The 562,019-nt window shown below is 46.1% G+C and overlaps 3 protein-coding genes and 1 pseudogene across 3 annotated transcripts; 2 read left to right on the forward strand and 2 right to left on the reverse strand.

Moving 5' to 3' along the window:
* Positions 1–8,855: 8,855 nt before the first annotated feature.
* On the reverse strand, positions 8,856–12,601 carry LOC119825996 (protein max-like). The gene is made up of 2 exons (XM_042055935.1): positions 12,473–12,601; positions 8,856–10,554 (listed from the first exon to the last, which is right to left on the reverse strand). Exons 1-2 carry the CDS (start codon positions 12,599–12,601, stop codon positions 10,138–10,140), a joined length of 546 nt encoding a protein of 181 aa, XP_041911869.1. The 3' UTR covers positions 8,856–10,137.
* Positions 12,602–36,384: 23,783 nt separating this feature from the next.
* Positions 36,385–451,699, forward strand: Maml3 (mastermind like transcriptional coactivator 3). The gene is made up of 5 exons (XM_038348433.1): positions 36,385–37,288; positions 281,571–283,145; positions 442,893–443,156; positions 448,306–448,381; positions 449,683–451,699. The coding sequence occupies exons 1-5, from the start codon at positions 36,833–36,835 to the stop codon at positions 450,681–450,683; spliced, it is 3,372 nt and encodes a 1,123-aa protein (XP_038204361.1). The 5' UTR covers positions 36,385–36,832; the 3' UTR covers positions 450,684–451,699.
* Positions 57,507–57,683, forward strand: LOC119826964 (annotated as a pseudogene).
* Positions 451,700–458,073: 6,374 nt separating the features above from the next.
* Positions 458,074–480,902, reverse strand: Mgst2 (microsomal glutathione S-transferase 2). The gene is made up of 5 exons (XM_038347926.1): positions 480,681–480,902; positions 477,769–477,868; positions 463,235–463,305; positions 458,731–458,812; positions 458,074–458,298 (listed from the first exon to the last, which is right to left on the reverse strand). Exons 1-5 carry the CDS (start codon positions 480,736–480,738, stop codon positions 458,166–458,168), a joined length of 444 nt encoding a protein of 147 aa, XP_038203854.1. The 5' UTR covers positions 480,739–480,902; the 3' UTR covers positions 458,074–458,165.
* Between the last annotated feature and the right edge of the window lie 81,117 nt (positions 480,903–562,019).

The following is a 562,019-nucleotide window of genomic DNA, read 5'->3' on the forward strand; positions in this document are numbered from 1 at the left end:
AACTTGAAAGGGGGTTCTTAATGGCAGGGGTAAAGGTAAAGCTTAGCCGCTCTGAGCTTCTCCTGTGTATTACCCAGTAGAGAATCACAAGTCTGTAAAACAAGGTCAAGAAACCCACCCAAGCCCAAAGAGGCTCACTATCTGCCCAAGAACACACAACTACCCCAAAGGCAGCTCAAGATTTGAAGCAGGGACATCCTTCCTCTTCCTCTCCCAGGGCATGCCTTGACTATCTGGAAGCCACAGGAGACAGTGCTGGCATCTGCCCTTGGTGATGCTCCAGGGAGACTGGGGACAGTGTTTCCTTTAACCAGCCCTCCAGGAAGGCCATCCCTTTAGTTGAATTATTCCTAAGGCTATCTCAAGGGAGGAAGAAGGGCTTTTGTTTTCATAGCAGAGTTGGGCTGGCTTCTAATTTGAGATCCTTCTGCCTTCAGTACCTGAGTTTTGAGGCTAAAGGATGGCACCACTTTGCTGTGCTAGAGAAGTCATTCCTAGCCCACCCATCTTCCTAGAGAGTCCCCTTTGGAGTACACATCCACATAGTAATCTGTTCCCTCACAGAGCCGAGCATCCTCTCTAGGATTTCGCATCGCCGCTTGTAAACCCTGGGGAGGGGGGGGGGGTAGCTCAGATTCTTCAGGTGTATTTAATGTGAATCTAAGTATGCTGTTGTATACACGCCGCAAACACCACAGGTCAGATGCAGGACCGGGTGGAAGAGGCCCCAATGTATCAAGCACCACCCTGCGGAGATCCAAGTGCTGATTCTCCTGCCAGCTGCAGACATCTTGGCATCACAACCTTTGCCTTTGAAGTTGCCACTGCTTTATCTTACCTCCACAATGGTATCTTCTTGATGGAAGCTACCACTAGGTTCTGGATGTCTCCATTTTCCCCAGGGTGTCTGCCATTTTCCCGCCCAGTTTCCTGGGACATGGTGGCATGCTTAAGGCTGACATCCACTGTGCCCTCCCCCATATCCCCGCCCCAGTCTGCCCGTGGGACCTAGGAGCTCTCCCTATCTAGAACAGTAGAAGGCAAAGTCACACTGTGGGTGAAATTTCCTGTCAGTTCTTCTGCTCCCATCTGGTGACCTTTGACTGATGGTTCTCAGGAATATGTGTGTGAATGCGTCACACTGCCCTCCCTTAGACGGGACGACCTTTCAACTCCATGTCACGTCAGTCCGCTTCAGGGTGAGCACCATCACCCATACTACTGTCTCTACCTTCCGGCACATCCCGCTGGCTTCCTTCCCACTTCCCCGGGCCTTGCTCATAGTGCTGCCCTGGGACCTTGTCTCTAAGGCTGCTGGGATCGGTACCCAAAATAAATTGGGGAGAAGGCAAGTAGCAACTACAGATGGAGATGTCTGGCATTGAGCTAGGAGCCTTGTAGATGGGAGCGTTAATCCTCACCACGGTTATGGTGTGTAGGAAGAGCAGTATGAGCTGCGTGCAGTACGTGTGTTGCTCATGGCCTCCCAGCTGCTCAGCAGGCAAGCTAAGGCTGTCCACAGCCCAGACCCTCCAGCCTTGCAGTCACCCGGTTTCACCCTCCCACCACAGCCTAGACTAGGGTTTCTGCTTGGCTCAAGAGTAGGTGTGTGAAATAAACCTGTAGCCATCTCTCAGACACCCTCGGTGACTTGCTGGCCTGTCCCCTGTTCTGCAGATAGATCATCAAGGATAAAGCGCGTACCAACTTAGGCAAGTGTTTGCAAAACACCCTTTCCTCCTCTGCCCTGTTTCAGTCAGAGCGAGCTAGAGATGTCAAGGCTGAAGAGGGAGTGGACATGACTCATTCACAGCCTGCCAGGCAGGCTGCGCGGTGAGACTTCACATGGCAGCGGCAGCACTGCACAAGAGGGTGAGGAACAAGCCCTGCAGGGGTGACAAACTCAGAGTCCACATGCAGGTGCCTGTCATTACGTTACCCTCCCCAAAATATTTCTGTGCCATTGCGTAGACAACTGTAACCCCACGGAGAAAGACGACTCACAGAAGTCTGTCTCTTCTCATATTTGACAAATAACCAAATGTTATTGTATGTGTTTGTGTGTATGTGTGTCTAGGTGTGTGTGTATGTGTGTGTCTAGGTGTGTGTGTATGTGCATATGTATATATGTATGCGTATGTGTGCATATGTGCATGTATATGTGTGTATGTGTACATATGTACACATATGTATGTATGTGTGTATGTATGTGTATGTCTAGGAGTGTGTGTGTGTGTGTGTGTGTGTGTGTGTGCGCGCATGTGTGGTGTAGAGGCCAGAGATCAGCACTAGCTGTCTTCCTCAACATTTCTTCACCTTTCTGGGACCGAGTGGCTCCCTGAACTGGAGCTCCCTGATTGAACTAGACTGGCTGCCAGCGAGCTCCAGGGATCATCTTGTCTCCGCCTCCCTAGGGTTGGGGTTACAAGCACGTGCTGCTGTGGCCTGCATCTCCCACGGGTGCTGTCAGTCTGAACTGAGGTCCTCATGCTTGTATAATAAGCCTTTCGCCCACTGAGCCCCCACCCTTCCAGATCATTATTGTTTTCATCTCATGGAGAGCTATCCTTGTCTTGTTTGGCAAACGTTGGAGACGGGGGTAGTGAGGCACGGTTGGGCACACCGAGAGTGTAAAGTTAACTTTTTTTTTCCCACTAGGAATAGAACCTGGGGCCTCGCATATGCTAAGCAATCTCTCTGTCACTGTACGACGTCCAGCCCTTTAACACATTCTTATCCTGAAAGCCTTTAGGGTTTGGTCAGAGTCTGGAAACCTAATCTTTCAGCTGTATAGAAACTTCCTCTGCACCTACCTTGATGCCTCCCCATCCCTGTCTGGATCCCATTTCCCTCAGCCTCCTTTGCCTTCTCTCTGGAATGCTTGTCTGTGGGGCTTTTTTTTTTTAACCTGGGTGGGAAAACCAAGGTACAGTGTTCTCAGGACAAAGTGATTGGCATCCCATCTTCTCAGGACAACCTGGTCAGCTCTGTTACGGTCTTCCACAAATGACAAAGGAAGTGTCTAGGCTCTAGAGGCAATGTTGACCCCTCCTCCTCCACAGGAAGGAGTCTGTGATGAGGACTCCTTCCTGGCTATTGAGTAAAGCCCGGGGAACACGCTTAGTTTTTGCCTGCCGCCAGCTGGAGGGACGATGTTTCCACGGCCTCCTACAAATTTGTCTTTGCTGGCTGGGCTCAGATTTGTGTGGTTTAGTATCAAAATAGATGCTTCCTAATTAGACAGATCTCTGTCAGATGGGTCAATCTGAGAACTCCTGCGGCATTTTCAGAGTTGGTGACTCTCCCCACATCGGCCCCGGTGCGCTCCAGCCCTTCTCAATCATAACTCACTGACGAGCTCCCTAAACAGGCAACAACCACGTAGCTGGTAATTAGTGTCCTGTCAGCTGGTCTCACAGGCTTTCTGTTCTTAGCTGCTGACATCAGCAAGTCCGTCATCCGCTTAAAGGGGCAGGTAGCACCATACCGTCATGGGGCGTGCATCTGAAATCCCCAATTAGGAAGAAAGTTCTCCTTAAAATAATAAAATCATGTTTGGGTGAAAGTTCTTAGTACACATTAAAGTGGGAATTTCCAGCCAAATTTCAGGGGGAAAAAAGCATCTATAAGATCCTGCTTGCCTAGGCAGCTTTCAGAGCTCTGGCATGGACATCTGTCGTGAGTCCACAAGCAAGCCTTTACTTTCTGATCAGAGGTTGTCGTCATTTGGTCATAGGGAATATCTGTTTCAACAAAAGAAGTCAGAAAAGGGTGGCAGTTTGAGCCTGGCTTTCTTTATTCACCGATTGCTCATGAGAAAGACAGGCATTATTTTCTTTCCATAATTACTGGTTAAAAAGAAAAGAGAAGGAAAGAGACTAGACATGGTGGTATGAGCTTGTAATCCCATCTCTGGGAAGCGGAGAGACTCAAATTCCTAGCAATGGCTGGCCAGCTATTGTAGCCTAGTTGACAAAGTCAAGGCCATTGAAAGACCCTATCTTAAAATAAAATAAAATAAAATAAAATAGGGGCTGGAGAGATGGCTCAGAGGTTAAGAGCGTTGCCTGCTCTTTCTTCCAAAGGTCCTGAGTTCAATTCCCAGCAACCACATGGTGGTTCACAACCGTCTGTAACGGGGTCTGGTGCCCTCTTCTGGCCTGCAGGCATACACACAGACAGAATATTGTATACATAATAAATAAATAAATAAGTAAATAAATAAAATATAAAATATAAATAAAATGGTGGGTGGTACCCGAGTAACAACATCCGGCGTTGTCCTCTGTCTCCACATGTGGGCACATACATGTGCATGCATGTGTGCATGCATGCACATACACACATGTGGACTTATACACACACACACAGGCATGCACACACATGCACATACACACATGCATAATAAAGCAAGATAGCTAACTGATACTTCTTCTGAAGCAATATACACCCACAAATCTCATGTTTGCTTTCAAAATTCAAACATTGAAAATGAAAGTTGGTATCACACAATTTGAGCCTCAGCTATGTGGTTTTTCAAAGGGGTTATAAACTAATATGACTATAATCCAGAGTAGGTTAAACAGAATCGTTTCCAAGAAGCCAATATGAAGAAAGGATCTACTTCATTTTAAAAGCTGTTCCATCCTGAATAAGCATAGGAACAATAGTTATCATTAAGAAATGGGTTTCACCTTTCATTTAACTTCTGTTCCCTCAAAATGCTACCAGGATTGTGTCTGTTTTTAGGGTTTGTTCTGGGGTTCTGCTCGAATTGAAGATTGTTACACCTAAAGGGTCTCCCACCATGGATTGAATTAGCTCCAACTAGCTCACCCTTGCAAGAAAACTGATCAGCCTCCAATGAGCTCAGTTGCCACCGAACACAACAGCTAAGGCTTAATAAAGGAGGCCCAAGCAAGGGACATTTTTCTTCCTGCACAATTTTGAGACTGTTTGTTCACCAAGCAGAAACAGCAAGTATCATGTTGTTGGAAATTTGGAAAACAAATATGTCAGAAAGCATTTTATGCATCGTTTAAAATTATATTTAAACAGTTCTCTGGTTGTAAATTAAAGAAGGGAAAAATTATGTGGCTGAGCTTTCATAAATGTCAGATACCAAATTCATAGAAATTAATAAATACAAATCAAGGACAATTTATCTTTTTTTCATTAAATAAAACAGTAATTCACAGAGCGCAAATGAGAGTCACAGACGCACATTATTAAAGGAAAGGGTGATACCACGTTCCAGGGATATTTGTAGCACTTTAGATGTGTTTTCTCAAATGGACAGGAATAAATTAGAAATAGCATGTATATTTTATGACATATTGATGATAGTTTTTCTTCCTTTTTTAATCCATCCCTCTTCTCTCCAAGTTTAACCCTTCCCTTGGGGGAGGGAGGATGTTAGCACTTTATGCCACAAACCAGTTCTGAGGGAGTGGTGGCCCAGAAACTGAAGAGCGCGGAGAGTCGGCAAATTTATATACTTGGGCAAGATTGGGGGATAAAGAGCTGATCCTTCCTCGTACCTTTCTTGTTTGTTGACCCGTGCAACCATCTAACCCTGCTTAACATTTTCAGGAGTCTGGACAAAGGAGCAATTTATAGGGGTGGATTGTAATCATCTGGACCAGCCGATAATCCTAGGATCTCTATGTACTGTGCCATCTGGGGCCAAGTGGACTGAAAAAGGAATAAGAAAAAAAAAAAAAAAAAAAAAAACAAAAACCTTTTCAGACCTGTGGTGATTGCCTAAGAATGGCCCCCACAGGCCCCTATATTTAAACCTTAGTCACCAGGGAGTGGAACTTCAGAAAGGATTAGAAGGATTAGGAGGTGTGTCCTTGTTGGAGGAGGTGGGTCACTGGGGATGGACTGTGGAGGTTTGGAAGTCCATGCCAGGCCCGGTGTCTCTTCTTCCTTGTCTATGAATCAGGATGTAGAATTCTCAACTCCTCCAGCACCTTGTCTGCCTGCGTGCCACCGTGCTTCACACCCCATGATAATGGACTGAACCTCTGAACTGTAAGCAAAGCCCAACTAAATGTTTTTCTTATAAGCGTTGCCATGGTCATGGTGTCTCTTCACATCAAAAGAGCAGTGACTGAGGCAAAATCATAAAACTGTATTGGCTGTACAATTTAGAAAATGCAGAAATAGATCAAAAGGTAAAAAATAAGTGTCTTCGTTTCTCCCTGTTGCTGAGATAAAACACCCTGGCAAAGGCGACTTAAGGAAGGGTTTATTTTTGTTCAAGGTACAGTTTCTCCTGACGGGAAGTTGGGTGAGCTGGAGGCACATGCTCACATTGTGTCTGCAGTCCAAAGAGAAGAGCAACGCCATGTGCCTGCTGGTGCTCAGCTTCCTTTCTCCATTATATGCACCTCAGGACCCCAAGTCCGGGGAGTAGTCCCACCCACGAGTGAAAAGAGCTTAAAGTAATCAGGGCACTTTCCCATAGGCATGCTCGCAGATCTGTCTCCCTAGTGATGGAGGTTCTGTAAGTTGATAATAATTTCACATCTGATCATTTAACATCTAACCCCCCTCAGAAGCCAATTTCTGTCGCTTTGTCTCTGTGGGTATGTTATAAAATGTGTACTTTCTAAAAATCCTATAAAAGTATCCTTCAACACACATTTTCATCCTTCGACACACATTTTCTTTTCTTCTCTGTTTTTTCTTTTTTCTTTTTATTGAACTATACATTTTTCTCTGCTCCCCTCCCTACCTCTCCCCTCCCCTTCAACTCTCTCCCATGGTCACCATGCTCCCAATTTACTCAGAAGATCTTGTCTTTGTCTACTTCCCATGTAGATTAGATCCATGTGTGTCCCTCTTGGGGTCCTCATTGTTGTCTAAGTTCCCTGGGATTGAGATTTGTGGGCTGGTTTTCTTTGTTGTTTTTTTCACAGAGTTTCATCAACTTAGCCATCCCATCCTAGTGGACAGCTGGTTGCTTTTTTTTTTTTTTTTTTAATCCTTCCATGCGTCCAACAATGCTGTAACAGCAACAATGTCTGCTCGGCCTCTCAATACTCTTGTCACGGCACACTCTGTGGCAGGCACTTTCTGAAAAGCCAGGTGGCTTAGCACTTGTCACCAAGCTTGTGTTCCATCCCTGGGAGCCACACAGCGGAAGGAGAGAGCAGACTCCACCAGTTGTCCTCGGGCATCACACTCGCCTTGTGGCATATGTGTGCCCACACACAGAGACACACACGCGTAAAATAAATATCAAAAGTAGAGGGCATGAAGCGTGATGACAATGACAGAATTCATTATGCGTATAAGATATTAAAAAAAACAAAAACTGTGCATGTAACGTACACGCATGCACATGCTCGCTTGCAGGTACTGACATGTGATATAAAGAAGCAAGGAGTGACAGGAACTCTTGCATTACGTGGGATGGTCTGAGGAAGGAACCTGTGGAAGAGCTGAGCCAGTGGGGTTGGCTCTGTGCTACAGGCTGGTGATGAAATCCAACCTGCAGGGCGGGCCATAACTTAGGAAGTGTGGTTGGGAATCACTGTTTCAGCCCCTTGAGTGAATTCCGAGGATGCTTTTTTTTTTTCTTCTGTTTGCTCTCAGATCATTTCTCTGTCTTCCTACTGAAACTGGATTTCACAGATCCTCTCCCTCTCCCCAGATAAACCTGCCCTCTATCTAGGGTCAACAATCAGTGACACCAAGTAGAAATGAAAGAGGGAGACGCCAAGCTATGTCCCTTGTCGTCCTCCCCCCCCCCCCCCCCGGCCCCAGCTCTCCTAGTGGCAGTATCTCCTCGGGTTCAGCCTCTACTAAATGGTATTGGGTGTTCCTCAGCTCTTTCACGTCTCCCAATCCATCCCAGACAGGTGATCCTGATTCTTCACTGCAATGCCCACAGCCTCCTAGGCTTCTCCAGCTCCAGGGGTGGCAACCACTTCCTGTCGATTAATTTTAGTATCGCCTCACCTCTCTCGTTTCATTCTGAGGTCTCCCATTGCAATGGCTGCACAGGAAACCCCTCTTGCTCGGCTGCCCGAGGAATGTTAGATGGGCCCTGGCTGATTCGAAGAGTTCATGTTTTCCTACAAATGTACCAGCTTCATTTGCGCTTGCTAGTTAATTGCTTGCGTACAATAAATGTCTGACTGGATACTCAGTTAAGAGGCTTAGGCTCTGCACCATATCCATAGCTACATTCTCCTTTTTCATACCATATATTCAATATTGTTTCTCTGTCTGTCTGTCTGTCTGTCTGTCTGTCTGTCTGTCTGTCTGTCTGTGTCTGTGTCTGTCTGTCTGTCCAATCTTTAAATAATGTGAACTGGGGCTGGAGAGTTAGCTCAGTAGTCAAGAGCACTTGTTGCTTTTGTAAAGATCCCGTTTTAATTCCCAGCACCCACATGATGGCTTCCAAATGTTTGTAACTCCAGTCCCAGAGGATCTGAAGCCCTCTTCTGGTGTTCACATGCTACACATACATGCAGGCAACCAAAACCAAAAAACAACAACAAAAAAAAAAACCCCAAAATACCTACCTATACATTTAGAATAATAAAACAAATTAATCTTATTTCTTTTAAATATGAACTGATTTAGAGTAAAATAAGCATCAAAAAAGACAATACGATTGGCTGCCTATGGGAAGAAAGGTGAGTAGGCCAAACATCTCTTTCCTTCTAACAACACACACACACACACACACACACACACACACACACACAGAAAGAAAGCTCGCAATTGCATACAAAATCATACATTTTGAATTCTGAGCCCTGTGAATGATTCTAAGAAAAAGATTTTAAATAGTTTTTTTTTTTTTTTTTTTTTTTTTTTACAAGGATAAAATAAGTTTTTATTTATATTCTTATAGTAAAGGGGGAAGCCTTAACTTGCAAGACAATTCTTGGGCAGTATGTACAACATACTTTTTATTTCCATGGAATGGAATCAAATACCGACTGAGACTACAGAGTATGCACTAGAAATCAGCAAACGCTGGCAACAGAGTAGGAAAAGACAAAGAATGAAGCCTAAAGACATGAAACCCTTCACTGGGTTCTGTTGACCACAGCCAGAGCCAGGGCTGGATCACACAGTGGCGACAAGTTCCAGGACTGGAGGCAAGGAGGGAGGGAGGCTGTGGTGGGCTGTGGGTTTAGTACCAGGTAAGTCGCTCTTGGTATTTACATACAAAATAGTTGGCTCTATTTCTTAGAAATACACGCAGAAAGAAATGAAGATTTGATCATTACTTTATGAATCTGTCGCTTTACAGTATCGACATCATCAGAAATAGGGGCATTTCATTCAGATTCAAATTTCAGTAGCAGGAAATAAATATCAAAACATCATCACTGGCCCTTAATACAAAACCTCTACCCCTCCTACGACTCCCTCCCTCCCTGTCCCGCCCATACATAACCACCCCTACCACTCCTGGTGGCTGTTTCACAGCTGCCATCTCCTATACATACCAGTGTCACGTGGCCTTCTGAAAGGCTGGCTCTGCCGGCTTAAACAACTGAAGCGTGAAACATGCCAAGGATTCTGCAAATCTGTCCCTGCTTTTCCTTTTCACCACAAACTTCTTCAAGAATCTGGTCTTTCAACAGGAGCGATAGATAGCGTTTCCAAAAATCAATCCTTACAGAGGAGAGGGGTAATTCTGATTACTCCAATCTGGTCATCTTGCCAAAGTAGAGCAGTTCAGAGTCACAAATTCCACCAAACAGAGGTGAGAGGACTGGAAGGGGCCTAGTGGGGCAGATGCAGATGCCCTCCAGGCACACGCTCTGAAGGCAGGAGGAGTTGGGGGTGGGGTGGGGTGGGCAGGACACCATGTACTCAGAGGTCTGGCCGGCTGTCTGTCCTCCACAGAAAGAGCTGCCAAGTTAGGGTGTTTTGGTTTAAAATTTCTGATGGGGACAGGAACCCCTGAAGGGAACACATTTAAAAATAGTGGACACAGGGAGGGGATGAGAGCTGTTGTCCAAGAGCTTCTATGCAAAAATAACAATTAATAAAGAGAGAGGAAACTAAAGAGTCTGTCAATGGTTTGCGAGTTCTAACGATGAACTGAGAGGACGAGGTGGTGGAGACGACAGTTTTTATTGCTGGCCTGCCCCGCATGGCTTAGCTGGCCTCCATCCGGAGTTTCTTCCTGCTCTGGGGCTCTTCAGGCTCGGACTCTGAGCTGGAGTCTGAACCCCCATCGAAGGCAGAGATGGTGCCGCCCTTGGCGTTGGTGTAGAGGCTGTTGTCTGAGGAGGGGTAGTTGGTCTGCAGTTGGGCACTTGACCTTGCCTTCTCCAGTGCACGGACTTGCTGCTCCAGAAGAGCATTCTGCCGCTTGAGGTCATCAATGTCTTGCTGGTGCGTGTGGTTTTTCCTTCGCATATACTGGATATACTCTGTTGCCTTGTCTAAGATTTGGGCCCGGGATGCCTTCTCTCCTTGGAGTGATGGAACCGAGTCCCGCAAACTGTGAAAGCTGTCTTTGATGTGGTCCCTACGTTTTCGTTCCAATAGTTTAAGAGAAAGATGCTGGGTCTGGAGAGAAGTTCAGGGGATAAGCACACACTCGGTTCCTACCACCTACACTAGGCAACTCACAGCTGCCTGTGGCGACATCTCCAGCATTTATTACACCTCTGGCCTCCACGGGCACCTGAATTAGTGTGCACACACCCACACACAGACATGCACCTTCACTCATGTGCACATACCCACAGACATATGCTCCTGCACTCATGAGCACACACAGACATTCACACCTGCACATAACTTAAAATTAAAAAGATTAAAAAACAGATTCTAATATCTTGACTTCCTTTTGTGTCTTTGCTGACTAATTCCTGTTTGTATTACTTCTTCCCTTTTTACCTAAGTCTACTGTGTTCTTCTAGATCACTTATTTCAGTTTTTATTTAATCAATAAATGTAAGGCTATTTATTTTTAAATGTATTAGCATAGCCAAGTATGATGCTGTCTTCCTGTAATCTCAACACACAAAAGAACTAAGGCAAGAGGACCGCATTCACAGCCAGCTTGGGTTACATAGTAAGACATTGTCTCAAAAAAAACTAAAATAAGTGAGTTAGTTATATTTTGATTTTTGAAAAGTGTGAATTTCACGGTGCTTATTTTTAAATACTTTATAATTTTTATTGTTATATCTGATTTACTTGCTGGCTTACTTTAGTGTATCTTTGATTTTCCAAACAGAGTCAGTTTGAATTCTCTTTTGACCTTTGCTTTCTTTTTGGCTTGGGTTTGAACTGGGATATCACTGTATAGCTTGTCTGGTTTGGATCAAGCTTTGTAGACCAGGCTGGCCTTGAAACCCCGAAGATCCGCATACTCCTGCATCCTTACTGCTGGGGTCCATAGACTGCATGGCCATGCCCAACCTCACCATTAGTTTCTCGGTTAAGTTTATCACGGCATGAGCTTGTGGGGGTGTGGTAAGCAGACTTTGAAATGCACATGGTAGTTGAAATGGTTCATTACACATATTAAGTTAGTGTTTAAAATGAAAGAAAATCACACTTTATTTTCCCACCACTTCCGTGTCCTGGTAACTTTTCCCTGGCCGAGTAGTTAGCTCCTGAACTTAAGTGTGCCAAACCTGCTTATTATTGTCAGCTATTGCTTTCCTAGTATCAAGACTATGTTGGTAGTTGCACTGGAGTTTGAGATTTCTATCTAGTCTTCATGGGCTGCTGTATTGTTTGGTGCCCCATTTTCTCTTTACTAGTGTATGTATTCCACTTTGAAACAGGCCTCACTTTGTAGCCCTGACCAAGCCAAGAACTAATAATATTACCCTGAATGGGGTTAATCCTCCTGTCTTAGCCTCTGGAGTTCTGGGATTACAGGTGTGTACCATGCCTGGCCCATATGTTGTACTTGTTCAAATATTGTTCTCTACCATCTTTCTATTTATTCATTGTTTTTTTTTTCCCCAGAGTCTTTCTAAAGCTGTAAATCTTGAAAGGAATGCAGGTCAATGGTAAAGTACATGCTCAGCATACAGGAGGCCCCACGTTTGACTCCCAACAATCTCTCTGTTCTATTTTCATCCATGTTCCTGTGATAAAATGCTGTGACCAAAGGCAACGTAGGGAAGGAAAAGGTTTATGTGGTTATGATTTCAGCTTAAGCCCATCACTGAAGGGAAGTCAAGGCAGGAACTCAAGAGATTTAGTCACAGGGGAGGCAGAGACAAGCAGATCTCTGTGAGTTCAAGAGCCGCCTAGTCTATTGAGAGAGTTTCAGAGCAGACAAGGCTGAGATAGAGAAACTCTATCTCAAAAAAAAAAAAAAAAACAAAAAAAACAAAAAACAAAAACAAAAACAGCAACAACCAAAAAGAAAGAAAAAGAAAAAGATCAGAGGGAAATTGAACGCATGCATGCTGCCTGTTGCCCTCTTGTTATTTAATTCCTACTGGCTTTCTTCACTTACACAGTTCAGTCTCCAGCCCATGTAATGATGCCATCCACATTCAGGGTAGAGCATCCCACCTTCATCAGCAATCAAGACAGTGCCCCACAGACATGCCTGCTGGCCAACCTGGTCTAGATAATGCTCCATTAAGACTCTCTTCCCTAGGCTGTGTCGAGTTGACAGCCCAAACTAAACACCACCCTCCAACACAATGTGATGAGCAGAAAATAAAAGCTATTTTAAAATTTAAGTGACATGATTGTGTACCTAGAAAATCCAAACGCTACACAAGTAAGAATGAAAATAGCAACAAAAAGCCTTGGCATATGTAAGTAAGTTGGGCAAGTCTATAGGACCTAAGACCTACATGCAAAAGTCAATTGCTTTCCTACACACTTACCAGGAACGGAAACCTTCAAATGCAATTCTATTCACTATTGTTCCCTTAAATGTGGATATTTAAGTATAAATCTAACAAAATATGTATATTATCAGTATGCTAGAAATTATAAGGTCTAATGAAGAAACCAGAGATGATCTGAGAAGTAGAGGCATATGGTGTTGATGGACCAGAAGGCTCAACAAAATACAGATTTCCATTCCTACAAACTGGGGTTCAGACTTCCTGCTACTCCCATGAAAATATCATCAAGACCTTTTAGAGATGGACCAAGGTTACCTAAGGTCATTCTGAAACTTATATGAAAAAGCAAAAGAAGGTGAGTAGGTAAGAAGCTGGAAGAACAATGTGGAAGGAGTTAGTCTACTTGGTTATAAGATATATAGCTATAGCAATTAAATATTGGGGTATACATGGAGGAGTAAACAGATGGATTCCATAAATATACTTATGGGGTGTTTATAAAGCAAGCCAGTGAAGAAGGATGTCTTTTCTGCAAATGGATGGATGAAGTGGGTATATAGCCAAAAATGAAAGCAAAATGAAAAGAAAACAAATAAGAAAGGAGGTTGGAAAGAGGGGAGGGAGGAGGGACAGAGAGTAAAATGGAACTTTGACCTCAACTTCACGCTTTGTACAAAAGTTAGTGCAGAATTTATCGTGGGCTTAAATGCAAAGCTGTGTATGAAATCATTCATTGTTAATAGGAAAACATAGAGGGAAAGGCACCAAAAGCTAGAGTTGGGGAGAAAAGTCTCAAGTATGACACCAAAACATAATCCACAAAAAACAAAATCCACAAAAAAAACCAATTAATTGTACCTCCTCCGTATAAAGAACTTTATCCTGTAAAGAACTCTCTTATGAACAAAAAGATAAACCACAAACTGGAAGCAAATGTTTGCAAAATACACATTCTGTAATGATTTGGATCTGGAATATAGAATTCCCAAAGTTTAACGTTAAGTCTGCACAGTTGAGTTATCAAAGGTTCAATAGACACTTCACTGAAGAGAACATACAAATGGGACATACACACATATAGAGAGAGAGAGGGAGAGAGAGAGAGAGAGAGAGAGAGAGAGAGAGAGAGAGAGAGAGAATGTGCAACATCATTAGCCAATGAGGAAAACAAATCAAACCACAGTGACACAGTGAGACAGCACCATATATATATATATATATATATATATATATGTGTGTGTGTGTGTGTGTGTGTGTGTGTGTGTGTGTGTGTGTGTATGTGTGTGTGTATGTATGTATGTGTATACATTTGGGACTCACATTGTACAAGGAGAGAACTGACTCCTGAAAGTTGACTTCTGAACCACCATGAGTATGTGTGCACACATACACACACATACACACACACACAAATAATTAATAAATAAATGTAAAATGAGAGAGAAGGAGAGAGGGAAAAAACGGTGTTACAACTAAAAAGCACACTTTCCACAGAAACTTAAAAAAAGAAAAAATGTGTATCCTCAAATTCAGAACCAGGAACCCATGGTGTTACAGTTTCCTCTGAGTTCTCCATTCTCAACAGCCTCAAGACTGCTGGCTGAGATGATCCAGGCTCACAGAATACTCAGGTCAGGACTTGACCATAATCCTAAATTTTCTTTAGGCTCCCATAGGATTATCAGCAGCCTCAATCAGCAAGAAGTAGCCTAGAAAACTACATCCACATTCCTCCAAAATGGGTTATGGATGTTTGTTTTTGTTTAGAGTGTTGGCTGCAAATTATTATGGATAATGGTCAGGAAAAAAGCTAAGCAAAGGGGATTAGATTCAGGGTGCTTGTTTTGAAAAGAAAAAAAAGGGAAGTGCTGTGGGATAATGCTCTTGTACTCTGTAAAGATTTGTCACTTGTATTGGTTTAATAAAACACTGATTGGCCAGTAGTCAGGCAGGAAGTATAGGAGGAGTGACCAGAGTAGGAGAATTCTGGAGAGAGGCTCAGTCTTCCACACAGACACAGAGGAAACAAGATGAAAACTGAGAAAAGGTACCAAGCCAGATGGCTAAACATACATAAGAATTATGGGTTAATTTAAGTTGTAAGAGCTAGTTAATAATAATCCTGAGCTAAAAGGTCAAAGAGTTTGTAATTAATGTAAGCCTTTGTGTGTTTCTTTGAGACTGAATGGCTGCAGGACCAGGCAGGGCAAAAACTTCAGCCTATACTATGGTATTGATCATTAAAGAGAATTGCAGTTTGGCTATACACACACACACACACACACACACACACACACACACACAAAACACATCAGAATGATAAGAATTTTAGAAACTTATCATACCAAGTAACAGCAAGAATGTAGAGAAACTGAAACATTTGCACTCCCTACCAGGAATGCTAAATGCTACAGTTGTTCTAGAAAACTGTTTGGCAGTTTGTTATAAAATTAAACATATACTTTACATATGAATAGACTGTTGTACCCCTGGTTATTGGTCAGATGAATAAAAGTTATGGCCTTGAAGAAATGGGTATGTGGATGTTCACAGAGGTTTTATTCATGCTGAATTCAGCCCCCATGGAAACTATTCAATTGTCCTTCAGTAAAAAAATAGATTCAAAAAAAAAAAAAACATAAAACATGGTAGACCATACCCAGGAAAAAGACTCAAAACTAAAAAAAATAAAAAAGAAAAGAAAGAAAGAGAGAGAAATGAAAAGGAATGAAATACTAAATGGGACAATGCTGGGGAGGAAATTGATGCATACTGTCTGGATCCATTTATATAACATTCTCTAAATAACAAAATTATAGAGCTAGAGAAAAGATTGGAAATACAGGGACTTGTGGCAGGGCTTCGTCAGAGAGTTTGTCTTAGTGTGTAGATTCCACAGCCTACCCCACTCACCACCTTCCACCCTGCCCTGAGGTGCCGGAAGCTACCTGAATATCTCAATTTGCAGGTGGTTAGTTGAGGAATCTTCTGTGCCTTGCAATCAAGACAGTGATACCCTGAACACCCCTTGAGAATATCATTAGAGAGGGCCAGCAAGATGGCTCGGAGGTTACGGGTTCTTGCCACCAGCTTTGCCAATCTGAGCTAGATTCCAGGGACCCACATCGTGGAAGGAGAGAACTGACTGCCGAACGTTGACTTCTAAACCTCCATGAGTATGCGCACACACAAAAATATAATAAATAGATAAATAAATGTAAAATATGAGAGAGAGGTGTATTAAAACTAAAAAGTGCACTTTGTACAGAGACTAAAAAAATGTGTATCCTCAAATACACAGGAACCCATAGTATTGATCATTAAAGAGAATTAGTTTGGCTCCACATTGAGAGCACAGACAAGAAAAGCCATTTCCCTGGTTAGTATTGTCATCTGTGTACTACATTTTGAAAGTCATCCAGGGCTATGGAGACATCTCAGCTGGTCAGAGCAATTGCGACTGTGAGCCTGACTGTGCAAGTTGGATCACCAGAACCCACACTTGTTAAAGCCTGGCGCAGAGGCCCCTCCTCTAATCCCAGAATTCCTACAAAGAGACGGAGGCAAAGACAGGTGACACAGTGAGACACTGTGTTCAGCGGCAGAAACAGGAAGATCCAACCTCAATGCCAAAGTGGACGAAGAAAAACGAACTCAGGAAAGTTGTTGTCTGACCTCCACCACTCACTCCCCAACACTGACACACACACACACATACATACACACACCAACACACACACAATACATACATACACACACCGACACACACACACACCAGCACACACACACCAACACACACACACCAACACACACACACACACGAATGTATAATCAGTAGGTAATTGTTTTTGTTTTAAATCACCCAACCGTTAAGAATTATGCAGTCCTTTACCCCTTTCTGGGCTAGAGGACTGTTAAAAATGCCGGTTTAAAAAGCACTCTGGGAGCTGGAGAGATAGTTCAGCAGTTAAGAGCACTGGCTCCCCTTCCAAGGTTCTGAGTTCAGTTCACAGCACCCACATGGTGGCTCACAACCATCTATGGTGTGATCTGATGCTCCCTTCTGGCATAAAGGTGTGCATGCAGTTAGAGCACTCATACATAAAATAAATAAACCTTAAAAAAAAAAAGAAAAGCGTTCTGAAAGCAATTCATATTAAATCTTAGAAGGTAGAAATGCTAAGATTGCCAGATACTAAATACTAATACTCTGTGGAATGCAATTAGGGAAAGACTCACTGTTAAATTAATTATTTTCTGAATACATGAATTAGAAGTCTTTCTACTGTAGGTCATTTCTACAATGTTGTTTATTATAAATACCCACCAGGGCTTCAAATTTTCTTAACTTCTTAATTATCTGGACACTACATCTCAATTTTAGTATTTTTGACATTTCCTCTCTCTCTCTCTCTCTCTCTCTCTCTCTCTCTCTCTCTCCTCCTCTCCTCTCTCTCTCCTCTCTGTGTGTGTGTGTGTGTGTGTGTGTGTGTGTCTGTGTACATGCACACCACAGCATATTTAGTGAGGTCCGGAGATTTTTGCATGAATTGGTTCTCTCCCTCCACCATGTGGATCCTGGAGATGAAATTAGGGTCATCAGGTTTTACTATAAGCAGCTTTACCTGCTGAGGCATCTTTCTGGCTCCTCATTTCATATTTTTATTGCAATTACTGATATTTGAAAATACCTTTCTACAGTGTTTGGTTCTCTTTTAACCATTATCCATAATCTTCCTTCTGCTTTTCTAGCTTCCTGTTGAATTGTAAATGTTCTGACCCATGTTTAATTTCTGTCTTCTGATTTGGAAGCTATGCATTGCCTATATATCTTTATTGTGGTATGCTTATATTTGAAACATGTAATTACAACTTTTAAATTTTCACTTAGTTTATCTATCATTTATCTGTTTCTTGTTTATTTAGACAGGGTCGGCTATGTAGTACAGACTAGCTTTGAACCCGGCATCCTCCTACTTCCGCCTGTAAATGCTGGGATTACAGGTAGGCACAAGCATAGTCAGTTATGCATTCCCATAAAGACTTTAAAGTTACCCTTTATTGCCATCTCCCTAAACACACCAAGAGGAATAATCTGGCTACTTACAGAAGGAATCACGATTTTTCTGTTCTGGCATTCCATTTTTGCCATCTATGGTTAACTAAATTTTATCTGTGTATTTTCATCAGCTTCGTGTCCTGCTGTTGTTTCTCTCATCCAGCATTCCCCAGTTTGCCTAACTCAAACCCTGGTCTCACTAGCTCTGAGAACTTCATCTTTCCTTTCCTCCGTTTTTGTACCGCAAAGTAGGCTGAAAGCCGTGTCTACCTGTTGTACTTTTGCCTTAGCTGCTCTGACGTCTTCCCCCTTGGGTTAGTCCTTTGAGGGAAACACTTCCGGCTCGAGAGCTGAAACTCTGCGCGACAAGGCAGCCAGGTTGGAGATGACTCTTCTAGAGCAGTGTGAATAATTATCCCATCTGCTGATGAAGATGCTAAGGGTTGGAGGCTATCTGCCCTTTCAGGAGCTCTGGGGATTCCGTTTGCCGTTGACCCTGTCCAACCTCCCTACAATATGGACCCGTTTTGCTGTTTTGGATTGGCTGTGAACTTTTAGTTTGGGGACCTGTGTCTTCCATTCTTAAAAATTCTTGCTCATTTTCTCCTTAAAGGTTGTTTCTTCATATTTAGTTTCATTAGTTTCTCCCTGGAACCTTCTATAGATTTACTTTGGAGCCTCTTAATTTATTATTCATGACTCAAAACTTCTTTCTCATATCTGCTGTCTGCCTGTGCTATCTTCTTCGTGAATTCTTCAGCACTATTCCTACCTCTCTCTTTGGCTGATATTTTATTCCGAAAATTTTAATCAGTTTTTTTTATACAGACTTTATCTGGAAATACGTGTTTGTTGTTGCTAATTTCTATAAATAATTGCTTAGTCTTGTAAAAAAAAAAAACTTCACATTCATACACTGGAGTAAAGAAAGTTCAAGACTTTACATTTTTGAGACAGTAATACTTGATTTAAGGGTCGAACCTGGCTCATTAGACTTGCCAGCAAGTGTCTTTACCCTCAGGGTCATCTCATTGACCCTACAATCGTTATTTAAGTCATTCAATTTAGCTTAGTTGTGTAAAAATCATTCCACTCGGTGATAAGGATCCTTAGCGGATATGTCTTTGGTAGGGCTTTCTGCTCCATCACCCCGAAGCATCCTCACTGCAGGCACGCCTAGAAAAATCAACGAGGAAAGGGACTGGCAGGCGGGTCAGTAGTCCTGGGTTCATTTGCGCGGGTCCTACCAGGAAGGACTCAGGAGCTCTGTGCGTTCCTCATACGACAGGCTGAGCCGCAGTCTGAGAAACTGTCTTCAGCAGTGACCTTCAGAGAACCCCCTGACAGGGCCAAAAAAGGAATGTGCAGGAAGAATTTCTTCTCCAAGGGAACCCTCTTATCAGATGGCTCCAATCAAGTTGCCAAAAGGAACGCACGCAGCCACTTGGCTTCCGGGGCTCCCAGGGGTGCCTCGGTTTTTAACTAGAACACTTCATTAGTTCTGCTCCACCAGGAGCTCAGGCTCAGTGTATCCTTTATCTCAAAGGATTCTAACGTCCTCAAAAAGTCCTGTGCCACGGGACCATTGAAACCCAGAGCAGCCTCTGAAGCGCCAGAGGACCGAATCTCAAGGTGGATATTCGTTTCAACTCCATGCCCCCTGAGGCAGGCCAGAGGCAGTGAGGGATGGGGGCAGGGGGCAGGACTGACTTCTTATAAAGCTCACTCACTAACATCTCCATTTCTGTCAGGTGTTGTGTTACTCGTATTGGTTACTTTTCTCATCAGTATGACAAAGTGCCTGACACAAACCGTTTTATTCTGGATCCCAGTTTGAGGGGGAACAGCCAGTCATGGCAGGGAAAATACTGCCCAGGAGCCTGAGGCAATGCTAGTCATGACATCTGCAGCCAGGAAGCAGAGCGGGGTGACTGCTGGTGTTCAACCCACTCTCTACTCTTTATCCAATCTGGGACACGGACCCAACCCCCCCTCACGGGATGGAACCACGTACATTAATGTTGGGTCCGCCCTCTACAGTTAAACCTCTCTGAAAGAAAAACACAGATGTGTGACTTGGTGACTGTCAAGTCAGTCTAGTTGACAACGGAGATTAACATCCTGGTTCCCCATACTGTTCAAACATCTTTCCGGAGCTAACTTATGCTGTTGTGTGTTCTGTTTTCTGTCCAATCTGCCTCCATTCATGACTTTAACACAATGCCTTCAACAGAAATTCTCCTGTTTTCCACCCTCCATTATGGGCTTCTATCCCCCCGCCCCCCTCCCCACACACACTTCAGATCTACGTGAAGTAGGGAAACCTTTTTTGTTGTTGACCGGTTTTACTGATGAGAAATAATTTTATTTTGCAGCTGGAAGATGATACAGTCGTCGATAGAGATAGTTACATGGCCAAGTACCAACAAAGTCAAGATCAAATATTTGTCATCAGGCTGGACCAGCACTGCTGCCTCCTAACTCCTGCTGGAATGTTAGCAAAAAGTCCGCAAATAAACGTGACTATTGGGCCCATGAGAAACCTTCTGAGATGGCCCTACATGTGTAATAAGTCTATCAGTAGTACAAAAAGTTTTACTTCTGACATGTTATAAATGAATTCAGCAACCTCGTGGACCCATTATGAGGTACTTAAGAACTTGGTCAGAAGGGCTGGAAAGGCTAAGGGAGACCGCTAAAGGAGCCATCTGCAAGTGGGCAGCTTTCCCGGAGAGCCCCACAAGGAAGAAGAAGCAGCAAATTAGTGAATCAGAGTTCTTTTAATAGTTCTCTTATGATGTCTAACCGTGAGCAGAAGGTCCTATGATCCCATCAGACAGCTAGGCACTCAGGTTGAAACTGCTGACTCAACTCGCCTTCTTTCAAAACACGACAGTATGAACTAGCTCTTGGCGGGTAAGCGAAACTCTACTTGCAAAGTTTACCTTACCTACAAAAGCCATAATCAGGAAAAATCTTGAAGATTTTTATAAGTTCAACTTTATTGCCACAAATAGTTCCTCAGTGAGGCCTTGCTGAACTTAGCCAAGAAGACGCTCTCTAAGACACCAGGGCTCGGACTTGAACTAGGGTCTCTCTGGCTGTAGTGTTTGTCTCCAAATCACTGTGACAGAGGAGCTGCAGCTCCAGACACATAGGAATGGGAGCCAATAAAAGAATATGCTGGAACCATCACTGGCACATCTATACGGATGTTTAAAGAATACTTTTTGGATATAAAAGTAATAAATTCACAAGACTAAAAAGGAATTCCCTTCATCTTCAAATGGGCTTGCTCAACGCCAACCAAATTTACAATGCATGCCTGAGTAAGGGAGCATCCCCAAGTCATTGCTGTTAACTCTTTGGTCTCAACTGAGTTTTATTAGTGGCATCACAATGTGCGCTAGGAAGAGGGCTAGAATTCTGCACACTCCCTTTGCTCTTTGAACCCAGATGTCAGTGAGTGGGTTTCTCCATGGTGGGAGCTGTTTTTAATCCCTAAGAAAATGAATTTAGGGGCCCAGTGGTAGTGGCACATGCCATTAATCCCAGGATTCCAAGTAGGCAGAGGCAGGTGGATCTCTGTGAGTTTGAGGCTAGCCTGGTCTGCAGAGAGAGCTCTGGGAAAGCAAAGGCTGTACAGAGAAACCTTGTCTTGAAAAACCAAAATAAATAAATAAATAAATAAATAAATAAATTTAGGGAATAAATCTTATCCAGTTCTTAAAGTTCTTCAATGTTTCTTCTTTTATTTTTGACATATATGTACAAGTGTGTGTGCGTGTGTGTGTATGTAGGTTCAAGATGGACGTCCAATGTCTTCCTCAATCACTCTCTACCTTAAATATTAAGGCAGGGTGTCTCACTAAAGCTAGAGTTATAATTGTGGCAAGACTAGTAGCATGCTGGAATTATGGGCAACTTATATATTGGTACTGGAGATCTAAACTCTGGTCCTCTTTCCCATTGGACCACCCCATCCCCCCAGCATCACTTTTCTTCCCAACTTTGCGGGAATGTTTTCTAATTGAAGAGCCAACAGTTATGTGCAGTTACGGAGTCCAGCTGGGCTGGCAGTCAGCTTCCTGTCCTTGCCTCAGTTTCTTCATTCAGAGAATGCTATATCCCTTCTAGATAGTTGTGTGAACTGAATGAGTTGATTTATGTAACATATGTAGCATAGTGCCCAGTAAATAGCACATGATCAATAAAAAGTGAGCTGATATTCTACCCAAGTGTCTAATTTCCTTCAGTGTGGTGAAAGAATCCCAATCCAGACACGAGTCAGGAGTTATTCAGTATTCCATCCCAGGTGCCTGCCTCGGCTTCCTGTGCGGGACCCAGAGAAGCTAGGTAACTGCCATCTTCCCTGGCCTCCGTTCCAGCATGGACTTGGGAAGTGTGCTGATTGACTTTCACCAACTTCACACAAACCTAGACCTATTGGGTAGAGGGAACTTTACTGAGAAGCTGTCTTCTTCAGATTGGCCTGTAGGTGAGCCTATGGGGGTGTTGATTAATAATCAATATGGGAGGACTTGGCACACTGTGGGTGGTGTCATCCCTGGGCAGCTGATCCTGGTTTCTAGAACACAGGTATGTGCTTAGGAATTTCAGTTAAGTAGTTAAGTGGCTACTTAGCTGTAAGTCACTCAGAATGGATTGGTAAAATGAAACTTACTTTATTCTATTTTAGATGCCTGTGTGTTTTCTAATGAGAGAAAGAAAGGGTATGGATTTGGGTGGGGCCGGAAGCTGGGAGGATCCAGAAGGAGTTGGGGGAGGGGAAACTGTGATTAGACTATTCTGTATAAAAAGAAATCTATTTCAAATTATTTTTTTAAAGGAACCTAAAAAACAAACAGGAAGCCTCAATCTGAAGGCTGAGCCCCACAAAGTGATGAGATTTCGGTTCAGTTTTGTTACTACTGAATGGTGACTTGACAGGATCCAGAATCACCCAGAAAACAACCTTTTGTGTATATCTGTGGGGGAGTTTCTGGGTTAATTGAGCTGGGAAGAAGCCTTGTAACTGTGGGCAGCACCATTCCATGATTAGGATCCCAGCCTGAAGAAAATGAGTTGAGAACGGGCTTCTCTGTGTCTGTTACAAGCAGGGCTTCCTCCGCAAGGCTGAATAGTAGTCTATGTTATGCACACTTTATACCACAATCTCATCCACCTGTGACATTCGGGTTGTTTCTGCACCTTGGCAATTGTGAATGATGTTGCGGGGCCATCGGGGTGCAAATGTCCCTCCCTTTAGCCAACCTGTTTGAGGTTCTTTTGGACACTTACTAGGAACAGAGTTGCTGCATTGTGGTGTAGTGTTGGTTTCTGTCTTTTTTGTGGGTTAGGTTTTGTTTTAGGTTTTTGTTGGGTTTTGTTTTGTTGGTACAATCATGGTAGTTTATTTTATTTCTTTCTCTTTTCCTCTTTTGCTGTACTGGAAATTGAATCTAGAGTCATTTGCATGCATGCTAGGTAAGTACTCTACCAATGCGCTACCTATCCCCAACCCTCTTTTTTTTTTTTTTTTTTTTTTTTTTTTTTTTTTTTTTTTTTTTTTTTTTTGACAGGGTCTCAATAAGTAGCCCTGACTGGTCTGGAATTTGCTATGTGGACCAGGCTGCCCTTGAACGCATAGAGATCCTACTGCTTCTGCCTCCCTAGAGCTGGTATCAAAGGCATGCACCACCTGCCTTCCTATTTTTATTGTGAGGAAGGGTCTCGCTAAGTTCCCCAGGCTGTCCTTGAACTGACAGCTTGCCGCACGTCGTTGTTCTGTGATTCTCTTGATTTATGTTTCCACCACAGTGCACAAGGTCAACTTGCTCTGTCAAAATTAGCAACATTCGAAGAAAATCTTTCGGTGCCAATGAAAAATGCTGAATATGATCATTATAGCAGCTGCTGTTAAAAGTCTGCTATGACTTATCCAGTCGCCCAACTGTAGCGTTCAGTTGTTTACATTCTTTAGATACAATACGATTTCTTTAACCAGTCCTGAAATGACAGACACGTCAGTCATCCCACACGCATGCGCGCACACTTCAGGGGAAGGAGGAGGGCGGAGGAACCTTGGCTACAGGTTCGGCATCTCTGCCCGCAGGCCCAGCAGATCTAGACTGCAGAGATGTCGCGGGAGCTACCTCCAGTCCTTGGCTCTGTTCGCTCCTGGATTAGCCTGCTGTTCAGGATGGCCTTCTCTACGCTGTGGTAAAGCTGGGCCCAAGCAGCTTTAACCTTTACATGATCCACAGCTCCCGGTGGAGGGCAAAAAATAAAAAATAAATAAATAAATAAAATAAAAAATCACTTTTCTGGCAATACCAGGAAAATTCCTGGAGAAAATTTTAATGGAACCAACCAGAGTCACATTTCTCTTGAAACCAGTCTCTGGGGTTAAGACAGTGTGGCTGGTGACTGGCATGCCCCTAGGGCTAGGGCCTGCCCAGCCTTCCTAGACCTCTGCAGATTTCTGGGGCTGCATAGCTAGGTGGGGGCTGATTATAAAAGATATGTAACACCCTGTTACTGACACATGGGCACAATCATCAGGAAGCCACAAATATGGATATTTAAAGCGGAGTAATGTAACAAGAAACAAAACATTATAACAACACTCCCCCAGTGATGTGTGTGTGTGTGTGTGTGTGTGTGTGTGTGTGTGTGTGGCGTAGTCTCAGATACCCCAGGGGTACCCTGAGCTTACTGAGCAGATGAAGGTGATCTTGAACTTCTGCTCTTTCTTCCTGACTCCTGAGGAATGGCAGCTATGTGCTGCCATGCCTGGCGACTGAACCCAGGGTTTTGTGCATGCTAAGTGAGTACCTACCAACTGAGCTCCATCAGTCCGTAGTCCCAAACTAGTGTTTACTGTGTGGGAGGACGTGCCTCTGGTAGCCTCAACTCTGTGTAACATCTGTCTGCCTCAGGAGCTGCCCACTGTTTGGAACCTTTGGGAACAAAAGGCGCCACATTTTCTATATTAAGGAAGGTGATGTCGGCCCTTGGCCAATCAGCCTGGTCTTTTGATAACACCTGTCAGTCATCCATCAGTGGATGGGGAGTATTTGGTCCAGCGAACCTCCCATTGACAGCCATGACTCTACCCTGTGAGTCTACAAGTGTGTTCTTGCTGGAAGCTGACATATAACAGTATTATTTCCTCCATGTTGAAACATTTTTAATAGCAAATGGCAGAAGGTGATGTAGTTAAAAAAAATAAGGAGAATCAAGCCCAAAGCTCAGACCTTTGTTTTGAATCTACCAGGAGGTAGCCAACATGCGGATCCTCAGATTGCTCCAGTTCACATTAGATTACCCTCTGCCCTCATTAAAAGCCATGTCGTCAGACACGTGACTAGACCAAAGTACCTGTATGTCCTGTGATGGCCTTGATATCACCTTGGCATTTATTCAATATATGGAGACTAGCAGAAGAGTCTGGGACAGGAATAGCCCTCCTTTCTAGTCCCACACTGGCATATACCGGCCAGTAAGACAAAAGCCCGCGACACTGGAATACACCCTTCTGGAGAGGTACTTCCTAAGATTCTATTGTATGGGGTGCAGGAAGTCTCATACCATGCACCAGCCAACCAGTCAGAGCATCCTCACTGTGCTTCCGAGAGTGCACAGGCGCCCAGCCTCCAGCCCCATGCTCTGTTGGCATAGCAACAGCCTTCCTCCATTCCATGAGTACTTGGTTCCAACACCCTAGAACCTGCCCAGCCCAAAAGAATGAAAAAGGACCTGACATTAAACAAAGTATTCAGACTTTTAGAACCAAAGTTAATTGATTTGGGGCTCATGGAGAGTAGGGTTTGGTGGCATCGCGAAGAGAAGGAGGAGGACTGGAGGTTATCTCAGTGAGAGAGCGCTTGTCCAGCTCGCATGGGGCGCTGAGTTCCAGCTGAAGCACTGCCAAAAAGAAAGACGGGAGAAAGTAACCAGAGCATCATGGCTGACAGATGGCTCAGTCTGTAAAGTGTCTGCCTTGCAAGCATGAGGACCTGGTTCACATCCCCAGGACCCATGTTAAAAATGCCAGGGATGGACTACATTCCTGGAATCTCACAACTGGAGAGACAGAGACAGGGAGATCCCTGGGCCTTGCTGGCCAGACACCTAGTTTATTGGTGACTTCCGGGAAGTGAGAGATGCTACCCCAAAACACAAAGTGCATGGCACCTGATGAACAACTCCCAAGGTTGTTCTCTGATTTCCATACATACGTCCACATCTGGATACATGTGTATACACACACACACAAACTGAGAGAGAGAGAGAGAGAGAGAGAGAGAGAGAGAGAGAGAGAGAGAGAGAGAGAGAGAGAATACTACTTTCAAACTCTAAGCTGGAATCAGTTATAAAAAAAAAAACTTACCCAATTTGAAGAAGGCAGTTGAGTTAAAGAAGGGCCCATTCCCCCTTCACCGTAGGTCCCTGGGGCCCAATGAAGGAATTCTTAGGTCTCAACACGGCTTAAAATCCGCTGACCCAGACTGTCTGCCAGAGCCAACATGAAGAGTGCAGCTTGTGCAGAGACAAACCGATGTTGCCCAGGCTTTGTTCCAATGTTAAAACGGGAGAGCAGCAGCAAGCCATTAGACAGACACGCCTGGGCGAGCCTCCATCAGACAGCGAGCCAAGCGCTACCTGCTTCAGCCATGGCATCTGGCTGCTGTTGCCTCTCCTTAATGTGCGGTGTCATTCTAACTAAGCTTAGGCTCCTTTCCCCCCTAATCTCTCTTCACCAGGGCTTTCAGTGGTTTATCGTCCACCATTAGTTCGGGAGGCTTCCTGGATGAGCAAACTTTTATTTCGTGTGTATCCGGGGTCCTAGCGCAGGACTTGCGATCAGTAAATAGTTATAGAATGAGTGGGATTAGCAGAGAGAGAGAGAACTACCCCAGCACTCCGGAATTCGGATGATCTAATGACAGAGTGGGAAGGTGTTAAGACAGAGGCCTTGAATCTGATCTTGTAAATGATGTGTGGTACTGAGACAGGAGGTCTCTCTCATGCACTAAACTCAGAGCCACCCTTTGGGTCCCGATGTCACGTTATCAAATGGAAGTACTTAGCAAAGCAATGGCTAACGTTTTCTCTAGTGTGTAGCTAAGTCTCCATCATGGTGACCTGCCTTAGTGAGGATGCCACGGGGCTGATGAGGTGGCTCTGCAGGGAAGGGAGCTTGCACTAATTGGCTGTCTGAGTTCAGCCCTTGAGCCCCTCAAGAAAGGAAAAACCAATTCTCAAAAGTTAGTCTTGGATCTCTGTGTGGGTGCCATGGTTTGTGTGTGCACCTCCCCCATACTAGATAAACAAATGTCTTTAAACATATGAAAATCAATGTCATGGACTGGGTAGCTTGAATGCAGACGTTTATTTCTCATGCATCTGAGTGCTTGGGAGTCCAAAGCTGGGCTCCAAAAAGGGAGCTGAGAACCTTGCTCCTGAGATTTGAGAGGAAGAGAGAAAGGGACAAGGGATTCCCTCAGGTAACCTCTTTCTTTTTTCTTTTTTTCTTTTAAAGAAATATCAATTTTTATTATTTTAGAGTATTCGTGTGTGTGTGTGTGTGTGTGTGTGTGTGTGTGCATGTATGCGCAGGCACCTGTAGAGTCCTGGAACCAGAATTATAGGCAGCTACGGCTGCCTTATGTGGGTGCTGGGAACTGAAGCTGAGTCTTCTGAAAGAGCGGGATGTGTGAGTAACTGTCAAGCCAGCTCTCTGGCCCTTAGGTCTCTCCTCATAACTAATCCTACTGTGATACAAGGGCTCTATTCTCATGATTTAGTTACCGCCACCAAATCCACATCCTGATACCATCACACTTGCTGTTGACTGGGGCCTCAGCATGTAAGCAGGAGGGCACAGACTGAATCCTTACTAGATTATGTCATCCATCACGTGTCTAAGGTTTGTATAATCCCCAGTGACTTGTTCCAGCTCCCAAAGAGCTCTCTTCCCTCCCTTGTTCCCTGGAGATGAAGAATCCCGTGGACCGTCAAGCCATAACTTCTTATTAGGAAAGGCATAGGTACCTTTTTCGGGTAAAACGGAAAGGCTGGTAGCAGTCCTGTAAGCTAAAAGCACATTTGGGCCAACTCTGTTTTACCTGTTCTTAGGGGTAATGGGATTGATTGGGGGGTTCATTAATAGACGGAAAGTCTCTGGCCAAATCAGTAGTACCTGGCATGGGCTACAACAAGCATGAACCCCTCCACCCTTCAACATATGCCAGGATGTCATGTGGGCATACGAGTCTGCTCTGCTCTACCTCTCTTCCACCCTGGCAACCCTCCAAGGCAATTTATAGGATCCCCGAGGCTGCCGAGAAGCAGCATTTAGATAAATAAATCATAGTCTATTCTGATTTTTCTTAGATTGCATTGAAATAATTTCTAAAGAGTGAGAGCACAGGATTGAACCCCCCAGGGACCCCGCACAGCCCTGGCTGTGATCTCTTTTCTGGTGACTGTGAGGAGTTGTGGCTTCACACATCCCTCCGATATGCCGCCCTCATAGCCGGGCCTAGAATTGGGCTCCACGTTTAATAACCAACAATTGAGGAAATTGATAGAATACATGGAATCCCGGAAATGTGAAGACAGGAATGGCCCAGATTCAAACTGGAGCAGAGGAGACAGCTTTCCGCAGAAAACAGTGTTTCAGCCTCAACCCTGGAGAGCAACAGATTCATCGTCGTGAGACGTGGCCCATGAAAGCAGCAGGAACTGTGTATGAACTTTCAACTTGGGAACCTGTTCCGCATTCTCTCTGCAGTTCTGTGCTCTGGGTTTAGAATGGCAGAGTTCAAGTCCGGTTTCTGGAAGTTCAGTCTGAGTAGTTTAGGTTCATCTCTTAAGTTTTCTGAGCCTCAGTTTCTTCATCAACGCAATGGGGGAATAGGATGCACATTCAGTGACTGTAGAAGGTTAAGTTAGTAATTTTCAAAGGTCGCAGACTGGCTGGCTATAGACTATATATCATAGATGTGTTTTCAACATCCACAATTGAAACCAGACCTCTCACAGGCCAGGCGCCTGGCTATGTCAAGTGATTCAGCACCAAGAAGAAAAAAAATATGTGAAACAGAATGAAAGGCTTTTAAAAACTTTTCCCCATCATGGACTTCAGAAAACCTTTCCCATACTAACTATAAAACCATTATACACATATTAAAATACATGAACAAGAAAACAATCCACCAGTTCATATTCCTCTTGAAATTTATGGCCCAGTCTAGGACTCCGAAACTCTTTCCTCCTAAAGAAGTGAAAATTAATAATGTCAATGGGATCTTGTGAGGAATATTTACCTATTAAGGAAACAAACTTTGAAAGACCTCTGGTCCGTGGGGAATGACACCTTCATAGCAATTGGCTTACCAGGCACAAGGAAATCATAGAAATAGCTCCAGGAGGCCAGTATTTGTTATTCTAGACAGAACACAGGCTTCCAACATAAGGTAACTTTTCATATTAAAAGATAACCCATAATTAAGGGTCCAATTAAATAAGGCTGGCCTTACCCCTCATAAGGAGGTTTTGTTACATGGAGATAAGAATTAATATACCCAAAGGGCCATGTTGGAAAAGGCTAGCCAAATTCTCCCCTCTGGGATTTCTGTTTTACGAAGCTACTTCCTCCCCCACTTTCAGGTCAGAGTTCAACACATCTAGCAGAAGTTACTAAAGGGCCTTAGCCTGCTTGCTAAGGACAACTGGCAGAGTGGATGCTGAGGGGAGTGTGGCCTTTGGCTCAGGCTACCTGCCTGGCAACTGTGAATATGGGTGGATTTGAACGAATTGCCTTCAAGGGATGAGAAGGAGGCTCAGCAGGTAAGAGTATTTCCTGTGAGGATCCGAGTTCAAATCCTAGCGACCTTGCTGGAATGTGGCCCTGCCCGTGTCTGCAATTTCAGTCTTGTAGGGCACGGAGCCAAGAGGTTCTTTGGGGGCTCGCTGGCTTTCAGACAAAGTCCAGGTTGAGTGAAAGAACCTTTCTCAAGAGAGAGCGATAAAGCAGGCCACCTGACATCCTCCTCTGGCTTCTGGACACCAGTCAAACACATCTACACACACACGTGCACATACTGCATATGTGCACACACACGCATGTATACATACACACATACACACTTTAAATTAAACAGAACTGCTTTCAATTTCCTCCTCACACGCTCCTTTCCTTTTTGGGGAACTGGGGACTGAGCCCAGGGTCTCTCTCATGCATGCTAGGCAGTGTCCTACCATTGTGGTACATCCTTGGCAAATTTCACTCCCTAGCACAGAGCTTTCTGCAGTGTTCTGTGGGGTGGGACAGGATTTTGGCTCTGTACGGCTACACAAAGTCAAATGTGGTTTGCTGTGAGATTTCTTGTGCTTGTCAAGGTGGTAATGGATCTTCAAGAGAAATGCCCCGCGATCACATCCTAAACTTACTTGGCTCTCAGAAACTTTCCCAGTGAAGCATCTGATAGAACCAAGATTTCTGGAATACACTTTTGAAAACACAACCACGTCAAGAAGTGTGAATCGCCTGAAGTCCTTCCAATGGCAGTGGTGTCCCACGGACAGACTCTGAACTTGTGGATGGCCTTATCTCTTATCACACTCTCTCCTACTCTCCAGCACGAGAGAGTAGTTTCCGTGAGAGGGAATTACTGGTGGATTTTTCTGGAAAAGCTTCCTTGGACTTCTGAACATGCAGTCTTTTCTTTGTTCCCATATCTCTCCATCTTAGTCCTGGCACAACATCCACTGCCCATATTCATTGAGGTCCGAACAGGTTCTGCATCCTGTTATGCTACGTGCCCAGCACCTACCACAGTGTGTGGCACACAGCTGCCCACCAATATACTTGAGGAATTACTGAAGCAGCTGTATTGCTAGACAGTTGGCTAGGGTTTCAGGAACGCTTCCTTAATAAAGACTAATAAATATTTGTGTGTTTGTATATTGGCAACAATATTCCTATTGTACTTGGTCACCAAAGTCCTGTTTTAGGCTACAAAGATGAAGTCAGTTTTATTGATCCATTGACGACAGAGAGGCAGAGTGGTCTATGAACTGAACACAAAGTTGTCTTTCTTGTCACTGGGTCACTGCGGTCCTATCAGAGGGATGCAGGCAGATGACAGAAACGACTAAAGGGACGAGTGTAGATGGAACGGCGGGCTGTGTCCCGCCACCCGGCTAGCTTTACCCAAAATAATTACACGGAAACTGTATTCTTTTAAACACTGCCTGGCCCATTAGGTTCAGCCTCTTATTGGTTAATTCTCACATCTTCCTTTAACCCATATTTAGTAATCTGTGTAGCACCACGAGGTGCTCGCTTACCAGGAGAGATCTTAACCTGCATCCATCTCGGAGAGGAGAAGCATGGCGACTCACTATGGCGACTGCCTGAAGTGTCTCCTCACTGCCTTCTACCCAGCATTCTGTTCTGTTTACTCCGCCTACCTAATTTTCTGTCCTATTGGGCCAAGCAGTTTCTTTATTAATTAACCAATGAAAATCCTCCATCAGACAAGAATGTGATTCGACTCTCGGAAAGGCCAGCTGGGGCTACAGGACCACCGTGTGCAGGTGTTTGACTGTCACAACCTTTCCTTGTTGGTATCTTTAGAGCTGCCAGCCCAGTCTGAGGATACAACTGTAGTCATCTCACACACGTGTGGAGGCCAGAGGATACCCTGAATGGCAACCTCAGTAATGACCCAAGACAGGATCTCCTGGTGGCCTGGAGCTTACCAATTAAAATCTAGACTGGCTAGCCAGCCAGGATGAAGGATCCTCCCACCTCCCAGCATTTATGTGGGTCCTGGAGATCAAACTCAGGGCCTCAGGCTTGCAAGGTGAGCCCTTTGCTGACTGAGCCAACCTTCTGGGCCCAAACCATCACAGCCTGCCCGACTTCTTTATTCTTCCTCTAGCATCTCAGATTCCTTTCTTTCCCCCTTGTGACATGGTTTTACTGTCTAACCGTGGGTATCCTGGAACTCACTCTGTAGACCAGATTGGCCAAAGATCTGCCTGCCTCTACCTTGTGAATGCTGGCATTAAAGGCCTGCACCACCACGCCTGCTGCATCTCCGATTACTTTCTATTTTTTCCATCTCAGCAAGCATTGCTGGTGAGTCTACATCCCTGAAGATTTGCTCTATAGCATGCACAAATGAAACACAAAGTTGGCCATACTCTCAAAACCCAGTAATGAGAGGAGAGCAGAACCACGGCCTGAAGAACTTGACTTTCTCTAAGACTTCCAAGGAGTCATTTAGGCAGCCTTTGCAGGCATGCATCAGGAAGTCTACAGACAGCCAGGACAAAGCTCTTTGCTTTGGAGGAGGTCGCCACAGTAGGACATCAGTACTTCACGGCGACTGGCCTGTGTTGCTCAGTCTTCCAGCCCTGCTCATTCCCTGATTCTTCTAGTCCGGCTACATAACTATGATGGTGTTTCTGACCTCAAGGACGCACAGAGTCCTGTCCGGGTTGATGTTGTCAGAGACTCTTGCTTTGATTGTCATTCCCACCACTTTGAAGAGGTAGGTAATTGTGTGTGTGTGTGTGTGTGTGTGTGTGTGAGAGAGAGAGAGAGAGAGAGAGAGAGAGAGAGAGAGAGAGAGAAAGAGAGAGAGAGATTTTATGAACTGTTTGTTCTTTTGAATGTGACCCACGTTATTCACTAAAATCTGGCTGAACTTTTGCTGTAACCATGCAAGCATATCTCTACTTACCCTTGAGGAGCTCTTGGGTATAGTCACCAAGTATACTTCTCTATACCCTGGTCCCCAAAGGGAGGGCATGCAAATTTCCATGTGCTTTTAGTTTCATTTTTATGATAAATGAGATAATTAGCTTATGGGAATCCATAATGCTGCAATAATTGTTAGTTTTGTTTCTGCAGAATGAGAAATTCTCCATGAAAAAAAAAATTAAAGTCTGAGTTGCAAGAAAAAGTAGAATGAGTTTCAATGTCTCAGAACCACACACCCCATGCTTCAGACCCTCCAATTTCTTGCCTGAGTAAAGCAAGTTGCAGTCTTGACTTGGGGACACAGGAAAGTGGGTTAGGTATAAGGAGCAGAGAAAGTGCAGAAACACCGCCTCCTCTCTGTAGTGAAGTCATGAGCTTCCTGGGGTATAGGTTACTCTGTGAATATGTGCAGATGGTTACTCAGACATTGCTTTCTCTTGTTATTTCCTTTTCTCCACGTTTTTAGACTACAAATGAATTCTTTTGTATGTAACTCACTTGGTTTAATTTTCTTTAAACCATATTTATTTATCTTTATTTTGCCTGCATGTATGTGCCCTGCGCGTGTGTCTGATGACTCCAGAGGTCAGAGGAGGGTGCCAGAGCCCCTGGAGCTGAGATTCTAGATTCTAGTTGTAAACTGCCCCGAGGGTACTGGGAACGAGACACCTCGGTTCTCTGCAAGAGCAGTAAGTGCTCTTAAGGGCTGAGCCATCTCCTCAGCCCCTTCGATTAGCTTTCTGATTGACATTGAGGGGCATTTCTGACTCAGGAGCTGTGTATGAAGTAGATGAATTCCAGAAACAAAAGTTGAGTTTGACAGGAGATCCTCTGCCCACTAGGATTTTCCTCTTACAGCCTTTCACCAAGATAAATAATAATTTGCTTCCTCCTCTTAAAAGCCAAATAATTTAGTGGCTGTTAAAGATACGGTTCACCGTATAGACCTGATTAACTGCAGAAAACTGAAGCTTCGGATCGCTGATATTATGAGGTTAGAAATAGCATCCTGCTAATCAGCAAAACCAAGAAATGAAGAGAGTTTAAATCAGACCTCATGCCTAATGCATAAGTGTGTAACCGCTTAATCTGAGATGGAAACATTCTGTCCTGCAGGGAAGCTCCTTAAACAGGAAGATAAATACCTCAAAAGAGCTTCAGGAAGTTCCTGAAACTGACCAGATTCACTAGGCCCCTCCCGGACAGAGCAAGCTGTAAAAGCTGAGAGTTCCCCCCTCAGACTCGAGGGAGAGATACTGTAAAAGAGACTCTCAGACAAGTCAGGAAGACTGGATCCAGACCAGCTGCCTGGAAGAAGCAGAAAGCTGCCTATCTACCTGGAAGAGCTTTAGACCAACTGTGGCACCTCCAAAGGACACGCCCCAACCTGTGTTGCTGTCTGCATGCTGTGCAGTGTGCTCCAGGTTCCAAGCTTTGTGAGTTGTCACCTGTGTTGGTGGGTTTGGATGATGCCGCTGTCTTTGAGTCCTTTCTGCTCCCATAAGTAACCCCTCACCCGTACTCCTGTAGGTAGCCCCGATAAAACTCATTGGTTTACCAAGTGGGACTTTGGTGGTATCTGTATGTTGTTGTTGTGGGGGGGGTTCTGTCTGGAATGACCAGACATGGGTGTTGCATCTCCCCAGGAAAGTTTTGTCGCTCAACCATAAGGTCCAACGTTCTTTTATTTCTGGGTACTTTTAGAAAACATGGTTGTGTTTTTACCCATTCCTCCCCTCCAAAATTCACTGGTTTGTGGAGATAACGCAATTCGTGCACACTTCACCAGTGAGGTCTGTGGCCTACAGATCCCAGAAGTACTAGCAATTCTCGCGTTTTCGTGTTTTGCAAAAGTTGGTCTGCAATGATGTACGTCTGAGCCCAGGGTGTTTGAACCTTCCCCTTGTCAGATACTCACTGTCTGGGTAGATTGCCATAATAAAGCGAATCTTGAGATGACTTTTGCGCAGCTGCTACTCCGTTTCAATTGTACTTCCTGAGAATTCGTTGAAAAAGGAAGAAATTACCCAGCAATAAGGTAAGTCCCTTTTTTTTTTTTTGCTTGTTTTTGTTTTGGTCACAACAAACTGTGAAATGCTGCTTTCCCTATAGTTCTAATGCATGAAATCTGCAATCTTTCCACTTGATTTACGAAGGACCCTTAATTACTGCTGCCATTAGCACCTACTGTTCAAAACAGTCTGTTAAAATGTACTGTTAGTCTCACCTCCAAGTCCCTGCTTGCTTGGTTTTAACTTTTTCAAGGGTAAGTAAAGCAATAATCGCTCTAATAACAGCAGTCGGTATGTGCAGAGAAATAAATAATATCCCAAGGTTTTTGGGTTTTTTTTGTTTGTTTGTTTTATTTTGTTTTTCCCACCGCTTGTTTCTGTTCACTGAAAATTCGGTACTTTGGGCTGATGAGATTTCCAGCAGGTAAAGGTGACTGTCCCTGGGGCTTGACAACCTTAGTTCAAACCCTGGTATCCACCTTAAAAGAAAGAAAAAGACTCCACAAAGCTGTTTTTTTTTTTTTTTATTTCTATGCATGCTGAGGCACTAGTCACTTCCCCCTACCCAATAAATAAATAAACGTAGTAAGAAAATTAAGTATTTGGGTTAAGAGGTCCTAGAGTTTGAGCAAGAGTTTTTCACAACTAGCAGGGACTTACTTTCTGGCTCTTAAAAACAAGTCACTCATTTGCCTTTTTCGTTCCACATGGGTGGGAATGACAGCTGCCGGAAAGCTGTAATGTTTCTGCCTGGTCATGTACAGTTCTGCAATATAATGCATAAATGTATAACAACAACTTGGGCTCGCTGGATACCTCACTGGGCAGGAGGAAACGCAGCCAGCCTGGCGCGTCCCCATGCACTCGAGAACGCGCGCGCACACATACGCGCGCACCGCGCGCTTCACTCACTCACACGCGCGCGCGCGCACACACAGACACACACAGACACACACACACAGACACACACACACACGCACGCACACAGACACGCACGTGCGCGCGCGCGGGTCAAAAGGTGATCCAGTCCTGAGATTCCCCCAATCTTTGCTTTCCCTCCTCCTGGCAGGTCGAGCTTCCTAGCCTGGAGAGCAGCTGGGCTGCGGACGGGGAGGGCGGGCGTGTGTGTGGTGAGGGGGGAGTGGCGAGGGAGGCGGGAGCCGGGTAGGTGCGCGCCGCGCCCGCTCCCGCCCGGGGAGAGTCCGGGCCGGGTTTTGCGCCGGGTCCCCGGGCTCGTCTCACGGCCTCCAGCCGCCGCCGCTGCCGTGTTTACTGAGCTCGCGCGTCCTGATATCACTCCGCTGGCATGGAGGAGGAGGAGGAGGTGGAGGAGCGCGAGGAGGAGGAGGAGGCGGCGGCGGCGGCGGCGAGCAGTTCATCATTGTGATGGTGGTGGAGGCGGCGGCGGCAGCGGCAGCCTGGCCGAGCGTTAGGGGCTGCTCTCCGCGCGGCGTTTCGCAAAGGACTTCAGCGATCTACTTTTGCAGTCGCCTCGGACTGTCCATGTGTTTACTTGCCCCAACCCGAGGACTCGATGTCTAGGCTCCTGTGAAATGCAACTGAGCAGCCAAAGTACTTTGAGAACACGGGGCGGCATAAACACCAAAACTTTTTTGTGGAAGGAAAATGCAATAAGCAAGCTCGCCGTTTTCCGATGCGGCGTGGAGTGAGTGTGTGTCGCGCGTGTCCGCACAGGAGGCACACGCTTGTGTGTGTACATGGGGTGTGTTTTTCGGTACGTAGGGAGAAAATGCTTGCCAACCACCGGAAACCTCCTGGAATTTATTAGAAAATAATGGATTATTAAAAGGAGGCAGGCGAGGAGCGGATCTCCCCTTGAGTTGCAAGCCTATCTACTGCCGGCTCAGTTTGTTGGGATTCTATTTGTTGATAGGTGTCTGATGGTATTCCGATAACACCCCCTCTTTCCTCCCCTGGATCTTTACAGTTTTTTTTCTCAAGGAACCAACAACAAAAAAACCACCCAAAATCTCTCCCTCTTTATTTTCGCCCCGTGGGGATCGCTGTTTTCATCCATGTGCTTGCGTCTCCCCCGCGTTCCACTTAAACTATTTTAATCCTTGGACCCAAGGAGGAGGCTGATAGGGGGGTGGATTAAAAAAAAAGTTCTTCCAAAATAGTGTGCCCCGGGAGCAGGATGGGGGATTTCGCAGCCCCCACTGCTGCCGCGAATGGTAGTAGTATCTGCATCAACAGCAGCCTGAGCAGCAACCTCGGCGGGGCCGGGATCGGCGTGAATACTCCCAATAGCACTCCGGCTGCTCCGAGTGGCAATCACCCCGCTGCCGGAGGCTGCGGCGGCTCCGGTGGCGGCTCGGCGGCCGTCCCCAAGCACAGCACGGTGGTCGAGCGGCTCCGGCAACGTATCGAGGGCTGCCGGCGGCACCACGTCAACTGCGAGAACAGGTATCAGCAGGCTCAGGTGGAGCAGCTGGAGCTGGAGCGCCGGGACACCGTGAGCCTCTACCAGCGGACCCTGGAGCAGAGGGCCAAGAAATCGGGCGCCGGCACCGGCAAGCAACAGCACCCGAGCAAAGCCCAGCAAGATGCGGAGGCTGCCTCGGCGGAGCAGAGGAACCACACGCTGATCATGGTGAGAGCTTACTGGGGCGCGCGTTGGGGTCGGGGGCGTGGAGTTTCTGGCGTGGGGGGGGTGTGAGGGTTTATTTGCACCGGGGGCGAGTGAGGTGGGATGGAGCCGAAGGGTTAACGTCAACTTTTCTCAGGGTAAACGTTGTCGTTGACGCCGCTACCTGTTAATCTGTCAGGGTTGTCAGATTTGGGGAGGAGGGGATGAGAGGGAAGCCAGTCACGACTGCAAGGGGGAGGAGGGAGCTTCAAGAGCGTTGGAGTGAGGCGCAGGAAAAGTTTCCCCCTCCTTGTCTTAGAAACCGATCCGAAGGAGAGTGAACCCGGGAGTAGAAACCACGCTGCTCCTCTCCGCGCCCCGCCTTCACCTCTCGCGCTGCCACCGCGCCTCCCCAGATCGGTCCCCTTTCGCCCACCCCTCTCATCACATCCGCCTGCTGCGGGGAGAAATTGATGCTGTCGCACATTCTGAGTGGGCACCAGGCTCTTAACCCTTAGGAGGGGGAAGGAAGAGTCTCTGGCTTCCTCTCCTTTGGGCTTGGGAAAGTCTGAGAGTTTTGTGAATGAACTTTGAAGTGGGTGAGCTGCGAGCGAGGGTGGCTGCGCGCGCGTGCTCGTGGGGACGCGCGCGGATGCGGGGCGCGCGAGCGCTGCGCCCGCCGCTCGAGACCTGCGGCTGAGGCAGGGCAGGTGGGGCAGCCGCGAGGGGTCGAGAGGGCCGCGGCTGGGCGGGAGCGAGGAAGCCAGAGCTGCGTCCTGCTCCTGCCACTGCGCAGGGCTTGGAATTGTCCCTCATCCTCTTCAACTTGCCCCCACCTCACTCTCGCCAACTTTCAGGCACCGGGTAATGAGCCCGGAGGAGTGGAGGGGAGCAGGGAGGAGAAAGGCTTAAATGGCCGGGTGGGTGGGTTCGCAGGAGGATGCGCAGCCAATGGCATAAGTGCTAGGAGGAGGAAGGGGCCGATCCCACCCCTAACCCAGAGGGTGGAATCCTTTCTCTTATCTCCTCTCTGGGGTTCGCTAGCTTTCCTCTTTGGGGGGGGGGGGGGGTGAGGCAGGAAGCTTGGGAAAGGTGTCTGCACTCCCTCCCCCACCGTGTCTCCGGGTTCGAGGCCCCGGTAATGGCCATCTCCTAGGAGCGCGCCCTCTTTCCCCACCGCGCCTCCGTTGGCTGCGTGGAGCCGGGCGCCGGACGCCCTCTCCGTGTGCTTTCTGTGCATCGCGCACGTTCCGGATCTCGGAGCGCCAGGGGTGGTGCCAGTGTCGCCGGGCGCTCGGGCGGGCGGTGACAAAGAGCCGGCGTGGGGGAGGGGAGGCCGCGGAGCTCGCTCCCCCCCCCCCCCCCCCTCCACCCCGCACGTGAAGAGGAACAATTTGTTTATCTTGGGCTTCAAGAATCCTTCCCTCCTCCCTGCTCTCCTTGGCTCCTCCTCCCTGCCCTCCCCTTCTACGCGCTCCAGCCCAGTCCCTCCGGCTGCGCCCTCCTCCTATCCTCCTCTCCCTCCCCGACCTCCCTCTCCATCCCACCCCTCCAGCCCTCCCTCCCCTCCCTTTTGGAACGCGGCCGTGGGGGAGGGAGCGGGAGGCGCTTTGTCCGCTTGGCGGCCCAGCGCAGCCCGGGGGACCGCCCAGCGCCTCCGGCCCTGCCCCCTCCTCCGCCTCAGGCCACCGGTGCGGTGGGAGGGAGAACCCGGGTCCCAGAGTAAGCTTCTCGCTTACAAACAGGAAGCTCCAAACCACGGGCACAGTGGCTTTTTCCTGATTGTAACCCTGAGCTTGGACGAGGCCAGCGTCTTGACTGTAGCTGGGGACCCAGATGGCACCAGTATTCCTAGCAGTCCCCCAGCCCCCTCTCTGCCCTCGCCCTCAGTCATGGGAGATTGACTTAGCGAACCTTAGCCTGGAGTAGAATAAACCAGACAAACCAGAGGATTCCATCCTTGCCCACCCCCACCCTCTTCAGTGTTTGCACATCTTCTGTTCCCTAACTGCATAGAAACGGACTTTTTGCGTGAGGTTCCAAAATTCCCGTCTTCTGACACAGCTCACGACCTTTAGGGATGGTGCCAAACAAAAGCCACTGTCCTTTTTCTTTCTTCTTTTTTTTTTTAGAGACCTGGTACGGAGGCGAGAGGAGTAGAGTTAGGGACCAGAAAGTTTTGTCTCTGGGCTGTGTCCACCCTTCCCATCCTCTGATGGTGGAAGGACAAGGGTGGGGGCCGCCTCTGTGCTGACTCCCGCAGGTAAAAGCCAGCCTGCATTCTGAGGTTACCTAGGAGGCAGCTCGCCCCAGCCAGGGTTTAACTTCAAAATGAAAATGAAGACAACTACTATAAATTTCGCAATGAATCCTACTGTAGTAAGTTAACAGCAAATAGATTTGAAAAACATCGCCTGAAAAATCAAATTTTTCTATCAGTTTTCAATAATTTAGCTTATTGACGTAGAGAAATACCAAAGCCATGTGCAATACAGTATATTCTAGCTTCTTCCAAATATAAGCGTCTCACGGGTGCCAATATGAAGTACGTGTGATGTGGAATGAAAATAAACCGTTTTAATACTAAGAAAAGACTTGTGTGTAGATTTTGTGCGTAGAGAGAAAAATTAACATCGCAATTTTATGAGTTAAATTTTCCTGTAAAATGATTAGTTTCAGAATTCACATCCGCTTCTAAGATGGAAGAATACCTTAAGCTTAGCCTGTCTATGAGATTAAAAAATCTTCAAGATGGGTTACTACAAAAATGTTCCTCTTCGTTTTCTTGAATCGACGGCTGGATTATAGTGAAACTCCGGTGAGGCACAGAGCAATTAAATTTCGTTCTCGAGTTGGACTCACTATTTAGAAAGCTCTAGAGAAAAATGGTGATCAGCTACAGCCAAACAGTGATGCTGAAAAAATAAAATAAAAGTGAATAGGATTCTTTTCTGTTCTATTGCTATTGTTTACCTTCTTAGGACCAGTATTTCCGAAGTACTAAATATCGATTGACTCTTTCTGCCTGGCTTGGGTTAAGAGGACAATCTAATGAGGGCTTTGCTGCTTTTGATTTGTTTTCCTATCTTGCACATTTACAAGCATAGGCATGGAAGACAAACATACAAACTAGCAAGCCAAAAGCAACCAGAGGTGGTGAGCAGTAGTCTCCCCTGGTTCTAGACTATTTAAGATTGCTGTGGGTTCTCTGTAGCCTGGTGTGTAGAGCAGGCAGCACTCCTAGATCTGAGCCTATACTACTTCAAGTGACAGGTCCTCTCTAGACATAGGTAACCTCGGTCCGGACATCAGCCACAACCATTTTATTTTTACAGAGAGCACCCCCTCCCCAAGACTCCTTGCTTCCGCGGTGAGAACTATTGACTTCATACATTTAAGAATCTCAGTGTTCGAGACCAGCCTGGTCTACAAGAGCTAGTTCCAGGATAGGCTTCAAAGCTACAGAGAAACCCTGTCTCGAAAAACCAAAAAAAAAAAGAAAAAAAAAAAAAATCTCAGTGTTTCCCAGTGTCTTTCTTGGTAGCAAAATATGTTCATTGCAGCACTTGGAACAGGATCTGGGTCCGGTGTTAAGATACGTTTTGATTTGCAAGTCCAAAGATTGATCGACTTGACAAAGGTGCCATCCTTTAGAGCATCAGAAAGCACATCAATGTCATTTTGACAGTCTCAAAGTGGTGGTAGTCTTATTCCCCCTGGGCCTTTCCCTGTCACCATCCTAACAATTTATAGACAGTTTGCACAGTGCATAAATCTATGTGACCCATGCTCTGAAGAGTTTATCGCGTAAAATTCATTTGATAATATAGGTATTAATCACTGAGTATTGGATATAACTGTACCCCATCCAAAAATGTTCCCATCCATCCTTGGAATAGATCCAGGAAATGCCAATATACTAGGTCACTACTGAACCTTCTTATCCATGAATCCTTTTGCCTTTTAAATTTTATTTTATTTTTTATGGCAACCTTTCCGGCTTAATATCCGGCTGCTGTCATGGGTGAGGGGGGTGGCTTTTGCCAAACCTTCCCATTGCCTTATCTAGTCTGTCTTAAGTTTGTGAGAAAACCGTGAACTTTTATTTCTCCATCCTTAACAATATGGTGTTCTTTGTGCTAAACCTCAAGAAGCATTGTTTTCAAACAGCAATACATGCAATCCTGTTTTATTCTTTGGTCATGGTGCATTCTAGTTGTACAGAGTGTCAGCCTGCAAAGTAGAAGTCCAGTTAGTTCATCGTTAGTCATAATCTACAAAATGAGATCCTAGCAGATCCCTTCCCAGGTAAAGCTGACTCTCAAGTAGCTAGCATCTGGATACTCCCCATCCTGTCTTTTTAGACTTATGAGAACAAATGAGGTATTTTTTCAGATTTTTCTGCCTCATTAATATGAGAGAAATGAGCTTTTTCTGGCCACTGTTCAGTTTCTGTAGGAGAGATGAGGATGATGGGCGGTTAGGTTTCCTTACACTCAGTTACTTTCCCCCTAAGCCTGTGAGACTCAGAGTTCGCTGCTAGATTTCCCAACAGGGCTTTTCATTTGGTTGAGATAAGGACGCTTGTGAGCAAGCCTTCCCTTGAGCTCCTGCACCCCCTCCCCAGAATCTAGCATAATAAACAATTTTCCATTTTATGTTGTCGTTTGTGGGTGCCTTCAAAGCACTTCCACTTTGTGGACGCTCCTTGCGGAGTTTTCTGTGGGTGATGAGCATTCTGTTTGGTTTCCAGTCATTCTTTGCTGGATTCCATCCTGGAGTTGATGATAGCCAAAGCCTGTCTTTTGACACGCTCTGCACCATAGAGAAGTGTATGGTGTCCATCAGATGTCTAACTAGCAGAAACAGATTGCAAACCCGCCCTCAGGTTCTCACAGTATCTGCCTGAAGCCTCAAGCTGTGGTTCACGTGTACTCTGGTGTTGAGGAGCTCAGAGTGGGGGGTCTGGAGCCTATGGCTACCTGCTTTCATTTCCTGCTTCCTCTGCTGCTCTTCTCTCCCTTTCTCTTGCTCTTTACTACTTTTATCACAAACTGGGAGGAAGCAGCAAGCAGAGGAAAAACTAACTAAGGTGCTTCTGGCTGTCACAGCCAACAAGATGCTTGGATGAGACATCATTTTGGATCAGTGAGGACTTGACTTTGTACACAGTATTTATTCTTCCTTAGCACACATAATATGGCATAAATTGATTTTTAAACTTTACTTATTGCATAGCACTGATACACAGTCTATGCGGTACTTCACAGAGGTTAAATTATTAATTTTATTTTAATTTGCATGACAATGTATATTCTTCATAGGTTTTCATTGTTACTGTAACTTATTTCAAGAGTATAACAGATTGCTATTAAATCAATATAGTCTTGCGTGTCAACCACTTAGAGCTTCAGGCACTGTTTATTCCCTTCCCACAGTATTCTGAGAAAAATGATGTACTTTACTGTTATTTCAAACTCATTTGACATTGCTATTTGAAGGGGGGTAGATGGTTTACAGATGATTGCTAGTAAGTTTTTTGTTGTTACTGCCTTCTGTTGTTTTTCTGGGCATTTCTCTGTGTAGCCCTCCCTGACTATCCCTGAGTTCGCTTTGTAAACCAGGCTGGCCTTGGACTGAGATCCACCTGCCTCTGCCTCCCAGAGGATTAAAGGCGTGTCCCACCACGCCTGGCACTGGTGGAGTTTGAAGTCTTTCCAAATTAACTTTTCATTAAGAAAACAGCATGGATCTCAAATAGACACGTCCAAAGGTTCATTATTCAGGTTTGCAAGTTGGGAATACAACTTCTGGTAACTGGCTATTGCCAGAAGTAATTAATTATCTTTACCTAATTTGTTTTTGTTTAAATCTAAGAAAGTTTAAAGAAAAAAATGAAATAAGAGTGGATGAATTACTCATAAAAACAGAGTTGAGGGTGTACTGTTTAAGAAAAGAAATACTTAGAAATTACAGGGTTCTGTTTAGCAGGGGCAGTGAAGGGAAGCACATTTTATTTTTATTTTTGAAGGCTATCTGGCTGTATAAACTCTAGAGAGGTTCTTGAATCCCTTTCTCTATTTGAAAAAGAAACTGTTCAGTTCCCCTAGGGCCACATGCACACAAGCAGAAGAAAAAGGAAGCAACCGAAGTGGCCTTTTGCTTTTGTCTTAAAGGCTGGCATACTGTTCTTGGGGAACTTAATATAAACCACGAATGTCTTGCTGTACTTCCTCTGACTTAAGGAAAGTGATTGCTTAAGGATCATTTAGGCACCGCCTTTTAGTTCTACCGGTCTTCCCATTGGCTGGGAGGGACCTTATGTTGAAATGGAATCTTTTAAAATACTCTAATAACTGACCTTCATCCCCTTCAGCATTTCCTTAACAACTCGAGAACACTTCAATGAAATATTTAATTTTACACTAACAACTTCCAGGCTCCCCTTTCTAGCCCTTAACTGCCTGTCCAGGTGGTTAGCATCTGGCTGTGTAATGTCACTTGAATGTGAACCCTTCAGTCCCCAGCTATGTCAGCGTTTGCTTCTGCCTGGGAAGAAGGGATTAGGATAAGTGATGTTTGCTTCATCCATCCACTTCCCGGCACCTCTTTCCCATCAGACGGACTGGAGTGCTCTGGAGGCCTGCACTTGTGTGGGCAGCCTAAGCCTGGCCCTCCTTCACACCTGTGACTGGGACAGATGACCCAGCTTTGAAAGACGAAGTCTATGCCCGTTATCCTCACAGGGATCAGTCATTTTTCTGCCTTCGATTGACAGATGCCAGGTGTACTAACCCAGAGGCTGTGAATGAATCTGAAGGGGTTGGTACCCAGTAAGAGCTGTATGCAGGTGGAGGGAGGCCAGCTATGCAGAAGGGCTGAGAAAATTCCAGGGGCAGGGAGCAATAAACATGGAGGTGTAGATGGAGAAGTGATGGTCTTGATCATGTGTAGTTAACAACAGCGTGGCATGGGTAGTTGGAGTTACCAGGTAAGGTATGCTTTAAATTGTTTATCCTCATCCACACCGGACATTTTTGATTATTGTAATTTAGGGGTGTCATAGTTGTCTCCATGACAGAAACCCGGCGTTCTGACAGGTATCCTGCAATGAACACTATCGTGGCTGGTTTTTCCTTGTTGTTGTCATAGTTCCCTCCCTCCCTCCCTCCCTCCCTTCCTCCCTCCCTCCCTCCCTGCCTCCCTGCCTCCCTGCCTCCCTGCCTGCCTTCCTGCCTTCCTGCCTGCCTGCCTGCCTGCCTTCCTGCCTGCCTGCCTGCCTGCCTGCCTGCCTTCCTTCCTCCCTCCCTCCCTCCTTCCCTTCCTCCCTCCTTCCTTCCCTCCCTCCCTCCCTCCCTCCCTCCCTGCCTTCTTGCTTTCCTGCCTTCCTGCCTTCCTTCTTTTCTTTTTCTTTTCTACTAAAATGCCTCCATCAAATGGCCTGTAGGCAAGCCCATTGTTCTGATTGATGATTAATGATTAATATGGAAGGGACCAGTCTTTTGTGGCAGTGTCACCCCTGGGCAGTAATAAAAAGCCAGCCAAGGGAGCAAGTCAGTTAGCAGAGTTTCCCCATGGCCTGTGCTTTAGTTGCTGCCTTGAGCTTCTGCCCTGGCTTCCCTCTATGGTAGCCTAGACCTTGTAAGCTGTAATAACCTTTTCTTCCCCAAGTTACTTTTGGTCATGGTGCTTATCACAGCAATAGAAAGCAAATTAATACATGCTCACAATTAGGAATTCACCTGATCCAGAATGTCAGTACTTCTGGGCTTAGGAAAGCCTACTTTGACCAATATGCTCCACTGGAGGTAAGAAGGAGAGATTACTCGGGGATGGATTTATGCCCTGTGATTTTTACTCATAGTCTCTCTGAGGTGGGATGCCCTTCTGTATGCTGTGAACATGTTTTATTACCATTGGTTAATAAAGAAGCTGCTTTGACCTATGGCAGGGCAGAATATAGCTAGGCAGGAAATCCAAACAGAGGGAGAAAGAAGGTGGAGTTGGGGAGATGCAAGCAGCCATTGAAGAAGCAAGATGTGAAGGGACAGGCCACGAGCCTCGTGGTAAAATATAGACTAATAGAAATGGGTTAATTTAAGTTGTAAGAGCTAGTTAATAATAAGCCTGAGCTAATAGGTCAAATGATTTGTAACTAATATTAGGCCTCAGAATGGTTATTCAGGAACTGGCAGGTGGGAGAGAAACCTCCAGTTACGTTTCTCTGTAACATGTTTGTTGCTGAGCTTGAGAGACATGGCAGGGCCCTGATGAGTTGGAAAGCAGGCGCTGCTTGGGTTTCAGCTCTGTCCAGCTCACTGGGGATTTTGTGGCTTTTCACTTCAGGATTGTTGGCGCTTGTCTCCCTGCCTGTCTCAAAAGTAGTGAGTTGTTTTTCTCACATCTCATGGCACAGTGGTCAGGATCAAATGCATCAGACGGGCAAGAGTCTCCCGCACCCCTTAGCTGCGTTTTCATGATGGACTTTGATTTCTCCCTGTTGCCTCCTGCCCATGTGCTCCCTGGAAATAGAGCACTATGAGGCTAGCCCAGTGCCTGCGCAAGCTGAGGTCTAATGAGTGGGAAGTGAACCACTGCTGCGTGTTGAACACACTTGTAGCCACTGGAAATTGCATGGTGATGGGATATACCCTTGTCCTCAGGGAGGACAGCAGGACACAGTTGCATGTTTCAAGCAGCTTCAAGAAGTAGACTTTGTGATTCTCTCAGGTACCATATTTCTGGGAGCAGTAAACTAACAGCGAGGAAAACTCCCAGGAGAGTAAATACTTTGTATCTTCTAAGTACTGATGTTTATAACAAAGCTCCCCCTTCCCACCTCCTTCTTTCGAGGCAGAGTCTCCAATAGCTTTTGCTGGTCTTAAACGCACTGTGTACCTGAGGAAGTTTTTGAATTCCACCTCCAAAGTGTGGGGGATTCCAGGTGTGTGCTGCCACACCCTATTATAGTTCACATTTTTCCAAATAGTTCTTTCTGGGACATGATGCGTTGGCTTGTTACAGAAAAGAGGAGAGGGTGATTGTTGGAGCTGCTGGGTTTCACTTTCACTTTGTTTTTTTTTTCTCTGACTAGGTGGTGCCTGTGGCGTCCTGCTCATTACCTCCTGGGCATCACTTGAGATCAGGGGTTCAGCTAGAAGGAGGGCACTTAGGTAGAAGCAAGCAGGGTGGTGCAAGGGCTGGAAACCATGGTCGGTGGAGATCAGTGCTTGAAGCTGAGTGTGTGGCGTGATGGCGGGTGTGTGTGTGTGTGTGTGTGTGTGTGTGTGTGTGAGACAGGATGGCTGACTGAAAATACATAAAGGGCTGCCATGCAAAGAAAGGATTAGGAGTGCTCCTTGAGACCTCGGGATAAATTTAGGGTCAGTGGTCGGCGGTTATTAGAATGCCAGGTTTCGGCATAATGTATATTTTAAAAACCAATTTTACGAAAATTCCGAGATGGAAGGGGCTGCCTCCGTGAGCGGCAGTGTCCGGCAAGAGTTTTCGCATTGGCTGGAGCATGGGAGGACCAGGGCAGGGGGTCTGTCTCTTTACTCATGTTTATGTCCTTGCGATTCTGAAAGGACCTACCTGTGATAGGAGGAGCTCAGCATGCTGCTTAAATAAATTACTAAATGAAAGCGAGCAGCAAGAATGGCCTGATTCTGTTCAGTCTCCATGATTTTGTATATTTGTCTTGTCTTCCTATCACCAGTTGTATGTACCTACATATTAGATATTTTGTGTAATTGGAATCATATTGCATTATTATCCTAAAATAAATTTTTCCCCCCATTTAAATAGATATAGGCACTCTGCAGTTCTCCATATATATTCAAGATGGCTCAGTGGGTAAGAAGCTTGCTGCCAAGGCTGACAACCTGAGTTCAGTCCCTGGGACCCACAAGATGAAAGGCGAGAACTGAATCCTTCAAGTTGTTCTGTGACCTCTACATGCACCATGAATGCATGCCCATACAATAAGTAAATCTTACGTACGAATTCTAATAAATATTAATAATAAAAACCTGGAGTCAGATATTAGGAAGTGAAAGCTGAAAGATCAGAGAGCCATTATAGCCAGCCACTAGAGAGACCTTTTACCTCTACTGAATCCTCAGACCAAAAGGGCAATCCTGTCCTCAGACTGCACTGAGCTCCTGTCTCCTCCCACCTTATATTTCTCTCTCCACCTGGCTCTATCACTCCTGTCTCCACCTCCCTAGTGCTGGGAATAAAAACGCAGGATCGTAGCAGGATCGTAAGTGCTGGGGTCACCTTTGTGTGAGCTCTGTTTCTTTTATAGATTGGATCAATTTTGTGTAGCCCAGGGTAGCCTTGGACTAACAGAGATCCGTCTGCCTCTGTCTCTGGAATTCTGGAATTAAAGGTATGTGTCACCACTGCCTGGCCTCTAGTGGCTTAACTCTGCACTCTGGTCTTAAGGCAAGCTTAATTTGTTAAAACACAAACAAAATATCGCTACATAAATTTAATTAAACAACAACAACAAACTTACAAAAAAAACAAAGTCTCCTGTGTCCTAGGCTGGCCTGGAATGTGGTAAATAGCCCAGGATGAGTTTGAATTTTGTATCCTCCTGTCTCCACCTCCAAAGTGCTGAGATTGGGGGCATGGGTATGCCACACATCTGGTTGATAGTGCTGGGAATCACATTCAGGCTTTCCTGCATTCTAGGCAAGCACTTCACCAACCGAGCTGCATCTTCAGCCCCTGTGTTATGCCTTGGCCATTTGCCCCATGAGGTTCTTCTAGAGCCTCATCTCTTTCCTTTTGACCATTATGAATGTTACACAGTAAGATGGAAGAGCTCCTATTGGTAGACACTTTGATCGACTTCTTCATTTTTGTTTGCTTGCTTGCTTGTTTTTGAGGCAAAATCTCAAGTCTCCTCCTCAGATTTTGGCAATTAAATGCTGCAGTCCTCCTATCCACACATCCCTTGTTCACATTTGAGAATTTCCGTAGCAAAGATTGCGTTTCTGTATATAATAAGTAAAAGCAGAGAATAAGCAGTTGACAGAAAGTCTCTCAATACAGCATGGTTTAATATGACTCATTACAGCACATCACAGGACAAACGATGAGTCTGCCTCTTTAAACAACATAGTTTTTCAGGGATGGTGAGGCCACTCAATGGGTACAAGCGCTTCCTGACAAACCTGACTTCTTGAATCTGATTCCTAGGACCCCATGTGATGGAAGAAGAGAACTGGATATGTAAATAGGATATACGGAGGGGCCAGAGAGAAGGCTCAGTGGTTAGGAGCACTGGATGCTCTGCCAGAGGATCTGAATTCAGTTCCCAGATCCAGGGGTTCCAGTGCCCTCACACAGACAAACACACAGGAAAAACACCAATGAACATAAAATACAAATGAATTAAAAAATATGTTTTTCCCCCAAAATGGTAGTCATCTCTAGTGTCGTCTCTGCTCCCAGCTTCAGCAGTTCGTTCGTTCTTTCTCTTTCTTTCTTTCTTTCTTTCTTTCTTCCTTCCTTCCTTCCTTCCTTCCTTCCTTCCTTCCTTCTTTCCTTCCTTCCATTATATTTTTGAGACAGGGTTTCTCTGTGTAACAGCTCTAGCTGTCCTGGAACTAGCTCTTGTAGACCAGGCTGGCCTCGAACTCACAGAAATCTGCCTGCCTCTGCCTCCTGAGTGCTGGGACTAAAGGCTTGCGCCACCACTGCCCGGCTGGCAGTTTTATTTCTGGTTGTGCTAAGGATTGAACTCAGGGCCTTCAGCATGAGAATTAAGTGCTCTACCACTGAGCTGCACTCTTACTCCTTTTGAGGATACTAGTGAGTTCAAAGGTTGTGTCTTACAGAAACGATCCTTTCTTTTCTGTTGTCCTAAGTAGAGACTTTGGCTGAGTCGAAGGCCTTCTTTATGTTTTTTGGTGTTGTGCTTCTCAGGCCGGGTTGTTGTTGTTGTTGTTGTTGGTGGTGGTGGTGGTGGTGGTGGTGTGTGTGTGGCGGGGGGGGGGGGATGAATTGGCCCAGTAGTACCTGGGGTGTTTATGGGTGTGCATTCAAGTGATAGGAATCTTCGTTCTGTGAGATGCCACTTCCTGCAGGTTAAATTGCCCTGACTAATCTAGTCGTCTGTGTAATGTGGTAATAACAGCGTGTTGACCAGCCGACTCTGGAAAGTGCTGGAGAGTAGACTTGCTCCCATAGTCCTCTCACAGTTAGACAGAAGTCCCAACACTTCTATTACCCTCTGATGTGACCCCCTCCTAATTGTGGCTACTTGGATTTGCCTTTGGCAGAGCAGCCTTCTGACAGGAAGGAATTACATTCTGTGTTTTCACCGTGGCCGGAGTGTCCTTTGCTCTGCACTATTGTGCCTTTACTAGGATGCAGGACTCTCTCGGCAAGCTTCCCTGAGCAAGCCCATTTTCTACAGAGCTATGTCCTCCACAGGGGTAGGCCTTGTCTGCCTGACTGCCTGTATGAAGGCAGATCAGTTTGAACAGGAGCCAGACTTGGTACGTGGCCTTGCTAGGCTCCCACTTCCCATGTCTCTTGACCTCACATACCTCTGACCTTGTGTGACTCTTTCTTGTCCACCCGTTTGTTTTGTCTTTGTCATGGGTGACAGTGGGACCTTAAACCCTAATGAGGTGTGGCAGTGATGTGACCAGAGAAATAAACCAGAACTGGTAAGGTAACTGAGGACCTGTGCTTTATCTTTCTCTTCCACGTAATTCCAGGAAACCAAGCCTTGTACTCCGGTTTATAACTATGACGCCCCATAGCTACTTCTGTGTGTGCACATTTATATGTGCCTGGGTCTGTGCAAGCACATTTGTGTACATGCATGGTTTATATGTGCCTGGGTCTGTGCATGCACATATATGTACATGTGTGGCTTATATGTGCCTGGGTGTGTGCACGCACATACGTGTACATTCGTGGTTTATATGTGCCTGGGTCTGTGCATGCACATATATGTACATGTGTGGCTTATATGTGCCTGGGTATGTGCGTTGACATTTGTGTACGTGCCGTGGTTTTTATGTGCCTGGGTCTGTGCATGCACATATGTGTACATGCGTGTGCAGGACAGAAGACAGCCTCAAGTGCCATTCCTTGGGTGTAATCTACATTTTGTTGTTGTTTTGTTTTTTGATACAGAGTGTCTTGCTGGCCTGGCACCCCCCAAGTAGTCTAGGCTGGCTGACTGTCACACCCCAGGAATTCACCCACTTAGCACTAGAGTCACAGTGCACCATCCTGTGGTGACTTTTTTTTTTAAATGGGGGTTCTGGGAGATTGAATTTATGATCCCGTGTTTGCCAGACTAACACACTACCAGCTAAGCTAGCTCCCCAAGTCCCTTTAGCCTCCTCTTGTCCCCCACCCCCGAAGCATCTGGCCAGCTAATGCAGCCGTATATTCAGTACAGATCCAGGGAAAGGCTAACAATAGCTCTATTCCTTCCATTTCAGTAGCTTAAATGGTGAGCGCTGCTGTACACACAGAATAAGAAAGTTCTCCCTTGCCATGAGCCCTGCACATCCATCGTCATCAACGAAGAGTCTTGGAGTTGCTGCTGGACCGTAGCTGTTCCATCTCCTCTGCCTCTTTCTTAACTACCCAGTTAACTACTTGTTCCCCTGGGCATGTGTCTTTTTTCTCTTGTTTGCTTTTGGTGTTTTTCTGGGTCTGAGTCTTTCTTGCATTAGAGTTTTTTTTTTTTTTTTTTCCCTTAAGGATGGCTTTCACTACCTACAAAGTACACAGATGTCTTGCATTGGGCGCACAATAGAACCTTCACTTCTGTATCGATGGTAGCAGTCATGGTGACCCAAGTGTTTCCAATACTAGTTATTTCATAGCCGCCTGATTATAATAAAACACGTTTTTCAAAGGCAAAGGAGAGTGCTCCTTTGTTATGATAAACACCTAACTTCTAACCCTCTCTGAAAACACGGTCTTCCTAAAGAGTCCAGCTGCAAAAATGACCGTATTATAGAATTCCTAAAAAAACAGTAACTTAGAGAAAGTAGGTGCTTCAGAAATGTCCAGTTTGTTATGGTTTTTAAAGAGAACTGTGTTTGGGGTTCAAGGCTCATCTTGAGAGAGTAGCTGTAGAAAAGTTCAGCAGGACCAAGTGGGGATTATTGTTAACTCTCTTGCCACTGTGTCTGATTTATGTCCGCCTAACCCGTAGTTGGCTTTAGTGATACTGACTAAAATAAATGAGATAAATTCATTTTGGTCGTTTATTCTTGAGTGTAGGTTTCAGAAGGTGTAAGTAGTATAGGGTGGGAAGTTCCCCAGAAGGACCTACCCTTCCCCCCCCAACTCTCAAGCTGTCCTCCCTCCTATCCTTGGGACAACAGAGTATGGCCCTGAGAGTGGAGGCCTTGGCTGAACCTCCAGGTGCTGGTTTTCTTCCATCAGCGAGGGTTATTTCCTCACCTCGGGGTGATGTGTGCAGATCTTTCCTTTCTCAGTCATGGCTAACAGTAACCCTTTACCCCACTCAGATTCCTGGATGTTGGGTAAACAGCTGCTTTTACACAAGAGGCAACTTTCTCAGCTGAGAAGTTGTTGTGGCTTAAATGGTTGAAAATGTGTTTTGTAGTTTCACTAGGAATTTCTCAATGGTTTGCAGCTGCTATTGAATTTTTAAAAACCGTGTTCCTCTTCCTTAATGAGGCCTGGAGGAAATTATTTCGGATTTGGGTTTTGCGCTGCCTTCTCAGAACTTGCTGAAGGGATATTTGAGAAAGTTGTTGGTCGTGACGGCAGATTAGCGGAAGTATTTTCACAGGCAAAAATAAATTTGGGGCCAATATTATTTATCAGACTGGACCGTATCTGTCGTCCCCAGAGGAGCAGATGGCGACAAAGCAGGTTCTTTAGGCAGCAGACATATCTGGCTCCCAGGCTGTTGAAATCCAAGAGGTGTGTTGCCTTTTCACCGTTTGATCCCATCCTTAGAGTTAAAGGCCTGATGGGGCTCACTCAGGGGCTTTTAGTAACTTTTAAATTTGTGGCTAAGATTGGAATGGGAACATTCCAGAATGTGTAACAATCGCTTAATGACAGACAGTACGTGCTTTTCAGAAGCCTGCCTTTGTCCCCTCCTCTGGGACTCAGGTCATTTGTGATACCAGCTTTGATAGGCTGCACAGTCGCCTTTCTGCTGGAGTGTCAAAGGCTTGCAAATCTGAGAAGGTTCCTTGCCTCTACTCCTGCAGGAGCTTCTGGGACTGGCTCATGGGTGTGGGAGCCGCCATATAAGGACGAAGAACGGGGATTGGCTGCCCGTGGCGGTTCACAGCTACTTCATTACTCTATTAGCAGAGATAGTGGATACTTGGGGTAATTATTTATGACCATCTTTCCTTCCACGGGGGCCACGCATGCTTCGCTTGTTTTCATCAAGTTTGTGTAATCTATGTGTTTACGATACACCGAAGAGCAATAAATTTGAGGAAAGAGATAATTACCTCTGACAGACTTACAGAAATGAGGGTTTTAGAGGAAGCAGCTAGAGGACGCTTGGGGAGAGCCAGCCACACCAGAGTCTCCCTTGGCAAGAGTCACCGCCTGATAGGCAGCCCAGGTGACAAAGCGAAGCAATAGTGTCTGTGATTTTCTTTTTTCAAGTCAGACACTTTCCAGATAGTTTGGCAATAGCGCCCTTTTAATTTTCGAAATGGGACTCTTCGGCGGAGGAATTCAAAGCACTCGGTACGCGAGGAGAACTAGCAGGGCAGCTGCTGGGGTGAAAATCCCGAGGCTGCGCACTGCGCTCTTTGACTTCTCAAAGTTACTCGTTATATTTTTGAGGAAGCAATCTAACAACCACCTGACTTTAAAGAATGGTTTTCCTTTCGCTTTGGCGGCTCATCTAGTGGGGGAAGTGACCCTCTAGAAAATGATTCAGAGAGCGTTCACTTGACTTCCTCCTGGCCCTCCTAGCCTGGGCTTCCTTACAAGGGTAAAATAGTATCAGCGCCTGTACAAGAGGTTCAGGATGGGGTGGTTTACCCTACTGTTGTCTACTTAACTCCCTAATTCCTGGATTAATAAGAAAACTTGGAAGCAAGTAAGAGACTGGGGTCTGGGCTTATAGCTCAGCTGGCAGAGTGCCTGCTTAGCATGTAGGAAGCTCTGGTTTGATCCTGAGCGCCGTGTAAAACTGCTCGTAGTGGGGCACTATGCCTGTTATTGACATCTGGGAGGTAGAGGCAGGAAAGCCAGAAGTTCTGGATTATCATTGGCTATTGGCTATTTGCTGGGATACATGAGACCCTGTCTCCCAAACAAAATAAGACAAAACATCAAATGGGGGGTGGGTAGGTTGGAGAGATGGCTAAGAGCTTAAGAACACTGGCTGCTTTTTCAGAGTTCGAATCCCAGTACCCACATGGTAGCTCACAATCATCTGTAACTCTGTTTTTAGTGAATCTGATGCTGTGTTCTGGTTTCCAGGGACGCTGCATGCACTTGGTGTCTGTACATACATCCAGGCAAAGCACTCAATATAAAAGAAAGACGGAAAAAGTCTGAGAGAGGTGGGGAAGGGAGGGGAGATCCCTCAAGGCCAAAAGTAAATAGGTTTGGAATTCCACTGTCTCTAATTTTTCCATGGTTCCATCCTTGAAGAGCCAAATCAGCCCTTAATCCACAGTGGTGTTCGTCATGACACATGGGGCAGAGATGGAGGGGGCCTAGCTAGAATATTCTCAGAGAGTATGCCTTATTACTCAGAAGACGGAGAGGAGGGGCTTTTTCGGCAAATCACTGAGGAAGAAAATGCTTGCAGTGTTTATAGTCGAGTCGATCTGTCTTTACCCATGGCAGCTCAGCAGCAGGCTCTCCACACAGTGACTGGAGAATTCTTTGAAGTGGGTACTCCCAGAGAAGAAAGGGAAGAGCCAAAAGGTTTGGATTTCCCTATAAATTAAATCCAGTGTCAACAGAGATCAGAGTGAGAAACTTTAAATGTCCAGTTTTTCCTTCTGTCCCCACAGAAAGCCGCCTCCACTCACCTCCCCCATGCCCCGGGAATGAATGCGAAGTGGTTTGGCGCTCATTGCTCTCTGATATAAGAAAAGGCGATTCATTAGGGCTGAGTCAGGAGGGGCGGGAGATAGCATTTTCCTCCCCGTGCCCTCATCTGGGTTACACCGAAGTGAATTCCAAGAAAAGTCATAAAATAGTGAAAATAATTACAGGACAGCTACCGGCTCAGCAGCTCTGCAGCACACAGGACCCTGAAGATGGGCCTCTGTGTTGTGGCAAGACAGTATTGCTGACCATATGGTGTCATGGCAGGCCAGTTGTGGAAATCAGTGGCTGGCTTTTGTTTGGGGAACTCTCTCAGCCGCGGGTCTGTGGTAGCTCTCAGTGACTTCCTGTTTCCCTGGCAGGCATGCTTTTGGCCCTGGGCCAAGCATGCCGTACTGCAGCCGTCTGGGGCCAGGCTCAGGAGCTCTTGTTTGGTGATCATTCACTGCTCCTGACTTCAGTCACTCATCAAACCATTTGTTCCACAAGTAGACACCGGGACGTAGCTCAGTGGCCACGTCACAGAGAGAACATTTATTATATTTTTTGCACGCATACTGATTAATTAATAATAAACGTATGGTTTCCTAGATACTCCTAGAGAAAGTGAAAGTGGTTTGTGTTTTTAACAATTTTCAGGGCCCTTTTCACATTGCCTCTTCATTCCTAAAGTTCCACTAAGACTGGTAAGGATGCTAAAGGCAGGGCTCCTGCTGCAGAAAAAGGAGAGGGAGCCCCGTCTATCTAATTTTTACACAACCAGGCTAAAACAGGCCCTGTGCTTAGCCTGGGTCTATTTTTTGAATGTGTGAAGCCAGCATGTGTGTGTGTGTGTGCGTGCATAAAAAGGCTAATTAACTCCACTCTCTTCTGGAGAGGTCTCCTCTGCCAACCCGCTGACTTGTTCACAAGGCCAGAGTTTCCGGCATCCTGAGTCCTGGATGGCTTCAGTCTCTCTCAGTTAGGGCCACCCATTCTGGCTCCTTTTCTTTGCCCCGGACGTATGGAAATGGTCGCCAAAAGGGCACGTGGGCCTGGGAGAGGGTCTCTCAAATACAGCAGAAGGCGACATCCAGCAGGGCTCACACTCCATGAGGAGAGGCTGTAGCCCGTGCTGTTGTGCTCCGTGAGAGGGAATATTTTTATTCCAGGAACTGAGAGGAGGAAATGGAAGGCACACAACTCTGGTTGAGGAGCACCAGATGCCACCATAGTCTTGCTCTCTATGGAACTGTTGTCCTTTTCGCGTGTGTGTGCGCTCATGTCCGTGTGTGTGTGTGTGTGTGTGTGGGTGGGTGGGTGGGTGGGTATGTGTGTGTAGACCAGAGGCGGGTGTTGGATGTCTTCTTCTATTGCTCTCTCCTTTCTGTCTTGAGGCAGGATTGCTGATACCATAGTCTAGCCAATCAGCTTGCTTCTGGGATCAGCTGTCTCCACCTCCAGAGTGCTAGGATTACAAGTGGGTTGCCACCCTCACTGGGCGTTTACATGGACACTGGAGATTTGAACCTGGGTCCTCATACTTGGGGCAAGGGCTTTACCCACTAAGCCATCTCCTTAGCTCCTGTGAAACTGTTTGGTGTTAAACACCCACAAAGGTTGATTGGGTTATGATGTTGTTGGGTTAAATGAATTTCTTTTTCTCCTGAACAAATGTCATTACAAGGCCAGTGCTGCTGTTTCCTAATTATAAATACATATACATATGTATATATGCTATCCTACTAATGACTAATCCAAGATTTTTATTTGCACTCCGGCTGTGCTAGGGGAATTGGTATATTTTTTTCCTCTCATCCTTTTCACTTTTGATTATTGGCCTTGAAAAAAAATTGTTTTAAGTTTAAAGAATTGTTGTGCTTGTAAATCTGCTGTACATGGGTGGGTGCTTGCTGTGTCAAGTCAGGATTCAGAAACTGTCATGCCTTGTCCTGGAAGTGATTCGGAATATCCTGGGACAAGACTGGGGGTCCTCTATTCTGCTGACTTGTTAATTGGTTTGGACCAACAACTTGTGTGGGAACCCCACCTTGGTGGTATGTCCATGTAAGTTCCTTCCGTTGGGACTCCTAAGTTAGGAGAATGAGCTGCATAATTTCTTTCTGTACCCTGCCCTCCTGGCTCTATGGCAACTCTTCTGACTTCTACAGGGAGAGGTATAAAGATGACAGAAAGGATGAGCGGGGGGTAAATAAGACAGCCAGAAGGGACAGATGGGAGAAGGTAGAAAGGGAAGGAAGGGTAAGAAACTACAAAATCTCTGGGGACTTAATTAAGGGTAACATTTTCTATAGATGAACTATTCTTCTTTCCTTGGAATTTCTTAGGATCTTTCTAGTGTGTGTGTGTGTGTGTGTGTGTGTGTGTGTATACATGCCATGGGGTGAATAGAGAGGTCAGAGGACAACTTTCAATAGTTGGTTCCTTTGCAGCCACCGTGTGTATTTTGGGAACCAAACTCACGTTGTCACGCTTAGTGGCAAATGCATTTCCCTACCGTCTTGCCCACCCGTAAGTTTGTAAATATCCTTGCAGTCATTTTATATTTTCAGAATGCTAGCAGATATTCTAGCTATGCAGCACATTTGGGAGACAAATATAGCAAGACCCTGCTCACTCTCCAAGTGACCAAATAAGCAAGTGGCCAAACAACACGGGAACTCCATGCTCTGCCTATGTGGTTTAGCTGCTCCAGTCTGGGAGGAAGAAATCCCAATCTGGAAATATAACCATGTGGTTTTTTTGTAAACTATTAAGAAATATATTCTTTGGGGATTCTGAGGACAGTTCAATTATATGTATAAAAAAACCCCTTGTGTCTTAATGAAATTTGTATTATAATTATGTAATAACTAAAGGACTCTTCTAATTTAATTTTAGGGGTCCTTCTTTGCATTGTAGCTGGCAAACATCACAATCCCATTCACTTTGTGGTCCTCTAATTGTTGTCCAAAACATTCACAAAATGCCCCGTGATCCAATTATAAGAATCTTCTGGGGACTGGGTAATTATATAGTATGTCGCGATCATACATTAAGCCAATATGATAGTTTAGTGGTCCATGTTCATTATCCTGTGATTGACAGCACAAGTTCCTTTGGGCAGAGCTATCATTTTAATAAGAAAATGAATTTAAGGGTTGGGAAAAGTTTATCTTACTAATTTTTAAATTATACATATTTCATCGCTTCTCGGCCTTTTGGCTACGATCAAGTGTAGTTTCTGTTCTTATCAGTTAAATTATACAAATTTTATTATTTTCGAGATAGGGTCTTTTTCTGTAGCTCAGCCTGGCCTTCAGTTCCAGATCCCCCTACTCCAGCCCCCTGAGTGATGAATTATAGGCATAAGCTACCATGCCCGACCCGGCAGTATGTTTTTGACAGTCAGTACTCACACTTTGAACGGAGCTCACTGATACAATGTTAAGCAACTGGTGGACAGCTTCAATCTGAATAAATTCAACAAGAAGTTAAAGACACAGACCTCAGATCTCCAAAGTTTACAGTGGAAGACAGGGGGATGTGCAGTTATGTCTGTAAAGCCCACATACTTCCAAAACTGAACGGATGCCAAGAACAACACAGGAAAATATGCTGAACGTGTGCGTACCCAGTCATCTTGGGCTAAGGAGCGGAGAACCGATGTTTCCGGGGATGTTTGTACAATGCTGGAAGGCTCCAGCTGCCTGCTCCCAAGGCCCCGAGGAGGTTTTTCTTGCAGACTCTGCTTTCTCTCAGTGCCCTTTAAAGTGGTCACCAGCTCTCAATAGCAATTGCCTCCAAGTACTGTTCAAACAACCCTGACATGGGCCCCTTGGTATCCCATTACCTGCTCTCACATTTAACCTTTTTCTAATAGCCTCCCAAACTCCAGAGTTCTCAGGCGAGGCCAGAGGAAGTTACGAGAGGTGTTTTTCTCCCTCTTGCCTGCGCAGCTGCAAGAGCTATAGTTGCCTGGACGTTGCTTTCTTGCTTCCTTTCTTAGTCTTTGGGGTGGCCGGGCTTGTGTGAAAGTGAAGTATGGGATCTGGTGTCTTTGCATTCCGAAGGGTGCTCTTCATCAACTCTGCCCACGTCTCTCTCTTGCTCAGCTCTATTTTAACAGGAGAGCCAGTAAAGAAGTGTCTCTACCTTTTTCTGGTCTTCCTTTTTTTTTTTTTTGTTTTATGTGTTGCTGGCATGCATGTCTGTGTACCAAGTGCATGCATGGTACCCGTGGAAGTTGGAAGAAGGCATAGGATCCCTTTGGATTTGAGTTTTGGATGGCTGTGAGCCACCATGTGGGTGCTGGGAATCGAACCTGCTCCTCTGCAAGAACAAGTGCTGATAGCCACAGAGCCCCCTCTCCAGCCCCTTATTTGCCGTTCTTAAGCTTCATACTTCTGAGGCATGCATGTCTATACAGGGCAGTTAGAAGCTATAGAGCAGGGCCAGGCAGTGGTGGCACACACCTTTAATCTCAGCCCTCGGGAGGCAGAGGCAGGCGGATCTCTTGAGTTCGAGGCCAGCCTAGTCTACAGAGTGAGTTCCAGGATAACCCGGGCTACAGAGAGAAACCCTGTCTTGAAAAGTGCATCTAGTCCGCATGAAGGCCATCATGGCTGAATCTTCTCTGCCTGTCAACATCAAGTTATCACTGCTGCTTCTGAACTTGATGGTGAAGATGGCTCAGGGGGATGAGAGGTGACCACAGAGGCGAGAGCTACAAGGGAGAAAGAGAAGGGGGATGGTGAAATAAATCAAAGCAAAGAATGCTTGCAGACATTGGGATATTGACTATTCATTAGCAAGAATTGATTTTTTTGCAATGGGGAGAAGAAGTGGGTCCCCCCCACACACTTTTCTTAAAGACTGTGTGGAAGCCCCACTCGGCATTCCTTTCTGAAGGCATCCTTGTGGTTCTACACCAGTCCCAGGCGCCTTGCCCTTCCGCAGGTGCTTCGGGAAGAAGCAGCTTGTGCAGCTGCGGAGGTGGGACCCCGCTCTAAGCAGAACAGCTGCCCCTGTTTTCTGTTTCCCTCACCCATCCTTCTCCCAAGGACCGTCACCTTGTGCCCTGTAGTGTCACACACAAGGACACCGCAGCCTGTGTGGTCTCTGAGGAGGTCTGCTGGGCTTGCCTCCTTTTCCTCCTGGCCTCTTCTCCGGGCTCCCCACTGCGAATTCCCCGGCCACTGTCTCCTTTTGACAGCTGTGTTAATCTGTGTCACGTCGACAGAATGTCCGATGATCACATATAAACAGCGTTCCCGCTGTCAAAACTGCTGTGGCCCTCACTGCCACCCGGGGAAGGCAGTTTAGCGTAAGGAAAAGTGTGTTATATGGGGAGCCGGGGACTCAGGTTTACTTCAGGACTGTCATTCAAACTGTGTGACTTTGATGGAGTCACTTAATTTCTGAGGACCACAGCACTCATGGCTTGATCTGATTGATCTGTCGGGCTACTTTACAGCAAGTGAGAAACAGGTTCGTGGCTAGGGATGACAATTAGTTGGCAGGGTGCTTACTGACGGGCGTGAATCTCTGAGCAAATGGCTGTGAACCCATCAATCTAGAGCTAGAGAGGGCAGGGTCAGGAGCTCAAAGCCACTGTGGCCACATAGGGAGTTCTAGGCCAGCTTGAATTGCATGAGACCCTGTGTATAGGAAAAAGCAAACATAAACCCAGTGTATGACAGGCAAGTTTTTGGTAATGTGTATCCAGGCTGTGCTACCTTAAATCCTCAGAGTGTCTGTGGTCTTCTCCACCCCCACCACAGGGAAACAAAACCTCCTACTCAAGTGACTGAGGGTTATATCCAGTAGACCATACTTATAAATTCTCTCTCGCTCCTTCTCTCCCTCTCTCTCTGAGACAGGGCTCACATAATTGAGGCTAGTCTATGAATTATTATGTAGTCTATGCTAACCATGAACTCCTGATCCTCTTCCCCAACCTGCAGAATACCATAATTATTGATGAACACAAAGCCCCTGGCAATACTCTTTTGTTTTGTTTTTGGAACAGACAGTGATACTGGGCTTCATCTCATGGACATTGGTTGTACTCTCAAGTCTTCCAGGGCTAGTATCTTCTAGCCCCTTCCCTAGGCCTGCACGCTTTTCTTCCAGGGTTTTAGGGTTTCTGTCCCCATCTGTTTCTAAGAGTGAAGCCAAAGCATGCTTGTAAATGCCAGTTCTCAGTGATTTGTAGGTAAACCCCTCCTTTCCATAAAGGCAAGAAATAGCTCAAGAGTTTTATGCTTTTAAAAAACGTTAGTGTTCAAAGTGCATCATATAGACCCCTGTAGTAGACATGACAGTGACCTTTGGATTTTTCTCTCTCTGTACCTCATTGGTAGCCATTTACAAACAATACTGATCACACCTGTTCCTTTCTTTCTTTAAAAAAATATGTTTTGTTTTGTTGAGAAGAGCGTATTCCAGGCTAGCCTCAAACTTGCTAGATAGCCCAGGATAACCTTGAAATTACTATCCTCCTGCTTCAACCTACTAATGCATGTTTAGAAGGATAAAATTGTGAGTATGGCCCATGAGAAAGCATGGAGGACTCATCACACACGTGTGTGTGCCAGTGCCAGGATTAAAGGCGTGTGCCACCACCGCCAAGCTGAAGTTTAGTTTCTTAACAGGTGGGCCAGCATATGTTCTAAGATAATTAACAATTTGGGGCTGGGGCAATAGCTTAGTGGGTAAAATGCTCGTCACACGGGCCTGAAGACCCGAGTTCAGATCCCCCGAATCTGGGGGAAGCAGCATTTGGTAGTATGTGCCTGTGATCCCAGAGTTCTACACTGAGACAGGAGGCAGACAGAGAAGAATCCCCGCGAGCTTCCAGGCCAGCTAGTCTGGCATATTCAGTGGCAAATAATCAGAGAGGGCAAGACCCAGCACCCAGGGTTGCCCTCAGACTTCCACACACGTGCTGTGGCATGTCAGCATCTGTTCTCACATGAGCATGGACGTGCACACACAAACACAGGTGTTACAAAGTGTCCTACATTAGCATGTGTGTATTATCCCAACGATCGAACAGTTTTCTAAAGTGGTGTGTCTGTCCAGCCTGTTCTGAGGACACGCACCCTTTCCCGTCTTTAGTGGTCTCCCTTGTCAGGAATATCCCTTTTATCCAGGATCTCTTTTAAGGGTAATTTTAGAACAAGTATATTTACAATCTCAAAGTCTATGGTGGCAGGGGGAGGGGGGTTGTCTCTGACTAAATTCAAGGAAGCTGCTGGAGTTTAGTGTCTGTTTCTTTGCTTGGCTGTTACACAGGCGATACCGGGATAAGCTGTGTCCCAGGCTACAGCTGAAAAGCAAGAACATTTGAGGTGTGCCTGCCTCTAGTAGCTGTGTGTCGCTGGTGTCTGGCATCTTCAGTGGATACTTGGTTTTGTGTGTGACCAGTACCTTTCCTGCTTCACAGAGTCCCACACCAGTAGCGAGTCTCACAGGGTTCTTTTTCCATCCTAAGCGACCAGTTGAGTTTTGGCTCCCGTGGTTGCCCTTCTGGTGGTCTATTTCTCCTTCTTTTCTATTTCTGGTTCAGTGGCTCAGCCCACCATCCCAGTGGTCCTGGAAGGAACCACACAGACAGCTCTGCCTACTCTTTGGCCTTTGCCTCCTGGTGATACATACCACAGTCAAAAGTCATCTCTAAATAATTGTTTCAAGCTACTCAGGGTGTGGCTCAGTGCTAGAACACATTCCTAGCGTGCAGGAAGCCTGGGTGTGATGCTCCAAACCGCCTAAAGCAAAAAGGCTCACTTGGAGAAAGAAAGCTCCTGCAAGAATCTCTGCCGTGCTAGGACTGAGCAGGACCCTCCAGGTAGAATGTGGGCTTGACCTTGAAGCTGGAGTGTGGGCGAGCAAAGGCTGTTGGTGTGCCCAGCATCCAGGTGGCTATTAGCATTCACCATGGCCTGGAAGGGGTTCCCATGATCCTAGCCATCCGAAAAGTAACTGGCCACGTCAACAGTTCCCGTTTCCAGAGAACTCACATGCCGGACACTGTTTGCAATGCTTCATAAGGACTGTCCCTTTACTTTTATTATGTCACCCTGTGGCTGTTGTAATTATTATTTCCATTTCAAAAGTGAGGCTAGTGAGTCTCAGAGAATTCCAGTTGCTTGTCCTGGCTATCATAAGTGGTAAAAGCCAGCGGCATTGCTTCTGAGTTGCTGTGACTTATTACCTCTGATCCCAGGAGGCTACTAACAGTTTGGGGACTCAGGATATTTTTCTTCTTGTGTCACTGGAACAAGGTTGGGAGGAACTCATAGAGATCTCCCCCTAACCCCCAGATTCTGGTTGTTGTTATTGTCCTCTGACTAGTGTCTCTGCTCTAAACTTTAAAGTTGTATAGGTGTCTGTTCTGTCGCTGGTCCTACCTGTGGTCCACTTGCTATGGTAGGGCTCATTGTTGTTCCAATCCATCAATTGCCTCCACTCGTAAAGTGCCAATATCAAAATTTTGTTGATGTTTGAGCATATACTCAGAGGACCAGAGCAACTGATCCCAAGTGCCAAATCCTGTTTTCAATGTTGACATGTAGGCTTGGCGTGAGCCCTGAGTGGAGCTGACACTCCTTTAGATGTGACAAGCACCCGGGACATCCACCAGGACACTTGGCACAAAGGTTCCCATCCAAGTTCAGTGCTCTCTGCTATTTCACTCATTCATGCTATCTAGAACCTTCTGGAGTCATTGGGGGATTTCCTTGCTTCTGTACCTTCTGGGGTAATGAACGCTCACTTTGTAAAGAAGTGTTCTTGCCTTTTAAGAGTTCTAGAGAATTCCTCACAGTCAACGGTGGGAGGAGTGATTTCGGGCAAGCCGTTAAGTAAGATGGACAGGTGAGAGCCAGAGAGAGTGAGGGCACAGGCGAAGGGCCCCAGCAGAGAAGGGAGCAGCTGTCTGATGTGCCGCTGATGTTGAGTGAGGAACTAGACAAGGGCAGCGACAGTAATTTAGCGAGGTCGTTTTATGTGGGGGGACAGTAGTTCAAAAGCTTGTCGGCACAGCAGATCGGCATGTCATTCCTGCCTGGCACACGTAAATCGGGGAACCCACTAAAACACATGCGTGTGTATGTGTACACAAGTAGACATGTGCGCCTCTGGCTTGCATTCTCGTGCGTTCCTTCTTTCATGCTAAAGTTGAGTGTTTTAAGTGAAGGTACTTTCCATCTGGGCTCAGTTTCCCCATCGGTAGAGTCGTCTCTATGGGAAGACTGAGATGGAATTTGTGCAGAAATTTCAGCGATAGTCTGGGTGTATAAAGCACTTTTCTGTAAATACAGGCTGTTATTCTTGGCACATCACCAGGATGCCCACTTCTGTGCTTTCTGATGGTAGGCTCAGCAGGTACCAATGAGAGTGGGGTGGGGGGAGGAAGGGGTAAAGGAGGGAATTAAGCTTTTGCTGGCTTTTTTGTTTTTCTATACAAATCAGGGTTTAGCGTGTTTAGGTACCATAGTTCTGGCTTCCCATGTGAGTCCACATTCTATCTCATACTTCTCTCTGTGTCATTCATTTTAGACTTACTACATACTGCTCTCCACCATGTGGCACTCGGTGTAGGCCAGTGTCAAGCACTGCAACACAACCGGGGGCTTTGGGTGTGTGTGTGTGTGTGTGTGTGTGTGTGTGTGTGTGTGTGGACATGGACAACACAGAGGTTGGCAGGGTACCAGGAGTGTCTGGGTGTGCTGAGACAGATAGAGAAGAGAGATATGGTGGGAGAAGAGGCTGGATGATAGACAGGCATTGGGATGCTGGGGGCCTTCTCTGCTGTGTTCAGGACTTGAATTCTGTGATATAGGTGACCAAAAACCAGAAGAGGATTGTAAGCAAGAGAATGGTGCGCTCATTAAACTTAAGATAAGGCACTGGGTGAACATATGAAAGATAGTTTTGAGTCAAAGATTTGGGGCTAGATAAGAAAGCCAGGGTATTCTTGAATATTCCAGCAAGAGGCATTGAAGGCTTGAATCCAAGGAGTGAGTGGTAGGTAGAGATGAAGGTGAACTAGTCAGTAAGAAACTCATTGACTAGACAAAGGAGGATGGAAAGAAATTGGGGTCACCCTCAGGTTTCCATCGTTAGCAACCTAGGAACTGAAAGAGCCATCTTCTATGTGAAGAAGAGACATGTAACCAGGAGCACGCTTTATTTAATGAGCTTCTTCAAGGTGTCTCGTGAAGGAGTATCAGCAGTATTTGGATGCACAGGTCTAGAATTCAGCCCAGAGGGCTGACTGGCAGGAAGAGGCGTTGAAGATGGTTGAGGCTTCAGAGCTGATGGCTACATAGAGCATGAAGGGAGGAGAGTGGGGACAGAACTTTGGGAAGCACATGACTCAGTGTGGTTTGGGAGATTAGGAAGGAAGAGTACAGGTGGTCATGATCACCATGATCATGAAAAGCAAGGAGAAGGTAGCTACTTCTGTCACAGGACGAAACAAGGACCAAGTTCAACTTGGGACTGGCCATCCTTGAGAAGGCTGTGGTGAGATCAGAAGTCATAATCCCACATTCGTTCAGAATTGTGAATAATAAAGGGTTATTTATTTAGGGGAGACTTACAGATCACTGTCCTAGATAATGGTCCTCTGCATGAACTGGGGACAGGAACAGAGTCTCGCAGCCAGAAGCAAGAGCCAGAAGCAAGGAAGCAAGAGAGCAAGCACAGGCTTTACAGCTGCATTTATAGCAGAAGAGACCACGCCCAAGCGGGCTGGCATCTTAAAGGCTATTGGCTGAAGGAGTGGAAGGAGCTCCCTCAGCAGACAAGCAGACCTAGTGGGAAGGAAGAGAAGCCAGGAGGTACTCTCACATTCCAGGAAGGTTCCCTTCAGCGGGTGACCTGGCTTTTGAGGACAGGAATGCTTTCTGTCTCATTGGTCTTACAGTTCTTGTTATTGCACTATGCATCTCAACCCCATGCACTTGTTACTCTACAGAGACGAGATCTTGCCCACCAGGGTACTGCCGGGCTCAAGTGTCATTGCTCATGATAATATTAATCTTTTATCATTATCTTAAAATAAGATCCAATAAATCAAAATCTGGTGTTGCATCATTAAGACATGTATCATTTCCTGTACCTAGGAAGGAGTTGTATGAGCTTGTGTATACACATACGTGAATATGTGTAATGCAATTTGAATCCTTGAAAAGGATGAATATGGATAAAGTCCTATGATCACTACCATAAACTTGGATAAGGAAGAGAAAGAAAGAAAAAGAAGAAAGAAAGAGAGAAAGAGAGGGGACACGCCAACGAGAGCTATAGCGAGCTGGTGATGGAGGGAGTGTATGTAGGAGCTCTAGATAGATCTATAGAATACGCTCGCAGTCTCCTAATTACTTTCTTTCTTTCTTTCTTTCTTTCTTTCTTTCTTTCTCCTTCTTTCCTCCCCTCTCCCTTTCTTTCTTTTCCACTAACTCATGTTCTTCTTTCCTTCACCTTCTAAGGACGGGAATTATAGGTTTGCACCACTATGTCTAATTAACTAACAATCATTTTTTTTGTGGTGAAATTATTTATTTTTTCAAAATACATACTTTAACAGATACTATTTTATTTTTTAAAATGCTTATTTTGTTGAGAGCTGTCCAGTGTATGTATCTTAGTATTAGTTTCTGTTGTAGTATGTGTAAAAATGTGTTTTAGTAAAACACACAGGAATTGAATGTATTGAAGAATAAGTTAAAGTTGAACTTAATTTAAAAAAACAAAACAAAACAAAGCCATTGCTCAGTTTCTTTCATTAAAGACATTAGAGAACAATTGATTTCTGGGAATCATTTCTCTTGAAAGAATTTGTGTCTTCTGCATTGTAGAACCTGTGCTGGATAGGGCGTCTGTGTAGACGGAGGATTGGCCATGGGGCTTTCACTTGCTGGAGTTATTCTGTGATTCTAATGTTGGAAACTCTGCTATCTGTACCTTGGACTTTCTTGAAGTAAGAGCAAAATCTACCCCATGTTTTCTAGGATTTACTAGCTAACTGATTCAAGTTGGAAGGAAGCCTGGGATTCCTGAATCTCAAAATGTTAACATGAAATCCACATTACCAGCCAGGTGGTGGTGGCGCACGTCTTTAATCCCAACACTTGGGAGACAGAGGCAGGTGGATCTCTGTGAGTCGGAGACCAGCCTGGTCTACAGAGTAAGTTCCAGGACAGGCTATAAAGCTACAGAGAGAAACCCTGTCTTGTGTGTGGGGGGAGTCCACATTACCTGTTGTAGTGTGTGTGTGTGTGTGTGTGTGTGTGTGTGTGTGTGTGTGTGTGTGTGTAGGCTGACTGTCTAGTTCAGGTCTCGTGTTCTCCAGGACTGCATCCTCAGCCCCAGCAACCCACCTTTAAAAGATGAGCTTGGGATTCTGTTCTGTGACTCTTGCTCTGTGGCCTAGAACTCACTGCGCTTCTCAGGGGCAATTTCTCCTATTTTATTTTGTTTTTGAGATAGGCTTTCTAACTTAGACTGGCCTTAAACTCCTGTTGTAGTAAAGGATGACACTGAACTGCTGGCCCTCCGGTTTCCATCTCCCATGTGCTGGGGTTACAAGTGTGGGGCCACCTTGCCCTGCTAATGGGGTGCTGAGGTTGGAACCTAGAGACTTGCACATGCTAGGCAAGAATTCTACAATTGAGCACACCCCCAGATTCCTAAGAAAGGCTTGTGTGGGTCTTTGGCCCCTTGAGAGAGCTTTTCTGATAGATGTCACTGATGGATGTAACATCCTTTCAAAGTTAAGAGAGACTTGGAAATGACTGAGTGGTCGCCTAGCCTAGCAATTCTCCCAGGCCAGCTTGGTCAGCGGTACCTATGGTAGTCACACTGCTGCATTAAGAACTGGGAGCTGCCTTCAGAATCTTCTAGAAGTGCACAGAAGTCAGCTTGAGCTCTGTCAGTGATGTATCTGGGAGCCCATCAAGAGGGGGTGTCTCAGAGGTTGTATGAGCATAGTGTCTATTTCAGCCCTACTGGAACTGACTTCTTGGTGCTGACCGGTGCACTACAGAGCACATGGTATGGTGATCAAGACACACTCCAGGCCAGTCGTGGTGGCGCACACCTTTAATCCCAGCACTCAGGAGGCAGAGGCAGGCAGATCTCTGTGAGTTCGAGGCCAGCCTGGTCTACAAAGCGAGTTTCAGGACAGCCAAGGCTCTAAATGCAGAGAAACTCTGAGAAGAAGGAGGATGAGGAAGATGAAGAGGAGGAGGAGGAAGAGGAGGAGGATGAGAAAGAGGAGAAGGAGGAGAAGGAGGAGGAGGAAGAACAATAATAGCAACAACATCAATAAGACACATGCTCCAACAACAATACAACAAGACACATGCTCCAACAACAAAAACAACAACACAACAAGACACATCCTCCAACAGCCATAAGATGCTGTGAAGAGAAAGAGCTGGTGCGACTGTGAGAGTCTGGTGGATGAAGAAAGGACTGTCTCTTAGGAAGGAACTGGGACTTGAAAGTCTGAGAAGAGAGGATGATTGCTGGCATATGCTAAGAGATTTTGAGAGTACTTCAAATTGGGCTTTTCTTAAAAATTGGAGTAAGTTTTTCATTTCCAACCTTTTCATTTCCTGCTCATTACGTCAGGGTTGACCGTGAACCAGAGCGAGAAGAGCGATCCTTGTTTTGGGGCTGCACAAACTGGCCTGGTTTCACCCCAGGAAACGTGGTAAGGTACGGGGTTCATCCCTGTCCTCTGCCCCTTTGTGCCTGGGCACTTCCTCGCCCCCTCATCTTGTATTGTGTTGTTGAGAGGACATAGGCAGTCTCTGTGCGAAAAGGAATCGGAAGTCTTTGGAAGGAGCTGCTTCCTCCAAATTGAATGTAAGATTTTTGGCTGTATGAAAATGACATCTCATTCCCTTCTAAATGATGGGGAAGCAATGTGGGTTGCCAGCATGATGCTCCCTTTCAGGTAGCCAGCACTCTTTTATACAGTAGCCCTGAAGGAGATGCCACAGACTCAATTAGACTCAGGTGCCAGAAAATGGAAGCTATAGAGAAAGTTGAGAGGAGAGAGGGGCTGGAAAAAAAAGGGAGGGAGTTGCATATTCAAACAGGTTGAGTCATTTCTCACCTATTTCCTAATCTCCCTCCCTCTCCCCACAACTGCGCTCTTCAGAGATGAATGTGCTTGCTATGAAATTGAAGCATAATTTTGCAGACTTAAGAAATTGTGTACATTGACATCTGTGAGTTTGTTCTCACAATTGATTCTGTAGTTAATTTTATGGTTTATTTGTTGTGTTTTTGTTTGTTTTTTCCCCCTTAAATAAATAACCCTTTTATTAATCATAATTCCAAACTTGCGTGTGGTTGTTTTGTGACTTACGCCTTCACCAAGACCTCGGTTCTGAACCCCTCTTTATCACACATCATTGTGTCTGGATGAGGACAGCCATTCCTTGGCATTTCTCTCTTCAGTGGATCCAGCAGCCAGCCTTTCGGGACAGCGTCTTGTCTGTAAACTTGGCAATAGGCAGGCACTATGAGAAGCTTAAGGTTAAGCCAGTCCCTCAGCTGGGATTCAGAGTTTTAGCCGAAAAGATTTCCTTTGATACTAGAAGTACCGTTTCCTTAAAACCACTGTGTGTTTTTTTAAAATAATGGCTAAAGACCACTGCCTTGTAACTGGCTCCCAAGGATGCTATAGAGTAATAAACTTAAGTTTTCTGTAATCTTTAGTTCTGGGAATGAGTAGGCTGCAGGTAATTTATAAACAAAAGGGCCGGTTAATAACATAGCCTGAGTTTCTCTATGAGAGGGGAAAGATTTAAGGAAAAACTATTAGATTGTAGCTGTGACCAGTCTTTATATGGGAAAAGATTAATTCTGGTGGACTAACTACATCTAAAATTAGAACTGTGGGAACAGGATTATATGTAACTAAACGCAAGAGATTAATGTGTCTGTGCGTGAGTGGATTGCGAGGGTGGAGAAAGGAAAATATGAAATGAATATCCAAGAAGGTATCAGACGAGTGGAATTCAGTTGATTTCTGTCTTACGTGAGACTTCGGTGGCTGAACCTTCTTCTCTTCCCGCTTATGGGGCCTCTTTTTTTTTTTTTTTTTTTTTTTTGGTTTTTCGAGACAGGGTTTCTCTGTGGCTTTGGAGCCTGTCCTGGAACTAGCTCTTGTAGACCAGGCTGGTCTCGAACTCACAGAGATCCGCCTGCCTCTGCCTCCCGAGTGCTGGGATTAAAGGCGTGCGCCACCACCGCCCGGCTTATGGGGCCTCTTAAAACTGTTCGCAGTAGCGTCTTCTGGTGGCTTCTAGGAAGGATTATGTCATGACAACCACTGTTTTCTCTGACTGGCAAAATCTTGAGGTTGGCCTAATTAGTTGAAATCTGAAAACACCCTAATGCCACACCTAGCTTTGGACTTGAATTCTGTGGGAAATACATTTATAGATTTTTTTTTCCAGTCAGTAGATGTATGAAGGGCTGAGGTGTAGCCAAGGGGCAGAGTGTGTGCTTAGCATGCCCCAAGTCCTAGGTTTAACTCCGCAAAGTTTAGAAAATTAGGATATGTATTAGGTCACCTTTATCTGAAGCTGTGGCTGTCAACCACTTTTCTTCATAACAAACCTACATTATTCCCATATCCCTTGGGGAAAATAATTGGTTTGGTTTAAATGATGGCACCTTGAATGCAGGACCCCACCCTCCACCCTCGTATCCTTTCCTGCATTGTCCTCCTAGGCTTTGTATGTGGGAGAGTGAGAGAGAATAAAATTGGCATGGCACCTGGATTGGAAGTGACTTGTATGGAAGCCACTTTTGCAACTTGAGACTGTTGGATTCTCTTTACCTGGTATAGTAGGCAGTAATGTTAATCTTGCCCGTAGAAATAAGTTGGGGCTATCGGGAACCATTCCAGTGTAACATACTCTTGTCCTGGCAGGAACTCACTCTTTCACACTGGGACAGAGGTCCTTCAGGAAGATGGTCATAGTCATATTCTAATCCCCGATCCTCACCCGTGGTTGGGTTGATACTCACGTGGCATTTATAATACGGTAGACTCAACTACGCCATCACCTACTCAGTGACTCATTCCATCTTCAGAGCTATCCAGGGAGGGAGGGATGTTGTCAGCTGGGGAAACTGAGCAGAAGGGAAGCTGTGTGTCTTGACATTCTATAGTTAGGAAGTGGCAAGTGGCAAGCCTCTCACTATTTATTATTTTTGTTGCTCTTATCGTTTCTAGAAGGACCTCACGAATGCTAGGCAAATGCTCTTTCATCATCCTCTGCCCTAGCCCATGGCTAGTATTTCAGAAGACTGAGGCTATTAGGAAAAATGGTTAAAAAAAAAAAAAAAAAACAAGCCCTTAAATGTTTAGATGCACAGGTTGTGGCTGATGAGAGCCCATCTTTCTTGGTGACTATCTAGCTGTGGAATGAAGAAGGGCTTGCTGTGGGTTTTTAACCTAAGGTTACCTAAGAACTACATTGAATTGTCTTTTTTTTTTGCAGAAAAAATATCTTTTTGAGAGGGAGGGAGGGAGGGAGGGAGGGAGGGAGGGAAGGAGGGAGGGAGAGAGAGAGAGAGAGAGAGAGAGGAGAGAGAGAGAGAGAGAGAGTGAGTCCATGTCCCACTGAGCACATTTGGAGGGCAGAGGGCAACCTGTGGGGGTCAGATCTCTCTATCATGCAGATCTTGGGAGCAAACTCAAGTATCCAACCTTGGTGGCAAGTGCCTTTACCAGTGGAGCTCTTCCCTGGCCCAGTAGCTTTCTTCTTGAGTGTGAACTAGTGACCTCAGCTGTGTGAGGTGTGCTCACAGAACCTGTTCTGCTTCTCTGCTAACCTGAGCCGATCATAACTCCACCAGAGACCTCGTTGGAAGCTTTTAACTTGTACCTTTGTGCCACTTGGAGAGGAAAAATTAGATTAAACCAATTTCTGTCATCTGTCGACTTAGATGTATTTTTGTGTGTGTGTGTGTGAATTTCTAAACGAAGTGGTAGAAAAGACTTCTAATTGGGAATGCCTTGCCTTGTCACCTAGGAAACACCTGATTTGTTTTGTTAGGGAAATATTCTGCAAATCAGACTTTTAAAGGCTTGTATTAAGAATGCGCATAAAAACATAACGCTGCATTTAAACCCAGCTTTAGTTGTAGAAATTAGGTTTTTGTGTGTGGTCAGCAGATACAAGTAAAAGTGAAAATGGAGAAGCAGCTTTAGCAGGAAGACAATAGCCCATGTTTAAGAAAATTCACTGTGTTTGGATCGCTGTCATTAGCCACACAAATGTTTGCTTTCAGGTTGTGGTAAAGGAAATCGAAGATTATGGCCTTCCCCCTAATTCCCATTTTGGCTTGTATTAAGATCTAAGACTCACCTCAGTTCACATGAGACAGATCCCCATTTTGAAAACAAAATGTAGAACTTTTTAATTTGGGGAAGGAAGAAACGGGCCTTTTTATTATTGTCCTTCCACTGAAACCCAAAGGCAGCTTGAGCCTGGACGGCCGGATATCCTGCGCATGCGCCTCACCTGACACAGGTGCCCAGCGTGGCTGAGGGTCCTCGCAGGGGCCCATTGGTGGACTGTGCAGATACATGGGAAGCTCCTATGCTTGCTAAAAAAAAAAAAAAAAAAATCTGCCCTGCGAGTTTGTCATTGGTCACAGTCCCTCGACACTTCTTTACCAGCTAAGTGCTACTGATTCAATTTGGTCGACTGTGCTTAGCTTCCTTAAAACCTGCTGCAGTTTCGGTTGAGTAAAGCGATGATTCATTTCCTGCCCTGTGGGGTGTCAGCCAGCTCTAATGGTTTTGTCTGCAAGAGCCCACAGCAGCCCAGGATGGAGGGAATGACAACTTGGGCAGCCGTGGGGCTGGCGTCTGGGCTTAGTCGGACCACTGTCTTTCAAGGCATCGGGCGGCATTGAAGCCAAGCAGTTGATTCGGCGTGACGATCTGTGTTTAGTGTTATCGTATCCCGCCCTTGCGTTGAAGCAGAACAGACTGCCTCTTGATTTCTCACGTCCCTCAGTCGCACCAAACATGCAGGGAAAATGTTCTCTGCCTGGGTATCTTTCCCAGGAGGAGATGTGGACTAGTTTTGAGTAAGGAACCCCTACATTCCCTGGTGATCCTGGATATAGGATAAAGTTGACTTGAATAGATGACAACAATCAATCCTGGGAGTACAGTATCGCTCGATTAATTTGTCTCAGTGCTCATAAGTTGTAGCTACTGTAATACACCTTTTTCTTTTTTCTTGTTTCTTTTTTTTCTAAGACAGGATCTTATTATAGATTCCTGGCTGACCCAGAACTTTCAGAGATCCACCTGCTTCTGCCTCCCAAATGCCACCATGCCAAGCAGGAACACAGCCTTTTATATCAACAAACAGAAAGAGACTATATTTAACCTATTCACTACCGTATTTTTATTTCGATTTTTAAGTTTTACATGGAGTTTATTCTCTTTCCATTATGTGGGTCCCTGGGGTCAAATGCAGATCCACAGGCTTGGTGGCAAGTACCTTCTACCTGCTTAACCATCTTGCTGGCCCATTCTACACTGGTTAATTAAGAATCATCCTTTGCAAATCTCAAAGAAAAAGAAAATAACAAGAAATAAAGCCACTAAGGCAGTATGTTGCGGATTGGACTTTTAGTAAATATTTGTAATTCGTAGTTGGCTTCTCCACCACCTTTCTTCCAAGCAGGCTAAACTGGTACTTATTTTCTATCTTTAGGTTGACAGGTGCGTAAGTGGCACATTTCAAATGCAAAATTCAAAAGGATGATTGTTGCATTATTAAGAATTTAACTTGGGGCTAGAGAGATGGCTCAGTAGTTAAGAGTACAAACTAGTTCCCAATACCCACTTAGGTGCTCCCAGGGGATCTGGTACTCTCTTCTGGTCTCTGAGGACACCCGCAGTCATGTTCACATATCCTCCCCCATCCTATACACACGCATGTAATATTAAAGGAATATATATGTTAATTTCAACTTCACAAAACATTTATTTTAAAATCCATCTAATGGTGAAATTGCCCCATAAAAATATGTGCACCTTTTTTCCAGAAATATTTCCACTCATAAATTGGATACATTTGCATTTTGCACCTGTTTCCTATTCCAGATCAAGGGGCATTTTATGCATGTCTAGAGTCAGCAAGAAGTGAGCTTGCTTGTGAGTCTGCATATCAATCCCGTCGTCAGCCGAGGTGCCCCCTCCTCCCTAGAGCCATCCTGGTGGGTGCCCCCTCCTCCCTAGAGCCATCTGGGTGCTGGTTTTTTGCCTGCACTGACATGGGCTATTGTTGATGGAAACATTTGCTTGTGTGTATTCATTCATATGCTTAGTTAAATTTACTAAGGCATATATTAGAGTTATGTATTCCTTACTTGTTCGGGAATTGTCAGGGAAATGGTATTTTCCCTTTACCCATAGTTTTATTTTAAAAGCTCAAGTTGAAAGTGAAAACATTTGTGTTCATTGAGAGAACTTGAGTTCCAAGAGGAAGAGAAACAAACAAAAACAAACAAACAAACAAACAAAAGGATTGCTAGGGGCTTTGAAGAACTCAGAAGTAGCGTGAACTCGTGTGTGGAAGTCTTTGTGGGGTAAAATATTGGAATAGAAAAATAATGGATTGGAAACAAAATGATGTTAAAAACCTGTGCAGTACAAACCAATGCTGAACGCAGTTCCGGCGATGTAGTTAGCAGATTGTGTTGAAGTGAGGTATGTAGGAATGGTGTAGATGAGTCAGATCTGAGCTTGGGACTTTTATCTAAACCAGAAAACTAGTTGTGGGTTGTAGGCACCAACAGGGTCTTGTCCTTGCTGAAGACCTAAGGGCGAAGGAAAGGAAAAGATAGGTGTTTCCGCACTCGTGAATATCAGGTGGAGTTAGGGATAATTACTGAATTCTCTTTGGATATGCTCATCACGGCATGGCTGTATTTTGCAGCAAGGAACGCAACTTCTGAAGGTACATTCTACAATATTTACAGTCGGAAAATGATGAGTACAATTTTCTTTAATGTAATATGGGAAAGGAAAATAGGTATTAAACATGGATGAGGATATATAGGCCAGGAATAAAACTGGGTAATGGGGCCTTATTACATTACTCTGCTTACATAGTTGAACCACAAAGATTTCGAAAAGCAAACAGAGGGATGAAGAAATGGCTCAGAGGGTAAAAGGTGCCTGCTGTGTCGGCATGAAGACTGGAGTTCAAATCCCACCTGTAACTCCAGTGTGCCTATGAGCCTGGCATGCTGACCTCTGCTGTGCCTTGAGCCTGCTTCAAGCACGGTGGAAGGGGAAGATTGGAAGATCAATACCCCAGGTTGTCCCCCGTCTTCCATACTGCAGGTGTTTGCCTGTGCTCGCTCGCCTCCCTGCCTCTCCCTGTTTCTCTGTAGCTGTCTCTTTCACACACGCGTGCACTCACACATAGAAATGCACAAGAAAACACAAACACTAAACTCACTGAGTAGAAATTCATCAGTACTTTATCAAAAATAGTTAAGGAAGGTTTTCGGGGAAGGAAACACCTAAAAATACCAGAGGCTTGATTGCACTGTAATTATATGCAGCTATATATGGTTATATGATTTTATAACCTAATAATATTGTAGTTTTATTTTAATTAAGGTAAGCCTCTACCTAGGTGAAAGGAGAAAGAACTCTTGCAGTTTGACACAAGTCTTTAATTCAACAAATAGGTTTTGAAAGCGCCCTGGATATAGTGACAGGTACTATAGTGGCTACAGTAAGTTCACAGAGGAGCAGGATGGGGCCTCCGACTGACGTCACTGGGGCGATTGGTCCAGGTCTGTCCACAGCACGGTGCAATAAGGGCTCTGATTGGCTTAGGAAAAGTCTGTGGGAACACAGAAACCAGAGTGATTTCATTCTGCTTTGGAAGGCAGAAGCAGGCAGGTGAGTGGTGCCGTAGAGGGACTGGAGATTGTCCGTAATTACTGTGCACCGTGAGAAGTGTAGGGTTCCCCCCCCCCCCCGCCCCCAGCAGAGGATGTGACAGAGGTGTGTCAGGTATAGGAAATTGCGGTGGCCACGGCACAGACCGAGGGAAATGAGCAGAGAGAGCGGGGCTTGTGTGCTGTGAGTGTGGGAAGATTGGGAGTAGCTGGGAGAACAGGAAAGTAAAATAGGAAAGTTAGGTCCAATCCCCTGTCAGAGAGCAGCATGCTGGCACCATTAGCCCTACTCAGACTGTACTTCATTGGACTTTAGATAAGAGTTTGTCACCCCGCCCAATTGAACCGGCTCTGGGTGTCCGAGCCTTACCTCTGCTGTACTCAGGTGCAAGGTTGGAATTCACAAACAAGTGAACTTGATTAAACAGCAGCCAGCCAGGCTCTCTTCCCCATACCAGTGTTCCCAGGCTTTGGTGGAAGTCCTGCTTATTTTCCTTCTTGTATTGATGGTGAGGGTTGTACTGGAGGCCACTGAGTAGCAATAGCCTTGATGTTACGTAGTAGAGAAGAACCTGGGAGGTCTGAGCCATCCAGCCCAGCTCAGGGGCCACATGACTGGTCCTACCGAGGAAACAGTCCCTGGCTGTCAAGCCTTGGCATTCGAGGCCAGAAGCTGAAGTGCTGGGCGGAGGTGGGCTTTTTACCTGGGCCAAGGAAAGGGCGAGCTTCTGTCTCGCTCACTCTCAAGCTCTGGGAGGGACCAGAGGGCCTGCCAGGCTTGGCTTTTCATTCGCATTTCATTTGCTCCTGAAGGGTGGAGCACTCACTACAGGAGGAAACCAGACTCTGCTTGCTTCCGAACTCACGTGGGATTTCTTTGATGATATCATTTTCTGCTGTTGTTCTGAAAAGGACATAGAAGTGTTCTCTCCCCAGCAGATAAGTCACACGTGACTATGCATCTCTGTGTAAAATGGGACCACGTGCTGTTTCGGGGAGGAGGCAAGCTGCATATGGGGAATAATTAGGAGAGGACTCGTCCCTTCTGGAGACACCGATCTGAAATGAGCCTTTGCTATGGTTCCCTCCAGGACAGACTTGCCCTCGCCACCTTGTACCCTGGCTCTGGGACTCTGACCTTTTTGTTCTCAGTTAACTCTTCCCTGGTCTGACCTTTAGCTGCCCTGTGACCTTCACAGTTCAACTGTGTGACCAGTAGCGAAGTACTGCCATCGTAGGTCTGGGCACCTCCTTCTGCTCTTTCTGCAGATTGACCCCTCCATTCTAGGTTGAAGACATTGATAGTGAAATTGACATCACACTCTTGAGCATCTTCATATCAGAGTCTTGGAAGGCATCACGTTAGCACTTTAAAAGATGCAGACCGTAACCTGGAGGAATGGCTATACTCCTGGACCCAGGCAAAGAAAAGACAGCATGAACCCGGACTAACTTTATGAGCTACAAAGTGGAGTGAATTGTCAATGGATCAAGGGGTCACGGGCCTGATTGATTGATGACTGATGGGCTCCTACTGGCCAGTTTGGGAGATGTGATCATCATAATAGATATTGTAATGGATTAATAACCAATTTAGTAAAATATAAATCCCTAAGTCCATACTGATACAAAGTTTGTAAGCAGACATTTCTTTTCCACCTGCCAGTTCCCAAATAACCAACACGGAGACTCTCCACATCTGCTCGAGACTCCTGACTCCGCCCTTCTTCTTCCCCGTGTCCTTAGTTTGGCTCTCCCGTTTAATCTTATCCTGTTCAGCTATTGACCTACAGCTTCTTTATTAAACCAACCATAGTGACATATATTCATACATTGTAGAGGAATATTCCACAGAAGCTGATAGAACAAATAAATGGGAGTTGAGTGCAATTATTGAGAGCCGGTAGTAAGTATAAAAAGGACCAATAGAATTATGAAATCATCGGTGTGTGCAGAATTGATAAGTGAATATTTGATGAGGATCAAAGCATTTACAGAGCTTCAAAATATCTACCCACAGATGACTTTTTAATTATAAAGGCAAATTTAATAACTTGATAACAGGGGAATCTGGAAGCTATCACTTTAGTCAAATGATCCAACTTAATTTCACCAATATTGAGTACCTTTTTTATTTGTTTGTTTGTTTTTGAGACAGGGTCTCTCTTTGTAGCCTTGGCTAGCCTGGAACTCACTTTGTAGACCAAGCTAGTCTTGAACTCACAGAGACCTACCAGCTTCTCCCTCCAGAGCTCTGGGATCAAAGGTGTATGTCACCATGCCCAGCCATCAGGTGCTTCTTGATAGGACACACTAGGCAGGTCATAGAAATACTTTTGGGTTATTATAAAAGAAAGAGTAACCTTCATCTACTCATGATGAAAATGACGGACAGACCCAGCTAGAGGGAGTCGTTAAAAAGGTCAGATTGTAAAAACAAAGGACTTCTGAATTTGGCCAGGGCAATGATGGCCAGGTTGCACAAAAGTGCAGGTTGAAGAAGAGATCACATCTTTCCCTTTCTATTGGTTGTGGGGCTACAGATATCCCTAAGTGGGGGTTTTGGAGCCGGTGTCCAAGTTTGGTCTTGGAACAAGGAGACCCTTTCAAGGTCAAGATTTCAGAAGACGTTATTGGAAGATTGACATGCGTTGGGTCTCCTTTCACAGTGGGGATAATGGAAAATGATTTTGCCAGGGGAGCTTGTGCTATCAAGGCTTTTATTTTGATCTAGTGTTCGTTATCTGAGTTTTTGTTGGTGGTGGTGGTGATTTTATTTTTATTTTTATTTTGAGACCGGGTTTCTCTGTGTAACTGCCCTGGCTGACCTGGAACTCTGTAGATCAGGCTGGCCTCTAACTCAGAGATCTGGCAGCCTCTGCCTCCCAAGTGCTGTAAGCAAATGCACTAGCAGTTATCTGAGCTTTGTTTGTGAAATTCCACTATCAGGGAGAAATATAAAACCAGATGAAAGTCACAAATAATTATACTAATATGTTTCATTTAGTGTTAAACTTGGCAGAACTGATTGGAATGTTCTAGACATGTATTAGCTGATCTGAGCAGAGGTGGCTGTAAGCATCTCTATCCACCATGCCCTGTAGAAGATTATATATGCAACCCTGGCTGGAAAGATGGCTCACTGGGAAAAAGGACCCAAGTTCATCCTCAGCACCCACTTTAAAGTGAGCCTGGTGGTGTGGCACACACTTTTAATCCTAGGGCTGGGTAGGCAGAGACGGGCAGATCGCTTGGACATGTTGGCTGGCCAGCATGGCACATTGCTGTGGTCCAGGTAATAGTGAGAGACAGTGCCTCAAAAACCAAGGTGAATGCCAACCTGAGGAAATATACCTGAGGTTGGTTGACCTCTGGCTTGTACACATATGCACGTACACATGCATGTGCACACATGATCTCGCTCTCGCTCTCTCATACACACACACACACACACACACACACACACACACACATCCCTATTACATTTTCCCGTTAGGTGGCTCAACCTCAGGTTCAACTCAACATTTTTTCTTCTTCTGCCCCAAAGTCTGATAACAGAGAGAGGTAAGAAGGCTAACAATGATGACAAGGAAGACACAGCGGCCACCCCCACTCCCTCCCACTCTCCTCCCCCACCCTGCCACCAAAGACAGGTGTTGGGGGAAGAGGCTTTCAAAGGAGGCGCTCCAGAGGTTTGCTGTATGTTTGTATCACCATGTTTAATACATTTAGCTTCCCTAATGTCAGTTCATAGCTGGAATGTTTTGACAGCTGGTTATAAGTTTTATGGTTATGGTTTGTCAGGTTTAGCCATAAATATAACATGTCAACTGCATTCTGACAGGCACGTAAACACTAATTTAAGAATTTGTTGTTTATGCTTAGATTTTTATCTTGCTTTTTGTCATTTTAGAGATTGGGGTTTCTTTTACTATTTAAATTTGCTTATCTTTTCTTAATGGAAGTATTTTCTTGTTAACCACCAACTAGAGAGTACTCCATGTAGCTTTCTTGGGTAGTTAATGGCCCTGGCTGGTCAAGCCACCTGCACTACTGGGCGGGAGTTACAGAAAGGGTCATCTCACCCTGTGCCCTTTTGTCCAGGTGTTTTTTTTTTTTTTTTTTTTTTTTCCTTTGGAACTTGCTTTGCAAGTTCATGTGACTTTTAATGTTGCTTTAAATTGAATTCCTATTTCCTGTAAGCACGTCTTTCCTAAAGATTTTCCCACAGAAGTGTTTGCAGGTCAAAGGTCACTTTCAAATACCGTTTTTTTTAAAAGACTCTTCAGGAAGACAGGGTTGTACCCACCAACAAGAATAAGCCGTACTGGGTGTGAAGAGTTGGACAGCCATGCAGGGGGAGAGGCACTCTCATGGACAGCCTCAGCCACTTCCAGGTCGCTGAGTGTCACCATGCCCGCTGCCTGAGGTCCTGAGGGCTCACGATCCCTGTGTAGGGCTGCGTTGGGAAAGGTTACTTGTCTTATTTCCTGACCCAGATTTTTCCAAACCTTCAGATGAGAGTCAGTGAGCCAAGGCCATTCTTGGAGCTCTCTCCCTGGCCGGGGTGTCCCCAAGGCTACGCAGGGACACTTCATGCAGCCAGCTACGTTTATGGCAGTGGCAGCCTTCTCTTTCCCCCATCCTCCCCCCTTTCCACTCAAGGTTTTTTCTTTTCTTTTCTTTCTGTTCTTTTTTTCTTTTTGCAAAGCAGCCATGTGAGAGGGATAAAATAATTTTGAAGAGCATTATATGGTGGGAATTTTGACAATGAGTAGAAGATGGTAATTACTCTTCCATTAGACTCAGTGGCTTTGGACAGATAAGCTGCATTGAAACGGGTGACCAGGGTATGGGATCATGGATTGTCTTTCACTGTTGTCATGGCGACAGTGATGCAGGTGGCCTGTAACTGCTGGGCTGTCAGATCTTATACATCAAACTGATGCTAAGTGAAAATATGTTAGAGGCATTGAGGAAAATTTGCTAACGGTGTTTACAGGATCAGCCGGAGAAAAGCTAGCCTGGTCAAGGAAACGGTTTTCCTTAAAGCGCTGCTTGATGATGCTAAGGAAGCCAGGGCTTTTTACTTTTTTATTAATAAGACGAAAGTGGAGTATTTAAAAAAAATGATTTCCGGGTGTTGACTGGCTGCATACGTGTTTAAGATTATGTCTTTCTGTTTCCTTCTTGATCTCATGTGATCATGCAGTGGCTCAGAAGAGGCAAGGCTGCCAGGCCCTCCAGAGTCGTTGCTCAGGCTTCGTTGGCCTGTGGTGGACATCGACAGACCCTGAGTCTGTGTTTTGTCCGCGACTGTCACTGAATGGTGGTGGGCCTAGTAAGGGATCTTTACAGGGAAATTCCAGTAGGGCTCTCGTGGCTTCATCCACCTAGATCCGCAGTCTACTGCGCACACTGCGTGGAATGTGGAACACGCTGAACCCGGGAAGGATTTCCCTTTTGTCCAGCACAGTTGCGATACCTCCCCCCCACTATCCCACAACTTCTTCATTTCTTCCTGCCTCTTCCCCATTTCCTTCAGGTCTCTTCTCTCCTGCCTTAAAAATCAGTGAATGTCTAGAATTGAAACCCTCCAACATTAACGGATTAGGGGCTGGCCTCTGAGAGTGTGAGAGGCTGCGCCTCGACAAGTCAAGACTAGCTTTATACTTCTCAAATAGCCATGCAAAGATTGGAAGAAGAAAAACGTAGAACTTTCCATTTCCATGTTACGGTTGAGGAAGAAGAGACAGTAAAGTCACAAAGGAGGTTTTGATGGCAAGGGCGGTCTGTCGAGAGTCGGGCAGAAGGGGTGAGGCAGTGGGCACCTCCGGAAGACCATTTACGTTAGATGGTGTGGCTCCGTTTTCGGTTGTGTTTGTCAGTAGTCAGTTTAAGTTAGAAAGAGGTGAATTCTCTACATTGCACTGGAGAGTAACAGATCAGAATATTAGCGATTAATTACAATCCACCCCATGTGCCCTGGGCAGGTGCCAGTTGGTGAATCCATTGGGTCCTGTCAATCAGAAGGCAGTTGATTCTGATAGTGGTTGAGTACCTACTGTGTGTCAGGCTGTCTGTCTGTTAAGTCTTCCAAAAAAATCTTGAAAAGGAGGTTACCAAACAGGGCCAAGATGCAATATAGTGTTCCTGAGTCCAGACTCCATACCGCCTTTTGTACACAGGTTTTTAGAGTCATACAGGCTGCACCCTTGCCTTTAAGGAACTAGCAGTTTTTTGGGAAGGCAACAACGTGTTTCACAGCTCATTAAGTACTGTGGTAGACCCAGGAATACCAATCAGGGGACATGGAGCGTCCGAGAAGATCTCAGGATAAAGTTGGTTATTTAAAAAAAAAAAAATCAGTGGCTAATTGGAATGTCAGGTAACCATGAAAGGGAATTCCAGAATGAGCAGATAGTTTGAATGAAGACCCACCAAAGGAGGAGATGGTAGTACATCCTGGAACAATGTGTGTGTGGTGTGTTTATGCTCCCGTGTATAACATATACCCACATACACGTGGGCTAAGTCCTGTATGTCTTTGACCACATTGGTGACTGGGGATTCGAGCCCATGCTTATGGTTTTACTTCTGAGGTCTTACAAGCTCAGGTTGCTGACTTGCATGTGCGCTTCCTCTATGGTTTCCCTTTCTGGTTTTCTTTCCATTTGTGAATGTTCTTAGTGCCTTCTCATTCCCCCACCATCATCTGTTTTTTTTTTTCTTTCTTTCTTTTTCCTTTCTTCATTCTGTCAGAGGCTTTTTCCTATTTTAGGAGACCTGTTTTGTTCCTTAGCCTGTCAAATGTGAAATAGAAGGAATTGCTAGGCAGAACAAGTAGAGAGCTAATGGCCCATTCAACACAAATGCTGGGAGCTGAACACTGGTCCTCTTAAAGAGAAATGCAAACTTTTAACCATGGAGCCATTTCTGCACTCATAGAAAAAGTGTTACCACATGGCTTATACCACCATGGAGACTGCTCCGTCCATCAATACTGTTCATACATTTCTGCTGTGTTTCCATGAAGACGCTAGTCTTCAGATCTATTTAAGAATTTAACCCCCGCTGTTTGCTCAACCTTGTCTTCTTTCAACCCAAGGAGCCAGTTTGCTCTCAAGCTGTGAGGTTGCTGGCACTTCCCAAATAGTCACAAAGCCCATGGGTAAGGTGTGAAGCCAAGCACAGTAGCCAACACCTGGAATCCCACCTTCCCCACCCTCAGGATGTTGGGACAGGAGGATTACTGTGAATTCGAAGCCAACTGAGAGTACTTAGTAAGATCCTGTCTTAAAAAACTGTAATCAAACTAACAACAACAACAACAACAAACAACAACAACAAAATGAAGCAATGAAGCCGCTTAAAGTGTCAAACTAAAGTCGGGTGGTGGTGGTGGCGCACGCCTTTAATCCCTGCACTTGGGAAGCAAAGGCAGGCGGATCTCTGTGCCTTCAAGGCCAGCATGGTCTACAGGAGCTAGTTCCAGGAAGTGTCAAGCTAAAAAGTTGGTGCCTTCTATGTGTTTCCAGTGGTCACATCACTAAACAGTCAAGACCCAGTGCTTCAGCAGTGCTTGGAGTTCGTTTTGTCCCCCTTTTCCTAGTTTTATATAAAGAAACCAGAGTTAAGGTCACAGCGGTATAAGTATGTTTTTCTTGGCTTTTATACTTCCCTTGTCAGTGTGTATGTACACACACACACACACACACACACACACACACACCACTCTTCTGCTGAATTAGGACAAGGGAGTCCTGATCTACCATACAAATCATGGAGATTTATTTATTCCGGATCTTCCAGAGTCAGTTGCTCAGATATGGGACTGCAGGAGCTTGAGTGCCATGAGAAGGAACAGGCTCTGTGACCATCGGGACTGGGCTGCAGGATCAGTCAATCTAGCTGTGCTCCAAGCAAGGGATGCCTAATCAAGGAGAAGGAATTTCAGAGCAAAACAGGAAATGGAAAGTTAATCTGAGCTTTCTCCCTCCCCCAGTGTGTTTACATGTTTCAGGAAGGGCCCCTTTTAAAAAAAGAAAAGAAAGTTTGCTTTAAGAAAAAATATTCCGGAAAAAGAAAAAAAAAGACAAGAGATTCCTTCATTTAAGAATGACTGTCCTGATCATGTGTTGTGATTATTTGTTGATTAGCAGCTAATAAGGGCCATCAGAAGCACGGAAGCAGAAAAACAGCAACAGTAGATCATTTAAAGTCTGGTTGGAGTTTGGAAAGTCATAGCCACTTCATATTCTGGTGTAAGTTTGTTTTCTTTTTATTTATTTATTTATTTGGAGATAGGGTCTCCTGTATCCCAAGCAGACCCCAGACTTGCTGTGGTTCTGAGGATGTTGAATGCCCATGAATGCCAGGCAAGCACTGTGCCAACCGAATTACATTTCAGCCTGTTACAAGTTTTAGGGGGTTTTTTTTTTTTTTTTGAAGTTATTTATCTATTTATTTATTTTTATTTTTTCGAAACAGGGTTTCTCTGTGCAGCTTTGGAGCCTGTCTTGGAACTCACTCTGTAGACCAGGCTGGCCTCGAACTCACAGAGGTCCACCTGCCTCTGCCTTCGTAGTGCTGAGATTAGAGATATGCGCCACCACCGCCCAACTATTGAAAAGATTTTAATTGTATGTGTCTGTGTGAGCCAGAAGGGGCATCCGATTCCCTTGAACTGGAGTTAGGCTGTTGTGAAAGTTGTGTGGGTGCTGGGAACCAAACACGGGTCCTCTGGGAGAGCAACCAGGGTGCTTAACCACCGAACCTTTTCTCTAGCCCCTTGTTATATTTTCTTATTTGGCAAATGTCCTGCAAGAATCTCAAAATCTTGACATCAGTGGGCCAGCATATCCATTATGTCTCATAGACCAGACCACATGGGACAAGGTTTTGGATGTTGCCTCCTTGGTTTCCTCAAACAGTTCCCCCAGAGTTACATGCTCAATTATTAATTTGTCAATGAAAGTGTTTAAGTAGGCCAGTGTTCATTATTCTCTATCAATAACAAGCTTTGTAAACAAGAAAAATAAATGTGATCTAACTCAAAAATGCCCTGCTGGGAATAACTGTTTGCCAGGCGGAGGGGTTGACCAGTTGTATCTTTCATGTTTATTCTTAGTATTTGTTCTGCACATATACTGAGAGTCCTGAGAGTTCCTGCAAGCTGTCTTCACACCTACTTTGCTCTTAGTTTCTTGTCTGAAAAGGTGGATGGGGCAGGGGAGATGGCTTGATGACAGTTGGAAATGGAGTCTTGGACTGAACGCATGCGTGCTAAGCTTCTTAAACTGCAGTTCCACCCTGGTTAAATCTATTGCCATGATGTTTTGGTCAGTATTTTATTTTATCTCGGTATATGAATGTTTTGTCTGCACGTGTTTCCAAAGATTCATACTACCAGGAAAGAACGTTGTTTTATGTAATATCTTTTTCATGTTAGGACACAGGATTTCCTTGGGTGTATGTTTGTTACATGGTATAGTTGGTGGCTTGGATCAGAATGGAGGGTGTTTATGTGATCAGTTAAAGGGCTTCAGGACAGGGGCACTGGGGTGATTCCAGCTAAGCAAGGGATTCTAGTGTAACTATTTGTATCTTTTCCTCCTTACTCTAGATCTTCTACTTAGGAACTAGAGGGAGAAAAGCGAAAAAGGCTTTGAGTGAACATCATAAAGGAAGGGTAGTGTCACAAACAGACAACTAAAAGATGCACATTAAAATATATGTATGTGGTTTTAAGTCTCTGTGGTTGGCTAAATACATGGGGAGTCTTATTATGGTTCTTTACTCTTCACAGAGGTGTTGTTTTAAAAATTATTGCCATTTGTGCTAAGGGTCAAAAGAGAACCACCATGGGCCAGAGAGGTGACTCACTGCAGGGTATGCTTTTGTAAGTCTTTGATCCCAGCACCCTGGAGGCAGAGGCACATGTATGTAGTTGAAGCTCTATGAGTTCCAGGCCAACCTGGTCTTGATAGCAAGTTCCAGATCAGTCAGGGGTACATAATACAAGCCTTTTTAAAAAATAAGAAGAAAGGAAGAAAGAAAGAAGAAAAAGAATAAGAGATGAAAGAAAAAAAGCAATCAACAACAACAACAAAAGAAAAGGTAAAAAAGTGCACCGTCTTGGATCAGAGATGACTCATGTGGAAAGTGCTGGCCACACAAGACTGCTGACCTGATTTTGATCCCTGGAGCCCATGTAAAGATGAAAGCAGAGAACTGGCTCCACACAGTTGTCCTCTGACCTCCATATGTAACATGGTATGCATGCCCGCATACATATCATGCACATGCAAATACACATACAAACTCACACACCTAACAGATAACATTTTCAAATAAAGTGCACCACCATTTTAAAAGGTTACTGGTCCGGTGTGTTAGACTTTGCTATATTCATGCCGGGAGATTGATAATAGAAAAATATTCTCCCTTGAACCATTTCCAGCCCGATACTTTGTCTTATCCTGTAAATCAAATGTGGTTTCGGCTCTGGTGAGGCTGAGAATGTGGTTTTTGGGGCTCTGCTAGCTGGAAAGCCTTGGTCATCTCACACAGCCCAGCAAGGTGACCTAGCAATGGACAGGCAAAGGGCAATAGAGGCTCTGCCTCTGCCCGAGGTACTTCCATCCTGCTCTGTCTGGCTGTTGTATTAAAGTTGGTTTTTTTTTTTTTATATTTTCCAAAACAATACCCAAGGAGCTGGGGAGATAAAAAACAGTCAGTTAAGAGCTCACTCTGCAAGCATGAGAACCCTGGATGGAAAAGGACAAAACGTGATGGCATGCATTTGTAATCCCATTGCTGGGGAAGCAGACAGACGCAGATTCCCTAGTTTTGGTACTAGCTTAACTGCACTGGCAAACCCGGGACCCAGTGCAGGACCCGTGCCCAAAAGCAACATAGATGCTACCTGAGGAGGATCAGCACCCTAGATTGTTCTTTAACCTTCACACGTGTGCACGCGTGTGCGCACGCGCACACACACACACCTGCACGTACACACCCCACACATCCCCAAACCAAAAATAGTTGACTATTTCTTAATGCATTATATAAAGCCACATCTCCAACATACTAGATTAATTTTGTATGAGAGACTTCTTTATGTACAAAAGAATCTCAGCTCTTCATTCAGTACCCAAACAAACACATATATAAACAGCAACAAAGCAAGAGTTCCAATTATGATCTTCAAAACACAAATACCCATTTTTTTTTAAAAAAAATGCACCTAACAATTCTCTGCTAGCAGCCGCTGTAAATTGTTGTTCTTAAAAAAAGAAAAAGAAAAGAAAATCCAATATAGCTGAAAGCTTTTCCTTTATAAATACAAGCTACTTAGCTGCATTATCTCCAAGAAAGAGAGACTCATGTCTTGTTCTTTGGATTTGGCATAGTCCGACTAATCTGAAAATCTTTATTAATTGTGTTTGCAACCTCTAGAACACTATTCAGAGGGTTTTAAAAATTTTGGGTTGCAACATATAATGATGAGGAAAAAAGATTAATTTATATATCTATCTTATAATTCTACAAAATGCTTGTGACTGAGTTATGCCCTGCCAGTGAGTTCTAATAGAAGGGGGAGGGTTGGTTCTTCCTCTTTTGGGGAGAATGGAGGAGTTTCCTCCTGTGACAAGGAAACCAGCACCATGGGGGTGGGGCAGGGCATTGGGTCTGGAAGCATGGGTTTGGGTAAGAGCTGCATTTCCTGTCTTGCTGGTCAGTTTAGTCGGGCTTTCTGAGCTTTACCCTGGCTTTAAACAGCTCTGACTCCCCTCCTTGCTGTTGCTTCCATGCCCGCTCACTACCTTTGTCGTGCGTGATTACACAAGGCTTGTTTTCTAGTGACACAGTCACACCGTGAAACACCACAGACAGCAGTAGGTGATCTTTGAAGAAATGGTGCACACGCCATGCCTATCACTCAATAAATGGCTGACCTCGAGAGTTGGCCTGAATCTTGTACTTCAGGAGTTATATGTTGAGGCTCTAGATGGTGACTGTATTTGGAAAGAGGCCCTTGAACGAGGTGATTAGAGCTAAATGGCGTTATAGGTAGGAACCTAGGCAGTATGACTGGTTTCTTTATAAACGAAGGAGGAGGAACAAAAGACACACAACCATCGGCAAGCCATGAGGACTTTGGCAAAACCAACCCTGCTGGCACTTTTGTCTTGGGTTTCCAGCTGCTAGATCTGGAAGGAAATTAATTTCTGTTGTTTGCACTGCCTGTTCTATGCTATTTCGCTAGGGTAGTAGAAGAGAAAAAAAATCAATGCAATAGTATTAATGAGCTCTCTCCAGATCGCCAGCTTCCCAACTTGAAAATGGGGGTAGAATCAGGATTGGATGGTGGATATTTGTAACCCTAGAATGTGTGAGGTTACGGCAGGAGAATCTAGTTTGTGGCCTGCCTGGGTAATACAGCAAGATGGTGTCTTAAGGAAAACATGTTAGAAACTGGTAAATATCATAGGATTGTTGTATTAAATAGTGATGGCTAATCTTGGTTGTCAACAGTTAAGGAGGTGTCAACCTCAGCTGAAGAATTACCTCTATCAGATTAACCTATAGGCATGACTGTGGGGTGTTTTCTTGACTGCTGTTTGGTATAGGAGAGGCTAGATTACTATGGGCAGCACCATCTCTAGGCAGTAGGCTTCATAAGAAAGGGAACTGAGCAAGGCAGGAAAAGGAGGACAATAAGCAACATTCCTCATGGGCTCTGCTTCCGTTCCTGCCTCCAGGCTCCTGCCCTGACTTACCCCAGAGATGGGCTGTAAACCGTAAAGTTTTCTGTGCTCAGTATTTTCTCACAGCCATCAGAAAGCAGACTAAGACAGAAGTTGGTACAAGAGAGGATGTTGTTGAGGTGGGCCTGACCATATTATTTTAGGGAGGGTCGTGGAAATGTTTTGAACTCTAGGCCAGAAAAGCCATTGAGTGTTTGTAGCTTAGTGGGCTCTTCTGTGAGAGCTTGGAAGATGGGAGTGATTTGAGAAATGCAGATGATGGAGGTGTGGAGAGGGAAGCAAACACTACCTCTGGACTGGTCCATTGTGTGAAATTTTCAATTAAGAGTCAGTGGGAGTGAAACCTTTGCTTTACTAGAACAGTGGGTGCTAGTTTGCTGAGGCTCAAAAATCATCTGTGATTGATTAGCAAGAGACCAGAATTTATTGAGCTGAAATCTTCTGAAATATTTCCTCAAGATCAGCACACAAAAACTGATCCAGGGGGTCAAGGCTGCATCTCAAGCTGGCAGCAGAACTTGATCCTATGTAGGTATCCCACAGGATGCTGGTTTGGGCTACATAAAAGCTGCAGGACTGAAAAGGTCCTGGAGAGAAACTGAGACCTGACACTGTGTGAGACCAGGGGAGGCCGTTGGTGAAGCTGCAGACTCAGTTGCAATGAAGTTGCAGTGTAGTGGAGATGCCAGGACTGTGGGAGGACCACCAAGGACAGCAGCAGGTGTGGAGTAGGAGCCAAACTGAACCTATGAGACAAGTTGCATGTGTTGTGGCTGCCAGAGCTGGAGAGGTAGGATACCCAAGGGCTTTGGAACCCAGCAGATCATGAGTGAGCCCCAGATGCTGGAAAATGAACTATTTGCATTGCTAGATTTGGGTTTGCTTTGATTCGATTCTGTCTGTGCTCTGGTGTTTTTCTCTTGTAATAAAAATGAATGTGAGTTAGTTTTGATTTTACAGGAGCCCACCGTTAAGAGACTTGGGACACGCAACTCAGTAGTAAAACAGAGAAAGTCATTGCCAGTGCACAAGCATAACCCCCCTTAGTCAGCCCAGGAAGTCAGGAGACTTTCATAGAGAACGTGGAACTTGAGCTAACCTTGAAAGGGCCAAGGATCTCTGCAGATGGGAGGGGTGGTGTGATGGTGTGGATGGTGGCACCCATTGGGGTAAAGTAAGAGTCAGTGCAGCAGAGCAGATGGTGTGTACCAGGGACAGTGCTTTGGGGCGCTGGGGACCATGGTCACATAGGGGCAGGGATGGATGAACTTGGACAGATGGATTAGGGGCATGTGGACTTTGCTCTGAATACAGATTTGTTTTGATTATGATTACCACAGCCAGAGTTGAAGCCAGAGAGTACCATTATCAAATTTTTAAGTTTTGAGAGCTTTCTAATTTCTAATATCAGGCCCTCAAGAGTTTAGAAGGTTGCCAACAAGAGCTGAAAACCAGTTGGAGAACTATGGGTAAGGACGGGCACAGTAAAGATGGAAGGGGCTGGAAAGTTTTGAGGATGTACATTGGGGGAGGGGAGTTTGGGAGACAGCTGTTTCTGGAGCCTCTCCTTGTGTCCTTCTTATTTATTTGCCAGTTCTTATTTAGTTTTTTGCAAAAACCTGGTTTTCAGGTGAGGCTGATGAGGTCTGGTGACATTTAAAACCCTTCTCGATGGTAGATAGTGAGAAGTGAGAAGGGTTGAGATCCAAGGCCAAGTATACTGGATGCACAGTGCCTCTGGCTTCCCATAATCCCTTACTGCCTTGCCCAGTGACAAATAGTTTCTTACTTGTGAGATGAGGTGGTTGGTTATGTCAGCAACAAGAATAAAGAACTCAGAGTTGTGTTTCAGCTCTGCAGAAATGTTTTGATTTTTGAGTTGTGTGTGTATGCGTGTGGATCAAGCACATGTTTCTAACTTGGACATAGTTAGTTTCCTAAACATGTATGTTTGTGTTGCTATTGCAAGTTTGCCAGTTCTATTACATGTAATATTGTAAATAAGAAAGTATAGGAAATACACGATTCCTATCAACTTTTCTGTTACTTTGTTTTGCACATTTATTCTAGCCCTGATATCTGGTTTTATTGCACAGTAGAGTCTTGTAAACAAAGACTCTTTTGTGTTCCACATGAACACACAAGACACCAAAGGGAGGGTTGGGAAGGAGTGGGGAGGAAAAGTGAAAATGACTCAGAGAGTTCCAGAAACAATGGAGCGGTTCTTTTGGGAGCTTCCTCTGAGTAGAGCCACGATTACCCCCTCCCCTGGTCTCCCCCCATCAATCGCCTTTCTCTTTTTAAGAGCTAAAAGGGACAGCAATGTCTATCTCTTGAGTTCCGTTGCTGTCTAAACCTGGACCTGGCTCTCTCCAGATCTCTCCTTTCCATCTGAGGTGAATAGCCTGGTAAGGACCAGTAGCCAGCCATAGGGTATTTGTGCTCAGACCTCTGGTGACAGGTTTGCAGAGCCCTTGGTAGCCCCTGGGGATGGCATATGAAGGGGGCAGAGAAGGGAGGGACCTTGGTTCTCTTTTCTGTTGTTGAAACTCCTGGAGGTCCATGCCTCGGATGAAGTCTGGCACATGGTGGATGCTCAGGATATGGACTGACGGAATGATGGTTTAGTGGCCATGTGCCAAATTCTACTGACCGCTTGGCATCTGATCTCTCATTAAATCCTCCTGGCAAGGAAACTCAGTTCTCCATTCAACAGATCAAGAGATTAGTGTCCCGAGAAGTTGCATGACCAACGCAAGGTTGACAGCTTATATATAAAACACGAGATTCAAACTCAGATTTCTGTAGCTCTAAATCTTGGACATATCTGCAGATATTTTGAGTACAGCATAAATATTCTTTATCAAAATATTATCTCGGTGTAAACTGGCCCACTTTATATGTGTAAAATCGAGTTGACCTCAATTTGAAAATGAGAGTTTCAAGAGCTCTCATGATCAAGCTCATAGTAAGTGTTGAACAGATACGGAACTTAATTTTATTTCTTTTTACTCTTATACTTTGTTGAGGGGGGAAAAGTGTGGAAGATTTGAAAGTTTGTTGCTTTAAATAAGCTATTTTCTAGATCATTTTCCTAACACAGGCAGGGTGACAAAAAGCTAACACACCAGTTAACGACAGCCAGTTCAGAAGCACCGCTACACACACAGTGTTGAAAACATTACGGTCATAGGCATCCCCCACCCTGTGAAAAGTGTTTACTTCCATCTTGTCTCCAGGAAGAGAGGTGGTTGCGGAGACACAGCCGTGAAGCGTCCAGGTCTGTGGGAAGGGTCCGTTCCCATCAACCTTGAGTGTCTTCCCACCGCTTCCCTCACTTCGCTTCAGTCTCACTTAAAGGACGAGCTTTCGTTTTTTTTTTTTTTTTTTCTTTGTCTGACAACCCTTCGGTCTTTCTTCCCCTGTACTTTATTCCTTCTTGAAATATCCTCTTGGAGGGCTTTCCCTGTCATGAACTCAAGGGTCTTTTTCTGTCTTTCATTCCAAAGTCCCATCCTTGCCAAACAGTAACCAGGTGTCCCGGGTGGTCCCTTCCTTGTCCTTTCTTTGGTTGCACCAGGGAAATGACGGTTTTGTGACTGTCACGAAGTAAAGAGAATCTGGTGGTCATCATGTCCCTCTTCCGAGCTGCTTCTCTACACACGAAGGACCAGAGATAAGGGGTGGAAGGTGGAGGAGGGAATGAGGAAAGCCGAGTAACTGGGACTGGGGTGTCCAGGCCAAAGAAGGACTGGGGATGTAGCGCAGTAGACAGGGGGTGTGCTGACTAGCATTTGCAAGGTCCTGGGTCCAGTCTTCAGCACCTCATAAAAACAGGCACAGTAACGCTTACCTGCATTTTCCAGGACTTGTGAGAAGGAGGCTGAAGTTCAAGGTTATCTTTGCCTTGAAGCAAGTTTCAGGCTAGCCTGGGCTACATGAGACTCTTCTACCAACAGAAAATTGTTTTCCAACTTGAACTACTTTAAAATACTTTCATCTCTTGCTCTTCCATCAACTTAAATATCGCCATAATCCATTTGCATTTTTCGTGGATGAGGAGCCCATGTTATATTTGGTAGGTTTTTGTTTTCCCACACATTAAGATAAAATGCCTATCCAAATGTATTCCTGTGAGCACCGAGTTCCTTCAGACTGCACACTCTTGATGGGCAAGGCCTGCCGAATGGTGACTGTCCAATTCCACCTCAGATGAAGCAAAGTGATAACTCACTTCTCCCGTGTCTCTGTGGCTTCTGCCATCTCTGATCAACACAGGCTGCTTTGTTAATGCTCAAACGATTTCAGAAAGCCTCCTTGATATGAACGGTTCTCAAACGACTCCAGACATCCTTTGTAAGCAGGGGACTCTCGTTATCTCAGTCATCCTGGTGGGGAGAGCATTCTGGTGTCGGTCGGTTTGGGATGCTGTGTAAAGCTTGTTGTTCTAAATGTGAAAAGCCTCAGCATGCAGCCTTTGTATTCCCTTATAGTCTGCCTCTGGCCTCTTTTACCTGTGGTTAATACTTCTTCCAAGTTCGTGTTGGTTACCCGGAAGCCCATTTGTAATACACTCTTTGGCTATTTTGGTTCCTGGGGGGAGATGAGATCACACCGATAAAGGGGAGATGGGTTTTGTTTTCAGTGTCTGTATGTGTGCATGGCTTTGTCTTTGCATGTTTATACGTATGCAGGTATGTGTGTGTGCAGGTCTGTGTCCACATGTAGATGTGCACCCCTTAGATTAATGTTGACCTACTTAATATATTTTTTCAGATTTATTTATTTATTACATATACAACATTCTGTCTTGATGTATGCCCACATGCCAGAGGAGGGCATCAGAATCTCAGTACAGATGGTTGTGAGCCACCATGTGGTTGCTGGGAATTGAACTCAGGACCTCTGGAAGAGCAGCCAGTGCTCTTAACCTCTGAGCCATCTCTCCAGCCCCGACTACTTAATATATTGTGGCAGGGTCTCCCACTCGAAGCCAGAGCTCATCAGTCTGACTAGTCTCACTAGCCAGCTTGTTCCAGGGATCCTGTCATTGCCTCCTGCCCAGCATTTGCCCAGGTGCTGGGGAGGCTGATCCCTAGTCCTCAGGTGCACATCAAAAGTTCTTTATCTACCAAGCCAACTCCTAAGTCCCTCAAGGGAGACATAAAACAAGAAAAAGTACTCTGAAGGCAGACCGTACAACTCCTCCACAAATTCTCAACCGGGGGCTCCGGCGCGTGCCCTCTCTGGTACGTGTCTTGTCTTCTCAGAATCATGGCTGCCTGAGGATTCTGACTGGATTCTGGTTAGTGAAGATTTCAAGATAAGTGAGCCGTCTTGCTGTGACTCATTCTGGGCTGTTTTAAGCAGTTCCACAGCCTCAGAGAATAAAAGGATGTTTAATCATCTCCCACTTCCTCTCTCATGGTTGACGTCATTGTCGTCTTCATCACGTTAAGTACCCCAAAGCGAAGAAGTTGCTAGACAAAATATGTAACGTAGGCTCGGCCTTTGGTGTATGGAAGTCTGCTGCCTTTAAATAGATAGCTCCCAAATGGATCTAATTCAGACTCAGGTATTGATTGATTGCCCTGTGGTAAGAAACAGATGGCATTAACCAGTAATCTGAAAGTCCAAATCCAATATCCCAAATGCTGAGAGTCTATTGTTTGTAACAGGTGTCCATGGTGGCTCATTGGGTTCTGACCACTAGGCAGAGATACTGGGCCCAAGCCCTACGAACTCAGGGCAGTGACTGAGATGTGTTTCAGAGTTCCGGAAACCAGGAAGAGCAGCGTGTAGCCTACCTAGTCCAGTTGGGGAGCCCCTGAGCTCCTGGGTTTATTGGTAGAAGGGCCTGAACTGTGGGGGCTGATGGAGACTGAGCAGAGGCTGGGAGATTTCCCAGTGGGCGGGGAATAGACGCAGGCCTGAGCATGGTGACAGGGGAAGGGGACAGCTTTCCGATGCCACATGGAGCGACAGAGTGAATCTTGAGTGTTAGCTCTCCGCTGGTGTTGAGTAGGAGACACGGAGGAAGAGGCCTTGGGCTAAGGGCCTGTGATCTCATCTCCGGATTCTGGGAGCTGGATTTGAGAGATGTGAGTGAAATGTAAGGCAGAAAGCTTACCGATGGAGGTGGAAGCTGAGGCGGGGCAAGAGCCCAGCCTGGGGGACAGCGTGGACCATCAGTCAGAGGGTGTCTTAAAAAGAAGCCACCGTTTCCAGTTTTGGATATGCAGTTATCTGTGGGGGGCCCAGGGAGCCACTGAGGTCCAAGACAGGCTCTCTCCAACACCCTGAATAACCCACAAGTGACATAGCCATTTTTTTTTTCTCTGTTAAGACTAGGGGAGCAGAAAATGCTGGAATTGGTAAAGTGGGAAGGAGTAAGGTTCTTCCCCTGGTGTCAAATTAAATCTGAAGGAGCCAGGGGGAGAAGGATGAACACAACGGCAGGTACTCCCAGAAGTCCTTTAAGAGGCAGGAACACAGGCTAAAGAGGCTACTCGGAGGACCTTGGGTGGCTGCAGCCAAGCTGAAGAAAGGCTGCTCCCTTGTCTCAGTGGGCTGGGATCCGTGCTGCTGATTGGACAGCTCGGTGTTCTTGGCCATCTGTGGCAGGCTGCCAAAGCTCCACTGGGCTGTCACTCAAGGCGGGGAGGGCGGGAGGAGAGGAACTTGCCTCTCCAGAAAGTCTTTTGGCCTTGAGACAAAAGAAAAAGAGCAGCTTTATTGCACACTTCACGACCCAGAGAGCTATTAACGATCTGAGAAACAGACCGGGGAAGTGGGAGAAAGCAAGGCAGGAGAGGTTCAAATGATTGTTCAGCTGGAATAATAATAACAATAATAATACCGCCTTGCAAACTCAGAATGGAAAGGAGAAAGTTAGACTCGTGGGGTCCTTATGAACTTCACCCTAGGGCCACTATTTATATGAGGACCCAGTCTCCGTGCTCAGTTGTCACCAATGTGATGACAGAAACGAGCAAGAAATCTAGCAGCTCCAGATTTATAGATTTTTCTTAATAATAAGGCCGGCAGCAGATGAGCAAGGGCAAATGGGAGGCTGCGGCCGGGTGTGGGCAGGCTGCTGCCTTGCTTTAATTCACTGGTGATTTTCCTTTGCTTTGCAAAGCTCAGATTTCCCGCTCGGGTATTCAATGAGGAGCACATAGCCCGAGGATAGCAATTAGCTCTCTCTGGGCCCACTCTCCACGGCGCGGCCCTCGCTGACGTCTGCAATTACTGGCAGCCCAGCAGCTCTTTTTCAAACCTCGGCTGCGCACGGTGGGAAGCCAGGCCCACCTTCCCCGAGTCCTCATCCCAGACTCCTCCTTACCTGGGGCACAGGGACCTTGCCTGCAAATAGAACTGACGCGCCGGGACGTCATCGGCCCTGGCGGAGTTCATTGGCAGAGAAGTTCCCGAGTTTTATTTTCAACCTAGAGACAGGCGGAGATAGATCCAGCTAGAACAGGTCTCTTCCGGCTTAGGCCCTCCTCCGGTGGTTGCGGGAGTTGTGGAGGACGGACTGTCTGAGGGAGGTTGCTGCTTATGGCTTCCCTGCCACTCAGTTGGAGATACAAACTGGAGTTGGCTCCCCACCCTGCTGAGTGGTCCTCTGTCTCCCTGTAGACACAGCACTCCTACTGTGTCGCGTGGGTGGGAGCTGTGTTCCCTAAGACCCTGTCTGTGCCTCAGCTTCTTTTACTTCTCTATCTCCGGCGGTCAGGGCGTGTGTCTCTCTTAGGTAGATCCAGTGTGTTCCAAATAAAGACTTGGGCTGAGTTATTCATTTCAGCTAGGAAGCTGCCTGGGCAGACAAGAATGGTTTGAACCTTTTGGAATAAAAGCTATAATACAGTGCAGGTATTTTTTTGAGACAGTCTCGATAGGAATCCCTGGCTGGCCTGTAACTCTTGATCCTCCAGCCCATGCCTAGCTATCTTTTTTTTTTTTTTAAATGCCAAAGGCTAACTAAGTGCGTGACTTGTCACCCACCTAAAATACAAGAGGTCACAGAAATGGGTTCAAGATGTGTTCACTTAGGGTTAGCTGAGGAGGCGCCCAGTTCCCTGAGACTTTAAGGTGGAGCCAGAAAGGGATAAGGACCTGCCTTTACCCACCCAGCCCCCCTCCCCAGTTTCTTGAAAGAGCAGTGTGGCCCCTGACTCCCCTGCCTTGCCATCTGTGGCTCTTGCTTGTCTTGACTTTCACTCACCGTCTTCTCCCCTCCCGTCTGCATTCACACTTCAGCTAAACTTCGGTTGCTTTTTAAATGTTGTCACCATTATTTGTGGCATTTTAAGGAAGATTTTCTTCTTTGGGGTTGTTCCCCCCCCCCCCCCCCCCCCGTCCCCAAGAGGTAGAAAAGGAACACAACCAGGGCAGAGAAGGCCTCTCCTTTCTTCCAGGAGGTCTCCCACACTGGTGGGTTGGTTGGGTCTCACCCTGTCAGCCTGTGGGTCTTGGTAGGTTCCTGTCCCCCAAGGGGGTTTCTCTTGGGCCCTGTACCCAGGCCTGGCCTCTGATTCCGCACACTGAAACACAAATGACAGCAGTAATTGGCTGAGAGAGAGACCACAGGAGTGAGTGAGCAGGGCTGCTGGGAGTTAAGTGGCTAAGTGACAATTACTCTGCCGCAGCCAGCCTCCGGGATCAGGAGCAGCCAGGCCGTTTCAGACCGGGTTTTAAAGGAGCAATAACACATTAATTGGAGGCGGGCTTCTGGGTTAACAGGCCTTGCCTGGCTTCTCAGCTCATTTGACTCTAGTTTAGGGATGAGAGGGAGCCAGTGGAGAAAGGCAAGTTGTCCTACTCTCTCTTTCCCAGTCCTAGCCCCTTCCAGGTGAGAATTTGGGAGATTCATGTTCTGGGTTCTGGTAGACAGAGAGTTGGTTTAATTTGGAGATTCTGTAAAAAAGTTCCTTTGCAGTAGGAGGTGATGTGGGAACTGTCAGTCATGAGGGTGTGGTGGCCATGAAGGACCTGAACTCAGCCACACCTACCATCTTTCCCACCAGGCAGGCAATTAACTCTCTGATTTTTTTTTTTTCCTGTTAAGTTTCTATCCCCAAACTGATCTCCCAGTCAGGTATAGCAAGAAACTGCAGAGGTGACACCTCCCTCCTGTTTGTGGCCCTTCCAGTCTGCTTTGGAGAAATTATTAAAACTATGGATTCTCTTTTGCCTACTCAGTAGAAACCCTTAGGAAAGAGGAGCCTTGGAGGGAGAATAATTTAGCCTAGTATGAGTTGGGCTAGGCCTCTCTGCCCCTCTGAAAGGCTACTAAACCCTATTCTGGCCACAAACAACCATCAAGATCAGTTTAGACTTGAGATAAGCAGACTAAACAAGGCGTGGAAGCTCGGGAGCCCTTCTCTCCCTTCTCTCCCGCCATCTCCCTTCTACTGCAGCGGGACTTTAGGGACCCAGCGCTTCACAAGTGCTGTCTGATGGCCTTGCTGGTTTTTGTTTGTGTTTCCTTCAGCCTGCAGAGCACAGCATGGCCTCTTTCCCCCTTTTACCAAGCATTCCTTCTGGGTTATAGGAATTTATCAGCTTGTTTTTACCTTAGGAGAGGGTTGGCCCTTTCCAGAATAGGAACTGGTCTGCTTCAGGACGTACCCAGAGGCCCAAACTTGCATGCAACACCAGAGTTACTAGAGAAGAAACTGCTCTCTGCCTGATGTTCAAGGGCATTTAGAAAACTCTCTTCAGCAGTCTGGGAATAGGGAGGATGCCAGGGTATGAGGCTGTGCCTGGCAGGGAGAACCTTCTTGGAAGGCCTCTTAGAGGGTCTCCACTGCAGACCAGGATATCACCAGGTTGTGGCAGAGGCGGGTTTGTCACTGCTGGAGAGAGAAGGGTTTCAGTCTGTGCTCTGAAGCAAGGGTAGATGAGAATTCACGGCTTACGTAGCAGACGCCATAGTCTTTCCCAGAAGAAGAACGCATTATTTAGATAAAGCTTGTCGGGGGCTGTGGAGATGGCTTGGGCAGTGGCACTGACTGTGCAAGCCGGAGGACCTGAGTTCAGTTCCTTGTTAAGCTTTGTGAAAGCCAGGCCTGGTGGCAAGTGTTGGTAATCAACCCTGAGCTGGGGAAGCAGATCCCTACTGTGCGAGATGTCCTGAAAAAACGAGAGACCCAGTCTTCAAAGAATGGTGGATGATGTCTGAGGGACAATACCAGAGGTGGTTCTTTGCCACAGACATATAACACACGCACACACACACACACACACACACACACGCACACACACACTCGCACACACGTGCACAACTTCTTTTCAATATAGTGTCTTTGTAGTAAAGGCTGCCTAGGTTTTCAGTTCTCACTCTGCCACCTGCTAGTCATCTGATTGTCTCAACTGCCAAGTGAGATAATAGTATTACCCACTGCGGGGCTTATTCTGAGGACAAAATGAGCTGCTTTTCCTAGCGCTTAGTAGGACTATACAGATACACTTGGAACAGTCCCAGCATTAAGTGCTGCTATGACCACTGTGCCATTGCTCTTGGTCCCATCCATCACCTCACCTTTTTACGGTGAGCCGCGGAAGCAGTCACAGCATTCGAACATTGCAGGAAGGCTACATAGGTCTGGACAACCCAAGCGTGCCCCACTTGGGTCTCTTCCAGTGTTCATCATTAGATGTAACATCCTGAGAAAGAGCTACACAGAAAGCTTCAAAACGATAGCCACAAAAGCAAACAGCCAACTAATTGGGTCCATCGATTGGTCCATCATTCTTGTCACAAAATGGTTACAGCAAATACGGGAGACCCGCGCAACTCTCTTGGGGCCCTGTACTCACGTTGAGATTTAAAAAAAAAATTGTACGAAATTGTAAAAAGTACGTTTTTCAGTGGCTTAAATAATTTAATTTGTAAGAAATATGTTACTCTTTTTTGGTGTGCTGCTCTGGGAACTTTGACAAATCTAGCTGCCTCCTAGTATGGACAATATAGAACTGCTCCATCATCGCATCCCCAAAGGACATTTTTTGTGCCACCTTACTGCAGAAACACAGCCCCCATACATCAAACCCTTAGAAACACCTGGCCTGCCCTCTACCTAGCCCCCATCGTTTGCCTTGTGAATATAATCACGCACCACGTATCTGGCTTATTCACTTAGTGCAATGCATTTGAGTTTCCTTCAAGTCTGTTCTCTGTGTTAGAAAAGCACTTCTTTCTAATGCTCATATGTCAAATTTTCAAACTGGCCAAAAAAAAATTTTTTTTAGAAAAAGTCAAAGATTCTTGTTACCCAGGTGAAGAAGCGGAGACAGCCGAAAGTGGGGTGGCTTGCCCAAGGTTGTGAAGCTAATTAAAGAACACGGGCTTTGCTGGGAATCCCCTCTGCTCAGTCAGGCCACAGCTGCCAGATCACGCTGGGATTAAGGACGTGTGGCTACTTGTCAGGCAGGCTTCCATTCACTTTATAATTGTTATTAGGCAAACTGAGGCTCACCTGTAATAGCAGTTTGAGTTAAGTTTCTTTTAGAAAGCATGTGGGTTGGTCTCATCGGCTAACACATTTCTTCTTGGAGTACATCGGTGTCATTACCGATATTTCTAGGTGGATTATTCTAGAAGACAAGCTGGTGGTGGGCCTGACCATCATGGAGCTGTTGGTTCCTTCGTTTGTTGTTTAATGACTCAGGCAGGTTCTCCTGTGAAGGAACTGAGCTCTGAAAGATAGAATGAAGACACAACTTTAGTAAATTTACATATACTGGCTAGACACCTTGAAATGGACCCAGCAAAACCTCTAACTTAAACTCCCAATGTAAAGTTCTTAGGAGGCTACTTAGAATCTTTTTAAGCACTGTGTAACCATAAAGTCCCGGAAACCATAAATTAACAAACACCTGGAGAAGTCTGGATCACGTGACGCTGGAAATGGGCTCTGTTGGAGACAACCAGAGGATACTTGGATTGTAGGTTGCACACAGTGCTCGGGAGTTTGTATATGGGAGGGACAAGGTCAGGGCTGTGCTCCAGGAGGCAGATCTAGGAACATGGGATACAGAGAGAACCTGGCAGCTGGGGCACATGTGAGTTAGGAAGATATGTTTTGGTCAGAGAAATACCCACTGTATATAAGAAAAGGGGTCAAAGAAGACTAGGGCAGTACCCCTATGATGCTTGGGTAGAGTCAGCATGCTGAAGAAGATGGGTTTCCCCCTGAAGAAGGATGCTGGGTGTGAGGCCTAGGAAGGAGAAGAAGGTGCTCTTTCTTTGACCGGGTCAATTCTGTTTTCATGTGCTTATGTGTGAGCCTATTAACAAGTATTTATGCCTGATTGTTACTCATTTTCAGAAGGCTAATTATAATTGCATTTTCCTTCAGTAGGGAATAATGGTGGGTTTTTTTGATCCTGATTACAATGTTAGTTATGATTAAACAAATATTTTTGGGTCCCTTTTCCCAAGATGGCATGATTTTATGCTTTAGGAAGACTCAACTGAGTAGTGAAGGAAGCAGTTGACACGGTGACTGTAAGTGTTTTATGTGGGTGTGTGTATAATATGTGTATGTATATATGAATAGATACATATATAAATATATGTATCTATAAATATATATTTATCACTTTAGAATGTAGTTGTCTGCCTAAATAATTAAAAAAGAAATAAACTGTAAACCCAATCTGATCAAAACACGGGCAAACACCTTCACTTATACTGTGCTAAAGTTTCTAAGTCTGTTCCAACATACTCAGAGAAGAATCTGGCAAAAATTTGTGTGTTTGTTTGTTTGTTTTTTTAAGTCAGCATTTCTCTGTGTCACCCTAGCTGTCCTGGAACTACATCTGTAGACCAGGCTGGCCTCGGACTCAGAGATCCCCCTACCTCTGCCTCCCGGGTGCTGGGATAAAAGGCGTGCGCCTCCACTGCCAGGTTGAAACTTGAAATGATTGTACGGAATTAAGTATCTAGCATCAGAATGAGGATATTTATTAGAAATAGATCTTAAACAACCAGTCACTTAATAAGGTATTTTCTTGGGCTCCATTTGGGCTGCTGTGCCTGCGGTGAGTATGAGCAGTGAGTGATATAGAATGGGAGCATGCTCAAGAAGTGTGGACCCCTGATTAGAATTACAGGACAAGAGACGGCCTTTCTCTGACTTAGATCTTGTATGGTAGTTTAGGCTGGCTAGCAAGCCCTAGGGGACCCCTGCCCCGTCTTTCCCTCACCAGCACTGGGACATGTCATGCCACGCCGGGCTTTTCATGTGGGCTCTGAACGTGCAACCCTAACTTTGTGACCAAGTATATTGTCTCATTTCTTTCTGTGCGGGATTCAAGACCACACATTTGAGCTCCCCCGTGGAATGGGTGGTATCTCTTTACCATCACATTCCAGTCCTTCTGAACTTTCCACTCTCATCTTTAGATTGAAGCAAGCTTGGTTGGCCAGCGGATCAGGCGAGTTCCTTCAGCTTCAATAGGAAAGAAAGTCAGTCATGATAGTTCGAAGGGGCGGGTGCTGTGTCCCACGGAACAGCAGTGCACATCGGTGCCTACGACACGGAGCCACCAGCTTGTGATCGCACAGGCCCCGTGTTTTATAAGAGAAGTATTTTTAAACACTAGCCATTTATGCAGTGGTCATTGAAAGATTTGATGGCCCGCATCGGTCACTTTGGGACACCGGAATCTCTTCTGTGCAATGCGTGCCTTTGTCACTGTAACAAAGCATTTTAGTCGAAAGTCGTTTGTAGCCATATGGGGGGATTTTTTTTTTTAACTGTAGGATTGGATTTCTCTTGGGTTTTCTGCGTATAACTTCATTTTTCCCCTTCATTTTACTGTTGAAACTTTCTTTCGCTTGAAGGGCATAAAGAAAAAAATAAGAAAGAAAACAGCCATCACCTCACTATCTTGGAATATCCTTAAGTTATAATTTATTGTCACCTTATTGTATAGCAGAATACCAGGATCAATTCCTCAAGTTTAACCGTGGCTTCCTATCAACATGGAACTTCTAAAAGTGTGTGTGTCGTCTGTCTATCCCATGCATGTACACCAGCAGCGAGTCTTCTGAAAGAACAGAAAGGGACCATTTTTGTTCTTATGTTTTTTTAGACACAGTTTCTCTGTGTACCTTCAGTGACTGTCCTGGAACTCGCTCTGTAGATCAGGCTGGCCTCGAACTCACAAAGGACTTCGGGCCAGCCCTGACATGAACATTGTTCATGCAGATACAGGGCGCAGATTGGCTGAAGGATCTGCTTCGTGTTTGTGCTTCTTTTCCTCAGTGAGTCAATGGGAGCAAGAGTCAAAAGGGATACAATTTCTTGGGAAATCCTTTCTTACACGTTAGTCCCCTCTTCCCCCTTTTTAGTTCTGTCTCTTGTTGGCAGAATTGTCTCTACACAGAGAGTGAAGTGGAGGGGCTGCATCATGTCTGCCAGAGCCTGAAAACTCTGGTGCTTTAGGCCTCATTCCCCAACACACCTTGTGTTTGTTACTAAGTAGTCACAAAGTCGTTGCTTTTTTTAAAAAAAAATTTTTTTTTTCTCCCATAAAAATGTGGCTGAAATTTCCTGATCCTCTGTTCTCAGTGGAGGGTAAGATCAGTGGCCCGGAGCACGTAAAAGCACAGAAGGATTTTGACCCTTAGACCAGTGCATTCTTTAGCTCTGCTCTGAGACAAAAGGAGATGAAGGGGACAGACACTGGAGACGGACTGCTGAGAGTTAAGAGTCCAGGCATGCGAGGTTATCAAAGTGAAGCTCGGGGAGGCTCCAAAGGTCCCTTTACACAGCACATTCATGGGCTGGGGGGACTGTGGAGAGTGAGAATCTGCTGAGGGAGTTCAGTTGCTCCCAGACTCTAGCAGCATTGAATGTGGAGCTGGCGCTCCGAATGCTTCCTGGGTGGACAGACCAGAGAGATACAGTGGAAAAACAAAGCCTTGTGGAGGACTGTCTGGGGCAAATTCACGGATGGGAGCAGCCTCCTGCTGAAGCGGAGAGAAGGTAGTATCCCAGTGGGATGGAAAGTGGACTATAGACATGGGTGGGCCCAGGCTTCCTTCAGGAGAGTCACTGTCGCTCAGTAGTTAAGTGGAGTTTTCAATTGGGAAGCAACCTGATCCATGGGATACAGAGCCACAGCTTCAGACCATTTTTAAAAATGTCCCTTTTCAGCTCAACTGGGATTCCAGTGTTCGGGCTCCAGCCATACCGTACCCTTGGGCATTTCTAGGTCACATGGTTGCCATCTTGTTTATATGTGAAACCATGTTGTAAATTAAAGTGAAGAGGTACTTCATGCATGCTTTCATGGCAGATGCCAGGGAAGGAATGAACAGGGTGCCCCTAGTTCTGTGTTTTCCTGCATTGGTGGAGGAGCCTGGGGACCATGACCTTTCCTAGAAGGTGGCATAAGGACACAGAATGGAGGTAGTCAGAAATGGGAGGGACCTATCTCCTGGATCATAAGTCCAGTGAGCCAAAGAAGACAGTTCTTTAGGGGTGTGTGTGTGTGTGTGTGTGTGTGTGTATGTGTGTGTGTGTGTGTGTATGTGTGTGTGTGTGTGTATGTGTGTGTGTGTGTGTGTTATGGCTCAGGTGACCAGGGGCCAGAGATGAAGTCATTGCCTTTTCCAGTTTTATAATGTGCCCTGGGGCCTGGGCTCTGTCCCCTGGGAAAGACATGGAAGTCAGTGTATCCTTTGAAGTTACTGGCTGCTGCTCTGGGGCCAGCCCAGTGACTGCACAACAAGTATTTAACTCCCCATTACCTGTTTGTGAAGAGCTTGGGAAGAGGGAAGCAAAGACAACAGAAAACAGGTTAGACCACAGCCACTTAGGCCTTCCTGTTTCCCCATGCAGCGCTGGCAAGGGAGCAGTTCCTGAACCGGCTGAATTCTGTTCCCAGCTAGCTGTTACTGTGGTCATGGACCAGATACACAACAACACAATCCTACACCGTTTAGAGGGGGCATTACAGGGAACATTTTTAAACAATCTCTAGGCAACAACAGCAACAGAAGCTGCAACCCTTTGTTAAACTGCATAGCTGTTCCTGTTTGCATTTCTTTAAGGTTGCCGTTCGCCTAAGGTGGTTAATTATGGAGGAAAATGGGAACACATTTGAAATATTGGAACTATGCGTCCTCCCCCATCTTTGCTACAGAATAAACAAAATTTTGAACACCATACAACCAACTCTTTTTTTTTTCTTTGTTTTTTAAACATCTTCAAACTAGGTTGAAGGATTCTTTCCCTGGAAAAAAATAAGTTTTGCTTATGTGATCCAAAAATAGTCACTGACATGTCTTCCGCTGCCTTTCTGTGAGTCCTTCTCATTTAGGAGGTCCGGAAGTAGATGCCGGCTTTAGGGCAGGCTTTGTAGTATCCTGAAGTAAAAAGCGGAATATTAGAAATGAAGTAGAGAGGAGGAAGGGTATGGGCGATTTGAGACCACAGCGCGGACATGGGAGGTTGAGACTTTTGAGGGAGGAATAAGCTTGCAAATGCTGCTGCTGTAATGAAGCTGTGTGAGGAAATGAGCAACACCGTTATGAGCAAAGCCCAGTGTTGCGCATGCTCACGGCTGTGTCCGCACGCTTCCGGTGCTGCCCACACGACAGCGCATTATGGGAAGCAGCTGAACGTTTTTTACCAGCGAAGCATTCCAAGGGCTAACAGGTGACCGTAAGGCATTAGCTTTAAAGTGGTGCACATCACTTTGGGATAAATCTCAGAGGGGTCTTCCACCTTGGCTTGTCTAAAACGTTCTGTGGGGTTTGATAAAGTTTCCTCAAGTTGGGTCTTGCAGGATCCTGTCGTCGCGAACTCAGTAGAGTTGGGGCACATCATAGACGTTCAGATGAGTTGAGATAAGCTGGAGCAGGCGGAACAGGCCTGAAATAATAGCTCTTCGGAAGGCTGAGGTGGAAGGATAGTAAGGTCAGGGCCTGCCTCAGCTGAAGACTGAGTCTAAAGATGAGCCCAGACGATTTAGTGAGACCTTGTCTCAAGAATGTATAAGGAAAGTCTGGCATTGTGTCCCATGTCTTTAGTCCTAGCACTCAGGAGACAGAGGCAGATGGATCTCTGGGAGTTCAAGGCCATCCTGGTCTACTAGTGAGTTCCAAGGCAGCCAGGACTATATAGAGAGACTCTGTCTTCAACAAAACAAACCGAAACAGGTAAAAAGAGAAATAGGGCTATAGCTTGGAGGCAGAGCACTTGTCCAGCATTTGTAAGGCCCCTGGGTTCAGTTCTCAAAGCAAAGCAAGAACAACAGACAACTCACCCAAACCAACCTAGCACAGCATCTCCCAGAAATGACCAAAACTAGGGAGGTTTGGCCCTTCTTTGGGAGGGCGGGCCTTAGCACTGGCTTGCACCTGGTTCCCACCAAGAGGGAGTTCCACTTCAGCAGGTTTTGTCTTTTAATCTGGGTGCTTCTTTTGCCAGGGCTCTTCTTTGAAGCCAGCAGGAGTTGGTGTGTGGGAGAGAGCTCAGGCCTGGAGGAGGTGTGGCTTGGGCCAAATGCCTGTTAACAACCTGGGAGAAGCAGAGAACAAGTTGATTCTAAACCAACAAAATCCCCAGACCCTGTCATTGGCAAAGCATCATTTGGCCTAGAGAAAAGCAGCGGAGACTAGATAGAATCTTCTGGTAAAACTGAGAGAAATGGAAGTAGAGAGCGAGAGTTTTCTGTGCAACAGGGTGCACGGCGGGGGTTCTGACTGGCCTTCTAGTGAGAAACAGCCCAAGTTCGGGAGCTGTGTGGGCTAAGGCAGATGACATCTGCATGCACCCTGGAGCTAGCCATCCCCACACCGGTCTGCTTTTCTGGCTTCTTAAGATTCCACACAAGACTACCTCAGGCCTTCCTTGCTCTGACCCAGCGCAGTTAAAGTAAAGGTTCACTGATGGCGGTGTCAGGGTGTGCTTGTTCATTTATCCAGAAGCCGTTTGCTGGGCGTTAGCCACGCCACAGTTACAGGCAAGAACAGAGTAAATTTTCTTTTGCAGACGAGCTGAGATGTGAAGGGTGAGCCAAGACCTCATTTGTGTTTTCAGCTCCCTGCAGATCACCTAGCAAGTCTGAGCCATAGTTGCTCCAAACAGTGGGAGTGATCATCCCTCCCTCTGTCCCTCTGTCCCTCTGTCCCTCCTTCTCTCCCTCCCTTCCTCCCTCCTTGCCTCCTATCTCCCTCCTTCTGCCTCTCTTTTTCCTCCCTCCCTTATTCCCTCCCTTCTTATTTGTTTGTCAGACAGAATTTTCTACACCCCAGGCTAGCCTCAAACTCACTCTATAGCTGAAGCTGATCTTGCCCTGGTCTTTCTGCCTCCACCTCCAGAGTGCTGGGACTATAGGTGTGGCCACCATATCCTGTCAGTGCTGGGGATCGACCCCGTGGCTTGTTGAGAAAGCACACTAGTAACTGAGCTATGTCCTCAGCCTAGGAGGGATACTCTGCCCCTCTCAGTCTTGGGTTTGTTGTGGTTGTGAAACTGATCAGGGAGAGAAGACATAGAGGAAATAGTGCATTACTAACTAGTGTATTAACAGAGTGGACTGAGCTACCGAGAGCAGGGTGGCCTCGCCGGGTCACTTACTACCAGTTAGATGGAGCCATTCCAGTCTACAGCGTCAGGGTACATTTGTGACAATTGTGACAAGAGCAAATCCAGTTCCCTCCCTCCCTTCCCTTCCTCCTTCCTTCCTTCCTTCCTTTCTTTTTTTTCAATCTACTTTTCTTAAATCTTTGAATTTTTTCATCTTGTTTCTAGGGAACATCTGTTGGGTGCTTTGGCGGCTTTGGGGGTAAAATGAACTTTACGGCTGCTTCACTTGAAGGCTGCTCCTGAGGTCCAGGCCCTTGAAGTGGGGGCCCGGAAAAATCTTATACTGTGTAGGGTTGTCCCCTTGGTCACCTCACTTGGGTGGAGTGGACTCACAGTCCACCAAGAAGCTACCAGGAGAGGAGGAAGGTGCATGCCTGCTGGTCTGTCTGTGTGGTTTGATTTAAAGGAAGATCTGAACAGAAGGTCGAGCTTCTCTTTGCAAACTTGAAGACGAGCAAACTCATCCCACACAGGGCCCCAGGCAGAATAAACTTGCTGCGCTGGTCCCTAACAGCAGAGGAGCTGTAAAACATTCTTTCCTGGAGCCCTTTTGACTGGGACAGAGGCCCGGGGAGATCGCAGCAGGAATTCTTTCAGCCGCTCCGTCCTCATTCCTCATCGCCTGCATTCCCACCACAGGCCTCTCTGGGTTGCTACTGTGTGGAGACCTGGCGGAGCGCGGTTTTATGGGAATGACTGATTAGCTTCGCCCCTGCTTTTGTCGTCATCGGTGGCGCTACGGATACTATTTCATGTTTACTGCCCCTTGACATTTCTTAAAAGGGGTCTTCAAAGCGAGGGTCCTTTTCTAAGACGAGTTTCTGAGCAGTAAACTTGACAGGGTTTAACGTGGGGGAAAATAAACCTAATGTAAAAGACAGCAGCATAACAAACGGCCGGGCCGTCTACCGGAGCCTTTGATGGGAATCAGGCCTCGCCTGCCAGGACTGAGGAGGGTGGTGGAGCGTGGGGCTGCTGCTGACTCTCCTAGGTGACCTCAGCATCTGTAGCAGCAGCTAACCAGTAAGAGGTCACATGATAAAAGCATGCCAGTAAGGCTTCTCTGTTGACTCCTGGGCCTCTCAAATCCAGCCATTACCGACCAGTCTCTTCTTGTGCAGCTGCCTGGTGCCGGAGACTCTCACCCTTCAGCATATCACTGTCACACATCTAGGGGAATTTACACTAACCAATTGAACTTGAAATCCACTTGCCAGGGTGTAGTTTAAAAGCCTTATTTCAGTAAACATGTAGTATTGGTAAATAATGAGTCTCTTATCTGATGATGTTTGGGTCTGTTTTCCCTCCTCCCCACCGCACTGTGTGTGTGTGTGTGTGTGTGTGTGTGTGTGTGTGATGCACATGCCTGTGGGAGTGTATTAAGTCTTGAAGGTGTGTATGGAGGCCAGAGATAACATCAGGAAGCCGTCCTCAATCACCTCTCCACTTCATTAGTTTTAGTTTCGAGACAGGGTCTCTCCCGGAGCCTGGAGCTCACTATTTCAGCTACGTGCTGCACTCTGGGGTTCTGTTTGTGTCTGCCTCCCGACCTTAGGATTGCGGAGCTTCTTAAGTGGGTGATGGGGATTCAAACTTGGGTCCTCAGGCTGTCACCCCAAGGAACCACCTTTCCAGTCGTCATATTTTTCTGTTTAGTGAGAAGACAGCTAGTCAGTGGGGATTTGATTGATGGTGTTCAGGAGTGGGTCATGCACATGTGTTTACATTCGTGTTCAAGTCCTTGTGTATATATTGCTTTGTTTTCTTGATGTGTTTAATCTCATAAGAAAGATGCTTTTTTCTTCTGTTTTATGCCTACGCTTCCTCAGAAACAATTCTCAGTGTGTGTATGGTGGGGTCTAAGTAAATGAAGTCTAAAATATGTTTAGAAGATACAGAATGGCATTGATATAGTCATAGATATTCAAATAAAAGTGTCGCAATATATTACTATAAGGAATTATGTTATAATGTATGAGTGAAAGGAATATATTATATAGTCACTTTGCATCCATGTATTGGAACATAGCCCTTATAGTAAGACACAAGGGAAAAAAATGCTCATCCAACTGCTCATATATTTGGGATTTAAGGATGTACAAATATTTGGCTATGCTTAATAATTAAAATGATTAATTTCCTCTTTCTCCTAGAAGAGTGCTCAGTGCAGAATTTCCTTTTGTAAACAAATAAAAAGATCATGTGGGGGTTTGCCTTATATGGGAGAGCTAAAACACATAAAGATATGTGTTAGTTTTAGCAAAATCAGTGTTTCATGCTAAAATAGTCATTGCTGGTAGCCTCTGCTAACCAAGCCGACTTCTTTGTAGGGCGAACACAAAATCAAAGATTAAAAACAAAACAAAACAGAAACTGGAAAAAATTTGTGTAACTCCACAGTGGGTGCTTACTAACCTAATGGCAATCTATGTCTAGATAGATAGATAGATAAATAGATAGATAGATAGATAGATAGGTAGGTAGGTAGATAGAGATAATGTCTCATTATGTAATCCAGACTGGGCCCCACAGCCTCTGGGAAATGCTGCCAGTGGTCCAGGGATCTGAGTCCAGTGACCATAGTTTGAGTAGCATTCTGTAGGTGCACATGCTAACTGTTAGAGGCACATCTGCCCATCATGGCTAAATGGAGGAAAGAGCCTGAATGAGCTGTATTTCAGTTTCTCTATGTCTCTGACTCCTGTTTTAATCCTTCAGTAGTGTTGGCCTCCGGTTCTTTGTATTGTATACCGTCAGGTTCATTACACACGTCCTAACTTCTCATTTTCCGCAAATTAACCTTTACTTCAGAATGTAAGTGACTAAACACTCTTTTTCCACCTCACAATTAGCTACCATTTACACTGCGGAATTCTTTGTTCAAGAGAGTATTGTGTTGTTATTTTCTTTACTGCATTGGAAACAAATCCAAACATCTGTCTTGCATTCTATAAAAAACTTATTTTGGAGTGATTTACACCTTTGTAATTCTGAATGGTTTCCAGGTTAGCCTGGGACATTTTCATAACAATTAGGAAAATCAATATATTGCTTCCTCCTGTCTCTGGCCTTGCGTGCCTGTGTGCCGGCCAGGTGGGCTAACGTAGAATTCACACCAGTATTGAGTCCTTGGGAAGCATCAGCTGCTTCCTCATTGACAGGTGAAACTTGACTTTTTTTTTTTTTTTGAGAATCCAGAGAAACTTTGTTGAGAAGAGGAAGATTGTTAAGTGTCCAGTTTCCCAAGGAAAGGAGACGAGGCCTAAATATTGCGTAATCACGTTTACGTCTTCCGTGTCCTCGTTCCAGAAGGGCCCTTCTTCATCCATGATCAAGTCTGCCGCCGTTTACGCTTTAAAAGTTCCATCATAGTTGAGGTCGGAACCTGAGGCAGCTGTGTCTTAAGCTCTCCGTTCCTGGCTCATCTACCTTCTCAGTGATCCAGGTAGGACCTCAGAAGGCCCAGCTGCTGTTTCTGGCTAACTGGGGCCTCTCAGTCATTTGGATGCTTCCGTGGACATGGTTTACAGCTTAGCAACCATCTAGACCTCTCTCTCCTGTCTTCTGTCTGTGGCTGTGGTCTCTAGGCCACCCATCAGTCTCCTCTCTCGTCCTCAGGATGGGCCTTGGTGTGTCTGCCACCCTGGGAAAATCCCTTCTCTCCAGCCCAGCAAGGAGTTCCTTTCGTCTTGGTGGTAGGAACCAGAGGGAGTGCTGGAATAATCTGAGTAGGTGGTGTGTGTTGTTTTATGTTGTTTTATCTGCTCCTGCCTGACTCCCTCTTTCCCTCCCCTCCATCACTTACATTTTCTTCAGAAGACACAGGTTGCTGGGGCGAGAAGAGGCAGGCTGGGCGGCGTGCAGGGTCTTCTGCTCGCTTGTCCTCGGGGAAGTGGGGTCCTGATAGAGTCCAGAGTGGTCTCTGGTTACCAGGATGTAGCTGATGTAAACAATCCTGAGCCCTGTCACTATCCTCACAGGCCTGTTTAGGGGCCATAAAGGTGGGTGAGTGAAAGAGTCCTCTTTGTCTCTGTGTCCAAACTAATGTAGGGGTCCGAATGCTTGTACCTGGTAGTCTGATCAAGTTGGGGATGATTGGTATGAATGTGGGCGATAGTATCCTTATCTCCTCACATCTGGTCCCCACCCCTTAGTCCCGGGGTTGCTTGGACTGTGCTTTCTTACCCTCGGCATTCCCATTTCTTTTTCTTTTTCTTTTTTTTTTTTTTTTTTTATCAGTCCCTCTCTGGAGGTGCAGGAAAGAGAACGGAAGGGAGAGATCCGATGTCTAAGAACGGCTCTCACAATTGATTCACTTCCAGAAGCTATGGAAACCAAAAAACTCCACCTTGTTTTTAGCTCTTCTTTGCTCTGAAGGGCTGGGGGCACTTTGATGAAAGATATTATCAGCTTGCTTCTTCGTTGCCCCCTAGAAAGTTCTCTTCTTTCATCATTTATCCCTGTATTCAATCCCAGCAGCTGTTATGGGTCTTATGGCTGTTTTTATGGCTTAGGTGGTACAGGGATTTATGGGGGGAGGGGGCTACTGAACTCGGTTCTGTTGGATTCCAGAACACAGTCATATCTTCAGAATGGACAAAGTGGATTAAAGCAGTCGTCATCATCGTCATCATCATCATCATCATCATCATCATCATCATCATCACCATCACCATCATCACCATCATTTTTAGGCTCTTACTTTTAGCCCTAGCTGCCCTGGGACTCACTGTTTAGACCAGGCTGGCTTATAACTCAAGAGATCTGCCTGCCTCTGCCTTCTGAGTGCTGGGATTAAACGTACATGCCACCATACCACAGGATTCCAGGACAGAGGTAGCATCCTCCGTCACCACAGGATCCCACTTCCCGCATTTCTGCATGCATGTCTCACCCTGAGATTGCAAACAGACAAGGAAGTTTGGTTTCTACTGTTAATTTATAACCGCCATATATTTTCACTTTGAAAACATAAAATATTGAGTATGTTGTTATTATTTTCATTTTGCAGAACATGTTGAAGGCAGAGCTCTCGGCCACTGATGTCTTATTTGACCTTCACAACCTTAGGCTGAGAGAAAAAATGGGGGGAGCAGTTCTAGAAAGAATTGTAGGCCACTTTAAATGAAATATACATGTTCATCATAACACTTGAGAAAAGTGACCCAAGGGAAGGAAGATTTATTATGGCTCGTGGTTTCAGGAGGTTCAGCACGTGGCCAGTCATTTGACCCCAGGTGCTTCAGCAGGACATCGTGGTGGAAAAGAGATGTAGGAAGTGGGGAGCGAAAGGAAGTGGCCAGGGGGAATATACCCACAAAGGTAGCAGGCTGAGAGAAGGGAGACAGCAGTGGGGACCAGAGCGGGATGAGTGGGCCCTCCATCACCGTTCCTGTCCCTCTTTTCGCTGATTCCCTGTTCCAGTCTCCCTAGCTACCTCTCAGTCAGTTCAGCCTTCTCATTCATCCTTAAAGCGTCTCTCATTTCTCCTGCAGAACTCTCATGGGTTCTGAGTACTAATAGTGAAATCTAATGCATGGGTTCTGAGTACTAATAGTGAAATCTAATGCATGGGTTCTGAGTACTAATAGTGCACTGATGCATGGGTTCTGGGTACTAATAGTGCAGTCTGAGTACTAAAGACTGATTTATACAGAAACTATGACTGTGGATTGATCTTCACTCACAAACCCCTCTCTAAAATCCTGAGCTGAATGATTTTGCCCCCTTCTCCTGGTATCCTGTGGGTGTCTGACATAACACTGACATTACACATGTACCCAGTAGGTGCTCTGTGCAGGGTGTTGGGGGCGGGGCAGGAAAGATGAATGGGCAGAAGGCAGAGGAACTCATCATCTGTCATCGTCCCTCTTGTGGGCATGAATGAAGGGCTGGGAAGCTGGGTGTGATCTGGTACTGAGAGCAGGACAGTTGGGTGGCGTTGGGTCCTCTCATGGATTCCCTTGGTACTGGCCGCCCTTCCATAGGCTGTCTGTTGGTCAGATGGGGTGTGAATTAAATTTACAGAAAGCTCACACTGGGATCACAGTTATTGGGATGGGACCCATCAGATTCTCTGTTTCTCTTCTCTTGCTCTTGTATGAGCTGAGAAGAGAAGCCAAAAAGATGGCGGTTCCTCTTCGATCTATGATAGGAATTGTGTCTAGAATGGAGGGACCATAAAAGTTCCTGGGTCCTCCCCTTGGCTTCCCTCTTGTGCGAGTGGGTGGGATGGGAGCCGGAAGTGTCTGGTTGAGGAACTCGTGGCTGCCGTTTGATCACAACAGGCTGTCTGTTCTTCCTCCCCGACACCCACCACACGGACGCATGTCTTAGACACGAACACATTCTTCAAATAACACATTCTGGGACATTCTTGCCCCCCACTCCAGCCTGCTCAGGGACTCTCTGACGATGAATGGGAGCTTTCTTAACTAATGATATTCTTGACCATCTGTCCAGCTGGTCACTGAGAACATAAGGCTGATCATTGCTCGCTTCTTTCTCGTCTTGCTCCCATAGACTTCTGACTGTAAAGTTTATCGTTTTCCTGGGTCTGGAAAGAGAAAGTCTCTCTATACACTTTGTGATAGACTTAGATTTAGGTTGTTTTTAAAAGTATAAGCCCCGTTAGGCTGGAGGGTTTTGTTTTGTCCTAGGCTAGTATGTATGTTTGTGTTTATTCTCATATGTTACTTGGATCTCTTAACATTAAAAAGAAGTAGCTGTCTTCTCCCTCTACTTTTTTATTCATTAATTGAAATAAATGTTTTTCCATACAATATATTCTGTTCACTGTTTCCCTTCCCACATCTTCAACCAGATTCTCCCCACTTCTCCACACTTCCAATTCCACAGCTTCTTTCCCTCTCACTTTAAGAAAACAAAACAGATAAATTTAAGAAAAAGAAGAAAATAAAAGCAAAGTAAAGAAACAGCATGAGAAATGTGTTCATGTGCATACACACACACACACACACACACACACACACACACACACACACACACGTAAAAACTCGAGATTGGAAATCATAATGTACAAGTGAAGGATAAGTAAGGTTAAAAAAAAAGCCCAAGCAAAGCAATATGAGACAAAAATCTCCAAAAATACCTACCATTGAGTTCATTTTGTGTTAGCATCTAATACTAGACATGGGGCCTCCCTTAAGTGTGGTGTGTATACCCAGGGAGAGTACTTTTGAAAAAATGAATTTTTCCCTAGCACGATCCTCAATTGGACATAGTCTTGGTTAGGGATGGGAACTTATACCGCTTCCCCTTCTCAGCACTGGGACCCCTTCTGGCTTGGCTTCCTCCTCCGAAGAGATCCCTGAGAGCTGTTGGCCTTCTGCATTTAACACATGAGTTGACTTGGGTGATGGGGCGGACAGGATGTGAGGTCCCACCTCAAGGTCAACTTGTAAAGTTTAAGAAGCTGGGCAAGTGTCCCTGCAGGGCTTCTGAGGGCTGCAGAAATGTTTCCAGGAGGAGGCCAGTGGTGTCAGCTGGATGGAACAAGTTCAGGCAGCCTTGCCATTTGCCCTGGTGGGGTGAGAGGTGTGAGGGAGGGTCCTAGGCATGCGTGTGCCTTCCCCACCAGCCCTCTCAAGATAGCTGTTGAGAAACCATCAGTTTTTGTCGTCCTGACAATGACAAGGACCAGTATGTATCTGACAGACCAAGATGCCTTCAGCAGAGGCATCTGTAGGCCAGTGGTCCACAAAGCTGGTGTTCAGCTGGAGGCTGCAGCTTCCATTCTTGAGTGGCATGTGCTTGTCTGATGTGGGAAGCTTAGTAGTTGTCCTAAGTACCCAAGACTAGGTTGAGACAACACCAGCTAGCAAGGCCGGATGTCCCGAGTGGTTATTAGCAGGGAGGAGAGCCACGCGTCTCTTTCTGATGGCTGGCGTGGATGCATCCTTTGTGGGAGTGTGGGTCTCAAGCGCGTTTGAGTAAGATATCGTAAGCTAAAGCAAGAAGCTCTCCCCGGTGGGTGTCGGTCCCTGTAGTGGCTCATCTGAGAGCATTTGCTCTGGAGGTATCCTTCCTCACGGAGGAGGTACTATTGTGTATTAACACTGTATTGTGTGTGTGGTTCTAACTCAGGCATCATCCCTGAGCAAAGACCAGTTTGAATTAAGTTGTGGGTGTCAGTTGTGAGAAGACAGTACATGTTTCCTTTACTTTTCATTTTGTATGTAAGTACATCATATGCATGTACATGCCAGAGGACAAGCTTGGGTGTTGTTCCTTGAACACGGCTTACCTTTCTTTGATATAGGGTCTCTAGCTGCTGTAGAATAACCCAGCAGTCTAGGCTTGCTGGCCAGAGAGACCCAGTCACCTGCCTGTCTCGTTCACCCTAGTTCTAACTTCACAAGGATCGAACCCAGGTCCTTTTGCTTACAAATCAAGCATTTTTCTGACAGCCTCTCTCCTCATCCCCGATATGTGTGTGGGCCCTGCTTTCATGTATAAAGCCCTTCCTTCCCCCATTTCTCCCCTCTCCCGTGTTTTCTACTTATTCTGATTATCGTCATCGGTGAACTTTCAGAAGGGGGAAACATTTTCATAATGGAAAATCAAGATTATTATATATTAAAGTACGATTATCTCTAGCTTCACAGTTGAAGTACTTACTTAGGCTAAAATATTAAGAGAGATCCTTTCCCAGCCATTGATTTCGTGTGAATGTAGGCAACTCATTCAACAAATTATTCTGAAGCACTCGCTGAGTGCTGAAGCCACAATCAGAAATGTGGCAGCAAGCACGGCAGGCGATGTCCCTGTTTTTACCAACTCAAATGGCAGCCTGGCTCAGTGTCAGTTTAGGGTTTTTTTCCTTTCTTAAAAGAAAACCAAACACCAACAACAAAATCCAGAGTGGTTTTCCCCTACAGTATGACCTCTCTCTCTCTCTCTCTCTTTCTCTCTCTCTCTCTCTCTCTCTCTCTCTCTCCCTCCCTTTCCCCCCCCCATCCCTCTCCCACGCTCTTTCTCTCCCTCATATTTGTATGTATACATTCATATACATGTATGCTCATGAGTGTATTTCTGTTTGCTTATTGCTCTTCACCTTGCTGTTTGTAGATTTGGTGTGTGTGTGTGTGTGTGCCACTGCACATGTGTGGAGGTCAGAGGCCAGCTTATAGGAGTCAGTTGGTTCTCCAGTGCCTTTACCAGTGAGCCATCTTGCCGTCCCATCCACTTTATTGCTCAAATCTGAAGCCGATTTGTCACGGCCCGTTGACCAGAGAGCTTCAGCATCTTCCTTGAACACCCTCATGAACACTGAGATTACAGGCCTGCCCCACTCGCAGAGTTTTCCCTTGGGTGCTGGAGCTCTGAACTTGTATAGCAAGCATCTTACCAATGGAGCCGCCTCCCCAGCCCCTGAGTTTACTATACCATTCATGATGCAGTGTAGCCCGTGCTGAGTGAGCGCCCCTGTGTGTGCCCTGCTCCAGTCTTGCCTTTTAGAGGGATTTATACATTGACTCGGTCCAGGTGTTTGAGCCAGGTGGTGTTGTTTGTTCCTGTTTTAAAAATGAGGATCCGGAGCCGGGCAGGAGTCGTGCATGCCTTTATCAATGCCAGCCCTGGGGAGGCAGAGGCAGGTGGGTCTCTGAGTTCCAGGACAGCTTGGTCTACAGAGTGAGTTCCCTGGCTGCAAGGACTAAACAGAGAAACCCTGTCTTGAAAAAAAAAAAGAAAGAAAGAAAAAGGAAAAAGAGGAGCTGGCTCTTAAGTGTTTTAGGATGCAGAGCGTAAGTAGCAGGGTCAGAGTTTAAATCTATTTTTTTTTCTCTCAGGTTCATAGAGTTCTCATTACTGACCAGTGCTTGCTTTCATATCTTTGCAGATTAAGAACTGGTCCAATTAGTCTGAAAGGCACCGAGGCAGAGACCCGTGTGAGCACTTCCTCACCACAAGTCCTTGAACATTTTGTGTATAAATTTCAAGTTAGTGGTCACATCGTTCCTTCCCTCTGACAGAAGCATTCACGATACCTTTTCCAAACTGTTTATTGAACACCCACTGTGTGTGAGCCTTTGTGTTCAGGGTTACAAGAGAGTCAGCTATCTTCAAGGAAATACAAAGGGCCAAGCTTGAGGAAGCCACAGTGACTGCTCTAAACCCAGTACTGGGACTTGACTACATTCCTGCCATCGAGATTACAAAGTCCATTTCTTTTTGCACGGGGAAGCTCGTGACTGCTCGGACCAGTAGGGCACACGAAGGCATGCAATGTGCCTTCTATGACTTCTAAGACTGAGTCAGGAAAGGCTTTTCTGTTCATGAGAGTCAGATTTTAGAAGGTTAACATTGTATGTGGGTATTACCTGAACTATACACTTTAAGTGTTGGAAAGGTTCCCATGTAGAAAAGGTTCCATATTATATTATCACAGGTTGAATTAGCTGCCCACTGCTGGCAGATGCGTCTGCTCTGTCACCGTAGAGGCGATCCAGAAACACTGTCGTTTTAGGAACTCAGTATAAACTCACACTCCTCCCTCGTTACCACGGTTGCTGTTATTCTCTGGAACATGGTGACTTAAGTAAAACACAGGCGTTGTTAGGAAGGTGTACTGTAATACCACGTGTGCAGCCTCCCTGCCTGACACCGTGGCTGTCTTCAGCACTTATGGAGTTAGCGAGACACGTGCAGACTCTTGGCGCTTTTGATAACTGAGCTCCTCACATCCCCAGCAGCAGAGGAAATGAAACCCTCTGAGAGCTTTGCATTCCTTTGCTTCCTCCTTCCTCCCTTTTCTCCGCCCCCTTTTCCTCCTCTTCCCCCTCCTCCCCCACCTTCCCTATTGCTCTTCTTCCTCTTCCTCTGCCCGCCCCTAGTACTTTTCATTCTGTCTCTCCTGTGGTTTCCTCCTGAAGGTCCTCCCACCCCCGAGGTCAGAACATTTATCAGTTACCTTGATTACTATCTGGAGTTCCCGAAAATCAGTGCGGACGTCCCAGAAAGCTTTGCTACTGAAGCAAAGGCACACCACTGCAGATCATTCAGGGGCTGGTGTGTGAACATTATCTTTGAGGTTGCTCACATAAGTAGTCTTAGCCCTAACCCATTTACATAAAAGATTGGAAATCTCGGAGATTAAAAATAGCCCTCGTATTATCAAATTCCCTTCGTTCAGAGTCTGGGTAATTGGCACTTAAAGATTTGTGGTTCTCCTCTCAATGCTGGCCTCCAGATATTAGGTTCAAAGTGAGGTTTCACAGGGCTGCATTTGGACAGCATCTCCTGGAAAGGAAGCGGCAGCTGGTGGTAGGAGTGGGTGGGTCCAGACCTTGGCTCTGCCTGCTCAGTGTAGCCTTCAGACCAGGTCAGACTGTCACCCGTGGGAGCAGCTCCACACGGGCCCCTGCTGCCATGCATACCCTCTGGTGACCTTGGAGGGAAGGAGAGCTGGAATTCAATTACTGATTATTATTTTCGTAATTATTCCACTCTGCATCCCCAAACTCCACTGGAGACAGTTCAGCCATACGATTCCCCTCTGTTCATTCCCCCCCTTTCTTTCCCATGTGAACAGACTCGTGTTCTCGCCTGAAGTGAAGTTCTTTTCTCCCGGACTCCTTCCCAGGCCGCATGTTTTCCCGTCAGCACCAAATGGGCCAAGCTGACCTGTGTAAGAAGTCTCAGTCTCTGTCTCAGTCTCTGTCTCTCTCTGTCTCTCTGTCTCTGTCTCTCTGTCTCTGTCTCTCTGTCTCTCTCTCTCTCTCTCTCTCTCTCTCTCTCTCTCATATCGTTTTGATTTTAAGACAGGGTCTCATTAGCCCAGGCTGGTGTCCGACTTGCTGTGTAGCTCAGGTTGACCCTGAACTTCTGATTCTCCGGCATCCATCTCCCAGTGCTGAGATTTCATGGGATGCTGGGATTACAGGTGTGTGCCACTGCACCCAGGCTCACGTGGTACTGGGGACTGGATTCAAGGCTTTTTATATGCTAGCCAAGCACTCTGCTGAGCTACATCCCCTGGCCCCAGACTCTTTGTCTTTTTGTGATTAAGACTGTAAAAATCAAGTCAGTCTTAAAAAACACAGGTCAAATTCTGTGATGTTTTATTTATCTGATTTATTCATTTTTGGCTGTCTTTTTTGGTCAGACTTACTCATGAGACACATATAAACGCCCCCTGAAAACTATGTGTCCATCAGTTGCTGGTAATCATGTGCCTCCAGAGGCCTGACTAGTTCGGTGGTGGTAGTACAAGAGAGAAGACCTTAAGGGAATCTTGTCACAAAGCTGAGCTGTCACATTCTCACTGAGCAGGTGTTTATTGAGCAGCCTTTTCATGCTAGGAACCACTCTGTAGTCTCTTTCCTCGTGGGCCTCTCTGTTCAGTGGAAGTGCTAGGACGATGGTGTTGAGGGGAGGTCAGATGGGGACCCCTCTTCTACCCAGGAGAATGACCGCAGACCAATTAAGTTACATTACAGTGTCTGATTTTCACAGTGTGTGTGTGTGTGTGTGTGTGTGTGTGTAGGGGAGAGAGGTGCGTGTGTACGTGTTGGAGGGTATATATACACACAGGGGAGTGACCACAAGTCTTCAGGCTCATCCAGAACGTTCCTAACCCAGCCATATCCATGGCTTCAGATGACACTCTTCTTGAGAGAGGGATAGATTTTACAACTCCAATATGGAGAGATGTTGAAAGCCGAGCTCTGCTAAAGGGCTCAAAAATCTTAATACAGAGGCGTCAGGGTCCAAATTCTTACAGTGAACTCTGCTCTGTTTGCAACTCAGGTGGATTGTAAAGGTGAGCAGAGACTATCTAGGTCAGGTTTAATCTCGGAGACCTTGAAGTTGGCAGAGCCCCGAGACTTGTGGACTGGAAAGTTCCCATCTGAGGGTAAGAGCCCGCTGTAGCTTGCCAGTGCAGAAAGAATTGGCTGTTTATACAGGAGAAGGAGCTTGCGCAGGCTGCTATGTACAGTAACTGCACTCTTTCCCATCTCCTGCAGTAAGATACAGATTAGCAAGATGTATAGAAATGTATTTATTTTTGAGACGGGATATTATGTGTCCCAGACTGCCCTCAAACTTACTACCTTGCTGAGGATGGTGGATGATCTTGGACTCTTGATCCTCCTGCTCCCCAAACCTAAGTGCTGGGATTACAGGTGCAGATCGCTGTGGCTGGTTTCTGTGTTTGCTACAGATAGAAACCAGGGCTTGGGAAAAAGAGGTAAGAACTCTTAGCAACCGAGCTGGTTTTCCAGTCCTACTTTGTGTTTGTTTACCATGTCACATCCACATGCCACATGCTAGTCCAGTGCTCTTGCTACCTTCCCAGTCCTGCATGGGGAAGAGAAAAAAAAAAACTATAAAAAGAGACCCATTCTACTTTGATGACTTTTATACAAGAAAGAAAAGCAAATTGTGTGCTCAGATCTACCCAACTACATAACATCTTCAGAATTTATAATTCCATGTCTTATATGCATTTTCCAAAGTGGTTTTGGGACCATGTTGGCACAACCTTTACAGGAAATAACTCTGTCTCGTTTGTGGATCTTGGTAGTTAGTGGTGGAGACATCTTAATGGACAAGAGTCTTGCGCCCCATGCTAGGCAAAGTCAACTTGGTTGCGACAGCCATGCACCAACCTGAGCGATGGCTACGAAAATGTCATCCGAGTGATTTATAGGTCTCTATTTGATAATTTTCAAGAGATGGGAAGTTCAGCGCTTCCCATTGTCTTCCAGCAGTTTGCAAAAGGCCTTTGGCAAACCTAGTTAGACAAGAGGCCAAAGAAAGAAAGCTGAGGGGCCCATTTAAACTTTAGAGGCAGCTGTTGGATTAGGTGAGGGGAGGAGAGAGGGGCATCAGGGAGGTGGCATTTTCCATCAGGGGAGGGGAAGGGCTATGGCACAGTCTTCAGGACTGGGACTTCAGAGAACACGCCACAGCAGGTTCTGCCCTGTTAGTTTGCATAACAATAGGGGTTCCAAACCTCCCGGTTAGTGTTTGCTCCTCACTGGTGTGGGAAGTCAAGTGGCCACCTCTCCCTGGGCTACCTAAGCAACAAGGATACTTGCAAATTAGTAAAGCCCTTGACTATGCCGCCAGCGTGGAAAACTGTGAATTACAGCGGGAAACCCTGGCTGACTGTGGGCCCGATGTGCTCATAGGTGCTTCTTATATTTTCCTGTCGTGAGTGACTTTTCAGAATGCCATTTTACTTATGAAGTAAATGGTCGTTTGCCTCTTGATCCAGTTTTTTCTGGAGGCATTTTATAGAATCAACTCCCCTACCCCAAAATGCCTCTGCAAGGATTACAGGCCCGTTTGTGAGATTAAATATGGATTATGATCAAGATATTCAAATTTAAAGTTTGCTGATGAGTTTCCTCAGTAAGAAATAAGGACCATGGCGTTTCCCTAGAAACTTCAAGATACACAGAAGTTCCTGAAGCTTGAAACGTGCATTCCCCTCTCCCTGTGTTTTCCTTGTGACTTAAAGAATGTATTTGTATATTAACTGATCATCATATGTATATATATATATATACACACACACACACACATATAAATGGCATATATATAATGTGGCATATTATAGATATCATAGTTTAGCTGTACAGTTAGCTAAACCAAGCTTGAAATCACTCCCACCCCCCACCCCCTTCAAGCAAACAAAAAGAGAGGATATTACCATTCATGATATTCCAGATGGTCAGTTATTATCAGTTGTTTCTTCTGCGGGGGTGGGGATTGGAGTTTGTCTCTGTGTAATAGCCCTAGCTGTCCTGGAGCTCACTTTGTAGACCAGGCTAGCCTAGAACTCACAGAGATCCCACCTCTCTGCCTCTGGAGTGCTGGGATTAAAGGCGTGTGCCACTATGCCTGGCGGTTATTGTCAGTTTTACTGTGGCAGGCATGTGCTGGAAGATTCTCATCCGTGCCAGGCTAACATGGAACTACACTCCCGGTCCATATTCTCTGTTTAAGAAGGCAAACATAGCATATGCTCCATTGTGGACAGATTTCTATTTGATTCATATTACCCTGGGTATCTGAAAAGGGAGAGTAGAGAGTATCCAGAAAACTCTCCCAAGATGTGCCACCACTGTCAAGTCGGCCACATCTGCCAGGTGAGTACGGGGTTGGTGTCTGATCCCGCCTGTATGGCACTGCCCACATGGGGTTGTTTGGGTGGTATTCATGTTGGTGTGAGTGCCATGCTTCCTCTCCTTCCTTAGCGACTTTCCAAACAAAAAGACTTCAGAAACAGATGTTTTTTCCTGCCACACCAACTGTTTGATTCAACTTAGCTTTCATAAATAGCGGAGTTTGTTTCAGTAACAATGTCAAAACACTGGGCTCTGGTGGTGGCATATACAGGCACCATATTGTCACGTTCTTCTGTTCCTCTAGCAGCAAGTAGGGATGTTTGCCAACCCCAAATGAAGTCTGAGTAACAAGCTGTGGACCAAGGTGACCCTGTGGGAGAGAGGCAACAGCCTTCCTCATGAAACCCATTTCCATTCCTACTGTTATATTCACTTATTGCTCATTAAACAGGTGAAAGGTGTAGCTAGGTTGATACACATTCTTGCTGGCCATGGTGTATTTTGGTAACTGTCTATAAAAACTGGTGTTGTTACCTGCCTTGAGTTGGCCTACTGGAAGTGTGCATTGTGGTTAGAAGTCTTCATTGCTTTCATTATAGAAACCACTTGGGATTCTCCATCAGGAAACTCCAAGCGGAGTATTTGTTTCTTGCTCATCTTCCTCCTATACTGGAGGCAGCGTGTCTCCGAACAGGAGAGAGAATGCAGCCTTTCCATGTCGTGGCTAAAGGATTATTTTCATAGCGCCGACCTCTCTCTGTGATCAGTCGCCTTGATGCGCTGACCTGTTTCATGGACTCAGAACCATGTTTTCTTTTGAATTTGATTCTAGTAAAAAGCGAGGCCTGTTCACTGAAAAATCCTGACTCTTGGGGTTGGTGTTGAGGATTGAGGGGGTAAGAAAAAGATACAGCGAGTGAGCAGGGCTTTGAAAACTAACCCCGGCTTGTAGGTGCCGCACAGGATCCACTTTGAAAGAGCGTGGCTTTTGATAGCTGTAGACAATGCAAAATCTGTCATCATGTTACTTTCTGGTGACTTGAAATGAAAACACAGCTTTCTCTGAGCGCTTCCTGCTTCTCCCACCTATTTTGATGAGCAGATTATTTTGTTTTTCTGGCTTGGGGTTTTAGCTAGAATCTGAATCCCCTGCCTCAAATCCAGTGGCTTGTGCGGTTCCATTTCCACTTACATGTCATATAAACTTTGTAATTAAGCATTGGGACTATTTTTATACAAACGATACAGAACATCTGCTCTTAAATGGATTGCAGACTGTGTGGGGACATTAGAATATCGGTATGATACTTCAGGTAGGCAATGGCTTGTTTCTGTTAGCTTGCCATCAGTACAACAAAATACCCCAATAATAAATTGCAGGGCTGGAAAGATGGCTCAGAGGTTAAGAGCATTGCCTGCTCTTCCAAAGGTCCTGAGTTCAATTCCCAGCAACCACATGATGGCTCACAACCATCTGTGATGGGGTCTGGTGCCCTTTTCTGGCCTGCAGGCATATACACAGACAGAATATTGTATACATAATAAATAAATAAAATAATAATAAATTGCAGAGGGGGATTGGTCAGTGACCAGTTGGCCATATTGCTTTTGGACCTGTGGTGAAGCAGTACATCCTTGCAAGAGTATGTGTTTGGCTGCTCGCTTCACAGTGACAGGGAAGCCCAAGAGAAGAGGAGGAGGTGGCTGCTCCTTCCTTACACCTTAACAGTGCCCTGCCCCCAGTGAGCTAACCTCTCCCCCATGAATCTGCGTCTAAAAGGTTCTACCATATCTCAGCAATGCTGTGGCCCAGGAACCTAGACTTTAGCATTCAGCCTTGGGAGAGACTTGCCCATACCACAGCACCATCCAAACCCTGCTTTACAACATTGATTACAGGGGCATGCATACTTTCTAGGAGGAGTTCATGAAATAAACCGGACTCATAACTTTCCTTTTGGTGTCTGGTTCTTTTGAAGTGACTTTCTGTACACGAACAGTGACTGTCCAGTGAGTCCTTGCCCTAATGCCCCATTCAAAGGAATCTTTGGTTTATTTTGTTTTGTTGTTGGTAGGGGTCAAACAACCCGCGACCTTCTGCATGTTGAGTGATGTGTCCCAAAGCTTCTAAGATCTGGGTTACTGAACTGTAGCAGGAGATGGGGACTGTGGTTAAATTAGGAGAGGCAAGCTCAACTTGAGTTCAGGTTTGTCGTGTGTGTGTGTGTGTGTGTGTGTGTGTGTGTGTGTGTGTTTCAAGCTAGGGTTTCAGTGTGTAACAGTCGTAGTTGTCCTGGAACTCCCTTTGTACACCAGCTGATTTTGAACTCACAGAGATCCATCTGTCTCTGCCTCTGGGGTGCTGGGATTAAAGGCATGGGCCACCATGTCCAATAGACTTGTCATTTTTCATGGTTATCTTGCCATTTGTTTGTTTGTTTGTATGTATGTTTATCACCTGCCAATCCCAGCTATTGGCTGCCAGACCTTTAATAGTGTAAATAAAAATTGGTGTTACACAAGACCAAAAGTTCAGGGATCTTTGAAGTTCCAAAGAAGTCTGAGAATTGCTCTGTTGAAGTGAAACATTTTCACCTCTATTTGGGCTGTCTTTCACATTTCTATCTGAAAAATAAAAGAAGCATATTTGACTTTGCCATTACAGTATCAAATAGAAACCCTGCTAGTTTCTACAAAACTAAACATCTTTGAATATTTTCCCATCTCTTTTATGGCTACTAGCTTTTATCAATAAGCTTAAAATTATCAAGGCCAGCCTTCCAACTAGCCTCTGGAAGAATTGATTCCTTCCCTTATATTTATACAAATTAATTGATTGGCCCCCAGACTGTATTCTAGTTCACATATGGTAATCCTCTTCTGAACCTAGAGCCATTTATTTTATATCTTTGAAAAGTAATGATTTTAAATAGTGGCTTTTAAAAACGCTTCTTTATTTATGTTGGGGGAGCACATGCCAAGATTCACATGTGGAGGTAAGAGGACAGTTTGCTGGGGTCAGTTCCCTCCTTTTGTCTCCACTGGGAATCAAATTGAGATTATTAGGCATGGTGACAAGCACTTTAACTCATGGATCCATCTCATCAGCCCCTAATTTTTTTGTTTTTGTTTTTCGAGACAGGGTTTCTCTATGCAACAGCCCTAGCTGTCCTGGAACTCCCTCTGTAGACCAGGCTGGCCTCAGACTCACAGAGATCCACCTGCCTCTGCCTCCCGAGTGTGGGAATTAAAGGCATGTGCCACTTGTCATTATCTACACACCGCAGGGGATACGACTTTTCCTCCAGGAAATGTTTTGTTTTGAATCCTCCAATGTTCCTGTGAGGCACTTACTTAGTTCTTAATTGACACAGAAGTGTTGTGCACACTCATGGGCTACAGTGTGACGTTTCTACAAACGGATACAGCGTGATCAAATCATGGTATTTGTCTTATCCATCAACTTAAGCCCTGAGCATTCCTTTTTGGGGAAGGGGGTAGTCAAGATCCTTTCTTTTGGCCACTTTAAAATATACAATCATTGTTGACTGTGGCCACTTCATGATGTCCTCACGCCAGAACTGTGTCACATTATCAGACTGCTTTGGGCCCATTAGCCAACCCTTCTCTCTCTAGTCCCCCGCCCTTACCAGACCCTGGCTGTCTTTGTACAGCTCCTGCTCTGTCCCGGTGACAGTGCCATGGGTATTATAGCTGGTCAGACTGCCCCAAAGCTTCTGAGGACTGGTTACCTGCTCACCTATTTCTTCCAAACAAAGTATGTCAGATGAAAAAAAAAAAAATTTCAAAAATGAAAATAAAGTTGAAGTAGAGACCGCAGGAGTTGTTCTCCAGAGCACTGTTGTCTGATTCTGCTCAGCACATGGACAGTCTTAGCAACGAGAGGAAACACCTGGAAGACAGTCTTCTCTACCCAAACCGTGGTTGCTGAGCCTTTGAAGAAGAAAAGATGTCATTACCAGAGTTTTCACTCAGGATGCGGTCTTCTGTGGGAGACAGGGCATCCCCAGACTCCCCTTCTCCTTGTCTCATGCATATTCCCCTTTTCATGTATTTCCTTTAGTGTCTGCTCAACGCTGAGATTTCAGATTCAGTTAGTAACAGGATGATTCATGTTTACACCCAAGGAATTTACTCAGAAAGACTGGGAATTTACATGGAAAAAAAAATTCTATTGTGCCGTTTGGAACAGTAACAAGAACACCAAAAACAGTTTGTAAGACAAACTGAATGGCAAAACAAACACAAGGTAAGAGGTTAAGAGATTAGAGTGCTGTGTCATAGTGAGCTGGTGCTGGGTTGAGGGATGGACACCCGAAGTCATAGAACCCAGACAGACAGGTACAGAGATCAACGGCATCTACTTGTCCACGCACGGACCGGACCGCAATCAGCAGGCAGAGTGAGAGGGACTCATGGGATAGCAGGTTCTTCTTAACAAAGTAGCCAGAATGAATGTTTTTCTAACATTCCAGACTTGAAGGTCTTCCACCAAATACAAAGTATTGAAGAGAAAACACAAGGCTACTTTTACTTCTCAAAGACTCATAATTTCCTGTTGCTCCATCGTGGGTTAATATTTAACTTGTGAAAGTACGGAACCTAATTTGGCAGACCAATAAATTAAAACTTCTCTAGACTGTGTTCTGGCTTTCCAGAAAGGGAGTTTTGAGAGGGGGAAAAAAAAAAAAAAAAAAACAAGCGTAACTCTGCATTTAATAAGGTTACACCTCCATCAACCTCCACCATCTGGAAGCTGGGAGTATGTTCAAAAATGAAGAACCAAAACAACAACTCGGAAAGAGGTGTGTATTTGGGGTGGGGATAGCTTCAGATTTAACCCTGACAAAGCCTGTGGCCATTTTGCCATCCTAGGACAGCAGCCACGAGAAGCAGAGTCAGGAGAGACCTGGGAGAAAAGCTGAGTTGCCAACCAGGGAGACAAAGTTGTTTGGAGTCCTTTGCACCAAGAGTGAGGTCAAACAGCTCTGTTGGTTTTAGACCCTGCCCCTTCATGGATGGCTATTACTGACGCTTGTGCAAATGACGATCATCCACGAGATGCCGTGTCCTACTTCAGAAAACAAGAATATAAAGCTGCCATGTTTCTGAGAGATGTCCTTAGCGATTCTGACCAGGCCGGACTTTAGCTCTGTGGAGGACCGTTTTCCCTGAATCCCTAACGAAGTGCCGTTTTCGCTGCTGACTTTGAACAGTCTTGCTGGCCAAGGGCTGTTTCTAACCTTTCTTCTGTTTTAATGCCATGGTACAATCCATTTAACATCCTTACTTTGGTGGCTGGACACAGTAATCGCTTAACGATTGTAAGCCATGGTTATTCGTGCTGGCCTGTGTTTAGGATCAGAAGATACAGAGTGTGACTGGACCTTTTCTGAATCACTCAAGGAGACTATGAAAAGAAAATTCAGGTTCGCAGGGGGTAGGTATACCGTGTGCCTTCAGTGGAGAGATGTCACAGCACCCTCCAGAAGTAGTTGGGACCAGAAACTTAGGGGACTCATTCCTTGTTTCAAGCAATGGTTAGTTTGCTGAAGTGAATGCAGACGTCATGTCACGTGGCAGGACCCATAGCACACTGGAAACTACACATGCATAGAACTGAGACCCCGTCAGTGTGACTACCCCCACCCATTTTGTTTGTAACAAGGAAGTGGCCCTTTGTTCGATGGTCAGTGGGCCTCCTTGATGGAAGAAGCTGGGTCTTCTGCTCGCTGTCCCTGGTGCTTTGAGGCCCGCCTGGCCCGCCGTAGTTGCTCAGCAGGAACTCAAAGGAAGAAATACGTGTCATCTTGAACCTCTGGGGTTTTATAGTTACATGGAACCGTGTGTCCAAGGAACTGTATTTCTGCCTCCATAAGGGAGGCAGGAATGTTTTCAATTTAGAGCTTTCCTGGAATTATAAAGAATGTAGAAAGTGAAAGTGGAGCAAAGAAGAATACAGATGCAGTTGTAATGTGCAGGTCATCTCCTAGACAGCTGAGGAGTGGCCCCACTTCCACAGCCTTTATACGGCAAATAAAATAAAGACAAGGCGCAAACCCTCTTCAGGGGGGCTGTCAAATAGGAACAACAAAAAAAAAGCTTCCTGCTCTAGGATCTTTTCCTCAGATTTCTGTTGGAAATTTAGCGAGTATCCTGAATCTTGAAAGAAACAAATGAATAGCATCTTATTATTTACCCATATATTTTATCAAAAAAATGGCAAATAAATAAGAATTTGATCATCTGTGGTATAAACTCATGGTCCATCTTTCTTTGAATCACTTTATTTAACAAATAAATGAGCTGCCCGGGAGAGGCAAGGAGAGTAGTCAGTCAAAATAACGAATTCCTTGAGCAAGAGTGGATTTCAGAGGCCACGTGGTCTGACCTAACTAATACTGGAATTCCATCCACAGAATCCCTGACAGATGGCTATACACTTGTGTTTTAAATACTTTTTGGTGTCAGGAAATGTGTCATTTCAAGAGGCAGCATATTTTATTGTTGGACAGTTCTAAAAGTTAAAAAAATATTTTCACACATAGAGACAATTTCTGTCTTTCTGGCTTCCATCTGATGATCTAAAATGTTTATTAAATACTCTACAGTTGAAAGACATTCCATAGCTGTACTTTGGCATGGAATGACCAAAGAGGTGGCTATCCAGTACTTTTACAGAGCCTTCAGTGGAAATTCCTCAGGGCCGTGGAGATCACAGATGGTTTCCAAGGGCCCCTGCCTGCTGGTGGCTCATGGACTGATCAGGATACAGGGTTAAGTACATATTGCACTAGCTAGGAAACAATGCCACATGACCGAAGCTTTCTTCATACTGTCATAGATGAGAAAATCTTGAAGAGAGTTAGGACATAAGAAAAATATTTAAGTGAAAGCAAATTATTCTTATTAACTCACAGATCAGAACAGCAGCAGCTAGTTTAAGGAAGCCGCTCAAGCAATGGCCTAGTCGAAAACTCTGTATCTCGCTGAACTTCTGGACAGGCACAATGGGGCCCTAGGTGCTTACACTTTTTTTTACCCCCGAAACAGAGTTTCTCTGTGTAGCCCTGGCTTCCTAGAACTCACCATGTAGACCAGGCTGGCCTCGAACTCAGAGATTCACCTACTTTGCCTTCTGAGTGCTGGGAATAAAGGTGTTCCCAGCATTGCCTGGCTTAGATCCTTTTAAATTCACTTCTCCACCCAAACAAACAGAACAACTATGGTGAAGTTGGAACTGAAACAAATTCTTCATTGGCTGTCTTCTTTCATGACTCGTGCTTTTTCCTGCCTTTCCACCCTTCTCCATCACTAACATTATCTTCTCTTGGTCTCCTTCCTAAATGTCATATTAGGCCCATGCCTCCATCCGTTTACCTATGTATTATTATTGTATATATTATTGGCTCGGACCCATACATGAGGGAAAATATACAATTTTCTTTCTGAGTTTGGGCAGCTACCTTAACATTATACTTTTCAAGTCTATCCATTTTCCTGTAAATGTCATTATCTTATTTTTCTTTCCAGTTGAGTAATATTCTATTATATATATATATATATATATATATATACTACATTTTCATTATCTAGTCATTTGTTGATGAACATCTAGATTTGTTTCATTTCTTTGCTATCATAAAAAGGAAACTGATCAATTTATCCGGTGAACATAGCTGAAAAAATTTTCAATTAAATACTTGCAACTGAATTCATAAAAACACTAAGAAGGTCTTGACCACATGGGGCTTCATCCTGGAGAGTCAAAATTAGCTAGTTCAGTATATGTAAACCAATAAATGTAACACGCCATGTAAGCAAACTTGAGGACAGAAACCACATAGTCCTTTCTGTTGATGCCCCAGTGTGTGTGAAGCAACGAATTGTAACACACTGTGTAAGTAAACTTAAGGACAGAAACGACATAATTATTTTACAAAGGCATTTTACAAAGTTCAACATGCTGTATGACATTAGGAATAGCTGGAGCATAGCTCAAAATCATAAAAGCTGTATGTAACAAACCTAAAGCTAACTTTGTACTAACAGGAGGCAAACTGAATTTTCTCTAAAATCAGGAATGAGGTAAGGGTGCTGTCACTTCCATGTCGTATTCAACATAGGGTTCAAACTCTTAGTTGTAGTGGTTAGAAAAGAGAAAGCCATAAAAAGGATGGAAACAGGAAAGGAAGAAACCAAACTATCCTTGTCTGTAGATGGCATGAGTCTGCTCTAGAGAATCTACTTGAAAACTGAGATCTAGCAAACACAGTAAAGTTACAGGATTCAAAAATAAATATATACAAATATTCATATATATATGTAGCTTTCAATGAACTAGAAAAATAAATTAGGGAAATTTCATAATCAATATTTCTAAATTAATAAACTATCCAGGAATAAACCTAGTCAAAGAAGCAAAAGATTTCAACAATGAAAACTTCAAAACCTTGAAAAAGAAAATTGAAGAAGAAACTAGATAATGGAAAGATTTCCAAGCTCCCGGATTAGTGGGACTAAAGTTGTGGAGATTTTAGGTTATACCAGATAAATTGATTTACAGCTTTAATGCAATACCCATTGACATTCCGACAATCATATTTCACATATGAGGAAATAGACAATCCAGGAATTTATGTAGACTACAAGAGACCATGGGTAGCCAAAGGAAACCCAAGGAGTAAGCACACAGCTGGGAGTATTATTCAAGTTGCACTACAGAGCTGTGTGATACAAACAGCCTGGTTCTGCCATAGAAATCTTGATTAGGAAGTGAAGAAAAATATCGTGCTTTTCCCTTCCCCACCCCCCAGATTTAACGAGCTTTAGCCACTTGAGAGTCACCAAATTATGACCCATGACCAAATCCCTGGCCCGCCTCTTATTTTTGTCATCCCCATATGTTTAAGATGACTTTTAAACTATATTTAGATGTCTTGAGAAATTCCCAAAGAGAATATGGCACAAGAAATTTAGATTTTTCTTAGAGTTCATAAATAGCAATTTGAATTTTGTCTACCAAATTTTTGTGAAAATTAATCTTTTCTCTTGCTTTGTAAATATTTACATAAAAGCCTTGATTGCCTAAAATATTTTATAAATGACATCTTCCAGAAAGGGGTTTCTTGTCCCGGATACATTTATTCAGAAATCCCTCATATGTATGTGTACGCATATATGGTTCTGGTAGTTTTGTTTACTTATAAAAGTGGGATTGGGGCCGGGAAGATGGCTCAGTTGATAAAGCGCTTGCCCTGCAGGTGTGTGATCTGAGTTCAGATCCGCAGACTTCATATAAAAGGTTGAGCGTGGCTACATCTGCCTGTAATCCCTGCACTGGGGAGGTGGAGCCAAGTGGATCTCTGGAAGCTCATGGTCCAGCCAGCCTAGCTGAATCTGTGAGCTTTGTAATAAGTCCTTGAGAGAGACTCTCAAAAACTGCAGTGGTTGGGGCTGGAGAGATGGGCCATTCATTGGTTAAAGAGCCCTGGCTGCTCTTCTGAAGGCCAGGATTCAGTTGCCAGCATACAAGCTGTCTGTATGTCTGCATCTTCCAGGGGAGTTGACAAACTAACTCTTCTGATCTCCTCAGGGGCCAGACATGGACAAATACATGCAAGCAAAACATGAATACACTTTAAGGGGGGAAAAAAAGAGCACGCACAGGCAAAACACCCATCCACATAAAATATTTTTTATAATAAAAAGGTGGAGAGTGGGGAAAGAGATCCTTATGTTAACTTGTGCCCTACACGAACATAGATGCAGGCACACCCACATATGTACATGTGTCTGAATACATACACGCACCCCCCCCCCCCCCACACACACACGGAGTGGTGGACTGTATGAACTATGTTGTGACAAAGGTTGGTGGGCTTGAAATGCTTAAATTAAATAGGAGCCCAGTTGGCTGTAAGGTCCAACAGTGTCTGGAAACCAGAGGGCCCAGTGGGGAGAAGCACGGGACTGGGTTTGTGGCGCCCATAAGCCTACAGGTGTACACTACTGTGTAATTAGACAGCTTGACTTGGGAAGCACAAAACAGAGCCAGGTGTGATGCATTCGAAACACTCCGAGGGATAACACCCAGCCATGGAAGGAGGCAAAGCGGGGCTCATCCAAGGTGCCTCCCGCCCTTCCCAGTAACGTGCCAATCTTAAAATGAATCGTATCTTTCCTGCGCTGCGACAGGGCCACCAGCTCTTGACAGCTGGACTCTGTAGCCCCCTCACCACGTGCCTTTCTCTCTTAGTGTTGACTTCGTAAGATATGACTCTGACATTTTGAATGAGGGGACTTCCGTGCTGCATATTGAAACCTCTTGCTTAGAACCTTCTGGAAAAGAAAAGGGAATGGGAGATATACACTGGTCACTGCTTATTTCCCTTCCCTGTTAAGAGAAATTAACGAGAGATTTAAGTATACGTCGAGTGAAAGAGCTGTAGTAGAGGGGCTTTTGGAGGCTGCTGTTTCTAACACTGTCACCCCGCTGGACGGTCCATCACACATGTCGGGTGACCCACTCACATAGGCTTGTGTCCATGTCCTGCCGGTGTGAGTCTGGGAGGGAGAATGAACACGTCACGCTTGTGCTTAATTAGCCCGCGGAGCCGGCCACCCATGGCAGCACCACCTTGTGGATCTGTGTCTCAGCGGAGAGTGGAGTGGTTCCTTTCTGGGTAGCTTTTCACTCCGTGCGCACTTTCGTGTTCAGACATCAGAGAGTTCGGTAAATGCCGGCGGGCAGGTTTCCATTTACCGTGCGTTTAAACCATACCCCGCGTTCACTAAAGCCTTCCGCAACCCTGGTATTTGTCCATAACCTAGTTCATGAAAGCAAGACAAGCTTCACGAGGAAAGCGAATTGGACACAGTGCCACAAATGAACACCCAGAGATGAGAGTGGCTGCTCATCAGTCACCTGGCACTGGTGGCTCGGCGCCATGGGTTAGTTGGAGTCAGGAAGCCTGAGGTTCTACTGGCTTGCTCTGAAATCTCGAGCGAACCACAGCACTCCTGTTTCCTGGTTGAGAAACCAGAGTATCAAGGCTCAATATCCAGTCATCCTGGGTGAAAATGTTTGGGGACAAAAGGCCAAATATGGGAGTCATGCTTGAGCTTCCTGCAAGGTTATGCGTTCTGTTCATCATGCAGCCACTTTGGGTGAAGGCTGTTTTTAGTCTTTACTCAAGATGAAAGGAGCCAGAGCTCCCGAGCCACCCAAGCCAGCTGTTATTGCCACTTTTAAAATGACTTTAAGTTTAGTACCTTTTTGACTGTGTGTGTGTGTGTGTCTGTATGTGTGGTGTCTATGATGTGTGTGTGTGTGTGTGTGTATGTGTGTGCCATATGTAATGAGTGTGTGGTATGTGATGTGTATGTATGGTTTGCGATGTGCCTGCGTGCATGTGTATGTATGCACGTGTGTGTGTGTTTGTGTATGCGCGTGCACGGTATGTGATATGTGTAGCCAATACTTACTGTTCATAAATTTCTGAGTTTTCCTGGAGACAGGACTTCTGTGCTTGTGGATATCGTTGCTATCAGTACAAACGTTTTGCTAGGCTTCAGGAAACTGTAACTTGCTTTTCTAATCAAACAGATTCTCCCTTCAAATGGGAGGGAATCCCTGGCACCTGATGAACTACACAGGGCAAGAGAAATACAGATTAGCGGGAAGTCTCCCCTACAACCTGCTGGAGGCAGTTTCTAGGAACCCTGTCATTAGCATTAGACCTTTACTCTACGTAGTTCTCTGTGAAATTCAGGGGATACTCAGTTCCTCCCAGAAGAAATCAGCCTGGTTCCTGGAGCCTTTGGAGTCTAGGTTTCACCTGAGCCATGATTCTGCAGACGGTGTGGACGTTCATCAACCCGTTCTCCATCCTTCTGGTGGAGGGTCCCCGCTAATAGTAGGCCATATCCCTGCAGAGGAGGCCCGAGTGCCAGGTGCTGCGGCCAGCCTGTGTGAGGGGGCTGCGTGTGTCCAGGGTGGAAGAGGAGCTTGCACAGCAGTGCCCCAGGAGTGGAGCAATGGCTGCCCGTGAGAACCTGCGTGGAGAGGATGTACAACTGTTCCTGAGCAGCAGGTGTCACTGTAGTCAGTGGCTTCTCTAGCTCGGCACAGGAGGGGTTAACTGGGTCTGGTTTAGGCTGCGCTGGGGGTGTAGCCCATTTGTGCCCTCCACAGTGTTGGCCTTTGTCCTGGGGAACCAGTTGACACCCATGAAAAGACCCCTGTTGACTCCATTTTGACCTAAGAATTATAGAGAAATACTTTATCCTCTGCAGCTTGGAGTCGAAGACTCCTGGCCTGGGATGGGGTGGGGTGGGGTGTAGTGGGTACGCAAGTGAAAGGATCCTTCTAAAGTATGGCTGGGGCATTAACGTTCTTTGAGAGGACACGAACTAGCTGGATGTATTTCCATATTGTCACTGGCATGGAGCCCCAACACACTTAGACAGGGAGAGCTTCAGAGCTCACCTCGGCCTTCTTAGAGTGCCTCTTGAAACACAAAAGCAGCAAAAGGAAAAACAAAAATCTTTCCTATAGACAGATACACACACACACAAACACACATCATACACACAGCACACATCATATCACATACACATTGACAACTCTCAAACACACACACCCCCACCACACCACACCTTACTGGGTTTCTCTTTTGCCATTTTCGACTCCCCAAAAAGCTAATTGTCAACCACTAAGATGGAATTTAGCACTCGGAGACAGCTACTGCGTTGACTAATTAAAAAAAAAAAGAAAAAGGAAGAAAGCCATGATTATTACCTAGGCAATTGCCTTTTCAAGCACACCCAATTTTACTTTGTCTTTTCTAGTAATACCCTGGTGTGAAAACATTAAGACTGACTGAACTCACAGAGAGAGTTGTGGATGCACCCCCACCTCCCAGAGAACCATCACACCACCCGCCTCCCATGCAGCACGGTAGATTGTTCTTTAAAACAAAAACTATGTGTTGAACCACCTAGGGTGGATCAGAGATGCCCACGAGACAAAGCTCCTGTCCACTTTTTGCCTGGCTGGCTGTCGTTATCAGCCTGATGAAGCCTCGCTCTTGAGAGTACAATATGTTAAGCTAGATTGCTCTTTCTCTCTCCTCTTATGTCTCCCTTTTAAAGCATCGCACACTCGCAGGGCCAGGTGGCGTTGCTTCCTGCCTCCGCTGCTCGCTGTTGCTAAGCGAGAGGCACCAGCTCGCACATGAAGCTGAACCAATAGCGTCCTGACCCCCATCGGCTGGTAAAAGCCGAAGAAAGAGAATCCCACCGCGCCGCCTGTGACCGGTGGGTCCTCCTCCCCCTCCCACCTTTTCTCTTCCGACAGGAAGGGGCGGCGGCGAGGGCGATGGGAGGAGGAAGAGGGAAGAAAGGATGGGGGAGGCGAATCCTACCACGCTGTGCTGTACTTGGGATAAATGCCATTTTTTTTTTTCCTTTGTGAAGCAAAGGAACAGTGGCTTCCTTAGGCAGATGCGCTTCCTCCTGTCCCCAAACTACCGGTGCTGCCAAAGCCCAAACTCTGAAAGAGCGGGCTGTTGACCTGCAGACCCGTGGTCTTTCTCACTTGGAACAGAGCCCAGCAATTAAACCCCTCAGTTTTGGGGACCTTGGGACCGCTCTGTCCGTTTACTTTTCTTCACTTCTCTCCTTTCCTTTAGTCTCATAATATCTTCTTCCCAGAGTGCAATTTCTTTGGATGTTAAAAATTAGCAGAGAGGGTGTTTTTACATACCATCTTGTAAGGACATCTCCAGATTATGGGGCCTGGAGGGTGAAGGCAGAGGCATACGCACAAAAGTAATTTTTAAAACTTCCACATTAGGATTCTTAGTCTTTGGCAAATTCTATTCAAGAACAAAATGAAATGACAGGCAGATCTCAACTGGAAAACTGCCAGTGTAGACAGCTAGTGCTAGGGTTGAGATTATATAGAGGAAATGACCTTTCTCCTATAATTACCTGGGTATTTTGAGAAACATCAGACCCGAGTTACCTGGATAATTATAGCTTTGCAGATCTGACCTTAGAACAGCACAGATTTCATGGAGAACGTTTGCTCTCTTTGGCGATAAAAGGGGAGAAAGACCCACTGCTTTTTGTAGCCCAGGCACAAGAAGCCGTCTTGTGTGGGGTTGAGTGTCTCTGGCCTTTTGCTGGCTGCTGTACCTCTTGCTCACTGGGTGTATTTCCCCCCCCCCCCCCCCCCCCGATCCTCTTCCCGTTTGGGTGCACTGTCAAAAGGATGGAATCTGCTCTACCCCTCCCTGGGGATCCTACAGAAAGAGCTCCTCTCCCTTCCCCTCCGCCTTTCCCAGCCTTTACACCAATTTTTGTCTTTTTGTTTGAAGCCAAGCTAAATGGCTTGGATAGAAGGAAGCGCAGCTGAGGCGAGATTAAGCCCGAAGGGTTCACACCGGGAAATGTTTACAAAGGTTGAGGAACTGGAATGTTTCCCTTTTAGTCTGGAGAGCAAAGGTAGCCAGTGCTGCCTGCTGTTTTTACACCATTGGAAGACAAAATCTCACTCTACCTGCTTTTGGGTTCTTCTGGGCTAAACCAGAGGCATGCAGGCTTCGCATTGTGGAATGTCAGGTCCATGCAATACCTTTGTCTTCTACTGTGTCTGTCTTATTAATGACAAAGTAAGTCCCCCAAAAAATGGGCTAAGAGGTTTAAAAAAAAAAAGGAAAAGGACCGACCAGCGAATTCTGTACACACTATCCTTAAGCAAGCTCGGTTCTGGTATATTTATCCCCCGCCCCGCCCCGCCCGCCCCGCCCCGGCCCCCATGTCCAGACTGAGTTGGGAACCAGGCCCTGACTTCATTACTCAGACACAGGCGCCATGCTCCTGCCAAGAGAACCTTGCCAGGACCTGCTCTCAGGACCTGCTCTGTTTCTTCTCTTCTTCCTGGTTGCGAATTCTCTCCTTCAAATCCTGGCTTCACACCCACCAACCTCCTAACTCAGCCGGCCAGACACAAATCCCTCTAAGTCCCTGGGTGTTCTTCCCTAAGATTCATGCTCGTCTCACATCCTTTGTGTGATGTTTCTGCAGGATTGTGCTGCACACCTGATACACGCCCTGCTTTGTCTCATGTGTGCACACACTTCGGCTGTGCCCTCCTTCCACGCCGTCTCTTTCCCTGTGGAAATCTTGGGCACACAAGCACACCTCATTCTTCCGTGAGTCGTCTCCCAGGCTTTTCCCCTAGGACCTCATCTTCAAGTCTTCTGAGGTATTAAGGCCACGTTTTTCCTTCTCCCTTGGTCCTTTGCGTCTTCTCCTCTGAGTTGAATCTCTTACATTCTTGGTTATACTGACAGCAGCCTGGTGTTGGCTTCTGTAGAGAAACAGAGCCTGTCTCTAGCCTCTATCCCGTCATCCCTAGAGCACCCCTGAAATGCCACTTCAGCTAAGTATGTAATGACATGCAATGAACTTGCTGTTCAAACAGTTTCAGATTGACCCCTGCCCAGGTACCCTTGCCCTGGTACCCCTGGTAGTCAGTCCAGTAGCTCATCCTACCCCTGGCCCAGGTACCCCCTGTAGTCCAGTTGCTAACTCTCAATTCCTCCTTTGTGGAGAATTGGAAAATGTATCTCCTCTGTTTTAAGTTATTTAGGGCCAGTTTTGTCCTTCCTGTCTTCACATTTCCTTATTAGTCCTCTTCTTCATTGCCATAGCAAAACATGTAAGGCTAGATAATTCATTAAAAATAATGTCTACAGCGGCTGGAGTGGTGGCTCAGTGGTTTAGGGTACTTCTTGCAGAGGACCTGAATTTGGTCCCCAGCACCCACATGGTAGCTCATAACCATCCATACCTCCAGGTTCAGGAGATCCATTACCTTCTTCTGATCTCCAAAGGTACCAGGCACATTTATAACACACATACATATACATGGGTGACAATGGAACTGCTCCATCCCCAACTGCCAACGAAGAAATACCTGTTGATCCATTCATGGTGAACCCAGGAAACTTGAAAAATTGTGTCATCTGCAGCATTTTCAAAATATACAAATTGAGAAGATTGGAATTTTCTGTGACCAGAAATTTCAGATTAGATTAGGAGATCACAGAGGAGTTAAATGTTGCTGAACTGTCCAGGCAGGAGAAGTGAGGATACATACAAAGTAGGGCTTTAAGCAACAGTTGTCCTCTTGTTCATACTGGTTGTGAGCTCCTAGGGAAGTAGGGGCCCTGCTTGTCATGGTCACTGGGGGGCTCATTCTCACCAGTCTGACCACTATCTTACACTAGTGGTTGTAAGACAAGAGAGAGCCTTTGGAGGGTCTAGCCCGAGTCATCGAGTGTTCCAGAAAGGACACCTGTCATTCTACTCACAGTTCACTTGTCCAAAGGAGGCCCATGATTCCGGCTAACCGCACAAGGCCCAGGGGCACATTTCTACTGTGGACCTACAGCATCCCTAAAAGGTGGCTGGAAATACACAGTAAAGCCAGCGACTCCCAACATTCTCAACTGTGTCATAGGACGTCTGTATTTAATATTGAGTTTGGAAGCATGAAGGAGGGCCCCAGAATTCCTCGGTCTTTGCATTTATGATTTCTTCATTCCTTTACCGAGACACACTGTTCTGTTGGACTGGAGAAGACTAGGTCGAGTGGGTAGGTGGTTTTGTGTGAATGAGAGAGAGAGAGAGAGAGAGAGAGAGAGAGAGAGAGAGAGAGCGCCCACTGTTGGCACCCCCTCACTCAGATTCTCTCTGATGGGTCATTTCTCCTCCAGGCATCTGCCCCAGAGCTGTGACGACCACCCGGTCAGAATCACAGGCAATCTGTACAGGTTTTATGAATGTGTTCTATGACGCAATAGTCACGTGACTTTTCTTTGTGAAAAACTGGATGGAGCCTAAACATCCAAAAATAGAGAATTGTGTACATGGTGCTATGTGGAGGGGTGAGGATATCTGTGGCCATTGAAATCCTATTTTAAAATGCGTAAGGAGATGGAAACATATTTACAATATTCCTTTTGCTAAGTTTAAGAAGAGCAAGCACGAGAGCAGAGCATGTAGCCTTCTGTCTTTCCAAGACGTGTGGGACTTGGGAGTGATTCTACTATCATAGTAATGGCCATGAGAGTGGGGGACAGTGGGGAGAAAGAGACACGGGGAAGGTGTGATCAGCGGACCACCAAGCTGCAAGAGGCAAGAAGTTTTAGGTGTTGTACACCGTAGGGCGCTTCCATGTTGTCTACTGCAAAAAAAATACAAATGGCTTTTCCTGCTTTTCTGAACACACTTACTTGTAAGTCTTTGAGGAGGCAGGTAATTTAACTTGATTTTTGTCGGGTGTACACATCTCAAAACATCGTCATAATGTGTTTAAGGTTGTATTTAACGTATCAGAGATACACTGTAAAATATGTTTAGCATTTGAAGCTAGAAATAAAAATACTAATATCTGAGTGTGAAAAGGATGTACCTTTTCTCTCATGTTATGTGTGAATTTTGTCTTTTTTGCCTTAGTTTTCTGTGTATATTTGTGTGTGCTTGTTCATATGTATGTAAGTACATGTATATGTGGAGGTCAAGAAGACATCCTTAATATCATTTTGTGAGGTGCCATCCATCTCTTTTTTTTTTTTTTTTTTGGAGACAAAAGTCTCTTATTCACTGATTAAGCCAGGCTGACTAGCCAGTCCCAAAGATCTGCCTTGTCTCTGCTTCCCCAGCTCTGGGATTATGAGAGTGTGCCCCACCCTGGCTTGTTTTTATGTGTGTTCTAGGGATTGTACCCATGTCCTTGTGCTTGTAGGGTAAGCAAACACTTGACCAACTGAGCCATCTCTCCAGTCCACCTGGCTCCGTCCCCCCCCCCCCATCGTGTGTGTGTGTGTGTGTGTGTGTGTGTGTTAGGTAAGCAGGACTGGCTTCTGTTATAGTCCTTAGCTACAGGTGTAACTCTACCTTTGGCCCCTGAGTGTGTTAATTTAAGTTGCATGCATAGCTGGATACCAGAGACTACTCCAGTGGACCTGGGGATAGTTTGATGTCAGTTTACACACATCTGGGCATGGGCATTTTCCTACCTCCTGCCCTTTCCGCTGCTGAAGAGCTGCATGGATCTTGCATGGCATTTTGACCTGGCATTTCCCCGCTGCTGCAAATCCGCCAAGCGGGGACTTGACATTGGCACTTTGAGGCCATTGGAAGCAGGTTGCTTTGTACAGAGATGCTAAATTTGCTGAGACCGTGAAAAGCTGGTGTGTATTTATTTGGGGAAGAGTTGGACTCTTGTGAAATAGGGGCCCATTCTGGAAGAACTTGTAACACTCATTCATCTCGCCTTGTGCATGGCGCTGTAATGCTACAGCTGTCATCCATTTTCAATGAGCGATTGTCATATTGTCAATCCATGATAATACAGAACAATTTTCATTCTCCATGTTGAAGCATCGCCTTTGTAGTGCAATTCAGTTCATATTAACAGTGCTTTGATGACAATTTCTTCCCGCTCCACCCTTCCAGCCCTCCCTCTCGCCATTTCTGAACCAGAGGGAAGCGTATTTTGACAATATCTGCAGTGTTACCAGTTTTCTGCTTCGAAAACATTTTGGGCCCAGGGCCGTCACTGGAAATGTAGAAAACACACCGCTCTATTTCCCTTTTTCTTTTCTTAAAAAAAAAGCAAACATAACTCTCTTGGGATTGGGTAGTGACTTGCCCAGCAGAACTGAAAGTATTTTTAGCCATTACTTATTTCTTCTTAAAACATCTCTATGAAAAAGGAATGGCATATGTGTTATTTTCCCCTTTTTACAAGGACAATATTAGCAATCAACTCCCTTTGCTTTAGTGTTTTCAAAATATCCATCAACGAGCTTGCGTGTTTTTCTTAACACCGAGAGTAATGTCAGCACTGTTTCCATACAGGAATTTACTGCCCTAATGAATCTGTATTTGCTGATTCCCCCTAGAGGTGAAGTTGGACTCACACACGAGTCCTCCACGTGTTTCTCAACTGTCACAATAATTCACTACATACATAGCATGCATAATAGTATATATACCTATATTATATGTATATAGTTTGTTTGTTTTGTTTTGTTTTTTGAGACAGGGTTTTTCTGTGTAGCCCTGGTTGTCCTGGAGCTCGCTCTGTAGACTAGCTCACTGGTCTAGAACTCAGAGAAATCCACCTGCCTCTGCCTCCCAAGTGCTGGAACTAAAGGCATGCGCCACCGCGGTCCAGCACAATTCACTATTTTAAGTTGATTGAATGTTGTCCTTTTCTGAATTCTCTCAAGAACTAGAGCTAGGTAGGCACAAGCAATGCGATTCAGATACGCCCTGCATACTCGTATCAGCTGTGCCAGGCCCAACACTGTGATGTTAAGATACAAACAGCCTGGTGGCTCTTCAATCTTTCCATTGTTCTCTTTTTAAATTTCTTCCCTCGCTCAGGTACTTGCCTGACAAAATGTGGTAAGGGGGAGAGACTCTGAGGCAGGGAGGAAGTTGGATGTCAGAAACTACCAAAAATTCTGTATGGTCACAAATCCCCCAGACGATTGGTTTCCAAAAGGAATAGTATATTGTCTTCCCTGGGTTTTTTTCCTCCACCATACTAAAATAACAGTAATAATAACAACAATACATCAATGTTTTTGAATAGTAAAGTCTTCAAATACCCTGCACAGTGAGTGAGGGAAGGGTCAGACGAGGGCCTTAGGTAAACGAATGTGGATTTATAGATCGCAGTGTGCACTTAGGAGACAAAGAGAGGAGAGGTCTCAGGTCCAACCAGCAGAGGTGTTGAGTCTGTACAGCGTGCCTTGTCCATAGTGTTGTGGCACGTCTGGGAACCGTCCTGAATTTGAACAACTTCTTGTCTTGTCCCTATAGGTGGACCTGCCCCATCCCCACAGCCTGGTGGGCACTGAGCTATTCAAGGCATCCTACTAACCCAGTCTTTGAGGTCTCAAGAAAGTGAAGCCCAAGTCTTGCCCAATAGCTTGGGACGGAAGTGGAGACGGACCACTAACTGAAACTTGAGATTGTATGTAAAGTTTGTGCCAGGGCAGCGGGACAGATGTTTCTTCTCCAACAGGAAACACCCGGGGCCCACAGGAAGCTCCACAGCCCCTCACACATCTTCCTTCTGTCCTTACGTCCCCACAACACTGTGTTGTCGCGTGGCCTCTGTGTGACTGGAAACAAAAGAGACATCAACACTCCCTTTGACATCACTCCTTTGACATGGGGTGCGGTAAACGAAAACTGGGGAGCTACAGGGAAGGAATATGTATGGTTACTTACCCAGCTCTTTTTTAAAAGTATAAAACAATTTGCCAGCAACCCTTCAAGCCGTAAGGTAGCCACAGCCACCACAGCTACGCCATTCAGCCGTCCACATGCGTCCTGGTAAAACCGTTAGTGATGCGTGTCTAGAGTCACAGACTCCCCGGATGAAATCCCAGCTCCACCATGCCAGCATGGAGGATGTAGTTACTCACACGCTGTTGGTGAAACACACTTGCTTCCCAGCGTCACAGGACTTGGGGGAGAATCGGGCGAGTGAAGAGGTGTTGGGAGACCTTACACTCGGGCTCCCCTGAAGATGAACTGTTTTACTGATTGGTCTCTTGACTAAGAGATGACTATGCATGTAGTTTCACAAAAAGTCCATCTTTCTCGATGACAGAATCACAAGCTTCCCAGATGTATGGTTTTTCTTTGTGTTTATCATTGTCTAGACATTTTTTAAGGAGTAGATTTAAAAAAAAAACAAAGCTGGATGTGGAACCTTTTAAGACTGTTGGAAATAAGGGGTCAGAATTCAGTTCTGCTTGTTTGATTTTGAATAGTTCATAATCCAGTCTTCCCCTCTATACCGTTGTCCTCTACCTCAATATTCCTTTTCTCTGGGCTCTCTTTATTTTCTGACCTTTGGCCTCTTTCCCATGGAGCTGAGCTACTGATGTGTGTTTGTGTAGCCACGTTCTCTCATGCTGTTCTAAGTCACACACTAGTATAATTTACCTCTTGAAAACTGGGTTTTATATAGAATTTGTTTTTATAGAATTTTGCGTTTATATAGAATTGGTAATTTAAAAGCTGTCACTATAAGACAAAGTAAAGAATTGTTTTGAGTGTCAGGAGCATAGAAGTTTAAAAACTAGCAACTCTGTGTCACACAACACGATGACGGGATGGTGTCACCCATGGCGGTTCTCGAGATTGCGTGTCAGAGGCAAGTTCAATGGCTCGGTCCCTTGATAAATACCAATTATCTGTGCTTTCGGGGACTTGAGTTGAATTAACTGTGTTAGCTCGATTGTCACAATGTCTAAAGAATAGAAGGGAGTGTGATCGTTTATGTTTATTTGACAGTGGAAGAATACTATTATTATCCACAACGTGTGTATTTGAACCGCAGCTAAAACATGGAAGAGCTGGCTCCTGGCGCCTGCGCTGGTTTCCCTCTTTCATTAGATGAGGTCAGTGTGGAAGGCATAAATCTGGCGGTTGCTCTCCGTGTTCTTCACGTTTTCAGTTTTCATAAAGTGATGATGTCCTTTGGACTAGCATTTTGGACTGTGTGTTGTTGATCTTCGAGGGCATGCTTTGAAGGTTTTTTATTGAACACAGGATTAGATGGGCTATAGTACAGCCTGTGACTTGTTGGTGTGGGACCGTGGTCTATAGCCTCTCAATTATATTTTAAATAAACACTGATTGGCGAGTAGCCAGGCAGGAAGTATAGGTGGGACAACCCAGATAGGAAGTATAGGCGGGTCAATGAGAATGGGAGAATTCTGGAAAGAGGAAAGTTTTGTCTGCAGTCCTTACCTGGCCACAGAGCAAGCAAGATGTGACTGCCTCACTGAAAAAGGTACCAAGCCACGTGGCTAACATAGACAAGAACAATGGGCTAATATAAGTTATAAGAGTTAATAAGAAGCCTGAGCTAATGGGCCAATCAGTTTATAGTTAATGTAGACCTCTGTGTGATTTCTTTGGGACTTAATGACTGCGGGAACCGGGCAGGACAGAAAACTCAGTCAGTAACTCAGGGCTTCGACCACACTAACCTTGAATAGGAGGTGGAGGGGGTACAGATGTCTGTTCCAGAGGAAGGGTCCCTCCTCTACCCTAAGATGGGTCCTCATTGGGAACTCTACATGGTGGCTCATTGAGAACCTTTCTCTAGAGAGGTTAGGCAGATTTTGAGGTGAACTTCCTAGATTCAAGATCTATTTTTTCCCTTTCTCTCTCCCCTCCCCGCTTCCCCATAGCCAGTCACTGACACAGAGAGTCCTCGGCAGCGAGGCGAGGGATGCAGTCTTACCTTGGAGAATCTTGTAAGACTGTGTCCTGTGCCTTCTCCCTTTGCTCCCCCTTTGTAGAAGACAGAGGTGCACAGCCCATCAAAGGCAGAGGCAGGTATGCCCCTTCCTTTTCTCTGAGCCTGTGAGTGGGGAGGTTAGTGGTGGGTCACGTGTGCCTATGATCTCCATGCTGAGCTCGAGGACAGTGGCTCGGGGCCAGCCAGGGAAGTATAGCAAATTCTCTTTTAGAGGAAGAAAGAAAGGGAAGAGGGAGGGAGGGAATAAAGGAAATGCCCAGAGAGACATTTTAGACTTGTACCCCGTCAAAAGTGGCTCCTGTGTTTGGTGTGTGCTACACTGGGACAACCCTGAGGTGGCCCTTTTGCCGAAATCTGCCCGACCCTGCATTTAGGAGACGCTAGGAGCTAGTAGGAAGTGCACAGATAGGGCACAGCAAGCTGTGACAATGCACTGCCCCAACATAGTGCTACACTGGGTCTACAGAGCTGTGAGGCTCAGTGGGGGGAGTGAATGCCGAAGCCTCTGGGAAAGGTGAAGTCACTGCCCAGGGCAGGGTGTGGTGATGAGGCTCCTGTGGACATGGAGTAAAGTTCTATTACTGTTACCTTGGCTGGTAGGTAGGGTGCAGGAGTGGGGGGCACTCACTGTGCCCAGGTGGTTCTGCTCTGAAGCATCTCAGCAGGCAGGTCAGGACACAATGGCACCGTAGCCTGAAGCGCCAGTAGTCCATCCACAGGTCACCCTCGTCAGCCTCACCTTGGCCGTCTCTCTCGGAGGTTACGCTTCTGCCACCATCCTGCCAAGAGAAGCTGTGGCATTGTTAAGTTTACTTGCTTTGGGCTTGCTCCTGCACACAAAGACAGTGCCCTCTCGTTGACTTGTCTCCCCAAGGCACATCCCTGTACAGCGGTACCCGAGCTGGCAAATGAAGGGTCTGTTCCTTGTGCTTTGTGGAGATGGACTGAATCCTCAGGACAACATTGGAAGGTGGAGTCTATTGTTAGCCATAGTTTACATGTGGGGCAACTGAGGTCATTGTCTGAAGTTCACATATCACATATTAGTGGCGCTGACATGGTGCGCCCATCACGGGTCTAGAAGTAATTGATCTTAATATATGTGGAACTTCCTCAGGACACAAAACCATCATGCTGGGCTCCAGCAGTCACAGAATAACTCACATAATCCTTGTCTTCACTGTGAGAGACCAACACATGCACGCGCGCGTGCACACACACATACACACACACACACACACACACACACACACGATATGGAAGTATCAGAAGTATTGGAGAATTCACTTTATCAGTGACAGTTATCTTTACTGCTTTCAGCAGGCTCCCCTTTTTTATGTTTTGGGGATCAAGCATAGGACCTTGTACATAGTCATCAAGCACTCTTGCACCGAGCTACCTCTATAGCCCTTGGTGAGCATGTGTGTGCGTGCAGGAGTACCTATACATGCGCATGTGCGTGTGGACATCAGAGGTCAGTGAGACATCAGGCGTCTTCCTCCTTTGCTTCCCATCTTAGTTTCTGAGAGAGGGTCTCTAGCTGGACGTGGCGCTCATCAATGCATCTAAGCTGGCCGGCCAGTGAGCTCCAGTGATCTGCCTGCTTCCACTTCTTTCCCCCAAATGGGGTAACAGATATACACCACTATGCCTAGCTTCTTTGTGTGCTGGCAATTGAGCTCAGCTCCTTATGCTTGAGCGGCAGGCATTGTGTTGGCAGGGCTACTCTCTCCGCCCTTGCTCTCAGCTTGTTGATACAGGGCCTTGCTATGTGACCTTGAACTCTCTGTGACTGACCTCCAGTTCTCTGTCTTCTCTGCCTTATCCTCCCCAGCTCTGATTATAGATAGTTATCACCACACCTGGCCAACGAGGTGTACTATTGTGGGCCAGCTGGTTGACCTTGGCCAAGTCACTGTGTTCCTGTCTATCTGTAACTGGGAGGGTGGCGTCCTTAGCTCCTCCAGTCCCCCCCTCCACTCCCACCCTGAGTTCTTCACTTGTGTTTGCCTGGAGGACTCAACAACAATAACATAGCTCTTCCAAGTGTTTCTGGTTTCCTTCTTCACCCATGTAAAATTTCTGAAGTGTCCCGTGATCTTTATTAATCACGCAGGGACCACTGTCCCTGCAGACTCTCGTGGAATGGCTAAGGTGCCCTCTGCAGAAGACATCTCAGCTAATGTTCTCATTACTGACTAATTGGCTAAAGAGACTTCCCTCGCGTTGCATTTATGCTGATTGATGGCTTTCTATCACCTGGTGGGTGGAATGGACAGCCAAACCAATTACCGCCGCAGATACAGCCCCATACAGCTGAGCTGTGCAGCCCGAGACGAGAGGCCCCTGTAGATTGTGGTTAGTTGGGAGTTCTGCTGAGAGTTTGTTAAACAAAATGATTTTCTGGAAAGGACAGCTTGCCATGCTTTGAAATTCAGGTGTCGGTTCTCCCTTAAGCTCGCTCGGACTCGTCTTGCGGAAGGAGGGTGTTCTCTGGAGTGTGTTTTACACACAGGCGGCTCTGGTACCCCGTTAGCTGTGCAACTCACTCGGGCTGCTGTGTGCTGGGTGACAGTCGACAGCCCTGTGTTCTAAACTGTAGTTGCTGGTGTCCCATGAGTCTCACATCACACAGAGACACAATCTTCTTGAATGGAGACAATCAGTAGACATGGGACATTACTCAGGTTCCTCCTTCTCGTGTTGTGCAGGCTCTTTAGAGGAAATAATACGTAGGTCACTTGCTCTGTCACTTAAATAGAGTCCGTGTTATTTGTAGCAGATGCATTCATTTATTGAATTCTCCGTTTAAATTGCTAACAGTCGCAGAGTGGAAAGACGATAATGTGTGAAGAATTTATGTTGAAGCCTAATCTGAGTTACTTCTTAATGACATTTTTAAGTTTTTTAAACCAGGGGGTCAGCAATCACTCAATCTTCCCTACAAATGCCCCTGAGTTTGAGGTTTGTCTAGGAAGGAAAACTAAGGGTTCTTGTTTTCCTGGGTATCTACTAGGTTATGTCCCACAACAGCCGTGAACAAAATAGTAATTGATATGCTGTTTTCTATGCTGCGGATGCAGCTTAGTTGGTGGAGTGCTTACCTAGCATGGAAGAAGACCTGTATTCTATCCCCAACATTGCATACACTAGGTGGTGGCTCATTCTGGGAGGTAGAGGCAGTTTAGATCAGAGGTTCAAGGCCATCCTCAGCATATCAAATCTGAGGCCAAACTTGGCTGCACAAGACCATCTAAATTAAAAGAAAATTAATAATGGTATCTTCTCCTTCAATTGCTTCAATTGTGGTGTCCCCTGCAACTTTGGAACCTGTAGCAGTTATCGGTGTGGTCTGGACTTTTGTGCTGGAGCAAGTCTGGTTTGCCATGGAAAGTGGGGTTGAAAAGTACGAGGGGCTGTCATCGCAGCGTATGCTGTGGAGTCTCTTGAGCCCCTGACACCTCAAAGGTGTAACTAAAATATACCACATGAGTTTTCTGCCAGGTAATCAAGTAAGGGAGACCAACTACAGGGAAAAGTAATGAGAGAAAGCAGGATTTTCTTCATGATCCAAATGTCTGTGCGACTGTTAAATAGGCAGAGGAGGTGCTGGGCACGGTGATGGTGTGTATGCCTGCAATCCACACTTAGGAGGTAAAGGCAGAGGGATCAGGAAGTCAAGGCTGCCCTAGGCTGAGCTATGTAGTGAGTTTGACATCAGCTTGGGCTACAGGAGACCCTATTAAACACAAACACAAACACACACACACACACACACACACACACACACACGAGAAGATAGGACACGTTGCATGTTGTTACCTCCAATGGAAACAGCCAGGCTAGAGCACATTGGTTCAACTGAAATGGAGGAGGACGCTGTTCCCTCTTGTTTTCCCTGTTCCTTCTGCCCTAGGACAGTCCCTGGAGTTATATGGGAAGTTGCAGGTGCACAGCCGGTCTATAGTCCTTCATCAGAGGAACTTGGAGAGAGCTGTGAGTCCAGCTCAGTGCATGACTGCCAAAAGACACTATATGGCCCAGCAGTGTCTTGGCTTGTCTTCAGGAAGGACAGGTTTCTAAGGCCCTGTAATCTTTTATTCTCCGTGTAGAACATCCCACGTTGAAGGCAGAGTCTAGGGACACCGTGGACGTGGATGGTGGGTAACCAGGGTCTCTCACTTCATCTCTCACATCAACTGCTGTATCTGCCTGAGACAAACGGTCCTGGAAGAGCAACGATACAGACTGTGATAGGAGGAACCGGAAGCCTTCCCTGCTCTCTATCAGTGCAAACTCTGCCAGGATGCCTCAGATGCGCTGAGTAAATACATGGGCTTGCCTCTTAGTTCCTTGACTGACAGATATCTGAGCCCCATTCACCAGAGAAGTACTGGCAACCGCATTTCTAAACAGGCTGTGGTAGAATAAGGCAAGGCTATAGCGACGAGCCATTGAGCAAATGCGTTGGTCTCGATCCTTGCTTTCTTGTATAGTCTTTTTCTTTTACAGATGTGTTTTGTTTTTGGTAAGACTTCATCTCATTAAAGTCTTCTCTGTGAGTTTGTCAGCAAGAACGGCCCACGGAAAAATAGTCGGAGGGTTACAAAAGACCCAAAGTACTGCTTTACCCCTCGGCCTCAGAGGGAGCAATTTGGAGTTAAAAAGTTTAGTGTTTTATAACATTTTAGTGGCATTACTTCACGTCCATTACCTGGAGGCAAAAACATGCTTTATCCTCACATATATGTAGTATTAAGTGATGATTTCAGAGGGAAACATGAGGAAGACATGGGTCCTGATTTCAAATATCAGATCTGCAAAGGACTATGTTGATTTTACGCGTTTGGGCCATGAACAAATCTTGAGGGTTAAACTTGAGGGTTTAATCTGAGAAATTCTTTGGCTCGTGTTGTTGGGTAACTAAGCACATTTTTGAGCTGGATGTGGTAACTTGTTTTCCGTGCTTCTCTGTCCGCCTCTACCCATGTGTTGGTCCCACCAATATTTACATTATGGTTACTTATCGTGAGCTGGAATTGACTTGGAAGAAAGTTTACTGGGAATGGAAATACAATTAAAGAATAGCAATGCCTTTTAAATTATCTCCTCTTCAAATCCAAAGCCAGAGAAGCATGTGTTCAGTTATTGAATAGCTGAGTTTATACACAAGCGAACAAGGGATCATAAAACTTCAGTAACTGCTAAGGGTTTAAAGTTCCTAATCTACTCCATTTCTGTCAAAGTCAAATCACAGCCAGACTATGTCACATCAGATGTCCATTTGTAAGGAACTGGCTTCCTAGTGGAGTCTAGGGCACAGTTATTATTCAGTCCATATCTTCAGTAGACACGGTTGATGAGCTGTTGTACCCTGGACAGAACTCTGGGTCCTCCTAGGTGTGCCTCCATCCTGGTATTTGGTTGGCTTACATCACAGAATTCTTGTGGATTCTGTAGGAGCAGTTTTGTTGGTTGGTTGGTTGGTTGGTTGGTTGGCTTTTCGAGATAGGGTCTCTCTACATAGCTGTTCTGGAACTTACTATATAGACCATGCTGAAAATCCACCTGCCTCTGCCTCTTCCTCCTAAGTGCTGGGATTAAAGGCATGTACCTCCGCCCAGTTTGTAGGAGCCTTTTGAAAACACAGGTGCTATACAAAGGTGTTAACTGAGGTTGTGGTAGCGGGAGTTGTCCTGGTTATTGTCATTGTTGCTGCTATTCTATTTCTCTTCCCTCTGTGTGTGTGTGTGTGTGTATGTGTGTGTGTGTGTGTGTGTGTGTAGTGTGTGTGTGCAGGCATCCACATACAGCAGCACATGTGGTTGTCTGTGACAGTATCTCTTGGGATTGGCCATGGAAAGTGCCAGCTGGCTTATTCCAGGGATTCTCCTGTCTTCACCGCCCATCTTGTAAAAGGAGAACTGGAGTCACAGATGTGCCATCATGTCTGACTTTTCATGGGTGCTGGGGATCCAAACCAAGGTCCTCATGCTTTTATGGCAGGCGCTTGACCCACTGTGGTGGTTTGAATGGGAATGCCCCCCCCCCCAGACTCGTGTATTTGAATGCTTGGTCAGAGAAAGGGGCACTATTAGGAGGTGTGGCCTTGTTGGAGGAAGTGTGTCACTGTGGAAGCAGGCTTTGAGGTCTCCTATGCTCAAGCCATGCCCAGTTTGGGACACAGACTCCTTCCGCTGCCTGGGGATCAAGACGTAGAACTCTCAGCTCCTTCCCCAGCATCTTGTCTGCCTGCATGCTGCCATGCTTCCTACCATGAGGATGACGGACTAAACCTCTGGAGCTGTAAGCCAGCCCCAATGAAAATGTTTTCCTTCATAAGAGTTTCCATGGTCATGGTGTCTCTTCATAGCAATAGAAACCCTAACTAAGACACCTCTCCAGCCTTGTTCTTGTTATTACTAATATTAATATTATCGGTCCATCTTGTAAGACTTGTGTATAGTGATGATATGTCACAGGATGGTTTATTTTCAGACTGGTGTGTTTCCCAAGGTGGTTAAGTTAATATATTTCATAAAACTTTTCCAATAACATATAAAATACTTTGAAGAGTCTTAGGTCATTGCTTAATAAATACAGACACCATTCCATGTTAAGACTGGTACCTGGTTAGCATTCGAACATATACCCGCTCTATACTCATAAATGACTCAGTTCTCCTGACATCCCTGCCTGGTGCGTCCTGCTGTTGTTCTCATTTTACGTTTGCAAACGCTGACACCAGGGTTCACTTACCTTGATCAAAAAGCTAGTAAGCATTAGAATTGGTGAGCATCTTGGCATCCTGATTCAGGGCTCAGGTACATTTTCTCTTTAGTTTCCTTTTCTGGGAGTTGGTCTCAGGGCACAGTGCGTGTTGTGGTGGTCAGAGTTCAACTTGTAAGAGTCAGTTATGTCCCTTCTGCTGCGTGGGTCCCAGGGATTGGACTTGGGTCATCAAGCTTGGCAGCAGGTGCCTTGTGACCTGCTGAGCCCTCTCGCTGGTCCTAACTCTCAGCACACTTAATCACTGCGTGGTGTGCTTCACATAGCATTGAACACCAGAGGGACATCGACGGCACTGTTGTCGGGGAGCTAATGCGCTTCAGTGTGACCAGTGGAGTCTTTCCCTCTCTGATCCTTGTCTTTCCCGAGTTCGGCTCCTTAGCCTAACCTTTTCAAGGACTGCGCCTCTTCATCCTGTGGTCTCTCTGAGGCTTGAATACGTCCTTCTCTGAAATCTCTCTTCGAGGTCAGCTCACGTGTGTAAGTTCTTCCCTCTTCAGGTTCCTTATTTTGTCCATGGGAATGAATTACAGCCTCCTGCCCACAGTCAGCTTCCACATGGTTCTGTCACTTCAACAGGACACTGTCAGACAGAGCATGCGCAATTCCTTGCCGCCATTCCCATCTCTTGGTATAGTGAAGGTCATAGAACTTATTCAACTGGGATCTCTAGGTTCCCTGCTCATTGAAAACCTGTTGGAGCCTTATTCCTCCAAAGTTCTCTGCAAATCCAGACACCTGCCCAAGCTCTGAGCTAGCTTTTTCCTGAATGAAAAAATAAGTTGTTTCTTTCTTTCTGTAACTGTTACCCAGAAAAAAGAGAGAGAGAGAAAAAAATCACCTGGCGCATAAGATCCAAAAGGGACCCTGGGGTGTGTAAACAGCCATTTCATGTTTTCATTCTTTCCAGACACTAAGAATGTTATTTTTCAAAAGCAGAGTGTCAAGTTGACACACCTGGGAGGAGGGAACCTCAATTGAGGACTTGCCTCTCTCTGTCAGACTGGCCTGTGGGCATGTCTGTGGGGCATTTTCTTGAAGTCTGATTGATGTGGGAAGGCCCAGCCTACTGTGAGCTGTGCTGCTCCTGGGTCCTGAGATATATAAGAAAGGCAATTGAGCAAGCCAGAGGGAGCAAGCCAGTAAGCAGTGTTCCTACAGGGTCTCTGATTCACGCCCCTGTCTTGAGTTTCTGCCTTAGCTTCCCTCAGTGACAGACTCTAACCTGCAAGACAAACACTTTCTCCACATGTCGCTTTTGGTAGGTTGCATTTTATTTTTTGTTTGCTTTGTTTTGTTTAGTTGTTGGCAGACTAGAACACAGAAATGACATAAATTCTTTGAATAGAATTTTATCAACAATTAGAAAGGCAGAAGAATCGAAACTGACTATCTGTGGATCCCTACCGCTGCCTGTTCCAGAGAATAATGTTTAGAAGCGGTGTCAATGGTGTTTAAAAGTTCCCCAGGTTAATTTATACTGCTGAAAGACTTTCAGGAGAATCTTAACAGCTTACCTGTCCCTCCCAGCAATGGCTGTGTCACACTTCAGTGTTTACATCCTAAAATGATTTTCAGGTAACAACATTATTGATAGTTAAAGAGCAGAATGTTGAGTCTGCTTAGGTTTTTCAAGGAACAGTAGAAATGAGACTGTTTTAAATGTCCCCTTTACTATAACTACTTACAAATTTAGGTTTCCTTAAGAACATTTTTTTTTTGAGACAGGAGAAAGCGTCTCTATATAGTCCTCAGTGGCCTGGTCTCAAATTCGCAGAGACTCACTTGCCTCTCCCTCCCCAGTGCTGGGATTAAAGGTGCAGGTGTGATGTAGGTGGAGATTGTGCTTTTGTTTCCTGGCTGCCCAGACTCAAATAATCACACAGAAATTATATTAATGACAACACTGTTTGACCTGTTAGCTCAGGCTTATTATTAACTAGCTCTTATAACTTAAATCAACCCATAATTTTTTCTGTGTTTAGCCATGTGACTCGATACCTTTTCTCAGTGAGGCATTCTCATCTTGCTTCCTATGTGTCTGGCTGGTGACTGCATCTTTATCTTTCCTCTTCTCAGAATTCTTTTATTTGGTGGCCCGCCAATACTTCCTGCCTGGCTACTGGGCCAATCAGTATTTTATTAAAGCAATACAAGTGACGAATCTTTAGTGTATACAAAAGTGATGTGAGCCACTACTTCTGGATAGAATTTTTCAAATCTGATGTTTTCTTTCACTCTGTATTTGATCCACATTGAGGTTCAGTAGATTCCTGGACAAGTCAGTGCTTCAGGAAGGGGGGGGGGATGACGACACAGTCTATTGTTGTTGTGAGAGGGCACTTACCACCTTTGAGCTCCACTGTCTTTGAAAACAAGAGGAACAGCTAAGCTCTGTCTGAAACCATTTCCAAGTCTGTGGTCTAGAACCAGCAATAATTCAGCAAGTATACCTGGAGGATACACTCAGAGGATATACCAGGAGAATACACCTGGAGGATATACCTGGAGAATACATCTGGAAGATACACCAGGAGGATACACTCAGACAATACACTTGGAGGAAACACCCGGAGAATACACCCGGAGGAGTACTTTTGGTTCAGGGAGAGTGGAAGGCATGTAGCTGCAGATTGGGCCCAACATTTCATTATTTGCTTCTGATGCTTTTTACTTATTTGGTGCTTGCTGTTTAAGACGTGTGTCCAGCCAGCCAAGCTAGGCAGAGATTATACACTCACTGACTGACTGTGTTGCCTCACTCAAGACTGAAGGCATGGATAAGGCAAAACCGAAAGCAGAATCAAAAGCAAATTTGAGCACCTTCATAAAATGGAGAGATCACCCTCAGTTGAGAGAGAAGGGAAAAAAAATCTTCATTAAACAAACAAACAAACAAAAGCCAAAACCCAAGTTTTCAGCAGCCCCTTGGTGGGCAGAACCATCAGAAGGTCGCATGTAGCTGCAGTACTGTAATCCTTTCCAGAGTATTATGACGACCCTGGAGAAGATGGGAGCTTCCACGTGACCGCAGGGCTGCGATCAAATTTAAATTAAATCCCACTTCAACAAATGTCACTCACTGAAGATCTTTGTATAAGCAACATGGCAAAGCCTTTGTTGATGAATTGCTGATTTGAGTCAGAATTTAACACAACAGAATTTCAGGGGGAAACTCTTGTCAGGCTCCCAGGTCTCTCTGTCCTGTAAGAACACGGCATGGTCTTCCCCAGTGCGTGTGGAGAACTTATGGTAGTCCATAAGGAAAAATTACTGGTTCCTTTTTTAAATATTTATCCTTTCTCTAATAATATTATACACACAAAATCTCAGCTTTTACCCTCGGAGGAGAGCCCCAGGTCCAGTGTTCAGCTGCCTTCGTGTGGACACACTGGCTGTGTTTGAAGAATAAATATTTAAATCATGAGATGAGCAAGCATTAGAAAAATCATGGAGAAGCTTTCTTTGTTGTTAATCTACTTAAGCTCGAATTTCTGCCCCTTAGTGTTTTCCCGGCCTCATCATCCTAGCCAGTGGCCATCTTGAAGACAAGGGTTTTTTTTTTTTTTTTACCCACTAACCTGCAGCGAGGACCCAGGATGAGAACACCCTGCTGTCACTCCCTTGTTGCTTTCTCTGGTGCTGCCAATAGATCATGGATGCTCGGATGATCTTATATGCCAAAGTGGCATTACCAACCTGTGTAATTTTAGAGTTTCTCCATCTCTTCTGACAGCGCGGTGCCTAGGGAGGTAATAATGATGATGATTTTTACCATCCCTGGGGTTTAAGATGTCTCGTCTGAGATGAGGCTGGCCCAGTGGCAGGGGGTAAGCCCACAGCCCTCCTCCCCCAAGCACTTAGCTGGCAGCCGCCAGAAGCCTGCATTTGGATCTCAGGGAGCTAGGAGATGAGGGAGGTGAGCTAAGAGGGAGGGGTGGTAAGATGCCCATGGAGATGGAGAAAAGCACAGGCTGAGAGGAGCTGAAGGAGACGCAGACAAAATGGGGAGAAATGCAAGGGGGAGCAGGAAGATTGGGAGGAGGTAAATGGGCTAAGAAGGACATGTTTTGGAGTAGCTATTCTGAGCCTGGCCCCATTTTCTTCTGTCCTGCTAATGAAAGCTGATTTGGGGCTTCCCATGGTGTGAGTCTCCACCCAGAGGAGACAGGCTCCCCCTGGTCAGTTGGACAGGTTAGGGCAAGCCCCTTTCCAGAGCTGGTGAAAAGGACCTGGAAGTTGGCACAAGACACTCTACGACCAAGTTCTCAGCACAAAGGAGATTTATTTGCCCCAGAGAGGCAAAAGGCAGGGAGTAAGAGACAGAGACAGGAGACATAGGACAAGGGAGAAGGGGAAGGGAGCAAGGGAGAGGATGAGAAGATATTTGCCCAGGAGGCACAAAGGACTGTCTCTGGGTAGAGAGGAGACACAAGTGCCCATAGGCAAATGGCAGTTTATAAAGGAAAAAGGGGAAACTCCATGTTAGGATGAGGTGTTTAATTTTGATTGGACATGTTAATTAGGGTCAAAGGGAGCTTTTGATTGCTGGACTTCAATACTTTGAAAGCTGGATCTTGGTAGTCAGCCTCAAGTGGAGGAAGTAGCCAATAAGGGAATAGATCTTGCTGGCTACCTTTAGGAATGTTCTTTAAGAGTCTTTAACAAAGAGGAGAGAATGGGAGAGAAGGGTCAGGACCAAGCCTGCCAGAGCCATTTTTGCCAGGCCTGAGCCTGCTAGAGACCCTTCAGCTGGCGTTTTTTTATCAATCAGCTGTTGAGATTTTAAAATCGTTTAATTCCCTATCTTCTAGAAGATTCCTTAAGTTACTGCCACAAGGCCAGTCTGGTATTCAAAGACGAGAATTGTCCTGGAAGTGAGGGTGGAGGGAGGGACGGTCAGGATCTTCATTAGAACTAAAGAAAATAGTTGTAGGGAAAATGAGAACTGGGGATATCGGGATGGCTAAGAGAAAGACGGGGCAAGCCGTGGCTTTCCTTTTGGCCTTCCTGATGTGAAAATAAGGGAGAATGTGTGAGAAGTTCATGCTCAGGCAGTGGAGGGGAAAAATCAACTTAGTTTGTGTCCATCATCTTAGACTGTCAAACCAACAGAGGGACTTTTCGGAGCTGGCCAAAATATCTTTCGCTAAAACTGCACGTGTGGGGCCAAAAGATGAAGGGAGCTTTATCTGGAACAAATTTTCAAGAACGCAGTAAATTGGCACCTTTACGCATTGGCAGTTTGAGAAGAAAAAAAAATGCTTATTTGGTCCACTGACATAAAAATAGCATTTACATAATAATCAGGAATATCTTACCCTTGCCTTTAAGAAGCAACTTTAAACTGGAGAGATGGGTGTGACATCCACAAAATATATTATTATATTATTATATCATCCTTACTAGGCTGTTTAAAATGAATCTTTTTTTCCAAAATACTGTCTTACTTAAAAATGTAGCCGGGTGGTGATGGCACGCGTCCTTAATCCCACCACTCGGGAGGCTGAGGCAGGCTGTGAGTTCAAGGCTAGCCTGGTCTACAGAGCGAGTTCCAGAATCATGAGGCCTGTTGCACAAAGAAATCCTTGGGGTGGGGAGGAGAGTATTTGTGTGCTTCAGACAGGGATTCATCCAGTACCCAAACAGTGGGGCAAATGCAGCAACCGCAGGAGCAGGGTCTGAGGAGAAGTGGCCACCGCTTCTTGGTACAGACTTTAGTGTGTCTGAGAAGAGAGGCTCTTTACCACTTCCCTCAGCTTTGAGGCATAGTCAGTGAGCGGGAGGGCGGGCTGTGGTCAACAACTTGTGGGAGGAAGGAGCCGTCCTGGAAGAGGCCACGGGTACTATTCCGTGGTAGGAAAATCATAGGTCGGCGTCATTTCTCTCCAGTGGAGTTTGTTACTGGTGTGAGGGTGGGTGTCTGTCCCTGGGGCGAAGCGCGGGCTCTGTGTCCAGGGCCTCTGTAGCTCCTCCCACCTTGTAACTTGGGGCAGGTACTTTACTCAGGACCAGAGGTCTAACCACAAAGGCCAGAGCCCTGGACAATATAGATAATGTCCAAGGGATGATGACAGCAATTCAAGAAGACAGAGATGGGGGTGGGGGAGACAGGGGAGAAGGGAAGGGGTGGGAGGAAGAGAGGGGGGAGAAGAAGACAGAGATGGGCTTAGGGGAGAGGGGGAGAAGGAAAGGGCAGGAGGAAGGGAGGGAGGGAGGGAGAGAGAGAGAGAGAGAGAGAGAGAGAGAGAGAGAGAGAGAGAGAGAGAGAGAGAGAATATGAAGTCTGTCTGTAAAACTCTCCTAGGAACACATGAATCACCCAAAAGGTTCCAGAGTTCCAGCCGAGAAGAATTTCTGATGATCAGCTGTGTGGAGGGTAATAATCCAAACATCATAAAGAAGAGAAAGGAGGGGACAGCAGAAATAAAGGCACCCCAGCAGTAACAAATGAGGAGATAAGCTTAATGATTCTGTGCAAATGACTGAGCTATTGATGGCAAAATAGCTGAGCTTCTGAACTACTTTTTAAAACTGGCCTTTTAAGAAGACAAATAAGGATAATTAGGCAGCAATGGAGACCTGTTCCATTTAAGAGAGGAAGGGGCAGGGGAGGGAAGAAGGGAGAGAGGGAAGAAGAAGAAAAACTATGATAATGGCAAAGAAAAGAAATAAATGGGCCAGGTCTGGGGCTGACGAGTTAGCCGGTGTCAAGGCAAGTGGTAATGAACGCATCCAAAGAGGGAGGATGCCCCGTGGAAACCGGGAACAGTGAGAGGTGAGGGGAGAGAGAGGAGGCATGCTCAACCCTAACATGTCCAGAATATCCCTGTCACAGATATCACAAGCAATCAAAGCACAGATTTTCTTTGTCAGCGTACATTAGCTATCTTGTCCAGATTTCTTACCCAGGGAACCTGTTGAGCATGGCTACCAGTAAGATGCCACACAGGTTTCTTCCTCTTCCAGCCTTCTTTGTCCCGGTATCGATGATGTGTAGCACAGATATCGGTGTGGAAAGACCCTGCTCTGTAATCTTTCACAGAAAAAGCCCCTGAATAATTAATTTCTAAATCAAACCCATCCCAGGTCTATTCCAAACATAGGACCTTCCCTCAGTAAATAGTGCAAGAATGTTTGCCGAGTGCATAAAGGAATTAGGATGCAACATTGCCCACAAATACAGAACAACTGGAAGAAACATACGAAGGTGTGTGTGGGATATTGAAGCCACGAGCCCGAACAACACGATTTTTATAGCTTCTTTGGTTGCTCTAAATTAATTGATTTTGTGCTTTAAAAAAAAATCACAAAACAATAGACAAAAGGAGGACAGTGGTTATATTATCATTTCTAAATACACCTAGCCATCAGTGGAAGGATTGATAGCAGGGTCTCATGGAATGTAGCCCAGAAATGAATTCAGATTGAGTCGAATGTGTCAGATTGATTGAAAACTGCCCGAAGGAAGGAAAGTGCCGTGATAAATAGCAGCAGACGAGGCTTCAAGGAGGTGGGATCTGTGTTCAGCAGGTCTTGCTTTTCTTCCCTTTTCTTTTCTTTTTCTTCTTTTTTTCTTTTTACAGTCTTCATTAATTATCTGGGACAGGATGTAAACAGCATACTCATTAAACTTGTAGAAGCTAAGTGGAGAGGTGTTTTTCAGAGCCAGTTAGGGCACACCGTGATATGGGAACTACCTGGTGGGGAACTGAGTGGTGCTCCTTATCTGATTAAACCAGCATGGCAGTGTTGACTTCGGGCAGAGGGCAGTCTCAGGCCCTATAAGTGGTGAGATTCAAGAGTCAGCAGAGCTGGCAGGCGGTAGCTCAGCGATCTAATGCATGCTTAGAGGATCTCTCTGGGTTTGATCCCCAACACTGGTTAATTGATTCACGAAATTTCAAATAGCACAATTGGGATGGCAGGGTCCTGTTGTTATGCTGTAAGGGAAAACATTTGGAGCACAAACCACAAAGGGGATTGGACAAGGGTCCTGTCAGGACTGGCTGCGAGTGAGTGCTTCCACAAAGCCATGAGACAGGGACAAAGTGTGAGTCGGGGAGAAAATTTTAATCACTGAGAGCAGAGTTAGTGGACCACCCATTGCACACCCGCTTCTCAATGGCATCGGTGTTATTCATTATCAATACTGTTATTCTCATCATCATCATCATCATCATCATCACCGTCACCATTAGTGTGTGTGTGTGTGTGTGTGTGTGTGTGTGTACATTTTTGGCAAAGGCTAAAAGAGGGTATCAGGTGTGATCTTCTCTCTCTCTTGTATGTATGTATGTATGTATGTATGTATGTATGTATGTATGTATTCCCAAGACAAGTTTTCTCTGTATAGCCCTGACTGTCCTGGAACTCTCTGTGTAGACCATGCTGGCCTGGGAATCAGGAATCTGCCTGCCTCTTCCTCGCAAGTGCTGGAAGTAAAGGCGTGTGCTGCCGTCACCACCCAGATCTCCTTCTTTACCACACTCCTTTGAGACTGGGTCTCTCTCTGGACCTGAAGCTTTCTTGTGTTAAGGTGACATTAGATACCATCTTCTGCTCATTTTTTAAATAATGATCTGAAGACCAGTACCCTAGAATTGTTCATAATTGCCTATACAAGCATGTATCAGTCATTTATTTCATAATATTAAGCAAATGGTAACAACCTGATGTTTAGGAATAGGAACGAGAAAAGTTTGCTATTTCCGTCGGACTGGATAGTCTCCCACCATTAATAGATATAAGGAAAATATCATGTTTATTTATTTATTTATTTATTCATTCATTCATTCGTTATTTATTTATTTATTTTTATTTTGTGTGGATAGATGCTTGGCCTGCATGTGTGATCATGTAAGTGCTTGCTGCCCAAAGTGGTCCAAAGATCCCTGACGACAGTGTTGGATCCCCTAGGACTGGGTTTACAGAGAGTTGCGAGCTGCCACGTGGGTGCTGGGAATTGAGCTTGGGCTCTTGGGAAGAGCACTCAGTTCTTTTAACCGCCGAACCATCTCTCCAGCTGCAAATAATCGCATTTTAATCCAGGTAGCCAAACCAGAATTTGCTCTCAGCCGTAGTTCTAAGCAATGAACTAGCTCGTCTTTAGAAGCAAAGTGGTTGTTCACATGGGAAGGCGGGGAAGGTACTAGGGAATGATTTGTAGAGCCTGGTTTATGAATTTGTGTATTTATTCATGCCTCTGAATGCTTTTATTTGCACTTTGACATAGGCTTTCTAGAACCTCCCATAAACGTACTTGGGGAGAGTGTAATGATTAGCTACAAGTGAAAAATTTAATTTCTAATTATCATCGATGACCATCTCACCTCGAACATGCCTGATCTTGTCTGATTCCTGGTTGTTCGAGGATATTAGCTGTCCTGAAGATACCTGTCCAGGAAGCACAAATCGAGTCCCAAGAACTGTGGCTGCTGGCTTTTATAGGGCTCTAACTTCATGAGTGAAAGTCAACCAACATCATACAGAAGAGCTGACCCCAGAGACAGAAACACACATGCACACTGAGCAACCTCAGCAATGCATCTGATGACGTCTAAGGACCGGGAGCCAACTACCTGAGGTGGTCATACGAGCCTCAGTGCGACTCGTATCCTCCGAAGATACGCTGAAAATAGTGCCAAAGGTGGACACCTATGTGGGAAGTGGAGAGCAGAGATAGCTCATCTAGAATGGACAGTAAGTCCTGTCAGAATCTCCCCGAAGCGAGATCAGCACCTTGCTGTGGCCCATCACCCCTTGCTCTCATGGCAGCTGTCCCTTCCTCTTTCTAGTCTCTGCCTTTGTAGAAGAGATCAGTGACCTATGTAGCTGACTCCTTCTCAAGTGTTTTATTATTCAAACCACTTTAGCTCTCATGTAGGGTTTTTTCTATCATGATGAAATCCTTGTATTTATTATCAAAATATTTTATCGTGAAAACGTCAATCAGACATCCCCTGTGTGCTGTCACTCAGATTCAGTAGTTATTAAGATTTCTCCAGCTTGTTCCATCTGTCTGGTTTTCATTAGAATGAAGAAGACACCACACCATGCGCTTTGTTTACTTCAGATTGCTTTTCGAAAAGGTGATGCCTTGGTCATTAAGAGAGCATGCTGGGGGGCCTGGAGAGATGGCTCAGTGGTTAAGAGTACTGGCTGTTCTTCCAGAGGACCTGGGATCAATTCTCAGCACCCACATGGCGGCTCACAACTGTCTGTAGCTTCAGTTCCACTGCATCCGACTCTGTTAAACACCAATGCATATTGAGAGAGAGAGAGAGAGAGAGAGAGAGAGAGAGAGAGAGAGAGAGAGAGAGAGAGAGAGAGCGCATGCTGCTATTGCGGAGGAACCTGGTTCAGTTCCCAGTATCTATCCATGTGGCAGTCATAATTACTTGCATTTCCAGTTCCAGGTTATCCTGCAACCTTTTCTGACATCATGCAGGCATATGGGCATTTATTTACACCCAGACACACACCCAGTCATAGACATAAAATACATTTTTTTTTGAAGTGGGGATTTGTCATATAACCACATTCCCATTAGCAATAGCATCTTGGCATCATCTAATACATAATACATAATCAAATTTCTTTCATAAGACCCCCCAAACACTCTTTGCCAAGTTGTATTTTCTCAGTGAGATTCCAGCAAGTCCATTGTTGTCGTCAGATTCTGGAAGCTTTTTTAATCCCTCTGCTGTTCCCTTGGCCCTTCTCCCATGGGCTTCGAAAAATAGTGGGAGGCACTGGCATGCGAGGTTGAAGACAGCCAGTTGAGCTTGTGTTGGCTTCCATGCCAACTTCTTTAGGATTCCAGATGCCTCTCTCACATCTCTCTTGCGAGCCCTTGGTGCAGAGGTTCACAGCCCTAGGTGAGCCTGGCGGGTAGGTGGCTCAGGGATCCGACTGTTCCTCTTACAGGTCAGGCCTTCTCCTCTGCTCTCGCTTAGCTGGAGCCAGGAGGTCAAAACTCTTAGCTTGTATTGCAGAGTCCATGTCTCTCCAAAGCCCCCTGTGTTTGGGTGGCTTTCATTGTTTCATAAAGTGAACAAGATGCCCTTTGCCGCAGACTCAGGACAGGGTGTCTGGGTTCACATCTTAGCTTCTCCACTTACGAGTGGTGTGAGGCCTCTTTAGGTCATTTTGTTTTTTTCTCTCCCTACTGCGGGCGTCACATTTCTAAAATTGGGATACACAGGTACCGTACTAGGATAGGCTCTGCCACATGCTAGGACATTTTCAAATGACATTTATTTATTTGCATATGTGTGCACGTGTACATGCTACAGAACAGCTCCTGGGGGTAGCCTCTCTTCTTCTAGCAAGCTGGTTCTGGGATTCCGGCTTAGGTCGTCAGGGCTCAGCTACGAGCTCTTACTCACTGAGCCGTCTGCTAGGGTCTTTATTGAGCATTTTCTAACTCCATTATGTCAGGAATATGTTTTCTGTAAAAACAAGAATAGGAAAAAAAAACTCTGTCTTCAACGTGGGCAGATTACCTTTAGTTTTATCCCTGTTGGAAAACAAAATAACATACAAGTAAATGTAATAAGTTAAAATTTTATAAATTTGAATAAAGGACTTATTTTTTAATATTAGGAAGAATCCTCTAGATTGTAGTCATTTTTTTTTTAAGTTGAAATGTCAGAATTGACAACATTTGAAGGAAAAGCATCTGAGAATGCGGCCAAAGAATCAGTCTCAAGACTTTGTTTCATTTCTCTGTTCCGGGTGAATAATGTTTATTAAGCTTGCATATTTAAATGGAAATATACAATAAAAAAAAATCCATGTCTGAATGCCAACATGTTTCAGAGAACAAATGCGAGCTTGTATTAACAATTCCTTGCATAGTCCCTGCCTCTGCTTGGGCTCCTTTGGTGCATTCATGCTCAGCTGAGACACGAAGGCCTGGATGTGAGCATGTTAAGAGCCATTGTCTCGGTGTCTCCGGAAGACACAGCCATAGAGTGATTCTGCTGAGCCCCGTTTCCATGCTGTGGTCCCAGCTACAGGTGGGGAAGAGCCATGTGACTAACCTAGCCTGTAACCACCATGGGGCGAGAGCCTTCAGGAAACTCAAGTCCAGAAAGGTTTGGTCACTTCTTCAAGTCACCCAGGAAAGGAAAATAGGAGTTTGGTGAGCTCTCCACTTGTTCCTGTATATTAATAGACAGAGAAGATCAAAGTGCCCTGGGGACAATGGCTTATGTGTTGAGGGGACGTCTTCCCTGACAGAGACTTCACTATCTCAAGAGGGGGATGCAGGAAGCATCTCTCGGATTCATTTGGCCACAGGACACCCTGTTTTATTAACCACATCTTGCTCTTACTCATAGAGAGCAAATAACCCAAGAACTAAGGGAGAAAGAAATAGTTACCTCAGCCGTTCCTTCTTCTACTGAGTTATGAGTAACACATGAAGATCAGGAGGGTGAGGTGAAAGCTGATCAAACTCTTTCAGTGATGGGCTGAGGCAAAAAGACATGGGTCCTCACACACCAACAATGAGTTCCTGTTCTGGCTGCCACAGATTTCCCTATTTCTAGAACCAAGCGAATCCATTGTTCCTCATGAGGTCTCTTGTTGATTTTCTGTGTTATTAATATTCACCTTTGGCTGCTAGATGAACTCTCATGAAGCACACTCACATTTATTTGGGGGCTTCCTTAGAAAGCTGGGGTGGATAATCCGTGTTTCGTTCTTCCCCACAGGAATGGGCATCATCCTTCCCCACAAGTTTTCTGTCCCCCTTTCTTTTTACTTACTGCAAGGGGAATTAAAGGAAGTCCCCAGTTTATGACCAGCTTGTTCCAGTGTATTAGCCAGGGCACTGGGAATCTGTGCTCTCCAAACAGCACCCTCGTATTGTCCCGTCAGAACCGATGTCCCCCCGGTTCACATACAAACTAAAGTACATTAACAAATTCAGAGGAAGAAGTTTCCAATATCATGGAACGTTGTGCATGTGCAAGCAGGTTCCGAGGTCAAAGGGGGACAACGGGGAGTCCTGCCCTGTCATTCTCTGCCATGTTCTCTTAAGACGTGTAGCTCAGTGACCTGGAGCCAGATGGGTGGCCAGGAAACCCCACCATGTCCACCAGGCACAACGGTGGGGCTCCAGACCTGCTTAGCCACACCCAACTTTTTATATAGGTGTTGGTGATTCGAACTCAGGATCCCCCCCCCCTTTTTTCACAGCAAGTGCCCTTAGACTCTGGGTCATTGCCCCTACCTTGGATTGTCACTATATGTTTAAATAAGGGAGACAGTGAAGTAGACAATGTACGTAGATGGTCTCGCCAGCCGGCCGTTTGAGACCTAGATGTGACTCCTTAGCTGCTTAGGCGTTTTGTCATGTTGTATCCTGGGACAGCAGTAGTGACCTTGCAGGACAGATAAGGATTACGGCGGTGCTTCAGAGGCACCTGACCCACGCCGCCGTCCTAACAAAGGATGGTGTTTGTTCTTCAGTGAGGTTCCGTCTCCAGAGAAGCATTCTTTCCTCTCCCATCTTCAGTTCAGTTCTACCGTTTCAGTCGTCTGAGCTTATTTCTGAAATGCACACAATTTAGAGCGTCAGAATAGCTCGTCTGAGCTCACACAGCTCCGGAATGGTTAAATGGGGACTCAAGGCTAAGTAAAACTCCCAGGCCCCGCCCCCTAAACGGCACGGAGTCGTCAATCAGAACGCAAGTGGGCTGCGGCTTTTGCATCTCAGGCTGTACAGGAGACTGGGCGCCTTCTGTTCTCTGTGGTGTGCGCTTGCGTCTTTGAGTCATTGCTTGGGTGCTTTAAGAACAAAAAAGGTGACCTACGCAGTCTCCCCTCAGATCTGGAGGCAGCAGCGCTTTCCTGCCTCCTCTTGTTCCGCAGGCAGCTCATCCAAGCATCAATTTAAGAAATTGATGAGAGAGGGCCAGTTTTCACAGAAAATCTGACTCTGGTTGGGGAGTCTCCCAAGTCAACTTTGTCTGTCTGTCTGTCTGTCTGTCTGTCTGTCTGTCTATCTATCTATCTATCTATCTATCTATAATTAGGCCTCATGGCAAGCAATATCTGAGAGGAGCTTTAATGAAACCCTTGGCCCCTCTTTGTGCTAAGATTAATTTATCAGCGTTCCGTCTCCTCAGAACAGAAAATCCCACCCACTCGGCAAACATGCAAAAAACCCAAACAGGCCAGCCCTGAACAGAGAGTTCCTTGACAAGATTCCCCCATCTATCCTGTGAAAGATTCGTGCCCCATTTCCTAACTCTCAGACTATTTGAAGTAGCAATGAACAAATCCAGGCCTATGCACCAACACCGACACCGACCAAGTGCATGAAGTCATCCCCAGTCAAGTTCCATGGTGCAATACAGGGTGCAAACAGCCCCAGCGTGCTGCCCTCCTAGTTGTTCGCTGATCTTCCCATCCCCCTCGGAAAGCTGGGGTGTTTGCATTAGGATATTTACATAGGCCCTTCTTTCCTGGAGAAAGATGGCTGCAGGTTAGAGGGCGCAGCCTTGTTAATGCTTAACTCTGAATAAACAGGGCAGGTCGCTCCTGTTGTTAATACTTCCCAGTGCGCGCACCAAACAAGCCCACAAAGGTCAGAAGGCAAGCGCAGGGCTGCTGTGTTCTGTGGGATGATCTTTTTGAAATGAGACAAGAGGCAGGCCCACATCCCATGTCTTAAGGTCTTTGTCACCAAAACACTGCTTCTTTGCTTAGAATTGGTGACTGATTGACGGTGTTTTCCATTAAAGACGGAAACCTAGAGGTAGATGTAGGTACTAAGAAAGCCCCAGAAGTCGCTAGGGCTTTCATCCTTCCTCAGGGAAACCAGGCAGGCAGATCAAGCAATTTAAGTAGTGTGTGCTAGGCGCCCTTACAAGGCGGTGGTTACCGCACACTGAAGGTACCAGATGTGTCTGTTAAGGGCTGCGTAGCATCTGCCAAAATGGATTTGGATACTCACAGAGCATTTCTCAGGAGCCACGTCTGAGGCTGCATGTTTCTGGAAAGGTCCTTAAGCTCCTAGATTGTACCCCAATGAGAAGATGAAACTGAAAATCTCAAATGTATTTAGGGTCTCTGCTGGGAGCTCTCCCATGTTACTGCCCAGTCTAGACACAGGAACACTCACCTGAATGAAGAAGGAGCAGACATGTAGGAGTCTACCTGTATATTCATTCATTCTTTTTTCTGTCTCTCTTTGGATGTTGACTGAGCCCACGCTAAGGGTCAGGCCCCTTCCTCAGTAAAGAACTGTCAAAGAGCATTGATCCAAGCAGGGAGGACAGGGAAGGAAAGACGGCTTTGCTATTTGGTAAAATATTTATGGGTCTTTAAAGTATGCTTTTTACAGTTTTCTGAGGGACCTGGGGCGGGTTTCATATACACCACACACACACACACACACACACACACACACCAAAGTGTGATTGAAGATCTCTTAGGATATAGTTGGTCATAATATTATTGAGCGTGAGAAATTTTCAAGACCAAGAAAACATAGTTGATGCCTAAGAAGGACACTGGCTGCTGAGGGGGCTGAGGTCAGCGCTGTGGACCTAAGGCTGAAATGAGATTGCTCAACAGAAAGCAACAGAGACCCAGGTTGGTTAGGAGGCTGAGTTTTAAACAAAGAGAAAAGAAACAAACCAACCAGCCCCTCCAGTTACTAGCTTAACATACATTAGCAGTTTAAGCAGAGGGTTCCTATGAGTTCATCGATTTTTTAAATGATGCCCTTCTGCTCTTTCGTGTTTTTTCATTTCCAACTCATTGTTAGTTCTTACTGGGTTTCTGATAATCACAGAAAGCTGAAAAAAAAAAAAAAAACCCCGAATGTGTGAATGTGTGGTTGTACATGCAGCCTGAAGGGATATGTTTTGTAGTTTGTAGTGACGTGTAAACGCTACTCTCCACTTGCAGGAAGTCACAGAGAATTCATGGTGGAGTCATTCTGTTTTTAGCCATTTTGTTTATAAATAAAATCAGAGCTGAGGAGGTGGATCAGTGGTTAAGAGTACTTATGGACCGCTCTTCTGGAGGACCTGGGTTCAATTCCCAGCACCCACATGGCAGCTCACAACCTGTCTGTAATTCCAGTTCCAGGAGATCTGACACCTCTGGTAAACATCAATGCACATAATATACATATGTATGTACATACATGCATACAGGCGCACACACAGACACACACACACAGAAAGAGACAGAGACAGAGAGACAGAGACAGACAGAGAGAGACACACAGAGAGAGAATATCATGGGGCTAGAAGAAATACTTGCTGCTCTTCCAGGGAACTGTAGTTCTGTCCCCAGTCCCCAGCACAGATATAAGGTGATTCACAGTGGCTTCTTGCTCAGCTCCAGGGAGCCAGATGCCCTCTTTTGGCCACTTCTTGAACTGGTACACACAGTGCACATGTGTGCACGTGCATGCACACACACACACACACACACATACACACACACAAATAAATAAATAACATCATTACAATATAAGCAGCAAGAAACCATTTCTCAATCCCAAGCAGTACTATTAACAATTCTCATGGCTATCCTGTTGAGACAAATTCTTGGATATTCCTTTTTACAGAGAGTTATCTGCAAGAAAGGAGTTGGGGGGAAGTTGACACGGTATTTTGATTGGTGCCTTGTTTGGAACAAGCAATTCAGGCGTAAGTCTCTGTCCTGTGCTCTCTTCTCCGTGTTCTTTCCATGTGGGGACACTGGTATGTTAAGAGAAGCAGTTTTTTCTTAACTAAGGCATGAATTTGCCACACTATTGCCACACACTCTATTTTGTTTAGCTTATTCGTTGCACTCTTGAGTTCATGGACGTGCCCTTTTCTATAGTCACACATTCGTTTTCGACTTTAATGTTGTTGTGCACAGGGTTTTAATGTTTTCATTGTGTGCTATTTCTGTGTCTAGGTTTTGTGCAGATTTTGTGTGGTACATATCCCTGCAGACGCTACCCAGCTGGGGGAGGAGCCATCCGTAGGCTTCAGTTAGAATCAGGTCCCCCTCAAATTAAAATTTTAAGTTTAATTGAACTTGGGATATCTATACCCTCAATTGACTATACAACCCCCCTTCGAGTTAATGGGAAAATCACCTGACTTAAAGAAGTAGTGCTACTAATATTATTCACTTACATTGTAATCCTTAAACTGTTATATTTGAATGTAAATCAGCAGATCTCAGTTTGTGGGTCATGACCTGTATGGGGGGGGGAGTCACATAGCAGATATCTTGCATGTCAGATACTTAACATTCTTATTCACAACAGTAGCAAAACTACAGTTAAGAAGTAACAGTGAAATCATTGTATGGTGTGGGGGTGGGTCACCACAACAAGAGGAACCGTATTAAAGGGTCATAGCGTCAGGAAGGTTGGGAACCACCGATCTCGCTGGAGACAGAGACGATAGGAAGTATGTAGACTGACTGTTTTCCTCACTTCTAACATGGTGACAACCTTCACTGGAGTCTGAGAACCAGCATTTGAACTGGGTCTAGTCAACACAGACCATTTCCACGACCACTGATACTCCTCATGTCACTCAAGCACTTGCCCCGTTTCTATGATTTTTCCATTTTAAAAAGTGAAATGAGTTGCATTGCCCGTGTGGGTTTGGCATTTTCTTCCCAGCACTGTCTTCTGGAGCACACGTGTCAGTAGGTGACGCCTCATAGATCTTCCTTTTCCCACTCGGCTTTTGAGAATTTTATACATCTTTATATGTAATTGATCAACTCCATCTCCATGCCACTCCCTCAACTCATCCCATAAGGTGCACTGCTTTATAAAAGACCCACCAAGCCTATCAGTGTTACCAGATTTGTGCGTGGGTCATGCCCTGGAACGTGGGCTAAGACGAGAGGCCATCGTACTGAAGAAAACTGGCCTTCTCTCCAGCATTTGCTGACTTCCAATGGCTCTTTAGGCATCCGTGGTGGGGTTCTGGCTCACCAGGTGCAAGCCTTGTGCATGCAGTGACCACTCTGAGTTCAAACGTGTGAGCTCACCTGTGCAGTGGCCCTGCCGTGTCCAGAGAACACACTTTTGCAGCGGTCCTGCTTCAGGCTCCTTACAGTTTTCTGTCCCCTCATACGTATTCCTCGAGCAAACAGTTCCTGGTGACTGCGAAGCTCCACGTTGTTTGGACACGCGGCTGTGCATGACATCCCTCTGTGTTGAACAGTCGGCTGGCCCTGTAGTTTTAGACTGTGACTCATGGACCTAGTCTTGGCTGACATTCCTGCTTCGATGCACCGTCTTCTTGTAGACTGTGTTTGCATTAGGCTTCTGGGCAGCCCTGGTTTTTAGTTCCTCCATAGCACCTAGTCTTTTCCACTCTGCTCTCTAGTTTTGGTTGGATGTTTATTATTGAGCCACTTAACCAATGTGTCCATGGCATAGCCCTGTTGTTCAAGATGGTGCTGAGAAGTTGAAACACTGTTAGATGGTAAGCCCTTTAGAAAACCAAGTGGGAAAAACTGCAGAGTTGTCTTCCAAAGTTGGAAAGCCAGTTTAGTGGAACATTTGGGAAGGCAGTTCCAAATTATAAAACTTCTGGAATTTTGCTGGTGAGAATGACTTTGTCCACACATGTGTAGAAGCCACATAGAAACCGGAAGTGCTCCCTGGAAAGCTGGAGGTTGAATGGCAAGGAAAGGTGCCTGAGGACTGTCATTAACAGTGTTAGCCTAGGTATTAATGTCAAACAAGGGTCTCTGGATTGAGAAGAGAGGATGGGAAGAGCCCAGATACTCAAAGAGTGCTCTTGCCTTCAAGAACCTCACTAAAGGATGGGTAAGTAAGACTGAAGTCCTATGGCATTACACTAAGAGCTCAGAATCTCAAACAAGGCAAGCCTGGATTTGAACCAGCACAGACACCCATGTGTCTGCCTGCCTTTGCTCCTGGTGTCTCGGCTACCTCCAGCCCCTGTACACCCCTTGCCATTCTCATCGTAGACGATTGTGGAGACCGTCGTGTCTCCCCTACATAAGCACACAGTCCTTTAGGAAGCCCTGATGGTGCATGGTTTTCAGCAAGTTATCTGATTTCATTTAACCCCAGTTTATTACCTGCAAAACTGAAATAATACCTATAGTTGCTTGGAAGAATGCATAAATCCCATAGAATATGATTTGCAATGAGGTAGATGGACAGTTGTTCCTTATGAAAGAAGAAATGGTCTTGTATAGGAGATGGGAGGAATCCACAGAACAGGGGGACAGCTTAGGGTCAGTGGGGATAAGGAAGACGGTATAGAAGAAAGTAGAGAGCCACTCAAGCCTTAACCCTTAAAGGATAGTCAGAATTACAAACGGCAGTGGAAGGTTGTAGGGAAGACACTGCCAAGGAAGAAATGGCATGTGAACAGGGAAGCAAGAGAGCCCATGTGTGTGCATGGGCTGCAGACAGATAGTATGGCAAGGGGGATGGTAACCGGGACGCATGGGTGCCCCCGGCATGCTGATGCTGAGCCTTTCGCTTTTAAAATATTTGATTGCTATTTCCTAGAAGGAAAGTAAAGGAGAAAAATGATTTTCTGCCAGGAAAATGGCTATACCTTTCCATATGTTCAAATCAAATGTCCATTAAGTGCTCTTAACACTGCCTGGCATTTTAGCAGTTTTGACTTGCCTTTTATTATATAGATGTATTTTGTCACTCTTAACTGGGTATGGTTAACTACATTAATCATCGGTAGCAGTGATGTTTTTGTGGATAGTGACGCAGGTCCCTTCATCCATGACATCTTTTCAGTGACGGAGTGGATTTGGTTTACCTTTGACCAACGTAGGGAAGGTATAAACCTAAGTTAATTGACACCTTGTTTCTGATTGTCAGAGGTGTTTCGGTGTCCTCGATGGGATGGTGCCAGGGCGTTCATTATCACTGGGTATGAGGAGGAAGGAAGGGTTATACCCGGAAGCTAGGAAAGTTAGGTTAGGCCCAGGTCCTGGGAACCTCACCGCCTGATGAATTCACGTTGGACATTCTTCCTTAAGAAACGTACTTCTCTGGGGCTGGAGAGATGGCTCAGAGGTTAAGAGCATTGCCTGCTCTTCTAAAGGTCCTGAGTTCAATTCCCAGCAACCACATGGTGGCTCACAACCATCTGTAATGAGGTATGGTGCCCTCTTCTGGCCTGCAGTCATGCACACAGACAGAATATTGTATACATAATAAATAAATAAATATTAAAAAAAAAAAAGAAACGTGCCTCTCCAAAGGCAGTTGCAGAATGCCGCAGATAAACTTGAGGAACATCTGTCTGGAGGTGACGTTCAGGAAAGAGCAGAAGGCTGGGTTGGTGGGAACTTTGGAAGTGTAGCTGTGATATTCTAAGGGACTGGACAGAAGTGGAGAAAGTCAAAGTAAGAAGGGGAGGCAGGAAGGCAGAACTCAGTCCGGAGAAGGGCTCGCTTCTCACCGCCTCTCAGGCTGGATGGCTGTTGCCACACAGCCTGCAATGCGCACAGTGTGACTGACTGGCTGCTTTTCTACACCCTGGGAAGTGAGACTTGGATTTCACAAGCAAAAACTGCCTTTGAATCAAAAGGGCACTAATTCTTTTATCTTCCTTTCTTCTCTGAACTATTTCCAAAGTGATTTTTTTTGGGGGGGGGGGAGGGGGAGTTTTGCAAAACTCACAAGAATTGTTTTTCAAAACTTGCTATTCTAAGATCCCTTGCTGGCAAGAAAATTCATCTGATTGCAGAGCTATTAAATAATAGGTAATGGCTTGAAGCGTCTCTAGGCTTCTTTCCCCTTTGAGATTTACACAACTTACTCCTCTAATAGAGAGTAGAAATTAGCATGCCTGCTAATTCAGAACTTTTGATACTTTAAGTTGGAAGAGATTTCCATCATAATTCTCATGGAAAAACTTCTCCCTTTTCTTCAGAGGTGGGTTGTTCAGGATAGACTGAACAGTAGAGTAAACTGTTAGGTACGCCATCTTTCACCTTAACGTAACTTGCCCATCCATAAACTAGTAGAGGTTACGCATAAATACCCAAATCTTAAGCACTAATAAACTAAATTAATAGCTCTGCTGAATGTAGTGGAGGTGTGTATGTACACGTATGTGCGTGTGTGTATGAGAAGAAACTTGCAGTATTTAATATCCCCTTTCTTCCTTTGCCATGTAAAGTCATCAACGTTAAGCTTCCAGGTCTTCTGTATACTGTCAGATGGGATCGTTATTTTACGTGTTTTCCTTCATGCAAATTAGAAATACCTTGACTTATTTTTTTTTTTTAAAATCAGGTGTGTCACCTTTCAGAGTGTTTGACACTTGTTTTGTTGTCATTGATCTTCGGGTTTTTTTTTTTCCTAGCGCTATGGGATCTTGTGAAATGGCTCCGGATGTGTGAACTACCGAACGAGGCACCTCCAGGGGCGGCTGGGAAACTGTTCTGTTTATTGACTTTGTTCTGGTTGGCCATGTGCTTGAAAATGAGCGCCTCTTTACTTTTTTTTTTTTTAAAGTCCTTAGTTCTAATTGTCTAGAGGTTTCAACAGGTCTGCTCCCTAGAAAGAGGATGAGTTCAGAAGCAGACCTCACCCTCCTAGGAAATAAGCACACAGAGAGCTGCGGATTTCCTTGGGATGGATGCTAATATTTTGTAAACACTCTGGAACTTCGGGGATGGCTCAGCTGGTCACACACTTGTTATGCAAGCTTGAGGATCCTGGTTCAGATCCACAAAGCCAAGCCTGGGTGTGGCGGGGAGCGGGGCGGGTGTACCTGTAATCCCAGCGCTGGGGAGATAGAACCAGGCTGGACTTTGGGACTTTCTGGCCAGCCAGCATAGCTAAGTCCATGAGTCCTTGCCTCAAAAAATAAGGCAGGAAAACAGAGTGATTCAGTGGACGCTGATCTCTGTCCACAGGTGTGCACAGACATAGACACAGACACAGACACACACACACACACACACACACACGCACACATGCAAGCAATTATAACTAATGAAAAATCTTTAAAATTCTCTTATTTTAAGTGATTGTTGAAGTTAAATAGGAAAGTGGTTGATGTAATGCTTCTTAAACGTGCATGAGTGTGGTTAATTGAGGACAAGAAAAATTAGCTCTTGCTAGTGAGAATAGGAGGCTCAGGACAAAGGCTGGGAGAACACCTTGTGCGCTGAACTGTGTGCAGACGAGAGAAAGTGGGTCAGGTGCTCCGGAGCGGGGTGCACGGGGAGGGCCGGGGAGCGGGATGCACGGGGAGGGCCGGGGAGCGGGATGCCCAGGGAGGCTGAGAGAAGGTTCCTCCTGAAGAGACAGCAGACACTTGCCGCAACAGAAGACCCGTGGGATCCTGGGGCTCGCTGCTTCCAAATGTGACACGTCTGTGGCTCTCTGGTCATTTTCATTTAACAACCCAAACTTCTAGTGACCGACATTGGTACTACAGGCACCAGCCGTTCCATCTTAGCTTCGGCTATTGCCGGACCTCAGGACACGACGCCAATGTTTGCTGTATTTTTTGACTCTAACGTGGTACGGTATGCAGAGCTCCCGCTTGAGGCTGATGTTAAATCACCGCCTGAAAGGTGTCAGCACTGAAGAAATAATGAGTCTTGTATAATTTTAAACAATCGGGGGATGGGGAGATGGCTTGGTCAGTAAAGTGCCATGCTGTCATGAGGATCCAGGTGTGCACAGAAAAAGTCAGGCATGGTGGCCTGTGTCTGTAATCCCAGCACTGGGAGATAAAGACAGGACTATCTTCGTGTAGCTGAATCAGTGACCCCCAAGTTCAACGAGAGACCCTGTCTCAAAAAATAAGATGGCGAGTGATTGAAAATCCCACCTGATTTCGACCCCTGGTCTCTACGTGCACATATGTGTGCACATACACACACAAGCTGGAACACATGCACACACATACAAAGCAGAAATGGAAAGAACTCAATATTAAGCCAGATATGCATACTATAATTTATGGACAATTTCACGGTCCCTTTCCTGTCAAATTAATTTGTAAAGAGATTTTGCTGTGGGCAAATATACCAGGAGATTTACATCTTGTGGAGGCTGACGGAGCGGGGCCTGACAGGAAGGAATGCCTGCTTTATCACAGGACTGCCATGGGGCGCTAGGTTAATGATTGCGGCTGGGGTGGGGGGGAAGGACAGTTGTTTATCGATATAGATTCATCTCTTTCTTTCCATCTCATAAATTGTATTTGTTTATGGGAGTAAGGCACATGGGGATTACCCAGAAGATGAACTGTATACTCACATCTGGAAATCAATACGAAGGCAGGCTTTGAACTTTGGAGAAACAAAAGACTAAGATCTGTCGTCTGCATTTTCTTCTCTCCTAAGCTCTTTGCTCGACTTTGCTCCCTCTGCAGGGACCACTGCGAGAGGATGGTCTGGGGTGAAATGTGTTTCCAATAAACCTACTTTATTTGAAAAAAAAAAAAAAGAAAGAAAGAAAGTTTGGTCAGAAAATGTTTGGTCCTCACGTGACAACCCTCTGAAAGGTCATCAACCTGTAAACACCCTACAAAAACATTTTTAAAATATTCTGACTCCGAGAGTGCCCTGGGTAAATATCACAAATATTAGCCCCAGACATTTGGAATCTCTTTTCTCAGCAGTATAAATTGACTTAACACCGCCTAACAATGCCATTTCTTACTGATGAAAAATTCTCCCTGACAGTAAGGCTAAATAAATGACTGACTGACTGGATTAAGGTGACCTCAGGAGTCTGCTTTTAAAAAGGCAGGCGGCTTGAGCGTGAGGACAGGGCAGTGGTTTCAGGGGATGAAAGATCCTGGCTTCTCCTGGATAGTGAGCGGGAGGAGTGAGGTCAGGCCTGGGACTCTGTGGGACTAGTAGCTGGCTTTCCTGACCCTCAGTTAGCTGCCGATGGAAGTCTGTAGCCAGCTGATTGTTCCCAGCCTGCCAGGTTTGATAGCTTTAAAATAGCACTGGATCATATACCCTGTTCAGTTCCAAACAGCTCAGTTTAAAATGGACAAGAAGGGGCCAAGGTGATGGCTCTCTCGGTTTTGCGCTTGCTGTACAAGAATGAGGATCTCACTACCCATGTAAAAAGCCAGGCATGGTGGCACAGGCTTGTAAACCCAATGCCAGGGAGGCAGAAATAGAGGATGGCTGGGTCTCAATTGACAGCCAAACCAGCCTACTAGGCAAACCCCAGGTCCCCGTGAGAGACTCTGTCTCACAAAACAAAACAAGGTGGATTCCTCCCGAGAAACAATAGGCAGGGTGTTCCCTGGCTTCTTTGTGCACACCTGCTCATACACATGTGTACACACCCATGCAAACACGTATGTGCACATGCAAAATGGGTGAGATCCCAGATCCAGAAGCTCATTTTCCAGTGGCCATTTCTTCCTTCTAGATCTCTGCTGTGATCTTCCCTGAAATACTGAAATAAACTAACACTTTCTCTTCTCCCTTTGCTGTGTGTTTCAAGCCCTTATTATTTCCGCTACCAGGAACTGGCATTAGATGAGTATCAGGAAGCGAAAGCTGGAACGATCAGGATTTCTAAGAAGGACCAGCCTATTTTTTTTTTCCACTTAGATTTTCTCTTCTTTAATGAGTACAGATTATTCTCCTCAAGTTGATGGTAGAATTTTAGCTGCAGCCCGGTCTCCTCACACTTAATCATCTGTCCTCTTTTTACCCCTGGTCTCTTTGGGGTCTTGTTTGTCTCTGTAGGCAGATCAGCATCCGTGGCACCTAAAGAATAAAGCGGAGATAAGGGTCCCTTTGTGTTTTTCTCATATAGCATTTGCCCCACTCCATACAGGACAACACTTTGTGTTATGGGACCTGTGACCTCAGAGATACCTTCTCAAAACGTCCACTTAGACCCACCCCAGCTGTGTCAGCTTCCCCTCAAGGCGACAAAACACTGGACTTAACCATCCGTAAAAGACTAAAGGTTCGGCTCCACCGTTTTCAAAGGATCCCGTTCGTGATCAGGCCCCATTGGCTTTGGGCCTGTATGTGACAGGGCAGCACAACATGGTGGAGAAACTATGTTAAATGAGAAGGTTCTCACCTCATGGTGACTGGAAAATGAGAGAGAGAGAGAGAAAGAGAGAGAGAGAGAGAGAGAGAGAGAGAGAGAGAGGGACTCAAGGAAGGGTCAGGGTCCCAGGGTCCCCTTCAAGGACACACCTCCAATGACTTCTCTCAACGAAGCGGCACCCCTTAAAATTTTCTACCACTTCCTGAACCTTAACACATGGGCGTCTGGGGGTCATCTGTTTTCCCGCCAGCTTCATCAAGGATTTACTTTCTCAGGTGTAACTAAGTTGATAGTCACTTGTGTATGGGGTTCTTGGGAAGATTAAATATGTTAATGTATGCAGGTCTGTCAGCTTCGTGCCCGGCAAAGGGCAAGCTCCATGAAAGGAGCTGGTCCTACTATCATGTACTGCTATCATTATCTGTTTTAGCATCTTAATTTGGCATAATATCGAATTCTGATTTGCATTGTTAGCTAAGTTAGCGATTGTTTGACCTTTTGAGGGTAGCGGAAGTACTTTCAGTTGAACGAGAAACCAAGTTCTTTTTCCCTGCTTAGCCTTGAAGGTCTTGAAATGTCCCCAACTGACTTCGGGTTCACTTATGCAGCCAGGAAGAGAGTCCTGTTGCAAACCCTTCACCCCTGTCCCCTCCGATCACCTGAGAAGGAGCGCCAAGATAGAAGAATATTTTTCAGCATCTCATCTGTTCTAATAAAAAGAGTCAACTTATTCCAGCAAGTCCACCTTCCATCTAGAAAACCTTTGCACAGATATTCCGAGGTGACCTGTGAGCAGAGATGAGAGTCCACAGCCTAAAACTCCAGCTCTGGGGACCTGTGATGTGCTCACCCACCCGAAGCATCGCTTCCTACAAGCTGTCTTGAGGTTGAGTTCCATCGCAGGATGATTGATGTCTTTGGCGGATGATGGAGGTGACAGGCCTTGTGTCCCTTTCCATTTGCAGAGTATAAAACCAATTAAACTTCAAATGCATTGGACTTCAACCTGACGCCAGTGCAGATTCCACTGTGAAACAGGAGCCCATCTCTCTATAAATGTTCCTGACGCTCCTCCTCTAAGTTCACCTCCAGGACGTACACCCTTTTTCTCTTCCCGGTCTCTTTTGGGGAGACAAAGGATGGGTGGGAATCAGTTTTCCCAGCTCACTTTCTCTGCATTTCTCCAGGTAGAGAAGATGTTTCATTTAATTTGTTGTCAGACCACATTGAGGTATTTTTCTGACCTGTCGTTATTTGAAAGAGCAACCCCTTCTCCTGACCTCACTCACTCTGTATTTTTCTGCAAACGGTGTGGTTCCACGAGCTGGCCCGGTGCCACCCTTAGCTCCTGAAGTCTGGCGTATCTGCTGAGCATGATCTGATTTTCCCTTTCTTTTGGTTTGCTTTTAAAACCTCCTCTGACTTGATTTTTTTCCCCTCCCCTGAGTGTTTTCTAGGTTAAGGAAGATTTTATACACACTATTTGCCAAATCCTCAGTTCCTTTTCTGTCAAGGATGATTGGAAATCCTGAGTGTGTTAACCTGTTTTTCTGGTGTGTGTGCATGTGTGTGTGTGTGCGTGTGTGTGTGTGCGCGTGTGCGCGTGTGCGTGTGCATTTGTGTGTGTGTGTGTGTGTGTGTGTGTGTGTATGCGCACGCGCTCACGTGCCTGTAACTTTAACAGGCCTTCCACCCCCACTGCCCTCGAGAAATTAAGCAGGACAAACAGCACCAGTCCCTCCATTGTGAGGAGCCCCTGGCTTCTGCAGGGCAGCACCTTTGCTCAACATTTTCCCTGTTGTCCTTCCAGAGGCTCTTTCTTCCCCTTAGTGATTTGTTTTACTTTACAAGAGATTCAAAACTCTTAAAGAACCTAAAACCATTCCATTCTGTTTGCTGATTCTCTGTGGGCGGGAATACAGCCTGAGCTGAGAAGTACAGCCAGGGAGAAGTTTGGTTTTGTTTCTTTGTTGTTGTTGTTGTTTTTATTAAACACATGCACCCCCCCACACACACACACACGCACGCACGCACGCACGCACGTGTGCTCAAAAAGCGGGGGCGGGGGAGGTGGAGTGGGCAGGGCCTATTCTTTAAATCAGTGGAAATCCTGTCACTGGAAGATACAGGGCAGTTGCTGGGAGCCTCTCTGTCGTGCAGGAAGTGCAGCATCGGATTTAGGGCGCAGCTGTTGAGGGGTCCCTGCTAGCCCCTCTCGCTCTGTATTCTGATCTGCTTTTCTCTGCTCCTCTGCAGTACCCATTGTCTCTCTCCCTGGCTCACAGTGTTCTTTGTCTGCGGTGGGTGACTGGTGTCACACACCCTCCTGGAGACAGCCTCACTCAGCCCCTATGAATCCCATTTTCTTTCTTTCTCTTCTTGCAGCTCCTCCTCCCCACCTCCCACCCTTTTCCTTTCTGAGTGGTTTGTGATTCAAGGAACCTTGTGAGATCATTTTGGCTAACGGAAGACTAGAAAGGTAGGGTTTTAATGAGCTCCCAGGAAGTAAAATAAGCCTGACAGGGATGCCATTAACACTGACTGTGCCCTTTGTGGATTCAGCGGGCAGGCTCATGAGGTAGCTTTTCCTAGTGATAAACACTGGATATTGAGGAGGTGTGTGTGGGAGGGGGCACCTCTGGCCCTTCCGAGGCACAGTCATAATAGGTAAAGAAACTGCTGTTGACGACCACCGGACCCCATATTCTGCTGTGCTGAGAAAGCCGCCAGTGTCCCCTGCTTCCATGCCTTTATTCACAAGGGTAGGAATGTCGCAAGAAATGTCTCGTGAATGTAAACGGCCAGGTGTGGGACATTGCTGGAGGCTACTGAAAGACACACAGATCCACGTGCTGTTTGGTGCAAAGCAAAGTGCTAATGGCTTGGTGTCGCCTTCTTCTGTGGACCCCATTTCCAGTCTCACTGGCTTGCATGCGCTCATGGCGTTTCTTAAGTGGTTCCCTTGCACCGTCTGGGGAGGAGAACAGAGAGGGCTGGAAGGCTGGCTTGATAAGGCTCTTAAAGCCATTTGTGTTTTAATCAGAAACCATCTTTGGGGGAACTTAAAGAGCTTCACAAATCTACATGGTCTCCCTGGGCAGGCTGCCACCAAGATGCCCAGACCCATGCTCTTCTGAGTTTGGAAACTGAGTCTGAGGCACGTTCAGTATGCCGCCTAGGACAACATTGTTGGTGGTCGGCCAATCAGGACTTGAATTTGAACACACATTGGCACTTCAGTCTCCTTCAGTGGATGTCACTGCCAGGATGGTATTAACCTAGTTTAAAATGGGCAGTGCCAAGGCACGGGAAAAGAGAATTGCCGCCTCAACCTTTTGTGGCAAAGCCACTGAGGTTGGTGGTGGTCGTTCCCAAAGCTCTTCTAAGATAGTCAAGCTTTCCCTGATGGCATCAGCTCTTCGGCTGAATCCAGGGTACCCTTGTTTCTGCTTCCCATTAGAACTGTTTGCTTATCTTTTTTTTTTTAAAAAAAAATATTTACTTATTTAATATTTACGAGCGTTCGCCTGCATGTCTATATAGGTACCACTTGCATGCCTGGTACCTGAGGAAGCCAGAAGAGGGTGTCAGATACCCTGAACTTAGGATTAGGGATGGTTGTAAGCTACCGTGTAGGTGCTAGGAATTGGATATAGGCTCTCTGCAGGAACCACAAGTACTCTGAACCACCGAGCCATCTCTCCAGCCCCTTGGTTCTTCCTCTTTATTTTAAGACATGTCCTGTAGTTCTTTCTTTAGATACTTCTCCTTGCTATGTCTGGCGCTCTGTCCACAGTTCCTTCCAGGATCTTCCCTAAGTTAGCTCCCCAGTGTCACTTCTAAATGTCCTCAGCCTAAGGTGACACAGCAAAGGCAGAGCGGGCCTGGGGGCAGCAGGTCAAGCCTAGGTACTGTTGCCAGCTCATGGGTCTCACTAAACTCCCATGCGACGCTCCTTCCAGCTCTGGTGTCCTTCGTGTTCTTGTCAGTTTGCCTAGAGGAATTTGGAGGAGGCATTGGTAAATTGAAGTATAGACCCAATCAGAGTTTGCCTCTGCTTTTTATTCTTGTAACCCTAGCAGGAGCCCTTCCCATGGGCTTATCCAGTGCTGGCTCAGGGGACAAGAGTAGCTGAGAAAAGACCTCTGGGATCCCTTGGTAAAAAGGATGTTCTGTCATTGGGAAATGAATTTTAATACACACAGATTCCTCTTCGGCCAAGTTAGCTTAAGTGCATTGAATGAACAAGTCAGATGATGCTTGTGGCCATGCGGTGTGGCTTTTCTGTGGTATGAGTATATCGTGATGTGTCTTCCCAGAGTGTAGGCTCCTTAAGGGCACTACGTCAATGACACAGTGTCATGCAGCTAGCCACCACTTCATAATTAATGACAGCCAGTCCTGACTCTCCCGTCTCAAGTCTAGCTTTCAGAGCCTGTATTCTGGTGGACTTTAAAGTCATTATTTTTCTGAATATTTACGAGCGCTTCGTGAAAATAAATTTGATAAGAAGTTGGCCGATCTAACTCTTTCCCACTGTGACTTATTAAAAATCATGATTCATGTTTTCTGCCGCTGCGCCTATGCAAGTTTCTCACCTTAGACCTCAGCCGACATACATTTTCGCCTTTATATCTATTCCAGATGTAATTGTAATAAGCAGAATAGACTCCAGGTAGAGGGGAAGATGAGAATAAGCCACACACAGGAAGCCAGATATGTCGTGGTCTCACTTGTGTAATCTGAAAACAAACTCATAGAATCAGGGCGTAGAGTGAGGGTTGCTGAGGACTGGGACTGCAGAGGTCAAAGCATGCAGAAGAATACACTTGGGAGATATCACAGCAACCAGATAGTAGATTTTAAATTAGCATTTATTATTGTTTGATGTAGGTGTGTCTTCTATCTATCTGATGATTTTATTGGTTAATTAATAAAGAAACTGCTTGGCCTGATAGGTCAGAACATAGGTGGGTGGAGTGGACAGAACAGGATGCTGGGAGTGAGGCAGACGCCTTGGGCAGTCGCCATGATTCTCCTCTCTGAGATGGACGCAGGTTAAGATCTCTCCTGGTAAGCCACCCCTCGTGGTGCTACACAGATTACTAAATATGGGTTAATCAAAATGTGGGAGTTAGCCAGTAAGAGGCTAGAGCTAATGGGCCAAGCAGTGTTTAAATGAATACAGTTTGTGTGTTGTTATTTCGGGTGTAAAGCTAGCCATGCAGGAGCTGGGCGGGACGAAAAGCAGGCCTTCCCCGCAGCTCACACTTCAATTGTTGTTATTATTAGTGTGTGTGTGTGTGTGCGTGTGTGTGTGTGTGTGTGTGTGTGTGTGAATGAAAGCACATGTGTACCACAGCATGTGGAGGTCAGAGGACACTTTGAGGAATCTGTTCTCTTTTTCCACTGTAGGATCAGGGGATAACTTAGTACATCATGCTTGCATGGTGAGCCTTTTACCCACTAAGCCATTTCACTGGCTCTTTTGGTGTGTGTGTGTGCATGTGCGCGCATGTGCGCATGCGCTCTTTACACACACACACACACACACACACGCACACGCACACGCACACGCACACACACGATGACTATGGCCTGGGGAAGAATCATTAGGTAAAGTTCTTGTCTTCTAAGCAGAGGACCTGAGCTTGGTTCCCAGCAGCCTCGTAGAACGCATGTGTGCTGACGCATGCTTTCGATCCCAGTGCCCAGGACGCAGAGACAGACTCCTGGCCTATCTGGACAGGCGACCTAACCTAATCTGTAAGCTCTAAGCCAATGGGAGACTTCGTCTCAAGTGGGGTAGACAGTGTTTCTGAGGATGACAGCCATAGTTATCCCCCAACCTCCCATACTCCCATGCACACACACTTGCTCTGTAGATCAGGCTGGCCTCAAACTTAGAGATCCACCTGCCTCTGCCTCCTGAGTTCTGGGATTAAAAGTGTATGCCACCACACCTGCCTTGCCTCTGATTTTTATTACCAGTTTTTTAACGTGTGTGTGTGGGAGGGTGTGTGTGTGTATAGGTCTGGTTGCCTGTAGAAGTCAGAAAAGGGCATCTAATACCCTGGAGCTACAGTTACAGGTGATTGTGAACTGTCGAATGCTGGGCTGCAAACTCCAGTCCTCTGCAAGAGTAGCAAATGCTCTTAAACACCGAGCCCTCGCTTGGGTCCCATGTCACCTATTACTTTTGACCCATTTCTTCAGTGAAGGGATAATCCAGAGACCATGAGGACTGTTCCTCATATGCCACTCTGTGCTGACTTAAGCCACGCTGACTTGTGCTATGCTCCTTCCTGACTCGAAGAGTTCTTGAAGATTGTCTCTTAAGTGGTTCCTCTGACTGGAGTCACAAAGCCTGCTGTCCCCAGCCTTCAGCAAGCCCCACCACAGTTATCAGGATATATGGGCCAATATCCCCCATAAGAAAACAATTTGGAACTTTCAAACTGGTCTCATTATCGGGAAGAGGCTCTGAGAATGTGTTTTAGCATGGCCAGAACTGATGGTAGCTAAACCACAACTGCTCATGGAGAAAATTGGAGTAGTGTGTCGCAGATTTAACGTGCATCTATTCCATTCTGGGCCAAACAGCAAAATCGATCTAGGTTTTGTCGGTTTCTTTGCAATCCGGCCCTTTGATCATACTTGCACTGAACTTAACGCGAAAGAAGGCTAAATCTTTCCTTAACCCTTCCTTTCTCCATGGAGAATGCTATCAACACAGCTGGAGTATTGAGCCAGTCTCTGCCCTCTCCTACATGCCATTCTGCTCTAGCAAGAAATTCTCAAGCGTGAGTGGGATCAGGGGATAAAGGTTTGGGTAACTGCTCCTGTGGCTCGGTTTTGACATCAGTAGAGGGATCATGGGATGTAGTGATTAAAGGGCCAGCAGTCAGGGCCATTTTGCTCGTTGTTGTACCAATTTGTTACATGATCTCAGGCAAATAGGTTTATGTTCCTTTAAGGGGCTGGTATTGATTTTTGTTTCACCAGCCAGGGTAGGTTTTAGTTGATGTAGGCAAGGCTCTTTCCATCCCTGGGTTGACTGTTGCCATAGTGCTGCATTGTTTTTAGCCAGGAGTAGGGGAATGAGGACTATGGATCTCTTGGCTTTGCTGGATCTTTCTAGGATGTTGTCTCAAGCCTATAGCTGTGCAGGGCCATGGGACGTAATGACCAGACTCAACTGAAGTAAATGAAGACGACTGACCGGTGGAATACTGTATGATTAGATGGCATTGCTCTTTAACGTTAGCAGTGTCTCTGTCAGATGCTTGTCTGAGATTACCTGGAAACCCTATTGTGACATTCAACAGGAAGATCATGCCAGAAGGTAACATGTGGTTGGCTGTTTTTAGAGACATTTTGGTGTTGTGAGCTATGGGCCCTCACCCGGAGTTGTTTAAAAAAGGGGAGAGGCTTCTTAAAGTAGCTGGAGAAATGGCTTAGTTGACACAAGCACGAAGAACTGATCTTTGGCACCCACATAAAAGCTGGGCACAGTGCCTCGTGCCTGCCATCTTGCACTGGAATGACAGGGTAGGCTGATACCAGCCAGGCTAGCTTACGTAATGAGCTCCAGGACCAGTGGAAGACCATAATCAAAACAATAAGATGAAGAGCAATTGAAGGAGACAGTTGACCTTGACCACTGGCCTTCCCAACGCACGTGCAAGGGTGAGTGCAGCAGCACACACATGTGCACACATCCCCCCCCCCCCCCACACACACACACACACACACACACACACACACACACACACACACAGTGTTCCTTACATGTTCATATGAGATCCGGTATAAATGCTTGATGAAACAGAGAACTATCCTAAGTTTATCAGGAAGCTAAGTCATATCTCCTAAAATGTATAGGATAGTCCATGCCTATGTAACATGAATCATTTGTTGCAAATCTGGAAATGAGCTGCTGGGTGTCTTGACTTAAATCTTTGTCTCATACAAGAAAACAATGCAGGTTAGGAATGTAGCTCCCTCTTAGAGTGTTTGCCTGGTGTAGACGAAGCTCCACGTTTGACCCCCATCACTGCAAACAGGAGAAATACCCGCAGCGTCAGGAGTGGCCTTAGCCACACAAAAGATGAAATTTTGACTTATAGGATGTGCATAACACTGGGTGTGATAAGATCCTACTCAGTAGCCTGAAGGTGATCCAGAGTGCTGTGTTTCATTGTAGCATCCCCAGCTTTTAAAATAAGACGTGAGATGAGTCTAGCCCAGTTAGAGAAGTCAACAGCAGCCCTTCCTTTAATGGAGCCTATCTGAGGCAGGCAGCAAACATGTCAGTGCATCCAGCCATCCGAGGAGTGTTTGTACTGCAGAATTGATTGTACTGCCAAAGGAATAGGAACCCGAGGAAGTCTCACCTGAGCCTGCATCTTGTCCAACTCGGTTGTCATGACGATTCTTGGGATAAAGAAGGCATAAACCGGGACGTGTCGCAGGTTACTACTGTTGTCACAGGGGTCTCACTGAGTTTGCGATGTCAGACTGTGCCTGTGATTCGTGAGCATAGGATCCTGGTGAAAATACGTGGGCACAGCCAGTAGCTCTAGCATCCTGGCATTGTAGTGATGGGTTGCGTATGTTTATTCCTAGATATACTGCCCACATGTGCAGCAGATGCCAAAGAGAGGCCAAGCAGTCATGTACTGCCCAGTACTCCCTCTAAGTACAGCTACAGAAGGGATGCGGGAAACAAAATCTGAGGCATAGGCGAAAATGGCCTGGGCTTCCCCATCCACACACAGGTCCATCGGTAGTGGATGGAAGTCTCATCAGCTTGAGGTGTTTGGCCACAGCCCCTCTCCAACCACTGGCCAGCAGTAAACTGTGCAGACACAAAGGGAGGAAAGGATCAATGACAAAAATATGTCAGCGATATATGCATATCCACCCAGTGGTTTTGCATGTCAGTTGAGGTGGCTTATTAGCGCATTTTTCTTTTAACTTTTTTTGACCTAAACCTCATACACAATCAGTGCCCCATTCTTGCACGTCTATGAGCGCGATTCCAATTGTGCTGGTTAGTTTTTGTCCGCTTGACGCAGACCAGAGTCACCTGGGACCTGGAAACCTCAGGTGAGGAATACCCCCACCAAATTGTCCTGTGACCACATCCAAGGAGGGGGGCATTTTCTTGATTAATGATCAGTGGGTAAGGGGCCAGCCTGCTGTGGGTGGTACCATCCCAGGCCAGGTGTGCCCTTGGGTGTATAAGAAAGCAAGACGAGCTAACCATGGAAATCAATGCAGTAGATATCTCCCGTCTCTCTTTTGCCATTCCCTATTCCTATATTGTTCAAGTTTGAGGCAGGTCACCTAAGGAAGTGAGGTAACTTGCTAATGGCAGCTCAGTGAAACTTATATAGAGTTAGATGTTTCTGGAATCCTCGGCTGAAGGAAAGTGGGACCTTCTGGTTTTTTTTTTTTTTTTTTTTCTGGAACAGTTGGTAAAATGTAGCAGAAGCAAACGTCAGGAATGTAGCGTGGAACACCTCTCCTGAGTTTTTGATGTGTTCCCCTCATTGCTGGTTCCCATGACCACCCACTGAAATGACACTCACTGGACAAGCCACCACTTCCATGGAAAAAGGCTCCAGCTGAACAAAGTGGCCTCGGAGGCCTTGTAATTACTCCATGCAGTATGCCAGCCCAGTGAGTAACCTGCAGGTCGCTTCCCAACCGGTGGTCCTCAGTCAGGCCTGTTGTCATGGAAATGAAGACCACCTGGAAGGAAGAGAGAAAAGATGCCAGATGCCCTCCCTCCCCTCTCTCTCCCTCTCTCTCTGGGACACTCCAAAGACCAGATTCTAGACTGGGGGATTCTGGACTCAGGGATGGCCAGGCATAGCAAGCACTCCACAGTGACTGGTAGTGTTCGGAACAATAGGGTAGCTGATTCCCAGCTGCACTCTGGCTTCTGTTCCTTTTCTTCGAGGCTGTTTGCAGGCAAAAATCTTCTGGCCGCTCCTATGTTGCCAAAATATTTATAAACAGGCCCCTCCTGCCCTCTGGGAGAGAGAGAGGATATTGCCTGCCTTAAAAGAAACCTTCATGTAAGGCAGGTAAATGGCTAATTTAGCCCATTTATCTTTTGAACATGAACGGAGCCGCCTGCCTTCCCCCACCTACAAGCTGTTCCATGGTTGGCCCACATATCATTTCTTGAGCAGCCCCGAGCCCCTTTGAGCTGGCAGGCCAGCAGCCCTAGGGTTGACGGTGCAGAAGTGCTAAGTGCGTTTGATTGGTATCATTACTGCTCTCTGGTAATTGATTACTGTCCGTGGTGAAATATTCAGGGCGAGCACACAGCCAATAGCAATCACTTAATCCATCATGCCTGTTTGTTCCCCATCTCCTGAGACCTATCAGCCACATGCTATCCAACCCCACCAGGCAAATTGCCGATGGCTGCTTTGTGTGTACAATTTAGTGTGTCTTTACTGTGTTTCCTGTGTTAACCAGGGCCACTAGCCTTGGCTACTGTGCTGGTCCAGGGGAGCACTGGCTTTTGCAATGTCAAGTTCACCCTCCAGTTAACTTCTCTGGCTTCTCTTCTCACGGAGATTTGTGATTTGGTACCATCATTGGTTTTGTTGCTTACAAAGGAGGAGTTGAAAGGCATGGTGGTTATATTAGGAATATTAATTGTAAGACCTGAGGTAAGTTGATTGGAAGAAGAACCTGGAGGAGGGTTGTTTGTAATGCAGATTTTTTAGAAACAAGAAGTGGGAGAATAATGAACAACAATCACAACTAATCAGTTTTGTGCAGTGTGCACACTGTCTGTGCTTAATCTACTGATAATGACTAAAAGTAGTTAGAAAGAGAGGCGGAGACTCGAGCTATCCAAGATGCTTTATCCATGGACCTGGGGCAAAACGGCCTTTCTCTGGCGTGTGCTCAGAAAACTTTAGTATTCAGCCCCATGAAGAACACACTAGAAAGAAGAGGCGCTGCAGTGGGAGGAAGAAAACAAAGAGACGGTGACTGTTAGGTGCGCCAGCATTCTGATGTCTGGTGATAATGCTATGGATGGCCCAGATTCAGGGAAAGAAGCCAAAGACCACTTTGTCCTGATTGATCTCTAGGAGCAAAGAGGGCTGCGGCAGGGAGAAGGCTCAGGCGTGTTTTCCTGTTTGTCTAGGTGTTGCTTTCTTCAAGCCTTGAAGGAACACGATAAGGGATCTGTGTTCCTGCGAGAGGATTTGGCCAGGTCTGCCTGTGAACTTGGGAAGGCCGGGGCTGCAGCAGCCGCCGCAACAGTGAGGTTGAGAACAGGGTGAAAGAGAATTGTCTCAGATAGCACAGATCCAGGCTAGTTCCACAGCTGCTTTCGAAGTCTTGGCGTTCTCCGACTTACTTAAAGAAATTGCTCCGAGGGTCTCAGTGGAGAGCTCTGTTGCTTCTTTTGGTGTGTTTTGCTTGTTTGTTTAAATGCTCTCAGAGCGCAGGGTAGAATCCTAGCTGATTCTCCGCAGGATAAAGCAAGCATAGCCAGGTGCGTTGTGCTGTGAATGGGGCTTTCTTAGGGCCCCTCCCTGTAGATAGTTAACCCTCGACACAGACACATTCCTCACTTGGAACCTTTTCTCAGAATGACACAGACAGCTGATGCGAATGATCCCAAGTCATCCTGACTGGTGTTGCAGGTGATCCGAATCCATTTGACTTCAGTTAATCAGATCAAGCATTTTTCAAGACTCCCACTTTTTTTTTTTAAATTTAGTTATGTATTTATTTACTCTTTGCGGATTTCAACCATGCACACAATATATTTTAACCATGTCTATTCCCTCGCTCCCCCTACTCCTCCGAGACCCCTTCCTCCCTGTAGGCCTCCCCCAACTTCAGGTTCTACTGCTGTAGCTCCTCCTTTATAAACTACTGAGTCCAAATAGAGATGCCAGGATGCGCATGGGCGTAGGACCACCCACTGGAGTGATGAGAGGTCACACCCCCTCCACCAGCAACTGCAGTAGCTCCTCAGCTAGAAGCGGGTCTTCATGAGCCCTGCCCTATGCATGCTGGGATTCTACGCTCACTTGATCTTACACGTGCAGTTACGGAAACTATAAGTCCGTGTGTCTTCCTCGTCATATCCCCAAAACACTCCCCCGCCGCAGCCTCCCACTGCTCTGCCTCTTACAGTCTTTCCTCCTCGTTTTCCCTAATGTTCTCCGAGCCTTGACGGGACAAGAAAGACGCTGGTTTTTCATTTGGTACAGTAAGAGCCACCCTTCTCCACTCCCCCAGTGATGACCCGACAGGTGTGCACCACGGCCCTTGTTCCGTTGCTGTTAACGTGGGCGCTAAGTGTTAACCTCACACTCTCGTGTTCGTGCAGCAAGCACTTTGCCACGGCTCTCCGCAGCCCCGCGATAAGGCATTTTGAGAGAGATGCAGCATGCAGCTAGCTTTTGAGGCAGCCCATTCTTGCATTTGTTTTGGTTTATTACTGGTTCATTGATAGTTTCTCACTCTGTCTACTTTATACATTTAAACATTTATTTATTTATCTTTATTTTTATTGTTTTGGAGCCGGGGTTTCTCTGTGTAGTCCTGGCTGTCCTGGAATTCACTTTGTAGACCAGAGTGGTCTTGAACTCACAAAGATCTGCCTGCCTCTGCTGAGATGAAAGATTTATGCCACCACTCCAGGCTCCTGTATTAAACTTTATCAGCAAGCTTATACATGTCAGCATAAGAAATAACATAGTATATAGAAAGTGTGGTACTATCCTTTGGCCATTTTCCCGTGAGACTCCTGACGGCAGATTCCCCAGCGTTGCTCATGGCCCAGCACGCGATGCATCCGCAGATTCCCCAGTGATGCTCATGGCCCAGCACACCACTGCTTCCTTATCTACTCTGTGTGCCTTTTCCATTTCCAAACTGTATTTCACACGTTCTCCCTCTCCCTCCCTTACTGCCTCCCAGGTTACCGGATCTAATGGTCACTTTTCTGAGCTTATTTACCCCCCCTCCCCCCAGCAGCTTTGAGCAGACTGGCCATGACCTCCACATCACAACATTGAAGCTGCTCCAAAAAGCCTCTGTACTTGAAGATTCTATTTTTGTGGCATTCTATAAAAGGAAAGCTGTGGGGATACAAACATCAGCGGTTGGCAGGGGTGTAGGGGAAGAGGAGGGCTGAATAGATGAGGTGCAGAAGGTGTCGGTGGTGCATCTATTCTGAATAATACTGCGGTGGTGAGCGCGTGGCAGCGTATTGGCACAAACACAGTACAGCAAATGCGTGCTTTCCTGTATGCAAATTTAAGAAAATATTTAGCAGGTCAGGTGAGTCTAAGAAGACACATAGATTGTGACCAAAGAAAATCTCTCTGTGGTGGCACATGCCTTTAATCCCAGCACTGGGGAGGCAGAGACAGGTGGATCCCTGTGGGTTTGAGGCTGGCCTGGTCTACACACACACACACACACACACACACACACACACACACACAGAGAGAGAGCCGAGAGAGAGACTGTGAGAGATTGAGAGAGAGAGAGAGAGAGAGAGAGAGAGTAGAGATGGCCTTATGTCCAAAGGGAGCCAACTAAAAGAACTCCCGGTGGCCACAAGCTGAACAACTGAGCAAAAAATAATATTACTAGTAGCCTTGGATAATTAACTCAAAGTCTCAGACAAACATTCACAAGTCCCTACTTGATGTAAATAAATGATTGAGCACTAATAATAAGTGGAGAGAAGAACCTTACCTCCCACCACAAAGCGGATTCTAAATCATTTTTGTGGATAGTTCCACTGTCAGTTGAGGTGAACCAGATTCCCCACTTGGGGGACAGGGGAGTGATTTCCTTCTGAAGTGTACAGGAGAATAGAAGGGGAAAATAATCACTTTACAGCAAGGAAACTCAGTCAGATGGTGAAGGTTATCTTCAACAGTGGTAAGTGTTGTTTCCTAAGAACAGACGGGAAGGCATAGGGAGGTGCAATTGCAGGAGTGTTTGATCCTCAGAACCCACATTAAAAAAAAAAACCATGATGTTTCCAGGCAATGGTGGCGCACGCCTTTAATCCCAGCACTTGGGGGGCAGAGGCAGGCGGATCTCTGTGAGTTCCAGGCCAGCCTGGTCTACAAACCGAGTTCCAGGACCTCCAGGGCTTGTTTACACAGAGAAACCCTGTCCTGAAAACAAAACAAAACGAAATGAAAACAACAACAAAACCCAACAGCAACAATAAGAACCCAGAATGCGGCAATGCACACCCGTAAGCCCAGCACTGAAGAATACAATCACTAGGGCTTGTTGGTCACCAAACTAGCTGAAAATTAGCAAGCTCTGGGCTCACTGAGAGAGAACCCTGATTTAAGGTGGAGAACCAAAGATGAGACTCTGGCATCTCAGGTCTCCCCTCTGTGCACACTTGCAATGGAACACCACACACACACACACGCACACTTTGCCTCTGTGGCTCTCCGTAATGCCAGTTGAGCCATAACAAAGACTACAAGCTGGTCAGTCTTCTCCAAGTAGCTGCCCCACCCCTCTCTTAAACTGGTTATCTAAAGCAGCTGTGCGGAGAAGCAACCCAAGCCAAGAGGAGCCTAACAAGACGGAATGATGCAGTGCGGCGTGGCATCTTGGATGGGATCCTGGGCAAATGACATTTAGGTGGAAATGAAGGCAATCTGAATACAGTGTGACGTTTAGTTAATAGTCATGTGTCGGTGTTGGCCCATTAGCTGGGGCAGAGTAGCATGCTAATGGGAGATGTAACGGGAGAAGGCCTCCTGCCGAAGCTTATGGAACAGTCTATGTTATCTTTATAACGTTTACCCTGGAAACTACTCGTCATGGTGCCTTGGTTCATTTCCGTCAACTGCTGATAAAATCATCTTGACCGAAGCAAATTACAGGAGGAAAGGCTTACTTTCCAGGTTCCAGTCCATCATTTCTGGAGGTCAAGGCTGGAACCAGTCACGGCACATCTGCAGCTAAGGACGGAGCAGGAAATGCACCCCTGCAGCCCACCATCTTGTCCCTCTCCTATGTTCAGGACCTCCTGCCCAGGGGACCGGGTCTTGAGACAACCTCTCCTCGCTGCCGTCACACACACACACCAGATACACACACACAGTCGACTGGATAAAGACAGCTACTCAATTAAAACTCTCTTCCCTTGGAGCTGGAGTAATGGCTCCGCAGTGAAAGAGCCTTCCTGCACTTCTAGAGGACCTGGGTTTGCTGTTTCTAGAACCCACCTGTAACTCCAAAGCAAGAGGGGACCCAACAGCTTCTTTGACCTCCACAGGCACCAGGCATACTGTGGTTCACATACATACATACAGGCAGGGAAAACGCACACACAAACATACACACACACACACACACACACACACACACACACACACAATCTCTCACCCAGGTGATCATAGTTGTGGCAACTTGACATTCACCTCGATCATACACGGGCTGAGCTGTGTTCTTCCCAGCCAGGTGGTCATATGTTGGGAATTACTACTCCCTGTACTTCATCATTTCTATCCTGATTCACAACATGTTGAAAAAAATAATTAAGGCAAGAATGCCTCTAAAAATTTTATTTACAGCCTAATGATGATAAATCAATCCACTCCATTGAAGAGCTGTGGGAAGCTTTATGGGTAATGCAGAGATAGCACCCTCATGCCAAGCTAATCACATGCGAGATGCCTCGTACACAGTGGCCAGTAATGTTCACCTAATGTCACAAGGAAAGGAAGGCATGTCTCTTTTCTTGCTGCCAGGGTTTTTGTTTTGTTTTGTTTTTGTTTTGTTTATAAGTAGCTAGTCATGGGACCTGTTAGAAGTGGAAGGGGGTTGTGTACCTGTTCTGTGACATCTAGAAATGACGAGTGACATACCTGCCTCCAATTCTTTCATGGAGTCCTGGAGGTGGCACCTGGAAAGAGGAGGGCCAATGAGCCAGGTTTCTGGAGGGCCTCCAACCACAGGAGCCCAAAGGGAATGGCTGGTGTCGGTTGGGAATGCAGGTCCATTCACCCACGTGCCCTGGAGGGGAGAGATGACACTCAGGCTGAAGGTGGTTGCCACCATCTCTGTTTCTGTACTTCTCCTGGGGCTCAGGCTCATGGGAAGCGTGTGATGGTGTGAATAGGTGCCACTGCCCTGTGTCTAGGAGAAAGAGCAGAGTGGCCATCCTGTGCCACTCAGCGAGTTTTAAAGGATTTTATCTCGAGATCATCTCTCTTCTGGGGCTTTCCTTTCAAAGAGAAATGGTACTTGAGACCACTTGCCACCCTGGAGGACATTCTCACTCCCTCTAATGGCCTCCTTGAGAGGCCATCACTAGCGGTAGCTGGGCCTATGACAGGCAGGCAAAGCCAGTACTGACTCTTCTCCTGAGCCACACGGGCCACACACCAGCCCCTGCGTAGTGTGTCCCCTGCCACTGACATCGGAGGGGAACATTGGCTTGGGAACTTCCTTGTGACCTCACTGGTGCCAGCCTTCACACTGCTGAGTATTCAAGCAGAAGAAACACAGACCAAGGGTTGCAGGTGAATTTGGGTCCAAGCTCTGCAACTGGGTGGCGTGCGAGCCTGTGAGGTCATCTCCTCCTCAGCCAGCATGAGGTTGGATAGCTTCTGGTGATAACCTCTACCCCTTCTCCACTTTTCTATTTCCTGATCCCGTGGTTAAGTCTCTCCAGAATTTTCTGTGTAGGAACAGAAAAAGAGCACAGAGCGTCCTCACAGGCACATCTGAGGATCTAATCTAAATGTTCCTAATTAGCGTTAGTCTCTTGTGAAGGACACTTAAACTAAAGAGGTTATTGCTTTATCATAATCTGGGGCTCACTATGGGCGATTTAGGGCAGATTCTCTCCCTCCCAGCATTACTGACATGTTACATTAGAGACCTCTATGTAGCAGGAGCTGATCTTGGTACCACTGGATGCTCAGTTACACCTAGTGTTCTCTGGGGAGGTTATAATAAAATACCATAGACTGGGTAGCTTTTAAATACCAGAAATCTTTTTCTATCAATTCTGGGGGTCAGAGTTGAAAATCAGGGTCAGAATCCGGTGTCTGGTGAGAGGCTGATTCCAGCCCATCATAGCCTTGTCTGTCCTTCGGCAATAACGTCACATGGAGGTGGAGCAAGGTGGCTCTCTGGACCTTTTAGGAGGGCACTAACCCCATTCGTGAGACTCTGCCCTCCTCAGCTAATCAACTCCCAATGTTAGATTTTGCCAATGGCAGAGCAGGGGAATACAAGCATTCAGACCACAGCATGTGGCCTCTGCCCTTTAAACACCAGTAGGACACTCCCCCCCCCCCCGCCCCCCGCCCCTCCGCCTTGTGTGCTCCATAGTTTTTCCTTCAGACATTGTCAAATGGGCCCTGTGGACCAAAGGTCTACTCTGGGCACAAGTTTAAATGGCAGGAAAAAGAAAAGGATAGAAACAAACTTAAAAGAAAATGGTTCTTACCCTGTAGTGGTGGCGCACGCCTTTAATCCCAGCACTCGGGAGGCAGGGGCAGGGGGATCTGTGTGAGTTTGAGGCCAGCCTGGTCTACAAGAGCAAGTTCCAGGACAGGCTCCAAAGCTACAGAGAAACCCTGTCTTGGGGGGAAAAAGTGGCGCAAAGAGACTCTTTGAAACCAGGGGAAGTGGAAGACTGACATGCAACAGTGTCCTCTGGCCACACATCGGACATGATAATTGGATACCTGTGAAAACACACACACACACACACCACAGTTTTAAAAATCTGTGCAGACTTTTGGAGGATTGAGGAATCATCTATTTTACCTCCCTCCTTCATTTTACAAGTGGGAAGACCGAGTCAAGTCCGGGACATTGCTCATGCTTGCTCAGCTTGTTCAATGTGTTTGTAGTCTTTCTCAATGAAGAGCAGGAACTGTGTCTCATAGTCTTCAGAATCCCTGTGATTATAGCTAAAATGGCATCTAAGTAACAGATACTTATTAAGTTCAGTTAAATGTAAAAGTAAATTGAATTTTTGGTTAGTTTGTTTTCAAAGGAACATGATAGGCCTTTAATCCGTTAACAACATCTTGAACTCACTAATATTCTGGATGCAGAAAGCCATGCAAAATTCTGAGGCATGGACTGGCTTGGGTTTTTGAGGAATTTGCTTGCAATTATGGTTTAGGTGAGACAGTGAAAACTCTTGCTCTTCTGGTCCCCACGCCCCAATGCCACCATAGCAAGGCAATTCTGTGTCTCTGCACGATGCGCCCCTTTTTGTTGTCGCTGCTCCTGGTAGGCCAGCGCGGATTCATCCAAGCAGTTTGGATTGAAAACAAATGATCTTTTTCTCCCCCCTTCCATTCTTTGCCCACAAGCAAGCGGCTCTCAGGGCAGAATTACCTCCTTGGAGCTGTTTCTTTGGAAAATTAGTAGTTTTGACTCCAGACATGAACTTGGGTTGTTCACGGAGGTTGCTGGCCGTGCCCCACCCTTTCTGGAGATCTAATTAATGTCCTGATAAGCTCTGGCCAGACAGTACAGCTCTAAGTGAGAGCGGTGCCTTGCTACACCAAACAGAGATTTCCAAAAGTTTCTGGTCCAAGGCGTGGACTTATTACCCTGAACCTTTACAGTTTAGCCCCAAGCCAGACAAATCAGTGATGCTAGTTCCATTGTTTTCATCTTTGCAGCAAGCTAAGCACTGTTTCGAGCTCGACTCCTATAATGACCAGAGCTCCAGACAAGAATATAGAAAGTGAATGCTGTTTGCCCTGACCGTGCGTGTTCTGCAGCCAGGCAAAGCTCTGAGGTTTGAAATGTCTTGTTGGAGAAATCCTGCTTGTCTGGGAACACATACACCCCTCAAGGTCCAGTGTTAGTGACCCCAGTGTCTGGCCCGATGACTAAGCCAGCTCACTTAGCTGACCATGGTGTGATTACAGCTAGCGAAATACCCAAATGAGCCAAGGAGCCTGACTTCTGGCTACACGCTAGCTTCTTCCTCTAATTAGTCAATGTAGCAGATGAACACTAGCGGTCACAAATCCAGACTGAGACAGAAAAGCCTCCGTGAACTCATCAGACACAGCCTGGCTGCAAGACAATCCAGATAGCGTGTTTATCTGAGAGCTAGATGGAATATCTTATATTTGGGTTATAAGTCTCTCACATGTTGTGGTATATGTATGTCCAAGCCCCTCAGGTCCCCATGAGGAATGTCAAAAACTGGACAGTGTATTTTCTTACTTAAGATACAATGTGGCCTTGGCAATTTTCTTCATACGTCATATTTTAATTCTCCACTCAGATATTATTCACCAGTTTTCAATGCAAAAATGCTATAGAGTTCAGATAGATGCATGCACTTGCGTAACAGCACCACAATTATGATATAGAAGATTCCATCTTCCCAGAGTTCCCTCATCTTAGCACATGTTCCCTGTTAATTTGGAAGCCTCTTTCAGTGACTTCTCTAGGCAAGGATAGAAGCAGAAGGGCTGAATGCAATGGCTGTGGGGTTTGGCGGACAGAGCAAGCGGCAGAAGAAACAGAGTGCAGCTGTGAACGGTCTTAGAGACGGCTTTCTCGGGAGGTCTGGACACTGGTCTCACGGCCATTTCTGTGGTTTGCTCCAAAAGTCTTTTGAGCAATGGGTGTGCATCATTCTGTCATAAACCTTAGTATGTTCTCAGTGTGGCTGTCAAGGGAAGGGCTTTATTATATTTATTATATTCTGGATGGATCTCTGGTCTTTTCAGATGTAGCCACTTTATGTATTTGAAGCCACCCAAAACCAGGCTGCGGGGGGTAGCTCAGTGGGTAAGGCTCCTTCCACCGAGCCTGATGGCTTGAGTCTGATCCTTGGGACCCACATGGTTCAAAGAGAGAAGTGGCTCCTGCAAGTTGCCCTTTGACCTCCGGTGTGTAGACTATGACCTTCAACACCAAACCACCAACCCAACACACAATAAATGAATAAATAAATAAAATATATATAAAAAATTAAGAACACCCCCGCCAAAACCAGGCATGGTGATCCATCCTTGTCATCCTAGGACTGGGGAAGGAGAGACAGGAGACCCTGGAGCTCACTGGCCAGCCGTCCTAACTGCTTGTTGCGTTCCAAGCCAGTGAGAAAATCTGCCTCAGAATTCAATGCAGGCAGCTTCTTACTCCTTAGAAGCAACACTTGAGGCTGACTGCTGGCCTTTGCACACGTGTTCATACATGTGCACCAACACACGCTAACACACACAAACCATGAAAACAACTGCCCCCCCCCCCCCCCCCAAAAAAAACCCAAAATATCTGGCGGTGGGGAAAGAAATTCGCAGCTTTTCCAGTGGAGAAATTTGGATTTTAAATTTACAAGCTGGGCCTGGGTGGCTGAGTGAGTGAGCCAAGCCCGCTGCCAATTACCCCACCACCAAAGAGTCATTGTGTTACCAGTTCCAGAGTGAGGTCATTTCATGGGGTGTGATAAAGGAACATGCTATCTTCATGAGAAATGGGCCCTCAACAAAGAAGCCACTTCTAGTTCTGGAGCAGAAGGAAGGGCAAGCAGTAAGCAAGTAAGTTAAAGGCAGAGACGAGAGTTTAGGCTCGTGAATGAAGTGGCCGCCGAGTAGAAATGAGGCAAAAAACTTGCCCAACGGTTTTCCGGAGGGAAGGCTCTCTCTAACAGGGAAGTTGTTTTCCAGGCGCCGACCCGAAGAGGTTCGTCACACTGTCATTCCTATTTATGCTGTTGTGGAAGATGAGGCAGATTACAGGTGACTGTATGTTTTGTGGGGGTTTGGTTTCGCGCTAATCTAGTGTGTCCTTGTGAACTTACAGTGGTCCTCCAGCTCAGCCTTTCGGGAAGTACTGGGGTTCCCAGGCAGGCGTTAGCACTCTTGCCTTGGGCCACTGTTACTTTTTTTGAATTCGGGAGATCTGTGAATCCTGGAGGTTTGCTGGGTATCTTCTGTTCTCAGATAAAAGGCTCGCCCAGCTTCTGAGAACAGGAGAGCTGTGACGCTGGAAGTTGAATCTGCGGAGTTAGGATGGGCAGCATCTAGGGCACTTGGAGTGAGTTTACAGTCACCGGGGCAGTGGCTGATGGAGAGAAGCCCCGTGGACTGGTGTGGAGTGTGGATTCGTAGCCACGGCTCTGTGGGAAGTGCCAATGATGAGAGGAGAAAGCTCAGAAGGTCCCCAGGTGGAAGTGGCTGCCTCTTGAGAACTTAAGGGAACCCTGGGGCATGAAGACACTGGGAGACCAACTCCAAGGTCTCTAAAATGTGGAGATCATGTTCTTCCAATGTTTGCAGAGCCTGAGTCGGGCGTATCTAATTAACATAATAAGCCTACAGGTTGGACCTTTTGTTTGCTTGTCTGTGATCTGGAGAGATCTCACGTCCACGTTGGAACGTTAAAGGAGCAGAGATGGTTGAGCAATAGCTGAGCCTCTGGAGATGTAGTTCTGAAGGCCCAGACCCAGGGCAGAAGTGCTTGTAACAGAAAGGAGACCAGGCAGTTCCGCAGTATTTTCTATAAGGAAGATCCATGTCAGAGGCACTTAGGAGCCAGAGAACAGCCCCAACTCTGCCTCCAGGTAGCCAGGCTCAGAGGTCCCCGATGACCTTAGTCTCTAGTTTGGAGAAGAGAAAATCATGTAAAGTTCCTGAATTTAAGCATCCTCCCGACTTCCCTGCTCCCAACTGCCCTGCTGCTCTGGTCCACGTCGTTCAGAAGCCCCAAGTGCCTCCTCACTGACTGCACAGTGAACCCAGAGTGCATACCACAATTCTCCCATCAACCACGCAACATCCTTCCGCAGCTGCTCTCCACATCCCACCACCCGCCGGCCTTCAAGTATTTCTTTCCTTCTTTCTTTCTTTCTTTCCTTCCTTCCTTCCTTCCTTCCCTCTCTCTCTTCTCTCTCTCTCTCTCTCTCTCTCTCTCTCTCTCTCTCGCTCTCTCTCTTTCTTTCTTTCTTCTTTCTTTCTCCAATCCTACTACAATTTTAACTCACTTAATTCAAAGTCTATCTTAAATGTCATTTCCTCTATGAATTCTCCCAAGTTCAATTTAATGATGGAGTCGTACACTTCACACTGTCCACCATGCAGCTTCTCGTGATACTCGATGCCTTCCGCTGCCGTTACGGTTTGTAAATGCCCCGTATGTATTTGCAGGGAGCTCTTGTCTCCGTTCACCGTCCTCCTCTCAGGGAACCAATACAACAAAGAGATGGCATCAGGGTTAAATGCGTTTCTAATCTGGGGCCCTCAGTTCAGTCCCTGGGTCCTACACATGGGAGTGGAAAACTGACTCCTCCAAGTTGTCCTCTCCCCGCCACGTGGGCACTGTGGCATGCTCCCCACATGCACACACAGAATAAATAAATAGAAGTGTAATAATATTCGCTTGTAAAAACCCTGCCACCGAATACCTGTTGCAATGTCATCCTCGTTCTGATGGTGATATCCAAGTTGACAGACTTGATTTCCTCTTGCTCCACTAAGATCAGAGATTTTAGTTCATTCCCCGCATGCATCCTTCCCAATGTTTGCTTGCCTCGGAAGTGCGTCTTTGTGAGCCAGTGGGTGCAGAATGGCTAGTGTTGTCCTGACTCCCAACTCTTCTGGAGGCTGAAGGCTAAGGAGGGGGTCGGGACGGATGTTACACAGAGAGCGTTCTCTGTAGGATTGACAATAGACCATGTGCATATTTGAGGAGGATTCTGGAAGCCAGTTCCTTTGAGGGAGGTTAAGTTGAATGTAAGAAGTAAAGATTAAAGAGTATTAACATGGAATCGTATTGCGAGTTCCTCTACATAAATATGTTAGCGCGCCAGGGAAACTTTCTAGAGGCCTTCGCTTTAATGCCCAGATTGAAACGTTTGCTATAAATTATGGATGTGGAAATCCTCGTGCTTATAAGACCCTTGACGAAAGAATGCTGAAAGCAAAAATGTGTGTGTGTGTGGTGTGTGTGTGTGTGGTGTGTTTCCAAGTATAGCATCCAGATGCAAAATGTGGGGGGACAAAAGGGGAGTCCGGAGTAAAAAGAGGAATGACTGGTTCAGGCGTCAGTACTTTAACACACACATTCTCTCTCTCTCTCTCTCTCTCTCTCTCCTTCTCTCTCTCTCTGCTACCTGTGGGAGGTGCTTGCAAGTACCTGCTGGTTCTAGCATTTTCTGGCAGGCTCTGGAAGGTCTGGAAGCAGTAGGAAAGTGAGTCTTCCCTCTACACTCACATAGCTTCTTCCTGTGTATTCAGGGGCCCTTGTATCATGGTCTGAGCTGCCAGCCCCTGGGACATCACAAGAAACATCCATGGCTTGCTCAACTAGCCCTACTGTATAACTTGGGCCCCCTTATCCTCTCTGTGAGAATCCAGGTATGCTATTCTTCCTCTCTCCTCCCCCACTACCTCTTTTTTTCTCTTTACAACGTTCCTCTCTGTGTGTTCATGATTGAAACTAGGGCTTCCTGCATGCCGGACAAACACCCTGTGACTGAACTCTCCACCCTCAGCCCTTTCTCTCAGCTGTTTCTCATCTGACCTTGAACTCAACACAGGCCACAGTTTAAGCAGACCTTGAATTTCACCACCCTCTTCCCTGTCTCCCAAGCACCAGGGGTCACAGGCATATGCCGCCATGCCTTTATTTTCTGTCTAATCCAGTTTATGGTCACTTGGATATGTCCCACAGGCTTAGACTCTGTGCTGGTCTTGCGGTCTGCTGCTCAAAAGCCCAGTTCATGGTACTCTAAATAATCTCTCCAAGGAGATTCAGAGCCTTCTTGCCTCAAGGACACACTGGGGTGCTGAGATAAAGTGGCTGAAATCAGGTTTCAGTCACAGTGACATTGACCTGAGCCAGGATTGGGCATCTGTGTGTGTGTGTGTGGGGGGGGGATCAGAAATGTGAGTGTATATGATGTGTGTGCATTTGTGGAGGACAGAACGTTGGGTGTAGATCTTCACCTTCCGACTTGTTTGAGACAGGCTCTCTTCTTCATTGTGTGCCAGGCTACTGGCCAGTGAGCGTCTCTGGGTTCTCCTATTTCCATCTCCCACCTCACTATAAGCACACTGGGATTACAGATGTGTGCTAACATCCCCAGCTCTATATGGGCTCTGGAGATTCAAACTCGGGTCCTCAGGCCTATGCAGCAAGCATTTGCTTACCCAACCATCTCCCGGACCTCAGCTCCATGGGTTCTTAAGGATGGATACCCAAAGGCAACTCAAAACTCACATGGTGCTGTTAGTCCATTGGGAATGGGGCAGATTTAGATCCAAGAATGGCAAAAGAGCAGGAGTGAGGTCTAAACGTAGCCCAGGAATGATGAAAGGCAAATCCCGTTTCCCCTCCCCTCAGGTGGATGGCATAATCAGCTTCAAGCCAGTGCCAGCCAGAAGCCAATCTTGAAGACACTGTGATTTTGTAATTGGCTTGCATCTGTGTTTTGCTAAATGATTTCACTGTTAAAGGTCTTCAGGAACCCTTTGGGTCTGGTAGTAGGAGGTGCCATGTCTTTCATTGTCTGATACAGCTCATAGTCCGCATGATGGCAGAATTCCTCTGAGAAAAAATGCCTGCGTGAAAAACCGCATGTGCCTTTCTTAAAAAGAAAGCCAACTTGACCTTCTCCATTATCTTCTCCAAGACACATCCTCTGGGGCTGATGAGAGAGGGCTCGGCGGATAACACGCTTCATTATTATGAGGACCTGGGTTTAGAGACCCAGAAGCCACAAAACGCCGTTGTCAGTAGCACAAGGCTGCGATCCCAGCATTCCTTGGGAGAGATGGGGAGCAAAGGGTGAATCGTGGTGGTTCTAACCAGCTAGCATGACGTCCGAAGCAGCAAACAGTAAGAGACCCAGTCACAAACAAGTGAATGCCAGGACTAATTCCACTGTTGTCCTTAGACACTAACGTGTGCAACTTGGCGTGTACACGCTCACACTCACAGCCACACAGACTTACACAGAGGGCTTGCTTTTTGGTTTTTTGGTTTTTTGTTTGTTTGTTTGGCCTATCTTCTAGATTTCAGGGAAGTGGAGTCAGGGTCTATTTTTATTTTCTTAGTAGGATTTTCAGTCCTGGGGACCACAGCTAGGGCCCGTACACGGTACCAGTGAGCAACTTGTTACTTTTCACTTTTTCTTTGAAGCCGGGTTCCTCACCGGGGTTGCTCAGGCTGGCCTTCGGCTCGCTCTGAAACGCAGGCAGGACTTGACCTTGGTCCCTTGCTTCAGCCTCCTGTGGAGTCTAGGATTACAGGCCCAGACCAAGACCTGCTAAGGTTGGATTTTGGTGTTATCACGATTTTCAATCCTTTCCCTTCTCCTGTTTTTTAAATGCCACCCATAGGACAGGCTCCTGGGAAGAGGCAGAAGGTGACAGACTGTAGCCAGTGCTGGAATCTTTCTCTGGGGACACCCAACACTGCTACTGTCACTCTCTCCCCCCTTTACCTCACCACTCTGGGGCGAGCCATCCTCCCCTGCGATGGCTATACAGTTTTTATCGTTTGTTCCGGCTGATGATGTTGGGGTTTTTGCTGTTGCTGTGAGTTTAAGTTTATTAAATTTACCTGTGATCATTTAAAATGCTTTGAATTTTCATCAGTTTATTGGAATCTATCCATGTTTGTCCACCCCTGGTTATAGTGTCTCTACAGCTATTGTCTCAAATAGATCATTATTATCCATGACTCCTTAAATCTCTGAATGTGACTTCAATTTATGTCCACGAGCTGTGAGAAGTCTTATTGTGACCATTCCCGAAGACCCAGTATTATGAATATTTATCTCTCCTATGTGTATTTCTGGTTTGTTGTTGTTAAGACTTATTTATTTATGTGAGGCTCTATCTGCATGTTTGCCTGCAGGCCAGAAGAGGGCATCAGATCTCATTACAGATGTTTGTGAGCTACCATGGGGGTGCTGGGAATTGAACTCAGGACCTATGGAAGAGCAACCAGTGTTCTTAACCGCTGAGCTATCTCCCTAGTACCTGTGTATTTTTGTTTTTAAAGCCTGGAAAACAAAAGACTTTGACTTGCAGAAAAACTCTTGCAGGAAAAATAAACAAAAACCAGAACTACCTGTATTTTAATTTAGTGAAAATAAAAGTTCTATTTATACTTTATTGCAAAGTAAAACCAAATAGCTGGGGAAATGGCTCAGTGGGCAAAGTACTTACTTGCTGAGCCAGTCTGAATGTGAACACACACGCACACACACACACACTAATAATAAAGTTAAATTGAAAACAGCAACAAAGCCAGGCGGTGGTGGCACACACCTTTAGTCCCAGCACTCAGGAGGCAGAGGCAGGCGGATCCCTATGAGTTTGAGGTCAGCCTGGTCTATAAGAGCTAGTTCCATGACAGGCTTCAAAGCTACAGAGAAACCCTGTCTCAAAAATACAAAGCAAAAGCAAAACAGGCCAGCAAGGTAGCTCAGTCGGTAAAGGCTGCCAGGCCCGAGGACCTGAGTTCCATGAGTTTCCACTTGAGACCAACTTGAGAGTGCTGTCCTCTGACTTTCCTGGGTGTGTCACCTCCCTCTACCTCCCTGTACCCCAACCACACTGGATAGATAGATAGATAGATAGACAGACAGACAGACAGACAGACAGACAGATTAAAAAACGAAGTAAAGCAGCTGCGATGTGTGGTTCAGCTGCATATTAAGCAGTAGTGTCGGGCATTGGTATGAAACACTGGAGCTGGAGGGCATCACGCCTGTGGTCTAGAAGATTCAAACCACCCAAGGCCATCAACCATCTGTTAATAACCCTGACACCTGATGATGAAGTTGGGGAATTCAAATCCATCCTGGGAAAGGCAAGAGTGGGGGCACAATCGGCCTTTTCTGCCTCTGCGGGCTGACTTCCACCATCATCCTAACAGGAACAATCCTCAAGTGTTTCTGGTATCTAACACCGGGTCAAAGGCATTAGATCCATGTCTTATACCCCCAGACATTCATCAAAAAGGCCATCGTCCTCAGTGAAAATGACAAGTTCGAATCTTAAGAAGGCCTTAAAAGATAGACTTACCTGTGGGGAATTTACAGATACACAGGATCCCAGATTATGACCGTACAAAGGCTGATCTGACAAGCGCAGGCAATTAGGGCCTGATTCGAAATGGTAGTTTAGGGGTGGTGTGTTTGTTGTTTGTTTCAAGTGGTATGTTTTCCATGTTCACCAAGTCATTTGTGTTGGAGGTGCTGGCTGAGAGCAGGAGCTTCTGGTTGTGTGTTGGCTTTGCCGCGGGAGAGAAACATGAGTACAGTCACGATGAACATGGTTTTTCGTCCAGTTAAGTACGTCACTTGGTTCTTTTCTTCCCCAGCCTGTGTGAGCTCTAGTTCCTTAATGTCTGGACTCTTGAAAGCTGCTCACTCTTAGTAAGCAGGTAGGAAAAAATAGGAGAAACATAGGCAGAGCCAAAGTTCACTGAAGGGGCGAGGGGTTAGAATTATATTCAATAGCTGTAGAAAATGTACCAATCTTAGAACCTTACATAAATTTCCCTTCTAGTGTCCTTTTATATGAAATCATTGTGGTGTGTGTGTGTGTGTGTAGTCTGGTGTATGTGTGGTGTGTGTGGTGTGTGTGTGGTGTTTATGTGTCTGGTGTATGTGTGGTATGTATGTGTCTGGTGTGTATGTGTCTGGTGTGTGTATGGTGTGTATGTGTGTGGTGTGTGTGTAGTCTGGTGTACGTGTGGTGTGTGTGTGTGTTTATGTGTCTGCTGTGTGCGTGTGTGTGTGTGTGTGTGTGTGTGTGTGTGTGTATGTATGTGGTGTGTGTGTGATGTTTATGTGTCTGCTGTGTGTGTTTGTGTGTGGTATGTATGTGTGGTGTGTATGTGTGGTGTGTATGTATGTGGTGTGTGTGTGTGGTGTGTGTATATGTCTGGTATGTGTGTGTGGTGTGTGTGTGTCAGTGGGTCTCCATCAGCAGGAGCTGTCCCCTTTCTTTTGAAGTGGGATCCCATACCATCTGGCCAGCAAGTCCCTGGACTCCTCTTCTCTAGCAATGGCATTATAAGTGTGAGCCACTATGACTGGCTGTTTTTATGGAAGTGCTGGGGTCAAACCCTGCTCTCCCAGGCTCCCGTGGCAAACACTTTCCTGATTGAGCTATCTTCCCTGCCCTAAAATCTCGTGTTTTTTTTTTTTTTCTAAGCAAATCAGCTGAGATCTAGGCAAGGCGTCGGTGGTAAGCGGCCATCAGAGGCAATTGCAGGGAACAGTAAGCGATGTGACGATGCCTTGGCCTTCTCTGCAGATTCAGGAGGCCCCTGGGGCTGACTGTCTGCCTCACAGTTCACACAAGGACGTGCTGTGATGATCGAAACACCTAGGTAGAGAGTGCAAGGCTCAGGCTCCTGTCGGAAAATTCTTGCAGTGTGCTTATCCCGTCGTGATCCGAGTGGCTTTACTTTATAAGATTCTGTGCTAGTTATACAAGTGAGCTTGTCACTTAAGATGAGTTTACGAAAACAGAAGGGTTTACGGGCTTATGGGCTTCGACTTTTCCTCAACAAAATGGAAACATTTAAAAAAAGGTATGCTTTCCTGAACTCAAAATGCTTTTACCCCTCCTAAATTGTTATGAATTTATTCTCAGAACAGCAGTGTTGCTGCTCTGGACAGGGCTCACTTGAGAAAGTGCTTGTCACACAAGTGCGGGGACAAGGGGTTAAGACCCAGGAATTAGAGGTTGGGAAACTTGGGCCGGGCGGTGGCAGCACTTGGGAGGCAGAGACAAGGGGATCTCTGTGAGTTCGAGGCCAATCTAGTCTACAAGAGCTAGTTCCAGAACAGCTAGAGCTATTACAAAGCAAAATCTTGTCTTGAAAAACCGAAAAAGAAGGAAAAAAAAAAAAAGGAAGAGACCAGGTGCATCCCTGAGGCGAGGCTCGCTGACTCAGCAGCTTAACCTCATTGGCCAGCCCTAAGCCCTAGTGAGAGACCCTATCTCAGAGAAACAACGATGTTTCCAAGGAACAACACCCACGTTGTGAGGTTGACCTCTGATGGTCCCCCCGCCACACACAAACAAAATCCAATGATTCTTCCTTCCTTGTGGGCGCTTGCTATTACTTGGTAACAATAAAGTCTGGCTCAGTTTACCACTATGTACCTTTCTTTCCCATTCTGTGTTCAGCAGGGCCAGGTTTGTACTTGAAATAAACAGTGCTGGAGGAATTCCTAACCTCAGGCTACAACAGCTACACGCTAGGGCTCGCTATGTTTTTAAAAGCCTAAGTGTGTTAAGATGTCCAAGAATCTAAGTAGGAAGGCCGTTGCTTGTCATTTATATCCGGGTTCCAAGGCTTAAAAACCAGGACAAGGAGAACAAGCCATGTGGTGTTTGAGGCAGGGAGTGCAGTCATGTCGATGACGTGTAAGGATTGTGTTTTCCTGACATTCAGAGTCACGGGTGACCTGAACTTGCCGTGTAGGATGGAGTGTCAGCTGAGAATCGTATGACAGGATGACCCCCATCTCCTTACACTCCCTTTTCTGGAACCTATCTACAGCCACCTCCGAAAATGACCCAGTTCTTCTGGGCGGGGAGGAAGAGTCATCCTTAGTCTCCCAATATTGCTAGTTCTTGTCCGTCCATCCGCCGTGTCCAGGCTGTGGCATAGTGGTGCATGGGAATACCCCAGCTGATAGAGGAAATACCAGGTTCATAGGTCAAGCTCAAAGTTACTGTCTTGTTTCTAGCCATAGTGATGAGTCATGGTCACGTGGCGAGTTTGAAATCGTCGATGACCACAGAGTTAGGAAGACTGTCAGTCTTGGAGGAAGGCCAAGCAAGGGTGACACACCCCATACCTCATGTGCAGGTCCGAGATGTGGAAGATGGCAGATTAACGTATTCCCATCCTTCCCGTGTTAACAGTTTGATCTTAGAAACAGCCCCAGCTGGTACCGTGGTTTACCCTGCCAGACTAAAACATACTGGCGGGAAAACCCTGGGATTCTTTTTCTAGGAATGTTCAACAAAAACAAAACCCTGGTTCTAATAGATAACGCTCCACAAGTACCAAACTGTCTGAGGCGTGAGGAGACAAATAGACAAAATAATAAACGAGGTCACACTGTGGCTTCTCCAGTTGTCCCTGGCCGCTCCCTTCTGCAGCTGGGGCACTTTGGGCGAGAATGGAGTTTCTGCTGTCCCTGGGATGTTCCGAGCTCACAGTAACATACTGCTTTTTTACTACCGTGTTTTGAAAATTTGACACCAGCAATTATGAGCTGCAGAAAAATCCAAGGGCGTATCTATTACTCGGCAAACCTGACCAGATTTCTCACTGCCAACCTTGTAGACAAAGATCTACTTCTGACTGTTTGTACTTCCATAGTGTCTGCTCCTAGCATCACTGGTACTCATAGAATGGTCCAGCTTTGGTGTCGACGAGGCCTTTGCCACAGACAAAACCTGGAGGCCACTCCAGATGTACCAAATAGAGCGTATCCTTTCACGAGAGCCTCGGGTGATCTGCGCATCCGGTAAGAGCATAAAAGCGCCAACCCCTCCTCTCCACTCACCTGCTCATCAGCATCAGTCTCTAGTGGACAAACTCTTCCTTCTAAGATAGTTAAATAAATGGAATGTTTAACTTCCACGGAGAAATAAGCTAGAAGTTGGGAAACATGTCAGAGAATCAGTTTTGTTTGGGGGCACTGTCCTTCTTTCCAGCCGTTTACAAACTTATCCGCGCTGAGGACTAAGAAGCACCTAGCATCCCCAGCGTGGCAAGAGAGTGAACCTCAGCGGTGACCATATTTTCTGAATGATTTCTAAAGCTACCTTTGACATGTTTAAGCCAGAGTTACACTAAGTAGGGTTTCTTTCTCCTTCCTTTCTTCTTGCCCCCTTTATGCTTTTAATTAAATAATTTAAAACTTAAAAATGCATTTATTTATTTTTGCTGATGTGGTAGCACGCTCATGTTATCCTGATACTTGAGAGGCAGAGACTGGGAGATTAAGAGTTCAGCCTCAAGTACATAGTGAGTTCCAGGCCAGCCTAGGCTTCACGAGACCCTGCTACACACACACACACACACACACACACACACACACGTTTTGCAGTAGAACCTGGGGCGTTACATATGCTAAGCCACATGTTCTACCATTGAGCTACACCACCAACCCTGGGGCATTTTTTAAAATTAGATTTTTTTTTATTGTACAACAGCCTTAGATTTACAGGAACATCAAAAAGATAGAACAAAACGTTCGCAGACACCCCAAGCCTATCTTTCTTGCTTTCTGACCAGGGTCATATTTCTCCTTTTCTTAGATTGGCAGTGTTTCCTGGCTAAGGAAGCAACGTTACCGCACCGAGCACAAATAGTATTTGATTAAGGCTAATTACAGTTCTGTCACATAAGAGGAAAGGGCGGGGGGGAGAAGAACGCTGGCTTTTTCAACCAGCAATGAAATACCCGCTGTCTGTCTACTGACTTAATAGCTTTAATTGCCAGAACATAATCAAGATCTGGCGAATTTGTTTGAACATATCAGCAGGCACTAAATATTTCAATGGGATCAAGTTGCGGAATGCGTTGTGCTCCAAGCAGTGCTGAAATCGCTCTGACAAACTGGCTTGTAGATCCAAAAGGCGGCACCTGTTGATGAGGTGCTCTGAGGTGACTTTGCCGATTAACATGTTGGACTGCAATGTGGGCAGCTTAGCTGACCAGCTCACACGAGTCAATTCCTCCGGTGACACTCTTGACTTCTTGACTTACGAGATGAACGAGGTTAGGAGTGTCCTTACCTTTTATTTGGAGACTTGGTCTTCTTCCTGTTCACGGAAAGCTTTCATGGACTGACGGACAGAAGCTGTGGGTACGCCTGCAACCAGCCTGGCACCTGGGTGGGCTTCGCGCTGTCACTAGGGAAGTCACACATGAAAGCAACCATCGCCTGTGTTTTATTATTTTTTCCTAGCTCTTAGGAATGAGCATCTGGAAACTAGCAGTCTTCTGAGGCAGTTCCCCTCAGGGAGTGATTTTGGAACTGATTTTGGAAGACCGGGACCTGCGTGAGGCTTTTCACAGAGTGCTGCATGTGACTGGCTTCTTCCCATTCAGACTGTGGTAGTCCCTTCAGGATAATCTAACCGGATATCGGCTGATAGGGGTTTGCATCTGCATTCCCTCGAGTTTCCTGAAAACATGGTGTCAGGTGGCAAACCTCTTTTTGTCCAATAATAGAAATAATCAATTCAGCTTTGGGATCATTGATTTCCTCGAAGTTACAACTCTTAGTGGGAGAAGGGTGAAGAGCCTTTATTTTAAAACATCTTTTTTAGTATGCAAAATAATGGGTTTCATTATGACCCTTTACAAAGACGGCGGCCACGTTCAAGTGCTCTCCGGAGAAGGGACCTGGAGGTGATTCTTCCCCAGCTTTGAGGACTGGGTGGGGCTGAAGAAGCAAAGAGAAGATGCAGTTTATTTTCCCAGATCATTCATGTCACTACTAAGAGGCCATCTATGTAGGGAGGGAGGACGGTGGTTGTTCATGAGCCGCTGTGGTCTAGTTAGCGACCCTCATACCCCAGACTTGCTTGGGGGATGGGACCTGTGACTTCAGCCCTCCTGCAGGAAGCTCCCTGTGCCTGGCAAGGCTGTTGTCTGCCTCAGCCTTCAGACTGACTGATGACTGTGGCTCCACATGGAACCAAGCCACCAGCATCATCCTGGGCTGAGTGTTGGGACTGAAAGGAAGGACTTGTGCTAGGTTAAGTCTACCTCCCTGCCATTCCCATTCCTTCCTTCCTTCCCAGCCAGGGTTTTCCCACTCTCTGTACCTCCAGCTTCTCCTCACTGGTGGTGCCTTGAGCAGTGTCCCCTGGGAAGCAGCAGGGGAACTGAACAAGTCCTTTCCGCTGCTTCCTAGTCTCCAGAAGCTTGGGGATGCCGGAGACTGTGGAAAAGACCAGAAGTTGGGGACTTTTGCTTTTCAAGTTCTTACTGATAGATTTTTTTTCCTTCCATTTTTCTTTGCCTTGTCTACTAACTCTTTGAGGCTTAAGAAGCCCAAAGTGAAGTTTGTCCTAATTTTAAACTTGCCTCTGTGTCTGCCCTGTAATTTTCATTCCACAGCCTAAATTGGAACTTGTCTCCATAGGTTGGCTTCAGAACATCTCTTTGTGTGCAGCCTTACCAGGCAGCCCTTAGTACAACAGAGGAACTCAGGCATAAAAATTCAGGGCCTCGTTTTTTTTTTTTTGTTTGTTTGTTTGTTTGTCAGAGGCCACTGTGGGAAGAACTTTGTCCGTTTTAATGGTAGTAGTTGGGAGAGGAGCTGAAACTAATATTCTCTCTCTCCTCTCTCTCTCTCTCCCTCTCTCTCCCTCCCGCACTCTCCCCCTCCCTCCCTCTCTCTCTCTCTCTCTCTCTCTCTCTCTCTCTCTCTCTCTCTCTCTCTCTCTCTCAGATAGGGTCTACTGTAGCTCAGGCCAGTCTCAAACTTGCCACGTGGATAGGGATGACCTTGAACTCCTGACTCTCCCACTTCTATCCCAAGCACTGAGATTATAGGCACGAACCATCATTTTTTTTAATGTGGATTATGTGGTGCTAAGGGTTAAACCCAGGGCTTCCTGCTGCTACCCAAACACTCTGCAAAGCAAGCTCCATCCCCAGCCCACCCAATTACCTCTTAAAACTAATCCATGTCAGCAGAGTACAGGACAAGATGTGCCTATTCTTTCTATGAATAATTGAATTTAAGAAATTTTTATTCAGATGACCTAATTCAGATTTCTTTTCTCCGTTGCATTTTCTAAGATTCGTACTCCTTCGCTATCGTGAAGGTCATGCAATACCTCTTAATCTGTAAGACCCAAGTCTGTAACTCCCTCCTTCAAATTATTTGTTTTCCTCTGAATTCTAGGACTCCCGTGAGTCTCTCTAACTGAGCAGCATCCTCTACCGTCTACTCTCTTAGTGTCTGCAGGCACAGGATCGAGTACAGCGCACCATCTTAATGAAGAGCTTCCCAGTTAACTCATTGTTATTCCCCACAGTGGTCCATCAGAAGCCACCTCACTCCTTCACTCATGAGTATTCACGGGCAGAGATACTTCTCGTGCCACTAAAACGGAACGTTTGTATTGCCATACATGAGCTGACCCCGCAAGGTAGGAGGTCGATAGTTATTTAGCTGAGAGCCTAGAAGAAATCAACAGCCCCTGATTCTAGAATGGTTCCTTCCTCAGTAATAGCCAGTGTTTCTCCTAGGTGATGCCATTTGTTGGCAAGCTGTTTGTTTCCATCAAGACCACAGAAGCTTTAATACCTGCCAGTTTCCCAAGTGGAGAAGACTGCAGACCCCTGCCTAGTTATTCTGGGGTGCACTTACTAACCACCTGACATTGCTAGCAGCTGTGATCTCCATCAGAGCAGTTTCCAGGAGGAGGGCGATGAGTCTTCAATCCTATCCAAGGCATCTCAGCAGCTACGGGCCTCTGGAAGCCTAGGAGTTTCTGCTCCCAAATGTTTTATATCCTGATTCGCTATAGACTGACAAGGAGCTGCCTGTTGCTCCCAACTCTTTGGGAGCCCAGATCTATGAGCGGTGTTTTTTTTTTTTTTTTAAATTGTAGATATCAGAACTGAAGAAGTTCTGAGACATAATCTACCTACTTCTGAGAGGATACCAGGTTAAAATGCTTTGTTGCGACTGGAGAACGAGATGCTTAGCAACCCAGGTGGTGGGCTTCAGTCCCCACACAGGGTAGTAGACTCCCCATTGGTAGAATGGACTCAGCTGCTAAGTCCTGTCCTCATTCAGGACAGCCACGCCCCAAAGTGTGCCACTGGTCACAAGAACACTCAGTGTTCAGCAATGAGCCTGCTAGCATGAACCCAAGACCACCCCAAGAAAACAAGGCGCCCACCTAAACTGTAGAGCAGAGGTACTGTCCTTGTCACGTGTTTGAAGGATGACAGCACGCTGTTATCATTATCCCGGGGCTGGCAGTTGCCAAACCCTGAAGGGATAAGGGCGTCAGCCGCGTTGGGTCTCTATTAGCTTCAGAAATCACACAGCTGGAGACTGGATGTAACATGTTCTCAGCTTCCCTGCCAGATAGACTACCACATTCTCAAAGGCTTACTATATGTATGTATATTCACATACACTATACTAGATGTATGTATATTCTATATATACATATACTACATGTATGTATGGTCACACATACTATACTAGATGTATGTATATTCTATATGTACATATACTACATGTATGCATGTTCACACACACACACACACACATATATATTCATCCTCTGTTCACAGCTCACACACCATAAACGTTTAGATGAGCAAGCAAACAATCACGGAGTGCAGACATAGGCAGAGCATCTACAGAATATTTGCAACAGCTTTATACCTGAGTGCTGGCCACAGTTAAAGGATCACTTGTGTCTCCTGCCAGGGAGAGTAATTGCAAGTATACAGACTAGGAAGCAGATCCAGGAAAAGTCCCCATCGATGAAGAACAGTGACGTCATTTGGTTCCCTCCTGGTCCAGTTCTGTTCATAGAGGCTCTTCTCAGCATTTTGTTCTTGATATCAGGGGTGGGTATTGTTTGTGGAATTCACTCAGAAAAACTTAGTAATTTTCCAACATAGTTAATATTCAGATATGAAAAATCACTTACGGTTTAAATGGTGAATAGATGCTAATTTATACATATATACTTATGCTTGGAATGCCTAATTAATGATCCTCTGTGTCAGTCACGGATATGTTAATGAGATTGTCTGGCTCCTGTGTCATAATTGCATGGCTCCTCTCTAGCTTCGGGTTAGGGGAACGTTCTAGCTGCGGGTTAGCAAATGTTGCCACAACAACAGAGAAACCACTGGTGCTTATTCGGTGGTCCTTAAGTTTGAGAAATGTGGAAGTCGTGTGATCATGTGATGCAGAGTGAGAGGAGAGGAAGACAAGACGAGAACGCCCAGCTGATTAAGTTCGTCAGCTTTTTGTAAGAGTGTACAGTACTTTCCCGATGGGCAAGCATCTCTTTCTCCCTTTTTTCTGAATGTATTTTGTTTTCTTCCCCAGAGGCTTGCCTGTTTTTTTTTTTTTTTTTTAACCTATAAACCTCCCCACTGTAGCCCAGCAGTCAGGTTAGATCTGACTGCCAACTTGTGTGGGGGCACGCATGTCTGTGTAGGTATGTATGTGTACACATGCGTAGAAGCCAGGTATCCACCTCCGCTGTCGTTCGTCCTGCACCATCTGTGTGGGTGTTTTGTTTTGTTTTGTCTTGTTTGAGACCGAGTCAAAAGAAGTCATTGCTATGGGACTTGACAAGTAGGCTAGATTATATAGGAACATGTCCTAGGGACACATCTGCCAGTCTGCCTCTTCAGCAGGGTTTCAAGCCGGTACCGCCATTACTGTCATTTGCGGGTCCTCATCCCTGCGTGGCAAGAGTGTGACTTCTAGATCATGTTGTTTCTCTTTGGCTTTGTGAGTTTGGGCACACTGATGAGCCTCTCTGAGTCTGGTTCTCTACCCATGCAACAGGGTGAGGATCCTAATCATTTTAGAAACTAAGAACACAGTAAGTTGGTGTATCAAGACCCAACTTCAAAGCATAGGGTGGCTCCCCACTTTCTCTTTTCTGTCCCTCCTTTATAAACAGTGATAAAGGGGGCTGGAGAGATGGCTCAGCTGTTAAGAGCACTGGCTGCTCTTCCAGAGATCCTGAGTTCAATTCCCAGCCATCACATGGTGACTCACAACCATCTGTCAGCAGATCTGGTGCCTTCTTCTGGTATGCAGACATACATGCAGGCAGAATTCTGTATACAGAATAAATAAATAAATCTTTTTTAAAAAAAAATAAACAATGGTAAAGAGCTCGGGACTAGACTGTCTGGTCTCCCTCTTCGTTCCAGCTATGTGACCTCAGGCGATGGCACAGCCTTGCTGTGTTTCGGCTCCTTGATACATAAAATGTCAAGTACTTGACATTTAGTCGGTACCTGGAAAGGGGTCAGCTGTAATGTCTGCTTATCTAAACAGGTGGGTGAAATGGCCCAGGGACAAATCCATCTGTGTTGTGCTGTGAGCTGCTGAACGGGTCAGGGAGCCCCTCTTCTGGATAGGTTTGCTGCACCTTCCTGAGTGTGCTGCTCTGACCTGCACAGGGGTAGAGGCTGGAACACCCCAGCCCCTCTATTCTTCCCTCTTCTCGCTGACAAACCTCGGGAAGAGGAAAGCACTTAATGCCAAGTCATCTGTTCTGGCCCTCGATTTCCCCGTACTTTTTATGCGAAAGGCAAATGGTGGGGATTTGCCCGGGGGTGAGGCTCCAAAACCCTTCTGCTAGCCCTGACATTTTAAAGAAACACGATTTTCCAAGTGGTGACAGAATCTGACTTTGCACGATCCTGGTCCGTCACCTGAACGTGTTACACGGCCTTTGTAGAACCATGAGACAATGAGTTCTAATGACCGAGTGAGCGAGGAGTCAGTAACCTTCCATCCAGCAACAGAGTGAGGGATTTGAGTCTCCATTTACCACAACAGGAGTATTTTACGTCTGCAGCTGTGATTTGGGGTCACAGCCACTCCCAGGAGATCTCATTGCACCCTTACATGTCCTGAGAGGGTAGACATGTCAGACATCATTACCCCATTTGACAGTGGACAAAACAGAGCTCAGATGGATAAGGTAGACATCTCTAAAGTTATTCAGGTGGAAGGTTCAGTGTTCCTACTGAAACTCAGATAATGAACCGATTGTGCTGTATTCATCAGGAAACAGGAACTATCTGCCTTTAGACAACAGCATCCACATTTCCAAAGCAGGTCTGTGGGAGGAGGGTCATTGGCTTGCTCTGCCTGGTGGATCCAGGACAGCAGAGGCTCCATCTGCCATGTCCTGTGTGAGTTCCAGCTTTGCAGAGATGGGAATGCTGAGAACTCACATATCTGCTCTTCCTGTGTTTCCCATTAGATAAAACCAACGTTGTAGCCCCCAGTTACCTACCTTCACGGGAGCCTGAGAAGCCTCCCCATAGGGAGGGCAACACGGGGAAGTCATCTGGAATCAGGCGGCTTCATGATGAGAACAGCAAACCGCATGGATGGCGTGTTTGGGAAGGAGAGCTGCGGCGTGAATTTACACGTTCATTGGAGATGGTCATCAAAAGGGAGGGAATGAGGAGAAATGCAGTGGATCACGTTGACCTTACTTCTCTGTGGCCTGGGCGCCTAGAGATAATTGTCTTCTCCAAAGGATAGACAGAGAATGTATGGCTTAAGTTTAATGGTTTCACGTATAAGCATTTGGATTTGAGATACTAACAGTTGCGTGGCGTGGTGCGTCATGGTGGCGCTTGCTTTCGATCTCAGCACTTGGGAGGCAGAGGCGGGTGGATCTCTTTATGTTTGAGGCCAGCCTGGTCTACATAGGGAGTCCCAGGATAGCCAGAGCTACGTAATAGAGAGACCCTGTCCCAAACCAACCAAACAAACAAATGAGAACCTAACAATAAGCCTCAAGTTTTCATTAGGAAATAATCAGGGTTCACTTCTAAGATATTTGACAAACTTGCCCAGCATTTCTCGTGAGCCTGCCACACAATGCTCTTACCCAGTCTCTCCACAAGGTCCCTGCCGCGTCACCGGAAGGACTGCTCTGATGGGTAAGTCCGTCCTCCCCCGTCCCTCCCCCACGGTTCTCTCACTTAGGCCTCACAGCTCCCCATCCCCTCGCTCACTCTATCCTGATACCACTGTGTGCTTGGTATACAGAGCCTTCCCCAGGCCATCTCTGGTATCTCCCTGGCTCCACCCTAGCTCTTCAGTGTCTGCTTCCCAAGCCCTCAGCCTCAGAAAACCCTCCGGTGTGCATGGCGACACCCAGCCTCACATTAGTGCTATTCCCAAGTCCTTAGCCTCAGAAAGCCCTCAGGGTCTGTGAGGCGAGCAGCTAACAGCCAGCCACGTGTTAGTGCTACCTCATTTCTTCACGTTGCCTCAGCCAGAAAGTCCTTCTTTTGCCTGGGCTCTGACTTGCTCCTCAGCCATACCTCCCCTTTGAGCTTCCTTCCACAGGTGATGGCACTACTCTGCAGGCCTGGAGGCCTCCTTTCCACCATTCTGTCACATTCTGCATCCTTATATTCGATCAGTCACCAAACCTCTTCAGCGCTAACTTCATACGTAGCAAAAGTGTCCATTTCACGTCACACACTTAACCCAGGGCTTGCCTCCACATGGTTGGAACCTCCCCACGGTCTCCCTGCCGCTGTCCTTCTTCTCTGTCCCCACTGAAACACCCTTCATCTGCTTCTCATTTCAGAAGATAACTAAGCGCTCCTCATAACTTGAAGACCTTATACAGTGTTGTGCCCTCACACAAAACCCTGGGTCCTCCCCACCTTCGTCTCTACTGCTCCTCCGTCTCCGACTCACTCACGTGCCCGTCCGTGCTGGCCATCCCTGAATTATTATTTCGGTGTGCTTAGAGTTCTAAAATATTTTAGTTTGCTTCTTTCCACTGGAGTGTAAGCTCTACTCAGGCAGAGAATTTTTTTTGTGGATACCATTTTTGTGTGTTCATTTCTGTATCCCACAGAGCGTGGTTGCAGGAAATAGAAATCTTAAGCTACATGTGATGCTAACTTCCTCCTCAGCCTTCCCCTGCCCTGTGTCAGTCACCTTCCCATCACTGTGACAGGCTACTGGAGACGAGTAACTAGTTGTTCTGGCTTATGGCTTCAGATCATTTAGTCCATGAACACTGTCATGTTGTTTTGGGCAGATAATAGCACAATGCTGTGTGGCAGAAATGCTTGGTAGACTAGTTGTCCTACAAAGGATGATGGGTCTGAGTATTCTCCTCAAGAACTCGCCCTGGAGGCTCTACCTCTTAAAGGCTCCCCCACTTCTACACAGTGCCCTGGGGGCTGGAGGGCAACTTGGCAAGTCATCCTAAGTCTTAAGTAGCTATCGAACCGCTATAGTCCCTCTCTGTGTGTTTGGAGAATTGATTTAGAGAAAGTTATACGAAGCAGTTGTTTCATTTACAAAGAGGGGCAGGATTTGAATAGCATTTGGGCCAAATGGCGTCAGTCTTTTCAGAGATATAGGTATTACCCACTGGCCGACCTAGACTTCTCAAGCCTCCTCTGTTGTGAAGTGCATCTCTGCAGTGATACCCCATTTGCAAAGTGACCAGCCATGGCTGCCTGCTGCTCCTGTCTGTCCCTATGCTAAGACGCCCTTGTTCCAGCCACTGGGCCCACCTGTGGTGCTTGTGTAGTAGCTGTACCTTGGGGTGATTCTGGGAAGAGCTGCAGTGAATGTAGGCTCACACCTGTGTGAATTCGCTGCCAAATACCTAGCAATGCAGTGGGAATCCTTCCAGAAGCTTTCCAGGGAAATACCGGTATGTTTTCAACCCCCGTCTTTCTTTTTAAAATTTAGTCTTTTTGTTAAAATGGATTTCAACACATAAAGTCCCAACCCAAAATACACCAGCTTAGAATAGTAAATGTCATCGTGTTGCTGCTTATACCTGATGTCGTTGTGCTGGGGGATCCAGCCATCTTCCCAAGGACCACCAGAGCCTCCCCAAACACACTGGGGTTTCTGAGGTCAGTCTTCCATCTCTATCCAGTGCTCAACATGTTAGGAAAAAGCAGTGGTCCTGGGAGTCAGTGGTACTCAGTTCCGACAAGAAGAGGGCTCTTCCCAGACATGGATAAGGGGATGTTTTTCTGGGCTTTGCCTTCCAGTCAGAACTCTTAGGAAAGAGGTCCCAGGACCCTCCTTTACTTAAAAAAAAAAAAACTTTAATAACATTTATTCATTCATTGTGTGTTTGTGTGTGCACACATGCACACATGCATGCCATAGTTCAAATGTAGGCATGTGCGGACAACTGTGGCAGTCGGTTTCCCCACCATGTGGGTCTAAGTGATGGAACTAGGTTATTAGACTTGGTGAGACGTACCTTAGCTTGCTGGGCCATCTCTCCAGTCCGGAGCTCCCCTTCTCTGAAAGGTCTGCTTGTGAGCACATGACTCGCATTTAGGAGTCAGGTGTTGGGGCATCCCATCAGCACTAGGAAAAGTCCCTGAGAGGATGAGAACGTTCACCCCACAGCTGCGCTGCTCTCCTGCCTATCCCTTGAGTTTTCCAGAGAAGTACAGTTTTTATGTATTTTTAAAAGTCAACACTCTGTACCACTGGTTTTCCAAAGAGGCCCCAGGGACCAACAATGTCTGCAAGAATTCCCTCAATGCAAACTGGGTCCTCTCAAAATTTGTGTTTGCTGCATGTAATTTATGAGTGAGTAATACATGCTCACAGGACAAATTCACAAGGTTGAAAACAATATCGGGTGTGGGGGGGAGGAGATAGCCCAATCCATAAAGTACTTGCTGTACAAGCACCAGGACTTGAGTTTAATTCCCAGAACCCACGTTAAAGAAGCTTGGCGGGTGGTATGTGGCTGTATTCCCAGCTCTGGGGAGAAGAGACCCAGTCCACAGGGCTCCATGGCCAGGCATTCTAGCCCACTTAATGAGTCCCAGGCCGGTGAGAGACATTGGCCCCTCTCCAAGAAAAAGAAGGGGACCATCACTTGAGAAATGATGTGGATAGGTGTCTGTTGAGCTGCACGTGTGTGTCTGTACATGTACCCGTGTTCCTGAATGTGCTTAGATACACGAACACACAGACACACTCCTATGCAAACAGTATCTTGTCCCTTACCAATTTTTTTTTCAGCTTCTTTCCCTCTAGGCAACCATGGGTCCTATTATCCTGTGCTTCTGCCAGTAACATCCCAGGAATATAAATGCATTCGTAGGCATATGCCTTAAAAAAAAATACAGCAGTACACATCATGCTTAAGGTCTGTGTCACTGGGTCTAATTGATCATTCTCTTCTGAAACTACGTATTGATCTTGCACAGTTAAAATAACTTCTGTTATAGAGAAACACTAAAATCCCCGTGTTTTATTGTGTCGGTTTCTTTTTCTCTCATGCAACCATGAAGTGTGGACATTTCACAGAAACACAGACAGCTCCCTTGCTAACAGCTCCTGAGGGCTGGGGGAGGGAATCTTGGGATATGGGGCTTCCAGATGATGTTTGGGAAGAAAGAGGGTCCAGAGGAACTGGGGGGAGCCTTGTCGGAGGTCTTTGTGAGCCAATCCTGGCGGTGGCACACATCCTTTCTGCTCACATTCTTGCAGTGAAAAATAAAATGCTTTTAGATACAGAGCTGTCAGCGTGCAGCCTTGACGGGTTCAGATGTTCCAGGGTAGGAGTGTGTGGATTAGAAGTGTTAGCCAGAATAAGCAGAGAGAACTACAAAAGAACTACAGAGATGTAGGATAGAGTTGGGAGGGCAACCCAAGAGAATCATGAACGCACCCGTGTTTATTTCTTGTGATCTTTAAATGCCCCAATCCACAAAAGGGGAAGAAAACAAAAGTTTTTTTTTTTTTTTTTTTTTTTTACCATGATACAAGGAACAAACATAATACCCCAAACACCGAATAACCACACACTAGGTCAAGACATCCAGTTAGTAGCCACACCTTAAGTCAAATCTCAGGTCAATAACCTTGAAGGAGCAAGACCAGGCCTGAACTCTCTGACCTTTAGTCAAGGAGGAGTTTATCCACTTCTGTGAGCTCCGACACAGGGGGCTTTGCGAGAGGCAATCTCTTCGATGGACCACTGTTCACCAGTCTCCATTCTGCACGGTCACTGGTAAGGTCTTTGGTGAGGAAGCTGACCACCTCTGGTGCTCACCATTCTTAGAGGGACCTGCTTTCCTTTTCATTGCAACAGGAGGGGTTTCCTTTCTTCTTGGAACATGAGAGGACAGTGGGAAGTCAGTGTGTTCCTGGGTCCCAGTGCTATCTATGATTGTGTGTGTAGGCAGAATACTGGCTACCTGCCTGATGGCTTCCCTGGAGGAGGGGCACGTGCATGAATGTGTTCCTGTGGCAGGGTGCACATTGTATGCACATGGAACAACCATGGCTTTCAGTGATGAGATATCACCCACCTTCTTTACAGAAAGGCCTGTAGAGACCCGAAATCTACTGATGCTCTAGGCTGGTTGGCCAAGCTTAGCCTTGGTTACTCACCTGTCTGAGGTTAGAAAGACACAGCACCATGACTGGGGGCTTTGTTTTTGTTTTTTGTTTGGTTTTTTGGGGGGGTGTCTAAGGATAGCACTCAGGTACTAGCCCACTAAGTGGTCTCTGCACTCTGTACCCCACTCAACCTGATCATTTCTTGAACCACCTCGAACTAAGTGATGTCTCCTCAGTCACACCCAGAGGTACACAGAGCAGAGGGACGCGGACATCCCCTCGTCCCAGCCTGCCTGTCAATCTCTATAGTCACATTACATATACATATAATCCTTTTCGAGCTTGAGCTAAATGCCCCCTCCATCCTCCCCCCTTTTAACGGAAGACTCTGCAACCCAGAAATCCCTGGCAACCTTTTCACTTACAAAACTTTCCTCTCGACTGGACCAAAGGCAGAGGGTGGGGGAGTTTGATGGGGGGAGGGGGGAGAGGATGAACAACCACAAATCAGCAATAAAAGAACTCTTGTTAAGGTAAACACTGACCAGGGAGGCATTCATCAAGCTACAAGAATCGTGGCAGCCCTAGCCTTTCCTCCCCCACAAATGCAGGAGCAGCTGGGAGGGAAACCTAAAGTCTAGGAGGGAATGGCTCCCTCCTCCACAACTCTGCCTATGTCAGCACCTGAAACAGAAACGAGGGGCTGGAGTGGCTCCATAGCAGGGAAGGAGCGGGGAGGGGGAGCGGGATGGGGGGAGCAGTGACTTCCTTGTTCTGTGGCCCCAGCTGACCAACCTGCTGCCTTCCTGGGGACATCAGGGCAGAGGAAAGGATGGAGGCACGCGTGCTCATTCGCGCGGGAGCGCGCGCGCGCGCACACACACACACTCCGGCATTTCTGCATCTGTTTTCTAGTCCTCGCTGCTCCTATGCTTGCTGTGGCTGCTCTTCTCTGTGTTGGCACATTCAGAACTGTGGATGGTAAACACTGAAGGCCGCCAGCCGGCTCCTGAGGAAGCTACAAGGAAAGGAACTCTGGGCCGCGGTGGATTCTTCTGCTGTGACCTATCCCTGGCCTCCAGCCTCCCAGCCCTACCCTTTCCAAAGCACTAGACTTGCAAGTAAGGTTAGCATAGCAGGGAGGGAAAGAAGGAGGTCTGGTCCAGACCTTTTCTTAAGGAAACAAGTGCTCCCCTACTGGGGCTTATCCCTGGGAACTGTGACCCTCTCCGGCAAGGAAAATGAGACTAACAACCAAACTTGTATGCAGACAGAAGACAGGAGCCATCAAGGAAGCAATGTAGTTCTCTTTTAACTGAAAGGGAAAGGTTATCAAAATGCCACCTGTCAGCTGAACTGCCCCTTCGTGTTCTTCTGGCTGTCCCAGAAAACACAGAAGATCACGATGTGAGCAGAACAGGACTGGACTAAACACTTGCTCAGGGCAGCTGTGGGTCCCACGGGCCCTGTTGGGGTCCATCCACAGACCAGGATGTGTGTCTTTGTCGCCGTCAAACCACAGTCATTCCCAGAGGGCATGTGGATCCAGATCTATTTACCATGCCCCCTAGGAGTGGATAGAGAGTATCAGATAGTTGTAGTGAGCACAAAGGTTTACTGTCCCCGGAAGTGGCCTCTCCGTCTTCCCCCACAGGTGATGCAGATGGGATCTGTACACCTCCCTGCTTCCGTCACCAGCATGAGACAGTGACAGAAAGATGCTGGGGTCCTGATCATCCTCCAGAGAACAGAACCCATAGTTCTCTCTCTCTCTCTAGAAAGAAAGAATACAGCTGATTTGTCTCAGTACTGCTTACTAGAAGGTGATAGGCCCCAGAGCCGCTCTTTTCAAACACCTGTAAGCCCCTGCAGAAAGCAGAGCAGGGAGCTGGAGACACCACTCAGCAGCGAAGGACACTGGCTGATCCTACAGAGGACCCAGCATTAAGTCCCAGCCCCCACAGTTTCCGCTCACAACTGTCTATAACTCCCATTCCAAGGAGTCTGACTCCCTCTTCTGGCCTCCTTGGAACTACACTCAGGTGATATAACTATGTGGCAGGTGAATCACCCAGGCACGTGAAATAAAAACAAATTTAAAAAGTTTCAAGTAGGGCTCTGTAGTGGCATTTCAATTGTATTTTAATAAATGAAGGCTGCCTGAAGATCTGAGAGTAAAACAGTCCCACTGGTCAGCCTTGCAGACCAGGTTATGGTAACAGTTTTAAAGAGCATTAGAAGGTCATTCTATTTCTCCTCTTTGGAATCTACCTACTTAGTATGTGTTGGGGAAAGATGGAGGGTAGGACCAGATGAGACATATTTTTAAAAGGAATTGGTTCATTAATGGGAGTGTGGGGATGGACTAAGTTCAAAGCCTGTAGAGCAGACTGGTGGGCAGTTCTGATAAGCATGGCTGTTATAGTCTTGACTCCGAAGTCTTCGGGCTGGAAGCATATGAGGTTTTTTCTGTGATACCGGCTTAAGGCAAAAATATTACTTCTTTTGCAAATATCAATCTTTGCTCCAAACGCCTTCCGTTCCTTGGGTGAGACCCACTCACATTATGGAAAATCATTGCCTTTCTGGTCCAACTCTCACCTCAGGCTGTACAGGGCCAAAAATGGCTGCGGATGCCACCTAACACAGAGTCGTATACTTATTAAAAGCAAAGCCTGCAAGTCGGGACTTTGCAGATGAAATGGTTGTAACACAATGCCGAAAGAGTGGGCACGCCAGATGCTGATGTCGGTGCTGATCTTGTCTAAAAAAACTAACTTTCCTAACACCTGAAGTAGGGGATTTTTTTTTTCCTGCTTTGGTTGAGAGTTAGGATTTTAATTTTTGGGTTTTGTTTTTCTCTTCATTTGTTTGGTTTTTGCTTTTAGAAATAGGTTTTCAGACTTAACTCAGGCTGGCCTCATACTTACTATACTCCCTCAGTTAGTCTCCCAGCTGCTAAGAGTATAGCCAAGTGCACCATGACAAGATTAAAATAGCATTTGCCCCAACCACTGGACTCTAAAGACTGGTAGGCTGATATAGAAGATGAGCCCTCCGTGGAGAATTCAGGAGAGTATCTCCCTCAGTCAGTACTCAGGGCGACTTTGAACTGATAATTTTAGACTCTATAGTTTGATAATTTTTATTTATATTTGTAAATTGAAAGTGGAACATTTTAGTCAAATTCCTGTAGGTCACATGTTGGAAATGTCTTCGGTATAAAAGCTGTGTTATGGACCAGTCTGTCTCAGTGACAGGCTGGAGGGTTTTTTTGTGGTACATTGAATGTGGCATCATCTCTGACATAATGGGCATTCATTGAAAATGTTTGGGGTTTTTTGTTTGTTTTTTTAAACCTTGCTGTCAGAAGACAAGTACATGGGCCAGTACTGAGCCCTGAAACAGTAGGAGCTCAGTCTGATAATGGCACGCTCTGATAAACTTCAGGGTTTGCAGAGTGGCAAAGAGGGAGCCCTAACTTCAAGTTCCAGCTCTGACTGCTGTCATGTTGTTTATCTACCCAGTGCCTCGGTTTCCTCACGGTGAGGATGACAGGCATGGCTCTCCCTTGCAGGACCTTGTGAGGATCCCTTGCACCGATACGTCTACACAGCCCCGTGTAAGCATTTTCTATGATAATGGAATAAAATCTGAGTAGAGAGTTGTGATGGTAGAGAAGAAGTTTCTGGAAATGCTTTGATACCTCAGAGCTTTGCTATAATTCCGTACATGTTTAAGATCACTTTGTAATATTGTCTTTGGGGAGGCTCCATTCATAATCCTCTTAGATGAATGGGAGCCAGGATGGAGCCTTCTTATATACCAAATCCCGCACCGTAGTTAACCGTGCCATGGGGAGTTTCTAGGGTATTAATAATGAGCTAATATACCTATGAATGTTAAATGTCTTGGAAGCAGCTTCCTGATGAGCAAATAGCAGATGTGGCAATGGTCATGGTCTAATTGCCTGAGAGCATTAAATACAGTTTTTAGTGCTTTTCCAAGCAGTTAATTGAAAGCCGAAACATTTTCTCCTCAGGCCCATCAGTTGTTCTCACTGGTCAAGGGGAGGACATGGGCTGGAGGAGAAAGGCTGCCAGGAGTGTGTTTGCCTTCTGCACATCTAATGGTCTTCTAAATTATTGCGGAATTTTCTAGTAGACTTTATTGTTATAAAAGTCCTATCCCTAAAATATTACTAGTTATCTTTGAGTTTTTCTACATGCTAGGCACTATAAGATGTGTGTATATGTATGTATATATGTATATATATATGCATAATCACCTGTAATCTTCAGAATAATTCAATGAAATGTAGCATAGTTATAATTCTGTATTTGAGGGAACTAAAGCCTAGATTAATTTTTTTCCCAGTACATAGAGCTAGGGGGTCTCAAAGGCAGGAATATGAAATGCCAAATATTTTAAGCTACTTTCTAAGGACTGCCTTTTAGCCTTCTATATTAAAATTAGCCCTCCTTCCTTCTAGAGACTTCTAGGTGGTTGGCAAGATGAGAGTTCAGCTACTTCTCTATTAAATGACACTGAGTCTGAGCCACCATGTTGGGAATTTGTCATTTTCATTACGATACCGCCGTACTGCACAGAGCAGGACATCTTTGTGTGTCTAGCTTGTCCTCCACAGACAGGCATTGTCACTGGAGAGAGGGGGGCACCCTTATAGAATGTGGAAGTCTCGGAATGTGGGCTGTGTAGCAAACTGCACTGCATGACCTAGGAAGTAATAAGACACAGGCCATTTAAACAAAGCCAGTTTAGAGATCCGGACCCCAAGGCAGTCATCAAATGGACCCAAGATTTGAAGAAAATCTTTATTCCAAGGTGTGTGTGTGTGTGTGTGTGTGTTTGTCCATCCCATTTCCATGCCTACTACGTATGTGTTTTTTATGTAAAAGAGCCACTGCCATAGTCATGACTAACGTTAGAAACAAAACACTACAAGAGGTTGTACATGACAGAGGCCTTTATTTATTTATTTAGAATAAAACTTTGAGCTTTACCTGTAGGAAATGAGCTGAATTATAGCATGTTGAAAATTTTCTTTTGTAAAGTGTGTGTGTGTGTGAGAGAGAGAGACAGAGACAGAGACAGAGAGAGACAGAGACAGAGACAAGAGACAGAATTTGTGGGAATGTGTAAGTATTTGACCCTAAATGAGCTGATCCCCTTCCTGAGCCCAGGAGGAGGAGTTTATTTACTATTTTAATTCTTCTGACCACTTCATAATATGTATTTACTTATAAAAATGGAAATGCTATCTAGGGTGCCTAGGGGTTTCATTTTGATTTTGCTTAAATAATGCAATAGTTCTTCTTTTAGAAATATTTTGTGTCCAGAATGAAAACCTGTATTTTTCAAACATCAGTAGTTAGGGACTGGGGAGATGGCTCAGCGGGTAAGAGCTCTGGCTGAGCAAGCATGAGGACCCAAGATCAAATCCTTAGAACCCGTGGAAAGAGCTGGGCATGGCATGAGTTTGGTGGTGGGGGCGAGGGATGAAAGGATGGCTGGGATTGCTAGCCACCAGCTTCGCCCCAAGTTCAGTGAGAGACCATGGCTCAAGGGAATTTGATGGAGAATGTAGGAGCAGGATGTTTTCTTCTGACCTCCCCACATATACTTGAGCACACATGCCTGCACACACATGTGCGTACACTGTACACACACCAAATAGAGAGGAAAAGTAATTATTCATCGTGATAGCCCCAGAGCCAGCAGCTATGTGTGTGGGGGATCGTTATGGCTTGAGTCTTCAAGAGCTGCTTTTGTGTACTGACACACGCCTGTGTGCTTAGCTTCTGAAAAATTGCCGCGTTGAGATGGCTCGTACTGTCGGGGTCATTACATAGACTGGAAAGTATTTGGTTCTGGCCTTGAGTTCTTCATATCAACCATGAAAATTTGCTAAAGCCCGCATTCCCCGAGTCTGAAAGAATCAGCCTGGGTGATGTGTTGAGATAATTAATAAACCCTTTGCTTTCAAAAACAATTTTTATTATGAAGCTATGACATATACATACACATATACATATATACATATATACATACACATATACGTATACATATGTTATCTTTAGCTTCTGCGTGTAAGACGTTTACCACACTTCACCTGAAGCACATTTTCAGTAGTGTGACCTTGAGTGGGTAACGCCAAAGGCGTCAAGACGACACAAGGAAAGATGAAACTGTTTCCGAGCTCACGTTTTGTGGGGAAGAGTGTTTGTAAGGTGTGTTAGTGTTTTCCATTCTGACTCTCCCTCCCATCGTGCCATGTGGAGAAACTCAACATCTTCATAAGATACCTAGTATTAAAACGGGATATAGCTAATCAGGGCCGCAAGCTGCGTGAGGAACCATGCACTGGCGCCTTTCGAAGGCTGTTTGCTACCCTGCAGCACCTTTCGCCCTTTCCCATTTGGTTCATTTAGTGACTAAACACTCCTGGTTGGATGCGTGGTTTCCTGTGACATCTTAGGAAGAGGAACCTGTGCTGGGGAAGTCAGAATGTGGGAGAGTTGAAGTCTCAGTCACTTCTTTTATCAGTTGTGGGAAAGTATGCGTCAGGCAAATGTTTATCAAATATCTGTCCTGTGAGGGGCTGTTTAAAATCTGTGACATTTACGACCTTAGCTGAAAATTACTGTGGGGGTTTGTTGGCATTTAAGTATCTTTGTGCAATTACAAAGTTTGACTAAGTTATGTGTAAAAGAGGGCAGGATGCTGTGGGGTGTGCTGCCTTGGCTGCCCTTTGGTTCCAGTGTTAATGATGAATGCACCTCTATTTAAAGCGATGAGTTAGCACCCAGCGGTCAGCAGCCCCTAGCATCTTAACCTTACAGGTTAAGAGTGAGTCTTAGGGCTAGAGAGAGAGACCAGTTGGCACAAACATTTGCAAGCAGAACTAAATTCAGCTCCTGGAACCCGCAGTTCAAAAGCAAACAGATTGGCCTCCCTTAGTCCCAGGATGTAGAGACAGGGACCTCTGGGGTTTACCTGACCAAAAACCAAGTAACTGAGTTCCAGGTCAATGAAAGACCCTGCCTTAAAAGAACAAAACAAAGAGAAACCACCTGAATCTGGGTTCATTGGCATGCACACACCGGGTGGCTGGGAGAAGAGGGGGACCCCAAGGCACAGGCTCCTAGACACTGTTTCCATCCTGTGCATGTGCCGGGGGCTGAATGCTAGGGAAAGTGGAAACGTCCTTTGAAAAATGACTCTCTACCTACAACCACACCTTCTATTACCAAGTCTTTTTTTTTCTTTTCTTTTTCTTTTTTTGGTTTTTCGAGACAGGGTTTCTCTGCAGCTTTTTTAGAGCCTGTCCTGGAACTAGCTCTTGTAGACCAGGCTGGCCTCGAACTCACAGAGATCCGCCTGCCTCTGCCTCCCGAGTGCTGGGATTAAAGGCGTGCGCCACTACCGCCCGGCCTATTACCAAGTCTTATCCCATGTTTTCTGCAATGGGTGATCAAAAGATTGAGACTGTCCCAATCTGTCACCTGCACAGACAAGAGTGTCTTCATTGTGCACAGCTATTGAATCCAACCAAGTTGAGAGATCCAAGTAAGGAATTAAACTCTTGGGCTGGAGAGATGGCTCTGCAGTTAAGAACACTGACTGCCCTTCCTGAGGACCCAAGTTCGATTCCCAGCACCCATGTGACAGCTCACAATCTTCCTAACTCTAGTTCCAGAGGACCTGACGCCCTCTCTGGCCTCCTTGGGTATCTGGCAGGCACATAGCAGACAGATACACAAGCAGACAAAATACCCATGCCCACAAAATAAAAAAAAAATCTTTTCAAAGCAAAATCCACCCCTGTTCTTTCCATTTCGGTTTTCGCCAGAATGATCCCACACAGGCAGTCCCTCTCAACCAGAGCTGGTCTCCACCCAGAATTCCAGGAATGCTACCGCAGGCTTATCGCCTTAATCCTCCAGCAGCCTCACTGGGCCTGCCTCCCCTGGCTGCCTGCCTCCCCAGGGCTCGGATTACAGCTTCCCTTCTCTCTACTCCCAAAGCCCCAACCTTCTTCTCCTTTTCCAGCCTTTGCCCAGGAGGGTGGCTCTCTTGATTCCTTCCTGCCATCCCTGCTTGTCTCCTGAAGTACCTTCTTTCACACCCGTGAGTAATGCTGTGATGGCTGTTATGCCCTTCTCTCTACAAAAGAAGCGGTTCTGGGTCTTGTGAAGTTAGATGGTGACAGGCAGGGAAGAGACACTCTTCAAAACACCATAGTGCTTCCGAGTCTGAGAGGTTTTTTTGTTTTTGTTTTTTTTTTTAAATCTGTGGTGAGAAATTCTTTTGCAGTTTTTCACTTTGTATTTCTCATCTAGAAATAAGATTTATATACATTTGCTGAGAAGTGTGTATTTGTCTCATGTAATCACAGAAAAAGGTCTGAATGCACATAAGTATATGCAGACATTTGCTTTTGCAAAGATAAATCTTGTTTTGAGTTTCACTGATTCTTTTTGAGCACAGCCCCAAACAAACGAACAAACAACACCCCCCCCCCAAAAAAAACTGACCTAGATTAACCCAGCCAACTAAAAATCTTTTATCTCTTTGCGATTTCACCTTTATCTGCTTTATTTAACTTTGGAGATTAAAATAACCAAATGATAGTTTCCTAGCGTTGCCTGTTTCTGTATAGTTCATACCTTTAACAGTTTCTTTACATGGAAAACTATAAACCTGAGCTTTCTGCAATTGATAGCGGAGGTTTAAACAATGATAACGTTCTTTGGTAAGAAAAACCAATAAATGAAATTATATCTGTTGAGAACTGCTTCAAATCATCTTTCTGGTGAGCAGTTTAACTGAAAACCTAAGATGGGGTATGTGGGGGTGGGGGTGACGCTAAACATGGTCGGTCACGGGTGATGGCACAGATAAGATGTCTGCTCTGGTCCTTCCGGACAGGGCACATCCAAGTTGATCAGAAAAGGTCCAGGCCACGACGTCAGCGGGAGAGCGAAGACTGGAAACCACAGAGCCCCCCACACCTGTGCTCTTCAGCCTTTGCCGCAGGTCCTGGACATAGCGTGGCTGTGGGTTTCCAGATCTCATAGCGCTTGGCCAACTGTGAATAGAGTGACATCTTTACATTGTTTTGGCGTTAAAGATTTCTAACGTGAAGAATTGGGTAATTCATTCAGTTACATGTGGTACAACCCAAAGGTCTAGGGACTGAGATTCACAGCCCCTAGCAGGGTTTAGCATGTATCTGCCCCTCTAACAGTACACACACACACACACACACACACACACCATACATTTGTACCCCCCCCCCCCCAACACACACACACGTTTACAGAGATGAAGTTTGGCCTCTTTGCTCCCAGAGTCCTTCCTGGCACCACCAACTTCAGTACCATTAGAGCAGCAGAAACCAATTCCCATGATTTGCTGCTGCCCTAGGATCAGCTGTGCAGGATTCTGTCGCAGCCCGACAGTGGCGGAGAGTGGTTAGCAAACACACTAAGTGCTATCGGGGGATTTGTACCTAAACCTCAGCCTGTCTCTCCTACCTCTTCCTTTCCATGACTTTGTTCAAAAAGTTATGATATGCATTCATGGGTCAGTTGGTCATTTTGAAAATTCTTCATTATTCTGTGAGAAGATCAAGGTCCAACACATGCATAGCAACCAAGACTGGGGGAAAAAATCCTTCACTCTGAAAAGAATTCTCAGATATGGTCTAAATATAATGTATTGCCAAATCCCATAATCTGGACGGCATAAGTTGTCAATAATGTACAGCTAACCTAGAAATAGAAAGCAAAATTAAAAAGCCAGCATGTTTTTTATGAAAACTAGGAGAGTATCAGTCATCATAATGAAACCCTAAACCAAATCTACATAGTAGGGGTGGAGAACGTTGTAATTCATAATGGCGTGAGCTTCAAATGAACCAACCCAAATGTGAGATTCAGCCCATTCGTCAGCATCACCCATGATCTATATTTAACATAGATTGCAGAACAGTATCATTAATAACAAAATCTAGGAATTGAACCAATTCCTAAGTAATATAAATACCTCGTTGTTTTTCTTTCCTTTTTTCTTTTTTGCTAGAGACAGGGACTCCCTGTGTGGCTCAGGCAGGCCTTGAACTCCAAACCCATCTGCCTTGGCCTTCCAAGGGCGGGAGTTGCAGGTGCGTGTCATCACCTTTGGCACAAGTCAGTCCTGGCAGCGGCATCTCCCATATCCTCTCTGTGTATGGATGCAGAGTGAGAGAGAGTCTGACCTGCATTGTGCTCTCAGAGCGAAGGATGTGGGTTCCTGGTATTTATAAGTAGTGGGGTACCCAAGAAGGCTTTCAGAAATCTAGTGTTCCCAGGGAAAAGCAAGTGGGTCCCCAAAAGGAGGCCAAATTTTGAACACATGTATAAGGATTCTAAGATGAGTAACACAGCTTTCAGAAACACTGGAACCCCTTTGCACCCTGGTCTGAAATAAACTATAGCTGATGGGGTTTATTAAGGTATTCTTCGGGTTGGGTGAGTTGCCAGTTCTGCTGTCTCTGCAGTCATCCCAGAATTGAGTCAGTAATCCTTGTATAGGCGAGGAAGGGAACTTAGAACGAGTGCCATGTTTGAAATCACGAAGCTGGCAAGGAGAGAGGGCCCCCTCTAACCATTCTTTACTCAAGGGGTGCTAGTAAATCTGCAGGTATGACCAGGTACCACACAGTAAGGTGGAATACGCGCGGAGAAAGGAAGCCGCAGGGACTCAGGTGGCGCTGCTCCTCCAGGCAAGTGAAAGGAAGCAAGAATGGGGAGAAGGAGCCATGGAGTAGCAGAGAGGGGAGGGGAACGTGAGGATGCTACCATCCACCCAGCTGATGCAGTGGAGCAGTGTGGAGAGATTGGGAAATTGGAACACTAGGAGACTATGACGTTTGCTCCAGAAATAGTTGGTAGCGCTCCCATTTCCCAGTCCCTACACATTTCAAAGCAAGATAGCTTAGCAGGTAAAGGCGCTTGTGCAAGCCTGTCAACCTGCGTTCCACAAAGTTGTCTTCTGAGCTCCACATGAATTCCATTGCACACACACACACACCACATATACACTCTAATGATAAATAAATCATTTAAATACATACTTATTAAAAGCCTCACACATATACAGACAGATACACACACCACACACAGAGAGAGAAAGCCTTGTAAGATGTCTTACTCAGATATATCAGGGTCTTTGTACCCGGGAATTTATAATTGTGTCGTTGATGTTTCCTGGGAAGAACACATTTGAACAAGTGTGTCTGTTCAGCTAAGATAGGACACCAACCAGAGACCAGTGAGATGACTCCACCCTGTTTGATAAGCCAATGAGCTACTTAGATCATGATATCTACTGGATTTATATATACAAACATGTTTGTATGTTGGCTAGACACTGTCTTATCATTTTCACATTAAACTATAGAGTATATATCAATTTTTTAAAAAGAAAAAGATGGCTTCATTTTTTGTTTCATGCTTTTATCTTAAGCCCTTGGGGAGCTCTTAAGGGAAAAATAAAAGCCATTATTTTATGGTGAATACATATGAATTTCTGTATTTGGAAATCCCTCAGTGTAGGAGACAGGCTTTGCCCTTGTCTACCAAGAGTGTTAGAAATCTAAGTGTGTACACATGTCCCCAGCTAGGCCAATATGGATGCGCGGATTAGAACGCCATTATATTTCCTGATTGTTTGAGTAGTCTGTTCTGATCACCTGACTTGAATTAGTGTCAGAAGCATTTCTAGTGCATGGTAGACCTTGATATGAGTCTGTATGACCTGAGAAAAATTACATCATGGCTGTAGCTTAGCGTCCAATGATATTGTATATATGGCCATTATATGCATCCCACTTATGAGACAATTTCTTTCTTTCTTTCTTTCTTTCTTTCTTTCTTTCTTTCTTTCTTTCTTTCTTTTTTTCTTTCCTTCCTTCCTTCCTTCCTTCCTTCCTTTCTTTCTTTCTTTCTTCCTTCCTTTCTTTCTTATTTTATTTTTGGTTTTTCGAGACAGGGTTTCTCTGTAGCTTTGGTGCCTGGCCTGGGACTAGCTCTTGTAGACCATGCTGGCCTCAAACTCACAGAGATCCGCCTGCCTCTGTCTCCCAAGTGCTGGGATTAAAGGTGTGAACCACCATTGCCCGACCAGTAAGACAGTTTCTTCCTATTGAGGCTCCAAACCTGCAGTTCCTGCCCAGTCCCCTGCCCTGAAACTAAGCGTGTCTCTAAATGTTCATTGTCATCTCTTCAGGGCATATCATTGCATTTGGAGATCCTTTGGTGCCGTGGCTACACTTAGCCCTATTGTTACCAGATGTGGTAGGGATGTGAGCACACGTATGTTGCCACTAGGAGAAACACAGGGCTCTTGGTTCGCAGTATCCTAAACCAGTATTCATCTTCCATCATCAGCAGGGACAGGGATCGGACAGGTGTGCATCTGGGTCTCTGTGACTTGTGCCATTTGTAAGTTTGTGTGCAGACAGGCAGTTGTGCTATAATTCATGGATCCAGCTCTCTGCAGTTGTTAGTAGAAAGCATGCCTGTGCACAGAAACATTAAGATGGGACCAGAGACAAGAGGGAGGGGTGGGTGAAAACCTGAGTCCCAGCTTTGGTTGTCTGTGATGGTAAGTAATAGAAATGCCCCCTTGATGGATCTCATGACCTGAGTATATGTTTATCACTTAAGTCTATTGCCTGTGTGTTATTTATTTATATCAGACTAGAGTAGATCAGACCTTCATCGTTAACCCCCAATTCACTTTAAATTGCCACTGACATGAATCTTGTGGTGTTTCCTTATTGTACATTAAGTCTATGAGTGAGGTTAATAATGAATAAAGTATTTAGTTATATGAAACAAGGGTGCGATAATTGCATTTTCATGAGGACTAAATTTGATGAAATTACACAGATTTAATTCAGTACTGAAAAAAGAATCTCACCATAAACTTTTGAGTGTATCTTTTAGAGAATTTATTTAATAGGAAATATAGCTTAACAAGCGAAACTGTACACTCTGCCTTTCTTGTTCTCTTCGGAAAAGCAAAAGCATAATAAACAGGTTTTTTTTTTTCCTCATTTATTTTGGGTAAAATTGTGATACAGTTCCTTGATATCTTGTAGAAACTGCTATCTCCCTCCTTTCATAATACAGCAAAACAAACAAACAAACAAGCCTCCTGGCTCCTGAACCAGCCTCTGGGCTTCCACACGCAATACAATTTTCTAATGTTTTTAGTATTTTAAAAACTTCCGAACTCAAGATTTAAATAAGACTCCCTTGAGAAGTGCCTTTTTAAAAGCTGGTGAAGTGGTTTCATTGATAGATAAGGAGAGAAAGAAGAGGAGATGGGAACAAAGATATCTCAGAAAACTTTCAGAATTAGAATTTTTTAAAGTGACATTAATGGGAGTGTAAATTAGTACAGCCATTATGGATAACCATGTGGAGGGTGCACAGTTTCACAGAGCTTTGACACACCCCAGCAATCCTACTTTGGGGTGTCTATTCCAAAGGACACAAAGTCCGTATCTCAAAGAGATGTCTGTCCCTCTGTGTTCGTTGCAACCTTGCTCACAACAGTCAAGAAATGGAATCAGTCTAATTGTCTACAAGTTATGTAGCATGTGTGCACGCACGCACGCACGGACACACACACCTACGCAGACACACACAGACAAATACACACACACACACGCACAATTCATTCATTTGCAACAACAAAGACAAAGCCAGAGGACAATGATGGGAGCAAAATAAACTAGACACAGAAAGACAGACACTTCATGATCTCGCTTGCACAGGGAATCTAAAACACACTTCCAGAAGCAGACAGTAGAATAGTCATTTCCAGGGGCTGGTGCTAGGAAAACAGGGAGGTGTTAATGGAAGAGTATAAAGTTTCAACTTACAGGATAAGTAAATTCTGAAATCTAACATATAGCATGGTAAGTACAGTCAATAATACTATATACTTAAAAATTGCCCCGAGAGTGGATTTTTAAAAGATTTATCACTAATTTTTAGACTCTTTGTTTCCCTGCCTCTCTGTCTATCTGTATGTCTGTCTATATGTCTGTCTTTGTCTCTCTCCCTCGTGTGTGTGTGTGTGTGTGTGTGCGCGCGCACACACAGGCATGATGTGTGTGCATGCGTGCGTGTGCGTATGTGTGTGCGCTTGGGTGTGGGTGCCCTCAGAGGCTAGAGGGTCAGAGCCCTAGGAAGTTGTGAGGCAACTTTATGGATGCAGGGAAGCAAGCTCAGGTTCCCGGAAGAGCAGAACACTTAGCTCTGAGCTGGCTCTCCAGAGCCAAGAGAGTAGACCTCCAGGGTTCTCACCACAGGCACAAGGGGCAAGTGTGTGAAGTCGTCGGTATGCTTAGTAGCTTGATTGTGGTAATCATTTAGGAACGTATACATGTATCAAACATCACGCTTCACACCTTGAATGCACACGCAGTTTTATTTGTCAAAACGTACTTGAAGAAGGCAAGAAAACACTAAGTAATTGAAAGTATAAAACTAAAAATATTTAAAATTTAAATTAAGAACAAAAGCCCAAAGTCACTCAACAAGAGCAAAAGTCAGAAATAAATAAATAAAACACAGTGTGGGGAAGATGAAGCATTGAGCAGAAGCATTACAAGAAGCCCTATTTTTTTTCTGAGAAAGGAAGAGCTCCAATATTTGATATGATGGATTTATGATTTTTACCAGGGAGGAAAAGCAAGACGGGGAGAGGAGAGCCTATTAACAAGATATTGCCGAAATAGCTCTAGCTTGCAGAATATTAAACTTACTGAAGATTGTTTGTTAAATGTATGTTTATTGCTTAAATCTATTTCACGTGTTATTTATTTATAACCTTAAGGATAATTTAATATGTAAAAAAAAACCCTCCTTTGCTGAGACGCGGGTATTAATTTCTAAGCATCATTTATTGCACTTAGAGCTGATGGACTGTTATGAGTCAGAACTAATAAACTCGTAAGGATTAATAGAATATCAGTTCGAGAAAAAAATAAATAAAAAGATGTAGGTTTGTGGTTGCCACGCGGATGGCTGCATTGCAGAAGTCGGCGAACGCAGTGTCTGGCTGAGGGAGGGGGCGGCAGCACCCGAGGAAAGCAGTAAAGAGATGATTAATGCCTTCTAATTGAGTGGACGCCAACAGCAGTGTGTCGCCCGTGACACTGAGTAGCTGGCGAAGTGGCGATCTCGTGTTACACGCGGCTCCACTCTCTTGGAAGTGCCGGCTCGATAGATTGGCCAGGTGATGCCGCAGAAACCCGGCTTTATTGAAACAAACCAGGCACAAGATTCAACAAGCAGAAAATTACTATGTGCCTTAGGCTTTATTTTCGCTGCAGACAGAGAGTCGTGCTTTCTGTGTCGGTGCAGAGAGGAGGGGGAGCAAACAGGTTTGGAAAACAGCAGCCGTGGCCCGGCGTATTTTCCCTGACATTTAGCAGAAATGCTCTGCTTTGGCTTTCCGATCCCTGAGAGTCTTTCCGAACTGTGGAAACCGAGGTCTCCTAGCAGGGCATGCTTTTGATTCAGGGGTGGAAGATTCCCGTGCCTCCGTTTTGACTAGTGGTGGTGTAGAAAATACAGGGGTTTGAGTGGTGGGACTTCTGGCCCTCCTTTTGGGTGAAGGATGGAGGCCATAGCAGCTAGCAGCTCTGCCTTCTGATGGGGAGCTACATCTCTGTAACAGTCAGAAAAGGGCTTGCTCTCACGGGAGCCTGGATCTCCAGCCCTACAGTTCCCAGGCTCTGCTTTGCAATTTGCTCCTTGTCCCATCCCCTCAACACGTACACGTTTACCCTCTCGCATATAGTCACATAAATTCATACACTTAACCGTATATATTCATCCACTCAGTACATATTCATATATACTCACTGCACTCAGTCACACTCAATCCACACAGATGCACACACAGTCACGTACCTTCTGATATATTCATGAGTGTACACCCAGGCATACATTAGCATGTAAAAGTCACATACGTGTTTGGCCAGTACACGATTCGAACACGATGAGTTCAGATGTACTGATACATCTGCACGTACAGATAACCATCGACACCCATTTTTCGCACACACTCAGGTTTATGTATTCACATGCATTTGCACATGCACACTAGCATGCCCGTGTTCACACGCTCACTGCACACTTGTTCACACATGAGCGCTCCCTCCTCAGGTTTCCTCCTCCCTGCTGATTCTGTTTGCAGACACAGCTCTAGGCTGACCTCAGGAAGTGGAAAAGGCCCTGCTGGCCAAGCACCATCTGTGACTGCAAGCGTTCATTAGACTTGAAGTCTGACTGACCAATTGGATTACATAAATACGCAGCAAGGTGAGCTGTCCTGACAGAGAATGCTACAGGAGTGTAGAGTGTCTTCCCCTGTCACTGGTGTTGGGTCAAGATGTCCCATGACTGACAGCTTTCTTCACACTGAGGATGTAGGGGCTGGGGGGCTGGGGACTTTTGTGTTCTGTCTCAATCAAAGTGTAGAAGAAACATTTAAGGAGATTTGCCTGTCTCAGAAGGCAGATTTCCCAGGGTTGCATGTGTCTCCATCCTGCCACCTGTACAACCCTCCAGGCCTGCCCCGTGCTCTTTTTAGGATGGTTCGGGTGCATCAGCAGGTTTCCAAGAAGCAGCAAGGACATATTCAGCTCAGCTCAGCTCAAAGGACAGAGGGCTTCCCTCTGAAGGAGGATTATGGGCTGAGCCAGAGTAGAGAAAGCCAAAAGGGGAGTGTCTAGGATCAAACTGCACCCTCCTCTCTCCTATCGTGTCTCCATCCACTGGGTCTCCCTCTGTCCTCCCCACCCTCTTGTTTCCTCACACCAAGGGCTACGAGTGCTGGCCCTTGTGACTCCCCCATCCTTCCTTTGGTTCTTCAGTCACCTGTGAGCTCTGCTCTGAGCGCTACTTGCATCTGATTCTCTGTCTCTAGTACATTTCGGAAGCTGAAGGACCATGCTGCTCTCCCCAGTGCTTTCTGCCTCACTGAGAACGCAGACCTTTCCATCAGTTGCCTCATGTGGTTCTGTCAGCGAGGTGGTTTGAAGAGAGAACAGCTCCCATACACTCTTGCATTTGAATGCTTGGTCCTCACTTGGTGGAATTGTTTGGGAAGGATTAGGAGGTGTGGCCTTATTGGAGGAGGTGTGTTACTGAGTTTTGAGGGTTTAAAATCCCGTGCCATTCCCAGTTACCTCTCTCTGCCTCCACCTTGGGGAGAAGGATGGAAGCTCTCAGCTAATGCTCCAGTACCATGCCTGCTTCCCGCTATGGTGGGCATGGACTCTAACCCTCTGGGACTGTGAGCCCCAATAAACCCTTTTTCCTATAAGTTGTATAGGTCATGGTTTCTCTTTATAACTACAGAAAAGTAGCTAAGTAACTAAAACAGCTTTGACGCAAAGAGAAGAAGCCTTTGCACAAAGCTGGTGAAATGTGGTTGTTTCTCTTGAGATGAAGCTGTGGTGGGTAGGGTAGGGTCAACACTACTGGGGACAGTGTGAAACTGGACTCTGTCCCTCAGCATTGCATCTTTGCAATGGCTGGTCAGTCAGGAGAACTTCTTGAAAGGGGTCTTTGGTAACATTTTACTGGGAACAAAGACCCTTATGTAACCATACTAACTTGGAATGTTTGGTCGATGTTTCCTAGTCCAGCAAAGGCCATGGCAAGTGCCGATTTTATTGAAATAAATGGCCTGTGAGGGGGGTCTTCGAAACAAAGCCCGACAAGCCATTTTCAGCTCCCCTCGAGTGCTGTAGAGGCGCTCCCTTATATGTCAACAATCAATGTGCTAATTACAAACAAGCCTTATCTATTTATTAAGCACTTAACTGACTCCCAGTACCTGTTATCTAAGCAGCAGTGAGCTAACCTTAGCTTGCCGAGTCCTGAGGTCAATAGGGCGTCATTTATCCTTCTCACGTGATAACATAGCATCCTTTTCTAGTAGTACAAATTAGTGGGAAATGTGTGTGTGTGTGTATGTATGTGTATGTGTGCGTGTGCGCGCCAAACTAACAAAAACTCCTAGACCAGTGGGGAACTAACACTAATGTATACACCAAACATTCAAAATGTGAGAGCAGAAGAAAGCTAAATTAGCACCCTGTGACATGAGGAAAGACACACACTTCCAGGTCTGACAGCTGGAGTTTAATCCCCGCGGCCTCCATGGTAGAAAAACCAATTCTTACTAGTTGTACACCACACACACACACACACACACACACACACACACACACACTTAAAAAAAACTTCCAAGAGAGGAATATCTTTTATTTACATGGCATCTTTCACACAGACAAAGGAAAGCAGGCAAAAATGACTCTATAAAGTAGTATGCAAATCAGGACATTATCTCTAATGGTCTCCCCTCAAGAAGGCTATTCCGGCAACAGGCATGCTGGGAGAGACTGGCGGGAGCGTGGCTGGGTGGTTGGACACAGGGAGCAGAGACAGGCTGAAGGAAGCAGCTGTTCCTTTGAGGGAGGATGGAGATGTGTTTCATTGACTCAGGGTCCAGGATCCTGGATGCTACGTAGAAACCTGATAGAGGAGGTGTGGGGGCGTGTTCAGGAACATCAGACATCGTGCTGAAATGTAGAATCCCAGTTGGATTATTTAGAAGAACAAGGGACACAAAAGCATTTGATATGTGCTTGCTGTCCTAGGCAGCATAGGCTGAGAAGAAATGAAAGTGATAGTTCTAGTGGATAGATTTTCTTTTTTGGTTTTTCGAGACAGGGTTTCTCTGCAGCTTTAGAGCCTGTCCTGGAGCTAGCTCTTGTAGACCAGGCTGGTCTCAAACTCACAGAGATCCGCCTGCCTCTGCCTCCCGAGTGCTGGGATTAAAGGCGTGCGCCACCTCCGTCCGGCAGTTCCAGTGGATAGAGATGGGTGGTCCGGGCCACCCCATCTCCCACCCAGTGAGGACTTAGAAGAGATACCTAAGAGAGCAGGGCACAGGCGCCAAAAAGAAAGGACACTCCTCCACACTGCGCTGTGTCAAGGACGCATGGCACCCAGAACTCCAGCTTGGTCTCAGGCTCCTCTGGCACCATTAAGATTCTTAATTGTGTCCTGTTGACCCTGGAGAGTGTTCGTAAGAATTGGGGACACACCTCCAGGACCTCGTTCACCCCAGGAGAGAGACGAACATGGAACCGACCTTTCTCCTAGCTCGCCTCCATATTTGCTGCCTCTTTTTTTTTTGTGTGTGGATACCATATGACATCTTAGCAGTCACAATTGACACTGCCTACTGGCCCGCCAAGAAAGTGGTAGACCCTTCAGTTTCATGAACAGAAATAAAGAAAATCATCAGGGATTCAACTGATAACGTGGCAGTCTAAGAAGTCAATCTTAGGCTAAACTGTGATTAATAAGCAAAGATCTAGCATCGCATCATTCCACACTTACACATGAGAGGGGGAATGGGGCTGGAAGGTGATTCAGTGGGTGAAGTACCTGATGCATGAGGATGAAGACCTTGGATCTCTAGAACCCACATAGCCAGGCTAGATGGTACGTGCCTGTGGTCCCAGCACTGAGGAGGTACAGACAGGAGGAGCCCTGCGGCTGGCAGGCATGTGTTCTAGAGTCAATGAGGGACCCTGTGGTAGGAATATAAGATGGCTCAGGGGGTAGAGGTGCAAGCCTGTTATTCTGGTTCAGCCCCCAGATCCTATATACAGGTGGAAGAAGAGAACCTGTTCCACAGATGTCCCCTGGATCCTATGTGTGCACCATGGCGCATGCATGTGTACACACACCACCACCACACAGTAATAATGAATAAACACGTTCGAAAGCTAAATAATTAAAATAGAAAAGTGATTGAGGAGGTATGCGGGTTGACCTCTGGCCTCCACGTGCATGCGCACCCACTTACAAATGCACCCCACGGACATGTGCACATGCGCACACACACAAAGAAAAATTTATGAAGAAAGAGCGGCTAGCCAGGAGGTGGTGTCAAACATTTTTAATCCTGGCACATGGGAAGCAGAAGCAGGTGGATCTCTGAGTCGAAGGCCAGCCTGGTCTACAAAGCGAGTTCCCTCACAGCGAGGAGCTAAGGCTACATAGAGAAACCTTGTCTCAAAAACTGAGAGGGTGCGGGGAGCCCTGGAAGGACCAGTGGCCACTTGGAGGTGGGATGAGTGTCTTGCCATAGGGGTGGGGACTGTGCAGAGATGTGTCTTCAGCCATCGGTAACTTTACTCCTAGCTGTCCCATCACTGTGTGTCAGCACGTGACCTTTACCCTCTGACCTGCTGACCCTGCTTCCCTAACTTTCAAGGGTGCTTTCTAATAGGGTAACTTCCTAACTAGGGAGCTCCTTCCCGGGGGAGCGACTGTTGAACACACAGCTGCTCAGCTGCCCCTAGGCAGGGTCCTGTTTACCATCCTCATCGTGTCTTGGTACTAGTGAGAGATGGGTAGCCCTCCTCAGCGTATCTGTGAGTTCAGCGTAGAAATTCATCTCCAGCTGCCTGGAAATGATTCTGGCATGGAGCAACCTCTGGGATCCCAAAGATTTTCTTTTCGTGGATTGAAACCTGTTCTCCGGTGTGACCCTTTGGAGTCCCCTGAACAAAAAGAGCAGCCGGTCTCCATCTTCCACGTGGTACTTTCATATCCTGAAGAGCATAATTCGATTGCATTTCGTTTGCTTTGCTGATGATCTCAGTGATCCGATTTTGCCGGGGGAAATGCCTGCTGTAGGAACCATTTAGGCAGCGTCATCCAGAGAAAGCCTTTGGGTAGCGAGGGGCGCTTTGTCTAAAATAAGGCTTGAAGTTTGCTCGTTTGTATGAAGGACAGCGAGGGGCTTTACGAACCCAGCCTGCTCCTGCCTGGGTTCACTGACTGGCAAGGCTGTCCATCCATGCTGGATTCCCCAACAGTCCCTGCATCTATGTCTCCAAAGTTATCCATCCGAATACAGGGAAAACTACCTTTCCTTTGCCCACATATCTGCCTTTCCTGTTGCCTCCCAGCATGGCCGAGTACAAAGAAAAACAAAGAGCCCTTTGTTTTTCTTATGTGTGTGCCTGTGTGTGTGTGTGTGTGTGTGTGTGTGTGTTGTGTGTGTGTAAGAGTCTCATGTATCCCAGGCTGGTCTCAAACTCATCATATAGTGGAGAATGATCTCACTCTGGATCCTTGTGTCTCCACCTCCTGAGTACCAGGACTGCAGGTATAAACCAGCATGGTCAGTTGAGGCAGTGCTGGGGATTGAACCCAGGTCTTGGTGCATGCTAGACCAGTACTCTTCCACCTGAGTTATGTCCCCAGCTCGCATTTTGCTTTGATTCCGAATAAGAGCATCATAAACACAGCCCGTGACATAGCAGCCAACTCTTGGTTGCTTCTTGAATTCAAAAGACAAAGATTCCCCAAGCAGTTTAGCCATTGCCTATAAATGAAGCACTCAGCAATGTGCTGTCGGCGGTTGTAGGGACGGCAAGTATATTTGAGATTAAGCTGTTCCCTGAGATCAACAATCGCATCTACACTAATAAAGTCATCGCAGTAGCGTGGTGCCAACCTCAATGTTCTAAAACTTCTTGTTGACTAAAGCCGTGGGTGTTTTGGTTACTGTTGAGTGATGATAATGGATAAAACGTGGGCAGTTCCCAGTTTAGATGGTGCTCTCTATCAGGTGTCCAAGAAGAGAGAACTAAGAGGTAGCTATTAGTAGTGGGCTGATCACCACTATGAGTAAACGGCGTTTTATCAACACCCACAAATGTTTGATTTTTAGTGGTCTCCTACCCTACTGGAAATTTAGGGCTGCTGTGTGCGTGTGGTGACGTACACCTATAATCTTAGCATTAAGAGGCAGAGGCAGGAGCGTAGTGACTTTGAGTCCTGTGTGGCATATATAGAAGACCCCCGTCTCAAAACCCAGGGGCTGGAGGTTCATCTTCGCCATCCTTGTTTATATAAGACCCTGGGTTCAATCCCAGAACCACTCTACCTACCAAAACAAACAAACAAACAGAGGCAGCATTGACTTGTAAACCATAAGAGCAAATAAATACTCAGCACCCATACAGATCTAAAAATTTTATAAAGGAGGAAGGAGTCTCTCTCTCTCTCTCTCTCTCTCTCTCTCTCTCTCTCTCTCTCTCTCTCTCTCTCTCTCTCTCTCTCTCTCTCTCCTCTTGATTTTTTGAGGCAGGGTTTCGTTGTGTAACAGCCCTGTCTGACCTGGAGCTCACTTAGTAGACCAGACTGACATCAGACTCGCAGGGATTTACTTTCCCCTCCCTCAAGTGTTGGAATTAAAGGTGTGTGCCACCCCCACCTGGCCGGAGTAGAACTCTAAATAATAACTACGGAAGCAGCATGAGAGGTACATGAGATCCACAGGAGGATCCAATAGGAGGACAGTGGTGTGAGGAGAAATGGGACACAGACGACCTCAGCACATCTCCCTGCAGATGAGGCTGGCTGCAAAGCAAAGGATGGTGACTTGATAGCGGGATCACCAGCGCATAGCCACCTAACCCAGGGCTCAAGGGAACGCAGCATCAGAGCCAAAAGGCACGCTGACATCACGCATCTTTTGACGTGGCACATCGAGAGGGACAGTGGCCTTTGCTAACAATGCAAACTGTATTCTACTTGTGGAAAGACTGCCTCACGAGCCCACGGGGACTGAGGAGTGTTTGCAGACAGGAAGAGACGGGGACGAATAAAACCACCAAAGGCACTGTGGGAGAATCCGGAGTAGGGTCCCGAGACAGAAAATGATGGAGGATAGAGTAGAATTCTATTAAGGTCTATAGATTAATTAATAATATGTATGAAAGTTAATCTCCTGTTCTTGAAAACTGGGCCACGGTTACGTAAGATGGCATTAGAGAAACTTGCATTAAAAAAAAAAAAAGGACAAAAAGAGATTTTAAGCTGTTTCGCAGATTTTTTTGTAAGTTAAAAAGTTCAATATTTGTAAAATTGTTTTGAAGAGGAGCTACAGGTAATTCATAGTGTAATTCTTTACCCAAAGAAGACCCAAACAACCTTGTAAGAAAGCCAAGCACTCACATCTTGTCTTTATCCTTTGCTCTTCGTCTTCTTTCCTGTGTCTTCCATCGTGTGTTCCCACTTGCTTTGAGATGCAGAGCCGAGATCCTGCAGAAGAAGTCTGGGGGGAGGGGCGGGGGGTTGATAAGTCATATGCCTTCCACCACTGCCTGTGGCTGTTTGGTTTTTCGACTGGACCTGACTCTGCCGGTCCTCTCCTGAGATCAGGGTGTAACCCGCTGAGTGTTGTCGTCTTAGGCCTCCCCTGTATCCTGTGATGCCCTCTGGGTTGGACCATGCCCATCTTCCATGCTCTGTGCTCCTCTTCTCCTCACATTGCGACTCCCTCATTGGATGCTCAGGGTTCTCCATCTTGCAGGACTGGACTGTGATGTCTGGCGTCCTCCAGTCTTAGGTCTTTCCCAAGCCCATCATACTTTTTGAAAAGAGTGTTTTTTTTTTTTAATTTTGAAAATGTTCAAGTATACAGCAAAGTATAGCGAAGCCACTATCTGATCTGAACCAGGCAAGTACCTAAAATCAGATGTCCATGCATAACGAGAATGAAGGGGTTACAGATGACCTGTTCTTATTATTCTTCATGAATTTTCTTATGTTCATGGATTTAGGAATGATACTTTCCCCCCTCTTTGGGCCACTTTATTAAAATGCAAGGATCCACTCAAGGCCTTCTCTCTGCCCCCACCATTTGCACAAGATTGAAATAATTCTGGGGATGGGTAAAGAAAAGGTGACCCCTTTACTGTTTTACAAAGGGGCCTATGGTGTAAGTTATGCTCTTAGTATGACGGCAAAACTCACCTTTTACATTTTTATCTGTATTTCACATGAATGTGTGTGCAGGTGTATGTGTCAGGGAGTACCAGGCACCTTTGGAGACCAGGGGTCGATGTTGTCTCAGACAGGATCTCTCGCTGAACCTGAAGAGAGAGTCACTGATTTGGCTAGAGGAGTCACCCAGCAAATGCTAGGGATCTGCCTGACACTGCATCCCCAGAGTTGAGTTTGTGGGCTCCCTGTACACAATGTCTTTTGATATGTGTGCTGGGGGGTCTGAATTCAGATCTTCATACTGACATGGCAAACACATGACTAGCTGAGCCATCCCCCCAGTCTGAAAGATCTCTTGGCTGTCAAGGTCTAACTGGTCCAAAGGAGACTGAGAAATTCTGTTGAGTGAGGAGGCACCTGTGTTCCTAAACAAGGAAGGAAGGAAGGAAGGAAGGAAGGAAGGAAGGAAGGAAGGAAGGAAGGAAGGAACAAGGAAGTTAGGAAAGATCACCCACCGATGACCCGCCAAGTGCTGCCATGGGGTCTCCCATCCTCAGCAACCCAGGCGTAAGCATTTCAGCCTTTATTTCTAATATTCCAGCCACTTTCGGTTCTCAGTAAGTGGTACTCTGAGAGGATGCTGCAGTAAACCGCAATGCCCCCCCCCCCAAAGATGGATAATAAGATCTTCACGTCTTTGTCCATGTGAGACAGCAAAATGTCAATCAGACTCCTTCAAGAGAATGAAAGAATGGTGCGTTGGAGTCTCCTTGAGAATCATTCAGATGCTGGAGTCCAACCTCAGTCTCTCTGACTTTGATGATGTTCATCATCATGTAATAGCTGCATAGGATATGGCTTTTATCTCGTGGCGATGAAAACAGCAGAGCTATATACTAGTTATTTTTCTAGCTGCCATCCCAAAAGACCCAACAGAACCAACTCTTAAAGGAGCCATTTATTTTGACTCTCGGGTGTAGGAGAAGACATGGCAGCTGAGCATGAGACTGTTGCATGTGTAGCATCCACAGTTGGAAGGAGAGAGAGAGATGATGCTAGCGACCCATGTACTTTCTCCTTTTGGATTTAGTCTAGGACCCCAGACCATGGGATGGTGCCACCCACAGTGAGGGTGGGCATTCCAAAACTCTCTCATAGACACGCCCAAAGACATACTTTCCTCGGGATCCTGAATCCCATCACATTGACAGGGAAGACTGACCCTCACAAGTACCAATTCTCAGATCAAAGTGGCACATTTCAAAGAGTGCACATGGGGAAACAGCATGTGCGAACCCGACATGATGGTACACATATGTAACACCAGCCCATGGGAAGCAGAGATGAATGGGAGGAACTTGAGATACACAGCAAGTTTAGGCTTTGTGGAGAGGGACCGTGTCTCAAAAATTAAATAATAAACATGTGACAAGTGCAAAAAATAGAAGTAGGCTTTGTGTAAGTGCAAGGTAAAGATTTAAGGATTCTGGAGATGATCCTGTATATGTTAAAGTAGTTCTTTATACACACACAAAACCCAGCCTCCTAGGAGTGTGTCACATGTCCGTCTGTGACCGCCTCTGATTGAACATCTGTGACTCACTTATTGGTGGGTTTTTCTTCTTTGCGGGTTGTTTTTGTCTTTTGAAACAGAGTTGTACTGGCTAGCCCAGGATGATCTCCTGTCCCAGCCTTTCAATGTGCTAGTTTTTAACACACACCACCATGAATCCCAAGCACTTCCTTTTACCATTCTTCTCTAGCTCCAGAGTAGATGCCTTCGTGATTTATTACAGTTCACCTGCTGTCTCGAAGGCAGAGTGACATTACAGGAGCAGAGATGTTAGGAGTTTCTATCTCTGATTTGAGAAAAAGGAAAACGGTTTAAAGAAGTTTGAGATTGGAGTTTCCTTTTGTTTTTCTTTTTTCTTTTTTCTTTTTAATGGCGATCTATCAGCCACTAAGAGGAAAGAAATAAGAGCATGCTGATTCTGCAGAGTGGAGGTGGAAGCATTCACACATCACTGAAGATCAGTTCTGGCATCATTGCTGACTTCAGATCCTGGAAACAGAGCCAAGTACTGCCCCAAAACAGGGTCAAGAGCGAATCTCACAAATACATTGTTCGATCATCTCTCGCAAAGTTCTTTCCTTAATAGTGGTGCCTAGAGAAACCCAGTGCAATGGAAACTCTCAGAAATCTACTTGGGTGACCCCATCTATGACTCCTAGTAGTGGGGGTATAGAGACTGAACTGGCCATCTCCTGTAACCTGGCAAGACTTCCAGTAGAGGCATTGGGACACCAACCCAACCACAAAAACCTTTGACCTACAATTTGTCCTGCCTACAAGATAGTGGTGCTGGGGTAAAGGTGGCACAGAAATTGTGAGAGTGACCAGCCAATGACTGGCCCAGCTTGAGACCCATGCCATGAGAGGGAGTTCACCCCTGACCCTGCCTGGATGGCCAAGACCCAGAAGCAGGACAGCCCATAGACCTAGGATAGAACCAAACATAACTGGAAAAAAAAGGAAGGAAGAAAGAGTAAATGAAATGATCCTAATGATCTGCCGCTGTTCTCATAGATTGATGCCTAGCCCGGTAGTCATCAGAAAGGGACCACACAGCCAAACATTAGGCAGAGCTCAGGGAATCCTGCAGAAGAGGGGGAGGAAAGATTGTAGGAGCTAGAAGAGTCAAGAACCTCACAAAAAAGCCCACAGAATCAACTATCATCAGCTCCTAGGGTCTCACAGAGGCTGAACTGACAATCAGGGAGCCTGCATGGGACTGACCTGAGCCCTCTGCGTATATGTGACAGTTGTGTAGCTTGGGCTTCCTAACAGTGGGAGTAGTGGCTGTCTCTGACTCTGTTGCCTGTTTGGAGGACCCTTTCCTCCTACTGGGTTTTCCCCATCCAGTCGTAATAGAAGAGGAGGTGTCTAGTCTCACTACAACTTGCTATACCATGACTGGCTGATGTCTATGGGAAGCCTGCCCTTTTCTGAAGAGAAATGGAGAAGTGGAAGGGAGATGGGTTGGGATGAGAAGAGGGAGGGGAAACTTTGGTGCGGATGCAAAAACAATCAACACACGCAACACACACACACACAATGAAAGGTATCTGGTAACCAAAGAGCTAGCCCTTTCCCCACCCGTTAGACAATGAAATAGCAGGCATAACGCCAATAACAAGGTCAGTAACTTATGACCCATAAGTTATGAGAAAAAGTTAACTATCTACCTGCAGAGAAACCAAGGAAGTAACAGAATGTGTGCATCAAGACCGCATCACAGAGGCTGAGAAGCCTTTAAAGTTCAGTTTGGGCAATCTATTAAAAAGAGAAGTCTTAGTGTATGTGTGTGTGCATGTCTGTGTGTGTGTGTGTGTGTGTGTGTGTGCATGTGTGTATGTGTGTGTGTAAACATGGTAATGTTAAATTTAGTATACACACACATGCATGCACACATACACATATAGGTTGCCCCTTAAAATAGGAAGATGGATCCATGTCCAGGGTCTAAACAGATAAGTGCAGTCTTACCAAGGATACCCCCTTTTGCAACAGAGACCACTACCGAAAACCACCACTAATCAAAACGTGGAGTTGTGGAGCCCGGTTCCAGTGGTCACATCTACAACACAACTCCTGCGCATAAGGCTCAGGGATCATTTAGGAAGATGGGGTGGAGAGACTGTAAGAGCCAGAGGATCCGGGAATTTGTTGTGAGACTGTTTCCTAGAGATGTCAGAGGCTACACCCAGAAAGTCTCACCAGTGTGACTGGCCAGACATGAGCTGAACAAGGGCCATAACGCTAGACGTACTAAAGTGGATGGAGACCAGCCCCATGGGTCCTCAACCCCATACAAAATCACAGGCAACCAGAGGATGCTGACAATGGGAGAAATAGTCCTCCCAAGGGAAGAGCTCGCTGCTTGGTGTTCAATACCAAATGGTCAGCCCGAAAACATATATACATATATACAGTAACATTACGTGAGCTGAGCAGGTTGTATTTATGTATTTAGGAATACATGTATATATGTGTATGTATGTATGTATATGTAAAAACCATTAAAGAAAACAGCTATGACTTTGAAAGAGAACAAGAGGGGGGTATGTGGAAGAGTTTGGATGGACAAAAGGAAAGGGGAAATAATGTATTATATTTTAATCTCAAGAAATAAGAAAAGTATTTAAATAAAATATTAGGGTGATGTGTCTGTATGTGAATGTGTGTGTGTGTTGTGTTGTGTTGTGTTGTGTTGTACATGTGTTTTTGAACTTTAAGTAGAACATTTCACTTCCCCACAGGCAGGACAAGGAATATATCCGTCATAATTTTTTGTAGTTTCATTGCTCACAACATGCCCATATTTCCAGGTCTAAAATAAAGAGGGTGTCTGTGAATGTTAAGTCAGGAAATCATGAAGAGCATCCGTTGGTGGTTCACAGTTACAGGCGTTGAAGATGACCTTTCTTAGTTAGTTGGAATGGCTGTTGAATGGCAAAGGCAGGTGACAGAGTATGATTCCTCTTTCAGGGTAGCAGTAGAGCCATGTCTGCCTGGTGGAGCCTTGCTGCCAGGTGACCGGCACCCTTCTGGGGCCAGGGGGAAGGGGGTGGAGTCTTGTGCAAGGCCCGTACAGAAAGAACAAAGTAGCAAGTGCAGGTACAAGGCAGGTCTCCAAGGCTCTGGGAACTCAGTGTGCTAGACCAGTGGTTCCATTAAGCCTGCAGGATGGAATGCTACTCTGAGCGCTGCTGAGCACTCTGCCAGGGCCATCATGGGTAGCGCTCCCTCCACCGCTCCCTGCACCGAGGCAGCAGAGATGACCGGAAATCAACGCTGCTCCTGAGCCCTTTATCGACACAGCTTCCTTCTGCCCCCAGGTGCCTGGCTGCCTGGCCAATGCTGACTACAGTGCTTCAGCTTCACCAAGGCTCTGTCCCCTGTGCCAGGAACCTTGGGGAATAGACAGGGATTTGGCAAGCTTCCTAGGAAACGGATGACGCCCCAGCGAGCATTGTGGGTAGCGTTCCCCAGTGTTGCCAGACACAGGCACGCATTGCTGTTTCTCGCTCTTCCTAGAGAAAGGAGGGCCATTTTGGAGCAGCTTTTTAAAGTGGAACAGCGGAAAGCAACCCAATTCCCTTCATGCTCAGAACTTCATAACGTGGGGAAGAATTCACTTCCCCAAAACTCCTTCTTGGGTGAGAAATAATGTAAAAGTGGCGCCCAATTCCCCTGACTTCTCTAGGTGTAGCTAAGGCAGAAAACGGATCCGTTGCCGTATTGACTGCTATCATTAGTTCGAGGTGATCCTAAGCGTGCTTGTCTTCTGCCTGCCTGTGTTTTACCTCTCTATCATTTTTGCTCCATCTCTGACTCCTTTGATATGGTAATGATTTTGCACAAGAAAAGCCATTTTTATGTGATTGCTTAAGGAATTAAAGGTGAGAGAGAAGATACAGGGTGTTCACAAAACAAAAGAAAGAAAGAAAACGAGTTTGTCATTAGCTTATAAGTTAGTGTAGTCCTTGGGATGACAAAGCAAGCTAGCAGGCCAAAGGGAGCCGAAGGCTTGGACTGGCAGTGCCTCTGGCAGGCGCAGGGGACAGTGTTACTAACCGACTGGCTTAGTGCTTGCCTAACAATGTGTGCTTGCTAGCGGATTGATTTCCCTCTGCCCTCCACAGACCCAGCTGCAGTTAAGCCTTGTGTCCTCCACGTGATGCTGAGCCGAATCAGATTTTCCTTTTAGTTGTTCGATCACATTTTCCTTCCTAGAGCTTAGAAGGCACACTTGGGACTGGATAGTAATTGCCTCCCCACACTGAACTGCTGATACCTTTATTGGATTGGCATAGGGTTTCAGAGGACTGTGTTTAACAGGCAGTGAGCCGCAGCAATGCAAACAGCTCCGGTGTTTAAACAAGCATCCATTAGGCCAGGAAACAAGACGATGCCAGCTCCGTTTGGTGCTCTGTAGAGCTGAGGGCTCCAGGTGAGCAGGGCAGTGAGGCCCCATTGGAGCCAGACAGGATTGGCTCCAAGGAGAAAAGCAGGATTCCCGGTGTCAGAGCCGGAGCCCATTCTCCCTGGGTTTCTAGAAGAGGAAGGTGAAAGGGGAGAGGACCAGGAGTGTTGTGGCGAGGAACACATGCAAAACTCATTAATATCTCATTTGTTAGAATTGTCGTCTCCCCACAGATTGCTGTTAACATTGGCGGTGGCAACAAACGGACCGAGGAGAGCAGCCCCCACCCCTGCATTCTGCAAGCCCCAGCAAGCTCCCCCATGCTTGTTTTGCACCGAGGGAGTGGTGGTGTTGAATTTGTGAGGGAAGGCTGTGAGGAAAACCCCACAGGAGCAATAGCAAGCCGCCTGGGGGAGGGAGGCAGACAGAGAACTGTGGTTTGTAAATACGCGAGTGGCCTGCTTTCAGTGTGCCAGCCAGAGTGGAGGGGGAATGGGAGCTGGCGAAGTCAACACATTGCAGCAAGCGTCAGCCTGGGCCATCCTGAAGCCCGGAAACTGGGGGTGGCGGTGGAGATGGGGAATGTGTGTGTGTTATGAACTCCTGGTGGTCAGAAAGAAATGAGGGGCAAACTGGGTCGAAAGGGGGAAGAGAGGGGACAACAGGATTCATCCAGAGAAAGTGTGAGAACCCTGTTCCCAGCTGCCTCAGTTGGATAAGTGGAGACAAAGAAGACTCTAAAGCAGACAGAAGATCTACTTTTGTCCTGTCTTCAGCTCTGACCCGACTTGGTCCAAAACGGTCCAGTCTCGCCCAGGGGTGAGCACCCCACCCCCGTGGTAGCTCTGCAGGCATTTCCCAAGCTCAGATCCTGCAGCCTCCCCCCCCCCCCACGGGTGGCGCCCCAGGATGCCAGCTCTAGGACTGGAGCCTTAGGGATGGGAAGTTGGAACGAGGCACCTCAAATGGCAAGGTCCCTGCAGACCTTCCATTCTGCTATAAAGCGTCCTCCCTCCCTTAAGAGGCAGTTGTCTAACAAGATGTACCAAAGTGTAAGAAACAGCCTGTAGCTTTTAATAAGAAAATGCCTTCAAGTCATTTCATTAATCATTAATATTCTTTTAGACAATTCATTTCTGCCTTTTGTTTTTGAGAGGTTTTTAATTTTTTTAATTTTTAAAAATTATTTATTTATCTATTTATTTATTTTTGAGATGAGGTTTCAGAGTAGCCTGGAACTCACTATGTATATATGTAAGTTAATATCTGCCGGAGATTCCCCTTGCACCGCCATGATGCCAGGTTTATGCAAGGCTAGGGAAGGAACACGGAGCCTCGTCCATCCCTGTTAGACCAATGCTTTACCAACTGAGTTACATCCCAATGCTAGTGTTAGGGTCTGGAGCATCCTGGTTTGCTTTCTATCTCTGGGATAAGCACCATGACCAAAAGCAATTTGGGAAGGAAGATGTTCTTTTGAAAAATCTTACCACACGGCTTCTAGTTCCCGAGGAAGGGAAATCAGGGCAGGAACTCAAGGCAGGAACTGAAGCAGAGGCCGTAGCGAAACTGTGCCCTGGCTTGCTCTCAGCCCGACTCTAACAAACCCTGTCCAGGGATGGCATCACCCACAGTGGGCTGGGCCCTCCCACATCAATCATTACTCAAGCAAGTACTCCATTGGTGTACCAACAAGCCAATCTCAGTTGTGGTTCCCTCCTCCAAGGCCACTACCACTGTGTCAAATTGACGAAAAAGAAAGGAACAAAACAAAGACAATAACATAAGGAATCCATATTTCTGCCATGAACCCTCTGTTACTGAAGTTCTGGTTCAAGCGCAATGCACACAGCCACAAAGGGGCACACTCATAGACACTCAGCCCTTGTCCTAGCACCAGCCAGGAAATGAAGGAATATCGTTGTGTGATTGAGGTCATGTGACTTGATAAGATCAGTTTCCAAATATGGTTTGTGAAAACAGTGAAGGACTTGGTTTGATCTGATTTAAAATAATATTTTTTAATGATTTATTTTATTTATGTTACGTGTGGGTCTATGTGAATGTACATGGGCATACGTGTATATGTGTGCAGGTACCCTTGGAGGTCAGAAGAGCATGTTAGAGCCCTGGGAGCTGGCAATTGGGACCCTAGAAGCTGAGGTCTGGTCTTCCACCAGAGCAGTGAACACTCTTAACTGCTGAGCCACCTTCGCAGCTTTTAGCATAATTCTCTACTAAAATATGGATTATTCATTTATTTTCAAAAAGAAAAAAAAAGTTAATACCATCATTGTAAGCTGTTTGTGTTCCTTTGTGGGGATAAATAGCTCGACTCATACCAGTCGTTAGTTTGTTATGTACAGAGTGTCTGTAATGAGCATTTTAAAATTAATGTATTTGATAATCACAATCAAGTTTATTTGGGTTTTTTAAAAAAACAGTCAGGGCATGCAAATACTGCAGAGAAACAAATTTAACAAGGTTCTTTTCTTTTTCAGTGTGGTCCGTATGTTAAAAATGCTCAAATATGACCTTCTGTATCTTAAACTACATTATTCCTTTGACAATGAGGCTTTGATACAATGAGCGAGAATAATGGGAACAAAGTCGGGAAATGGCTTTGTGTCAGAAAAATATACTTCCTGTTGTTTACATCTTGACTTTACTGGGCTTAATTTCATCAAAAAAAAAAACAAACAAACAAACAAAAGGAAGACCCAGTAGTGACAGCGAACAAGACTCCTAGGGTTTCACCTCTCGCAACAGGTCCTCGTGTGGGATGTAGCAGACCCCACAAGATGCTAACCAGTTCCACCGGTACTGATTCCTTCTGTTCTGTCCCTTCCGGTGGCATGGCCAAGACCCAAGTAGAGATTTGCACTTCGCCATGCTGCCTCTCTAGGAAAGAGAGAGTGAAAAGTTAACTTTCATCCAAACTTCCTACAAGACACAAAAGCTATGACATCCAAATTGCCCCTCTGAAGAAAAGGGGCTAGTGAGACAGCAGGATTGCAGCTCAAAATAAAATGGGATTTAATGTTTGGTTGGAAAAGGAAAAGTGAATTTCTAGCTCTTTCAGGGTTTTGCCATGAATAAAACTCAAAAATGAAATATCAGAAAATCCAAGATGAGATGGTACTTAGCTCCTTCATCTCCCTCCAGTCCCCCGCCTTCGGAGAGGCGTATCTAAACCATCCCAGATGGCTGCTCTATTTTTAAAGCGCTCCAGAGAAGTAGTCTCTTCCACCTCCTCAGTCACCCATCCCAGAATCTCTTGTTCCTCACTGCCAGAATATTTTTTGAGAGCCCTCAGGGGGAAAAAAGACAAACTGTCTTCGTATTGGGATCTTTTAGGATTTTTTGCCCTATGGTACAGAGAAGGAAACCAAAGATACAGGCAGTCTCTCTCTCTCTCCAGTGAGAAAGAGTTCTCTCTAATCTTAGGATTTCAGTCTTATGAAGGAGCTTTCTAGGGGTCATTCCAAAATTCTCTTGGGCTTGCGATATGTATAGCACTTTCATAAGGAGGAATTCTGAGTAAATATTCATGCATGGGGCGTAGGAGAACACGATCACATTTACACACACACACACACACACACACACACACACACATGCACCCAACAGACTGGTCCATGAGACTGCTCATTCATTCCTTCATTCCCCAAATACTTCCTGGATACCACTCAGATGCTGGCTGCCTAAAACTCAGACGTATAAGAAAGTAAAACAGGTCATTGTCACCGGGTCTGCACTCCTACGGTGAAGAGGATGATCCAAGGGGAGGAAGATAAAGCAAGAAGATTATAAATTGTGACACGTGATGCAATAAAGATAGAACAGAAGAAAGTCATAGAAAGAGGTAGGGAGTCAGGGTGGCCAGGACAGCTTCCTTCTTGGGGACAGCCTTGAGCTGTGCCAGCCTCTCAACACCTGGAGGGAACCAGAGGTCCACCTACCTCTGCTTCCCTAGTGCTGAGATTAAAGGTATGTGCCACCATGCCCAGCTCTATATTTTTCTTTATGTTTAGTGTAGAGGATAGTCAAGAGGGTGGGAATTGCGGTGAATAGTACAGTAGCTGAGGTAGCGAGGAAGGCGGGGTCACCTCTGTTAAAACAGTGGAAACTCAGGGGAGTGATGGGTGGGAGGCGTGTACACGGGCCACACCCAGGTATATCCCATTTTAACATTGTAACAAAATGTAGCAAACCTTTCTTTTTTTTTTTAAAGAGTGATTTGCCTTAAGTAGCTATTCCATGAATGGAGGATCTGTGTGACTCTCGGACTAAAGATGTTAATAAGAGGTACGAAGCCTTAATAGTGGATCATAGCATTAGAGATAGTCGTAGAGGTCATTTTCTCCTACCTTCCACCCAATTAAAAAAAAAAAAATACCTCTGCAACTCCCTGGCAGAGGAACGTGTAACCTGGATAGGAAAGTTCAAGAGAGGGATGCTATTAGCCCCAGGAGGAGGCCGAATTTCCCTAATCAGGTTTTTTTGTTTTCCCAAGCTCTCCTGTAGATGGAGGATGGATTCTTTCTCCTGTTACAGGAAGCGCTGATCTTAGTTTATGTTCTGGAACTATACAGGTTAAACCAAGTTCTTTTCCCATTAGCGAAGGAGGAGCCGAAATAAAACCTTTTCCGTTCTGACTCTTCTTTCTCTGGTTGAATACCCTGGGCTCCTTTAGTTCTTCCTCATGTGACCTGTTCCCTGGGCGGCTTTTCGTGGCTCCCGATTCAGAGCTCAGCCTCACAGAAGTCGCTACAGCAGAGCACACATTCGTCTCTCTGGATCTGGAGAACATGCTTTTGTTCATGCAGCCAGCAATGAAAAGAGAGAGTGGACTTGAAGGCAACCAAAATGCTGTGAGACAATTCTTGACTTAACCCCAAAACTTTACAGTTGCACCCGGCAAATCTTATTTGCTTCTGCTAACCTGTAGGAGACTGGTTTGGGAACTTTTGGAGACTTGCCGGCCATACTAAGAATCTGATCAAAGTTTTGGATTGCTTTCTGACCAAAACAAAAATAAAAATAATAATAAAAAATACACCCACAAAACTCTTAATCACCAAGCCATTTTTCTAAGCCCACCTGCAAAACTGTATATACAGAGTTTTCAGAGGTCCTAAAGACCATTTTTGTATAAGCCTTCATTTTAAGAAGTCAGCTGTGCCAATATTCGGTAATTCCAATTCTGTCACTCAAAGCTTTAGGTTTGTATATCCACAGGGGGTCCAGAACACTCTGTAAAATCCTGCCGGTTATAACTGAGCTATTAACGGAGGAGGGAAGTGGCAATGTCTAAGCTCGGTCGGTGCTTGCTTTGCTTCTGTGATCTCACACCTCTACCACTACCAGCCACATCTGCCCAGCCTCACTCAGGAGGTGTGTTAGTCAGCACCCTGTATCACGATAGCATACATGAGAAAAGGACCCTCAAAGGAGAGAGGTTTGTTTTGGTTCACAGATACGGAGGTCTCGGTTCATGGATCTCTGGTCCTGAGGTTTCCAACTTGTGGCGGCATGGTGCAGCATTGCAGCGTGCATGCCAGAGCCAAATTGCTCATCATACGGGAAACAGAGAGGAGAGAGGTGGGGGCCCAGCCCCAACATCCCATTGACCTAGCTTCATATCCCATTAAGCCCCATTTCCTTACGTTCCAGTAGTGTCTCAGGCAGGCTAGCCAAGCCTTTAGCATTTGTACCTTTGGGAGACATTTAAGATGCAAACCTCAGCCCGGGAAGAATTCTCAGTTGGGAAGGTGTTTGACTCACAAGCCTGAGAACTTGAGCTCAGTCTCTGGAACCCACACAGAAAAGCAAGGCACGATGGCACCCATCCATCATCCAGCCTTGAGAATGCAGGGACGAGCAGATACCTGGGGCTCACTAGACAGCCATCCTGGCCTAGAGGTGAGTCAGGCCAGCAGGGTCCTAGTTCAGAAGGCAAGGTAGAAGGTGCCTGAGGATCATCCCTCGAGCTTGGCCTCTATACGAACACACACAAACACACACACACACACACACACACACTCCAAACCATGAAGGGAGGCTAATGAAATTTAAAGATAGCAACAAGAGAGCATGGCAGAAGAGTGTAAAGGTAGGACCGACATAGTGTGAATTTTACCAGTGACAGCGTTGAGTTGTTGGTGGCCTTCTCTGCTGTTAAGAGTTGAGGCTAAGTTGAGCTAGAAAGGTCACAGCTTTCCAGATGCTAGCGAGCGAGTTGGGCTTCCTGGGAAGTGTGTGGTTCTGTCGGTGACTCTACAGTGATGTCCCTAGAAAGTCCTGCATGATCTATCACCCCAGTGTCCTTCATGGGTAGCTTGCCGCGTACAGTGTCATTCTCTTTGGAGTTGGGATCATTGGATTAGTGGCCAGTGTACAGTTAGACCTCAGCAAATCAATCAGCTGTAGAATGTGGACACCTGAGGAAGCTATCCATCCTGACAGGACATTCACTCACAGACAGCTCTTCCGCCTGCGTCCTGGGAGGGAATGCTGTTTGGAGGGAGGAGGGATGCCCGCCCTCACTTCCGCTCTCACTGGGGAAGGAGAAACGCATTGCACTCTCAAGTGGAGAGGCCTATGACGGGAAAGCATGGACCTTGGGATTCAAATCTCAGCTCAGCAGAGCTAGTTCCTGTGATGCTGTGTAGTTTATTTGGTCTGTCCCAGTTCCAAGCTCCTCATTTGAATAAATGATGCTTATTAACTTATCTCAGACATTGGTGTGGGAATAAAAGCTCTTGACTTCGCCTTCTACATGCAGAATTCATATATTCTTTCTTTCTCTTAGTCTGTCTAGCTTGTAAAATGTTGAGTGATGGTAACTTAAGAGCCAAACTTGTTGAGCATCTGAGTAATGGCTCATTTGACACTTCCCTGCTCTCAGGGTTTCACCAAAGTTTGATTCCAAAGGAATTTTGTACCCATCCCCCCTGTCTCACCAGTCCCCCCCCCCCCAGACACACACCAAATGTATTTAAGATGAAGAAGAGGTCAGGATTTGTCCATAATAAAGCCATGCTCCATTCAAGGTGACTTGTCCCTTCAAAGGATTCCCAAATACTGTTCAGTCTCCAGCTTGACAAGGTATTTGAGGCAAACACTCACAGCCTTCTAAGAGGAAGCATTGTAGGAATCTATCAGTTCCTGGATCCCCCTCTGTAATGGTTGGAAGGGAGGGACATTTGGGAGTTGACCCTTGCTTAAGGTACTGGCGTAGAACATAATAATGGGAAAGACACACACTGCTTATGCAAGCTCCGGGAGGCTCTCTGAAAATAGACACAGGCCCACTAACCTTGTCACTCTGAGTCACTGCTTGTTGACCAGGCCTAGCCAGCTCTCTTTGCTAATACGGAAACTGGTTTGATTAACTCAGAACATTTCGCAACAAGAATCTGTTTCCAAAGAGGAGCTCCCCCCCCCCTTCCAGCCTGCTGACGTTCCCAGAGCAGTTAACGCAGGCTGTGTTAATGCACTGCTGTTGCCAGCTGACAACTGCCATGTTTTCCTGGTCACGCTCTCAGTCCTTTCCCCTTGCTCCCCGACAATTGAGACCAGAGTCATCAACTTCGCAGAATGATTCTGCAGCGCAGAGTCATCCGCGTGTCTTTGTAATACGGGAGGCTGTTGCCTCTTTGGGGGTGAATATAAGCCTCCCAGTTGACTGAAGGTCACTGAATGCTTTTGGGTTTATTACATACATACTTGCTTCTCAGCCTACAGTTTTAAGCAAGTCTGTGGTCACATCTGTAAACCTGAGTTTGGTATTCATATTGGCTCAGCTCAATTGAACCCAAAATATGTGCAAATTGGGGTATTAGTGCCAGGCTTGGATCTCTTTGTCTGTGAAAGCGTGTCTCTCTGCAGCTGATACTCATGGGCAGTGCTGGAGGGAAGAACGCCTTTGACTCCATTCCAGCCCGTTTCATTTTCCTTTTTAATTGATTTTGGTCCCATCTATAATTTCCTCATCTGATCCACTGTGAATTTCCCTCACGTCGCCGCCTGCGTTCGCTGAGCTTTGGTTCTGTTAGGCATTTTGCGGTCCCCTCATTCCCTGTCTGTCCTTAGTTCAGAGGAGACCTCAGCTCAGGTGGGGAGCGATCTGCCACCTTTATGAGATTTACTGTTGTCGTTTCCCTCTCCCTCCCTCCCTGCTCCTGTCACACAATATGGTTCCTTGTGAATTAAAATCCTGGGCACAGGCACCGGAGGCCTGGGCACGCTGGAGTGCATTATACCGTTCCTGCCTCCCTCTGTACCAAGTTCTTCAGGTGGACTCAAGCCTTATTCATCTCTGTAGCCCCAGCATCTCACATGGGGCCCAGTGCGTGAATGATGTTCCAGGCGTTTCCACGGAAGGAGTGAATTAATTTTTGCAAAGCCCTTTATAATTTATAAAGATACTCCACACAGCCGCGTGGGGTGATTGTTTTTAAGGCCTTGCCGAAACCATTTCCTCCCTCATTTCTTTATGCTTGTGAAATTGCTTTGGAATTTGGGAACACTAATACTTTTAGTAAATGTCTTTCATGAGAAGCCAAAATCTAAATACTTTTTTTTTTTTAATATGAGGGGCTGTGGGAGAGGGAGTGGAGAGAAAGCATTTGTTACTCATTTTGTTGTTGCTGTTGCTTTCTTCCGTCCAGAGGTTTTGGGGAGGGGGTGGGCTTTGTCCTGTTTTGTTTTGTTTTCTTTGCAACAGCCCTTATGGGGTGCTGGCCTCCTCTTTCACCAGGACAGATGTTATTTTCTCCTTATTTATTCATCTTTACAAAAGCTGCGGTGGTGTTTAGAAGGGGGCGAGTCCATGGGCTGCTGCGGGAGGAAGGCTTTTTTTGGGATTGGTGTTTTGACTTGGCCAGTGGTAAAGGTTGTGCCTCTTTAACCAAATAATCTACACTGCGTCTGTAGCAGCAGCAGCGGGCCTGCGCATCCAGGCTGCACCCGCAAGGCCTTGGGAAGGACTTCAGCCCTCATTTGATACCAGAGTCAGTGGAAATGCTGACCCCATAAGGTTCCTTAGCTTTCGTCAGCATCGCACACTTTACTGTCAAGAGAGCTGAACAGGGCTCGGTTCCTAGCGGCCTTTCCTAAACGGCTTCATCTGTCCCTGCTTATCACTTTCTCTCTGAGTTCTTTCCGAGAAACTCAAGTGTGGACGTCTGAGAACAACTGTGTTACTCCTTTTCAAAAACCCTCCTGGAGGGCTGCGGGTGTAAAAGCGTGCACTTAGCATGTGTGAGGCCTGGGTTGCATCCGGGTATCCAAACAACAACAAAACCTTATTGGGGCTTGGGATCAAGTCCAAAGTACAGAAAAGCAGACATATATCAAACTTTGAGAATCAGGGAGATTTTTGATATTTGCAGGTAGAACAATAGGCAAACTCATGATTATAACTGAGGGAGGAAGGGAGATCAAACCCAGAGCATCCAGACGGGACAGTTGGTGACATATGGCCTCAGCCTTACATGCTCCAGAAACTGAGATTTCTGCCCCTTGGTTCTTAGAAGCAGGGAATTGAGTGTGTTTCTATGCATGCCCCAATTCTGCCTGGAGTGGGCATAAGAAAAACCTTCTAGTAAGGGCTGTGATTCAAAGTATATATTACGTTGACTTACTGCCTAGATTATCATGGAGGTCAGGAAACATATTGCTCATAAGTGAGATGAACAGTAATTTGGAAATGCTCGTTTCGGCCTTCACATGGGATGACCTTGGCCGACTGCAGATTTGTGCTCTGTGGCTATATGAGTTCCTAGAGCTTCCATAACAAGGTGCCATAGCCAATGTGGGTTAGAAAACCTTGAAAATGTGTTTCCTCACAGTCCTGGGTGTTGGAAAGCTGGGGACTGAGCAGGGAAAACGCCCGCTAAGATTCCTTTGTTACAGGCATGGATTCCTCCGTGCCCCTTCATGTCCTCCTGGAGTTCGCCAGTGAACTCTAGCATGCTTGATTTGTAGCTGTAGCCTGCAGTTGCCGACTCTGCTGTCCTGTGGCATTCTCCCTGTGTGTCGCCTGTGTTTACATGACCACTTGCTTGTAAGATGAGCAAGCTGTCATGGCTTGGGGCTCATTCTACACCCATGTGATTTCATCCTAACTGATTTCATCTGCAGAGACCACATTTAAAAAGAAAGAAAGAAAGGAAGGAAGGAGGGACAGAGGGAGGGAGGGAGGAAGAGAGAGAGAGAGAGAGAGAGGGAGAGGGAGAGGGAGAGAAAAGAAAGAAAGAAAGAAAGAAAGAAAGAAAGAAAGAAAGAAAGAAAGAAAGAAAGAAAGCCATATTCTGAGGTATAGGTTAGGAGCTCAACGTATTTTGGATGAGGGGCAAAGCTCACACGTCAGCAGTGGTTCTGCCTCTGTTTTCAGCCTTCAAGAGGTGTTGCTGCTTCCTTGTGATGGACCAATGCTATAGGAAAAGCTCCCATGGCCTCCTCTTCCATGGTATGCTTCTGGATGTGATGACCTTGAACCAAGGTCACTGAGAGAAATGGAAACTGCAAGCCATGCCGTTCCTTCTCTTTCCAAAGAATCTCGCCCCCACATTTGGTCTTCTAATCATTCTTTCTGATAGCTTTGATGTGCTGTTCTTTATTATCTCAAAAACAAAGACCTTCATGGGATGCCCAGTGACACAGCCGCAAAGGGAAACGGGATGTCAGTTTCTCAAAAAAAGTTAAAAATAGAATTGCCATATGTCCCAGAAATCCCACTGCTCGGTGTTCACCTGAAAGAATGGAAACAGGGCCTTGGCCAGGTATCTGTTCTCCTGTGTTCATTATCAGCATTGTTGACTCGAGGAGAGGGCCAAATGCCCATCAGTAGGTAGATGGAGAGGCCAAGTGAGGCCTCTGCAATATGTTTGGCCCACTTGTGCCACTGCGATGGAGTACCACAGGCTGGGTGGCTTAGAAACAATGGGGATGCATTTCGCACTATTTTAGAAGCTAGAAGGTTCAAAACTCAAAGCACGAGCAGACTCATTGCCCAGGGATAACCTGTATCCAAACAGATAAGTCATCTGTTTTCTGTGTCCCGCATGCCAGAGGGAATGGTGGTGCTCTCTGGGGTCTCCTTTCTCAGGGCGCCAATCTCACTCATGAAGGTAGAACCCATATAACTATATAACCTCCCCACATTTCTTCTACCCATCTCCCAGAACCTTAGGATTTCAACTTAGGACCACTGCAGGAAAACGCAAGCGTTTAGTGTCCAGTATCATACTAGGACATTTTCAGCTTTAAAAAGGAAATAAATTCTGACCCCCCCCTCCCCACAGCATGTATGAATATGCTTAAGGACATTATAATGAGTGAAATATTCCATCCATGAAAGACAAAAATTGCCGTGACTGGACTTCTACTCAGTAACTAGAGCAGATAAATCAAAGAGGCAGGATGTTGAAGGCTGGGGTTGGGGCAGAACAGGGAGCTGGCTATGGATTTGGACTTTTGACCTTGCAAGGTGGAATAATGCTGGAGGGTGTTCACTGGTTAAGCACACTTTGCTCTTCTTCCAGACGACCCAGGCCCTACCCCACTGTCAGGTGGCTCACAGCCACCTGTAATTCCAGCTCCAGGGGACCTGGAGCCCTCCTATGGCCTCCGCAGGTACACACACACGTGTGATACACACACATGCACACACATGTGACACACGTGATACACACAAGTGATACACACGGATAACACACAAGTGATACACACATGATACACACGTGATGCACATGTGATGCACACGTGATACACACACATACACAAATCCATGTTGCCAGTGTTGCTCCACAGTGGAATATACATCAGACATCCCTGGTAGACTCTCGTGCTGTCCAACTCCAATGTTCCTTTCTTCATGCCAATCTCTCCTGCCCTCTGGCCTTATTGGTCCTGCACACCCATAGTTCCTTTCTTGAAAAAACCTTTACGTCAGCCCATGACACTTCCTGCAAGAGTTACCTCTGACCTCTAGTCATCACTGGATGTTGCCCTTTGCTGACCCACTGGTGATTTTTAAAGCTTTATTAGCCCATATGGTCACTGATAGTCATGTGGAACTTTTTATAATTAAATTGTTTTGCTGGTTTTGTTTCTTTTGTTTTGTTTTTTGAGATGGGACTCTGGCTGTCCTGGAACTCACTATATAGAGCAGACTGGCCTCAAACTCACTGAGATCCTCCTGTCTCTCTGCCTGTGGGTGCTGGGATTAAAGGCATTTACCAACATGCCTGGTCACATTAATAGAATTTTTCTTTTCTTTTTTACTGTCTTTATTGTGTTGTACATTTTTCTATGCCCTCCGTTCCTCTCCCCTCCCCTTCTACCCTCTCCCATGACCCCCATGCTCCCAATTTACTCAGGAGATCTTGTCTTTTTCTCTTTCTTATTTAGATTCATCTGTGTCTCTCTTAGGGTCGTCTTTGTTGTCTAGGTTCTCTGGGGTTGTGGATTGTAGGCTGGTTTTTCTTTGCTTTATGTCTAAAAGCCACTTATGAGTGAGTACTTAGTGTATTTGTCTTTCTGGGTCTGTTACCTCACTCAGTATGTTTTTTTTTTCTAGATCCATCCATTTGCCTGCAAATTTCAAGATGTCATTATTCTTCATCACTGAGTAGTACTCTGTTGTGTAAATAAAAAGCTCAGGTGGCCACCAGTGGCTCGTGACCGAGGCATCAGGACAGGTTAAAAGCATCTCATCTTCTCATACAACTGCTCAGAAACAGCACAGCTTCTAAGAGCAGCTCAGACCCATCACAACAGGAGGGTTAGGGTTAGGGATTCAGAAGGAGATGCAGGGTCTCAAGGTCCTCCACTGGGACTGGCAAGTAGGGCAGGTAGTCTGGCTAGAGACCCCAAGGATCCCCATCTCTACTTCTCCCTGCTGGGATGACGTGTAGACACCACTACACGGGGCTTTGTTTATGGGCGTTCTGGTGCCCTGGGCTTGAGTCCTCGTGCTTGAGTTCACTGTGCCACCTTTGATCTCTCATCGACACATTACATCCCTTGCTGGCTTCTCTTATCTCTTGTCTAAGCAATGGTGCCCATTTCCCATCATGTGCTTGTCTTGGGTATTCTTGCGCCTACTTTGTTTAGGCCACCTTATATATTTGATGGGAAACCCTCAAGAACTCACTAGCTCATTTCTAAGGCCACATCTTCAAAAGTGAGAGAAAACAGTGTTGGTATCTGCCATCCCTCCCAAACACTGTGATGTACCGAACAAGGCCATCAGTCCCTGTTTTCTTGGGGCCAGTGTATGGAAAACTTCCTGGTCTTGCTTCTTGTAGCTGTGTTTGCTGTTTATGTGGGCTTTCGTCTTGTTTGTCTTAGACGGAGTTTCATGCAACCCAGCTTGGCCTTGAACTCACTGTGTTGCTTAGGATGCCCTGGAACTTGTGATCCTCCAGAGTGTAGGAATTAGACCATGCCTGCTTTAAGAGATGCTGGCTATCTCACCCAGGACCTCATACATACAAGATGAGCACTCTATCACCCGAACCACATTTCTAGCCTTTTAGTGTAGCGACTTTTGGGGTGTGTGTGTGTGTGTGTGTGTGTGTGTGTATATATATATATATATTCCCCAAAGAAATGCCTGTTGACTATTATGTGTCCCTGCTCATTAAATATTGATGCAGACAGGCAGACAGAGTAACCTCTGTGCAGGCTGAGTGTAGCCTCAGTGCTTGTCTGGATATGAGCAGAGCTACCTTCGAGGCCATCTTCCCGGTCTTCTCCTGGACATGGTGAGGGGTCACCCACAAGTATTCCCATTTTCAAATTAGACACTGAAGTCCAGCAACGTTTCCCAAAGGGAGCTCGGGGTGGCAGAGCTGCCAAGGGTCTCCAGCCCCGGTGCACAGCAGCCAATCAAAGCTGTGACAAAGCTCCTCAGGCTTAATATCAAAAAGAAATTGCTAACTGTGATTCAACGCTCACTTCGCATAATGCGTTTCTGTGACACTTCATAGTAATGAGATACTTACCATGGGTACAGTATTAGAGTATACATATTCCGATAAGTTACAGCTGCGGGAACTCAGTAATGGCCATTAATCAGCCCGTGTTCATTCTTCCCCAGTCACAGGCTGGAAGTCAGACCGCAGACTTCCAGCGAACCCAAGACGGATGCTGTCGGCGTCATTTCTGCCATTTTAGATTAAGAGTTTATGAATACAATAGACACTCCCTAATTCAAACTAATTTGGGGGAAAAGCTTCCTGAATTGAGAAAAATTGGAATTGAAGTATCATGGTAAATATATATCGAGTGTGATATATTTTAGTATCAAGTGCAATTCAAACTGTTAGTAAATAAACACCCTTGGGGAACTACTCTAATATATGGGAAGAATTTAGGATGTGTGTATCAATTGTTTATTTAAATCTGAGTCTCTGGGGTCCTTGAGTCTTTGAGGCTCGTTTCTATCTTAAGTAGGTTAAGCATTTCCCTCATCGCCTTTATTAGACCGATCCTTTTACACGGTAAGCTCTTTGTGGGAAGGGAGAAATATCAGGTTGGCCCTCTGCCAAGTTAGAGCTAGACGCAGTATTATCAGAGTTGAACTTAGCTAGGTGTTACTACACGATGCCTAGGCATAGCAACAGATGTGGTTGCTTTGCTTGCTTGTTTGAGACAGGATCTCACTGTGTAGCGCAGGCTAGCCTCTGACTTGTATTGTCTGCCTCGGCCTCCTGAATGATGGGGTGATAGGCAGTATGTGCCACCACTCTGACCTGATCTATTTTATAGATAGATAGATAGATAGATAGATGATAGAGATAGATGGATGGATGGATGGATATGTATCTATATATCTATATCTATCTATAGATAGATATAGATAGATGGATGGATGGATGGATGGATAGATGGATGGATGGATAGATATGTATCTATCTATCTATCTATAGATAGATAGATATAGAGATAGATAGATAGATAGATAGATAGATCTCCGAAGTGCTAGGGATCAAACCCTAGACCTTGTACACGTTATATTCCACACTGAGCCATATCCTAGGCCCTTGCCTTCTAACCTGGCTGATATCTAGCTATCTAAACAGATAGGTTCAGAGCCTTCTCATCACTTAAAGGCATTTATTTAAAACGTTAAATGGAGAGAGAGGAACTGTGTGCAGTTGTGTTGTTTCTCTGAGCTATAGCTGCCAGTCAGTGCAAGAGTGTCACCCGTGACTAATGTCACCCATAACAGGACCTCTTCAGCACTTGCGAACAAAGTAAGAGCTACCAGCATGCTTCAGCGTCCTTTGACATGTGAGCCCGGTACAGCTTTGAAATCCTCTGTACCCAGCTCGGCACCTGATACCAGGTGTGCCATCAGGGGGAAAAGATAATCTACTTTTAAATTAATCATGTAATTTACACACTTGGCTTACTTGCGGGATTTTTGAAGATACTTGTAATTAAGACTCAAGTATAACTTTTCTCCCCAATATGCTAAAAACACCTTTGCAGATGATCCCATGGCTGCTTGCTTTATATCATGAAGATCTTAGCGAGCGTGGACCTGCCAAGCTCAAGTGTGCATTTGAGTTCACAGTGCCTTCCTGGGTGGTTAGGAATGTAAGCTATTGATCTGGCTACAGGGCCCGACCAGAGCCTCTGGAAGCTGGGACAGCTCTCAGAGAACATGTACCACAGCCCTCTCACTTTGCAATAGGGGAAGGAAGCAGAGGTCTGCAGAGGTCAAATAGCTGCTGCCTGGTCACATAATTAAGTTTGTTTAGTGGCTGGGCTATAGAGCGATTTGGAAAACACCACATGCATATTTTTGCTTTTCAAGTTCCTGGCATTCTGTGTTGTGTACACTTGGGGTATTTTTAAATACTGATAACCACGTGAATGCAGACCTCATTTAGTTCAATCTGGCAGTGTGGGCAGTCGCCAGTGAAATCCATTCCGTTGCCTTGCCTAGTGGCTTTATGATCACTTCATTTGATTTATGGTGCTAGATTGGACAAAAGGTGGCAAAATATTCACTGTGCCTTTTTTTAAAAAATATAAAACCCTTCTTTCTTTCCCATCCAAACAACTTCAGAAGTATCTCTCAAATCATCACCTGTTGTTACAATTTTTTTTAAAAAAACTTCTGAAGTAAGAGTGAGATGGAAAAGAAATCTGTCCCCAGGGAGTTTTATGAGAGCCATAACTGTGCACGAATAGGGAGTTATAGGGAATACTATGCAAACTCAACTGTAGCATTCTAATGGAAACTGCACAGATGATGCCTGGTCGGCTAGGTTAGAGGTAAAACCACCGGCCTGCTTGGCTTGGCACTACGGCTTTACAGGACATCAACAGCGCACCACACTCTGCGCAGAAAGTTGACAAACTGTGACCGATGGTTAGCCCTGTGATTTACCCCTTGGGCTGTTGTGATGGAGTGGGGAACTCTGTCTTTTTCTGCCTCCGTTTCCCCTCTGTTGTGTCCCTCTGAGGTCAGGTGTTACTGGGAAGGAACAGTTACTCACTCTCAGGGGATAAGGGATACACTTCAGGGCCTCTTGAGCGCAGCAGATCCACCTCTGCCTGTTCTGAGGGTTGGTCAGGGTGAGGATATTAAAGAGTGAGTGGGGCGTACTTTTATATTATAATATTTATATTATAATATTATACAATATAATATTGTGCCTGTGTGTGTGTGTGTATGCGCACTCCCATGTGCCACAACTCACATGTGAAGGTCCACTATGGGCAGTTGGTTACTCTCACTCTCCTATGTGGGTTCCAGGAATCAAAATCAGGTTTTCAGGCTTGGTAGTGAATACCATAGCCTGATGCTCCATCTTTCCAGCCCTCTTAAGCTGTTTTTGTGTCATAAACTTTGTCAGAGCAATGAGAAAAGTAATGAATTCAGGGAAACAGACGCTTTTAAAAATAAGGCATTGTTAAACTTGGTTAAAATAGTAATTGTCGCCGGGCGGTGGTGGCGCACGTCTTTAATCCCAGCACTCGGGAGGCAGAGGCAGGCGGATCTCTGAGTTCGAGGCCAGCCTGGTCTACAAGAGCTAGTTCCAGAACAGGCTCTATAAACTACAGGGAAACCCTGTCTCGAAAAACCAAAAAAAAAAAAAAAAAATAGTAATTGTCAACTGTTTTGTGTTTAAGGTCAACTCTATATCCTGTTGATTTTTAACCTGAGAATAGTTTTCTCTAATCTGCTATGAAAGAGTGGTGTTGGATTCTGTATGAGCTGAATCATGCCTCTCCCAAATTCAGAGGCCGAAGTTCAAAGGGATTGACTAGGTATGAAGATAGGGCCATTTGAGCCATAGCCAAGCCCTTAAGGTGGGCCCTCAACAAATATGACCCCTGTCTTTGCAAGAAGAGAAATTGGACACACTCACACAGAAGATGTGGCCTCACAGAGGAGAGACCATGTGAGGACAGAGGGGAAACGCGACCCTCTTTATGCTAGAGAGACACATGTCAGAGAGACCAGTCCTGTTTGCCTCTTGCTCTCAGACGTCCCGCTGCCAGACCGGTGAAGCTTAGGTTTGTTTTAGCCACTGTCTTGGTCAGCATGCTATCCCATGGCAGACACCTGAGAAAAATCAATTTAGAATAAGGAAGGATTGATTTTTGGATTGTGTTTTCAGCGGTATTAACTTGGCGCCATTGTTTGGGCCCATGGTGACATAAGACATCGTGTAGGAAGGTGTAGGAGGGGGAGCTTGCTTGTGCCGACCGTGAAGCAAGGAGGGGGGCAGGAGAGAAAACAAGTGCTTCCTGTAGATCAGTTTTACCTCCTGATGGTCCCTCTGCCTCCTAATACTGACCCAGGCTGGGGACCAGGACTTTAGCATAAGGGCCTTTGGGGTGACACTCCACACTAAACTATAGAAGACAGCCAGTCTGCTATCTTGATATGCGAACCCCGGTAAGACAGGACGGACCACTGCGAAGATTTCACTGTTGGTTACTTACTGTACAATTTTATCATTATCAAATCAGAAATTAACATCACAAGTAACGATTTCTTCCCCTAATGTCTTCTGGACCAACCCACACTCCCCGACACAAGTTCCTGTGGCTCCTGCCTCTTTCCCCAAACTCTCTTCTCCACATCGCTGTGGCTAAAGGCAGACAGAAGTGCTTGAGGTCTTGCTCACAAATGCCTCTCTTTCTTTCCTGAACAAAGATGTGCTCCCACCCACAGACTGAACTGTTGCTCCCTGACTTGTGTGGTAAATTCCCTTGGGAAGCCTTTCCTCCATAGACCAAGAGACATGCACACTGCAAACTGCACTGTTGCCTGCTTCTCTGTTGTCTCCGTCCTAAACGTCGTTGAGATCAGATGGCTGCTCCTCCACTCCAGAGTGTCCTTCCTGCCCAACGCAGAACCCGTGCCCAGCTAAACCAAAGTCTGGACAAGGTTGTGCAAGAGGGTCCTTTATAGTAGCTATTAAGAGCTTGACCTAACTAAGACCCGGAGAGGACAGGCGTAGGCATGAATCAACTTGTTAGCCTTGTCCGCCAAGGCTGTCGTGGCAAAATATAATATACTAGGCTGCTTAAGCACCAGAAATTTACTCTCTCCCGGATCTAGAGGACGGGAGCGCAACTCAAGGTCAGAGCAAGGTTGGCCTGAGCCCTTGGTGTGGTCTAAGTGTCTAGTAGAACTCAGTGCTGAAACTGAGTCCCCGTATGCTGTTGATGCTTAAGAGTGGGGTCTCTGGAGTTGAGTAAGTCACTCTGCCTGGGATTGGTGTAGACTGAAAGGATAAAGGGATCTAGTTGTTCTCTTTTGCTTTTCTGCCATGCCAGAGACCCAGATGACACCACTCCATAGGAACAGGACTCACCAGACCCTGACGCCATTCTGTAGGAACAGGGCTCACCAGACCCTGTCGCCATTCCCTAGGAATAGGGCTTACCAGACCCTGACTCTTCCAGGCTCTTGCTCTTCCACTTCCCAGCATTCAAAACTGTGACAAATATATTCCTTTTAATAAATCATCCGGTCTCTGGCATTTTGTTGCAATAGTTCAAGTGGACTAAGGCATCCACCTCTCTAGGGCTAGCAGGGGATCATTTCTCTGTGTCCTCACGTGTCCTTTCTGTGTCCCCACATGTTCTTCCCTCTGTGATCTGTGCCCTAATTTGTAAGGACATACAGTCACCACCACCCTGAAGACCTTATTTTACCTTAGTGGCGTTAAAAAAGTCTCTAAACATAGTCACATCTTAGTTCTGGTGGCTGGGACTTAGACATATGGATTGGTAAGTGGTAGGGGGCACCGTTGTCGTATAGCATTGGCCATGAGCAATAGGCCCAGATTTTTACCACTCCTGTATAGCCCTAGTATGAATGTAGGTGAATCCCTGGTAGCTCTTCTGGAAATTCCTTTGACGTGAAAATTCCTTAAGAGGTGTGCATTTTCCTCAGAACAAGATTGTTTTGGAATTGAGTATTGTTTTCAGTGGTTGGTGCGGGCTATCACATTAGGAAGTCTACACCCCAAAGTCCTATAGAACTGAAATGATGAAGCTACTTCCCAGTTCACTGACTGCATTACCATGCTCTTGGAAATTCCTTCTCTGGGCTGCCGGTCCTTGGATCAGCCAGGAAATTCAGCACCGGCCCATTCAGTTCCTACCCCAGGAGATGGAAGTACTGTGTTCAGAGGTTTCTCCCTGGCCTTCTGTGCTCACCCTCTGGAACACAGAAAATTGTCATGGCGCTTTAGAGTGGCCATAGAGGAACTCCGGCTTTCGCGTCTTAAAGTCTGATAAAGGGTCCCTGCAGGCTCAGGCTTGGCCACTCCCCTTGCATAAATGAAATAGCGCCCACATAAGTCAGTGAGGTTGTGCAAAAGAAACCATGTGCCTAAATGACTCTGACTGTTGCTATAACAACAGTACCTCTGTCTAATTTCTTCTGAAAAATGAATTTCAGCTGGGATGAAGCTGAGCAGCATCTCCCCCACACGGGAAGGCTCAGCTGGCAGGCTCCAGACTGCTGCCGCTGCCACTGCCGGGTTGAATGTGGGTGTGTGCTGCCATCCGGCTGGACATTTCAGCCTTCATTTTTGCCCATTTACGAGAGCATGCTTCATATGGCGCGTTTATGTGGCCGTCTTACCCTTCCCAGGGGATTCACTCAGAGAAATCCTCCTGGCCTGCCTTGTGTCCTGTAGGTGGAGAAAGGCTAAAGAATCGGTGGTTAAGGGGTTGGTTGAGTAAGCCCGCGGACCCACATTTCGCCTCCAGCACCCATGTGAAAATCTTGGCTCTGCTCATCAGTAATCCAAATGTTCAGAGGTGGAAACCGGAAGACACCCATCCCCCTCCCTGCCTCCCGCCCCTGAACTTGCCCGGCCAGTCTATCTAGCAGAGTCACCCAGCTCCAGATTCAGTGAGAGACTAAAAAAAAAAAAAAAAAAAAAAAAGAAAAAGGAAAGAAAAAGGAAAGAAAGCAGAGGGATAGAGACTAACAACTGACATCAACATGCCTCTGCATGTGCAGGCCCATGTACATACATGTACACACAGAAAGAAACAGCCATAAGAAAGCCCAGGCCCTCAGCCTTCATCTCTGGAGCTGAAATGGAGGCCCAGGAGTCAGGTGCTGTCTAGAAATAAGAATCACGTTGTTGGTTTGCTTACTGGCATAGGTTTATGGAGGAGGGGGAGAATATGAGACTCTCTGTGCCCTCATGGGAGGTGACTCGGATGCCCGGGGGTTGGGGTGGTGGCACTCACTGTGTGATACAATGACAGCTCACTAGGAAATGGAGCTCTTGACCTCTTTGAGGGAAACCAGAGAATTTTTTTTTTATAGACCTATTTCAATACTTTTGCATTCCAAAGGGAGATGAATGTGTGCTGGGTTTTATTCAAAAGCGTCTCCTCACATCTGGAAGCTCTGGGCTATTTGCATCTCCTAAGCTGGTGCATGACTTCAGAGCTAGAGAGAGGAGGGGAGGGGGAGGGGGAGGGGAGGAGAGGAGAGAGGGAGGGGCAGAGAGAGAGAGAGAGAGAGAGAGAGGGAGGGAGGGAGAGGGAATCTCACGAAGGGGCTAAAAACAAAAGTGAGAATTCCTCGTTGAGAAAGAGGACATTTTGAGTAAACAGAGGAATAAAAATATTCTTGGGTCCTACCCAAGGGAAGAAAAGCAGAGAACCTCTGTGCAGTGCGTCTCCTCCTCCCTCATCCTTCCCAGAAAACAAACAAACAGAACCCTCGACCTGGCCCTGGCTTGCCACACTTTGGCCTTCCTTGCTTGAGGGAGTCTCCGGCCGGGAATGACACAGATCATGTCTCCTCTTTTCATCTGTCCCCTTCCTTCCTGATGGCTCTTCCTTCTCCCTCACGTCCCTCCTTTGTTTCTGTTCAGCTATAAATAAAATCCCATTAGAAAATTCAGAAACTAACACAAGGTCATGCCTACAGGTATGTATGTTTGAATAGAAGATGTATGCCTGACTTCTAGTAAGAACTGCTGGGAGAGGCTCCTAAGGATAGTGTCCTTAAAAGTGAATGTGGGGTGTGTGTGTGGGGGGGGAGTGTGTATACAAAGACAGAGCCCTTCCAGGTGCTGACTGGGTTACGACAGCCGCTGCTGGTCCCTGTGGAGCTTTTCCTAAGGAAGGCATTGAGAGCAGGAAGCCGCTGGATGCACAGACCCATTCCCTGCTGATGGTGCCCGGCTGCTGCCGCCCATCATCATCATCACTCCTCAAACACGTGATAAACCTGTGGTACCGCATCTGTCCTGTAGAAAATCGCTAGGCCTTTCTGGGAAGCAGGCAAATCTGACTCAGCCATGGGCGGATCCTCCTTGGGCACCCGTGACAGGTTCAAAACCGCTTGGGAGTCATCAGCAGGCTTTGCTGAAGGCAGATGGGACAGGGATTATCCAGGGAAGAGTGGGTAAGAACAGGCTTTGAGAGCCATCACAGGTTGTTAGGAGGACTAGCCCAGGTGGCAAAAGAAAGGCCCTAGCGGAGGATGGCGGTTGACCCTGTACTACAATCACTTGGAAGCCTGAGGCCGGGGAATCAACAATCCTAGGGCAGATTGCATTCATGGCCAGGTGGGAGCCAGCCTGTGCTACATGAGAGGCAGCCTCAAAATAAATAAATAAATAAATAAATAAATAAATAAATAAATACCAAAAATGGGCCAGATGTAGTGGTGCATGCCTTTACTCCCACAAATCAGGAGACAGAGGCACCTCTGTGAGTTTGAAGCCAGCCTGGTCTACGTATTGAGATCTAGGCCAGCCAGGGCTCCACAGTAAGACCCTGTTGCAATAAAAATAGATTTAAAAACAAAGATACAGTGCCCTTAGCGTGACGCCTGGCAGTTTTCAGTCAATTAGAATATTGCATACTGACAATACCTTAAATTACTTACTGAAGGGTAAATTGAGTTACCTGATCTAAACTCTGACTCCTGCTGGAAGCGATGTGAAGAGGTTTGAGAATCATACAGCCTTGATGACTGTAGGGGCTGCCATCTTGATGACTGTAGGGGCTGCCATCTTGATGACTGTAGGGGCTGCCATCTTGATGACTGTAGGGGCTGCCATCTTGGTTTTAATGAGTGGATCCTTGTTTTGTCAGTGCTCATGAAAACTACTTAAATGTCACATAGAAGGAGGACCTGCAACTCATGTGGCCAGGAGTGAAATGTCATTTATTCCTTCAATTGTGAGAAAGCCAAGAGCCTATATGCACCTGTCTGTTCTTGGAAACTTGGAGATTTGAGGAGATTCCGGGACATTGTGTTTCTAAATGTCAAGGGCCTTATCTGCCGCCGTTCCCAATGTGTTGGGATCCGTTGTTGTGGTGTATCCAATTGGGACTTACTACATAGTTAAGCATGACTAAAGGATAAAAGCACACCCCAAAATTCAATCATTCGTAAAAAACATATTTAGAAAAGTCCAAAACTAATCAGTTAGGGAAATATATCACAGTCAGATTTAGGTGTCTGTGTTCCTAAATTGGAAAAGAAGTACCATCAGCACACGGTAGTCTCAAAATGCTGTGGATATCCCTGGCCCCTGGGCTGGGGTTCCATGCTCACAATGCTGTGGATAGTGTTGGCCCCTGGGCTGAGGTTTCATGCTCACAATGCTGTGGATAGCCCTGGCCCCTGGCCTGGGGTTCCATGCCCACAATACTGTGGATAGTGTTGGCCCCTGGGCTGGGGTTCCATGCCTGCAATGCTGTGGATAGTGTTGGCCCCTGGGCTGAGGTTTCATGCCCACAATGCTGTGGATAGTTCTGGCCCCTGAACTGGGGTTCCATGCCCGCAATGCTGTGGATAGCCCTGGCCCCTGGGCTGGGGTTCCATGCACACAATGCTGTGGATAGTGCTGGCCCCTAGACTGGGGTTCCATGCCTACAGGCCTCTCATGGGGTTCTCTGATATTGTGGATACCTACTAAGGGCAAAGCCCCTTGGAGGGAGATCCCATTCTTCCAAAGCATTTTAGAATAGAGATTTATAAATTTTCTGAGTAAGTGTCTCCTCCAGAGACCCAGCATTTTCAACCAAACAGGTTCACCACCATTCTGGATTCCTAGCAATCAGAGTTTTAGTCTCTGGGTCTATGTATGCTAGGTGTATGTCTTAGGGTTTCTATCGCTGTGAAGACACACCACGGCTGTAATGGCTCTTATAAAGGAAAACATTTAATTGGGTGGCTTCCAGTCTCAGAGGTTTAGTCCATTATCATCATGGCGGGATATGGTGGCATGCAGGCAGACATGGTGCTGGAAGAGGAGCTAAGAGCTGTCTCACTCAGGATAGCTTGAGCATATATGAGACCTCAGGGCCCATTTCCACACTGACACACTTCTTCCAACAAGGCCACACCTATTGCAACAAAGCCACACCTCCTAATAATGTCACTCCCTGTGAGCTTATGGGCACAATTACATTCAAACTGCCACAGTGTATACAGCATATAGTTATATCGTCAGATGTTTTTTAAGTTCACGTATAATGTTTTCTTCTTAATTGCTGAGTGTGTGTGAGATAGGCAAGGGCTTCACAAGTTAAGTTATGATTTTCTGTTTTCTTTCTGAGCTGTTCCGCCTGTAGGGAAGATTTCTTTCAAACAACCTTTGTCAGCACCTTTGTGGATGTGTTTGTCCTCTGAGGTGGTCCATGTTCTTAGAAATGGATTGGTTGACCCTGAAGCCACTGGCACAGAACCCACACAGACGCATCATGGCCTTCCCCAACCATTGCTAGTGTGGTATGGGTCACGGCGACAGATCTTACCATGTATATACATACCTTTTCATGAAGATGGTGGAAATCCATCAATCTTGCATTCAACTCATGATCCCCTGAGGTCAGGAAGATCTCATTCTAGAGTATAGTTCCCTGGTTCCACTTATGAGATGCCCTAGAGCAAGTAAGAAATAATCTGTGTTGTTTAGGAGTGTGTCTTTAAAAATCTTACCACAGATTCCAAAATATCAGAATCTAGCAGTGATTGCAGTCTGAATCCCAGCATCTAATTTCAGGAGATCCTAATCCAGCTACCTCAGGACAACCCGAGGAACTCATTAGATTTCTTTAGATATCTGTGTCCCAGTCTGGACCCTGCCTGAAGCTGCTAAGTCAGGGATTGTGGAGGCAGAATCAGGATATCGACCTTGTTAGCAGCTTTGCAGCCCCACTAAAGAAAGAAAATGGAATTCCGTGAACGTGATCAAGTATATGTGGAGCCAAGTCCTGGGACTTAACTGAGTGGGGTGGAACCAAGGACTCCTGAAAGCATAGCCAGACGACTGTGCCCTTGCCGTTTGAGTAAATCATTGAGGGACACACAATGATGCTTGGCTCAGTCCTGGGTGAGGGCTTGGAGCCAACTACAGAGTCAGAACTGAGTTTGAATTTGAGTTTGGGTTTAGCCATCTCTCTGATGTGAGCCTCAAATGCCGTCCAGTCTCGTTCTGCCTCGAGTCCTATCAAATGGGTCTAATTAAACCTGTCTTTTAAAATCAGTTCTTAGGGGGCTGGAGAGATGGCTCAGAGGTTAAGAGCACTGGCTGCTCTTCCAGAGGTCCTGAGTTCAATTCCCAGCAACCACATGGTGGCTCACAACCATCTATGATGAAATCTGGTGCCGTCTTCTGGTGTGCAGGCATACATGTAGGCAGAATGTTGTATACATAATAAATAAATCTTTAAAAAAAATTTTAAAATCAGTTCTTAGGACTAGATGACAGGGATAATGGCGGTTCATTCCCAGGTGTTCCAACAGGGAGTTGATTTTGTTTTTCTTCTTTTGTTTTAAACAGGTCTTACTATGTAGCCTAGATTAGCCTTGAACTCTTCATCTTCCCACCTTAGCCTTCTCTGTGTTGGGAGTACAGACCTGCGCCTTGCCTAGCTAGTCTTTATTATTCTGGGTAGGACTCCCATCTCTCTTCCCAAGTTCAATGATCCTGGACCATTTCTTATGAAATCGGGAAGACAGCATTGAGAGTTTCTTTGAACCTGAAGGAACTGTGTTAGTCTAAAGAGGAAAAGATCTTCTCATAGTGAGCGTCACTTGGCTTGGGGACACCACAGGGCTCTGCTAGGAATGGACTTCGCTATGTCATTAGAGATTGGTGACCTAAGCCATCCTTTTCTTTGTAACAGGTGCCGCCCGTCCATTTCCTTCCACATCCCCGCAAACACCATCTCTTTCGCAGTGTAAGACCCTCAGCCCCATTGGCGCAAGGGTCTGCTGTAAGGATAACCATTGCCCTTTGTGACCATATGTGCTTTGTAACTTGAAGGGCACAGCAATTCATTCAGAAACTATTTTATTTTTATTTTTATTTTTTTGATTTTTAGAGACAGGGTTTCTCTGTGGCTTTGGAGCTTGTCCTGGAACTAGCTCTTGTAGACCAGGCTGGCCTCGAACTCACAGAGATACACCTGCCTCTGCCTCCCGAGTGCTGGGATTAAAGGCGTGCGTCACCACTGCCCGGCTAGAAACTATTTTATTAAACAGGCTAAATAAGGCCATTCCCACACATATACATGATCCACTTCAAGCATCTTCTGCCCTTCCCTCCTCCCTGCCCCCTCTCATTTGTCTGCCTTGTTCCCAGACACTTGTGTTTGCTTTTATGTTATCTGTATATATGTGATTTTCTGTACCTGTATATAAAGTCCAGGGCCCACAAATAAGGAAAAGCATGCAATATTTGACTTTTGGAGACTGGATGTATTTACTCATTGAGCATAATAATCTCTGGTAGCATCTATTTACCTTCAAATGTTTTATTTCCTTCTTCTCTATGGCTGAAAAAAATACCCATATTCATTCTCATTCTCTCTCCCTCTCTCTCCCTCCCTCCCTCTCCCCCCTCTCTCTTTCTCTCTCTCTCATGTTTTGTAGTGTATATGTCATGCACCTGTGTCACAGCACACATGTGGATGTCAGTGGACAATCTTTGGTGCCTTCTCTCTGCTTCTGCCATGTAGGTCCTGGGAATCAAACTTAGCTGTCAGGCTTACAGTAGAATCTTTTACCCACTGAATCCTCTAACCAACCCTATATCACATTATTTTTTTTAATTTTTTTTATTTTTTTATTTTTATTTTTTGGTTTTTCGAGACAGGGTTTCCCTGTAGTTTCTAGAGCCTGTCCTGGAACTAGCTCTTGTAGACCAGGCTGGCCTCGAACTCAAAGATCCGCCTGCCTCTGCCTCCCGAGTGCTGGGATTAAAGGCGTGCGCCACCACTGCCCGGCTCACATTATTTTTTTTTTTTTTAAATCTATTTCTCTGTTGAAGGGTTGTTTCCATATCGCAGTGTTGTGGATAACCTGCAATAAACAATGATGGGTAGGTATCTGCTGTTCTTATCCCTGTGGGTCTGGGACACACAATACACTCACGGGCACACACCAGCCTGTCCCTCTCAACCTCTGGTTTTCTCCTCTCTCACTTCCTCTACCTCATCTAAATCCCGTAATTTAACAGGAACGCCAGCTATCAAGCCACACTGCAGAGAGGAGGCCATCTCTAGAGCATTCTGGAAGGGGGAATTATCGTCTCCAGAGCACTTGACACCTGATAGCAACCCATATTGTCACAGGCATTAGCTGAACGGCACACTTCAGCTCCTGGCAGCTCAGCTCCCCTTAACGGGAGGAAACATCTCTATGGAAGTGTGGTAACATGGAAACAACAGGGCTAAGCCTCGCTAAAGCTTCCGTGCTTGTTCGCGAGAGCAGAGTGTACCAAGAGGTTTTCCGCTCTGGCAAGCAAGAGGGCCGGAATCTTGTGGAGATAGGCAATTGGAGCTGAGAGTGACCCAAGTCCCCAAGAGTGGGAACTCCCAGGACAATTGCTTGTGTGCAGCCAAGGAGTCTCTTGCTCGCTGAACAAGCTGCTCGGCAGCTTCTCAAACACACAGCCCGCCCCGTGGCTCCCTCCCGACAGCCCCTTCTCCCACGAGGGTCATAAAGAGGGAATTAGATTTTCAGACCACCTTTCTATAAAACAAAGGATGATGAGACAGAGAGAATTGATGTGAAGATTGCTCTGCTGTTTTGGACATCACAAAACCGAACATCAAAACCATGGCATAGCATCTTCAATGCCGTCCTTTGCACACTCACGAATGCTGATATATTATATATGTTATTATTATATTTTACACACACACACGCACACACACACACGGTGGAAACATGAAGCCCCCGGGGAAACAAATCTACGGCACAGGCCTTTTCAGGCAATACACTGGGAGTGTACTTGGTTTGAACCTGAACAACGTAGCCTCCCCTGTTCTACAATCTAGGACACGCATGCATTAGCACTTGGAGTCGGGCTTGAATTGCAAATTTGATTTTTTTGTTGTTGTTGTTGTTCATATTAAGAAAGCTACTCCAGATGCTTGGGAAACATTACAGTTTGGGCAGCTAGGGAGCAGAAATATTGTCATTATACCTATCTGTGTCTTGAAGATTCAGGAAGCATTCTGTCCCCATGGCAGTCGTGACTGAATTTTTAAAAACAGTAAAGCTAAGGCCGCAGTGAGTGCTACGTGGGTCCCACATGCAAAATTACGTGTTTGCACATCATCTCCTATGAACTCACCCTCACAGTAATTCTGTGAGCTAAGTATTACTAGCCCGTTTGGGAAGCCATGAAACCAAACTTGGGACAATTTATAGACATTTCTCTAAATTCATCCTCTGAGTGTCAGCTGGGAGCTGCCAGGGGCTCAGAAGCAAGCAGGAGAGAAAGCCGTCAGTGTGGCTGTTCTGGCACCGCGACCATCCGCTCCTGAGCACCGAATGCCCTGTCAGTGCGTGGGTAGCGGGATCTTGAGCCTCTGTCTCACTCCAGGGCCTCATTCTTATTTCTGTAATGCTGGGCTCTCATGTTTTGCCTGCTTAACTTCTTAGAGGTGACTGGGTTCCCAAGCAGAACTGTTGGCTTGCCTTTGAAGCCTTGGCCACCCATGTTTTATAGGCAACAAGTGGAGCATTTTTATTTTTCAGCCCTGTTCATCCATTACACGACCTAGAGCAGAATCGTGGGCCTGTGAGTCCTAAAATAACATCAGATTCATTTTTTAGGACAAGAACTCATTTTCTGAAGCGTAACATCACTTCGGAGGTACCTGGGGCCTCATTTCTGTGAGGCCTTTAAGCTGTGACACTTGACTCTGGCACCGTGTTTGAAGTTAACACACATTCAGGCACCTGTCATACTGGTGATCCAAACCGTGGCTTTCTGGTTTGTTCCATGAATAACGTTACTTTCTAGCAGCGTTCCCCTAACATGATGGATTGAAGCATCATTCTATCTGAAATCAAGTTCCAGGGTGTCCCAGTTAGGTCCCCGTTTTCAGCTGTTCAGGAGCCTCAACTGAGTGATGAGGACAGGTGCCGGTTTGTAATTAAAACTAAGATTTGGGGGAAAGAATTAGATAAGAGCTCGGCTCAAGATCCCCTCTGACTCTGCTTGCGTTAAGGGAACGGAGTTCTCTGCTTCCAGCAAAGTGTGTACTCTTTGAGACCCACATCACCAGGTTGGTGTTAGGACCTGCAGGGCTCCTCTAGAGCCGTGCCAACTCTGCAACGTGCAGCTCAGAGGAAATCCAGCACCTCTCGCCCAGAGGATCTCTTAAATACAGTGTCTCGGCCAAGAACGGGGTTCCCAGGTAGAAGAACTGTTCTCGACCCCACCCTGCACCACTTTGGTCTCTGTCTTCACCCTTTTTTATGCAGCCACCCCAGCTCCCACCCTATGGACGCTCTTTGGCCAGAGCCAGGTAGATCCCTTTCTGGCAGGAAGAAAGGTGACAAAGACATGAACTGGGTATAAAACTAATAAACTCATAGCGTTAGCAAGAGTTAACACTCTTTGGAGGGAGAGATTGTGGAGGGAGAGATTGTCCCATCCGTTACCAAGAATGAAGACTCTGGATCAGAAATTCCTTATGGCTTCCAGGCTGGCTTCCATTGTCATTCAATCTTCACATCTCTGAATGAGACCACAGGATCTTCATTCGTTGTGCAGCTACTTAGTGACTGTCGCTAAGAACCTGACCACTGCAGATACCCAGGAAACAAGTCAGCCAGGGTCCCTAGCTTCTTGGCACAAAGGAGGAGGTACAGACGGCTTAGAAAACCTTGTTGCGGTTAATCCAGTTCAGTGTGGGTGGGTTGGGGTAGGAAAGGGAGGGGTCCCCTGCTTCCTACAGTAAGGGGGATCTCAGATCTGGTGTGGAATATAAGCAGCTATTGACCAGGAAAAGGGGAGGGGAGAGAGGGAGTATTAGCCAGGGAAAGGGAAGGGGAGTGGAGTTTTTTTTCCCAAGCAAAGAAAGCATTATTTTGCCTAGAGACAGAAGGAAGCTTGACACATTTAGGGAACTTGGGCAGAAGAGGGCTGGGACACATCATCCTGATGGGCAGTGCTCGCCTAGCATGAGCAGTGGCCCCTAGGTTTGATCACACACACACACACACACACACACACACACACACACACACACACACACGCACGCACGCACGCGCACACACACACACTCACTTTTAAAGAGAGCTTTAGAGTGGATAGAAGATGTACACTCACTGGGCATGTGTAGGGAGAACGGGTAAGGAGAGGAGAGGAAGCGGCGAAGGTGACAGCTGAGATTTCAGTCTGTCACTTCAGGCTTATGAGCAGGAACCACATTACAGTGTGTCATTTGAAGAAGGTGGCGGTCTATAGAATAGATAGAAGAAAGCTAAACAATGAATAGATGAACAGATAAGGGAGGGGGGGTCACCCAGAGATGGAACCCTGGTCGAGCAGTGACAGAATGGATAGACAGTATGGCTATGAGATGAGCCTTTTAGTGTGCAATGCTCACACTTCTGTCTTGGGTAACTGTGGATCCTGTGATGGGGAACGGGTGAGCATCGGATTGAGTTTTAGATGCTCCTTAACTGTCTGAGAAAGTCTGTGACTGTAAGGCTCAGCAGAGAGGGAGCTGGCTACACTGTGACCATCAGTCTAGGGAAGATCGTCAAGGACTTGTAGCAGAGGGGAATGTCTGGGAGATCATATAAATGAACAGAAGAAACAAGGTTAAGAAGAACCCTGGAAGAATTCCATCATTTACAACAAAGAATGCCCGAGAGTGAGGAAGAGGAACTCTCACCAAGTGTGGAGTCCAAGGAGATGTTGGAAGCACACCAAGCATCGGATGGTGCTACTAGGGAGATAGACCAAGAGACAGGTGCAAGTTTTAGGCTATGTTCAATATTAATCTTTATTGTCTCTTATATGGTAGTGCGTTAAGTCCATATTCATAAGATATTTTCGCTACTCTGGCCACTATGGCAAGAGAATGGAGCCAACCCAGTTATCCATCAGCAGATAAACAGATGAGGAAACTCCACTACGTACATAAAATGGAGTACTATCTAGCTCTTAAAAGAATGAAACCATAAAACTAGCAGAGAAATGGACTTCAAACGTATAAAACTGGGGCTGGAGAGATGGTTCAGAGGTTAAGAGCACTGACTGCTCTTCCAAAGGACCCAGGTTCAGTTCTCAGTACCCACATGCAGCTCACAGCTGTCTGTAACTCCAGTTCCAGGGATCTGGCACCCTCACACAGACATGCATGCAGGCAAAAACCAACATACATAAAAATAAATAAATAAATAAATGAATCTTTAAAAACACAAGAAAATATAAAACGCAGTGAGGGTTACCCCTTCTCAAAAAAGAATACCTATTTTTCCTCATATGGGAATCTATTGTATAATGTATACATGTATATGCATGAACAAATGTGTATGTGTGTATAAGGATAGGAAAGGCAACTATTTGGAGACGAGAAGGGACAAAATACAGGTTAAAGTCACAAACGGATATAAAACTAATTGCTTTTCTAGTTTGGACTCTCTGCCTGATTTTTTGGTTTCTTGTGGTGGATAAGTACATAATGATGTAACTGATAATGAAACTGTGAAACCCAAAGACACTGCCTCAGTTTCTGACTGCTCTAACCATGTGGTTCATTGAGGTCTGGGCAAATGCTGTGTTGATCTCTCTGTGTGTAGTTTTTCAGTTTGCAAGTTTATTAGGATAAACTGATTTTTAAAAAAACATTGTTAGTGCTCTTCAAAGTATTGTTGATTTAATTCCTTGATGGGGAATTAATTTAAGGTGTTTTAAGAATTGGGAATAGATATCTTTCTCAAGCATGATGTGTTTGAGTTCACCTTTCTAAGTGTGGACTTTTCCTCATTTGGAAAATGCTTACGGGTGACCCTTACCCTGTGACCTTTTACCCTGCATATCTCTCCATTATCCGAACTCTGCTTTTAGATGAAGCCTTTACTCACGGATTTTGAATCATGGTATCGCCTGATTTTGAAACTAGAAGCATCCTTTCCTCTTTGTGTGTTTTAAAACACTTTAACGGAAGTTCATGGGCCAAGGGTTATTCATCATAGCATCTGAGTTCCATTCCAAAAACCTACGAAAATCAACCTAAAAACCACTTAGAGAAGCTGGAGAGATGGCTCAGCGGTTAAGAGCATTGCCTGCTCTTCCTAAGGTCCTGAGTTCAATTCCCAGCAACCACATGGTGGTTCACAACCATCTGTAATGAGGTCTGGTGCCCTCTTCTGGCCTGCAGGCATACACGCAGACAGAATATTGTATACATAATAAATTTTTTTTAAAAAACCAACTTAGAATCCCAGCAAGGAGGCAAGTGGGTAGGCCCCTGGGACTCATGGGCCAGCCTGACCTGGCAGGTGTGCTCCAAGCCAATGAGACAACCTGTCTCAAACCAGAGTGGTCAGTGCCCAAGGTTGTCCGCTGCACACATGTGCCCACAGGTGCGTGTGTGTATATACGCAGCATGCGTGCACACAAAGGTGGGTCACAACAGTGTACATCACAGTGGTTAAGAGTCCAATATGGGGTTATGTCATCTCCTCTCTCATTTCTTTTCCAGCTCCAAGAGACCGTGAAAAGGAAGCTGGAAGGGGCCCGATCACCTCTTAATGGGGACCAGCAGAATGGGGCTTGTGATGGGAGCTTCTCTCCAACAAACAAGCGCATCCGGAAGGATCTTCCCACGGGGATGGAGGCCATCAACAATTTGCCCAACAACATGCCGCTGCCTTCAGCTTCGCCCCTTCACCAACTTGACCTCAAGCCTTCTTTGCCCTTGCAGAACAGTACGGCTCCCCCTCCTGGGCTGCTAGACGATCTGGGTAAGAATGGCAGGCTCCCCGAGATTAAACTACCCGTCAACGGCTGCGGGGATCTAGAGGACAGCTTTGCTATCCTGCAAAGCAAGGACCTCAAACAGGAGCCTCTTGATGACCCTGCCTGCATAGACCCATCGGAAACGTCGCTGTCCAATCAGAACAAGCTGTTCTCCGACATTAACCTGAATGACCAAGAGTGGCAGGAACTCATAGACGAACTGGCCAACACGGTCCCGGAAGATGACATCCAGGACCTGTTCAACGAAGACTTTGAGGAGAAGAAGGACCAAGAATTCTCACAGGCAGCCATGGAGACTCCGCTCTCCCACGAGAGCGCGAGCATGAAGAGCGACGCTTCGCATTCTCCTTTTGCGCACGTCTCGATGGGGTCGCCCCAGGCCAGACCTTCCTCTTCCGGTCCTGCCTTTTCTACTGTCTCCACAGCCACTAGCTTGCCGTCCGTGGCCAACACTCCCGTGGCTCCAAACCCTGCCAGCTCACCAGCTAACTGTGCCGTCCAGTCCCCCCAAACTCCAACGCAAGCCCACACTCCGGGTCAAGCGCCACCACGGCCTGGCAACGGCTATCTTCTTAATCCAGTCTCGGTGGCGGTATCTGGTTCAGGGTCAAGCTCGGTGGCGGGGCCCAGCTCCGACATGTCCCCGGCAGAGCAGCTCAAACAGATGGCTGCCCAGCAACAACAGAGGGCCAAGCTCATGCAGCAGAAACAGCAGCAGCAGCAGCAGCAGCAGCAGCCGCAGCACTCAAATCAGACTTCAAGTTGGTCTCCCTTAGGGCCTCCGTCAAGTCCATATGGAGCAGCTTTCTCTGCAGAAAAACCAAATAGCCCAATGATGTACCCCCAAGCCTTTAACAACCAAAACACTATAGTGCCTGCAATGGCCAACAGCCTGCAGAAGTCGACCATGAACAACTACCTCCCCTCCAATCACATGAATATGATCGGTCAGCAGCCAAATAACTTGGGTACAAACTCCTTAACCAAACAGCACAATATTCTCACCTACGGCAACACTAAGCCCCTGACCCATTTTAATGCGGACTTGAATCCAAGGATGACGCCCCCAATGGCCAACCCCAGCAAAAACCCCTTGATGCCCTATATCCAGCAGCAGCCTCAGCAGCCCCAGCCACAGCCACAGCCGCAGCCTCCCCAGCAGCAGCCTCCGCCCCCACCACAGCTGCAGGCTCCCAGGGCGCACCTGAGTGAGGACCAGAAGCGCATGCTTCTCATGAAGCAGAAAGGAGTGATGAATCCACCCATGGCCTACACTGCGCTTCCAGCCCACGGTCAGGTAAGTGAGCCGTGGCGCAGGGTGCCAGCCGTTCTTATCCGCGTGCCAGGCTGTCCTGTGTCCATGGGCACCAGGCTTGACCTGAAATGGAGCCTGATAACCAGCAGGAATCCTCTCCTGTACATCTTTGTGCGGTTTCTTCTCAGAGTTGGAGAAAGAGGTTCAGTAAAAACCATTTTTGTACACGAGTGCCTAGGAACCCAGCATCTTATTCCTGACTGCTGTCAACAAAATTTTAAATTATGTTCCATTTTCCCTGTGAGGAAAGCAGGCGACAGAAGTCACATGACCCAACGTGGCATACCTCTATGGTTTTCTTCCAGTTCATTAGCTAAGGGGTGATAGGAGGTCAGGGGTCCTTGGGCCTCCCTCTCACCGTTTTATACCGCCTAGATGAACCTTCGGCTGTCTTAACAGGCGATGAATGATGGAAAATATGAACTCTTGGCCTTCAGAAATCAGAGAGTGAAGTGGAGAGGGGATCTTGTAGGGCCGTTGAATGTTTAAACATTTGCCATTTTGCCAACAACAGTTGGATTTCTCAGTCACATGATTTAGTAGTATGGGCACCCCTGTCTGAGGCATTCAGCTCGATCTCAGCTTGATTTCAGCAAGAATTGCTAGTTTATTCATAGGGGAGGGTGTGGGGGTGGGGAGGTGAGGTCTTTACTTGCAGTTGCTGTCTGTGCATCCTTCCTCATGGAATGCTAACAGTGTCCTGTAGGCAACTCTGTGTGTTGTGGCTCCCACTTGTATCCCCATTCTAGAGAACCCCCAGTCCCCAGGTTGATGGGAGCTACCAAGCTGGAGGTGGTGCTGGCTGCATAGACAGGCCCGAGCTCTGTGGCTTCAGTCTTGCCATTCACAGCTTTCTAAGCCCCAAACCTCACAGTGTCTTCTTGTCTCCACATGCCAACTTGATCTAAAGAAATCCTGTCTGAGTAAAGAAAAGTGTGACTAGGTTTTACATCAGCTGCAACTAGGAGCCAGTAGGAAACGTCTTTGAAATGTGGACTCTGATATTTAAATAATGATTTCATTAAAATATATACATTTCTATCAACGGAAATGCAACCTTTAACATTCAGTTCAGAAGCAAGCAAACATAGAGGCAACATGCAAGGATGCTTTGGGGAGCCCAGATGCATCACGAGGTTTATGAGATTGCATGCCGTCAAATGGTCCGTTGTTAATCTTAATACAAATTATGCTGTTTCTAATGCCAGTATTTCTTCTGAGCCAGACCAAAGATGATTAATTCCAACTTGCAGGTTCTGCAGACATGTGGGTGTGATGATACCCCTTTGCCCTCCAAGACCCTTACTAACCCCTTCCTAAGTAGGCTAGCTAGAAACAAAGTCTTTGCTGGAACATGGTGCGTTTTTGTTTGGGGTGTTTGTTTGTTTGCTTGTTTGTTTGTTTTAGGGATCATTTGGGGTCCTAGTGCTTGCAAGTGGCTCCCTGAGGCCTTGGGCTGGAGGGGTTGTATTTTGAAAGGTCTGGGTCAGCTGAAGCAGCATCTGGATTAAATCTGCATGGAGCACCCTTTCCGTCTCAGGGTGGACAGAATCCTTCCTGGCAAGGGCTGGTGAGAACAATTGCTTCTTAGTGCAGAGCACCGGCAGGTGAACGTCGCGTTCGCTGCTTTTCTGTTGATGTAATAACAGCCTCCCATTTGAAACAAGTTTCTCGATACTTACATAAGCGTGTGAGTGTCTCTCTGCAAACACACCGTTTCCAGTGTTGATCTGATTGGGAGCCGGTATTTTCGTAGCTCTCATTGTAATCATTTATGCTGTGGGTGGGCAGGGGCACAGACTCTGACATGTTACAAACACCGAATGTTAGTCCTTGCCATTTTCTGCTTTGCTGGTAGAATTCTGTTGGGCCTTGCCAGGTCCAAAAGACCATGACCAATGCTTAGTTTTAGTGAATGGCTTGAGCAATGAAATGGTATGATAATATTAGATAAATTTATTTCAAGAAAGTTACACAGTTACTCATGTGGGACCGGTAGGGACTGAGGTTTCTCTCAGGAACAAGTAGAAATACACTTACTTTCTGAGTATTTTTTTTTAAAAAAAGAAAAGAAAAGAAAAGAAAAGAAGCAAGCCAGATGTGACTGAACATGCCTTTAATTTCAGCAGGTGAGCCTCTATAAGTTTGAGCCCAGCCAGGAAAACACAGTGAAACCGTTTCCAAACAAAAGAACAAAGAAAGTTCAAGCAAGTTTTTTAATGGCTTTTATCTAGGAAGTCAACTATGTAGAATTTACATGTTATTCCTCATAACGATCAAATTAAACAAAGGTAATTATTAGTTACATAGCAATTATTTATTTTTGTTTTAAATAAGTGAGCATCTTCCCTGCATGTGAGTCTATGTACCACATGTGCAGTGCCTGTGGAGGCCGGAAGAGGGCATCAGATCTCCCCACTCCACCCCACCCCCGAACTGTAGTTACAGATGGTTGTGGGCAGCCCTACTGGTGCTGGGAACGGAACCCCAGTCCTCTGGAAGAGCAGTGCTCAACAACCCTTCCCTGTTACTGTTAATGGTAAAAAATTGTGACCAACAGAAATATTTTGAATAGGCATATAATATAGGCATGAAATATGCCTGAAAGTATGAATAGGCATGAAAGTATGGGATTAGCAAATGGTTATGCATAAGGAAATGCTCCTAATGTTAAAACAAGCAGCCTCCCCACCCCCAAAGAGTTGGTATATTGTAGACTGGCTTGTACTACTCAGTAGCCTTGAAAGGAGCATCTCAACTTTTAGGAATGACATTCTGCTGTCTGGTTATTATTTTCCTTTTCACTGTTGACTGAAGATATTCCGAATTTTCATATATATGTATGTTCATTCTGCCATCAGGAAAATATTTTTTATGTAAGGAAAAAAATCCCTATTTTAAAAGTAAAAGCCAACCTTTCCTTTCTTAGAAAGTCAGTTGGAGTCAAATTGACGTTCAGGTGAATGAGCTCAAGCCCTTATTCCCTGGTCGTTAGTGTGTATTCGCTGTAAATTCCTGCTCCAGTGGTAACCCCAGGCTTCCCCCACCTTCACCCTTCCCTTTTCTTACTAATCCTCTTCTCATCCCTTACCAACTTTTCTTTTTCCTGTAAACAGCTAAAACCTTCTGCAATGTAAATATCGCTGAGTTCCTACTCTAGCTCTTTGCCCAGTCTTCTCCAGGACATGCCCATGTGTTATTTCTTTGATCACGTCTCTTTCCCTGTACCTCCCACCTTGTAAAAATAAATTTCCGTATCCTGTCGTCATAGCTGAGCCTCCTGCATTGATGTCTTTTTTTTTTTTTTTTTTTTTAAAAAAAAAAATACGTACTTCTGAGATGAAACAACCAGTTCTTACTGGGCTCTTGTTTGTTATGTTTTCCTAATTTCGCTGTGTCTCCAGAACCACATTTCCGCCCCCAGCTAGTTTTTGCACAGTGTCCAACCCTGTGTCTAAAACCCAAGGCTATTTCAGAAGCCATTTGGTAAAAATTAGCAACACGTGGGCCAGAGCTGTGTTTTCAGCTGCCTGTGGGCTTCCCTGGAGAACGTATGGGCACACTAGTGACTCAAAGTTGCTTCTAAGAGCAAGGAGGAGGACTGGGAAAGCCGTCTAAAAGGACGCCTGTCAGGGGCGGTCTTATCTTGTACCCGTGGAGTGCCAGTGAGATGTCTGGGAAGGCAAACTCTAACCACTGGGACTGGCAAACACAAAACAAGGAAGCGACTAGGCAGAAGGGACCCAAAGGCCTGCGACTCCCAGCTGGCCAAGGGAAGACATGGGCAACCTAGAGTACAATTCCCGCACGGGTGCGTGCAGAGTGACCCATTTCCAAAAGGTGATGTAGGCGTCTGGTCCACACGGCTCTGCTGCTTCATCTGTGTGTCTTCCATATGGGGCTCCGTGCATGTCCTAAGTAGGTATGCTTTCCGCTTTTCCTTTTATTTTTCCAAAGTGTGTGAGTTCTGCTAGTGTAAACCTGCTACCTGTGACATCGCCACAGGAAGCTCAGGCCTCCAGGGCTCACGGACATCCTGGGCATCTCTTTGAACATCCTTAGCTTTACTAGCTGGAATCCTCTTTTGTCAGTTTTCTCAAAAACATGTGCTTGCTTTTCTCAAGAGACGCACGCACCTAGTTCAGACAGTGCCGGCAGACTTTTGGTTTAAACACACACACACACACAAAAAAAAACAGCAGCAGCAACCCTCCCCACACCCTTCCACAAAGGCAGCCACTTGATGTCACTAAGCCATTTTCTTGCTGATCCCCACGACGTTTCTCCATTTTCAAGCCTCTTGTAAGTCAGAACACACCCTGCCTTAAAGATATTTCTTCAAGATCCTGTGACATCCACAGCGTGGAGCAGCCCAGCGATGTGGGTCCACACCTTCGCTGCTCCGAGAGCTTTCTAATCCTTTAAGATCTTGTGATCTTGGTGTGACTTCTTTCCCTCATGATGTGTGATTCCATGAAACGTGTTCCTCTTGTATGTGGCTGTGGGTGTGGTGTATGCAGATACATGTCTGCCTGTGCTTGGAGGTCAAAGGTGGATGTCCAGTGTCCTGCTATGTCACCCTCGCCCTTATTCACATGAGACAGGGTTTCCCACTGAACCTGTGATCCCCCTGCCTCTGCCCTCAGAATGCTGGAGTGACAGGCATGCACAGTGGAGTCTGGCCTTGACTCCGTGCTGGGATTTGAACTCTGGTTCTCTTGCTTGGGCAACAGGTACTCTTACCCATCAAGCCGCTTGCCTACCCCCGACAGATGGCACTAAGAAATGTATTTTAACATCTGATAGTATGTATATGTTCCTAATATAGCTGGGGTTTAAGTTTTTTTTTTAATACTTTCTCTCTCCTTTTATTTCTTTTTATTGAACTTTTCGGAACTTCCTCTGCATTGCTCTCTGAGTCTCATTTCTATTTTCCATGTCTTTGTCTTCTTATCCCGTGTTCTATTAGATTTCCTTAACTTCGTCTTCCAACCTTGATATCAAATACTTCATTTTTAATTTCCACGTTTTCAATTTCTATAAGCTCCTTCGTATTCTCTGGCTTGTCCTTTATAACCTAAGAACACTAATTATCATTTTGAAATGAGGTTTTCTTCTGCTCTCTGCTTACTCTCTCTCCGAGGCAGCTTTTCCCTTGTGTTCGTTCTGCTTCTGTAATAACATGAGCTTTTCCTTAACCGTCTGTTTAAGGAGCGTGGTGCTGTACCGGAGGTCACCTGCCCTGGGATTACTGGGTGAGAGCCCTGGGTCAGTTTTCATAGGTGACTTTCCCTTGAACAGGACAGATGAGATTTCTAAGATCATTGCTGACCCTAGAAACTGATCATGGAGAGGGAGTTGGTGGTGGTTGGGTTGGTGATCACGAGGCCGGTGTTGCTGAAGACTGGGCTTTCACTTACCCTCTCTGTTTTTATTCGACACCAGGGCTCCCGAGTCCCATAGCTTCATCTCTGTAGAGTCAGGAACCATCCATTCTCCAGTCTGGGGGAGGGGAGAAGTCTACCTCTTCACTTGAGGGACCTTCAGCCCATTTCCCTGTGTAGCTTTGTGAAGATAGTCTAAACAGATTCTGTGCCCTTTAGCTATCAGACTGTTGAAACAGCCATTCCCCCAAGGAACCTAAATTCCCTCAGGAATCTCATCCCCATGCAGGGGAAAGGCTGAACACCCCCCCTCTCCCCGCAGTGCCAGACAGAGGAGGAACTTGTCTCTCCTGAAGAGATTTCAGGCACACTGAACAATTTCCCAGAGCACTTAGTGGGACAGACTGAAACTGAGCCTCGTGAGCAAGACCACACCTTGACTGTGACTGCGCAGCTACTACGTACATCTATTTACGGCTAAACCTCCTGGATTTGGCTGAGGGAGAAGAAGGATGTCGCTGGATCTCTTTGTTCCTTTTTCCAGTTTGGTCATGTCGAATAAACCCCCTTCTTCTGATTTTTCCAGCCCTTGATCTTTTCATTCGGGATATTGAAGATGGGTGGCCAAGCCTAGTTTTAAGGCTGCAGGATTCAGGCTTTAAACCTAATAGCTCCAACAGCATCCCTGCCTCCTGCCTTGGTACTCCAAATGCCTCTGCTGCCTATGGCTTCACGCCTTGTTTGAATCTGCCACTCCTACTCCACGATTGGGGTCAGCTCTGTCCAAGTCGCTTTGTCATCTGATTTCCATCTTCCAGAGTGTCACTGACATCCCCCGACTGCTCTTGCCACCTCCCTTCCTCTTCGCTCTTCAATGTTTCTATCAATTTCACTCCCGTATTGTCACGGTACTGGAGAATACCAAACTCATTCCAAACTTCGGCGATGGCTTTCAACACATTTCTCTCTGAATATCAAAGGTACTGAGACTTATTGCTGCAAATTCGCATGATTGCTTCCAATGTTTTGGGCATTAAGGGAGCACAGCAGACTTTGATCAGACTTAAGATACCCTTGTGATAGTGAGTGTTTGAGCGTCAACTTGCAATAGCCTAAAGTCACACGAGAAGAGACTCAGTTGAGGAACTGTCTAGATCAGGTTAGCCTGTGGAGATTTGTCTTGATTGCTTATTGATAGAGGAAGACCTGGCCCATGGTGGGTGGCAGCATTTTATGAGTTTGAGCCCCCAAACTGTGCAAGAGTAGAGAAAGTTGGCTAAGCAGTAAGATAGTAAGCAGGCAAGGACCCGTGTGCCCACTCTGCTTCTGACTGTGGTCGGGACACAGTAGGTTCCTGCCTCAACTTCCCCTCAATAATGGACTATCTTGGAACTGTGAGCCAAATGAACCCTTCCTCGACTGTGAGGTGGGGTCTTTTATCACACAACAAAACAAAACCAGGATGATATTTGAGGCACAAGTTTTCTTATCAGGAATGCTGCTTTTATTCAACGGGACAGAAATGCCAACATCATCCTCCAGCCACTTGGGGGTAAACTCTCATGGTTATACCCACACAGTCTTTTACAGAATCTTGAAAATATTGACTTACTTCCAGGACTGTGAAAACAATTTAGATTCTATGACCCTGACTAAGCCTGTGGTACCCGGCAACTCAGGTGCCAGGCAAAGTATTGACAGAATGCTCATCACTGGCTCAATCCAGGCCTCCCAGCTGAGGGCAACCGGCAGGCAAAAGTGCTCAGAAATCCACATAATAAGGGAAAGGTTTCTATCGATGGGTAAAATAAAATCATTTCCATACACATCCTGGAAGATTTTTTAAAATCCTGATTGACATTTTTCAGAGTCTGAGAATATGAGACCAAGAGAAAAGAGCCGAAAAGGAAAAGTTTGAGGGAAAGGAATTAGCTTTGTAATAGTACTGTGGAAGAGAGAGGCTTTAATTGGTCCTCTGTGAGAAGGCTCTTGAAAGGTGCTGGGGGGCGAGAGGATTCCTGTTTACTCAGAGAGCTTAGAGCCCATCAAGTGGAGTTCCGGAGCATTTATGGACCTAAGAATCACCCGGGGAGCGGGGAGGTGTTCGGGGTGCATGCAATCAGCAGATCTGTGCTGAGGCCTGGGAGTGTGCACTCTATACCCCCACAACGGCTACCAACTCTCTTGCCATTTTATTGTGAAGGAATGGCACATCAGATAGCACCAGAACACAGTAAAGTGGACTTTGTTCATTTCATTGCCCAGTGTCTAAATCGGTTTACTTACGGCCGTGTCTTCGTTACTTTTCTGTTGCTGCCATGAGATGTCAGGACCAAGGGATCTTATAGAAGAAAGAGTTCCCTTGGGCTCATGGTTCCAGGAGGGTCAGAGTCCATGGTGGAAACAGGTGGCAGTCATGGTGGCAGAAAGCTGAGACTTCACATCTTCCTGCTCACACACAGGACACAGAGTAAATTAGGAGGGGCTCAAGGCTTTGAATCCTCAAAGCCCACCTCTTGTGACATCTTCCAAGGAGGCCAGATCCCCTAAGCCACCCAGACAGTGCCACCAACTGGGGACCAAGCATTCTAATGCCCAAGACTATAGGGGACATCCTCAAATCGGCACAGGCAGCTATCAATTTTATAATTTTTCTAAAAAGTGTGTGTGTGTGTGTGTGTGTGTACACATGTGCACGCACACGCATACACAACATTTGGGGAAGCCAGAGCAAAACTTTTGGTATCTTCCTCTAGTCCTATCTGCCTTGTTGACTTGAGATAGGGTCTTTCACAGAACCAGAAGCCCACTGTTTGGCTAAGATGGTCGGCCAGAGAGCTCCTAAGATCCTTCTATCTGTTCCCACTGAAGCTAAGGCTACAGGAATCTACAGCTCTGCCTGGCTTTTTGTGTGGTGCTGAGGATGCAAACTCGGGTCCTCAGGCTTGCAGGGCAACGCTATTGCCCACTGACGCATCTCCCTAGCCCCTTGTTGAGTGTCTCAGCAGGATAACACAGTGTGTTTTCCACAGCTCCATCCTCACACACTTCTTGTATTACAAGGTAGACTCCTCCTTCATCTCTCCAAGAGATGGATGGCTCTTCTTTTCCTTCAGGAGCTCCGTGTACTGGGCTACCTTCTCCAGGATCTGCAGGAAGAAAGCCTGGCCGTGGATTGGAAAATGCCCATGGCAAAGGCAACATGAGGCTTGTGTAGCAGCACACTCTTGAGATATCATCCTCAGAGCAAGACTTCTCAGATGTATCGGTAGGGCCCCAGCTCTAGGTTCTCATACTTGGTTATATCAAAGATGGCATCCGGACAACTTTGCTAGCTGTTCCTGGACGTTGAGAATGATGGCTCGTGGACCACATGCCCAGTTTCCTTTACCTCTTGCATCTTGGGTTCCCTTCCTTTCAAGCTGTACTCTTCAGCACCCTGAGCTCCAGGCTAGAACCCTCTAAGGGTACCTCCTGTGTTTACAGACAAAAGGGAAAGTCTAGCTTTTCTCTCCCCAACACAAGTCTACTGGTCATTAGGTCAACAAACGTATGTAGCATTGTAAAACTTGACCAATGGACGGAAAAAGATGTCTACATCCTGTCAGCCAGAATGTGCTGCCCCAGAAAGTCCTGTCTGGAAGATAAAGGGGTTCGCATATGAATGTTGGGCGTTAAGTAGGGTATCACCAACTATCTTAGGGTTATTACTGCTGTGATAGAACACCATGACCGAAACAAGTTGGGGAAGAGGGTGTGTTTGGCTTACATACCCTAAATCACAGTCCACTGAGGGAAGCTAAGGCAAGGAACCTGGAGCTGATGCAGAGGCCATGGAGGAGCGCTATCTACTGACTTGCTCCTCATGGCTTGCTCGACCTGCCTTTTTATTTTTTGTTCTTTCCCATTTTTCCTTTATTGAAATTAGATGTGTTATTACAAAGTGTATCCTGATTACCGCATGTCCTACTACTGCTCCTCCTCACATACAACCCTCCGTCCAGAGCCACCCTCTGCTATCTTCCTTAGGAAACAAACAGGCATCTAAGGGATAATAATAAAATAAAATAAAATAAAAATAGTACAAAATAGAATAGGAAAAATCCTAACATAGAAGAATAGGACAAAAGAAACAAGCAGAAGGAAAAGAAGGAGCCCCAAGAGGGCAAAAGAAACAGATAGAAATGCAGAGACCAATTTGTTGGCACACTAAGGACTCCTATAAAAACACAAAACTGAAGTCATAATAGCTACTCAGAGGACCTATAGGGAAGGGGGGTGGGGGAAGAATAAATAAAATAAATTTAAAAAATAAGAAATAAAAGAAGATAGAATTTTTTTTAAAAAAAATTATTTTAAGCCTGACACGACATCATGAGGCAAGGAATCCCCAGAGATGCCATTGAGTTGACTTTCTTTCACATCCTCTCTGGTCATACAACCCCATCCTTACCAGTAGATTGTGTCCTCAGTGAGACCCCCTTGAAGGAAACTAAATTTACGTTTGCAAGTGGCTCTCAGCTGGAGCTGGCTGCTGGGTTGGGTTGGGTCAGGCGTTCTTCCTCCTTCAGCGCTGGGATCCCGCCTGGTGCAGACCCAGGCAGGCCCTGTTTGCTGCTTTAGTCTCTGCATTCCTATGAGCACGCTGATACAGAGGGCCTTGTTTCCTTGGTGCCCTCCATCCCCGACGGCTCTCACATTCTTCCCACCTCCTCTCCTGCTGGCTTCCCCAAACCCCGATGGGAGGAATTTGATGGGAATCTCCTGTTTGGGACTGAGTGTTCCAAGTCTCTCACGCTTTGCGTATCGTCTAGCTATGGGTCTCTATTTGTTCCCATCTGCTTCAGGAGGAGAATCTCTGATGATGTCAGCCTGCTTTCTTATAGCACTCAGAACCCCTCGCACTGGTGGTTCCTCCCCCATCGATCACTAATTAAGAAAATGCCCTACAGGCCTGGCCATATCAGGTCTTATAGGGGGCATTCTTATCAATTGAGGGCTCCTCCCCAGATGATTCTGGCTTGTGTCAAGTTGAAATCAAACATACTAAATTCTGCATGCAGCCAGGCAGTGATGGCACATACATGTTATCCCAGCAGAGGCAAGAGGGTATCTGAATTCAAGGCCAACCTGGTCTACAAAGCAGGTTCCAAGATACCCTGAGCTACCCAGAGAAACCATTTCAGAAAACAAACATAAAACGGGCTGGAGAGATGGCTCAGAGGTTAAGAGCATTGACTGCTCTTCCAGAGGTCCTGCGTTCAATTCCCAGCAACCACATGGCAACTCAAAACCATCTATAATGAGATTTGATGCCCTCTCCTGGCATGTAGGTAAACGTGCATTCAGAACACTGTGTACATAATAAATAAAAAGAAAGAAAGAAAGAGAAAACCAAACTCAAACAAAAAATTCTATATGCAAAGGCAGTGAGAAAGATGAGGATCAGCATAGCCTGAGCAAACACAGGAGCCCATGGGGGGGGGGGGCAGCTTCCAGATGGACCCAGGACGAGCAGACACTGGGTAGTGGCATTCTTGTCGAAGCGAAAGGATGTTTTTTTGTTTTTTTTTTTGTTTTTTTTTTTTTTTTTTTTTGAGACAGGGCTTCTCTGTAGCTTTGGAACCTGTCCTGGAACTAGCTCTTATAGGTCAGGCTGGCCTCGAACTCACAGAGACCTGCCTGCCTCCGCCTCCCGAGTGCTGAGATTAAAGGCATGGACACTGACATTTAAGGAAGAATGTTGAGTGTGTTGTTACAAACCTGTGATCCCAGCATCCAGGAGGTTGAGGCAGGAAGGTCATGAGTTTGAGGCCAGCCTTGGCTATAAAGGAGTTAAAGACCCAACTATGGACTGTGTAGCAAGACTGTCTAATAAACACAGGACAAAATTGTAAGGAAGAGTTCAGTGGTAGAACTTGTTTAGAATGAAAAAAAACACCAATTTGACCATTGGGAAGACTGGCATGGAGGCAGTCAGAGGAAATCATTAATAGAACTTAGTGACTGAGAATTTGATCGATTAGAAGGGAAAGGATGTGAAGGATTATGATCATATGCTGAATGTTAGGGTATCCTGGCTTCTGAATGGCGTGTTGCATGTCAATCTAAATATCAAATTGTATCTGTACTAAAACCATCGAAACACTTGCTATTTACCCTGCTATTATTTCTTACTCATTCATGTTGGGTGTGTGTGTGTGTATGTGTGTGGGGGGCAGCTGGGGGCGTGCCCATGTGTGGGTACGCCTTGTTGTGGTCTGCATGTGTGGAAGTCGGAGGACAACTTGCAGGGGTTGCTTCTCTCCTTTCAGTATGTGGGTCCCAAGTATTGAACTCGGGTCGTCAGGCTTGACGTCAAGTGCCCTTACCCGATCTTGCCAGCCCTTTTCATCTTATTCTTCCCGTGAACGTCTCCCGTCTGGTGAGGTTCTGGTACAGGTGCGGTAAAATATGTGAAGTTAGCGCCAAGCATTTGCTTCAGCTTGTACTACTGGAGCCACAAATAGTTAATCCTGTTTCGTGATTAGACTTCTTGCTTTTACAAGCGTTGGTTTATTTTTCCCCTGTGTTGATTCATGGCATTATGAAAACTTTTGCTTTCCTTATTTAGAACAATAAGTACCAGTATCATGCATTCTTTGCCTAGTGTTTTTATTATATTAATTGACTGTGTCTGTTTTTTGAAGAGCGTACTCCATAAAGATTGCTCTCTGCTTAAGTGTGTAAGAACACAGCTGTAAGCTTTAAAGGTAGCTTGCTGGCGGAGGAGCGTTTGCTGCCAAGGATCTGAGTTTGGTTCTCAGCATCCACAGTCATCTATAACTCCACCTCCAGGAGATCCGGCGCCCTCTTCTGGCCTCCAGCAGCCCCTGCATGTGTGCGTGCTCAGGCACGTGCATAAATGGAAATAAAGTAGCATGTCTACACTGAACACCTATTCGATTCATAGCAATTCTGAGTGCTTCTAGGAACTACTAAACTCTTCTATTTTTATAAAGTAAAATAATCTACTATATCCTACTACTTGGGCAGCTTCAACAGGCCTGATTTTCTTTCTTCTTTCTTTCTTTTCATTTTTCGAGGCAGGGTTTCTCTTTGTAGCTCTGACTGTCCTTGAACGTACTCTGTAGACCAGGCTGGCCTCGAACTCAGAGTTCCACTTGCCTCGGCCTCCTGAGTGCTGGGATTGAAGGTGTGCATTCCCACTGCCCAGCAGGCCTAAACTTTATGAAACTATATTGTTGTTTTTGACGAAATATGTAAAGACTCAAACATTGTCCCACAAGGAGAGATTTCCAGTGTGGTGTCTTGATCAATACCCATAGCTAAGATCTTGCCATTTTCCTACCCAGTGTTATCAGCTGAGTAGAAACTGGTGGCCTCAGTGAATATCCAGACTAATAATGCTCACTGGTAAGTAGTGTATTTCCCGAGAAAGGTCCAGGCACACTCAAACCTGCATTATGCACGTACCTGCGTTCTCTAATTGCTTTTAGGTCTGACCCATTTGAAGATGCATCTGCACGATCCTACCCTGGATGTCAGCCAGTTCACACAACAAGGTTCTAGGTGATTTCACGGGCTTGTTAGCCCTGGGGCACATTCAGTGCCAGGAAGTAAGGCAGTGATGCAAGGAAAAGGATCCGCTTGGCTGTAAGGAGCCCTCATACCCAAAACCAGTTCTCAGCAGGGCAACGGAAGCCCCCAGTGCTGCTGGCATGGTGACTGGCCTTTTGTACCCTCTTCTGTACACTGTTGCCCTTTGTGATCATCGCAGGCCACAGGAAGCAGTCTTAAGCCCATATGACTGTTCCCTAAAAACCCACTAAGTGCGGAGCAGTCGGTTTTTCCGACCTGTGTGAGAATGAGTTACAGGCGCCGCACGGCACCGTGTGTGCGCCTGCACAAGTCCAAGCCTGTCTTGGGAAGCCGCGGGGCTGAGGAGAGGCCTGATGGAACTTGAGGCAGCTGCACACACCTGAGCACAGAGCAGACTTGGCAGTAGATAATGCTCATTTTAATACCACCCGTCAGTGTGGCAGGAAAAGACGTGGAAATCATGTGGCCCTGGCATCCCTCACAGGACTGTGACGCTTTCAGGTGTCCCAATTTCTACGACAATACCACCCAATGAAAACAGAGTCCAAGTCACAAACGCGAGCCATGTCTATGGGCTGTGTTACAGAAGGCAAAAACGAAACTGTTGGACCTAATTTTAATGTAGCGTCACTTAACACATTATATTAAAATACAATTTTTTCAACATGTTATTTAAGTAAAAATGAACGCTATGTTATAGTCTTTTCTTAGCAAACCTTGGAACTTGGATGTGTTCTTTAGACTTACAGCATACTGGGTTTAGATCAGCTGCATTTCCAGAGCTCCCCGGCCTTCTGTGGGTGGCAGCCCCTGAGGGACAGCAAGATGTAGGACCACATCAGAAGCAATGGCCCTGCGACCGGACAGACAGTGCTCAGCAGCTGAGGCGAAGCGATGTGAAAATTTTCTGTTGACTGTGAGTCTCTGCATCACCCTCTAAAGACTGTTATCCCAAACCACTGGGCATAGACGGTCGTTCCCCAGGACCCTCCACCCAGCCATCTTGAGCTGCTTCATCATAATTTACCTGAGCTGATCAGATCCTGCCACAATCCCGTGAGCCTCTGGTAACCTGGCTACTTTCTGAAAAGCAGTACCCCTCTCTGGCCCGCACCCTGTCATCAACACACACCGGTTGTGAGCAGCCTTGGGGCCACATCAACATCCTGCAGGGATGAGATCAGGGACACCTGACCCCCTATTAACAAATCAGTGAGAGGGGCTGGTGAGCTGGGCTTGTTTTCCAGGGTTTTGATGAGCTTCATTAATTATGTTGAGCAAGAAAGGTGTGCAGCTGGAGAGACTCCCGCTTAGCTCTACATGAACGTGAATAATTGGCCAGTTGGCAGAGTGTTAAATTGGCGGTGTAGTGAGAGAAACTCGTGAATAAACACAATTCCCCTAAACCACAGGGGCAGGTTTTGAGGAGAGGGCTCCCTCCCCCTCTACCTTCTCACAACTTGGGAACTTCCTGGTGTGGCCTAGCAGGAGAAGGACCAGACTGGATAGGGTGGTGACATTGTGTGGAGTCAGAACCAGTCCTGAAGCCAGCACTTGACACCTTATCATCTGCAGGGCCAGACCCTGAGCAGTTTACAGATCCTCTCTGAACTTGGAGTTCTCATCTAGGACACAGAAATAATAATGGTGTTATGAGACCAGTTAGGTACTTGTTTCTGTAAAGCATTTAGGATGGTGCCACATCCCATGTGAGTTACTTTTTCTGCCACTGTGACAAAATGCCTGATCCTAGCGACATTAGGAAGGGCTATGACATCATGGTTTAACAAGGGCTACAGCTTATGGTAGAGGGGCAGGTGTTGTAGCCATCAGCTGCACGGTGGGAAGAGTATACACGCTCGTCTCCTTGTATCTTGATGGACCAAGAGGCAGAGTAGACAGGAAATGGATCAGTGATGTACTCCCTCTACTAAGGCTCCACCTTCTCCAGACTCTCCAAACTCCTAAATAATACCACTGGCTGGAGACCGAATGTCCTAACACGTGAGCCAAATGGTGGTCTTTTCCCATGCAAACCTTAACAAGCCCTTAGCATGCATTCTGTGTGTTTTCACCTGTGATTAAAAAGATAGGAATCACTTCCTATAATCTACGCATCTTTCAGATTCTCTAAGAAAATGTGTGAGTATACTTCTGCTTTCCTTAAAGATGGCTTCATTCATTCACTAAGCGTTTGTGATGTGACCGTAGTCTGGACATCGAGCACACCAGAAGGAAAAGTTCAAGAAGAAATGTGAACATAAATATGGGGAAATCGTTCAGGGAGGCCACAAAACGGTGGCTATGTCTTTTTTTTCTCATCTTGGCTATTATAAGGTTGTCCTTACTTCTACTACTGTCAAAACTAAGAATTACTTATTTACCATATAAAAGTACTTATTTACCATTTAGTAAGAAAATGATACCTTTTGGTATGAGTTAGATAGTATCAAATGCAGAAAGCATCTCAAACATATGAAAATAATTCCATACCCTTTAATGCATTCCCTAGATGTTTGTAGAACCTCATTATATAAGAAAAGTCGCTTGCCTTTATTAAAATTAGGAGTTACAAAAGAGAGTGGGATTTAATTCACCTCAACTTTTTCAACCTGTAAATTTTGCATTTATTTCTGATATTTATTTATTGTGTGCATGTGTGTGTGCCTGCATGATTGTGCACACACACACACACACACACACACACACACACGTCATGGCATACATGACAAGGTCAGAGAATAGTTATGAAAGTTTGTTCTCACCTTCAGTCACGTGGATCCTGGGATCGAACTTTGGCTGTCAGTTTGACAGCAAGCACATTTAAACTTTTAGATTTATTAAAAGCAGGTAAGCAAGTATTCCAAAATAATGAACACTTATCTTTTTATCTTTAAAGTACTTTAAAAAAATAAAACTCAAGCTCAGAGAGAGAGAGAGAGAGAGAGAGAGAGAGAGAGAGAGAGAGAGAGAGAGAGAGGTATTGGAAAACATCTTCTTTATGGATTGCTGTGTAACAAATTATACTGCAGACTTTGCAGCTTCCTAGGTGAAGGAGTGGTACAGGAGCCGTGTGTCTGGAGTTGCTGGCTCTGTCTCTCACAGGTCACTCTCAAGCTGGCACTGAGACTGATTTCATCTCTTGGATGCTCTGGGGTTCGAGTATCCACTTCCTTCATAACGCCCTCAAACGACTTCAGCGTAGAAGCTTTAGTGTGTTCCAGAGTGGACCGATTTCCCTGGCTGCTCTCCAGATCTAGGGGAGAGGGTAATTCAAGAGAGATCAAGGAGGAGGCCGCGGTGGCTATCGAGAGATCGTATCAAGGTCACACACCTTCACTTTCTCCATTATTCCATTCATTAGCAGCAAAATTATGAAAGCCAGTTACTTACTCCCTGGGGAAGGGAGATTAGATTCTCCCTTCAGAGGAGAATGTCAAGAATTTGTGAACATATTTGTGGACACCGTAATTGCCACAATGGCTTTTGACATTTCATAAAGTGGTGTTGGTAAAGGAGGGATCTGAAAGGGGAGACCTGAGCGGGCAGTGGCAGGCATGCGGCCTCACTTTGGGTGAACAGAGGCACTGGTTGTAAACAGACTGAACCTGTCTTCCTTCCTTCCTTCCTTCCTTCCTTCCTTCCTTCCTTCCTTCCTTCCTTCCTTCCTTCCTTCTTCTTTCTCCCACCCCACCCCCTTGTTATTTCTTTGTTTGTTTTTGAAAGACAGGGTTTCCCTCTGCAACCGGGTCTGTCCTGGAGCTCTGTAGAGCAGGCTGGCCACAGTATCAGAGACCTTCCTGCCTCTGCCTCCTGAGTGCTAGGTTTAAAGGCGTGCACCACCACCTACCAACCGTGCTATGATTTTTTTGATCCCTTCTCTTCAGGCAACTTCAGGCCTGACGTCGAAGTTATGCCTCACAGTACAGAATATAATTCTATGGCTAAATGTGAAACCTTGGCCTTTGTTTAAAGCAGGAAACAGAACTTGAGAGGACCTTTGTCTCTTTATGTCTGTTATGGACGGGACTCTTCCATTTCCCCTTTAAGAATCCTTCCCTTTGCGTGTGTTTATGGCTTTTACCCTTTGTCCTCTGCTTTCTAGGCTAAAGCCCTTAGTTACGTTATAACTTCCTGGGGTTTTGAATGTTCCTGGGCCAAAGCCTCTATGCTGGCCACACACTCATTTCTCTCCACATTTGTGTTCATTCTCAGCAAAATGCGTGCAAACAAATCCTCCGAGCCCCAGGGCTTTTCTCTCCATTTCTTCTTCAAATACAAATCACCTAGCAACACCCATCCAGGACCAACTAACTGCGCACCCAGCTGTGTTCCCATCACTGCCTGCATCAGAGGAAGCAAAAGGCATGGCCCCTGCCCTTAAGAAATTTATCCTCTCCTAAAAGCTGGATTTAAAAGATTTCATAAAATGATAGCAGCATGCAAACGCCTATTTATATTCGAGAGTGGCATGTTAGCCGAGATACAGTGATTAGATTGTTTCTGTTTTTCAGTGCTAGAGGTCAGAGAGCTCTCGCCATGTACGCAAATGCCCGAGTTCTGAAGTACTCCCACAAGCTCTAATAATGTAATCCAGGGCTCTTCCTTTGCACGTCTCTTAATGGAAAAAGCAAGCTCTCTTTTGGATCAAGTCTACCTGCGCATAGGCTGGGATTGGAGACGCTGTAACGACAAAATGGTTAACTGAAGTTGGCACACTTCACCTAGTTCGGTGAACACTCAAGTGCGGTTTTGAAACCAAAATAAATAAACTAAAAAATGATCCATAATCTTTAACGCAAACATGTGCCCTGTTAATACGACCGATAATTGGCTACAGCGCCAACTGAAATGTCAATTTATTTATGTTCTGTTTTTTTCCTTGTTTGAGAGATAGCAGTGCTGGGTGGGCTTGGATGCACCTAACTTTGAAGGGAATGTTCACTGATAGGGGGTGTAGAAGAGCAGCGGGCTGGGAAGTGGGGCATAAAGGATAAGAAGCATGAACAGAGAAGCAAACAAGGAGGTCTTGGGTGGGCTGGTGTGGAGAGGAAGCCTCCAGCCCTCATGACTAAGATCTAGTTGTGATCCAAGAAGCTGTGGGCAGCCATTTCGGGCATCCGAAAGGAGCTGAGACCTGTCTTGATCAAAGTGATTGGCAGGAGAGACGCTAGGATACAGCACACCTGGGACAAAATAATTGGGACCCCACTGCATGTCACTCTGATCCAAAGAAACAGGCCCAGGAGAGGGAAGCAGCCATGGGTGGCATTAAGCGTAAAAGGGAGATAGTCCCATTTGACTTTGACACCAAGTGGGCTTGAAACACTGAAGATGGCCCCTTTACTGGGGAAGGAGAGCCGGCCAAAGGGAGTAGCCATCAACGTTATTTGGCTTGCAAGTGTATTCAGTTAAGGCCAAAAACGGGTCTGTATGGATTTCATAATCATCACTTCTATGTAAACCCACTTTGAGCAGTTACTACTTATTGTATGTGAGGGGGGAAGTGTGTGTGTGTGTGTGTGTGTGTGTGTGTGTGTGTATACATGTGTACAGACTAGTACTACAAATGTAAAAATATAGGTTTATCTTAGAAATGCTAAGCAGATGAGAAATATAGGGGATGTGTGTTGCATGAATGTATATGCATGTGTATATTTTTATATCTGTGTATATACGTCTTTTTAAAAATCCCTAGTTCTGAGTAGGTAGATTATAAGTAATACTTCTTTTCCTTATTTCCTGTGACTTCATTGTCTTTTCCTTCATTTTTCTTACTTATCTGAATTTCTGGTGTTTTCTAGCAAACCGCATATTACTCGTATAGGTTTGAATTAGGGATACAGTATCTCAAGTCCTTGATGAAAGGAGAGCAAGGAAGAGAATCATGAGGGTCAGAATTTAAAACAATAGAGAGCCTAAAACTAATGGTTTCGTGGTGAGGAAACTAAGACCCTGGTAACTATACTTGCATAATTTCTAACACTTCAAAATAGAGATGGAAGTCTGTGTTGTTAAAGAGAAGGAGGGAGATATTCTCACCTTTCAGAACTTGATTGGACCAAAGCCATGTTTTTTACCCAGTGAACCTTTGACTCTCTATGGAGTTAGTTTTGATTTTTACCTCTGTAGGGACATGGACATTAAGACTGCTCCTGGCATCTAGTCTGTAGAAATCAGATATGCTACCAATTATTCAAGTGTAAGACAGCTCCCACAGCTAAGAGTTGTCTACTCAGCATGCCAGCAGCGCCAAGGTTAAGGAGCTCTGGTACAGAGTGAGGGGTGTATTGCTGAAATATTTGGTGCCAATATCTGTGCACAGCACATGACTTGAATTCTTTGTGATCTTGAAACTTGGGCATCAAACATTAAGAAGATTGTCCAGACCTAGGCCCCAAAGGAAGGGCTTTTAAATCCAAATCTAAGCTCAAAAACATCGTGCAGGTTTGCCTCCCTGTGGACACCCATGGAGGATGATGGGTGGAGAAAGCCACCTGATGTCAGCACCTTATTGCCCTCTTTTTCCCACCTGTGCCTTGGACGTTAGCGCTTCCGCTAGAATGCCATGGATAGATGGGAAAAGACTTCTGTGGTTTTCTCTGTCTTTGCCCTTCACCCTTCCAGGTAGATGCCTTGTTTTGAATGAATACGGTTATTTTCTGTTGGACTCGGGTAGAGTGTGTTGGTTGTGTGTGCATATGGGTGCTGATGTATTTCTGGTCTGCAATTCTTAGGGTCATGGAGGAAGCAATGCCAAGGTGTTTGAGGGTGAATACTTTTCAGCCTGACTTTGGCCAGGACCTAAGCAGGTATTTTTACCCTCCTCTTACCCAGGTTCCTAGATTTATCTTTCCCTCCAGATAAAGAATTCTTGTCTGCAGCATCCTAAAGGCGCCACAACCTCCTTGTCATTTTCACAGAAGGACACTGCATATTAGAACAACAACAACAACAGCAAAAAAAAAAAAATCATTGATTTTGGAAAGCTGAGTTCCATGGGGCCTTGAAAACATTGATTCCCTGGCTCCATGGGTCTCATTGGCTTGCTGGTCAAGAGATGGGGAAGCTAAGTCCCCAGTAACTTGTGAGCAGCCACATGCTTCTTCTCTGCTGCCAGCATTCACCCCGTCTTTGCTGCAAGCTAAGGTTTTTACAGTTTTTGTCTTACCTATTCTCATGGTGATGAGGCAGAACTGTGACATCGACATCGCACAAGGGCTCCCATCTGCCGGTTCCTTGCCATGCTTCCCACACAAACATAAGACTGAGACAATTTATTCCAATGTTGACATATAAGAAAGAGCACCCCACCCTTTCTGTGGCTCCCCCGGGATCACACAAGATTATTTTAAGCAATAAAATGTCAACAGTAATAAATAAAATTGGGAAGGAAATTTGGATAAACCTGTGTACAGGAAGGGACTTATTTTAGCATTTGCTTCCTGTAGCTTTACTGTAAGAATGGAATTTCTTTCCAGACCCAGTAGCAGCCCTCACAGAGAAGAAAAATGTGTTTGAATCATTTCTTCTGTTTGGAGAAACAAACCGATTCATTATTTTTGTATAGCCCATTCTTTAAACACAAAGTTAGGCAGAAAGTCTACCTAGTTCCTCATTTCTTCTCACTCCCTCATGAAGGCATCATCTCCTTTGTACTGCAGGAGGTTGGGGCTTAGGAAGGTCATGTGACTTTCCCCCAGGGGTGCATAGCTAGTAAAAGGCCAAGGAGCAACTTGACCTGAATTCAGGCCCTTTCCAGTGCAAGACCAGACTTTCCTTCCCTTCTGTGTGAAACTATCTTCAGCTTTATATGTTCAGCCTAAATTTCAATGTTGTTTTCTCTCAATGAGCCAGCAGCATCTCACACATTAATTTACTCTTGTAGTATTGAGGTGTGTGATAGAATGAAATGGATTCATATCAGCTGAATCCTGCACCCTGTCAGAAACAATCCCCCCAATAGTGGTTTAAAAGTATGGTTACTTTACAGTCGTGCACACACACATACACACAGGGTGGGGTTCATACACTACCTAACTCAGCCTTAGGAATCAGTGTTTTGTTAACGCTTGGAGGATGGCCTCTAAAGGGATTTGAAGAGAAAGAACTCAATCCCAGAAGAGTTGTGATGCTATGTGTCGGTTCCAAGAGTCAGAACACTGATTATGAATGCACCTCCAGGAAGTCGGGTCATCCCATCCGTAAATGCCTATGGAGGGTAGTGAGCAGTGGCCAACACAAGTACCAGGATTGAAATGTTCGCCCATTCACTAGGCAGATGTCGAGACTGTATCAGCTTGTCTTCTATACTCTTACTGGAAGTCAAATGCAGGACCTCGAGTGTGCCGAAAAAGCATTCAGCACTTGAGGTCCACCCTCAGCCCCTCCCATATGTTTTAACTTCTACCTTTTTACGACACAAGTATAATGCACTCACTGGAGAGGAGGAATTGTGTGTGTGTGTGTGTGCGTGTATGTGTGTTGGGGGGAGCATATGTGGAGACCAAAGGACCTCGGATGTCACTGCTCAGGATCCACATATCTTTTTTTCTTTTCTAAGCATGTATGTGTATGTGCACATGTATGCATGCTTGCATGTATGTGGGGAAGGATAGCAATTTAAGTGGAAGTGCGGTTAATAACCTCAATAGCCTGAGGTTAATGTCAGGAATCTCTTTGATCAGTCTCCACATTCTTCTTCGAGGCAGTGACTCTCAGTTGAACCCAAAATTTGCTAACATGGCTAGTCCTGCTAGCCAGCGTGCTTAGGAGAATCCCACCTCTGACTTCCTGGTGCTGGACTCATGGGAAGACTGCCATGCCCGCTCCGCAATTGTATGGATTCTGGGAATGTTTCTACGTTTGTGTAGCACATGCTTCCCTCCCCCCCCCCCCCCCCCGCCCCAAGCCATTTCTCCAGTTCCCCACCATGGTTCTTGTTTGTTCCTGTGTTTTTATGTTTTGTTTTGTTGTTTGTTTTGAGACAGTGGCCTGAAGTTCACAAATAGGTTAGGTACCTTGGCCAGTGAGTTCCAGGGATCAGCCTGCCTCTGCCTCCCAAGTATGTGGGATGATGCGGGATTATAAACTGTGCTTAGCTTTTCTCACATGGGTTCTGAGCATAAAACTCTGGTCTCAGGCTTACACTGCAAACACTTTTACAGACTGAGCCATATTCCCGGCCCCAGATGCAATAATACAGTCTCAAACTTAATCATCCCTCATTGGCACAATCTTCTTGTCATTTTAAATAAGATTGGAGACATAGAAACTATTTTGCTGAAAGATTCCAGATTTGGAAGCAAACAGATTCCTGGTTCAAATCTCACACTCAGTGTCTAGCAACAGCATGCCTGAGGGTAAAGTCCCCAGTTTCTTTGTCTTTGAAGGAAACATTGCATATGTGATCCGTTCTTTTATATGCCAAAGAAGCTCAACAATTGTTAGTTTTGACTATTGTTTTCTCTTTACTTGTACATTATTTTTCAGGAAACGTAGATGAAGCACGGTTAATAAAAGCTCAGAGACAGATATTGGGGTTCAACCTGAAGGTCAGAAAAGCAAAACAGCCAGCCACTGGTTCTTACCTCTACCTCAGTCTGAAATGGCGATCCTGCCTCCAGGAATCTCAGAATGAGACTGAGACTGAGAGCTGTCTCCTCCCGTTTTATATTCCTCTCTAGTTCTGGGATTAAGGGTGTGCACCACTACTGCCTGGTTTCCATGGCGAACTAGTGTGGCTGCTGGATTAAAGGTGCGTGTCATTCATTGTTACCTGGTCTGTAAGGCTGGCCAATGTGGCTGTTTTACTTTCCTGATCCTCAGGCAAGCTTTATTTATTAAAATACAAATGAAATGCCGCTTCGCATACATCCACTCCAGTTGTCCATGAGTTAATGACTTTTTCTGTTGTAAGTAGCACATTGCTTGAACCAGGTGTGGTGGCTCATGCCTATAATCCCAGCCTTTGGAGACTCCAGCTAGAGAGCCATGAACTCAAGGCCAGCCCAGACTACACAGAGATGGAGAGATGGCGTGTGTGTGTGTGTGTGTGTGTGTGTGTGTGTGTGTGTGGTGTGTGTGTGTGTGTGGAGGGAAATAAAAGTAGCACATCTCTTTGAGAATACAGTAAAAGCTGCAGGGGAAAAAATAGCCTTCCCTGGGTGAATGTGGATGCAGTTATGAGAGACTCGCAGGTCACAGGTGGAGGTCCCCTGGGTCAGGTCCAAGAGGGTAAGGCACATCTATGGCGATCCGAACGTAATGATTATTTGGTTTGTAAAAGGATTTATCACCACACTCCTGTTGCAAGCCTCCCAGTGTCATTAAAATCAGATCCCATTTACAGAAACTCACTTTATTCAGAACATTGCAAGAACACATTTATTGCATTAACGGAGGCAAGCCTCTTTTAGCCAAACTTATTTATCAAATGCCTATTATGCGCCTAATAAGAGGGTGGGTGTGAGGGTGAACAATGCGAGCTTCACGTGTGGTCCCTGCCCTCCGCGTCTCCTTTCTAATTGGAGAGTCAAGTGAACAGGCGGTGTGAGATGTATTAGCGCTATATGCTGATATAATCAAGTCCTAAATTGTGTATGCTTGTGTGGGTGGGCGTGCAAGCCTCACATATCATTCTCTGACCTTGAATTGTACACAAATCATTAGCGTCAAACTGGAATTGCCAGCGGCTCCCCCACCCTTCGTGTTTGCTTGGCCGGCTTCCATCACAGTCTCTCGCTCCGTCTGAAGCACGGTTCAGAAAAGAGGGGTGAAATAATACAGCGACGAAGAGAGAAAAATCAATACAGGGGGGAAAAAAGAGGTCACCGTGTGTCTGTGCTTAGTGCTGCGGATAGATTCCGCACTGGGCAGAGGCTGGCTTGAAAGCACCCAGGCGCCATGAAAACCTCTCTGGGGACGCCCAACAACTTCTCTTTCTTGTTTACCAGTTAACCACTGGGCCTTGTCAGTGACTGACTAGGGAGAGCTAGAGGAGATGGGCGACAAGAAAGGGGCTACAAATCCTGGCCCTGGCTGTTGGGTCCTCGCAGTCCAGATTCCATAGTAATGTACTCAGCAGACACGTGAGAACCCTGGGGGCAGCATGGGGGAAGGGGGAGCAAGACAGTCATGTCCCAAACATTATGGAAGCCAAGGCAGGAGTACAAATGCTATATAGCTTGTATTTCATCCTCATGCGTTGAGCCGAAACCCCATTAAGTAAAGTTCGTTCAGCTGACTGTCCTTGACAAATCTACCTTCCTAGAGCCAGCCAAGGCCAGCTTTGAGAATGAAATGCGTGCCCAGAGCTTCACTGGACTACTCTGGCTCCCTGCTCCACCACAGAGGCCTCCCACACTCCAGGGTCCATCACAAACACCGTCTCATTCTGGGCTAGCGATGCATACATTGCCAGCAGCAAAGGGCAGACCTCAGGGAGCAGACTTGTAGAGAAGTGGGTTTGGTGTATCCGGATCATGGTCTGAAAGTGGGGACAAAGCCTCCTACCTGGACCCCACAGAACATGGCCAGAAAAGGGCCCGGTCCATCAAGGAGTCTAAAGCAGGGGACCAGGGCCAGGATCCTAGAAGCACAGCTCAAGAGAGGATGGGAGATTGAGCACAGTCATCAAGATCATCAAGATACTCAGTTTGTGTTGGGGGAAGGGTGGGAAGGCAAATGGAGAAAAGAAAGAAGATAAGGCCCCGGCCCAGCTCTACAGAGATCAGGCCTCTTCATGTGCTACTGTGTTTAGTTAAAGAATGAAAGAAAGACACTTTTTACAGAGGCCAGGAGGCTCTGTGATTCAGTGGCAAGGAATATGAAGGCACAAGAATGATGGCTCGCGAGCTAAAAGCAGGGATGACGGTAATGAATTCTTCCCAAGGTCATCTGGCTCCATCTTATTTCTGACCCTCCCCCCTCCTGCTGGATGCTGGCCCCAGACTCATTCACGAACAGACATCCCACCTGGTCATGTCCCCCAGAGAAGGACAGAAGGGAAGGTTCATGTTAATTCTCGAAACAGCAAAAGAGAGGATAACTTTATAGAAGAGTGAAATTGGAACAGCTCACCGGCGGTCTAGCCAAATGGAGAAAGGCTAGCTACTGCATCTCAAGTTATGCTATTTGTAGAGCCCAAGAATAGGCATTTTCAGTCATGCTCAAATATACTGTGCAGAGCTGCAGAAAACCCTAGTGGTAATTCAACGTTTGAATCTGTCTCCATTTCCCAAATTATTTCGTTTTAGAAACAAAAACACCAAGTGATCTACGAGGGATAAGTGGGAGGCCCAAGTAAAGCTTTGTGGCACAAATCAAGACCCAGAGTTCTCCGTTGTCCTAAAAGCACCCCTGTCCATGCTTAGCCTTGCCCACTGTCAGCTCAGAAGTGAGCCGCTTGAAATTCCTCCAGTCCCTCCCTCCCAAACATGCCGGCAGCAGCAGGAGGAACAGCGTAGACCAGACTGTTGACTTGCGGTGTGCAGGAGCTCATCACTGAGCCCAAGTAAAGCCAGCTGGCCAGCTGTGAGCAATCAGCAATTCTGAACGTAAGGCTAGGATCAGGAGCAGGCTTGTCAGGGAGATGGTGAACGAGCCTCACAGCGGCTTAGCTCATCCTTCGGGATCTGCTGCCTTGCTGGTCCCCTGTCAGGTCTGCATGACTGCCCTCCACCTGGTCTGTACTGCCTCGTACCCTAGAATCATCATTGGGGCTTCGAGTTTGGTCTCCGGAGCCCCTGCTTCCTCTTCCTATGGAAACAAGCGCAGACTTACCAGCCACTCATTCATCCCTATGTGGTGGGCTACAAACCGTCTCCTTTGCCAGATAGATCTTGTGCCCTGGATACAGATTCAGGAAAGGGGCAGAACCCCTCTCAGGCAGCATATCTGGGGAACAGCCAGATCACATGTAGCCCAAGGGACCGCAGGCAGGGGTAGAGAGCTACATGAGTGGGCATGTTAGAGGTTCAGTTCTTGTCTTCCCAGAGGAAATAATTCACTCAAGAGACACAGACAAGTTATTGGACGTTTACTTAGTAAAGCAAAACCTGCGTTCAAATAAGAGACTGAAGACGGCCGGCCCCGGATGAGTTCAGTGTCAGTTTTGTGGATTTTTAAGGAAATGTTCACAAATATTCATGAGCTAGATGACATATTCATGGGATAAATGACTCCTTTACTTTGCCAGGTCGTAGTGGATGGAGTGTCCCTCCAGGTGATGTTCTAGAAAAGCCCATGCAGACTGGAGAGTCGAAACCACGGCACAAGTGGACTTTCAGTGATGTCAGATGTTTCGATGTTGTAGCCCCTTCATGACTCCACAGTGAGACAAACGGAGAAAGTGTATCTTGGTTTCTAATCTAGTGGGACCAGCCCAGTTGCCACTTCAGTGATGTTTGGCCACAAGGGGCATTTTGAAGGCGAGATGGAGAGATACTGAGGCCCCGATGTAGTTCCCTGGTTATCTCCCATCTAAAGACCCGCCTCCCAGTTAGGCATGCCGGAGGAAAGTAAGGTGGGAGATGATTATCAAAAGATGTGGAAATTTGTCAGACTAGATGGGCGGAGCAGCAGCAGGATTTAGAGCAGGGGAGACTAGAGAGGCACAAGGGACTTCTGTGCCTGAAACAGTGGCTTCCACACTCGCTTGCCTTTCAGAATAGTCTGGAATTTTTGAAAATGTCAAAACCCAGGCCACGTCCTAGCCCAGTGAACTCATTTCCAAAGGAAACCAAGATAGCAGTATCTTCCGAGATCTCTGGTGATGCTTAAAAGAAGCATTGGTCCAAACAGCCAATAAGTATCTAATTCTGTAGTAGAATCAACAAGGGCGTCTAGGAGGGAGATGAACACATTCGTTTTAGGAAAATGTAACTAACTACCCTGAAGGCTTGTCAAGTGGGCAGTGTCTGAAACTAGTCCAGAACATGGGAAGGAACTTATTGGACGGTGGGTTCTGACTGACATTCTTAGGGGACTTTCCCTTGGGTCACAGAAGGGCTACTTTGCTCAACTTTTAATGTCAGGTTATGAGTTTAGTGTGCAGAGTTCCTATCTGTAATGGGGGAATTTATAGTATCTTATTACTTTATGTTGTTGTTATAAGGCTTCTGATACTGGGCACAGTGGCATTCTGAGTGATGGGGAGGGGTATTTTTATAGTTTTGAATGTGAGACGAGGATGGAGAAACAAGGATGAAAATAATGAAAAGCCAAGATAATGCTTGAAAGGAGACTGCATCGCGTGCCAAGAAGTGTCCTGGGTGGGGAGAGTGAACCATTGTGGAAATGTAACTTTGGGAATGGACTGGGTGGGAAAAGAGAAAATGGGGAGAGGGTTTGTCTGGGAGGAGTGTGGTTCATTCATCATTCAGTTGACTTCTTACCTAGCATGCTTAAAGCCCAAGTTTCAACCCCTCCCACCCAACACAAAGGTATGGTGATACATGCCTTAATCTTAGCACTCAGGAGGTAGAGGCAGGACAGTCAGAAGTTTAAAGAAACTCTCAAGTCCCTATTGAGTTCAAGGCCATCCTGGGGTACATTAAACCCTGTCTCAGAAAACGTTTATTTTGTTTTTTTAGGTTTTTGCTTTGTCTTGTATTCTTAAAGAACAAACAGGGAGGGGAAAAAAAAGAATGAAGTTCTCTGAGAAGATTGAGAGAGCAGCGCAGGAGAGATGTCCTAACCATCCTGACCTGGTCGTGGTCACCAGGAAATACAGCAAAGAAGCCAAGAGTCAAGGCTGGAGATGGAGCGTATGTTGTGTTGTGGTTTCAGGTCTTCCAGGGAAGAGGTTGATCTTGTAATTTATTCGGGGCAGTCTACTATGCATATGTATCTTGTGTGTGTTTGTGAGGACAAGCAGGTGTGTGTCTATCCCTAGGTCTATATCCATGGCGCGTGTTCAAGAGTGAAGAGTAGCCTGCCCCAGGTTCCTTTGTCTTGCTCCTATTTCTGGATGCCAGCCCTGGAGGGAACCTGTCACCTTCAAAAGCTTCGCTCTAGTTACCTCTGGTCCAGTAATGGTTTCTTCCCATCCTGATGGTAGCTCATTTTCTGGGTGTCTCCATGCCCAGTTAGTTCTCCAGTCTGGAAGGTGTTATCTCCTGGGTGTGTTCAGTGTGGCTCGCACGTGGGGAGCACAGAGTAGCATATATGAAAGGAGGAAGGCACACGTGAGCACTGAGCGGGACAGCTACATAGGCTGTCTACCCTGAAACTGCCGGCAGCATGGACGCCACCGCAGACCCTCACAGCTCAGAGCCCAGTATGTCTTTCCGTGGTTTTGATTGTGCGCACTTCTTTAGAGAAGTGCGCCTCATGGGTTTAGCGTTCGACAAACCGACAGCGAGCGAGTGCCTTTTTTAAATGAAATCTTGCAATTTGACTAAGTACAATCATTTCCTTTGGCATTACGACAACAGCAAGGGGGTCAAGAGTCACCGGGCAAGCCAGCCTTAGTAATATCCTGGCAAATATTTGTATGAATTACAGGTATTGAGTTATAAGGGCACATTTATTAGTCGGGCCTGACATGAGACTGACAGGAATTAATACAGTTCACTGATAGGAGGAAAACCGATCTAGAACATACTCCCAGCTTGGAACCGACCAAAAATCAGTGCACCGGGAATCGATGTGAAGCTGACCCCTCCCTTCTTAGGCAGCATACAGGAAGGGCGGTGATGCCACGCAGAAGGCTTGCCAGCACTAAGATCAGTGTGTCAAGGGTCTTCACACAGGATTTACTCAGGAAATGCTGCAAGGGCTTTGCTCAGCCTGATGCGAATATATAGTAAGTCTCACTGGGAGCCCCTTGTCCAGGAAATGCCACCCATTAGCGGAGAGCCGCAGGAACCGGACTGAGCTGAGAGGAAGAAAGTAGCTGCCGAAGTTGGAAAACTTAAGATCACATGTTGAAAGGTTAAAGGAATCGGGCATATTTTGCCTGAAGTAGCAAAGACTCGGCTAGTGCATAATAGCGTTTTCTAATATGAAAGGTTCTCATATCGTAGGTGCGTTAGATTTATTTTCTACCCAGGGGCCAAAGGTGGATACATCAGGAAGACAAATTTGGGCTCTGTCTCGGGAAGGATGAGCTAATATTCACAGCCGCTCAAGGATGGTAGCAACCTGTGCAGGAGGAAATGAGGACCTTGTCACTAGAGGTCCACAGGCTGGATGGTCACTTGATGAATTGATACGTGGACTCCATGTCCTCTAATGTCCGATCCCTGCTGTTCTGTAACTGTGAAGCTGCATGGGGCTGACTACTCGACGGGGAGAATGAGCAAGAAAACTGCTGTCAGTGTAGTTTTCCCTGTAGGCGAGCACATGCGTGTGTTTGGATGTGTGGCCACACATGAGGATGCCAGAAAGTGCAAGTGCGTGTGTTCAGATGTGTGGCCATGCACGAGGGTGCCAGAGAGCACACGTGCGTGTGTTCAGATGTGTGGCCATGCACGAGGGTGCCAAATAGCACACGTGTGTGTGTTCAGATGTGTGGCCGTGCATGAGGATGCCAGAGAGGGCACGTGCATGTGTTCAGATGCACGAGGACGCCAGAGAGTGCACTGTGTGTTCAGATGTGTGGCCATGTGTGTGGACGCCAGAGAGCACACATGCGTGCATTCAGATGTGAGGCCATGCACGAGGACGCCAGAGAGTGCACTGTGTGTTCAGATGTGTGGCCATGCACGTGGACGCCAGAGAGCGCACATGCGTGTGTTCAGATGTGCGGCCATTCATGTGGATGCCAGAGAGCACACATGCATGTGTTCAGATGTGTAGCCATGCGTGTGGACACCAGAGAGCACATGTGCATGTGTTCAGATGTGTAGCCATGCGTGTGGACACCAGAGAGCGCATGTGCGTGTGTTCAAATGTGTGGCCACGCACCTGGATGCCAGAGATGAACCTCGGATGTCTTCCTCAGTCACTATTCACTTAGTTTTCTTAAGACAGGGTCTCTCTTTTGTCTGAGATTTGCCAACGAGACCAGGCTGGCTAGACAATAAGTACCAAGGATCCGTCTCCTCTCCACCGTCCTCACTTTGGGATTACAGGGGTGCAAACGCCACACGTGACCTTTTGTTCACACAAATTCTGTGGATCAGAGCTAAGTCCTATGTTTGAGCTGCACACTCTTCTGACAGGGATCTCCCCAGCCCTGTGTTGATTTCTTAAATGCCAGCATGAGACTTTTTTCCCCCAGTTTTTCTGAGACATGGTTTCTCTTTGTAGCTTTGGAGTCTATCTAGGAGCTCAACTTGCACTATAAAAGAGGCTGACCTTGAACTCAAAGAGATGTACCTGCCTCTGCCTCCAGAGTACTGAGATTACAGGCATGTACCACCACTGCCCGGCCCAACATGGGACTTTTAGGAAGAGTCGTTCTGTTCAGGTTCATGGTGGCAAAACATGGGGAGACTCCCATCATGTGCTGGGGCAGGCATTCCTTTATTGCCTGTCTCCTGGATTTGCAGGTGCTGGGAGTCATGAGCACAAACTGAGACCCCCCATCTTTACTGAATGCCCATAGCCCAGAGAAGCACATCTCTCCTGCTCATCTTTATTAACTTCCTTTAAATGTCCGCCTGCCTCTGCCCACAGTGAGCCAGTTGCAGAAGCGAAGCTGCCTTACCTCCCGTCTTCCTTTTTGGTGTTAATGTTACTGATGTTTGTGGGGCCTGTCTGCTTCAGGTCCCATCATGTATTGTTTAAATCACAGTACTTGATTGCGCTAATTAATCCTCCTCTTTGATGTTGTGTTTCTCTTTCCTTTTGGTGGTTTTCATTAATTTCCCCTCTACTAGAATTTAAAATTCAGAACTACATCAACACTAGACACAGACTTTCCTCTTCTTTGTGTGTTTAATTTATTGTTGCTTTAAGTGTGTGTTAATGTTATGAAATATCGTTCAGATATGGTTTATTAGTCATAGTCTCTTAAGAGTTACAGATTGTATTCCTCAATAATAGCGAAGGTTATGACTGTTGTTTTACTTCCTTTGGGTCCTTGGGATGGGGTGCTAGAGTACCTCAGTGTCCCCCAAAGTTGAGAAGTGGAGGACTGCTTTGTGAAGGGTGCAAGCCTTGCATGGCTTCTCTGTCACTTGCTCCAACTCACCCCATTCGCATCTTCACAGGACTTGGACAAGTGGCTTGGAGTGGACCTCACTGCCTGTGCAGAGCACGGCAGGATGAAGCCGGTCATTCTGTTTCTCCTGGCTGGCAATGGACTGAGCAGCTCCGCTCATTTTCTAGAAGGCTTGTCAGCTGGAGGAGAGAGCTGAGGTCTACCCAAGCTTCTGGCATTGCCGGTCCTTACAGATAACTTTTCACCATCAGGATGCTCCTCCTCTGAACATCACGGGTGGTCAAAGCCTCAGTCACCTTTCTGCTTCAGAATAGCTTCCGACTAGACCAACAGGCTTCCAACTTGCAGCGCACACTCCGTGCCAGCACACGCTTGGCCGGTTTCTTCTGCTGTTTTCTCTTCCACTCATCCATCACATATGTACTGAACCCCTAGATCTGGGGTTAAAGACAAGGCCTGAGGTTGCCCCCAAGCAGAAGCTCAGTGGCAGTGTAACATGAACTGACCCTGAAAGAGACCAGTGCCGGCAGAGACAGTACATGGCCACGCCCTCAGAAGGAGTGTAACATAAACAGCCTTCGAGGGTGACTCAAGTTTCCTGAGCCTAAATTTGGGATATAAGCATTTTTATAAGGATCTTACATGAAGCAGCCTATAATTATTTTTCTCATTATGAGTTTATTTTGTATTCCTATGGCCTCATAAAAAATTTTACTGCCAGATGAAAATTAAAACTAGTAATTCCTTCCCCACCTACCTGAGCTAGTCTCTCCGAATGATAGAAGCCTTGGAAGAGTAGGACAAAGAGAAGATGGTGTTCGTAAACACACTTTATAAAGGCGGCCACAAAAACCTGAGCGCTTAGCTCTATGAAACATCATGTTTTGATTATTATTTTTCTTCTTTGTTAAATCTCTGGTGATTAAAAAAAAAAAGATGGAGAGACCAGTGGCTGCCATGGCTGCAGACGTGTGCCTATCTATGCCTGGGTAAGTCTTGTATGCATGTCGTAAAACAGTAAGAAAATGAAGAGGGGACTCTAACGGTAAAACATTCCCGAAGCCGTTTTTGCTGGGACAGATGTCTTTTCTCTAATGCATACATTGATAAACTTTTTGTTCTGAGATTGCTTCATCTCTTTGCCTGAAGTGCTTTTTATCTTGCGGTCGCTTTGTTCGCCCAGGACCTCCAGAAGGTGTCAGGCCCTGAGATTCATTGCCTACCAGCGTGTAGCATAGGATGAAGTTCATATTCAACTAGAAAGAGAACGGGATCACTTAATATATAACACCTGCTCCGGCTACACCCCATTCATCCTCAAGCAATTCTCCTGGAAGCCCCAGCCATCTCAGGGGCCCATCTCTCCTGGTAAAAATCCCCTAAGATGCAGAACTGCCGTGCTCAGATCCATTGATCCGAATTGAACGTAGATGGATGTCAGTGATTAAGTAAGCTTGGTTTCCCTTTCTTCTGGGCGAGAGAACATAGATGACTTAGCAAATGTTAAAAGGCTGTGGAGGGAGATGGAGAACCGTGGCCATATGTCCTAGGGTCAGTCTGTGCTTCCCCGCCTAGGCTAGAGCCAACAACGCAGTGGGATGTTCTACCGGAAGACAGCTGCCATCTAGATAAACCCTCAGGTAGCCCACATACCCACCACACGCAGCACATGAGTGGCCTCGCTCTCTTGAAAGCACTCTCTCTAAGTGACATTGCACTGTGATCCCTTGAGACACGCATTTCTTGACCTGGGGACTCTGGTTTGGGCCTCCTGAGAGCTCTTTTGTGTTCTTGGGTTCAGCCTTGCACACTCTGTCTTCTGGGAGTCTCCCACCCATCTCCCTAATTCTGAAGCCTTCTTCCCACTTTCTCCCCCATGGCACCCAGCAAACACACCCTCAGGACCCTGCCTCCTCAGCCTTCCTGTTGTTTGTTTGAAAAGATAAGTGTGTTTGTTTATCCCTTCCCTAGACACGTGGGTATGCTTAGCAAGGGGATGTCATTGTTAGTTTGATTTTTTTTTCTGAAGGGGAGTTGGCACTATTTGAATTGGTGGGACTTAAACATTGCTACGAAGTCTCTCTATCCCTCATAGGTAGACTATAATCAGGAAGGAGAAGCTATGGTTTCTTGGAATGTGGCGTTCTTGTACAGTGTCCATTCCTATTAAGAATTTGTTTCCACATGTATTGCTTCTTGTAAATAAGAAAATAAAAAGGAGAGTTGCGGAGACGTGCCCGCTGCTGTGCAGCCGTGCAGCCCTGAGTTCAAATTCCCAAAACTCTCGTGAAATCTGGGTGTGGTTACAATTCTGTAACCCTGGCACCAGATAACACAAAGACATGTGGCTCTCCAGAGCTTGGGCCCACTAATCTAGCCAATCAGTGAGCATTGGCTTCAGTGAGAGGCTGTGCCTCAAACGACAGAGAAAAGTTGAGGAAGACACCCAAGGTTGACCTCCAGCCTCCGCATGCACAGAGCACACACATGCACTGCATGCATGCACACACACGTGCCCCCACATACATACACGGTGGGGGGCGGGGATTAGGCCCTTAATAGAGAGCACAAGATTTTCCCAAGGTTATCAGACCAAAGAAGAGCAGAGTGAGGAGAAAACTCTCTGTAAGGAATGCTGAGAGAATTAGGCAGGCCGCTTCCGTGGTAGACGTGGCGTTTCTGGAATGGATCGGCACTGGGCATTGGGAGTGAAACCAAGCTATCCACGCAGATTTCACACTTCCTCAGGCCAGTAGTGCTATCTACGCCTTTTCAGCTGTTTTGTGGATAGGACACAGGCATAGCTGACAGGGAGAAGAGTCACAGAGAGCTGTGCCTCCCAGGATTTTCAGCAAGCTTTATCTAAGGCATAAAAAGCCTGACCGAATGTGCCAGATACATATTCAGAATGATCCTTATGGTTCCAAACTGTGCGCTTCCTTTGCATCTGATTCCTGATCTGGTAGTTAGAAGTTTGTGCTATCCTGTTATGGCTCATCTAGCTCACAAAAACAGGTTGAGATTACACTCTTCCTAATGCTCACATTGGAGTCTGTAGCAAGCCTCAAGGTTCTCCTCAGGGTCTTTGAAATCCTGGGCTAGTTTTGGAGAGAGAGCCTACGCTTGGAAACTGCTGTCGTCTGCCCCTCAGAGTAAGGGATATAGCTCGGGTGGTACAGAATTTGCCCAGAAAACAGGAAGTCCTGATTCTGGTCCCCGGCACCTTACAAACAAGACATCACAGTTCATGCCTGTAGTCTCAGCCCTTGGGAGAGGAAGAGGACCTGAAGTTTAAGGTCATCTTTGAATACGTAGTCTATTCAAGGCCTGCCTGGCTACCTGAGACCTCCAGAGGGTGGGCGAGGGGCAGAAGGTGAGGGAAAAAGAAAATGAACGGCTATCCTATGGATTGTTAAGTGTCCCCAAAGTCTCTTTGTCAAGGCTTGGTTCCAGATTGCTGCTCTGGGGAGATGTTGGGACTTTTAAGGGGTGGGGTGGGTGACTATTACCTCAAAAGTGACCGTGGGACCTTGCCACCTCGATTCTCTTTCACTTCCTGGTCCTAAATTAAGCGATGTCACTCTGTTGCACATGTCTTCCGCAGTGTGCTGCCTTCCCCACAGGCACAGTCCCGTCAGGCTGAAACCGTCTACAACTGTGAACAAACTCGGCTTTCCCTCTCTGTTAGTTGGTTGTCTCAGGCGTTGGTTCCAGTAGTAAAAGCCGAGAGGGCAGCTCTCGGGTCTCACTTCCCACCAGTGGCCACTCAGCTGCGCACCCAAGAGATGCTCGGGTCTCTTCCAAATAGAAACAGCCTTTGAGTGGTCAGCCACTCACAGGTGGCCATGGTTTTCCTAAGAGAATATCTTCCTGCAGGCTAGCCTGCTCAGTATACCAATGTGGCTGTATTCTCCTATACCCTTTGTGGGGATGCCTCCCAACGAACCTGTGTCTTCAAATCCATTCTCTGCTTTAGAGCCTCGGTCAGTGCATGCTCTCTCTCAAGCTCAAGTTTGTCTGGGTTTTTGTTGTTTGCTTTGTGGTGCTAAAGATCAAACCCAGCACTTAGTGAGTGCTGCCAAGCCCTCGACCTCTGAGGCACCCCCAAGTCCTTGAGGTGTTTTTTGTTTGTTTGTTATTTTTCATTTGTTTTTTGTTTGTTTTTTGTTTTGTTTTGGGGATCAGGTCTTGCTATGTAATCGGTGTTAATCATCAACTCTCAGAGATCCTCCTGCCTCCACCTCCCAATGGCCGGGATAATAGCCATGCCTCTGTACCTGGCTTGTCTTACTGCTAAGGATAAACAGGGATTCAGCATTTGGAAAGAGAAAAAAAAAACCTGAAGACATTCTGTATTCTTACAGTCTAGCGGTTTCTCTTCCTGTCCCTTTCTTCCATATTTTTCTCTAAACTACAAAGTTTATGGTTTTGGGTATTGGCCCTGAAAAGTAGATTTTCAAAAGCAAAGTAAAATGGCCTTTCTTTGGGAAGTCTCAGAAAGTTCAGTAAAAGGCAGGCTAAATGATACCTCGAACTTCTGATGTCAAATAGCACAGATCATGGGTCAATAAGCTCCGCCCACAAGAAGTCACATTGTACCAAAAAACTCTCCCTCACCCCTGGTATGTGTGGCTGTATGTGTGTATATATGTATGTATGCCCAGGGGAGAGGTGGTAAGATAGGGAACCACCGGAACCTTCAGAGAGAAGGCACCTGTGTTCAACCAAAGAGTAATTAGAGAAGGTCCCCAGACCTAAGCTGTCAATGGAGTCTTCGTTAAGACTCCAGAGGGAAATTTATAAACTTGTCTTGACCCCTCAGCGTTTGGAAAGTGGTCCCTAGGATATAGGTGATCTGATCTCTAGGGTCGGCCATATTCCATGCTTTGATAGAATGCGCTCTCTTTATCTTGTGAAATAATCCTCCTTCTGCCCTGACAGAGGTCGTATGAACCTCAGAGGCCCTGCTTAAAAACTTGAGTGTAAGGAGTCTTTTTTGTCCCCATCAGCCAACTCCCAAATAATGACTTATTATTCATTAGGAAAGCTTGGCCTTTAGCTTGAGTTAGGCCTAACTCTTATAACTTAAATTATAAGAGTTGCATCTTTTAATCTACATTCTGCCACATGACTTGTTTACCTCTACTTTGTGCAGTATGTCCCAGCTCTTCAATGTCTCCCTGGTGTCTCTCAGACGTCTAGATTCATCTCTTACTTTCTCTCGCCCTGAAGTCCTGCCTATACCTCCCGCCTAGCTATTGACCGTATCAACTCTTTATTAAACCAATCCCAGCAATGTATCCTCACCTGGTGTACAAATATCCCATAACACTTGAGTTTGGATCCCTAGCACCATGTCAAATCCGACCTCTAGGGCTCGGGTCTGTGACCCCAAACGGATGAGGGCAGAAAGCAGTGACCCAACGTTCACTGGTCAGACAGTCTAGCTTAATCAGTGAGTTCCAGGCTCCGTGAGAAGCCTGTCTCAAAAATAAGGGGGAGAGAAACTGATAACATGTGACATTAGCCTTTAGCTTGTATTCTCTCTCTCTCTCTCTCTCTCTCTCTCTCTCTCTCTCTCTCTCTCTCTCTCTCTCTCTCTCTCTCTCTCTCACACACACACACACACACACACACACACACACAAAGCCTAAGGAATATAAGTTTGAGGAACGCATTTGTACCAGATATTGGAAACCCAGTTAGCCCATCTTATAAGCCAGTAGAAAGCCATGACCAAGACAGTAAATGTCTGATCCAAAGCAGGACACCTTTGAGGATGCATGGGAGCCTTACCCAGAGGGTTCACCTAAACAGCTACTGTATGCCAAAAAGATCCTGACAAGTCAGGACTTCTGGCTGCTTTAATTACACAGTGAAACTAGCCAGATGCAGAGTGCAAAGACAGTAATAATGGCTTGAAGTTGTCTTGAAACTATTTTGCTATCATTTAAATGTTTATATAACTCTTTTATACAGAATTCTGTGGAGTTTAGATTTCATAAAATACCACTTTCTTTTAAGTTTTATTTGTATTGTTCTGGTTCCAGGTATGGCATAACTAGCTACCTACAAACTGAGTCAAGGATAGATATAAGCAACGTAACGAAAATTTGCTATTAAACAAGTGGAAATCTTAAACAGATTAAGGAGATGGTTAGCAATATCAAGATAATTTTCTTGTAAATCAGATGTAAGTCATGGGATGAATGAGTTATGAAACAAGACCAAATATTATTGAAAATGGTAACAATGATAGGAAAAATGATTCTTCTGAATCTCATGTAATATTTCCAGGGAATACTCTGAAACACAAATGCAGCATTCAGGACTCTCTTGATAAGACTGGAGCCAACATAACCAATGACATTTTCATTTGGGTTAACTAGCTGTTTGGGCTTGTGTAGTAGGCAGGTACGACAACGTTACAATGTAAGCTGTCTCACATCCAAGATTTGAAGTTGTTGGGTTTTTCCCAGAGAGGTTCCTTTAGCTATCATCACTCCCAGCTTTGCTTTTGCTTCCTTTTATTTCAGACTCATGACGCAAGCCCAGCGCCTACCCATGATGTAAGGATCGTTTGTGGGGTCAGGTCTTGTCTGACTTTCCCCATCTGTGTTATAGAAGCTGAACCTTCCTTTCAATGTATTTACCTTAGGCAAGCAGTTAATACTGTTTTCCTCCTAACCACTTAGTAACTGGTCCTGAAAGCTCATCGGTCCCTGTTGTAGAATAGTAAATACAACAGACCGAGGAGTTTGAGTGTGTTTAGCTTTGCTCTCTACGGTATCTGTGTTGTCTTCCCTCCCAACCTCTTGTCTGTGATCAGGATGCCTACATACACTGTTAACCATGAATCCACTTGAAAATCAGGTGATCAGAATGACAGTCAGGAAACAGCACATTCTGCGGGGTTTAATATAAGCATCCGGAAGAACGTTGCTCAAGGAGGTTGTAAAGGGGATGTAGGAATTGCTAAGAAGGAAAGATGGGGAGAAATGACAGACTTAGGGGATTGCCCTCAGTCTGCAACTCGGGTAATTTTTCTTACTTATTTATAATCTGAGCCACACATAGTGACCAAAGAACACATCTGGAATAGTGCCACTTTTGCAATATCTGCATATTTTATATGTCCCTTTCCTAATTAGTATATCCTCTGTATTGAATTTTTCCAAAAGCTGATTGTCTTCTCTTGTCTTAAAGAAAAATAAAAGTCCCACTTGTAACCTATTTCAGAGCTAAAACTTAGATACAACTTACTCTCTTTTCCTAATAACTTTACATCATGAGTACGTATTTCCTAAGAATCTTTTGATTGGATCAGAATTTGATAATGGCATTGTGATTTTGCTTAGCTTGGGATTTTTTTAAATGAACTTTTTATCTTATTACAAACAATGTTGTTTAGTAGGAGATTTTTTTTAATACAGATAAGTAAAAATACGAACATTTAAATAGCTGAAAGCCACGGTACTCCAGAATAGCCCCTGCCAGGATTGCTGGTGTGCCCAATGCGTCTCTCGGCCATTAAAAGGCCATTTGGGGCTGGGGGAAGGGCATGGATTCTTTCCATTTCGGCATTGTTGTGTGTGTGGATGCACAGATCTCACACGCTAATGCTGCTCTAGCTATACGATAGAATAATTTTTTTAATGGCTGGAATATTTAGCCAGAAAAAAAAACCTATCTGACATATGCAGCTTCTGCCTCTGCTGTAACGGTGCCCTGGTGAGAGGCAGCGTCGAAGCTGTCATTTCCGTGCGCACACACAGACAGCCATCCATCATGAATATTTAAAATTCAATCATTAGGTGCAGAGCAGCGGTGGCGGCGTATTTGTTACAACTGATCAGCCACTAATGGTTTAAAAACTTAGAAATTGGGGCTTCTTTTGTCAATTGAAGAGGATTATTCCAAGCCACTGAAGCCCCTTGTCGGAATGGGAAAGTGTGTTAAAAGAGAAGGGATTGCACACCCCAGGGTCACTGACAATATATAATTTACTAACATTCGTGCTTAAGAGAAAAATAGATCAAATGGATAAGATTAGAGAACCCTACCATACTCTCCAGCCCCGGATCAAGCATCCTATCAAATAAACAAGTAAACAAGCAAACTACCCCAAATTCTATTTCTTTAGTCCCATGCCGACAGGTTTCTGGACAGTGAGGCCCCTTGCTTTGTGAGAGACCCTTACTGCCTAGTTATTCGTTCCTCCAAGAGGAACTTAGCTTAGCTTTTCAACCAAATGCCTCATAACAATGGAAGCATCGTAGACTGTCCCAGTAACTAGGGAAGGACTGTATTCTTCCATTAGTGTGAGCTTGGTAACAGGGCACGGCCAGACAGCGTCTTTGAAGACTCTACTCCTGTGCTCCCCCGTGCAGTCCTCTTCCAGCCACTGCATTGTGTCTTAATCAGTTTCCAGCTCCCTAAACCACAGTGAAAAGACTTGGTATGCAGGCTTAAACCCCTGTTCCAGTTTGTCTGATAGCTCCCTGTGACCTGGAAGTGCATGTGAAATTTGCACTTGGGACTCTTGCAGGACCCACAGGGAACCGCTTTCATGACTTACGCAGTAGACTGAATCAATGCTGACGGACGCTTGCCTCGAGCCCCCGCCCTCAGTGCCCTGCTCTTTGCTTTTGCCACAGCCAACAGCAACCCGTACTGACCCAGGAGGGAGGAACAGCATGCGTGCTTCTTTAATGCTGTAATTTCACACACCCTGAATGATGGAGGAAAGAGGAAGGGAGGGGGTGAGATGAAGAGCGATTCTTGGAACGGTGCAGCGTATACCATTTGCAAGTCAGAAACAGCTCAATCCCATTACTCTGTCTCTGGCCTGCCTTTTCAGAGATTCAGAAAATCCTCAGTGTGAACTGTGAAAATCTTCTGGAATGATGTAAAAAAGAGCAGATCCATCCAGTCTCATTATATCACTTCGGGGTAGCCCTACTCACCCCCCAACTGCTTGTACTTATCAAAGAGCTGAGTGGAACATGGAAAACCCATCCAGGGTTTTCCCCCCAAAATGCCAAAATGAATCATCTTGATTCTCTAGATTACAAGCTCTCTCAGTAACAGTGAGCAGTATTTTTAGGTATGGAAGAGGCCAGAACAAAGATGCAGGGAACTGTGTTTTTAAGACGAAGTGGGGCTGAAGAGATGACTCAGTGGGTGAGAGCGGGGACCTGAATTGGAATCCCCAACGCCCACATGAAAAGCTGTCTGTACACGGCTGTGCATGCCTGCAGTCTCGGTCCCTGGGGGAAGAGAGAAGATAGGTGGATTCCCCAGAACTTACTGGTCAGTCAGCCTAGTCAAAAAGCCAAGTTTCCAGTTCTACAAGAGATCCCCTCTTAAGGCAATCATAGGGATATCTCTAGAGAAAAACAGCTGCCATCCCGCCCTGCCTCTGCATGCACGCCAACAGACATACACAAATGAACTCATAAAGGCTACAGGGAGAAGCTCCGTTTGCCTCCAAAAGTCATATAACCCAGTGCCTCTTTTTAAAATGCATATCTAAATAGGAAATACTATTTAAACTATTTCTAGTAGATTATTCCTTCCTCCAGCTCCCTTACAGACAAAAAAATAATGTAAAAAGAAAAAAATCAAATCTTAGTTTGGTGAGAAAATCTGGCAAGTAAATGAAAAATACAGTGTTGGGCTAGCTTATTGCAATCCATGATGATGTTGGCAAGGTTCCTGGCAACACGCAGAAAGGGAAATTAAGGCACCAAATGATCAAGCAGGCTTGCACAGATAGTCATCTTTAGAATGGAGGGGAAAACATTCCAGCTCCCCAACTTTTCGTGACTGTCAAGCTCTTTAAATAACTGTGAGAAAGTGCTTGGAGGAGTTTGAGCTCTGAGAAGTCTCTATGATATAGATGTTGGGGTTTCCTCACACCCTAAAACCTGTCTTCTAGATGAAGGGGTTAAAGAGCCACACTCCCTGCTAAACCTGCCTCTGCCTCAAGATTTACTTAACCAGCTGTGCTTTCACAGGTGCCCAGATTCAATCTGTCGAGCAAACAAGAATCATTTTGGAAATGGCCTGTGTGTTTATTCAGTTTTTATCTTAGAATTAGCATAATATGAGGCACAAGGAGATGGGGTTCTTCACAAAACCATCATCTGCCACCCACCATAGAGTTTACAAAAGAAGAAATAAGAAATCCAGCCCTAGCCAGGAGGTGGTGGTGCACACCTTTAATCCCAGCACACGGGAGGCAGAGGCAGGTGGCTCTCTGAGTTCGAGGCCTGTAGTGAGGAGCTGTGAGTTCCAGGACAGCCAAAGCTATGCAGAGAAACTTTGCGACAAAGAAAATTAAAAACCAAACAAACAAACAAACCAAGAAGAAATCCAGCCCTGGGAAATGCTGTGAGGAGAGCCTGGTTGAAATCCAGAAACACTGAGTGGGTGACGGCTCACACCAAGTAGCTTCCCGCTTCACCTTGGTCTCAAGCCAACCTAACTACAGATGGTGTCTGTTGTGAGATCTCTACACAGGCATGAGAAGAGCAGGCCAGTGTGATTTCCTTGCTCTCGACTTTTCTGCCTTTGGTCTGAGTGTCTCTGTCAATGTGACCTGATTCAGATACCCTGAACTTGGGTAAAAATGGCTTCTTTTATTTTCATTCATGTGTGTATGTGTGTGTGTGTGTGTGTGTGTATGTGTGTGCGCGTGTGTGTGTGTAGTGAGCAGGAGGGATGTGTGCACATGAGTAAACACGCAGAGCCGGAGGAGAGCATTGAGTGTCCTGTGCTGTCATTCTCCACTGTATTCCCTTGAGACAGAGTCTCTCACTAGAAGGCAGACGGCTGATCAGCAAACCCCAAAGATTCTCCTGTCTCGGCTCCAAATGCGCTGGGGTTAGAGGCCCATGTGGTCACACCCAGCCTTTTACATGAGTGCCGGCCTCCCAATGCAGGGCCTCCTTCTTACGTAGCAAGTGTTCTTTTGCACTGAGACACCTCTCCAGCCCCTCCTTTTTATTTATTTATTTTTTAACTTTTGTTTTTACTTTACGTGTATGGGTGTTAATTCTGCATGGCAAACGCTATACTAACTGAGCTATGTCCCCAGTGTCCCCTCTTTTTTGAGGGTCCTGTATATATCCCAAACTGGCCACAAAGTTGTGATGCCCCCACCTCACCCTCTTGCCCTGGTGAACTTCTGGCTCTCTTTCTCGTTTTAACTGGCATACTGCTGGGGTGCCCACTCTGTTCTCTGATACAGTTGTGTGTAGGGTTCTGGTTCCCTCTCCACCACCACCCTCTCTTCTCGATTCCTTTGGTATGGCTGCTCTGTAGGACAGCGTGCCATTTCTGATTCCCACACACACATTCTACCTTAGATATCTACACTCCAGATTAGATTCCGTCTAAGTAATTTGCAGAGCCATTAGGCTTGAGTAACTATTTGACTGCAAAGTCAAGGCCCATTATCTCTCTCCACAAGGAAAAAAAGTCTCCTCCAGGAGGAAAGAGCACTGATGATGTAAGAAGGAGTGGGGAGGAGAGAGCGAGGCAGACTAGACCAGTGGCAAGCCTTAGCTTAACCCATTGGCCTCCAGGCAGTGGCCCCCTCTCTCCCCCTTTTAGTCTATCTTTGTGTCATCCCGTTATCGAACAGCACATTGAGGATTTTGGCCATCGTTCCTCTGTCTAGCCCACACTATCAATACCAACCCCTTAACCGTGGGTGAGTGTGCTGTTTTGTCTGAGAGAGAGAGAGAGAGAGAGAGAGAGAGAGAGAGAGAGAGAGAGTTACCAGGTCGACAGTGAAGAGCACCGCACACTGGATTCTGTTGGTAAAATGCTTGACTGTACGAGGACCTGAGTGAGATCCTCAGAATCCCCTTCAAAAACAAAACAAAACAAAACAGAAAAGCAGGTCCGTGACACGTACCTCTTATGCCAGTACAGAGATAAGCAAGTTCCTGGGACTTGCTGGCCACCTAGCCAAACCTACCTACCTGTTGAAATCCAGGCCAGGGAAAGAATCTGTATCAGGGGGAGCATTGCGCTAGGGGGGAGGGGACAAGAAAAAAATAAAAGAAAATCTTAGTAGCACGTAAGGAATACCATCCAAGATAAAGTTTTCTGTGTCTCCCACACAACACAGGAACACAGAGAGAATAAACACGCTCACACATATGTTGCATGGAGTGAGGGGCTGCTTGTTCATCCTGGCTGCCCAGAACCGAAATAATCACACAGAAACTATATTATTTAAATCACTGTTTGGCCCATTAACTCTAGCTTCTTATTGACTAACTCTTACGTATTAATCTAACCCATTTTATTAATCTGTAAATCACCACGAGGTCATGGCCTACCAGCAAAGTTTCAGCACATCTGTCTCCAGCAACAGTGGCTCCATGGCATCCCCTGACTCTGCCCTTTTACCTCCCAGCATTCAGTTCTGACTTCCCTGCCTACCTAAGTTCTGCCCTATCAACAGGCCAAGGCAGTTTCTTTATTCATTAACGAAGAAAAGCAATACATAGACGGAAAGACCTCCCCCACCACACATCCATACACATATATACACATATGTAAATACGTATGAATACACACACACACACCAAGAGCAGTGTTTACTGACAGCCTTATTATCACAAGTTAAATGTGTTGACAGTGATTCATAAGTCTGGAAATGAGGAACCAGGTCTTGAGGCATGAGGAATTCACCAGGACTCTCTATATTCACCTTGGTTCTGTAGACGTATGCACCATCCCTGTGCCCTGTGAACAGGGTAAAGACCCGTGAGTACCACCAGTGTCTAGGCAGTGGTGCCGAGTTTGTCTCCTCCACGAGATTGTTTCAGCCCATATCAACCACTCCACGGATGCTCAGTCTGGTTAAGAGGAACACCACAGTGCATCAGACCCCAGCAACTGCTTATTATTTCATGAAATGGTGTCGCTGGTACTGAACTTGGACCCCAGCGTACCATGGGCGCTAACACACACTTTGCTCGGAGACGCCATGAAGCTAAGGTTCTGGGCCCTGCTAGAACTCAAGCATGGTCCCACTAGAAGCAATGGAAGAGCAGCTGCAGACTTCCTCTCCCGTCTCATCTCTCATATTAGTTGTGAATTTGATAAATGCCATCCTGAAGAGCAATTGATTTATTAATTAGCTGATTCAGAATGTTCTTAGGACTCATTTGGGATATGGAGTCATTATAATTTAAAAATGTCAGCACAGTACACTAGAAGAGGAAATCACTCCTCCCAGGGGTTCTGTGGGCAAAGCCTTTTTCCTTTGGTGGGTGGTGTTTTTCTTCATGGCTGGGATGCCACCCACAGGAGGTCACGTCGTTGAGCCTCAATTGAGAAGCCTCAGGAGATAAAGTCATGCCCATTGTTTTGAAACTGAAGCTGGACTCCAGATCCGGACAGGGCCAGACCAAGCAGGGCAGTAATAATTTGCCTATTAGCTTAGAGTCGGTAGCCAGTTCACGACAAGACTCAAAAGAGCGAAGGTGCCTTAGCTTAGAACTGACTTCTAGGGTTGCTTCAGCTGCATATAATTGGCTGTCGCTGTGAATAGGTAGTCTATGAACTTTCAACAAATGGCTTGTGAGCTGAGAAGATTACAAAACGGGCTGGATGAAATTATCGTGAATTTTAATCGAGTTTGAGGTCTTATTTTTGCATTGTTCAGATGCAGGGGTAATTAGGAGCTGATGGCTGTATAATTTGGCATTTTAGTTCATAATTCTTGAATTGAGTTTTATGGTGAGTGAAATTATTGTGTGGTGAATTCCGTGTGTGTAGCTGTGTGTGCCCCGTGCTTACAGAGGCCGGAGGTCAGCTCCAGGTATCATTCCTGGCGAGACGCCAGCCTTGATTTTTCTGAGTCTCTCACGAGTCGACAGTTTGATTAGTCGGACTGGCCAGCAAGCCCCAGAGAGCCTCTCGTCTCCGTACCCCAAATACTGAGAAATGCCTCAGGTCTGTTTTTTGTTTGTTGGTCTTTATGTGAGTACTGGGGGCTGAACTCGAGTCTTTGTGTTTGTATGGAAAGCGCTTAACAAACCGGACCATTTCACCAGCCCAGGTGAGTCGTGAAATGTGAGCCTGTCTACCCAGAGAGGAAACATGTCCTGATTACATACTTTGGCAGAAGACCGATGGAATGTTCTTTCTGTTGAGCTCGACAGTGGGCTGAGGCACTGGGCAGGGACGATGTAACGACATACGTTGTCAGATAGGTATCCGTAGAGCTTGGGATGGGGGCTTCATCAGTATCTGGAGGGTTAGTCCTTCCCACCCTCCCTTCAGAGGGAAAGAAAACTAAAGGAAGAATTGGCAACAAATACAAACTGGCTTGTTTACCGTGTTGAAGCTTCACCAATGCGCCTGTAGCATAGGGCTCCTGAGAGCGTCGTACATACGCAGCACAAAGCCACTTGACCCACTGAGACACTAATTCCTCTGGCACTGAGCAGGTTAGAATCAGAGGAGCACGGAAGGCAGATGGGTCATGGTGCTATGAATAAGTTCATGAATCTCCTCAAGATCTCTCTCTGTGTTGTGTGTGTGTGTGTGTGTGTGTATCTGTCGTCTGTCTGTCTGCCTGTGTGTGTATGTATGTGTGCATGCATGCTTGTGTGTGTGTGTGTGTGTGTGTGTGTGTGTGTGGTTTATCCTTCCTAGGATAATGCATGGGGGGTATTCAGGAAATTTGAGTTCTCTTTCGTTTTTACATACATGAAAGAAACATTTCGTTCACCTCTCTCATAGGCAGTTTCCCTGTTTATTAAACAGCCATGCACATGTCAACACAAGTTCTTCAGCGTGCCTTTTACTGTTCAACTATAAAGCAAGTGCTTTATCAAGAAAACAGCATTTTCCCTCTCAACCTGCCCTTCTTTTTCTTTTCCTTTTTTTTTTTTAACAACTTTCAAATATTTCAGCTTTCTTTGAAAGAACTTCCCCCAGTACAGTATCCTGGTGCACACACCAGTCCGTTCCCTATGCAGGCTTGCTGCCTCCATGTTGGAAGCCCGAGTCCTGTTTCCCAGGGGATGCCTTGTCTGCAGGTACTGCCCTGAGCCCTCAGTGAACTCTGAACCTTTTATTGATCTTGTGTGCATCTGGCTCCCCTCTGATATCAGGAAGAATGGCGGTGGCTGGCCCTGGCCTTGGTCCTGGACAAATAAATGTGTTTGTCAAAGCCCTTTCCTGACACAGCGTGTCTCTAGCCCAGGTGGTACGGTGGAGGGTAATTAGTTCTCTTTATTGGAGGGGGCCATCGGGTTGCTCTGCTGTGCTCGCCAGTGGACACACGCGGAAAGATCCTGTGAATACAGCTGTTCCTCGCCTTTTCATGATGCTAATGGGTAGCCTGGAAAAAAAAACTGAACTTCCTACCATGGGCACCGAGCAACACCTGTCAAACAAAACCATTGTTTTTTGTTGTTGTTGGTTTTTTTTTTCTCGCCATTGATAAGTGTGACTTGTGGAGGCCAGCGATAGGATGCTCATTTTTATCTGCTAAGTGCATGGTGCCTGTAAAAAAATAAATAAAAAAACAAGTAAATAAATAAATAAATACCCAGCAGTGGCCTTGTTACCACTTGACATGACACTGAGTTTAGCTGTTTACACTAGCTCGCTGCTGCACCCTTTTAGAGTGACAGCTGGGGTCAGCGTCATTAGAGCACACAGCACAGGAGTGAGGCAGCAGCTGGTGGGAACCGTTCTGCCCCCCTCCCTGTCCCCCTCTCCGGAAGCAGCAAGGCTTGGAGCTTGTATCTTGGGCTGGGTGGCTCCTCGTTCTTTTCTTTGTTCAGATGACTGGAGAGCCCTGTTTGTTCTTTGACCCTAGGTGGAGAAGATGAGAGAGAAAGACAGATGGGGGGGAATAGCGTTCACTCTGGTGACGAAGAATAAGAAGGCTGGGGCCTGCTGTTTGCTGCTTTTCCCCGAGCTGACATGTGGCTCTTTGTTGCCTAGAGGGCTTCAGGGAGGGAGCTAACAGCACGTGTCTTTCTTGCCGTGGCAGCCAGGCTGAGAAGCAGTAAACTGAGTGGAACTTTATAATTAGTCTTCTATCTCCTCCTCCCTCCTCCCTGTTTTATGAAGACTGTCTTAACAAATTTGGTGAGCAGACTTCCCTCCATCTTACTTGAAACCCCCTATCATTTGATTCTCATTTATCATTTATTTGTTATTTAGGAAATCGAAGGTGATCACCCAGAATCCCTGGCTCGTTTTAAGATCACCGTGACTGGCGGCAAATATCCTAGAATAGCTTGAGTGTTTCTGCAGAAGGAGCCGTGGTATGGGCTTCCCTCTGAGTCTGTGAACGGTGGGTGACCCTGCATCTTTGGATGTGCATGGGACATAGGAAAAGCTATTCCTGGGATCCTCTTTGGAGGTCGCAGGAAGGCACACAGTGGGCAAACAGAGCAAGCTTCTTCTAGAAGCTCAGGAGCCCCGGATCCATCGCAGTCTCGGATGTATCTCATCCCTTGCCTCAGTGTCCTAACGTGGCAGGTTGTAGAAGGTCCTTTCCCTCCACCTGTGCTTTCTCTAAGGGTGCCACCGTCAGGGGTAAGCCGTTGGGATAAGTGATACACTCATTTTAAAATGTACTTTTCTTCTTTAAAAGCTCACAAATGTATTTGAGAGGCAAGGGTAGAAGAATCATCACAAATAACAGTGGGCTACATAAGGAATACTATACTGGCCTGGCCTGCATAGCAAAATCATGTCAAACAGCAGCAGAAAGCATGTACTATGTGGTTCTGCCTTTGCGCTCAAAGGCTAGGTCATGTCGTCTTCAATTCAAACGTATCTCTTGCCAGGCTGCTGTGGAGTGTGTGCGCGTGTGCGTGTGCGTGTCTGTGTGTGTGTGTGTGTGTGTGTGTGTGTATGTGTGTGTGTAGCATGGACATGCCACAGCACACATGTAGAGATGAGAGACAACCTTGGGTGTCAGACTTCCTCTTCCACTTCGTTTGAGACAAGGTCTCTCGTTGCGCTCTTGCATATGCCATGCTAGCTAGCCCTAAGATTTCTCTTGTCTTCACCTCCCATCTCGTCACAGAGGTCCTGGGATTACAGATACTTGTTACGGAGACACCCAACTCTTTACATGGGTTCTGGAGATTTGAACTCAGGGCCTCACGTCTGTGTGGCAAGCGCCTCGACTGCTGAGCCCTCCTCAGCCCTTGTTGGGCCTTTTTTTTACTGGCTGAATGAATCTCACCAGATCATGCTGAGATGTTTGGCCATTTCCTTAATAACCCACACCACGAATATTAGTACCACTGCATCACAATGCTCGGAGTTCTGTGGCGATCTCTCTGGGCTTTCTCAGCCCAAGCTTTGAAATTCCTAGTTGGTGAGTCCAATGTCATCTGCCTGGCCTAGATGCCACCATCTGCTCTGTGGACACTTCCTATCCACACCAGAACTGCCTTCTGTCCACACCTTCGTGCCATGTATTCCCAGCTCACAGCTATCAAGAGACAGTCCCTAGTGGGAAGAAAAGACTTAGTGTCAGCTTATAGTCGTGTCCCTTCCGTTCCTACTAGATCTTCCGCAGATCCTTTTTAACTGCTAAGAACTTCTGTGCACGAGGAGAGGCTGTCTGTGGCACCTTGAGGACATAGCCACGAGCTGCTTAGAGGCATCTGGAAACTTTCCATTCACCTGAGTTCACAGAGAGCAAGGCATGTGCTGTTCTGGAGTGGAGACCGGTATGGGAGAAACAGAGAGTGAGCATCTGGGTGGGTCTCCTTAGCATGGCCCTGGTGGTAGCAGCCTCTGCTTCCAGCGGCTCCTCTCACTCCTCCCAGTGATGTCTCCAGACCCACCATCTCCTTGTCTCTTTGCGAGTCATTTATAATCTGCAGTCATGGCGTACAGGCCTCATTAGTGATATAGCCATTCCTTCAGTGCTTCAGAAATAATCATTTAGAAAAAAATGCACTGTTGCCCTCCCTTGAGAGCCCATGAGTGATGAATTTATTTCAGTTTGGCTGGCTTGGCTGGCTTGCTGAGCCTGATTTCCATATTTATTTCAACAAACAATGTAGGGTGGGAACAAGAAATAGCGTCCTGGGTGTACACACACACACACACACACACTGCATATCTGCTCCTGAACTCGATTCCTCATAGAGGCAGGGCGAAAGGCAGGTCAACAAAAGAGACTTCCATGATAAAAATGCATTGATTTGTTGGACAAGGATGAGGCGCAGTATAGTGGACCATGAGCTCGCTCACGATTGCTGAATCGGAGGAAGTGTAGGCATCTTATGAATGAGTCTCGGGTTCTTAGTCTGTGCTCTGGTAAAGGTGCCTCAAGAATTCTTTAGCCCCTTGAGACCCTTGCTCTTGTAGGATCTGATTTGAGTGAGAGAATAGTGATGGACTTTCTTAGCCAAGCAAGACTCTCGTGCTGTGGCTCGTTTTCTCTTCAACTTGACATCATTCCCAGTGAGGAGCAGAGAGGACCCAGTGATGGAGGATCTCTGTTTTTGAAGAAATGATACCAGAAGGTCCTAGGCAAAGGATTTTCTTGAGTTATACAGTTGTGCAAACTACCTGGACTCTGAGAATCTGCTCTCAGAAGAACTTCTAGCTACTCTGAAACCTTATTCAAGGTTCAATCCACCATAATTAAAAAGTATGTTTATCGGGGCTAGAGAGATGGCAGTTCAATTCCCGGCAACCACATGGTGGCTCACAACCATCTGTAATGAGGTCTGGTGCCCTCTTCTGGCCTTCAGACATGCACACAGACAGAATATTGTATACATAATAAATAAATTTTTTTAAAAAAGTATGTTTATCTTTAATGGTGTTGGGGTGTGTGTGTGTGTGTGTGTGTACAGGTGCCTATGGAGGTAAGAAGTGTAGGAACCCCTTGGAGTTACAGGCACATATGAGCCACTTGACATAGGTGCTGGAAACTGAACTTGGGTCCTCTGCAAGAACAGGATACAGTTTTAACCACTGAGCTGTGTCTACACCCCTCTACCTGAAAATTTAGGGCTGAATGTTTTCGAACAACTTTAGCCAGGTATCAGAAGAGAAGCCAAGCAACCGTCTCACCCTTGCGCACCCTCCCTCCGAAGACAGAGGCATGTCACATTGTTAAGCCAATGAAGATAATTTCAAAGAAGCAATTAGTGTTTAATAATCATGCAGTAATAATAACAATACTAAATGTTTTGTTCTGTTCTAAGATGAAAAGAAAGAAAAGGATCTAGCCATGCCTAACACTCATTTTCCTGTGGAAAGATGGGAAATGTGTCCTTGTAAAGAGAAAAAAGTCAAATGAGAACCAAGGATTAAAAACTTTTGGTTTAGGAACCTGATTACTAATACTTGTAGAGTCTGTCTTTCTCAGAAATACATTTTCCTAAGCCTAGGATTCGTTTTTCTAAGAAAGCCATTCTGCTTGCCCCAGACTGAGTCAGCACACAAAGAGGAGTGCTCAGTGGTGAAGAAAAGAGGTGAGCTGAGCAATAGCAAAGCAGAGTCAACCTGAGACGAGACAAGAGGGGAGATGCCAAGGGGAGAGGAATACCTGGAAGGTGGGGACTGCTAGTGAAGTGAAAGGTTTTCCAGAATGCACTAAAAGAGAAGGAAAGAAAAAGATGCCAGTTAAAAATCTAGTGCCTGGTGGGACATGGCGGTAGATTTGCATGCACGCTGATGTCACCGTGAAATGGGCTGGGAGATGGTTTTCTGGGTAAACTGCTTACCTTGCAAGTCTCGATTCTCAGGTCCCACTTAAGTGCTAGGAGACCATGGTGCCCAGCCTGTAATCCCACCACTCAAGAAGCAGACTCGAGGAATCCCCAGAGCGAGCTAGTCTGCCTAGCTCACTATTGGTGAGCTCCAGGTTCAGCAAGAGTTCCAGCTGCAATGATTTGCAAGGTGAAGAGTGATTGAGGAAGACCTCTGATCTCAGTCCTTGGCCTCCACATGCATTTGTGCACATGCACCATTACACATATATGTAGAACAAACATGTAAACATTCTGCATATGTACATACATGTACACACACCACTCACACGTGCATGGTATCTCTCCAAATACATATATTAAGTATATCTTGGGTCAAATGAAAAGGTTCCATAATTCACAGAAGGAAACACGTTAGAGTGGCCTCCAGCCACCTAGGAATGGTACTAGACAATAACATCATCATTCCCTGGTCCAACCCGCCTGTGTGTGTGTGTGTGTGTGTGTGTGTGTGTGTGTTCATATACATATATAATATAACACTGCCCAGTCTTGTGACCATCTTTTCTTCCCTACTTTTTATTAAATGAAGACCAGAATATCTTTTTCTTAGTCATCCAACCTGCTTTTGATTAATAAATTATTAAGAATAAATTGTAAAATAATCGTGTGATGTGATCTTATCCTCCCTGGTGTCTGAACTGTGTGCTCTTGGGGGGGGGAGATATTGACAGGAGGGTGTTGTGTTGAATTAGAGCTAGCCCGCTCATGCACGTTAAGTAATCACTTCACAGTGTCTTACAGAAATGGCCAGATAGCAATGACAACGGGGTTGTCTTGTAAGTGTGGCCAAGACAGGTGCTGGAAAGCTGGGAAAGAGCCCCCAGCATCATCATCAAAGGAAAGCCCCAGCCCTCTCCCAAACTCCGGCAGCTAGCTTGTGGGAACAGTAGTAGAGTCCAGTTTTTATTTTGTAATCCGTTCAACCCTACCTGTGGCATTAAGACAGCAGCAGCTGGTAACTGAATGAAGATAGCCATCACAGGTGTTTTGAATAGGAGGCGATTCCTGTAAGGGCTCTCATTTCCTGTCCCACCTTAACTTCCGCTCCTGCTGTCTTGCATTAAGCCTGTGATTTTTTTACCCTGTTGACGCCTTTCTCAACACTTTCTTCTGTAGCTTGCCTTCTTTTGCGATGGGTTGACAGACACTATAGGGTGAGGCCGACAGAGTGAATGGCTGGGATGGAGGTGGTCACCTAGTCATTAGAATTACACATTTTGTGTTAGAGCCAGCGACATGTAACCAGATAAACTCAAGCAAGAGTTGGGGTGTTTAATTCTTTTTTGGTTTGTTTTTTGTTTGTTTTGTTTTAGTTTGGTTTTCAAGACAGGGTTTCTCTTGTGTAATAGTCCTGGCTGTCCTGAAACTTGCTAAGTAGAGCAGGCTGGCCCCAAACTCACTGAGATCCTCCTGCCTCTGCTCCCTAAGTGCTGGGATTAAAGACTTGCACCGTCACTGCCTAGCTGGAAGCTAAATTCTTGAAGTGCTCATACCAGCTATGTGTTTTCCTCAATGACCAAAGATCATTGAGTAAAAATGGGCAGACTCCATTGATAAGTTGGAGAGATCAACATATTTCATCTCTAGCCTCCAACAGCCTTGAAACTAATTATATACTCCATGGCTGTCTGAAGGCTACTGCCCAGTGCCGACTGGATTCTTGAGCCCAGTCACGGGTGTCTGGTTCTTAGAGACTGAACGGTTCAGAGTCCTAAAGAAGGATGACGTGAACCAAAACAGAATCCACCTCACATGCTTTCAGAAGTAAATGAACCCTGAACTTGTGTGTTTAGTCACTTAGCATCATCCAGTGAACACTCTGTTTGTTTTTATGATGTTCTATCAGGAACCCTGCAGACCAAGCTACATCCATCACTCACACAGCACAGAAATACAAATGTGCACACAAACCAGGAGTCTTGTACACACTGTGGGCCCAAGGCATCATCTCTCTTCACCCTGTGCTTTTAGAGTAAACCTTTACCTAAACTTCAGCTTTACTTCGATGTAAACTACTACTCAAGAATTTACACCAGGGACTGGAGAGATGGCTCAGCGGTCAAGAGCACACTGGCTGTTCTTCTAGAAGACCCATGTTCAATTCCCAGCACTTACATGGTGACTCATAACTGTCTGTAACTCCAGCTCTGGGGGATCGGACCCTTCTTCTGTCTTCTCTGGACAGTAGGCACACATAAAATAATTTACAGGAGGCGAGGCAGGCAGATCTCTGTGAGTTCGAGGCTAGCCTACTCTACATATCAAGTCCTAGGCCAGTCAGGGATGCATGGTGAGATCCTGTCTCAAAACAAAATAAAACAAAAGAATTTACATCAGGATAGAGATATCTTTCTCTTATTCCCGCTCCCTATAATTTTGCTAGAGCTATTTCTTTTTCCTCAGTCAGAAAGAACATGTATTGGCAAGATGGGAATAAGAACTCAGGAGTCTTTGAGATGACCTTCAACCTATAAAGTGAATAGAACTGACTTCTTGGGGTTCATATAAAATCAAGACTTATTCTGTGTCTCTCCCCTTTTCTGTAATTATGCTTAACTTTCCGGACCTCCTCTGCTAGACAGTGGTTGGTTACCTTCTCGCTAATCTCGTGACACTGCTGTAGTTAATATGGAGTTGTTTACATTGCTTTGACTCAAAATTAGTAGAATTTTCTAGAGCATTTTCATGAGGTGCTTCGCGTTCACTACAAGCTGACCATGCCCCCCCTCGTGTTAGCCCTGCCTAAAGGCTGACAGCGGTGCTGGTCCATCAATACATCAGAGCCCTCCCGTCCTGGGGGCCAGCAGGCTCCACAGTGCTGTGGAAACTTCTGGGATCTGAATCTGCATTGTGCCAGGTCTGGGGATACACAGCCTGGGTCTCCACATGAGGAAACAGATGGGAGCCAGTAGAAGTGTGGGGAACCCTATACTCCAGGGCTTTTATGGCTGTAAAGGGGACCCATAGAACCCAGCATTGTTGCAAGAGGAGGGAATACCCATGTTTAGCCATAGCTGAACCCCGTCTTATCACCAGTTGAGTTTTACACGGATTCCAACAGAAAGCTTGTGACTCCTCTGGCTGGCGCTTTTGTGTGAGAACGGCAAGCACCCCACTAAACCCCACAGCTGATCTAAGTTTTTCAAAACGGCCCTATCTCTAGCCCCTGCTTCTATTCCCTTGGTCCTTGTGATTTTGATTTTGTTGTTGTTGTTGTTAGGATAAAATTTTAATGTCAATCAAAGTCATAGGGGAAGTCTTTTTTTTTTTAACCATAGGGCTCTTTTATGGATTTTTCCCTCTTAAGAACACCTAGAGCTAATTCCCATCTCCGTGGAGGCCAGCCTCTGTTCCCAGTGTGTGATAAAGAGGCTTTCCTGCGGAAGCAGGGGTCCAAGTGGAAATGAATGCTATGACCTACACTTCCAGAAGGCTTGTGGGAGAACCTTGCCCTGCCCAGCTGGGGCTACACCCCAGTTCCTACCAGCTGCTTCTTTTTCAAGTCCCTGGAAGCTACAGCAAATGAGCAAGTCTGTCCCCAAGCCACAACTCTAGGGCAATGGTGATGGAGAATTTCAAGCCACCAACATTTGGCAATGTCCTTCCTCTTGTACCTAATGGTGCTCCCCTGTGGGGGGTAGTCCCTCCTGCCTTTCCTCTTTCCCTTTGGCTGTGCCCCCTCCCCCCACTCCAGCCTCCACGCCTCTGCTCTCCCACTCCCAAAATCGAACATGTACAGATTTTACGGTTCACTGGAGAATAAGTGGCTGTCATTTCACAGACGGGCCAGGATGTAATTAGCCACAATGCACTGGAGCAATGGAACAGATGTCTCTTTGTAAACTGAGTTTGCTGCTGATCACGGTGTGCCTGTGACCTCTTGACTGCTCCAGGCAATCCTGCCACCCCTCCCCCTTCCTTGTCTGTCTTCCTTGGCCCTCTATGGGGACCAGTGGAGTATGCGTGCATGTGGTGTGTGTGTGTGTGTGTGTGTGTGTGTGTGTGTGTGTGTGTCTGTCTGTCTGTCTGTCTGCCTGTCTATCTATTTGTCTATCTTCTTCCCTCTATGGATTCCTAGACTTAAGACTGGGATGGATGAGTGTGTGTCTGTTTGTGTCTGTGTGTCTGTCTGTCTGTCTGTCTATCTTCCTGTTCCCTCTATGGATTCCTAGACTTAAGACTGGGATGGATGAGGGTGTGTGTGTCTGTCTGTCTGTCTGTCTGTCTGTCTGTCTGCCTGTCTATTTGTCTTATCTTCTTCCCTCTATGGATTCCTAGACTTAAGACTGGGATGGATGAGGGTGTGTGTGTGTGTGTGTCTGTGTGTGTCTGTCTGTCTGTGTGTCTATCTTCCTGTTCCCTCTATGGATTCCTAGACTTAAGACTGGGATGGATGAGGGTGTGTGTGTGTGTGTGTGTGTGTGTGTGTTCTCTGTGCCTTTCTGGCTCAGTTCTGCTTCTGAAAAACTGCTAGTGACACTGGAACGTGAGAGTGCTGAACCCACAGTTATTGATGTAGTAATTCGCAACAGAAAAGGTGATACCCTCTTAGGAGATAATTGGCAGTTTCACATTGCACTTATTACTGGATGATAATACACCAGCAAAATCATAAATTACTCGTATGCTCTCTGGACTGTTGTTTTTCTTAACCAGAAATAAAGGAGCTGTGTCTCTCTCCTTCCAAGGTTATTGTTTAAGATCCAAGATGGTCACAGGGTGATATGCACAAATATTAGAGACATAAACTTACTACCAAAGAAGCACTCATTAGTTTACACAGCATAAGTGATTATGATTATAGGCACAGGAAGGTCACCCCCGTAGAATGGTTTTCAAATGCTGACTTTTGTGATGCTGATTGCTGAAGCAGGGGTTTAGGAAGGAGACACCAGACAAAATTCCTGCTGGTGGATCAAGACCAGAGAGAAGAGTGGGAAACACAGGTCCATTTGCAGAAAAGTGAAATGGTCCAGAAAACAGAACAAAGGTTGTCGGCTTCACTTCAAGGGAATGAGAGGCACTGACGGTAAATTTTCCCAGCTTTCGCCAAATCCCACATTTAAAACACAGAGAAAGGGGATCGGCTCCCAGAGCCACTCTGGCCTTTGTTCCTTGGGTGTCATGTCCCTGTGGATTGTTGTTTTTTTTTTTCTCTCCTGACCACATGGTCAGAATCTCAGCTTTGGTCACACATAAGAAAAGGTGTTCTCTTGCCGAGGGTAGTGTGCTCCCAGTACAAACACACAGCTGGCACTTTGTAGGTGAGGGATATTCTTCTGTGCTCCTCTTGGTCAGTGGGATGAACAGACCACACCCTCTTCATTAGAAAAATGTTGCTACATAACATGAGGTTTTTTTCCCAGTAAATAAGGAGAGATGTTTTTTTTGTATTGAAACCCTGATTGCATTCAGGTTGGTACAACTGGCTTAAAAGGTTCTAAGCCCAACCCTGGGCTTGAGTTTGGGACTGATACATTATCAGAAAGTCTAGAGACAGTTAATTCAGATTTCTTTTAATATTTTAAGTGATCTTTTTTTCTCCCTCAAAACAAATCCAAAGAGCTTCTTATGGGCTTTAAAAAATTATTAAAAAAAATAAAAACAGCAGTCTGGTTTAATTTCTACCCTGAGGACTTTATGGGGAATAATAGAAATAGATCTCTAGTGTGTGAAATTGATACTCAGACTGGCTTAGCAACAAGTCATTAGAAACCTCTCCTTCGTGACCTCATCGACTGTCCCTTGCTTATGAAAAACGACACCTCCCCTATTCTCTGAGTGGGATATGGGGATGGGGTGGGGGCCATAACTGTGTCATAGGCACACATTTGGACAAGAGAGAATCTGGGGTTTGCCTGTTTCGGTTCAGTCCACAGCGCTCTCCCTCCACTCCCTTCTGTTGTTCAGGGCTCACACCTCAGGGACCTTGTGTGCCCTCCAGGTACCTGAGGAGCTCCATTGTAACTGTTTCTAAGTCTCCATTCCCTAATCGATGCCTAATTTATGCTCAGTCCCCAGTTTCATGTGATGTCAGTGATGGTCCATGGGATGCCATGGCCTGCTTCCTCCAGGAAAACATCTTATTTTCCCTCTTTCTCGAACACTGGCCCAATATTCAAAAGTATCTGTTGATTATTTTGACCTAGAAACTGGCCGTGTAGACCATCTGGTGATTTTGACAGTATAGAGGCCTGACATGGTCAGGGTGGGCTGGCCTTTTGGAGAAGTTGGGGCTACAAAGGGGTGTCGGGCTCATTTAACATGAGACTGAGAATCCCCTCCGAATTGAGAGCAGCTGTATTCTTGCTCGGCCTTGCTCGTCACCACTTTCTGTTTCCAGGCGTGGAATGGTTGGAAGTTCTTCCTGGCACTCAGGTGAAATGTCTCCTTGTGACCTCCACGCTGCTCCATCTGTAACGCAGTAGAGACCTTTCTTTCTGTGCACAGCCTCCAGAGAGCTGAGAAAGCCTTCAGACGTCTCGTTTGGCTCATTCCGGACCCTTCTACTGCTCTTCCTGACAGCGTGGTTATCTGACCCACTGTCCCCAAGACTGCCCCCTCTCTGGCATGCTTAGAGTAACAGAAACCTTCTTTAAAGTAAGGGTTCTTAGCTTTGCAGATAAAATTCCAGGTGTCCCCTGACCACTGCAGCACGCCTAACAATGACAGCTGCTTGTCCGCAGCTCAGGACGCCTGGATAAATTACAGACTTACGATCTTTTAACGCAAACCACGGATAAACAAGATTTGTTTTTCCTACCATAATACATGAGCAGGTAGTGTTCATGAGCCTGTGTGTTTGCACATTTGTTCTCTCTCTTTCTCTCTCTCTCTTTCTCTCTCTCTCTCTCTCTCTCTCTCTCTCTCTCTCTCTCTCGCTCTCTCTCTCTCTCTCTCTCTCTCCCTCTCTCGGCCTGGAAAGCCTTTTTTATTTTTTTATAATTGCTGCTTCCCTGCTCATTATGACAGCGTATAAAATCATCTTTACAGATGAAGAGCAGAGTGTCTTCTGAGGACTGCAGACCCTTGGTGTCACATGGCTTCATCTACCTGGTCAGTCACCCCAGGCAGCGTCGTCCTCTCCTTCCCCTGCCTCTTACACCCTCTGGGGTTCAATGGGGGCATTTGTTCAAACACAGAGCCTTCATGTCTTCCCACAGGCTATTTCTCTACTTGGGAGCCTTGGGCACCATTGATCTGACTCCTGAGCTGCCTCTCAAGGCTTGACTCAAGTCGCCTTTTTGTTATCCTGATGTTTGGGGATCCTTAGGGGAAGGCAAAGCAGATGGTTCCCACCCACCCAGGGGGCCAACATTCCACGTGTGTTTTCACTTCACCTTGTTTCGCATCAGGGAAAGACTATTCCTTCATTAATCCCCTCCCGTGAAAAAAAGTAAAAATAAATAAAAATTATCTTTGAGGTCAGCAGGAGACACAGCTTAGTGGACGAAAGTGCTTCCTTGCCAAGCAGGGTTGATGTTTGATTCCTTGATCAGACCTTGGGAGGGGAGAACCAACTCCCAGGCATTGCCCCCGACCTCCACGGTCATGCCGTGGCATGCCCACACTCTCTCACACGCAATAATAGTACACAAATAACATTTAATATGAAAAATTATCTCTCCTGGAAATGCTTCCCTGGCCTGTTCTCACTAGGCCTTACATTATCTGAGGCGTCCCCTTGTGTTGTTGATTCACCCCTCTGCCCTCACTGGGCTTTCAGCCTCTTAAACACCAGGGCCTCTTTGTTCTCTGGAGTGCATCACAACCTAAGACATGTCTGTCTGTCTGTCTGTCTCTCTCTCTCTCTCTCTCTCTCTCCTCCTCTCTCTCTCTCTCTACTCTCTCTCTCCGGTCTCCTCTCACTCCTCTCTCTCTCTCTCTCTCTCTCTCTCTCTCTCCCCCTCTCCCTTCCTCCCTCTCTCCCTCACTCTGGATTACTACAACCTAAAACCTCTCTCTGTGTCACTTGCTCTCTCTCTTTCTCTGTGTGTCACTCTCTCTCTCGCTGTGTGTGTGTGTGTGTGTGTGTGTGTGTGTGTGTGTGTGTGTGAAAGAGAGAGAGAAATCTATTCATGCCTATGTTGATAGAGAACTTTCTTCGCTCTGTCAAAGGGATAGCCAGGGAAGTTACATCGAGTGCCTATTAGTGTAGTACTAAATATCATTAGAAATAGCACTGTGCTTTAATTGGTGTGGCGAGCTAAAGCGTCCTGAGATCGGGGTGTTCCGACATGCTGGCCTTCCGTTTCACCATCACAGATGCCGTGTGGCTCTAACCTGAGCCATGTTAGATTTTTCCGTAATGTTAATGGCTTTCTGCTCAACCATAATTGTGTGCAGGAACCCGCACTGAGCACTAATTAGAGGCACTTATTCCCTCACCTTTTAAGCCCCTACTATGTGCACATAATACCAGACAAATAACACCTTGACAGCCCCGGAATGACTCGGTGTAATTAGTGCACAGGAGGATGCAGGACTCTCCAATTACACAGCCGCTCTATGTATCATCAATTAAACTTCCCTATATTAGATACTTGCCGTAATATTTGAGGCAATCACCTCAGCTCAAATTGCCATAAGCAAGCCACATCATCTTACCAAATAGAATTATTTTCAGCAGTCATCATCCTCATCAATTCTTTATTAAAGACTCATTTCTCAAACCACTTTAAATTGTGGCTTACAGTCAGTCATTTATAACCACATTTTGGAAATAGGCACATTATATTTCCATTTCATAAATATGTTTTATTAGTAATGAGTGGTATAGTAGTCGATTGCCATTCGTATTCTCATCATAAGTTGGAAAATGCTTAATTAACAAAGATATTGGATTGGAAAAAATGACTCTGGGCATATTTCTTCATGACCAAATTGCTTCTCTCCTCCTCCCCCCAAGTCTTGTATAATTTTTTTTTCTTGTACTCACCTAGGCTAGCAAGTGTTAGTTCCAAGAGTCTACGTAGAGAAGAGCTAAGACCCTACAGAGAAGTCTGTTGTTGGCAGCATCTTCTGGTGTCTTCATGTGAACCCAGTTCAGAGGCCTTTGCAGGAACTATCGGCAGCCGGCCTTCCTTGCTGAAGGGCATGGCTGTCAGTCCTATCCCCTGCACATCCCAGGACAACTGGCTTCCTGTTCTAGCTGTGGTACCTGCACTTCCCAGCTACTGTGCCTGTCACCTTTGCAGGTGTCTTTATTTCTAGATATGCACCTCTGCCTTTTCTCCGTGCTGTGACGTAGCCTTGATGCACAGAGGAACAGGGACAGCCAAGCTTCACGGGCCAGGCGTTCCGGCCCACACGGCCGTGCCTACATCCTATTGACCTTCGCACTTGAGGCTCTCCATTAGCCAAAATTATTGCCGTTTGTTTATTTTTAATTAGGTCTTCTTGTTTACTTTCTTCTTGTCCTGTCTGGTGCTGGGTTCATTCCACGGGTTGGTTTTTTCAGTTTTTGTTTGTGGTTTGATTTTGGGTTTTGGGGGGGTTTGTTTGGTGGTTTGTTTTTTTTCGACACATGTCCTGGCGGCGTGGCTTTCTTAGCTTGTGTGCCATTGGTGTCCTTTCCACTGTTCCCCGCTATTATTTTTCCAAGGAACCAGGCTCCTTTTATAGTGGTAGAATATGTTTCTGCCCGTGGTGTGTGTGTGTGTGTGTGTGTGTGTGTGTTCTCTGAAGAAACAAACTGATGGCTGCATTTGGGGGTCATTTGGGGGTACTTTGCTGACACAAAGGAGCGTGGGTTTGTGTTTTAGGCTGAATGACAGAGTTCTGGGCAGCTGAAGTCTGAAGTGGCTTGCTGCTTCCCTAACAGCAGGCAATTACGCTACACTCAGGGAGCCTCTGCGCGCTTGTTCTCATGCAGATAGTTGCCTGAGTGAACAGGAAGAGCATTAGAAATATGTGAGAGGCGTGCAACTGTTCCTTGGATGGATTGCCCACAATTGAGGCTTAATCGCTGATACCACTGTGCTGTCTGTACTTAATGTTTTGTTCAGGTACCTTTCCCAAGGTCCCTCGATGGGATGTGAGATCCATGCTCATAAAAGCTTCCAGCATCGCCCTTTATTCAGGCATCAGGATGAATAATCCCCAAGCTGATAAGAATTAGGTATGAGCTCTTATGAGCACAGTATTCAAAGACTGAACCCAACTCTGAACTCATCCAGGAAAGGCAAAATAACCCTTCCTGACACTATTGAGCCAGGCCCTCTCAGTTTTGCCAAGTGTGAGGGGACTTGGACATCGTGACGAAGGGATTGGGAATGGCTGGAAGTCACTCTCAAAGGCTAGCATAGGCACCATAACCCAGTCTTCTTAGGTGGATGAAAAATGGCACCTTGGTCAAGGGTGAGCCTCTCTCTTTGCATCAAAGACTTAGCCTAACTGGAGACCAGAGCAGCCTAGCTAGAAACATCTGTAGCTGATGCCCCTTGCCCCCCCTCCCGCCCTCCCCATGGAAAAGGTCACAAGAGACGCAATGCTGTTTCCAAACCAGTGTCCCAACCTTGGGTTACAAATGAGGACTGATGTTACGCTGAGATACGGTAATGGCTTTATCACAGTGATCATTCTAGAACAGGCGTGTCTCCGTTCCTCCGTCTTCAGGTCTCACTGCGCATCTATTGTTCCCATTGCCCTGTGCTTGCTGGAGGAGCTCTGTAGCATTCACAGGTATAAAAGAACACGCAACCATTTTCTTTCTCCTTGAAGTCATTGTCTATATTTAGGTCAGTGATGTGATCAGAGATGCTGATGTTTTTTTAACTCGCACTGAAAATTGCCTCTCTGGATACAGGCAAAATGGGAAGTTCCGAAGGGCCCTGTCACCTGCCCTGTACCCTGTAGCTCACTGCTGCCCCCAAAGTGGGATCAGCCTTCTGCCACCTGCCAGTGCTCCGCACAGCGGCACAGTGTCACAGAAATCTCACCCCTGGCAACCTCAGCATGAAGGAGGGAAGGTGCGTTAACAAAAGATGAAAGGGGAGGTTGCAAGGAGTTGCTTCACTCTTTACCAGAAGTCGCTGTCCTGAGCTCAGCACTACCAAGTAGAAAATGTGGCCCTGTTTGTACACAGATGCATGGCACCTTGTGACCATGCAGACGTCCAGCCAGAGAAAGCCAACACAGGTCTCTTCCCTTCCTTCTTCACTGAGCTGGGAGGCCATCTCAGTCACCCGCCCCCACCCCCAAAGCCCTGTTTGTTCTTCTCATTCTAAGAAAGATAATTCTGACTTTCCCACCTCTGTGCTTTTTTTCTTTTTTTGAGGTGGGGAAGGGCTTGCACGGAACCGCTCTTAAGCTAGGGTCTTCTATCCTAACTTCCTCTGTCTAGATAGGCTTCATTAATTTGATAAGCTGACACCAAAAGAGAGGGGTGGGGTGGGGGTAGGGGTGGAAGTGGGGCTTGCAGGAGGGGGCTGCCTGGGGGCTGCCCTGAGGTTCCAGAAGATGGACTGCTAATGATGTTGAAAAAGTACCTTTTCGGATTGTGTGGTCCCTCCGGAAAATCAGAGCCCTCCTTCCCTTTTCCTATTGTGGTGCAGAAATTGAAAAATAGAAACGTGGCTGCAGCTGGGGAGGGGGAGATCCGTGGGCTGGTGGGAGTGGCAGGTAGACAGATGCTTCCCTGAGGAGGAAGTCTGCAGGGGCCTCTTCTTTAACAGTGCATCCGACACTGCCCTGCTAAAGAGTAAGAAACTAATGGAGGAAATAGATTCATTTGCTAGGTCAATTATTGAGCAGACTTGCTTGATACTTACAAACTAGCAAAATTAGTACAAATTGACACCATGAATATTGGATTCAACAGTCCTTGGGTTCGAACTGAGTAGAATACAAGAATACTTGGACATGTCCAACGGACTTGTCTGTTAGCCCTTTCCCATCTTCTAGCGTGATGGAACCTGGCTTAGACTTAGAACAAACGCCTGTACAGTCAGCCTCAAACAGCCCGTCAGAGTCTAGGCTGCTTGTCTTGGTTTGGTTGGCAAACTGTTTACTCTGTGTAGCTCAGCATCTGGGAGATACTGAGAAGCCCCTGGTTTCATTGTGATCGATTATATTTATTGCATTTGTTACATGTATGTGTGTTGTGTGCGTGTCTATGTTCTGTGCTCGTGGGAGTCATTTCCCTCCTTCAACCATGTGGTTTCCCAAGACTGGTTTTCCAAGTAGTAGGCAGGCTGGCAGCACGTGCCTTTCCCCACCGAAGTCAACTTGCCAGTCTGTGGTTTTGATTTTCTTCCCCGTTTTTTCTTGCATAGTTTTCAAGACCGTTTTCAACTCCGTGCGGAAAATCATATGCAAAGCATTCTGAGGCTAGAAAGGCGCTTAAGTTAGGATTTATTTTTTTTTCTGGTGACAACATGAAGACTTTGAAGATGTGAAACAATTTTGAATATTCATGAATCACGGGCCAAAATCACACACCGGCCAGTTATCCTTCCGAAATAAATACTGAGGTGGTCTGGTGTGTCAATAACCATCATTACTTATGTGAGGACAAGCCAGGCTACTGACCCCTGGAATTTCTGCTCCAGTAAATACTTCACTTCCTCCTCAATTTGGCCAAGTGACAGTGATTGCTTGGCTGTGTCAGAAGCAAGTGTGGCTCCGACCGGGGAGCTGTGCTGAGCCTGAGGGCAGGGGGGAGGTGGGGACATATTTCAGGCAGATGAGCAAGTCCTCTGCCCTCATCAATCCACTTAACTAGAGTCGAAATTAGAATAGCTAATAGGCGTTCACTTCTTAAACAAAAATCCACCAAGTACCTCTTCGTGCCAGCCACTGACCCTGGCGCTTAAAATAAAGAACTCGCCCCGCAGTCCCTCCCGTTCAGGCAGACAACAGGCAGTGACCAAGTATAGATTCCACAGCGTGTAAGATGAAAAGGGCCAGAGAGTAGACCCAGTGAAGGAGAATGGAGAGAAGGACCGAATGGAGAGAAGGACCAGGACACGTGACCTGAGAGCTGCTCATGACTTGGGTTTCATCCCCTGCTGCCACATCCACCTGAGTCACACACAGACATGGAAGGTATGGAAAGCCGTCACGCCCACACAGGCGCGCATGCGCTCAATTTAGCCTGGAATTCCTGGGTGGAGTCCCTGGGTTCCTTTTCTGCCTTCACAGTAATTTACCCTGTGACCTCCCAAAAGTGATCATAATCATAGACTCACAGGTATGGCTGTCACATTTTGTCCTGTTTGGTTACAGGGAATCCCTTATTGATGGGCTAAGGAGGGTGAGCCTTGAGTTCCCCAAAGACAAAACTCCTCAGTCATCCAGGCCGGTCTTCTATTTGGGGCCATTTTTTTTTTAAACGCTAACACTGTGCGTTGCCTTCTCTTGTGTGTTCCTTGCTTTTAGCCCGATAAGAAAGAGCCAATCAGGGGTCCCCATGCCCACCCACTACCTGGCGTCGCAACCTTCCCGCCAACAATGCTAGACATACCTCTGCAGTTGGGCCGCATCCTTCCTGCACCACTGTAAAGCTGATGGTGTCAGTCTAGGAGAAAAAGCAAAACCCGGCCCTGAGCCTCCTTTCCCCTTCTTTAACTGCAATGAGGATGACTGGCTCCCTGCCTGATTAGGGTTTGACATGTGGGGCCGACCACGGAAGGGGGCCTGTACCGCCTCGTGTAGGCAGCCGTCCAGCCGAAATCCTGGTGTCCGCATGCCGTTCTGCAGCTGCTTTCTTCTTGTTTGTGATCCGTGAAAGGAACAGACTCAAAGGAAGGCCTCTTCCTGACAGGGCAGATGCTGTGTTCAAGGGTAGGGAACGTGTGGCCTGGCCATATGTCTAGGGCCCATAAAGGACCTCCTGGGATGGAAAAGCGCGAGGGCGGATTGTTCCTGCCGCGGACCTGTTGCCTGAGATACCATGTGAAGTTGGCAGGAGGCCTCTGTCCAGAACTCCAGCAGGGACTCCGCGCTGAACACAGAGCTAGGGACAGCTCCGGTATCAGCCCTCCCAAGTCACCAAGCCCTTGGTTCTAGGACCTCCAGACCCTTGTTGTCACCATGGCAACAAGAGCAACAGTAATGAATATAACGGAGGTGATGGTAAACCTGATGGTGGTAGCCATACGGGGAGAAAAAAGTCACCTTGTTCAAACGTATGCCCATCTCTTTACCTCAGAGCCCTGCACTCCCTGGTAAAGAGGCCGGCTTGGAAGATCTGTGGCGGACTCCCTATTCCTCCTCTGTGGAAATAGGGACAGTAGACACAAAACTATTCCAAAAGTGTTGTCTTGCGTTGGGTTACAAGTGGAGACTGGTGTTAAACCGAGCAGCATCCATGGCCTTGTCCTTCTAGAACAGTCTAGAGTCATTCTAGGACCGCCACCTTTCTGCCCCCTTCGCCTCTCACTGGCTGGCTGTCGCTCTTCATCGCTAGTGCAGGTGGGAGGAGGTCCTCCAAGTACTTGTCTCCCTTGACCTGGGGACTCTTAACAGAAAGCTGTTTTGACCCCATGATCAGAGAGCTAAGGATGTGGCTCAGTGGTGAAATGCCACTCTAGGATAGAAGACCCGGATGTGGCTCAGTGGTGAAATGCCTCTCTAGGATGGAAGACCTGGATGTGGCTCAGTGGTGAAATGCCTCTCTAGGATGGAAGACCCGGATGTGGCTCAGTGGTGAAATGCCTCTCTAGGATGGAAGACCCAGAGCTCCATTCCCAGCTGTGCAGCAATAAGCAAACAACTAAGACAATAAATGGGCAGAGAGGTGACTGAGAAAGGTTTATCTAGCCAAGGCTGGTAGCACAGTCCAGCGATCTCGGAGACTCGGGAGGTTCTTTGGACTACAGGATGAGTTCAAGGCCGGGCTGGGTCCCTCAGACCCTGTCTCAGAATAATAAGTAAAAATGAGGACTGATGGGGGAATACTTGCCTGATGTACGCACAGCTCAGTTCAGTCCAACAGGAAAGAAGAGGGAAGGGAAGGAATAAAGAAAGAGACAAAAGAAAAGAGTGAAGATGGGTAAGGAATGTTCATCATAGCATTGGTAGCTGTAAATAATTGAAGGGGTCTTGGATGACTAGAAGTGGGGATTTGACTAAATAAATGGTGGAACATTAAGCTGCTATTAAGTAACATAAAGTAATGTTTAATGCCTTAGGGGCCCATGGTCTAGTAAGTGTTGAAAGGAAGATTATAAAAATGTGATTCCAATATTTTTATTCCTTTTTTAAAAGGACAAGGAAAGTTTATATTTATTTGGAGCTAGTTAGGGTTGCAATCTAGGGAAACACAGATGCAAGCCATCATGAAAGTGCTCTCCAATCCTAATATTTTTATTTTTTATTTGTTTGCTTGTTTGTTTGTTTGTTTAGTAGATTTTGAAGCAAGGTGTCTGTGTAGCCCAGGCTGATCTCTAACTCAAAGCAGTCCTCCTGCCTCAGCGTCCGAAGTGCTAGGATTTCAGACATGACTCATTACACCTAGCCACCTCAGTATCTTAAAGAACAAAGGTGTAAACAACTTGAGAAGGGATATTTGGTCTTCGTGAAATGAAAAATGCAGAGTATTTTCTTAATTAAATCTGGACTAAAGATGCTAAGAAGTAGCCTAGAGAAAAATTTAACAATGGAAAAACCACCTAAGTTCCCCAGTGTAATGACAGAATAGGGACCAGTGCAGTCGCTCAGCAGTAGAGGCATGCAGTGGCACACTCGGTGACCTGAGTTCAATCCCTCGGTCCCGGGTAGTGAAAGGAGAGAACAGAGTTTACCCCAAGTAGTCCTCTGACCTCCAGATGTATCATGGCATCTCTGTACACATGCACACATACACCTCAAATAAATAAATGGTTTTGTTTTTTTTTTTTTTAAGAAAAAGAAAAGACAGAAAGAAATGATAGAAGACCCAAACATCTGGCTTGAAGTTACTTTATGGTTTTTAAATTTTCTTCTTGACCTTAAAGCATACTTTACTGAAAGCTATACTTTAATGTGAGCTATGTATTTGGGTAGTTTCCTGTCCCTTCAAAAGCAGTCTCTTTCTACAAAAAGCAGAGGGATTGGTACCATTTGTAAGACTGTTCCTTCATTGCCAAGATATGGAGAAAGTTGGCCAGTTGGGTGACACATTACTTGGAGATGAGGGACGCCATCTACTCGCCAGGTCTGGGTTTGGATTTTTGGCGGCGGTGACGATGACTCCACCACCAGCCTTCCTTCCACTGTGCTTTCTTGAAGCAGCATGAAGATAAAAGAGATCATTTCTCTAGACGTGGGATGAGAGACGAGAGGACCTAGAGCGTGCAGTGCTGAAGACGGCACCATGAGGGGATGAGAAAGTCCAATCCTCAGAATATTATCTTAATATCACAGGGATCAGAGGAGAAAAGGACCATCTTCTCCAGCACGTGGGAAATCTGGTATAAAAGAAAACTGGTTTTTCCTACAAGGACTTTTGATTTAGCATATAAAATACCAGGAGTGAGGGTCAGGTGGGAAGGTCTCCCTAGCTGGGCAGGATTAAAATAGAGAGCAATCATAGTCCAGCATTTGTAAGAAAGCTATGTCATTACCCTAGGGTTTAGCTGATCTTGCTATCATAATCCTCTCCGGGAATAGTGGAGTGTTCAGAAGATAGTGTCCTCCCTCCCCAGCTATGGCCACATACCTGGTGGCCACATAAGTCAGTTAGGAGGAAATACCGTCCCCCAAAGTGAGCTATCCTTGCCTACCTAGCCACCTAGGTGACCATAGACATTACACCTGTCCTCCCTCGGCCACAGCTGAGCAGGCACTGTGATGAGAGACTGTGAAGCTTCAGAGTTGGAAACAAGCCACCTAGGCGAGGACCAGAATGCCTCTCAGCATCACTTCTAAGCATCCCTTTTGGCTGCACGTGGTCACCTCTCTACCTCCTTCCCTCCTCCCTTCCTTTCCTCTCTCATTGCTCAGTGCAGTGTGGTCTTCTTTTCCCTTGTGTAGTGCGTATTCACATACTACAGGGAGTCAGACCCTCAGCACAGTAAGTTATCTCTTCCTGGACACCCCGGGACACTCTGCATCTGTCCTTGGCCCCCAAGACTTCTCTCTTCTGCCCTGGTGTTAGCAGATACCAGCTCAGCCAGAAACTGTCTTTTCCATCTTCCCAGAGGTTCCTATGTCCCTCCTTTTAGTGGCTATTTCATTCTGCCTCACATATGGGCTGGTCTTTCTTTGCCTGCCTGATTTCGCTCTGGGGGCAGTGCTGAGGGACCGGAAGCAAAGCCGCGTTCATGCTAGACAAACGCTGTATCATCCACATATTCCCAAGTCCTCCACCATGCCTTCTGGGAGCAGCTTATAAAGGGTGTGAGAAAGGGGAGGGGCTTGAACACGTTCTTCTCCTCCATGTACAGGTCAGATGATCGCATACAGCAGGTACTTAATAACTGCTCCATTCAGACATATACAACAATCTGATCTGATACAGTCCGTATGTGTGGGCATATTTTTCAGATTAAAAAAAAAAAAAGGTGTCAAGGAATGTGACCTTAAGATAGAGTCTTTGAAGTTAGAAGGAGCTAAAAGAATCTGATTGTGAAGGGCCATTCTAATACGGGCCTCTGATGAGAGCTGCCGCGTTCAGTCTAGGCTGTACTCTAAGCTTCTCCCACACACCATACGTTAGATTGCCCCACCACAGGGAAGTGGGCTTCACTATGGGTGGAGGATGTTTTGTGGTGGTTTCTCCAGTTCTTACTAATATTCAATATTTAATATTTGATGCTTTTCCTAATCTAAGGACTCTTTAAAATAGATTGATTCTAAGCAAGCTGGGCTTTTTCCAGTAAAATGGGAAACGGTGGTGGTATTTCCTCAGTTGACCACAGAAAGCTTCATCAAAGGCATGATTCTTGTTTGGATAAGTATTTATAATCATACACTGTGTGCCAGACAGTTAGCGAATGCTGGGGACAGAAAGTGGAGATGGCCCCTAACCTCATTCCCATGTGTGTAACCACAGAGAAAGACACCGATAAAATGAGCACGCAGGTAGAGACCCTGAAAAGGGCGGTGTGGCGGAGGAAACTCGGGTGGCTGTGGACGTGTGTAACCAGTGCAGGGAGACAGGGGTCTGACCAGAAAGGCTTCTCCGAGAAGAGAAGACCAGACATTCATGAAGTGCAGTTCCGGGCCCAGCCGCAGGAACATCACTTAGGGACCTGCTGGAATCACAAGTTCACCTCAGACCTACTGAGCCACTCTGGGGGCCTCCCAGCAGGCAGGGACGGGTCAGTTTTGTTTTTCTAAGTCGGAGAAATCGCTTTCACTTTCGTTTTTCTTCTTGTGCTTGTGTACATGTGGCAGAGAAATGTGTATGTTCTAAATGAGTGTGTATGCGCGTGAGTGTGTGTGTGTGTTTTGTGTATGTTGTGTGGATGCACGTGAGTGTGTGTGTGTGTGTGTGTGTGTATGAGCATGCACACATGCGTGTGAGGAGCCCAGAGGTTGACCTCAGGTGTCCTCATTCATCAATCCCTACTCTGATTACTGAGGCTGACTCTGATGCTGAACCCAGAGCTTGCTGATTCAGCTGTTTTAGCAGGTTAGCTTACCCCAGGGATCTCCTGCCTCCTCCCTTGGGGCTCCAACACTACAGGCAGGCTTCCACACCCCTGACTTTTATGTGGTCATTGGGAATCTGAACTCGGGTCCCCAGGTTTGTGTGGAAAGTGCTTTACCCACTGAGCCACAGCTCCAGTTCTTCCTGTACTCTTTCACCTTGATTTTCAAGACTGACCCTCACTCTGTCCCCCAGGCTAGCCTCAACCTCACGGCAATCCTCCTGCCTCGGTCTTCCAAATGCTGAGAAGGCAGGCATGTGCCACCCCACCTGGTTTCTTTTGGCATGCTTTTGTTTTTTTACTAACACATAGCAGTTGCACAAACATACAGGGTCCAGTCTGACATTTCAATAATACATGGATACCGTGCATAATGACTAGTTCAGGGTGACCAACATATTTGTCCCTTCAGACAAAGGTCAACTCCTTCTTTGGAGAAGCTGCAGAATCCTTTGTGTTAGGCATTTTGGAATTTTAAGGAACCGGGGCCAGCCACTATTGTGCCATAGTAATACAGAGCGTTTAAAAGTGATTGCCTACCTGACGGTAGGTGCTTCTCTTCCCATCCTCTCACCGTTCCTCCCTCTCCCCTCCCAGGCACTGCTCACCACTGTTCTGCCCTCTGTTTCTTTGAGAGCAGCGCCTTAGCTTCCATGCATGCGCTAACGGGATGCTGTTCTATTCCTAACTTATTTCCCCCATTCCAGCCTCGTTACTACGAGTGACAGAACTATACAGTAACAACAAAGTAATATTCCACTGTGCGTAGTGTAATATTAAAATAGTAAGACGGTGAGGATTGATCCTGAAGTTTAGGAACCAGTATCCCTGCAGCAGAGGCAGGGGAGGGATGGACCGAGGCAAACCTTGTAACTAGAAGAGATAGTGTCACGAGATCCCAGGGCTCGAAGGGACGCAGCTCCTAAGTGGAGAAAGGTGGCGGCGAGCGGGTGAAGCTGGAAAACAGGCTAGGGTCACGTTGCTTCAAGGACTCTGCCCACCATGCTAAAAGTGAAGAGAAGCCGCTGAAGACTCGCAGGCAGGCTGTGATGGTGGGATTATATTTGCATTTTGAAATCCTCCATCTGACCACACAGCTGGTGGAGGGGAGTGGACATGGAGAGACTTATTTGGAAGCAACTTTAGGCCTATAATTTGAAGGCTGAGGGAACGGGGCGAGAAGAAATAGAAACAAGAGGAAGTGAATGGCTTTCAGGACAGCAGACACTGGGGTCCGGGAGGAAGGGAGGGCCTTGCTGATGGTGGACAGGGAGCCTGAGGGAGAGCAATTCCGGCTGCTAAAGCCGTGCCACTGATGGTTCCAGGCCCCCGGGACGTTAGAGGTAAACACCACGTATTTCTTTTGACTCATGCGAAATAGGCAGCACCTTCAAGCTGTGAACTAGACCTTGGTAGAAATTGCAGGTGAAAGCCGAGAGAAAGTTTATTTTCAAGGGTGAGATATGGTGACCACGTGAACCAAAAAATGCAGACAAGACAGAAGTGAGTTCTTTGATGTCCGCTTGCCTGTTTGTTATTCATTCATTCATTCATTCATTCACTCATTCTGCCTATTATGTCCCCCCCCCCCCCCCCAGGCCATGGAACCACTCAAAGGGTAGAAGAAACGGATTATTAGGAGTGAGGGAGACCAGACAATGGCAGATCTCAAATTCCAAGATAATGATTTCGGGTCACCATAAATGGTAGGGAAAGGAATGTCGTGGCTGGAGTTTGTTTCCCAAAGGTTGACCTGCGCCACCCTGCAGTACCGTTCAAGGAACTAGAAAGAGGGAGACCAGCCCAGGAACTCTAAGGCTGCTGAGTGATTACGTCATTTCTTGATGGAGAGTTCCCTAGCGTCTCGGTGGAGAAGGCAAGTGAGCATTTCTCCCTTCCATGTGGCAGTTTAGCTGCAGTCTGTGAAGAAGTGGAGTCTGGGATTGGGAAAGATAACGCTTAAGGGATCAGAAAGTAAGTCTTCAATGCGTTTTCAGCTTTCCAACCAAGCAGAGGCTGGCTATCTGAACAGACGCTATGCTACTGCCTCTACTGCCGATTAGAAGCAACAGACCAGCACAAAGTAGGTTCCCAAGATCAGGTCGGTGGAACTGAACCAATACCAGAGGCTTCCTGGGCCCCCAAGAAGGTGCAGCATGTCGCAGGTCCGCAAGGAGAAAGGGGCTGGCAGGGAGGACCCCTGCATGAGAAATAAGACCTCCGTGACCCCCATCTGTTCCTCCTCTCCTCTCCCTCCTCCCCTGCTGCCATGGAGACCGGTCGGGAATGGCAGTAAGCCTTATGCCCCAAGAGAAAACAATACTGTGTTTGAGGAGTGGAAGTTGGCTCGGGCTCTGTCGCCCATCCCCCACAGGCCAGGCGTCTTACAAAAGGCAGCTTTTTGCCAGAGGGTCAGGGATCTGCTGTCCATCGATCCGCATCCACTTTGTCCCTCACTGCTTCCCACGTGTTCGTTTTTGAACTCACACCACACAGCCTCCGTGTCATGGATCTGTGTAGTCAGGGAGGTGCTGACGTGACCGCGTCCCCTCGGCTCAGTGGCACAGAGCATCCCGCTCCTCTCCTTTTCGTGTCTTTGAACCTCTGCTGTTGACTCACCCCGGCTGGAGCTGTAGAGCGCGGTGAATTAGCAACAATGCAATCAACATCTCTATTTTTATCTCTGCTCTCTCCCCTCCCCACTGACTCACCATTTCTAGGTCTCAGAGCCTGGGATCTTGAAAGACTTGTATTGGATCCAGGGTGAATATAGGCACAGATGTGGTGTATCTACCATTGAAAGCCTTGAGTGGTTTTCCTTTTTTTTTTTTCTTTTTTCCTGATGCACAGGGCCCAAGCGTTGCAACTGTTATTTATTGCCGTTCCCTGCCATCTTCATTGTGGCTGTGTTACTGCTCAAGCTGCCGTTACCTCCTGAGGTCTAAGATAAATGGCAGACAAGGGAGGGAGCCTGGATCAGGTTTCTGAAACTCATCTTCAGAGAAAACTTCAGTACAGAGCAGAAACTTTTAACTTCATCCCTCTTGAATTCAGGAAGCCTGACCTGGAATCTATAGAAAGCAAAAACTAAACACAATATAGTAGTACTACCTTTTAAAAACTCGCCAATGATGAAGGATTTTTTTTTTCTGGCCCAGATCTCTGCATGGAGATAAGTATTTTTAATTTTATAGAAATAGGTATGCTAAGTGCTTGGGATTTTGGAGCCTTCAATTGGAGGCCTACCCGGCTGCCCGGCTGCTTGTATTCTTTGGCTGATTATTTAATTTCTATTTCTAAGATTTTTTTAACTTTATGATCATGTCTGCTTGAGAATATTTATGTGTGCCACATGTGTACAGAGACCAGGAGAGGGTGCTGGACCCCCCAGAACTGGAGCTGCCGTGTGGGTGCTGGGGACCATATCTCCAAGGGAAGTGCAGTTAACTGCTGAGCTGTCCCTACAGCCCTGACTATGTCCTTTCTTTGTGTCTTAGCTCTCTCTTTTGTGAAATGGAAATTTTAACCCCTTGAATGTATATCATATATGCTCTAGAACTGTTTTAAGGATTTTTTTTAAATCTAAAGAAAAAGCCTTTAAAAAATCTAGTTTTCAGGAGGAACTTAATCAGCACATAATAACCTCTCAAAATACGTTGGCTATTATTCTACATTAGGCCAAATCTTTCTTAATAAAAATAATCCAACCTTTTAAGAGTTTTCTTGGGCCAGAGTGGCCCACTCAATTAGTAAAGTGCTCAAGCATGGAGACCTCTTTGATCCCTACTACTCACATAAAAAGCCAGAGACTGTGATATGCTTATAATGGCACTGTTGGAAAAGAGGGGGTATCCTGGGACTCCCTAGTGAGCCAGCCTAGCCTATTCTTGAGCTCCAGGACACTGAGGGCCCTGGGTCTCAAGAAATTAGGTAGACGTGCCTGATGACATACAAGGTTGTATTCCGCCCCCCCCACACGTACCTCTCTCACACACATGTACACACAAATGCACACAAACCTCTCACACATGTATTCATGCACCTCTTTTACACACACTCACGTTCTCCTTTAGCAAGCCCAGAACACCTCAGGATCTTGCCTTCCCTTATTTCTGAAATTTTGAGCTGTCTTCCTACATAGACTAAGGGAATCCTGTGTTATAGAACAGGCCTATTTGTCTTGCATGCATAAGCAGAGCCTTCTAGCTTCCCAGTCTGCCTTTCCTAGAATTTTATTCTCATTTCATCAAAATTGGTTTTTGTGTTCTAAATCCAAGGGCACTTACATGTTCTTCTCCAGATAATTATATTTTACATGCAGTGACTTTTCCTTGTCTTATCTAATGTCACCTCATTAGACTAAGCTCTAATGACGCTTTCTTTTCTACAGCATGGCCATGAAAATCGCTCGGAAACTCTCTGCAAAAGTTTCCCTTTGTCTTGCCCACCTGGGTCTCTCCATCGCATCTAGACCTGAAGGGTGGTTGGTTGGAATCCAAGGACAGGAGGGTCACAAAACCCAGACACAAATAAGATTCAAGCAGTCTCCAGAAAGCTCCCAGCCACCCTGTGAGTCCCAGAAGCCACGCTAAGCACATGCCTTAACACTTCTCAGAGGTCACACTCAGAATCCAGTATCCAAACTGTACCAAAATATTACCCAAGCTACAGAACTTCATGCAGTGTGCCATATCTGAACCACAGCCACAAATCAAGATTCTGGCTCCCTTGGGCACAGATGTAGCGAGAACAAGGTACCAGGTCTCCTGGGTGGGGACTGCTCACAGAAGGACAGTGAGACACGCATCCTGATAGGTGTTCAAGGATAGCGCACTTCAATCTGGGTCATTGTCCAGGCATCTCGCTTACATGTTGTGAGAGACTGGTGGTTCTTTGTGACATTAGTCCTCACGGCGCTCTCCTTCCCACCCTAATTCCTGCCCCCTAAAGCTTGGAAGTATTTCAGTTGTTTCTTCTGCAACGAGTCTGTTTCTGAAATAAAGCATTTCTGCAGCTGTTTCTGGATCCGTGCTATGGATGTTACCTTTTGACTCAAGCATGGAAGACAGGGATTTGCCCTCGGCTCTTCTACTTCTCCAGGTAGCTTCCTCTCCCTCCTTCCCCACCATGTATGTTATACATTATGTATGCGTGTAGATTATACTATGTAATGTACATATTGTATGTGCATATAGATACATGTATATCAGAACTTTAGGTGAGATTCATATAGTGTGTGCATTGTCTGTGCATTTGATGGTTGAATAGCTTGTCAGTGAGCTGAATGGTGAGTTCCCATGGTGCTTCTACTAAGTACAACCTAAGATTTTTGTGTCGCTGCTGGCTTTTTCTCTGCTGTTCTTTCTCTGCCTCTTCTGCTCCTAGGCTTAAATCATCCACAGAGCCCTCACTGTACACGGTACCTTTTCGCAGTCCTTTGCAGACACGAGCTAATGGATGAATTTCTTTGTCTTCACAGGACTCTTCTCCCCAAATTCCCACACCCTACAGGTCCCTTCTGGAGAGATCCTAAGGTGACTGGGGACTTGGTGACAGAGCCAGGGTGGGGTCTCCTGTTTTCAGAGTCTGTGTCTCTTCTAGCTTGTGATCACTTCCTGACTGCTATACCTAGAAAATGGGTTTATTGGAGTTGCTGACAGCAGATTACACTTCAAGGACCTTAGAGGAGAGAAACCCTCAATGCCACTGGCAGCCTTGGTCAGGTCTTGAAGTGGGAGGGGCTTGGACGAGAAAGGAGAGAAAGACAGACAGAGAAAGAGAGAGAGAGAGAGAGAGAGAGAGAGAGAGAGAGAGAGAGAGAGAGAGAGAGAGAGAGAGAGAGAGAGAGAGGACAGCTCTGACTGTCGTGGAACTCACTCCGTATAGACCAGGCTAACCTGAACTCACAGAGATTCACCTGCCTCTGCCTCCCAAGTGCTGAGATTAAAGGCATGCGCCGCCATCACCAGGCCAATGGAGTCTTGAAGGGAGAGAGACTTTCAACTCTCAGAGTATCAGGGGAGACAGAAGCATAGCCATGACCAGCCATGGAGCTGCTGGAGAGAGATTAGGAGCCTCTGGATCCCTCAGTTCCCTTCAGATTCTGATAACAAATGGTGGTTTTCTGTCTTAGAAGGTTTCAGGGCCCACCATGCGACCTTGCCTGATCTAGCCTGTGTGCCGGGAGTCATGGAAGCCGGCACTAGGTAGGACCGTGTGTGCATCCTACATCTGCAAAGGGAGACAGTAAGGCTGAAAGACCACAGCAAATCCAGAGAGAGAGGCAGGGAGCATGGCCAGGGAGAGATGAGACAGTTAGGTGCTCTGTGAACTCACCCTGGGGAGGGAGGAGGGTTTTGTTTTGTTTTGTTTTGTTTTTTGAGGTCTTGCGTGTAGAGAAATAGATTCACACTGAGCTCATGTCTGACTGGATGCAGGTTGCCAGGCTGCAAACACCTTTTTATAAAGGAAGTTGGAAGCTGTTCATGCTTCACCTGACCCCTCAGTTCCTGTCAGAAAGCTGACTCTCCCCCATTCACACCCCTTCAGGAAGCTTCCAGGAGCTTCCAGCATCTCTGCTTTGCTCTTAATGTTTTGGAATTCCCTGGTGATGTGTCCTGCTGTGTTAATTCTTACACCCATTGTTCAGGGACTGGACGGTCCCACCTTTTGGTCCTGAAAGGTTTTCTCGTAGGATTTCATTACTTCCGCACTCTTTTCTTCGGGCAGTGTGCAGTTCCCATTGCTTCAATGTTGCACTTCCAAGCTGGTCACCATGTTGTTGTCCTTTCCTCTCTATTTTGCCTCTCTTGATTCTATTCCACTTTTTAAAAAACGGTTCTTTACTTTTTAATGTTTCCTCCGTCAGACTTTAAATCTGCCAAAGGTTTTTTGCTTCTCTTCATTTTTATCTCCCAGAGTCTTGCTCTCTAGCACAAGCTGGCCTCAAACTCAAAATCCCCCTGCCTCAGCTTCCCAAGTCTTGGAATTAGAGTTGTGTAGCACCATGCCTGGTTTGTTTTAATTTTTCAAACGTTTATTTATGTAACATCCTGGTCTGGAGCTGGAGTTGTGGCTCAGTGGGTGGACCACTTTCTGTGCCAGCGTGAAGACCTGTGTTCAGATCTGTGACCATGTAAAAAAGCTTATGGCAGTGTGCACCTATATTCCCAGCTCTAGAAGACAGAGGCAGGAGGATTGCTGAGGCTTTCCCAGCCAGTCTAGCCACATCAGCAAGCTCCAAGTTCGATGAGAGACCCTGTCTCCAAATGTAAGTAAGATGGCAGGAGAGATGACTCAGCAGGTAAAAGCACTAGCCCCACAAACCTGCTGACCCCGATGAAAACCCCGGCACCCACATAGCAAGCCAGATGCTGTAGCACATCTGCTCCCAAGACAAGATGGTAGAAGGTGAGAATCAACGCCTGAAAGTTGTCCCCTAACCTCCACAAGAGTACCGTGGCTCACACCACACACAAACACACACACTATACTATATACACACACACCACACACTCATAATACACACACCACACATACATATACCACACACACTACACGTACACACCACACATCACAGCTCATACACACACACTCCTAGACAGACATCGTATGGAGTGAAGTGAATCTCCAGAGACTCAGAGTCAGTGGATTCTGGGGACTAGGGACACTGCAAAGATGCTCTCCTGTAGGACAAGGAGGTCACATGAATACTATGGCTTACACATACGCACACCTCTCTCTCTCTCTCTCTCTCTCTCTCTCTCTCTCTCTCTTTCTCTCTTGAGCGCACGTGCATGTACACACACACTATAAAACAAATTTTGCAAAGTTTTAAAAATAAGGTGAAAAATGAAGCTATCAATATTGACCACACATGTGTACACCTCATACATGCACCATCCCGGTGCTTATTTTGCTTGTTTGAGAATATACTAATAATTTTACAAATACTGTTCCATTGCCCTTATCTTCTCTTTTCCATCTGTTAATTGGATGCTGGATTTTGTTAGAGGTTCTCCTCAGATGTGGGGCGATCCTCGCCTCTACAGTCATGGAAGAAGAGATTAATGCTCTAACTAGGAGGCTGCTGTTTATATGTAAGGACTCTCAAGTGGTGATCCTTTGCCTGGATGCCTTGGGGAATACAGGCTCTATTTGTCATTCTCAGAGTCGGGCTAATTTCCCAAAGGAGAGACCAGACTTCGGTCTAGAAGCAGCGAGGCTGTCTGCCAGTGTGCCGCAGCCGGGTGGGAAGCAGTGAGCCTGTGCCAGTGCGCTGCAGCTGGATGGGAAGCAGTGAGGCTGTGCCAGTGTGCTGCAGCTGGGTGGGAAGCAGTGAGCCTGTGCCAGTGTGCCGCAACTGGGTGGGAAGCAGTGAGCCTGTGCCAGTGCGCTGCAGCTGGATGGGAAGCAGTGAGGCTGTGCCAGTGTGCCGCAGCCGGGTGGGAAGCAGTGAGGCTGTGCCAGTGTGCCGCAGCTGGGTGGGAAGCAGTGAGCCTGTGCCAGTGTGCCGCAGCCGGGTGGGAAGCAGTGAGGCTGTGCCAGTGCACTGCAGCCAGATGAGAGGCAGTAAGGCTTGTCTGCCAGTGCGCCGCAGCCGGGTGGGAGGTGGTGAGCCTGTGCCCGTGTACCGTAGCCGGGTGGGAAGCAGTGAGCCTGTGCCAGTGCGCCGCAGCCAGGTGGTAGGGTGATTGGGCGGCAAATGAGACCATCTTACCACTGAGTTGCAGATTTCCACTTGATTGACGCTTCCAGTACAAACACCCACCTTCCCCTGTGCCAAAGCTCTATTTCTTCAAAATGTAAACCACAGATGTTTCCAGGATGGAAGACAAATATAGGTTTGAGTCTCTCTCATCTGAATGCTGGCGACTCGACGTGTTTCAGATTTTGGAGTGCCTGGATTGTTCGGCATTCTCTAGAAGAGCAGACCTGATAGGATGTATATAGAATACAAAGGGAGTTCATTAGGTCGGCTTATGCGATGCAGGCTGGGTAGTCCAATAATGGCTGTCAGCAAACTGAAGAGGCTATGACCACCGTAGCTGCTCAGTCAACAAGGCTTTTGCCTCAGCGGTTCCACTCTGGCCCTGAAACTCTGGAGGATTCCTGGAGAGCCATGGTCTTCTGCCCACACTGACGGCAGCAAGGAAGAGAAGGCTCTCGCCGGCCAGAAGTAAAGGCAGGCAAACAAAGACACTGTTCTCCCCAGCTCCTTGTTTCTGGAAGGTGCTCCCCCTCAGGGGAAGGAGTGTCCCCTTCAGGTTATCCTTCCAAGAATACCTCACAGATTCAGCAGAAGCATGGCACTGGGGTCAGCCAACCCTCCTGTGGGTAAGCTTCATGGGTAACCCCATCTTAGAGGTACTGGTACCTGGGGGCTCCACTTCCTGAGATTTTTTTTTAAAGGTTACTAACACGTGCTAGATAGTTTTATGTCAACTTGACACAAGCTAGAGTCAGCTGAGAGGAGGGAGCCTCAATTAAGAAAAGGCCTCCCTAAGATTAGGCTGTAGACAAGCCTGTAGGGCATTTTCTTGATCGGTGATTGACAGAGGGAGGCCCAGCCTATTGTGGGTGGTGCCATCCCTGGGCTGGTGGTCCTTGGTTCTATAAGAAAGTAGGCTGAGCAAGCCATTGGGAGCAAGCCAGTAAGCAGTACCCCTCATGGCCTGTGCATCAGCTCCTGCCTCCAGGTCCCTGCCCTGTTTGAGTTCCTGTCCTGACTCCCTTTGGTGAGAATAGTGATGTGGAAGTGTGAGCCAAACAACTCCCATTAGCTGAACGGGACTCCCCAGGTTTGTCTCTTGCCCGGCACTCCTCTAGAGTGGTATCAGAGGGCGATGCGGGTCCTTATGTAGCAAGATTTGGGTTCCATCTCTAGCTCTCTTTTGTCGTCTGCCAGTACCGAGTACATGTTCTCTGTAAGGAGCAGAAAGCTCTCCTTTTCCTCATGTAGTAAGAAGCCAGCAAGGGGCACGAGAGGGATTGTAACTCATCGAAGGTTTAAGAAAAAATTAGAAAACAACCAGAGGAGTGGGCCAATCGTCAATTCCCAGACTTCTGCAGGTGTCTTATTAGCCAGAACTCTCTTAGACCACCAACCCAAACTGCAAAGAGGAGGCTGGGAGATCCTTCCTCAAACACCATCTCAACTCTAAGGTAGAAAAGGAGAGGAATATTATCTGGGCAGCTACTGGTAGCTGTCAAACTAGGCAATGAGTTATTTAATCTCACTTGGCCTCTCTAACGGCTGTGAGACCAGAAACAAGAGCTGCACCGAGGAACAAAGGGAAAACGCACAGGGAAGATGTAGCGGCATGGCTAACCTATCGTGTGCCTCTGTCAGTATGAATTCCCTTCTGAGATCAGAGATCCCCCATAACCCGGCAACACCCCTCTCCAGTTTGCTGTGTGCACACAGCAGCCTGTCTGCACACACGGCGGAGAGCTAAATGGTTACGTGTGACTTGGTAAAAATTAATCTCACGTCGGGCGTTACTCAGCGCCTCTTGGCAAGGTATTCATTAAGGACAAAAGTTGGAAATCAGGAGCCGAAAACTCTTGGCTAGGACAGAAAATACAAAACCATAAAGATGGTTTTTTGAAGTCCATGTGTTTTATTATAATAATCCTTCTTTTCCTTTATGACCTTCTCCTCATTTTCATCCCGACCACCAATCTCTTTTCGCCATATGCTTCTCTGTTCCCTTGAGAGTTCCGTTAATTTGTGTTTACTATTATTTATCTACAGAATTTTGTGTTGCACTCATCCAAACATCAGGAGGGATGTGTGTATCATGTGTGTATGCAAGGCCTCTGTGCATATGCGTGTATGTGTGTGTGTATCTATGGATAGCGTGTGTATGCATCTGTGTATACACGTGTGTATCCATGCATATGTGTGTATGCATGTGTGTGCATACGTGTGCGAGCTTGCGTTTAAGTGCAAATAAATGCATTTCTTTAATCAGCCTCAGGGCTGGCCAGCTCCTTGCTCTCTTCGTACAGCAAACCAGGTTGGGCAGGGAGGGTTGTAGCTAGCCGAGCCTGTGACTCATGCCTTGGAAGGAGCACCACAGTCTGAGTTGGAATGCCTGTAGGCGAGGGCACATACAGTTTCTGTTGTTTGAGTCCAGCGCACATCCCTGCCTGCCCCTGATGCTTCCTGCCTGGTTACACACACACACACACACACACACACACACACACACACGTACGTTCATTCCCTGCGACCTGACATGTGCCAGTCTGGCAGAGATTGAGAACCAGGGTCACATTTTACTGACCTATATAGCAAGGGGCCTTTGTTCCCCCCGGCACAGCAAAGATGAGCTTGGTAACAGGGAGTCAAGATGCGGTGCCCTGCTTGCTTGCATGTGCACAGTTCAGTAAAGAACCGGTCTTCCAGCCTTCAGAGCCGGCTGCGTCAGAAATGGGACTAAGGTACACATCCTCTGAAGATAAATACAGAGGGGGGAAGGAGACCTCTCCTCCCCAGTGAGCAGTGGTTCCCTTCCTGTGGCTCTTTCCTAGCCGAGCTTTGCAGCCCAGAATTCTGACTCTCTGTGTGGGAAGGGCAGGAACGCCACAGTCCAGAGGAGAAGCGCTTTCACGGGAAAACAAAAGGCAGCTGTCAGTTTAATCCCAAGCTCCCTGATAACATTCCAGCAGAGTTCCTTTTTCTGGAGATGAAATAAGAACCCTGGCAGGCCCTCTTGACTGGCCACATAAATCATTTGTAGTAATTGCTCTGAGAGAGGAGAGCCACTCAGCTCTACAAAGCAGAGGAGGGAGTCACACGCTGCCATTCACGGGCTCCCTCCATCCCTGCCTCCCTCCCCTCTCTCTCTCTCACACACACACACATACACTCACACTGTGCTCTCTAGAGCTCACAGATGGAGACTGCTCACACTGAGACGGGCTCTGAGAGCCATATTTTTTAAAAGCATGATAGAGGATATAATAAACAACTTTATGTTACCCCCACCTCCCATCCCCCCCTTTTTTTGAGGTTAAGCCAATTTAGATTCTTCTGGAGTCTGGTTTGGGAGAGGATATTGGAAGAGTTGAGAGCAAGAGCGGGAGGGAAAGAACACAAAGGTAAGAAGGAAAATGACCGCCACACAGTTTTGTCAGGCTTATCTGTCGCTGTGTATTCCTCTCTTTCGCTTTCTCTGATGAGAACTGCAGTGTGGTCATAAAAAAAAAATCCCCCTTCCTGTGATCTGGGAGCTACTGCAGAGGCTTGGGGGTTCACGAAGGGATGAACTCTCCAAAGCCACAAAGCTGCAATACCCTTTCCCCTCTGTGGCCAATAAAGATGGTGATAATACAATCCCGGGGCTTAGGCGTGGTATGGTACCTGCAATGGTTGCGGCCTGTGATATGCACCCTTCACTTACACATTGATGTATGTTCATTGAAAGTAGTGAGGTCAACAGAGACATGGGGGAGGGGCTATTTTAGGCAACACAATTATTTGAAGAGTGAGTGGATGGATAATGGATGGATAGAGGATGGATAGATAATGGATGGGTGGATGGAGGATGTATGGATAATGGATGGATGGATGGATGGATGGATGGATGGATGGATGGATGGATAGATGGATAGATGGATGGGTGGATGGAGGATGTATGGATAATGGGTGGATGGATGGATGGATGATGGATGGATGGATGGATGGATGATGGATGGATGCATGGATGGATGATGGATGGATGCATGGATGGATGATGGATGGATGCATGGATGATGGATGGATGCATGGATGCATGGATAATGAATGGATGGATGATGAATGGAGGATGGATGGATAGATATGTAAATGTATAGATGTGTGAATGAATGATGGATAACTGAGAATGTGGGGAAATTGCCAAGCCTCTCTTACAAATAAAAGTCTGGACCTCCTCCACAAACTAAGTTATAACTATCCTCAGATGCCAATGGCTAGAGAGCAGAAATGGGGTAGGGAGAGCTGGAACCCCCTCTACTCCTCAGTCCTGATTATAGAACAGCCCTGGCTATGAATCAGTGCTACCGTTGAGCATGAGACTTAATACGCTATGTCATTTCTTTTGTGTGATAAGAAAATTTATCTCACTAGTATATACCGTCATTACTCATGAGCTACATGCCCAACTTCCCACAGCCCATTTCACCTTTGTTGAACTAATTACAAAGTCAGCCACTTTAGTTTCTTTGCCAATGAGCTCTGGCTTTTGCAGGGTACTATTGACAAAGAGCTATGTCCTTTCTGACGTGCTGTATGCATGAAGGTAGATACATTCTACCACGAGTTACTCCTGCCTGCGAGGTACAGCCTGTTTGAGGGCACATGTATGCTCTTTCCCTGTGTCATGCCCGTGCTGTGTCAGCCAGGGCATCTATTCTTGGTTCAAACTTTCTCTTGTCTGCTGCACCTAGATGCTACCTGCCATTCCTCTCTTGGCTGTGAAGTCATTTAGCCATTGGCTGAGGACCAGTATGGGCGTGTGCCGTGGTGACCAATAACAAGGATGGTGCCTGCCTGATGAATCAAGTACATGAACTTTAAGGTGTTCGGGATGGGATTTCTCAGAAATGCACTAATACATTTTTGCTTAAATCTGCAAGATCTGTCCTAAACAGCTCCCTCCCAACATAAAATCCTCCCTCTCTGTGTGCACATTTGAGACATTGACTCACGTAGCCCCAGTTGGTCTTGAACTTCCTATGTAGTTGAAGATGACTTTGGATTTCTGATCCTCCTGCCTCTACTTCCCCACTGATGGGATAGCATGCATATGCCACCGTGCTCAATTTGTTCAGTGTTAAGGATTGAATCTGGGGCTTTGTGAACATTGAGTAAGCACTCTGTGAACTGAAGTAGATCTCTAGATCCCTGAAACCTAATAACAATAACAGTGATAATAATGGCTTACAGTTATATGCAGATTTATGGTTTGCAAAGCTTGCCTTGTCAGTTGCTGGTTTTAGGCTGAAGAAACCAAAACTTAAATAAGCGATTGGTTTACGGCCATGAAGCAAATAGGTTACAGAACCAACAATGGAAGTCATTGATGAGTCAGATAAGGTAGCTTGTCCTTTTCAATCCTAAAAATGCGTATCTTGGAAAAGTATATATATATATATATATATATATATATATATATATATATATATATATGTTTTTAGGACCATCCAAGATGGTTCCTCAGGTATCACTTGGGAAGGATTTGCTCCAGTCGTTTCCATGCCCGTAAGACTACCTCTGAAATCTTGATTGTCATAGCATTACATCATACAGCCTTCCATTTTGTATCTTTGGTCCTTCACTTAGGGAAATTTTTTCTTTGTCATTAAACATTATTTATAAAACATGATTTTTAATGCCCATATAATTTCCCTTGGTATGGTTATACCATCAATAATTTAAAATTTAATCTGTCCTTTCTTGTTGAACATCTTTTTGTTTACCTTTTTTGTTTACGGACATCATTCTAGATAAATTTCCCGGGGAGTTTCTGGCTATCTGTATGGTGTAGAGTCTTAGAAGAGAAATTTCTAGGTTGGAAACTATTGGAAAATATTTCAATCGTGTGTGTTGTGGCTTCTCGCATCTATGGCAGCCTGCGTGTGAAGTGTCACCTACGGGCTCACGTGTTTGAACATCTGGTCCTCAGCTGGGGGGGACTATTTGGAGAGGCTGTGGAACCTTCGGGAGGTGGAGCCTGTCTGGGGGAAGGCCCTAACTGGAGTCACGAATTGAGGTTTCATAGCCAGGTTCCACTTCCTGTTTGTTCTCTGCTTCCTGACTGACTTGCTGTGTGGCCAGTCTTTCCTTTCTGTGACTGACTGTGTCCCTCTGGAACTATGAGCCATAGCCCTTTCTTCTGTTAGTTGTTTTTGGCAGGATATTGTGGCTCAGCAACAGAAAAGTAACCAAGACCCACTATCTAAATGTCGATCATACCTTTATTTCATTTTTAGAGCTATGATTTCTTTTTAAATTGGAACACAACACAGAATAAATATTACTCTACTTAGTTAGTTGGCTTCACGATGGTGGGGACAAACCCAAGGCCTCCCACGTGCTAGCTTAGCGCTCCTGTGAGCTATAGCCCCTTTTGAAATTTTAATTCATATTTATAGGTTCGTTGGGAAGACTGGGCAGTCGTTAAGAATTTCAAGGGAGTGGAGCCTTGTAGCACATGGTTACAATCCCAGAACTCAGGAAGCAGAGACAAAGGATCCTGAGTTCAAGGTCACTCTGAGTTATGTAGAACAACTATGTCTCAAAGCAAAACAAAACCCCCAAAGAATTATGATGCCAGTGTCCAATTGTTCGTTAATAAACTGTCTTCTCGCCATTAGCTATTGTCTGGTGTTTGCAACAGATACTTAAAACCCTATGCCACACAAACGTGCATGCCTTGTCAAGGCCTTGGTATTTAATCTGTTCCTTAATTTTAAGAGTTTAATGGGCAGTTTTTTAGTCATCATCTTCATTTTTAATTTCAAAATATTTAATGCTTATAAAGACTTTCTTTCTACCAAAATATTTAAATACTGGCTTTCTACATGTTTAAGGAAGTTCATTTTTATGGTAATTATATAATTTCTAAAAATATTTGTAGGTGGGCTGGCAATATGGCTTGGTAGGTAAAGGTCAAGCTGTCAAGCTGTCCAACCTGAGTTCAGTCCCTAGCACCCACATCATAGAACTACTGAGCTGACTCCCAAACATTGTCCTCTGACTTCTACAGCCACTGACGCGTGTACACACACACACACACACACACACACACACACACACGGAAAATAATAAGTAGGTAAATGTTCTTAAAATGTATATTGGTCTAATTGTGAGGCAGCGAGTTTCCATAGGTAGTAACCCCTCCTTTCCTCCTATTTCCTAGCAGGTAATAGCTCTGAAGATGCTTTCTGCCCTGCTGCCCCTTACTCCCCTCTTAGTTACTCTGTCTTCTTCCACCTGCACAACTTTCCATTCTTTCTTTAAAATAGTTTTTATTGAGCTATATATTTTTCTCTGCTCCCCTTCCTTCCTCTCCCCTCTCCCTCTCTTCCATGGTCCCCATGCTCTGAATTCACTCAGGAGATCTTGTCTTTTCCTACTTCCCGTGTACATTAGATCTATGTATGTTTCTCTTAGGGTCCTCATTGTTGTATAGGTTCTCTGGGATTGTGAATTGTGGGCTGGCTTTTCTTTGCTTTATGTCTAAAAGCCACTTCTGAGTGAGTGCATATGATAATTGTCTTTCTGGGTCTGAGTTACCTCACTCAGTATGATGTTTTCTAGATCCACCCATTTGCCCGCAAATTTCAGGATGTCTTTATTTTTTTCTTCTATGTAGTACTCCATTGCAACCTTCCATTCTTATTGCTTATAGACAGACTTCAGTATCTCACATCACTCCTTTTTGGCTCCCTTAGCTCTTCCTCCAGTTGACATTTATAAAATAACTATAAAAAAGCATTTAACTAAATCCCTTTGGCGTCCCAAAACTCAGGAGGCAGATACAGGCAGATCTCTGAGTTTGAAGCAAACCAAGTCTACATAGTGAGTTCTAGAACAGCCATATAGAGGGACCCTGTCTCAAAAAAAAAATCTGGGATTTTGGTTGAGTTACAGTTAATATACAGAACAATTTGGGGTCAATGACATATCCGATACAGCAACGTCTCTACTCAGAAATGAACTCTGTCTCCATCTGCTCGTCTTCTCATGACTTTTTCTTTTCTTCATTTAATTCCTGTTCATTTCTTACTAAGGTTATTCTTGGGTAGAACAAGTATTTAATATTTCTGTTTCTGAAATCATTGCAAAGTGGCATTTTTAAAAGGAGGGTCCTGATGAGCTAAATTGGGATTAGACTGTGAAAACCCAACAGAACCTGACAAGGCAGAAGTCATTAGTAATTAAATAATTTCATCTGAAAACTAATTGGATTAAATTAACTCATTTTAAGGTATTATTCTTCAGACAAGAAATGCCCGACCGCTATTGTGACGGTGCCTTTCCTTCGTCATATCCCACTTAGTCAGGGAGGAAGTGGGAAATAAATGAACTTCCAACCTTGAACAAACTCATTTTGAATCAGTTGTTATTTATCATTGCCACAGCAATGTTTCAGGTACTTTAGTCCCCGCTGTTGAAGTCACACCCATCACAAGTCAGCCCTCCCGGCTTAGCTCAATGCTTTTCTGGGATCCTTAAAGCCGTACCAACGCTCAAGAGTATATAAGCAGATCTAGGTTAACATGGTTGTGGAAAAGATGTCTAACCAGGCACAGTGGCATGTGCCTGGGGTCCCAGCTACTCAAGAGGCCAAATTCAGGGCCAACCTGGGCAACATAGTGAGACCTTGTGGCATAACAAGAAGGAAGTAGGGGTCCCAGGAAGGGAGGGAGGAATGGATTTAAAAAATTAGATAGACAGACTGGAAACAAGCGTCAAAAATCAACTAGTCCAAACCATCTCTCTTCTCTGGGATCCACGATTCCCCTGGCATTGTTAGTGAGGTTGCTGTGGCTTTATAGATTATATATGTGCATTTGTCTGCACAGAAACATCTTACTTGTATGTCGGTCAGCTTTCTCTCGGTATAAGAAACACCCAGGACAGTCAACTTTAAAGAGAACAGTTTCGCTTTGGCTCAGAGTTCCAGAGGTTTCCGTCCCTGACAAGTTAATCCTAGTGCTGGGTGCCCATGGAGATAGGCCATGGTGGAAACGGTGGAGGAATCATTCATGCTGGAGCTGGAGAGATGGCACAGGGATGAAGAACACTCCCTGCTCTGGCTCCCAGCCATCCACATCATGCAGCTCACAAACACCCGTTGTGAGCTCCAGAGAGTCTGGTGCTCTCTTCCGGTTTTCACAGGTACACACCCATGACCACACATGTGCACACACATATGTACATAAATATGAAGATATTTTTTCTAAGTGTAATCATCCATGTCTTGACAAGGAAGTGGGAGGGGAGAGAAGAGGCCTGGACCCCACAGTGTCCTTCTGGACATAGAATGTCCCTTAAGTCCCTCATACCTCTCATCAGATGTACCATTTAGGGTTTCTACCATCCACCAGTAACACAAAGCCAGGGTCCAAATCTTCAACCCTTAGACCTCTGGAGAATATTCTAGATCCACACTTTAGCGATTTAGTTGCCAAATGTCCTAAGGCCCTAAGGAGAGATGAGAATGGCTAAGCCACCCAACCCTTCCTGATCAGCAAACGAGGAAACAAGGCCCAGACCGTTAAGGAACATTTGACAATCTCTCTTCAGGGGCATTTCATGGTAGAAAGCTGGGTTTCCTCACCCCGACTTTCTCTGTAACACCTTCCTGTGGATGCCCTGCCAAGAGGCCAGCATCCTGGTTTGCCTGCATCACGTGGGCTGAGAGTGGAGGCTGATGTGGGTATGTGGAGTCAAGTCCCTCCCGTAGATTTTGCTCTGCACCCACCGCTGTGTGGAGCCCCCCCCCCCCCCCCGCTCCCCGGCACGTTGTTTCCTCTTCTATAAAGACCATTTGCAGCAATAAGATCTGACTCTTGGGGTTCCCACTGGGCTGTAGCGGGACGATGTCCGTGCATACGTACCTGGCTACAGACTGTGAACTGCTGAGTGGTGCTAGCTGTTTCCATCCTAACTCGAGGAGGACGGAGGTACGGAAAGCGCGGTGGAGTCAGGTGGCAGCCGTAGTAATTTTCAGCTGCCACCCCGTGTTCACCAGTGTCGCACCCTCTGCCGGAGCCAGCCTCCCCGTGCTAATTAGCCCTCTCCACTGTTGTGATAGCAAGAGCGGTCATTAAGTCCTCCATCTCCCCAACATCCGCTGACAGAATCTTTCTCATGGCACTACGCCTGAGAACATTAACTCTTCCAACTTCAAAACAGGAGACCTGGTTTTGTTTTGGTTTACTTCCGGGAATCCACCCCGCTGCAACCTGGTAATCTATCTGTAAAGGGCCAGGGCAAACTAATGGGTTCAGTCTTAGTTTTTTGTTTGTGTGTTGTGTGCTCGTGTGCTTACAGGCGCACACGTGAGCACATATGCACACGTGTGTATAAAAGTCCGAGTACCCCCTCAGCTGTTACTCCTAGGGCACCTTGTTTTTTGAGATAGGGTCTCTCCCTGGCTTAGAATTTTCCCATTAAGCTAAATTGGCTGGCCAGAAAAATCCCAAAGAACACCTTCGTTTGTCTCCCCAACATTGGTATTACAAGCCTGAGTCACCACACCCTGTGTTTTTTGTTTTGTTTTTTTTTTTCTTTTTAAAAAAAAAAAAGAAAAGAAAACTATGTTCTGGAGAATTGCATGCAGAAACCTGGCATTTAATATCGGTCCAGTGTATATAGGCATAAAAATATAGGGTACCCCATAAATTACATATATACACACACATACACACATCAGCCATAATGTAGGAAGAAAAAAATGACGAGTTCATTAGCTTCTATCATGAAGCGACTCAGAACACACATTTCAGACGAGAACATTTACAAGAAGATCTACTGTTTCTTAACACCATGACATCCATGTGTCTAACACTATTTGTTGCAGAATAAAATAAGAGAGGAGACATTTTTGTCATTTAGGTCGTGATCCTTTGCATATGAAAATTGCTGCTCAAGGGGCCAGAAAGAAGTTAAACGGTGCAGGGGGTAAAGGTGCTTGCTGCACCTGCCTAGTGAAGGTGGAAGGAGAGAAGCTACCCCCCAGAGTGTTCTCTTCCCTCCGCACACACAGGCACACACACGAATACACAATAAAAACTAATTTCTGGAGGTGCTGCTCAAATTCTAAAGCGCTCGTACGATATTAACAAAAAATAAATATGCATTTCATCTAGTCCTTCCAGCAGTCCTGCTAGGAAGAAATGATTGTCCTCATTCTTTAATTTTAAGGTTTATTTTATCTTATGGATTGAGTGTTTTGCTGGCATAGATGTCTGCATTCCTTGTTTACCTGGTATCTGTGGAGGTCAGAAGAAGGAATTGGATCCCCTGAAGCTGGAGTTATGGATGGTCGTGAGCCAACATGTGGATTCTGAGGACCAAACCCAGGCCCTCTGTAAGAGTAAGAAGTTCTAACCACTGAGTCATCTCCAGCCTTAAGGCACATACTTAAGTGTCAGCTCTCTCAGAACCAGTCCTTCTCCCCCCCCCTCTCTTTCTCTCTCTGAAGCATCCAAGTTGCCTAGTCTCCAAGACTGCACCACGCCCGGGAGATGGAACTGAAGGAACCCTGTCCCCACAACAAACAGTTGCACTAAGTTTGATTTTTGAAAATGGCATTTGTCCTTCCATTTTAAACTTCTATTATCCCACTATTTAGGATAAAGAAAAACATAAGAGTTATACACCAGCATATAGGGACCAAATGCAACTCTGAGCCATAAGGATAAGCAGAGAAAGAAATGGAGAGGGACCCTGGTGGCAGATACTTACCCAGCTGTAGCAAGACATGCATATGAGGAAGTAGGTATTCTCTTCAGTCTTGAAGCTGTAACTAATTTAAGAAGCAGCACACTCCATGCCAAAGGTCCCCAGCTACAAGGTATCTTCAGCAGTCTCTCTTGCTCTCCGCCTATGTGTCTTTGCCACAGCTGGACCCAGTGATGCTGAGGAGTTGAAATTCTACCACTTACCTGTATTGGAGGGGGGTGTGGGAGCACCTAAGGTGATGTTGATCTGAGCCCCAGGACTCATATACCCTATAGAGCATCCTTGGTGTTCAGAATCAACCAGACCACAACTCCCTGTGTCACACGCTGTCTTAGTTAGTGTTTATTGCTGTGAAGAGACACCACGACCATGGAAACTCTTAGAAGGAAAACATTGATTGAGGTGGCTTGCTTACAGTTTCAGAGGTTCAGTCCATTATCATCATGGTAGGGATTCATGGCAGCGTGTGGGCAGATGTGGTGCTCACTATATCTTGGCTGCAAGCAACAAGAAGCCAACTGAGACACTGGGCGGTATCCTAAGTATAGGAAACCTCAAAACCCGCCTCCACAGTGACGCACTTCCTCCACAGGCCATACTCACTCCAGCAAAGCCACACCTCCTAATTGTGCCACTCTATGAGATTATGGGGGCCAATTACATTCAAACTACCACACACACCCAGGCCCATTCTAAAGGGAACACGTCTTAAGTGTCCACTGTTCTTGCCTCTGTCTCCTGGGTATCTGAAGAGCCCACAATATGGAGACCTCACACCTGTGGCAACCTGCCTGAGAGCTTCTCTGTCTTCTCCCAGTTAACACTTTCCACTTTCCTTATAGGAAGCACCTAGAATTTCAGACAGGCTCAGTCAGGTGAGCCTGTGTGGACCCACATTCACCTAAGTTTTGCTCTCTTCAGTTTGGGTCTCTCTTGGATGCTAATCCAAGTCTGAAACCTGTTCCCAGTTCTACCTTCTTCACTGGGACGTATGCTGAGACGTTTCATTGGTCCGTATCTTCGTTACTTTTCTCTTGCTGTGGTAAAACATTGTGACCAAAGCAACTTGTCATGAGTTTATTGGAGGCTTATGGTTCGAGAGGGTTAGAGTGTATGACCGTCATGGAAGAGAGCATCGCAGCAGGCAGGAGGGCACGGTGCTAGAGCAGTCGCTGAGAGCTCACATCTTGAGACGCAACCACAGGCAGCAAGCGCTAAACTGGGAATGGTATAGGCTTTTGAAAACTCAAAGCCTGCCGCCCAGGGGCATGCCTCCTGCAACAAAGCCAGACCTCTTACTCCTTCCCAAAAATATTTAAATACCGCACCAAATATTTAAAGATACAAACCTGTGGAGACCATTCTTGTTGAAACCACGGTCAAGGCAAAAGTCCATTGTTTCTGAGTCTGTGCTTTTTGCTCTGCTTTCCTTCCCTCTGCCTTTTGTGTCTCATCCCCCACAGCCTGGTCTTGGGAATCAAGTTGCATATTTAGAAAACAAACAAAAAAACAAAACAAAACAAAAAAAAACGGTGCCTAGTTGAATTTGAACCTCAGGTAAATGATTAACAACTCGTTTCTTGATAAGTATGTAAGTGTGAAATATAAATTGCTTGCAAGTTCAAGTTTAACTGAGCATCCTCCATGTCCCTTGGTAGGGTGCCTTAGCAGTCTTGTTTGTCGACTCATTATAACTTAAGGCAGAGTCTTGAGGTGCTGAAACCCTGTGCAAAGGGTGGGCTTTCCCCGTGACTGGCTTATCCGTGTCAGTGAAACCAGACATCTGTAGCCCACCCACTGGTACCAGACCCGGTTCCCGAGTTCCTGCCCCACCTGGATGCATCATGTTACAAACATCATAATGTCTTTCTGTGTTTTCCTTCCACCGGGACTTTCCTCCAGCTTTGCAAATAGGGGCCAAAAATATTGCGGCCACTAAAGCAAGCTGCCAGCTTGCCTGTACTCACCAGGGTGACTGCTTGCAAAACAAGTGGGATCTCTGCTGTTTACGACTCAGCGCTCCAGGCTTGTGACTCATTCTGGGCAGCAGGCTATTTATAAAACTAGGCTTCCATTCTGGAGTCATTATCTCCCATTCTTCTCGAAAATTAAAGATGGTCGAGCTTTCGGTTACGAGTGAACCAGAGGCCTTCCTGACTCTGTTTTGCCTCCTGCACAGAGTCTTCCAAGGTTGAGAGCCTCCTGTGTTAGCTGACTTTTTCATCATTGTTGTAAGACACCTAAGATAAGCAGCTTACAGCTAGGGAAGGTTTATTCTGGATCATGATTTCAGAGGTTTGGGTCCACGGTTGCTTGGCCCTGTTGCTTTGGGTCTGTGGCAAAGCCGCACCTCAGATGGGGAGAGCATAACAGAAGACACCTGCCAGAGTTCTGATAACTGGAAAGAGAAGGGAGAGAGAAAGGAGGGGCTAGAGCCCTGAGCCCTCGAAGGCATCCACCAACAACTTACCTTCTTCCACTGGGCCCCACCTCTTAAAGGTTCCATTACCTCCTAGAAATACCACAGGCTGGCAACCGGAGTTGTTGGCACATTAGCCTTGCTAGTATTTAAGATTCAAACCATTATACTTCCGCATGAAAAGTCCTGAGTGGCACCTGAAAATGAATGGCGCTCTCTCTCTCTCTCTCTCTCTCTCTCTCTCTCTCTCTCTCTCTCTCTCTCTCTCTCTCTCTCTCTCTCTCTCTCTCACACACACACACACACACACACACACACATTTTGGTTTTGGTTTTAGTTTTTGTTACAGTTTACTTTTTACGGGTGGGCAGTGGAGAGCGTGTACCATGGCAATGGTGTTGTGAGGTGCCGGAGGATGACTCTCGGAAGCTGCTTCTCTCCTACTGTGTGCATCCTGGAGATTGGAACTTGGGTTGTCAGGCTCACCAGCAAGTGCCTTTACCATGTGAGCCACCTCACTCACCCTTGTTCTGTTTTTTTTTTAAAAAAAAAAAAAAACTCTCTGCTAAAAACAAAAATAACGATGTTCTGAGACTTTAATCCAGGGCTTCACATGAGCTGGGAAATTAAGTGCTGTAGTTCTGGGCCACGACCACAGCCTTGTCAAACCTGTAAGACAGAGAATATATAGTTTTCAGTCTCATCTCTCCTTGTCAAGTCATTCACTAAGCACACGGGCATCTGTGACCCTCCACATACAGGTCTTTGCAGAAGGAAATAAACCAAGTCTTTAGAATACAATTCATGATTGCTGAGACCACACAGGGGCTCCTGGTCCACTCTTTGCCTTCTAAAAAAGGGACAGGTAATCATTAAGGCATCTACCCTAAGCAATGGCTTCCTTCATGTTTGAACTATTCAGACAGCCCTGAACACATGGGAACATTTAAGAACATTCCATGTTGGAGGCACATGTAACATTTTTAAAAAAGGGTAGACTGTTAAGGTCTGAAAGAGAAAAACAACCAGATTCTGCTGCTTACTAAAGTGAAGGAAATCTGGGCCATGAATTTGATAATGTGTTGTGTTTTGAATGCTAGAGTAAGTACAATCCTTGCCGCCCCGTTTTGTTTCATGTAAAGATTTGTACCGACGTAAATATTTGGTTTTGTGTTTCTCATTTTCTCCTTTTTCCTTTAGTTTTCCTGAAACGTAAGCAGGTCAGTGTGGAAGTGTGTTTGCTTCTGTTTAAATGTTGAGTCACAGACTGCCCCGAGGCCTCCCTGTGGAAAAAGACTCAGAAAGGACCACAGTTGGAATCAGCTGTAGCTACCCCTTCTCCTCCTCGATGGATTCAGGAGGGAACTAATTGATTCTGACCACCGTTATTCATTGCTTTCTACAGAAAGTGGGACTAAAGATGCCGTCCCGCTCCTGCTGGTCTTCCATCCCTTGCCGGTCTCCTACCTCATGCTATTTCTGGGTCACAATCTTGCTTTTCAGTTTTCATTATAGGAACCTGAAAATGCTGCATCTAACGAAGACAGAGCGTTGCTACTTCCCTCTCTTAGACTTGAGGGTTTCCTTCTCAACCGTCTCTTTTTTCCTTCATGCACAAACAGTGCACACTTGATGGACATTTCTCTAGTTACTTTCAGAGTTCGGTTACTTCAGCTATGGGTCACCTTGATCATCAGGCCACTTGGAACATGAAGTTGGTTCATAGTGCTGGGATAAACTTTCCTATGGATCACTTAAAGAGCCGCAGCAACAGCAGCAGCAACAAATAGAGCTTAAAACTCGTAGGAGTAATTGGCTTTAGAAGTTGATGGTTTCATTATATAAAGTCCTTCACACACAAAATTCTGCTTAACAATACAGGCCAGGTTGGGCTTTTAACTGTGCTCTTCAAGGCTTGGATCTCAGGGGACTGGGGCCAACAGTAGACCTGGCAAGGGTTGCAATGCTCCTGCTAGCCACAGAACAAAAGGAGGCTTTGGAAAGAATCCCTAGAACTCATGCTTAAGTTAACTGTGTTAACTGCTTAAACTAATTACTTAGAGACCCAGAGATCCAGCTGCTTTTAATCTGCCCAGATAAGAAAAGTAAACTTACCAGATATTTGAGTTTAGTCAATTTCATGGGTGAAGACCATACATGAGCCTGGTAAAGGATCAGAATTATAAAACTGACGACACCTGAGGACCCAAGGTTGTCTGACCTCCACATGCACACAGGCATGTGTGCACACTCATACATGTGAACACACACACATACACACACACACACATACACACACACACACGGCACCTAAGGAAAGACCCCCAAGTTATCCTCTGACCTCCACATGACTATGCATGCACAAGCACACATACACACATAAACACACAAACACACATGAAGGCTCAGGATTATAATAAAGGACGCATTTAAAGGTCTGGAGCTGTAGCTCAGTGGGAAAGGGCTTACCTAACATGCATCCAAGTTCTGAGTCTGTTTCTAAATACTGAAAAAAAACCAGGGAGGAGCATTTATACAGCCCTGTTAAACTAGACAGCGTCCTTATTTTCAGTGCCAAACAGAAGTGTGGTGATTGTGTTTCATTTTGGAAGTCAGACTGGAAACACATTGAGAAATTGGTAGAATGTCAACCTTGAGGTTTCTCCCATCTGCACTGGGGGAAATCCGGGCTTTTGTTGGATCGACCATGAGCTGTTTTGGGCTCATCGATGGGGAAGGACGCGGCGTGGGCATAACAGGATTTCTAGGTAAATGACTGACTATTGGAGCGTGCATAAGTGGCCAGTGGGTTCAACCATTGAGACAGGGGCAGGCAATGCTGTGCCTTTCTGTGGCTTTTGTCTTTTCAATGTTTATAATAGAGTTGAGACAGAGGCAGTAACTGAGGGGCAATGATTGCTTATCTAACTTCTTGTGCCCTCTCTGTGGAGAGTCCTGCCCAACTACTCTGGAACTGAACTTCATTCACGGTTTAGCCGTCTTTGGTGATGGAGAGGATCTCAGAAACGAAACTTACTTTGAAGGGTCCTTGGGTTGAGTTGAGTTGGCTCTTTTAAGAATTTGGTTTTGTTTGTGTGTGTGTGTGTGTGTCCGTTGTGTTTTTATGGTGTTAGGGAATCGAACCCCAGATCTCATACATGCTAGAGAATTGCTCTACCGAAGGACTAGGACCCCAGCTCCTAATTCAGCATTTTAAGATCGTCAGCATTAACTCATGTTTTACTTACAAAAATAGCAATTTTATATGGCTCAACACTTTGAATAAGTATTCAGGGCCAATGCTCTAAGTAAGTAGATTTTCATTTTTAGCTACAATAAACACAACACGGAAATTCACTTACAGAGGCAGTGCCGCGCTTCTGCGGTCAGTCCCTCCATCATGTTTTTTCAGTATCTGGGTGTTCTCAAGCAGATGCTGGGCTTCAGGTAGCTTTGCCACTTCCATAGTATGTTCATCTAACAATCCCAAATATCAGTACCTTTACCACTGCCATTAAAATTTATAGGAAGTGCTTTGTCTATAGTTAGATTGTCTCAAAACTGTTGGGTATGGTTGGTTTGAGGGAGGCAATCGCTAAAACCCACCTGTTACACTCAAGTGTTACATCTTCGAAGTGGCTTTGATGGGGTCAAGGCTTAAGGGAAGACTTAAGTCTTGTCTTCTTTTCCTCTCGTTGAGGTATCTAAGCGGCAAGTTCCCACCATCACGGTTGCCCTCTTATACAGAGTATGTATTCTCAAACAGTAAAATGCCCTCTTCTGGATACCTCTCCCTGTGTGTCCACAGCCCAACCCACGATGCTCTCTGCTCAGCATCCTTACTGTACATGGGAAGACATGGCCTCCCATCGAGGATGCAGTTGGGATTGTGTCTCCTTGGAGCCAGAGGGGGAAATGCACGCCTTCCTGTTGTGTTATGTGCTCCTGACTTGTTGAAGAGGCTTGTCAGTTGCCTTGTATCATGGTCCGAATTGATATGTTCCGTTCCCTGTGACGTTATTAGCTTCCAAGTGATCCTCACCAGGGCCTGTCACCTGGCTCTTCAGATACCCAGCTCAGTGTTCCACATGGTAGCACGAACCTGCTGACATGTTTGGCACTCTGAGAGCTGGGACTTCAACCTGACTGGACTCTGGTTAGTTAAATGTCCACCACATGAATATCAATTTGTCTTATCACGGCTTTTACTCCTTTACAATAATGCTAACTGCCAGGGTGCACACACTTTTAATTCCAGCACTTGGGAGGCAGAGGCAGGCAAATCTCTGTGATTTAAAGGCCAGGCAAGACCACTTAGTGAGACCTTGGATAGATAGATAGATAGATAGATAGATAGATAGATAGATAGATAGATAGATAGATGATTGATAGATAGATAGATGATAGATAGATAGATAGATAGATAGATGATTGATAGATAGATAGATAGATAGATAGATGATAGATAGATAGATAGATGATAGATAGATAGATAGATAGATAGATAGATGATTGATAGATAGATAGATGATAGATAGATAGATAGATAGATGATAGATAGATAGATAGATAGTAGATAGATGATAGATAGGTAGATAGATGATAGATAGGTAGATAGATAGACAGACAGACAGACAGACAGATAGATAGATAGTAGATAGTAGATAGATTAAAGTAAAACGCTGCTAACTTTGATACGAACTCTAAAACTTCGGTTTCACACAGCATGCATATTTTGAACTGTCACATCCCGTTGAAAGCTGCATATCCCCACAAATAATCTCAACTAGAGTCATTTTAGGAGGTTGGGTGCTTTGGTGTTACCACCATGAGGTATACCCTGATGACCCTATGAGTTGTCAACCCATTTTACAGATGAAAAAAAATTGGATTCATGGGAATTAAATAACTGACCTAATGTTACTGAGATGAGCATCTTGTTAGAGTGGATTGCCTAACATGTGTAGTGTGGAGCTGCGGGCCGGCTTCCCGCCACCCAGCTCCCAGCCACCAGCTAGCTTTACCTGAAATAATTACACGGAAACTGTATTCTTTTAAATACTGCCTGGCCCATTATTTTCAGCCTCTTACTCACATCTTGACTAACCCATATCTAATAATCTGTATAACACCACGAGTGGTGTCTTACCGGGAAAGACTCAGCACATCTGGCCTGGTGGCTGGCTTCATGGCATCTGGCATCTCTCTGAGGAGAGGCACGGCAGTCTGACTAACTTAGGAGAGGCGTGGCATCTGACTGAGCCATCTACCTCACTCCCTTCTTCCTGTTCTGTCTACTCCACCCACCTAAGGGCTGGCCAAGGCAGTTTCTTTATGAATTAACCAATGAAATCATCAGATAGATAGAAGATACACCTACATCATTTCCCCTTTTTCTGTTTAAACAAAAAAGAAAGGCTTTTACTTTAACATAGTAAAACTACATATAATAAGATAGTTATAAAGCAAGAATTACAGTTACAATATTTATATCTATTTTATCTTTTATCATAACAGTGGAAAACAAGGCCCTGTGTGTGTGTGTGTGTGTGAGAGAGAGAGAGAGAGAGAGAGAGAGAGAGAGAGAGAGAAAGAGACCGTTCTTATAAGGCTTTTGTCCATGCCCCGGGATCATATATAAAATGAACTCTAGAAACCCTAATTTCTGAGCCTTTGCTGTAGCTACCATTTACTCGTCAGTCTTATTGTGCCAAACCCTGCATGCTCAGGTCGGTGAATATCCTTTGGTTTGCATGTTTGTTTGTGTATTTTGGTTTTTCAGACAGGACCTCTATCTCATGCTGACCTCAAGCCCCCCTGTGTAAACAAGGATAACCTAGAACTTCTGATCCTCCTTCCCCCAACTCTAGAGTTATAGAAGTACAGTCATGCTCCACCACTCCAGGTTTGCATGGAACCCAGGGCTTTGTGCACGCTAGGCAACTACCAACTGGGCTACATCCCCAGTCCTGGAGAAATCCTTTCTCTGTGATGTGTGATCATTTCAGAGCATACAATTGTAAAGACCTTATATTGCTGGTATAGAGGGTTACCACTGTCAATGCTGCCGGACAGATGCCTGTGTGACATTAGGTGTTTGATATAGGTTTGGGTCTGGTGATCCTCACTGCGACCTGTCCAGATTGCTTGGCTGGCTTTTCAACACATTTGTGTCATTGGAGCTTTCCACAGTGGGCTGATTCTTTAGACAGTGGAGTCTCAGGAGTCTCCCCCATAGAGAATCAATAAGGCCTGCAGCCTGGAGGACTCTTCCATGCTGGGTGGAGCCTGGGAAGAGGGTACATCTCTTGAAATCCATGTAGGATCTTTGTACCAGCTGGGCTTCATTTCAGAATCCACTGCTGTCATTACAAAAGAGCTGTTTTCTCTTTAATCTGTGTGCCACATTGCAGCAATTTTCATCAAAAATATATTAAGCCCCTGCTGTAAATTGGCCCCACACACCCTTGTTAGTCATGTGGAGCGTAAAATATCTTCCTTTTTTCAAAGTTTTTCCCTCTCTAAAGCCCTAGTAGATAGCAGCGGTTCCTAAAGCCCCTGTAACAGCCATCACATCGGTAAGCCAAGGATTATAACGTAAAACGAATCTGCTTCAGCAGGAAAACGAGTTTGTCCTTTGTTTACCCCTCCCCAAAAATCTTACAGAAGAAGCAACTCTACCAGAAAACAGTAAGCCCTGCCCCCCATGTCCGTGGTCTCTGAAATCTCACCTCAAACTATCTGCTAAGAGAAATGAGTCTTCCTGTCTCAAAGAGGTCCCCACCCACTGGCACCCTCCTTCCCCGCCCAGATGCCTGTGGGTTGTGACAGGCAGTCACTGAAGGTAGACATCCCAGTGGTGAGTAAGAGCCTGGGTGTTTGAGGGGGACTTTGTCTGTGACAGATGTCATTCTGTGACAGGCACAGGCTTCTGTCTTTACTCGTGTGCACATCTGCATGTATGTACCTGAGCAGGAACACACCTGGGGAGCTCTCCTAGAGTACTTCAGAATCTTCCAGAATTGTTTTCTTTGCTAACAACAGTCATCCCGCGCGGGTTGTCCGTGGGGTCAGCCTGAAGTGTCCTCAGGAAGGATTAGCTGTGGCTGCGGATGCTCCTTTCCTGCCCGCATCCTTCAACTCTGAGGGAGAGGTTTGTCAGGCTGTTGCCAAGGATGTCTGGCTGTTTTCTAAAGAATGGAGTCCATTCCGCACCAGAAAATGGGGCTTTCTAAAGATTCTCTCCACTTCTTTAGTTTCTTATAAAGAAGAATGCAGGAACAATGACGCTTTAAATGTCCCCCAGAAACCCCTGTGACAAAATAGATGGTGGCAATTTAACGGGAAATGGCTTCAGAGTGTTAAGACATTCTAATTTCGCCCCAACACTCACGAAAATGCATTCACAAGTGTCTTATGTAAAATACGCACAACACATAAAGCATGACCCATCCAACCGAATTCAAATTTAGACAACGCCCTTATACTTTGGGGTTGTTTGTTTGTTTGTTTGTTAAAAATAGGCAGAAGTCTACATTTTAAGGGGCTTCAAAATTTGCTTGCTTGGCTTCCTCTTTGATTAAATGTCTGTGACATTCAACATTGTGCAGGGTTATTGTTGGGTCGGGATTTTTTTCTCATTAGTATTACTAATGAATGCTTCAACTTAGACAGTTTCTCGGGCTTACCTGAAGTTCACAATGTGTTATTGACACACTTGGCAGGTGCCACACACACACATCATGCCTCTCTGCAGCTGTGCTTCCTCACCTGACAGTGTGGCCACCCTTTCTGAGCCCTGGGCAAGAAGCAGTGCAATAGAGTCTCAGCCTCTTTCAAAGGAGAGAGAACTGTATTGGTCAGGCAGAGGAACACTAAGTTTCCAGGTGTCGCTGCCCACCTCCCTTCAAAAGGATGCCTTCGAGGCAGACAACATCTGTGATACCCGGCCCCAGTCCATGAGCAGTGTGATCTTGGTCAGCTCCGTCGAGGAGCAGGGATTGCTGGCAGTGCCATTAGCTAGAATCAAATACAGATGCGCGCTTCCGGGCCGCGGTAAAGATTTTAGCCCCCAAACTGGCATTTCCCCAGGAAGTCATTCTGGTAACTGGAAGAGAACTCAGACCTGGCACATTTCAAGGCCAGCTCGGTAGATCCCGGCAGTTCATGTTGGAGGGGGAAGGAAGAAGCGGGAAACAACAGCGTGGGTAAGCTTGCAGGCAAGGCTGGAAAGATGCCTAGTGATCCACCAGGGCTTCAGCCATCCTGGGAAAGATGAGCTGAACTCCCTGGCATACCAGGTGCCCACGGATTGCATGGAACCTGTGGGCTCAGTGGCTATCACCCATCACTTCTCTGTGAGCCTCCTTAGCTCCAAATCAGGGAAACAGAGCAATGGCCGAGGGGCATTTGGTCAAAAACAATGTCTGTTGACCTCTTCCCACTTCCGTAGACAGACAGGGCTCTGCTTGATTTTACTGGAGCAATCAGAGCCCTGGATAGTATATTATAATTTTTTTCAAAGAAGATCAATGACTTTAGAATGAAGGAAGTTTTATGTAATCTTCCTTAGATAATGATTTATAGGTTACCTCAGGTCCTAGAGGAGCCAGGGAGTCTTGATCATGAGTACAGATCTTCTACGAAGACCTGCTCTTTAAACATTGCTTCCTGACGAGGTCTTCCAGCCAGTGTTAAGAGGGGCTACCCAGGGTGGTTTATCTTTCTGTTTTTATCACCAAAGGAATATAAACAACCACAATGATGTTCTCAAAAGCAGCAGTAGGTGTTGCAGGTAGAATATTTGAACATCAGCCTGTAGTCATTAGGTAGTCTAGGGCTGGAGAGAGACTAGGTTGATAAAATGTTTACTTTGAGACATAAGGATTTGAGTTCAATTCGCAGGACCCAGGTTTATTGTATTTATTTATATTTTTAAGTCATGCATGGTGGCACATACTTGTAGTTCCAGCTCTGGGGAGTTGGAAACAGAGGGATCCCCAGGGTTCGCTAACCACTCGTCCTAGCTTTCTTAGCAAAATCCAGGTCAGCAAGGTCCATCACCCAAGGCCATCCCCTCACCTCCATACAGCCTTGCACCTGCACACACAAACCACAGATACAAAGAGAAGCTCGCCAATCAAACACGAGCAAACTTTAGAAGAAGTTATACATCTTGTCATATGCAACTAGGTCTTGGTGTCTAGACTCAGGATGTTATTTGGGTGCTTTGAGAGCAGTAGAAATCCTCTCTCTCTCTTTCTCTCTCTCTCTTCTCTCTCCCCTCTCTCTCTTCTCTCCCTCCTCTCCCTCTCCCTCTCCCTCTCCCTTTCTCTCTCCTTCTCCCTCCCCCTCCTCCCCCTCCCTCTCTCCTTGAAAAATGTTACTGTTTCCAGAGCCCTGGGAGCCATTTCTGGAAAAACAGAAGAATGAAGGTCCTTCTCGGGCTCTCTTAACATGAAATGTTACCAAGACTATCAAGATGCCACCCACCAAAATGAGTCATTTCCTGCTGTTTTTTTCTCCTTGTCTGCTTGAATTCAAAGCTTGGTGCTAATGTTCAGATGGCCAGAGGTGAGGTGCACACACTTGACAGGTTCGTAGTCAGTGGTGATGGGGAGGAACCTGGGGAGACCTTAGGGAGAAGGATGCAGGCTGACTAGCCTCCGTAAATGTCCTCTGTAGGGAGACTCCCCCAGCCACAGCAGTCTGTCTGTTTAGATCTCTGTTGCAAACAGGGTGTTGGTCTTTTCCAGGAATCTACAAGTATCAAGTATGTAAAGTATGCTGTGTGATGCAGACCAGAACAGACGAGCTATGCCGTCTTGGTTAATTCACTTAACCCCTGTAAAAGGCTATTACTGTAGAATGTTTCCAACTCCTACCATATTAACTTATGAGGAGCATAAACATTAATATCAAAGGTTTAGCTTCAATATTTGAAACCTGATTGGCGTCCAGATACCGTCTTTAGTCTCCGTTCCAAAATTATCTGTACTGTTTTGTTTCGTTTCTTCAGACAAAATCTTGCTATGTAGCCCCGGCTTGCACTGAACTCAACAATCCTCCTGCCTTGGCCTCCTGGGTTCTAGGTGACAAGAATACCAGATTCAGTTGTAGTGCAAACAGAAACTTACATCACGCTGTCTGAATTAATACTTCCCCTCACCTATAACATGAATCTGTCCAACGACTCTGAGTCTGCATTAAGCAAAGATTCCAGTGTGTGGGTACCTACTAGCAGAGAACGTAATGGCAGGGCCCATCTGTCTCCGGCAGGCTGTCCTGGAAGAGAACACCTTTATCTGCTGCAATACTGCCAGGAAGCTGGCCGCTAAACAGAAGCTCACATCATTAAGGACGCAATAGAGAACACACGACTAGAGTACAGTGGGCCAAAGTGCCACAAAATACACCCAGGGCTCTGGAATAATAGTGGTTATAGAATAATGTGTTTAGTCACCATGGAACTAAATGGCTAATTTCCAGGAGGGCATTAATCTGTGTTTTGAACAAAACTCCCTTCACTACCGTTTTGCAATTAAGAGTTTGAAGAGCTGAAGGCCTTTGTAGCCAAATGGTAGCGCACTTGCCTGGCGTATAGAGGAGCCTAGACCTGATCGCTCGCTAAAACTGGAGACAAACTTTGGAAAGTGTAAAAGTCAAAGCTGTATACAGTGAGAGGAATTCTGCCTTGCAACGAAACACTGTTTGTTAAGGTGCTGTGTGCTGAACCCAGAACCTCACCATGCGAGACAAGCACTCTGCCGCCGACCCGCCAGGAAGCTGCTTTTCTACTGTTGCAGAGGGGATTTATTCATAACTTGATAAGACAGAGAGATAATCTGTGTGAATGGTGAGTGCCCTGCTGAATTCCAGCACGAGATGATACTTCATAAACGTTAAAGATTTATTTATGGGTAAGGTTGTAAAAACTTCAGAAATCTCAATAAAACAATCTGTGCTATTGAGAGTTTCAAAAATATCTAAACAAAATATCAACCAATTGCCTTCCAGGCTAAATTAATGCCGTATAGGTTTAGTCCATTGAGTCTGTGTTAATTTGGTACTGACTTTGTAAAATGTTTTTAGTTAGTAGTGTGTGTGGGCGGGGGGGAGGGTGGGTGTGTGTGTATCTGAGTTTGTGAGTGTGAGTTCAATACCTTTGGGGAACATAGAGGGTGTCACATCCGCCAGAGCCATTGTTACAGGTGGTTGGTAGCTGCCTGATGTAGGTGGTAATTAAACTCCAGTCCTCTGCAAGAACACCATACGCTGTTGGTGGCCAAGCCATCTCTCCAGCTCCTTTATTTGGAAATTTAAAATGACGTCATCTCCATGGCAAAAGACCCACAGCATGAACAGAAGACATGGTCAAGCGTTCCTGTGGGACTCAGTTGAAACCTGGCAGCTAAGGACACTTTGGTGTAGGGTCTCTTAGGTACAGAGTTCATGCTAGTCAAAGCTGCTGACAACCAGAGTGTCCATAAACAGATGAGTGGAAACCAAAATGTGATATTCATACAACGTTGGGTTATCATCCACCTATAAAAAAAGGACATTCTACTGTGTGCTACAACACAGACAAACCTTAACACCATGCTAAATATTATAAGGTGATGATGGCATCACGCTAAATATAATAAGCCAGACCCAGCAGAGTAAACAGCACACAGTATTGTTCAGATGAGGTACTCATGATGGGAACACTCATAAGGTTCAAAGTACAAGAGATGTTTCCAGAAATTCAGGGCCGGAGGTAACAGCGACTGCTTACTGGGCGCAGTTTCTCTCAAAGGGCATCAAAATACTTTTAGTGGCTAGAAGGGATCTTATACAGTGTTGTGAATGTGCTCATGCCGGCAAATTAATGCTGACAAATGGCTCTCATGGGGCACTTTCAAAAAATATATCTTTCCCACAATTCAGAAGAAGAAGTTTGTTTATGCGTCAAGCAAAGGAAAACGACTCGGGCAGAAAATACAATGGAGAGTAGCGTGCGGGCGTGTTCACACGTGTTGTGACTGCTGTGTTCGAGCAGTGTACACTGAGTGCGTGTGGAAGGCATGTCCTTAAGGGCTGTCGTGACTCTCGCCGCAGCTTTGAGAAGTTGTGCTTTTCTCACTCCCGTTGGATCCACAAGGGACCTGAAGTTTAGAGGTTTCCCTTCACTTTCCTGAGAGATACCCCCCTTACCTCCCAGCAGACATTTCTGCCTTTCCCTCTCCTCTCCAGAAACTTGTTCTTGGCCTTCATCATTTTCCCCTCTCCTCCACTCTACCTTCGCCATGGCGTTTTTAAAACAAAATGGCAGCGCGTCCTCGGGAAGTGGCGGCCCCTGCCTCCTCTTCTCCGCTTTCACTTTCTGTGTCAGGTTACACATTTGGTTTCCAACCCCAGGACAGTGACTTCTAGATACATCTCTGCCCGCGGAACTAATGTACTTCCTTCCCCGAATGGATGTTGTTCTCTCTCAACTGGTCACTAGGGTAAAGCAGACTGTTCTTAAGCTGGATGACTGGTCCCTTAGCCCAGTCTGCCTCCTGCCTGCATCTGTCTGCCTCTAGAGGAAGCCACACTTCAGCCTTGTTGACCCCAAGGGAGCTGCTCATTAACGGTGCCTGAATGGCCACAGCTTCCCACTTGAGCCTCTAGACAAGATCTGAAGGGCCCATGTGGCAAACCTATATTCGCCTGGTCAGATAGACATCTCCTGAAATTACCGAATGGGGCCCAAGCCCAAAAGATTTGAGACCTATTGAGAATCTGCACACACCTCTCAGTCCCCAAGTACAGTCCCAAAGCAGCCTTGTCTAAATCCTCCCGGCCTTGCATTGCCCGTGCTCTCTGAGCCACCAGCTTTACAAAATAAAACAAGAACAAAGCATCAAAAACCCTGTATGTTAATCTAATTGCTCGTTCTCTCTCTTATCTCTGATATTTTCTCTGATCAAACACTCCTCTAAAGGCTGATTATATGGCTAGGCTATAGTAGTGCACACCTTTAACCCAGCACTCAGGGGCAGGAGGATCTCTATAAGTTTGAGGCCAGCCTGGTCTACAGGCGGAGTTCCAGGACAGCTGGGGCTGCACAGAGAAACCCTGTCTCAAACAAACAAACAAGCTGATTCTATGTTCGCTGGACAGAAAGCTTTGCTGTCTCTACAAGCTTGGAGGCTATGATAAAAGACTTCTTCATGGACATTCTGAACCCTGTATGCTCCCATCCGTGCTTTCTGCTTGCTGCACATTTGGGCCTTAGGCCCTTGCCCTGGTGCTGCTCTGATACTATAGCCCCCATGTCATTGCAGGGTGCTTCCTCTCTTAGAATATTTAACACACACACACACACACCTTTGTTACTGCTCACTGTGTGATCAAACCTTGCTTAAGGGAAAAACAAAAGTATTCTTGATAGCATTTTTTTTTCTCTCCCTTTTCTCATTCTGTGACATTTTGCATGCAGTCACTCAACGAATGAATAAAGATGAATTTGTTGATCTCTAAGGCCACTGTGTGGCATTAAAAGGCTTTGGCTACATGAAAGAAACACAAGCGTCGTCTTCTGTGTCAGTAAGAATTAGCTACAACCTCACTCTCCTCCCAGCCCTGACTCTCAGAATAGTGTCTTGAGCAGATGAGTTCCTTCTTGCCTCTCATCAGGATGTTCAGAAGTTAAGGATCCAGGGCTGTTGAATTTGCTACAGTCATCAAGAATGCGTGTTCCTGCCACTCTCTACTTCCTCTGCTCATGGTCTACAGTGGCTTATGTTCTGGCAGTGAGTGCGTGTGAGTCCCACACAGGTTATCTGTCCTAAGAACGGGAAGCAGCCAGTGTTGCTTCCTCTGTGGAAGTGTCTGAAAAACTCACCCAAAGCGACATTACATCACACAGGCCAAATCATGGGTTTGGGACCATCTCTATGGGCAAGAGACATCGAAGAGAAGAACTTGGGAGGCAATGAGCAGTCCCAGCCATATCAGGAGTTTGTTCTGTCTGTTGCAAGCTTTTCCCCAGGTTCTAGAAGGGCAAGGGTCAGGGTCAGACAGGAGAAAAAATGAGAGAGAAGACACAAATACTCATCTTCCCTCCATGCATGAGGAAATTACTCTGGACAGTTACCAGATGACCTGAGTTCACATCTATTCAATTAAAGGAAAAACCTTCAGGCTGGGAAGATCACTCATTGATCAAAGTGTTAGGCATGCAAGCACTGGGACCTTAGTTTGAATCCCCACAACCTGTGGAACCATGAATCTGTAATTCCAGTGTCTGCATAGGGAAATTGGGGGCAGAGACAGGAGGATCCCTCGAGCCTTGTGGACCAGCTAGCCTGACAAACACGGAGGGAACAGCAAAGACTGTGCCTCATACTTAGAAGGCCAACATCCATACCAGAAGTTGTCCTCTGACCTGAACATGCAAGCTGCAGTATAAGCCTCCTGCACACACACATGAACACAGACACATACATCCACACGTGGTGCACATACACACATAGAAGATATTTGTTGTTAAGCCACGGGAAGAGGAGGGCAGAGGGAACAGAGTTCAGGGTGTCGTAGCCACAAAGGAAGCCAGAGGCAAAGGTGATCTGTAGGCAGCTCAGCAACCTGCTGGGATTCCACCCCAAGCCTGCTGCATGCATTCAAAACCATAGAGAAACATGTCAGTATGCTTTTTGCTCAGCCAGAAGGGAGCTTCTTGGGGCCAGAAGGGACTCCAGGGCTTGTCTTCAGGAGTCTCCTTATAAATTTGGGGGCGTCTTTGACATGTCACATAGGCTCCATCCGCTTCACAACATCCCTTTTAGAGCCAGGATCCCGGAGTGTGAGGAGAGTCTCAGGCCAAAGCACTCAAGTGGAGAGTTCAGTACGAATAGACACAGTCGATAAAACAATTAAGGTTTGCTGTGAGACACTTTGGGCAAAGCTGAACAAACCAGGGGACCGGGGAGCGTGAAGGCAGATGAAATTTAATTTGGTTAAGTGTAAACCAGTGCACTTTGGGAGAAATCCAGGAAACTTCTCCTAATCTCTGATCAGCTGGGAACCCGTAGTGGAGCCATGGTTGATAACTTGGGGGATACCTGTCTAATATGCAGCAGCAATTTAAAAAGCCAATAGGATGCTGGGGGCTTTAAAAGAAAAAATAATATTGAAAACTTAAGAAAACAGATAAAACATTAGTGCTATTCTGTGTCCAGTCTAGGTTCTCCACAGAGATATTAAATCCCGGCAAGGGGACTTGGAAGTCATTTAGGAAAGAAGTAAGGCTTTGGGTTTATAGGCGCTTACTGACTTGGAAAATGTAACTTGGAAAGAGGAAGCGGAAGTATCATTCGGAGGGCAGATGCAGGTTTGGAAGGCTGTCCGCCCAGCCCTTGTTTCTGCTGTCCTGTGGTGGGGAAAAGGCAGCACATACTGAATACAACCCGGATATACTCTTTCCCAGAATTCCTTGATTGGAGATGTCCCTGCTCTGGGTAGGAATATGTATTTGTTAAGAGGCACAGGGTTATATAAACATTTGTGTCTGCTCAGCTGAGAAGGAGCAAGCGAAGGATGATGGAGTTCTGGTGGGATGCTGGGTCCAGCGAAGCTTTGGATGGGGGTGGTGCAGCCCAAGGCTGGTCAGAGAGGAGAACCAAGAGGTTCAGGGGTCAAACCCAAGGAGGAGTGTATGAGTCTCTCTGGGGTCTTGTTAGTTCTTGGTGGGGGGGGGTGGTGGCCCAGGTTAGTTGTAAACTCAGAGCCATCCTTCTGCTTCCATCCCAAGGGCTGGGCGGAGAGGCCTGTGCCACTATATTAGGTTGCATTTCTGATATATTGGCATATTTATTTTTGCCCCCAACTGCACTCATGGCTCAATATCTCCTGCAGAACGAGGTGACAGAAGTGAGCCCTCAGACACAGCCTGCGCTGTCATGGATGTCCTGCCCTGTCATGGATGTCCCAGGTAGAAGAGCAGGGAGTCTTAACAAGACTGGACCCATGCATCCCCTACAGTCAATACGTAACTCTCATATTCCTCCCCGGAGAGTGAACCCTTACCTCAAGAAACACGCAATCCTATATTATGTCTACATCTGAGGACCCGCTCGACCTCACTGCTCAGTGCGAGCATAGCCAGCCCCGACTGCTTTGGGGTATCCACAGATGGGTCTGTTACTGGCTGACACCTCAGAGAACCAATTGATTGGCTCAAAGAAAAATCTCGAGATTTATGTGAAGGGCCAGGTAGGTCCTTCGTGGCATTTCCTTGGTTCAAAATGTCAGCTCTGCCGTTTGCACGAGAAGCTAAAGCGCAAACCCACTTCTGTGGAGATTTTGCCAAGACAAAACAACCCAATTTCCACCTGATCCCTGTGAAATTAGCATCTGGCTGGCGGTTTATGGTCCACTTCCTGAAGGTCTGGTAGAGAAAATGATGCTGGAAATCCGTAAAGCGCTGTGACTAGCCCCACTCACACCCCCTTTTACCTGCTTTTGCGGAGTTAACCAAGCCCTTGCTTCCTCCGCACTTGAGAGGCGGGAAGCCTAAGATCACGGTGTTGACGGGGTGTTTCTTCTGAGGCCTCTTGGGTGTAGAGCTGGTCACCTTAACCTTGTGTCGGAACACAGTCTCCCCTCTGCATCTGTTTCCAAATTCCCTCTTCCGATATGAACTTCCCATATGAACACGATATTGGATAAGGAGGGGTGCTCACTGCTTCGTTTAACCTCAGTCAGCAGTCACATTCTGAGGTGCTGGGGGCTCCCACAGATGGCGATCATAATTCAGCCCCCTACTGTACCGTTACGGTCCCAATGTTAGGACCTAATGGAGTTGTCACTGAAATTCAACCCCCTTTCTGTGCCAATAAGAAGCTTGCAGACCACAGGTTGTCCCCTGCTTACTTCCCAATCAAACTCTCTCTCTCTGTCTCTCTCTCCCTCTCCCTCTCTCTGTGTGTGTGCGCCTCTCTCTGTCTCTTTCTCCCTCTCCCTCTCTCCCTCCCTCCCTCTCTCTCTCTCTCTCTCTCTCTCTCTCTCTCTCTCTCTCTCTCTCTCTCTCTCTCTCTCTCTGATTCATTTAATTATTATACACGATTACATAGGCCATTTTCATGTCCATATAAAATGCACTTGAAGCACACCTCCCCCTCCGTACCCCTCTCCTGCTCCACTTCTCACACCTCCCCACTCCCATGGGCCCCTTTAGTTCCCCTTGAAGAATTTTCCCTAAAACAGTAGTCCAAGGACAGATCCTTCGGCGGCATTTTCAAATTAAGAATTCCCACGCGTCTAGTTAACAGAAATAAACAAACAAAGAAAGAAATGGCGGTGGAGGTGTGTGAATGGAGGGACAGATCACTAAGCATTGCCTCTGGCACTGGGCAGCCATATTGCTCTTGCTGGTTGAGACCACAGTGTGTCACCAGCCAGCAACAGCCTCACAGCCACATGCAACCTGTCCCTGCCAGTGGGGATCACCACATTCCATGTGAAAATAAAAGGCTGCCGTTTCTGCACCATTGTTCACTCCTTGGGAACACTGCAGTCCCAGGCTGCGCATCGGAACCGTTTTCCTTCCCCCCTCACGCTCCCGCCGGCACAATCCGGAATACGGCTCTGCCTTCTGTTTTGTTCTGTGCTGGAGCCCTGTGAAAATACCATGTAATATTTCAATGTAAATAGCAAAGCCCCAGCCGCATCTTCGATAGCAAGCAGCACTCGACACCACTCGGCAAGACCCAGAAGCCGTTCGGCACACATGGCTGCCCTCTGGGGGGCATTGGCAGAGTGGCTGTTGTCAAGCCTGGTGTCTAAGTGTGCCCGCCCAAGCCAACCTTCTAAGCCCCTGAAGAACTGTTCTTTCATGGCAACAAAGGAAAAACAGACGAAAAGCCCGACTCCACATCAGAAAGCCTTGAATGGCAGAGGGCTTTGCTGTCTGACAAGAGAGCATACCCCACATCAGGGGCTGAAGGAACGGGGGGGGGGGGGCTCTCAAGAAGTGAGGGCTGCGGATATAGTTCAGTGTAGAGTCCTTGTCTAGAACATGAGGAGTCTTTCAACCAAATGGAGAAAATGCCACAGCAAGGGCCTACATGGGGTGAGAGTCGGACCTTAAACCAATGCAAATACAGTTCCTTTTTAAGCGAGGAAAAGCCATCATCACGAAAGGACATGCACACGCCACACGCACATATATACCACATCAAACGTACATCACACACACGTACACACCACACATACATGCATATGTCACACACACCATATACACATATTGTACACACACATACACAACACAAACACCCATATGCCCCCTCCATACACACAGAGAAAGTGGCAGTGCTCACCCAATAGCAGTGAGAGATCATAGAGATAGACACATCACACACACACAGACAGACACACCACACACACATACACACACACTACAGACGCACCCATACCCCCATATACACACACAGGAAATGGCAGTGTTCACCCAATAGCAACTGAAGGTCATGGACATGCACACACTCCTCTCTCTCTCTCTCTCTCTCTCTCTCTCTCTCTCCACACACACACAGACACACACTCATTACCCCCATCCCCCCACATACACTAAGGAAATGGCTGTGCTCGCCCCCTACAAATACACACACACACATACATATGCACGCACACACATAGGAAGGAAATGGCTGTGCTCACCCCCCCCCCCACACACACACACACGGAGGAAATGGCTGTGCTCGCCCAGTAGCAGCTGGAAGTCATAGAGAAGTCACTGAGACATAGTCCCAGCAGACTGAAATTAAGTCACACCAGGAAGAGAAGAGGGGCGAGTGACCCATGGGCCCTGATGTGCCGTCCCTCAACAGACAGGGCACTCACACTGTCCTTGGAGAGGAATTGGCTCAGCCCCTCAGCCTGTGACTTGCTAGGATTGCATGGAATGCCATTGGAGATGCTAGACAATTTTAGAAACAGGAAATTGGAAGTGTGCTGCTTAAAATACTTGGGCTGTGTATACGAGAGAGGCGAGTCCGTGCTGTCTCAGAAGAGCATTTGTGTGGATGCACCCAGGCCAACTTGCAAGCAGCCAGGGTAGCTGCAAGGCATTCGGCTGGCCTGGCCTTGTCAGCTCCTGTCTTCCACAGAGACTGGCTTGTTTGGTGTAGTCATCTTCTCTGCTTCAGAGTCAAAGCTGTCTGCTCCTTTTCTTCTCTCCTCCTACATGGGGAAAAGTGTTGTGTGGGGATACTCAGGAAAATAAACATGCATTTTAATAGCCACGGCTCCCCCACAGTCGGCAAGCGATTCCCTCCACCCAGGTGGAAAAAGGATAGGGCCTCTCTGACATGCTGGTTAGTCTGAAAACAGGCGCTAAACGCATAATGAAGAGCCTCGGAGGAGTCAATCTGCATGTTAAAATGGTGTTCAGCAGCCCAGGCTGTCACACAACATAATTTGAAGATGAATGTGCATCCAATCAGACGGCCGTTGGCTGGCTGCTGAGTCCTGGCTGTGGGATTACCTGTCTGCTGGGTGCCAGGCAGCAGGGCTTCGGAACTGGCCCCGAAACCTGTGATGAGATAAACGGGCCCTCTCACCCCTACCTGATTTGCAGAGCCAGTCAACATATGGACAACCTAAAGAGGATCCCAGCATAAAGACATGCTTTGAAACCCGGTGGTGGTGGCGCACGCCTTTAATCCCAGTACTCGGGAAGCAGAGGCAGGTGGATCTCTGAGCTCCAGGCCAGCCTGGTCTACAGAGGGAGTTCCAGGACAACCAGGGCTACAGAGAGAAACCCTGTCTGGCGAGGTGGGAGGGAGAGCATGCTAGAGTCAGGGGAATGGAACTGATGACAATGGGAGATGTTTCAGCTTGGCATTCAGAAATAGAGAAGTAAGCTCTGAGCAGGCCCGTACCAACCAGTCCTGCTGGCCACAAGCTTAATGTCACAGCCAGTACAGCAGTTGCAGCCAGCGCTGCAGCCACAGCATAGCCACAGCAGCCACTGCAGCAGCCACAGCCACCGCTGCAGCCACAGCCTTCGCATGAATGATGTATACACTGCACTTTCGTCTCTGAACGTTAGACTAACCTGACTCCAGGGGCAGAACATCACACAAACACAGGAACACTGGAAAAAGGAGGTTGCAGCCCAGAAAAGAGCCATCTGCCTGGCAAAAACTCTGTCCTTGAGGTGGCATTTACATAGGAACACCAGGCAGCGTGTCATTGTCTCTTCCCATAGCTCCACAGCACAAAGGGGCTTTCAGAGCCACATTGCCTTTAAGGCCCTGTACTTGGAGAGCCTGCATGGACCCCCTCCCCTTCCTTTTTTTAAAAAAAAAATTCAAAATGCCTGCTGGGTCTGCAGCTAAATGCCAAGCCCTGGGGAAAGTTTCATATTAGCTGTGGGTTTCATGCCTTGCTCCGGTCTTAAGGTTCCCAAATCCTGAAAATAGGCTGCCTAAAGCCAAATTTGGAGCATGGGAAATAGCAGGAAATAACATTATAAGGTTCTTCCTTGGAGGCTTCAAATCTTCCTCTGTTAGATGGAGGGGCAAATGGAACCCTGATGGCCCCAAGCCACAGGCTCCACAGCAGGGCCACCTGCCTGCAGAGAAGCCAGACTCACAACAGGCTCGCCCTGGGTTCCAGGCACATGATTCTTGTCAGCTGCTTCCTGGCCCAGCTTGGCCATTCATGCCAGGTCAACCAAAAGAACTAGCAGAAAAGCCACCTACATTTAGTATTCCTGAGTTGCTCTAAGAGCCCTGTTCATTAAAGAGGATCCTCCAGAGAAGTCTATCATAGATAGATAGATATATATGACTTCTATCACATATGATAGAATATGTATATGATACATATGTATATATGTGTGTATGATATGATATGTATATACATATGATATATATGTACACACACACACACATATATGACTTCATTCCCTCATGTCCACATGAACTAGAAGTTTCACTATGCCTGGTTGGTTAAGGAAAAAAAAATTAGTGGGATTATTCCAGAAAATGTCTTCAAAAACGGATTTGACTAACTGAGTTAGTCAGCTTCACATTACTGTAACAAAATATATGAGACTGTTAATTATAAAGAGAAAGGATTCTTTTTGTCTCAGTCCTGGAGATTCCAGTCTAAGCCAAGATCTGGTAACTGGCCAGCCGCCCCCTTCCTTTAATCCTTCCTTTCTTCCCCTTTCCTCTATTATTTCCTTTGTATCTTTTTTCCTCATTTTGTGTGGAAGTTGGACTTGAACCCAGGGCCTTGCACATGATAGGCAAGCTGATATTCCCATACCGGGGGTGGGGGACATCCAGCAAAGACAGCACAACACCCACTGCGAGAGCCCAGGGCAGAGCAAATGCTCACTTCATGAGCCTGTCAGGGTTCCCCAAATCCCTTGACCAGGGATATACCCCCCACCCAATGACCCAAGAGCCTCCCAGCACCCCTCAACTCCTAAAAGTACCTTTCCCTTGGAGACCAATCCTTTAACATGTGGATCGTTAGGGAATGCCCACCCAAACCACGGCCATCGTGGTTTGAGGGTTAAAAGCAGTGATCTGACCTTAATTCTCGTCTGTCATTTTCCCTTTCTTTTCTACTTCTCAACAAATCTCCCCAGTGCTCTTGATTGATGGCACAGTTCCACACAGCCGCTTCCCTCCCAGCTACCCAGCCCCTTTCAGCGTCTGCTGGACTGTATTAGTTCCTTCTGCCATCACTAGGACAAAATACCTGCCAGGAGCAACCCAAAGGAAGAGGTTCATTCTGGTTCGCAGTCTCACGGTAGAGAGGATGCCGTAGCTGGCAAGGCATGGTCTGTGGTGGCAGGAGCTTGTGGTGTGGTTTGTTCACATCTTGGAAGATGAGGAATCCAAGAGGAGGACTAGAAGCCTTCAGTCTACCTACTTCCTGGTGTCCTCCATCCATCACCAGCTAGGCCCAGGTCCCCCCAGAAACAACACCAACCAAAGGCTAAGATTCAAACCCAAGAGCCTGTGAGGGACATTCCACATCATCAACTCACAACAAGCACCAAACTGGCAATCATATTGTTAGCCCTTGAAAGGAGACAGGCAGGCACTTGCATGGTTTAAAAAACAAAACAAACCATAAAGTCATTTTTGCCATCCTCAACATTACGCTCTTTATTCTGCAGCCCTCTTGACTTGACGGTGTCAGAGATTTGATCAAGTTTTCATTGAAAGGTGGTTTCACCATGGATGGAATAGCTGGTCTTGAAACAAGTGCCACGTGTCACGCGTTGCAGCTGTGGAATAAGCTCGGCTTGTGCTCGGTGGCCTGAAAGTAAAGCCACGCTTCAGTGCCCTGTGTGAGGCCAGAGTCTGTCACTGCTTTGTCCTCCGTTTGCCTACCTAGCAAACTAGGGCAATAATTAATCCTGCCTAATGCAGGAGAACAAATGAGGCCAGTGGAGAAAAGGGAGCCAGGATGGGTGTGCAGGGCAGATTATATGCCTAAAAGTACCCTGAGACCTTCGGAAGAAAGCCCCTGCCATAAACCCAAGCCACTCAGAGCATGGGGATTTTTGAGGCTCACCAAAATCAGACACTGTGAAGCTTACCAGATTTGAACAGCCTGACCCTGTCTTTCAAACTGTGTGGCTCCCCTGTTTTGTGTCTGTTGGAGAACAGAAAGGCTTTCTCTTCCCTGTGCTTGCCCTAAAGTTACAGTAACCAGGCTCACGAAAATGCTGTCCCAGATAGGAAAAGATAGGTTATATTGCTTCACATCAAAGGCTGATCCTGGGGTTTCCTCGGCTACCCCTCATAATTATTTTTTTTAATTAATGATCCTAAGGGTTGTAAATAAATGAAAAATTTTAAGAGCCAGGTGTGGGGATGCCTACCTGTAATCCTAATACTTTCGGTGCTGAGGCAGGAGGATCACAAGTTCAAGGTCAACCTGGACTAGTTAGCAAGATCTTGTCTCAAAAAAAAAAAATAGGGAGTCATAGTACATATTGTAAGCAACATCCAGAGAGTGATGCGCTTGGAATGTGGAGTTAGTAAGGCTCACTGGCTGGAATGACAGTTTGGGATGCTGAGCAGCTAACAGATGTAAAACAATGGCTTCGATGACTGTCTCTGAGCAGAGGGGAGTTCTCAGTACTTCTGTCATCCTTGGTCCTCGGAGTACATGACATGTGTGTAGTCACACAGAGGTGATAAAAACCAAGTTTGTTAAAGCTTGCTTGTAACAGGAGGAGGGAGTTCATACAAGGTGAAACACCCCCTCCGGTCTGGTCTTCTGTTGCTGGATGAAAGATACACGTCACATTCTATGTATCTATAGAGAAATGTAAAGTTCAGAATCTGCCTGCGGTATCAGGGTGTTTGAACGGTACCCCAAATCACAGTATTGGTTTCCCACCGTCTAGGGTGATACAGGACACTAGCAAATTCAATTAACGCCTTGACCACAAAAGTTACCATGACCTCAGGGTCTGGGGATGAAAAAGGAAGGGCTTCTGGGTGCCAACTGAGCTTTCAGAATTGCAGCTGCCTGATAGCCCATTCTGGGAAGTGGAGGTTGATTTGTGGCCGCACAGCACAGCCCAGTAAAGTAGTCGTTAGCCACATGTGGCTGTGGGCACTTGAAAGTGGCTGGTGCGAGTGCATTGTTTAAGATTAAAAAGAAAACTTTAATTATGTGTATAGGTGAAGGTGGATATGGGCACCCTGTAGGTGTCCGAGGAGGCCAGAGGTGTTGGCTTCCATAGAACTGGAGCTGCAGGCCATTTGGGGTCGCTAGGTATGGGTGCTGGGAACCGACCCTAGGTCCTCCACAGAGCAGTATGTGCTCTGAGCCGTGAGACAAGCTCTCCAGCCCGTGAATTTTTATAATTCAATGATTACTGTATTGGATAGCATGGCTCTGATTGTTCATCCCCTCTTGAGGGGCGGGAAGGGTAAAATGGCTCCACTTCTCCCAGTGCCCAGAAGCTTCGAAGGTACGGAGCCCAGGAGCCGGCAGGGAGAGGTGCTCACACAAACAGCGTATGGTTTGTGCCCAGCAAGATAAAGAAGACGGATATGCAGCAGGCCTTCCTTGCCCCGCCTCCCCGCCTCTACCCACTCTCGCTGACTCGAGTGGAGACGGGGTCTACATCGTCAAGCCTGGTTATTGTCAAGCTCAATTTACCGTGACTTTTATTTTCCAATAAGCAATCTGGCCAGCTGTGGCTGGAAATGAAATCACCAAAGCGCCAACCTCTCTACCTCTCCCCCTCCCCTCTCCCCCCCTACTGATTTGTAAAGAACTTTTTCCATGTCCCAAGCTGTCATGGTCGCCAACGGTCACATGCAACGCCAGCAGATCCCAGGGTATGGACATGGTCCACGATTTATTTCTTTTCAACAGGCAATAAATATGAACTTGTATTTCTAGTTTTAAAATGAAATAGTTTATTAAAACGAAATGCTTCTTTTTTTTTAGAAACAATCTTAAATGTAAAAAAGCTGTTTAAAAAGAACAACTAAAATTCTCATCACTACTTAGGCTTTGGGGGAGCAAGAATCATAAATTAATTTTTAAAAATAAAATCTCAAAATGTCAACTGAGTAGTTGCACTTTGGCATTTTGAACGGAAGACCGACGAATGCCACCCGGCCCTACTGAATGCATTCTGTGTGTCAGTCAGCCATGAATGTTTATAGAACCCTCAAAGACTCCCTTCAGCTCTTCACAGACATTAGGGGCAAAAGTAAAACAGAAAGCAACTGGCCTCTCTGGAAAGGCCTTGGCTAACTGACTGGGTGGGGGGGAGGGCCTTGGTAAGGAGCTGCATGCAAGATGTCTAGGAATCCTATAATCTGATCCCAGGTCACAGTGGGCACTGTCCAGGTATTTGTTGACAAGGTTTCTCACTCAGGCCTGGAAAACACTCATACCCCTAGACTGACTGTCTAGCAATCTCTAGGAACCCACCTGTCCTTGCCTCCCCGGTGCTAGGATTATAAGCATGTGCCACTATACCCAGATTATGGTATGGGTGCTGGGATTAAACTCAGATTCTTATGTTGCATGGCAAGCACTTCCCTGGCTGAGTTATCACCCCAATCCTCCAAAGTGGTTTCTTTTTTTTCTCTCACCCGTTACTCTCTCAGTCTAGCAAGTGACAACCTGCTTGCAAAGCCAGTTTATTCTTTCATTGGACTGGTATTTATTGCATCACCCCAACATGTAAGGTTTGAGACTGGAGCTTCCTGACTGCACCATCAACAACAACTTAGATGAGGCTCCCACTCTGAGTGCCTGAGAGGTGAACCGAGATCCAGCCACTGGGAGGAGTCAGCCAAGTGAAGAGCCAGGCCAGAGGGTTCCAGATCGAGGGAACAACCGCCACAAAGACAGGACAAGCAACCTTATAGCCCAAGGGAGTGGCTGGGAGGGAGGTGGGGACGGATGAGGACTCCTCCACTGAGAAGCCTGCATAGCCTGGCCCAGAAAGGCCAGTACTAAGTAGGGATTTATTCTAAGTGTGATTGGTAGGCCCTGGGAGGTGTGGAGCAGCTATCCTTAGCATGAAGAGGAGGAGCCAAGCTAATGAGAGTGATACCTTGGGCTCTCAGACTGATGGTGGGTACCGGACACAGTCATCTTCACCTCGTTCTTAAGAAGTCTGCCGAAGACCTGGGCGGGGTGCTTAGGGAATCGGAAAGACCTTGGAACGGTGCCGAGGATCTTTTTACCTGGTGAACAAGGTAGTATCGGTCTTCTCTTTCAGGAGTGTTCAAACAAGAAACAAACATTTATCGTTGGATATTCTAAGCCAGGATCCCTATCAGTCTGCCTATGCTTTTATTACCTGGACATTCCAAAGAATTTTGCTTCTATCCAACTGAAAGTTCTCGACTTTTTACTTAAATTTACTGCTCTTTGTCAGAACCAGTACATCATAGAGTTGAGAGGTGCCCCTCTAAAACCCTTCCTGCATTCAAACACTGCCCCATCATCCTTAGCCTTTCCCTCTCCGGAATAAGCTTCCTGACCCCTTTCGTGTTATTTCAAGAACCTTTTATCACGGTAGTCACTGCCATTGGCCTCTGGGTCCTCTGTCATTTTCTGTGTGACATTCGTTATTAGTGTTGTTATTGCTATTGTTGTTATTATTTTGAGATCTGGTCTTCTCTATAACTTTGGCTATCCTGAAGCTCACTATGTAGACCAGGCTAGTCTTGTTCTCACAGAGATCTACCTGCCTCTGCCTCCCAAATGTTGGGATTAAAGGTGTGTGACACCGTGCCTGATTCTATATAAGATTTGTAAATCTGGAACCACAGTCCAACTGACTGACTGACCTGTTTTCATGTCTGTTCCTGGGAAAAGCACCCTGGCCAAAGCCACTTAGGAAAAGGAAGGGTTTATTTCAGCCTACAATCCAAATCACAGTCCATTATTGAGAGAAGTCACTCAAGGCAGGAACTTGAAGGCAGGCCTGCTTGTTATTCTACACAGCATCACATCCAGCGAGGAACTCACTTCGCAACCAAAAAGTACCGCAGGGTCATAGAGGATGTTCTGGACCACCTATAATAAGAGCTGTGCTTCCCACAGTGGGCTGAGTCTTTCTATATCAATGAACAGTCAAGACAGCTGCGCACATCCACACTCTCTAACTTACGCGATTCCCAGGGTGTGAGTCTCCTCTTGGGTGACTCCAGGCTGTGTCAAGTCGACAGGAAAACAAAGGGGCTGCACCCTCCGTTTGCTCATCCCAAGCCATCCGTGGGTGCTCTCCCCTTTTTATGCAGACCCCGCCTGGCTGATCCCAGCTCTCCTGTGCCGTCTTTGCCCTTGCTGCTGTGGGTACCCATACTGTACCATTCTGTACCCTTTGTCTAGGGGTAAAAGTCCTTCACTTTGCAAGTGTCTACTCTGAGTGTGTCCCCTCCATCCTCTCTCTGTAGGAGGCTTCCACAGACAGTGGAGGGGAAACCCCAATCTACCTGACCGCCTCCGCCAAAATGGCCCAGGAGCCGGGCTGCAGGCTGTGGCTTTGTTATTCTTGGCTGTGCTCTTCAGAGTGCTTTCTAGGCAGGTGGCACCGCACTCTACAGTCACACTTCCTTAACAGGAAAAGACTCAAAGGAAACCAAAAGCAGAAAGGATGTGCGGGAGCGGAGCGCGTGAAGCCTTGTGTCCAGACAGAAGCTACTTCACGCATGCCCAATCCGGTCTCAAGGAAAGATGAACTGGGCAGTGGATCACAGTACCTGCGAGCCAGTCCTAACGGCGCCGCAACAAAATGCAGCAGAAATTAATATTCTGAAATGAGATTTGAACCAGATACCATAAATTAACTGCAGCTGGCATCATAGAGGTGTTGATTTATAAAATAATCATTTTTTTTCCATCCTACATGAATTGGAAAATTATCTATGCCGATGCGTTTATCGTTTGCCCAGGGCTAATATATTCAGGCTTGGCATGCTATTTGGTGGGAAATATTTATGTAAGTAAGGTCTTAATTTCCCATAAATAAGTTGAATGGCGGTGGTGGGGTGGAGTTTATCTGATTCTCTTTGGCTGTGTTTCCTTTCCAACAGTGGGGGACGGCACAGTGCCGTGAGTGAGTCATACCTTCACTGTGAAAGAAAAACTAAAATAGCTCCCAGGCAGCTGGGGATCACAAAAAGCTTTAACTGAGGGTAGCAGGCTTTAGAAAGTGTGTGTGTGTGTGTGCATGTGTGTGTGTGCGTGTGTGTGTGTGTCTGCGTGTGCGCTCACACATGCACATAGGTGTTTATGTATGAGAGTGCAGGCGTACATGCTAGCACATACATGTTAGGACTGGAGTACAATCTCAGACGTCAATCCTCACCTTCCAGCTTGTTTTGAGACAGGCTTTCTTGTGGATGCCCACTGCATCCACAAGTAGCTAGCCTGGAGGTGCTCCTCTCTCTCTGCTTTCCGTTCTACCATGAGTAAACTTAGACTGCAGGTGCCTGCTAACACATCTGCCTTTTTGTGGGTTCTGGGGATTTGAACTGTGAGTCTCAGGCTTGCCTGGCAAGAACCTCATCCACTGAGCCATCTCCCCAGCCTGGTAACAGGCTTTCAAGGGAGCTCTGAGTGTGACTGGAAAAACAGGATGCTGGGAGCACCCACCCAGAAGAGCTCAGCAGGTAAAGGCGCTTTGCCACCAAGGTTGATGACCTGAGTTTCATCCTCAAAATCTTCAAGGTGGAAGGAGAGAACTGGCTCCTGTACGTTGTCCTCTGGTGTCTACAGTGTCTCCCCCCCCCAAAAAAATAAATAAATGGAAAATAAAATTTAAAAAAAATAGGATGTTGGGTTGGGATGTAACTCAGTGGTAGAACATATGCCTGCCGTGTACAAATTCCTGGGTTTTGATGCTGGCAAAGCAACAGGAGGGAGGGAAGAAGGGAGGGGGTAGGGAGAGGGGAGGAGGGAAAAGAAAGGGGGAGGAGATATAAACAAGCAGAAGGAAATGTTCCAAAGCAAGGTGCAAACTAGGAAGAACTGCTGGACCCAGAACCACTTCTCGGCTGCCTGCGCGCCCTGCGCCCTGCGTGCCCTGTCCTTCCTTCTTTCAGGCCTCCATACTTGTGGCTTAAACTGGAAGACTGTAAACTCAGTTTCATCCTCACCCTTAATTTAGCCAGACAGAGCTTTGAAATGGCAACTAAATTACCTTTTGGTGAAATCAAATCTCCGCTGCTAGCCTCAAGCAGAGAGGCCTCCAGAGCGCTGGGGCCGGCTAATGCTTGCCAGCAGCTCAGGGTCACTCTCCCCGAACCACTGAGGTGAGCACTATTGAAGGGTTACTAGCCTCGTTTGTCCCCTGCAGTTTGTCCCGTGTGGGGTCGCCCTCTGCAGCCTCTTCTCTCCTGCCTGCCTGCCTAGCAGGAAGTTGCTCCGGGCAGTAAAATGTTTATTACCTGTTTATTGTGTGAGTAACTGCAGTCAAGCCGGAACTATTTCCCGGTTTACCTAGGGCAGTGAAAATAGGATTAAGAATTCTGAGGGCTGAGAAAGAAGTGGTTTGAAAACCAGACAATCTTATACCACAGGCAGCCAGGAGGAGCCAGGCGCCCACCGCAGCGCTAGCCCTTTGTTCTAGCCCTGGTGAGTTCCTCTCCAGTTCCTGGACCAGAGCTGTTCATCACTGTGGCTCTGGGGACTGCTAGCTCTCCCCCAAAAGAGAGTTTGGCTCCTATCCCAGATATGGCTCTCAACCCGCACCAAAAGACAGGTCGGGGGGCCTGAGTAACATTTACACACATTTTTCTCTTGCCTCCGAAAGAAGTTACAAACAGCTTAATTTCCAGCGATTTTATAACGTGGAGGCTCAGTATACTATCATATACCCAACTGTTCACATCGTCCTACAACCGCTGTGTAGTGAATTCAGCCATCATTGTTTCAGACTAATTCATGTCTACGATTTAAAAATTACTGTCGTACATCTTCAATTAGTTCCCAAACGTGATCCTCCCCCAACAGTTTCCCCTCCCAGGGTGTTGGTTTTTTTTTTTCCTGCTGCTGATTCTCTTATTAAGACATGTCTTGTCTTGATCATTAATGGAGCAATACAGAATTTAAATTCTTTTCATAACTCACAAAATTATTCTTCCCACTCTCTGAAACTGAAACGTGGGATCCACTAAATGCAGACCCTCTTAGGAGTGGACCGCGGGACTGAACCTAGATTATTTCTGTTCTTGTCCATTCATTCATTCATTCATTCATTCATTCCAAATCCAGGCCATCATTATCACTCACTTGGACATAAGCCTTGAGGATGTTCAAGCGGTCAACCATTCTTAGGACAGCTGCCTTCACACTTAGGTTAAAATGCCCACTTTTCCCTTTCAGGGCCTGTTGTCCCCTGGCTCCTGTTCTCTGCTGGGTCCTCATCCCATCTTTAGCGATGCTATGGACCACAAAGGCTTTCCTGTGGCACCCTCAGCCTGGGACTCTCTTGCTTTAACCTTGCATTTGTCTGGTGTCCCTCTGGCCTCTGGAAACGCTTCCCCTGAGATGGGGAGCCTTATCTAGCTGATGACAACGACCACCTCAATGCGCGACCAGTCCCTGACACAGACTGGGGTGATATAGTAAATATCCGTCAGATGAAAGTATACACGGATGGAAAATGCAATGATTTCTGAAGGACCTTAATTAGTTGAGAGTGGCAGGGTACATGTGACAGGGGAGGGCACAGCAACCTCCACCCTCCAGGGGTGAACATCCTCTGTGTACCAACACTAGGGAAAATCAATGAACAAAACAGTCTTTGCCCTCATGCCTGCAGACTAGCCAGAGATTGTAATACACAGTAGTCTAATTAAATAAATGCTTGCCCGGTGTGCGGCTGCTGGGGAGGACTTAGACAAGCAGGGAGCACTCCAGCTATTTCTGATTCTGAAACTAGAAAGCTCACCTCCGAAGAGCAGCATTCTGACAAGACCAGCCACAAGTGCTGGTACCGTGCCATCTTGTGACGATGACACTTCTCTAAGACCATGCATCATTTTTCAGGAAAGGGAAGGTCACCTGGCCTGCTGCAAAGGAAGGTCAGGTGTGTCTTTTTTTAAATTGATTTTTATTGAGCTCTACATGTTTCTCTGCTCCCCTCCCTACCTCTCCCCTCCCCTTCAACCCTCTCCCAAGGTCCTCATGCTCCCAATTTACTCAGGAAATCTTGTCTTTTTCTACTTTCCGTGTAGATTAGATCCATGTAAGTCTCTCTTAATGTCCGCATTGTTGTCTAGGTTCTTTGGGATTGTGATTTGTAGGGTTTTTTATTTTTTTTTTTTTTTTTTGCTTTATATTTGAAAACCACTTATGAGTGAGTACATGTGATAATTGTCTTTCTGGGTCTGGGTTACTTCACTCAAAATGATGTTTTATAGCTCCATCCATTTGCCTGCAAATTTCAAGATGTTATTTTTTTCTGCTGTGTAGTACTCCATTGTGTAAATGTACCACATTTTCCTAACCTATTCTTTGGTTGAAGGGCATTTAGGTTGTTTCCAGGTTCTGCTATGACAAACAATGTTGCTATGAACATAGGTGAACACATGTCCTTGTGGCACAGTTGAGCATCCTTTGGATCTATACCCAAAAGTGGTATTGCTAGGTCTTAAGGAAGGTTGTTTCCTAATTTTCTGAGAAAGCACCACACTGACATCCAAAGGAGTTGTACCAGCTTGCATTCCCACCAGCAATGCAGAAGTGTTCCCTTTACCCCACAACCTCTCCAGCATAAGTTGTCATCAGTGTTTTTGATCTTGACCATTCTTACAGGTGTAAGATAGAATCGCAGAGTTGTTTTGATTTGCATTTCTCTGATGACTAAGGATGTTGAGCATTTCCTTAAGTGTCTTTCAGCCATTTTAGATTCCTCTGTTGAGAGTTCTCTGTTTAGGTCTATACTCCGTTTTTTATTGGATTATTTGTCCTTTTGATGACCAATTTCTTGAGTTCCTTATATATTTTGGAGCTCAGATCTCTGTCTGATGTGGGGTTGGTGAAGATATTTTCCCATTCTGTAGGCTGTCATTTTGTCTGTTGACCGTGTCCTTTGCTTTACAGAAGCTTCTCAGTGTCAGGAGGTCCCAGGTGTGTCTTGTGTCATATCTTAGCCATTTGCTTTGGGTTCTCAGACTTGAAAACTGTCTCAGGAACATCCTGGGCGAGAGTCACAACAGTCCATAAATGTGATGTCATGTGAGTCCTGTCGTGTGTGATTTCTTATCATATTGAGTGTTTCTCTCCTCAGTTAGTGACAAGTTCAATTCTGAGGCCCAAAGCTGTCAAAATGCTTGTGCACAGTCCATACAATGCGTACCGCATGTGGGTGAGCCAGCAGCCACATGGTCGTCTCCCTCTACGTGTAAACAAGATTACAAATTTCTCACCTGTGAGTCTGAAGTGTCAGCTTCAGAGTTCCAGGATCTCCTTTTCACTTTGTTTGACCCAAGCCCATCTTCCTGCCTGTGGGCCCTGAGTCTTTGTGTGTAGATGGTAGAGTCTTTCTTTTGTCTGTTTTCTTTGGGGGGGGGGGGGGAGGGTGATTGTCATTGTTGGAGATGAAATCTCACTGTGTATCCCAGGCTAGCCTCAAACACATCATCCCCCTACCTCCACCTCTTCCTGACTGCTGGCATTTACAGACTCAGGTCACCACACCTGACTCTCTTTTGCCTTCTACCTGCTTATGCTTGTGGGTAGCTAGGCAGTTTCAAGGCTAGGATTTAAGCTTAAGAACCACCAAGTCCATTGATTGCTCTGTCTCCGACGTGTGGCTTTTCTATTTTATAGACTAGTTTTCTTGTTGCATTTAAAAAAAAAAAAAATCTACCAGTAAAATTTCTGAGTGCATGTGGAGACTTTAAAATACGTAGCTCTTGACATATTGGAGCTAATTTTGTTACAATGTTATCATAGCCTCCTGGAGAGAGAGGAGATGTAATGCATAAGCCTCAGAGTGGGAGCCCATCACCCATGCTTGAGTTCTCTCCCCAGTATTTCTGATAAGTGGTTTTCCAGCCTCAGCCCCGACAGCTTCGGTGATGTAAAATTCACTAAGCCCTTCCATTTTTGGACAGTTCATCCTTTTAGATCTTTCTGTGATACATGTAAAAGTTAATGGAGGACAGTGTTAAGATAACTTTTTCAGAGTGAGAAGTCGGTGAGCCAGAACTGCTACGGAGCAATGTGATGACGGGGAAGGGGGAGCAGAACTCTTTTAAGATATAGAAATGACCCAGTAGGGTGGCTCATGCCTATGACCCCAGCCCTTGAGAGACTGAGACAGGTGGATGGCCAAAAGTTCAAGGCTAGCTTGAGCTACAGAGTACAAACCATGTCTCAAAAACCCCAATTGAACAAAGAAGACTTAATAATTCCCCAAGCTCAATGTGTGTAAGAATCAGTGTCCTAGTTGGTTCTGGTTACTGATGGTCATTCTCCCCTCTGATCCTGCAAGCCTCTGGTTAGTGCATCTTCAGAGCACTAACCGTTGAGATGCTAGAAGTCTCTGTGTGTCGCTTGAATAAGAAACTCTTGCCTAGGCTGGGAAGGGCCTTCAGAAATTGATTACACCTGTTTTCCCAGCCAGACTCTTGCTTCTAACAACCAAACTCAGAGGTAGCGCAGAGATGAACTAGGGAAACGTTTTGTCCAGTATTTTACACCCTATCGCTCCAACTATATATATGGAAAATAGTGACCTAGGGCCTAGCAAATCTCAGGCTCTGGGGAAGCATGCTGGAGCATGTCAATGAGACCCACACACCGCCTCCCCGCCTAGGGGAAGGAGAACTTCATTATTTCATGCCTTCCTTGTGCATATAGTCATTTCAAGTGGCTGAAATAGTTAGGGGGTCCCTTTGTGGCTACTGAGATGGCTGAGCAGGTAAAGACAATTAGCTCCAAGCCTAAAGACCTGAGTTCGATGCCCAGGATTCACCTGCCGGAAGAAGAGAACCGAACCCTATTAGCTGTCCTCTGATCTCCGTGCACAGCAGGCCACAGCGTGTGAACAGCCCCTGCCCTCACTGCATACAAACAAAAATAAAACTCTAGGTTAAACAATTTCAGGGTCTCTTTAGAGAGCCAAGTGTGGCGTTACATGCCTGTAATCCCAGCACTTGGAAAACAAAGGCAGGAAGGTCAGGGATTCGTTATCTTCCTGATACAGAGTTCAAGGATAGCCTGGGCTAGGTGAGACCATTTTTAAAACAATACAAAAAGCAGGGGGTGTTTTGTAAAAGCTCTTTGTGTTCCAGGCCAGCAGAATATAGCACAAGGCTCAATCCTGATGAGCCCTTTGAAGGAACTTTGATTTTTAGACCAGATTAGTGTATGGTCAGTCTACACAGGGCTGCCCCATAATGACCCTGTCTGTGGAAGCAGAGGTTGAGCTCAGAGCTTGCACCCTAAGCATCTTAGCCAGAAGCTTCCTAAAACACAGCACCACTGCCAGCACCGCCACCACCACCACCGCCAGCACCGCCACTACCACCACCATTTCCTTTATTCATAGGCAAAGGCAATGAAAATGCCTTTGGGAGTGTCTCTAAATTCCCACAGCGGAAAAGGAGCCTTGATGCAGAGGGTCTTCAAAATCAGCAAGTTCTGTGTTGGTTGGTAAGTGTGCCTCGGCCTTGTCGGTTTTCCTGTGATTGTGCCATTCGGTCTGTCCCTCTTCTGAGTGACGCTGCTCTCAAGATAGCCCGGCAAAGCCTTTGTGACCGTGAACTGGACTATCACTGCCATGGCAGCGTCTCTCTCTCTTGTGGAGCTCAGAACAAACTCGTCCGGGGGGAGGGGTGTGTTTTTACGTACCTCATCACTACCAGTGTGGACCGTCATCCTAGAACCTCTCTGGCTGTGAGAGAAGTGTCGCCTTCTGGGGAAGCCCACACCCCAGAAAGTAGGAAGCCCTGCCCACTGGCTTCCAGCTCCTGGTGGAGTCCTGGCAGCCATCTGGAACATTCTCCAAGCCTTTCGACAGGCTGTCTGCTTTTGCTGAGACGTGCAATTCCTATAGTGAATTCCCCAGGACATTAGCTTTAAAGGAGATAGAGACTAAGTCTTCCTAAACATCAGGCTCTTCCCACAGCAGCGGCAGCGACAGTGGAGTCTTAACCAGATTCCATCTCACCGCGTCCCCTTCTGATAGAGCAGGGTAGGCTCTGGGCAGATGCTGGTCAGAGAAAAGAATTTAAACTCTTATCCTGTATTGGGAAGACAGGAGGCAAGGAGAGGCGGGCGTTGGAGAGGAAGCGTCAAGCACTCTTGTTGGTCTCGGAGGACCATGCTAGCTCTCAGAACCCGATGCCTCTGCCCAGAGCCCGTGTGTCATTCAGTACGACACAACACGGAAGGGCACCACTGTTGTGGGACCAGGAGCTCACAGCGACGCTGTGTCCTTTCCAAACACTCTGAGGACAGCTGTAGGATCTGCTGTTGCCTGTCTGTGTTGTTGTGCTTCCTGCAGAGACATTTGCAACTGCGGTCAAAACGTGGGTTTATAGTTGGGTAGCAGGACCCACGTTGTTTACTGCTAAGTCCAAATTAGCCTAAGCCACATAATAAATACTAACACGTGGCGATCATGAGACAACTCGTTTATGTAAATCACAATGCCTTTCAGGTGTGCCGTCTTTTACTAGACCCTGCTACTTAGGTAAATAGCTCATGCTTGTGGTATAAACTATCAAAAAATATCTTTCACAAAATCCTTTATGAAAGGAATTGAGGTACTTCAGATGCAAAGACTTAGGAGGCCCTTGTTCTTCTGGACAAGAATGTGGACGTAGTGGAACTCAGGATGGAGAGAGTGGGAACTTTCTGTGAAGCAAAATATTTCAAACGGCGGCCAGTGTGCATGCTGTCTGCTGCCCTAGGGTTCGGTAGGGCGCCCCCTGTTTATTTCTCACCCGCTAATAGTCGACACGGTGTCCCAGTGAGCAGGCAGCTTTACCTCACAGGGTGTCACACAGATTCGTCCTGGTTTCCCCCCTCACTTCTGACTCTTGTGGGCTCAAAGCGTTTGTTCTGTCCTGGGATTAAATGGTCCGGGAGGATGATGGAGAACACACGTACGCATGCACGTACATAAATTTGCACACGCATATGCCGTACATTCACACACATGCCTGTACACCTATTTAACACATGTTTGCACATACATTCACACATACTGTTTTTCACCGGTCTTTTACCTCTTTTTACCTCCTAAGCAAAGACTGGTTATCTGGCCCCATCTAGACAGCGTTTGGGCGCTGTGGTCTCTCCTAGGTAGGGTATACACAGTCAAAGCCTTGCTGCGGTCACAGAAGCGGCATGTTTGAGGGGATGTGTGGCTGTCGCCACCATATGGACATATCCTTATTTAAATATCATTTAGGGGGGTAACAGGCGCACTTGCAGGGGACAATGTCACAACCTGAAGCCAAGTCCACGTTATGTAAATTCCTGAAGCTCTGACAGGATGGCCGCCGAGAGGTAGACAGGTAGCAGCTGAAACCCAGTGTGGAAAAATACAAGCCTGTGCATCTAGGGAAAAGAATCCAAATTAGGTTGTACTAATGGGATAATAATATTCCACTCGGAAGACGGGCATGAGGATCATTAAATACCATTCCCCAAAGACACGGATGGAGAAGCAGCTGCTGCAGCTCCAAATCCTCTGGATAACAGGCGTTCCCCGGTGCAGGGTCACAGAGAAAACCATCTTTTGTGGAGTTTTTGACATATCCTCATGTGGACGAGTGGATATCATCCTGGCTATTCCTTCTCAAGAAGTAACTACTTAAAACAAAGGAAGATTCTAGAAGGAGCCGAGGGATGAAGGGTAGTCGTTTTCAACCTTTGTAGAGAGGTGAGCACCAGAGAAATGCCTGTGTTTACACATACAGATTTGCATGGATTTTCATGAAAAGCCACAGCAAAGTTGGGCAGCTGAGGCCGTTTTCTTAAAGACATAGGTTTCTTTAGTGGGGCTAAATTTAAAAGTTTGGATTTTCCTGTCTTGATTCTAAAGACTCAGGGTGTTTATTGGAGTCTTCCACCACCAAATGTCAGAGCTATGGACATGTTCACTAAACTCCGGTAAGGTACAGTGAAATCACCAGAAAGGGACACTTTCATAGGGAAAAGAATAAAGTCATCACTCACTTAGGTGGCTGTTTTCCTAAGCTTGTGGGGCTTCACTAACCTACAAGTGGCGAGCCCAGAGCTATGAACATAAATCCAGATGATTGAAGCCCAGTGCATGGTGGGATGTCAAAGAAAACTCGGTGGTCTGGGTTAGGGTTCTCACCATTTGTGGTTGATACTCACATAGATAACCCTGCTTTCCTAACATGTCCCTTGGTGCCACCAAAAAGTGTTGACCCAATTTTGAGCTTTCGTGGTTAACATTAATCACCAGTACCCACTGGAAAGTTATTGTGGTGTGAATATTTTATCCGGTGTATTTCCTTTAGAGACAGGGGAGATGCGAATTAATTAACCAATTTGGTATAATAATGAAATGGATGATGATGGTAGTCACAGATAGTTTGGGGGGGATCAGGAGGAGCATACATCATGATCCCCAGTTTTCTATGGATGGGCATGACGGTAGGAGGAGCCACCAGTTCCACCTCACACTTCCTGTCTAATGGTATTAGGTGATACTATGCAGCCTCAGACCCAGGGCTCACAGTCAACGTCAGTATACTAGCCAATGTCCCCCCCTCTCCTTCTTTCTGCTGTACCCAGCAGCTAGTACCATCACCTCAACTGACTTCATCTACTCCTTTGTCAAATAGAGTCAGGGAATTTTCTGTAGAAATAAAGCTAGAGGGACTGGTGGTTTCAAAGCCATCTGGAGAAAAAGAAGTTCTAGGTAGGTACCTGTAGGAGGAGGGTTCACTTGTTCATCCAGGCTGCCCAGAACCAAAATAACCACACAGAAACTGTATTTATTAAATCACTGCTTGGCCCATTAGCTCTAGCTTCTTATTGGCTAACTCTTATATTAATTTAACCCATTCCTATTAATCTGTGTATCACCATGTGGCAGTGGCTTACCGGGTAAAATTCCCAGCTTCTGTCTCTGGCAGCTCCATGATGTTGCTCTGACTCTGCTTTCTTCCTCCCAGAATTCAGTTCTGTCTTCCCAGCCTACCTAAGTTCTACCCTATCAACAGGCCAAGGCAGTTTCTTTATTCATTAAACTGGTATAGCAGACCTCCTACACCAGATACCCCCTCTGTTACACCGCTGAAGAAACAGGGAAGAGCGTCTAGCTGCCACACCAAGCTTGACACACTTTACTTCATAAGCCTTGATGGCTGCTTATTCCTTTGAAGAGCTCAAATAGTTGGTGGTTCCATCAGTAACACTGCCTTGGTCTCTAGAGCTTTGAAAGTCATGCATGGGCGATGTCATCTCCTGATGCTCGACAAAGCAACCAGGGTCGGTGCTCTGTGGGAGGAGCCTTGTCTAAAGGTCAGCACATAGCCAATGCTCAGCAAATACTTGACTCTTTGTCGACTGAAAAGATTGTAGACTTCTGCACTAGCCAGCATCCTCTCCCTATATAATGCCTGAGATAAACCATTTTTACAAGGAAAAACCTTATTCTGGCTCACCGTTTTGGAGGTTTGGATTCAGGGTCAGTTGAACTGTTGCTTTGGGGCCTGTGAGAGCCAACACATCAGGGTGGGAGTGTTTGACCAAGGAAGTTGCTCACCTCATGGTGGCCAGGAAACTAAGGAAGGGGAAGACAAATGCCTAGGGTCTCTCATTCCCTCCAAAGACGTATCCTCAACAAGATACCTTCTTCTCCTCCTCGGCGCTTCTGCCACCTCCCAATAGCAACATAGACTGAAGGCCAACCTTACAACTTATAGGCCTTTGGGGGACAATTAAAAACTTGAGCATTTCAACTTTGGAGGGGTTCTAAGTAGAAAAACTATCATTTGATCTGAATTTTTTAAATGAGGCACATCCTTTGCCTCTTACTACATGCTCAGAAACAAACAAAAAACCTATAATGAAGTGGGCTACCCCTAAGATCTCTTAGATGCTGAAGATATAATTCTTTTATTGAACTGACTGATTTAGCCTGTGTGGCATTGGCATTTTCACACCTAGTAAAGCCAAATTCGGGGTAATTGATGCCGTGGTATAAAATGTTAAAACCCTGGTTGCTCTTCTTCATTTTTAAAGACTGTTTAATGAGGCTGGAGAGATGGCTTGTCAGTTAAGATCACTGGTTGCTCCTCCAGGGGATCCAGGTTTGAGTCCTGACTTTAGTGCAACATGTCAGAGGGAAAGGAACCAAGTAGAGTAAATGATAATCCCTCCCCCCACACCCCCACCCCCGCTAATTAAATGACCACTAAAACAGAAACTTTCAGGAAGGCCTGCTTCAGAGAAGGTGGGCAACCCTCTTCCCAGCTCCAAGAATTAACCACCCTGCAGGGCCAGTCCCCGTGTGAGCTGTAGTAACTACCAGACCCAGCCCTGCCTGCTGTGAGCTGCCCAGGGAGACACATTAGGAATGCAGGAGGGTAGCCCAGCCAAGATGGTAAAGAGGAAAAGCAAATGAATTTCCTGCAGCCCCCACTGTCCACAGAGACATGCAGATAGTGCTTTCCCTGTTCGAAATGTCACCAGTCCACAAAAGAAAACATGGAGGCCAGTGTGCTCAGTACTGGCTGCTGTCCCCTGCCCCTACCTTTGACTAAGATGCCCAGTAACGATGGCAACAGCAGCATCCCTCCAACCGGAACAGTGCTTTGGCATGCATTGGTCCCTTCATCACCACAAGAAATTTTGAGGTCACCAGGGTGGTTACCAGGGTGTTCTTTATCACTGTGTACAAAGAGCAAAATGACAATTGTGTGTGTGTATACATGTGCGTGTTTGTATGTGTACATGTGCATGCTTATATGTGTACATGTGCATGTTTGTGTGTGTACATGTCCATGTTTGTGTGTGTACATGTGTATGTTTGCGTGTGTATACATGTGCATTATTGTGTGTGTGTGTGTGTGCGCGCGCGCGCGCATATGCACCTGTGTGCTTGTAGGACAACCTCAAGTGTCATCCTTTCTCAGGCAGAGCGTACCCTGTCTTTGTTGTCGTCATCATTTGCTTACTTGAGACAGAGTCTCTCCGCTGGTTTTAGGCTCACGGATTAGGCTAGGGTGGCTGGCCATTGAGCCCCAGAATCCACCCGTCTCCCCCTCCCCATTGCTGGGATTATGAGCATACACCACTATTCTCGGTTCTTTCCTGTGGGTTCTGAAGGTGGAACTTAGGTCACCATGCTGATGCAGCAGGCTCTCTACCCCCAGCCCCAAAGTGACAATTGGGAGGGGGCACACAGGAAACAGTGGCTCTGATCACAAAATGCAAGTTTAGAAGTTAGGTCGCCCCTGAATACGCAACTTATCCTGCAAAGGTTAGCGGCCTCCCCTGCAGCCACACGCAGCCACACACACTCAGCCTTTTCCATATCGTTGAGCAAGCAGCTCGTATGCATGGATAAGTGAGGGGCCTTTGCAGCCAGGCATTAGTGAGCAGGGTGTGGGGCTGCTGATAAGGCAAGCCAGCAAAAGGATGTTTAAAAATAGCTGGTTCCTGACCAGGATGGAGAAGACTTGGCCTGTGGACGGCACGACTCGTCAGCAGGGCTAGCGTGCAAGTCCTGGTCGGTGCAACCATTTCTGTCTTGTGCTATTAAAAAATAATATATTGATTACTGGGACATGGGTTGATTTTCTTGAAGGAAGCTGCTCATTTTTAGAAAGTGCCAAACCTAGGAAGTGACTCCTTTCGCTGCAGCCAGGTTGCTAGCACCTTTTGTGAAATCTCAGGACCCATCCTCCACCCCTTCATCTGTCCTTGCGAGGTTTGGAAGGGAAAGGTGCATATCGGCTAGATATTATTTTAGCAACAGAAGCTTCTGCTGTGGCTATTTTTAGCATGTCAGGTGTGCTCTGCCTGCCATGAACCTGGTGTATTTGAGTGTTTAATTCAGCGGCCTCTCTCATCTGAAAGGAAGCCTGTTCCAGCCCTCTGCCCACCATAGCGCCATTTAGAGCTGCTCGTAAATTCTGAACATGCAGGAGGATCTTTAGCTGTGAGTCCAGATACTTCCTGTTGGGCTGCAAGACGCAACCCTGCAGCACACGACACTAAATATGCCCTCTTGGTCCAGCACCCGGCCACATAAGCAGGGACAGCAACAGTGTTAGTTTTTGTTTTATTTTAATCTAACACCGATCAGTTTTTGTTTGTTTGTTTCAGTTAGATTAAGCAGTTTTGTTTAATGAAGTCATTTCCATTACCCCCAAGCTTTCAACACCTAGCCACATTTCTCCTCAGACTCAAGACCTGACCCAAAGCCCTACAGTGTGGACCAGCATGTTTTAATGCCGTATACATTTTGGATTGTACTGTTAAACAGATGGCCTGGCGGTTGCCAGCTCAGAGCAGCCACCTCGCTCATTCCCAACTGTTCTTCGTCATTGCCTGGGGCCTGAGTTGCAGTGAGACACCCCAAGATCGCCTTCTGGGTCTTGAACTAGAAAAAAAATGTTCAAGGGCTTTCCAGAATCTTCTCCCTCAGAACCCCACCCTAGCCATCCTGGACCCTGACACACTGGGGAAGTTACACCTCCTGTGTACGCCCAAGGCCCCTTGTGATTACTATCTACCAAGGCACTTGCCTCTACACAGGATCCAAAGAGGGGTCCACTTGCACGCCATATGCCCCGTGAGACCTATGATGTTATGTTTTATAGATCTGTCACTTGTGATAGGTGGACTTCCATCAGAGAGCACCTGTTGGGATGAACTTGCAACTCTGCATGACACTGTGCCTTCTCTATCCTAGTGGGAAAGATTTGCAAACTCAGTGTCCTTCCTGGCAGGACTTAATGGAACAAAAGTCTTGCGAGATCGAGCTATGGTGTCTGCTTCCATTGCAGCTGGGAAGGGCAGAAGAGAGCGTCCTCTCCACCCACTTCCATTCTCCTGACTCTCACATGGGCTCTCCAAGCAGCCTGCTCCTCTGTCCGCTCTGCTGGAAAACCTCCGCTTTTGTTAAGCCAACCTGGCTAAAGAGTTTTTGAATTCTGTCTTCTAGAGCAGTGGAATAGCGCTGTTCTGTCTTCTGTGTAAAAGCTCGTTGAAGATCTCAAGAGAGCTGTGGCCTGCGTTACACTCATTTTTCCCTACCAGATGTGTCCAGTTTCTGTCATGCCACACGGCTCTGGATACCCTTAGGTCTCCTCACACATCTTAAAGCGTTAGGACCCTGAGCTGAGCAATACTCACGTGGATTCTGATCAGTATCGGCCATCCATTTTCCCCTCTGAGTCTGCAGCATAAGGTCACATTCATTGGTGTCACAGCCTTCCTGCCTCTCCCATTCTCCCTGCTCTCGTGGGCGTGAGAGCTCTTAGTGTTCTACATGCCGTGAAGCCGTGTCAGGAGCACTTTTTGTCATTACAGTAGCAGCTGGAGGTTCGCATAGTCGCAAATCCGCTTGTCATCCTAGCAGTTAGGGAGCTGAGGCCAGAAGATGGCAAGCCTGGGTAGTGAGACCCTGTCTCTAAAAGCAATGACGACAATAATAACATCCGCCGGTTGTTCCGAATGCCCTATGCCCAGGTGCCCTGCTAAGCATTTACTGCCGGCTTTCCTTCGTTCTTCTTCTGCTTACTTTGAGGCTAAGCTTAAGTAGTTTTCCCAATGTGCTGCCATTTAAACCTAGCTTGTTATTATCCAAAACCTGTATTTGGTCTAATGCTCATGCCAAGCTCACGTGCCTGATATTTTTTCACCTAAATTCTGAATTAACTGTGCCGCTGGCTGAGCCTCTTCTTGACGTTCCAGCATCTCTCCAGTTCCACAGGCAGGTTTCTGTTTCGTCTTTTCATCGTATCTACTGCATTCATCTAAGTCCACATCACTCATGGCCTCATCCTGCCCATCAGAGAACTTGAGGACCAGATCTGAGACAGTTCAATGCACACCAGACTGACAGTGCCGGAGAACTCAGCCCCAGAGCGGCCTCCTTCTTTCCTACGCTTCCGCAAATCCTGTATTTAATCTTCGGCCCTAAAATTCTCCAGAAATGCAGCGCCTCTGCTCCGTATTCGAATGTGGGCTGTTACCTTGTTCTGTCTTTCTGGTTCACTCCGATCTCCTGTTACTCGTCCATTCTCAACATCGACTTTGCCTCCATTGCCACAGATGTAGATTCCTAAGTCCTGGGTCATTTTCCTCTCCCACCCTCGATATTAAAACAATGCTTACTCCTCACGGTAAGCAGGGGAAAAGGTAAAGAAAATACAAAGCGAAATTGTTCCGTGGCCCTAGAGATAGCCCCTGAGTACCACAATTCATTTTAGTAACTGTGAGGTTGCTTGCCTAGCTGCCGAAATCATTGACGGGAAGACCTAGGCTTTGTCTCTCACACCTAGAGCAGGGGCAATAACCCGATACCAGCTATGTTTATGAGAAAGGAATGCTGGCTCAAGGTAGGAAGGAAGCCTGAGCCCCTGGGAAAGGATAGGGTAAATAAATAAGAAGGGTGGGAGGTAAGAGTGTCCCCCACCATACGAGCCTCCGAGAGCATCTCTGTGCTTCAGTGGGTTCAGTCTGCTTATTTTGCATACTTCGCTGTGTTGATATTCAAGGCAGTGCATGGTTGTACCCCAACCCTCTTGATATTGCGTCCCCAGGGATGTCACTGGACCACTCCGCTGTTATGGGTTTTCTTCCTCTGTCATCCCCATTGGGCTTCCTCTCCTGCCTGAGTTTTGTCTGGACACATTTCTCTCATCCCTTGCATGTCATTTTGAACATCAGGGATTAGAGAGGAATCATATGAGCGAGAAGGTTCTCCCTGGGTGACTGTGATGTGTTGGACATCTGTCTCTAAATACATTATGTTCCGTTTAGAACCAGTCTTTCAACCTATCACAGCAATTTTTCACAGATGGATGGATGGACAAACATCTAACAAAATCTCCTGTCTGTTCTCATCAAGAGAAGTTCAGGTACCACACTGCCCAGAGGTCTCTTCCAGCTCAATCATCCTTTGGATGGATGATTGATATTTTGGAAACGGGTATCACTTGGCGTATTTGTCAGCTCATGACAGTCTCCACCACAGTGTGGTTTTGTCCTGCAAGAGCCTGGAGGGAGGTGTAAATCCCATGAAGGAGCCGAGGGAAGCAAGTCAGCAGATAGCGTAGGTGAAAATGTGAAAGGAGAAGCCGCAGAGCAAACCAGAGGGTGGGTAACATGGAGGACATCATCCTGAAGCCCGAACAGATAAAGGAAACTTGCTCTGGCCATTACACCCAGGACTTGCTCTGAAAGGGCCATTCCGAGAAGTTCAAGTCACAGATCCAAGTGTGTGTCTGGTGTCAGGAGAACTGCCGAGCACATGTGAGCCCCTCTTCTGATCTCAGAACATGCAGATAGGTAGCCACATCTTAAAATTTTTAGCAAAAACAATGGAAGATTAGATTCTGTGTTTTGGTCATTACACATGCTTTGTTAATCCGTTATCGCCTATGTAGCAGCTCTGCTTGAGAGCCGGTCAGTGGCCATGGTTCTTGGTAGCCATTGTACCTGGCGTATACTGACATCAGCTCTGTGTAGAGAGAGGGGAAAGGGGGCCAGTGGGTGGATGGGAAAAAGGACTGAACAGCCAGGCTTTAAGGGTCGTATCTTTTTGCCTTAAACATCCTTGTGAATGGATTACTTCTGACCTCAGTTTCACGGAAGTGCGTAGGGGAGGCCTATAAACGGTCTGCAGGTGCCCGGCTCTCCCTTGGCCACTTTGTAAAATTCTACTTATTTTCACAATAACTTTTAGATTCTTCTGGAGAGGCCCTTGACGGTAGTTCACTTACAAGATTCAAAAACAGCTTTAACTTGCACTGTGTGTTTTTTCCCATCATGCATTTCCCACATTCCTTTCCAAATTTATATCAGTACCCATAATAGCAGTTAAAATGCTTCTAGAAAAAAAATAGGAGCTGCTTAATATGTACAAAGTTTCTGTTTGGAAGGGTGAAAAAGTCCTAAAAGTAGAGGAAATAGTTACAAAGTATTGTGACTCCACAGAAGGTTATTAAGTTGTGCACTCGAAAGCAGCTACAGTGATAGATTTTTATGTTGTGGATATTTTAACACTGTGAGAAGGGAGGAGAGATGGAAGTCGAATCTTTCTATACATATGGTTTTTCCTAGTTGAACCTCTTCTGAATTAGGCTCAGACTACCATGTCTTTGTGAAGACAGGAAGGGATCAATTCCTCAGGTTTGTAGCGTAGCCCATTATCTTGACCTAGCGGATGGATACAAAACAATTGCCGAGCCTCCGCATCCCCCGTCCCATTTTCCCTCCTTCCTGCGGCCTTGGCGTGCCCCACCGTAAGGAAGCAGCTGGGGACACGAACCGTCTGAGAATGATGATGGGAAATGTGGAGGGGACGTTGTCCCAGCTAAAACTATTACCTGCCTCTAGCTCTTTTGTCTTCTAGAATCAAGCCAGTGTCATTTAGGGGCTGGGTCCTCTGAGTAAGAAACACCACATCTTTTTTCTTGCTACTTCTTAACTATACACACGTTCTCCTGGAAGAAATATGTGCAACATTATATTGGGATTTTGTGTTGTTTCGCGATCATTCATAAAACTACAGTTGTAGAAGGTTTGCCCAGTGTACAGAAGGTCCTGGGTTTGGTCCTCAACACTTCCCAGAAGAGAAGTGGGGAGGGGAAATACAGAATGTGGTTGTGCCAGGCACTACCCTGAGTGCCACCGTGAGGGGAGAACCTGGTTTTGAAGTGTCCTGGGGACCCTTGGTCACTTTCCACAGTTGCATCCTCCTCAAGGTAGGAAGTGGTTACCATCACTCGCTGCCCCCAGAGGTGGCTGGGAGCTGCCCGAGAGCCAGCCTGATCCAAGTGACTGCTGCCACTCTGGGCTAGTTGGTGAATGGAGGTCAAGCCCCCAAAAGGATCTTGGAGATGGTGTTCCCTGCCCACCCCACCCATTCCCACCCACATCTTGTTCCCTGGGTACCTAGAGCCTATCTGATTACATTTCAAGTAGCATTTGAGGTACGACCATCTTCTGAAGGATCAAAATACATTTGGAGAAAAAAATATTATATTAGGACAAAGATGTGGGAGAGGAACTTAAGAAGCATTTTTGTTAGTCAGGCATGGTGGTGCACTCCTTTAATCCCAGCACTCAGGAAACAGAAGCAAGAGGATCTCTGAGTTCAAGGCCAGCCTGGTCTACATAGCAAGTTCTGGGATAGCCAGGGCTACGTAGAGACTCCGTCTTAGAAAAATAGATGATAGATAGATGGATGGATGGATGGATGGATGGATGGATAAGAAGCAGTTTATTATTTGGTAAGTCATAGTAGGCTCACATTTAAGATTCACCCTCAGCCTAGTGCGATGGCATTCACCTGCAATCCAAGCACTCAGAAGGCTTAGGCAGGGAGGTCAAAAGAGCAAGGCGACATTAGTGAGAGACCCTGTACCCTGTCCCACCCAAAAAAGACACTTGTCCTTAGTCTAAACTCCATGGCAACCCAGAGTGAGACACTCAGATCTGAGGACATCTAGAGGTTTTCAATTTCCATATCTAGAGGTGGTTGCTTTGGGGAAGGAGTTGATGAATCACGGGAGAAAACTCGGGTTGTCCCAAACTGAGGCAGGTGCCTTTTCCTCCGCCTGCCCAGAAACACTCTTCGTTTCCATCTGAAACCGAGACCAGCAACAAAACAACCCTCTTCACATCTGTCTTCAGACAAATGAGGCCAGCGTGGTAGCCCAGGTCTACAACCCCAACACACTGGAAGTAGAGACAAAAAGGATCAGAAGTTCAAAGCCATCCTTGGCTACCTAGCAAGTTGAGGCCAGCCTATGCTAAACAAGCCCTTGTCGGGCTGGAGAGACGGCTCAGTGGTTAAGAGCAATGCCTGCTCTTCCAAAGGTCCTGAGTTCAATTCCCAGCAACCACATGGTGGCTCACGACCATCTGGAATGGGGTCTGGTGCCCTCTTCTGGCCTTCAAGCATACACACAGACAGAATATTGTATACATAATAAATAAATAAATATAAAAAAATAACAGCCAAAAAAAAAAAAAACAAGCCCTTGTCTCAAAATAAATAAATAATACAACAAAACTTTACACGCTGGGGAGGAGTGAGCAGGGGCTGCTGAGGCCAAGACACAAGAATCTGGTTTTGAGGTGCATTGCCAACTCCAGAAATTCAAAATATACAGGTCTCAGGGAAAACTTTTTTCTAGGTAACATATACAAGGAAATTAATGGAGCCTGAAGAGGAACCAACTCCCTCTTTAAATTTATTTTCTTATGGGCTCCACAGATGGAGGCGTTGGGGTCAGACGAATGAGCAGAGGAGGAGAATTCCAGGGGTTCAGGTTTCATCGTGTGGTACAATCTGGCTTAGCCACAGTTCATTTGCTAAGTCTGAGGTTCAACTCGGATGTAAGGCTCACTGTCTCTAAGGAACAAAGAGAAAAGAGCCCCAAACCTGCCCCAGAGGCCATTTCTAGAGCAGGCCTGGTTTGAATTCAGTTGGAATTCAGAGGCGGCAAATGCTGACAGGTCCTCAGGAAAGCTAGTGACCTCCACCCACCCACACACAAGGCCTAGAAGGCCTCTCCTTCCCTCCCTTTGCTGATTTTTATTGAAGCTGGGCGGGGGTGATACACAAGGGACACCCACAGTAAGTTTGTAAGCTTCTAATGGTGTCTAGGGCTGGACGGTTGTCTCCCTCTCCTCCGTAGAGCTGTGGCAGGACCCAGGCTACCTCATCTTGACAAGGAATAGTTTTTGCAGATGAATTTCAGAGTGTTCTGTTTCTTGGACTTTTCGCGGTGACGTTTGGCATCCTGTTGGCACTTCAGGCTATAAATTCACTGTCACTCTGGTGACGTGAATAATCTATCCATATTGTTTCTTTATCGTCTAGCTTTTTTTTTTAAAGTAACATGAATTCCACTCTGGAGGGTAGGGGCATGCAAGGTAGGATAACGGGTGTTCTCACTCAGCTCCACTATGGGGGTGCACAGAGATAATGGAATGACTGTAATGTAGATTAAGTGCAAAATAATTATGCAGTGGCTAACGGCTCTGTAGTGTTCATATTCAAGGACCAGGAGCTCCCGTTTGCTACCACAGTTGAGTGAAAAAACCTCACCGGTTAACACCATTACCTTAGGTGTGAGGATTCCACACGAAGACAGTACTTGTTCAGAAGCTTGTACAAATTGTGGGACATGAACATGGCCTCAGTGTGGAGTCCTCTCGTATGTCCTGATCGACTCCTGACTTTGAGATTACCCCTATGGGCACCTCTCTATTCCATAGATGGTAGCCAGAGCTCATGAACCAAAGAGAATCATTCCTGTTGCCTTCGGGACAAGCGTCTGTGGGTCCCAGGTCTAGAACAATCGGAGTGCCGCTGGGATCCGTGAGAAAACAGCTAAGGAAGGAGCCGTGAGCACTTCACTGTTCAAACTGCCAAACCTATGATGTGACCCTGAGGTTCTTGAGTGGTAGCGCCTCTTGGTGAGAACGTGCCAACATTTTAGCGTCACTGTATGCTTCTTTTTTAAGAATCTGTGCAATTGCAAGGAAACCTCCAGATTGAGAGCAGAAGTTCTGGAGGGGAGGGTTCAGCAATTAAGAACATTTGTTGCTCTTCCATGGGACACAAGTTCACCCCCAAAGTTAGGGAATCCGTCTGACCTCCATGAGCCCCAGGAATGCAGGTGATGCACACACATACATGTAGGCAAGACACCCACACTCGTTAAAAACTTTAAGACACCAAGTTAGAAACATAAGGCCAGATCCAAACATTGCCATTACTTTTTATAATCAGAACTTACATTCTTGTAAATATATAGAAACTATATTTACAAACCATTCCTTGATTTTTCTCCCACTCTGAGGAAATTTCTAATCTAGTAGAAAACTATTTGTTACGGAGCTGGTAACATGGCTCAGTCGGTACAGTCCTTGCAAGAGGAACTGAGTTTGATACCCAGGACCCACATTAAAAAAAAGCCACGCATGGTGGCATGACATTGTAATCCCTGCTCTGGGGATGCGGGGTCAGGAGGATCCCTGGAGTTAACTAGCCAGCTTGTACCTCGATGAGCACCAGGCCAATGAGAGACCTGTCTCCAAAAAAGAAAAGTGGGCAGTGCATGATAATCAACATGTGAGGTTGTCCTCCAGCCTCCATACATACATGTGAACCTACATGTGCATGTATGTAGTATGAATGTATGTATATGCAGACGTGTGTGTGTATGTGTGTATGTGTGTGTGTGTGTGTGTGTGTTACATTTGAGCTGTGTGTAGAAATGCTGGGTTGTTATTGACCATTGCGGGACCCAGACAAAAGCAGGACCAGAAATGGTGTGCACACGGAGTCACCAAGACACCCTGTCACCTGAGGCCAGCCAAACAAAACCAGGTTGTGTTTGCAGTCTTTCAAAAGGACTGCTGGCAGAATACCCTGGATTAAGACCATTCCTCCATTCCTCCCAACCTAACCCAGTCCTCTCACAATCTAAGGAGCTATTACTTCAGACTGCCTAATTTCCAAAGGTAGTGTGGCCTAATTTAGGGAGAAAACAAAGTTTCATTTCAATCCCAGAAATTTACAGATTACGCAAAGTGCAGTAATCTTTTGAGTAACAATGTATCAGACCAGAGCTTAGCCTGATTTGAGGACAAAGATGTGTGTCGCCAACTGGCATCTGTCCTTGATCTTATCCCAGGATAGGTCGTCCCCCGTACTCCCCTGCTTCCAGTTCTGGTCATTTCCATACAAGCATATTGCCATCTTTTCTCATCCCCCTGAGCTAAGTTCCTCTCAGCATCTAGACCTTCCTAGAATTAAGTCCCGGGTCCCTCTGTTTCCTTCCAGCCAATGTAGGGAGACTACTACTAGGCATAGAGACTACAAAGCCCAACATAGGTAGTGTCTTCTCCTTTGACCCCAGTTCTCTGGCCCTCAGTTCCCAAGTGTCACTGGCATTAACCCCTTGGCAGTTGAAAGGGATGGAGGCATGCATACATGCAGAGAGCCTGTGGGCCATGGATGCGTAAGGTACCAGGCAGTGTTGCTGGGAGTTTCCTTGCCATCCACTATGCAAAGGCCCAATAGAGAGCTGTATGCTCCCATTGCCCTTAAAAAGCAGCAGGCATTAATGATGATCAGCCATACTCTTAGGCCAGAGCCTGGCAGAATCATCATCACCACAGAGTCTGCATCCAGCAAGTGACTGGAGCAGATGCAGAGATCCACGGTCAAGCAGGCCGAGCTCAGGCCGTCCTGCAGAAGAACAGGAGGGAAGACTGTAGGAGTCAGATGGGTCAAGACCCCACAACAAAACGGCCCACAGAATCAATTCATAGGGGCTCACAGAGACTCAACCAACAATCAGGGAACCCGTATGGGTCTGACCTACATCCTCTGCATATGTGTCATGGTTATATATAAGCTTGGTGCTCTTATGGGACTTCTAACAGTGGGACAGGAACTGTCTGTCTGTGGCTCTTTTGCCAGCTTTTAGGGCCCTTTTCTTCCTACTGTTTGCCCTGTCCAGCCTTAATATGAGGGGATGTGCCTAGTTGTTTTTTTTTTAATAACTTGACATGCCATGTTTGTTTGATATCCCTGGGAGGCCTGGCCTTTTCTGAAATGAAAGACGTGGCTCTGAGGAAGAAGATATATGGGGGAGGGAGGATGGAAGGAGAAATAACTGTCAGGATGCAATATAGGAAAAAGAATAATTTTTTAAAAAATAATTTTTAGAAAGATATCAGGCATAATGGCTGGGGAGATTGTTCAGTGAGTAGCCCCCTTCCTGGTAAGCTGGGCATGGTGGTGCATATCTGGAAAGCCAGCGCTGAAGGGGCAGCCAGAGGCGGAGGGAGCTTGCCAACCATCTAGCCAGTCAGTGGGCTCCAGGTTCAGAGGGGGAGCCTGTCTCAGAACTTAAGGTGGAGTGTGATAGAGCAGAACACCCAACCCTAACTGACCTCTGAATTCTGCAGGCACCCACAGGCGCCCACGGAAGTTTTGTCTTGTTTTAAAGTATCAGGCATAGGGCTGATAATGTGGACAAGGAATAAATATTGCCTACAGTGTATAGTGTTTGGAGTGTTATTATTGTTGTTATTTGTTTGTTTTGGTTTTCCTCTCTCTCTCTCTCTCTCTCTCTCTGTGTGTGTGTGTGTGTGTGTGTGTGTGTGTGTGTGTGTTTGTGTGTGTGTGTGTGTGTGTGTGTGTGTGTGTATGGTGTTGAAGGTGGAATCCAGGCCCTTGCTAGGTAATCACTGTACATCTAAACCTATATGCCTAGCCCTCACAGAGGATTTTCAAATGTTTATAGCCCAAATCCATCTCTAAAGTAAAGAGACACAAATGCTCGGAGGGGGAAATCCTATACTAAAGAGGAAACCGTTGCCCTGTGCCCTCTGCCCTTCTCCTGTCCCTCTGTCCCTCCCTCCCACGCTGAGTTGTCTTCCTCAGCGGTACTCACAGTGTGGGTTTACTAGGACCTTTAGGACTTAGGTTACCACTTGCCTGCCTCCTTCAGATCCTCAGGATTCCTGAGAGGGAGTCCATAATACAGAAGTCATGTCTAGGTGCTGTGGCCCATACCTGCAGTTGCAAAGAACCGCGGTTCCACATGCCGCAGGGTCGCATAGCAAGATCGTGGCTCAGAGAAAGGAATGAAGCCAAATCACGTGTGATTTCCCCGTACATTTTAAGAGGAAGCCCCTTCTCTTCCTGCTTTAAAACACAGACTAGGCAGAACACAGAACAGAAGAGGCTCATTCAGACAAGGAGAGGATATGGCTGCCGGCCCCTGGCTACTGTGAGAGGCACGGACAGAATACACCATATTAGAAAGGGACGGGTGGGAGGAGGGGGAGGGGGGAAGGAAAACAAATTGGCTGGTGTCAACCATCTGAGGAATTTTGTTCCTACAGAGACCAGTGTGGGAAAGACCACGGCAGCGGGGGCCCTGGGAACCTAAGAGAGATTTGTGGCTCCTCTTCTCAGAGAGGGAGCCCGCCAGGCAGGTGCTGCCATCCGTCTCTCAAGCAGGGGAATTTCAGTGTTATGAATGGCAGGCTTTGCTTCACCCCACTGTCATCCGAAGAAAGGGAAGATTTTTCAAACCAAAAATGCCTCATGTGTTCAACAGAAGACATGAAGCCACCAAGTTAAAACACAAACCAGGCTTTCACCTAGAGCTGCCTGCAGGTTCTCAACCTCACTTAGAATTTTCAATGACCTGGGTGGCTCCACACTAATTTCCTATCTAGCTTGTTCAAATGGTTTTTTTAGTCACCATCTCTAGGTTAGTTTTAAAAATTAGTGGAAAAGGGTAATACTATCCCGTAGAATATAGCACGGCGCATGCTAACTTAACCATTATTTAAATATATATATATATATATATATATATATATATATATATATATATATATATATTAGCACAATATTTCTGTTGCAAACAAGATGTAGCAGTAAGAACCAAGTACGTTTCTGGCTGTTTCTCTCCAAGAGTGAGCTTAAGCCTAGGAAATAATTAGTTACTGCATTTGTTATGAAGACCACTTGTTAAAAACTTAAATTGGGCAGCCCCCAAACTGTCATTAAGCCTTGCCAGGCTTTGAGAGACATTAACCGAAGCATTTAGCATGAAGGAGAAAGTTGAGGAGCCAAGTGAAAGAAACACAAATTAAAAGTCGCCCTCCTCTTGAATTAGTTTTGATCTTCTTTCCCGTTGTTTCCTGGCTTCCCTTCATCCCCAGGAAATACTGCTAGGGCTTTGAAATAATCAGGACACGTGTTTACTTATGCTGTATACGTTCTAGTCCCTTTGAAAGCCACCGACACACAGCATTTTAGACATGGTGTACTAAGTGTATATTGATATACATTAAGTTCTTCTATCTCATATGTATGTGTGTCTAGTGTGCAAACATGGTATGCATGGGTGTGTGTATACATGTTTGTGTGTGTGTGTGTGTGTGTGTGTGTGTGTGTGTGTGTGTGTGTGTGCAGGTCCACATGCACTTGTGTGGCCCACAGTAGACATGGAGGGTCTTCTTTGACCACTTTCCACATTTTTCATTGAGGTTGGGTCTCTTAGGTGAACCCAGAACTTGGCAAGGCAGCTGATCAGCTAGTCAGCAAACTGGCTGGCCAGCTTGCTCGGGGGGAACCCATCTTCGCCTTCCTGTTGCTGGAACAGTAAATGGAACATGGCCCCTACCCAGCATGGGTGCTGAGGACTCCACCTCCATGGCTCTTGCTGACCAGCAAGTACTTTAGCCCTTGAGCTATCTCCCCAGCCCGCGCACTGAGCTGGGTAAGACTGGAAAGGACGTGACACACTAGAATTATTTCATCGGCCTTTTTATTTCATTTGTTCATCTCAATCTGGTGATCCTCCTGCCTCAGCCTGATGGGTTCCGGGATTGCAAGCATGCACTGCCGTACCTTGGTCAGCACTTGATCTGTAGGTAGGGTTTATCATCCCTGCCAGATCTCTAGCATGGGCTTAAGCAAAGGGGAAATAACAGACTTGAAGTGAACATGAGGAGATGGGACTCCATGGACCAGAAAGTGGCCTTTGCATGTGATAGAGGCCTCCAGGCTTTCCCAGATAATACCTTGTGAGGGACTTGGTTCATCCTTCACGGTTTCCGCAGTAAGAAGCCAGCTTCACCTCACCGGTTGACCAGACCATCCACAACGGCTGCCTTCCCATCCTTCTTGCCCACTTTCTTCCTCATCCAGCCCCGGTCTGATCTCTACCCTACCTGATACTTGCCAATCTTAGAGCGTGCATTTATCATCTTGCTCCCTGACAGCCTACCTGGGCTCCTGTTGCTCATTGGTCACGTCAGGTGTCTTGCCTATGTCCAGGCCTGTGTGTGGCTAGTCCTTCCCCTCACCCCAAGGGCAAGGCTGGATTCCCACACACCCAGACAAACACCTCACCCTTGCCTTCCAGTAGATATGCCTTCTCTTCTCCTCCACTCAAGTAGAAAGCCACACTTCCGTCTGCACGCCTGTCCAAATCCTCTTTTATGCACAAAGCAGAAATTTTCTGTCTTGTGCAAAGCCAGCTAACTTTTGAGTCCAGTGTCCTGCACCTCCACCCAGGCTGGCTAGCATCTACTCACCGTGCGCCATTCTGACCGCCATGCGCTGACTGGGAAACTCTCATTGAGGTCCACATTTCTTCCCAATCTGTTTTCTATCCCATTTTGACCACAAGTCTCCAGGTTAAGAAAATTCTTGGGCTAGTTTCATTCTTTAGAATCACCACATATATATTTGTAAAATGAACAAAAATGCTATTAGGGCTAAGAAGGGTGGGGGAACACACCGTTTTTGTTCTCTAACATGCAGGGCGTATAGGAAGACTCTTCCTTGAGAGCCGGATAGATGGCCCAGTGGGCAAAAGTGCTTTCCTTTGTATGCACAAGGACCTGAGTTCAATTCCCAGAACTCACTCACCTAATGTTCTTTAAAAGCTGAACATCGTGGTACACACCGGAAGCCACGTAAAAAGTGCTAGGCATAGACCAACAGGCTATTTGCCACACAAGCACAAAAACCGGTGTTTGATGCCTAGGACCTATGTAAAAATGGAAGTAGAGGGCCAGCTCCACAAAGTTGTCCCCTGACCTCCACACATACACCTGTGTGTGTGCATGTAGAGGCCCACGTACTGCATGCACCTGTATAATAATAAACCAATAAGCTAATCAGGCCTGTGGTATGTGCTTTCATCTCAGCACTGAGGAGGCAGAGGCAAGCTGATCCGTGGGGTTTTGTGGCTGGCCGGCCGGCCTAGCCTGAATTGGCAAGCTGAAGTTCTAGGAGACAGCCTGTTTCTAGAAAACAAGGTGGACAGCTCCTGAGGAACAACACCCAAGATTGTCCTAAGCCTGCTCCTACATGCACACACTTGCGGCTGCACATGCGTGATCGCGCACAGAAGAACGCTAATTGACAATAGACATAGAACATTCTGGTAATGTAACGGAGCACAGTGTCAAGTCGAAAAATGGATGTTATCTTTCAGACTCACCAACATGTCCCTATTGTCAAACCGCATGTACAGAGTATGTATAAAAATTCAAACGGTTTCCCATGTGTAAGGCCCAGGGTCAGTCAACCAACCTTCTGCACCCACCCCGGCTCCACCTGGCCCCAGATCCTCCCTGAGAGGGTATGTAATGGTCCTCTGAGAAGTTGGTTCTAGCCCAAGATGTGCATGGGCAAAAGACCAAGTCCAGATTTCTAGCTCTGCCCTCCTCAAGCCCCGCCCTGCTGCCCTATCCAGCAGGCTGTCCTTAGGGATGCTAGGAGCTATGGTATGCGCTTTTCCAGGGGCGGCAAATTAAGTATTTATCCACACCCCTCCCCGTGGAGCACCCACAACCAAACCAAAGAAACAATTCCACTCAAGGCTTGTTCGGTAAACCCATGAGTTTAATTAAGGGTGCTTGCAGGAGCAGGGCTGAGAGGGTTTCTAAGGAGCGTGGGCAACTTATGAGCAGCAATTCCACCGAAGAAAAAGTCTCTCACTTTCCCAGCAACTGAAACCGTGAATCCTCAAGAGGGGTGGGGCCTTTTGAGTCCCACCCCCTGCGTAATGGAATGTTAACTGGTCCAATCCGAGGCGTGTTACCGTCTGCTAACCACAGCTGCTGAGTTCAATAGGACAACCACCGTGGCTTACCCAAAGGGCAGCGGTCCACAGCAGCCCCCTCCTCAGCCTCGTGTGCCTGACTAGGCTGCCTCCAGATGGGTCCCGCTGTCGCCAGGCCAGCAGAGCAGGCTGCCCTGACCGTCCTGTGGCAGTGTTGGGGGAGGAGGGGGTCGAGTGGGTAGCTATTTGGAAGAAGTTGCTCTCAGATGCTTAGAGCTAAGTCTCTTCAGCCGCTGTCCCGAGACTGGCAGAGGCAGCTCTTGAAGGGTCAAGGCGTCTCTCTCAGCCCTGGGCTCCACCTCTTTCCTTTCTCCATCTTGTAGCCACAGCAGCACAGCGCTCCATTTGGCAGCGCCGGCAGTGCTCTTGTCTATAAATGGAAACATTGGCCGGTCTCCCAGTATAACACAAGATAGGCCTGTGTATCAGTTATGCAACCTTGGCTTTGAGAACTTCATCAGAAGGCTGGAGGCTGGGAGAGGAAGGTCTGGATCAGGAGAGAGAGGGAGAGCTCAAGAAAAAAAAAATCCTAGTTGTGGACAACAGCTGAGACCATTCCCCTTCCTGTTTGTAAGTCAAAGAAAGAAAGCAGAAACTGGATGGGTGGAGACCCTAACAATAGTTGTCATTTACAGTCTATGTATCCTGACTGCAGACGGGCGGCAGCCTCTTGGATGGGGACAAAAGCTGGGCTGGCCTCCTTTGCGACATTGTCCTGAGCCCTGGCTGTGCCCCTTGCCACCTAGAGAAGACTTGTCCAAGTGGTTATCTTCCTGAACCTTTCAAGGATTTTAGTTTCGTTTCGTTTTGTTGAGACAGCGTGTCTCTATGTAAACCTCCTGATCTTGAACTAACCAGGTTGGCCTCGGTGGTAGCTAATATTGATTTGTCAATTTGACTGGCTTTCTAATTACTAAGGTAACAAACTTCTCAGCTCATCTGGAGAGAGAGTTCTTAGGTTGGGTTTATTGAGGTTGGAAACCCCACCCTGAATTTGGGCTGGAATCCCAGAATTCATAAAAAAGAGAAAGCAAGACGACTATCAGTGTTTTATATGTCTACCTTCTAACTATGGGCTTGGTGTAATCCGCTACCTCAGGTTCCTCCTGCAGTGACTTCCGCACCATGATGGATTGTCCTCTCTGACTGTTAATGAAATAATCCCTTCTGTGGTGTTTGAATGATAATAGCTCCCATAGTTGTATATATTCGAATGCCTCATTGCCAAGGAGCAGAACTATTTGGGAAGGATTAGAAGGTGTGGCCATGTGGGAGGAAGTCTGTCACTAGGAGTGGGCTTTGAGGTTTCAAAACTCCAGCCAGGCCCAGCGCTCTCTCTCTCTCTCTCTCTCTCTCTCTCTCTCTCTCTCTCTCTCTCTCTCTCTCTCCTCTCTCTCTCTGTGTGTCTCTGTGTGTGTCTGTCTCTGTCTCTGTCTCTCTCTCTCTCTCTCTGCCTGCTGCCCATGGATCAAGATGTAAAACTCTTAGCTACTGCTCCAGCACCCTCTAAAACTGTAAGCGAGCCCCCAATTAAAAGTTTCTCTTATAAGTTGCCTTGGTCATAATCTCTTCTCATAGAAATTGAGCAGTAACTAAGATATCTTCCTTCCTTCCTTCCTTCCTTCCTTCCTTCCTTCCTTCCTTCCCTCCTTCTGTCCATTGGTCATTTTGTCACAGCAGCAGAAGGAAACTGATACAGCCTGGAGCTCTTAGATCCACAGCCTCCCGAGCACGGGGATCTCAAGTGTGCAGCATGCACCACCATGCCCGGCTCACTCTATAGCACTAGCCATCTCTGTGGTTTTCAGCTTAGCTTGAAGAAAAGTCCCAGAGAGGGGAGTAGCTCCACTAAAGGTGAACTGGGCCTTAGAAGACAGTCAGTGTCCTTCTGAGCCTTCCCTGGCACTTGAGGGCTTTCCAATGAAGCACTAAAAGCCGAGCTGGATGGGGATCCTGTAACTCAAAGCAGTTGCCCCTTCCTTCTAGGCCTTAGGAGCTTTCTGTTGCATTATTCAGAGCAGAAAGTAGACTCGGGGAAGTAGCTAAGTGCCAGACATAACCTTGTCCTTCGTGAACTATGTTCTGTCCCATGTCAGTGTAGACTCACTCTTAATGAGCTTGTCAAACTAGGAATGCTGAAGTGGGCACGGTGAATCAAATCTGTGATCTCAGCACTTGGGAGGTGGAGGCAGGAGGATCAAGGCTATCCTTGGCCACGCAGCAGATTGGAGGCCAGTCTAGGCTACATGAGACATTGCCCCCCAAACAAAAACAGCATTCATTTAAAAATCAAATACATTCACGCTAAGGAGACATTTGTTTGAATGTTTGTTTAACGTTCATTCAGAAATCAAGTACATTCGTATTCAGCAGGTCAAAGTGCTTCTGCCAAACTAACCACCTGAACTTAGTTCCCAGCACCTGTGTGTGGAAGAAGAGCACTCACTCATGACAGGTATTTTCTGGGCTCTATTTATATGCCTTGGCTCACCAACATCTCAACAAATACATATAATAAAGAAACAAACAAACAAATAATATAAGTAAAGTAAATTAAAAGTAAATTAAAAGTATCATACATTCATAATATAACAAATTAAAGTATAAAACTTGAAGCTAGGAGCTCCAAAGCCACAGAGAAACCCTGTCTCGAAAAACAAAAACAAACAAACAAAAAAAAAAACTTGAAGCTAGGAATGGTGAAGCATGTCTTTAATCCCAGCACTCAGGAGGCAGAGGCATGAGGATCTCTGTGAGCTCAGAGCAAGCCTGGTCTACATATCAAGACCCAGGCCAGCCTAGGCTACACAAAACCTATCTCAAAAACCAAAAAGTATAGAAGTGCTTATAACCCCTGACAATATCATTGGTGGCTGGTGTCTCGAGATTTTTTTTTAATTTCTTCTCTGTCAGCTGCGTATCGTAAGCTTCCTCTATGTGATTAGACAGTCAGAGAGGCATGATTTTTATTGACTGCCCCACATTCATGGTATGGATTGCCATAATTTATTTAATCAAGCTGCTATTGTTGCACACTAATGAACTTTTAACCAATTTAGAGTTGCTTTGGTGCTGGAATTAAATGCAACAAAAGGATCAAAAGGACTCTATAATTTACATCAAAGGCGGTGGAAAAGCGTTGCTCTCAAACTTGTGTTTCCACTACAGGGAGGGATTGTAACTTTGGTCAAAGCCCTGATAAGAAAAACTGGTATTTGTTGTTCTTTATGTCCAAGAAAGTCCTTGAAAACCTGACCTTTCCCTTGGTGGTGCAGACTCACATCTTCACAGAGCACTGCCAACTTTAACCCTCTCCTTAGTTGAGCATCGGATGCTCAACGATGCCGTCTGTCTATAAGGACGTCTCTCCCCCATATTGGGTTAGGCTAGAATTCACCATGCCCAATTAGCTGAATTCAGCAAACATTTAGCTTGATTCAGCTGTGCCTCTAACTGTGCTGGATGCTGGAGGCAAAAAAAAAAAAAAATGCTTCTATCCTCAAGGAACAAACACCCCAGCAGGAATGAGTCAATAAGATACTATCCTGCCAATAAATTGTAACTTGTAAGCATTTGGACAGTTGGAACTTTCTGTTTTCTCATTTTGCAGAGTTTGACTTGGTAGGATGTACTGCCATACATATGCCATGATCAGGACCATGAAGATATTTTTACATGCTAAGGAAAGGAGGAGGGATGTAAATACAATTGTAAGATTAACGTCAGTTATGTTTGGAATACATTAAATAAGTAAAAAAAAATGCTCTTTTTTCTACTTTCTTACTTTGCTTTTAAAACTTCTGTGATTGGGTAGGTGAGGGCAGGAGAATCAGTAAAGCATGCCTGTTTTAAAGATTTTGTTTTAGATCACATATATGTGTGTATCTGTGCATATGAGTGCAGATGCCTGTGGTGGCCAGAAGGGGGCGCTGGATCTTGTAACTGAGTTACTGGTGTTTGTGCGCTACATGGTATGGCTGTGGGAATTGAATTTCGGTCCTCTGAAAGAACAGAACTTGCTCTTAGCTACTAAGCCATCTCTCCAGCCCAACATGTATGTTTTCAATACAGTCATCCCTCAGAATCTGTAGGGGATTGGGGTTTAGAACACACACACCCCAACACAGCAATCTATGGATGCTCAAATCCTAAAATATCATGAGATCTATGGATGTTCAAATCCTTTATCTAAAATATCATGAGATACACATATGATTTACACAAACCTCCCCTATACTTTGAATCATCTCTAGATGGCTTGTATTACCTTAAAAGTGTAAATGCTATGCAAATAATTATTAATGTTGTATTGCTTAGGGAATAATGACAAGAGAAAAGTCAGGTGTGGCGCATGGATTCAGTTTGTTTCAGGTATTTTCAATATGTAGATGAAAAACTTGTGGCTACCACCTTTTGCTCTTTGATGTGTTAGTAGACATCAGTCTGCTCATTGAAATCTAGAAAGAAAATCAAGTTTAAAGTCCTGGTGTCTTTTTCTGTAGATCTAAGCTGGAAGTACAACACATACCCCCTCCTGGAGGATGGACAACACGCTCAGGACACAGCAGAAGCTGGCAAAATAGTTCAGTGGATAAAATGCTTGCAAGCAAGCCTGACAACCTGAGCTCCATTCCCAGGACCCAGGTTCTAAAAAGCTTGTAATCTCGGTATGGTGAGGCCGAGACAGGAGGGCTTTGCTGGTCAGCCGGTCTAGCCCAACCCATGGGTTCCAGGTTCAGTGAGAAACCCTGATCAAGAGATAATGTGGAGAACAGTAGAAGAGTCAGCTTGCATCAGCCTTTGTCCCTCTCTCTTTCTCTGTGTGTGTGTGTGTGTGTGTGTGTGTGTGTCTGTCTGTCTGTCTGTCTGTCTGTCTGTCTTCTGTATATCTCTCTCTGAATGTCTCTCTCTCTTTCTCTCTGAGAGAGAGCATGCTCCAGCGATGGTTTTTCTGTCGTCAGAGTGTTCAACCATGGGCCCACCGAGGACCTGAATTACTAGTCAGGTCTGTGGGTCCCCCAAGGAAAACAGCTTCTCTGTTACTGCTGCTTGAGCGAAACGCTTCCTAAATTGATCCTCACAGTCTTAAAACTCACTTGTTTGGGGGATACAGCACCACCCATCCCACAGACCATAGCGGTCTTGTTGTGCAGTCCAGGCTAGCCTTCAACCTGCCTCGGCCTCCTAAGTTCCACTGCCAGCACACCCAGATCAAAACAAACCTTTCAATGCAACCTTTTTGAATGATCTTAGGAAAGAGAGGTGTTTGAGGGTGGCTCTTGGGGCTTTCATGGGAGTTGTTACAAGATGCTTTCCAAACCCACAGTGAAAAAAAAAAATGTTGCTTAAAAAGGAAATCTGTACAAGATTGCCACCATCCCAAGGCCATGTTTCTGCCCTGACACTTGATGGACTTCAGAGGGAACTCGGATTTTAATTTATTTTGTTTCATCTTGCCACTTACGGTTGAATGGCCTAATCTTCTGCCCTTTTTTTAAATGTCGAAGTTGATAACGCAAAGACATCCCATCCCGATTTGGAGTCTCAGGCAACAATAAGAAAAAAAGTCTTTTTTGTTCTCATTTACTTTCATTCTTTGATTCTTTGATTCTAACAGTTTCTCCCCTTTTATTCTGTGTCCACCCTTCTCCCTTCCCGTTGCTCTTTGCTCCAGAGTCCTCCTGGGTGGCCTACTCAATTAAGACCAGATGTATATTTTGGTGGTAGAAAAGTTCAAATCCCAAAGATGCCGCCACCAGCTGCGGGATAATCAGACAAGTTCCTTACCCTCTCAGGGACGTGTGCTTTCTAATCAACAGAATGAGTTTGATTACATAGGTGAGCGCACCTAGCGGAGTAGTTTGCCGACGCCGGGCGCGTTCTTATCATCTTTATCATTCTTTATCATCATCTATTGTGGCCGTCTGGTCTCCTCCATATTTGAAGAACCCTTTTGAACCAAGGGACACTCGTCAATCAGTAGCTTTCTGACATACTACCCTAGGGGAATTCAGGGCATTCTTGGTGCCGTCCCCCAGCAAGGGACCACCTGTCCCTTAGTCTTGGCTACCCTTCACCTTCAGAGTGCAGCTAAACTGGAACAGCAGCCTTCCAGGAAGAGTTACGATCCCTGGTTCCCTTGAGAAACCTTTAGGTCTTCGTGACAGACATCAGTAACCTGACTAACCCTGAGCAGGGAAGGGGAGTTTTGTTCTAAATGCAGAAGATTTTGCACTAAAACCAGAGCCACCCCGTGCTCGGGCTTGATTTTGAAAATGCAAGTTTGCAATCAAATCGGGACCAGGCGGCAATCAGCCAGGATGACTCGCTCCAGTCGTGGTCCATACTACAGGGTAGCCTGTCACCTGGAGAACTTGGTCTGATCCATGGGCCTGCTGGAGCTAGGGAATCTGCATTCCTGCCTCTGTGCCGGGGAATGGTAATGTTGGTAAGCCTGGACCACACTTTGGGAAACTGTGTTCTTGCCCGTTGCTGTGCACAAATAAATCGCTCCTACCAAATGTGGAGGATGTTTGCACACCGGCTTAACTCTTTCCATCTCCGAAGTTTTCGTTGCCAATGACCACTTCTAAACGTGATTTTAATTTCAAGGGACTCTGGAGAGAGACAAGATGGCCTGCCTGTGCCTCTGGGAACCACAACCCGGGTCCTTTGGGTGATGGATTCATCCTACCTGCTGCTCACTGACATGAATGTGTGAAACCCTTGCTGGGCAGGTGTGACCTTAGCTCTCACCTTCCTTAGACCCTAGGCTTCTGAAACTTAAAATGTGACTTTGTAGACTGCCTCTATTTACTGAATATGAAATCTTTTGATATATAGAATTTAGGCAAAAATTCATTTGGCTGCAAGATTGGTTGAATTTTTTTCTTTTATTCCTTGTCTTAGTTCAGTGTGTGTGTGTGTGTGTGTGTGTGTGTGTGTGTGTGTGAGAGAGAGAGAGAGAGAGAGAGAGAGAGAGAGAGAGAGAGAGAGAGAGAGAATTTGTTTTTCTAGGCATCCTTTCTGTTTGCTTACTGATTTCTTCCAACTCTTTCCTACCCACATCAGCCTACCTCTGTTCACATGTTCCTTCGTGCGGTGTTCTCCAGGCTACAGGCACTCACGGAGTGTGGGCAATGTGCCCGCCCCAGAGCGCAAGGTTGAGTTTCTCGGGGGCCGCAGAGTACCCACCCTGCCCAAGAGCTCCTGGTCTTTGTTAAGATCTACCAAGCAGTGAGGCTCTCTCTCGGGCCAGCCTGGAGCTCCCGCCCCACTCCCGCGCGCTTAGCCCGAGGCCCCTGAGGACCTGTAAGAAGATAGGCAGGAGTTGAAGAGGCTAAATTACGCCCCGGGGGACTTTTTAACGAAAACCCTAAATTTCATTTGGGCGACTGGTAGGCCACGCGGTTTCACAGAGTGAGCTGAGATCCCTTCCTCCCTGCCCAGGCTTTGTGCCGCTCTGGCTAGAGAAACCCTGTCCCCGACAGTCGCGAGGTGCCCCTGGGTCTGGCCGCCACAATCCCCCAGCATCTCCTCCAGCTCCCCCAATCCTTCGTTTTCTTTTTACGCCCTCCTGTCCCCCTCCCCAAGTCCCTCTTCCCTCTGGCTGGAGAAAAGTCGGTAATAAGAAACCAGTTCGGTGTCAGTCGGGGCGTGGGGATGGGAGAAACCTCCGCCCCCCACCCCAAGATGCACGACCATGGAGAGAGAACTCATTTTGTGCAAAGAGGGCCTTAAGCCACCAGGGAATTCCTGGATTGTCTCAGGCTGTCGTGTGTGATGTCCATCACGCCGTGCGAACACCATCTGCTCCGTATTATGCTCGCAGTTGCCAGGCTACCTGCTGTACGCAGTAACACTTGACTGCCTGGCTCCACGTCCGCAGCGCCGGCCCTGACGGGGCGGGGGACCGAGGCCTGATTAAGCCATCTGCGGTGGGCGGGGGGCGCGGGCTCAGCGCGAGGCCTGGAGTGCGGTCCCGGGCTCACACCACCATCTGCTGGGCTGCCGGCGGAACAGCAACTGCTCGAGAGGGTCCCCTCGGGGCCATGTAGAAAAGACTGAAGCCCAGGGGCCTCCTGGATCCAGGTACCCAGGATGTCGCATTCTGTCCCTCCCATGATCTTCCCTACCCGCCGCATCTCTGGCCACTATCACCCAAACGCTGCGTGTTCTTGAAAATAATAATAATAATCCCTTCAGAGAAAGCAAGTTTCCCCACAAGTGGGTTTATAAATAAACAGCTGGCTGTTCTCGGAAGATATTTTTATCGCCTCTGATTTTTGAAGTCGGAAACTGCCTCTTTGGGGGAGGTTAGAGTGTTTTTTTACATCCTCCCAACTCACTCTAGCCATTAGAAAGTTGTTAAGCTCTTGTCCCTGGAGCGGAAGGTGCATGTGTAAGACACGTTCTTTGGTTTTGATCTCTTATTTCCCTCCCCCTTATTTTACTGAAGAGTGAGAGTGTTTGGAGACGCACGAAGATCTGCGTAGCAAATTGGATGCGATGGGGAGCGAGTGTATTAAGATTCTGGGGTGGAAAGCAAGGGAGGTCGCTGGGCTGGGAGTGGAGAACAAACCAGTAATTAAAACTAAAAATACTGCATCATTTGGCTCCCAGGCATTGCATGTCGCGTGACGAAAGCTCACTCTGTTTTTCTCTAATTGCACAACTCAGTGTGTCCCCCTCCTTAGAAACAAGAGCAGGGACCTGGAATCCTTGAATTTGACAGGCTCTTTCTCATTAAGCCCACTTAGAGTCGGGGTTAAAAGAAGCCGTGTGACATAAACAGCCAAACAACAGCCCACAGCAGCTTGGTTTGGAAAGGCAGTCACGGTGCGCTTTTACACTTTGGGACACACACACCTGTGTGCTGCTTGCTGAGAAGGTCCTAAAGATGTTGCCTTAGGAAGGCTACATTCTAGCCATTGGGTCTTGTAGTCTGCTTGGAGTACCCTAAGAACTTTGGGGACAGGACCATTTGGGGAATGGAAGTAACCCCGGAGGTGATACCTTCACTGTGTCCACAGGGACAAAATGTGGCTGGCAGGCTGAACATCATCACCTTTTTTGCCTCACGTGTTTTCCCAGGGGAGAGAAGGCTGGGGAAACAGGTCCTCCACTTCTGAGTACATTCCTCAGTGCAGGGGCTCTCAGGTGCAATAAAATCTCAAAGTGCAGGAAGAGAAACAAGGCCCCCCTCTCCAGGGCCACCCTTTCACAAACAAGCTAAAGAAAGTGTTGTCTTTCCTTCGGTCACATTTCCCCTTCAAATCTTTTCATCAAAACCAGGAAATATTAAATAGACTGAAATACATGAAAGAAAAACTATTATCTGCCCTCTGCCAGTTGGCCAGCTCCACTCAAGTGTTAACTCATTTGAGAAAGTGTTAAGTTGGCCGGCCATTTGTCTCTCAAGGTGTCAAGAAACAACTTGATCCTGAAGGAAGAAGGGCTTAGAGACAGGTAGCCAGAACTGGAAGGTAAGGGAACTGGGAACTCGCTCGTGGACCTAGATCCTCACAGCCATGCAGAACACCTATCTTTTAGCATAAGGCCTTTTATTGACATTAAAAATATCTCATAGCTCTCAACCTTATTATAGAGAGCACGCATAAATAAAAGCATGTATCGTGGATTATTGAGATGGCTCAGCAGTTAGGAGTTAAGCGGATCTTCTCAGGCCAGAATTTTGTTTCCAGCACCCACATCAGGAGGCTCACAGCTGCCCATAATTCTGGATCCAAGGGATCCAACGCCTTCTTCGAACCTCTGTGGGGGCCGGTACATAGGAGCACGTATAGACACGTAATTTAGCTAGCACTTACACACAAAAAATACAACACAATATTTTTATGAGCAACATATTTCATATTTAGTCTACACGATGTTCTAATATGTGTGCTTGACACTGTGGTCTCAAAGTTCAGGGAACTTTCCCAGAGTGGGAAGAACGTTTGACGTAGACTCAAAGTCAGCACCCCGGTTCTCTTATGGACTGTCCTGTTACTGGTGTAGCCTGAACTATGCAAATGAACCATAGCTCCCTTGGCTCCTGTTTCTGGGGCAATAGATAGAACTGGTACATTTTGTTTGGATGCAGGGAGGCGGGAGTCTAGACATGCAATGTAGGAGGAACCCCGCCAGGAAGGACCACCTGCCTGGGTCAGTACCGGGAGGCCCAGCCAAGCCAGGATTGTGGGGAATCAATCCCATACTAGCCTCAGAGATGCAAACATAAGTGTATGTCTGTATTTTGAGATGAAATTGCCAGCACGATCAACCGCATCTATATTAAAACAGTAGCGACTCTAAAGCAGAGGCTATATTAAAGTCCAATTTGGATTATGCCTTAAAATAATGGCGGCTATTCCCATTGATTCCTCTTATTAGGCCCCATGAGACCATCTCATGGTAGTGCAGCTCCTGTCCTTATGTGAGTGCCATTACAGTGGAGTGTCTCTGTGCTCAGATTAGTTGCTTGACACCAGTGACCTGGAAAGACTTTCACAGAGCGTTCAGACAGCATTTGCCTTTGCCGGGGTGTCGATAGAAGTGTCTAGAAACTGAATTTTGTGTCTACAAACCTTCTGTGCCTGTTAGCTTTCTCCCCTTGGTGGTGGCCACTGTCCAGCTACGTAGATGTCCCTCTTGGGGGCATTTTTCCAGATAGCCCCTGGGCTCTGTGGGATTAGCTGTTTGCCCCATTAACTCTCTTCCCTAGGGGCCGTTCCCTAAAAGTTTCTGTCAGCTCTCTGACAACTAATTATAGAGTCAAGAGTCCCCGTCCAGGCCCCAGTGCTGAAATTGCCCCAGACACATGAGACACAATTCTATTTTTAAAGAGATTGGGAGATTACATTGCTTTTAAAAATGTTTTCCTTTCACTTCATATATATGTATATACATATATATGTGTGTGTATGTGTGTATATATATACATATATGTGTGTATGTGTGTATATATACATATATGTGTGTATGTGTGTATATACATACATGTGTGTATATGTACATATATATGTGTGTATGTGTGTATATATATACATATACGTGTGTGTGTATGTATGTATATATACATATATATACATACATATATATATATATATATATATATAGTGCTTTGATCACATTTCCTTGCCATTATCCTCTCACGTCCTTCCCCCTCCAATGGAACCCCTTTCTCTTTCCAAGAAATCCCTCTTTTAAGATTATATAGCTTTTCGGGTGTGGTGGCGCACACCTTTAATCCAGCACTCAGAAGACAGAGGCAGGTGGATCTCTTGAGTTTGAGGCCCACCTGGTCTACGGAGTGAGTTTCAGAACAGAACAGCTAAGGTTACAGGGTTACAAAGAAACCTTGTCTCAAAAAAACAAAAAACAAACAAAAGAAAGGGTTATATACTTTGATCAAAATAAAACATTTCAGTTCCTACTATCAAAAGCCTGAGAGAATTTAAAATGGACACGCAGGCACACATGTGAATGCGCTCACTCATACATGTACGAGAGCGGGTGTTTTGGTTTGATTAAACTAACATCCAGCATCAGGTCTGTTTATTATTGCACTCTGTCAGTAAGTGTCTTCTGTGTATGTCACTCCTGTTTACTAAGATGTTCATTTTAGCAACGTAGACTGGAAGACGTAGGGTTATCAGGAAAGGCAGGGGTGGATGTTGCCTTTGAGACTTAGGGTGAGCCCAGCCTGAGGCTGTATTTCCCTTCTTTAGAGAAATCCCAGTGCATAGCCACCATGACATCCCATCGGAAACAGACCCATTCTCTGTTGCTGTTCCCTGCCTCTGTCGCCTCTCCAGTTCTGCTATGGTGAGGCCAGCGTGACGGTTCTTATGCAGAATTACAAGATGGTTTTCTGGCAGTATTATGAGTACCACTCAGGACCCCTAGAATCCCCAAGCTAGGACCCTATTTCCCTCAAGAGAAGTTTCCCATGAAATGACAGGAAGCGTCCCAGCAGAATTTCTAAATTGCTTTCTCCTGGTCCTTCTAGGAGCAGCATGCAGCTGGTCTTCCCAGGACCGCGGGCCCCATGCAGAACTCTGTGCCACCGCCGGGGTCGAGCAGCATGGTCTCAGGAGCCAGTCCTGGAGGACTTGGCTTTCTAGGCGGCCAGCCGCAAGCAGCCATAATGAAGCAGATGCTAATGGATCAACGAGCCCAGCTGATGGAGCATCAGAAGCAACAGTTCCTTCGGGAGCAGAGGCAGCAGCAGCAGCAGCAGCAGCAGCAGCAGCAGCAGATCCTGGCTGAGCAGGTAGGTGACACCCCTCCCCACAAGGTGTTAGCCATCAATTCAGCAAGCACTTACTTGGCACCTGCTGTTTGTGAGGAAGGCACCATTGTCCCTGTTTAGATGCTCATAGACCAGCCCTTCTCAGGAGCCTAGAAGAACCTGTGCAAGTTACGCCTTTTCAATTAGCTAGGCATCATTAATTAGTTTGGTCTTTAAAGACAGGCTTTAACCATCGATTTGAAGGCCTGTTTCCTGAAGACAGTTCTTCCATCCATACCAACCCCCTTCCTCCTGATTTCGGGTACAGGGGTCTTTATAATCAGCCTGTAGTAGGGGCTAGCTCACAGCTACCCTAGGCCTTGATATTGCTAGCAGCAAGCTAAATAGTAATCATACAAATAATTTGTGAGCTAGGAAGGTAGTTCAGTTGCTAAGGGGCTTGCCATGCAAGCAGAAGGACCTTGGTTTACCTGCAGAACCTGTGTAAAAGCCAGGCATGGCGGTGCTCCATCTTCCTTCCAGCACTGGGGAGGTGGATCCCTGGGGTTTGCTAGCCAGGTCCTGTCTCACAAAACAGGTAGATGGCCCCTGAAGAATGAAACTCAGGGTTGATCTCTCTCTCTCTCTCTCTCTCTCTCTCTCTCTCTCACACACACACACACACACACACACACACACACCAAATAAAAACAATTCAGAAGGAAAGAGTGGAGAATTCTACTGAATTGGTTGTAAATGGTAGCCTGGTAATATTACAAGGTGGAGAACTGTCCGGGAACTTGGACAGAGTTGAGGAGAGGGTGCAATTGGAGAAAGTCCCAACCTTTGCCTATAGCTCAGGCAATCTGTGAGTTAAAGGAAGGCCGCCTTCTCTGCCCCAGCCATATAACTCCTCCATCTCTGGAAGAAAGCCTTCCCTGCAGACTGCCCTGTAGGCTTTGATTTGTTTTGTTTACAGAGACGCCAGTGCCTGATTTAGTGTTATCCCAAGGAATCGCCTAGAACTGTCCACAAGAGATCCCCTGACGGCCCCTGTGTGCACTCACCAGGCAGGCAGGCTCTGTATCACAGGTGCGAGGCTGTCTGGGAGGCCCAGCATTACTCTGACTCTTGCTCATTCTCGCTCCTAATAGAATTAGAATTTTGGAATTTCCTCTTCAAGGCGCTGAGTAGGATGCAGGCACATCAAGGTCCCTACCCACCAGGAGCAGCAGTCACAAACACCACCAAAGAGAAAAAGGTGTCCTGTTGAGTATAGCGTGCTAATGTTCCTCGTTTTTTTGCTTTTGTTCCCGAGCAGCTATGTAATTATCTCCCTTTTTCCCAAGGTCAGTCGGCCACCTGGCAGCCACTGTACAAACAACCCTCTATCCCGCTCACCCCGTATAAGGTGTTTGACAAGGAGCGGTGCTAATATCTCTCCAGCAGTGATAAATGGAGCTGCTGAGGGACTCTGGGCTTTGTAAATCTCTCCTCCACCAAACCCAGGACATTTTCAGGTGTGCCTGGTGCCCTGAGAAATGATTGCTGATGTGCGTGCGGCAGCCAAGGCCCAGAAGGAGGCAAGGTGGCCAGGCAGAACTCCTCTGTACCCACCCAGGGGTGTGCTCCCAAGTCACAGCATAGCCCACTCGGCGGAGTCCTGGGGAAGGAATGAAAGGGAAGTGAAGATGGCTGGAAGAGGTGTGTCAGACCCTTGCCTCCGGACAAGGAGACAGAAAGCCCTCAGAACTATAAATGAAGTGGAACTCCCTGGAAAACACGGAGGAAGAAGGAAACTGAGTTGCCTTAGCAGCTAGAGGCACAAATTAGGAGGGACCAAGTTGAAATCGCTTGGTTCAGGGTCAGGACTTATCCATTCTTTTCCAGTTACTGTGATTTTGAACAAATAAATCAAGTAAGGCTGAAGAGATGGATAAAATGCATGAAGATGTGCATTTAATACCAGGTGCATTATTATAATATATAATATTATAATACAGCTCCCATCTGTAATCACAACATTCCTACCCTACAGTGGGGCAGGGGAACATGGGGACCCTCAGAAGCTACCAGGTCAGCTAGCTGGCATATTGAAGCAAGCAAGAGACCCTATCTCAAACAAGATAGAAGGTGAGGATGAATATCAGAGGTTGTCCTGTCCCATCCACATTAATGCCTTAGCACACACCACACACATGTATATGTTCATGTGTGTGTGTGTGTGTGCGCGCACACACACAAGCACATGCATAATTTTAAAAAAAAACAGCCTCTCTTTATCTAGCAGGTTAGGTTTACATAATTTCCTGTCTTAAAGATGACTTGAAATCATGCCATGCCAACTCCTTAGGAAACCATGCGCACAAATGTAATGGGAATGGCTCACAGGACACATGACAGCATCAGGGATTGTTGTAGAAAAGCTGCAGCCCCATGTGCCGCCCATGTCACTGTAACGTCTTGCCTGCCTGTGCCGTGTGGGTTGCTTATGAGTGCAGGTGATTTGGGCTGCTCGGTGGGACGGTCTTGGCTTTCTCCTTTGAGATTTCTTCGCTGTTATAGTTGGCAGTGCTGGGAATGGAACCCAGGGCCTCACATGTGTGAGGCAAGTGCTCTGTGCGGAGCTGCACCCAGCCCTGAGAGTAAATTTGATGGACACATCGGCACCACACTGACTCTGTGATTTTTCTCAGTCTCTGCATAGTAAGCATGCCCCAGCACCTTCAGTACTGGGAGCGGTATATTGGAAACACTCGTGTTTCCTGAAAGTCCGTGTGAGGGGTAACAGGGGTTTGAGATCCTGCCTGTCTTCAGCAACTCAGCTGGCCTGGCAGTCAGAGCGAGAAGGTTCAAAGCAGGTGGGGACCGAGGCTAACGCCTTCTTCTCGGCAAGCACGCAGCATGTCCCTCTCCTCCATTCACACGGGTTGAACAGAACTTCCCATCCAAGGTTCCAGTCAAGGTTCAGTCAGGGAGGACTGAAGCTGGGGAGGAGCTCCTGTGGTTGGAGACCACAGACTTAGAACAGGGTAGAGCCAAACCTGATGCTGGGCCACACCCTAACCTGCCGCAGACGTATTCCTCCCTGTAAATGAGGCCAGAAACCTTGTAGGCTGTATAGGAAATTTGACAAGGAGAAACGTGTGTGTGTGTGTGTGTGTGTGTGTGTGTGTGTGTGTGTGTGTGTGTGTTTTACGCGTGGAGGCCATAGATCAAGTACAGATAGTGTTCTTCTGGCACGCTCCACATTGTTTATTAATACAGGGTCTCTCCAGGCCTGGAGCTTTCAAACTAGCTCAGACTGTTTGACCAGAGAACCGCCTGTTTCTGCCTCCCTAGCCCTGGGTTTACACCACAGCTGCTTAAAAAACAAAAACAAAAATAAAACAAAAACAAAGCCCTGAGCTCTAGGACTCAAACTCAGGGCCTAGGCTTCTGAGGCAGTTAATTATTTTGCTCACTCAGCTATCTCCCCAGAAACTTTTGAAAGCTCAACTCGCTCTCAATAATGTCCTTGCATTATTGCCTGAAAGGGTTGCGTGGTCTCTGGCCTACGCTCATAATGGTCTATGCATTGATTAATCTCTTTTGTGTAGAATCCTACGGTAGACACACAGGCTGGGGTCAACAGGGCAGAGGATGTTTCTGGTTTTTTTTTTTTTTCCTTTGGATGCCAGAATGCTGGCTGGCCTTTCAGAGGAAAATAAAGAAAAAAAAAATGGAAAATTACAGACCTGCCCAGGAACAAACATGAGAGAGAAAATAGAAGAAAACGCATGTGGTAAGAAGTAGCCGGTGGGTGTTATTTTTATAACGAACACTCTGAAGAGCAGGGATCTGGTTGCATGTTCTCTTTGGCCCTCACAGATGATAAGTACTTAGTGATTATTCAGCAGCTGCCGGGAAGAGGTAAAGTGGCATCGAAGGTCACATGGGTACTTGATGGCCAACCGAGAACTCAAAGCCTCCATCCCTGCTCTTTCCCCTTGCCCTGTGTCTCTCCCCTTTGCACATGGAAATGATGGAACAGCCTGCCCGGCGCGTTGGTAACTATGCTTCTAGAACAGACTGCCCCCTACGGCAAAGAAGAAAGACTAAAAGCTGGTAAAAGGTGGGCCTCCGCCTCCTAGAACAAGTGGAATCCCACTGTCCGCTTCAGAGCAGCAAATTCAGAGGGGTTTTTTGCTTCTCTGTTTTTTAGCTTTTTGAGACAGGGTTTCTCATTGTAGCCTTGGCCATCCTGGTACTCACTTTGTGGACCAGGCTGGCCTCGAACTCACAGAGATCCACCTGCTTCTGCCTCTCAAGTGCTAGGATTGAAGCGTGTGCCACCCTGCCTGGCCAAATTCAGAGTATTTTACTTGTAGACATGTACCGTACAGGTGATGTGACTTCATGGGAATAAGATGTGTGTGTGTGTGTGTGTGTGTGTGTGTGTGTGTGTGTGCGCGTGTGTCTTGAGGAGCCTATTTTCCTGTACCCACAGCATCTACTTAGGTCATTAAAAAGTCATTGTTTGTCCCTTTGAGCCAGGTCCCCATAGTGCCAAGGAGAGCAGTCAGGCTGATACTGGAAAATCAAAATTAAAATTGCTTCACTTGGTGCTCGAGACAGCAAGGCAAACACCAGGAATGCAAGAACACATCAGCAAAGGCTATGTCACAGCAGTGCTAGCTGCCACAGCCCCAGACGAGCGACCCCCTAAATGGCTGTCTCTAGTCGAAACAGTAAGCTGTGGTCCAGCTAGCTATACAGTAGACTCCTAGGCGGTGGCGAAGATGAGCCATGCATCTCAGCGTGAAGGAATCCATCTTCTGAGAAATGGAAACCGTCAAGCTCAGAGTCCTCATTGTACGACTTGGGTTCAGGAAAGTACAGACTCCGCGATGAGTAGTCCATGTGGGTTAAAGTTCAGCTAATGGTGCTCTCGGTCAAGGGAGAGGAATGACAGGAGCTTCTAGCGGCATCCTTTTCTGGAGTTTAGGGTGGGACTAGTTTTCTTGGTGTTTCCACGTCGTAAAAATCTGCTCACTCGTTCACTTTCTGCAGCCCTTGCCTACATGCATGTTGTTTTCCCACACAAACTTGAGTTTGGGGGAAACGATAATATACCGCCTTCGTCAAAGCTGGCAGGCACTCAGCCGTGTGCTGTCCCGTCTCACCTCCCGCTTCTCTTCTGTCGTTCTAGCAGTCACACCTGCCCCGCCAGCACCTCCAGCAGCAGCGGACTCCATACCCAGTGCAGCAGGTCAATCAGTTCCAAGGTGAGGCCACTGGATATCTCCTGGCCCTGACTCCTTGCAGGTCTGCAGCCAGTGAATTGCTTTGCACGCTCTCTTTATATCCGGGTAGTAACCAGCTAACCGAATAATTGGCAAACTAAAAGAAGCAACCATAAAGGATTCCTGAAGGACCCCTGTGATGCCTGCTGGTCCTTGGTGGTCACAGAGAGGCTCTCAGGGTGAAGTGGAGTAGCAAGACTCAGACCGCTCTCCTTTGTTGAGGCTACAAAGTATTTTGATTGTTGAGCAACCTTGACAAGCTAGTGCTTGTCGGCCCCAATATCAGTCTTGTTTGCATGACTAGACAGTCATCTTAGTACAGAGAGGAGGAGAAGGGAGGGGAGGGAGGGACAAGAAGGGGCATGGGGTGCGGAATGATTCCCAATCCAAAACTGTGAGCTTTGCTACAGAAAGACGTGAGATTCTTTGCCAAGTAACAAGAGACAGGATGGCTTCTTTTTCTGGCTGCAGACACAGGTCAATGATGAGTCGGACACGAAAGCTCATAGAGAGCTACAAAGTAAATCTGTCTCGTTGGTCAAATGGCTTGTAAGCAGCGGTAATGACCTTCTACCCCCAATCCTACTCAAGTCCTAAAGGGGAAAAAAAAACAGTCAAATGGGGACTTCATTGAGTGGATTCTCTACTGAACTGAATTCCACTGCATAAAGAGAATATGCAGCAAACAGACATTATTTATTCTTCCCCATCCTCTCCTCTTCTTCATCCCCCTCCCCCTTGCTGATACAGAATTCCACTGTATTCTTCCGGCCAACCTGGAGTTCGCTGTGTGGCCCAGGCTTGCGTTCACAATCCTCACACCTCCCTGTCCTCCAGGTTGATAGGCTTACAGACATCTGCCACCACCCTCAATTTAGCCCGTGGTACATTCTCCGGACACCCAAAGAGATGGTATCCCACTGACTTGATGGCATAAAACCCAAAATAGGGAATGATTTGCCTCTGAACATGAACAAACAGAACACGGGGGCATGACCTCAATTTTCTGTGTCTATTTAAATATAAATAAGAGTTGGCAGGGATCGTCTCTGGATGCTGGGATTCGGGTGACTTTAATTTCTGACTGTACTTTTCAATACTTGGCAAAATTTTCACAACTCACATGTTATAACCATGTAAGTAATGACCTTTTATGGAGGTTTATTATTGCAGTCAATCCTTTCCTATACATGGCTGTCATTCCCAAGGTAGAGTCCAAGAATACCTTGCAAGATCCTGGTACAGAGAATAGCGGGTGATGGCTGTCCTTTCTCTCCATGTAGGTTCACCCCAGGATATAGCCGCCGTGAGAAACCAGGCAACCCTCCAGAACATGCGAACGTCAAGGTTGATGGCACAGAATGCAGGCATGATGGGAATGGGACCTTCCCAGAACCCAGGGACAATGGCCACAGCAGCAGCCCCGTCAGAAATAGGACTGACCCCTTATAATGCCCCTCCAACCAACCAACCCGGAATGTACAACATGAGCACAGGAATGACCCAAATGTTGCAGCACCCGAACCAAAGTGGCATGAGCGTCCCACACAGCCAAGCCCAGGGACCCAGGCAGCCTGCCTCTGGCCAAGGAGTAGGCATGGTGAGTGGCTTTGGTCAGAGCATGCTGGTGAACTCGGCTCTGACCCAGCAGCACCAGCAGTTGAAAGGATCCATGGGCCAGGCCTTGCCGAGGCCCCAAGGCCCACCAAGGCTTCAGAGTGTCATGGGAACCATCCAGCAAGGAGCGCAGAACTGGCCACAGAGGGGCTTGCAGGGAGTGCCTGGGAGGACTAGTGGAGAGTTGGGACCATTCAACAATGGCGCCAGCTACCCGCTCCAAGCTGGTCAGCCAAGACTGACGAAACAACACTTCCCACAGGGACTGAGCCAGTCAGTCATGGACGCTAACACCGGCGCAGTGAGAACCCTCAACCCAGCAGCTATGGGCCGTCCGATGATGCCACCACTTGCAGGGCAGCAAGGTACCAGTCAAGTGAGGCCGTTGGTCATGTCTGGTCTGAACCAGGGTGTCCCTGGCATGGCGGCATTCAGCCAGCCCCCAGCCCAGCAGCAGATAGCGGGCAGCAGCTTTGCCGCGAGCAGCCAAGGCCAGGCCTACGAGCGGAACCCCGCTCAGGACGTGTCCTACAGTTATAGCGGTGAGGGTGCTGGGGCTTCCTTCCCTGGCCTCCCGGACAGTACAGACCTGGTGGACTCCATCATCAAAAGTGGTCCAGGGGATGAGTGGATGCAAGAGCTTGATGAACTCTTTAGTAACCCCTAGTCGGGAGGGGCCCGAGAGCTGTAGTGGCGGAAGCCTCTCAGGCGGGAAAGAACCAGGATGGTGCCCCATCCTTGATTTTTTTGTTTTTTTGACCCACGTAAACTGAGAAAACGACAGCTGGCTGACAGTAGAGAAGGTACAGGTGTCAACCCCCAGCTCCATGGGGGCTTCAGTCCACCTGCCTTCCACAGAGCAATCAAGTAGAGAGGTCACGCGGATACCTGCTTGCAGAGAAGAGATGTGGGTTGCAGAGGAGTAAGTCGAGGCAGCAAGAGTTCCTCTGCTAAGCGCCCTGGGACCCACTGGTCCAGAAAGAGTCGTTCCGACCCAGAGGGACTGTGGCCCAAGATAAGGTCCCCTTAGACCTGCCTGCCTCAGTTCCCGAGACCTCGGAGATGGAGCCTCAGCCAGAGGAAGCCCAGCCGGAGGATGCTGGGAGACACACAGGCGGTGTGCACGGGTCAGAAACCCTCCGAATGCTGGATGGAAGGAGATGTCTACTCCCAGACGTGTTCCTGGATTTGGAGGCAGGCACGAAGAACAGTGGACTCGCCTGAGCTGGCCCAAGGGAGACAAGCAAGGATCCTGCAGGGCTATCTGTCTCCTGCCCAGCGATGACCCTCAGGAATGGTAAGGTGTTGCTGCCAGCCCCCTCACCAGGATTGACAGCTATACTTGAGAAGGGCCCATCTGGTAGCCCTGAAGGTCAACTTCTGCCAGTGGCCATGGTGGCCATCGCTCTAGGTTGCGCTGAGCTTCCTGGAGGCCCCATCTGATTCGACGCATCTAGCTGGTTTTCATATGTTTGTGACCATAGCTTGGAGAGGCCCCTGCTGGATTCAGTGTCTGCCAGCCCAGCCCCTTCCTCCCTCACCACTGCCTCTCGTCCTGGCCTCTGTGCCAGCCTGCCTTTACTTCTCCCTACAGGAAGGGAAGCCCTGGGGCAAAGTCAAAGTAAGTACAAGAAGAATTTAGACAGTGTCTGGCATACGGAGATCTCCACAGGAGCCAAGTGGGGTACACTGATAAAAATCTGCAGGCTTATGCATTATACCCACACTTCGGATATCCCCAGGGAAGAATGGCCTGGCGTCCTTTCGGGTGGTGCCAGCAATGACGCTCCAGAATCAACCCCGTCATCAGAAAGGCAAATATCAAATGCTAGAAATGGAAAAGCTGAAAACTCATAACTCCATCTTAACCAGTTCCGACGCTAAAGAGAGGGAGATGCGGTCCCCATCTTGAAGGCTGTGCCGCGGTTTTCTTGGTAGTGCACATACCTGCCCGACGTGAAAACTAAAAAGGAATTAACAGCCTCTGTGGTCACAAGCCTTGTCTCTCGCTCTGTATCTCCCCTCCCACAAGCCCATCTTGGAGGTCAGGTGGCATTTTTTTCATGGTGTTGCACACACATACATCCCACAAACTGGCTTCCTTCTCTGTCTTCACGTCCCTCTCACACCAGAAGACCGGAGCCTTGGAGACTGTATCGGCCATACCCAAGAACGTCCCGAGAAGGTGTAGAAGGTTGCTGCCGGAGCACTGTGGCTCTGGTCTCCATAGCCCCAAGAGTTCCAGACCTGCTCTGACAGGAAGTAAAGCCGGAGGCACCAGGGGGAGGGGCTGTGAGCCTCTCCAAAGAGGTGGTGGGTGACTGTGAACCCCCAGAATGGGGGAGGTGGGGGTTACTGCCTCTAGGGAAACTGAGTGGAGACACTGGAAACCAAAAAAAATAATAATTAAAAAAAAATAGTAAAGTGAGAAATCAGAATACAGATGTATCACCTTTCCCTGCCAGGTTACAGGAAAGAAATATATAAGCAAAGAGAAACTGGAGGTGGAGAGAGTGGGCGCCATTGTCCTTGGAAAGCCTCCAGCAAGTGCTCAGCCTGAGGACCAACTAATAGAGTGGTAGATTTTAATGAGGTCATTTTGTTTTGTTTTTACTACGGTGCTGATGTATATGTAATGTCTAAAAAAAAAAAAGAAGTTATTTGTACATAAGTTTTTACAATGCTACAGATATCACTGGGTCTACTATATGTAAAAAGTATACATATAAATATATATATATATAATGTTTGTTTAAAATAGAGTATTTTTATTTCCCCCCAACTCATCATCGAAGAGGTGGTGTTACACTTCGGGTGATGTCTAATTACTGGTTTATACCGTATGACCTGTTGGCAACTTCCTCCATTTTATCCAGATTTTTCTAGTTTTCTGTTTTTACTTTGCCCATCAAGCATTGCTCATTTTTTTTTTTTTTAAGGAGTGTACAGAACCCTGGAATTTAGAAGCGAAGCGATGTTGACACACCGCTTTTAAAGAAAAAACAGCCCACGAAAATCAGATGTCACTCTCTGAGTCAATCCATAGTGTAGCTCGCTTTGGGATCCCCTCTCTGGCCCAGCACCAGTTAAGCAGATGTATCATTCCCAGGTTTTAGTGGAGTAACTGGAGATTCCTTTTGCGGCACTGTGGTGTCGTTATTTAAACAATTATTTAACAGTAGAAATCAATCACTCTCGAGCCTTTTTAATTCAACCACACCACTGAGACTTTCTGAATTTGCTAGCGTACCCTGAGGGGTGTGGCGGAAGGAAGGGAGGTCTGACATGAAGAAGTCTGTTTATAGATCCAGGGCCAGAACGATTCAAAATTAGCTCAGCCAGAGCATTCAGAAAATAGCAGGGCCAGTGAGATGACTCCTCGGGGGAAAGGCGCTTGCCACCAAGCCTGGAGACTTGGGTTCAATCCCTGGAACCCACAGAATGGGAGGAAAACTGACTCCCACAAGTTGTCCTTTGTCCTCTATATGAGCCCTCCGTGACTCAAGTGTGCATGCGCGCGCACGCACATAAATGTATAAAAATATAATGAAGAGAAAAATGGATAGTAAAAATTTGATGGGAAATATTTGGACTGTACTGGGAGGAAACAATTCGGTAGCCTTCTCTCTATGGCAGGCAATTTTGACACCTGCAGTTCTCCGCGTCCCCTGTTTCTGCTAGCCCACTGTTCCTCTGTCAACGCAGCATCTGACCCAGCTTTCCCCATACCTACCCTGAGCTGAAAATGCTTCAGGTTTATCCTCCTCTAAGTCCAGCCAGTAGCTCACTGCTACGAGATAATAAAAGGCTAGTGAACAAACTCTGCAGGATCAGGCGGAGGCTGGGCCTTGGAGGCTGGGGTGTGGCTTCCACTTGCTCCCTTGCTTGATTTCTTCCCATCTTCCACCCGTTGCCCCACTCTTCCTTTTCCCCCTCTTCCTTCAGGCCCTTCATTAACATATTGCATACATGGGAATCCATTTCTCCACTTCGAGAAGACCCGCCCTTAAGATCTCCCATTAAACTTAAAACACAGTAAAATGGCATTATTTCAAAACTCTGAGTTAAGCAGATAATAGACCACAGAAAAACATCACCGGTAGAAACAGTTCCAGAACAAAGGTGAGTTTTAATATACATGAGCCAGGAGAACGAATGAACATCACTGTAGAAGAAGAGGCTAGCCCTACCCACCATGGGCTGTGCTTCCAGGCTGGCTCACAGTGCTGTGGAGGAAGTAGCCTGCTGACCCCTGTGTGAGCTCAGACTCTGCCAGATAATGAGGTGGTAAAAGTGGATCTGGTTTGGTTGGAAGGAGGATGAGAGCGGGAATTGACGACATGGTAAAACCATGACACTCTGAGAAGGATGATGCTCCTCACTTTCAAGTTTATACTGAAATCTGTTGGGCGCCGGATCTCGAGTGGGATACCTTTCTTCTTAAGAAAAATAAATAAATCTATAATTTTATTAAGATAAAACTGAATGTGTGGTATGCAGTTCATGTTCAACCATTTTCACAGGTGCCTATCATGGGCCTAAGAGGATTCTACGAGGTGATTATAGATGCCAGTCCAGATGATGCCCAGAACTGATGGCTCTAGGGAGTCAAGACAGGATTGGGGGTGGGGCCAGGATGCTGCTGATTCATAAGATTTCTATATGTCAAGGACCAAGGTGAAAGCTTGTCTCCTGAGACCAGGGCATTTGAAAACATTCGACCCATGAACAGTAACAAGGGTGGTTGCCATTCTCCCCTTCCTGTAGCAATAACCACCCCAGGCACTATAAACACCCTCCCCTCTGTCACCTACGTTGCTGGCATGGCAGCTGTCACTGGCACCGTGAGTCCTACCCTTTTCCTTCCTATGTGTGGTTCATATCCAAGCTCTCTTGTTGGGCATCTCTCTCGCTCTCTCTCTCTCGCTCGCTCGCTCTCTCTCTCTCCTCTCTCTCTCTCTCTCTCTCACACACACACACACACACACTACACCCTTACTCCCAGCAGCAAGTGGATCTCTGAGAGTATAAGGCTACCTGGTTGACCTAGTAAAAAAAGTTGACCTACCTGTCTCAAAAAAAAAAATACTGTTTCCTGTGTGTGGTCCTGGTTGTTAAGGAATCCCAGAGCAGCTGTGCCTGAGGGGACAAAGAGGCAATGGTTCTGGATTTCCAGGAAGTCACTGGGCACCTGAGACACATGCAGCTTCTTCGTGGATTAAGGATCGTTCCCAGACTCGGGTGAGTTGTGTCAAGGACTGTGTCTGAGAAAGGTGGAGGTGGGGGCAGGGGACAAATGGGGTGATGTTTTTCTCATTAGTGATTTTTGATATATCTTTTGAGGTCCAACCATGGAAACAAAGCTTCCTGAGAAGGAACAAGACTATGGCATGTGACTTATGGCTTACTTTCTGGCTTCTTTTTGATTTATTGTCTCCTTTTTTCATTCTGTCTCTCTCTGTGTGTGTCTCTCTCTGTGTGTGTCTCTCTCTGTCTCTCTCTGTCTCTCTGTCTTCCCCCCTCTCTCTGTCTCTCTCCCTCTCTCCTCTCCCCTCTCTCTTTTGTTCAGTTCAAAGGACATGAGATTCTTACCCTGATATTCTCTATAGCCCAGCTGCCACAAGCGTCCATCTCACTTCAGAGGGCAAGCAGGAGGAATTACTGCAGCTCCCATGTACTCAGGGGCCCTCATGTCCCCGCCCATGCACTGGCCACCAGGGACAGACCAACCCTAATGGGTCCAGCAAAGTCATCATGTTTCCCATCACATCTCTAACACAGAACCAAAGAAACTTCCCAGCTATGGAAAGCCTGCTTTGCTTGTTTGTTTCAGCTTCTCTTTAAGAGTTTAAAACTTTAAACACCTCCAAACCATCAGGGAAGCAGAAAGGGTATCTCCATGGTCATCAGATCAGTTTAATATGCAGAATTTGGGGAGTATTTCAAATCAAATCATGTGCCTGTGACCACTCCCCTCCCCCAGCGCTTCAGCATGCAGTGGTAGAGAACATTCTCTGCCCTAACTACGGTGTCATTAAACAACTCCCACAGTTAGCGTGTATTCCCTCGTGGTTTTTAGTCTCTCATTCCACATCACATCCAGGTGGTCGCAGTAGTCTCTCCAAGGTCTCCCACTGTTGTCCTTTTCTCTCTGTCCAGGATTTATCAAGACTCTCACTACCCTTCAGCCTGCTCTCCTTCTGACACGTCTCTAGTACACGAAGGGGCTCCTCCTCCGCCCCTCTTCTCGTGACATGGTTTTCAGGCAATAAATAAGATTTCTAAGTGTAAAATGGGTCAGATTAACTCATCAAAACATGCTTGTACAACTGTCAGGCTAAGCAGACACTGCCTGCCCGGTGCTGGGAAGGTTGGGGCAGATGGATCAGAAAATCAAGGACTCTGTTTCAACAACAACACAAAACACCTTTTTGGCCAGAAACAAATGGAGTCTGAGGAGGAGGCCGGCTCTACCCAGAGTCTTAAGCACCAATTTAGTAGTGATTAAAATAATGAAGACGTTTTTCAGTGGCAATGGAGTAGAGCAAAAACAAATCCCTGCTTCCACATGTGTTTAACCATCTGTGTGCATGTGCATGGGCATACATGTGTGTGCATGAGCATACTCAAGCTAAATACAAAGCAGATGCTATTTTGAGATATTGAAAGTTTGGGAAAGTTTTTTTTTCTTCCAAATGACATGTAAATGCAGTAAATATGATGTAAGGCTAAAAAAATTATACGTAGCTTGACATTTTAAAGGATTTGCCCTATGAGAAAATGGAGCTCAGAGCTGCTGAGTGCTGGGGTCCTATGCTGTGTCCAGCAGGTGACAGGACAGACAATGGTCTTGTGGCCCTGGAGTGCTCTGTATCTGCCATACAACTTCTCACTGAGGAGTACCTTGTCCACAGTCAGTCACCTAGCAATGGGGGAATGGGACTTAAGTCCAAAAATCCCCTTTTCAAGCCAATATCTTGCCACTGTGCCTTGGGGTGGCCACCGCAGTCCAGGCGGTTACTAGCTTCTCCCGCTATTCTGGAAGGACTGTTACTTCTTCTTTCTTGTCTATTATTCATATTCTAACACAGCAACAGGCATCTGGAGGGTGCCGATGCCCAGCTGACAGGGGCTCTGTCCAGTGGAGGAGCCTGGTGCTCCCTTCCTTAGGTCTCTGAGGCAGTAAGCAGAAATCACTCCCGGTTCTCATATGAAAAACTGAATTATCAAATGAATGGTGCCAGGTAGTGACTGCACATCAAGAGAGAACAGTCACTCAGCTTCCACTGTGTCCTCAATTATGCCACAAGTCCCACAGGACACAGGTGTGCAGTGGAAGCCAGACCAGATGCCACCACTGTCAGCAGGACCTTCCTCCCTCTGCCAAGGGGCGTGAACACCCAGGTATCTGGGTGGATCCTTAAAATGATGCTTCTTTTTTCTTTGTTTCTTTGTTCTTTTTTTCAGATTCTTTAAAAAATAATTTATTTACTTCTATTTTATGTGCATTGGTGTTTTGTCTGTGTATATGTCTGTGTGAGGGTGTTGGGTCCCCTAAAACAGCCATGTGAGCTGCTGGGAATTGAACCCAGGTCCTCTAGATGTGCAATCAGTGCTCTTAGCCACCAAGCCATCTCTCTAACCCCTTCCCTTTGTTCTTTATGACGTACACCTCCATAGGTGTCTTCACATTTGTCTTGTGTAGGTAATCGATGACTTGCCTCTATGGCTAGCTCATGTGTCTGACATTTCTTTCTCCTGGCATCTGTTGTTCTGCTATAGTCAGTGCTGAGGGCCCATCTGCCTGAGCTGCTGCTGTCTGGACCTCTTCATCGGGACAGAAGCTGTGTCAGAGGCTATAGTGATGAGCCACATAGATACCAGCGCACGGGTCAAGCTTGGCTCTCACCGAAACAGTTCTGCTTCCCACAAGCATTCTAAAGCCTGAGCCAGCACGGATGTCCCCCAATGGTGTCGGGGGACACACCAGAAACACACTTCTTAAGCAGGGTCAGCAAAGGGGGGTATTTCCACAAAGCCACAGCCAGACAAACAAATGAGAAGTTTGAAAAGTTTTATTTAGCACATGACAGCACACTGTCTTCAGACTGGTGACAGCCTCAACAAGCGTGGGAGGGAAGAGAAAAACTTAGGATGTATGTCTCAGTTTCTTGGTAATGTGGAAGTCCAGGTATTCTTCCAGGAATCTGTTTGCTATCCCCAGGAAAGCTAGGAAAGCCAACAAGGCCAGGCTACCCAGGCTCAACTTGAAACCACCGATCCTGCAGGATGAACACGGAGGGGTGAGGTGATTAACTGGGCCACTATGAGGACTGTGGGGGCCCGGCAAAGGCTCGTTGTGGGAACTGCCCAGAACTTCAACGACAGGCCATTGGAAATATTTAGGTCATCATAAAAAGCAAAGGGGATGCCAAGCCATTGAGGTCAACCAGCCCCCTGCACACATGGCTACCCCACCTAAATATTCTGGAAACAATGCAGAGTTCTTGCTGGGATCTGTAGCGCTTGTGCAATGAGCAGATTCACGCTTTCATTTTCTCACCTTATACCTGATCGTGTGGTTTGGCAAGACTGGCCCCAGACAACGGGGGTCACTTTGGTCCCCAATACTCCGTGTGTTCTTAATCCCCTCAGGAACAGAAGACGCAACCTGCTGCACCTTGCACACAGTGCCATTATTTGGTTCTCCTTACCTATTGTCAGCAGCTTCCGCGTAGCCCCAGAAGTACTTTTGGCGGGCGTACAGGTACACGATACCCAGACAAGCCGCGAAAGCTACACAAGGGATAAAATAAAGAAAATGTATAGAGTTTCATGAATGTTTCTTAAAATAAAGTGTGGAGACTGAGAAAGCGTTTTAAAAATATTTTCCTGACGAAATGTGTGTGGCCAGAGTGAATAATCCTTACGAGCTTTTCTAAATAAGTGAAATATTTGAATACACAATTCACACAAGAAGACAAAGAAGTGCGCCAGGATCACATGGGAAATGTTTCGACACAGTTCAAGGTCAGCAAACTGCTAATTAAAAACTGCAGTGAGAACCAGCGAGACGACTCAGTGGGTAGAGTCAAGGTTGTGGCTCAAACCTGGCTACTGAGGTCAAGCCCCAGGTGATGTGGGAGAGTCTTCTGTTTGTGTTGATCTCATTCGTTAATAAAGAAACTGCCTTGGCCAGCCCTTAGGTGGGTGGAGTAGACAGAACAGGAAGAAGGAAGTGAGGTAAATGGCTCAGACAATTGCCCTGCCTCTCCTCTCTGGGACAGATGCCATGCCTCTCCTCAGTGAGACAGTCGCCATGAAGCCAGACGCGATGAAGCTCCGGCCCAAGATGGACGTATGCTAGAATCTTCCCTGTAAGGCACCACTTTGTGGTGCTACACAGATTATTAGATATGGGTTAATCAAGATGTGAGTAAGAGGCTGAAACTAATGGGCCAGGCAATGTTTAAATGAATATAGTTTGTGTGTTGTTATTTTGGGTGTAAAGCTAACCATGCTGGAGCTGGGCAGGATGAAAAGGGGAGGAAGGGGAGAGCGGATTTCACAGTGCTGGCCTCTGGACTCCATGTGGGCTCTGTGGCACACGCCCCAAAACGCCCAGAGCATACATACACACACACACACACACACACACACACACCAATAATAAGTAAAAAATAATCCATTTTAAATGTTTTTAGACCACAGTGAGAGGCTACCTTCAAGTACCCAGCAGAATGGCTATGATTTACTTTATTGTTTTTTTTTTTTTTTTTTTTTTGGTTGGTTGATTTCTTAAGTTAGAGTTTCTCTGTGTAGCCTTGGCTGTCCTGAAACTCACTTTGTATACAAGGCTGGCCTTGTATTTAGAGGTCCACCTGTCTCTGCCTCCTTGAGTGCTGGGACTAAAGGCATTTGCCCCACACCAGGCATGGCTAGAATTTTAAGACCAACAATATAAAATGGTGAGAATATAGAAGAACGTTCATGAGAACTATGATTGGTCATCATAATTATGAACTCTGTATTCATAGTAAACAAAAGCTAAGATAGTCTGGAAGTTTATCATCGGGAGACTTGGTCACCAGACAGTGTAGCCCTTCAGCATTACCACTCCACAGTGAGTGAAGAGAAATGTATTTGTTGCACCCTGGTGGCTCTCAGTAGCGCTTTGCGTGGACTGATGCATTACACCTCGGTGCGTTCTCTATTATTCCAATGACAGGAGGTACTAGAATGGGGAAATCCAAACTGTGGAAAATCAGAGTCATGGAAGGAGTGAGAATGGGTGGGTGCAGGGGCAAGAGTAGACTTTCTGAACCATGGCCGGGTTACATACCTTGATAGGGAATTGAGTCACACGAGCGTTAAACTCCGTTGAACACCCAAGATCTGTACATTTTACCACACATAGGTTTTATCCCCCAAATATGCAAAGCACAATGTTGATGTTGCTGGCATCCTGACCAGTCAGAATATTGGTATCTTCTCTAAATGAGGCCCCTCCCTCACACCACACAGACGGAAACGGAATGTCTAGAGCCTCTGTCTGGGACTGTGACATGCTGTTAAATTAAATTCACTATTCTACTTGGTCACCAAGATTTTTTTTTTAATTTCCTATATATGCCAAGTGTTCCTAAGGATTTGGTGAGCAGCTGATTGCCTTTATGAATTTATTATTCTAGAGCTTGGCCAGCATGCTCACTTCCTTGGGTTTAATCCTTGGCACCCCAAGAAGATAAAACGAGAAGGAAAAAAAAAAAAACCTTCTTGTCTACCCATAACTGATCCTTTGTATGATAGAGAAATGTGTGTATGTGTTTGTGTGTTTGTGTGTGTGTGGTGTGGTGTGTGTGGTGTGTATTGCATGATGTGCATGTTCATGTAAGCATGTGTGTATGTGGAAGCGCTTGTACCACATATACATACATATGGAAGCCAGAGACTGATGTCACATATCATCCTCAGTCACGACTCCACTCCTTTTTTTTTCCACTTTTTTTTTTTTTTGCCAGGGTCTCTTGTTGAGCTTGGAGCTCATTGGCCAGGTAATGTGCCTCTGTACTAGGCTTTCTGTGTGGATGCTGGGTTAGAACTCAAGTCTTTATAGCAGGCACCCTAAGGACTGAGCCATCTCACCAGCCCGATGGAGTTTTATTCTGTCAATAAAGAAGACAAGAGACAGAGATAGGAAAATCGCAGGCTTGGAAGCATTGTGGAAAAGCCAAGGGGGCAATGTGGGACAGGAGGGGGCTGGAGGAGTTGCTGTCTTCTTAGAAAGGGCTCTGGGGGACACTGTAAAGGGAGCAGGCACCAAAGGATGAGAACAAGAGGACCCAGAGTAATGGCAGAGCTGCCTAGCATCTGAGGATGTTAAGGTGGATTCTGGGCATGCTCCCTGTTGAGAATTACTATCCCAACTTACTGAATTGCTGTCCCCAAAGCCAGTGAACAGCCAGAAGCAGTCTAGTAGGCCACTTACTTTGGGCGAGAAAAGAATGGCAATACCTAAGAACCCTTTCTGCTTAGGCAGTCTACCTCATTCCGCCCATCGTGGGAAAATCCGAGGGGTCAAGTGGCAGAGACAGAATTCCATTATCTAAGGGCACTTCCCTTATTCGTTGTTAATCTGCCCTTAGATGAAAAGGAACGGCCATTTTCGCTCGTGCCATTAAGGAACAAAAGTGTGAGCCGAGTGAAGTTTAAAAGTCATCCTCTAAAGGTCATTGTATCTGAAATTCCTTGGTTGACAGTAAAAATTGCAAGAGAGAGATTGATGAAAGGCCCCTTCGAAGCAGCTGGCTTTTAGTTTATTTAAATCTTAGCAATCAGATGCATACCCAAATGAGGCCATTACAGTTGCCAGGAACCAAAGGGGATTCTACTTCCCCAGCTAGGGTGTCCATTCAGGTCCAACCCCCAAATACATGGGTCCACAGAGCCCTCAGCTCACCAAGGAAACTTCAGCCAGACAGAAAGGGCATGCTTGCAGACTGGCTGCCTCCAAAGTGCAGCACCACGTCCTTCTGGGCCCTTGGAACAATATCAATAGACTGCTATGTCCTTGATTTTTCTCCATTTTGGTAAGTATCGGGTTGGCAACTTAACATTTGTGTGTCTTAGTTTCCTCATATGTAAAGTAGAAATCAATTGTTGACTCTGTTTCATATGGAAGTTTTAAATCCTACAAACCTATGAGCTTCAAACAATGACCTGGCACACAGTAAGTGTTCCATAAACATTGTTGTCATGGAAGCAAGTTGCTTTCTGTGTTCTGATCCTTCACTTAGATCAGATTATTAGATTTGAAGACAAGGTCCACGCTACTTTTATCCTTGGGTATCTAGCATATAGTTTGTTTCAACTTGTGTATGGTCTACAGCCACACGAGCTTGAGTGAATCCTATTCATCCAAGATGCTTATGTTAGGGAATAGGAGGATGCTCAGACCCAAACCCTTGGCCCTGTATATGCCAGGCAAGTATTCTTCCACTGAGCTACGTTAACCTTCGCTTTGTTGTTGCTGCTGCTGCTGTTTTTTATATTCCAGTCAAAGTCTCCCCTCCTTCCTCTCTCCCCAGTTCCTCCCCCCACACCACCCATCCACCCCTCCACTGTTTCTCTTCAGGTATAGGCAGACATCCCATGGATAGCAACCACCCATGGCCTATCAAGTTGCAGCAAAACTAGGCACCTCCTCTTCTATTAATACTGGATAAGGCAATACAGAAAGAAGAATGGGTCCACAAAGCAGGCAACACAGTCAGAGACGCCCCTGCTTTCACGGTTAGGAGTCCCACATGAAGACACAAAACTGTCACATATATGCGGAGGGTCTAGGTCAGTCCCATGCAGGCTCCCTGATTGTCAGTCAAATCTCTATGAACTTCTATGAACCCCTATGAACTTCTATGAGCCCAGGTTAGTTAGAACCCTTGCCTTTTGAGACAATCTCATTATACAGCTCTGTCTCTAGACCTCAGGTGTTTACTCCTGCATCCGACCGCTAGTGTTTGGGCTTATTTTTAATTATTGAACTAACTTATATTGAAGCCATGTGAGTCCACCTAGAACTTGAACGTACACAGGCATTGTTTCTTATATTTAAAGTCATTTCCAGCACCAGTAGCAGTGTGGTCAGCTATCTGCCCCTTAATCGTGTTTAAACACCACAGTCATCTTTGGGATGAGATGACGTGTTCTTATAATTACCTTGATTGAAGTACCATCCAGCCATCCACAGTATTAGGATGAATACGGGATAAGACTCCAAAGAGTTTTGTCTGCAGGGAGAAAAGAAGGTGAAGTTGAATTCATGAAGAAACACACACTAATGCATTGGCTTTCCTTCTGCATGTGAGTGTTCAATCCATTCAAACAGAAATAATACAAGATCTTACATAAGAAATCTAAAGGACCCTTCCACTTAAAAAGAGTCCTTCGAGGTGAGACTCAACATTGCTCAAAGGGCAAAACCATTCTCCTATACACAAATTGTCATTAGTGGAATAAGTCATGGCTCCTTTCTAGAAGACAGGTCTCCTGAGCCTGAATGTCGTTCTGTGCCTTATCCGAGTTCCCCAAGAGGCTACCCGGCTCCTATTAAACAGGTTTCTTCTTAAAAAGTCCCTGACACCCATAGCTTTTCACTTGAGTCAGTCGGAACATTCAGGTTGTCTTTAAATAATTCCCCTTAAACCTTCTGAAGTAGAGAAATGAACGCATTTCATTCTCATTCTATGCAGTGGGAAGAAAGACACAAGAGCCAGTTGACTGGTGGGATTTGAAGATCACTGACAGCCCTTGCAGAAGCTGTGAGTCCATTTCCCAGCATGCACATGGCAGCTCTCAACTGTCTGCAACTTCTGGCCTCTGTGGGCCCCAGGCACACAAGTGCTGCACAGATACACATGCAGGCAAAACAATCATAGACCCAGAGTAGAAAGTAAAACTAGCAGACAGTAGCATCAAATTGCCTCTACTTTGCGGGAAGCTCAGATGGAAATTTTGATACTATTTTAAGCACAAGGGACTAGTTCTCCCGGAGCCACAATTAACTCTTCTCTATATAGCAGAGAAGGGGAAAGATAAGATGAAATAGTGGTCAGGTTAGCTCCGTGTTATTAACAGATAGCACAAGCAGAGAAGACAGAGCTCTCAACAGTTATTTTAGCTTTCCTTGAAGTCACGTAAGAATAATGTGTGACTTCTGAGGCCTGGTGACACACGTCCGTCATCTCAGCTATTTGGGAAGCTGAGGCAGACGTGTATGCTCAAGTCCTGCCTGAGCTACAGAATGAGTTCAAGGCCAACCCGAGCGACTTAGGGAGACCATGTCTCAAAATGAAAACTATAGAAATGGGGGGAGAGGAGCTGGAGAAGATGGTTTAGTACTTGTAGAGGACCCGAGTTCAGTTCCCAACAGCCATGTCAAGGGACTTAACCACCTGTAACTCCAGGTCCAAGACACTCAGTGCCCTCTTCTGACCTCTGTAGGCACCCATACGCATGTGCATGAGACACACACATACACATAAATAAAAATAACAATAAAATCTTTTTTAAGACTTGGGTTGTTTCTTAGCATTGCGGTGTTTTCCTAGCATGTGCAAGGCTCTAGATACAATCCCTACCCCGTCAATATAAATAAGGAAAGTAAACAATTGACACACCCTGCCCACACACACAGGCCATGGCCAATGCAGCATCCTGAAGCACAAGGAGAAAGCCCCAACCTCACCAACAGAAAGAGTGAGGACCCCTTTTGCTCTCTAGGAGCCTGGAAATGGCAGATGAATGGTACTAATGTAGAGATGCTTTCTTCTGTCTAATCTCGTTATCTCTTTAAGGCCCCAAGGAAGCACTCCTCAGAGTGTAGCACAAGCCAGAGGTGTGGCCCTCTGGTGCTCAGAGAAGTGACTAAGCTTTTTCTTTCTCTGCGTCCTCAGCATGGCTTTGCTTCTGACGGTTTCATAAGTTTGTAAGGAGCTATGATAGGTTAAATGAAAGATATTTTCTGCATTTCCACAGGAAGAGTAATGGCAGTTAGCTAAAAATAAGAGCCTATTTCTCCCCATTTTCCTTTCTTTGGCTAGATCCATGGAACCTTTCCCAGGGAGCAAGAGGGAACAGCACACGTGGGAAGGTTCTAACCCTTGCCCCATCAGTGTGCAATTTTCTGGCCCTTTTTTTTTTTTTTTTTTTTTTTTTTGAGACATCCCACAATTGCCCGGTCCTTTTTTTTTATTATTATTATTAGGTTTCATACACCCTAAATTATTCCAGATGTGTTTCTCCACATCTTCTTACTCAGATCAGCTGTGTTTTAAACACCTCTGAAGCATTGGTCATAGAAGTCTCTTTGAGGACTCTCCTTGCTGTGAATTAATGGCCTCGGTGTTGCGTTTGAGGGGCAGAGATACTACACAGAGCCTCCCAGCCACACCCTGGTTCCACTGTCGGGAGAACTGTCAGGGAGCCTGTGGTCTCTTTAGGGTTTGTCCACAGAGGCTGACACGCTGGGGTGTTTTTGCACCCCTGCCTGAAAGAGGAAGAAAGTCTCTCAGAAGAAGAGAGAAATGAGAATGGCGGGTCTATGTGGGTCTTTCCCTGCGACTCTAGCTGAAGACACTCCTTAGCGGAGAGCAGCCTGGTTGTGGATGCGTCAGCTTCGTGAAGGGCAGTACCAGGTGTCAGGTGACAGGGTGAGGGGACCCTGAACCTCGCCTCCTCTCACTGCAGCACCCAGAGCAGCCCCAGGATGTGGCCCGGTGTGTTTTCTGATACCACGACAAAACACCAGGACCCAAAAAGCAAGTTGGGGAGGAAAGGGTTTATTTGACTTACACGTCAGCACTTGCTGCTCACCACTGAAGGAAGTCAGGACAGGGACCCACACAGGGCACGATCCTGGAGGCGGGAGCTGGTGCAGAGGCATGGAGGGGAGCTGCTTACTGGCTTCCTCCCATGGCTCGCTCAGCCTGCTTTCTCATAGAACACAGGGCCGCCACCCCAGGAATGGTACCACCCATGCTAGGCCAGGTCCCTCCCGCATTGATCACTAATTAAGAAAATGCCTCACAGGCTTGCCTACATCCTGGTCTTTGGGAGGCATTTTCTCAGCTGAGATTCCATCCCTTCAGATAACTCTAGCTTGTGTCAAGCTGACATAAAACTAGCCAGCACACCCACATACGGACAATGTTCCAGCACCCAAGGAGAGTACCATGTGCAACACTGAGGTCTACCATTTAGCTGATTGAAACTGGGGCTGGGTCACTGGGAACACCCCAACTTCCAGAAGCAATCAAGAAGATGGAAACGTCGGTGCTAAGACATGGGGTGGTTAGAGGCCATGGAGATCAGGCAAGAACTGATTGCAGCTCCAGGTGTGGCCATGGAAAAGAAAAGCCTGGAGTACTAAGGCAGGTTACTCTATCTTCTGCATCTTTATCCCCCAAGAAATGGGTCCCTTGTCCCCTTACAAGCAGGAGTCACTCCTGAACTCACCCAACCTCATGCCCTTCTTTGCAGACAGGCCTCAAGCCTTGCTTCCTCTAGAGTGCAGGGTGTCATTTAGTCCCCTTGTAGCCATGACAAAGTGCCTGGCAAAGCAACTGCAGGGACGAAGGGCTTGTGTCACAGTTTGAGGGTAGAGCCCACCACAGTAGGGAAGACCTGGGGACAGGCGTGGAGCCGCTGGTGACATCGCCTCCCCAGCCAACAAGCTGAGAGAGATGGATGCTACTTGCTCAGCTGACTTCTTCCTTCTTTGCCTTTTAGACAGGGACCACATCCCACGGTGCCACATACATCCAGGGTGGGTCTGCCCCCCTCCATCAGACCTCTCGGGAAATGGCTTCAAAGGCAGCTCAGAGGCGTGTCTCCTAAGTGAACTCGAATCCAGGCCATTTACAAGGAACAGCCATCATGTGCGTCCTTGTCCGTCTCCCAGACATTGGAAAGACTTCTCGGACTGCCGCTTGCTGTCCCTACTCTTTGCTGCCTGGTAGTATGGCTTTACCTGGAAACAGCAGGAGGCCCATTCTTTCCACTCACTGCCACCCCGTGCCCATACCCTTCTCCCACCAGCAGTACCTCTGAGTCCCCGAAAGCACCCGCAGCATGACGATCAAGTGTGGTGTGACCTATGACAGCCACCACTGTGAACTGTCAACAGATGATGCATTCAACTTAAGAGGACCAAATCCTGCAACACGCCTTGCCTATGCCAACAGCAGCTAATACGGAAACAACTTTAGCCTCCTTCTAACCACCTGCACAGCTACACCCTGTACTCTCCTTAGAGATATCCTGAGGGAAAGACCTGTGTCAACTGCCCTTCACCAACACAGTCGGTTGATAACTGTCTGTGGACTATCTCCTCCCCAACATCCACGTAGGGAAAAATGGACTGTGTAGAGTCATTTTCTGGCCACAGTACCACTGCACAATAGCCCTGACTTCTTTGCACACTGCTACCCCTATAGAAATATGGGGAAGGGGGTCGTGTTTTAAGCAGATGACACCAAGGGCATCATCAAATTCCACACCAGGCAGAGAAACTGAAAAGGTCTTCACAAGATGGCCAGTAGGGGGAGCAAGTGTCCTGACCGTGGAATTTAAGTTTTGAAACCAATACAGACCCTGGTACAATGCCCTGATTTATCTGGAGCCAGAATGTTTCAGGATACGTGAGGCTTAAGGGAGAAAATGGGAAAAGCCTGAGAAGAACGGAAACCGCTGAGCACGGTGATGCTCGCGCGTATGCCCTGTGTTCCTCGACACTATGGAACACTGGCTGCAGGCTGAGCCTTGCCCAGGGTAATTCCAGCTTGCAAGCAGCCTTTGGCTCCATGTCAAGCGCACGCGCAGAGGTAGCTCTAGGTCCGCCCACGGACACCGCCAGCTGTCTAGCTCCAGCCATGGGGCACAGACTGAAAGCAAATTCAGCCTGTAAGTGCGAAGGTGGCACTTTTACATTATCAAAATAAAACAGGAGCGCATAGGTGCGTGGGAAGATTCAAACCATATTAGAAAATACAGGCCCAAGACTTACCAACCGCACTAGACCAATGAAAGATGTAACACCCTCACCTGGACCCCATAGAAGGACACCTAGTACGACTTTATAGCCACAGCAGAGAGGAGACTGAGGACCTGGGTGGAGAATCCTGGACCTCCATGACTATGTCAAAGTCACCCCCACAGGGATACCCAGAGAGATCAGGGACCAAGCAGTAAACTTCCATTGTGTTAAATCTCTGAGAATGTGGGACACTCGTCTAGAAAATAACGTTGCATGTGTTATAGAGCACACAGCACAAAGAGATGAAATTCTAAGGATAAATATAAATAGAAGTGGTAATACTGTCCCCTCTTCTGGGTTACTTAGAGGCAGGAACTAGCTCACTGTCAGTAGTAAGAGAAGAGAACCCACAGTGACAAGCTTGTCTTAGTAACAAATATTACAGTGAAAACAGAGAACAGGCACAGGAGTAATAGGAAGATTAGGCTTAAAACAGTGATGTCAGGACCACTGGGAAAGATAAAGAAGAGGGCTAGCGACTTAGAGGCAACCGTGTGGACCAGATGAGAGGGACAGAGCTCTGAGCCAGCATCCACGGGCCTGCTGGCTCCCCTGAGGCAATAGCTCCACCATATTCCTTGGAGAACACATGCAAGGCACGTTTGCCCTTTCACATAACAAAGTAAATTGTGGAGAAGAATTGCTTCTAGCGAGAAATGCTCACCTGGTCTAGAAAGGACCACCCCAGACCCCCCCCCCCCCCACACACACACACAAGACTACAGCCCTGCCTGTGAGCAAGAAGAAAGACTGTAGACGCATCCTGGCAGCTGTGAATCAAGATGCTCATAAACTCTGAGAACAAAGACAACACGATTTAATTAACAGCCACCAAGACACCTGCAAGGTCTGTGGCTAGCAGGCTAAGTGTGATCAGACAGCCAAGGTCAGCAGCTAAGAAAGCGTAGATCAGAGGCAAACAAAGGGAGGACTTTGGCCACCCTTAAAGTCACCAGAAGCCGCCGCACACCGCGCCCCCGTGTCTGCGCTCTGTGCGCTGGCACCCAGTTCGCGAGATTCGGGCAAGGGGCAGGAGGTTAAAATACACAGACACACACAGACAGAGAGACAGCGACACGGGTCATCCTTGAATTCCCCAAGAATGCCCCCTTTATTGTGTTCAGGGGCAGATTATATAGAGATAGCCACGCCCCAGCCAAACCCACCAGAAACCACTCTCCTGCCATCAGGAACTCCTGAAGGTCTCATGCTCAGAGCAGCTGTAGGCACTCAGATCAGGGGATTACAAGAAATTCAGGATCTGGGGTCTCACTGCTCCCAACAACCAGAGCCATTCAGTGTCTTGGGCAACCGCTTTAGGTAACTCAGTGGGTAAAGGGCATTGTAGGGCTTCCAGCTGACACCCAGGATTGTAAGCTTCCTCGGAAATGCTCAGGCCAGAGAGATGGCACCGCTGTGGCTGTGTACACCTTTAATGTCCAGCAATGTGAGGGCCAGGGGCGTGGTCTACTGGGGTTTGCTAGCCACCAGCCTAGGTCTGGGGCCAGTGAAATGCTCTGTCTTAACGGAATAAAGGGTGGAGTGATGGGGCAGGACACTGATGTCCTCCCCTGCCCTCATGTGTGCACGTGTGTGTGCGCATGTATGCACTTCTGCACATACAAACATACAGAACAGGACACCTGATGTCCTTCTCTGTCCCTGTGTCTATACGTGTGTGGACTACATAGTGAGATCCTGCTTTAAAACAAAAATACAGAGTCAATAATAATATAAAACCTGTGAGGCCTATCAAAGAAGGCTCTGTGAGAAAGGAGCTCACTGTGAAAGCCCAAGTTCAGTCACCAGGGTCGGAAAGAACTAAATGCTGAGTTTTGTCCTCTGACAACACACGGGATGCCAGAACACCATTGTAGCCATCTCTGCCTAACAGATGACTCCCAGCCTGAAGAGACCTGCCGCAGGAGACACACTGAAGCCGCACTCGGGATCGTGAAGTGATTCTGGTGAGATGGAATTTCTACTCGGAGAAAGACTGAGCAGCGGCCATTCTGAGGGCTGAGCAGTAGAGAGAAGCGTAGGAAAATCCAGCCTTTCTGTGAGAGTCAAGGATAGCCAGAGGGAATACGTGCTTCAGCCCAGATTCGGAACAAACAGAGTGTGTCCTTCCTCAGAATTCAAGGAAGTCAACGTGGAAGAGACAAATAAATAGCCGAGCTGGCTTTGCAAAGACTTGGTGAGCCCAGGGAGTCCTGCCAGGCACCTCGCAAAGTCTACATGCCATATTCCTCACAAAGGGAATCTGAGTTAGCCAGAGTTGTCCCGAACCTTTGAACTCAAGGCAAGAACTTGACTGGTGCTATAGAAAATCCAAGAGAAAACACAGGGAATGGGATAGGACTGCTCTGCTGGCCCCTCCATCAAGCTCCAAATCCACCTTGATATTATGAGGGTTTGCTTTTAGTTTTTTGAGGTGTTTTTTTTTTTTTTTTTGGGAAGGGAGGGATGTTGTTGTTGCTGTTTGGTTTTGGTTTGGTTTTGGTTTGCGGTGGCGGGGGTGGGGGTTGAGACAGGGTTTCTCTGTGTAACCTTGGCTGTCCTGATACTCACTCTGTAGATCAAGCTAGAGATGCACCCACCTCTGCCTCTCAAGTGCTGGAACTAAAGGCGTGTGCCACCACTGCCGGCCATAGGCATATTGTTTTAACCCTATGCCTTTCCTACTGTGGTTAAGTAAATAAATCAATAATAAGTTTTGAGAAATGAAATGAGCTTGTGTACTTGTTTTATAAATAACTTCAGAAAAAAATATTTGGAAATGGTGCCCAACTTTGTTTCTAGGACGAAAAGAGCGCAGTTACAGAAGGGGGAGGGAGAAAACACTAACTTGAAAGAGAATCAAATGTGAGGAAAGAGAGAGGATGAACTAAAGCGGAGAACTGGCCCCCAGATCTAACCTGCTGGAAGCCGCACACGCCCACACTCAGTTCAGCAGAGGCAACGCGAGGGGAACTGAGGTCTCCCCGCAAGGTGACTTCATAAAGGTGACTCTGTGAGCATGAACCCATCTCTGGCCCCACCTTCGGCCGTGTAGTTTTGCAGCACAACCCAAGACAATCTGTACCCAAGGCAATCACTTCAGCACTGAGCTCTGTCCCCAACTCTTGGTGACAGGGTGTCACTGTGAAGCTCAGGCTGGCCTTGCTTACAGCAGCCACCCATGTTCAGATTGCAGTCCACCCCAGCTCAGGCGGCTGCGTCCTATCCATATGAGGTTTGCAGAGCGCAAACCTCTGCCAAGGAAATCCGGTTGGCATTGACCTTTGTCTCCCTTGGCTGCACACCCCAAAAGGGTGAGGGCTCTTGGTTTGTTCACTGATACAAGAGAAGCCATAATACATGGAGATACTCATAAATATTAAATGCGTATTTTTGCTTAATTGTGAAATTAAAGACAAAGTTGAAAATAGATAATAACCTGAACATGAAGACCACCAGGACTTGGGAAATTGAAATAGGCAGGACTTACCTTGTGTGGTTTGATATTATTAAAACTTGTTAAATATTATTTAAACCAAAATGATTATAGCAAAATTTTTAAATGATTAATGAAACTCTCAAATGGAAAAGAACAAATTGTGCCCATGAGACCCAGGGACACAACGACTTAACATTATCCACAGCAGCAACGGAAGAGCACAGAGTAAAAATAAGCTTCTGGAGTTGGAATGATTATCTCCAAAACTTGCTCCCCAAATTTTACTGAAAGTAGAAAGCTATTCCTCAATTTTCTACAGAAAAAATTAAAGCACCCAAATATGAGAACTTGAGATAAAAGAAAATGAAAGGCTCAACTCAAGAGCAACCAGCACATTTCAGAAAAGAATGGAAACACGAAGAAGAAATTGGAGAGATTTTTTTTTTTTAATCTGGGACAGAAGAACATGAGTTTCTGGACCATAAGGAGACCTGCTCTGGGGTTCAGCATGATGCAATTCAGGAGAGGTCTGTGGGAGCACAGAACATATATGATATTGTTATACATTATGATAGTGTACATAAGCGACCCGAAAAACTCCACCAAAGAACTCCTACAGCTGATAAACTCCTTTAGTATCGTGGCAGGTTACAAGATCAACTCCAAAAAATCAGTCGCCCTCCTATATACAAAGGATAAGGAAGCAGAGAAAGAAATCAGAGAAGCTTCACCTTTCACGATAGCCACAAATAGCATAAAATATCTTGGGGTAACTCTAACCAAGGAAGTGAAAGACCTATTTGACAAGAACTTTAAGTCTTTGAAGAAAGAAATTGAAGAGGATACCAGAAAATGGAAGGATCTCCCTTGCTCTTGGATTGGGAGGATCAACATAGTAAAAATGGCAATACTACCAAAGGCAATCTATAGATTTAATGCAATCCCCTTAAAGATCCCATCAAAATTCTTCACAGATCTTGAGAGGACAATAATCAACTTTATATGGAAGAACAAGAAACCCAGGATAGCCAAAACAATCTTATACAATAAAGGAACTTCTGGAGGCATTACCATCCCTGACTTCAAACTCTATTACAGAGCTACAGTATTGAAAACAGCTTGGTATTAGCATAAAAATAGAGAAGTCGACCAATGGAATCGAATAGAAGACCCAGATCTTAACCCACAAACCTATGAACACCTGATTTTTGATAAAGGAGCTAAAAGCACACAATGGAAGAAAGAAAGCATCTTCAACAAATGGTGCTGGCATAACTGGATGTCAACCTGTAGAAGAATGAAAGTAGATCTGTGTCTATCACCATGCACAAAACTCAAGTCCAAATGGATTAAAGACCTCAATATCAATCTGAACACACTGAACCTGTTAGAGGAGAAAGTGGGAAGTACTCTACAACATTTGGGCACAGGGGACCGCTTCCTACGTATAGCCCCAGTAGCACAGACATTAAGGGCAACATTGAGTAAATGGGACCTCCTGAAGCTGAGCAGCTTCTGTAAAGCAAAGGACACTGTCACTAAGACAAAAAGGCAGCCTACTGACTGGGAAAAGATCTTCACCAACCCCACAACAGACAAAGGTCTGATCTCCAAAATATATAAGGAATTCAAGAGACTAGACTTTAAAATGCTAATGAACCCAATTAAAAAATGGGGCACTGAACTGAACAGAGAATTCTCAACAGAAGTTCGAATGGCCAAAAGACACTTAAGGGCATGCTCAACCTCCTTAGCAATCAGGGAAATGCAAATCAAAACAACGTTAAGATACCATCTTACACCTGTCAGAATGGCTAAAATCAAAAACACCAATGATAGCCTTTGCTGGAGAGGATGTGGAGTAAGGGGTACACTCATCCATTGCTGGTGGGAATGCAAACTTGTGCAACCGCTTTGGAAAGCAGTGTGGAGGTTTCTCAGGAAATTTGGGATCCACCTACCCCAGGACCCAGCAATCCCACTCTTGGGAATTTACCCAAGAGATGCCCAATCATATTACAAAAGCATCTGTTCAACTATGTTTATTGCAGCATTATTTGTAATAGCCAGAACCTGGAAACAACCTAGATGCCTTTCAGTGGAAGAATGGATGAAGAAAGTGTCGAATATATACATATTAGAGTACTACTCGGCGGTAAAAAACAATGACATCTTGAATTTTGCATGCAAATGGAGGGAAATAGAAAACACCATCCTGAGTGAGGTAACCCAGGCCCAAAAAGATGAACATGGGATGAACTCACTCATAATTGGGTTCTAGCCATAAATAAAGGACATCGAGCCTATAATTCGTAAAAATCCTAGAGAAGCTATGTAAGAAGGTGAACCCAAAGAAAAACATATAGTTATCCTCCTGGATACTGGAAGTAGACAAGATTGCCGGACAAAAAATGGGAACATAGGGATGGGGTGGGATGGGGGGAGGGGGGATGGGGTGAGAAAAGTGTGAAGTGGAGGATGGGAAGAGCTTAGGGGAATAGGATGGTTGGGATATAGGAAGGGTGGATATGGGAACAAGGAATTATATATCTTACTTAAGGGAGCCATTCTAGGGTTGGCAGAGACTTGACTCTAGAGGGGTTCCCAGGTGTCCAGGAAGACGCCCTCAGCTAGGTCCTTGGGCAGCTGAGGAGAGGGTGCCAGAAATGTCCAGATCCTATTGCCATACTCATGAATATCTTGCATATCACCATAGAACCTTCACCTGGCATTGGATGGAGAAAATGACAGAGCCCCACATAGGAGCACCGGACTGAGCTCCCAAGGTCCCGATGAGGAGCAAAAGGAGGGAGATCATGAGCAAGGAAGTCAGGACCGTGAGGAGTGAATTTACCCATTGAGACGGTGGGACAGATCTAACGGGAGATCACCAAGTCCAGTTGGAATGGAATTGATGGAACAGGGGACCAAACCGGGCTCTCTGAATGTGGCTGATGGTGGAGGAGGACTGAGAAACCAAGGACAACAGCAATGAATGTGAACTCTACAGCATGGATGGGCTCACTGTGAGCCTTAACCTTCACCTGGCGATGGATGGAGATAGAGACAGAGCCCCACATTGGAGCACCGGACTGAGCTCCCAAAGTTCTGATGAGGAGCAGAAGGAGAGAGATCATGAGAAAGAAAGTCAGAACCATGAGGGATGCGTTCACCCACTGAGACGGCAGGACAGAACTAATGGGAGACCACCAAGTCCACTTGGAATGGGACTGATGGAACATGCGACCAAATCGGACTCTCTGAAAGTGGCTGATGGTGGAGGCTGACCGAGGAGCCAAGGACAATGGCGATGGGCTTGGTCTCTACGACATGGACGGGCTCTGTGTGAGCCTTGTCAGTTTGGTTGCTCACCTTCCTGGACCTGGAGGGAGTTGGGAGGACCTTGGACTCAACATAGTGTAGGGAACCCTGATGGCTCTTTGGCCTGGAGAGGGAGGGAGTGGGGGTATGGGTGGAGGGGAGGGGAGGGAAGGGGGAGGAGGAGGGGAGGAGATGGCAATTTTTAATAAAAAATAAATAAACTGGAAACAAAAAAAAAGAATACAAACAACACAAAAAAAAGATGATGTAACTGAGAAAAAAAAAAGAAATTGGAGAGAATTTTTTTTTTTAATCTGGGACAGAAGAACATGAGTTTCTGGACCATAAGGAGACCTGCTCTGGGGTTCAGCATGATGCAATTCAGGAGAGGTCTGTGGGAGCACAGAGCACCCCAGAGCCTCTCAACTGTGCCCACACCACATGGCATGGCCTAGAAGACAAATGTCAACAATACCCAAAGATACTAGAAAGTGATGGAGCAATTGTCTCACAGTTCTGAAGGTTTACTCTCTTTAATATGGAAATATGTACCTACCCAGGTCATCGAGGGTGTGGGGCTGGGTAGGCGGTATCCAAACAAGATAAACCTCAAAATTCTACAGACCTGAGAGCTCTCAGTAAGCGTCTAGTCAGGGTATCCTAGCATGAATCTGAAAGTGCCCCCACAGGCCAATGTGTTACAGAGTTGGTGGTGCAATCTTCAGGGATTGGGGTACCATAGTAGGAGGGTACAGGTCATTGGTGGGACACCCTTGAAAGGAATGATGGGGCCCAGACTCTTTCTTTGCTGCATCTGCCCCATGGTGAATACAGTTTGCCCCACCACATGCTCCCACCATGATGTATGTGCCACCCATGTCCAAAGCAATATAGCCAACGGGGCAGGATATTTAAAGCTGGGAACCAAAGTAAATCTTTCTTCTCTGTCAGCTGCTGATCTCACGTATTGATCACTGTACAGAAAGCTAGCAAACGCTCCATGAAAACTCTCTCTCTCTCTTGTCTCTTGTCTCTTGTTGAGAATAGGTAGCAGGTGATCCAAATCCAGAGAGTATAAGAAAATTCTAGGAGGGCGACGGGAAGACCCAGCATAACAGCCATGCAGTCGCTCTGAAGAGCATCCTCTACACCGTAGCAAAACAAGGGGGGATTCAGGCACTGTGACTCAAAGCCAGGAAAGGATGTTAGCAGATTACCAGTGTGTCTGAAAGTGCTCAGAGGAGAGACTCCCGATTTCGTAGAAGAATTAAGAATGAAGCTAAGGCAGCAAAGAAGCAATTATTAGTCCTAAGAAAAATAAAATCTGCACAAGAAGAAACTATAACCACAGAACACCATGTAGCTCCATTCCCAACATTGTTTCCATAGTCACAAAGGTACAAACCCCAGCTCCAGGTTTAAGGCAACAAGGTGACTACAGACCAACTACAGGACTAAGAAGAGAGAATGATGTGACATTGTTTCATAAAAGGCCCTCAGCTAGCAAGGCCTGAAACTGTGGACCAACAAACAGCAGTGAAATCCCAGTGTTGGCAGGCACAAGGGACAGGGACTTGCAATAAGACTCGTCATTCTACTCTCTCTCCAGGCTGTGCACAGGCTGATGAAATAAACATTTACTTTTAGGTGTAAAACACACTGGCACCAAACCAACACTTTGCTACTTGACATACCAAAAGTATTTAAAGACAGCTAGGGTGGGAATGACTTCTCCTTGTATGGTGTGATGTTACTTAAAATTGTCTTTTGGGCACATTCCTGGTATACTTTGAAGCCGAGGGAGACAACAGTCTGTCAACTTCTGAGAGTAAGAGGGTAGCCAAGAGGCCATGCTGTTCGTCCAAGGGTCTTGCCTTTCCAAACTGAATTCAAGGTGTAATTTTTTTTAATAGCCAAAATGAGACAAGAACTATACAAGAAAAACATTAGATGAGCCTTACTCATGGACACAAAGAGGAAATCATTAATACTAAGGAAAGAATGCAGCAATGAGTAAGTATTGATCAAAGCAATGGTTTCCAAAGCACTAGGCTTTAGGGGTGACATATGAAGGTTACCCTACCTTCTCCAGGAAAGTACATGGTGTTTTTGACAGAAGGCTCTGCGTGTGTCTGAAAAGGCAGGCAGCACAGGACAATCAAAACCACTGAGAACGCATGTGATTCGGGGCAGCTCGGATTTCAGAAAATGGTTCTTTGAGAACTTGGCAGAAGGAGAAAAGAAACTGAAATAGTTCCACTTGAATCTACTGAACCCTCCTGGGGCTGGAGAAGTGTCTGATCAAGCCACCGTGCTTGAGAGAAATGGCCGCTCTTCCCCAGCCGCAGCCTTGTGGGTAAATAGACGGACTTACTGAATCTGCACTGAAGCTGGGAACGTGACACACGCTGGACACTCCTAGTAGTGGAGCCTGAGACCGGCATGCAGTGACTTGAGGCTGCCAACTGAAAATGAGCGTAGGGCCTTCTCTGTTACTTTTTTCCCTAGTCAGAACCCGTCTGTCTGTGGCTACTCTGCCTGTTTTGGAATATTTGATTGCACTGTGCACCCCCAAAACTGTGCTAAAGTCCACCTTGGATCAGGGGGCAGAGCCAGCAGGAATTAGCCATAGAGAATGCAGAGAAGCCAGGAAGATGGACAGAGAGACACACAGGAAGGAGTAGGGAGGCACTTAAAGAGCCATGGGCTTTTTTGTTTGTTTGTCTGAGACAAGTGGAGAGATGATCTCTTCTGGCCATAAAGGAAGGTCAGCTGGTTACTTCTCAACCTCTCTGATCCAGCAGGTTTTCACCCCAACATCAGACTCCGGAGTCTAATAAATAGAACAACTTCAATAAAAAAAAAACAATACCTGCCTGTTTGAGAAACATTACTTACTGAGCACGAAATATTCTCTCAAAGTCCGGGGACCCCGAGACTGCCGGGGGTGAAATCTTGTATTTAAATCTTGCTTGTCCAACATATATAGCAAAATAAACTGCAAAGGAAAGGAATATCGTGTTAAAGTGTGGCACATCCCTGGTCATCGGCAAAGTGTGAGTACAGGTGGGATATACACAGCTACACTAGAAATCATCAAATTAAACACACTGCCCAGTGAGCCCCAGGGACCCAGCTGCCTCTGCCTCCCTGGCATTGGGATTGCAAGCCTGCACCACCATGTCCAGTGTGTTTTGCTTTGTTTTGACATGAATTCTGGGGATGAAAACTCAAGTCCTTGGGTTTGCAAAGCAAGTTCTTTACCACTGAATTATCTCCCGGCTCCCTCATCTCCTCCTTAGTTCGTACTTACCTCCTGGCATCTATCTTTCCCCTTCCCATTAGCTCCCACCGTTCCGTGTCCTTAATTCTTGCCTCAGACACGACCTGGTCTCGCTTTTGCATCTCGGCATCCACTTCTGACTCCCTGAAGTCCCAAAAATCCCACACCAAGTTTGTGGCTTCAGTCTCTCCGGGGTGAGCACTCGTGGAGTGAGCTTTTTCTCCTGACTCAGAACGCACCTGCCCTTTGAACGGGAAGTCTGGACTGAGCCTGGCTTAGGAAGGGCCCCTTCATGGGCTCCTTTCCTTCCCTTTGGTGCCCAGCTAGCTGTTGCTTAGGAGTTAAATTGTGAAAATGGACACTCTAAGCGTGTGCTGGCTTGGTACTGAAGCAATCCAGAAGGCGAGGGGTGGGCACTGATTCTTTCCATCCGTTCTGGGCAGTATCACTGTGGACAAGCCAGTGGCTCCAAAACCTGGGGGAGTCTATTAGGTAGAAATCGGAACTCGGCCTTTCTGGCCACCACTGCCCACCCCCACCCGTGGCTTCTAATTTGTTTCACAGCCGGGAAGGAAACACCTAGGGTCTGGAAACAATGAAGGCTGTGTGCTCCAGGACTGACCCATGAGCACTGATGAGCTCATTCACACAGGGCTTGTGAATGAGCAAACACTCTCCAACCTTGACCCCTAACCCTAAGCCTAACCAAGTCAGTTTCTCTTAACACCGTGAACTGCAGCCAGTAGGCACCTGTCTGCCAGTGTGAAGCCCTTAATTGGTAAATGGGGGAGGTGTGTGAACACCCACACCGGGAAGGAATATTTGGGCTTGGTGCCAGCCTCTGAGGTAAAAACCCCGTCTATACTCCCGGCTCAGGGCCTCAGGAAGATCATGGTTGTCGATGGCACACAATATCGGTGAAGTAGCCATTTCATAGATTCTGTGGAAAGACTGAGTCTCTCTTCTTACACACGCGGTCACAATCACCGTTGTTTCGCTCATCCTTCCTCTTTCCTGGGGTGGGTGCTTGTGCGCTAGGATAGTGAAGGGAGACCCCTCCGCCACCACCGATGCCCACTCCATCCCAGGTGGATCCTTCCCCCGGAGGGCCACTTCTCCCCCTGGCAGCTTCTCTCTGCAGGTAACGGGTTCAGGACAGGAGCAGTGGTAAGGACCTATTCCGAGCCAGTCACCATGGAGGCCCTTCCTACTCAGGATCCTGTTTGACTTTCTGTACTGAGAACAGGGAAGGGCAGACTACCCTGCCTGGGGGCTGCACCAAACAGATATGGGTAGGTCTGTCTTAAAAGCCCTAGTTGTTTGTACCTTGGTACAACGTATCCGAATTCTGTGAACAACAAACATCTGTTGACCTGGCCAGCTCAACAGCAGCTCTCTGTCTCTCTGGGCTCTGCTCCCAACAATGAAACGTTTTTCTATCACAGACATGATTTTTCCACTCTCTTCCCTTCCTGTCCCCTTCCTCCCTCTCCAGGGAACTGCCTAACTGCTGGTTCCAGTTCACAGTGTCCTCGGCATCAGACAGTACACAAAAGGCTCTCTGTGGGGAGAGAGCCTCTGAGTGGGGGCATGCAGCCCTTGCTCCTGCCTGTTCTGCAATCACAGGGTCAGAACACACTGATTGCTTAGACCCACGTTCTTCTTTAGTTAGTAGCAAACACCTGCCGGTTCCACAAAGGCTGGTAAACAAAACGCATGTTGAAGGTTTTCCTCATCCCCAAAGCAGACTGGCCAGGCTAGCCACGGAGTGACCGTGAAAGCTGGACTTAGTCACTGAGCATAAAAACAGTCTCTTGCTTCCTGCAGCGTGTGGCCTGCACAGTCCCCACCTCTCAGACCTGGCTCCGGAGAGTGCACCCCAGGAAGAATAAGCAGGCATTTCTAGGAAGAAACTCTGTTCTCTAAGCATGTAGGGCAGATAGGAGTTGAGTAACTGTGGTTCTTGGAGAGACAGAGCCTCCATTTAACCAGGCAGAGGGGTGTGGAGTCATTCCTGGAGGTGGGGAGATGTTACAATGTTTAGAATTCATGACTGGATCTAAGCTGCTGTTTCTGCAGAACGGCCATGGGCAGTTTCTCTAAGAAAACACACTAAATGTCTACAGCCCAGTTTAGAAAAAGGAGCGATCCCCTGGTGAACCGCCATAATGGATGTTTGTCATCACCAATCTCACGGGCTCACGTCCTCACCTGCAGCTCCTAACACTCCTCTGAGCTGGGATGTGGACTGTGACCACAGGTGCTGCAGAGTCACTGGGCTCTGAGGCCACCACAGCCCTGTGAGAACTAACCTCTGGAGCATGCACTGCAGGGAAGGACGATGCAGGCCACCATCAGCAATCTAGGCTCTGCTGGGCACCCAGGATTACAACCCAAACACAGGCATGAAACCCAAACACTAGAGCAAACTCTCTCTCCCTCTCCCTCTCCCTCTCCCTCTCTCCCCCCCCCCTCTCTCTCTCACACACACACACACACACACCACACAAGATTCCCACGTTCTTACTTAGCTGACAGGCAGAGAGAAGGGAGACAGCAGCCAGCAGGACTGAATCACCCGCCATCTCCGGTCTGTTTCAGTTTTTGTCCAAACGTAGCTGAAGGGCACAGGTGCTTTAGGACTCTGGAGGGCTGATCCAGTTCCCTTACAGAGGCAACGGAATTGAATCACCAGAGTTGAGAAAAAAAAAAAAAATGAAAGGCTGTGTAACAATCTTTGCCCTGGAACAGAAAACCATAAAGGTAGGCTAGGCCAGCTGGCACAGAGCCACCTCTGTTCCTTCCTGAACCCGCCCACACACACACACACACACACACACACACACACACACACACACACCAGCTCGCCCTGCAGTGAGCCTTCCCACCTCAGCGCCTCAGGTTACTCTACTGCTCTGCTTTATCAGTTCTATGGTCCCTTTATTGCCCCCAACACCCTCCCCAAAATCTCCCTGAGATCTCAGTCATCTCTTGTATCAGTGTGAAGGGAGCATTCCTTAATCCCACAGAGACTTTTATATGTTAATTTAACCCTGAGCTGACTTAATTCACCCAGCAAATTGAAGATCCAGAATTCAAGTGCATATGTGCAAACACAGACACACACACACACACACACACACACACTGACTCCAGATTGACCCTCTTGGGCTGCCTACTGAGTTGCTGTCTTACTTTTGAATAAATTCTAGAACACCCTGTCCCCCTCCACACACTGATCTCTACCAATTCCTCAACTCTAGCTCCTAAAAGGCAAATTAAAATAAATAAAAGCTTAACATGCCTTGAAACCCTATGCATTTTTCCTATTTTGTTAGTTATTGTTGAAACTCAGCTCCCGTTCATTGGGAACATTAGGCCTCTCTGGTCCTGAGGTTTTAACCACATCTAGGTGTAGCAAAGCTCAAGGCAAAGGGTCTAAAAGAGGCCATCTGCCTCGAAGGCTGGGTCACTGTGATTGGTGCTACCCATAGCTGTCTGGATGGTGACGTTCATGTCTGCCCAGGAGGTCGTCCCAATACGTCACTGTGACTCTGGTGGTGAAGATGCTTTTGATCTTGTACCTACAGGCTGCTCAGGCTCGCTGGGGTCTGTGAAGATGGCAGTCTGTCATGTCCCTGTCACCAACCCACCAGAAACCCCTTGCATCTGCTCTGAGGTAGCTTAACACTGGGTGCATGTAGCTTCTTCCTCTAGGAACGTATAAAATGACATAGCTCCACAAACTGGAACATTAACGACCCTTCTGCAGAGACAGACTTTCGACACAGCCCTTCCATAGAAGTATTGCTGTGAAACCAACAAAAAAAACCCACAAAACAAGTTTTTTTTATTTTTAATATATATTACTGTATGTATATGACCTGAACCAGCGGCAAGAGTAGTCCCACACAGTGAGGTATGGAGTAGGAGGACCTGCATGAGAAATAAAGAAGACAAAAGCAATAGCTGGGCCTGGGAGTTCTTGCATAAACTGATGACTTCTACCAGGAAAATTTATTAAGAAGTGTAGCGTCATATGAACTCTTTTCAGGGGGAATAACAATCAAGGTCAATAGAGAGCTAAGCTAGACAGTGCTGGCAGCAAGAACACAGACACAGCTGCCTAAGGACTGATAACCACAGCCCCGGGGCAAGAGTCAGGTCGCAGAAGACCCAACCTTGACTCTTCCAGGGCACCGGCTCTGGGTCAGTCAGGCACTGCCAAGTCCACTCCTGAGCAAGGACACAGAACTGAGTTCCCTTTGTCATTTTCTGTTAGGGCCTTGGAGAAAGTCTTGGATTAGTCTGGCTTCCCCGTGTGTGCATGTTTGTCTGTCTGTCTGTCTGTCTGTGTCTCTGTGTGTGTCTGTCTATGTCTGTGTCTCTGTGTGTGTCTGTCTATGTCTGTGTGAATGTGTGTGTCTGTCTGTCTGTCTGTATCTCTGTGTGTCTGTCTGTGTCTGTGTGTTTGTTTGTCTATGTGTGTGTATGTATGTGTGTGTGTGTGTGTATGTCTGTGTGGTCTCCTTGGTATGTGTGTCTGTCAGTCTGTCTATCTGTCTGTGTCTTTGTCTCTGTGCATGTATGCACACACACACAACACAACTCCATGTAGAGCTGGGTTTTCACCTCCCACTGTGAAGTACAGAGAGTGAATTCGGGTCTCCCGGCTTACATAGCAAGCACTTTTTACCTAGTGAGTCTTGGAATCTTCCCTGGATTGAAGGAGAAAAGACATTTTTCTGCAGGGCACATCAATTCTTTAGAATACGGTCCCCTTCTTCTCTTTGTTTTCCTTAGGGCTAGGTATTAAATGGGGTTCTGCCTGGGCACCATAGCAAAACAAGTCTCAAAGCAAGCATGGCTATTTCTGCATTATTCTGATACCTGGTGAAAATAAATGATATCTAGAATGAAGTAAAATTGCCCAACCCCCAGCTGTTCTATGGTCCATCCTCTCCCTTTTCTCCCTGTCCTTCAAGAATAACAACAGCTTCCAAATGATGACAGCTTGTCCATCATCCTAGAGTGCTCAGGGCACAGTGGCAGAGCTTGCCCAACTGCCAGCACGCTGCGTGGCAGAGGAAGAAAGAGACGGAAAATCATCTCCATCCCGGAGTTGCCCAGAAATAATCCAGGAGGCGGTTCTACTGATGACCCCAAAGGTCCTGAGAGAAAAGTGGGCGTGGCCACTCTCTACTTGCCTCAAGTTTAGGCATGATCCTGAGGAAGTTCTGGCCATACCAACTCGGCAAGTTCTAAAGAAAAACTCAGATAAATGAAACAGGGATTATGCCCATTTTGTCACATGATACAAAAACTTGAGGGACAGCAACAATGTGGTAGAGTGTGCCATTATTCTTATAAGCATTCTCTGAGGGCCCATGTGTTGAAGGCTGGTCCTCCAACCTGTCGTGCTACTGTGAGGTGGTGGGCAAATCTTTAAAGAGATGAGGCCTAGCCAGGAGGTGGAGGCAGGTGCCTTTAATCCCCGCACTCAGGAGGCAGAGGCAGATAGATCTCTGAGTTCAAGGCCAACCTGGTTTTTAGAGTGAGTTCCAGGGTAGCCAAGGCTACACAGGGAATCCCTGCCTCAAAAAGAAAGGAAGGAAGGAAGGAAGGAAGGAAGGAAGGAAGGAAGGAAGGAAGGAAGGAAAGAAGGAAGGAAGGGGGCTTATTAGGAAGAAAGAGGTCACTGTGAGGGTGCCCTTAATGGAAATATTGAAATCTCCCCCACCCCCCTTACTTCCCAGCCATCAGAGGCCAACAGGCTTCCTGTGTAGCATCCTCCTGTAATGAGGCACTGTGCTACCATAGATCCAAAACAATAGTCATGGCTAAAACTTCTCAGACCTCGAGCCAAAATTCCCTCTCTCCCTTTTAACTGATCTTTCTCTGGTGTTTTGTTATAGGAACACAAAGCTAAACAATATAGAATACCTTTCTTGCCTTTCAGAAATGGAGGCATTTTGCTCTATCATCCTAAGTGGGAAAATTGAACTAAAGAGAATGAAGACATTTTACCTGTTTTGAGGAACCGTCTGGCCTGGACATGGGACCGAGAGCTTCCAGTCACCTTAGAGCAAGCTTTAGCGGAAACTGCCTGGCATCCAACACCAGAGTGTCATGTCAGAGCCCAAAGATAAAAGAGCAACATGTAGGAAAAGAAAGGCCATTCCATTGCAGTAAGGAAAAACGCCAGATGTGAGTAGGGACCTAAACTCACGCCCCTGGGTAAGAGCTGCTGGCTGCGCTTCCCTGGACCTGTTCCCTTTCAAAGCAAGTGCTAATTACGACCTTACAGGGCCCCTCAAATGTGCAGATGAAATAACACGAGGGAGACGAACATGATGTCGTCCGCAGGCATCACCACCCAAGCGTGCTGCCACAACCCCATGGCTGCCAGCCTCCAGCAGGGACAGAGAGACCAGTCCTGTACCTTGACAAGACTGATATGTCATAACAGAGGGTCCCAGAAGGCAGGCGTAACCTTCAAGGCTGCACGGGTTCACCCAGAAGACTGGAAATAACATTTGAATGGCTTCAAGATGGCTTTTGACTTGTAGTACAAGGTCCCCACCTGAGTCATCTTAAGGTTACTGAAGGATTAGGAGAGGATGAGCCGAAAGAATCCAGAGGCCATGAAGAGCAGAAATCTTCCCTCCGACCGCCCCACAGCGCTGCAGCCCTCCACACGGTCACGCTCACCTGTGCACAGCTGGGGCCACATGCGCCCTTCCCTGCTCTTAGATGCACATACAAGCACACATCCATATCCAGACGTATACCCTTACTCAACACGCATACCCGCACGGCACACAACTCCTGCATACAAAGGGTGGCCAATTTCCACGTTGCCACACATTAAACCAAAGTTTGACTCATAGAGTAGTTGGCATGCTACATATTGGTGGTTTGGCAATAACAATGACCAATGGAACTAATGTTATAATTTGTCTCTAGCTCACTAATGTATAGTGAGTTATAACTGTGACTGTTTAAACTGAACAGGATTCTGGATTGCATGTGTTAAAACAGGATTGTCATGAGCACTCTGCTGGGGGGGGGGGCGCAGCCCCGTAGGCCATCATCAGAATCTGATACTTACACTCAACTAGGCTCAGAGCAACAAGAGACTGGCAAGCCTGGGGCACAGGGATTGAGGTGTCCAGGATAGGACCAAAGTCCCTGATGTCATGCTGTTAGCTCCCAGGAAACTGATGGGTACCATGGTACAGGCATAATGCATACACTCGAGTTGGAGGCCTGTCTGAGCTACACAGAGTCGTAGTGTTAAAAGAAAGGAAAGGGGCCTGGAGAGAGGGTGTAGCAGCTAAGAGTGTGTACGACTCTTCAGAGGACCCAAGTTCAGTTCCCAGCACCCAGGCCACATGGCTCACAAACACTTGTAATGCCAGCTCTAGGGGATTTGACATCTCTGGCCTCCTTCTGAAGTCACCTGCACACACACGCACATACATGCACATGCACACACACACACACACACACGAACAGGGCTGACTTAACTGGCATCCATACTAACTGAGCAACTGATTTTTTTAAAGGAATTTTTTAAAGATTCGTTTTTAGTTCTGTTTTTGTGTGGCACATGTATGCTGGTGCCCATGGAGGCCAGAAGAAGGTGTTGGATCCCCTGGAGCTGGAAATACAGGAGGTTGTTGTGAGTCAGCTGACGTGGCGGCAGAGAACGGAACTCAGGCCCTCGGCAAGAGCAGGGAGCACTCTTCTCCATCCCTGAATGTGGCCCACATGCCTGGTGGAGAGCCACTGTCTCTGCCAACACTTCTCAGACACCTAAATCACCTGCGCAGTACACATGCGCAGACTTCTGGCCTTTGTCAGGCTCCCTTACTTTACCTCAGCCCTCACGTATGCCCTTACGTTACTCACACGAGGCTCACACGCAGCTGTATATTATCCCTATCATACAGGTAAAGAAACCAAGATCCACTGAGCTTCCAGGGACTGCTTTATTACTTTAGTTCAAGAGACCAGGAGAAGACAGGCCCCTCATAGGCAGGCAGACAGGGAGAAGGACCACGGCTCCGTAATAAAGGGGACAAATGTCCAAGAGGGCCAGTTTCTTTCTCACCGTCCTGACTCGAGACAAAAGCCTGCTGATGCACTGACTCAACAAGTTCAAGGCCTGGTCAGGACACTGTGATACAACAATTATGGGCCAGTCAGCCACCCTGTCTTCAAATTCAGCAACCCTGGAGTAGGGGAAGAAGACTCTTCAGAGGCCTTAAAACCCCCAGGACTCAGAAAGAGACTGGATTCTTTTTCCTGGCCTCCTTTGCCTCACAGGTTCTCTCTGTCTCTCTGTCTCTCTGTCTCTCTGTCTCTGTCTCTCTCTCTGTCTCTCTGTCTGTCTCTCTCTCTCTCTCTGTCTCTGTGTGTGTGTGTGTGTGTGTGTGTGTGTTGCATATGTGTGTTTCCCCAGCCCACAATAAATGCCTTCCTTAACGGCTAATTCTGTCTATGGTGAGTGAGATTTCCCTGCTACTACTACCAAATTTTACCGGGAACTCACTCTGTAGACCTGGCTGTCCTGGAACTCACTCTGTAGACCAGACTGGCCTTGAACTCTGAGAGCCACCTGCCTCTGCCTCCTCAGTGCTGGGGATTAAAGGAGTGCACCACCACGTCCTGCACTGCGTTTCAATTCTTTAATTATCAGAGAAAACGAACCCAATCGAGACTCCTAGTCTGTATTATTGCTAGACTGTGCTGAGTTCACCACCACCCAGAGATGGGGTTGCGGAGGGTGAACAAGTTGAGAGAAGCCTAAAGGGAAGGAAAAAGTAAGTCTATGCGAAGCTTCCACTATGGCAGGAAGGAAGAGATGAGGAGAAGAGGAACCTCAGGGATATAACTCAGGAAAAATGCTAGAGCAAAGTCCAGGTTTTCTTTGGAGGGACATCAGGGTATCTGATGGAGACATGAGGAACAGACAGGCGTGGGAAAGAGACCTGCGTCCGCACAGGCAAGAGTGGCTGTAGACAAAGTCTTAGCTCAACCCATTCATATCCTCCCACCCGTAGGCTCCGTTATACATCTAGAGTGGAGGGTTTTGCCTTCAATTTGGGGCTGGGGGGAGGGGCAGAGTTAAATAAACATCTATGAAACTCAGAAATCTCTTGATTTTTCGGCACAAGAATGGCCAGAGAACTTCCCGAAGCTTCTGTGTTTCGTTCCTCTGAGCCTAAACCAGTACTTCTTATTCCTTGTGTCATTCAGACTTAATTTTGTCTCCTGTGAACATATTGTCGCAATCCCTCCACTAGGCATCCTATGTAGCTGTGAAGACGTCCGTGAATGGCATCTAACAATTGCACTAAGAAAGAAAATGAGGTACAGTGGTTTCCTCCATATCTCTGGGGGATGGGAGGGTGGATGTGTTAAGGCAAAAGGAAAAAGTCCTGTGCTATCCCCAGCCCTCAGGAAAGGTTGGCCAATAAAGAAGGAACAGGGAAATCAGCCCGCTCTCCCTCACTTTGAAATGCAGTGCTAAGCCGGAATCTGGGCCAACGGGCCTGTCAACCGTTAATTGCAGCCCAAGCCTGTTGCCACTTGACTCAGGAAAATACCCATCCAACCAGATCCAGGCCAAGTGGAAGCCAACTGGAAGAAAGGCAACCCTGAAAAACAAACATACCCACCCCACCAGGAGGGGAGGGGTCTCGCCTAACACCGAAGGCCTGGTAGGGTCTGTCCAGCAGGGTAGCAATGGATATCAAAGCTCAGACACCCGCTTGTATTTAATTTTATTTTATTATTCCTTTTTGTTCATTCTTCTTGATTCCCTTAGGTTGTGCCTGGGTCTAGCCTTTATTTCTGAGGCTTTGGCAAAACATTCTCGGAATTTCGGTCTCTGACATTTCTCACCCCGAAATATCTGGGGCTGGAATTCCCAACAAAGCTGCCTCGTGCACCCCACTCCACCCTCACCTCCCTGCTTCTCATTTTCTTCTCAGCAGACTTGGTAGACCCCTGGCGTGCAGGAGGAGGAATCAAGGGAGCAGAGCTGTTCTGTCCCCTGGGGCGTGCTAGCCGATTTTGTCAAACCACAAGGGGGCGAAAGTCCCAGGAGTCCCAGGTCCTCCTGGCTGTGGCTTTGAGGCAAAGCCACTCTGATCTTGCAGGTATTGCTACCACTCTCCCACTGGCACAGGTCCCCAAAGATGCGTAGCAGCAAAACTGGAACAAGTCAGCTAGAAAAGAAAAAGAAGCAAAATCTGCTAACATCATTTCCAAATGATCTATAAAAATGAAGTTTTTCAGAGATCCACAAAGAGATCATCTCCAAGAGGCCTTGACAAGAAGACACACACACACACACACACACACTGATGCTTAAAACCACAGTAGGAAAATACGAAACTGTTAGGGCTGGATCCTTAACCCTCACCCTGTTAGAACTAACAAGACCAGACCAGACTAGCCACAGAGACCGCAGAGACGCATCCCCAGAGGAGAGCACATCCAGGAAACTCTTCAGATCTGAAAGCCGCTGCTGGGGTCCACGTGGAACAAGAAAAGAGAAAAGCACTCCATGTGCTAGGTACCCGATTGCTTGAAAACGCTTTGAGGATGCGGATACCTTGCTGTGAACGTTGAGCTCTGGTTTCTAGACTATCTAAAAAAAAAAAAAAAAAAAAAAAAAAAAAAAAAAAAAAAACCATAAATAGCTCTGCTAGGACTTTTTTTATAAACCTAGTGGAGAGGAGCAAGGCAGAGAGTTGGGCAGTAGCAGAGATTCCAGGGCCCAGGCAGACGGTGGTTGTCAGGCCTTCCCTCAGACTAGAGAAGAGTCTGGCTTAGCAGGCAAGGGAATTCCTTAAGCTAAGGAAGATGCATGGTGGCAAGATGTCAGCTAGGTGAATGGCCTGCAAAGAGGAGTGTGTGTGTGTGTGCGTGTGTGTGTGTGACGTATGAGTGTGTATGTGGTATGTGCATGTGTGTGTGAGAGACAGAAATATCATGTGTGTGTGAGAGTGTGTTGTGTAAGAGTATGAGTATGTATGTGATGCATGTGCATGTGTTTGTGCGTGTGTGCGTGTGTGAGAGATTATGTGTCTGCGTGAGTGAGAATGTGTGTTAATGTAAGAGTGTGTGTGTGTGCGCATGCATGTGTATGAGAGATTATGTATCTGTGTGAGTGAGAATGTATTAGTGTAAGAGTGTTCGTGTGTGCGTGTGTGAGAGATTATGTGTCTGCGTGAGTGAGAATGTGTGTTAGTGTAAGAGTGTGCGTGTGTGTGTGTGCATGTGTGTGTGCATGCGTGTGTGCTGGAGTGTACACAGAAGGAACAGCCGTAAAAAGGCCTAAGGAGGAAAAGGATCTGTCATGGTCAAAGAATCCTGGAGATGTGTGTAGGAGGGCTGAGTAAATGAGGAGCCAGGCTGGGCCCGCACAGGGCCACGCTAAGCATGCTTACCTCATACCAGAGTCACTCAGTCTGGGGCCAGTCCACCCCCCTAGACACTGGACAATGTCAGAGACTTGTTTTTATTTGTCACAGCTGAGGAATGGGATGCTACTGGCACCTAGTGGGTAGAGGGCAGGGATGCTACCCAATATCCTATATCCAGTGTGGACAGCACCCAGCAAAGAATGATCACAATCCTGCTCACAATCTCCGGGTGCTGAGGCTGCAGAGCCATCTGAGGACATTTAGCTGGACGATTGGGTGAGGAGGTTTGCACTAAGACTCACTGTGACATCAGTATGGGTAATGGGACAGTACTGTCACTGTACCTAAGAAGGGGTCTGTTAGGAAAGTGTATTCGGGCACCCCGGCCTCTGAACTGTCAGAATGGACATGAAAGTGAATGAATGAGAAGGGGGGTTTGAAAGACCACATCATTGGGATTGAGGGCATGAAGGACGTGGAGGATCACATCAGTGGGCTGGGGCATGAAGGACATGGAGGGTCACACCAGTGGGGTTGGGGCATGAAGGATGTGCAGGGTCTCAGCTCACTATAAGGCAGCAGCCAGGCAAAGCTTAAAGGCATGTACTGTGTGTGAATGATGTATCACCAGAGCAGGAAGAATGAGGGACCAGGAAGTCAGGCAGAACAGCAGGGGAAGCAGAGTGTGCCCGCGCCAAGCTGCTGCTCAGATGAGCTACGAGAGCCTGGCATTGGACAGGCATCCTCGGCTAGATCTTTGGACAAACTGTGTAGGGGAAAACGTCTGCACAACAGTGCAGCCACAGCTTCCATCCCTAAGAGGAAAAGAGAGAGAATTCACATACTGTGCCCTGCCTCCCACTGGTCAATCTCCCTGTATCGGCGTTCAAACTGTCTACACAACTTTGGACATGTCTCTCATTGTGAATCTGAGACCATTGAGACATCCTTTTCGAAAGTCTAAACTAGCCTTAACTCACGTGTGACCACTGTAGTAGACAGTGTGATGCTGTGTGACTTCCGGGGCCGAGTGGCACAGCATCTACTTTGCTCGTTGGCACACCCAAACGTGGAGCCTTCGGCTGCAGGAAGTCAGCTGCTCCCTCAACCCACTGTGTAGAGATGAAGGGTAGGCCACGTGAAGAGCCGTGTGTAGTAAACACCAGCCAATAGCAATCATGAACTACTTGCCCCTACTGGAGATATTTTCCCATGATTCTTGTTTACCACTATGGAGTGACTCCTAGCCATTGAGTGTCCCCCATTGAGAGACGAGCCAGTCCCACAGACCCGCATAACCTACGAGCAGGATTAAGTGTTGTTTCCAGCCCTAAATTTTAGGCGTGCTTTGTCACTCTTGAGTGGTCATGGAACGGCCTCATTACAAGTTAGTCACTCAGGGACGCCACGGAAGAATGGCGTTCCAAACAAGAGCCAGAAGCATCAGAAGTGTGGCTGGTGATCCTCAAGAGGTAGAAAAGCAGAGTACACCCCACACCCCACACCCCACACCCCAGACCTCAGGGAAGCCGATCAGCTACAGTGGAGCCAAGGGGAAATATTGCACTGTGTAGAGATGAGGTCAATAATCTTAGGAAAGATACCTTTGACGTGAATGATGGAGGAAGAGGGAAGGAAGGCTGGGCCTGCCATCTCTGGTTTTCCACTTGAGCAACCAGGTGGCCTGGTGACAAGGCAGCTTGGTGAGGTGAAAGCTGGACCGTGACCGGTAGCTCAGTTAAGACTAGTAGACTTGACGGTGGGGGCGCACACCTTCAATCCCAGCACTTAGGAGGCAGAGGCAGACAGATCTCTGCGAATTCAAGGTCAGCCTCATCTATAAAGCAAGTTGCAGGAGAGCCAGGGCTGCTACACAGCCCTGTCTCAAAAAACTAACAAATCCAGTCCACCCAATCCATGGCAAAGTCACAGGTCTTAACACTGCAGCCCCCTCCCCCAGAAGACTGAGGGTTTGCGTGAGTCTCCTTGCCCGAGTGGCATTTTCCATGCACCAGGCTGGGAATGTTCGCCAGCCGAGTCGTATATTTCAAAAACAGTCTGCAGAAGAGGACAGTGGTGACAGCTACAGGAAGAGCAAGGTTCCTGCAAGAGCCACCCTCAGCAGACACGTGCCTAGATCCCAAAGCTTACTGGGAAGAGACCATTCTATTGTTTTGTTTAAGAAAATCCATGAGAAGGAAACACTAATATTTTGTTGTTTCCAATTTGTAAAAATCATGTGTCCTTCCTCTGACCTTTAACCCAAATGGTAAGGTCTCTGAGTGTGCAATGCCTATCTTCCACAAATTATTCTGTCATTTGGTGCCTTTGACTTTTGTTCTTGTAAATGTCGCTTTATCAATAAAATTAGCAATAGTCCAGAGTGGGAATTAGTACTGTAGCCAGGTATGGAGTCACACACCGTTACTGCCAGCATTCAAGAGGAAGAGGCAAGGTCTGTATGAGCTCAGGATCAGTTACAGCTACATAAAGTGATGATGATGATGATGATGATGATGATGATGATAGTAATAAACCTAAGAAGCACACAGTCCCAGGTTCAATCTCCACCATCAACCTCCAAATTTAAAATGTACAATTTCCTATGCCTGGATGCTTAAGGTGATGGAGAATGTACCCCCCTCTTGATTATAGGCAGCTAAGACCTTTTGTGAAACAGAAAGTCCCGGGAAGACCTGACGTTGCAGAATGGCAGGGCCTTGGAGGTGTCCCAGATCCACTGGGGGGTCCATGCCTCCATCCTGCTGTTGTCTCGCAGGTTCCTACCGTTCCTGTTCCCAGCAAATGTCAATATAATGGTGCCTACAGCACAAGTAACTTCTGACTGGTTTAACAGTCACATTAGGGGGAAAATACGGGGTGGGGTGGGGGTAAAGTAAAGAAGGGGGTGACTCCTTTCCAGAGACCACACGGTCCACTGTCTGCTCTTCTGAGTGATTTCACCTTGGCACGACTTCCCAAGATCCTCCCAATAACCCACATTTTTTCCAAGAAGAAAGTGAGGTACAAAACGATGAAGCATTTCCTAAAATGGTCCAGTTGATACGAGACTCCGAGTCCGATCATCACGCGCTCTAGCCCAGTGCTCTGCGCCACTGTGGTCCTCCGGGCATCTGGCTACCTCTGTTTACTCCTGGTTGTGGAGATCTCAAGGCTACAGCAGCCTGCAGTTTTCCAGGCTCGCCACCAGATGGGGCAACGAGAGGCAAGCTCCTGCCAGTGCTCTTGAGACAGACATGCGTGGGGGAGCCGCAGCCAAGAGAATGTCAAAACAGTTCTATTTAAGAAGGTGAAGTCTACAGCCTGCCCCTGTCTCCCACTGGGATACTTGGTTGGCTCTCGGCAGGCTATAAGTGATTTATCTTTTCTTCTTTCCGCATCCTACTGCTAACCCACATCTGATTCTATTTTCTCTCCATCCCTGACACAGGGCAGAGCACTAATCCCACCCACGTCACTGAATAGAGTGTCCTGAAGAAAGAGGGCAGCGGCAAACTGGGTGGTGGAAAGGCTCAAAATTGCATGTCTCTCTATAGCTACTGGAGGGTCTTTTCGCTGGCACACCCATATTGCAACCTACCCAATACACACACACATCACAACACACACAGCACACAATGCACACATCCCATTAAGAGACACACACCACATCACACCCCAGCCCCTGCAATACCCAACACATCACAACACGTCACATTGCAGTACAGCACATCACAACACACATGTGACAATACATTCAACACACATATCACAAGATAGGCACCACATTCCACTACCTCATAGTGCAACACATAACAACACACACAACACACACATTACAACATCACAGTGAAGCATATCCGAACATATACAACTCACACACAACAAGGCATATATCACATTACAAGGCAGATAAACCATTATATCGCAACCGACATGCAACACACAACACAAATACATCACAACATATCACTCCATGGTACAGTACGTCACAACATACACATAATACATCCAACACACATCACATTACAAGGCACACACATAATACACATTGCAACATGCACATAGTAATATGTACAAAACCCACATTACAATACAGCACATAAAAGTATGACATGTTCCAACAGTTGAGAAGAAACGCCAAGCAGCTGTAAAGATGCCTGCATGCAGCCTTTGTCTCTTTTCCTGTTGCTGTGATAAAAACCCCCTGAGAAGGGGAACTGAAAGGAAAGGGTGCTGTGTGGCTCACAGGTGGAGGTACGGGCCATCATGATGCCATTCACAGTGGGAAGGTCTTGCCGCTTCGGTTAATCTAATCAAGATTAATGGATCTAATGCACACAGGCGGACGCTGAGGCCTGCCTCAAATGGAACTCTAGATGTCAAGTTGACAGCCAAGGTTAGCCATCACAGCTGGTAAACATTCACTGTCAGGGCTGGGAAGATGGCTCAGCGGCTAAGAGCAAGTACTATTCCTTCAGAGAACCCAGGTTCAGTTCCCAGCATGCACGCAGGGTGGCTCACAAGTGCCTATAACCCCAACTCTGGGGGGATCTGATACCCTTGTCTGACATCTACAGGAGAACATGTGTGCACATAACCACATACTACATAAAAATGAATTCTAAAATATTTAATAACAACTTTCTTGAAAGGATCTAGAATCACCCAGGAGACAAACTACCAGGCCTGTCCATGAATCAGTCTCCAGACCAGGTTAACTGAGGTGGGAGCCGGACATGTCTATGAATCGGTCTTCAGACCGGGTTAACTGAAATGGAAAAATCCAAGATAAATTTGGTGGCACTGGCTCCTGGGATCTAGACTCAGAAAAAAGAAGGAGAGCAAGCTAAGCACTGGTTTTTAGCTCTCCTGGCTTCCTGACTGTGGTTGCAGCATGACCAGCAGCCTGCCCACTGCTGCCATGCCTTCCTGTGGTGATGGGCCATACCTACAAACTCTTCTACCTTAAGTTGCTTTTGCTAGGCATTTTGTCCCAGCAAGGAGAGATGCGACAGATGTAATACTAGCCACACAAAGCCTGGGAAAAACGTCAGCAGCGGTAGAAGATATACAGACACTGCCAACATGTAAGCAGGAAGCCACAGTGCCAGGAGGCAGGACTGTAAAAGAACAGAAGTCAGAGCTACAAAAGATAACAAAAACATGGCTGTTGGGCCCACAGAATGGGAAGGCGTGTTCATACGTCATGCATCTGCCAAGACGACGCCATTCAGTGTACCCAACAAACTCCTGCAACTAAAATACTTAAAAGCAACCTAATTTTAAAATGGCTAGAGGATTTAAACAGATTTATTTTCTCCAAAGAAAACAATCATCAGCCCTCAGTGTCCATGACAACTTTTTGTTGTGCACCTAGAACATGTCAAGAATTGCCTTGAGACCTGAGGATTCGAGACAGCTGAGACAGGGAGCCCACATTCTGATGGCAAGGATGGACAAGGAAACCCGTTATTAGAGGCCCTCTGTGAAGTTAACTGGGAGGTGCATGATGTTTTCTATCCACTTCTAAGTGCACTTTTGATGTGGGATTCCCCTCTATATGTTGTGGGTATGTTATATTACTGGTTAATAAAGAAGCAGCTTTGTCCGATGGCAGGGCAGAATAAAGCTAGGTAGGAAAACTAAATTGAATGCAGGGAGAAAGAAGGCAGAGTCGGGCAGATGCCATGTTAACTGCCAAAGGAGAAAGATGCTAGAAACTTACCAGTAGGCCACAGCCTTGTGACCATACATAGATTGATAGAAATGGGTTAATTTAAGATGTAAGAGTTACTTTATAAGAAGCTTGAGCTAATAGGCCAAACAGTATTGTACTTAATATAGTTTCTGTGTGATTATTCAGGTCTGGGCAGCCAGAAAATGAAATGTGCATTCTCATCCTACAAAACTCTTCCTCCAACAACTGGGTTACACAGAGGTGGATCCTCTTCCCATTAGGCTGAGTGGTCCTCCATGGAAAGTTTGGCTTCCCATTCCTACAGCTCTAGGTTCCCATGTCAGGGATCCACAGCATTTTAATTAATCCGTTTCATTGATGCATCTTTTACCATTTCACTAGGAAGTGCTCTTCATCACTGTGCCGTCTTCCCAGCCCTGACCCCAACAGCTTTTAACATCCCGGTTTAGATTCCTAGAATTCCATAGTAAGCACTAAGGATTTAATTCTTTATTTAAGTCAGGATCAAAAGAAGCTTTTTGGGCTCCCCTGTTGTCTGTTGCAAGCCTACTCAGCCACCAAAGACCCCACCATGGCCCCTGCAATGCTGGGGATTAAGGAAGATCCCACAGGAGCTGAAGAATTGCACCAAAGCATCCCTTGCCACTGTCTAAGCACAGGATGGCTTAAAGTGCCCACAAATTCCTAGTGGAGTGTGGAGGCCGAAAAATGCAGGCCCATTTCCGCCTTGTCTAACGGTCAGGGAGTTTGGAGAGTTGCACGTCCTAACTCAGGAGGTGACTGCTTGGTTCTTTTGAAATGAAGATAGCTCGATGCCATCCTGAAGGGTGGTCAGGATAAGCAAATGCCTTCTGCTCCTTCCTTCTTGACTATGAGGTCGTCTAGGGAAGGACAGTCTTCCGTAAGTGACTTAGAGTACATGATTTGGGGCACCTCGCTACCTAGACAACAGAATGCTAATTGGATGTCTCAGAGTTGACTGTGTGAGTCATCCTATGTATCACGTTAATAAAGTCTTTAGTTCCCTTCTCCCCACCCTACCCCACCCCCCTTTTACCTTGGGTGTAAAAGCTGTGGAAAAATAAATGCAGGCGAATTTCAGGATTTCAATCCACTCGAATGTCCTCCTGATACTTTCTATGTTTTCTGTCTTATTATCTTTATGTGTCTTAATATTCATTACTTATCTATCTTCAATTCACATACCTCTACCCTGGTAAGAGGTGATTTTGTCAAGGCCTGTCTTCCACAGTGGGGAGAGCCCTGGGGAGAGACCTGTCTAGATAAATAGTTGAGCAGCTCCCTTCAGAGGCTGACTCTCTCAGGAGCAGCAGGTTGGGCTGCTAAGAAGGGAAAGTGGCCTTTCTAGGTGTATCTGTTTAAACAAGGCAATTTGCATCTGGAAAGCAAATGCCCACTCTAGAACTGGATGGTGTCAGCATGTTCAGAAGGACTGGTTTGTTGCCAGTGTTGCCAGCCTTTTCTTCTTAGGGCTAAAGATTTCCAGATCAACCTTTGGTTTTGTTATGTTCAGAAATGATAACAAATGGAAAATTTACTTTATTCCCCCATTTCAAATGGGGACCTGCTCCACTCATTCTTAGCCAAGGGGTGAACTTTCCAGTGTTGTTTCTTCCAGGCTTTCATTTTTGTCAATGCAAAGCACAGCTTTTCTCGAGGGTTTATAGAGTGACTCTGAAGCAGGGATCCAGGTTATCCAAGTAACACGTACAAAGATAGAAGCAGTTATGTGACGCTGTTTTAATCATAAAACAAAGTAAGTGGTAGTCGAAGTGTTTGCCAAAGGCAGTGGTAGAAACGGCAGGTAGGTGGGTGACAGCAGAGTTAGGGAAGTCACTGCTTATAGGTCCCAGATGCTGCCGTCCCTAGCTTTGGGGTGGACAGAGGCTGATAGTCTGTTAGTTCCGTGCATCCCAAAGGATGCTGGGTCAGATTCAGGTGGGTGCCAAATAGCTGTTAAGGAGGCTACAGGCAGAACAAGATAATCTGGTTCTGAACCTGCAACCTGGCATCCCTCCACAATCATTAGATTCTAATCAATCAGCCTGCGGAGTTGGTAACCCTGGGAAAGCATCTCTCCTGGGAACTTCTGTTTACAATGTTATCTAAAACATCTCCACTGAAATGGCATCTGAAAGCTGCGCCTCCTAAAAATACTGTTTGTGTTAAGGTTTAAACCCTGGACAAAGGACTGAGGTGCCTATTTACCATATCAAAGCTGGAACTTGCTGCTAGGTTCTCCCAGCACCCCTCAGTCCCCCACCAGTTACAGGGTGTGGAATGCATGCATACCCCACCCTCTACCCTGAACTCTGCAGTCCAGAGCCTGGGCTGCTCTTTTCCAAGAGGCTCTTCCCTATATAATCCAGACATTGCGGTTACCCGCCCCTTTGTGGAGCTTTGGCCTCCTGGCTGCTGCACTTGGTCTCCTTCTTTCTCTCTTCCCCTCTCCCTTTCCACACATGGCCCCAGTTCAGTTGTCCACTCTGGACTCCCCCAGAATTCCCTGCCTCTGACTATGCCCTCCCAAATATTTACAATGAACTTTCTCCTCCACCATATCTAGGAGCCGCCAGGTCCTTCCCTTCCTTTTTATTTTTTCCTTTTCATTCAATTTGTATAGCACTATTCTGGACTCATCATTAGGGACCTGGCTTCTGAACCAAAATAAATAGAGAAATAGAGAATCATCATTCCTCAAACTCTGAAAAAAAATGGAAAAAAAAGCAGAGCTTCCTGTCACAAAGTCAACATTTATGGGTTCACCTTTAGAAACAGGATTCTGGGCATTTTGTTCATTTTCTCCTTCAACAATCCTTCAACAAAGGATGGAGCATTTCCTAGGCAGAATCAGCTCTCCTTCTAAGTGCTGTTGTTGTTGTTGTTTGGTTGGTTGGTTTTTTTTTTTTTTTGTTTTGGTTTGGTTTTTGGCTTTTCAAGACAGGATTTCTCTGTGTAGCCTTGATTGCCCTGGAACTCATTCAGGGGGTAGAGACATTTCTACCAAGCCTAAGCACCTAAGTTTGATCTCCAGGACCCACGTAGGTAAAGGAGAGAACTAGGAAGTTGTCCTCTGGGCAGCGGTTCAGGGGTTCAGAGCATTGGCTGCTCTTCCAATGCCCCTGGCTCAACCCCAGCTCCCACAACTGTCTGTAGCTGTAGTCCCATGGGATCCAATGCTGCCTTCATGTGTACAGATGAAACATTCATATACATAGTGCATAATAAATCTTTTAAAAGTTGTCATCTGACCTCCACAGGCTCACTGCAGCATGCACGCACGCACGCACGCACGCACGCACGCACGCACACTATCATCAGGAGTGATAGCATCTCTCTTACCATGTCTTTGGGAGTCTGGCTTCAGTGGCACACCTTGTTCCAATTCTTCAGAGTCCTCCAGTCATAAAGACCTCAGGAGTTCACTAGCACACACAGAGCACCCATGACCTTTCCCCTCACATCCCCTAGAACTTTCCACTAGCTCATCCCATCCCTTAAAGCCTCTCCATCCCTCTGCTTCCACTGAGCTAAGTTCCCAGTAAACCCTGGTCCCTGTCCTCCAATGCCACAGCCCTGACTTCTTCTTGTTCACCTCCTGTTATCTTTACCCGATGGAATTGTCGCTCTGACACTACCTTCTCGTACATCTGAGACCTGGGCCATTCCTTAGCAGCAGTGGCCTACAAAGTTCAGCAGTAGCTCCGAACTGCCTTGCTGAAACAGTTTCTGGAGGAGTGTCCCAACTAGGGAAACAAATCCGGATCCCGAACCCTGAAGGGGAGGAATATGGACAGCAAGGCTGTATTCTGATCAAGCTGCTGGAGACTCCCTAGCTATAGGAAGAGATAAGGAAATGCTGAGGGTCTGTAAATATTTACAGGGTGAATGTGAATTACTTCTGGGGCCTGGGGCCTGCCAGTCTGCTGGCATTGTTAACTCACAGGGGGAGATAAGGGTTATTTTCTGGGCCCAGAACTTGCCCTACAGAAGTGGATATCTTACCTAATTTGTGAAGTAAGATAGCTAGAACCAAATACAGGCCTTTGCTCCTGGCAGAGGAGTAGACCCAGCAAGTTTCCAAGTGACACATGACGGATCCATCCAGAGACAGGACTTGGGGAGCCACTCAACCCATTGTTTACATAGACTGTCTTAACCTTCTCAAGACCTGTCAGTTAAAGAGGACCTTGCCATCCTGTGATAGAGCCATTCCCACTGATGATAGAGACTTGTTGGGGGCACAGAGGTCCTTGAGGCCACAGATCATTAGGGAAGCCAGCAGCACTGAACACACAGGGGCCTCTTGAGATAAAATAGCTGTCTTTCCACCCAGAAGGCTGGGAGTGGATTTTGTTAATGACATGGTGACCTTTTTGATATCCATGAAGGAAAAATCTCACTCCCCTTTTGCTATAGAGGCAGACCTCACTCAAATTCCCCAGAATGATTATCCAAGATTCTTCCCTCCCTGAACTGTCACCCATCCTTTAGGGAGATGTCACATGTACTTTATACCACTCCCACCTCCATGCTGGCTGGGTCAGAGACCACACTACATTCTAAGCCTTTTAGCTATAGAACCCACCCTCGTGGTCACAAGTACTTAGTAAAGAGTTTCTATGTTGTCACCCCTTAATGGTGTGGGACAAATGTCTATATTCTATCAATTATATTTTAAATAAACACTGATTGGCCAGTAGCCAGGCAGGAAGTATAGGCGGGACAACCAGACAGGAAGTAGAGGCAGGTCAAGGAGGAACAGGAGAATTCTGGGAAGGAGGAAGCCCATTCCTTGGCAGTTGTGAGCCTGCCACAACAGAAGAAGCAAGATGTGACTGCCTCACTGAAAAAGGTACTGAGCCATGTGGCTAACACAGATAAGAATAATGAGCTAATATGAGTTAAGAAGAAGCCTGAGCTAATGGGCCAATCAGTTTATAACCTAATGTAGACCTCTGTGTGATTTCTTTGGGACTTAATGATTGTGGAAACCAGGCAGGACAGACAACTCAGTCAACACCTTAAGCTTTCTTGTCCAACAGGAATAGGAATGACTGTTGCCTGGAAACCTTCCCCCAAACTGTACTGTGCTTTAAATATGCCGACAATGGACCACCTGTCGTTAGACTCCCCAGGTCAATCTACGCCGGGTTTTCATTCTCCTCCTTCACGGTTCCTTGCCTGCACTGGTACCTGCAGAGCCCCCTCAGACAGCGGTGGTGAGTTACATCCTCAATTGCATGTCTGTGAGGATGTTTCCAGCGAGGGGCTTAGCTGAGGGAACACCCACCCTGAATGTGGACAGCACCCTCTCATAAACTGGAGGCTGAGACCAAATAAAAGGGAGGAAAATGTGAAGGTCTAAAGAACACCCAAAGCCACCTTTCTCCACTTCCTATTGCTCCAGGAAAGGAGACAAGAAGTCCCAGCTGCATGCCCCCTCACCACCACCACCAAACCACACACACACACACACACACACACACACACATACACACACACTGCCCATGTCCTCACTGCCACAGTCAACTGTGTCTACTTAAACTGCAAGCCAGGGTACCTTTCCTTAAGTGGCCTTTTCCAGGTATTTTGTCACAGCAATGAGCAAAGTAATGAGCTAATGCTTGCTGCATCCTCCATATGCATATATGTGATGTGATTTTGTGTGTGTGTGTGTGAGAGAGAGAGAGAGAGAGGACACCTGCTCCTTCCTCCTTTGTCCTAATTCTTCTTTTCCTTCCTTTCCCTCCCCTGTCATAATTTTCTATCACTGAACCTTCTGAAGAAAAAAAATTTATTTTCCTCCCTAAGGCAGCACATTTTTGTTTGTTTGTTAATATCCAAATCCCTCTTGGAGGCCCTGGCACTCTGTCTGCCTGGGGAGGGTAATTTCCTCAGCCTCCTTGGTTGCCTAGCAACGGGTCTGCTTCCTGACAAGTCACCACCCTTAGCAAGATGCCAGCTGATGCACACAACAAAGAAAGGGACATTAACCTTTGGGTTTCCCTGATCCTTGGCACTGTGGTGACTGGCAGGCTGTGGGCAGGTCCCCCAAGCCCCCTACCCTAATGAACCTGCTGCTGTTCTCCTTCAGGGAACTTGGGGTGATGGCGACTTTTCAAGTTTCCTATTGCTGGCTATGGACTGGAAATTTCATATTTAATCCGTACTTCTACCCAGCCCATCATCTTTGTAATCAGACCCATAATAGACTTCCATTATCTTCTCAGAGCCACTGGAACCTTGTGCAAAACTACATGCATATTCTTGCATGTGTTTTCTCATGACATCCTTTTCTTTAGTCTCCAAAACAATAGGGTGGATTGTTTTCCTTTCTTTTCTCCTACCAAAGCCTTTCTGAAAGGTGCTTTCTTAGCAGTTTCAAGCTTCCGTCTGGCATCTTTGGTTCCTTCTGTACATATTCTCAGAGCCTCTGCTTTGGACCCAGGAATGCTAACTTTGACTTCATCACAGAGGACAAAGGTATCCCCAGGTGAGATGTGCTTACTGGAAAGCAAAGAGATGTGAACTCCCTTCCTGGACCAACTATGGAAGGAAGTTTCCTCAACCTCACTTTCTATAATCCTAGAAAAGAATAGGAAACAAGGAAGTGAGAGACATACAAAGAGAAAGAATCAACTGTGCTCCAAAGAAAAAGACATTCACGGCAGTATGCTGATGCACATAGTTGCCATAGTAATGCAACAAAACAATTGCATCAATGGGCCATACCCATTCCAAGAGTAAATATATGTTAACTATGCGTAATGCATGTAACATGCAAATACATCTGGCATAGGTGCAGATAACTGTCGTGGTTTGAATGAGAACATACCGCATAGGTTTGGTATTTGAACACTTGATCCCATTTGGAGGCTCCCTTTGGAGGTGGAGGAGGTGTGAGCATGCTAGAAGAACACTCAAAGCTGGATTTGAGCATTTCGTAGACTTTCCTGATATCCCGTTTGCTTTACTCTCTCCGCTGCATACTCGCATTTCAAGATGCGATCTCTCAGCTTCCCGCTCCTGCTGCCATGCCCGCCACTCACAGCCATGACCCCCTGCCATGATAGATTCTTCCTCCCCTGGAACGGTAAGCCAATAAACTCTTTCTTCTCTAAGTTGCTTTCAGTCATGGTGCTTTACTGCGCCACGGTGTCTCACGGGAAAATCCAAGAGTTTGAAACTGCTCAAATGAGTTACCTTTCTCACTGCTGTGTAAAATACCCGAGAAAAGAAGCAGGTAAGAAAGGGTTTGTTTTGCCTTATGGTTTGAGGGCACTTCCATCATAGCAAAGAAGACACGGCTGCAGGAGAGGCAGCTGGCCACACTCTCTGCAGTCAGGAAGCAGGGAGAGAGAAATGCTGCTCTTCCGCTTGCTCTTCCTTGTTTTATTCAGAAGGGGGCTCCAGCCCATGAAATGGTCACCCACACTTAGGGTGGGCCTTTCCACCTTAACACAATCCATAAATTCTCCAACAGACGTTGCCCAGAGATTTGTTTCCAGGGCAATCCTGACACTCACCGCAACTGAAAAGAATTGGGACACACCATTTGAGCCAGAATGTGTGTGATGATGGCCCATACAGAGCTTGACGTCCACTGTAATACACACTTAACCAAGGGGCTGTTGAGCACTTCTGACATGACTAGTCTGAACTGAGATGCACTATGAGTGGACAACTGGATTTCAAAGACTCAGTATTGAAAGAGAATATAGGGGCTGCAATGGGTGAGTGATTAAGAGCACAGGTTGCTCTTCCTGAGGATCTAAGTTCAATTCCTAGAACTACATGGTGGCTCACAACTGTCTGTCTAGTTCCAGAGGATCTGACACCCTCTTCTGACCTCCTTGAGCATAGGCACACACATGGTTCATAGTCATACATGCATACAGAACACCCATACACATATAAATAAATCTTTTTGTTCAGTTGGTGGTTTGTTGTTGTTGTTGTTACTGTTTGAGACAGGGTTTCTCTGTGTAGACCTAGCTGTCCTGCACCTTGCTCAGTAGACCAGACTGGCCTTGAACTCACAGAGATTCTCCTGCCTCTGCCCTCTCAAGTGCTGGGATTAAAGGTATGTGTCACCAAATATATACTGGCCCTAAAATAAGTAAATAATATTATATATTATAATATATATTACATAAGATTATAAATCTCATGTTAATTTTATTCTGACATATTTAAATTATTTTTAATAAATTGGGTTCTGCCAAATATATGACTAGCTTTCTACTGATTTATTTTTACTTTTTAAATGTGATTATCAGATAAATTTTAAGTATACATGACTTGCATCAAAGGTAGCATTTTAATCTCTATTGTGTAGTGCTGTCTTAGGAGTTAAACAATAAATGAAATATGTGATTCACAAGCAGACACTTTGACAGCAAGGCCAGGGATCTTTGTTTAACAGTGGGCTACCTTTCCTGGGTTCCACATAGCTAATATCGAACTCAGCCGTGAAGCCCATGAAAACTCTATCCTTCTTCAGTTAAACTTCCCTTGAAACACCTCTACCAGAAGTGTGTCTCTTAGGAGAGTCTAGGGCTAGCCAAGTTGACAATAAGGGTTAAACATCACACTCCTCGTGTTGATTTAGAATAAAAATCCCAAATCAAAGTGGACTGTAGACAAAGTAAATGGTGATATAGAAGCGGAGACAGCACTCAGACCTGGATAATCACATAGAAACTACATTAATTACAACACTCTTTGGCCAACGGCTCAGGTATATACCTAGCTAGGTCTTACACCTTAAATTAACCCGTTTCTATTCACCTATGTATCGCCACAAGACTGTGGCTTACCACTAATGTTCTGGCATCTCCTTCAACCCCACCCCTATCTTTGTTCAGATTTTCTACCCGGCTTTACTCTGCTAAACCATTGGCCAAAACAGCTTTATTCATTAACTGATAAAAGCAACACACATACAGAATGACATCCCACATTAGGGTAATATAAGTTATTATACTAAGGAATAGTCCTTCGCCTTTCTGAATCTTGCTTTACTTCTTTAAAGAATGTGGATAACACATACTACCTCACAAGAATGTTGGGGAGGATTAAAGACCATAGCTCTAAAGCCTCTGGTATAGGTGACATGCAAATTTTCAAGATTAAAATGATTCGACTTCTATCAAACCCTAACAAAAATGGGTTAAATACAGAAAGCCAGGAGTTCATGAAGGTCAAGTTCCTACAGACGACTGACTGACAGCAGTAATTATTACAACAGCCTCTACTGAAATCATAACCTGAAGCAAGGGAGATGGTTCAGTCCATAAAGTCCTTGATATGACGCATGAGAACCTGAGTTCAGAGGCCCAGACCCCAGACCCTAGCTCAGTTGGTAGAGCATGAGACTCTTAATGTCAAAGTTGTGGGTTCAAGCCCCATGTTGGGCACCACAGAGCAGGCATAATAAAGGAAGTTCACAAGAGCACAGAATAAAAGATAACTGTTTATTCGAGGAATAGTTACAATAGAGAGCCATGGTCCTCTGTGGGCACTGGAAGCTGCAAACAGAACTCTGACCACCACCCAAGAGAGAGAACATGCTTTCCAGCTGCACTTGTCAGTCCATACGTAGTATCCCTACACCCTAAAGGGCTGGTACCCAAAAGGCTGTTGGTTGAATAAATTCTTACAACACCAATGCTTATCACATCAAGTTGAAATTAATGTGGTTTTCCTTAAACTTATTTTTATTGTGAAACCATGATTGGGGCCCTCTAAACATCAATGGATCCCAGCCAAATCAAATCTTCTAAGATGTTCTTTCTTTGTGAGTAGTGTTTTATGGGAGGGGTACAAATATACACAGGAGGAGTGTGAATGTGCAGGTGCACAAGCATTTGTGTGCACTTACCCATGGAGGCTACAAGTGTTTCTTAGAGCTTTTCCACCATGTATGTGCGTGTGTGTGTGTGTGTGTGTGTGTGTGTGTGTGTGTGTGTGTGTGTGTATGACTATGACATGGGGAAGCATATGTGTGGGGAGACACATGTGGATTCATGTGTACTGAAATTTCAAGTTGATGTCAGGTGTCTTCTTTAGCTGTTCTTCACTGTGTTTATTGAATGGAACCTGGAGCTTGCTGTTCCAGCTAGTCTGGCTATTCAGCTTGCCCTGAGAATCCTCTTTCCATACCTCCCTGGGATGGCATTGGCATGACAAGTGCCCTCCATGCCTGCTGCCTCTCTTTTCTGTGGTTTGGAGATACCCCAACTCTAGTCTTCACACTTATGCAGTGGTATGAAAAGTCCTTCTGTCTATGTGCTGCTTTTGTTGGTCAATGAATAAAGAAACTGCCTTGGCCTGTTGATAGGGCAGAACTTAGGTAGGCAGGGAAGACAGAACTGAATGCTGGGAGGAAGAAGGGCGGAGTCAGAGAGATGCCATGGGGCTGCCACCAGAGTCAGACATGCAAAAACTTTGCTGGTAAGCCACTGCCTCATGGCAATGCACAGACTAATGGAGATGGGTTAAACTAAGATGTAAGAGTTAGCCAATAAGAAACTAGAGCTAATGGGCCAAGCAGTGATTTAATTAGTACAGTTTCTGTGTGATTATTTTGCTTCTGGGAGGCAGGGATGAACAAGCAACCCTCCTTGCAACAATGCAGCAATCATATTATCCACTGAGCCATCCTTCTGGCCCTCTTTTTCCTTCCACCTTGCTTTTAAGATTGGGTCTCACACTGGGACTTGAAGTTCATCTATTTGACAGGCTGACTGGACATAGAGCCCTGAAGATCCTCTTGTTTCTACCTCCTCCGTGCTAGTACTGACCAAGGGAGCTATCATTCTAGGCCCATGCTTATCTTTTTTAAAACACTAACAAAGGAAGGGAGAAAGTACTAAGACACACAAAGGGATGCATAACAGATAAAATGTCGGTGCTGTCCTTCACAAGGGTAGGATTGTGTGGATTTTAGGAGTTCCCAGATGTTTTCTGGATCCGGTTGCTGAGATCTTGACAGCTTTTCAGCCAAGGAAGAGGGTCACATATGTTACCCTAATTGTGGCTGTTTGTGCCACTATATAATTTTACAACAGCTCAGCTTCAGACAGAATGACTTCCATAAACATGCAGCAGACGGACACAGGGCAGATTTCTGCAGTTTATTTTACACCAAGAAATTACATTTAGCAATTTCCAGACACACGCTATAAATGAAACTTCAACAGGAAGTTTCACTTCCTCTCCATCTGACCTGTATTTCAAAACTCTGTGAGTGGGTCATAGCCATGAGCGTCTACCCCCCCATACTGACTGCCATTTTTCAGACTGTGCTTTCTGGAGAATTTTGTTTATCTTCCCTGTGACTCAAATGGCCACTGAGGGAACTCTAGACCCTGGGAAACTTTATATAACCCTAAGAAAAATGGTAAATGTTACCAATGACATGGCCAATTTATATAGCTGTAAGTCATCTAGATCCATCAGGTTGACAAGAAAAGGCAGGTTTCTTGCTCCTAGCATGGACATTGCTTTTATATCTACACAACTTTAGATTGTGTAGGTCTTGCCTATACAACTAATGAGGCCTTGCCCATATCACATACCACCTGACTATCTAATGTAGTTAGAAAGTAGACGTGGCGCTGAGAAAATGATCAGCTAGTCTAGATAAATCATTTTATTCCAATCCAGTGAGAGACCCTGTCTCAAAACATAAGGTGCGCTGTGATCGAAGATCATTCCCTGACATCAACCTCTGACCTCCACATGGATATACATTTACCCGTGTGCACACAGACACACACAGATATATAAACACACATGAAGAAATATCTAGTATAGAGAAAACCCCTATTGTTTGGATGTATGTCAAAATTTAAAGTCAAGGTGAAGAGGTGGTGATGTAGGAGGTTCTTCTGTCTAAGTGTTGCTTTCATTGGTTGAATAAAGAAACTTCCTTGGCCTTTTGATAGGGCAGCACTTAGGTGAGCGGAGTAGACAGAACAGAATGTTGGGAAGAAGGGCAGTGTGGCAGACGCCATGGTTCTTCTGCCTAAGACAGATGCTGGTTAGACTCATGCTGGTAAGCCACAATCAAGTGGCCATACAGATTATTAGAAATGGGTTAAATCAAGATGTGATAGTTAGCCAATAAGAGGCTAGAGATAATGGGCCAGGCAGTGACTTAATTACTATAATTTCTGTGTGATTATTTCAGGGGTTAAGCTAGCCAGGTGGGACAAAACAAAGGGGCCCCGCGCTCCCTACTACAATGTGAGACCTTTAATAACTGAAGAAGTCCTGAAGGGCCCCACTCCCATCAAGGGGATCAATATTTATGTGAAAAGGCTCAGGGGATTAGATGAGCTTTGTCCTGCCATCTACCCTGTGAGCACAGTCCTCCTGGTGCCCTTGTACGCAGTAAGCAAGCCCTCACCTCATACTGAGTCAGCTAGCATGTTGGCCTTAACTTTGACCTCAACAGCCCTCAGAACTGTAAGAAATAAATCTATATTCTTTACTCAATTGCTTTGTTACAGCAACATAAACATACTAAGTATTGCTCGTGTTTGGGAGAAGAGTACCATTTCAGACGCTTCTTTAATAAATAAGGTAAGAACCATATATGCCAGTTTATGTAGACTTGATTTCACTCCAGGCAACAATAAATATGGGACATCCCCACATCCCTCACTGGCACCTGAGAAGCTTCGGGACTCAGAAAAGAGGTCAGGATGCTGTTCCAAAATGCATGTGTGTGGTTCTGGGCCTGGAAAAAGAGGTAGTTACCAAAGTTCTCCATTCCTTCTCACAGTGGCTTCCACCTCTACCCTAGGTCAGTGGACTGGGGGCTTGCAAGCAGAGCAGGTACAAGTTGTGTGCAGTGTGACTGTACTAGTGCACATGCATATGGAGACCTGATACTGGTGTTTGGAATCATCTGTGGTCATTCTTCCACCTTATTCAGTGGTCTCAGTAAGCCAGGCTGTGGTGGCTCACGCTTTTAATCCCAGCATTTGGGAGGCAGAGGCAGGCAGATCTCTGTGAGTTTAAGGACAGCCTGGTCTACAGAGCGAGTTCCAGGACAACCAAGGCTGTACAGAAAGACCACAAACAAGACTAAAAAGTCTGAGTAGCCAGTTTGTCCTGAGGGGTCCCCTGTTCCTGCCTTCCAGGCTAGAAGTACAAACAGGCCACAGGCATTTACATCGGTTTCTTGGGATCTAAACTCCCAACATTGAAATTAAGAAATTAAGTTTATAATGGTCTCACAGAATATTTTGGCTTCTTTTGTTCCCAAGTTTCTTACATGCCACGGACCGCCTCTCTTGGAGACCACCAACCGCGGGAGAACGGGGTGAAGGCTAGGAGAAATCAGGAATCGGCGAGGAAATGACAGACAGACACACTCAATAAGGTTGAATATGCTGCTGCAATTTTACTGAATTCATGTTTTCATTATATAGTATTCCAACAAAGAACAAACCAGAAGGTCATGTGTCATCAGTTGGCACAGTATGAAAACTTCTCTTAGTCACATTATCAGGGGCAGGTGTTAGACACAAAACATCCTTGGAAAAAGAAATCTTGTCCTTGGGAACTTAAGCTTCAGACAAGTGGGGCACTCTATGGTGCTTTTCGGACCTTGAGTCTCTAAGATTAGCATTCAATGTTTTAATTTACTTTGAGTTATGTCTCACGGTTAAAACTTCCAGGCCCTGAGAGAATGAAAAGGCCTGAAATGTCACGATTCCACTCCAAGGCCCCATGGGAAAGAAGAGACCTGATATGTCATGATTTTACTTCATAATTTACTCATCTTCTCCTATCATGAGCTCTTTCTGTTTTAGGGTATCCATAAGTTCCCCCAGAGAGCGAGTCAGAGTCCAATATGTCCTCAGTAGTTTGGTTATCATTGATAATGTCTTAAGACATCTTGATCTGCTGGCAAGATAAAAGGACCACACAGAATACAGAAACAGAGAACAGAAAGTTCAATACGGCGCCAGGGCTAGCGAAGGCGAGTTTGCTGATCCGGAATCATGACTGTGGCTGATTGCCAGGGAACCGCCTGGGGCTCAGCTCCTGGGAGCGCAGACCCCAACCCTTCAGCGTCATTCCACCTTAGCGGCATTTGTCTGCTCCACAGGCGTGACAGCCGTGGGCGTAGCACACACACACACACACACACACACACACACACACACATACACCAGCTCCCCTCTTCTCTTCCCTCTCATATAATAAACCATGCCACTCCCATCATCCTGTCATGGGGACTTTGGACCCCTGATCAACTTCCTTCCTATGGAGGGATTAGCCCCTGCTACTGCTTGCAATCTCCTCTTTCCTACAGACTCTCCCTATCAGCATTAAGCACAGCTGGTTTTTACTTCTTGGTTTCCTTGGTTACGGCTTGACTATGAAAAGTCCCCCATAGGCTCAAATCCCCAGCTAGTGATGCCATTTGGAGAGGAAGAGGGACGTTTAGGAGGCAGGGTTTAGCTGGAGTCGACATATCTCTGGGGTCTGCCTCCGAAGGTCATAACTGGTCCCTGGTCCCTTCCTTGATGTCCACTTCCTGTCCATCATAATGTGAACAGACCCCTCCATATGCTCCCATTACCATGACCAATGGAAGTAACAACAGTGGCTGAAGTCCAGGAAACCAAAATCCGAGTTCCTGCCTTCGGCCATGTTTTCCGTCACATATTTTGCTACAGTAATGAGAGACGTTGATAATAGCCTGCCTGGAAAGCAAAATCAGAGGCTGAGGAGACAGCTCAGTCAGGAAAGTGCCTGCCATACAAACATAGGATTTGAGTTCAATCCCAGCCTCCATGTAGAAACTGAGCAGAACTTTGAACTCCTGTAACCCTGGCACTGGGGAGCTAGGGACAAAGACCTGGGAGTTGCTAGCCAAACTGCCTAGCCAAAGTAGTGAGCTTCAGGTCAGCAAGAGATGAGAGATGCCATCTCAAAAACAAAGGCAAGGAACAATTGGGGATGACACATAACATCAACTTTGACCTAACACACACACACACACACACACACACACACACACACACACACACACACATCGAAATGCTCACTGACTCCCCATTCTCCTCCTAACACCCTCCTTCCTCTTCTGGAGACCTATCTTCTCTCCATAGCTTCCCCTTGCCCCACTACAGGCCAAGATACCAAAATGACTGTCACCAGAACCACCTGGGGCTCTGTAACGAACACTGTATCTTACCCACCAGCAACATTTTCTGCTACAATGTCCTCTTCCTATAATGTATGCCTCATCTTGGTCTTATTAGTCCATTTATCTGTCTGTCTGTTTGTCTGTCTCTCTCCACATACCTTCTTCTCCTCCTCCTTCATTGTAAACTCCTCTAACCTAGAATGGAGTCTTTTGCATTTTTTCTGGAGCTCTGTCCTGGCCTGTTCCCTCAGTCCACTCTCTAAACTCTTTCAACCTGAGCTCCTTTACTTACAAGTCAAAGTCTGGCCACCCCATCCCTCTTTTCTCTCTCTATTGCTTCCTTCCCGGCTTTAGACAGCTGCCTGCACCCAGGCACCTCCCCTGGAGCTGCTCCTGTAAAGCCCCATCCTGCCCTAGACTGACTCATCCTCCGTCCCTCCCTGTGCCAGCTCAGCCGTCCTTGGCTAACCCTTCCAAAGGCTCGGGTCTCAGCTTCAGGACTGCCTGCGTCTTCCAGCTGTGCGGACACCATCCCCTGTTCGGCACAAATCTTAAACTGACCTCATGAGGGATGGCTGAAGCCTTCCTCTCTTGTCTCTCTCAGATCCAGTCAGTGGCTAAATGCCCTAGCTCCACTTTCCACACACAAATCCCAGGAGCCCCTTTCCCTCTGGATACCCCTCCTTCCCTTCCTGGCCACCTCTGAAAAGTCCAGGCCACCAACCTTTCCTTGGTGAATTCTAAAATGTCCCTAACTTGTTCTTAGTAAGCTCATCATTGTTGTGACAAAAAAACCCAAGATAATCAATTTAAAAAAAAAAAAACTTTATTCTTCATAATTGCATGCAAGTACACAATGGACCATATCTGTGCCCCATTTCCCATTCTGGTTGCTCCTGTATCCTCTCAACATGTCCCCTCCCAACTTCAGTCTTTTTTTTTTAATAACCAATAAGCTAATCACATTAGTGCAGACCATACATGCATGGTAGGCCATTCATTGGGAGGCAGGAATCCTCAATGGTCACATCAGTAAAAATAATGCTTGTGCTCCCTCTGGAAGCTATACCAATAGCATCTCAGCAAGGGTGGGCCCTGAAGATCATCTACCCCACCTATGGCAGAATTTGGGCTGATCCTGTACAGCTCTGTGCAGAAACCAGCCTATCCCAAGGCTCCTCCCCTTTCTCCTACAGTCTCCTATTCTGCGGTGTTCCCTGAGCCCCTGTGGGGTGTGGCAGTTGATGCAGATGCCCCATTTGGGACATGGAAGATTTCCTTTGGCTCAGGCTCTCACGGGTTTTAGTGCATCATCCCTGGACCCTATACATTTGGGGCTGTAGCAGCGCATCATGGCAGAAGGCATGAAGGGGAACGGGTAGAGTCCCAACATCTCCCTTCAAAGGCATCCCTCGGTGACTTGACCTCCTGCCACTAGGCCCCGCCTCTTAAAAGTTTCATCACTTCTCAAAGGCACCGTAGTCGAGAGAGCAAACCTTCAGAACAGGAACCTTTGAAGGATATTCTGCATCCAAGCTGTAGCCCTGTTACCCTGGGCTCTGTTGACCTGGCCCTTCACGCTGCCACACCAGCCCCCCTGCGCTTACTCTCCCTGTATCCCTTACCCTTCGCACTCACCCTTCCACTTACTCTGGGCCTCCCTCTGCTTCCCTCAACTCTCGGAAATGTCCCCCACACCCTGGCACCCTGCTCCCTTAGACTTGGGGCTCAGCTTTTTTGTTACTCCTTCACACATTTCCGTTTCCGTAGTGGATTCAACCAGCGCGGCTCCTCCCCACCTCGGATGCTGCTCACTGTGTTAACCCCATGAACCCGTGAATATCCTGCTGTGTGACTTAAGCTGGGCTGAGCAGAAGACTCTTGAGAGGAGCAGCTTCTCCAGAAAGAGGCAGGTGGGCGATCTTCTACACTGTAAATTCTTGCAAGGTTGTTGTGCAAAAAGCCACAGGCTGCGTGCCTTGAACAACAGACTGTTTTCGCACATTTCTGAAATCTGAAATCCAACATCAAGGTTGAATTTAGGTGAGGACTTTTCCTGGTTTAGAGACAGGTACTTTTCCTCCGTGTCCTCGTATGACCCTTCTGTGCAAGGAGAGACTGGGTGGAAGGGTGCGGGGTGCAGGGAACTGGAGTCTCTTCCTGCAGACACAATCTTAACAGCTTTAGGAACGGCCCTTAGGGCCTCATTTAAGCTTAGCTGTGTCCACAGCTCCCCTACCTCCTTAAACCCAGTTACCCTGAGAACTGTGCCTTCTGCAGACAGGTTTGGAGGAGGGACACAGTTCAGTCCACGAGGGGTTCTAAGTGCAACCGTGCAGTATTGGGGTGACGTGGACACCAGAGGACAGAAGGAGGCAGCATGGTGACCTAAAGTGGGTGGAGCCACCCGAGGAGGAAAAGCTCTCTGGGAGAGGCCCAGGGATGTTTCATTTCAGACCCTGGCCTTCGTAGATCTGGGCAAGATGGGGAATACCTGAGATACCAGTGTCCCTGAGTGGAAGCAAAGGGGTTGTGGGTTCAAGGCCAGCCTGGGCTACATAGTGAGCCTCACTCTCAAAAATTTTTTATTTATTTGTTTGTTTGTTTATTTTAGTTAAAAATAAAAAGATGGAGCCGGGTGGCAATGGCACATACAAAGGTATCCCAGCACTTGGGAGGCAGAGGCAGATGGATCTCTGTGAGTCTGAGGCTAGCCTGGTCTACAGAGCAAGTTCCAGGACAGCCAGGGCTACACAGAGAAACTCTGTCTCAAAAAATCAAAACCAAAAAGAAAAAGAGAGGGGGCTGGGCTGCTAGGATGGTTCAATGGGTATGGTGTCTGCCATCAAACTAGTGACCCATAACCCACATTGTGAAAGGGAAGAACTCTCTCCTGTAAGCTGTTCTCTGACCTCAACAGGAATGCTGTGGCAAAGTGTCTCACACACACACACACACACACAGAGAGAGAGAGAGAGAGAGAGAGAGAGAGAGAGAGAGAGAGAGAGAGAGAGAGAGAGAGAGAGAGAGAGAGAGAGAGAGAGAGAGAGAGAGAGAGAGAGAGAGAGAGAGATTAAATATAAAATACAGAACTGAGGATGTAGCTCGGTTGGTAGAGTGCTTGCCTAGCATGAACACAGCCCTTGGTTTGATGCCCAGAAATGCATGAACTTGGTGTGTTGGTGCACATTCGTGAACTTCAGCACTCTGTGGGACCAAAAGTGCAAGATCATCCTCAGCTACACAGTCAGAAGAGAAGCCAGGCTGGGCTACTTAGTCAGACGAGAAGCCAGGCTGGGCTACATAGTCAGAAGAGAAGCCAGGCAGGGCTACATAGTCAAGAGAAGCCAGGCTGGGCTACAAAAGAACCTGTGAGAGAGAATAATCGATTTTGGTTGTCTTAAGCCATACAGTGTGTGGCAATTTGTTACAGATGTCCCCAGGAAATACTATGTTTCCATGACCTCATCCCAGTCAGATAGTCCACCGTGCTTACCCTGCCCTTTCTGGAATCTTTCTTGTATTTGGCTGGTTGAGTCGTTAAAATTATTCCACCCCTTGAGGTGTGAATTCTTCAGGACAGGGACACTGCCTGTGTTGCCCACTGCTGTTTTACTAGGTACAAAGTAAGTGCTCAATAAACACATGGGAGGTGGATGAGTCTACAATCTACTGCCGAGAACGTGTGGCAGGAGAGCTGATAAACACTAGGCAGAGCTAAGAAAGCGCGCGGGAAAGGTCTTCCCTGAAGAAGGATTTCACAGTCCTCGGGCAGAATTAGAGACCAGTCTGCAGATCCCAGATGACACCAGTCCCTGATGCTGGGACCCTATAGTTTGCAGTTGTCCTGGCACCTTGAGCATTGGTGCCCTCTGGTGACAGGAGTTGGTTGGCTCTTGTTCTGAATCTAAATGTCCATTAAAATGGACCCATTGCTTAACATTATGGAAGAAATGAGTTTTGTCCTTACAGTTAAAAGGAATCTACTCGGGCTTTGTAATTAACCAACTCTTAAAGTTTCACAAAGCAGGTAGCCTCAGAAGACTTCGTAAGTGTCCTTCGGGGGTCCCGTTTTGAATAGTAAGATGTTCTTATGAGAAGAACAGGCTGCCTGAGAACCTTCTCCACTCTCTGCTCCCCGAGACCCAATCCTCAGGGTCACCCCTAGCGCTGCAACAGAACACCAGCTGCAGTTTCCCCTCTCTCCTGATCTCCCTCCCCCACCCTGGCCTCCTTCTCATTGCTGCATCCCAGCCTCTAACAGTATTGGGCATTCCCTGCGAACACACCAGCCAAGCAGGCCAAGAAAACAGGCAATAGTCAGCCACCAACTCCAAAATCCAAAGAGGAAACAGAAACCAAGAAACACAGCACTCCCCCAACCAAGACAAACCCAGAAGTCAGTACCTAGACCTATAATCATCCCAAACCCAGATGCCTAGGGGCCAGCTTAGAAACACAATCACTAGCAGCCAGGACAATGCGTTTCCTCCAGAGTCCAGGGACTGCTCCTACCACAGCAGGCCTGGGATGTTCCAACATAGCTGAGGCACAAGAAAAATACCTTAGAACCAGCTAGATGAAGATGATAAAGGTCCTTAAAGAGGAAATGAATAAATCCCATAAAGAAAGCAGAAAAACGTGAACAATTGGAGAAAACAAATGAATCCCAAGAAAAAGCAACAGTTGAAGGAACAAAACTGCTCAAGACCGAAAACTACAAATAAAAGCAACAGAGAAAACACAAACTGAGGGAATCTGAAAAAGAAAACCTTTAGTAATTTGAAAAGGAACTTCAGAGGCAAGCGTCACCAACAGAATGCAAGAGCTGAAAGAGAGACTCTCAGGCACTGAAGAATCAATAGAATAAATGAATACATTAGTCAAGGAAAAATGTTAAGTCTAAAAAAAAATTCCTGACACAAACCAGCCAGGAAATCTGGGACAATGTGAAAGAAGCAAACCTAAGAATCATAGGAATAGAGGAAAGAGAAGAACCCCAGCCCGAAGGCCCAGAAAATACTTTCAATAAAATCATAGAAGAAAAAATTTCCTGACCTAAAGAAGGAAATGCCTATAAAGGTACAAGAAGCATACAGAATAGGTTGGGTCGTGGTGGTGCACGCCTTTAATCCCAGCACTTTGGGAGGCAGAGGCAGGTGGATCTCTGTGAGTTCGAGGCCAGCCTGGTCTACAGAGTGAGTTTCAGGACAACCAGGGCTACACAAAGAAACCCTGTCTCAAAACAAAAACAAAAAAAAAGATAAGCAGAAAACAAGCATACAGAACACCAAATAGATTGGACTAGACAAGGAAGTCCCCACTGTAATATTGAGTTGGACCCCAATTCCCAGCCTGCCAAGTGCTTAGACTCCAACTCCCAACCTGCCAAGCTTTGACCCCTCCCTGGGGAGGGTCAGGGCCACTCCTACAGGCTATTTAGGCTAGCCCTGAAAAAAGGAACACATGGTTTCGGGTTTGCGTGAGCTTTTCTCCCCGGCCATGCTCCACCTGAGAGTGCTGCATTTATTAATTTGGTCTAATTTGATTTAATTGGAGTTCTTTGCATTGGTGAAGCAGCGTTTCTTAAGATTAAACCAAACACCCACCACATCATAATCGAGATACTAAACATACAGACCAAAGAAAGAATATTAAAAACTGCAAGAAAAAAAGACCAAGTAACCTATAAAGGCAAACCTATTAAAATTACACCTGACTTCTCAATGGAGACTCTAAAAGCCAGAAAGTCCTGGACAGATGTCTTACAGACTCTAAAAGACCACAGATGCCAGCCCAGACTAGTGTACCCAGCAAAATTTTCAATCACCATAGATAGAAAAAATAAGATATTCTATAACAAAGTCAAATTAAAAAAATCTTTTCATAAATATAGCCCCACAAAACATACTAGAAGGAAAATTCCAACCCATGAAAACACAGGACAAAATCTTACATCAGCAAAACCAAAAGAAGGGAAGCATGACACAGAAATGCATGCACGCATGCACACGCAAACACACACATGTGCACACTACAACTATCAACACCACCAACAACAAAAATAACAGGAATCAACTATCATTGGTCATCAATATCTATCAATATCAATGGACTCAGTTCTCCAATAAAAAGATACAGACTTGTAGGAGCCAAGAAATGTAGGCCCATTTCTCACTATTGTCTGGCCGTCAGAAAATGTGAGAGACTAACAGGCAGGCACAATTTATAGTTTCCAACACAGGAGGTGGTCGCCTTGCCTTTTTGAAGTTAAGTAGACTTGGCATTCCCTCAGAGTAAAGAGTTGGAAAAAATATTCCAATCAAATGGACTTAAGAAACAAACTTGTACAGCCATGTTGATATCTAACAAAATAGACTCCAACCAAAAACTAATCAAAAGAGATGGAAAAGGACACTACATTCTCATCAAAGGAAGAATCCACCAAGATGATGTTTCAAGCTGGGTGGTGGTAGCGCACACCTTTAATCCCAGCACTTGGGAGGCAGAGGCAGGCGGATCTCTGTGAATTAGAGGCTAGCCTGGTCTAAAGAGAGTTCCAGGACAGCCACAGCTAAACAGAAAAACCCTATCATGAAAAACACCACCAACAACAAAAATAACAGGAATCAACTATCATTGGCCATCAATATCTATCAATATCAATGGAGTCAGTTCCCCAATAAAAAGATACAGACTTGTAGGAGCCAAGAAAATCAAACAAAAAAAAAATCAAACATAAGATGAAATTTCAATTCTTAGGATCTATGCCCCAAACAAAAAGGGCACCCACTTTTATAAAGGAAACACTACTGTAGCTTAAATCCCATATTGACCCTCATACACTGATAGTGGGAAGCTTAATATTCCACTGTCACCAACAGACAGGTCACCCAGACAAAAACTAAACAGAGAAACACTGGAGTTCAAAGAAGGTATAAACCAAAGGGGCCTAACAGATATTTACAGAACATTTCATCCAAACACAAAAGAATATACCTTCTCAGCACCTCATGGAATGTTGAACACATACCCAGACACAAAGCACGTCTCAACAGACACAAGAAAATTGAAATAACCCCCCCCCCGCATACTATCAGACCCCATAGATTAAAGCTGGATGTTAACAACAGAAACAACAGAAAGCTTACAAACGCAGGGAAACTGAAAAACTCTACTGAATGAAAAATGGGTCAAGACAGAAAGAAAGAAAGAAAGAAAGAAAGAAAGAAAGAAAGAAAGAAAGAAAGAAAGAAAGGAGAAAGGAGAAAGAAATTAAAGACTTTCTAGAATTAAATGAACATGAATGCACAACATACTGAAATTTATGAAAAACTGTGAAATCAGTGCTAAAAGGAAAGTTCATAGGACTAACTGCCTACACAAATAAAAAATAGGAGAAATCTCATGCTAGCAACTTAGCAGCACACCTGAAAGCCCTAGAACAAAAAGAAGTAAGCACACCCAAGAGGAGTAGAAGACACAAAATAATCAAACTAAGGGCAGAAATCAATGATAGAAACAAAGAGAACAGTACAAAAACTCAATGAAACAAAGAGTTGGTTCTTTGAGAAAATCAACAAAAGAGACAAACCCTTATCCAAACTAAAAGATGGACAGAAAATATCAAGTTAAAATCAGAGACAAAAAGTCATAATAAAGGACACCAAGGAAATCCAGAGAATCATAAGGACATACATTAAAAGCCTATAATACACAAAATTAAAATCTAAAAGAAACTGATAATTTTCTTGGTAGGTACCACTTACCAAAATTAAATCAAAATCAGATAAATAATTTAAATATACCTATAACCCCTAGTGAAATAAAAGCAGTCATTTAAAGTTTCCCAAGCCAAAAAAATAAAAATAAAAATAAAACAGGATCAGACAGTTTTAGTCCAGAATTCCACAAGACTGTTAGGAATATTTCCTAACATGAGCTCCCCGCTGATGCAAAATTCCCAATCAAGCCAAATCAAAACAAGCCAAATTAAGAAATATCCAGGTTTAATGGGAGTTCTGCGCTCTCGTGTGGCTCCGAGGGGGAAGCTGCGAAAGGGAGACCACATGTTCCTCTTTTGGGAGATCACTTAAGTACCCTGGGGAGTGGTCCTGACCCACCCCCAGGGAGGGGTCAGGACCTGGCCTGCTGGGATTTGAAGTCCAGTCCAGACCAGGCCTGGGGGCTGGGATAGATGCGAGGGGCAGAGGCCTAGGCTCCCAACTTGACAAAGACTTTCAAAGAAAATAACATCAATACTTCTCAAATTAGTCTACAAAACAGAAACAGAGGAACATTGTCCTTTATGAGGTCATAATTATCCTGATACCCAAACCACATATTCAGCAAAGAGAGAGAATTACAGATCAAATTCCCATATGAACATAAATGCAAAAGTACTCAATAAAATACTTGTAAACCAAATTCAAAAATACATAAAAAAGAAGATCCACCATGTTCAATTAGGCTTCATCCCACAGATGCAGGGATGATTCAACATATGAAAATCAGGAAACATGGTCCACCATTTTAACAACTGAAAACAAAACATGATCATTTCATTAGAAGCAGAAAAGGCCTTTGACAAAATCCAATGTTTCTGCATTATAAAAGTCCTAGAGAGAATGGGAATACAGGGGGCATAACCTAAACATAGTAAAGTCAATCTACAGCAAGCCTGTAGCCAATGTCAAGTTAAATGGAGAGAAACCCAAAGCAATTCCCCTAAAATCAGGACCAAAACAAGGTTATCCACTTTCTCCACATCTATTCAATATAGTACTTGAAGTCTTAACTAGAGCAATAAGGCAATGGAAGGAGATCAAATGGATACAAATTGGAAAGAAAGAAGTCAAAGTATCACTATTTGCAGCCGATATGATAGTATACATAAGAGACTAAAATATTCTATTAGGGAACTTCTACAGCTGATAAACACTTTCAGCAAAGTGGTTGGATACAAAATTAACTCAAAAAAATCAGTACTTTATATGCAAAAAAATTAGTGACCCCCCTATATATAAATGGCAGACTGAGAAACAAATCAGGGAAACAACACCTTTCCCAATAGCCTCAAACAATATAAAATGTCTCGGCAAGTGAAAGACTTGTCTGATAAAACTTTAAGTCTTTGAAAAAGGAATTGAAGTAGATATTAGAAGATAAAAATATCTCCATGCTCTTGGATCAATAGGATTAACATAGTAAGAATGTTCATCTTTTAAAAAGAAATGTACAAACCGGGCGGCGGTGGCGCACGCCTTTAATCCCAGCACTCGGGAGGCAGAGGCAGGCGGATCTCTGTGAGTTCGAGGCCAGCCTGGTCTACAAGAGCTAGTTCCAGGACAGGCTCCAAAGCTACAGAGAAACCCTGTCTCGAAAAACCAAAAAAAAAAAAAAAAAGAAATGTACAGATTCAACACAATCCCCATCAAAATTCCAACACAATTCTTTGCAGACCTTGAAAGGAAAATTCTGAACTTCATATGCAAAAACAAACAAACAAACAAAAGCCCAGGATAGCTAAAACAGTATAAAAGAACTACCAGAGGTATCACCATCCCTGATTTCAAGTTGTGTTATAAAGCAATAGTAATAAAAACTGGATGGTATTAGCACAAAAACAGACGTGTTGATCAATGGCACCAAACTGAAGACCCAGATGTAAATCCACACACCTATGGACACCTGGTTTTCAACAAGGAAGCCAAAATTGTACAATGAAAAAAAGATACCATTTTTAACAAATGGTGCTGGTCCAACTGATTGTCTGTAAGTAAAAGAATGCAAATAGGTCCATATTTATCACCCGGCACAAAACATAAGTTCAAGGGTATCAAAGACCTCAACATAACCAGATACGCTTAACCTGATAAAGAGAAGGTGGGAAATAGCCTTGAACACACTGGCACAGAAGACAACTTCCCAAACAAAACACAGATAGTGCAGGCACTGAGAACACCAACTAATGAATGGGACCTCATGAAACTGAAAACTTCTATAAGGCAAAGGCTACCATCAATCAGACAAAGGAGGAGGAGGAGGAGGAGGGGAGGAGGGGGAGGGGAGGAGGGGGAGGGAGGAGGAGAGAGGGAGAGGGCGCAGGGAGTAAGGAGAGGGAGAGGGAGAAGGGAGAGGAGAGGAGAGGGGAGAGGGAGGGGAGACGGGAGAGGGAGAGGCAGAGGGAGAAGGAGAGGAGAAGGAGAAGGACAGCCCACTTGCGTTTGTAATGAGTAGCTGTGGTATGGCTGCCAGTCAGTAAAAAGACTTGCTTCATCTCCTGAACCGATTAAACCACTGATGCCCGGCCATGCTGTCTTCCATTTCTAATGCCTTGGGAGTCACAATGCCAGACTGTTCACGCGGCAGCCGTGTGTACACGCAGCCTAGGCTTCATGCCAGGGATGCGCGTCTCCAAATGTCGCTGTAAATGATTTGAAAGGGTGGCGTGAAGACAAATGTCTTTTCTCACTGCTTACATGCATTTTAGGAATAATTTACCAGAGAGGCACTGATTGATTGGTCTTCAAAGTGCCAAACTGAACTGTGAACATTTTAGTTGGTGAGTTTTCTCACCCACTCCAAGCATTTTGTCAAATAAACAAGCTACTATTTACAAGAATTCAGTCATTTTCCAAATCAAAATGTTTTGCTTTGTTTCATTGTATATGTTTTGTTTTGTTTTGTTTTGGAAGACAGGGTCTCGTGTAAGACAGGCTGACCCCAAATTTGCTATGTAGTCAAGGATGACCTTGAACTTCTAATCCTCCAACCTCCAATGAAGGCTAGAGTTATAGATATATATCACCATGCTTAACTTATGGATCAATGGGGATCAAACCCAGGACCTCATGCATGCTAAGCAAACACTACCACCAGTCCCAAAGAACCCCCCCCCCTTTTAACATTTCATTTTTAATTTTTAGTGACATGTCTCTTTGTGTCTGTGTGGCTATGTGCACATGAGTTCGGTGCCAGTAGGGGGCATCGGGTTCCCTGGAGCTGGAATTGCAGAAGGCTGTGAGCTGCCCAAAGTGCTTGCTGGACAGAACTCAGATCCTTTGGGAGAGCAGTCTGTATTCTTAACCCCTGAGCCATCTCTCCAGCACCCCGGTCTGTGCTCTTAACCGCCAGCCATCACTTAGCCATTTGTTCTTCTTTGTCCTTGACCTCAGAGGTCCCAGACTCAGGTGTGCCCCGACCCGCAGAGGACCTGGCTCAGGCCTACTCCTTCAGAGGTCCCTGTCTTAGGGTTTCTGTTGCTGTGAAGGGACATCATGACCACAGCAAGTCTTATATGGTTATAGTCAGTTGGAAGGCTGACAACACAAGGTTTCCGGAGCCTTGAATGTCACAAACTGTGTTCATAAACCCTCTCGGTTCACCCACAAAGCCCTCTACCGCCCCAGGCATGAGTCGTGCTACCTGTGTGGGAATAGCCTCATTCTGGAAACAGCCCAGGTTCATGTGAGCCTCCAGAAAAAAAACAAAACAAAACATTTCCTTAGAGAGTTGTTTTTTTTTTTTTTTTAAGGATTGGAAATGTTCTGTTCTCTAAATGATATCAGGAAGATTGCTTCCAATTCCAGCAACAGACAGGGATTTTACAAAAACGGGAGCAGAAGTTAGAGCCCTTCAGAGAGCATCCCCTTTGGTCAGTCATTCATCGCCTCCAACCTGAGAGCACCTGTGGCTTGCTCACCAGGGTGGACACCCCACCGGCTTATTCCAGTCTTGAAAACTCAAGTAAAGAAAGAGACATCTTCAGTGAAATACCAGAAGTGATTTGTTCTCTACCCAACCACCTCGGGTCTGTTCTAGCAGGCGAGGCTGCAGAGAAGAAAAGATTCAGCAACTCAGAGCCTTTCAATAATGGGTCACATTTATAACAGAAGTATTTCTGAAAAGAAATTAATTGATGTGAATATTTACTATGTGGGCAGTATGTATGTAAAATCTCATTTCATCTATACACCAGGCCCACGGGTGAATTTATTTTGCCAGGTTACAGAAAACTGAACTGAAGTCTAGAAAGTTTTGCTAATGAGAGTATGTGATTAGCAAATATTAAAGCCAGATGTCCAACCCAGCATAAATGAAAGGCCTGAGGTTTTAATCATACCTTAACCTATTAGCTCTTTTTTTAAAAAAAAATATTCATTTTACTTTTTACAATTGATTGTTTTGTTTGTCTGTGTGTGTGTGTGTATGTGTGTGTTTGTGTGTGTCTGCCATGTGTGTACCTAGTGCCCTCAGAGGTCAGAAGAGGGCAACACATCCCCTAGAACTGGAATTACAGATGACTGTAAGCTGCCACATGAGTGCTGGGAACTAGGCCCTCTGCAAGAGCAGATGCTCCTAACCGCTGAATCATCTCTCCATATTAGCACATATTAGCTCCAACTCCATCCCTCTCTGCAAAGAGAAAACCTCTTCACAAAACAGTCTCACCGAAGGATTCTACTGGACACCATTGCAACCTGGTTTGCCTTTTAGGAATTTAGCATGAGAGAAAAATGCCTCCTGTAGCATCGGCACCTTGCCAGCTACCGTGCTAAGAGGCCTCAGTAGACTTGGTTTCCTCGCTCTGGAAACACAAGTCACGTGGTGCATACTCTCTGAGGAGAGCAGGCTCGCCCAAGGCTCTGCTCTGAAGTTCAGTGTTCCTGGTCTCCCTAGATTCCAGGTGTGGGTGTTCTCAGAAAACTCGGGGCAGCCATACGGCTTCCTCTGCTGCTTTGAAGGCCAAGCCCCAAAGGAGGCTGGGTAAGGCCAAGGCCACCGTCACCAGCAAGAAGGAAGTGGGGGGGGGGGGGCCCGCTGGAAGATCTTCCCTGAAAGTGCTGGTCCCGGGGAGGATTCTGTCACCAGAAGGCGCACACGCTATTATTTTAGGAACCCGCAAGCTCTGCCTCCCAGGTGATCACTCGGTTCCATTTGCCACCAGGTAATTTCACTAAAAATGAGCTCAGGACTGAAATATAAAATGGCCATTAAATTTTTTTTATTATAGTACATGCCTAATGGCTATTTTCGAATAAAATCCCTTTGAAGATTCACTCCTTTTTTTTTTCTCATCAAATGGTTGGAACTGCTTGATGGGTTTTGTAAAACTTCACTTTAGAATTATGCTGCTCTTTAACCGCAGAGAGAGAGAGAGAGAGAGAGAGACGAGAGAGAGGAGAGAGAGAGAGAGAGAGAGAGAGAGAGAGAGAGAGAGAGAAATACGGTATTCATTTTAACTCTTCTCACCCAAAAAGAACATCAAATTCGAGTCTGGAGAAAAAGCAAATGTGACAATTTTCTCCATTTCCTCCACATAATTGTGTGACTTTTTCTTTCTTGAAAAGAAACCAGTTCCGTTATTAACCTTCAAGAAACGAGACTGACAATGAGGGCGGAAATGGCACCTGAGACTCACAAAGATAGGAATCCTTTAGGAGCTATGCACTGAAGCCGTGTGACTTAAAAAAAAAAAATCAGTTTATCTGCCTCCCATTTTATGGGACACCAAGTAGAAGAGAGGGTGTCACGGTTCCATTGTCCCGGTCCCTCATGAATTTTGCATTATGAATTAATGTGGTGACACAAAGCCCACAGAGACATTGCAGTGCTCGGAGCGGTCGCCTGGAAGGTCCACGCTTTCCACAGAGACACCGCGGTGCTTGGAGCGGTCCCCTGGAAGGGCGGTGCTCGGAGCGGTCCCCTGGAAGGTCCATGCTTTCCATCATCCAAAATGCTCCATCCTTGTGCTCTCACTGGCTGGCCATAATCTAATGACATCGGAGGCTTCGAATCCAGAGACCGAAGCTGCAGAACATGCCTCCACGATACACAGAACACTTGGAACTAAGCACCTCCAAAGTAAATGGCCAGCCAGTGGGGAACAGCTGCGATGAAGTAATGTCTTTCCTCCCCGGAGAGTCCTTGGCCAAAGAGTTAAAAAGATATTCTTCTCCAGGGACTTGTGAGTTCCTTCGGCCTGAGCAACTCTAACAGTGTCCAGCCACCTCACTATCTCAGTGGGTGAGATCTCCAGTTATAGAACAGTAACAATTTGAATGTGGTTTCAGGCTAGACCCCAAAGCCACAGATGACCTATGGCTGCCTCAGAATAGTCTGTCTCAGCCCAGCAGTAGTGGTACATTTAATCCCAGGACTCAGGAGGCAGAAGGCAAGTGGATCTCTACGTTGGAGACCAGCCTGGTCTACAGAGCAAGTTCCAGGACAGGCTTCAAAGCTACAACAACAAAGCAAAGCAAAACAGTTCGCCTCTAGGGTTTTCCAGCCTCCCCTTCTCAGCAATGCCCAACGGTGACCTCACAGACTACAGAGTGAGTAGCCATCTTTCTGAGGGCACAGGTAGGCTCCAGAGGGTTGCCCTGGCATCTGCTGTGGTTTCTTCCACTATACCCACTGCACTTCCAGCTACCCATCTCTGACCACAGCCCTCTCTTGCCAAGGACATCTTCCCATTCAACTTTAGTTCCAACTACTCTCTGCGTCATCGTGGTCCAGCTCCAGCCTGACCCAACCATCCCCTCATTCACTCTCGGTCCTCCACCTCTGAGCCTTGTTCTTGTCCCAAGAAAATCCGTCTGCAGCGATGGGTGTCCAAATCCCATCCTATTGCTCCCTCCTAGGAAGGAAGGAACTCCATCCAGTAAAACCCATAATGAGCTGCAGGCTACTGGAGTTGTTAGGGTCAGAGCCTAGCTAACCCTAGCTGCTCTAACTAGTTAAGCTCAGCCTCCTATTCTCAATAGGCCAACTAAAAACACAGTGGTAAAATGTAGAAATGAATTTATTGTAAAGACGAGCATGGGGGTCTTCCGGTGACTTCCGTGTCTGTCTTTGGGGGTCTGATAGAAAGTTAAGGCTTAAATCAAAGGCAGGAGATACACAGAGGTGCAAAACCTCTTTGGAAGACAAGTTCTCCTTCTGGCTGGTACCAAGAGTCCTTCCCATTTTCTTCTCCCGCAGGAGACTCCTGGGAAAGTCCTGATATCCTGGAATGCTTTTTCTTAAAGAATTTTTTATGATTTATTTAACTTTATGTGCATTGGTGTGAAGGTCTCAGATCCCCTGGAACTGGATTTACAGACAGTTATGAGCTGCCATGTGGGTACTGGGAATTGAACCCGGGTCCTCTGGAAGGGTAGTCAGTGCTCCTAACCACCAAGCCATCTCTCCAGCCCCTGGAATGCTTTTTAAAATCTGATCACCCAAAGGAAGGTCCCACGTGATTGTTCAGAATATCGCCGTTCCTTTCAGGTCAGTCACATTTTCCCACTCTTTGTTTTCATGCCTCAGTCTTGAGGCAGAACACGTGTGTACCTGAAACAAACATCACACATACAAACCTGGGTTGTCATTTTGGGTTTGGCTTTAGGACAGGCTTTTCCCTGGGAGGTACAGAAGGCTGCAGCTTGGGTATTTCTGCTTGAGCTTCTGTAAGACCATAGAGTGGCTCAGGAGCTGTGGAGGAAGCCATCTTCAACAGAGGAATTCCTGTCTTGAGCTTGCAGGAAGGAGCACCTGGGGACCTTGTTGAAGCACAGACTGTCCTCTCCTGCTCTTGGTTTCTGGATTAGCAGACTGGGCTGGAGCTTGAGAGTGTGCATGGGGCTCTCCTGGGAAGTCCTCAGTGAGGCTGGCTTGAGAACAGCTTGCCTAGGGTGCTGCAAATATTGGCGTTTAAATATGAAAATGTCCAATTGCTCTTTGAAATGTCGCTGGGAAGTTAAACCTACAGCAGTCTGTGAGACTCCATGGTCTATTTCCAAAATACAAGAAGAAGCTCTTTCTGGTTATTGGAGATTTTGTGTTCTTCTTCTTTCTCCTAGAATTTTTCTTTCCACGCCTCTTCTCCAGTAAAATCTGATGCTAATATAATACAGCTATGGTTAAGAGTATTTGGATCATTTTCATATAAGTCTCTGCCATGAATATGCACAGAACTTAAATTTTCCTGAGACTCTAAATGTTTACAAATTTTACTCTGGGTTACATTATCAAGAAACCTAGCGCATCTACAAAAAAGCATAAATATATGTGAATTTTGCTGATGCACTATTACAAAGTATTATTTTGTTGAAAGATGTCTCTTGATAAAATAGAATTTCCTTTTTCCATTACCACATATAAACTTTGTATTAATATGACTAGTTACTAAAGCAAGACAGTCTTGTTTGCGAATTCTATGCCTCTTTTTTAGAAAGAACAGGGAAGTGAACAGGTAGGAACAGAATTAGTCTGTGTGCCCGGCCTGGTGGTGCAGGGCTGAAATCCCACTTGGAAGTAAAAGCAGGAGACTAGTGAAGGGGAAGCCTAGCCAAAAACCTTGTTTTTTAAGGCATGTCCCCCTTGGTCTAAAGGCGTGTCCCCCTTGGTCTAAAGGCGTGTCCCTCTTAGGCGTGTCCCCCTTAGGCTAATATTGACTTATAAAATCTTGCGGGCCTGTGGCCCGCCTGCTCTTTGTTTTCCTGCCCTCCTCGCTGGAACCTTGGATTTGTAAGTTCCCTTTCCTTTCCTTTATTAAAACTGAATTATATATATATTAAAGCTTGTCTGGTGAATCATAACTGCTGATCAACCACGCACCTTCAGACTAGGGTCATTCTTGACTATGCATGGGTTCAAGATCAGACTAGACTACAGGAGACAATGTCTCAAAGGACCAGAAGAGGGAGTAGAGAGACAGGGTGCTGCGGGTACAAGCCCTGGCTCTTTCACTAGTTAGTTCTGCTTGAGTTCTTGACTCTCAGATGGTAAGAATCTTCAAACTAGATCTGAGTGACGGGTTTCTTCTGGGACAGGCTAGCACAGGGAGAGTTTAGCTGTCCATCTGGGTCCAAAGGGCCTGAACTATACACATACCCCTTTCCAAACAGTGCACTTAGCCACTCGGGACCATATCTGCATCCAGCTAACTACATGTACTCTCTTCTCTAACAAAGCAACAGGTTACTCAGATCTATGGCTACTTAGTAGCCCTTAGTAACTTCCCTTTTGTGGTCAATCACATCCCACAATACATCCAGGAACTGGGGACAATAGCTCAACCTAACCTAGATTGGCTTGGGGTGCACGCACAGTAAACCACTTCTTCTGAGTGAACTTTGAAGGAGACTCCCCTGTTTATCATCTTATGTATATGTATGACTTGGTATGCATATGATTCCAATCAGATGCATCATGGGAAAGGATATGCACAGTGAGCAAAGGTTTACATAACCCAAGCCTGTCAATCAAAGCAAAAAGCCTCCTACATTCCACCCCCAACAACCAATCCCTCCTCAGGGACCAAGAAAAAGATGCTCTAAGTGATAACCAGGCATGCGGGAGTAAACTTTACTCAGCTGCTGACCTCATGCTGCGTACATGACCTGCACTTTTGCTCTGCTTCTGAATGAGATCCTTTGCAATTCTTTGAACAAAATGCTAAAAATCTGGAAACACAACTGGGTGATGGTGGTGCATGCCTTTAATCCCAGTTCTCGTGAGGCAGAGGCAGGTAGATCTCTGAATTTGAAGCCAGCCTGGTCTATGAAATTTGTGCCAGGATAACCAAGGCTACACAGAGAAACCCTGTCTGAATGGAGGCAGATAAAAAGGTCTGGAAACTCCTGATCCAAACAAAGACCACCATTAATATTCTTTCCCTTTCCACACCCCCAAAATTTCCTTGTCTATCTTGTTTTACAGACTTTCTGCTTGCCAGTCTGTCATTTGGGAAGGGCACTGTGGGAAAGGCTTGTGACTTGACAGAGAATAAAGAGTTGCTTCTATGATGACTCCCTCAAGAGGACATTGGACTGTTACCCACTGGCAGCCAAGATCCGAGTTTAGATGGGGGCCAAAGCATGGGCACCATGCAGAAAAGCGCAGAATAACAGACCTGACTGTCTTTAGGCCTGTGTGCAAAGGTGGCCCTTGGTTGACTTCGTGCCCTGAGGTTAGGGGAGGTGGACAAATAAGATGGCATGGGCTATCTGGTCCAGGATCTGATAAATACTGGAAAGGAAGCTTCCCAGGTGGGTAACACTTCATGTGGGTTGTTTGTTGCAAGTGGTCGCTGGAGAAATTAATTGTATCTTTTCTCATTTCTCTGAAAAAATAATGCCTGTGGTCACTTGAAGGTAATTGGCCCCCCTAAGCTCATAGGAAGTGATGCTGTTAGGAGCTGTGGCTCTTGTTGGAGTAGGAATGGCCTTGCTAGAGTGTGTCACTATAGAGTGGCTTTGAGGCCTCCTATGCTCAAGCCATGTCCAGTGTCTCAGTTCACTTCCTGTTGCCTGCAGATCAATATATAGAACTCTTGGCTCCTCCAACACCATGTCTGCCAGCATGCTGCCGTGTCCCATAATGATAATGGACGATACCTCTTAACTATAAGCCACCCAATTAGATGTTTTCCTTTATAAGAGTATAAGAGTTGCTGTGGTCATGGTGTCTCTTCACAGCAAAAGAAACCCTAGCTAAAACACTGCCCGACATTAAACAATTTAAGAGAAGGGTTTATTTTGACTTACAGTTTGAGGGAGGTACAGTCAGTGATGGTGGGAAAAGCGTGGCTGTACAGTAGGTGAATCCACAACACCAGGGGTGAAAGGCAGCTTATCACACAGCATCTGTAGTCAGGAGGAGAGGGGCCAGTGGGGAGTGTTTCTTGATTCACTTGGTCTCTTTTTATTCAGCCCAAGACCCCAGCTCATGAAATGGTGCCACCACATTCAAGATGGGTCTTCCCTCTGAAGTTAAGCCCTTCAGAAAATACTCTCAGAGACAGCCCCAGAGGTTTGCTTTCAGGGTGATTGACAATTATGAAGCATGTGTCTTGTTTCTACCTAGCTTTATCCGACATGGTCCTTCCTTCACTTCCTTTCGCTGGATCGGCCATAAAGACAGCTACGCACAGAGCCCTGTTACCTGCAGTGAACCATCGTAAGTGTCTCTAATACAGTCTAAAGTCTGAGCCTCCTCACTCATGGTGGCCAAGTTTCAAAAGCAAGCATCTTAAGAGAGACCTGAGTGTCAGCTGTAACTCTTTGTTGCACCCAAGCTCAGAAGCTGCAGGGAATCCCTTTGGCCGACTCTTACAGTTGAGACATTCACAAAGGCCTACCCAGGATCAAGGGTAGACTTGGGCATCTCCTGATGAGAGCATGTGGTCAGAAATACTGCTCAAGATAGGGTTGGAAGAGCAAAGCAACTGTATCTTTCAAGCCTTCTAAGCCACATATCCTTTGAAATAGCTTTGCAAACTTCTGGTGTGGTCTCCGCAGCTCAAGGCCACTAATACACCAAACTCGACACTTGCTTTTGGAGTTAGAAGAATGCATTGTGTCCCAGCTCTGTGGTTTCCTGAGGTCTAAGGTTTCATCATGTGTAAATATCTCAGCAAAGTTGATTATAGAAAGCAAAGTGCCTGGGTATGGGAGCACACAGAGGCCAAGTCAAGACATGGGGACTTTGCCATCAGCCTGTGCTACACAGCAAGACAATGTCAAAAAAATCTCCATTCTTACACACATTCCCTCCCCTGCTCTTTCCTAAAACAGATCCTGGGTGATGGACTTATCTTGTCTATCATAGAACACAGCCAGTACTCTGACAGAAGAAACCATACAAGTACATGTGTCTAACCCATGGCTAAGATTAGCTATGAATGTGGCCCAACACAAAATCATGGTTCAGCCTCCCCTAGAGGGAGTGAAGGAGCTGCCTAACCTAAGATAACTCCAGCACCAAAATTTGGTTCTTTGTTCCAAAGGGTTGCCCCTCTGGAGCTGTGTTTAGAGTTCTGCCTCTATTGCCCGCCAAGCTATTACTCATTTACATCATCACCAGTTCAAAGGCTTGCCTGACCGTGCTCGGTTGGCATGCATAAGCACGTCTGCACTTTGAGTGCTGGATGTGGTGTAGAAGCCTGGCTCTAGGTTTATCTCAGATGATCTCTAGACCATGTTCCTGTCCCCACTGCTGCTCCAGGCCTCAAGTTTGAAAACTGCCTACTGTTGACTCATCAGTTCCAATGCAAGAAATGCAGGGGTATGGACAGAGTTGTGGAGGGGACCTCTATCCTTGTCAACTCATCCTGGTTTTACTACGGAAACCCAGGCTTCTCCCACATTCTCCAGCTGGATAACTGGTCTACCCAAAATCCTACTGTGATGCCACTCGCCCAGAGTTCATGGAGGATCCAGCTCTGAGAGCAAAAGAAAGCCAAGCTCAAGGCTACCCTTGCCTAGCTTTCACTTTCATTTCCTAGGGCTTCACCAAAAACCAACTGCCAGAAATCTTAGAACAAGACAATAATGCACATTAGTAATTTCTAAGCCTGCAAACTAGTTATAGGCTCAGAGGATCAGTCGCTGGAGATCCAGTGTCTTATTATGAAGCCTTGAGAGTTAATTTATATATTCATCAAATATTTGAGTGCTTATTTGTGTACTGGTACTGTGTGAGAACTAGATAGACAATCATCAGCAACACTGGCCAGTTGTTTAGGGAGGCCGCTAGTTAGTTCCCAGCTGCTCAGTCCCAAAATAATCACACAGAAACTATATTATGTAAATCACTGCTTGTCCCATTAGCTCTAGCTTCTTATTGGCTAACTCCTACATCTTAATTTAACTCATCTCCATTAATCTGTGCATCACCACGAGGTCGTGGCCTACCAGCAAAGTCTCAGCACATCTGTCTCTGGTGGTGGCTTCCTGGCTTCTCTGACTCTACCTCCTTTCTCACAGCATTCAGTTTAGTTTTCCCAGCCTAGCTAAGTTCTTCCCTGTTATAGGTCCAAAGCATTTTCTTTATTCATGAATGCTAATCACAGCATACAGAGGGGAATCCCACATCACTGGCCCCATCTACATGGATCTTATAAGAGAAGAAAAAAAATGTAATGATACCCTACTACATACTTGATACCTAACTAATATGCATAGTTTATATGCTCTTATATATTTGTTTTAAAGTAATTTAAAGACCTATGATATGGCTCAGAAGGTAAGGTCACCTTCCATCAAGCCTGACAACCCAAGTTCATCCTCTGGAATTCATATAGTAAGAGAGAACTGACTCACCAAAAGTTGTTCTTTGACCTCCACATACCCCATAGCAAACACCCCCATTCACACACACCCACAGAAAGAGAGAGAGAATGTAAAAAATAAAAACCAAAAAACAAATAGTGTATTTTTAATCACACAAATTAATAAATATACACCAATGTAAAGTTCCAAGATCCAGTCTTCCCAAGAGCAAGAGAACCCCAGGAAACTTGATTATCTGTTCCCTGACACACCTAAAATAAGCCCGTGTACAAAGTTTCTTTTTTAAAAAAAAATTTATTTATTTATTATGTATACAATATTCTGTCTATGTAGATGCCTGCAGGCCAGATGAGGGCACCAGACCTCATTACAGATGGTTGTGAGCCACCATGTGGTTGCTGGGAATTGAACTCAGGACCTTTGGAAGAGCAGGCAATGCTCTTAACTGTTGAGCCATCTCTCCAACCCCCAAAGTTTCTTTTAGACACTAAATTAAACACTAAATGAATATTTGTTGGATGAATGAATGACTGAATGAATGAATGCTGTGAAATTACTAATTAATAAATTAGAAAGTTATCTCTAAAAAGTTAGAGATAAATGTTCTGAAAAAGTACCATTTGACCTACTGTTATAAATAGTTCCATTTCCTTAGTTCAAACTCTATGAAGTGAATTTATAGCCAAATTGTCAGGAGACTAATTTATACACTAGAAAACATTTATTATTTTGCTGTGAGAGATAAACCTGATTTAATATTTCCTTAGGGAACATCCCCAAAACATGCTGAACAGAGCTATCTTTGGAATGACTGAAACCCTGTTGAGAGGAGCAGTATTTAGGAGCAGCCTCTCAGGGAGCCAGGTTCTATTAGAAGACTCAAAGGGATGAGCCAAACAAGAACAGAACAATAAAAAAAAATAAATTCAAAAGGCATTTGTGCCGCTGACACAAGACTCCTTTCATACTTGGGGCGGTCTTATGAGAGCAAAGCTATAGCACGAATAATAAAAACCTGGACACATATTGGGGTTCAACCTGAAAACCAGAAAGCAAGGCAGTTAAGTCTTACCTCTACCAAGGCTGAGCAACTGCAGACTGAGTGAACTAAACAGACTAAGCCTTTCTCGCCTCCCATTCTATATTCCCTCTAGTGCTGGCACTGAAGGTGTGCACCACTACTGCCCAGTTTCTAGGGCAAACTAGTGTGGCTACTGGGATTAAAGGTGTGTGCCTCCACTGTCTGGTCTGTAAGGCTGACCAGTGTGGCTGTTTTACTTTCTGATCTCCAGGCAAGCTTTATTTATTAACATACACATGAAATATCACTACACAAAGCTCTCCCCTTGCTTGAGATGTACCAGAGAACCACAGAAAGTCATAGATCCTAGATTTCAAACTGAACTATAGTTTTAAGAAATCTAGAAAGAGCAGGCAAGATGCCTTAGCGATTAAAGGGACCTGTTAACAGGCCTGATGACCTAGGTTCTATCTCTGATACACAAACAGGTTAGAAGAAGAAAATCAACTCCAGTTGCTGCCATTTGACCTTGACACTGGCACTGAGGCACACACACACATACCATCACAAAAATAATAAAATTTAATAAAAACCTTGATACAAGGGAAACTCCCACGAGTTTACAAGGATGACCCTAGCTAAGACTCCTAGCAATAGTGGATATGTAGCCTGAACTGGCCATCTCCTGTGATCAGAATGGTGACTACTGTTTGGTCAGAAGAATCACCTCAGCTCCCTGGCACCCCTTTATACAAAAAGTTCAGATTTTTTGGTTGGGGGCTTCACCTCAGCTCCTGGTATAAGCTCCTTCCCCTGGGAGTTGGCTCAGTCCAAACTCCACCTCTGAGAAAGCTTGCCAAATAGTGACTCCTCCCCAGGAAGGGTCAAGAAAGCCCACCAAGTGGTAACCCCTCCCCAGGGAAGGTCGAGACCACTCCCACAGGCTATTTAAACTGCCCCCCAGAGAATGAATATGTGGTCTCCTGGTTTTGTGTGGTCTCCCCTTCTCTCTCTTATCCCCTCTCCATACCCAGGAATACTCCATTAAACATGGGCAACTTTTAATTCAATCTGATTGGAATTATTTGCATCGGCAGAGAGGCTCGTCTAAAAGAAAATACTTAACAACTACCCCAAATTGTTATCAGAGAGTCTTCATCAAGTAACTGATAGAAAGAGATGCAGAGACCTACAACCAAATATTTGACTGAACTCAGGGAATCCTGCTGAAGACAGGGAGGAAGGATAGTAGAAGCCAGAAGGGCCAAGGACATTACAAGAAAACTCACAGAAACAACTAACCTGGTTCATAGGAACTCATCTGAACCAACAACCAGGGAGCCTGCATGGGATCATCTAAGCCCTCGACACATATGTGATGGCTGTGTAGCTTGGTCTAGTTGTGGGACTCCTAGCAATGGGAGCAGGTGTCCCTAACACTTTGGCTGGCTCTTGGGAACTTATTCTTCATACTGGATTGCCTTGCCCAGACTTAACACAAGGGGAGGTGCTTAGTCTTGCCGCAACTTGATATGCCATGTTTTGTTGACAGCCAGGGGAGGCCTATCCCTTTCTAAACAGAAACAGAGGAGGAATGAATCAAGTGGAGGAGGTGGAGGGAGGCCAGGAAAGAATGGTAGGAGAGGAGGGAGGGAGGGGAGACTGTGGTCAGGATGTTTAGATAGATAGATAGATAGATAGATAGATAGATAGATAGATAGATAGATAGATAGATAGATAGATAGATAGATAGATAGATGGATGGATGGACTGATGGACGGACAGACAGACAGACAGACAGACAGACAGACAGACAGACAGACAGATAGATAGATGAATAGAAACTTGGGAAACCCCAGAACTACATTACTTTGTTGTCCATGAACTCAATTTTTCTTGCTTTATTCATAACTTTTCTTGGCCTCATTTCCCTCTCACTTTTCTCTCAGTTCCTACTCCCTTTCAACCCAGGAGCCCACGGGAGTATGACTTTGCAGTGTGTTATGGTTCGGGTATGAAGCGTTCTTAAAAAAAGAAAAGAGAATAAAAAGGCTCATATGTTCAAGGTTGATTGCTAGAAGTTTGAGAATTGGGGGGGGGGGCCTCACAGAGAACCCTGAGCCAGATTACCATTTGAGTAAGAGATTTACTAGAAGAGACATTAATGCCACATAGAGACAACATGACAGGGTTCCACGTGGCAATTCTGGGAAGGGGGAGCTCCTCACAGATTCCAGAGGAAGGGGGGGTTCCATGCCACACATCATTGACTAATAATTCCTGGTGCTGGCAGTGTGGCAGAAGTTCTTGCCGGCGTGGCGCCAGAGGGTTAGCAAGTAAGCCTTACTAGCCATGAAGTCCGCTGGGCCATACCTGGCTTAGCTCCGTAGTTTTCACTCAGCCCCTAATCCATTCTTTGGGTTACAGATACCTTTGGTTGCCCTACGTAAATCTTGTCTGAGAGTTTCCCAAGGACACAAAGCCTATGCAAAACTTGGTTTAGAGGAAACCATGGTACCTTACGAATCAGGTATTTGCACCTGGCATTGTATTTTAGGAATCTTCATTCAGCTTGTTTTGAGATATGGAAATCTACTAGCTAAATTGTAAATATAGGGAAAATGCAGATGTCAAGAGGCGAAGGAAAGGATTCAGTTCACTGGAGCTGAGCCCCCTGCAGCCTCAGAGGCTAAGTTCATTCTTGTGCGGCTCCGAGTCTTCATTTCAAGGACCCGCGTGAGCCCACACACCTGCACTGAGTTGCTCGCGACATGGCAGTTAGGCTAGCTCTGCTTGCTGGATGGCAGGAGCATAACGAGAGGGTTTCTGCATTTGGGGAAAGGAATGTATGATCTTGAGGATTTGGGGAAAGAGGGATCCATTGGTTAATGTGTGGTCACCATACTGGGTGCGCCACAGGTTCCTCCTGATAGCTGGAAGTCTAGTAGCCCGCACCATGGGAGCAATGAATTCGTCTATTGATGAACCACAGATGAGCGGACTACTGGAAGGAGGGCCTGATTGGCGGAAGTGGGTCTCTGGAGAAATACCTTTGAAGGAACATTTCCGCCAGGCACTCTCGCCCCTATACGCTGCTACCTGTGAGTTAAGCCACTTTGTTCTGCCACACGCTCATGCGATGCTGCCTCATGGTGCAGGGGCCACGAAGCAACAGAGCCAAGTAACCACGGATCGAAGTCTCCAAAACCATGAAGTAAAATAAGACTTTTTCCCGTCATTTGTTTTCCCAGGTATCTTCTTATTATGACAAGCTAACTGACACAAGAAAGTCTTGCTCCCTACATGCCCTGCAAATCTGAGTCTCCCTCTTGAGGTACATGGTCCCGGGACTGAGGCATCCCTGTGAAAGTGTCCACACGCACACTCATCCTCACGATGGCTGCCCGAATGCAATCATCTAAGTCAAATGAAAGTTGAGCCCACGGAGAATACTGGTTCAGGAGTGATCTGGACTCTAGAGAATCCCTTGTTTGCTGGGCCGTAAAGAAAGGATGGGGGTATGTTACTGTGAGTTCTAGCAGGTCTTAGAAGTGTGAAATTGAAAATAGCATGGTAAAGTATATTCGTTTCTCTTCTGATCCTGTGATAAAATGCAGCAAATAGCCGGTTCATAGGAGAGAGAGTTTATTTGGGTTTATGGTCCCAGACAGATGAGTCTGTCATGGCAGAGAAACATGGCAGTGAGATGCAGGCATGGTGGCTGGAGAAGGAATCTCCACAAAATGTGGAGAGGGCTCACATTTTGAACGGCAAGCACTAAGCAGAGAAAACACTAGGGACAGAACCCAGGCTTCTGAAATCTCAAAGCCCACCCCAGTGCCACACTTCCTCTAACAGAACTGCCTAGGCCTCCCCAAATAACATCACCAACTGGAGACTGGTATTCAAACACCCGGGTACATGGGTGTGGGGGTCTGAATGAAAATGGCCCCCAGAGACTCAGAAGGAGTGGCATTATTGTAGGGGTGGCCTTGGTGTGGGTGTGGGATTTTGGGGGGTAGTGTGTCACTAGGCGTAGGCTTTGAAGTTTGAGACACTCAAGCCAGGCCTACTGGCTCACTGCCTTCCCACTGCCTGGGGATCCAGAACTCTCAGCTCCTTCTCCAGCACCATGTCTGCCTGCATGCAGCCTTGTTTCCCCGATATTATGATAGTGGACTAAACCTCTGCACTGTAAGCCAGCCCCAATTAAATGGATTCTTTTATAAGAGTTGCTGTGGCCCTGGTGTCTCTCCACAGCAATAATCCCTAGCTAAGACAATGGGGGACATCTCATTCAAATTGTCACATAGAGGCCAGACTTTGAGCCTCCAGACAACAAATTAAAGAATGCTTTGTGCTGGGCAGTGCCACACACACCTTTAACCCCAGCACTTGGGAGGCAGAAGCAGGTGGATGGCTGTGAGTGCTTGGCCTTCCTGCTTCTGGCTCTATACCTCCTTGGCCTCTTGAGACTAGGTTTGTTTGCAAACACAATGTACCTAGAGTTAAATCTCTCCCCAAAAGAAGTATGGCTTCATCACCCTCTGTTAATATTTTCCTGTGGCATCAGCATGTTACCTCGGGGCTGTTGCTCGCCCCCATCCCCCCCCCCCCCGTGGGACTCTCGGACAAAGGAGAAGAGCTGTTCCCTACACTTCCCTCTGTTAAAATCTGTCATAATAAACAAACTGAATCAAACCCTTTAGCACCACCTACAGGAAAACTGTGAAGTCTGGGATGGAAATGGCACTCGAGTTGAAAACCGAGGCCAAAACAAGCAGTTGGGGCTCAATCTCTGTCTTTGCCTCTTTGAGGATACTTTTTTCATGTTTTCTGAGCACCAGGAGTCCCCAATTTATGAGGGGAGATGGTTTCCATAGCATCAAGCTTGCTATGGGGAATACAAGACATGATATGTGTAAAATATGTCACTACGGTCATCAAGTCGTATGGCTGTACAAGAAGGCGGGCGTGTGTTGTGGTGTTTGATTTACTGGGAAAACCTACAAGCAAAGTAGCCATGTTCTTGCAGCTGTGAGGTCTCAGCCCCAAGACAAGTCCCTGTCACAGAAGGACAGTCACACCAAGGAAAGAGCCTGGACAATCTCCCATCATGTGGAAAGGGAAAGCCAGATCATCCATATACCCTGTCAGTGAGGAAACAACCTCTCCTGAAGAGAAGTTTCCACAGAGCATGCTCTGACATTTGGGCTGTCATCCCATCCAGTTAGCTCTAGGGCCTGTCTTACAAAGGGTGAGGAAATGAGTCTCAAATGAATTGTCTGAATGTTTTTCTCCTTGGTGTCAAACAGGGAAGCTTGAGGAAGCCAAGGTATCCACTTGATCACAGCAAGAGCTGCACTTAGCGTCTCCAGTTCCGGTGGCCAAGCTGACTCAACTAACAAACGAGCCTAGAAGTCATTAAGCCAGCCTAATTGAAACTAACTCCATGTTGCTTGCAGTCCGGAATTGCAAGGAAGAGAATGCAATGTGACCTCCCAGCTGTACATAATGTGAGACTCAAACCGGGTTATTTATTCGGTTACCAATAAAAAGTGGCAGAGTTGGGACTTGAACTTCTGTCTTCCAATTCCATTTCCTTCCAAATTGCAGAGAAGTGCAATTTAACCTCGTTGAGCACACACAACGCAGGAATCCTTTTAAAAGGCTTTATTGCTTTAATCCACGGAAGCTAAGAGAAAGAGAAGGTGTTTCCACACCAATATCACAGAACAGCAAGACTTAAAGGTGACTATTTGTGTCTAACATCTTTCATTTCCACAAATAAAGAAAAAAAAAACCAGATCATTTAACAAATAAAAAGAAAATCCTATTTATTAAAGTCTGTGAAATATAATCAAAGATTATATGTATGCGTATGTGTGTGTTAAAAGGAAAAACCAAACTCTCGGAATCATTTGTTGGGCTGGCACCATGGCTCAGGTTAAGGGACTTGCTGCCAAGCCTGAGTTAATTTGTTACGCAGGCATCCCTGGATATCCACAGCAGGTTGGATTCCGATATCTTCCCCCTAGATACCCAAATCTGCAGATGCTCATGCCTCCAACATAAGCTCTCCAAAGGTTTACATATAACCTACACACATGCTTCTGTGTACTTTAAACTGTCTCTAGATTACTTAAAATATCCCAAACAATTCAAATGCCGTGAAAGCAAAGAACTGACTCCCGTAAGTTGTTCTCTGACCCCTACATGTGCTGCCCCATTAGATCACACACAAATAAATAAATTAATGTTAAAAATTACGTGTTTAAGAAGAATGAATCTGAGGGGAAGGATTCAATTTAAAAAACAGGTTTTAAGATCTCAGGGAAACAGAAAGGCAGAATTAAATAAAACCAAAGTCAGTCATCTATACCCGTGGGTTCTGCATCTGTGGGTCCAATTATGGATTGACAGGGTTGGGGGCGGGGTCTGGACTGGCCATAGGCAGATGCTACATCACTATTCTATAAACAATACAGTATAAAAACAATGGCATTTGAATTGTTTGGGATATTTTAAGTAATCTAGAGACAGTTTAAAGTACACAGAAGCATGTGTGTAGGTTATATGTAAACCTTTTGAGAGCTTATGTTGGAGGCATGAGCATCTGCAGATTTGGGTATCTAGGGGGAAGATATCGGAATCCAACCTGCTGTGGGTATCCAGGGATGCCTGCGTAACAAATTTGGCTACAAAATCAGCAGAACTAACTGCAGGGAGATAATTTCCTGTGGGTTTCATACCAGCTGCCTTTGTGTGGATTATCTCTTCAAGGTTTGTACAGCAAGAGTTTCCTAAGATGAGGAAACACGTGCCGGGAACCCCAGCACTAGGAAAGCCGAGATAGGCATTGGGGCCAGTCCGGGCTGCAGAATGAGTTCTAAACCAATGTAAGCTCAAAGTGAGACACTGGCAAAAGAAAGACAGGGAAGGGGTAGGGTAAAGCAGAGGAGGGACAGGAAGCGGTGAGTCGCTGAAAAACCAAACAAAACAATATAGCAACTTCAGTAAATAATTCACTAGCCTAACCAAGAAAAAAGAGGAAAGCACAATACACAAAATTGAGAATGAGAAAATGGATTGACATACACATATAGCAAAGCATCATTTTTTATTTTTAATTACAGTAAGTTTTTTTTTTTTATTCCATGTGTATACGTATGAGTACACACGTGCCATGGCCCTTGAGTGGCGATCACAGGAACACTTGCAGGAGTAAACTCTCTTCTTCTACTGTATGATCAGGGTAATTAACCGAGGTCTTCAGGCCCAGAAGGCACCTTTACCCACTGAGCCATCTCACCATCCCTGAAAAGTACAATTCTTACAAAAGGAATCACTTGTGGGCGAGAGAGATGGCTTAGAGGGTAAAGAAAGCTTGCCACACCAAGCATCGGGTTTGGGTTCAGATCCTCAGCACCTGGCTCTAAAGTTAGGTGTGAAAGTACTTCCCCCATCACTGGGAGGCAGAGAGAGAAGAGCTGCAAGAACTCCGGGGCCAGCTGGCTTAGCCAGTTGGTGAACGCCAGTGAGAGAGATCCTATCTCAGAGCAATAGAGGAAGACAGCCAACCTCAACTTGCATGGGTTCTCCCCAGCATCTAAACTCAGCAAAAGGCCAGTCAACACAACCCGCTAAGCCATCTCTGTCATAGTTTGGGTTTCTACTGCTGTGAAGAGACACCAAGACCATGGCAACTCTTATAAAGGAAAGCATTTCATTGGGACTGGCTTCCAGTTCAGAGGTTCAGTCCATTATCATCGTATCAGCAAATATGGCGACATGCTGACAGACATGGTGCTGGAGGAGCTGAGAGTTCTACATCTTGATCTGAAGGCAGCAGGAAACTGGGAACTGTGTGCCATACTGGGCGTAGCTTGAGCATCTGAGACCTCAAAGTCTGCCTCACAGAGACATGCTTCCTAATAGTGCCACTCCCTATGGCCAAGTATTGAAACGCATAAGTCTATGGGCCATTCCTAGTCAAACCACCACAATTTCTGTCTTTCCAATGCTGAGATGACAGAGGGCACCACACAACCACCTGAGGTTTGTGTGGGCACTGGGAATCTGAACTCCAGTCCTCACGCCTGCTTAACAAGGACTTTACGGACAGGACACTCTCCCCAGCCCGTGGGCATTTTGTTCCGAGACACAGTCTTTCTATGTAGGTCAGGTTGACCTTGAACTTGTAATGTTCCTGCCTGTACCGTCTCAGTGCTGGAGTCGCAGGCATGAGCCTCCACATCAGATACACTGTGTTCTAGCAAACCCTTCCAGGTGATTCTGACTCATTCGCAAATTTGAAAACAGTAGACTTGATTCTGGTGATAGCATTGTCTCTGACTGAGATCACTTCCTGTTGTGGTATCAATACTTCTCAGAAGGAAAAAATTCCATCCTTTACACACACACACACATACACACACACACACAGAGCTATAAATAACATACATTTGCTCACCAGCAGCTGCAGTCCCAGCCCGTACAGGCTCTGTCAGCAGTTGCTGTGAAATACCAGCCTCTGAAAGAACAAATTCATTTGCGTGCCTGAGGAACAGGATGTATTCGGCCTCCTTCTAGGCCTTGATCACTGAAATTAAAAGGCAGGTTTGCAGTAGACGATTGGAGAAACAAGGGTCCTTTCCTTTAATGAGGGATGCTAGTCATGGAGCCTGTTCACACTCGTAGCCCTCGGCTCTGACTGAATTTGAGGATTTAAAGAGGCAGTCAGACCAGGGCTAAGGCAGTAAAACTGGAAGGGCCAGAACCCTGGCCCCTTTCCCTGTGTTTGTCAGTCATTCACTACGTGACCACAGAACACACCGCCGCTTTCAGCAGCCTGACATTCCTGTGTGTGCAGCAGGCGTGATAACAGCTCTCCTTGACAGACTGGTAGGAGGGGTTGACTCATGAGCGAGGAGACCACAGGCGGAGACCACTTGGGCCACTTGACTCTTGGCTGGTTCTTCTGACTCTGAGGAGGCAAAGGAAGAAGCGTGGTTTTCTATGATTTACTCCATGACTCCAAGTCATTCCTTGCTGCATCTGGGTGTTTGATATGGATCTATTGAAGGAAAGATGGAAGAGTAACGTAACTCTCCCCTTTAACGATGTGCTTGGCCCACGTAGAAGCCGAGGATGCTTGCTACGTAACAGCTGACTAAACTGGCTCAGTGTTAATCCCCAACACGCACAGTCCGAGCCCATGGCTCCAGGCAATGTAGAATTCTATTGTTTTTGTTTCTTTTGAATAGTAAGCCGGGCTCGGAGGGAAGAAATGATCTGAGTCTGCACCTGGTCTAGAACATTCATTATTGATACGCTGCCGTTGAGTGACAACCACTCCATCAAAGAATCCAGAGCCTTCAAAGACAGATAGAAGATTTGGGATATAAATAGCATTTGGGCATCATCTTTGAAGGATGAAGAGCAGACTAACGCGCAGTTCATCTTTTCTCCTGTTACTATAACTCAACTGCAAAGCCCAGAAGAAAAATAGAAAGCTTTTGGAATTAGGGATGGTGCCACTCAGCTCCTAAAGTTCAACCTGAGTCCTGCCAGAACTACAGCCTACTTTACATTGCTCCAGGGAAGGAAGGCACCCTCAGGGTCCCCTAAAGCATCTCTAAAGAAACTTGGTCAAGGCAGAGACATAGATTATTGGTAGAGTGGTTGTCTACTATGCTTAAAGTTCAATCCCAGCACCACATACACCAGGCATGATGGTATACACACACAAACATACACACACATGAACACACACACATATACACACGCAAAGAAATCTGATCAAGACATTACAATTGCTTTTTTATGAGAAAGACCTTGGTTTGGTTCCATCCATCTTATAATTGATAAATCTGGCCAAGCATGTTATGCACAGTTGAAATATTATCTTGTTGGGTGGAGCAGAGGTCATGGGGTGAGGAGTTCAAGGTTATCCTCAGCTATGCAGGGAGTTTAAGGCCAGCCTGGGATAGAAGAAACCCTGTCACACAACATCAGGAATAAAATAACAATAACAATAGTTAATAGTAATAATAATGGCTGCCATTTATTTCTAGATTTACAGACAGCTTTAACATTCTCCATTACCCAGTGAAGCAGGCATCACAATCACCTCCATCTCGGGGTAAGGCAGACGTGACCGAGTAAGATTAAGCAATCAGACAGCTTTTCAAAGGGTTTGAGACTTGCCTGGGGTCCCCGGTCGCCTGGCCTTGAAGCTACTGGTACTGTAGAAAAAAGGTTTCTGGAGAACTGGATAGCTGGAAAGAACACTGACACGGTGCTCAGTCAGCGAAGTCAACACTTATGGCCTTGTCCTTTTGTCTGTCTGTCTGTCTGTCTTTAAGTACAGTTGCAGGAAGGTGGGCACAGAGGTACACATACGCAATCCCAGTACTCAGAAACCCGAGGCTAAGGGATTACCAAAAGTTTAAGTCTATTCTGGTCTATACCAAGTGCCAGAGCAGCTCAATTACACAGGAAGAATCTTATAAAATGACTTAAGAACGTGACTGTTTCTCTGTTTTGTAGCTGTTAACACACAGAGAGACAAGTAAGTTCCCAGAAGGCACAGTTACCACTATAGCCCCAGAGCCTGCTCCTCCTCCAGGGGGCTCTGCAGCAGTTCAGAAACAAACTGCTCTTGAAGTGGGGACACCCGTGTCCCCAAACAAAGGGGTGACGTTAGAATTTGGCCCCTGATTTTAGAACAACATCATTTTCCCTCAACTAGCCTGATTGGACATATTGACTTTTAGGGATGTACGCAGAAAAAGTCGAATGCCTGTAGTTGTCAAAGTTACTCCCTCATCGCTGGGCTAACACCCAACAAAAACAGCTGAATGGGGAAAACGCTTTATTTTGTCTAACAGTTCCAGAGGCATGCCGTCCCTCATGGCGGGAAAACAGCAGACAGCAAGCAGGCTGGGCGTGGTGGCAAGTGCTGGGGGTGGGCTGGCCTTCACATTCAGGAAGCGGAGCATGAACAGAAAGCAGGGAATGCACAGGAAGTGGAGCATGAACAGGAAGTGGGGCATGACCAGAAAGCAGGGCCAGACTATAACTCCTTAGGCCTTCCCCACAGTGATTCCTTTCCTCTGGCAAGGCTCTCCTGAATGTTCCACAACCTCCCCAAAGGAACTCACCAACTGGGGGCCAAGCGTTCAAACACATGTGTAGCGTTAATCTAATTGATCTTATTAGTAAAAACCTGGTCATAGGTGAAAGCTGAGTGATCAGAGAAGTAAAGGATCCAGACACTAAAGTTCTTACCTCTACAAAATCCTCAGACTGAATGAGCTGAGCTCTTGTCTCCTTCTCCCTTCTATTCCTCCTTCCACCTATCAATATCCTCAGACCGAATGAGCTGAGCTCTTGTCTCCTTCTCCCTTCTATTCCTCCTTCCACCTATCAATATCACTCACGCCCACCTCCCCAGTGCTGGGATTAAAGGCACGAGATCCTGAGTGCTGGGATCAAAGGTGTGAGCTCTGCTTCTCTTCTAGACTGGTTAAATCTCACATAGCCCAGTGTGGCCTTGAACTCCTAATCTTCCTGCTTTCACCTCCCAACTGTTGGGATAAAGGCGTGTGCCACCACTGCCCGGCCTCTATGGTTAACTATAGCTCCACCCTCTGATCTTTAGGCAAGCTTTATTTGTTAGAGCATAAACAAAATATCACTGCACACATGAGTCTAAGCGGGACAGCTCACATTCAAACCACATTAATATTTAGTATGTTGTTTATTTAACTTTTATTTTGATTGTTTTTAATTATGTGAGTCTGGGAGTGGGTATGAGCATGTGAGTATAGCTGCCAGTGGAGATCACAGACATCAGATTCCCTTTGAATTGGAGTTACAAGCATTTGTGAGCTGCCCAACATGGGTCCTGGGAACTGAACCTGCGTCCTCTGTGAGAGCAACGTCTGCTCTTGACTACAGAGTCATGTCTTCAGCCTCTGATACATTATTTTTGCACTCACTTTAAGACACACATTACAGCCGGGAGTGGTGGCACACACCTTTGATCCCAGCACTTGAGAGGCAGAGGCAGGTGGATCTCTGTGAGTTCGAGGCCAGCCTGGTTTACAAAGTGAGTTCTGGGACATAAAAGAATAGTTTTAGTGTATTCTTTAATTAAGATATATTATTAATTTTGCTGATTGCATAGCTCAGTGGTAGAACTCTTGCCAATGATGCAAAACCATGGGTTCGGTCTCCAACACTGAAAGAAAAGAAAAAGGAAAAAAAGACAAACTGCTATTTTTCTTTTCTTTTGAGGTGGGGTTTCTCTGTGTAGCCCTGGCTGTCCTGGAACTCACTCTGTAGACCAGGCTGGCCTCGAACTCATGAAGCTCCTCCTGCTTCTGCCTCTGGAGTGCTGGAATTAAAGGAGCATGCCACCATCACTAGACAAACTATTTTTGATCTCACAGCTCATGAAAATTTTATTCAAATTTCTTCATGTACAACCATAACATTAGCATCTTAATCATCACACAGACCAGTCATTCTGGAATTGTTTAACACCATTATCAAGAGAATATTGTTTCTCTTGTCTAAGCATTTAAAATTCCAAATTTGACAATGTCATCAGAAATGCTACCCTATTTTTGCTTTTGTCCTCTGAATTGATATCATAATTTTAATTCAACCTCCCATATTAGGATATTGCTCTTGCTTTCTGAAGACTTTCAAGAGATAAAAGCTTTTGCCTCAAAGAAACAGCACAAAAATCAAATAAAGAAGAAAAATGACAGTTGACATTACCTTTGCAGCAAATAATGATGAAAACAAACTGACCCAACCATAAAATGATGTCCTTGCTACTTCATAACTGTGATGTTGCTGCTGCTGTGAATCGTAACGTAAATATTTGATTGATATGCAGGATATCTGATATGTGACCTTAGCAAAGGGGTCACAACCCACAGGCTGAGGACCACTGCTCCTTGGAAAGAGGATAAGTTTGAATTTGTGACGTTCTGCCTGTGAAATGCTGGGCTTACCGGCGTGTGGCCACCGCTCACTCCTAGTCTGTGTGTTGCAGATTAAATCCAGAGCCTCAGCTGAGCTCCAGTTCTCAGACCTGAGTCTGCTCTCTTTAAAGCTGTCCAGTTGTTTGTACTGGAGAACTCTGGCAGGGGTTCCCTACGAAATCTCGTGAGTCGCCCCTATTGTACATGCAAATCTCAGTGTTCCAGAATAATCCTCTTGTGTTCATTCCAGCCTCTAGGATTCAGTGGGTACAACAAGCATTGGCATCGGCCTCTGGCCATCTCTGGTGCTTGTGGATATGAGGGTCTTGTAAAAGAAAACTGTGCTTTCATTTCCTGGCTGCCCAGACCTGAATAATCACACAGAAACTATATTAATTACAACACTGTTTGGCCAATGGTTCAGGTATATTCCTAGCTAGGTCTCACATCTTAAATTAACCCATTTCTATTAATCTATGTTGCAACAAGGCTGTGACTTACAGTTAATTTCTGGCATCTTTCTCCTTTGGCAGCTCCATGGTGTTTCCCTCAACTCAGCCTTCTCTCTCTCTCTCTCTCTCTCTCTCTCTCTATATATATATATATATATATATATATATATATATATATATATGTGTGTGTGTGTGTGTGTGTGTGTGTGTGTGTGTGTGTGTGTGTGTGTCCAGATTTCCCACCTGGCTTTACTCTGCTAAGCCATTGTCCAAAATAGCTTTATTCATTAACCAATTAAAAAGCAACACATACACAGAAGGACTTTCCACATCAGAGTATGCTCCTTTAGGCAAACTGAGATCTGTTTCTCAGAAGGCTGGTTCCCTCACCCTCACCCTCACCCTCCTTAAAGCATTTCCCTCCTTCTTCCAGCAGTAATATTCAAGACAAACATGCAAATTACACTTCTTGTTCAAATCCCATGTTACATTTCCTAGAATTTCAAGGCATTTTTTTTTCTACTTTGCATTGTGAGTTAATAGACTTCCGTGGACCCAACACAGGGCATTGTTCCCAGTGAACACAAAGAAACTTGTCTCTTTGCAGAGTGAGGACTGTCTGACCAGCCTGCCAGTACCTAGTAGCTAAAGGCTACAAGGTTCTCTTTTCAAATCTGGGAGGCCTTTTTAAAAATTAATTTAAGGTAGAAAGTTATAGATATGGCTACGGGGAGAGGGGGGCTGAGAAGCAGGTATTTGCCTTGCTCTGGATACTCTTCCTAATTAGAGAGGAACAGGAAGTGGGGCATGACAATAAAGTCACAGTTGACCTCTTCCTTGGGAAAGTAGTCACACTCTGAAGTGGTAGAAACGCGTCAAATTCAATCATTAATATTATCGCCCATGGTGAATTGCGCACCTATGGGGCCCCTGACCTGTTCTAGGTGTTCAGGTGATATCTCTGAAAGGTCAAGCAAAGACCACAGGGAGACTGACACCAGGTAAGAATATAAAACAGGTACCCAAAACCATGTAAGGTAGTGACAGGTGTCATGAATATCCCACAAGGCAAATCTTTTGTTGTTGTTTATTATGTATACAATATTCTATCTGTGTGTATGCCTGCAGGCCAGAAGAGGGCACCAGACCCCATCATAGATGGTTGTGAGCCACCATGTGGTTGCTGGGAATTGAACTCAGGACCTTTGGAAGAGCAGGCAATGCTCTTAACCTCTGAGCCATCTCTCCAGCCCCAAGGCAAATCTTGAATAATATGTGTCTGTAGAGGTAGCTTCTGGCTGGACATCCAGGGAAACCGCGAGAGCCAAATTTACATTTTAAGTTTTAATTACTATGCCTAAGAAACCCTTGAAACAAAAAATGCCTCTGATCTGCAAGCCCCTTGCCCAAGGACAGAGAGTTTCTGAAATGCTGGAGGCTGTCATTTGTGGAAGATGACAAGCCACATGGTTTCACTCCCCTATACAAGTTTGCTTGACCCATCTACACTGGGTGTGCTTAATCACAGGTGGGTGGGACATAATGTCAGGATGTACCCTTACCCCGATTGGGTGTAGGCAGAAAGTCCATCAGGATATATACTTGCCCCTGATTGGACCTTGTGGGAAATGCAGCGAATTATGGATTTGCCTTCTTCTGCAAAACATGACTGAGGCCATTTCCTGGGAATACAGATACGGACCTGGGCAGAACCCATTCACCTGGGCAATATTTAATTAAAGCTTGCTTCAAATTTGACTTTAAACTCAGGTAGTGATCTTATTCTCAACCAGTGGGATTAACAAAACCATCTGAGGTAGCGCCTTCCATGCTAAGACAGAAAACCAACTATGGGAAGCTGTCAGACGGACATCCCAAGCAGACAGTGTCTGCAAAGGCTCTGCTGTGGGCTAGAACTTAAATCTAATCAGGGAACCAAGGGCCAGTGTAGCTAGAGTACAAAGCCTGAACAGAGGTCGGGCACCAGAGGGCAGCTTAAGGAGGTGAAGGGGGGTCTGGTGTTGATGTGGGATTCCCCTCTGTATGCTGTGAGTATGCTTTATTACCATTGGTTAATAAAGAAGCTGCTTTGGTCTATGGCAGGGCAGAAATATAGGTAGGCAGGAAAACTAAACTGAATGCAGGGAGAAAGAAGGCAGAGTCAGGGAGATGCCACGTAGAGGCCAAAGGAGAAAGAGTCCAGAACCTTACTGGTAAGCCACAGCCTCATGGTGATACACAGATTAATAGAAATGTGTTCATTTAAGATGTAAGCGCTAGCTACAAATATGCCTGAGTCATCAGCCAAACAGTGTTGTAATTAATGTAGTTTCCGTGTGATTATTCGGGTCTGGGAGGCTGGGAAACTAAAGTAAAGTCTGCATTTACACGGTGCGCCAATTCAGAATTGACCCCAAGTGCCAGGACACCGAAGGGGGGCATCCAGGCAATAATTTATGAAATACCACTTTTCTACTCTAAGAGTATGAGCCTGGTGACAACCAAGACAATGGAGACTGCCATGTCCCGAACACTCACCCTGTACGGAGGTGTGTAAAGGGCTTTGCTTGGGCTTGGTTGACCCCAATCATCTCTCTAGGGAGCAGAGATTACTGGAATTCCAATATCACATATAAAGGAAATGAAACCTAGGAAAGGAAAGAACTTGCCTCCAGCTGTGAGGGATTTTTAAGAACCCCTTTTTATAGTTATATGAACCAAAAATAGCCATTATTAGAAAACTTTTGTTAACACAAAAAGAAAAAAAATGATTTTGCATCACCCTGATAGAACTATTGTTAACATCTGGTTTACATTTTCCTACCTGTTTCATGTCGGTATTTTAACTACTGCTTTCTTTGATATGTATATTATATATTATATACATATTGATATATGTGCTGTATAAATTAATTATATACATATTAGTTATAACATATTAATTACATACATATTAATATATGCAACATATATTAATGTGCATGTAATATATAATTAATATATCTATAGAGAGAGAGTGTGTGTTTGTGTGTGTGTTTATATGTATACACAGATGCTCCATGTCCCTGCACACATATGAAGGTCAGAGGATGACTTTTGGGAGTTGATTTTCTCTTTCTACCATGTGGGTCCCAGGAAATGAACTCAGGATGACAGGGGTTTTTTTTTACACTTTTATTATCTCAGAACTGAATGATACTATGAAAAAAATCCTGGATTATTGGAAAGTTAATCCATATGAAATATTACTTAAGAATACAGTTCTTTTCAAGAAATCCAGAATGCTGCCATCAACACAGGGTGGTAACTGAGGCAGAAGGATTGCTGTGACTTTGAGGCCACTCTGGGCTACATAGTGAGACCTTGTCTCAGCAGCAGTTACAAAGGGTCTGGTTGCTTGTGGTGCTCCAGGAAACACAGTGAGTGCTCCTGTACTTTCTGCAGTAGATGTGGTAAACACCAAGCCCACAAAGTGACTCGGAAGAAGGGATAGGATTCTCTGGGGGCCCAGAGGAAGCCGGTTGGGACAGTGTCTATGCTGGGAAGCTTAAGCCCAACCGAAGTCCAAAGACAATACTAGAAGTCCAAAGAATGTGCCAGGTCTAAGAGAATGTTGGCTGGAAAGAAATATGAGCATCATGAACAGGGAGGCAAGAAGAAGAGAAAGGGCCAGTTGATCTAGTTCTAGCCAATCTTGTTATGATGTTACATTCACACAGAAATCATGTCTGAAAGGATATATACCGCATGATTTAGGATGCTACTGTTGTTAGGAACCAGAAGGATTTTTACTTTGTTTTATATCCTTTCTTTCTAATATCTCTACCACAAATATTTTCTTCTGAAAGTGATACTAAATTGCCATTCAGAAGAATGGGTTAAAACAAGATTGGGGCTGGAGAGATGGCTCAGAGCTTAAGAATACTGACTGCTCTTCCAGAGGTCCTGCATTCAATTTGCAGCAATCATAAGGTGGCTCACAACCATCTATAATGAGACCTGGTGCCCTCTTTTGGTGTACAGAAAAACATGTAGACAGAACACGGTATATATAATAAATAAATAAATCTAAGGGAAAAAAAGGACCTAAACAAATGAAGTTCCCCAGTGACAGTGCTCATAGCTCCGAGTGCCTTATCAGATGCAGCTGCTCCCAGAAGGGCCATGTTCATCTGCTCATGGTGGGTTTTTGAACCAGACCCACTCACTGACAGTATGATTCCAGCTACCGATGAGCTGTCCTGACTCTCTAGAAGCCCTACGTGCCCTCGGCATGGAAGAGGCTATTACATCTGCAGCAGGTGGGATGTGTGCTTTCCACTCAATTTCACAACCCAAAAGGCACTTGGAGCAACAAAAAGTATGTTGGCAGAGACTGCTTGATTGTTTCCCAGCTGCTCAGACCCAAATAATCACACAGAAACTACATTAATTACAAAATTGCTTGGCCAGTAGCATAGGTTTATTATTAACTAACTCTTACATCTTAAATTAATCCATTTCTATTAATCTATGGTATCAGCACAAGACTATGGCTTACTGGTAAGGATCCAGCATCTGTCTCCTTTGGCAGCTACATGGCATCTCTCTGACTCTGCCTACTCTCTCTATATCTCTGTTCAGATTTCCTGCCTGGCTTACTTTGCTAAGCCATTGGCTGAAACAGCTTTATTCATTAGCCAATAAAAGCAACACATATACAGACGGACTCCCTACACCAGAAGTCTGGGATCTCAACGAAGTAAGTCATGTCAAATAAGGAAAGTCACTTAGGACACGTCCATGAAGCTGTACCTTCATTCAACACTTTCCTTGCCCCGCTGTGGCCAGCTACATAGCTGAATCTCACTTTCTTTAACATCTCTGTGACCAAAATAATTGCCAGAAGAAACATAAGGGAAAATAGAACAACTTTGGCTCCTGGTTCCAGAAGGTATCATTCTACCATGGTTCAGAGGGCCTAAAGGAGTCACTCAGGTTATGGTGAGACTGTGTAATGGAAGCTGTTCATGCCATGGCAGACAGGAAGCTGAGAGCCAGCCTGAAACCAGGGGTAAGATGTAGTCCCAAAGGACCATCCCTGATGGCCTACTTCTACTAACTAGGCCCTAGCTCCCAAAGTTCTCAGAACTTTCAAAATAGGACCACTTATTAGGGAGCGAAACATTCACAGTGTGAGCCTGCTGTTTTTACGAGTGTGACGTGCAGAAAGCCAGCTTGTACGGCACCATACATATCAGTGTGAAAAAGAAATCAGGTGAGTGGCTCACGCCTATATTCCCAGCACCTGGGAGGATCAACCACAAATTACAGCTCAGCCTCGGTTAAGCAGGGAGTTCTGTGCCAACCAGGACTGCAGAGTAAACCTGTCTAACAAAATAAATAAATAAATAAGGAGATGACTGAGGACTGAGTTATGTTTTAATATTTATTTATTTATTTATTTATTTATTTATTATGTATACAATACTCTGTCTGTGTGTATGTCTGCAGGCCAGAAGAGGGTACCAGACTTTATTACAGATGGTTGTGAGCCACCATGTGGTTGCCGGGAATTGAACTCAGGACCTTTGGAAGAGCAGGCAATGCTCTTAACCTCTGAGCCATTTCTCCAGCCCAAGTAGTTCCTTTATTAACCAATGATATTCACAGCAGACAGAGGGGAATCCCACATCACCTCCCTTTTTCTGCTTAAATAAAAAGGAAGGTTTTAACTTTAACATAGCAAAATTACGTATAACAAAACAGGTATCACGCATACACATATACAGGGACATGCATGCCCGCATGCACACACACGCACACACACTAACGTGATGATGTGATATATCTTCTAGAACTTTCCCCTTACCCAGCCATCTCCTAGAATGAAGAGTTTCGAGACCTATGAGGTCCTACTCTCTCCCCAGGAAGTTATTTAACACTGAGGTTCTGGATTCCTCATCCATAAATGGATTTCAAAAGATAATATTTAGAATTAAGTCTTATGACCCAACCTGTTGAGACATTACAGGCCATGTCTAAGTGCCATTCCTTCCTCACTTTAGTCCTGCCAACCCTGCCAACCCCTTGAAGGTTCCAGGCCCTATTTATGAAGAGTGGCAGGCAGTTGAAGCCTCACGGAGACCTAGTTTTTGTCTCATTGGTCGTATCTTATTGTGAGGTCCTGGGAAGAGTCTTGAAGTCGCTCTTGCCTCGACGACGGCCATGAGGTATAAAGGAAATGATGTCAAATGACTTTCTAATCAGGTTAAATCTCTTCTAAACCTTGAAAGAATCTGCACCAATAGAAATGGTACCTGGATAAAAATGACTTTATTAGCAAGATGACATACACACATACACACACCCCGAATAATGCCCAAACTCTGAGTCCTCATTTTCAGAAGTTACATGTACGTTCCATGTCATCTACATCTGCCCGTGAAATACCGTGGCTTCCAAACAACTACAGGGAGAGGAATCCAAAGAGACAGAGAGAGTTCGGCAGGGTGAGGGGGTGTGGAGAAGGTACCTTTACAAGCCAGCAGTGATGAGGTACCCCACTCTTCTGGGCAGCGCATGATATCCCAGCCCAGGCATTCCTCAGCTGCCAGGCTGGGAAGGGTGCTAATGACTTGCAGAAGACCCATTCCCATGGCCATGCTGATCAACGGGCCCTTGGCCAAGGAGACAATACAAAGCCTGCCTCTGGGCCGCTTGTCTTGTGTCCCTCCATCCCGAAGACAGACGCGTTTGAGCTGAGCTCTTTCAATCTGTCTGAAAGATACACTAGAAGGTTAGCCAGAAGCATCTTTCCTAGGAATGAATCTATAGAATCAGCAAAGAGAATCAATAGGACCTTAAATGACCTAAAAGGACACTCTAGATTTGGAGACTGACAATCCTCATGGCAAAGGACACCCCAGGAAGAAATGGCAGCATCTAGGCTTGTCCGACCTTTTAACATTGCGACATGGCGTTATCTTCTACTGAAGTCAAGCTTAAGAGCTATTCAATCAGGTTACAAGACTACTCAGGGCTGGTGTGATGGCTCAGCAGATAAAGGCTCTTGCCACCAAGGCTGAATTGGATCCCTGGTCCCACATGGTGGGAGGAGAGAACCAACTCCTCCACGTTGTCTGACTTTTACACACTCAGTGTGACACACAAGCACCTGCCCGCGTACACACGTAAGTCCAGTGAACCCGGGCTAGCGACTCTCTCACAGACACGCACAGAAAGGTGTGTCTCCTAGGTGACAGCGAATCCTTGTCGAGTGGTCAGTGTTAGCCACCATGCCACTGGTGATGGTTCATACCACACAAAAAGTGAGATGATTCAAGGGGATTGGGAGGACCAGTTTGCTCTCTGAAAGATCTATTAGCAAAACCGGCACACACAACACATTTGACTAGAGTTCAGCCAAAGTAAGCCAAGACAGTGAAGGAATGGAAGAAGCATGGGTATCTTATCCCCCTAGAGTGACTTCACTAATCAGAAAGAGAGAGAGATGTGGTTATGACTTTAAAAGTGAAGATGCGGGGAGGGGAGCTAGGAGATAGCGCAGGTTCAGTTCCCAGCATCCACATGGTGGCTCTCACCAATTTGTCACTCCCTTTCTAAGGACTCCAGCACCTTCTTTTGACCTTCTGGGGTACCAGGCACACACATGGTACATAAACATGCATACCGCCCAACACTCACGCACATAAAATAGACTAGAAAACCAAGGTCGTGTGGAGAACTCAGTGATGAAGGAAGGAATGTTTGTCATGCTTGAGGCCCTGAGTTCAATCCATCAAAATAGGAGAGAAGCGAATAAATGTGACCGTCTGTTATGTTGCTACGCAGACTTGGAAAACGGGAAAAAGACTCAAACTCTCAGGAGCCGCTAGAACAGTATAAGGAGGAGTGGGTGAGATTGAGTCTCGCGCTTTTATGTCTCGGCATCTCTCCTGCGGCTCACACAATTTTCATTATCCTAACTCCAAGCTGCCCGAGCAGATGTGTGCAGGAAACTTGTCTTCTCAGTCCGGCGGTGGTGGCGCACACTTTTCATCCCAGCACTCTGGAGGCAGAGGCAGGAAGATCTCTGAGTTCAAGGCCAGCCTGGTCTACAGAGTGAATTTCAGGACAGCCAAGGATACACAGAGAAACCCTGCCTCAAAAAAAAGAAAGAAAGAAAAGATAAAAGAAAGAAACTTGTTTTCTGAAACACAATCATCTTCATCTTCAAAAAGAGATTGTACTTGCCAGGACAGTCTGAGAATTCTTATCTGTCAGTCATAACTCAGATATGTATATCATTCTGTGATGTAGTTTGTGTGAGTCCAGGAGACTGTTGTAACGTATCTAGTCAGTCCGCCAGATTAGGCGGGGGGGGGGGGGGGTGAATAAAATGTATGCCCTGGCAATGCTGAAGCATGCATGGGCAGCTCATATATGGCGGTTCTGTTGAACTTGTCCATATTGGGTTTCATGATCTAAGTTGATAAGGACGACTGACCAGGTCTCTTCCTCAGGAGGACACCAGTTCTCATAACGGATGGTTGCGAGTCACCATGTGGCTGCTGGGAATTGAGCTCAGGACCTTTGAAAGAGCAGGCAATGCTCTTAACCGCTGAGCCATCTCTCCAGCCCCATATGTCAGATGAAACTGATCTTTTATTCATATGATCTTTCCTCCCTTCCCCTTGGTTTTCTTTTTTTTTAACTCTTATTGACTTTATTGAGTTATACATTTTTCTCTGCTCCCCTCCCTCAGTTTTTTGAGACAGGGTTTCTCTGTGTAGCCCTGGCTGTCCTGGAACTCTCTCTGTGATCAGGCTGACCTTGAACCCAGAGATCCACTAACCTCTGCCTCCTGAGTTCTGGAATTAAAGGCATTCACACCACCACTCCCCGCCCCCCCCAACTCCATACTGAATCTTCCAATATTAAAGGAGTACACTCCTTGGGTTCCAATCCCAGTGTCCCACAAACTCAAAAGTGTGCAACGGACTGATTGCTTCCTGCAATGTCTGCATTTCTGTAGGGCAATTGTGAGTCCCCGTTACCTATATGTGTTCATATGTGTGGAAGTGTGTGTGCACACGCATGTGGCAGTCAGAAGTCTCCTTCTGGTGTCCTTCCTCAGGTGCTGTCCACCTTGTTTTTGAGACAGTCTTTCACTGGGACCTGGGACTCACTCATCAGTCAAGCTGGCTGGCTGGTAAGCCCGGGTATCCATCCAAGTCTTTCCCCACCCCCAGTGCTGGGTTATAAGGATGTTCCACAAACCTGTCTGGGTATTTTATTTTTCTTTTGTTTGTTTCCTTTCCTTGTTTTGTTTTTTTAAAATATGGATTCTGGAGACCGAGTCAGGCCCTGGTACTTACAAGCCAAGCACTTTACCACCTGAGCTATATCCCCACCCTCTAATCATTGCAATTGTAGCCAAAGACCATACATATCAAAAGCTGGTGAAACCGAATCATTCTTAAGAAAGCACAATTGGTTTTGACGGTAATTTCTTTTTCAATCTGCATCTACTTGCTTTTTCTGAAGTTACTGCTAAGGCAGTTCTTACACAGTTTCCAATTTGGCCTCCTCCACCCCTCCCCAAGTTGTGTTTGGGAGCTTCACTAGACCCAAATCTACTGTTTTTCAGATCTGAGACGGCAACAGGCAAAAGATCCAAATATATCACGGATAGAGATATGGCCCATAGTACACGAAGACAGAGATCTCGACCACGTGGTCTCTTTCCCATTGTCCCGGAGGGTCTAAATTTAGTTTACTAGATACACTACAGGAACATGGGCCTGTTGGCAGAACAGGAACCAAGCAAAAGAAGACAAAGATGTTTAATGTGGCCGGAGGTATTTTAACGCCATGGCAACTGGGAAGTCTTCGCTATTATTTAATTTACTTCCTCGGAAGAGGTTATTCTCCCCACCCCACCCCACCCCAATCCCCTGCATTTCCTGTTGCCATAATCAAATCAGGTCACCCTGAATTTATGAGTCTTCTAACGGCAGCCATGTCTATTTCCGGCAGGATGAGGTTTCTCCTCCCCTGCCTTGCTCCCTGGACATTTTCATGTGTTGCTCTGAGTTCTTATTATCCCCGACCACAACTCGGCACGCGTCCATGGCCCCTTTCATGCAGCCCCTCCCCCATGCCCTTCTCCCGGGCACGCCTGTCCCTGGCCCTCCCACATCTCCTCCAGCTTTTGCAGTTGTCACTAACACGCTTAGGCACTGGATTGGCATGATTTAGTGATTCAGAACCCAGGAACCGTGATCCTCATAAGAGCCCATGCCTCCCTCCCTGAGGTCAAGAAAATGGCCTCTCGGGCCCTCCCTTTGCGTTTTCCTTCATCCTGGGAAGAGATGGCACGAGAAAAAGTGAACGCTCCGTTGTCAGTCAGCCTGCATCCAGCCCTCCCTTTCCCTCTTCCCTTATGATGCTGGGCTTTGATGATTTACTTCGCTTAAACCGTGAGCCCCCAAGTCACTGCTCCCACCCTCCCGTCCCCACCGGCAACCTGTACGAAGTAGGTTTGAGCGGAGAATTGGTAAGGACCAATTTTCCACTGTACAAGGCGTTTTATCATCCAGTTGCTAGTTCTTACAAGGCGAAAATTCAATCACACTATTTTATTATCATTTATGTATGTGGATCTGTGGCCGGCGGTGGGGGTGGGGTGGGGGTGCAGTGCCTATGATCCCCTGGGGTTACAGGCAGTTGTAAGCCTCCTGATGCCGTTTGTTGAGAAACTCTGGTCCCTCTGGAAGAGCAGTATATGCTTCTAACTACTGAGCCATCTCTTCAGTCCAGAAAAAGACCTTGTTAAAGAATAGCCATAATCAAATGGGACTTGACTTGGGTTGGGGATGTAGCTAGTTCCTGGGTCCCATCTCCAGTATAGCATAGGCCAGGTCGATAGCACACACCTGTACCCCAGCCTTCAGGAGTTAAAGACAGGAGGATCAGTAGTTTGAGGCCAACATGGGCTACTTGAGACTCTGTCTTGAAAATAAATTTAAAAAAATAGAAAACAAAATTAAAATTAAAAAAAAAAATCCTTCACTGGGTCAGCTATGGTATCACCACGCCTATAACCCCAGTGCATTGAAGGCTGTCACAGGTAGATAAATGGGAATTAAAGGCAAGCCTGCGCTACATAACAAGTTCCAAACCAACCATTAAAAAAAAACCTTTCTCAAAAACAGTAGCAAAAAGAGCTGCTGAATGGAGCTGAAGAGATAGTTCGGTGGTTAATGGCACTGGCTGCTCTTCCAGAGGTCGTCCCATGTTAAATTCCAAGAATCCAGACTGCAGCTCATCACAGTCTTTAACTCCAGGTCCAGGAGAGTTTTAAAAGCCCTTTTTTGGCTTCTACAGGTACCAGACATGCAGGTGATGCACATACATACAAGCAAGCATACACTTATACACAGAAAATAATTTAACTTTTTCCCCCCAAAAGAGCTCCTGCTGTCTAACCTTGGAAGCCCCTCAACTCCCAGGAGTACCTGGACCTGAAGGATGCTTGGGGTCTTTCAACCCTGATCTTCTGGGCACCTGGGCCTGAAGGATGCTTGGGATCTTCCCATCCTGATCTGCTGGGGCAGCGGAGGAGTAATTTTTTTACTAACCCCCAAGATAAGCGAAGCCACTGAGTGTTTCCCCAGGGTGCTCCAAACGCACAGCTGCTAACTGAGAAGCTTGTTTACCCTGGATATGGGAAGCGCCTTAAATACAGAAAGATCGTAGAAATATATTCACTGTGAAAGTGAGATCACTTTTGCAAGACGAATCTTGTGAGTTCTCCGGGGAAAGCCATGAGTGGGGAAATGACTCAAAGTAGCTGGGTGCTTTGATTGTTTTAGACGGTGGAGGAGGGACTTCGGTTTCCCACAGGGAGCCCGGAGAGATAGATGGACCATGTGAGTGGGGACAGTGGAGGCTAAACCAGAGAAGCTTAGAAAAGTCATCCCATGCATTGGGGTAATGGCTTAGCAGTAGAATGCTCACTAGGAGACAGACGCTGGGGAAGTGGTGGCTCAGTGGTAGAGTCCTGTCTAAAATCCACCAGTGAGGGGCTGTGAGTGTGCTCAGCTAATAGAAAGAAGCCTGCCTGAATCCACCATCAAGGGGTTAGGAGTAGTGATAACATGCTTGCTTCCATGTATGAAGCCTCAATACCGCAAAAACTAATTAATCAAAATAAGTTAATAAATAAAAGCAGAAAAAAAAAGGCAGGGCTCCTTGTGAGTATGCAAGCAAGTCTCATACCAGAGCTTCCCGCTGGCTCTCTTGCACACATCCTACTATACTAGAACCCGAGTTAGGACCAGGCAGCTTCTATTGCTGCTGCACACTGCCTCTGATTAAGAGTTTCATTGATTTTCTAGCCCATGACCACACTGGCAGGGACAGAGGGTGACAGGGGAACCTGGTGGGAAGCCAAGTGGAAGGGGAGCTGGCAAAATGAGTTCTCAATGAAAAACTCTATAGGGAAGAAGGTGATGGATGCTTGCATGGGGCCAGCAGAAGAATGCAAAAGATGCCCTTCAGATCTGTGCTGAAACAAAGCTCTTGGCCAAATCACAAGAAGAGGGCCAAGTCAGAGAAAAATTCCACACCGTTTACAAGAAATAGAATTTCTGTAAAATTATCAACAATATTTATCCTACATTTGGTTCCAGATGCTCTGTTGGGTTCTGGGACTACAAAGAAGGATCTGTCAGGCTAGAGACTTAGCGCACGTGCACGCACACGTGCACACACACACACACACACACACACACACACAAAATGTAAAGATCCAAGCACCCAAAAAGGGAACCAGCAAACATTTTGCCTAAATTCGTGGTCTAGAGTCAAGAGATACAAAGGACAAGGCAGCTGAGATGGGCTGTCCCAACGGCAGCCTGCCCTGTGGGAAGAGCTGGTGAGTTCCTTCCTGGTCCTGCTCCCCTCCCAGCCGTTTCAGGTATAGAGACCCACTTCTGCGGGGTGTGGGCACTGGTCTCAGACCCTATCAAAATAGCATATGGAAAGGGTAGGCGGGGAAAAGCTCAGTCCTCCAGAAGGACCTTCTCCTCTAAAACCAAATGCAGAGGGGTAACACTTGTGATAGACCCTCCATCTCACCCAGCCCCCCGTCATATATACCCTCCCACCATGAGCCCATGTTGCACTGTGCTCTGATCCCACATTTCCTGCCCTGACATTAACCCCCTTTCAGAAGAGAAATACATTGTTTTTGCTTCTTCCTTCAATTTTCAGCATTTTTATTGTCCAGTAGCTGACGGAGGTGAGTATCTGATAGTCTTTGGTAAGCAGAGCGGTGAGATGTAAAAACTGAAAATAATTAAATATAATAACTAAATTTAATTAATCTAAAATTGATATAATTATTATAAAAATAATTAAATATACAAAATGTCATATAGATCAAAACCTGGAAGGGATGAAGCAGTAGGTGCCCTTTCAAAAATCAGATAAGGCCTGGAATGTTCTATCTTTAGGATGCATGCTTTAAAAGGAAAAACACAAATTCAGAGGTGTACCGGTGTACACCACTGGGAAGGCAGAAACAGGTAGATTTCTGAGACCTAGCCTACTCTGTGAGTTCCAGGCAAGTGAGAGGGTCTGTCAAAGAAAAAAGATTAACATTGCCTGAAGGACATCTGAAGTTGTGTTCTGTCTAACACACACACACACACACACACACTCTTTCTCTCAGTAAAATCCTGCTTCTGTAGTTCCTGTTTCAAAATGATGTAATATGGGGCACTTGCTGATCTTCTAGAAGACCCAAGTTTGGTTCCCAGCACCCACACATCCAAGGGCTCACCACAGTCTGTAGCTTCTGAGTTCCGATGCTCTCTGGCCTCCTTAGGTATCCTCATACACACAGCATCTACCCACAGAGAGTCTCTTTGTCTCTCCGTCTCTGTCTCTCACAAATAAAAATCTTTTATAAAAGAGGTTTTAGATTAAATTTGAATATAACTAATTTAATATAATAATATAATATAATAATATAATTAGTATAACTAATTAAAATTTAAATATATTATTACTTATATATAAATTACAATCTGAAGGTGTTCTTTCATCTTTCACGGCAGGAACAGATTCCTGTGGAGTCCACGGGCCCACGTACCTGCCCGGGGAGACCTTAAGGAGGTCAGGCCTGAGATAGACCTCAAGGTGGTCTGGAAGACTTCAGAACAGTATATCCTGAACCAGAGGACCCTACAGGGGTGTAACCTAGGCTAAAGGTTCAAAAGTTAATCCAGCCTAAACAGAGGAGTCTCTGCCCGTGTGAACAGACTGTCTAATGCCCAGAAAGAGGAACTCATACCCTGGCACATCAGGGAGGTGAGTGAGAGTCACTAGCCCTGACTTTCCACAACCTTCCACTGTCTAAAGGGGTCATCAGTGTGGAGCTAAAGTTCTTGATAATATTGGGAACTAATATCTCTAGAATTTTTCTCTTAGATGCTCCCGCCTCCCTGCTTCAAGACAGGGTTTCTCTGTCCCTGTCTGACCTGGAACTCGCTGCGTAGATCAGGCTTGTCTTGAACTCAGAGATTTGTGTGCCTTGTCCTTCCCACTGCTAGGATTAAAGGCGTGAGCCACCGCCCCCGTTTGTTTGTTTGTTTGTTTGTTTGTCTTTTAAACCTGTACTATGGCCAGGGATGCAGTTCGGTTGGTAGAGTATTTGCCTAGCACGGAAGAACCCAGATTGATTCTTCGGTATCATTTTAATTCAGCGTGCTGGCCTATGCTTGTAATTGCTGCACTGGGGAGATGTGGAGGCGGGAGGATCATTAGTTCGAGAACATCTTCCTGGTACACAGTGAGTTAGTGAGTTAGAGGCCTGGGCTACAGGAGACCTTGTCTTAAAAATAAGTTGGAGGAGGGGGGAATACTGCCTCTCCCAGGCATTGGAAGTACTTTGAAATCCGGGCCTCGTGCATTGTTCACAAAATCAAATGGAACAACTTTCTTTGCTTCCTGCCCCACCCCTCCCACCCGCCGCGGTGGCTGTTCTTGGCAGAAGGCCAGACTAGCACCCGGTAATTCCACGGTACATTGTGTACATCTGCATTCATTTAACCCGCTATTTAAAGCGGTCCTTTACTGCCACCTGTAAGAGACAGAGTCATAATGACACTCTTAAGTGACTGGGGTGGGGACCGGGGTTTTCTTCTCTCAAAGACGCTTGAATCTGCGAAGTGGTTGGTTCTTGGAGAAACCTGAGAAACATCTAGAGACATCACACGTACAGAACGGGAGGCGAGAGGAGGCCCGCGCGAGACACAGGGTCCTGGCTCCAGCTCTCCACTTGGTGGCTCCGTCTCCAAGACGAGGGCGAGAGGGAACCTGCCAAGCCTCGGGTGAGGCCTGATTACCAGCCTGCTGCCTTTTGGGTTTGATGAATTCCTGGATCTCCCCAGGGGGCTGAGATGCAAAAGAGGGTGGAGACTGGGGACTCCTGCGTGGGACCTGTGGGGGGGGGGGGATTCGGAGCGCAGGTCGTTCCCTAGAGTCTGGGAAACTGGATTGTGGAGGCGACGCTGGGCTTTGGGGGGCATCTGCGCTCCTGTGCGCGCGGCACTTTGTAGCTCCGGGTGGTGGCAAGCCGGGTGAAGTGGGAGCGTGAGGGCGAGAGGAAGTCAAGGCTCTGGAGCGTCAGGAAACGCTTCCTTAGCTCTGCGTGAGCTCTAGCTATCCTGGAGGGGTATAGTGGTGGGAAAAACCTGCACCGCGCATTTCCAAGTCACCGGTGGCTGCGCTCCGAGACCCCGCCAACCCCAGGGCGGATACCCCAGCGATCCCCACTACTATTGAGCAGCAGGCGGCGACCAGGACCGCGTGGCTGTCGCGCGACGCGCCAAGCCTAAAGGTAAACGCCGCCGGGCCTGCCCACAGCCTAGCAGAGGCGGCGCGGCCCCGAAGCGCCTTCGGTTCTAAGGATCCTCACTTCTGGGAAAGGACAGGGA

This window comes from Arvicola amphibius, chromosome 11, assembly GCF_903992535.2.
Source record: "Arvicola amphibius chromosome 11, mArvAmp1.2, whole genome shotgun sequence".
NCBI lineage: Eukaryota > Metazoa > Chordata > Mammalia > Rodentia > Cricetidae > Arvicola > Arvicola amphibius.

What these genes read in the sequence shown, in the direction of transcription:
- LOC119825996 (XM_042055935.1), bottom strand. Translation starts at nt 12,601, where the DNA reads ATGGAGCATTATCTAGACCAGGTTGGCCAGCAGGCATGTCTGTGGGGC. An exon ending in TGGGCTGGAGACTGAACTGT is followed by an intron (nt 10,555 to 12,472) that starts GTAAGTGAAGAA and finishes ACTTCTCTCCAG; the next exon opens with ACCCAGCATCTTTCTCTTAA.
- Maml3 (XM_038348433.1), top strand. Translation starts at nt 36,833, where the DNA reads ATGGGGGATTTCGCAGCCCCCACTGCTGCCGCGAATGGTAGTAGTATC. An exon ending in GGAACCACACGCTGATCATG is followed by an intron (nt 37,289 to 281,570) that starts GTGAGAGCTTAC and finishes TTTCTTTTCCAG; the next exon opens with CTCCAAGAGACCGTGAAAAG. An exon ending in CGCTTCCAGCCCACGGTCAG is followed by an intron (nt 283,146 to 442,892) that starts GTAAGTGAGCCG and finishes TGGTCCTTCTAG; the next exon opens with GAGCAGCATGCAGCTGGTCT.
- Mgst2 (XM_038347926.1), bottom strand. Translation starts at nt 480,738, where the DNA reads ATGGCGGGTGATTCAGTCCTGCTGGCTGCTGTCTCCCTTCTCTCTGCC. An exon ending in GAGAGAATATTTCGTGCTCA is followed by an intron (nt 463,306 to 477,768) that starts GTAAGTAATGTT and finishes TTCTCCCTGCAG; the next exon opens with ACAAAACTCTTTGGAGTCTT. An exon ending in GCGGAAGCTGCTGACAATAG is followed by an intron (nt 458,299 to 458,730) that starts GTAAGGAGAACC and finishes TTCATCCTGCAG; the next exon opens with GATCGGTGGTTTCAAGTTGA.